The 576,716-nt window shown below is 48.8% G+C and overlaps 3 protein-coding genes across 5 annotated transcripts; 2 read left to right on the top strand and 1 right to left on the bottom strand.

Annotated features, from left to right (window-relative positions):
* The first annotated feature begins 261 nt into the window (after positions 1–261).
* On the top strand, positions 262–283,058 carry RFTN1 (raftlin, lipid raft linker 1). Of its 2 annotated transcripts, none has more exons than XM_069212084.1 (10): positions 262–330; positions 57,617–57,776; positions 148,255–148,441; positions 198,038–198,128; positions 244,027–244,420; positions 246,646–246,846; positions 255,473–255,588; positions 262,524–262,627; positions 265,655–265,736; positions 282,442–283,058. In XM_069212084.1, the coding sequence occupies exons 1-10, from the start codon at positions 319–321 to the stop codon at positions 282,916–282,918; spliced, it is 1,824 nt and encodes a 607-aa protein (XP_069068185.1). In that variant the 5' UTR covers positions 262–318; the 3' UTR covers positions 282,919–283,058. The 2 variants fall into 2 exon arrangements, with proteins under 2 accessions (XP_069068185.1, XP_069068186.1); XM_069212085.1 differs by lacking the exon at positions 262–330 and adding an exon at positions 1,575–2,826.
* A 92,365-nt stretch (positions 283,059–375,423) lies between these two features.
* On the bottom strand, positions 375,424–472,509 carry OXNAD1 (oxidoreductase NAD binding domain containing 1). Of its 2 annotated transcripts, XM_069212087.1 has the most exons (9): positions 472,410–472,493; positions 441,427–441,562; positions 440,952–441,088; positions 439,163–439,229; positions 417,737–417,843; positions 406,318–406,459; positions 390,420–390,662; positions 377,996–378,104; positions 375,424–376,002 (listed from the first exon to the last, which is right to left on the bottom strand). In XM_069212087.1, the coding sequence occupies exons 3-9, from the start codon at positions 441,047–441,049 to the stop codon at positions 375,845–375,847; spliced, it is 924 nt and encodes a 307-aa protein (XP_069068188.1). In that variant the 5' UTR covers positions 441,050–441,088; positions 441,427–441,562; positions 472,410–472,493; the 3' UTR covers positions 375,424–375,844. The 2 variants fall into 2 exon arrangements, with proteins under 2 accessions (XP_069068188.1, XP_069068187.1); XM_069212086.1 differs by lacking the exon at positions 441,427–441,562 and having other exon boundaries at positions 472,410–472,509.
* A 55,803-nt stretch (positions 472,510–528,312) lies between these two features.
* On the top strand, positions 528,313–534,952 carry LOC138262231 (vitelline membrane outer layer protein 1-like). The gene is made up of 3 exons (XM_069212090.1): positions 528,313–528,524; positions 533,069–533,175; positions 534,560–534,952. Exons 1-3 carry the CDS (start codon positions 528,324–528,326, stop codon positions 534,852–534,854), a joined length of 603 nt encoding a protein of 200 aa, XP_069068191.1. The 5' UTR covers positions 528,313–528,323; the 3' UTR covers positions 534,855–534,952.
* Positions 534,953–576,716: the final 41,764 nt, after the last annotated feature.

The raw sequence follows: 576,716 nt of genomic DNA on the forward strand, positions 1-576,716 counted from the left end.
CAACTCCACCCACCGGGTTTCAAAGCGCTAGTTGGAAAATAATGAAAGATGCCGGGGGAGTTTGAAAGTGTCACAAAGCGGCGGGGGAGCGTGAGAAGAGTTGGGGGCTACATGTGTGCGGAAGGGGAGGGAAGACAAGCGGGAAGAGAGGGCAGGATGGAGGAAGGGGAACACGGAAGGGAGGAGAGTCAGGGAAGGAGCGTGAGAATGGAGGGGGGAGGAAGCGGAAATGGGGTGAAGGTGGGCAGAAGACGGTCACTCGGAGAAACAGGGGCAGGAAAGCGCTTTTAAAGTGCCACAGTACAATGTTTACTGGCCATGGACAGAGGGGTGAGTCTGGTGAAAGCTAGAGAGGGAGGGCTGCCAGAGGTTGGTGGGTTGGCGATTAATCGGGGAGAAGTGTTGAAAAGGGAGCGCTGCACAGACACTGGGGACAGCGAAGAAAGGGTAGAGAGTGATACGGCGGGGGGGAGAGGGGCGAATATGTGGGAGGAGAGAGATGCAGGAGGAGGCAGGGACAGGAGAGGTGCAGGAGGAGGCAGGAGAGGAGATGTGCAGGGGAGAGATAGAGGAGAAGTGCAGGAGGAGGCAGGAACAGGAGGGGGAGTGCAGGAGAGGTGCAGGGGGAGGCAGGAGAGGTGCAGGAGGAAGAAAGGGGTTCAGGAGAAGGAAAGAGGTTCAGGGGAGAGATAGAGGAGAGGTGCAGGGGAGATGCAGGAGAGGAGGACAGCTGTAGGAGGAAAAGTTTGCGGGGGAATGCGGGAGAGGTGCAGGGGTAGAGATGCAGGAGATGTGCAGGAGGGATGCAGGGGTAGAGGTGCAGGATAGATGCAGGAGAGGAGAGGTGCAGGCGAGGTGCATGCAGGAGAGATGTGCAGGAGGAGAGGTACAGGGGGGAGATGCAGGAGAGGTGCAGGATGACATGCAAGAGAGGAGAGGTGCATGGTAGAGATGCAGGGGGTGCAGGAGAGAAGCGGTGCAGGGGGAGAGGTGCAGGAGGGGATAGGTGCAGGAAAGAGATGCAGGGGTGGGATGCAGATCAAGGAGGGAAGAGGTGTAGGGGGAGAGATGGGGATGCATGAGTGGAGAGGTGCAGGGGAGGAGAGGCGCAGGGGTGAGATGCATGAGAGGAGAGGTGCAGGGGGGATGCAGGAGAGGAGAGGTACAGGGGAGAGATGCATGAGAGGAGATTTTGCAGGGGAGAGATGCATGAGAGGAGAGGTGCAGGGGAGAGATGCATGAGAGGAGAGGTTGCAGGGGAGAGATGCATGAGAGGAGAGTTGCAGTGGGGAGGGGGGCAGGTGGCGAGATGCGGGGGGGAGAGGTGCAGGGGGAGAGATGGGGATGCATGAGAGGAGAGGTGCAGTGGGTAGAGGTGCAGGTGGCGAGATGCGGGGGGAGAGGTGTAGGGGGAGAAAGGTAGGACACAGAGGAGGAGAGAACAGGAGATGCAGAAGGCGGAGAGGAGGAGATATGAAGCGGAGGGAGGGGTCGAGGAGGAGGGCCAGGGAGGGGTCCGGAGTGGGGGCGGTACAAGAGCACCGTATTAGGGGTTTCCTCTGCCCGACTGCATCAGACCCTGAACCGGCAGCTGCCCCCCACCCCTTCCTGTCCCACACCCTCATACTGCCCCATCTCCCCCTCGACGGCGGTCCCTGCCCCCCCCCCCCCCCCTCTGTCCCACACCCTCATACTGCCCCTATCTCCCCCTCAGCGGCGGTCTCTGCCCCCCCTTCCTGTCCCACACCCTCATACTGCCCCATCTCCCCCTCAGCGGCGGTCCCTGCCCCCGCCCCTCGGAGGGGCTGAGCTGTCAGGGGATGTGGTTTTGTAACTGAGCAGCTCGGAGCAGAGTTTGTGCTGAGCTCAGAGCAGAGGACGTGTGTGCGGGGGCTGGCGGAGGAGGAACCCCCCCACTGACGGAGAGGCCCCCAAAAGCACAGCGGCTGCCCAGGACACAGCAGAGCAAGAGTGCAACCCTTGAAGAAAGAGTGCCCCCAGGACAAGAGTGCAACCCTTGAAGAAAAAAGAGTGCCCCTCAGGGCAAGAGTGCAACCCTTGAAGAAAGAGTGCCCCCCAGGACAAGAGTGCAACCCTTCAAGCAAGAGTGTCCCCCACAAGCAGGAGTGCACCCTCAGGAGACAGTCAACTCTAGCACAAAAGTTCACCCACAATAATAGGACACTCCTCGAGAACAGGAGTGCACCCCTGAGTAAGACTGCACACCGGAGCGTGTGCCCACCTTAGCAAGCGAGTCCATCCACTGGCGAGAGACACCGACAGCTGAAAGAGTGCTCCTGCAGCAGTAAAACTGCACCAGGGAGAAAAGTGCACCATCAGTAACAAGGGGCACCGACAACTGTAAGAGTGCTCCTGCAGCAGCAAAAGTGCATCATCAGTAACAAGAGGCACCGACAGCTGTAAGAGTGCTCCTGCAGCAGCAAAGGTGCACCAGGGACAAAAGTGCACCATCAGTAACAAGGGGCACCGACAACTGTAAGAGTGCTCCTGCAACAGCAAAAGTGCACCAGGGAAAAAAGTGCACCATCAGTAACAAGGGGCACCGACAGCTGTAAGTGCTCCTGCAGCAACAAAAGTGCAGCATCAGTCATAAGAGTGCACGCCAGTGAGCGCACCTCGGGGGTAAAAGTTCACCTGTAAAACGGGGGCGCGCCCGCGGCACGGGAGCTCCGTTTCACCCCCCACCCAAGTAAGGCGCGCCCCTCCCCGGTCTGCACCCCGAGTTTCTGCCGAGACTGCATATGATGTGGGCCCAGAGACTGCCCTGAATTCCCCAGGACTGGAACCGCGGAGGACAGGGAACAGGTACGTGGGAATTTGGGGGGGGGAAGGGGGGGTGTCGGGTTGGTAAGGGTCATTGGGGTGACACCCCGGGCTGCCGCCCACCCCACGGTGTGCCCCAGAAATGGCAAACTTGGGCCGGTGTGGGGTGAGGCGGGGGGGGGGGGGGGGGGTCCCTCTGTGCCGCTTGTAATTTTGATCTTTCTTTTCTGTTGTTCCCTTCAGGTTTCTTTAGCTTCCTCCTATTGCCAACCCTGTCTCTTCCTCTCTCTGTCTCCCCTTACTCGCTCGCTGACTCTCTCTCTGTCTCTCTCCCTCTCTCTCTCTCTCTCTCCCTCCCTCTATCTCTCTCTCTCTCCCTCTCTCCCTCTCTCTCTCTGTCTGTCTCTCTCTGACTCTCTCCCCCTCCCTCCCTCTATCTCTCTCTCTGTCTCTCTCTCCATCTCTCCCCACTCTCTCTGTCTCCCTCTCTCTGTCTCTCTCTCGCTCTCTCTCTTTTTCTCTCTCTCCCTGTCTCTCTCCCTCCCTCTCTCTCTCTGTCTCTCTCTGACTCTCTCCACTCCCTCTCGCTCTCTGTCTCTCTCTTCATCTCCCCTCACTCTCTCTCTGACTCTCTTTCAGTCTCCCCCCCCCCCCTCTCTCTCCCTCGCTCTCTGTCTCTTTCGGTGTCTCTCTCTCCCTCTCTCTCTGTTTCTCTCGCCCTCTCTCTCTGTTTCTCTCGCTCTCCCTCTCTCTTTCTCTCTCTCTCTATCTCCCTCAGTCCATCTCTCTCTCTCCCACTCTCTCTGTGTCTCTTTCTCTCTCTTCCACAATCCTTCTCTTTTCCGGTTTCTGCCCCCGTCCTTTCCTGACACCGTTTCCTCTCTCTCGTACTGGTTCTCAGCAGGTTTTCCGCTCTCTCATCTTTTCACCTTCCGTTCTCCCTTCTCCACAGACGCCTCCTCCTTTCTCTCAGACCCCCTTTCCCTGTCGCCCTCCGAACTTGGATAATATAAGCCTGACGACCCGCCCACACTTTACTCCGTCAGCATCACTGTCTGGCGGAGGCGCCGGGAGGGGGCAATACCTGGCTGTTCAGTGCTGGATGTAGCAACTAGAATCTGTGGAGATAAAGTCACGTGGCGCTACACCCCAAATAATCGATGCTTTGTTAAACGTACTGTAGTTTTGCACAAAAACAGGGGCAGAATGAGGAACGTGCCGGTGTGAGTGTGTGTATGTGAGTGGAGTTTGAGCGGTCTGTGGAAGGGTAGGGTGAGGGCTGTAGGTATATCAGACTACGGTGTCTTGGACGGTGTGCCTGTGTGAGTATAACGTATGTGATGTGTCTGTAAATATGGGGTGGATAGTGTGCCTGCGTGAGTGTATGTGAGAGGTGTGTGCCTTTGAGGGTAGGTGAGAGGCGTGTCTCTGTGTGAGTGTACATTTGGCGGTGTGTCTTTGTGAGTGTACATTTGGTGGTGTGTCTGTGTACGTCTGGCGGTGTGCCTGTGTGAGTGTACATTTGGTGGTGTGTCTGTGTGAGTGTAAGTTTGGTGGTGTGCCTGTGTGAGTGTACGGTGGGCGGTGTGTCTGTGTGAGTGTACATTTGGCGGGTGTGTCTGTGTGAGTGGACATTTGGTGGTGTGTCTGTGTACGTTTGGCGGTGTGTCTGTGTGAGTGTACGTTTGGCGGTGTGTCTGTGAGCATACGTTTGGGGGTGTGTCTGTGTACGTTTGGGGGTGTGCCTGTGTCAGTTTATGTTTGACGGTGTGTCTGTGTACGTTTGGTTGTGTGCCTGTGTGTCTGTGTGAGCATACGTTTGGTGGTGTGTCTGTGTACGTTTGGCGGTGTGCCTGTGTGAGCGTACGTTTGGTGGTGTGTCTGTGTACGTTTGGGGGTGTGCCTGTGTGTCTGTGTGAGCGTACGTTTGGTGGTGTGTCTGTGTACGATTGGCGGTGTGCCTGTGTGAGTGTACTTTTGGTGGTGTGTCTGTGTACATTTGGCGGTGTGTCTGTGTGAGTGTAAGTTTGGCGGTGTGCCTGTGTGAGTGTACGGTGGGCGGTGTGTCTGTGTGAGTGTACGTCTGGTGGTGTGCCTGTGTGAGTGTACGTTTGGTGATGTGTTTGTGTATGTTTGGTGGTGTGCCTGTGTGAGTGTATGTTTGGTGGTGTGTCTGTGTATGTTTGGCGGTGTGTCTGTGTGAGTGTACATGTGGGGGTGTGACTGTGTGAGTGTAAGTTTGGCGATGTGCCTGTGTGAGTGTACGTTTGGTGGTGTGTCTGTGTACGTTTGGCGGTGTGTCTGTGTGAGTGTACATTTGGTAGTGTGAGTGTAAGTTTGGCGGTGTGCCTGTGTGAGTGTACGGTGGGCGGTGTGTCTGTGAGAGTGTACATTTGGTGGTGTGTCTGTGTGAGTGTAAGTTTGTCCATGTGCCTGTGTGAGTATAGGGAGTGTTCTGTGTGAGTGTACATTTGGTGGTGTGTCTCTGTGAGTGTAAGTTTGGCCATGTGCCTGTGTGAGTATAGGGAGTGTTCTGTGTGAGTGTACATTTGGTGCTGTGTCTGTGTGAGTGTAAGTTTAGCGTGTGCCTGTGTGAGTGTGCAGTGGGTGGTGTGCTGGCGTGAGTGTACGTTTGGTAATGTGACTGTGTACGTTTGGCGGTGTGCCTGTGTGAGTGGAAGTTTGGCCGTGTGCCTGTGTGAGTGTACATTTGGTGGTGTGTCTGTTTAAGTGTAAGTTTGGCGGTGTGCCTTTGTGAGTATACGTTTGATGGTGTGTCTGTGTACATTTGGCGGTGTGCCTGTGTGCATGTATGTTTGGTGGTGTGTCTGTGTACGTTTGGCAGTGTGCCTGGCGGTGTGCCTGTGTGAGTATACGTTTGGCAGAGTGTCTGTGTACTTTTGGCGGTGTGCCTGTGTGAGAGTACGTTTGGTGATGTGTTTATGTATGTTTTGTGGTGTGCCTGTGTGAGTGTATGTTTGGCGGTGTGTCTGTGTACATTTGGTGGTGTGCCTGTGTGAGTGTACGTTTGGTGGTGTGTCTGTGTACGTTTGGCGGTGTGTCTGTGTGAGTGTACATTTGGTGGTGTGTCTGTGTGAGTGTAAGTTTGGCGGTGTGCCTGTGTGAGTGTACGGTGGGCGGTGTGTCTGTGTACGTTTGGTGGTGTGTCTCTGTGAGTGTAAGTTTGGCCATGTGCCTGTGTGAGTATAGGGAGTGTTCTGTGTGAGTGTACATTTGGTGCTATGTCTCTGTGAGTGTAAGTTTGGCCATGTGCCTGTGTGAGTGTAGGGAGTGTTCTGTGTGAGTGTACATTTGGTGCTGTGTCTCTGTGAGTGTACATTTGGTGGTGTGTCTGTGTGAGTGTAAGTTTAGCGTGTGCCTGTGTGAGTGTGCAGTGGGTGGTGTGCTGGCGTGAGTGTACGTTTGGTAATGTGACTGTGTACGTTTGGTGGTGTGTCTGTGTACCTTTGGCAGTGTGCCTGTGTGAGTGTACATTTGGTGTTGTGTCTTTGTACATTTGGCGGTGTGCCTGTGTGAGTGTACGTTTGGTGGTGTGTCTGTGTACGTTTGGCGGTTTGTCTGTGTGAGTGTACGTTTGGTGGTGTCTCTGTGTACGTTTGGCGGTGTGCCTGTGTGGGTGTACGTTTGGTAGTGTGTCTGTGTACGTTTGGCTGTGTGCCTGTGTGAGTGTACATTTAGCGGTGTGTCTGTGTGAGTGTACATTTGGTGGTGTGCCTGTGTGAGTGTACGTTTGGTGGTGTGTCTGTGTACGTTTGGCAGTGTGTCTGTGTGAGTGTAAGTTTGGCCGTGTGCCTGTGTGAGTGTACATTTGGTGGTGTGTCTGTTTGAGTGTAAGTTTGGCAGTGTGCCTTTTTGAGTGCAGGGTGTGGGATGTGCCTGTGAGTGAAGGGTGTGGGATGTGTCTGTTTAAGTGTAGGAGGTGACTGTGTGAGTGCAGGGTGTGCTTGTGTGAGTGTAGAATGTGCCTGTGTGAGTGCAGTGGGTGGGATGTGTCTGTGGGTTCAGGGTGCAGTTTGTGCCTGTGTATGTGTGCAGGGTGTAGAATGTGCCAGTGTGAGTGCAGGGTGTGGGATGTGTCTGTGTGATTGCAGGATATGGGATGTGTCTGTGTGAGTGCAGGGTGTGGGATGTGCCTGTGTGAGAACAGTGTGTGGGACATGCCTCTGTGAGTGCAGGGTATGTGGTGTGCTGGTGTGAGTGCAGGGTGTGGGATGTGCCTGTGTGAGTGCAGTGTGTGGGACATGCCTCTGTGAGTGCAGGGTGTGTGGTGTGCTGGTGTGAGTGCAGGGAGGTGCCTCTGAGTGCAGGGTGTGGGATGTGTCTGTAAGTGTGGGAGGTGTTTGTGTGAATGCAGGGTATGGGATGTGTCTGTGCAAGTGTGGTATGTTACTGTGTGAATGCAGGGCGTGGGATGTGTCTGTAAGTGTGGGGTGTGCCTGTGTGAGTGCAGGGTGTGGGATGTGCCAGTGAGAGGGTGGGATGTGCCTGTGTGAGTGTGGAGTATGTCTTTGTGAGTCCAGGGTATGGGATGTGTCTGTTTAAGTGTGGAAGGTGGCTGTGTGAGTTCAGGGTGTGGGTTGTGCCTGTGTGTGTAAGTGCAGGGTGTGCCTGTGTGAGTGCAGGGGATGTAATGTGTATGTGTGAGTTCAGGGTGCAGTGTGTGCCTGTGTCAGTGCAGGGTGTGGGATGTGTCTGTGTGAGTGCAGGATATTGGATGTGTCTGTGTGAGTGCAGGGTGTGGGATGTGCCTGTGTGAGTGTGGGGTGTGTCTTTGTGAGTGTAGACTGTGCCTGTGTGAGTGCAGGATGTGGGATGAATATGTGTAAGTATGGGAGGTGCCTGTGTTAGTGCAGGGTGTGGATCTGCCTGTGTGAGTGCAGGATGTGGGATGCGTTGAAGTGTGGGATGTGCCTGTGTGAGTGCAGGGTGTTCGATGTGCCGGTGTGAGTGCAGAGTGTGGGAGGTGCCTGCGTGAGTGCAGTCTGTGGGAGGTGCCTGCGTGAGAGGTGCCTGTGTGAGTGCAGGGTGCGGTATGTGCCCTTGTGAGTGCAGCGTGTGTGGTGTGCCGGTGTGAGTGTGGGATGTGTCTGTGGAAGTGTGGGATGTGCCTGTGTGAGTGCAGTGTGTGGGACATGCCTCTGTGAGTGCAGGATGTGTGGTGTGCTGTGTGAGTGCAGGGTGTGGGAGGTGCCTCTGTGAGTGTGGGATGTGTCTGTGTAAGTGGGGGGTGTGCCTGTGTGAGTGCAGGGTGTGGGATGTGTCAGTGTAAGTGTGGGATGTGTCGGTGTGAGTTCAGGGTGTGGGATGTTCCTGTGTGAGTGCAGGAGGTGCCTGTGTGAGTGCAGGGTGTGGGATGTGCCTGTGTGAGTGTGGGGGGTGCACTTCCCTCTGTAAGTGCTCCAATATCCTGTATGTGGGAGGGGATTCCTGCTGTCTGTGGGCTTCTGTGATAAACACATTCCACCCTGTGGGAGATAAGGGCCCCTCTTGCTGCCTTGTACCGACCCCCTGTTTCCTGACATCTCAGCCTCTCACTCCCAGCCAGGAAGGAAGGGCTGCAGCTCTCTGCAGTCGGGACTCGGATAGACACAGGGCGGTGGAGCACGGCAACCCAGGGGGGACACAAGGCAACTTTACATAGGGCTGGACTAAAATGAGTCCCCTCATACATGAGGGCCATGCACGCATGCACACGTGCCTGGACAACAGCGGGTCCCATCTCCTTCACCCACACACACCACGCACAGACAGACACACCCACACAGACACACATGTGCACGTGCCTGGACAAAAGCAGGTCCCCGCTCCTTCACCCACACACACCACGCACAGACAGACACACCCACACAGACACACGCGCACGTACCTGGACAAAAGCAGGTCCCCTCTCCTTCACCCACGACATACACACACACCATGCACAGACACACACACACATGCGCACGTGCCTGGACAAAAGCAGGTCCCCTCTCCTTCACACACAACATTTACACACACACCACTCACACACAGACACACATGCGCACGTGCCTGGACAAAAGCAGGTCTCCTCTCCTTCACACATGACATACACAGACACACACATGCGCACGTGCCTGGACAAAACAGGTCCCCTCTTCTTCACACACAACATATACACACACACACCACGCACACACAAACACACCCACACAGTTACACACATACGCACGTGCCTGAACAAAAACAGGTCCCTTCTTCTTCACACATGACATACACAGACACACACACACATGCGCATATGCCTGGACAAAAGCAGGTCCCCTCTCCTTCACACAGACACACACACAGACACACATGCAAACATGTGCATGTGCCTGGACAAAAGCCGGTCCCCTCTCCTTCACCCACAACATACAGACACACCACGCGCAGACACACACACACATGCACACGTGCCTGGACAAAAGCAGGTCCCCTCTCCTTCACACATGACATACACAGACACACATGCGCACATGCCTGGAAAAAAGCAGGTCCCCTCTCTTTCACACACACACACACAGACACACACGCACACATGCGCACGTGCCTGGACAAAAGCAGGTCCCCTCTCCTTCACACATGACATACACAGACACACAAGCACACATGCCCACATGTCTGGACAAAATCAGGTCCCCTCTCCTTCACACACACACACATGCACACGTGCCTGGACAAAAGCAGGTCCCCTCTCCTTCACACATGACATACACAGACACACATGCGCACATGCCTGGACAAAAGCAGGTCCCCTCTCCTTTACACATGACATAATCACACCATACACACACACACGGAAGCAAGTAGCCAGAAAAATAAAATACTCCCCCACTTTGAACCGTATGTAGCGCTAAATGTCTGACCACAGTTGCCTATCCCAGCCCTTCCTCTGAAGTGCAGTGGGACTTGGACCCCTGTAGGAAATAGGCAGAAAATGGTGCAAAATTATGGATATTAAAGCAGGAGTTTAAAGCACCTTGGCCACAAACATGCACACATGCGCACGTGCCTGGACAAAAGCAGGTCCTCTCTCCTTCACCCACAACATATACACACACCACGCACAGACAGACGCAGACACACACACACATGCCCACGTGCCTGGACAAAAGCAGGTTCCCTCTCCTTCACACATGACATACACAGACACACACGCACACATGCGCACGTGTCTGGACAAAATCAGGTCCCCGCTCCTTCACACACACGCACACATGTGCACGTGCCTGGACAAAAGCAGGTCCCCTCTCCTTCACACATGACATACACACACCACACACACACACACGGAAGCAAGTAGCCAGAAAAATAAAATACCCCCCACTTTGAACCGTATGTAGCGCTAAATGTCTGACCACAGTTGCCTATCCCAGCCCTTCCTCTGAAGTGCAGCGGGACTTGGACCCCTGTAGGAAATAGGCAGAAAATGGTGCAAAATTATGGATTTAAAGCAGGAGTTTAAAGGGCCTTGGCCACAAACTGCAACTGACTTATTCATCTCATTCAGCCTTCCTTCTTCTTTCTTTTCTTTGATTTCACTTTCTTTCCTTAATCTTTTATCTTTCATTCTTTCTTTTCATCTGTCCATTCTTCCTACTCCCTCTCTCCCTTTGCTGCCTTTAATTTTTAATTATTCCTTTATTCAATTCCTTCTCCTATCCTTTCCTCGCACCTTCTCTTTGTATACTTCCATGTCTTCATTCTTTTTCTCTCCTTCCCTTCCGTTTCTCTGCAGCTCACATTTCTTTTTTCTGTTATTTCATTATATTTTCTGTTTTCCTTCTATCTTCCTCTCCTTCCATTCTTCTTTTTTGTTACGTCTTCCTACTCATTTACTTCTTTCCACTCTTAATTCGTTTTCTTCATTCTTCCTTTACAGCTTTTTCACTCACTTCCTGTGTTTTTCACCCTCTTTCCACCATGCTTCGTTTTCTTCCGTTCTTTTATTATTTGCATTCTGCTTTGTTTCCTTTGCTCTCTCACTCCATTTGCCTTGTACTTATTTTTTTATTCGTCATTCTAATACTTTTTCTTTCTCTCTGTCACTGTTTTAGACTTTTTCAGCATCTTTCAGACCCCACCTCATAGCTGTGTAATCGTAGTCTATTGATATAGCATTTAGTTCGTGTCTGTTCCTGAGGTGGGGGTTATGAATGTCCATAAAACAATTTAACAAGCCCAACAGCCCCCCGCTTAAGCTGGCATAGCGGGTGCTTCCCTGCGCCTGGCATTCACAGGACAGGCCACGTCACAGGCCCGCTCGGAGAGGGGTGGGCAGTACAGGCCCCCTCACACACGAGGGGGCTCATCACACGGGACAGCAGCCCCCAACCCCTTTTCACGTAAGACAGAGTCAATACAGGCGGTGCTGTCTGACAGAACAGGAGTCATCACACAGGACAGGACTTCACCCCTCACGACTGGGCTACAGCAGGTCCCCTCGAAGGCGACAGCACCCTTCACACAGCCCTGGTCTAACACAGGGCCCCTCACACAGGTCAGCTCCCTTCACACAGCCCTGGTCTAACACGGGACCCCTCACACAGGTCAGCACCCTTCACACAGCCCTGGTCTAACACTGGACCCCTCACACAGGTCAGCACCCCTCACACAGCCCTGGTCTAACACAGGACCCCTCACACAGATCAGCACCCCTCACACAGCCCTGGTCTAACACGGGACCCCTCACACAGATCAGCACCCTTCACACAGCCCTGGTCTAACACGGGACCCCTCACACAGATCAGCACCCCTCACAGAGCCCTGGTCTAACACAGGACCCCTCACACAGATCAGCACCCTTCACACAGCCCTGGTCTAACACAGGACCCCTCACACAGATCAGCACCCTTACACAGCCCTGGTCAAACACAGGACCCCTCACATAGATCAGCACCCATCACACAGCATTGGTCTAACACAGGACCCCTCACACAGATCAGCACCCCTCACACAGCCCTGGTCTAACACAGGACCCCTCACACAGATCAGCACCCTTACACAGCCCTGGTTTAACACAGGACCCCTCACACAGCCCTGGTTTAACACAGGACCCCTCACATAGGTCAGCACCCTTCACACAGCCCTGGTTTAACACAGGACCCCTCACACAGGTCAGCACCCTTCACACAGCCCTGGTCTAACACAGGACCCCTCACACAGGTCAGCACCCTTCACACAGCCCTGGTCTAACACAGGACCCCTCACACAGGTCAGCGCCACACGGGACCCCTCACACAGGTCAGCGCCATACAGGACCCCTCACACAGGTCAGCGCCATACAGGACCCCTCACACAGATCAGCACCCTTCACACAGCCCTGGTCTAACACAGGACCCCTCACACAGATCAGCACCCTTCACACAGCGCTGGTCTAACACCGGACCCCTCGCACAGATCCACGCCCTTCACACAGCGCTGGTCTAACACAAGACCCCTCACACAGATCAGCTCCCTTCACACAGCCCTGGTCTAACACAGGACCCCTCACACAGGTCAGCGCCACACGGGACCCCTCACACAGGTCAGCTCCCTTCACACAGCCCTGGTCTAACACAGGACCCCTCACACAGGTCAGCACCCCTCACACAGCCCTGGTCTAACACAGGACCCCTCACACAGATCAGCACCCCTCACACAGCCCTGGTCTAACACGGGACCCCTCACACAGATCAGCACCCTTCACACAGCCCTGGTCTAACACGGGACCCCTCACACAGATCAGCACCCCTCACACAGCCCTGGTCTAACACAGGACCCCTCACACAGATCAGCACCCTTACACAGCCCTGGTTTAACACAGGACCCCTCACACAGCCCTGGTTTAACACAGGACCCCTCACATAGGTCAGCACCCTTCACACAGCCCTGGTTTAACACAGGACCCCTCACACAGGTCAGCACCCTTCACACAGCCCTGGTCTAACACAGGACCCCTCACACAGGTCAGCACCCTTCACACACCCCTGGTCTAACACAGGACCCCTCACACAGGTCAGCGCCACACGGGACCCCTCACACAGGTCAGCGCCATACAGGACCCCTCACACAGGTCAGCGCCATACAGGACCCCTCACACAGATCAGCACCCTTCACACAGCCCTGGTCTAACACAGGACCCCTCACACAGATCAGCACCCTTCACACAGCCCTGGTCTAACACCGGACCCCTCGCACAGATCCACGCCCTTCACACAGCGCTGGTCTAACACAAGACCCCTCACACAGATCAGCTCCCTTCACACAGCCCTGATCTAACACAGGACCCCTCACACAGGTCAGCGCCACACGGGACCCCTCACACAGGTCAGCTCCCTTCACACAGCCCTGGTCTAACACAGGACCCCTCACACAGGTCAGCACCCCTCACACAGCCCTGGTCTAACACAGGACCCCTCACACAGATCAGCACCCCTCACACAACCCTGGTCTAACACGGGACCCCTCACACAGATCAGCACCCTTCACACAGCCCTGGTCTAACACGGGACCCCTCACACAGATCAGCACCCCTCACACAGCCCTGGTCTAACACAGGACCCCTCACACAGATCAGCACCCTTCACACAGCCCTGGTCTAACACAGGACCCCTCACACAGATCAGCACCCTTACACAGCCCTGGTCTAACACAGGACCCCTCACATAGATCAGCACCCATCACACAGCATTGGTCTAACACAGGACCCCTCACACAGATCAGCACCCCTCACACAGCCCTGGTCTAACACAGGACCCCTCACACAGATCAGCACCCTTACACAGCCCTGGTTTAACACAGGACCCCTCACACAGCCCTGGTTTAACACAGGACCCCTCACATAGGTCAGCACCCTTCACACAGCCCTGGTTTAACACAGGACCCCTCACACAGGTCAGCACCCTTCACACAGCCCTGGTCTAACACAGGACCCCTCACACAGGTCAGCACCCTTCACACAGCCCTGGTCTAACACAGGACCCCTCACACAGGTCAGCGCCACACGGGACCCCTCACACAGGTCAGCGCCATACAGGACCCCTCACACAGGTCAGCGCCATACAGGACCCCTCACACAGATCAGCACCCTTCACACAGCCCTGGTCTAACACAGGACCCCTCACACAGATCAGCACCCTTCACACAGCGCTGGTCTAACACCGGACCCCTCGCACAGATCCACGCCCTTCACACAGCGCTGGTCTAACACAAGACCCCTCACACAGATCAGCTCCCTTCACACAGCCCTGGTCTAACACAGGACCCCTCACACAGGTCAGCGCCACACGGGACCCCTCACACAGGTCAGCTCCCTTCACACAGCCCTGGTCTAACACAGGACCCCTCACACAGGTCAGCGCCACACGGGACCCCTCACACAGATCAGCACCCTTCACACAGCCCTGGCCTAACACAGGACCCCTCACACACATCAGCACCCTTCACACAGCCCTGGTCTAACACAGGACCCCTCACATAGATCAGCTCCCTTCACACAGCCCTGGTCTAACACAGGACCCCTCACACAGATCAGCACCCTTCACACAGCCCTGGTCTAACACAGGACCCCTCACACAGATCAGCTCCCTTCACACAGCCCTGGTCTAACACAGGACCCCTCACATAGATCAGCTCCCTTCACACAGCCCTGGTCTAACACAGGACCCCTCACACAGATCAGCACCCTTCACACAGCCCTAGTCTAACACTGGACCCCTCACACAGGTCAGCACCCCTCACACAGCCCTGGTCTAACACAGGTCCCCTCACAATAGATCAGCGCCTTTCACACAGCGCTGGTCTAACACAAGACCCCTTACACAGCACTGATCTAACACAGGACCCCTCATACACATCAGCGCCCTTCACACTGCATCGGACAACAACAGGTCCCTTCACAGGTGACAGTGACGGACACGCAGGTCAGCGCCCCTTACACAAGACGGGGCTTCACCCGGCCCCTCACCCCGGACAGGTCCGTCTCTGACACGGCCCCAGCCCTCTGGTGATGCTGACGTCACGGAGATGCTCACCTTCAGCCCAGGAGTGGTCATCTAACACAGGGGCTGACCCAACCCCCCCGGCCAGGGGCCAAGAGCGGTGGAAGTGACGCAGGGCTCACTGCGGACTGATATTCAAACCGTGAACACTGCAACATGGGGAGAAATCACACGTTCACCCTGTAATGTCCAACCGGCCAGGCACATACAGGTGTAATTACATTTATTGGCACTTAAGCTACACTGGTAAGAAGTGCTCTGAGCAGTTAGCACAGGGTGCGACAAGCCTGAGGGGGTGACGCGTGTTTATAGACAAAAAGAAATTGGCTCGACTCAAGAAGGCTTGTGACGTGGAGGGCCAGCGAGTCCGTGTGTTGGCTAGTCACGGCGACCACTTTCCACAGCAGGTGATGGTCGATAACACATTAAAAGGCCTAATAGATGTCCTTAAACCGATGTGTTTCTGTTTGGCTGACACCTTATGTTCTAAACCTAAAGAGATGATCTTTTGGGTGAATTATGTATCATATTTCTGAATTCATAATTTACACAAGCCTGCAATGATCTCTTGTTTTCTAAGTCTCTCGGGTTCAGGCCAGGTTAGTTGTGCGACAGGGCTTCATGGCTCCTGAGCAGGCTCCCTCCTTCACGTCAGTCTTAGCCCCTCTGTCCTTGCCCCCGTCCTCAAAGGCGGCTGAGGGGGAAGAGGAGTGGTGCTCCCCTCAAATTTGGCCGAAGCCCCCCTCTTCTTCCAAGCAGGCCCCCTAAGGACAGGCCCTCGCATCAGTGCTATTGGCCCCGAATAGCAGATGTTTATTGTTACCTCACTCAATAGTACTCATTGAATCGACCACAGAAGGATGAAAGACTGACTGGCGCCCTGAAGTTTGTACCTGTGACCCTGAAGTCAAACACGGATCCCTGGAGTGGATGCATTCGTTCACTTGGCCACCTGACCATGTACCTTGGAAGAAGAAAAGCGGGCATGGGAGCCTGACTGGTTTGCCAAAAGGGGCTCAGTGCACCCCAGAAGTGCAGGTCAGGCCCATCTCCCTGCATTATTCAACCCTATAATACAGGTGCGGTACACATTAAGGGCCCAGGTTTCTGGGAATTTGGCGCTGGGCAGCGACTCACCTTGCTGGGCTGTCCTGCGTCAAGGTGAAAGGGCAGGAATGCGTCATATCTACGGCATACCGTGCATCCCTCTCCCATTGTGCTGGTGCAGTTTTGGCAGCCTAGTGACAATGCAGGCATTCTTGCAGCATAGTGCAAGGGTGTGTGCGTTGCATGCAGGATTATTTTTGTGAATGAAGGGGCACTTTCCTGCACGAAAACAATCCTGGGAGGCCTTTTCCTCTTCCTGTAAGTGCTGTATCTGCAGCACACATAGAAAGTGGTAAAAACGAGGAGAAATGCAGTTGCGACTTCCCTCGGGAGGCGTAAAGTTTTGACGCATCCCCAAGTTTACATGGCCTTGTAAATCTCTGGATGCGTTGAAATCCATGAGTGTTGAGTAGGAACACCTACCACAACGACCCTGGAATGCATCCCTGACACAGAGTAAGGCAACGCAGCAATTTGCACTGACTGGTTTTGTGTGACCTCATAGATATGGTTGAAAAGGTTGTGATGCTGTTGGGTCACTAAAAGTGATGGAACAGCAGCACAAGCCTCTCCTAAATATGCCCCTGAGTGTGCCTCCTGTCCAGAACACCCTTGGACGTTGCTCGGCAGCAAATACAATCACACCGGGCCCATCCCAAGGACAGAAAAGCTGACTGCACAGAGGCAAAGACAGGAGCAGAGTAGCACAGCTTCCTGCACAGTGTGAGGACGTGTGTCCTTAAGGCACGGCCGTCCCAGGTCTGTCATGTCAGGTGCCTTGGTGGTCCAGCAGTATTGTAATGTGACAGCCCAGCTTTTGGCCCCACAGCGAAGTTCATGCCTTACATGAAAAGGAACCACCTTAGAAGCCTGGTGTTTTCACCCCTCATAGCCACAAGAGACTTGATTCCCCTGGAGCTGAAAATGGCCTAAAATAACTGACACCCAAATTTCTTCAGTGCCCAAGCAGTGGTGCCCAATCCCTCGCAATCAGTTGGCACTTCTTTAAGGCCCTGGCAGCAGATGCAGAAATGCAGGCCTGTTGACCCTTGTTTTGGAACCAGAACCCCCTTGACTAAGCCATGGAGTTTAGAAAGGTTCAAAGTATCACGATTCTAGCATCTTGGCCACCTCTACCTCGACGCAGTCCTGCACTATCGTGACATCATGCAAGTCTTTTCATAAGAGAATACTACTCCTCACGTCATTGTCGTGGGTGCAACCTGGGTCAGCCAGGCCAAAGATGAGAACAGGTTGGCAAAGTGCTTCAGAATCGCAGGGGACCTTCAGTGCTGTGCAGGTGTCAGGCCAGGAGAGAAATGTACTCTCTTCATGGAGTCACCCCTTTTCTGATCTGTCCAGCAGGGTGGAGCTGTAGGGGCCCAGCCGCACCATATTACTGGGTAGTGAAGAACCCACCTCGCAGTGGGAAGGCTCCAATGAAATGACCTGGTGCACCTTGTGTAGCTCAATGGTGACTCCAATGTCAAGCAGGTAGGTGTCAGGGGAAACCTATTGACAAGGGGGGGGGGGGCACCCCAGTATTGCTAATATTGCCCAATTTAACACACAGTTCACCAACCTAGTGCGAGCCTGCTTTCAACCTTGCATGTGCCCTGGCCAAGCTTTTTGAACTAATTTGTTGATCCCTCATGTCCCAGTGAGGCTCTGTGCCTGCTACAAATCCCCCAGCCTAGTAGCTTAAGTTCTGCATTGATCGCCTTCTGAGAATCAGTCTCACTGTTGACTGTGTCCAGATGCATAGTGCCTTGAAAACTCTCTTCTATTGTTGGCCTCCTAATCTTTTCTCCTTAGGGTCCTTCTTAGGGCTTGCTTCTTCTTGTTCCTCGAACCAAGATACCATCGGGTGACAGCTTGTGGTTTATAAATACATACATTGAAAATAAATCCAATTCCAAGATGGCCACCTCTCTGCCTTTGCCTAAAGGCTCTTTTTTGTTTTGCTGATTTATACCTTTGTAGGCAATGCGTTAGAATGTCAGAGCACCGACAAGGAAGGATGGCACATCCCTTCTCATAGGCTGTCTCCTGCAGTGGTCTGAGTCACTAAAAACTCACTTTTTATTGGTTCCCCGGTCCCTATGAAAAGGAGCCTAACACAAGCGAAATATGAAACTAAACACGCGCATAAACATGCAATAATGATCCAGGCAAAAATTATAAAGGACATTGGCAAAAAAGAGGCAGTGTGTGCATGCGCACACGTCTGTGTTTGTGCTTGTATGTGCACACGTATGCGTGTGTGTTACTATTAACAGATGGTGATCGTGCTACATCTTATGGTGTGCTTGGTTGGAAGAATCTTGGACTGCAGAGTGGCCTATGTAGGGATCATTTTGCAGTCACATCTGACGAGCAGAGTGGTACTTTTACCCTGTCACCCCTTGCGCATGTCCGGGAGCGAAGAGGGCGAGGGATAGAACATTTGGTCCTGATGTTGTGGCTCGTTGGCTGGGTGTGGGCTGTGAGTGTAGCCTAGATGAGATGTATTTATGTGTCCTGTGTGATGACCACAGTGGTGCTGTCATTGTGTCACCTCTTGTTGAACACACAGGCTAGAGCAGGGATCGCCAACCTTTTCTGTAACAAGAGCTACTTATGTTCAATGAAAACAACCTCGAGCTACCAATATTATTAGTGTTGTAAGGGAGAACACATCACAGAATACATCAGTGGCTACTCCATGCAAGATTACCAGCAGTGATCCCCTTGGTGAGTCCGTTAGGGTTGCCGGCATTAATGTAAAAAAGCCTTTATCAGCTTAGAATGCCTGTACATAGCTAAAGTACGAGAGTCACAGCTGCAATGCCCTTGGCACCAAGGAAGTATTAGTAATACGTCTCTCCTCTGCTGCATGATTTATCACCCACATGTACTTTACATATATTTTGAAAAGTCAGCCATTTTTCTCCAAACATCAGCTTATGAGTTCTGAAAATGCACACATTTTTGTCTCCAATATAGATTTTTCAATTTTGGCATACATATATCAATCATCAAAACAAAAGTTTCTAATGTATTAGGCTGGTCCGCACACAGGAGAGCTACCTACAGGTGGCTGGCGAGCTACCAGTAGCTCATGAGTTAATCAGAGGAGCCTGTTCTAGAGTGAGACGAGTGTGTGGTAGAAGGCTTTGGCATTATATTTTTGTTGTGCCTGGCTGGAAGGTTTGGGTTTTTGCAAGTGTTATCGTGTTGTGTGTGATGAACAGTGTAATACAGGGCTCGTTTCCTGACACTGTGTACATGTCTTATATCTAGATTGGACTGAAGAAGACTGTGAGATATTTGTATTTATCATTATGTCTGTAAGAACCTTTCTGACATAGTTACCCCCACTTTTTGGCCTGGTGTGAGTGTGTTTACACCGTAGTACACTGGGATCCTGCTAGCCAGGACCCCAGTGTCAGTGTTCTCTCCCCTCAATTTAGTTGGTTAGTACATTTTACATCCCACAATTGGCATACTAGGGCACCCATCTAAGGTTCTGGTATATGGTACTTAGGTACCCAGGGCATTGGTACACCAGGGGTCCCCAATGAGCTGCAGCATGTATTATGTCACCCAGGGGACCCCATGCAAACTGTGACTACAGGCCTGCCATTGCAGTCTCTGTGAAATGGTGCATGCACCTTTCACCCCAGATTCAAGGATTACCTTATATCATGGTCACTGCACTCTGACCCTATAAGTCACCCCTAAGGAAGGCCCTTCAGCCCAAAGGCTGGAGTGCCCTGATAAACCTCAAACTCAATTTTTTGGACTGTGCTAGTGTGGGGAAGCCACGTTAAGGTATGTAGTAGACACTGGTCAACACAAGATGTCCAACTACATAATGGCTTCACCGAACCTAGGCATGTTTGGTATCAAACATGTTGGAATCATGCAACTACACCGATTCCAGTGCTAGTTGTATGATACCAACTCTGGGGATTCCCTAGGGGATCCCCCATGTCTGCTTGTACAGCCTTGCGGGGTCTGCACGCCTGCCCGTGATGCTGCCGACCCCAAACACTGTTCTGCCCTCCTGCGGCTGAGCCTAACTTGGGCAGGGGAAGGCAGAACAAAGGATTTCCTGTAGAGGAGTGGTGTGACTACCTCTCCTTTAGAAATGGGAGTCTCTGGGCTGGGATGGGGGTGCCTCTGAGTGCCACCAGACTGCTTTGAAGGGCAAATTTGGTGCCCTCCTTGCATAAACCGGTTTGCTCCAGTGCAGGAGCCCTTGGCTTCTGCGCTGACGTGAAACCACACAATGGACAAGGGAGTGACCACCCCCTGTCCAGCTCCTCCCCTAGGGAGGTTCACAGAGCTCTGTCAGGTGGCCCCTTGATTGTGCCATCTTGAAAATAAGATAAGCAGAGACCCCTGGGAGCATCTGACAGGTTAGTCCAGCTGGGTGACGTCCCTGACCCCCAATAGATGGGGCAGTGCAGTAAGTGTCCAACCCCCTTCCTGGTTTACTTAAGGGCTCCCCTGTGGGTGGAACCCTAGATTCATCTGTGGAACAGTCTGAAGACTTCTGCAAGACACTTCTGGACACCTGAACTGCTGCTGGACTTCGCCGGGATCCAAGACAAGACTGCACCTAGTAGGAGGGCTCCTACTGCACCTTTGTCCCCGTGCATTTCAAGGACTCTGCAACCCCCGTGGCCATGCAACCTCCAGAGCCACAAGGACTCTGCCTGCTCTTAGGAAGCAAGAAGGAATCTCCCTTGGAGTTAAGGAGTCATTCCCCTGCATCCGCACGCACCTCAACATTGACGATCAGTTTGTGAATCCTGCTGTCCCATGGACTCCTCAAGCCTGTACAAAACAGGTGGTGGTTCTGTGGCTCTCCAGAGGTCTGGCCTGTCTTCTTTGCATCTGAGAAGTCTGTGGTCCATCGCTGAAGCTGCTTGACTGGAACCCCTGTGCACCACCTATGTTTGAGGTTGCCAAGGCTTGTTGGCTTTTCAGTCTGAAGACCTCCTAGCTCTAAGAAGCTCCAGTCTCCAGTACTCTTCAGCTTCAAAAACAACATCCTCTCTGCAACTCCTGTGACGTGGGCATCCGTCTTTGCTGTGCTGCTGAGGCATCCCTGCGACTCCCTGTGCCTGCTGCTAGAGGGTCCACCTGGGGGTCCAACAATTCCTGCTAGCTCTCCTGCGTGCTGAGGGCAAGTGCTGACCAACCTGCAGAGGTTGGGTCTCCTGGACCTTGTTGGTCACCTTGTTGGTCCCCAAAATCCTGCAACACTCTGTGCAATGCTTTCTTGCATTTGCCAAGGCTTATTGGTGGTCCTGCTGACCACTGACCCCACTGCACTCCGACAACCGGCGTGGGACAGCTCATGGATGACTCCTGGGGTCTTCGTGAATCACCTGGACTCCACAGCTGCACTTCTTCGACCACCATCAAACAGGAAAGCATCTCATTAAAGGGTGAGCATTGCTGTGCACCGCCTGGGTACCTCTGGGTGGTCGGGACTCTGTCCCTCTTTCCTTAGGTCCTCCTCTTCTGGAATCCTCACCTGGGTTCCACTGACCTGGTCCACTAATCACGACAGCAGCTGGACAGCCGAGGTCCCCATTCACTTAAACGGGAGGTTCCGTCACGACTTTACCCCTATGCACCTGGGCTCCCTGGTGTAGGTACTCCACTGTTCAGAGTATCCACGGTGGGGGCACTATCCAACATCCTTTGTCCCAATGGGTTTCCTCAGGGTTCTCTGGGAAGGGCCCTAAAATGCAAAAACTCCAACAGCGACTTCCCCAGGTTACCCTATGGACACCTAACCCGTGGTAACATCTCTGCATACTGCTGCCTGGGGAATCCTATCTGCTTACCTTTGGTGTTCCTGTTCTTCCCCAATCCTAATGATCCTTGCATCGTAGTTTGGGTTGGAAGTGATTCTCGCATTCCATTTACTTAGTATATGGTTTGCCCCCCCATAGGGGCCCATGTTATTTTATGCCTGTACTTACTTGTTTCTAAGTATATTTTTGTGTGTTCATATCTCCGGTTAGGAAATATACCACAGTTAGTTCTGTTGTGTGTGTTACAATAAATATAGAATACTTGTCTAACACTGGTGTGGTTCTTTCCTGTGTGTGCATCACTGACTGACCTGTGTGTTATTTGCAACAGCTTTACACCCTCCTGGATAAGCCTTGGCTGCTCTCCACAGCTACCCATTTGAGAGCTGTGGTTATCTAGAACCTCTTACCCCATTGCTATGGGTTACCTGGACTCAGTGCAGGGTGCCTCACCTATAGGCGTACATCATATACTGAGCCAGCCTCCTACAATGTCTGCCAAACTTCTGGAGAAACAGGTTCCGGTCCTTCGATCAGTGTGTTCCCAAGGCCTCTGATAGCCATGCTTTCCTTGTGGGGAACTGGTCCTGTTTCTTGTTCCTTGTGGCCTTGCCTCACTTTTGGAAGAGCCAGGTCTTTACTTCTTTCCTGAATGCCACTTAATCTTGGATTTTTCTGGTCTTTGCTGTAAGGGAATTTCACAATTTTGCCAGTTGCATAAAGAGGGAGTTTCCACTGATCCATTTCTTCTGGTTTTGGGTTGAGAGGGCGGTGCCAGGTTGGACCAGTTCATAGCTGGGCCCTAATTCTCCTGTGCATTCTGCGTGTTTCCATGAGTGTTCATGTTCTGCTGGGTTCATCGGGTCTTAAACAGGACACCAACCAGCCTTGCATAAGTGTCGGCAGTAATGGATGCATCACATCTCATGTGAATAATTCGGTGGCGTGCCACTGCGTCTGTAGCACAAAACACCACTGTGGGCTGTCCATTCTGTTTAATCCCTTATAATTAAGGCTCCCAGTTTTCAGTTTTTACTGATTTTTATAGATGAATACAATCAATAAACAACGTGTTTCTTGACTGTATTTATGTTTTAAAGTACAAAAATACAGTAAACTGTGATTCTTATTTGTGCCTCTCCGTGCTGTGCTTATATTTGGCTGCTTGATTTGCTAACACACGACAGGTATCATAGTATGAGTGTAAGTTAATCAATTAAATACATGCGGAAATATAGGCCCTAATTTATCCTTTTTGACGCAAAACTGCGCTAACGCACTTTTGCATCAAAAAGTATAGGCCTAGCTTGTGCCATTCCAGGAACTTCAGCCAGGCGCCATATTGATGGAATGGCGCAATGCATGCAAAGGGTTGGCTAGTGTAAAAAAAATTGACGTTAGCTGGGTGTGGGTGGCGGTACGGGGAATTGCACCAAACAATGACGTTAGGCTGGTTAGAGTCAATAATAATTATAAAAGACAGGAGTCATGCCCGCCACCTCAATGGCCAGCACAGGTACTTTAAAAAAGAAACCAAAATACTTACCTCTACTTACCTATACTCAACTGTGATGGGGTCCCCGATCCTCCACTTTCCTATGGTGTGCATAGGAGAGTCCCTGGGGCTAGGGAAGGGCACCTCTGGGCTCTCCATGGAGAAAGGCCCACAGGTCCTCTAACGCCTGCCCTGACACTGGCATTAAGTAATGGTGCTAAGCAAGCTTAGCGCCCTCATTTAAGGCCCACATCCCCACTTGTACCATTTTTGCATGGGAGGATAAATAAGGCGCGTGGGCCTTAGGGTAATATTTTGCCTGGGAATGTCTACCTTGTATCTCATTGACACAAGGTAGTTTTCTGCAGGCAAAAGATTACTTTAACGCCAATATTTTGACACTAGACGGGTCTAGCGTCAAAATATAAATATGGAGTTAAGCTTGCGCTGAAATAGCGTTAAAAAAAATGACGCTATTTCAGCGCAAACAGAGTATAAATATGCCACGTACTGTTTTACAACTGCATTTATTTTGAAAACACAAAATATATTTGGATAAATACCATTAAAATGGCCAAAAAATAAATGTGGATAAATACAGACGGAAATGTTAAAAAAAAAAAAATACCATAAAACCGGGAGCCCTTGTTAAAGACCTTCTTACTCATTGCGAGAAGTAGAAATACTTCCTGGGGCACTGTAACCATACACACCAACATCTGCAAAATTGGCACAAGTCTTGTCACCCCATCACTGCCTGCTCATTAGTAGTTGTGAAGTTATGACTGTGGCTAGGCTGTGGCGGTAGTGTGTGTCATCAGTTGTGCATCCAACGCTGCCCAGCTGCCTTTTGTTCATTTAATTGTATTAACACAAGGTTCGGGGGGGAGATTCTTCTAAAATGGTGTTGTGTGGGAGGGCCCACCGGGTCCAGCCAAAGTAAATACATTCTACCCACAGGGTGTTGTCACACATAGTGTTGTTTTATGGTTGTTTAATAGTAAAACCTGGGCAGAAGAGGTTAAATCCATGCACTGGAATTACAGTTCATAGCCCAACTCATAAATGCAGTCACGGCTCGCTGGGGTGTGAAGTGGCGGGCGGCGTGTGGGGAGGATGGGGGAGTGTTGGCGGGAGGATAAACAATAAATTATTTAAAACAAATATTAAAAACGTACTTGCCGCCGCTCCTTCTTCCTGACAGGAGGCACAGGCTTGCAGCCTGCCCTACGGCCAATCCTGATGCTGCTCAGAGCAACGTCAGGATTGGCTGGGAGCCTGTGCCTGCTCTGTCCAGCCGGCAACACTGTGCCGGGCTGGAGAGAGCCCTGTGCGCATGTGTGGTTGGCCGGACCCAGACGGCCGGCCAAACACACGTACACTGAGGGGAGTGCTCTGTGCACTCCCCTCATTCCCGTCATTCCCAATGCCCGCCACTTTAACAACGAAACGATAATAAATATTTTTTTTATAGTTTTGTTGTAAAAGGTTTGCAGCAGCTGCTGCTGGCGGAGGGGCGACCCTCCTCCGCCATAGTGGAGGGGCTGCCTCTGCATAAATGACTAGATCTGAAACTCTAAAATTTTCTCTCATGGAATTACTTCTATTTTGGATGAAGTGTTTGACTCCTATGGGATTCACAGAGAATGCATAAGATTTGCACATGTGGATTTTCCACTAGGTTGAAAAATATGCTTTAAAAAATATGCAAATGTGAATTTTCTCATTTACTGTTTTTATTTTTCCACTTGGAAAACTGTTCTCATAGGGAAAGCCCTGTGCCAGCACTCTTTTAAATATAGGTTCGCTCCCCAGTCCTCTCCTCGAAAGGACCTGCTCTAGTCTGTGACAGGACAGGAGTAAATATACAATTGTTTCCAGTCGCGCTCGCGCTAATAAGAAGGGGCGGGGTGATGCGCGCAAGGGAGGAAGAATTAAATTAAATAAAAAATCATTTGAAAAAAACACTTACCTACGCTCCCGCGCCGCGCTGCTCCTCTGCCTCCTCCCGTCTCGCTGCAGGCAGGCACAGGCTCCCAGCCTGCCCTGCACCAATCCTAACGCTGCGTAGAGCAGCGTTAGGATTGGCTGGGAGCGCCAAGCCAGGGCGCTCCCAGGCAGACTGGGAGCCTGAGCAGGCTCTCTCCAGCCCACAACACAGGAGAGAGCCCTGTGAGCAGGTGTGTTTGGCCAGCCTGAGACGGACGGCCAAACGTACATGCGCCTCATTGCTGCTGGCGGGGGGTGATGCTCCTCTGCCCTTATGGAGGAGCCGCCCCTGATCGTTTCTAGGGTGGGAACTACATGGAAGCGGTACATGAACACCTCCAAACTTACAAACTGGTCCTTTTCACCGACTTCACAGCTCGACCCACCCAGAATAACCCACGAACTTGTCATCACTAGATTTGCAGAAGCAGAAAATCCCATATGATGAAGGAAATCCCCATTCGCATGAGCCCTCTGCGCATGTACAATCCATCAGTCCATATTCTGGGAATCGGAATCCTGAATTTCCAGAAACAAAGCCAACAGTTTTATTGTATAAGGTAAACTTGGCTGCGTGCAATGGCCTGAAATCTGGCCCCGTTATGACCCACGTGAGTGGCCCATTTTTCTCCAAACCCTGCGCAAACCCTTGTTTATGCAGGGATCGAAATTACACATTTTGCATAAATTATCACATTCTCTGCATTCTGTCCATGTCAATTTCAGCAAGTGAAACTTAGCACAGTTTGCTAGGGGGGCTGCCTGGTGAATACTGGTAGATGGAGATTTTGGAGTATTCTAATGGGGGCCTAGGTGTGTTAAGAAGGGCTCTTTGGTCCTTTTGCGAACAGAAGAGACACATACCATATACCTAAAGAGATCTTTGTCATTGGGTGAATACCTCACAGCATGTTCAGCTCTCTCGTGTAAATGAAAAACAAATCTCCCCCGCTGGAGCTGTTGGCCGGTGAGTGTTTTATGAATCACTTCCCCTGCCTGTCCCCTTCTTGGAAAAGTAAAGTACTGGCACCGCAACCCCTGGCCTCCACCGAGGGGGGCCTCCTTAAGTGCTTTTATAGCAGCTTACAGGATATGTGGTCAGGTGGATAATGTGCTGAGCTGGGGCTCCAAAGGCTTCATATGAATCCCAGCTTTGGTGCTAGAGTAAACGGTGTGATAGTGAGCCAATCAGATCATCTCAATGGGGCTGAAGTTGTAAATGTGTAAACATCAGTTGAACCGTGTGCGGTGTGATCCAAACTACCCCTTCCTGCTGACCCGTGCATCACTCCCTTCTTACCCTGGGCTCTGCAGTCTGCTTTCTTCTGGACCCCACACCCCTGATCTCTGGTCAGCACTTCAGTCTTTAAAATCTTCCTGCAGGAAGAAACAAGCATTGGCAAAGCAATGTCTTTAGCGCCGGCTGCTATCCTTTTTGCTTTAATGTATGTTCTGTTTTGGCTTGTTTTTTAAAATATATATTTTTTGAGGAATAGTCTGGCCTCTGTTAACATTAAAAAAACTGGCTAAAAGCAAACATATGTTTTGGTCTCAAATAGCACACATTGCCAGAGCAGTGCTTAGCGCTGAAGGGAACTCCTTTGTGTGTGGAAGTGCTCATTGTGAAAGGGGAGAATGCCGCCATTCACAGTGAACTTAGCCACAAGCTGAAGTGGGCTGACCCACTGCCCCATGCTGTATGGTGTAGTGGGCAGAAGAAATGTGAATGACAGAATACCTGACCAATGAATGAAGAGGGCTGGCTGAAAGCCCCAATAAATAAGTATGATATATGATGTAACTAAAATCAAAGGGTCTTGGCTAACACCAGACCCAAAAATGAAAAGCACTCTGCTCTAGGTCTGCACTGTCTGAAAAACTCTACAGAAGAGGCAAATAAATGAGAAAAAACATTCTATGCTCTGTACACAGACTATAGAACAAATCAGTACACTAGGTGAGGCCATTTCCACACATTAACATTTGTGCGCTGTGTAGTTTTATCAGTAAAACTGTATGTGCAAATGTAACTGGCATTTCAATTGAAAATGTGTTGTCTGTAATGGCAGAGCACTACCACACCATGCGGTCTCCACACTGCGCCACTCTACTCTATACCACACCTCTCTACGACACTCTACTCCACTCTGTGCCCCCTCTTTTTAAACCACTCCACTCTACCACACAACACTGCACGACACTCTATGCCACTTCACAGCAGGCCACTTTGTTTCACTCCACTGTACTCCAGTCCACTCTGTAACACTCCACTCTGTGCCACTCCACTCTACGCTACGCCACTTCACTCCACTCCGTGGCACTCCACTCTACAACACTCCATGTCACTTTACCACACTGTACGCCACTCCACTCTATGACATTTTACTTCACTCTACGCTCATCAACTCTACGCACCTCCACTCTACACCCCTCCACTCTGTGCACTCTATTTTATTCCACCCTATGCCACTCCACTCTCAAACACTCTACGCCACCCTACGACACTCCACTCTACAACACTCTACGCCAGTCCACTCTCAACACTACTCAACTCTATACCACTTTACACCATTTCAAACTAGGGCGCGCCACTCCACCCCACTCCACTTTATGCCACTCACTCTACACCTCTCCACAACTCTATTTCACTCCACAACTCTACTCCACTCTACACCACTCTGTTACAGTCCACTCTACACCACTCTGTTACAGTCCACTCTACAACACTCTGCTCTGTGACACCATTCCACTTTATGTCCCTCCAATCTACATACCTCCACTGTACTCCATGACACTCCATTCCACTACACTCCCACCACGACACTGCATTCTACAACACTCTACGCCACTCTTCACCATTCAGTGCCACTCCACTCTTCGCCACTCCAGTCTATGCCACTCTCCTCTACAACACTAAGTTTTAGCCATGCTGAACAGCCACACTGATGTACAACATGGGTAAAACACATTTGGCAAAGTCAATATCTCTTGCATAGACAAGACTTATTGGCTTTGCCAATGCTTGTTAAACCTTTGGCATATGTCTTTGACAATCACATCTTGGCTGAGCCCAGGGGAGTATTCCTATTTCACCTTAATGCTACTGTCTGTTTGAGTGTATCCTTCCACCTCGATTGGAATGCAGACATGAACTGCATCAGGCACTACTTTACAACTCTAGTCTTGCTTGTCTACTTCCGCTGCCCAAGGCCTCCCCCCCCCATGGTGCCGCAGCCGCGAGTACTACCCCATGAAGCCTATTGTCAGGCGACCCTACACAGCCTACTTCAGGTTACTTAGAAATTCAGCGTCCCAAGAGACAGACCTGTTTGTCGTTTCAGAGTATTCAAGATACCGTCATCCATCATTTGTAAGGCATCTCCATATGTAGGGCTTAAGTCGTTGGCCTGATTTAGCTGCATAACATTTATTATGCAAGCTTAACATCAAACGTTTTCATTAGGTATTTAGGTTAAAAAAACATCTCCAGAAAACAAACTATTGAAAAAAAAAAAAATAGAACATTTTGAAGGATTTTTAAGGCCAGTGTTTTAAAGTTTATCTTATCTCAGCAAGGGAAAGATAAGTTAATTCTAGAATGGAAAGTTTTCAAACAAAACGTTTCTATCAAAAGGCATTTCGACCATTTCTTTCAATGTCATTGCCCCCAGGATAGTGAAATCCGGAGTCGCTCAGAGACGTAAAGTTAATCCGTAAACGTTTATTGCCACCGATTTGAACAGCTTAATGCATTTTTAAAAGTAAACACGGGGCAAAAAGCTGCCGACGGGTTTTCTCCGATCATTCGTGCTTGAGTGAGAAGAGGCTGTTGTGTAGTTTCGGCCCCGCTCACCATGGTGGGCCCACTTCCTGCCAAGCGCTTCCTGTGGGAAAGGGCTCTTTGCATTAACTGAAAACAAGCCGAGCATGAATAAATGTCCATTTAATTATTTATTTATGGGCTTTCTTAGCATGAACAAAGGACCTAAATATGTACAAAGAGATGTTTAGGGCTCCAGGGCAGAGCGCAGAAGTAAAAGGGGGGAGTCGGGCCTCTAGCGCCTTAAAAGTGACCTCAAATGAAGAGATGTCTGAGGAATGGAAATTAACCTGCAATGACGTAAGATGGTGTTACAGCGTAGTTCGCATTTATATCGTATTTTCCATTTCTGACGAGGCGGCGAAGTGCTTCTATGGGTGATAGTGTGCCACCCTTGGGCCGGCTTGGATGGAGGAGTGTATGTTTGTGGTGTGGGCTCTGTGGGTAGAGTATGTTTGTGGTGTCGCCTATGTGGGCAGCGTATGTTTGTAGGGTGTCCTGCGTGGGCAGTGTATGTTTGTGGTGTGGCCTGCGTGGACAGCGTGTGTTTGTGGTGTGGCCTGCGTGGGTGGTGTATGGTTGTGGTGTGTCCTGCGTGGGCAGTGTATGTTTGTGGTGTGTGTATGTTTGTGGTGTGGCCTGCGTGGGTGGTGTATGGTTGTGGTGTGTCCTGCGTGGGCAGTGTATGTTTGTGGTGTGTGTATGTTTGTGGTGTGGCCTGCGTGGGTGGTGTATGGTTGTGGTGTGTGTATGTTTGCGGTGTGGCCTGCGTGGGTAGTCTATGTTTGTGGTGTGGCCTGCGTGGGCAGTGTATGTTTGTGCTGTGCGTATGTTTGTGGTGTGGCCTGCATGGGAAGTGTATGTTTGTGGTGTGGCCTGCGTGGGTAGAGTATGTTTGTGGTGTGTAGCCGGTGTAGGTAGCGTATATTTGTGGTGTGGTTGGCATGGGTAGTGCATGTTTGTGGTGTGACCTGTGTGGGCAGTGTGTGTTTGTGGTGTGACCTGCATGGGCAGTGTGTGTTTGTGGTGTGACCTACGTGGGTAATGTATGTTTGTGGTGAGGCCTACCTGGGTAGTGTATGTTTATGATGTGGCCTGCGTGGGTAGTTCAGTGGCAGAGAGTGTCATACAGTAGCATGGGGTGGAATAGGGTGGAGTGTGTTGGAGTAGACTGAGGTAGTGGGGTGTCTTGGATTGGGGTAGAGTGGGATGGATTAAGTGGAGTGGGGTTGATTGGTGTGGTGTGGATTGGATATGAATGGGGTGGATTGAAATGGGGTGAGGTGGATAGGATTGGGGTGGATTCACTTGGGGTGGATTATATTAGATTGGGGTGGGTGGTTTATATTGGATTGATGGGGTGGAGTGGTGTGGGGTGGATTTTGTTCACTAGCTTGGAGTGGTGTGGGTTTGATTCACTGGGCTGGAGTGGGATGGAATGGACTGGAGTAGGGTGGATTGGGCTGGAGTGGGGTGGAATGGACTGGAGTGGGGTCGATTGAATTGGGGTGGGCTGGATTGATTGGAGTGGAGTGGGTTGGATGGATTGGGGTGGGGTGGATTGAGCCAAAGTGGGTGGTTTGGAGTAAAGTGTGGTGGATTGGAGTGGGTGGATTGGAGCGGGTGTGTTGGATTGGATTGGGGTAGATTGGAGTGGGGTGGATTGGACTGGAGTGAGGTGGATTGAATTGGGGTGGGCTGGATTGATTGGAGTGGAGTGGAGTGGGCTGGATGGATGGATTGGAGTGGGTTGTATGGATTGGAGTGAGGTGGATTGAGCCAAAGTGGGTGGTTTGGAGTAAAGTGTGGTGGATTGGAGTGAGTGGTGTGGATTGGGGTGGGGTTTGTTGGATTGGAGTGGGGTGTGTTGGATTGGATTGGGGTAGTTTGGAGTGGGGTGGATTGCATTGAGGTGGGGTAGACTGGAGCGCGGTGGGGTGTATGGATTGGAGTGGGGTGGATTCAAGCGGATTGGATTGGAGTGGGGGGCTTTGGAGTGGGGTAGGCTGGATGGATTGGGCTGGAGTGCAGTGGACTGAACTGAGATGGGGGAGTGGATTGGACTGGGGTGGGGTGGCTTGGAGTGAGGTGGATTGAAGCGGATTGGATTGGAGTGGGGGGTTTTGGAGTGGGGTAGGCTGGGTGGATTGGGCTGGAGTGCAGTGGACTGAACTGGGGTGGAGTGGATTGGATTGTGGTAGAGTGGGGTGGATTGGAGTGGAGTGGGGTGGATTCGAAAGGAGTGGGATGGAGTGGATTGAAATGGAATGGTGTGGATTGGGGTGGGGTGGACTGGAGGGGGTGAATTTGATTGGAGTGGGTCGGGGTGTATTGTGTTGGGTGGGTTGGATTGGAGTGGGATGGATTGCGTTGAGGTGAGGTGGATTGCATTGGCATGGGGTGAATGGGATTGGAGTGGGATGTATTGGAGTGGGTGGACTGTATTGGAGTGGATTGGATTGGGGTGGAGTGGGTTGGATTGCCATGTATCGGATTGGAGTGGAGAGGGTTGGAGTAGGGTGAATTAAAGTGGATTGGATTGGAGTTGGATGGACTGGAAGTGTGTGGGTGGATTGGATTGGAGTGAGATGGATTGCGTAGTGGTGGAATTGATTAGAGTGGGGTGGGTTGAGTTGGACTGGAATAGAGTGGGTTGGATTGGAGTGGAGTGGGGGGTTGGACTGGAGTAGAATGGGTTGGATTGCATTGGAGTGGGGTGGGATAGATTGGAGTGGGGTAGTTTGGACTGGAGGGGGGTGGTTTGGACTGAAGTGGGGTGGAGTGTATTGGGGTAGGTTGGGTGGATTGGAGTGGGGCATATTGGACTGTGCTGGATTCGGGTGGATTGGATTGGGGTGGAGCGGATTGGAATTGGATGGACTTGGGGGGTGTGGGTGGCTTGTATTGGAGTGAGATGGATTGGGTAGTGGTGGAATTGATTGGAGTGAGTGGGTTGGACTGGAGTACAATGAGTTGGATTTCATTGGAGTGGGGTGGGATAGATTGGAGTGGGATAGTTTGGACTGGAGTGGGGTAGTTTGGACTGAAGGGGGGTGGAGTGGACTGGAGTGGATTGGGGTAGGTCAGATGGATTGGAGTGGGGTATATTGGACTGTGCTGGATTGGGGTGGATTGGATTGGTGTGGGTGGACTGGTTTGGGGTGGATTGGACTGGTGTGCGTGGACTGGATTGTGATGGGGTGGATAGTGATGGATTGAAGTGGTGTGAATTGGGATGGAGTGGGGTGGGTTGGATCTGGGTGGGTTGGATCTGGGTGAGGAAGGTGGATTTGAGTGAAGTGGGTTGTTTGGGATTGGTGTGGGGCATATTGTTTTGGAATGGAGTTGGACGAACTGGAGTGGGGAAGATTAGAATGAGGTGGGTTGGGAGGATTGGAGTGGGGTGGGTTGAAGTTGATTGGATTGGGGTGAGTGGTGTGGGGTGGATTGTAGTGGGGCAAATTGGAGTGGGGTGAATTGAGGTGTACTGCACAACTATGTGTTAAAGCATCATTTCAGAAATTACACATGAAACGAAACAATGCTGCATTGTAATATTTCAAACAAGATAATTGTCATCTTTTTAGAAGAGCGCAAACGAACAAAAGAAAACAGGAGTGGAAAGTGTTAACAATAACTTGGCAACATAAATAAAATATAGCTATAAAAATTTGCAATTTTGTTGGTCCTGCTGGCACGTTTTTGCCAGGCACGCACTACTTGATTGCAGGGCGCTAGAAGTAAAAAAAGAACAAAATAGTAGCTCACTCACGTCGAGAGCAGTGGACGGGCACTAATTAAGTTGAATCAAGCAGTGCTTGGTCCATGCTCCACACAGAGGAAAGGAAATGATGCTTGGCCTGCAGTGACGAATTACGGGGCTGTAAAGAAGAGTGTCACGCAAGCCTACAGATGGCAAGCAACAGGCGGGCTCCAAGCCCTTTAATGTACACTACAGAGTCTCGCAAGCGAGACGCATCTGCTAGTGCATGCGCTCCCAGGCTCGACCCTAATGACAAAATAATGAAGTAATACTATCCCAAATGCGCCACATAATGCAACATCATTTGGCTTTTCTTGCCGCATAATTTCCTCAGCCCTGCCACATAATTTGGTCCTCCCTTGCCACATAATTCCAGTGGCCCTGCTCATGGGCGTCCATGGTGCTGGCTGGAGCAGGGATGTAAGCAGTGTGGCCTACGTGGGAGGTGGTGTTCGTGTATCGGAGAGGTGGGACGGATGTTGTGGCCGGAGTGCAGGGAAGGAGGGTGGCCGTGTCTACCACCCCAAGGAGATTTGCGTCAGATGCTGGTGGGTGTAAATGTTGGCTGTCCTGGTAACACGCTTCACCTGCGGTGTGAGTGCTGCACAACCCGCAGCACACAGCTCTAGCACAGCTCAAGAACCCAGCCAAGCTGTGGAGTTTGCACATTCCACCTAAGAGAGAGTTTTGTGAGTGATACACGTTACCAGGCGGGTATTAAAAACGTATATTTGTGGCTGAAAAAAATCGCCTTCCTGTGTGCCTGACGTAATCTGTGATTTAAATCCGTGAGGTGTTTCATGTATCTGATGTCGATAAAACGACCAGGATCGCGATCTCATACTAACAGCGCCTGCTTTTCACTGCTTCGAAGCCCAAGGCTTTGGCAGTAAGCGCTATGTCAGTACTGACTGCATCTTCACTGGCTGGCCCCCGACCCCCCAGGATGGCGCGTGCCGGGGTAGTCCTTTCTCAGTGTTTAATGTAGTGTCTGTTTCTCTGGCCCCGTCGGCTCCTTCCCCACTCCCTGCCCGTCTTCTCTGTTCCTTTGTCTCTTCCATTTCCTTGAAATTACATTTCTCCTTTTTGGGAAATTTATTTGAGCTGATTACTCCCTCGGCGCATAAACATCAGCCGAGAGTGGAATTCTCACATTTTTTTCTAAATCGCTTCCCCTTTTTCCTCCATCCGTGACCGGTGAGGACCGGATTCAAAATAGACATTTAAATAGCTCCTTAGCGCGAACTATCGCACTCTGGGCTGCGACTAGAGGTGGTGCCCGACAGCACGAGCTCATTCAATCAATCATTCAATCAAGCAAGGTTTATAAAGCGCTAAGCAGACTAGAAACCGACCCAAGCAAGAGCGGGGACACTGACAGGCACTTTGAAACAGCCAAGGGCCTGATTTATAATTTGGCGGCCAAGTTATTCCGTCAACGGTGACTGATATCCGACAGATATCCTGTCCGCCGATATCTAAATCCCATTATAGCCTATCGGATTTATATGTCGACAGTCGGGGTAGCCATCACCGCTGTGACGGAGTAACCCGTCCGCCAAGTTCTAAACTAGGCCCCAAGTTTTAAGATTGCGTTTGAAAGCAGATTCGGCCTTCATGGCGCCGAGAACCAAAGGATGAACATTCCAAATCTTGGCCGCAAACCGGGCAAAGGAGGAGCCGGCCCACTTTTGCTTCTGAAATCGTGGCACCACCGCCAGCATGATGCCCAAAGAGCGGAGGGACCTGGCAGGGTGATGTGGACTGACCCTGTTGGCCAAATATGTAGGGATGACCCACTTGGCAGGAATGAGACCTTTGAACCTGGGCATCTCTTTAGTGGATAGCCTGCAGCTCCTTAAGGTGATGACGGATATGGTCCCCTTTGGGGACATTTAGTAATACCCGGGCAGAGGCTTTCTGTGCCAGCTGGGGGTTCCATAACTGGTAGGCAGGAGGACCCACATACAGAGAATTAGCAGAATCTAACCGGGAGTTGGTGTAAACATGTCTTCATAGACTTGAGAAGTCCCAAGCAGGTGCCAACCACAGCTGACACCTGAGGCCCAAAGGAAATAAGGTTGTCAAATGTCCTCCCCAGATTACGCACAAAGGTAGCTGGCGACGGAGGAGGAAGTGGATCAGGCCAACAGGGTTTCTGTTTTGCTGGTGTTGCACTGTCATTTGCTGTTTAAGGCAGGACTTAGGCTTCCTGTGGACATTAGTCTCGTTCTGATCCAGTGGTAACAGGATCTGCAGATCATCTGCATAGGGCACAATCTGGACGTGCTCTAGTCTGGAGGGTTGCATCGGGGAGATTGTGAGGGGTCTTTGAAATATGGATAGGGTGATACCATGATGAGGAGGGGCAGCGATCTTGTCTGTAGTAGTGCATGTCCAGCAGCAAAACAGGACCGGTGTTTAAGGAGTCCACCTCATCACCTCTGCCTCGCCCCAGACCGAAGCTTTTCTATGTTACCTGATGAACCCTTCGAGCCAAGAGATATCCAGCTGTCCCACGTCACCTGTGAGTTACATCTACTCCAGAGATCTCCAACAGTCCCAAGTCATCTGTGAGTTACATCCACTCCAGAGATCTCCAGCTGTCCCACGTCACCTGTGAGTTACGTCCACCCCAAGATCTCCAACTCTCCCATGTCACCTGTGAGTTACATCCACTCCAAAGATCTCCAGCTCTCCCACGTCACCTGTGAGTTACATCTACTCCAGAGATCTCCAACAGTCCCAAGTCACCTGTGAGTTACATCCACTCCAGAGATCTCCAGCTGTCCCACATCACCTGTGAGTTACGTCCACTCCAGAGATCTCCAGCTGTCCCACGTCACCTGTGAGTTACATCCACTCCGGAGATCTCCAGCTGTCCCACGTCACCTGTGAGTTACGTCCACTCCAGAGATCTCAAGCTGTCCCACGTCACCTGTGAGTTACATCCACTCCAGAGATCTCAAGCTGTCCCACGTCACCTGTGAGTTACATCCACCCCAGAGATCTCCAGCTGTCCCACGTCACCTGTGAGTTACATCCAACCCAGAGATCTCCAACTCTCCCACGTCACGTGTGAGTTACACCCACTCCAGAGATCTCCAGCTGCTCCACGTCACCTGTGAGTTATATCCACTCCAGAGATCTCCAGCTCTCCCACGTCACCTGTGAGTTACGTCCACCCCTAGATCTCCAACTCTCCCATGTCACCTGTGAGTTACATCCACTCCAAAGATCTCCAGCTCTCCCACGTCACCTGTGAGTTACATCAACTCCAGAGATCTCCCACAGTCCCAAGTCACCTGTGAGTTACATCCACTCCAGAGATCTCCAACTCTCCCACATCACCTGTGAGGTACACCCACTCCAGAGATCTCCAGCTGTCCCACGTCACCTGTGAGTTACGTCCACCCCGAGATCTCCAACTCTCCCATGTCACCTGTGAGTTACATCCACTCCAAAGATCTCCAGCTCTCCCACGTCACCTGTGAGTTACATCCACTCCAGAGATCTCCAACTGTCCCACGTCACCTGTGAGTTACATGCACTCCAGAGATCTCCAGCAGTCCCATGTCACCTGAGTTATATCCACTCCAGAGATCTCCAGCTGTCCCATGTCACCTGTGAGTTACATCCACCCCAGAGATCTCCAACTCTCCCATGTCACCTGTGAGTTACATCCACTCCAGAGATCTCCAACTGTCCCAGGTCACCTGTGAGTTATATCCACCCCAGAGATCTCAAGCTGTCCCACGTCACGTGTGAGTGACATCCACTCCAGAGATCTCCAGCTGTCCCACGTCACCTGTGAGTTACGTTCACTCCAGAGATCTCCAGCTGTCCCACGTCACCTGTGAGTTACATCCACTCCGGAGATCTCCAGCTGTCCCACGTCACCTGTGAGTTACGTCCACTCCAGAGATCTCAAGCTGTCCCACGTCACCTGTGAGTTACATCCACTCCAGAGATCTCAAGCTGTCCCACGTCACCTGTGAGTTACATCCACCCCAGAGATCTCCAGCTGTCCCACGTCACCTGTGAGTTACATCCACCCCAGAGATCTCCAACTCTCCCACGTCACGTGTGAGTTACACCCACTCCAGAGATCTCCAGCTGCTCCACGTCACCTGTGAGTTATATCCACTCCAGAGATCTCCAGCTCTCCCATGTCACCTGTGAGTTACGTCCACTACAGAGAACTCCAACTCTCCCACGTCACCTGTGAGTTACGTCCACCCCAGATATCTCCAACTCTCCCATGTCACCTGTGAGCTACGTCCACTCCAGAGATCTCCAACCCTCCCACATCACCTCTAAGTTACATCCACCCCAGAGATCCCCAACTCCTCCATGTCACCTGTGAGTCACATCCACTCCAGAGATCTCAACCTGTCTCATGACATGTGTGAGCTACACACGGTCTGAAGATTTAAAAATGTTTCATGTCAGTTATGGGCAGAGCAGTCTGTCCAGACCTCTGAAGCTGTTTCATGTCGACTGTGTCACTCATGAGATCTCAGGCTATCTTATGTTAACTGTGAGTAAATCACTCACTCGTGAGATCTCAAGCTATCCAGTTTCAGGTGTGAGTAACTAACTCACTCATGAGATCTCAAGCTGTCAGGTATGAGTAACTTACTCACTCACGAGATCCTAAGCTCTCCCATGTCAGTTATGAGTAACTGACTCACTCATGAGGTCTCAAGGTATCACATGTCAGGTGTGAGTGATTAACTCACTCATGAGCTCTCAAACTATCCTAAGCCCGGTGTGAGTAACTGACTCACTCATCAGATCTCGAGCTATCCCATGTTAAGTGTGAGTAACTACCTCACTCATGAGGTCTCAAGGTATCCCATGTCAGGTGGGATTACCTACCCCACTCATGAGATCTCAAGCTATCCCACGTCAGGTGTGAGTAACTGACTCATGAGATCTTAAGCTATCCCATGTCCAGTGTGAGTAGCTGGCTCACTCATGAGATCACATGCTGCCCAATTTTAGGTGTGAGAAGCTCCCTCACTCGAGGCTATCACGCCAGGTGTGAGTAACTCCTTCACTCATGAGATCTCAATCTATCCCATGTCAGGTGTGAGTCACTCCCTCACTCATGAGATCTCAAGTTATCCTATGTAAGTTGTGAGTCCCTCACTCATGAGGTGTGAGCAACTGACTCATGAGATCACATGCTGCCCCATTTTAGGCTATCTCAGATCGGGTGTGAGCATCTCCTTTACTTATGAGATCTCAAAATATCCCATGTCAGGTGTGAGTAACTCCCTCACTCATGAGATCTCAAGCTACCCTATGTCAGTTCTGAGTAACTTCCTCACTCATGAGATCTCAAGCTATCCCATGTCAGGTGTGAGTAACTCCCTGACTCATGAGCTCTCAAGCTATCCCATGTCAGAAATCGCAAATATACCATGTCAGGCATGAGTAATTCCCTCACTTATGAGATCTCAAGCTATCCCATCTCTGGTGTGAGTAACTGACTCAATCATGAGATCTTAAGCTATCCCATTTCAGGTGTGAGGAACTCCCCCACACTTGATATCTCAAGCTGTCCCGTGTCAGATGAGAGTAGCTGACTCCCTCATGAGATCTCAAGCTATCCCATTTCAGGTGTGAGTAAATGACTCACTCATGAGATCACAAGTTGTCCCATGTCAGACGTGAGTAATTCCCTCACTCATGAGATCTAAAGCTATCCCATGTCCAGTATGAGTAACTGACTCCCTCAAGAGATCTCAGGCTATCCCATTTCAGGTGTGAGTAAATGACTCACACATGAGATCACAAGTTGTCCCATGTCAGACGTGAGTAATTCCCTTACTCATGAGATCACAAGCAGTCCCATGTCGGGTGTGAGTAATTCCCTCACTCATGAGATCTAAAGCTATCCCGTGCCCAGTATGAGTAACTGACTCCCTCATGCGATCTCAAGCTATCCCATTTCAGGTGTGAGCAAATGACTCACTCATGAGATCACAAGTTGTCCCATGTCAGACGTGAGTAACTTCCTAACTTATGAGATCTCGGGCTATCCCACGTCAGGTGAGAGTAACTGACTCACTCATCTGATCTCAAGCGATCCCATGTTAGTAGCTCAAGGTTCCTGTTACCTTACGCTGCACTATGTTGGCTGCAGGCAGCTCAGTCTGCCCAGTAATTTACATTTGAAATGATGCCCCTGGGAAAAACAATCTGAAGGTATATTATGGCGATGTTCCAAAATCCAAATAATAATACAATTTATCACTGATGCTAAGCTGATCAACCAAAGCATTCCCAGTCACTGCTAATGACGTCACCTACGACATCACAGGTGATGACACAGATGTATCCATTAATTATTTCTGGTGTTTCGTAAAACACTGGGTGCGAACTTGTGATAAGTTCGGAGCACTGACGTCATCAATCACGTCGCTGTCATGTCATATTGAAGCTATTAAAGAAAACGTTACAGTCCAAAAACCTTTCTGATTGGTTCTCATTTAGTACTGTCCACATATAATGGGATGCACCAACTTCTCGGAACACAAACCCTGTGATTATCTGTTATGGGTCTGAGGTGAATGTGATCCTCGTGCTGGGGATCAGTGCTACACTCAGTCCTATTCTGATGATCAGTCAGTATGAACTATACTTCCTCCCAAGCTGATGTATGTGGTACAATATTCACTCAGTAAATGCTCATGGGCTGTTAATCACACAGTAAGGTTTGTGTTGCTAATCAGTCAGTAGGTGCAGTATGAGGTTCTGTGCTGATAGTCAGTAAGTGTGTTCTTAGACATGTTGTGAGAAGTCAGTAAATCCTGTAGTTGGCCAGTGCTGATGATCAGTTAGGAAGTTTATTTTTGGTTCCGGGCTGCTGATCGGACTATAAGTTCTGCACTAGGTACCATGCTGTTGATCATTCAGTAAGAGCTGTTCTTGTTCGTCTATTGATGATCAATGAGTAAGAGCTGTTCCTGGTGCTGTGCTGATGATCAGTCAGTTAGTGCTGTACTTGGTGCCAGGCTTATGATCGGTCACTGAAAAGTGTGCTTGGTCCACGTTGATGCTCAGTCAGACTGATGATCAGTCAGTAAGTGCTGTAGCTGGTCCCATGCTGATGAGCAGTCAGTATGAACTTACTTGCTCTCAAGCTGCTGATCAGTGAGTATTCAATCAGTAAATGCTCCTCGGCTGTTGATCACACAGTAAGAGTTGTGTTGATGATCAGTCAGTAGGTGCAGTGTGAGGTTCTGTGCTGAAGATCAGTTAGTGAGTATGTTCGTGGTCTTGTTATGCTCAGTCAGTGAATTATTATGATCAGTCAGTAAATGTGTCACAATGTTCTGTGCTGGTAAACAGTCAGCAAATGTGTTATTGGTCTTACGATCAGTCAGTAAGTACTCTAGTTGGTCCTGTGCTGATCAGTCAGTGACTATTTTCTCCGTCTTGTTGTGATTAGTCAGCAAGTGCTGTACTAGGGTCTGTGCTGATGATCAGTCTTTTAGTGTGTTCTTGGCCTTGTTATGATCAGTCAGTTAGTAATGTAGGTCTTTTTACCATCAGTCATTAATAATGTATGTGGCTCTGTGATGATGATGAGTCTGTTAGGGTGTTCTTGTTCTTGTTATGATCAGTCAGTAACTGATGTAGGTATTTTTATGATCAGTCAGTAAGTAATGTATGTGGTCCTGTGCTGATGAGCTGTCTGTTAGTGTGTCCTGGTCTTATTATGATCAGTAAGTAATGATCATGTGCTGATTATGAAGACTGAGTGACTGATGTACGTGATCATGAGCTATTGGCAGATGGTGAGTGACATATGTGCTCTTGACCCTAGCAGGACTGCAGGAAACCTGTCACTTATGGGGAAATATATGGGCAGAAGGGAAAGGAAGTCAGTCTGTCCAGAGACTGAGACCTGCCCGGGTTTGCACAGTTTCCTTTTGCATTGCTGTTCATTACCAGATAATGGCCCTCATTACAACCCTGGCGGTCAACAACCGCCAGGGTTGAAGTGGCGATTGTACAACCAACAGGCTGGTGGTACAAATCGGCATATTTGGACCCCGCCGGAACCAGCGGTTTTCCACCATGGTTGTCCCGGCGGTTTGAATCCACCAGGGCAGCGCTGCCCTGGGGATTTCGACTCCCCTTGCCGCCAGCCTGTCGATGGCGGTAGTGATCGCCATGGAAAGGCTGGCGGGAAGGGGAGTCTCGGGGCCCTTGGGGCCCTTGCACTGTCCATGCACTTGGCATGGGCAGTGCAGGGGCCCCCAGGCACAGCCCGTCGCGATTTTCACTGTCTGCCTGGCAGACAGTGAAAAGCGTGACGGGTGCTGCTGCACCCGCCGAACTGCCACATTGCCGCGGGCTACACTAGGAGCCAGCTGCAATGTTACGGCCGACATCCCCGCTGGGCCGGCGGGCGGAAACTCTGTTTCTGCCCGCTGGACCAGCAGGGATGTCCAAATGCGGCTGGCGGGTTTGCAGCCGACTGGCGGTACAACCTTGGTGGTCGGCCTCGTCAACCGCCAAGCTTGTAATGAGGGCCTATGTCTTCCTGCGCAAGACCCTATACATTATCAGATAACGCCTTCCCTCCCAAGACCCTATACATTATCAAATAATACCTTCCTGCGGAATACCTTATACATTATCAGATAATGCCTTCCTGTGGAATACCCTATACATTATCAGATAATGCCTTCATAGTCACTGTCCTATACGTTGTGTTATATCTTCCTGCGCAGTATCTTATATATTATCAGGCAATGCCTTCCTAGACAGTATCCTATACATTATAGGTAATGCCTTCCTGCGCAAAACCCTATACATTATTAGATAATGTCTTACTAGTCACTGTCCTATATGTTATGTTATATCTTCCTGCGCAGTATCTTATATATTATCAGACAACGCCTTCCTACACTGTGCCCTATACGTTATCAGATAGGCTTCCTAGACACTGTCCCGTACATCATTTGGTAATGCATTCCTTTGCAGCATGCTGTACGTTATCAGGTAATGTCTTCTTACACAGTATCTTAGACAATACCAGATAATGGGGGTTATTACAACTTTGGAGGAGGTGTTAATCCGTCCCAAAAGTGACGGTAAAGTGACGGATACACCACCAGCCGTATTACGAGTCCATTATATCCTATGGAACTCGTAATACGGCTGGTGGTATATCCGTCACTTTACCGTCACTTTTGGGACGGATTAACACCTCCTCCAAAGTTGTAATAACCCCCATTAACTTTCTGAGTATTATCCTATACATTATTAGACAATGTCTTCCAAGGTGTTATCCTATACATTGTCACGTTATGTCTTCCCAGGCACTATACTATACATTATCATATAATATATTCCTGCGCGTTATCCCATACATTATCAGATGTCTTCCCAGACACTATGCTATACATTATTAGACAATTTCTTCCTAGACGTTATCATATACATTATCAGGTAATGTTTTCCTAGACAGTGTCTTATACAGTATCAGGTAATTCATTCCTTCACAGCATGCTGCACAGTATCAGGTAATGTCAACTCCTATACATATCAGATATTGTCTTCCTAGACAGTATCCTATACATTAATAGACACTATCTTCCTCGACGATATCCTATACATTATCAGATAATGTCTTCCTGAGCATTTTCCTATACATTATCAGCTAATGTCTTCCTACATAGTATCTTTTACATTATTAGATTGTCTTCCTGAACATTATTCTATACATTATTAGACCATGTCTTGCTAGACGTTATCCTATACATTAATAGACACTCCTTTCCTCGACGTTCTCCTATTCATTATCAGGCAATGTCTTCCTTCACAGCATCGTATACATGATCAGATAATCTCTTCCTCAGCATTATTCTATACATTATTAGACCATGTTTTCCTAGCCATTGTCCGATACATTAATAGACACTCACTCCCTCGACGTTCTCCTATACATTATCAGGCAATATCTTCCTTCATAGCATGGTATAAATTATCAGATAATGTCTTCCTCAGCATTATTCTATACATTATTAGACCATGTCTTCCTAGACGTTATCCTATACATTAATAGACACTCCTTTCCTCGACGTTCTCTCCTATTCATTATCAGGCAATGTCTTCCTTCATAGCATCGTATACATTATCAGATAATGTCTAACTCAGCATTATTCTATACACTATTAGACAATGTCTTCCTAGATAGTATCCTACACTTTATGAGCTTGTCTACCCCACACAGCAACACACATTCTAGAGGGCATTGCCCGGGGGTAATAGCCCTTTACTGCAGTAACGAGCCTCATCTTTGGCTGAGGGACCAGCTGGGGAGCAGCAGCCATGTTGGAGCTCCTTGGCGGCTGCTTCGGGCGCCCAGTGTACACTCCACTATGAAAGGGATTTGTAGGGATGGAGCAGAAGACAGGACCAAAGTCTGATGTCATTCTGAAATAAGTGCGGCGCCCTTCTGTACGGAACGCGGGCATTCAAGATGGAGGTCTCCAGAAGTGAGGAGTTAGCCTGAGCTCCCTTCCTGAAAGGACATATAGATTTACCTTAATAAACAACCGAGTAACTTTTACTTATGACGTGTGTTCTGTACCTGAGTTACTTCACCTGCGATCATTGGGGCATTTGGGGTGGGAGATGAACCACCCTGAAAAGAAAAGTGATTTGGGAGACTCAGGTAAAGGGAGAGGATGACAGTAGGAAGCACTGCAGCGTGTCATATGTAGTGAGCCACCCGGACTGTACGAACACCCTGATGACCCGGATACAACTTGCACTCACCTTCTGACCAGGTGTGTCCAGAGGTTATAAACAAAGGGGTCGTAGGCCGCACGTGGTCTTAGGCCGTACCACACCGAGTGTCCCGTGCCGTGGGCGCCAGAGGGAGGCAGGGCACGGTAGGACCACCCTGCGGCCCACCACTGGGCATCAACGGGGTAACCAGTAAATGCAGCTATGCCACTGAGCATTACAGCATCAACATGACACGTCTTCTTTACTTATTGTAATTGGGAACAATATTTTGTTTGTAAAAAAAATCAACATTTGTATTGTCTATGGGAAAACATAATCTGTAATTAAAAAGAAAAATAATGATAACTAGTTTGAACATTCGCTGCAGTTTTTTTTAATTAATCTCATATGTTACAAATACCTTAAGATAGGTGTTTGTGACATCATGTGCACATGAAGGTCCACCAGTAGCTCTTGCAGCATCAGGTCTTGGATGTGGAGACAAAGGGGGTTGTGTAATTCTCCCCTTCAGAGCCATCTCTTTCTGCTTCAGTGGTGGCCCCTAGGCCCACTAGGCTGTGTAGTATAGCACATGTGGCTGTAGTATTACAACACATGGTAGGGCCATACTCCAGGGAACCCCTGCTTCTATGGAGACATCTATATCTGCCTTTAAGAAGTCCAAATGTCCTCTCTATAATAATCATTGCCTGTTTGTGGGCAGCATTGTATCTCCTTTGTGCAGGTGTTCTAGGCTGTAAGTATGCAGTCACAATCCAGGGCCTTGAGGGTTACACACTGCCCCCTGAAAAATAACACAGCTCGCTCAGTATTTATACCATATTAAATGTAATACCTCAAGTAGACATGCGAATAGTAATCACTGATGGTTAGAATGCACCAACTTGGCGATAATGCACCAACTGCACCTGAACTCACAGTGCACCTATCACTCCACCTAAGCACACAATGCACCAACCACTACCCCTCACCTCACAATGCACCCATAGCGCACATTTCACATACCATTCTGCCTGAACTCACAATGCATCTATCACTACACCTAAGCACACAATGCACCAACTGCACCTGAACTCACAAAGCACTTACCACTGCACCTAAATGCGCAATGCACCAACAGCTGTGCCTGAACTTACAATGCACAAATAGCTGTGCCCTAACACAATGCACCAACTGTGCCTGAACTCACAACTCACTTCTAGCTGCACCTGAGTGCACAATGCATCAATTGCACCTGAACTCACAATCCATCTATTGCTGCATCTAAGCACAGAATGCACCAACTGCACTTGGACTCATAATGCACCTGTTACTGCACCTAGGCATACAATGCACCAACAACCGCACCTGAACTCATACTGCACCTATTGCTGCACATAGGCAGACAAACCACCAACAACTGCACCTATCACTGCACCTAAGCATGCAATGATCAAAAACTGCACCTGAACTCACAATGCACCTATAGTTGCACCTAAGCATGCAATGACCAACAACTGCACCTGAATGCACGAGTAGGTGGAATGCGCATCTAATACAGCGCAGAGTGCTACAAGGCCCTGCCTATGGTAGGTGGGCGCTATAGAGATGCTGATAACGTAAAATCCACCGGCTCTGGGGTCCTCCGGAAAGAGAAGAGAGCAAGCACCATGGCACTGCGCCAGCTCGAGCGGAAGTTGGCCAGGGGACATGGCGACGTTGTGCTAACACGTCAGGGCGGCCCTTAAAGCCAAGCCTGGCGCCAGCCGTGGCTCATGGCAGGGGCCTCTCGCGCCTTCCTGTTTACTTTTCCATCTCTGCTTCCTGGGTCGCCCTCTGCTCGGTGCTTATGAAGCGGTCTGGCCTCTTGGCGCTCCGAGGCCAGTACTCCAAGGCCGACTTAATTACCGGTCCGTTAATGCGCCGGGCGGCCCCGGCGATGGAGGCACTCTGTGCTCTCTGGGATATTCATGAGCCTCCGTGTGCCCTGCGCTCCCTCTTAAGGCCCCCTAACCCCTCAGGACTTTTATTAAATAAAACCATTACACGCTAAGTAGCCATTGCGAGGCCCAGCTCGCTGTTTTACTGAGCAGCCATGTTAAGGTAATTTATTTTACATTAAAACCCGGGGGCACTGAAGCGTGTTTACTCCTGGAGAGGATGGCACGGTCGGCTGGTCCCATGTGGACCAGAAGGATGGTCTGGGGCATCTGCTGTGACGTGCCAGACGTGGATGGAGAGTCAAGGATTGAGCAAACACCCCCCCCCCCCACCCCCCCCCCCCCGGTCCCGCCTTTTCGGGGTCTTCCTGTATTGTGCGTACATCACCAGCACACGTGGATTCGCATGTGAAATACCACATTTTATTTTTCGCAATTAGTTTGGGTACATATCAGACCTATGTAGGAAAAACTACAATGAGAGCTACTCAACTGCGCATGAAGATACTATGATCTTCACAGACAACAATAAAGTTGAGGATAATATTGACTAAATATAACAAGCTGATTGTATACACATGCTATCGGACTGCTATGTTCTTGTTATTAATTACAGATAAAATAGTCCCATTATGTGGTTTTATAAACGTTTTTTATTTTTATTATTGTCATTAAATACTGATATAATCATACAAAGTTTATTTTTAGTTATGTACATCATTTAAAAAAAAGGAAGACAAAAATACCTGGATCAGACATACCACACACATACTCTAGACACAGTGAATAAACGATTAAATCTTATAGACTAGTGAAACATAACATATATGCAACATATATACAGTTGATCCTGATATCACAGTGAGGCTAAAACAATGTTTAGTGATAACAATACATTAACATACATACTTCTAATACATTATTGATAATCTAATACATAAGAGCAAAGGATAGTGCTAACGTGGTTCTATCTGAATGGTACCGTAGGGACCGAAAGGCCTACGCGCGTTTCGGTGTTTCGTGATGTAATAAGTCACCTTCTTCAGGGCCGTTCCCAATGGTACTGTTCAATAATGATATAGTCTTAGCAGCCAAATCTTCTGATACAATCAATTTTGGATTTCTAATATGTTCCTTGATAGTGTAGTCATGGATTCTAATAAAGAAAATTATATGGTAATTTGTATGAATGATAGTGCTAGCATATTAGGAGTCACCTGTCTATATTTTAAAATATATATTGATCAGAGGTGACATTTTATCATCCCAAGATAAGTATCCAAAAAGTCCGAATGTGCTTTACATGGTGGAATTAGTAGTAGAGTATGGAATATAAAGTGCTGCATGCTGCAGACATTTAGTTAGAAGACATGAATTGGCAAAAGTTTTCGTGGGTGACAATAGTACATCATGGGCATTGCTTACAAAGCCAGTGATTAGTGAATCATTGCTATATAGTGCGCCTTCCTTTATGTTACCAGCATTCTTTAATTCCCCTTGGTGGATACACGCATCATAATGTGTGTTAAATAATGCAGATAGTAAGTTCTCATGCAAAAAAATCTTACTTGAAAGATCTCTTCTAACTTTTTTTCAAATGGGGGTAATCCCAGCTGTCTTTATCTCTTTATAGGACAGATGTCAATTGATAGACCGGGAGATAGGCTAAATAAATGACAGGAGCCACAAAATAGATAGATATATCAGTGGTTATTGAGACCACAATGTCCATGGTGTAACTAAATAAATGTTCTTGATGTTAGTAGATGCCAGAATTCACCTGTACATCTGCTGTTAGCTGCCGTTGGAATTAGATCCTTGTATTTGATTGTTGGAGATCTTTAGAATTGTAAGAATATAAAGGATGAATCCAGGATATGTTTATCTAAATATAGTGAACAGAACTATCATTAGTGAAAAAAATGGACAGGGAGTAAAATAGAATATTCACTATGTGAATCTAAGTAGCCATTGCGAGGCCCAGCTCGCTGTTTTACTGAGCAGCCATGTTAAGGTAATTTATTTTACATTAAAACCCGGGGGCACTGAGGCGTGTTTACTCCTGGAGAGGATGGCACGGTCGGCTGGTCCCATGTGGACCAGAAGGACGGTCTGGGGCATCTGCTGTGACGTGCCAGACGTGGATGGAGAGTCAAGGATTGAGCACCCCCCCCCCCGGTCCCGCCTTTTCGGGGTCTTCCTGTATTGTGCGTACATCACCAGCACACGTGGATTCGCATGTGAAATACCACCTGTGACTTACACTCTATATGTTACAATGATTTCGTTTCGCTGATCATCTGTGTACAAACGCTGCAGTCGCTCTCCGGTTTACGTTGTCTGGTCCATGGTCCCTCCTATTGGAATGGGTCAGGCCCCTCAGTATCAGACCTCGAGCTGTAAATGTAAAAGTGTTCACGTCACAAACTAATGAAATAAATAAAGAACCGGTAGAATTATGTATTTGGAGATGCGAGTGAGAACTTTCATTTGGTTTCTACGAGGCTGCATATCACAGTTTTCGTCGTTTTATCCTCATCCTTAAAAAGACAGAGTGTGATGGGCTGCCTGACGCTGCACAGTGTGATGGAGAGGGTTGGCGTGGAGCTCAGGCCTCCCGGTTCAAAGGTCAACCACTGGGACACCGCGAGCACCGTGTGATCTTGTGCGCAGGGGGTGAGGGGTTTGATGAAATGCAGGGGGGGAGGTGGTATGGGGTGGGTTATGGAAGCAGGGGCTCTTTAAGAGTCTCTAATATTCACCTTTGACCTCTATCAGTTGGTTTTGTGTGTTTTTCACCATCCGCCCCGGTTCCTCTGGTGTAACCTCCGCCACACACCACGAGGTCGCTTGAGGCCCAATATTAGGGTGACCAAACGTCCCGGATTTGCCGGGACCGTCCCGGTTTTTCACCAGCTGTCCTGGCAGATTTCCAGAAATTTAGCTCATGTCACGGTTTCGACTGAAAACTGTGGGAGCGGCCTTTTTAGCATCTCCAGAGCAGAGAAAGTTTGTAGTTGTTATAAGAAGTAATGTAATTAACAGGTGTGATGCTTGCCTTAAAAATTGCATTTTATTTATGTTCCTAGGGGCATATTTTAACTTTTTGGTGAGAAACTGCGCTTATGCAGTTTTGTACCAAAAAGTTTACAGCCGGCTTGCGCCATTCCTGAGCGCCAGGCGGACCCCATAATAATGGAATGGTGTAAGACGGCGCTAACCTTGGGCTAGCATCAACAAAAATGATGCTAGCCGTGTGGGGGTGGCGTTATGGGGTTAGGAGGTTGTGCGTCAAAAAATTACGTAAGGCTGGTTAGCTGCAAAAAAAATGCTGCTAACCAGCCTTGCGTCATTTCCAGACGCACAACCATCCTAAAACATGACTCCTGTCTTAGAAAAGACAGCAGTCATGCCCACCACCCCAATGGCCAGCAGAGGGGACCAGTGTCCCCTGGGCATGGCCATTGCACACAGTGCCATGAAGGGGGCCCTTTGCTGGCAAAATCTGAAACTTCATTTGAAGCAAACTTTAGAACATGCTGACATCACAGCAATGTCCCCTTGGACCTCTGATGTCAGGCCAGGTACCAGGACCCAGCTGGGACTTGGTCTGCACTGCCATGACTTGTCTGTGGATCTCACTTTTGGCTAGGCGGTGCCAGGGCCTGCCACTGGGGGTTGGGGGGAGGGTACTATGAGGAGGTGGCACTGGTGAGCTGTGTGAGATCCTGGCACTAGTGACCTGTGTGTGTGATCCTGGCAGTAGTGAGCTGTGTGAGACCCTGGCACTGGTGAGCTGTGCAGAGTCCTGGCACTGGTGAGCTGTGTGAGATCATGACACTGGTGAGCTGTGTGAGATCTTGGCAACGGTGAGCTGTGTGAGTGTGAGCTGTGTGTGATCCTGGCACTAGTGAGCTGTGTGCGGTTCTGGGACTACGAGCTGTGTTACAAGCTGGCACTTGTGGGGACTGTGAGGGGCTGGCATTGGGGGGTCAGTTGGATCAGGGAGTGGAGAAGCACCCTCTAACCCAGCTTCAGCGGGGATCCCATGGACTGGTCCAACTGTGTCAGGGTCATTGTTAGATGTGATGTGTGGCATGCAGGTCACGAGGCACAATCTAACAAATAACACGAATATGGAGAAGGTAGCAAAAAGCAGCTGTGGGTGGAGGCTGCGGGGGTGGGAAACCAAACATTGATACAGAGAAAAAGAGAGCTACCCACTGAGAAGAAAGAATGAGCGTGTGGCAAGTGGAGTGAGAGCGCGAAAAACAAGCATATGCAATGCAATGGGTCTCGCATTTGCTTGAGTTAGAGCTATTAGAGTTGTAAACTCCTAACCGGACTTTTCTTGCCACATAACTTGAAAATCAAAAGTAAAACAGTTTCACATAAGTAAGTAAGATTCACAGCGCCGCGACCACCATGAGCATCAGCGATAAGGAGAGACACACAAGGAAAAAGAAGTTTGCTGGCAGTCAAACTTATCCGCAAAAGTGCAGTGAGCCATGTAACAGGGGCGATGGCCAAGGCGGTAACAAAACCTTCCCAAGGAGGGACAAACGTAAACCATTTACCAATGATAACAAAGAATTTTTGAAGGGCAAGCCCAGGAACGAGTGATAGTGATGGGCGTGCAGTGGGCGTGGTTAGAAGCCCAGATACATACCAATACGTCGGAAAAGCAGCGCTTGCACGCTTGACCTAAAAATGAAGGACAGGAGAATGCAAAGAAGAAAAAAGATGAAAAGGGGAAAAACAAGATGGAAGAAGGCAAGAAGGAACAAAATACGTTGAAAATAATAAAAGTGAAGGAAAAAAAAGAAAGAGGAAATGGATGAAACTTTGTTGGGGGAATGATTTCAGCAGCCTTTGCTAGAAGTGGCTGGTATTAAAGTATCTGCCCTCTCATGTAGTGTAGTGTGTTTTAAAGTGGGGTCTTTTCTTTCTGTAGCTCCTCCCTTGGGTGAGGAGCAGGCACCGGTGTGCAGTGTGAAGACGTCTCACCCTGTCACTCTCACTCGCACGTTCCACAAGCACCAGATTCACCCCTGCTGTCACTCTTGCACTGGTGCTTTTCACAAGCACCAGCTTCACCCCTGCTGTCACTCTTGCACTGGCACTTTTCACAAGCACCAGATTCACCCCTGCTGTCACTCTTGCACTGGTGCTTTTCACAAGCACCAGCTTCACCCCTTCTGTCACTCTGGCACTTTTTACAAGCACCAGATTCACCCCTGCTGTCACTCTTGCACTGGTGCTTTTCACAAGCACCACCTTCACCCCTTCTGTCACTCTGGCACTTTTTACAAGCACCAGATTCTCCCCTGCTATCACTCTTGCACTGGTGCTTTTCACAAGCACCAGCTTCACCCCTTCTGTCACTCTGGCACTTTTTACAAGCACCAGATTCACCGCTGCTATTGCTCTTGCACTGGCGCTTTTCACAAGCACCAGATTCTCCCCTGCTGTCGCTCTTGCACTGGCACTTTTCACAAGCACCAGATTCACCCCTGCTGTTGCTCTTGCACTGGCGCTTTTCACAAGCACCAGATTCACCCCTGCTGTCACTCTTGGACTGGCGCTTTTCACAAGCACCAAATTCACCCCTTCTGTCACTCTGGCACTTTTTACAAGCACCAGATTCTCTTACCCTGGCACCTTTCACAAGCACCAGATTCTCTCACCCTGGCACCTTCACAAGCACCAGATTCATTCCCGCTATCTTGCTTCAGCGCCTTTCACCAGCACCAGATTCTCTCACCCTAGCATCTTTTACCAGCACCAGATTCTCTCACTCTGGCACCTTTCACAAGCACCAGATTTATTCACACATTCTCTCACTCCAGCCCCTTTCACCAGCATCAGATTCTCTCACTCTGGCCACTTTCTCCAGCACCAGATTCTCTCACTCTGGCCTCTTTCACGAGCAGCAGATTCTCTCACTCTGTCTCCTTTCACCACCACCAGATTCTCTCACTGTTATCCCTTTCACAAGCACCAGATTTACTCCCACTGCCTATCTTGCTCCAGCACCTTTCACCAGCACCAGATTCTCTCACTCTGATACCTTTCACAAGCACCAGATTTACTCATGCAGTCTCTCACATCAGCCCCTTTCATCACCACCAGATTCTGTCACTGTGGTCCCTTTCACAAGCACCAGATTCACTTCCACTGTCTCTCTCACTCCAGCGTCTTACACAAGAACCAGATTCTCTCACACTGGTATTTTTCACAAGCGCATGGTTCTCTCATTTTGGCACCTTTCACAAGCACCAGTGTCACTCCTGCTGTCTCTCACTCCAGCACCTTTCACCAACACTAGATTTTCTCAATTTGTTCCCTTTCACCAGCACCGGATTCTCTCACCCTGGCACCTTTCACAAGCACCAGGGTCACTCCTGCTGTCTCTCTCACTCCAGCACCTTTCGCAAGCACCAGATTCTCTCACCCTGGCATCTTTTATCAGCACCAGATTCTCTCAGTCTGGCACCTTTCACAAGTACCAAATTTATTCATGCAGACTCTCACTCCAGCCCCTTTCACTAGCACCGGATTCTCTCACTCTGGCCTCTTTTGCACCAGATTCTCAAACTCTGACCTCTTTCACAAGCCCCAAATTGTCTCTCTATGGCCCCTTTCACTACACCAGATCCTCTCACCCTGGTCCCTTTCACCAGCAGCGGATTCTCTCATTCTAGCCCCTTTTGCAACAGATTCTCTCACTCTGGCTCCTTTCACCAGCACTAGATTCTTTCACCCTGGCCCCTTTCACCAGCAGCAGATTCTCTCACCCTGTTCCCTTTCACCATCACCAGATCCTCTCACTCTGACCCCTTTTGCACCAGATTCTCTCACTCTTGCCCATTTTGCACCAGATTCTTCCACCCTGGCCCCTTTCACAAGCACCAGATTGTCTCACCCTGGCCCCTTTCACCAGCACTAGATTATCTCGCTCTGGCCCCTTTTGCAGCAGATTCTCTCACTCTGGCACCTTTTGCACCAGATTCTTCCACCCGGGCCCCTTTCACAAGCACCAGATTGTTTCTCCCTGGCCCCTTTCACCATCACTAGATTATCTTGCTCTGGCCCCTTTTGCACCAGATTCTCTCACTCTGGTCCCTTTCACCAGCAGCAGATTCTTCCACCCTGGTCCCTTTCACCAGCAGCAGATTCTCTCACCCTGGCACCTTTCACCACTTTCACCAGCACCAGGTTCGCTCACTCTGGCCCCTTTCACCAGCACCAGGTTCTCTCACTCTGGCCCCTTTCACCACTTTCACCAGCACCAGGTTCTCTCACTCTGGACCCTTTCACCAGCACCAGGTTCACTCACTCTGGCCCCTTTCACCACTTTCACCATCACCAGGTTCTCTCACTCTGGCCACTTTCACCAGCACCAGGTTCTCTCACTCTGGCCCCTTTCACAAGCACCAGATTCTCTCACTCTGGCCCCTTTCACCAGCACCAGATTATCTGACCCTGGCACCTTTCACCAGCACCAGATTCATTCCTAGTACCCAGCTGAGTCTGTGTGGTACCACACAGGAAGCAGCAGTAAGGCTTCAGTCTGATACAATTAAACCAGCCCTTCCTGCAGAGCAGCCTGCTTAAGACAGATGTGCTACAGCACTTCACCTCCTGACACCGGTAGTAATCAGCCCACCCTCCTCTGATGGAAGCTGCTCATTTGCCTCAGTGGCTCCAGTGATAAATGTGGGCAGCTCTGGCCTTCTGTGTGTGTTTTCTAATGTAACATTCTCCTGCACTTTGCTTGTGCGTTCCTGCGTGTCCTGGGAGACTGATGCTCCAGTGCAGACCATCACTCTTCAGAAGGTCACTAGTGCTGCAGGAATTCCAGAGAACCCTGTACATTTTTCATTAAACATTGATCGGATAAAATGGAATCACCGAGCTGACATCGAGGCGCCCTCCTGCGTGACGCACACAAATGTGTGGATGCACTTATCGCGCTTCTCTAATGCTCCTGCGCCAAGAAGAAGGGTCTTCGCAGAGCTCCAACCATTACACATCATGCAAACAACACATTAAGAAGCGTTGCAGCGCAGAGATGCTTGTTAAGGATGGGTGGAGCGTGCGGGGGGAATGCAGCAGGTAATACTATTATGCGATTGCAGGGACCTCACCTGGGTTTGGGGGGTACACGCAGGACAGGAAATCAAACCAGATTTGTCGTTGTAGAGTTGGGACAGACAGCAAAGACTCAGGGGCTCATTTACAAGCCCCTTGCACTGCGGGTGCATCACTTTTTTTGACGCTCCTGCGGCGCACAGCGCAGACTCATTTCTACGTGGACACGCTGCGCACTTTGCGTGGCTCTTCATGGCCTCGTAGATATGGTGTAAGGCAGCGCATGTCGCTGCATTGCCTTGCTCTGCGTCGGGGACGTTCCATAGGTGTTGCGGTGGATTTACCCATGCAACGCCCACGGGTTTTCATGCATTCCCAGAATTACCAAGCCGTGTAAACCTGGGGATGAGTCAAAACCGTGCGCCTCCCAGGGGGGTCGCAATACGCAAAAATATCTCCATTTCTCCTCGTGATTTCCCCTTTCTATGTGTGCTGCAAAATAGAAAAAGTAAAAAGCCTCTCAGGATTGTTTTTGTGCAGGAAGGTGTCCGTTCCTGCACAAGAAAGATCCTGCATGAGACGCAGGCCCCCTGGCACGATGGTGCAAGGGCGCCTCAGTTGGTACCAGGCAGCCAAAAGGGCTCCAGGGTAGGGGGAGAGGACAGAAATGCACGTATTTTGTAAATACGGTGCATTCCTGCCCTCACCCTGTGGCGCGGGCAGCATGGTCCCTTGCTATGCTGCCCTGTGCACTTTACTGTAAACATGCCCCTTGGTGCAGGTTTTTATCTCATTGGCATGGTCTGTGAAATGATTTCTTGATTGCTGCCAGGGCTCCATTCTTTTTATATCATTAAGTCTATAATTTATATGGAATAGTTGTAAAGCGCTACAGCACAAAACCAAGAAGTATTTCCAGAGGTGTAACAAAACTTCGGGGTCCCCCCTGCAGAGTACCTGGAGGGGCCCACTTAACTGTGGACTCAATCAGGGGCCTTCTGCACGTGCACAGTGTTCTGTGCTGAGGCCCCCAGGAGCTCAGCCCCCCTGCACAGCGTGGACTGCGGGGACCTTTGTTACGCCACTGAGTATTCCCTCTACACTCCGAATTAGTTTCTTCTCTTTTCCTCTTATTTTCATTAGCCTATGCTTACATTTCCCTGCAGACTTAAAGTACTTTATGTAATGTGTTATTTTAAAGCAGGGGTATCCACTGTAGGTCTGGGAAGGCCGCATAGAAGACAGATTTTCAGTATAGCTACATATGATAATTTTCTTTTTGTAATTAACCTAATAAAACCCATTTAAATAGTTTATTGTTATCCAGAACCCCTTGTAAACCTCAGCTGGTCTCCACAGTCCTAAAGAGACAGGAGGGAAAGATAAGAGATGGCTGTGTTACTTTGAAATTAGGCCCATATTTATGGGAGTTTGGAGAAGGATATTGCAGCAAGTCACCTCCCTGCACTGCCCTATGTCAAAGGGAAAGGGCACGAAAGTGCCATATCCATGGCACATGGTGCATTCCTGTCCTTTCCCTTCGTGCTGGTGTCGTTTCGGCAGCCTAGAGCTAACAGTACCCTTGCACCATTGTGCAAGGGTGCCTGCGTTGCATGCAGGATTGCTTTTGCACAGGAAGGGGCACCTTCCTGCACAAAAATACAATCTTGGGAGGTTTTTCCTTTTTCTATGTGTGCTGCAGAATGTAGGCCCCCGCAGCTTCCGCGGTGCGGGGTGGGCGTGCTCCAGGGGGTTCCCTTAGCACAGTACACTATGCACGGGCAGCAGGCCACTGGCTGAGTCCAGGGGGGAAGGGCCCCCCTCCAGGTACTTTGAAGGCCCCCCCTCACGTTTTGTTATGCCACTGGGGACCGCTAGGGTACAGAGAGATAGGGGGGCATCTTTAAAAGTGGTGAACCCTGCTCTCAATGTGTGCACAAACCCCCATGGGTGCCCAAGCTGGGATTGTATCATGAATGCAAATTGTGCACCTAGGGACAGATGTAGCAAGGCTTTTGCGCCTCGCAAACGGCAAAAAACGCTGTTTGCGAGGCGCAAAAGCCTCTACGCGATGCAGAAACGCATTTTGCGAGTCGGATCCGACTCACAAAATGCGTTTCCGACTCGCAAATAGGAAGGGGTTTTCCCTTCCTATTTGCGACTCGCAACGCGATGCAAGTTGATTTGCGACCGCGAAAGCGGTCGCAAATGAACTCGCAGTTACCATCCACTTGAAGTGGATGGTAACTCATTCGCAAACGGGAAGTGGTCCCCATGGGACCCCTTCCCCTTTGTGAACGAACACAAAAATATTTTTTTGCTCTGAAAAAAAACGACACAAAAGGTTTCGGTATTTTTTTCCAAGTGCAGCTCGTTTTCCTTTAAGGAAAACGGGCTGCAGATGGAAAAAAAAAACTGCTTTATTGAAAAGCAGTCACGGACATGGTGGTCTGCTGTCTCCAGCAGGCCACCATCCCCGTGAGTGCCCATACTCGCAATGGGGGCGCAAACTGCGACCCACCTCATTAATATTAATGAGGTGGGTCTTTGCGACCCCATTGCGAGTCGCAGAAGGTGTCTGAGACACCTTTCTGCATTGCAACTCGCAATTTGCAACGTACCTACATCTGACCCCTAGTGAGGTAGAACACCCCTGTAAGGGACCTATGGCGTGCCATGTGCTTGTCTCCCCCACTCTGAGGTGCGTAAATCACAATGGAGGATGTCACCGAGGGCGCAAATGGCATCTGTACTAATGCGCAAATGACGTCCCAGTCTTAATTAGGGTCTCGGTGTATCAAAGGGTTTTACCCATTCTGTGTCTATGGGGAAAAAAGTGTTTGTGCATAAGGCCCTCTGCTTGTTATAATTGGTAGAAATATGGCCGGACTAACTAGGCACTGTGGTTTGATGCTTTCTAGGGCCTATAATCAGGACCACTGGAATTATACGGCAGGAGAGAGTCAAATTATGTGGCAGGGTTGAGTAAATTGTGCTGCAAGTTTAGGCAAACTATGCAGCCTAATTCGGAACATTTTGCAATAGTATTACTTCATTGTTTCATCACTTTCAAAGTTTGTAACACTGCCTGGGTATTGGTTGCACCTCATTTGTACCAATTTAATACCCGCCTGCAGCAATAACCAACAGAAATGCGATCAGTCCAGCTTCTCAAAGGACCTTCCAGGGCGCACAACACGTGTCACTGTGTTTTTTGAAACTTTTGAACCATTTGAGCGAGAAACAATTTTTTTAATTAAAATCTGAAGATTATGCGGCAGGTGGTGGATTATGTGGCAAATGAGGCAAATTTATAATAATGAGAAAACCCCGCGGCCGCACAATCGCATAATTCCACTGGCCCTGCCTGTAATGAACGCGTGCTTTCCCGAGCCGTCCGTGCACAGCTCCTAAAAGCTGGAAAAATTAGACACTCATGAAATAAATACTAATTCAAAGAGGCGCCATTTGAATAAACAGTCAGAAGCGGGTGTAGGGCACCGACATATATAACCTATCAGAACCTGCAACCGAGGGGCAGAAGGCTCGAGACACAGACATCGGACCCCTGTATAGTTCGCAGCATCAGTAAGCGCCTAGAATCCCCGCTGTGCCTCCTCACATAAACAGGGATAAACAGAGGCGCCTCGGCCCTATCTGCCGGCACCGCACGCGCATCTCATTGTCGCCTTAGGGTCGCCCCACACAAGGCACAAAGTGTCCCCAGAATAAATGAGGCTCCGATGACTCTAATGAGTGATATCGCGCCTCGAATCGAGACGTGACGCTCTGGACAGGCAGGTAGTTAACGTGTAGTTAGGGACTGGTCAGTGGGGGTGTTTTTCGGTGGGGTTGGGGGTGTCTGGGTGATGGATGCTGTCGGGAGTGAGGCGGGACATGCTGTGTGTATGGATTTCATTCTCTACCAGAACTGTTTAGTATACTGTGCCAACCGCGAGGCCTGCGGTAGTTGCGCCACGAAGCTGGTCGCTAGGCGCTAGATCGCGGGTTTATCCTTCAGTTTTTGACTCTCTGTCCCTCTTTCTAGGCTCAGGCTGTCGAGATGGGCTGCCGGCTGAACAAGCCCCCCAAGCAGGAGGCACCCCGCCCCGGGAACATCTACTCCACCCTGAAGAGGCCTCAGGTGGAGACCAAGACCGACCTGGCCTACGAGTACCGCTTCCTGGACTTCACGGCGCTAGACACCGGTGAGTGAGGAGGCTGGGAGGGCTGGGGTGGCAGCGCAGCTCTGGAGGAGGGGGCGAGGGGCAGCCAGAAGTAGTGGGTAAAGCTGGAGACCATGTAAGGCGGGTGCAAGGAGGTGGTGTCATGGCGCTAATCTATGCGAGAGAACTGAGCCCCCTGCCAACTGGTGGGATCTGTGCATGGTAGGACTGCAGTGGCCTCCTCCAACCCCTGGCTCCGGTGCCACTGCGCCTGCTGCACAGTGGATAGCTACGCACCATACATACATGGGTGGACTGGGTGGCCCAGGTGTCACCCTGATTTGTGTGCAGTGAGTCTCCAGTGCGCACTGTGCACTTTAAGTTTACTTAGTGTTTACTTCAGTGTACCCAGTCACCTGCAGTGAATGTCCTATGTGTACAGCGTGCCCTCAGGTGTACAGTGTACCCTCGGTTGTGCAACGTGCTCTCAGGTGTACAGCGTGCTCTCAGGTGTACAGCGTGCCCTCAGTTGTGCAGTGTGCCCTCAGGTGTACAGTGTACCCTCGGTTGTGCAACGTGCTCTCTGGTGTATAGCGTGCTCTCTGGTGTATAGCTTGCTCTCATGTGTGCAGCATGCCATCAGGTATGCAGCATGCCTTTAGGTGTGAAAGGTGCCCTCAAGTTTACAGCATGCCATCAGGTGTGAAACGTGCCCTCAGGTGTGCACTGTGCCATCAGGTGTGAGACGTGCCCCCAGGTGTGCAGCATATCCTTAGATGTACAGCGTGCCCTCATATATATATATAGTGTGCCCTCAAATGCAGTGTACCCTCAGGTGTGCAGCATGCCCTCAGGTGTGAAGTGTGCCATCAGATGTACAGCTTGCCCTCAGGTATACAGTGTACCCTCAGATGTGCAGCGTGCCGCCTGGTGTGCAACGAGCCCTTAGGTGTATAGGGTGCCCTCAGGTGTGCAGCGTGCTCTCTGGTGTACAGCGTGCCATCAGGTATGCAGCATGCCTTTAGGTGTGAAAGGTGCCCTCAAGTTTACAGCGTGCCATCAGGTGTGAAACGTGCCCTCAGGTGTGCAGTGTGCCATCAGGTATGAAACGTGCTCCCAGGTTTGCAGCATATCCTTAGACGTACAGCGTGCCCTCATATATATATAGTGTGCCCTTAAATGGCAGTGTACCCTCAGGTGTGCAGCATGCCATCAGGTGTGAAACGTGCCCCCAGGTGTGCAGTGTGCCCTCAGGTGTGAAACGTGCCCTCAGGTGTGCAGTGTGCCATCAGGTGTGAAACGTGCACCCAGGTGTGCAGCATATCCTTAGATTTACAGCGTGCTCTCATATATGTATATAGTGTGCTCTCAAATGGCAGCGTGCCCACAAATGGCAGTGTGCCCTGAGGTTTACAGCATGCCCTCAGGTGTGAAACGTGCCCCCAGGTGTGCAGTGTGCCATCGGGTGTGAAATGTGCATTCAGGTGTGCAGCATATCCTTAGATGTACAGCGTGCTCTCATATATGTATATAGTGTGCCCTCAAATGGCACCGTGCCCTCAAATGGCAGCGTGCCCTCAGGTTTACAGCATGCCCTCAGGTGTGAAACGTGCCCCCAGGTGTGCAGTGTGCCATCGGGTGTGAAGTGTGTCCTCAGGTTTACAGCATGCCCTCAGGTGTGAAACGTGCCCCCAGGTGTGCAGTGTGCCATCTGGGTTGAAATGTGTCCTCAGGTTTACAGTGTGCCATCAGGTGTGAAATGTGCCATCAGGTGTGCAGCATTCCATCAGTTGTAAAACATGCCCCCAGGTATGGAGTCTACTCTTAGATGTACAGCGTGCTCATATATATATATATATATATATATATATATATATATATATATATATATATATATATATATATATATATATGTATATAAAAATATGTGCCCTCAAATGGCAGCGTGCCCTCAGGTTTACCGCACGCCCTCAGGTGTGCAGGATGCCATCAGGTGTGAAACGTGCCGTACCTTTAGATGTGCAGCGTGCCCCAGGGGCCATATTATAACTCACTGCCCTGTAAGGGGATCTCTAATCCCCCTTAAAAGTGCAGGCGGGTTGCCATTTGCCCAGTGAAGCACAGAGGGGCTGTTCAAAGCCGCTCAGTTTTCCACTTGAATGTCCTGTGCCCAGGGCAACGCCAGTTCGCGGCTGCCCTGGGGGCAGCGCATCCAGCGCTATAGGGTGCACGTTCTCTGTATGTGCTCTGCGCACCTGTTTCAAGGTGGCCGCGGTACAAACAGAGAGAGTGCGCCCAGTGTGGAATAGGGCCCAGGTTTGTATAGTGTGCAGCTTCGAGGCGCTGTGGCTTGAGCACCATTCAGAACAAAGGAGAACATGCCAGCATTGTGGGGGAGGGCTCCCCAGACCCTGGTGGAGACAGAAATGGAGGCCTCGGGTGCGGCCTCACTCGGGTTAAGGGCGGTTGGACGCGTCTGGCTGGGCTGCTATTAATATCAATGCATAACTTTATTTTAGCAGAGAGTAGACATGGGTAATGCTGGACGGTGCCAGGGTCTGTGTGCCAACAGAGGGCGCAGAGGGAGTAGGTCGACAGGTCTGGTTGTCCTTCTGCCGTCACCATCTCCGTTCGCCTGGGCATCTCTTGAACCCCTGGAAAAAACTGTAAAATATGCTGAATGGGTGTGTTCACTTTTTTTACACAAAGGGTAGGGAGAGGGTGTGGTGTTGGGGCCAGAGCTGCAGACTTTGGACCTGGGGAAGCAGGAGTCTCGGCGCCGGCTCAACATCTTGTGATTCTGGACAAATCACTGAATCTCCCGGTGCCTAGAAACCACGAATGTGTCCTTGTGTAATGCAACCGGTGCTCATGTAAGAGCTACAATACCTTCGGGTCGAGTTCACACTATAGAAAACTGCAAACAAAAAAACACATAGCCCCCCCTTGGCAAGGCTTTACATCAGAACTACAGGTAGGGTGACCAGATGTCCCAGATTTCCCCGGACAGTCCTGGTTTTTAGAGGACTGTCCCGGTGTCCTGACGCTTCTCTTAATTTTCAATAAATGTCCCGGTTTTTGGGACAAAGGTCAGATCTTTAAATAAATGTCCCGCTTTTTGGGACAAAGGCCAGATCACCTAGGGAAGCATAAGTCAAAAACACCAACAAAGTATGAAATAATTAAAGTAATTTATCTGACAAAGGCCCCTGTCTGCTCCCTAGCAGAGAGATGGAGTGGGGGGCAGAGAGATGGAGTGGGGGGGCAGAGAGGTGGGTGGGGCGAGTTGGGGGGTGCAGGGTGGGTGGTCAAGTAAGTGTGTGTGTGCGCGCGCGCGCATTCACAAAGCTACGCAAAAAAAGGGGACAGGCCACATATAAAAGTGAGAGTAAAGTATTTAGTCCTTCTTTTATGTCTGACCTGCCCCGGATTTTGCTCCTCAAAATCTGGTCACCCTAAGTACAGGCTAAATTTGATTTAAAAGCTGAGCGGGGCCATTCCAGTGAGAGGGCTTCCGCCCCCATCCCGGCGCAGCCTCAGACCCCCCCCTATCCTGTTTGCACCTGTTTTCACCACTCCCTTCCGGACTCGTGTTCACACCATCAGAAGGGGCTCAGACTTTGGCAGAAGATAAGGCACGTAGCCCCCCAGCAGCACGCGCCTCTGTCTCTCGAAGATGCGCGCCCGGGACAGGCAGTGATGTCTGCACTGACTGCTCGTTGCACCCATAGGCGCTTCCTTTCCACAGGCGTGTGACAAACACCTGCCCCCCCCCCTGTGTGCACGCACCCCGGTGGCACAGATCGAGCAAAACGCATTAGTGCACAGGGCAGCCCGGAGACTGACATCTGGCGAAGGAAATTTAACATCCTTAACTATGACTGGACTTAAAAGTACGCACCTTTTATTCGGCACTGCAGGTGAAAGCAAAACATAGCAGGAGCGAACACCCACATAAAACGGAAGTTGTGCCTTTTTGTGGCGAGCTGCAGTCGCGATCACCCCTCTCAGCCCCCTTACTTTTGGAAAAAATTAGACCTCATACAGTGGAAGATAAAGTGATTTACACAGGGACCCGAGTGTTTGTTCACTTTAGGGAACCCAAACTGGACCCCAGGACTTGTGATTACAAAGTCTGCCAATTAGAGGCTCAGCCATGTCTCTTTCCTCCTTAGAGGCAGCAGAAATGGACGAAGGATGCCACCATCCGTCTGTCTCACCCTAGACCTCCCTCAGTCTTTCCTCTGTTTCCATCCTCTGACATCCCCAGCCTCACTCTACCCCTCTGATCTCCAAAGTAACCCTCCTAGACCGTTTCCCTCCTCTGTCCCTCCTGGCTCAGCACAAACCTCTGTTTACGACTCTCCTTCTACACCCCGACCTGGCATCTCCGCTCCGCCAACCTCACCCTCGCAACCGTCCCACGCGTCCGCAGAACTACAACCAGCGGTAGATCATGCTCGCACCTCGCTGCCAAAACGTGGAACACTCTTCCCACCCATTTGTGCCAGACCAAAGACCCCCTTACCTTCAGGAAACTTCTCAAGACCTGGCTGTTCGAGCAGTAGCAGCACCCCACCACCACATCCTCAGCGCCTTGAGACCCTCAGCGATGAGTAGTGCACTTTACAAATTCCTGATTGATTGATTGATTGACTACTGTGATCTCCCTAATACCTTTCTACAGATTCTCCCCTCCTCCATCTCTCCGTTCATTCATCCCAAACCTCCTCTTAATGCTGTGATACCCCAACTAACCCTTTCTAGACTCTTCCCACCTGTATCCCCCCATTATCCTATTCAACTGGACTCACATGTCCACTGCTCAAATTAGCTCCTATTTCCCTATACTAATCCACCACTAATCCTCCTTGGGTCTCAGAGCAGCGCTCTACTCGCCGAAAAGTGCTTCAACATCTCGTCAGGGATAGTAAGCGCTATATATATACAATTACATATTGGCCCTTTCTAGGTAGTAGGCTGGCCTTGTGTTTTTACGTAACCCTCCGTCACACTCCCTAGTACCCTGTTCACGCCCTGTCTGCACGTGCACTATCTGGGGACACTTTGCACTTGTTGTTGTATCCCTCCGCGCCCCCTGTCTTGCACCAGATTTGTTCCTGTGAACGACAGTTGTGAGATTATCACGTCGCGCCATTTAATTTGAAAACCACAGGATATCTGAGTGGAAATCCATTTTCAGCCTTAGTGGGCAGCCAGGATATCACACCATTCCAGACAGCATGTTCTCTGTTAGTACTGCCGCAGGCACATCCCTTCTGGGACTGGCCTCAGAGGCGTCTGCAGAGCTACAAGATAGCTCTTTGGGCTCTGCGCCTGCTGCAGAGATCTGCGCTAAACTGCAGACTTCCTGTCCCCTAAGAAACCCGCTACTGACCCTCTTATGTGCTGAACAACTTCCAGTATCCAACCTGAGACATCGTGAGGAGATCTTTGAAGGAGAGGTTACGGTAGGACTCAAGAACACGTGGGATGGAATGACCTGCTGTGTGATCTTCAACAGGATTCAGTTTCGAGAGGGACAAATCTCTCCTTGGACAATATAGGAGAGTAACTTCTCAAGAAGCTCCTGGAGGCCTAACATGCCGACAGGATCCTTCTTGAGCGCCTGCTGACCCAACATGCCGACAGGATCCTTCTTGAGCACCTTCTGACCCAACACGCTGACAGGATCCTTCTTGAGCGCCTGCTGACCCAACACGCTGACAGGATCCTTCTTGAGCGCCTGCTGACCCAACACGCTGACAGGATCCTTCTTAGGCACCTGCTGACCCAACACGCCAATAGGATCCTTCTTGAGCACCTGCTGACCAACAAGCCAATAGGATCCTTCTTGTACGTCTGTTGGCCCAACAAGCCATTAGGATCCTTCTTGAGCACTTTCTGGCCCAACAAGCCAATAGGATCCTTCTTGCACACCTGACGGCCCAACAAGCCAATAGGATTCTTCTTGCACGCCTGCTGGCGCAACACACTGACTTGATCCTTAACCTTCTGCTGACCCAACAGTAGGTAGGATCCTTAACCTTCTGATGGCCCAACAGTAGATATGATCCTTCCTAATCTTCTGCTGACCCAACAGTAGGTAGGATCGCTAACCTTCGGCTGACCCAACAGTTGATCGGATCCTAAACCTTCTGATGGCCCAAGAGTAGATAGGATCCTTAACCGTCTGATGACCCAACAGTAGATATGATCCTTAACCTTCTGCTGACCCAAAAGTAGATAGGATCCTAAACCTTCTGCTGACTCAACAGTAGGTAAGATCTTTAATGTTCTGTTGACCCAATAGATGATAGGAACCTTAACCTTCTGTTGACTCAACAGTTGATAGGATCCTTCGTAACCTTCTTCTGACAGGATCCTTAATCTTCTGCCGACAGACATGCTGACGGGATACTTCTTGAGCGTCTGCTGGCGCAACAAGCTAATTCTGCATTATCCACCAGGATCATGGGAGTAAATGTCTTTCGCACCACCTCCTAAAGCTGCCACTGACTCCATTCCAAGCAGGGACCTCTGCTCCACTAAATGCCTCGGATCCCACAATTGACTCATACATGAATGTTGGTCCCATGGAGTAGAAAGACCTAAACTTTTAAAATCATTTAATCCCCACTGTAAAGCTGACACAAACTACCTCCGAATGGGGAATTTCCACAAAACCAAACTATTCTGAAATTATTTGGTCTGATTAACCGTCTCCTTGGCCAAGTCTCCTTAGCATGTGCTTGAACAGTGGATGGTTGATTACCTCCTATGCACCACTCCGTAGGCCTATTTATGTCTTCTAGATTCCCCTGGAAAGAAGACCCGTGTGTTTTATAAAACATGAACAAATAAAATCAGTGGGATTTTGAGAAAGAAGCAAAGCTGAAAGAAACTGTGTTTGAATTGCAGCTCATGGGTTTCAATATGTTAAGATAGCTGAGTGGGTTAAGGTGTCTGCTGCAGACCTTTGCATGAGAACTGCCAGGTATCAGGCCTAGTTCCAGCAATAACTCAGCTGGTTGGTTGGCTGGCCAGAAAATAGAGCATGTTGCAATAAAAAAATATCATAGCTAGAATATCGACTACCAAAATATTGTGAAGGTAAATATACATAGGTATGTAAGGATGTGCTATTCTTAAATTCACATCTGAAGCTCTGTATATGTATATTGTCAACGTACATTTACAGGGAGTTAAATACAGCAATTATGTATTTACCTATACACACAGCTTCCCAATATTTCTATGCTCAATATTCTGGTGGCAATGTTTTTGTGCCATGGTATTTAAGTTTTCATAGTATGGTCCTATAGCCAGCTGGTTAATGGGCCTGTTGCAAAGGTGTGTGTGGAAGTCTGAAGGCATGGGTTTCATTCTCATTAAGATAGACCAGTAGGTTTATGCTCTGCAGAAGTCAAAGAGTGAGAATGAAGCAAGTGTAGGTTGATTATGGCATCTTTCACTTAAAGCACCAGACAATAGTTTAGTTTGTGGTGTGGGCACTATTATGTAAACACTCCTATAGTATTGTGAGGACAACTGTTTCCTTCACACGAGCTCTACCAGGAGCCTGGGGCCAAGCTGAGGCCAGGCCACACGAGAAAAAATCGCATTCCGATGTAATGGCCTTTTATGGTATCCTGTTGTATTATTTATACAGGTCTGGTATGTAGGGAGTGCTCCAGGGCTAAGTATAGAGGGAACGGGCCTTAGGATGCAGATGGGATTACATCTTAAAAGGTGGGCCAGAGCCCCTGAGACCCCAGTGCCTGCGCACTGAGGAAAGCATGAGTGTAATACAGGTGGAAACTTCCCACCGCCTCCCCGGGTCCACACACTGAGACAAGACTATGAGTAATCCCCCTCAAACCATACACTGAGACAAGACGACGAGTGACCCCCCTGAAACCACACAATGAGAAAAGACGACGTGTAACCCCCCTGGAACCACACACTGAGTGAAGAGTAAGAATCAGTCCTCCACCCCAGGGTCCACACAGTGAACCAGGATTTAATTGACCCCTCCACCCAGGGTACACACACGAAGCAAAGAGAATGACTCACCCTCTCTCCCCCGGCCCACACACTGGGGGAAACATGAACATTCATGAAGCTTACCCCCATCACCACTGGGTGTCTGTTAGCTGTAGTACAGAGAGGGGGCTGGTAGGAATGTGAGGGATCACTTCAGTGCCACCTTACAGGGAAGTGATAGTGTGGAGTGATTGCACAATATGCATCCACCTTCAATTACTGAAATTACACTGGGTACATTTAAAGTGGAGGAAGAACTATTCTCTGGTTAACTCGAATTCGCTTGTGTGCCAGTCTTTCATGTGATGTCTGCATGTGCTAAGCAATCTTATACATCACCACTCGTCATGAAAGAAAATAGAGGTCATTCACGCCAAGGGCTGTATGATGAATATAGGTGCTATTTATGGCACTGGCATGCCAATGGGTGCGTTATTAATTGAGTGCGATAAATAGCACCTAAGACAATTTTGTGGGGAATAACATGAGGACTTTGGTGTTTAACACATCAAAAAGTGCATGATATGGGTAATACCGTATGCTTTTCCCCTGCTAAATTTTGGCAGGTTTGACATTTAACAAAGGTTGAAGTATTTAACGCATCTGATAATTATTGGATGCTTTTAATACCTTCCAACTCATAAATCAAACCTATGCATAAACAGGGATTTAAGCACAGGTGAAAATAACCAACCCAATCAATATTAAGCTAAGCTTGTGCTTTCATATCTTGAGGCAACCCAAAGTATTTCTTCATGACACAAGTAATCCTTGGATTTAAGAAACACTGGACGTATATCATGGTTTTCTCTCTGGCAGAAATAGGTTATCTCTGCTGTTGTAAATTGTCCACTGTTTAGGGGATGGCTATACCTGCTCACAATATCCCTCTCTGTTTGAATCTGTTAATCATTTCTTGTGCTCTGTTTTCATATTTCTGATTATTTGGAACACTCCTGCAATTTCTCAGCAGTTGCCTAAACTGTAAACTTCAACCTTCTCTTAAAAATGATCACTCAGAAAAATATTGTTGGAATTGTTGCTTTTTGATAAATGCCTGTCTTGACAACCCTTTCTCTAAACTCTACCTGAGAACGAGAAAGGGCGCCTGCAAGTCATGCTGGTCCATTACATGATTTATCATTAAATTACTCGTGTTAAACCACCTTTAAAATTTTCTCTCTGTGTCTGACCAAAGAAGACAACTCTCGTTAGTGCACCTCTCCCACTTCTAGTTACAAGCAGCCGTGCTCCTACTGAGTGGAATCGGTTATTACTCCAAATATGCCATTAAAATATTGGCCTGCTTGGGAGCCATGCTTGAACCCATTGCTGTTCCCACCTTTTTACTCAGAATCAAATAACTAAAAGGTAAGTAATTTAACTTTACCCTATTCATAGGCTGTCTAAGTTGCATCCACTTCCTACCTCCTTTCCTTTGTCTATGAGGAATCTTGTTATATAAACTACCAGCGTCCAAGCAGCATAGCCCTACTCCAAACCCTGCCCGTGTTAGTTTAGCAAGTTTCTAAAAAGAAGTCACCCATATCTTTTAGATGAGAGGTATTGTGTAACGCTACCTCCTGCTATATTTACATCAACAAGCGCGGAGAGCTTCCAGTAGAGAGTTTGTACCTATAATAAAGAGGCACCCACGTGAACTGGGTAAATATTTAGGAATATTTAAAAATATGGGTATGGTAGGATGTGATCCTCAAAAACTGACTTTTGCATTTTCATTCACCCAGAACATTTCAAGGATGTGATTTAAGTACTTATATCACTGAATGTTTTCTATACGGTTATTCATGGTAAGTTTTGTGTGGTCGGGTGACATTTCCCAGTGTAACATCCATCGTAATTTTTCCTCTTTTTTTTCCGACAAAATGGCTGAATGGAAATACACTAAACATGGCATAAAAGTAGAGCTTTACACAATTAATTGTCTTTTGTTGATTTGATGCATATGTATTTAGTAGTTTTAAAGAAATTAGTGTTTTAAAAGTGTTCTGGTCAGGGCACACAGGTGTTAAATTTTAGAGATAGCCGTAATATTAATCCCCGGATCCTATGTGGATTTGTTACAATAAATAAGCGTACATCATTGGACCAGAAAGCGTTTTTGCCTGTTGTTTATTACTGATTTATTGTTTAATGTCAATGGCATTACAGTAGAAGATGTTATCAACAATGTCATCAGTTACATCACCACTGATGTAATTTCAGCTGTCATCAATGATATATCATGAGTGATGTCATTTAACATGTCATGCGTGATGTCATATGTGAGGTTATAAGCAATTTATAAGATAGCCACAAGCAATGGTTATTTTACCTATCATAACTGGTGAATGTAAGAGGTTTCTACGTTTTGTTTTGTAACCATAACTTGTTTTGTAACCATAACTTCACTGAAACTGTATTTTTTCAGTGAAGTTCTGAGATCTATATTAACCTGCTTTAAGATGTTATAACCAAAGCTAACTATAAATGTGTTTTTGGAATGATTTTTTTTAAATCTTATACCACATTTAACATTTCCCTGCACTCAGACAGCCATGGTGATCGAACCCAATGTGCATGGGCTTTAGCTCTGAGCAGAAGATGACTGTAGGTTCTGGTTTACGGCCTCAACCTGCACCAAACCTGCTGCCACCAACCAACCCTTGTTGTGCCCACCCTTAGCACCAAGCTACCCAGGGTATTTGTTCGCACTTTACAAATATTCAGATCAAATCAACCCTTCATCTGTGTGCAGCAGGGTTGGCAGGAGGACCTGGCTTTTGGCCAGACCCTTCACCGAACTCACTACTGGCAGCCAACCAGTACTGCACGGGTGGCTTGACCTTTTTTCAAAGAATCATTAAAGAATTGCAGATCCTGTCTTGGGGTTCACTGACCTTAGTGGGGACTGGTCTGGTTGCCACAAACCCTCCCAGAGGGTCCACAAATCCTGCAGCAAATGTGGGTTGTTTTTTTATTTGAACTGAAGGGGGATCCCCTCGGGGCCCTCTTATCTGAGACAGGGTGCCAGGGGATGCTACCTCCCTCCCCCTATAGCTTTTTTCAGTGTTTTAATCAAAACTTTAGGCTTGAGTCCTGGTAATTGCACCCTGTAATTGCTGCAACACTTGTCTTAAGTTGCAGCAAGCCAGTCTAAGAGCTTTGGGTTTATTTGTCAGATTAGACTGTTCCCTATAACATTCTAATTCAAGAACTTCTTGGAAGGTGGAATAAAACATCACCGGCTGATAGCAACATGTGAGAGAGAAATACTCTTCTGGGTGGAGACAAAGCCCACTCTTTGCAGATTTTAAACAATTGGTAAGCATATGTCATCCAGATAGCTGTACTGCCAAGCCAGATCTTAAAAGTAAGTTTACCTCACTTTTTTGTGAAGAATTTTGAATAGTCGTGTACTAATAATTGGCCTATTTTGTCATTCATAGACACTTTACTGTAGGAGGAATTTAGAATATGTGGGATGTTGTAAAAAAAATGTGGTGAAATGTGTGGAAAGTGGTTTCAGTGCACTTAACACTATGTTTGCCCTATGAGAAAAGTGCTGCATTTTACACCAATAGTTGCAGACAGAGAAAATAAACAATCAGCGAAGCTCCCGGCAAACAGCAGCCACTGCAAACCTTTAACAATAAAATGATAACAAACTGTGTTCATTGTCGTTTTATTGTTAAAGGGGCGAGGCCATGGGGGCTGACAGGGACAATTGGGGAGTGCATAGCACTCCCCCTCAGTGTGCATGTGTGTTTGGCCGGCCGTCTCGGGCTGGCCAAACACACATGCGCACTGGGCTCTGTCCAACCCACTGCTGGATTGCTGGGCTTGCAAGAGCCTGCACAGGCTCCCAGTCTGCCTGGGAGCGCCCTGGCTGGGCGCTCCATCCAATCCTAATGCTGCTTTCATGCAGCGTTAGGATTGGCTGCAGGGAAGGCTGGGAGCCTGTACCTCCAGTGACCAGGAAAGAGGAGAGGTCCGGCAGCAAGGCAGGTAAGTTAAAAAAAATAATGAATGGCTATTTTGTTGTCCCCCGCCACGCGCCGCCCCACCCCTTCACTGTGCAGCGAGACATGACTGTAAACAATGCTTGCATATTTACTCTAAATTTTCAGTAATGTCATAATAACTGGTTATGGTAACGGTATTCGGAATTGTGACACAACAGCAAACCATCTGACATTCTATAAATTACTCTATCAGTGGAGCAGTTTCAATTTCTCCCAAATGCTACTGCAGCACAGCACCACTGTGCATAAACAGCAGAATACTGTCCTGAAAGACCTTCCACTGATGCCCTAAAAACATTCTTCTAACTCTTTAAAAAGGTAAACTTTTCTGTGTTGCTGGACACCACGAAGGGCCTCATAACGACATCTCTAATATCACCGGGTAACCCCCTCCCCACAGTTTCCTGTACCGGGGGCAGTGATACCTGCAGGGAGGGGGTAATAGGAATCTCAAGCCGGACCCTGAGAGTCGGCTTAGAAATAAGAAGTTACCAGGGGAATCAGTCATTTGATTCCAAATTCCTCCCAGTATTTCACCCTTAGGCTCCTCCTGCTTTCAGTCTGCAGTGGCCCTGACTGAGCGTTAATGAGTAGGAAAGAGTCTGTAGAGTTCAGGAAAAGGTAACATTAATTCAATTCAATTTGCATTTTTAAAGTGCGCTACTCACCCGTAGGGCTCTAGGCGCTGTGGGGTAGGTCCTCATTCAGTCGAAGAGCCAGGTCTTAAGGTCCTTCCTGAACTGAATAGCCATGGAGACTGCCTGAGGTGGAGAGGCAAGGTGTTCCAGCATTTTGCCACAAGGTAGGTGAAATATCTTCCTCGGGGTACAGTGGTGAGCGACTGCTGGGATGAGCAGAGAGGTCTGGAAGGGAAGGGCTGTTGTGGAGGGCTCTGTAGGCATTGTGGAGGGCTCAGTAGGCATGTCTGAGGAGTTTGAAGTTGATCCTCTTTTTTCGACTGGGAGCCAGTGGAGGTCTCTCAGGTGTCCTGTGATGTGCACTTGGCGGGGATGGTCAGGATGATTCTGGAGGAGGCGTTCTGGATTTGTTGTAGCTTGCTCAGGTTCTTCTTGGTGGACCCAGCATAGAGGGTGTTGCCATAGTCAAGTCTGCTTGTGTTTAGGGCGTGTGTTATGGTCTTGTGGCAGTCGCTTGGGATCCATCTGAAGATCTTCCCGGGGAGTCAGAGGGTGTGGAAATAGGTAGAGGTGACGGAGTTGACTTGTCTTGTCATGGCAAGTGATGAGTCAAGTATGACACCAAGGTTGTGTGCGTGGCCTGTAAGAGTGGGGGGGGCTGCCAATTGTGGAGGGCCACCAGGAGTCGTCCCAGGCTGAGGAGGAGATTCCCAGGATGAGGATCTCGGTCTTGTCAGGGTTTAGCTTAAGGCAGCTTTCTTTCATCCAGGCGGCAACTGCTTCCATCCCATCTTGGACGTTGTGGGGTTTTCGGTCAGGGAGATGATCATCTGGGTGTCATCGGCGTAGGAGACGATGTGCAATCCGTAATTTCTGACGATTGGGGCGAGTGGGCCATGTAGACTTTGAACAGTCTGGGACTCAACGAGGATCCTTGGGTTACTCCACAGCTGATCTCTGTGGGTTCTGACTGGTGTGATAGGAATCTTACTCTGCGTTCTGCCTGTCAGGAATGAGTGTATCCATGGAAGGGCCTTGCCGCATATGCCTGCTGCGTGGAGTCTGGTGCATAGGGTGCGGTGGAGCACTGTGTCAAAGGCGTCCGATAGGTGCAGTAGGATGAGGGCTGCTGTTTGGCCACAGTCGAGGAGAGAGCGGATGTCACCTGTGGCGGCGAGCAGGGCGGTCTCGGTGCTGTGCTGATTGGGAGATGTCCAGGATGTTGTTGCCCTCGATGTGTTGGCGGAGCTGAGCGTTGATTGCTTTATAGGCAGCCTTGGCTGGGAAAGGCAGCAGCAAGATAGAGCGCTAATCCTTGAGATCCGTGCGGTTGGCTGTGGGTTTCTTCAGGAGCGAGCGGATCTCGGCATGCTTCCGGTCTTCAGGGAAGGTGGCCGACTCTAGGGAGATTTGGAGAATTGTACCATTCATGAGTAGTTAGGGCTTTTTGGCGTCAGACAACGGTAGCTATGAGGAGTAGTACTGAATTGTTATGGTTCATGGATGGGTAGCGCTAGACAGGGGAGTACGAGTCTCTGTGGTTCACGGATGGTAGCATTAAGGGCTACTATGGGTTTGTGGATTTTCAGAGAAGGGTTGAGCTAGGGGCTAGTAAGGGGCTTTTGGGGTTCAAGGGTGGGTAGTGTGAAGGAGTAGCATGGATTTGTAGAAATCAGGGAGGGGTAGCGCTAAGGTGTAGGAAGGGGTTTAACAGGTTCAAGGACCGATTATGTTAAGGGGCAGCAAGGGGTTTTTAGAGTTCAGGGATGGGTAGTATTAGGGTGTAGTAAAGGGTTTGGAGTGCTCAGGGAAATGCAGTGTTAAGGGGTGGTAATGGGTTTTTAGGGTTCAGGAAATGTCGTGTAAAGGGGTAGGAAAGATTTTTTAAAGCTAGAGGAAGGGTAGCCTCAAGGTTAGTAAGACATTTTTATGTTTCGGGTTAAGTACCATTAAGATGTAGTAAACAGTTTTCCATATTCAGGGAAAGATCGCTTTAATGGGCAGTAGCGGTGTTTCAGGGTGTGGATAGTATTAAGGGATACTAATGGTTCTAGGGTTCATGGAAGGTTAGCGTTAATGGATCGTAAGGAATTTTGGGGATCAGGGAAGGGTAGTGTTAAGGGGTAGCAACGCATTTATAGGGTCAAGGATTGGTCACATTAGGGGTTGTAAGGTTTTCAGGATTCGGGCAGAGTAGTGTTGAGTGGTAGCGTGAGCGTCTTAGGGCTCAGTGAAGGGTAGGAGTAAGGCTTCTCAAGGGGTTTTAGGGTTTATGAATGCATAGCATTAAGGGCTAGTAAGGGTTTTTTTTAGGGTTCAACAAAGGTAGTGTCAAGGTGCAGTTAGGGATTTCAGGGTTCCAGAATGTGTAGCGTTGAGAAACAGTAAGGATTTTTGGGGGGTTAGGGAAGGGTATCATTAATGGGTAGTAAGTGTTTTTAGGGTTCAGGGAAAGGTGGTATTAAGAGGTAGCACCCACTTGTAGGGTCAAGGATTGGTGATATTAAGAAGTGGTGGGGGTTTAGGGATCAGTGAAGGGTAGTGTTAAGGGGTAGCAGCACATTGTAGGGTCAAGGATTGGTCGCCTTAGGGGTTGTGAGGTTCTCAGGATTCGGGCGGAGTAGTGTTGAGTGGTAGCGTGAGCGTCTTAGGGCTCAGGGAAGGGTAGGGGTAAGGGGTAGCAGGGCACTTGTAGGGTCAAGGATTGGTCGCATTAGGGGTTGTAAGGTTTTCAGGATTCGGGGCAGAGTAGTGTTCAGGGGTAGCGTGAGCGTCTTAGGGCTCAGTGAAGGGTAGTGTTAAGGCATCTTAGGGGTTTTAGGGCTTATGAATGCATAGTATTAGGGGCTATTAAGGGTTTTTTAGGGTTCAACAAAGGTAGTGTCAAGGTGCAGTTAGAGATTTCAGGGTTCCAGAATAGGTAGCGTTGAGAAATAGTAAGGATTTTTTGGGGTTAGGGAAAGGTATCATTAATGGGTAGTAAGTGTTTTTAGGGGTCAGGGAAAGGTGGTATTAAGAGGTGGTGGGGGGTTTAGGGTTCAGTGAAGGGTAGTGTTAAGGGGTAGCAACGCATTTGTAGGGTCAAGGATTAGTCGCCTTAGGGGTGTGAGGTTCTCAGGATTCGGGCGGAGTAGTGTTGAGTGGTAGCGTGAGCGTCTTAGGGCTCAGGGAAGGGTACTGTTAAGAAGTACTCAGGGGGTTTTAGAGTTCAGGAACGGCCGGCGTTCAGAGCTAGTAAGATTTTCCGGTACAGGGAAGGGAAGTGCTGTTAAGGGGTACTATGGGGTTACTAGAGCTCAGGGAGGGGTAGCTGCAGGGGTTTTTAGGGTTTATCAATGGGTAGGATTAAGGGATCATAGGGTTTTAAGGTTCAGGGACCAGTAGCATTAAGGGGTAGTAAAAGGCTTTTGGGGTTCACCGGAGAGTAGCTATAACAGGTGGTAAGTGTTTTTAGGGTTTATGGATAGCTAGCATTAAGGGGCTGTAAATGTTTTAGGGTTCATGGAAGTGTAGCGTTGAGCGGTAGCAAGGGGTTTTAGGACTTCGGGAAGGGTAGCATTAAGGACTAGTAAGGGGTTAAAGGTTCAGGGTTGGTACTCTTAAGGCGTAGTAATGGGTTTTAGGGTTGAGAGAAGGGGAGATTTAAGGGGAAGTTACATTTTTCAGGGGTCAGGAATATGCCGCATTAAGGGGGAGTAAGGGGTTTGCAGGGTTCGGGGGAGGGTAGCCTGGAGGAGCTTGTAGGATAGGATAAAATCTTTGATTTGCTGTTAACTTCGGTTCCTTATCACAAATCTGCAGGACATTTGGCAGATCATTTTCACGTTTAGCTCAGCCTTGTCAAATTGGATTTCATGCAAATATGTCAAGGAGGGCGCAGTTAAAGGGGAGGTTTAAAAAATGTTAATTTGCTAATAACATAGGCCCTGCTAATGAATCTGCTTAACATTGGACCAACTGTTAGCAAGTTAAGCCCAGTGCAGGAATCTCAGCTTCCACAGGGTCTGGCAAAGGCCAGGGACAATGGGGGGAAGTAAAGGCACCGTGTGCAGCAGGGGGCTGACCAGGCCCTGTGGAGTGCGTGGCATTGAAGGCCACGTGCAGACCAGGTTGGCCACGGGTCCTGCCAGTGCCCAACACTGTGGGTGTCCAACCCCTGCTGTGCATAACCTTCAGCACTGACCATTGCTCAGGAAAGCTGACCCTGTGTTTCTGTGACGTTTTGAGGCCGCAGGTCTGGAAGGGACCATGCTTGCCTTCCCCTGAAGTACCTTTTGCAATAGGCACTCTGGTCTAAATTGGAATCATTCATTAAATGATAGTCAGTGCGCGGCGAGGGGTCACAACAAAGTAATCCAAAAATGATCCGAGTGAGTGGATTCTGGGCTCTTTGGAGTTCAGCGATGCTCTAGGCTTCAGGGGAGATTTTGTACTGATGTGGTTGGGATATAACATGGGCCAGGAAATAAATAATTGTGCTGCTGCAGTGTTTGGCACATAGGGCCTGATTACAACTTTGGAGGAGGTGTTAATCTGTCCCAAATGTGACGGATATACCACCAGCCGTATTACGAGTTCCATAGGATATAATGGACTCGTAATACGGCGGGTGGTATATCCATCACTTTTGGGACGGATTAACACCTCCTCCAAAGTTGTAATCAGGCCCATAATTTTTAACCTCATTCATTTGCCACATACTGCATCATCTGCTTCATGATCTGCAGATTTTACCCAAAAATATGTTTGTAGCTCAAACAGTTCAAAAGTTACTAAAATGCAGTGACGTGTTGCTGCGCAGCGGAAGGCCTTTTGCAAAGGTTGGCTGATCACTCTTCTCTTGCTAATTGCTATGTGTGAGTGTTTAACTGGTATTAATGAGGTGCAAACTTTGCCCAGACAGGGTTAACAAGTGTAACAAGCATGTTCAATGCCACGCGTCGCGCATTTGCTCGAGTTAGAGCTAGTAGCGTTGTAAACTCCTAACCTGACTTTTGGTGCCACACAAATTAAAAGAAAAAAAAATGCAGCATGATCGCGTTATGTAAAATGTATCGCAATCGCGCTGCGTGGAAAATAAACAGATAAAGTAGTCCGGACTCCAGGCTGAAAACATCGAGCCTCGTATGTTTTTGGTACTCTACTGGTGCTGTGTAGGCGGGCTAAACACCGGAAAGGGCATGACGTATGCATGCCTTTCACAAATGAAAGCAAGTGGATTTCAAAAGGTAAGCCCAAGAACCTATGAAAGTGACTGACGTGACATGGGCGTGGTTGAAAGCCCAAAGAGAGATTACAGCATAGGACGGAGCGCTTTGCGCTCACCCATAAAAATGCTGAAATAATAAAGTAATGCTATCAGAAATGTGCTGCCTTATGCCACATAATTTGACTTTCCTTCCCGCATAATTTGATCAGCCCTGCCGCATAATTTGGCGCTCTCGTGCCGCACGATTCCAGTGGCCCTGGAGATGACAGTGTTTGGTTGACCGCGACCACCCGGCAGGAAGGGCGTTGAAGTCTGTATGGCCCAGGAGTGGAAACTCCTTACTGGAACACAAAGGGGTATTTTTCCCCGGTGCCCTCATACAGGGAGTGCAGAATTATTAGGCAAGTTGTATTTTTGAGGATTAATTTTATTATTGAACAACAACCATGTTCTCAATGAACCCAAAAAACTCATTAATATCAAAGCTGAATATTTTTGGAAGTAGTTTTTAGTTTGTTTTTAGTTTTAGCTATGTTAGGGGGATATCTGTGTGTGCAGGTGACTATTACTGTGCATAATTATTAGGCAACTTAACAAAAAAAAAATATATACCCATTTCAATTATTTATTATTACCAGTGAAACCAATATAACATCTCAACATTCACAAATATACATTTCTGACATTCAAAAACAAAACAAAAACAAATCAGTGACCAATATAGCCACCTTTCTTTGCAAGGACACTCAAAAGCCTGCCATCCATGGATTCTGTCAGTGTTTTGATCTGTTCACCATCAACATTGCGTGCAGCAGCAACCACAGCCTCCCAGACACTGTTCAGAGAGGTGTACTGTTTTCCCTTCTTGTAAATCTCACATTTGATGATGGACCACAGGTTCTCAATGGGGTTCAGATCAGGTGAACAAGGAGGCCATGTCATTAGATTTCCTTCTTTTATACCCTTTCTTGCCACCCACGCTGTGGAGTACTTGGACGCGTGTGATGGAGCATTGTCCTGCATGAAAATCATGTTTTTCTTGAAGGATGCAGACTTCTTCCTGTACCACTGCTTGAAGAAGGTGTCTTCCAGGAACTGGCAGTAGGACTGGGAGTTGAGCTTGACTCCATCCTCAACCCGAAAAGGCCCCACAAGCTCATCTTTGATGATACCAGCCCAAATCAGTACTCCACCTCCACCTTGCTGGCGTCTGAGTCGGACTGGAGCTCTCTGCCCTTTACCAATCCAGCCACGGGCCCATCCATCTGGCCCATCCAGACTCACTCTCATTTCATCAGTCCATAAAACCTTAGAAAAATCAGTCTTGAGATATTTATTGGCCCAGTCTTGACGTTTCAGCTTGTGTGTCTTGTTCAGTGGTGGTCGTCTTTCAGCCTTTCTTACCTTGGCCATGTCTCTGAGTATTGCACACCTTGTGCTTTTGGGCACTCCAGTGATGTTGCAGCTCTGAAATATGGCCAAACTGGTGGCATCGTGGCAGCTGCACGCTTGACTTTTCTCAGTTCATGGGCAGTTATTTTGCGCCTTGGTTTTTCCACGCGCTTCTTGCGACCCTGTTGACTATTTTGAATGAAACGCTTGATTGTTCGATGATCACGCTTCAGAAGCTTTGCAATTTTAAGAGTGCTGCATCCCTCTGCAAGATATCTCACTATTTTTGACTTTTCTGAGCCTGTCAAGTCCTTCTTTTGACCCATTTTGCCAAAGGAAAGGAAGTTGCCTAATAATTATGCACACCTGATATAGGGTGTTGATGTCATTAGACCACACCCCTTCTCATTACAGAGATGCACATCACCTAATGTGCTTAATTGGTAGTAGGCTTTCGAGCCTATACAGCTTGGAGTAAGACAACATGCATAAAGAGGATGATGTGGTCAAAATACTCATTTGCCTAATAATTCTGCACTCCCTGTCCATGGATGAGAATCTGGCAAGTTCAGATCTGATGCTGATTTCTATAGAAATGTCTTTGTTGCTGGCGATGGCCAATGTTATGGGATCCAGTGATGGCTGCAGGGGCGTGGCTTGGAGGATGATATAGCCAGGGGCGAAGCTTGGTCAAGAAGTTTGGGGAGGAGGGGAACTGAGTTCCAGAGTTTCCATCAGTCAGGCCGGAGTACAATGTCAAAATGCATTGTACGACAAGCAGCGGGCATGGGAGGGCTGTGGGGCAGTAGAGAAAAAGAGGAACGGGGATTGGTAGGGGTACCAAGAGAATAAAACACACTATTTTGTAAAATAACCAACAATTTTAACACTTTCGAAACAGAGAGCGAGAGCGCGTGTTCGGCTTTTGTGTGTTTATGTAAAACTTTCTTGTGAAATCCGACAGACACCGCACTATATCCGACTGAACGCACTTGTATCCAACTACGGTCCAGAAAGTACATGTATTATTAGGGGGTGTGACACCCCAGACACACCCTCCCTGAAGCTACGCCCCCGGCTCTAGCTGGGGTAAATGCTTCAGGTCCCCTGCATTGGATGAGGGCATTACTGGACAGTATCCTGCCCCGCTGGCAGATGCTCTAAGGGACCTCCCTCACACCTCCCAGAAGAGGGCAGCGCTGCTTACTCCCCCGAGGGAAGGGCGGCCCCGGTTCTAGAGGATGCATGAGGGCCCTGGCTCTCCGCCGCTCCATTAGAGGCCCCCGCCGCGCCATTACTGCCCCCCGCTGGTCGTCAGATTGAAGGCTGGTGGCATCAGGTGTAATTTGCGGGCCTGTAAGTGTTGGCGCCTGGCGGGATGCTGGCGCAAGCAGCCTCACTTGGTTTCCAAGGTTACCTCCGCTTCTTTATTCCAGACCTTTCTCCCGGGCTCCCACCTCGGTGTGGAGGGGCCTCTGCTTGTTATTGCCGTCAAGATGGCGAGCTGGCGAGTGCCGCACGGGGCCTAACATCTTTGGCGGAAGGAGCCGGACACTAGAGCGCGAGATACAGCTCCTCGAAGCCCTGGACACTTCCTGTAGTCTGACGCATAGGGCCAGGCACTAGAGCCCGACACATAACTCCTCGAAGTCCTAGCGACTTCCTATAATACTACCGGCCGAGGGACAGACTGGCGCTTACCCTCTCTGGTGTATAGGGCCAGGCACTAGAGCGCGAGAGATAGCTCATCGAAGCCCTAGTGACTTCCTATGGTAGTACCTGCCTGCCGGAAAACTAGAGCTTACCATTTTAGGCTGAAAGTGCAAGGTGCTAGAGCGCGAGACATAGCTCATCGATGCCCTAGTGACTTCATAGCCCCTCGAAGCCCTAGTGGCTTCCTATAGTAGTACCTGCAGAGGGGCAGGACTGTGGTCTAGCATGTCTGACTCAGAAAGCCAGGCACTAGAGCACGAGACATAGCTCCTCGAAGCTTTAGTAACTTCCTAAAGTAGTACCTGCCGGGGGGCAGGGCAGGCACCAGAGTGGGAGACATAGCTCCTCAAAGCCCTTGTGACTTCCTATAGTACTACCTGCTGGGGGTCACACTGGAGCTTACCCTCTCTGGGTCATAGGGACAGGCACTAGAGTCGGAGAAATAGCTCCTCGAAGCTCTTGTGACTTCCTATAGTACTATCTGCTGGGGGGGCAGACTGGAGCTTACCCTCTATGGCTCATAGGGCCAGGCACTAGAGCAAGATACATAGGTCCTGGAAGTCCTGGTTACTCCTTAGGGCAGTACCTTCATAGGGCGGTCCCGGACCCAGCATCTCTGACTCATAGGGCCAGGCACTAGAGCACGAGACATAGGTCATCGAAGTCCTTGTTACTCCTTATGGCAGTACCTTCATAGGGCGGTACCGGGACCCAGCATCTTTGACTTATAGGGCCAAGCACTAGAGCGCGAGACGTATCTCCTTGAAACCTTGTTACTCCCTATAATACTACTTCCTGAAGGGCGGTACCAGGACCTAGCAATCTCTGACTCACAGGGCGGGGTACTAGAGCACGAGACATAGCTCCTCGAAGCCCTAGTGACTTTCTATAATAGTAGCTGCTGAGGGGCAGACTGGAACTTGCCATATCAGGCACTAGAGCTCTGTTACCACAGTCCCAGGCATAGCTCCTTAAAGCTCCTCTGAGTTCCCATCACTAGTGTGTATCAGCCCAAGGGTGAGACTAGTGTATTCCAATCCCAGGCTCCCCCCCCAAAAAACGCAGATTCCCTCATTAGTACCTGCCTAGGATCACACCTGGATGGGGGCACATTGTCAGCATCAAAGGGCCTAATTGCGCGACAGGGGCCCACCTTGCAAGTAAAGCTCAGCGTTTCATGTAATATTTTCAGTAAACATTTCTCTGCAGAAAACCTCCTAATTCATTTGCAAGCCAACAACTGGAAAACAAACAAATAATCTAAAAATTTAAAATGTGTTATATAGCCCTATATTGTCACCTGAGGTTGTGGTGACATTTACAAACTGCTCAGCGCTTGGAGTCCTGATTAATGATGGCATCAGAACCCATGGACGTCAATGTTGCCGGAGAGGGAGGGAGTGTGCAGAGGAAGAGGGGAGAGATTGCTGGTGGGCGAGAGCAGAAGCGATGTGGGCGCCATGATGGTTCCCCTTTCCGGCTGCTGCGTCTAATCACCCTATATTGTTCCTCGGCACAGAACAATTTTCCAGCTCTGTTTGCTCTCACTCATTGCTTGTTTTCTTCTCTGGATGTAGCTTGCATTTCCCTGCAGTGCCATTCATCAGCAGTTCTAAAATTAGATGCCTGTGGAAGGACACAATGCAAATATTCTCAGGAAAAATCGGTCCAACATTCTTGTCCTTAAAAGCACATTCTTTGGAGGAGAGATGTGTCCTGCCAGAGACCTCTCTTCCCTGCTGCAGTCTGCGCTTATCTGTGTTGTCTTCTAGCTGAAGGTTTTATTTGCAGTGCTCTGGTCACCTCATGTGCCATACAGATAGACGTGTAAAACCGCTCCCTCCACAACTGTGTCTGACAGGCATGTGGTGAAATTACAGGGAAAGGCTTGTGCGTCCCATGAAAGATCTTAATCCATATTCCACAGGGCAACTAGGAAAAGGAAGACAAAACAGGAAAAAAAAACGCTTAAAGCTCCCACTAGGACATCAAAAGATCTCAGAATAGACGCCTCACCCACAAAATAGTGGCATGCTTCATCATCGGTGCCTATCCACACCCTTGTAGGATGGTGCCACCAGGGAGAACTCAGCCAGAGTTGGCAGTTCTTATGTAACGTATTTATCTGGATAAAGCAAGCATCCAGGAAAGTGAAAAAATTGCTAGACATATCTTTCGGTAAACCCAAGGAAAATCCTTTTTATTAGTAGGATTCTGTGGACATAGGTAAAAACAAGTACATGCTTTGATTGAGCGTTAGGGTGCCAATTATTCCTGATTTTTTTGCCAACATGTTTCGACCCATGCCAAGAGCCCATCCGGGTCTGTGGCCTTCGTCAGGGCAGTGCTTATCCCTGCCTACCTGTTCATGCATACTGTGCACGTATATAAGGCTTGATGCTCTCACCTGAGAATGAGACTTCTCATTCAAAGTATCCTGTTTTTGGGTGGTTCTGGGGTCATGCGTGCCTGGTGCAAGGTGCCATCCTGTAGTCAAACATTTGTCAAGGATTGGCAACCACTGCTGGAACCTACAGCCGCCGCTCAGACCCCCACCATACAAGACCTTAAAACAGCAAAGGGTGTTCCAAAGAACAACTGAGCTATTTATATCAACCTTAACTTAACATCAACTGCACAGTGTTACCCCCAGCATGTCAGGGTAAGTCAATGTGAAGTTAAGAACAGTAAAGCTGTATTCCCTATATATGCTTCCCTCAACAATATTTTGGTAGTCCATATTCTGAAGTCCATATAAGTGCAGGTCGATATTATTGACCTTGATATGTTAATGCACGAGCCAAGCAGAGCTTTACAAAGGAAGACCCTTGTCCTCAAATCGGAGCTCTCACTAAAAGAAAGATTTACCACAATCATAAGCTTTTGTTGGCCGAGGGCTCTCATTAATCTATACTTTTCACTGAAGTCATTGGCTAGTCAAATGACGGTCTTATTGGAGTAAGACCATGATCCTTCAAATGAGATCAATGGATCTTTCAATGAGTCTTTTTGGATGAAATTCCATCTTTCAACCAATGATGGTCTTATTGGAGTAAGACCATAAATCAATCTTCCAATTAGTCCTATTGGATGAAATTCCATCTTTCATCCAATGATGGTCCTGTTGGAGTAAGGCCATGATTCTTCAGAGGAGGTCCATGAGTCTTCCAATGAGTCTTATTGGATGAAATTCAATTTTTCATCCAATGACGGTCTTGTTGGAGTAAGGCCATGGTTCTTCAAATGAGTCTTGTTGGATGAAATTCCATCTTTAATCCAATGAAAGTCTGTTTGGTCAAGGTCGCCATTCTTCACATGAAAGACTCATTGAGTGATGTCAGTCATTCATCAGTTAAGGTTTCTTAGGAGGAAGACTATGGTTCCTCACATGAAGGTTGGTTCGGAGACTTCCAGTAGACTTTCCCTGCCAGAGCAGTCACAACACATTGACACACTTTCATATGACTCATCATAATGGGAGAATGAACCTCTCCTGCACCATTCCTCCTGATGTTATGAGCTGCAAAAGCATTTGCACCTTCCATTGACATTTTGATACATTATGTTTAGTTTTTGAGCATCGCAACCCCTGCTACTTTGCCCAACAAAGGCTTTGCAAGGATGAAACATGTTTTTGTAAAGCACTGTGACTTTGGACCGCAGTCCGGACCCTTGAGGAAAGGTTTCATTGTATACTGGCTCTGGACATACAAAAGTAGTGTCCCTTTGGCTTAAAGGTCTAACACTATTATGTATCAACACAGTTCCCCATTGGCACAGAATAGGTCAACCCCTTTGATACATCCGGCTATTGGTTCTCTAAGTGAATGCCTCATTAGCAAGGTATGAGTAATTTAAGATAATGACTCACTGTACGGATCTCCTGTCTGTTCCGGGACCAATCTCAGGGCGTCAAGGTCACAGAAATTCATTTTTAGGTTTGACGTGTACGGTGTTTGCACAATTTCTGGTGAATATATTGTATTCTACACTTCCTTTGAGGGGCTCTGGGGCTTTCTGTTTCAGCCACTGGCTTCGTTTGCTCAGGAGCCTACAGCCATGACTTAAGACATCGTAAGACATTGTCAATCACATCTTGAATCAGCCCATAGGATCATTTTAGTCTCACAGTTTTCTGTTGGCTCTTTGGGTGTATTCTTCCGCTTCCATTGGAATACATAAAGGACTATTTTATATTTGAAATCATTTGATAAACAAACTGCTAGCACTGGGAAGCAAGTGCTGATAAACTATCTGATAAATGAATACTACAGAAAACAAGTGTTGGCAAAGCCAATAGGTCTGTGCTTTATTGACTAATGAATGCAGTATAAGCGAGTCTTTATTGAATACTTTGTTGCCTTAGATACAGCCCTGTTCTTATTTTTGCCAAATAAAGGGTGCATGGAAAGGGAGCTTTCATTATAGTCCTTCTTTTGTTTCGCTTATAGAAATAAAGGAAAGACTATAATAGAGGGTCATGTGCCTCCCCACATTCCCTTCACCTAGAAACAAAAAGAGGACTGTACTGAAGGCAACTGGGCCTTCAATATAGACAGCGTTTCGTATCTAGGAAGTTAAAATAAATGAATAATACCGGGCCCTGGTGACATTAATGGAAAGCTGCTCATGGGGAAGGGCTGTGAAGTGACAGGTTTGCTGGTGGGTGGAGAAAGTGAGAAGAGGGGCAGGAGGGAGAAACAATAAGGGGTGGCCTGTGGGAAGGAACAAGGACTATATGAGAGAAAGGGACGAGAGGGCTTGATGGAAGGAAGAAGTGAAAAGCTAGACGCATGGAAGGAAGCCAACAGGAGCAGAGAGAGACCCAGGATTGTAAGTAAACTCCTCAAATAGTTCAGGGAAAGAGCCGTATTAGAGGTGGAAAGATACACCCTAACAGCCAATAGCATCAGGTGAACAAGGAATGCTCCGCTGGCCGAGCTAAGTTGTGACTAATAAAGTTTCAAAGCCCTTCAATGTAGAAGCCTGATTTGCAAGCCTTCTTTTTTCTTGTTGGTTAGGCAGTCCATCAGAGTGTGTCTGTTTCCCAGCTCTCTCCCTCGTGTACCTTTCCCCTACCAAATATCCGCCCTGTGCTCTCTCCCTCATGTGCTGCTCGCTCGCTCTTGCACTTCTCGCCTTCAAACGGCTCATCCCCTGTGATCCATGTAGCTCTTTTCTTCAGGTGCTTCTCTCCCTGAATGTGGTGTTCTCTGCCTCTTGTGCTGTTTTTCAACTCTTTCCTCGCCTGCCTTATTTTGCCCTGTGTACCCCTCCCACCCATTCCCTGTAGATTTCTCCTCGCCCTCTGCTTCATTGCCTCACCCAATCCATGATCCATTTTTTTCAAATATTTTTTTTTTTGGAGCGTCGAGCAGTAAATTGCTGTTGGCATCTCCACCTCCATCTCGTAGACAGGGCCATATATGGTCATGTGCATGCTTACGAAACCAAGCAGCCGCCGTCTGCATCATCATGCCTTTTCTTTCTTTTTATTTTATCCAATGCTGCACAGCATCAGCACCCAGTATTACCAAGGATGAAGGTCATGTATAGGTTTCCCGGTTTTATGGTATTTATTTTTTAACATTTCCGTCTGTATTTATCAATATTTATTTTTTTGACATTTTATCAGTATCTATCAATATTTATTGTGTTCCGTGAATAAATGAAGTTTTAAAACGGTATCTTTCCACATTTATTTAAGAAATAAATGTGCACTCATACTTTGACGTCTGTCTTTTTTTAGCAAATTAGGCTGCCAAATACAACATAACAATACGCCAAGAGGTAAATATTAGCATTATACTATAAATGGATGTTGACGTATGTTGTTATTTAAAGAAATCTCACCCTGTTTTTTTAACTCCACACACCATCTATCTGCTCAGCTGTTGGCCTCCAATTGATGAAAGACAGTATGAAAAGTTACTCAAAAGAAGCCCAATTTTCTGTATTTTTTGATATTTAAAAATAAATGCAGAAAGAAAACACATTGTTTTCTGTATCTATTTATCTGTAAATCAGTAAAAATGGAAAAGTGGGATCCTTAGTCATGTATAATCATGTTCTGGGTTAATTTGTTGGCTGCCCTGGTTCTTCAAGAGAGATTCTCCGTGGGTAGTGATCTTTGTAACTCAGTAGGTGGTTCTAGTTCTTCGAGGCTCAATCTCATTGGTCGCGGTCCGAGTCACTAAAGGGATAGTTCCATTGGGCAAGCGTTACTTCACTCTAGAGATAGTCTCGTTTGATCTAGGTATTATGGACAGGGGTGGGCAGTCTCTGTAGGTGAACTAGGTGGTCATCAAGTTAGTTGGGATGCTAAATACAGGACAAAAAAATCAAATAAAAAAAAGTTAAAATGAATACTATCCGGTCATGAATTGTATGGGTTGCTTACAACCTGTTGCTGACACCTCGACTAGTGCAGTCACAGGTTTTGGGTTTCAGAGTGAAGCACCCAGGCTGCTAGTGAAAAGGGAACGCTAGCAAGTGTGTCAGATGTCTCCCCATCTCCTCACCCGTCTGGTCCTTCTCCAGGACCAATCTAGATGTTTTTAGAACTGGAGTCTGAGAACTACAAGTTGCAAACCCCTCTTTAATAAATAACCATAACAGTGCCCCTTCCATTTACTGGAACAAAGCCCCCCCCCAGCAGTGTCATCTTAAGAATTGTGGGGGTCCCCAGGAAAGGAATACTTTAGGGCCCCCGTCCTGAACAGCTCTGTACTTTGTTACACATTTTCTGCTAAATCAAGTCCATTGATGCCAAACATTTTTATATTAGAGGTTGAGTTGGGTGAACAGACAGATGTGAGTGAGAGAGGTAATTCGCTTTCCCGGGGGGTCCCTTGGAAGGTGGAGGCCTTGGGCAGTTGCCCACTGTGCCCATGCCTTAAAACATCTCTGCCCCCAGACTGCACTGTGTTTTCCCATTCGCCCCATGGAACGACCAGTCGTGTCCTCGAGCCAGCAGTGGTTTTAGTGGGCACTTGAATGACTAATCCACTGTTCTACCCTTTGTTATATTCAGGGAAGGGCAATTGTACCCAAAAAAGAGCGCAGGAGGCTATTTTACTGTCCTAACTTCAACCATGAAATTCTTTGGGCTAAGTTAAAACTCTCCCAATATGTTAAAACATGGTTTAAATAAAGCTTGGCAGTGCCAACTGGTGGCGCCCTGGGGGTGGCACTGAAGGCAAGATATTAGGAATACTTGAATTACACACAGATCTGGGCAGTAGCTGTGATACTCCTGACCCTGTCTGTGTTCAAATAGAGGTGGACGAGACAACAAATTAACAGTAACAGAGCTGAGCCAAGAGTCTGGCTTGGCTCTAAGCGCCCGTGCATGAGCTGAGCCAGAGCCAGGAGTCTGGCTTGGCTCTAAGAGCCCGTGCATGAGCTGAGCCAGAGCCAGGAGTCTGGCTTGGCTCTAAGAGCCCGTGCATGAGCTGTGCCAGAGCCGAGCCAAGAGTCTGGCTTGGCTCTAAGAGCCCGTGCATGAGCTGCGCCAGAGCCAAGCCAAGAGATTGGCTTGGCTCTAAGAGCCCGTGCATGAGCTGCGCCAGAGCCAAGCCAAGAGTCTGGCTTGGTTCCAAGAGCCCGTGCATGAGCCGAGCCATGAAAACGTTTGACATGTAAATCATGCAGCAAACATAATGTAAAAATATGATACAGTCTGTTCCAAATTCACAAATGTTTTTTCTTTGACATGCTTTAGCGCTTCCCCGTAGTACAGATTTTATCACTGCATTGAGAGATAGTCATTAAAAGTGGTAGCTTTAAGCATGAACTTAAAAACATTCTAACCCTCATTCCCACCCTGAGGACACTAACATTTGTGAGCTAAGATTCAAGTCAGTTGTCATGTGTGCCCTGTGTGTGGCCTGGGTTCTTATTATAGATGGAGTAAATGAAACACAGCGGAGATCCCTGTACAACACACATCCTTAACTCACCTATTTCAAGGCATTCTCATATGTGATAATGAAGAAAATAGAGGCATGGTGAAATAAAACATTTATCTAAGATAACATTATTTAGTCAAGTGCAGAAGCCAACACTGATCCCAGATTTTCTGGTTTTAAATTGTGCAATTCTGGCACTAGATGGATTTACACAACGTATATATTTGTAGAGTGTATGTTCACCATGAAGGGTATCCTGGCACTTAAATAACAGATGTTTATGTTACCCAACTAAATGGTGTACTCATGTAATCAACCGCAGAAGGATGAAGGGCTGAGTGGATCTGTTGGGATTTCAGCATATCACATGAGGTCAAACAGAGATGACTGCGGTGGCTGCATTAGCCCACTGAGCCACCAGACATATCTTTCCGGCTCATGTTTTGCATCAAAGGTTAAGGCCTTGTTCTCATTTGTAGGTGCACGAGGTTACAACGTGGGTGGCAGGAAGGAGCCACATAAAGGCTCGGCTTCTTCTTTGGCTTGGGAGTCCAAGAGGACCTCCAGCTGAGCCAGGGCTTTGGCTAAAGGCTGGCTCGGGCCTTTAAGGGCTCACTCGCCCACTTCTATCTACAACGACACTGCCTCACTTCCTCTGTGCCCATCCCATCTCTCTTTCATACTTCCACCTAAACCTCTCTCCCTAAAGGTTCACTGCCCCTTTTCTCAACCCATCTGAAACTCCTATGTCCACTCTACCTTTAGCATGCCCTCTCCTTTGCTTACCGTCTCAGGCTCAAAGAGGTGACTTAGTCAATGCTTGTTTACATAATGCTTATCACTGTGTTATCACGAATTTCAGAAAAGGGCCGAGAAGCTGTGTAAGTGATGGAGGCATAGGACCCTCGTAGTCCAGTAGTGCAAACGCAGGGCAGCTGCAGCAGACGTAGGGGAGCACAGCACTCTCATACAGCAGCTAAATCACCAACATTAGCCAGTGCTTAATTTGAGCTGGTGGTTTCCGGTGCTTGGCACCTGCACTTGATTTTCAACACCGGCACTTACGGCAGTCTGCCACATGGAGGCGCTGTTTTCAAATTTAGATATAAGCACAGCAACAGTTGGTGATTAATTCAATATATACATTAAAAATGGCTAATACCTGTTGTCTTATAGCTTTGGAGGCCTGAAGATGTCTGAATTGTCACATCCGTAGGAGTGTCATGGTTAGTGGTTGTGTTGGTTCTGTCATTGGCAGCCCTGGCATGGGCACTGGGTGGGGCAGGCTGCAGTGGGCTCCCGACCAGCGCCCTGGCACTAACTTTGATAGAAATTAATAACTGCATTTATCCCATTTTTCAGCACTCCTAAACGTGAGGTAGAGAGGACCGAGGCACGAGTTATTAGACTAGAATTAGAGATTTAGTCAGCCAGAGATCACATCTATGCAGCCCATCCCAGTGTAGCCTCCGTCACTGCTCCTCCAAACTACAGGCCGAGGGGTCACCCCTCTGCAGCCCCCCATTACTGCTCACACCATACTACAGGCTGGAGGTCACCCCCTGCAGCCCCCATCACTGCTCCCTCCTGACTACAGGCCGAGGGTCACCCCTCTGCAGCCCCCCATCACTGCTCACCCCCTACTACAGGCCTGGGGTGTGGGGTCACCCCTCTGCAGCCCCCATCACTGCTCACACCATTCGACAGGCCGAGGGGGTCACACCTGCAACTCCCCATCACTGCTCCCTCTATACTACAGGCCGAGGGTCACCCCTCTGCAGCCCCCCATCACTGCTCACCCCCTACTACAGGCCTGGGGTGTGGGGTCACCCCTCTGCACCCCCCATCACTGCTCACACCATTCGACAGGCCGAGGGGGTCACACCTGCAACTCCCCATCACTGCTCCCTCTATACTACAGGCCGAGGGTCACCCCTCTGCAGCCCCCCATCACTGCTCACCCCCTACTACAGGCCTGGGGTGTGGGGTCACCCCTCTGCATCCCCATCACTGCTCACACCATTCTACAGGCCGAGGGGTCACCCCCTGCAGCCTCCGTCACTGCTCCCCCAAGCTAAAGGGCGAAGGGTCACCCCTCTGCAGCCCCCCATTACTTCTCACACCATACTACAGGCTAGAGGTCACCCCCTGCAGCCCCCATCAGTGCTCACTCCATACTACAGGCTGGAGGTCACCCCCTGCAGCCCCCATCACTGCTCCCTCCTGACTACAGGCCGAGGGTCACCCCTCTGCAGCCCCCCATCACTGCTCACCCCCTACTACAGGCCTGGGGTGTGGGGTCACCCCTCTACACCCCTCATCACTGCTCACACCATTCGACAGGCCGAGGGGGTCACACCTGCAACTCCCTATTACTGCTCCCTCTATACTACAGGCCGGGGGCCACCTCCAGCATCCCTCATCACTGCTCACCCCAAACTACAGGCTGGAGTCACCCCTCTGCAGGTCCCATCACTACTCCCTCCTTACTACAAGCTGGGGGGTCACCCCACTGCTCACCCCCTACTACAGGCCTGAGGTGCGGGGTCACCCCTCTGCACCCCTCATCACTGCTCACACCATACTATAGGGCGGGGGGGGGGCGGTCACCCCTCTACAACCCCACATCACTTCTCCCTCCATACTTTAGGTTGCCCCTCCCCCAGTCCCCCCCATCCTCTCCTTCCTGCAAGACGGGGTGCCCATTGATAGAAGTGCCCCCTCAGAGCGCAGACTCCCCCCTGCCCAAGTTGTCCTCTTCTCATGGAGTTTTGGCTCATTATGCTGGTGGTCCGGCTCCGCGTGAAGCTATCGCCTCTCTCAGAAACTGCCCCCTCCCTCCGACACTGCCCCCCCCCCCCCCCCCAACACTGCCCCCTCTTCCTTTCCAAAGGTTGTTCTAAAAATAAAGCTTTTGTGAGGAGGGAAGGTCCAGCTGTTCCGCCACAGAGGAGCCGGGAGGCCGGAGAGGCCCCTTTAGGAACAGGGCTTTGGCGGCGGTGATGGAGCGGCGCACCCCTGACGTGTGTCCCCCAAACTCCCAGGGGTTATTTATCTGTGTGTTTATTTCACCCAGACCCCAAGGCCCCCCACCCACACACAGACACAAGCCCTGGGTCCAGATAACGGTAGAATCTCGCTGAGGTTCGTGTTGGTGCTGCTTGCTGCTGCTGAGTGTTTCGTCTTACTGCTATGTGCTGCTGAGTGTTTCATGTTAGTGCTGTGTGCTTCGTCTTAGTGCTGCTTGCTGCTGCTGAGCGTTTCATCTTTGTGCTGTGTGCTGCTGCTGAGTGTTTCATCTTACTGCTGTGTACTGCTGCTGAGTGCTTCATCTTACTGCTGTGAGCAGCTACTGAGTGCTTGGTCTTAGTGCTGCTTGCTGCTGCTGAGTGTTTCATGTTGTGTGCTTCTGCTGAGTGCTTCGTCTTAGTACTGCTTGCTGCTGCTGAGCGTTTCATCTTTGTGCTGTGTGCTGCTGCTGAGTGCTTCGTCTTAGTGCTGTTTGCTGCGGATGAGCATTTTGTCTCAGTGCTGTGTGCTGCTGCTGAGTGTTTCAGTTTATTGCAGTGTGCTGCTGAGTGCTTCATCCCACTGCTGTGTGCTGCTACTGAGTGTTTTATGTTAGTGCTTTGTACTGCTGCAGAACGTTTCATCTTCTTGTTGTGTGCTGCTGCTGAGTGCATCTAAGATGTGTGTGTAGCTGCTGAGTGTTTCATCGTATTGCTGTGTGCTGCTACTGCTGCTGAGTGCTTCATCTCAGTGCTGTGTGCAGCTGCTGCTAAGTGCTTGATGTTAGTGGCGTGTGCAACTGCAGCTGTGTTTGATATTAGTGCTGTGTGCAGCTGCTGCTAAGTGTTTGGTGGTGGTGCTGTGTGCAGCTGTTGCTGAGTGTTTGGTGGTGGTGCTGTGTGCAGCTGTTGCTGAGTGTTTGGTGGTGGTGCTGTGTGCAGCTGCTGCTAAGTGTTTGATGGTAGTGCTGTGTGCAGCTGATGTTATTGCTGTGTGCAGCTGCTGCAGCTCTGTTTGGTGTTCATGATCTGTGCAGCTGCTGCTTAGTGTTTGGTGGCGGTGCTGTGTGCATGCTGAGTGTTTGGTGGTACTGCTGTGTGCAGCTGCTTCTGAGTGTTTGGTGGTGGTGCTGTGTGCAGCTGATGTTATTGCTGTGTGCGGCTGCTGCAGCTCTGTTTGGTGTTCATGATCTGTGCAGCTGCTTCTTAGTGTTTGGTGGTGGTGCTGAGTGCATGCTGAGTGTTTGATGGTAGTGCTGTGTGCAGCTGCTGCTGAGTGTTTGGTGGTAGTGCGGTGTGCAGAAGATGTTATTGCTGTGTGCAGCTGCTGCAGCTGTGTTTGATGTTCGTGAGGTGTGTTGCTGCTGCTGAGTGTTTGGTGGTGGTGCTGTGTGCAGCTGCTGCTTAGTGTTTGGTGGTGGTGCTGAGTGCAGCCGCTGTTGAGTGTTTTGGTGGTAGTGCTGTGTGCAGCTGATGTTATTGCTGTGTGCAGCTGCTGCAGCTCTGTTTGGTGTTCGTGATGTGTGCAGCTGCTGCTTAGTGTTTGGTGGCGGTGCTGTGTGCATGCTGAGTGTTTGGTGGTAGTGCTGTGTGCAGCTGCTGCTGAGTGTTTGGTGGTAGTGCTGTGTGCAGCTGATGTTATTGCTGTGTGCAGCTGCTGCAGCTCTGTTTGGTGTTCGTGATGTGTGCAGCTGCTGCTTAGTGTTTGGTGGTGGTGCTGTGTGCATGCTGAGTGTTTGATGGTAGTGCTGTGTGCAGCTGCTGCTGAGTGTTTGGTGGTGGTGCTGTGTGCAGCCGCTGCTGAGTGTTTGGTGGTAGTGCTGTGTGCAGCTGATGTTATTGCTGTGTGCAGCTGCTGCAGCTCTGTTTGGTGTTCGTGATGTGTGCAGCTGCTGCTTAGTGTTTGGTGTGCATGCTGGGTGTTTGGTGGTAGTGCTGTGTGCAGCTGCTGCTGAGTGTTTGGTGGTAGTGCTGTGTGCAGCTGATGTTATTGCTGTGTGCAGCTGCTGCAACTCTGTTTGGTGTTCGTGATGTGTGCAGCTGCTGCTTAGTGTTTGGTGGTGGTGCTGTGTGCATGCTGAGTGTTTGATGGTAGTGCTGTGTGCAGCTGCTGCTGAGTGTTTGGTGGTGCTGTGTGCAGCTGCTGCTGAGTGTTTGGTGGTAGTGCGGTGTGCAGATGATGTTATTGCTGTGTGCAGCTGCTGCAGCTGTTTTTGATGTTCGTGAGGTGTGTTGCTGCTGCTATGTGTTTGGTGGTGGTGCTGTGTGCAGCTGCTGCTGAGTGTTTGGTGGTAGTGCTGTGTACAGCTGATGTTATTGCTGCATGCAGCTGCTGTAGCTGTGTTTGATGTTCGTGATGTGTGCAGCTGCTGCTATGTGTTTGATGGTGCTGCTGTGTGCAGCTGCTGATGAGTGTTTAATGGTAGTGCTGTGTGCAGCTGCTGCTGAGTGTTTGGTGGTGGTGCTGTGTGCAGCTGCTGCTGAATGTTTGGTGGTAGTGCTGTGTGCAGCTGATGTTATTGCTGTGTGCAGCTGCTGTGTTTGATGTTCGTAATGTGTGCAGCTGCTGCTTAGTGTTTGGTGGTGGTGCTGTGTGCAGCTGCTGCTGAGTGTTTGGTGGTGGTGCTGTGTGCAGCTGCTGCTGAGTGTTTGGTGGTGGTGCTGTGTGCAGCTGCTGCTGAGTGGTGGTAGTGCTGTGTGCATCTGCTGCTGAGTGTTTGGTGGTGGTGCTGTGTGCAGCTGCTGCTTAGTGTTTGGTGGTGGTGCTGTGTGCATGCTGAGTGTTTGATGGTAGTGCTGTGTGCAGCTGCTGCTGAGTGTTTGATGGTAGTGCTGTCTGCAGCTGCTGCTGAGTGTTTGGTGGTGGTGCTGTGTGCAGCTGCTGCTGAGTGTTTGGTGGTGGTGCTGTGTGCAGCTGCTGCTGAGTGTTTGGTGGTAGTGCTGTGTGCAGCTGATGTTATTGCTGTGTGCAACTGCTGTGTTTGATGTTCGTGATGTGTGCAGCTGCTGCTATGTGTTTGGTGATAGTGCTGTGTGCAGCTGCTGTTATTGCTGTGTGCAGCTGCTGCAGCTGTGTTTGATGTTCGTGATGTGTGCAGCTGCTGCTAAGTGTTTGATGGTGGTGCTGTGTGCATGCTGAGTGTTTGGTGGCAGTGCTGTGTGCAGCTGCTGCTAAGTGTTTGGCGGTGGTGCTGTGTGCAGCTGCTGCAGAGTGGTGGTAGTGCTATGTGCAGCTGCTGCTATGTGTTTGATGGTGATGCTGTGTGCAGCTGCTGCTGAGTGTTTGGTGGTGGTGCTGTGTGCAGCTGCTGCTGAGTGTTTGGTGGTAGTGCTTTGTGAAGCTGATGTTATTGCTGTGTGCAGCTGCTGTGTTTGATGTTCGTGATGTGTGCAGCTGCTGCTAAGTGTTTGGTGGTAGTGCTGTGTGCAGCTGATGTTATTGCTGTGTGCTGCTGGAGCTGGGTGTTTGACGCCACCATGAAGCACTTTACAGGGGCCAGGCTCACCCCATGATGATGGTGGTACCCGAGGCACCACCGTAAAGCACTTTACAGGGTAAAGCTCGCCCCATGATGAGGGTGGTACCCGAGGCAAGGACCGAGGCTCCAACATCAGGCATTTTACAGGGGCCCAGCTCGCCCCGTGATGAGGCTGGTACCCAAGCCAAGGACCGAGGCTCCAACATCACGCAGTTTACATGGACACTTTTAAGCATCCCTGCTGAAGGCACCATAGAAGAGGCTCGTGCTCAAACCGAGGCAAGAAATGTATCTGCACTCTTTAACAGTCCCTGACCAGCTCACAATAAACTTCACAGGAACAAAATCTCACTAGGCAGCACAGATAAAGTCAATCGTTGTGACTTTTATATAGTGAAATGACATTACCAAGCTTTACTAAAAATGAAACACATAGAACATGCATTGTACTGGGGGGAGTATCAGAGCAGGCTCCCCCATCACTCCGTTGTATAGCACACTAGAAGGAGCAAACCACCTCTAAGCACTGTTTTGGAGAGGTGCAAAAGTTACAGGATCAGGCTCTCGGATATGAACAGAACCGGCACCCTCTGGACCACCTTCGAAACTAAAAAAAAGTCACACCCCACACCTGTTATTCTGGGGTTTATCACGCTGTAAAAAATGCGTGAGGTTTGAAAATGCGGCAAAGCCGTAGAGACTGGCATGTGACTGACTGTGCCCCAGCACAGCAGGCCTGCAGCGGCAGGGCGCCATTCCTGTCCATACCAGGTTGATCTTCTCTGTTCCTTCCAGAAAGATTGCTGGAAGATGTTCAGCCTAATGGTCGATGCAGTTTGTGGGATACTTGTCGCAATGTCCTGCAGTGGCATTCATGCAGCGCGTTTAGCACCAAGGTCTGCACAATCTTTTTCACACAAATTATCTCTGTGGAAAATTAGTCATGTAGTGCCTTTGAAGTCTAGATCTATTTCCAAAATGCTTGTGTCCGAGCTGGGGTATTAAGATAGTTTTAGGGGCCGAGTGAAGGGCAGGTATAGATAGGGTAGTCTTGAGAGGTCCTTGGGGTAACCTATGCTAGGCTTTGTGCCTCAGGCAGATGAGAGATGAAGAAATTACTCCCCCCCCCCTTTGTCACCCTTGCCCCACCCAGCAGGAGCAAGGACCTTGCACTGCAGCCCCAAGGTGACCTGGGCTAGGTGGATGCATATGATTGGAGGCTCTTTAGGGGTTTGTTTCACAGTTCAGTTTAGATTAATAGGAACCACATATTTCCGCAACACGGACCATATTGTCAGGCAACACCAGGAGGGGCGGATCACGAGCAGATATCCTAGGTGGAACAAATCCAGATTGTTGAGCTGAGTTTGCAAATGACGCGAAGGGCAAGCTGGGCTTGAAGGTATGTTCCAGGTTGAGGTCCTTCTGCTTGAGTGGTGATGGGGACCCAGAATCAGCACCCCTTAAATTTAAGGACGAAAGAGCCACCGGACCCAGAGCAGAAACTTAACTTTCAATATAGTGAAGTCAAGCTGGTTTTCGTTGACGCAGAGCTGAGCTTGAACCTCAACCCCAGGCTCCACTTTCACTTCACCCTAAATATAAATTCAAACCAGACCATGAATCGAAATCTAACATTAAAGATATGTCTGTTCTTAAACCTCAACCTGCAGCTCAACCTAAACATATATTTATACTTAAACCTAAACCCAGACTTAAAGCTAACCCTAAATGTAATCTTAAATAGGTGTCTTCTTGACCTCTATACTAAAGTTCAACCTAAATGTAAATGTACTTAATTATAAACCCCCAATTTAAAGCTAACCCTAAATGTAATCTTAAACAGGTGTCTTCTCGACCTCTATGCTAAAATTCAACCTAAACCTAAATTTGCTTAATTCTAACCCCAGAATTAAAGCTAACCTTGAATGTATTCTTAAATAGATGTCTTCTTGACCTATATACTAAAATTCACCCAAAACCGAAATTCACTTAATTCTAAACCCAAATTTAAAGCTGCCCCTAAATCTAATCTTAAACAGGGGTCTTCTTGACCTCTATAATAAAATTCAACTGAAACATAAATTTACCTAATTCTAAACCCAAACTCTAAAATAACCCTAAATGGAATCTCAACTGGGTGTCTTCTTGACCTCTATACTCAAATTCATCCTAAACCTAAATTTACTTAATTCTAAACTCAAACTTAAAACTAACCCGAAATGTAATCTTAAATGGGTGTCTTCTTCACCTCTATACTAAAGTTCAACCTGAACCCAAATTTACTTAATTCTAATCCTAATCCTAAAAGTAACCCTAAATGTAATCTTAAATAGGTGTCTTCTTGGCCTCTATAATAAAATTCAACCGAAACCTAAATTTACTTAATTCTAAACCCAAATTTAAAGCTAACCCTAAATGTAATATTAAATAGGTGTCTTCTTGATCTCTATTCTAAAATTCAACCGAAACCTACATTTACTTAATTCTAAACCCAGAGTTAAAGGTAACCCTAAAGGTAATCTTAAATAGGTGTCTTCTTAACTTCTATACTAAATTCAACCTAAACCTAAATTTGCTTAATTCTAAACCTAGAGTTAAAGCTAACCCTAAATGTAATCTTAAATAGGTGTCTTGTTGACCTCAAAACTAAAATTCAACCGAACCCTAAATTTACTTCATTCTAAACCCAAATTTAAAGGTAACCCTAAAGGTAATCTTAAATAGATGTCTTCTTGACCTCTGTACTAAAATTCAACCTAAACCTAAATTTACTTAGTTCTAAACGCAAACTTAATGTTAAGACTAAATCCTGAACCACAGTGTCTACTTTATACTAAACCTCAGCATACCCCTAAACTTAAATTAAAGCCAAACCTAAAGCTAAGTTTTAGTCTAGTGATAAAAGTAAACCTCACTGTCTGCTTTCCAGCCTGAAGTTCAACATAAACTTCAACTGAAATTTAGACCCAAAGCTAAATCTACACCAAAGTAAGGGCCAGATGTTTGAGGGGTCACTAGGTTTTTTTCAGAAACGAACTCCTGCTTTGGGAATTTGGTTCCGAAAAACAAAAAAATAGTAGAAAAGTTTGGTGAATGGCCATCAAAACTGACAGCGGTCATCCCCCCAAAACTTTTTTTTACTTTGAAGGGATCTACCGTTATGGCGGCTCCTTTCAATGTACAGACATGACCACTGGGCCAGCGGTCATCTCTAAACATGGCGGATTACTGTCGGGATGGCGCAGATAATGTTCTAAACCTACACAGAAACTAGGAGAAAACCAAAACTTAAAATGAAACGTCACATAGTGGTTACTGTCACATGGCTGCACCCTGATCCCTTCTGAATCAGTGCGTAAAGCAGCCGTTTACCAGAGTTGTTGGGGGGTGGACTGCGGATGCCTGGCACCCCCTCCCCCCACACACATGACATTTGAATCATGCCATATTTAGATATGGAAAAGGTATCCCTGTCCAGACAGGATGTCCGCACTCCCTGCGCCGGTTTTGTGGCTGATAAAACAAAACGACTGTGTCAACCTCTGCAATTAACAAGGTCTTTGGCACAGGAACTGTAAAAATACCAAAACACCCCTGATGCTGCCAAGAGATTTCAGTCCGGAAGACGGTTGCGGAAAGTTAGCAGCAGAGGTCACGATTTTAAGACAACTTGAAAAACACGGTGAGGCAGAGTGGATAGTGCCTAGAAGCCAGGGCAGAAGTGGGGAGGGTGGCGGAGAAGGGGGCCTCTGTGAAGTGCACCCTTGTGCAGTAGAAGTGAACACCCATCCTTCTCTACAGAAGCTGTGCCAGGGTGAACATTCCACTTGTATTTATCTCTGTAAGTGCCTGCACTTATCTACAGGGCTGTGAAGGAGCTACTGACCACACTTTGTGCAGAATCTGAGTGTCTGCACTTCTCTACCGGAAGTGGGGGGGGTGGTGTAAAACTGAACACCATCCTTCTCTACAGAAGTTGAGAAAGAGTGAACATTCCACTTTTATTTATCTCTGTAAGTGCCTGCACTTACCTACCGGGCTGTGAAGGAGCTACTGGCCACACTTTGTACAGAGGATGAGTGTCTGCACTTCTCTACCAGAAGTGGGGGGGTGTAAAACTGAACACCATCCTTCTCTACAGAAGTTGAGAAAGAGTGAACATTCCACTTTTATTTATCTCTGTAAGTGCCTGTACTTACCTACAGGGCTGTGAAGGAGCTGCTGGTCACACTGTGTGCAGAGTCTGAGTGTCTGCACTTCTCTACCGGAAGTGGGGGGGGGGTGTAAAACTGAACACCATCCTTCTCTACAGAAGTTGAGAAAGAGTGAACATTCCGCTTTTATTTATCTCTGTAAGGGCCTGCACTTATCTACAGGGCTGTGAAGGAGCTGCTGGCCACACTTTGTGCAGAGGATGAGTGTCTGCACTTCTCTACCAGAAGTGGGGGGGGTGTAAAACTGAACATCAATCCTTCTCTACAGAAGTTGAGAAAGAGTGAACATTCCACTTGTATTTATCTCTGTAAGTGCCTGCACTTACCTACCGGGCTGTGAAGGAGCTGCTGGCCACACTTTGTGCAGAGGATGAGTGTCTGCACTTCTCTACCGGTAAGGGGGGGGGGGGAGGGGGGGTGTAAAATTGAACACCCATCCTTCTCTACAGAAGTTATGAATGAGTGAACATTCACACTTTTATTTATCTCTGCAAGTGCCTGCACTTATCTAAAAGGCTGTGAAGGAGCTACTGGCCACACTTTTGTGCAGAGGCTGAATATGCACACTTCTCTTTGTGGCTGTGAGTGACTGTGTGTCTCTGCAGAGCTCTGTAAGAGTGAATGTTCACACTCGGAGCTGTGGGAAGTGAATATTAAAGCTTCTCATTAACTGAGAGTGCCTGCACACCTCTCCAGGACCATGGACAGTAAACACATACCTACTGGGGGTGTCTGCACGTCTCTGAAGGGGCTTTGGAAAAGTGAGCATTCACACTTTACACGACTTTGAGTGCCTGCTCTTCTCAATAGTGAGAATGAGTTCTGTTTATTACTGTGAGTGCCTGCACTTTTCAATAGTGAGAATGAGTTCTGTTAATGACTGTGAGTGCCTGCACTTCTTAATAGTGAGAATGGTTTCTGTTTATGACTGTGAGTGCCTACACTTCTCAATAGTGAGAATGAGTTCTGTTTATGACTGTGAGCGCTGTGAGTGCCTGCACTTCTCAATAGTGAGAATGAGTTCTGTTTACGACTGTGAGTGCTTGCACTTCTCAATAGTGAGAATGGGTTCTGTTTATGACTGTGAGCGCTGTGAGTGCCTGCACTTCTCAATAGTGAGTGCCTGCACTTCTTCTGTTTATGACTATGAATTCTGTTTATGACTGTGAGCACTGTGAGTGCCTGCACTTCTCAATAGTGAGAATAGGTTTTGTTTGTGACTGTGAGCGCTGTGAGTGCCTGCACTTCTCAGTAGTGAGAATGAGTTCTGTTTATGACTGTGAGTGCCTGCACTTCTCAATAGTGAGAATGAGTTCTGTTTATGCTTCTGAGTGCCTGCACTTCTCAATAGTGAGAATGAGTTCTGTTTATGACTGTGAGTGCTGTGAGTGCCTGCACTTCTCAATAGTGAGAATGGGTTTTGTTTGTGACTGTGAGCGCAGTGAGTGCCTGCACTTCTCAATAGTGAGAATGAGTTTTGTTTGTGACTGTGAGCGCTGTGAGTGCCTGCACTTCTCAGTAGTGAGAATGAGTTCTGTTTATGACTGTGATTGCCTGCACTTCTCAATAGTGAGAATGAGTTCTGTTTATGCTTCTGAGTGCCGGCACTTCTCAATAGTGAGAATGAGTTCTGTTTATGACTGTGAGTGCCTGCACTTCCCAATAGTGAGAATGAGTTCTGTTTATGACTGTGAGCGCCAGCACTTCTCAATAGTGAGAATGAGTTCTGTTTATGACTATGAGTTCTGTTTATGACTGTGAGCACTGTGAGTGCCTGCACTTCTCAATAGTGAGAATAGGTTTTGTTTGTGACTGTGAGCGCTGTGAGTGCCTGCACTTCTCAATAGTGAGAATGAGTTCTGTTTATGACTGTGAGCGCCTGCGCGTCTCAATAGTGAGTGCCTGCACTTCTCAATAGTGAGAATGGGTTTTGTTTGTGACTGTGAGTGCCTGCACTTTTCTGCGGGGCTGCAGATCAGTAAGTGCACACACACACACACACCTCTGTATCACTGTGCCCGCACTTCTTCACACAAGCCTGAGGAAGTGAATGTTCACGGCCCTGATGACCTTGCCATCTACCGGTCCCTCACCTGCCATTCATTGAGAAGGTCATTGATAAAGCAGTCAGTGAGGAGCTCTACACCACACTGATGCTAACCATCTCCTGCACGACTAGCCTGGAGACCCTACCCAACCCATTGTAAACAAGGCACCCCTGACCACAGATGAACATGATTCCTGACCCCTGATAAAGCTGGACCTCAGCTGCAATCGACACAGTGGTCTATTGCATCCTTATACGCACACTGGAGTCTGAAATGGGGTTCACCAGTAATCACCTCCACTGGTTCTCCTCCTGCCTTTCCAGCCAATACCCAGTGCTTAATTTGTGCTTGTTGTTTCCGGTGCTGAGCACCGGCACTTATTTTTGAGGGCCGGGGCTTATTCTTCTGTCTCAAGCATTTGCTGCGAGCAAAAGACACATATGGGAAAGACGGAGGAAGGGAAAAACGAAAAAGCGTCACAAAGGGTGAAAGCAGAAAGCTGCAAGAGTGAGCTGAAGGGGCAGGGAGTGGCTTTATATGGGATTGAAAAGACCCGAGATGGCTTCAGGTTTACGGCGCCTCAGTATTCCGTGTTACCTCATTTAATTGCAGCAGCGCATTTTTAAGAGGAGGGCTTTTGGCACCGGCACGTTTTAATTTACAAATTAAGCACTGCCAATGCCAGTTTATTTAAATGGGCACCTTCAGGTCCTAAGGAATCCCGATCGCCTGTGGGGTCCCCCAGGGTTCCATACTTTCCTGAGTCATCTTCAGTCCTTATATAAAGGCACTTCGTGCTCTGCTCACAGACGACATCAATGTTCACCATCATGCGTGATGGTACACAACTCTCCTTGAAAGCCTCCTCTGCTTCAGACATCCAGCACCCCAAACATTGCCAGCACATCATCCAGGCTTGGTTGCCCAGTGCTTGCCTGACGCGCAAGGCAACTTTGAGAAACTGGGTACTAGTTGAGGGAGGTAGGTATGCACCCCAAGTAATAGGCACAATCCCTTTTCGAGTGAACAATTAAAGTCACTAAATAAATCTGAGCTCAAGCCCCTGTAGCTGGGGCACAGATCAGACAGGCTTAACATTAGAGGCAGTGTGTAAAGTATTTATGCAGAACTAAAAGAGTAATAAAGTTGAAATGTAAAACAATCAAAAACCAAAATAAATAGAAATGTAAACCAATAAAAAAATCCCAAATAGAGTAAAATGTATTCAACAAAATGACACAAAAATGACAAAAATCCAATAGGGGACCCGGGGATATGAATTTTTGAAGTTTATGTAGGAATAGCGGCAAGAAGCTCAAAGTGCCATTGATAGGCATTAGATGTGGTAGAAGAAGACATAATCACAATTTGACACTGACCGTGGTGGAGTGCGTATTGGATACAAAGCCGAGTTCATCCTGGGTAAAGATTTTGCCTTCTGACTCTAGTCCTTTAAGTCCCAATCCACCACGGGAGTACACTTCTAACGCTCCCACGACCTCAGGGAAGGCACTTAAAGACTCACAGGTGCAGGCAGAGGCCAACAGGAGAGTCCATCACAGGTCCAGTTGCCACTGGTCAACTAAGTACTTCCAAGAAACAGCTTCTCTCAGTTTGTTGTATCCCCGTAGCTTGAACAGGAGGTCAGCCTTTTGACCCTTGAAGTCCACTCTTCTGTCCTGGTTACAAGAGGGAGCATGTTAAGTCCTTCAGAGCTTCTCTCAGGTCACAGACAGCAGGTTCTCCCCCCTTCTGATTTTCCACAGGTCTGGGAAGTTTTTTGAAGTGGTTGCCTGGAGGTGCCACATTTCTGCCTGGCACTAGCTAGTGGGTTCGAATGACTCCTGGGCATGCCCCAATTAATGTTGCAAAACTTCCCGGGGTCAAGCCTAACGACATTGGGCATTTCCAAGATGGCAAAAGCTTTTAGCCACACTAAACGTGGACTCTGAGGGCTGGGTGTGTGTATGGTGAGGGTACAATGTTAATCCTAGTGTCCATCCACATCTAACAATAAAATCCAGTTTGCGGCAGTCATTGCCCCACAATAAACCAAACGTCAGAAGTCTGGCAAGACAAAAGCAGAGTCGTTCAGCAACCAGACAGGATCTCCAAGAATTGCCTGGGCCCCCTGTTCTCTTGCTTTTGAAGTGTACCCCAAGGGTTATATGTAAACCCAGAGACAGAAGTCTGGTAGGACAAAAGCAGAGTCGTTCAGCAACCAGACAGGATCTCCAAGAAGTGCCTGGGCCCCCTGTTCTCTTGCTTTTGAAGTGTACCCCAAGGGTTATATGTAAACCCAGAGACAGAAGTCTGGTAGGACAAAAGCAGAGTCCTTCAGCAACCAGGCAGTGAGTCCACACATATTGTCTTGACATCCTATTGTCTCCCCTTTCAAGTGTGCACCAAATGCTATACGTGAACCATGCAGTCCTGTCAAGCTGGATTTGACACTCGAGCAGGATTTGACACTGTAGTGTCAAAAAGGATGCCCACTCTGCATTTTCAGTGGAGTTCAGAGGAGTCATCTCTGCCCATTCAGGTAAGCCAATTGTTTGCTCTTGGAAGGCATTTCACACATATTCAAAGCTAATTACCAGCTGAGAGCTTGAAAAGGCTTATGTTAATTAGCCGCTGACAGTTCACGTTTCTATAGCGTAACTTTCTCGATGTTACTTTTGCTTAATATTTACCAGAGACGGCTGGTAATTAGAGCATGGGGCGGGGGCCACACATGCACACTCACTCACACCCATGCATTCACATGCACACACACACACACCCATTCACATCACACGCTCACATATAGACACAGAATCATACATACATGCTTGCACCAAACATTAAATAAAAACATAACACTTATCTTCTGCAGTGTCTTTGGTGAGAAGCTCTGGAGGTACCAGGAGGGTTGCGACTGCCGCATCCTTTCATTGGCTGACCTAATTGCCGCCTCATCTCATTTGCAGACCTTAGATCAGCCAATGAGAGGAGGTGTCTGTCCCTCCCTCAACACAGAGTGTTGTAGCATCAGTGAGAGTTGCTGTCTGCACCCGACTCTGTGACAAGGTGTCAGTGATAGAAACACAGGGTTTAAAATTGAAGCGCCTAGATCCGAGGCTATCAATGGCGCTCCCCCTCATCATGAATGGGACGTCCTCCAAATGCTTTGTGAGGCTGAAAAGGTGACATCCACAGGAGCTGTGACATATTCAACCTGCCTAAGTTCAGCTCAGGCAGTCAGGAGCCTGCACATTTAGTCCATGCCTAGCACCTGGCTGCCTTTTCTGACCACGAAGAGTGTCCGTCAGGCTGACCTTTCCTCAGACAGACACTCTTTATGTTGAGAAAAAGGTGGGTGGCGTTGCCCCTCCCCCCTTCAGGATGATTTTATTAATTAAAAATCTGACTACACCATTAAATTGGATTATTATAACTGGTAAAAATAGTTGTTTCTTTATTTGTGTAGCTGGTCCCTTTCCTGAGATTTAGTATTAATATTTTAATATGTTCTCTGGTTTTCTTCCTAGGATAGCTGGGCCTGCCACATTGAAAATAGCTTTTCGGGGCTAGCCACTGTAAGGACATGTTAACATTACATTTTTTCATGTCCTGGCTTCTGAGTTGCAAGGCCTAGATAGAGGTGACATTCATATTTAAAATTAAGGTTTCTACCTGTCAAACGGGGTTTATTTTGACATGTAGCAATGCATTTTTTGCACTGTGACAGTCAGGTTGCAGTTGTAGGCCTGACTCCATGTTTACACTGCCACTATATGGGATGCAGTCCACTAGTGGCATTTAACTTACAGGCTCTTGGTACATTTTGTACCGTATACTAAGGACTTAAAGGCAAGTTAAATATGCCAATTAGCAGTATGCCAATCTGACCATGTTTAAACAGTAGAGCACAGGAACTTTACTACTGCAGTAGAAGGGGTAAAGTGCACAGAGTGCTAAAGCTTATAAAAATCCCGGATAACTACACAGAAAAGTTGGATTTTCTGCAATGAGCATCTGCTTCTTGATGCTGCAGTGTAGTCCAGCTACCTTCTTTTCTTTGGTGGCAAGAGCAGGGCAGGTGTAGCAGCAATATCAAACGTGTAGCCAGGATACCACGTGACGTGCGTAGCTCCTTGGGGAACTTACACAGGTCTGTAATGAAGGGTAATGAGGCACTGTGTGGGATGAGCCTAGAGTAGGAGGCCTCAGGCACCAAGATGAGGTTCTAGGAGGCTGAGGAAAAGGTTGATGGAAGGTCAGGAGAGGTCTGAGGTGTGAGTAGGTGGCATCTTAAGAGGGTTGGTGCACATGGCTAGGAAGGATCATTAGGAAACAAGCCGTTGCTGTATACTGGTGTGTGTGTCTCATTGCAGTAGGTGTGTGGGGAAGGGTGTGTAGTGTGAGTTTGAGTATGTAGTCTGTGATGGCTATGCCCTTTGTAAAAGAAAAACACAACCTTCAGAATAGCCTATAGAATCCAACACACCTTTAATGCAAAGTAATCAACAAACAAGCAGAAACAATGCAATACAATTGGACCAGACCTTCTGCCCTTGATCAAATGGCACATGTAATGTCAAAACCTATAGGTTAGTTTGTCATATTTATACAGTTTTAATTAATACAAGTGAATGGAAATGGGAACATGTGCCTGAGACTGAAATAACTGATACTCACTAACCAGCAGGTCTCAGGATCTTCTCACAAGAAGGAATGTCATAAGACCTTGACAAACTGGTTCAGAAAGCACCTGCAGGCGCGGACTCCTTTATTTTCTAAGCATTCTTTCATCAGTGTGGCAACCTCAGAATGAAGCTATACTCACTATAGAGCGTGGAACTTGTGGGGTTACACAACACAAAATAAACTAGTTGTGGTGCATTAGAAGGCATGTAACTTAGCAAACATACTAGGATTTTACTGGTCTTTAGGCTGAGGAATCCAACATATCGATTCAGTAATAAATGCTCTGTGAAGTGTTGGGACGGCGTGAAAAGCACTGACAGCCTACTAGGGCTCAGACCCCTACACCCATGATGGATGCCAGGAGGTAATCCAAAGCCATTCTATTCTTAAAACCATGGACTTCTTGGCACCTACCCGATCAGAAGTCAGCTCCAAAGAAAAGATGGTTGTGTTAGCTACCACTTGTACGTCAGGTTGTAGTTTCCAACATAAGAGAGTTAGATGGGGCGGGAGATGTTTCTCTTTCTGAGCATGTAGACTCTAGACACCATGCCCCTTCCCTCAGATCTCAATCTAACAGAGCATCCTTCGGAAAAATGCTTAAAACATGGCTCTTTTCTATTCACATCAACTAGTTAAACTGCTCATTATTTAGAGAACATCAGCGCTAAGACGCCTCTGCAATTGCGCGCTTTACAAAAGTTTTACTTACACACCTACTTACTATTTCGACATTGCGTCTAGTCTCTTGAATAATCTGTTCTACACCATGGATGTGGACCTTGATGGAGACGAATCTTTTTGTTTCTGACATGTCAGGGTGGCTCTACCATCGCTGGAGGGAGTGAACAGCAGAATGTGTAATATCAGGGACAATGTGAGTACAGCTCACACGCTCAAAACAATGCACTGTACACTTTACAGTTGTGCGGACGACACACAAGTACTCTTCAAACTAGATCATTCCCCCAAATTTAAAGGGCACTTTCAATCCACAAAACCAGATAAAACTAGGTGGAGTTTATCCAGATGCCAAGGTATGCTTCATACTTATATGTCCAGAACCAGGCAGCCTGTCTGATTTATAAACAACCCAAACATTGCCACCACCTGATGAAAGACCTTCACTGGCTGTTGTAGATCAAAGAACAACCTTCAAAGTCGGCTACATCTTTTTCAAATTACTCTACAGCAAAAGCCCCATCTTCGTCAACTCCCAAATCCAGAAGCACACCCCTAAACGCTCACTACACTCTTCTCACAGGAACCCCAAACCAGTTCCCAACAGCTCCTGTCAGTCCCTAACTTTAGTAAGAAGAGACTGAGTGCTGACAGAACTCTGGAACTCTTTTCCCCTTGAGATCAGCTCGGCATCTTGCTTCTCGGAATTCAGGGAATCATTAAAAACCTGCTTATTTAGACAAGCGTGTAACTAAAACTCTGCCTATCAGTATCTCACCCCCTTGTTCCTTCTATAGCGCCTTGAAACCGTTTGGTGTAGGCACGGTTTATAAGCTCAGTAACATAACACTAACTAGCGGCTGAGTCACCTATGGTGCTCTCTCAGGATAGCTCATCGTGAGGATACTCATGGGCAGTACAACTGGCCACAGCTATTTGCTTTGGTGACATTATGGCATTGATTACATTTTGTATCTATTAACTGTTTTCGTGGGGGTCCCTGAAAATGTGAGGAACCCCCTTTGCATTCAGACAAGTCCAAAGTCATGCGTCATTGCAAATGCATCCTTTGAGTCCGTGTAGATGGTTTAACTCTTTTCCTCGGCCAAGATGCAGGTACAAGTAAGTGCAACAAGTTCAGCCACTTGAGACATTCTACGACTTGATGTACAGGTCGCACAGCATACCCTGCAACCAGCACACATCATAATTTCTAACATATGACCCATCAACAAAGTACATCAACTCACAATTGGGAATGGGGATCTCAGTTAGATCAATATGGGGCTAAGTGGCACGCCCATCATTGGGTTCGCAGTCTCCAAGAGAGGGCATCAGAGATGGGAGGCAACAGACAAGAGGCATTTGTGAAGTAGATAACAATAAAATGTCCTATCGAAACAACCTCTCTGTAAAGAGATGTTGGGTTTTAGTGGTGAGGCGGAAGGTGGCCACAGCATGGGACACAGTATCAATCACAGAGGAGCTCAACGCTATGATTTCAGAGGCCACAACAATGTGTGCCGTGGCAACCACAAAGCGGACACATGGTGGGAGCCCAGATGCAACTGGATCCAAGGCTGCAGAATAATAGACTACAGGCATTTTCTGATATCAGTGGCCGTGGACAGGCACCCCCAGGGCAAAACCCATTGCATTCATGACACTATCAAGTAAACAGTTTAGCATAATCGGGAAGTCCCAAAGCTGATGCAGGAGGTATTGGCAGTTTTATTGGTACAAATGCATTTTCTGCATCTTTAGACCGCTGCATGTGTTTGGCTGTGTCTTTCGCGGCATAATCTTGCAAGGGCTTTCCATAGCAGTGTAGCCCAGGATCTGCAGTACCCAGCCACACTCAAGAAAGTACGCATCTGGCAAATGGTCATTCAGCCCGGTGCCTTACAAATGGCTTCAAAGCAGTTGGGTGAAAGATGGCTCTCGCCCTCAGACATTTCATGGGCCATAGTATGATACTTGGGGAGGGCAAAACTGCAGATTCTCTTTTGAAGTATTTTCCCGTTTAATAGTAAATTTGTTGAGGAGGTAGTTTAATTCTACCTTGTAGTTATCTAAAGTAACAAATGTCACAAGTAATTCGTTAACAGACTGGGCCAAAGTAGAACCCTGCGGAAAAACAAGGGGTCTGGGTCTTTCTTTAAATGTTGGAAAAAGATGGACGAAGACTCTGTAAATCCTTGAGGGACCCTCCTCCAAGAAAGGTCAGATCCTTGAAATAAGAACGCGAACAGGAACGGACCGCCTTCATGTACGGCGTGGAGAGGAAGGAAGATCAGAGGTCTACTAGGGTTAAGCAACGGGCAGTTGTAGGGATGCAGGAAGCATGGTGTCGGGGTCAGACTCCACAGGGAAGCATGGTGTCGGGGTCAGACACCACAGGGAAGCTAGGGACCACAGTATTTGCATGCAGATTCTGTACAAATGTGTACACACTGGCCTTATTCTCTTCTCGTCAATGTATTACTCCTGCTCCCCCAATTCAGCAAATCATTAATCAATGGACGAATCCCTGCCTCATTCTCTGGTTTGAGTGGATACGGAGGTATTCTGTGGTGCATTTTCTGCAGCTGCGGATCAATCTTGAACTCACGGGTTCCAGTGAAGATATGACTTTCACATCATTAGCCCCTGTGAACCACAATCTGGGTGATACATAAGAAAGCAAATCAGTTAAATCAGGAGACATTTCATTGTTATTCTCAGCAGATTGATGCAATCGTAAGAACTTCATTCTCACTTACAAATGCTGTTGCGCTTGATTATATTAGCTGGTGAGGCAGAACTGGGCAGAAACAAATGCTTTTAGGTGAGGTGTCAGAGAGAGAAAGATCCAGGATCAGAGATCGGATAGGGAACACGTTAGTTAAAGCTACTGGTTGTGTCTATGGACACGTTCTAGAGGGGTAGTGAGGGAAACTCAGAGATTTTTAAGGCAGAGTGGCTACCACTGGTGTCAATGAGGCAAGTTGTGTATTTACCTTTAATAGGGTAATCTGCAAAATTACCTTTCTGGTATTGGAGGATTAGGGTATTCATGGCACAGTGAACCTCTCAGGTTATCGTAAAACTTAAAATAAAACATTTTCTATAACTAGGTGAAATTTGGGTGATTCAGCAATATCTGGCACATACTGTATTTGACACAGTTGAACAATCCTATTTCAGATACCCCAGGAAAATTGGAGGTAACCCATTATACTCATAACATAACAAAAACAACACCCACTGAGAGACCTGCTGGATTTACTGAGGTGTACTTTGGGGATGGGGCCTTATTGTCCCAAACATACCTAAGTCACCTAACTTGGATGCTTTGCAACATGCCTTATGTGATCACTTAGAGCTCTGCCCAAGTTGGAGCAGAAAATCAAATGCCTTTGCAATATGGTGTTGGACAGGGTGAATAATATGGAGCAAAGATGACTTAATGTTTATACCCAGCAAGGAGAGGTGGTTAAAGGCACCATAATGTAGGATAAAGATTGAGTAACAGATCTGCTTCAGTAAACCCTAGCCTGTCAGCTGTACCCACAAAACTGGGGGAGGAGAACTTCAGCGTAGGGAGGGAAGTTTTAGACTTGACAAGTGGGGAACTTTTATGATGAGCCCTAGGTGGGAAAACTGTACCCTAACATCCATCTTTAAAATACCGCCAACACTTCCATCTGATACTGTGCCGTGAAGGGATGATCTGCATTTTCCACCAGCATCCAGGCCATATGTGATTGTCCTCAAGAACGTTCCACCAGCAAAACACAAAGAGGATGTTGGATGTCTACTCTCCAGTAGGATGGCACAGTCTCCTTCAGTTGCAGAGCAGATCCACCCGCTGACAGACCCTATGCTAGTCAGTCTCCGCCCAATATTGGTAATCGCTCATCAAGGTCTAGTACTCCTAGGGGTAACAGTATTCAGCCACTTTCTGGGAATGCTGCAAGTAATCCAGATTAGGTGAAATTTATCAGACAATTTCACAATCTATGCTGCCAGGAAACTTGGGCTGTTTGCCCTTTCTTTCTAGATGGGTACCGCTCTTTTTGTGGTATAGCTGAATAATCATACCCAGGAAGGGCAAAGGGGGTGAGTGGTATTTTAATATTTATTTTTAGCCCAATCAAGATAATGCAGAGTGTCACCACACCCCATTATTTGTTCATGCACATTCAACTTTCTAATTTAAAAATATTTTATTGATTAATTTGAATAATAATAATATTGGTTCTAGAGGTTACCCAGTAATATTAAATGAATTGGCTTATGATCTGGATAAGTTCATTTCAAGCAGTCGGATAACGATTAATATAATATGGCTTGGAGACTTCAGCTCTTTGTGTGCGCACCTGACAGCGGGAGCTTGCAGGGTCACAGATATAGATGGAAAGGGTATAATGCATTTTAGTCATTACTGATATCACAAGGTTCTCAATCTTTGCTGATGAAGTAAATTAGTTTATTTGCCTCGGAGGCCCTGTAGCTGATAAACTAATACCTTCTTTTATGGGTTGGAGCACATGTAGTATGGTTCATTTTATTCTAAATTCTTATAAAAGTTCTTCTTGCGTGTCTGATTTTAATACTGTTTCGAACTGTTGCAGTGATCATGACCCACTTTCTAGAAGACTACAATTGAGTTTGGCTCGAGATGTGGTATAGCCCAAGGAACTCGGTCTTTTTTACTCAAAGAATAAAGGAATATTGGTTGATGGATACTCTAGATCCAATCCATCTAATACATGGTCTGGTGCAGACAAACGTGAGATCCTGTGAGGTTTGTTGAGATCATAGCGGTGAACTGTTGAAGAGTATTGATTCCTACTCTGCACTTTTGAGAATCACAAATATTTGATGACTACGTACTGTGATGTATTGCAGATAGTTTGACACATTGCTCATGGACCCACAGAAAAGTATTAGCAGGAAGAGATGTAGGTCACAGGAAGAGTGATACAGGAAGTAAAACTTGGGAGGGGCTTATTGCTCCAGGAGGATTCGAGGACAGTCAACCCTCCCTTTTTCAATGCGCCTCGTGCACTGAAAGTGGAACGTCTGATCCCAGCAGAAGGATGGTTCAACCACTTGAGTCAGCTTTACTCATCCTCTCATGGAAGTAACGGGGAGTTACTCTTGGACGATGAGAACCAAGATAAGGGGTGAGGGTTTTTTAGTCCCCCAGACGAGGTTGCTGAGATAATCTCAGTTATAAAAGACAGTCCGGATAGAAAGGCCGTAGGCCCAGATGGAGTTCCAACTGATTTGTTCAAAAAAATAATAACCCCGATAGCACCTCAATCAACAATGTATCAAGGGCTGCTACTAAGTGACGCTCCCTGCCAAATGGCTGGAAGCCACAATTTTAACTGTATATTAAAAGGGTGATAGGAGTAACCTCAGCTGTTATCGGCCAATGTCCTTTCTGACTCTACAAGCTTAGGTAGAGTCCTCTTGGCTAGAAACATGGGCCGAGCCGAGGCAGATCTCTCAGACGTTCAGTATGGCTTCCGCCATGGCTGAGGGACAGTGGAACAATCCCTGCATTTGTATCTGCTGACCTCACAATACACTGACGTGAAGGGTGTTGCTATCTCTCTGGCATTTATGCCTCTCGCTAGTGTTTCTGACAGAGTCAACAATTCAAAGCTTTGGTCCATCATGACTGAGATGGGGTGAAAGACCACCTGATCTGCTTATTGAAAGAACTGCACAGGGATGCTTCTGGCAGGGTACGTTTTGGCCCAAATGGAGAATGCAAAGTGCCAATTAAATCCACTAGAGGGGTTTGCCAGAGCTGGATTTTGGCATCACTTTTGTTTACATATATTAATGGGTTGGTGGACCATTTAACTAAAGAGGGAAAGGACTTACCTCTTTGGGGAAGCTGCTGATCCCTGTGCTACTTTATGCGGACAATGGGGTTCTAGTGGCCAGAACTGCAAATGGTCTTCGGGGCCTTTTAAACCAGTATACTTTCTTTATGAATAACCTAGACCTTACGCTAACCTCACGAGGACATTTACTATGCGTTGTGGACCAATGAACACAAAAAAGCATACATATCTAGTAGAGGATTCTTTTATTGGGCGGAATAAGACATTTACATGTTTAGGTATTTAGGTATTCCCTTCCACTCCTCATTTGCTTGGGCCCGCTTGATAAATATCCAATATGATCAATTCTCTAGATCTTCAGAGCCAAAATTTTGTTTTGCACAAAAACTTGGACACAAACCCATTAAAGAACCGCTCGCTTTATTTAAGAGTAATTGCTTGTCCATCGCCACGTACGGAGCTGGTCTCTAGGGTTATGTAGTGGTGGACCAACTTCAGAAAGTTGGGAATAACTTTTTACGGAGACTGCTTCAGTTCCACACAGTTGCTCTACTCATTAGATACCACAGCGAGCTTGGCTTGCCTTGCCTTGCGGATCTAGACCCATCTGCTTTTAATGTGGGTTTCCGTATGGCAGAAACAAGAGCTGAGCCTAACACATCAGTTTATTAGAGATGCTCTAAATCTGGGCAAGGCTCTGTGTACTCCCTGGCTAGACTATGCAAACCCAGAAAAACCATTGGCACCAGACAAGGCCGTGAAGAAGCAATGTGTACTGCCAACCTTGGGGATGCTAGATTAGCACAAAATGAGGTCAATCTTCAGATCAGTATCACTTACACCTATTGAAAGGGAGTGGACCGGAGTCCTGTCTATTGATGGTTTCAAATCCTCAGCACAGGTTTTATCTATCACGTTTTAGAATAAATAGTGTACATTTTTGGCTCTTACTGAGTGCCCTGGTGATAATCTTAATACATAGAGGACTCTGCACTTTATGGTATGTTGTAAGTATTATACCTTGCCTGGGAACTCTATATCTTGCCATTGGTGCAAGACTTGAAGATAATGAGGGCTGTACTGGCATTCCAACAACTAGCACCAGGAAACATCTGTCTGGCAATAATTAATTTTATTCAAAGTGCTCTGAAATAAGGAAAGCAAAAGGTTCTGCAGCCGTATGAAATTTGAGTTTTAGAGTAAAATGGATTGTCTTACTCCGCTGCTTGACAATAATTTTTTTTTTTTTGCTTGTTAAGTTTTAGTCTATTGTTTGTATTGCTTATTTTCAATGTATTGGAATTTTTTTGATCTTAGTAAGTCAATTTAACTGTGTAGATTTCTGTACATTTATGGCTAGTGTTTTTATCCAAATATAGATCATTGACTGACTGACAAATAGGCAGTCATCTGTATGAACTACAATACACTGCCCATCCACAGAGATTTATTGATTTAGTGTGGGCCAGGAAGGTTATATATTGTTTTGTAATTTCATTTCTATAGCGCTTACTTCCCCTGATGAGGCATTAAGGAGCTGTACGCTGGGCAGTACGCTGCTCCGGAATCCAAGGTTAGTAGTTCTTTCATTGGTTATTGGGATTAGTCTCTGCTCCTTGGAAACCATTCCAGGCGTTTGCACCAGTTCTATGTGGTAGGTTCCATTAATAGGACTGAGGAGTGGTTTTAGTAAGCGGTGTGTGAATTCCTGCACATCGTTGGCAGTACTGACACAAGAGCTACAGGTGGTCGGGGATTGGGTTGCAGGGGTTTGGCTTCCAGAAGAGAAGTTGTGATGGCTGATGCCCGGTGTGGGCAATTCACAGAGATAGAAAACCAGGGTTCAAGGCACGTGTGCCTGTGATTTGGAGCGGGCTGTGCTCGTTGAGAGGAGGCAAGCAGAGGATGGGAGGAGAGGGTTAAGAAACGCCGCGATCTGGGTGTGAGATAGTGTATGTAAGGTTCCTCTGATGAGCAGGGTACCGCGAGACCACCGCTTCAAAGGAACAAGTGATCAGCTCTACGGCTGGAAGCATAGTGGCTTGGCCCATATATAGGTGAATATAGAGATTGAGGCTGCACTCAAAGGCAGTCGTAAAGGCATACTCAAAGCAATGTGATCGTGAACACGGGGTGAATAATGCAAACATTGAAAAGGAGATTCTGCAAATGCTGGAGCGACATCTTCCAATGTTCACCCTTGAAGTTTGGCCCACAGTATTAATAAAGGAATCGAAGTGGGGCTCATTTTGGAGTTAGTTTGCCCACAGTATTAATTAAGGAAGGGAAGGGGGGTTCATTGTGGCATGGTACAAGGTAGGGGTGTGGACGGCGGGGTGGGTACTGCCCCTAGACAGTGGAAGTGTATTGCTTGCGTTCCTGTGGCTGGAGGGTGGAGACCCAGGCACTGAGGTGAGAGGACATAGACGGGCTGCTTTTGGCAGTTCTGTGTTTGAGCCGTGGGGGATTATTGCCAGTCTCAGCCTAGCTGCCCAATGGAGATGGGTAAAGTCTACTTACTTACGTCAACTTACTCCTCAGGTCAGCACGCTGGGCCCTTCGAGGCCTGCCGGGGCACAGAGGCCACAGTAGCAGTTTCCTTAGCTTTTTAGGCCCTTCTTTAACTCCCCACCTGTACGCCGCGGGCGGGGCCTAGAAGAGGCGCTAACCTTGAGTCACCTGATCTCCCACCCACAAGTGGCATCTCATTGCGAGCCAGGCTGGAGGCGGCTCTGATGCTCACACACATCACCAGGTCCTTTCTGGCTCATTTTTCAACATAAAATTGAACAATTTCCTCGCAATACCAAAAAAGGCAGACTTTCATGCCCAGGAAGTTGTGTCCCATCCACCTCTGGGCTCTGGCGGCTTTTAGCTTCCCAGGCCCATGAGTGATGTGCTGCTCCATTCCAGGTTTTTTCTTTGAATTCTGGGACTTCTAGTCTTGTTTTTTCCCCATTGTAATACAGGACTACAAGTCCCAGAATTCAAAGATAAAACCTGGATTGGAGCAGCACATCACGCATGGACCGGGGTACCACAACAGGTCCTATATGTCAGTGGTGCCAGGGGTCCCCATAATAGCCCATCATGTAAATGTCGTCACCGCCAGCACGTTTGGGGTATTTCGAGATATCCTGAGACCAGCGGGGCCTGGTCTGGGAGGGAGAGGACAGTGGGGCTGGTGTTGATAGCACTGGCTCTGCCAGGCTTCGAAGCGCGTCAGGAACCTTTTATTCGGCCCTGTTTGTGCTCCCCGCATCTGGCCCCCGTCTGAGGCCTGTGTTTTACTCCTGCTCAGCAGCTGGCAACGCCGGCGCCACCGCGTCCTCAAACAAAGGCAGAAAAGCAGCAATTTGGAGAAACCCTGCGCCGGATTGCGCCCATTGTTCTCGCACGAGCACGGAATAAATTCACCGCCTTTCTTGGATTTCAAATGCAGCTTTAAAAGTCCGCGCAAGATGTCAACAAACCCCTCCGCCAAGGGGGGCGCTGATTGCAGAACGTGGATGGAGTCGGTGAGGATGCTAAGGGGGGGACAAGAGGGCCGCGAACATTTCACCCTCAGAGCACTGCCTCCCAAAATAACCTTCATTTATAGTCGTGAAATGAGCTCTTGGCAACTCATGAGCTGCGAAAGGATTCAAAACCGAGCATATTTTTTATATTTGCCTCCTTAAATTTTAAATGAGCTGCACAATGGCTCGGGGCAAAATTATGTTCTTGTTGCTTTAGTTCGAAAACAATAGCGTCCAAGAGATGCCTCAAAGCGCCTTTCACTTCTTAGTTGTCTATGTGCCTGGAGCCCCTCACGCTGCATTTGTGAGCCTCGAGCTTCTCTCGCTGTCGTTATGAGCCTCGAGCTCTACACACCATATTCATAAGCCTGAGTCCCCTAGTACTGCATTCATGAGCCTCGAGCCCCTCACGCTGTATTCACGAGCCTCGAGCTCTTCACACTGTATTCATGAGCCTCGAGCCCCTCACACTGTATTCGTGAGCCTCGAGCCCCTCACGCTGTATTCATGAGCCTCGAGCCCCTCACACTGTATTCACGAGCCTCGAGCCCCTCACGCTGTATTCATGAGCCTCGAGCTCTTCACGCTGTATTCATGAGCCTCGAGCTCTTCACACTGTATTTATGAGCCTCGAGCTCTTCACACTGTATTTATGAGCCTCGAGCCCCTAACACTGTATCTACGAGCCTCGAGCCCCTCACGCTGTATTCATGAGCCTCGAGCTCTTCACACTGTATTTATGAGCCTCGAGCCCCTCACGCTGTATTCATGAGCCTCGAGCCCCTCACACTGTATCTACGAGCCTCAAGCCCCTCACACTGTATCTACGAGCCTCCAGCCCCTCACACTGTATTCATGAGCCTCAAGCCCCTCACACTGTATTTATGAGCCTCAAGCCCCTCACACTAGATTCATGATCCTCGAGCCCCTAACGCTGTATTCATGAGGCTCGAGACCCTCACACTGTATTCATGAGCCTCGAGCCTCTCACACTGTATTCACGAGCCTCCCGTGCCTCACATGGTATTCATGAGCCTCGGCCCCTCACACTGTACTGATGAGCCTCAAACTCTTGACACTGTATTTATTCAAGTACCTGCAACTCCCCACATTGCATTCATGAGCCTCGAGCTCTTCACAATGTATTCATGAGCCTCGAGCCTCTCACACTGTATTCATGAGCCTCTCGCACCTCACATGGTATTCATGAGCCTCAAGCCCTCACATCACATTGCGTTTGTGAGCCTTGAGCTACACTCGCTGTAATCATGAGCCTCGAGCTCTTCACATCATATTCATAAGCCTGAGCCCCTTGTACTGTATCTATGAGCCTCGAGCCCCTCACAATGTATTCATGAGCCTCAAACTCCTGACACTGTATTCACTCAAGTACCTGTCACTCTTCACATTTTATTCATGAGCCTCGCGCTCTTCACACTGTATTCATGAGCCTCGTGCCTCTCACATGGTATTCATGAGCCTCAAGCACCTCACACTGTATTCTTGAACCTTGAGCCGCACACACTGTATTCATGAGGCTCGAGCTCCTTACAATGTATTAATGAGCCTCGAGCCCCTCACACTGTATCAAAGAGCCTCGAGCCCTCCATGCAGGAGTAGCGTGACATACCTATTTCTGCCCATTGGCAGAACTCTGCAGAATTTCGTGGAGTTTTTATGTATGGAGTCAAATTCCGCGAGTTCCGCCCACCCCTACAAAAGTGCTGCAACCTGCCTGTGAGACGCTGCGGCCCGAAGCATAAAAGGCTCGTTGGGCTACAACCAAAGCTTTTAACCCAGCTCTCTTTCTGACTGGCAGCCAATGAAGCTGTTCCAGATAGTAAGACCTGGACGTCCATCTAGAAAGTTTAAATACAAGGCTGCCCTCCACGGCCTCCACAACCTGCTACTGCGGAAGCAGGAGGCCTGGGAGACCCACATGGGGCACCTTTGAATAATCCATTCAGGAGGTGACCAGAGCCTGAAAAACCGATCTCTGCTCTTTCCAAGGGAGAAAGCAAGAAACTTTTTGAAAACTTTCATCATCCATATACAGGACCTTACCACCGAGGAGACCTGAGCCTTAAAGGAGAGGAAAGAATCAAACTGAACCCCCACATTTCTGGCTACCACTTTTGGAGTGGGGGAGCCGGAATTTGCATTGGCCAACTCCCCGTTCACCCCAACACCAGGTTAGGATCAAATCACAACACTTCTGCTTTGGCTGGGTTGCGCTGTAAGGGCCAGATGTAGCAAAGGTTTTTCCCCATTCTGTGTCTATGGGAAAAAGTGTTCGTACATATGGCCCTAAATTACTTATTGTCATCTAAATTATAACTGCCCCCGACAGGAAACACCTCCTTGGCTGCAGCTGAACCACTCTCGTAGGAGAGCAAGAGCTGAGAATCCCCGCCTATGAGATCATTTTAATGCTGAACGTTTCCACTAATATGGCAAGCAGGACATATATATGTTAAACAATGTCAGGCTCAGTGCAGGCCCTTGAGGAACACCTCATTTAAGTATCTTGGTGTCTGAAATGTTAGGGTTCACCCAGTCTGCTCTTTAAATATTTGTATATTTTTTGTAGACAATGCTTGTTTTCATACAAATCTATCCAGCTAACAGATAGATAGCTATCTATTGAGAGATAGATAGAGAGATAGCTAGATAGACAATGCTTGCATACCTTCAGATAGATATATCCAAAGGGGCAACAGCCAATGCAAGACCTATTGGCTTTGCCAATGCTCGATATATGTCTATTACCTGAATGATCTGCTTCCCTGCAGGCAAGCAGCGCCCCCTGTCGTCGGCTGCAGGTGTAGGAGAGCCAAAAGTTAGATGCACAGCAATGGATTGGGGTGGGGGGGGGGGTGCTGCAAGGCCCGTGGCGTCGCCGGCTGCTGCGTCACCACGTCTCTGTGCCAGGCGGGCACGTGCCTGGGCGCGAGACCAGTGCTGATTGCAAAGCTGCACAGCTGGCTTTTGTTTTTCTTGAATAATATGATTTCGTCCCGACAGCTTTCACATGCCCAGCAATTGTGTAATTGGCACAATCTACAGAATGCCAGTCTTACAAAAGGAGAGAACTCCTTACTGTGAGGAATTGTTATAAAGGGCTTTTTTTCTTCGGAGCATTTGGGCGGCATCTGCAGCAAACCGGAGCGTGAATAGGCACCATCCTGCCAACAACCATTGGTACCGATCTGAATGCCACATGGCACCCTCGAGATCGGCGCAAACGGGCGAACGTTATGTGAACGCCACCCTACAAATTTAATACTCTGATTATTTAAAGCAATGCTGAGCACTCAACAAGGTCTCCTCGTTGCTGTCCTGGGAGAGCTGCCCATGGGCTGGTGGTCCACAGCCCTGGAGCCACCCTGATGCCGCATCGAACTCTTACAGACAAGCACAGCACTTCACCCAGAATGCCACCTTAGGCTCCTGTAAAGACCTTCCAGAACACCCCCCCTGACTTCCATGGTGGGGCTGATGGCCGCTGCTCTGATGCAGCACCAGGCAAGGAATTGTCTCTGACAAACAGCACCTAGGGCTTCACCACAAATGATGGTGCATGTTGCACGACAGGTCACCACGAATAACAGTGCATACCTCAAAACAACAACAAGTGAGGGTGCATGCTGCGCAACAGGTCACCACGAATGACAGTGCATACCTCAAAACAACAACAAGTGAAGGCGCATGCTGCGCAACAGGTCACTGCGAATGACAGTGCATACCTCAAAACAACAACAAGTGAGGGTGCATGCTGAGCAACAGGTCACCACGAATGACAGTGCATACCTCAAAACAACAAGTGAAGGCGCATGCTGCGCAACAGGTCACTGCGAATGACAGTGCATACCTCAAAACAACAACAAGTGAGGGTGCATGCTGCGCAACAGGTCACCACGAATAACAGTGCATACCTCAAAACAACAACAAGTGAGGGTGCATGCTGCGCAACAGGTCACCACGAATAACAGTGCATACCTCAAAACAACAACAAGTGAGGGTGCATGCTGCGCAACAGGTCACCACGAATAACAGTGCATACCTCAAAACAACAACAAGTGAGGGTGCATGCTGCGCAACAGGTCACCACGAATGGCAGTGCATACCTCAAAACAACAACAAGTGAAGGCACATGCTGCGCAACAGGTCACCACGAATGACAGTGCATACCTCAAAACAACAACAAGTGAAGGCACATGCTGCGCAACAGGTCACCACGAATGACACTGCATGCCAGGAAACAACAAGTGATGGTGCATGCTGTGCAACAGGTCACCACGAATGACACTGCATGCCAGGAAACAACAAGTGATGGTGCATGCTGCGCAACAGGTCACCACGAATGGCAGTGCATACCTGAAAACAACAACAAGTGATGGTGCATGCTGCACAATAGGTCACCACGAATGGCAGTGCATACCTCAAAACAACAACAAGAGCTGGCGCATGCTGCGCGACAGGTCACCACGGATGACAGTGCATACTTCAAAACAACAAGTGATGACGCATGCTGCGCGACAGGTCACCACAAATGGCAGTGCATACCACAAACCAACAACAAGTGATGGTGCATGCTGCGCGAGAGGACACCACAAATGATAGTGCGTACCTCAAAACAACAAGTGAAGGCGCATGCTGCACAATAGGTTATCAGGAATGACAGTGCATATCTCAAAACAACAACAAGTGAAGGCGCATGCTGCGCGACAGGTCACCACGAATGACAGTGCATACCCCAAAACAATAACAAGTGAATGCGCATGCTGTGCAACAGGTCACCACGAATGACAGCGCATACCTCAAAACAACAACAAGTGAAGGTGCATGCTGCGCGACAGGTCACCACGAATGACAGCGCATACCTCAAAACAACAACAAGTGAAGGCGCATGCTGCGCGACAGGTCACCATGAATGACAGCGCATACCTGAAAGCATCAACCACAAATGATGCAGCATAGTTCACAACAGGTCACCACAAATGATAGTGCTTGCCTCAAAGCAAGCAACCACAAATGGTGGTGCACGTTGTACAGCATCTGATTGCAAATAATAGTTCACAACACACAGCCTGTGCCAACAAATGATGTGTTAGTGCCTGTGATTGTCTACAAGTGAAGGTGCATGACACCCACCACAAATGTCAGTGCATGCTGCACAGCAGATGACCACAAAAGATAGTGCATACCTCAAAACAGTAAACCACAAATGATGATGCATGGTGTGCAACAGGTGACCACAAATAATAGTGCAAGTTGCACATAGTTCACTACAGATGATAGTGCATACTTCTAAGCAGTCTCCCACAAATGATGGTGTATGTGGTGCAGCAGGTGGCCATAAATGGCAGTGAATACCTCTAAGCATCAACCCCAAATGATAGTGCAGTCTGCACGGTGACTTATCACAAGCGATAGAGCGCAGAATATGCCCACAAATGATGGTGCATTGTGCGCAGCAACTCACCACAAGTGACAGAGCACAGGATATGCAGACAAATTATGCTGCATTCTGCGCAGCAACTTATCACAAGCGACAGAGCGCAGGATATGCCCACAATTGATGGTGTATTGTGCGCAGCAACTTATGACAAGCGACAGAGCGCAGGATATGCCCACAAATGATGGTACATTGTGTGCAGCAACTTATCACAAGTGACAGAGCGCAGGATATGCCCACAAATGATGGTGCATTGTGCTCAGCAACTTATCACAAGCGACAGAGCCCAGGATATGCCCACAAATGATGGTGCATTGTGCGCAGCAACTCACCACAAGCGACAGAGCACAGCATATGCCCACAAATGATGGTGCATTGTGCGCAGCAACTCACCACAAGCGCCAGAGCACAGCATATGCCCACAAATGATGGTGCATTGCTGTCCAAGGATTGTCTACAAATAAAAGTGCATGCACCCATCACAAATGAAGGTGCATGCCGCATAGCAATTGACCAAAAATGGTGGTGCATGCTGCGGGGCAAATTACCAAATGATAGTGCATGATCCACTGCATTTGAGCACAAAGGCTAGCCCATGGTGCACAGTAAGTGAATACAAATCATGGTGCCCAGTGTGCAGCAATTAAACACAAACAATGGTGCGAGGTGCAGAGTACCTGGCTTCAAGTGAGTGATTGTGGTGCACAGCCGTTGGTCATCACACAAAGCACCGCTAGACAGCACCAGCTGTGCCCTCACGAACACTACGGAGACATGAAAACCCTCTGTCAATGGGCTCCTTGGAGCTTCTTAAATAATGATATGCAGGGCCACTGGAATTTTGCGGCAGGCGACGGCCAAGTCATGCGTCAGCGTCAAGTAAATTATGCGGCAAGAAAAGGCAGATTATGCAGCCTAATGCAGCACATTTTCAGATAGTATTACTTCATTATTTTGTCATGGTAACACTATCTGGGCATTGGGTGCACCTCTTTAGTACCTGTTGGGCACCCAGATATAGCAATAAGCAACAGAAACCTTTGCAAAGGACCTTCCACTACTCAGCAACACGAGTCGCTGCATTTTTAGTAACTTTTGAACCATTTGAGTTAGAAATTTTTTTTTTGTTAAAATCTGTAGATTATGCAGAAGATGATGGATTATGTGGGAACTGCGGCAAAGATACAATTATGTGAAAAACGCTAATCCAGCTTCTCTGGTTACGGAAGGGAACACATAGGTTTGTATTCTACCTGGTTGCAGGTAGAGTACGTGGAACAGTCCAAGAACAGCTGGGGGTGCCTCACTAATTAGGTGCAACTTGTGAGACCCCCCTCTTCCAGTCTTTTCATCCCACTGGAAGCCCTGCGCATAGTGAGGGTGAAACTATAAGTGATTTAACTAACGGTGTGGGAAATACCCTGGTAAGTTCCAGAAGATTTGTTGTATGAAATGTGATGAAATAAACAGACTTTATCAGACCCAGTAATTACAGCGTGTAGAAAACACCACACAACATGGAATTTGGGGTCGAAAAATTCCAGGCCACTCAGAATCAGTGTTGTGTGCAGCCAGGGTTGTGAGACACCAGCACTAAGGCTGGGGCTGTCGGTTGTGGTGACATGTGGCACCAGCTCCATGAAAGTGTGGTACAATGGTAGACTGAGATGACCACTGACATCTTCCTCAGGGCAGGACCACTGCGTCATCCCTGTGCAGAGGCACGTTAAGCTGCAGGTAGGGGCGTAACTTAAGGGGTGTGTTTGGGGTCTTAGACACCCCTAATAAATGTATTTTCTGATGAATAGTTGGGTATAGGTGCTTTCAGTCAGGTATGGTGAGCTATCTGTCGGCTTACACCTGGGATTGTTGCATGCATACACTGACAAAAACACACACACACACTCTCATCTCGGTTTTGAAAGTTCTAAAAATACTGATTATTTTACAAAATGTTGTGTTTCCTCTCACTTAGAACTTCTCCTAACCCGCGTTCCTCTCCCTTTCAAGCCCCTCTTATGCACCCTGCTTGTCGTATAATGTACTTTGCGGGGTGATTGTTGGGGAACCTGAAGCTCCCAACCCCCCCTCAACAGAGCTTTAATTGGAAATATAGAAGTGCAGGTACTCTCTACCTGATTGCTCCTGAGAAGTGCCAGTACTCATCCATTATAATGTATTGCCACAGTGCTGAGAAGTGCAGGTACTCTCCCCTTGAAATGAAAGAAGTGCAGGTACTCAGTACTGGACAGTACCTGCCCATTTAAGGCACTGCCCCTCAACATTACTAACCAAGCGAGGCCCCTGGCTGTGGGTAGCCTGCAGTGCAGGTGGGTCAAGGTTGCAACAGCATCACTATTAGTTTAGGGCACAGGATCCCCGAAATCCTTCCATTTGATTAGGTTTCTAAGCTTGACCTCCAAACCCCTCCCTTTGTGGAAAGGTCAGAGACCCAGAAGCCTCTTTGAGATATTCTTAGCTCCCAAAGTCCTACCTTTGGTGAATCCGGAGCACACAAACTCTCTCCCGTGCAGAAGGGCGACCAGGTACCATTTGTAAACACAGGCTGCAGAACGAGTGGTTGCAAAACTATAAACTATAAAATATAACGAAGCTACAAAAAGCCTAATGATGACATCTTTCTACGAAGGTCCTGATTTGGAACTTGCGGACCGGTTACTCTGTCACTGTGAAATCTAAATCCCATTATATCCAATGGAGGCCGTAATACTACGGTCAGTATATCCGTCACCGTTGTGATGGAGTAGCTCGTCCGCCAGATTCTAAATCCCATTATATCCAATGGAGCCGTAATACTACGGTCAGTGTATCCGTCACCGTTGTGAGGGAGTAGCTCGTCCGCCAGGATCTAAATCCCATTATATCCAATGGAGGCCGTAATACTACGGTCAGTGTATCCGTCACCGTTGTGAGGGAGTAGCTCGTCCGCCAGGATCTAAATCCCATTATATCCAATGGAGGCCGTAATACTACGGTCAGTGTATCCGTCACCGTTGTGAGGGAGTAGCTCGTCCGCCAAGATCTAAATCCCATTATATCCAATGGAGGCCGTAATACTACGGTCAGTGTATCCGTCACCGTTGTGAGGGAGTAGCTCGTCCGCCAAGATCTAAATCCCATTATATCCAATGGAGGCCGTAATACTACGGTCAGTGTATCCGTCACCGTTGTGAGGGAGTAGCTCGTCCGCCAGGATCTAAATCCCATTATATCCAATGGAGGCCGTAATACTACGGTCAGTGTATCCGTCACCGTTGTGAGGGAGTAGCTCGTCCGCCAAGATCTAAATCCCATTATATCCAATGGAGGCCGTAATACTACGGTCAGTGTATCCGTCACCGTTGTGATGGAGTAGCTCGTCCGCCAGGATCTAAATCAGGCCCTCACTCTTATTATCGAGCAGCAGTCCCCAACTGAGCCAGGACTGAAGTTAAAATAGTGCATTAATCAATTCCTAATATACATAGGAAACAGGGCTGGCTGAATTTTAGAAATTAAACTTACATTTGATTCCTGGAGCTAGATGTCTGTCACCTAACATTGTGGTAATCTACATTTTGGAGCCTGCGTCTTTGAATGAGATGTTTTTGGTCGTCAGCTTTGAAATGGAATCAAAGTCCTCAAATCCCAAACCCCTCACTTTGGGTAATGCCACAGTCCCCATGCTCCACCTTTTAGAAATGTGACTGCTCCAGGAAAGCTCTCTTTAGACAAGGCTGAAGGGTCCAGGGTTTTGCTTGTGCAGACTTCCGCAGTTCCAGGCTCATCTATGGGAGAAAATCACAGATTCCAAACTATTCTGTGTGTTCATAGATGGAGGCCCAATAGATTCATTTAAAGAGACGACCCGGGCTCCAAAATCCACCTTAGGAAAAGGCCTCAGTTCCAAACTCCCCCTTCTGGAGAAGGGCTCATCTCCCAGACCACTCCCTTCAGAGAACGGCTCATCTCCCAAACCTCTTCCTTTGGAGAAGGGCTGATCTCCCAGACCACTCCCTATGGAGAAGGACTCATCTGCCAAACCGCTACCTTTGGAGAAGGACTCAGATCTCAAACAACTCCTTTTGGAGAAGGGCTCATCTCCCAGACCAATCCCTTTGGAGAGGGCCTCAGGTCACAAACCACTCCCTTTGGAGAAGGTCTCATATCTCAAACCACTTCCTTTGGAGAAGGGATCCTCTCCCAGACCACTCCCTTTGGAGAGGGCCCCGGGTCACAAATCACTCCCATTGGAGAAGGTCTCATATCTCAAATCACTTCCTTTGGAGAAGGGCTCCTCTCCCAGACCACTCCCTTTGGAGAAGGGCTCATCTCATAAACCACTACCTTTGGAGAAGGACTTAGGTCTCAAACCACTTCTTTTCGAGAAGGGCTCCTCTCCCAAACCACTCTCGTTGGAGAAGGATTCATCTCCCAACCACTCCCTTCGGAGAAGGGCTCATCTCATAAACCACTACTTTTGGAGAAGGACTTAGGTCTCAAACCACTTCTTTTGGAGAAGGGCTGATCTCCCAGACCACTCCCTATGGAGAAGGACTCATCTGCCAAACCGCTCCCTTTAGAGAAGGACTCAGATCTAAAACTACTCCTTTTGGAGAAGGGCTCATCTCCCAGACCACTCCCTTTGGAGAAGGGCTCATCTCCCAGACCACTCCCTTTGGAGAAGTCCTCAGGTCCCAAACCCTCCCTTTGCAGAAGGACTCGGATCTCAAACCACTCGGGTCCCAACCTTGTCTGTTTGGAAAACGTCAAGCTCCTTCGTCTCGCGTAGATTCCAGGCCCCAAACATTTCTCTACATCCCTGTGTTATATTCTAAGTTCTATATTCATTTGTTGATGTTACACCGTTCCTAGGGCGCCCCTCGCTCCTCTCACCGCACCTGCCCGCAGCGACAAGACAAACACGTGTATTGCGAAACAGCCGCTCCGGCGACCACCTACTCTGTTGGCATTCTTGCCTCCGTGGAATATTTTTATCCTTCTTTTGAATAAAGAATAACTGTGTACAAAATGCAAAAATATGCTAATGTGGCATTTTCTTCTTCTCCGATCGACTTGATTAATAGCGTGAATTTTAAGTGAAATTAACGTCGTAGAGGTGGGTGAGCACCGTGCACAGTGCATAATGCATTACCTTACACACACCTTGGGTTAGTAATGTAGAAGGCAGCTCCGCCGGTTAATGCACCCGTCACTCCAAGCTGCGAGCATCCCGTAGGCCAAATTCAAGCTCAAACCTTCCCAAAGTCACTAAAACAAGGGGAGTTTGTTTGGGAAATAGCACACACTTCGATATAAGCGCTTAGAAGCAACTTGGTTTTTGGTGTGTGCTATGAAAGTCGTCATCGTGATAACAATGCCATTCGAGGGTGTTTCAGGATTTTTCCCAGGTCTTGGAGAGAGCATGGAGCAGTTAGACATCTGAAGGGTGAGACCACCTGCATGTAGCGCCTACTCACCAAGATATGGGGCACATCTGTTAAGCAAGACGTTTGGATTGTACAAATATTATATATTATGTACTTACGGGGGCTTTCAACCATCCCTCTTCATCCATTGGTCTGTTGTTGTGCTCATATTTTGCTTTGACTCAAAAGAGCACACCGCATGGGTTAGTGGGTCAGCCCACTTTAGCCATTGGCTAACCTCTGTGTGCGTCACAGCATTGTACCCATTTCACAAGGAGTATATCCGCTCAAAAAGTAGTTCTGTCATGCTATCGGCTACAATATATTGTGTAATTTCTGAGACAAAAAAATGCCTTTAGGCTTTTTTTTATATATTGGCTGGGGCTCAGATCTCCCCCAATACTGAAGTCTTACACAAGCAATTATGAAAAAAACAAGCACTGGCAAAGTCAAAAGGATAGCAGTCAAAGACAGGCATATTGGCTCAAAATCCTTAAAATGCCCCTGCACACGCCCCTTACGGGCACCCTTACACTCCTGTTACAGAAGGTATTGTCAGGTTCTTGAGATGGCCAGTATCTGCGTGGGATGGGGCCACCCGTCAGAAGGGTACCCCTGGCCAGGGCTATGTCAGCTGGAGACATTTTTGATTATGAGGGGAACCTGAAGTCCGAGTTCATGACATATAATCGGGGCTCCCTAGAATTATGTGGCAGGAGAGGGCTAAATTATGCAGCAGGAATGAGTAAATTATGTGGGAAGGAAAGCCACATTATGCGGCATAACACAGCAGCTTTTGTAATAGTATTACTTCATTATTTTGCTACTTTTAAACTTGGTAATATTGTCTGGGCTTTGGTTGCAACTCATTAGTACCAGTTCAACGCTCCAATACTGCAATAAACAACAGAAAGATGACCCCATCCAGCTGTGTAAAGGGCCTTCCGCTAAGCGGCAACACGCCACTGCATTTTTAGTAACTTATGAACCGTTGGAGCAAGAAACACATTTTTTTCGTGAAAATCTGCAGATTCTGCGACAGATGATGGATTGTGTGGCAACCGCGGCAAATCTATAATTATGCAAAAATCGCCGCACAATCGCATAATTCCAATGGCCCTGCATATAATGTAAGTCTGAGGGCACGAGCCTGGTCTGTGCCCCTTGACTCTGGGCATCATGGCATCCCCCTCCACTGTAGAGAATGACAAGTGCCTGTGAAGTGCCCTGGCAGAGCGGGGGTTAATGTGGGCTTCTGCGTCCCGCGGTTACTGCACATCCTGTGATGTGTCAGACGCACTCAGCTCCCACAGCGCCGCGTGAGGGAGTGGGAAAACACAGGGGGGTCGGCCCGGCCAGGGAAAGAATGCAGCTCTATGTGGGGGCACATGCCTGAAATGTCACCCAAAGACCAAGCCTGTCCATCACCCGTGAGCGTTCAGCTCAGCCCCCTTCCTTGCAGCCACCCACGAACTGTGGCCTAGCCCCCTTGCTGCTAGCAGCAGCAAGTGTCACCCCTGGCAGACATCGCTGCTATGCCATCAGCTAGTGGCACAGGTGCCAGCCATCTCTCCTGTGCCATCAGCCAGGGGCACCGGTGTCAGCCATCTCTCGTGTGCCCTCAGCAAGTATTTCTAGTGTCACACATTTTTCCTGTGCCATCAGCTAGTGTTACCAGTGCCAGACATCTTTTGTGTGCCCTTAGCAAGTGTTACCAGTGTCAGACACCTCTCCTGTGCCATCAGTTAGTGTTACCAGTGTCACACATCCATTGTGTGCATTCAGCTAGGGCATCATAGCCAGCCATCTCTCGTGTGGCATCAGCTGGAGGGCACCAGTGTCAGCCATCTCTCCTGTGCCAGCAGCCAGTGTTACCAGTGTCAGCCATCTCTTGTGTGCCATCAGCTAGTGTTACCAGTGTCAGCCATCTTCCTGTGCCTTCAGAAAGTGTTACCAGTGTCAGCCATCTCGCAGGTGCCCTCAGCTAGGGGCACCAGTGTCAGCCATCTCTTCTGTGCCATCAGCTAGGGGCACCAGTGTCAGCCATCTCTCCTGTGCAATTAGCTAGTGGCACCAGAGTCAGCCATATCTCTTGTGCCATCAGCTAGTGTTACCAGTGTCAGCCTTCTCTTGTGTGCCATCAGTTAGTGTTACCAGTGTGAGACATCTCTTGTGTGGATTCAGCTAGGGCATCATAGCCAGCCATCTCTCGGGTGGCATCAGCTGGAGGGCACCAGTGTCAGCCCTCTCTTGTGTCATCATCTGGAGTGCACCAGTGTCAGCCATCTCTTGTGCCATCAGCAAGTGTTAACAGTGTCAGCCATCTTCCTGTGCCATCAGCAAGTGTTACCAGTGTCAGCCATCTCTTGTGTGCCCTCACCTAGTAGCACCAGTGTCAGCCATCTCTCCTGTGCAATTAGCTAGGGGCACCCATGTCAGCCATCTCTCCTGTGCCATCAGCTAGGGGCACCAGTGTCAGCCATCTCTCCTGTGCAATTAGCCAGTGGCACCAGTGTCAGCCATATCTCCTGTGCCATCAGCAAGTGTTACCAGTGTCAGATCTCTTGTGTGCTCTCAGCTAGGGGCACCAATGTCAGCTATAGCTCCTGTACCATCATCAACAATTGGCAGTGCCAGCAGTCTCCTTGTAGTATCAGCCGCTGGCATCAGTACCAGTCATCTGTTTGTGCCATCATTATCTAGTGGCACGTGGACCTGCCATCTCCTCTGTGCTATTAGCAAGTGTTACTAGTGTCAGATATCTCTGGTGTACTATCAGCTGAGGGTTGGGGGCACAAGTGGCAGCCATCTATTTGTGGCATCATCACCTTTTGGCACCTGAACTGGCCATCTCTCTTGCGTTATTACCCAGAGGCACCAGTACCAGCCATCTACCTGTGCCATCAGCTAATGTTACCAGCATCAGCCTTTGATCATGTGCCATCAGCTAAAGTCACCTGTGCCAGACATCTTCCCTGTGCCATCAGTGATTAGCACAAGTGCCAGCCATCTCTCTTGTAGTTTCACCTAGTGTCACCAAAACTGTCAATTTCTCCTGTGCCATCAACAAATGAGAGGCATGCCAGCCATTTCTCCTGTGCTGTCACCCAGTGGCATCTGTTCCAGCCATCTTTCTGTACCATCAGCTAGTGACACCGATGCCAGCTTGCTCTCTTTAGGATTGGACAGTGGCACAGGTGCCAGCCATCTGTCCTGTGTCATGAGCTTATCTCACTGGAGCCAGACATCGCTCTGTAGCGCCTGTATTGTATTGTGTTGTATTGCAGCATTTGTATTGCACCACCTTGCAGGGGGTGTGGTTGGAAGGATGTGTTTTTGTTTTGATTCCATGTAGGAAGTGTTTCTATGTTGTGTGTGATGACCACCCAGGTGCGGTTATCATGTTATGGGAAGCAGCCCGTAGCACTGTGTTGGATGATGAAGTGTGAGTGATAGGCGCACAGTTTTATGGTTTTCAGTAAACTGAAAGCTTTGAACAGTTCTGCAGGTCCTCTCATAATATTTTACAAAACATAGGCCCTGATTTAGAGTTTGGCTGACGAGTTAATCTGTCACAAATGTGATGGATATGCTGTCCACCGGATTATAATTTTCATAGGATATTATGAGATCGCAATACCTCGGATGAGAATCCGTTTGTCACGAAGTAACCTCATCTGTCAAACTCTAAATCAGGCCCATATTCTGCTTTGCTGGTTGCTGCAGTGGGTTGTGCAGTCTGGGATTTTGTGTACAACTGCAGTCCGGAGCTGGCAAGGATGGAGGCAGGAAACGGTGGAGAGATCTCTTGGGATTGGCATTGTTATCATCCCACATCTGAGTGTCTTTGTGAGATGTAAAGAAGCGGTCAGAGATAGATATTTCTGACCTGCAGTGGTGAACTATATTAAAGTCCTCCAACTTGTCCAGAGTTGTGTGACAGACCTCTTCAGTTATTTCATTGGCCCTGGCAACTTAGGGTTATTGACCAGTTCTGAGGGGCTGCTGCAAATCCTGCAACCCCCCACTCTCTCCTTTGTTTCGTTGCAGGTACCCTTGCCATCCTTGAGGGCACCACAAAAGCACAAAACATGGGCAGTTAAGCCCAGCAAGACGTTACTTATTGTTACCAGGGACAACAAGTCTAGGGCAGCTGGGAAAGCTCAGGGTGGGCCACCAGGTCAAGGTGAAACCTATTCTCTGTCTTCCAGTTCATGTGTGCCCTCCGCTGGCCAGGTCTCTCCACAACAGCTCGAGTCCCCTGAACTCTTAAGACTTAGAATTTTTGCGAGTTCGCTCTCACTGGCGGGCCCAGGAAGCGCCCAGATGTTCCATTCGTGTGGTATGCAGGCACTTTGAGAACACTACAATCAGCAAAAGTAAACGTTGAAGAAAATGGAAGGTCTCATGAGGCTTGTCTCCGAAAATGACTTCATGGTCCTCCCATACCTCTTAATAGTAGCCACTGAGCCACAACACCTTAATCATACAAAGGTGAACCATACAAACCACAAAGACACCCAGGCCTCGCCCACAGGATGGAGAGTACGGACTCTGAAACACAGACCACCAAAATGTTGAGCTCCAACAGAAATATCAACCAGACCCCAATTCCTCTGTTAGGCACTTGTCCCTACATCGGGTAGGGCTGGAGCTGAAATGGAAAAGTAACACAGCCCTGAAATAAGTGGGGAGTCAGTTTGTCAGGATTCAGAAGTCAAATACAGGGCTATTTTTTACAGGACATATTTATGTAAGGCAGTGGTTTTGTCAGCCTGTATATGTTAGCGTCGCCCTCCGCAAAAGTGTGTTTATTGTGCAGTTTTCAAATGGAACTGGTCACATGCCTCAGTCCACAAAGGGACATCTTCAGTACAGGAGAAGAGAGAGAAAGGGGCCAGGAGGTGAGTCATTTATAGGTAACTCACATCAGGTGAGACACAACATGAGGGCATTACATAACTTACCTGAGTTTGAGAGGAGGGTAGAAACACCTTGTAGGGACAGACAGACATGACATAAGGACATGACATAACATTCCTGAGCTTTAAAGGAGGGTAGAAACACCTTAGAGGGACAGAGAGGCATGACACGAGGGCATGACATAACTTACCTGAGCTCTAGAGGGACAGAGAGACATGACATGAGGACATTACATAACTTACCTGAGCTTGAAAGGATGGTAGAAACACCTTAGAGCAGAGGTCTTCAAACTGGGGGGCGGGCCCACCTAGGTGGGCTTCAAGTGATCCCAGGGGGGCACCAGGCTCTGGCCAAAAGAAGCAATATACTGATAAAGGGGCTTTGTTTTAAGCAGAAGCATGTTATTCCATTTTTAAAAAGGAAACACTACTTAACTACAATGTTTAAGTAGGTCTAGACATATTTAAACATTTCCATCTTTATAAAATAATTGTGAAAAATTCTGAGGGGGGGCAATGAGTTTTATTTTTCAACTGGGGGGCGTGACATTAAAATAAAAAAAGTTTGTAGACCACTGCCTTAGAGGGACAGAGCAACATGACATGAGGACATGGAATAACATACCTAAGTTTGAGAGGAGGGTAGAAACACGTTACAGCAGGGGGTCTTCAAACTGGGGACGGCCCCCCAGGGAGGGCCTCAAATGACCCCAGCAGGCGCCAGGCCCTGGCCAAAATAAACATCATGCTGTGAACAGGGCTTTGTTTAACCTGAAAAAAGGAGGCAGCAGTAATTCACTCTGTAATGGGCCATTACTACTATGTTTTCTCATTTATGTCCAAGCTGGGAGTGTGTAAGGGAAGAGACTACAAAAACTCTTGAAAACCCCCACCCTACCCCTAATAATCACACTGTGAACACTTCTACAGGTTAGTAAGGCCTGCCTGACGGAACAGTATGTTTGGTAACATGTATTTGATTGCATTTTTAAAACAGTAAGATACCTTAACTGCAATGTTTAACTAAGACTAGACATATTTAAACATTGCCAATTTATTAGATTAATTGTGAAACATTCGGAGGGGGGCTGATCATTTTTTTTCTACTGGGGAGGCATGGCTTCAAAAAGTTTGAAGACTACTGCCTTAAAGGGACAGAGAGACATGACTTGAGGACATGACATAACTTACCTGAGCTTGAAAAGAGGGTAGAACCCCCTTAAAGGGACAGAGAGACATGCCATAACTTACCTGAGCTTGAGAGGAGGGTAGAAACACCTGAGAGAGGCAGAGAGGAATGGCATAAGGACATGACATATCTTACCTGAGCTTGAGAAGAGGGTAGAACTCCCTTAAAGGGACAGAGAGACATGCCATAACTTACCTGAGCTTGAGAGGAGGGTAGAAACACCTGAGCGGGGCAGAGAGACATGCCACGAGGACATGACATAACATTACCTGAGTTTGAGAAGAGGGTAGAAACACATTGGAGGGGTAGGGAGACATGACATGAGGACATGACATAACTTACCTGAGACTGAGAAGAGGGTAAAAACACCTGAAAGGGGAAGAGAGACATGGCATGAGGATATGACATAACTTACCTGAGCTTGGGAGGAGGGTAGAAACACCTGAGAGGGGCAGACAGACATGGCATGAGGATATGACATAACTTACCTGAGCTTGAGAAGAGGGTAAAAACACATTGGAGGGGAAGAGAGGCATGGCATGAGGACATGACATATCTTACCTGAGCTTGAGAAGAGGGTAGAACCCCCTTAGAGGGACCGAGATACCTGCCGCGAGGACATGACATAACTTACCTAAGTTTGAGAGGAGGGTAGAAGCACCTGAGAGGGGCAGAGATAGATGGCATGAGGGCATGACATATCTTACCTGAGCTTGAGAAGAGGGTAGAACCCCCTTAAAGGGACAGAGAGACATGCCATAACTTACCTGAGCTTGAGAGGAGGGTAGAAACACCTGAGAGAGGCAGAGAGGAATGGCATAAGGACATGACATATCTTACCTGGGCTTGAGAAGAGGGTAGAACTCCCTTAAAGGGACAGAGAGACATGCCATAACTTACCTGAGCTTGAGAGGAGGGTAGAAACACCTGAGAGAGGCAGAGAGACATGGCATGAGAACATGACATAACTTACATGAGCTTTTGAAGAGGGTAGAAACACTTTAGATTAGAAGGGAACAGTCAATCTCACAACAGACCCCCACGGATATGGAAGAACCCTCGCATGAATCCGAGGGGGAGTGCGCGCGGGCACCCAACCCCCTCCACCGGGTCCCCCCATCATTTACCAGATCCTTTGGCTAATTGTTTACACTGCTTTATCTCTGGCAGGCGCCTTGAAACTAAAGATATCACCAGAAGCGCTTGGATAGCATAATCAGACCAAAATATATGTTACTAGTTAGGAATTTTTAATTCTGTTTTTTCAAACATTGAAATGTGCCTCGAAACAAATGACTTAATACTACTTATATGTTACTAACTTCTAAACTTCCAGTGGCTGCAAAATATCATTCTCAGAGATAGTGTAAGATGATATAATTAGAGAACGTAATTTATGAGTGTGACGTGGATTGTGGCTGCCGATACAGCTGCTCTTAATGCAATCAGAGCAGCGCACGGATGATAAATACAGAACCATCATTAATATGTGTCGTTGCTCTGGGCCGGCGCGCCCTCTGACACCATGTGCTGCCTGAGGCAGGAGCATCGCATGACCAGGGCCAGGATGTTCTGCAGCCAGGGTGAACCTATAAATGCCATGACTCAAATCTCTCAAATTCTAGGAAATACGTACCTTTCAATTTCCGCAGTTAAGGGCCAGAAATACAAACATAATTAAATATTCATTTTAAATCAGTTTGAAATGATGTATACTGGCCCCAAATCATATCAGTGTGGAGCTATTTCTGTCCCCTTGTGAGCACAGGACAGTAAATTCGGCCCTTATTGTCCCCTTTAGGGTTTTAATCAGATTTCTGGTGGTGGGGGTGAGGGTGGGGGGGGGGGGGGTGTTTGAAATGTCACAAGACTACATTGTGCTGTCTGCACTGTCAGGAAGGGAGGTCACGGTGTTTAGTCCTCCAGCAGAGGTCTGTATGAAACCTGCAGTCACAGGTTCAACAATCACTCCCTCTCCCATCCCAACTTGATGCTTTCTGTTGGAGGCGAAGTGAGCACTGTTGATTTACAGCGCTTCGAAGCTGTGCACTATCTACAACACCATGAGGTATTTCCTTGTGCACGGTGAAGCCAGGGTCCCATGACCTGGCACACACGTACCTCCCCACTCAGCAGGGGGTGTGCGTGCACTTTGTGCCATGACACTGCTACAGTGGATTTTTGTAGTTTTGGTGTCATTTTAAAGATAACAATATTTCCTATTTTTTATAAATTGGTATTGGATTTGTATTGTGTGTTGTGTTTTACTTATTTACTGTTTACAATAGGATGAGGTATTTCCTTGTGCATGGTGGAGCCAGGGTCCCATGACCTGGCACCACTCAGGAGGGTTACGGTGTGTGCACACGCGTGGGGTGTGTGTGCACTTTGTGCCATGACACTGCTGCTCCCGCCTGATCCCCTCCCGGTTGTACGTCTTTATGTAAATGAAATACACAATAAAGTGTCCAACAGAGGAGCCGCAGGGATGGATACATGACACATTCTCCAGATAATCACTGACGGGGGCCAATGAATTTTATTGAGATGCATTGAATGTTAAATGCACCTGGCACTGAGATTTTCATTTGCTGCCCCACCCCTTTTTTAAATAAGTTTCCTTGATTTTTAAGTCCGGAGTTACCCCTTGAGTCCATGGAGACATGAAATGAGGGTATGACAAAACTTACCTGAGGTTGGGAGGAGGGTAGAAACACCTTAGAGGGGCAGAGAGACATGGAATGAGGGCATGACATAACATACCAGAGCTTGAGAGGAGGGTAGAAACACCTTAGAGGGGCAGAGAGACATGGAATGAGGGCATGACATAACTAACCTGAGGTTGGGAGGAGGGTAGAAACAACCCAGAGGGGCAGAGAGACATGGCATGAGGACATGACATCACACCTGAGCTTGAGAGGAGGGTAGAAACAACTCAGAGGGGCAGAGAGACATGGCATGAGGACATGACATAACTTACCTGAGCTTGAGAGGAGGGTAGAAACACCTGAGTGGGGCAGACAGACATGCTATAACTTACCTGAGCTTGAGAGGAGGGTAGAAACACCTGAGAGAGGCATGGCATCAGGGCATGACATATCTTACCTGAGCTTGAGAAGAGGGTAGAACCCCCTTAAAGGGATAGAGAGACATGCCATAACTTACCTGAGCTTGAGAGGAGCGTAGAAACAACTCAGAGGGGCAGAGAGACATTCCACGAGGACATGACATCACACCTGAGCTTCAGAGGGGGATACAGATACCTGAGAAGGGCAGAGAGATATGGAAAGAGGGCATGACATAACTTACCAGAGGTTGGGAGGATGGTAGAAACACCTTAGAGGGGCAGAAAGACATGGCATGAGAACATGACATGACTTACCTGAACTTGAGAGGAGAGTAGACCCCCTTAGAGGTTCAAAGAGACATGGAATGAGGGCATGACATAACTTACCTGAGGTTGGGAGGGGGATACAGACACCTGAGAGGGGCAGAGAGACATGGAATGAGGGAATGACATAACTAACCTCAGCTTGAGAATAGGACAGACACACGGGGAGAAGTCGGGGGGCACAAAGCAACATTGACATTTATTGCTGCCGTCCAAGGTCAGATTCAATGTTATTGTCACAGTACAGCTGAATTCACTCCAGAAAAACGTGCTTCTTGTCCCACAGAATGCACGTTAGCATGATTGGACAGAGGAAACAATTCTGCTAGCAGTCAGAAAGATGCTGAGGCTGATATCAGCTTAATGCCTGAATCTAAGCATGGGCGTCGATTCACCAAAACGGGTAGCGGAACTGACCTTAATGACATCGCAGGAAATGACATCATATGACCCTTGACCCAGATTCTTTTTCCAGGAAGGCATGTCAAATTACCATACCTTCACATTCACTCACACTCATTCTTATTCAATCTCACTCACTCACTTGCATTCGCTCTTGTAGCACTCATACTCACTCATAATTCCTGAACACCCAGGTTCAGGTTTACTAACGCTTGGCCCGGTGTTTGTGTCACTTTTGTGATGGAAACCCAGCGCAAAGTGTTAGGATTGGATTTACTATCCAACGTAAATCCTGATGTGTGTTGGACAGTATCCCAAAGTAACCCAAGATTACGCTGTGAACTGCTTTGCATTATTAGGTGTCAAGTTGGTTTTCCATGGATAGTGCATGGGAGTTCCCACACAATCACCAACAGGTTGTGACACAAATCGTTATCGAACAACATTGGTACAGAGGAATTTGCACCAAAGTCTTATAACTGATTGAGGCAGACATAACGAGGAAACATGCTTTTATTTCATGTTATTGTTAGAAGACTTAAGTATAAACCCACTTTGTTTTTTTAGTGAATGTATATATATATCTATTTATATATATTCATTGAAAAAAACAAAGGTTACAGGGACATTATAGTTAGGAAATAGAATTAAAAAAACATAGAAATTAACTTAAACAAACAAAGGTTACAGAGACGTTATAGTTAGGCTCAGATTTTAACCGCACAGAACCATAGAAATTCACCGGTTATAGTTAGAGTTACCTCAAGTAACTATAACTCGTGCTTAAGGTAATCATACCTCTCGCCCGACATGCTTTTCGTCAAAAAAATTACTGCAAATATTACATTGATATTATCAATGATGTTATGAAAGATGGTCTGATTGCCGTAATCTGTGGGGAAATTGGCATTGCACACTGATGGTGCAAGTTATAGTTATAGAAGCTGAGTCCAAAGATGGCTGACAACACTTCAACATCTGTTATCAGCCAATCAGATCTCAGCACGAGATCGTTAGCGGTCGCGAATCCTTTGCGTCCCTAGATATACAAATTAGTTTCCCCCTTCATTTCTCAAAAACTACTGAATGGAATTGCACCAAAGCAGACAAACACATTTTCGGGACCAGGACCCACCTTCCTGCCAAATTTGGTGTAAATCCGTCCAGTAATTTTTGCGCTATCGCTGTTCAAAATCCTTATGGAAAAATGGATGGGGAAAATATGTTTTGGGACCCCCCTTAATTTCTCGCACCCCCTCAAAGAGCAGATCCCCCCAAAATTTTCCATGCAACAGCTGACGGGACTGTTAAATGTTCTAGGAACGCTTCCTGAAGATCCGTCAAGCGGCGCCAAAGATGTAGGCAAGTGAAAAAATGCTTTTTTTTAATAGAAACTAAGTCCTAACTATCCCCACCTAGTGGCAACTGCCCCTAGGATATATATATATATATATATATATATATATATATATATATATATATATATATATATATAAAAATAAATCCATATGCTCAGAGTAGAACTTCATCGGGCCAAGCAGGGTGGTGCGAGAACCGGCACGAGCAAGCCGGTCAATCATAAATCAAAAAATAAAGGATAATACTCGCACACTCAGGACTCAGGGAAAAACAAAAAGAAGTTTAATACAAACACAACGCGTTTCGGCTGACACAGCAGCCTTGGTCACGTGATAATTACCACCACTAAGCCTCCATTATATACTGTCTCAGTATGAACATAAAAATAAGACTGTGGACAAATCATGCAAATACAAACCCAATTAAACCCAACATCCTAGCACATACAGATCTTCATATCATATATAAGCAGCTTTGATTTATATTATTGCACTATTGCTAGAATCAATAGGTGTTGCCATTATATAAGGAGGAAAACGAAAGTTAGTATAATTTGTTGTAATTTGATGAGGTTAGTATTCCCCAGGGCCATCAGATTAAATAATAAAATACTATAAATTCAGTTCCTAATACGAATAAAAACACATAATACATCATCAAACACTATAAATCATTATTCCTACCTAAATGGCTACAAAAAGTAATCAACACTATATTGCTATAAAATATATATTCTTATCTGAAACTCTGCAATGAGGACCACCCAATAATATTGTGACTACTAGAGAGAATGAAGACAATAGATTTCTATCCGACCCATCATATCTGAAAAAAGAGATGATGTATTATGTGTTTTTATTCGTATTAGGACCTGAATTTATAGTATTTTATTATTTAATCTGATGGCCCTGGGGAATACTAACCTCGTCAAATTAACTAAATTATACTAACTTTCGTTTTCCTCCTTATATATGACATGAAGATCTGTATGTGCTAGGATGTTGGGTTTAATTGGGTTTGTATTTGCATGATTTGTCCACAGTCTTATTTTTATGTTCATACTGAGACAGTATATAATGGAGGCTCAGTGGTGGTAATTATCACGTGACCAAGGCTGCTGTGTCAGCCGAAACGTGTTGTGTTTGTATTAAACTTCTTTTTGTTTTTCCCTGAGTCCTGAGTGTGCAAGTATTATCCTTTATTTTTTTCATATATATATATATATATATATATATATATATATATATATATATATATATATATAAACCGTAGAAATTCAGCAGTTATAGTTAGTGTTCTTTTAAGTAACTATAAATCATGCCCTAAGGTAACTATAACTTGCCCCCTTGCCATCCACCGTTTTCTTACAAATAAGGTTAATGCAGACGTTGCAGTGATATCAAAGATATCATACAAGATCTCATCAATGACATAATGTGTGGAGTAATTCGCTGTGCATGATGAAGGAGCGAGTTATAGTTACCTTAGGGCGTGCGTTATAGTTACTTGAAAGAACTCTAACTATAACTGCTGAATTTCAATAGTTTTGTACAAGTAAATTCAGCACCTGACTATAACATCCCTGAAACCTTTGTTTTTTTCAGTGAATTTCTATGGTGTTTCAACGTAAAGTAATTTTAATTTCTATACGTTATTCCATCCCCTGCCGCACACTGCTTTTGGCAGCCAGGCCTTGCAGCAAATCCCTTATAACCACCCAACCCCACTTGCGTTCTTTGGCTCTGGGCACCGCAGGTTGGCCACAGGGCCTGTCTCTGTCAGTGGGTGCGTGAGTATCTGAGTGGGTCTGAAAGTGAGTGTGTGAGTTTATGAGTGGGTCTGATTGGGTGCATGAGTCTCTGAGTGCGTATGTGAGTAAATTGATAAGTGTATACCATGCGTGGCGGGGGCTGGTCACAAGGCCTGGCCTTGCTGCCAAGCCCTTATAACCACTCAACCCCGCTCCACGCACAGCCTCTGGCCGGTTGCAGCGCAGATTGGCCACAGGGCCTGTCTCTGTCAGTGGATATGTAAGTGGGTACGTGAGTGCCTAAGTGGGTCTGAAAGTGAGTGTGTGAGTTTATGAGTGGGTCTGAGTGGGTGCGTGAGTCTCTGAGTGTGTATGTGAGTGAATGAATTAGTGTATACTGTGCGTGGCGGGGGCTGGTCGCAAGGCCTGGCCTTGCAGCCAAGCCCTTGTAACCACCCAACCCCGCTCCACGCACAGCCTCTGGCCGGTTGCAGTGCAGACTGGCCACAGGTCCTGTCTCTGTCAGTGATGTGTGAGTGGCTGCGTGAGTGTCTGAGTGGGTGTGTGAGTTCGCTCCTGAGCCTCTGAGTGCATGTATGAGTGAATGAATAAGTGTATAAATGAGTCTGTGGTTTTTCTTTCACATTTTCCCATAATTACCAATATTTTGCAAATAATTCATGGAAATTTATGAAAATTCACGTATTTTCATGAATATCGCGTGCCGTGATGCAAAATTGTACCAAACCTATAATTTGCCCCTAAAACACACCTATATCACACTCCTGGCGTCAGAGTACCTTCACCCTGGCCCCTTATGGCACTTTCTATTTGAATTTTCAGTCCCGGGGACCGTGTCCAGTGAAATAAAATGGCGGTTGCAACTTTCGAGTCAGGTTGGGGTCAGCCAATTGCAATGTTTCTTTTCGCACAAGTATTCACAAGAATTTGTGAATTTTCTCGAAATGTTTGCAGCCAGAGATATACAAATTATTTGCCCTTAAATATCTCCTACACTACTGAACAGATTTACATCAAATAACAAAAAAGCACAGTCCGCGCACCAGCAGCTAACTTTTTCCCAAATTTAGTGTAATTCCGTTCAGTCGTTCGGGCTGTAGACGTGTTGACAAGTCCTATGGGAATTAACATGGGAAACGCAATGTTTTTTAATCCCCCTTTTTCTCTGCCCCCGCTTGACCGATCACCCTGAAACTTCCCAGTCACAACAAGAATCACCTGGCCACTTTGTTTGGAACATTTCGTGAAGATTCGTCTAACAGTGCCAAAGATATAGGCAAGTCAAAAAATGCTTTTTCTATGGAAAACTGGTCCTAACTATAACTACCTATTGGCGACCACCAGTAGGTATTATATATATATATATATATATATATATATATATATATATATATATAGATAGATAGATAGATAGATAGATAGATAGATATATATAGTGTGACATTTATTGCTTCCAGTGATCGAAGCCTACGATGTAATGGTCTCCAATGTATTGTGTCTGAGACTTCAGTCAGGTGCTCAACTCTTGGATAGTCTCCAGATAGCACAGCGGGTGAATAGGGTTCATTGGCAGAGTGTACAAGTCTGAGGCAATGTATCCCACTGAATGTAATAAGAACAGAGTTTGACATCGTTAGTTGCGAGACAATGGAGTTACAACACTGATTATTGTTTTTGCTGGTTTGCTGTAATCTGAGCCACAAAGAATGCACATCTTGCAGAAATACTGGAGCCGTTAGCGTTACTTGAGATGAGCAGTTGGCTTTTGAAATGTTTGCCTAGAGGATGATGGCTTTAAGGAACTAGGACAAGTGTCAATGAGCTCCAACAGTGAATTTAAAAAAAGTCAAATTCTAAGGAGGATAAGTGCTGCTCAGTCCATACACTACAGAGTGGCAGGAAAAAGTGGCCTTTTGAGAGTTGAAGTATGCCAGACAGTGTCACAAAGTACCAAATTGCATCAATTGGCTGTGATATTGGGGGGTGTGATGGAACTTTGTAAGCCAAAGACTGGGACTCACCCCGAGTACAAGGTCTCTGAGGCAACTAGCAACTCTACAGAAGAACTGAAGGAAGTATGACTGATGCTTGTGCGAGAGGCAGTCCTTCAAAATTTGGCACTGATGGCTGAAATTGCTAAGACCAATACCTGCTGTCTCATACAGAGAAAGAAAATGTGTGCTATCTATTTGTCTTAAATTGCATTGCTGACTGGAAGCCAGCACCACAAAAATTTTGGATAAGTGAAACAAAATGTTTGAAACAGCTCCAAGAAAAGTGATGAGTACGTTTTGTAGATATACGTTTATATGGGTAGTTTATTGACATCAATAATGAACACATTTTGAGTGATTGACCTACACAATGGTGTTGTGATCAAGTAAATTTTGACATGGGATAATGTTTAGATTTAAAAGTTTATAATGATGTAATGGTAAATAGAAGCCACAAAAGGGTAAAACAGACAGAGGAAATATTGTTAAGTTTTATTTAAAATCACACAATCAAGGTTTAAATGTCACATTAGAGAGGGAGCATTTAGGAGGAAAGAAACATATTTAAGACAGTCAGCCAACAGAATGGTTTTGAGAACAGCTCCTTTGGCTAAAGTTGTTGAAAACTGAAATTCCACTGATGGGCAACCATCTGAGTTAGACCTGAAAGACTCAGATTTGGATAGATATTCTCCCGTCAGGCAGAACTCTGAGAGTCTGATTCACAAAGGTAAACTTAGACTAAGGTCTAAGTTTAGACCAAAATTCTAAGTTAGGACCTAAAGTCTAACTTTACTACTAGTAAAATTAGACTTTTGGTCTACACTTATAGTTCTGGTCTAAATTTACCTTTGTGAATTGGGCCCTTGCTCTGCAGGGACGTATTGTATTCAGAGCTTGAGAAGAGGCTCTCATGATGACCATTCTTTGTGCCATTTCTTCCCTCCAAGATCACTCTCCTGGTGGAAGTCACAAAGTAATTTCAGGAATATTAAAGGCCAACTCGTCCTCTCCCTGACAGACAAAACAACCACCGCCAGAACCAGCCTCCCCAACTGCATGACCATGGTAGCAGACTGGATGCGAATCAACTGCCTGCAGCTCAACTCTGACAAGACAGAAGTACTGGTCTTGGCAACAAGATCTCACAATGTGACTCCACTTGTTGGCTGTTTGAGCTAGGACCGGCACCCACAGACCACGCAAGAAATCTAGGGATGAGCCTGGTCGACAAGCTCAACATGACGGCTCAAGTCAATGCAGTGCGCACCTCCTGTTTCCATATTCTACAGAGTAGTGTTTGGGGCAGATACCACAAATTACTTATTACTTGGTGATGGTCTGCACCACATCTGTGACATTCACTGTGTACGAATTCAAGGAAACTATTTCTTGAGTTTAGGAAAGTACAAAACTCCTTTCGTGATTAAAACCATGAGGGGACTTCCTCAGGAAAGATTCTGTACTTGTGGTAGATTTGTTTTTTGTACTTTGACTCATATCTCAGTGCCCTGCCAAACTGTATTAACTTGGAGAATGAAATATTTGGAGGGAAAGTACGGGTATTAATGGCTAACATTGTCCTGCTGTGCTCAGGGGTTTTCAGTGCTACAGGTGTGGACTGCGAGAGGTTTTTAAACCAGTGCACTAGGACTGTTCGTTGTGTGTTCGGGCAGGAGGCTGAGCTGCGAGAGGGTTTTAAACCCGTGCACTAGGACTGTTCATTGTGTGTTCGAGCAGGAGGCTGAGCAGTGAGAGGGTTATAAACCTGTGCATTAGGACTGATCATTGTATGTGTGAGCAGGAGGCTGAGCTGTGCGAGGTTTATAAACCTGTGCACTAGGACTGTTCATTGTGTGTTCGAGCAGGAGGCTGAGCTGCGAGAGGTTTATAAACCCGTGCACTAGGACTGATTATTGTATGTGTGAGCAGGAGGCTGAGCTGTGAGAGGGTTTTAAACCCGTGCACTAGGACTGTTCTTTATATGTTCGAGCTGGAGGCTGAGCTGTGAGAGGTTTATAAACCTGTGCACTAGGACTGTTCGTTGCATGTGCGAGCAGGAGGCTGAGCTGTGAGAGGTTTATAGACCTGTGCACTAGGACTTTTCGTTGTATGTTTGAGCAGGAGGCTGAGCTGCGAGAGGTTTATAGACCCGTGCACTAGGACTGTTCGAGCAGGAGGCTGAGCTGAGAGAGGGTTATAAACCCGTGCACTAGGACTGTTCATTGTATGTTCGAGCAGGAGGCTGAGCTGAGAGAGGTTTATAAAACCTTTGCACTAGGACTGTTCATTGCATGTGCGAGCAGGAGGCTGAGCTGCGAGAGGGTTATTAACCCGTGCACTAGGACTGTTCGTTGCATGTGCGAGCAGGAGGCTGAGCTGAGAGAGGGTTGTAAACCCGAGCACTAGGACTGTTCGTTGTATGTTCGAGCAGGAACCTGAGCTGCGAGAGAGTTTTAAACCTGTGCACTAGGACTGTTCATTGTGTGTTCGAGCAGGAGGCTGAGCTGCGAGAGGTTTATAAACCTGTGCATTAGGACTGTTCATTGTATGTGCGAGCAGGAGGCTGAGCTGTGAGAGGTCTATAGACCTGTGCACTAGGACTGTTCGAGCAGGAGGCTGAGCTGAGAGAGGGTTATAAACCTGTGCACTAGGACTGTTCATTGTATGTTCGAGCAGGAGGCTGAGCTGCGAGAGGTTTATAAACCCGTGCACTAGGACTCTTTGTTGTATGTTCGAGCAGGAGGCTGAGCTGCGAGAGGGTTATAAACCCGTGCACTAGGACTGTTCATTGTATGTTCGAGCAGGAGGCTGAGCTGCGAGAGGTTTATAAACCCGTGCACTAGGACTGTTCGTTGTGTGTTCGAGAAGGAGGCTGAGCTGCAAGAGGTTTACAAACCCGTGCACTAGGACTGTTCGTTGTATGTTCGAGCAGGAGGCTGAGCTGCGAGAGGTTTACAAACCCGTGCACTAGGACTGTTCGTTGTATGTTCGAGCAGGAGGCTGAGCTGCGAGAGGTTTACAAACCCGTGCACTAGGACTGTTCGTTGTATGTGTGAGCAGGAGGCTGAGCTGCGAGAGGTTTACAAACCTGTGCACTAGGACTGTTCGTTGTATGTGCGAGCAGGAGGCTGAGCTGCGAGAGGTTTACAAACCCGTGCACTAGGACTGTTCGTTGTATGTGCGAGCAGGAGGCTGAGCTGCGAGAGGTTTACAAACCCGTGCACTAGGACTGTTCGTTGTGTGTTCGAGCAGGAGGCTGAGCTGTGAGAGGGTTTTAAACCCGTGCACTAGGACTGTTCGTTGTATGTTCGAGCAGGAGGCTGAGCTGCGAGAGGTTTATAAACCCGTGCACTAGGACTGTTCGTTGTATGTGCGAGCAGGAGGCTGAGCTGCGAGAGGTTTATAAACCCGTGCACTAGGACTGTTCGTTGTATGTGCGAGCAGGAGGCTGAGCTTATAAACCAGTGCACTAGGACTGTTCGTTGTATGTTCGAGCAGGAGGCTGAGCTGCGAGAGGTTTATAAACCCGTGCACTAGGACTGTTCGTTGTATGTTCGAGCAGGAGGCTGAGCTGAGAGAGGGTTATAAACCAGTGCACTAGGACTGTTCATTGTATGTTTGAGCAGGAGGCTGAGCTGCGAGAGGGTTTTAAACCTGTGCACTAGGACTGTTCATTGTGTGTTCGAGCAGGAGGCTGAGCTGTGAGAGGTTTAAAAAACCCGTGCCCTAGGACTGTTCGTTGTATGTTCGAGCAGGAGGCTGAGCTGCAAGAGGTTTATAAACCTGTGCACTAGGACTGTTCGTTGTATGTGCGAGCAGGAAGCTGAGCTGCGAGCGGTTTATAAACCCGTGCACTAGGACTGTTCGTTGTATGTTCAAGCAGGAGGCTGAGCTGCGAGAGGTTTATAAACCTGTGCACTAGGACTGTTCGTTGTATGTGCGAGCAGGAGGCTGAGCTGCGAGAGGTTTATAGACCCGTGCACTAGGACTGTCCGTTGTATGTTCGAGAAGGAGGCTGAGCTGCGAGAGGTTTATAAACCCGTGCACTAGGACTGTTCGTTGTATGTTCGAGCAGGAGGCTGAGCTGCAAGAGGTTTATAAACCCGTGCACTAGGACTGTTCGTTGTATGTGCGAGCAGGAAGCTGAGCTGCGAGAGGTTTATAAACCTGTGCACTAGGACTGTTCGTTGTATGTTCAAGCAGGAGGCTGAGCTGCGAGCGGTTTATAAACCCGTGCACTAGGACTGTTCGTTGTATGTTCGAGCAGGAGGCTGAGCTGCGAGAGGTTTATAAACCCGTGCACTAGGACTGTTTGTTGCATGTGCGAGCAGGAGGCGGAGCTACGAGAGGTTTATAGACCTGTGCTATGGACCCGTGCACTAGGACTGTTTGTTGTATGTGCAAGCAGGAGGCTGAGCTGCGAGAGGTTTATAAACCCGTGCACTAGGACTGTTCCTTGTATGTTCGAGCAGGAGGCTGAGCTGCGAGCGGTTTATAAACCCGTACACTAGGACTGTTCGTTGTATGTTCGAGCAGGAGGCTGAGCTGCAAGAGGTTTATAGACCCGTGCACTAGGACTGTTCGTTGTATGCTCGAGCAGGAGGCTGAGCTGCGAGTTAAGGGGAGTTCCCTTCAAAGACTGACCTGATCATTTATGCAGACACTTTGATAGTGCTTATTCTATACCCTGTAACTATCAGTAATTGGTTTCTTGTAAAATATACAATAAATTTAAATAAGAAAATTTGAAGGGTTAAGCCCCCGAGTATTTTTAGTATTCTTAGGCTGTAGTGTGTATTAATACCCTCTGGGGAACACTGATATATACATAAATTAATGGGAAATCATGTTGCGCCTGTTAAAGTGAGGGGGATGTGTGATCATCTGCACCAGCAGAGATGTGGGCCCCAGGGGGAGTGTGTGATGGAAGACCCTTGATGTAAGGGGAGCTCAGAGGGCAGAGGATGCTGAGCCCTACAGGGCGCCTTCAGTGGAGGGAGATGGTCTGGGGGTGACATGGAATGAACCGAAGGCTGCGACGAGGTGTTGGCACAGGACCCTGTGGTACGTTGGAGGAGAGAAGCTTGTGCACAGTTCTGAGGGAGGGAGGAGTAGTGCACAGCCCCTTGCCAGACTCTTGGAGCAGTCTAGAGCGGTTCTTAATCTGTGGTCTGTGGAACCCTCCGTGGGGCCTCTTCAGGGGGTCCCTGGACCTATCTGACCTTTAATCAGTATTTTCTGTCAATCATAAGCACTTTAGCTAAAAACCTGTAGAAACAGTTTATCCTTGGTAGTTTTACCAAGTATCAATAGTATATGCGCCAAGTGTACTGTACTGCCTCTCCAATATTTTATTTATTTTATGCAGTTATATATAGCGCAAACTTGCCTCAAAGGTATTGGGGTGCTTTACATGAGCACCGGTTACATTACAGAAGGACACATTCATTTTGATTTTGACAAGGGGAGATTAAGTGATGTGCCCAGAATCACAGGATGTTGAGCCGACGCCGAGACTCAAACCTGGTTCCCCAGCTCCATAGTCCGCAGTTGTGGTCATTACGCCACATGCTCTATATCTCATGTATGTATTATTGAAACAAATAAAATATGTAAAAATAATCATAAGCACTTTAAAAACATGTTAGTCAAAAGCTGATTGTTGGTTCAGGATGGAGCATCTGTGAATGTGCAGTCATTGCTAGCTCAGGTCGCAGCGTGCTTGAATATGAACAATCAGTTGCAGAGTCAATCGACTTGGAATTGCTGATGATTTTCCAGAAAGTCATATTCATCCGCACACCCAGAGAGCCGGTGCTCTAAGCGCTCAGTAATCTATGCATGAGTACACAGGTGGTGCGCCCAGATGGCCCTTCCAGGCTGCATGTTCTCCCATTCACTGTTTCAGACGGGCGGGCACTTACGGACTCCAAGCTCCTGCACTTCTTCTATTGGCAAGGCGGCGTACCTGCACTTTTCAGGAGAGCTTGAGTAATTGGGCAGGGTAGAGTAATCTCAGCTGCTGCCCTGTGTCTGTCCGAGGCCAATGTTAATCCAGTTACTACTTCTGTCCCACCACGTCTCTCAATAGTTCTGATTCCACGTGCGTTTGTGAATACTACGCGACTCTTACCCCAGTGTGTAGCTACGCTCATATTTAAATATGAGGTTGCAGAGAAAGCTCGGTGTGATGAGTTAATAAAGTGTGTACTTGGCTGCTTATTGTGTTTTTGTGCTATCATTGAGGTACAAATTGTTGAAATGGTCCCTGGCTTCCAGTTGTGGTTCAGTGGGGTCCAAAGAAATCAAAAGGTTAAGATCCATTGGTGTAGGGCAGAGAGTACCAGAGTACTGACTGAGGTGCGGGTGAGTGCTTCTGGTCTCCAGAAGGTTGGCAGTGGAGTAGATGTGGTTGTGATTGTGAAGGACAGTCACATGAGTCTGTGAAAATGGGCTCAAGGGTTTGGGTAAGGGTGAGAACACTGTCATATAAGGGGAAAGGACAAGTTGTGGTCACTGGTGCTCCGAATAATGGGACATGTATCTTCGGCTTTGGTATTACGGATGTGCAGAGTGACGAACAGCATGGAGGTGGCCTCACACTTTGGGTTGGAAGTGAGGATTAAACTAAGGGAAGGGTAAGGACATTTGTGTTTCATCTTCAGAAGAGTCAAACCTAAAGAGGAGGTGATGTCCCTGAAGAAGGGGCGAAGAGAGAGGACCCGGAACTGAGCCTTTAGAGATGGTCACACAAAGCGTGGTGGCCGTACAGTCAGAGAAGCACTAGCACATGGAGGGAGAACAGTCCAAGAGGTGGCAGAGGGACGAGGGGCGGCAATTACATTAACGCACTGGACAAACATGCTCCATAGGAAGAAGAGGAGACTGTAGGGCGAATGTTTGAGGTGGACTGGAGGTAGGATGTTTGGGACACTGGAGACAGTAGTCTTAGAAAAATGCAGTCTGTAGAGGCCGAGAGGTTTTTCAGTGACTCTGTTGAAAGCAAATATTGAGGGAGAATGGACACTGGACAGTAAATGTCTTTAATTAACTAGAAATTACTTTTGTGACCCAAAAGACTACAGAAAGACCAACCTTCACACTAGTGGCCTGAACCCACAGATTCAACACAGAGGCTTATTATCCTCACAGTCCACATGGTTATCTAAACCTTAGGGAGGCAAATCGAAACCCCTTGCTCCTTGGTAGCTTGGTCTCCACCGAGGATGGTCGCATTCATCATTCAACACTGCAGCGACTAAAGAGGGCCAAGTGGACGTCCACCTCATACTCAACCCTCTCTCCGACAGCCAAGGCTCCTGTTGCGCTCCCACCAGCACCTATCCTAACCTCACCCAACAGGTTCCCATTCTTCACCCCAGAAACAGGCCAGCGCAAGGACCGTACCATCTGCTGCATTCCAACACTACGGAGATTGTGTCGATGGAAAGAAACACCTTGATGTGATCCTGGGATAATTCAATGAAGTGCCTTTGTGTTGAGGTTCTGGAGAAGCCGGGAGGTCCAGCAGCTCTGTAGAGGTTTGTCCAGTGTCGCACTGGGAGAGGCTTTCAGGATGTAATGATCTTTGGATGAAAGTTAGGGAACAGATATGTTTGAGGTAACAAGATCTGATTTCCAATGAGCTTGGCATGGTGGTCCTGGGGATCCTGCTGAGGTTTATGTTCTGAGTATGTTGTAATCCGTGGTAGATGGACACAGACAGACAGTTACCCCGGGACTGTGGCCCTTTGGTCACTGCTGCTGGTATCATGTTCTATAAAGTTAGAGGAATGTCAGCTTTCGGCTGCTCCCTGATATTGCGCTTTGGTTCCTGGGTTGACTTTCTGAGATTCTGAAGGCTTCTAAAACCCTAGCTTTTCGGGCAGACGTATGATTAGCCAGACCTCAAGCTGGTCTCCCTTGCCTACTGCTCCGAGCGAAGGATGCTGGTTGGGCACCAACAACCAGCCACACACTGGGGTCAATGCTCAGGCTGTACTGACTCTTTATTAAGCCATCTTATTATCAGCATATATATTTTTAATGGTTCTAGCTGTCAACTTTAAATGTCTGTGATTGATTGCTGTTCAGATGTATCTGTCCCAAAGCCTTCTGAGTGGGTTGTAGCACTTTGCCAATACCCTAAATAAATAAAGAATCTGCTGTGTTTTCATCTCCAGCAGGAATACCGGACTGCAGTGCCATCCAGATCTCTTCCCTCCATGATCTGCCGGCCCAGCTACAGGAACTCTACCAGCGTGGCTTTGTGTTGGCCGCCCTGCACCCATATGTGCAGCCGGCCACCGGGAGGGGCCAGAACCCTCTGGAGCAGATCTTCAGGGCTGTGCTGATCAAGAAAACGCAAAGGTGAGAGGTCGTATTCAAGGCGGAGGTGGGTCACCATTTGGGAGGGACTGTACACCAGCACTTAGGGCCATATTTATACTTTTTGACGCAAAACTGCGCTAACGCAGTTTTGCGTCAAAATTTTTTGCGCCGTCTAACGCCATTCTGAAGCGCCATGCGGGCGCCGTATTTATTGAATGGCGTTAGCCGACCGGCGCTGCCTGGTGTGCGTGAAAAAAAAACACGTACACCAGGCAGCGCCGGCGTAGGGAAAAATGGCGTTTGGCCGTCCAAAAATGGGGCAAGTCAGGCTGAGGCAAAAAAATCGCCTTAACCCGATTTGCGCCATTTTTTTACGACGCCCAACCCCCATTAACATGACTCCTGTCTAAGCAAAGACAGGAGTCATGCCCCCTTGCCCAATGGCCATGCCCAGGGGACTTCTGTCCCCTGGGCATGGTCATTGGGCATAGTGGCATGTGGGGGGCACAATTCAGGCCCCCCTATGCCACAAAAAAATATATATATACTTACCTGAACTTACCTTAATGTCCCTGGGGTGGGTCCCTCCATCCTTGGGTGTCCTCCTGCGGTGGGCAAGGGTGGCAGGGGGTGTCCCTGGGGGCAGGGGGGGGCACCTCTGGGCTCATTCTGATCCCACAGGTCCCTTAACGCCTGCCCTGACCCAGGCGTTAAAAAGAGGCGCAAATGCGGGGTTTTTTGCCCCGCCCACTCCCAGGCGTCATTTTTGCCCGGGAGTATAAATACCACGCACATGCCTGGGAGTCATTTTTTTAGACGGGAACGTCTACCTTGCATCTCATTAACGCAAGGAAGGTGTTCACGCAAAAAAATGACGCTAACTCCATGAACTTTGGCGCTAGACGCGTCTAACGCCAAAGTATAAATATGGAGTTAGTTTTGCGTCGAATTTGCGTCGAAAAAAACGACGCTAATTCGGCGCAAACTGAGTATAAATATGCCCCACAGTTTGTTAAACAACAAGTGCCAGGGTCTTTGTCAGGAAACCACTATAGCTTTCACCACCCCTGCCAACACGGCTAACGATATACCAACACAGCTACTAACCATCATACTCCTACAAGTGTGACAATTCGGAATATTCTAGGCCCTAAAAGCCATGAGAAGGGTTTGGGCACCAAGTATTAGTATTTTTAATGTATATTCAATTAATAAACAACTGTTCTTCTGCTCATCTGTAAATTAGACAAACAGCGCCACTGTGTGGCAGACTGCCATAAGTGCTGGTGTTGACAGTTAAGTGTTGGTGCCGAGCACCAGAAACAACTGCTAAAATTAAGCGCTGCTGCACACCCAATGGAGGGGCGTCAAACCTGAGGAGAGCCGCATGGGAAGCCAGCCAATCAGAGGCTTCAGAAGGAGTGGGAGGGTCACTTGGTCAGAGCGCCCCTTAGGAGACTTCCAGAAAAAGAATGTAGTTAATAGGCTGCAAAGACCCACCTGAGATTTGACTACAAAATTATTTACCAGGACCTTTCTTATGTTTGGCTTCTCTCTAAAACTTTCCCTGTTTTTTTTATCTCTCATCTCTTCTTGCCCCCTTTATCTCTGTCTTTGGATCTTCTTTTTAGCAAGTTTATGACATTTACATCCTTCCAAGGAATACGCTATTTCCGCGTCAGGGCTAAGTTATGTATCATACAAGTGTATTGCTGCAGACCTAGGTCCACCTTGGTCCTACGCAGGCCCGGCTCATTCACATCATCAAACCAGGAGGTCGCCGAAGGCATCAACTTTAGCGAACTTGACAATTTCAAGGAAGACAAAATAATTTACAAAAATTAAAACACAAAAATAGGGATGCCAGTTTGTTCGCTTACGGCAGGAGGTACTGAGAGCTAGAAGAGGACCACCCCGGGACGAATGAAAAAAGCGAGTTTCTTGGGGATAAAGTGATTTGCCCAAGGAATGTAGTTTACTTCAAGTGTTGGAGCCAGGATTAGAACTTGAGTCTTCTGTTTTCCCAGTCGAGGAGGCCTGCTGATGTGCAGTTGATGGAGGAGTGTTTGCAGGATCAGCAATTTAAGTTTCCTTTTAGTTTGGAAGACCCAGTGCTTAATTTATAAAAATATTTTTGTAGGAGGCTAAGTTTGTAAAAACATTTCGTTAGAGGCAGAGCCAAGACCTAGGAGAATCCCAAGGATGACGTCCTTGCCCTCCTCATGCTTCAGTCAGGTTATGTGCTGGCAGCAGCCACACTAGCAGCCGAGCCCTCTCATGGCCGCCCTGTCTTCACACCCTTCAGCATGGACTCTGTCCGGGAGGGAGAACTGCTGTCCTTCTTTTATTTCCATTATAGTTAACGGAAATAGAAGAAGTGCCGCCAATGCAACAAAGGCTGGAGGATAAGGCATCAGCTGTCCCTGTTTCTCTGTACCTTTGTGTAACTGGTAAAAGGACTGTGCTGCTGTCTCCCGCTGCTCTGTCACTTAAGGTAGCTGCAGACTGGCAAACCACCGGCACAAATTAAGTAGTGGGTAGACCCTATTGTGGTCAGCCTTAGGAGTAATCATCTGTGCGTATAAAAAGGAGGTCTGGTAAGACCTGCAAATACCGCCCCCCCCCCCCACTCCTCCTGGGTACTGTCTGTGTGCATATGCCAGGGGCATCAAAAGCGCCCCAGATGCCCTTGCAAATGCTGACTTATGACGTGCAAGTTTGCTTTTAGTTAGAAACAGACCCAGCAAGCCTGGCCGCATCACCAGGAGCAGGGTGCAGATGTAGGGTCTGTCTGCATGGAGCCTGGAGTAGGACACTGTCCCTTGGACAGGCCTTCCACCTGGGACACTCATCTTCACCTCACTGGCAGCTAACCATGTGTGCGGCCTGTTTGGCACAGGTCTCTCGTTTGCATCCCAAGCCACTAACACGCATGGTGCACAGTGTGTCAACCTACACCTACTCAAGATCTTTTAAACTCCTCCTGCTCCTTCAAAGCCACCACTGGGCGGCGCTGTGGCACCTGGGCACCTCCACTTTATGTACTTACAGCTGTAGAGGCCTCTCTGGGAGCTTCACAGCCAGATGTGTGGCTGAGCCTAGAAACGTATGATCCTGTGGTTTCAATGAGTTAAGGACCATCTTCAGAGTTTACAAGGTACTTGAGGCGAACTGGAGAAGATGCGCAGAAATTGACCTGTGACTGTGAGCTAGCAGGAAGCAGGGCCAGATGTATCAAGGTTTTTTGCGGTCGAAAACACTCCAATTCAGTAAAATAAATTTCCAAATCCGTAAATTGGGTTTGCAAATGATTACTGAATTGCAATTTGGAAGGGGCGTTTTATGGGACGGAGGTCTGCTGTTCCTTGCAGGCCACCGTCTCTGTATTTGTAGCCAATCACAGGGGTAAGAGATTGCAGCAAGCCCGATGAGTATCACCCATTGGACTCATTTGGTGAACTGACCTAGTAGCATCCATTAGTATATTAGCTAAATAAATTAATTGCATCTATTAAAGGAAAGTTCATGATTGGTAAGTGGTTGCCCAATGACATGGAGTCATCTGGTGGACTTACACCAGGAGAAATTCCCCAAAACTGTTCCCTGGTCTGCAGGGAAGGCCGCGAAGCCTGCGGGTGGGAAGAGAGGGGCCAGGGTCGTGGCTTGGTCACTAAGATTTTAGGGGGTGTATTAGGGGGGGGGGTTGTGTGTCTGTGTGTATATGTGTGTGTGTCCCCGACAGACACTTCATCATACCTGTCTGAAAGCACCCCTGCCCAACTATTTATCAGAAAATTCATTTGTTAGGGGGGTTTAACTCCTCAAACACCTCCCTCCCCACAAGCTGCGCCCCTGAGAGGGACATCTGTCAGGGGATCTGGTCCCCCACACCACTGTATTTCATCTTCCAATGATTTCACCTTTGCAGTAACTCAGCTGAACTTTGCAGTGCTCTGAAGCGGCCGGAAGCAGGTGCGCGGCGCTCTGTGAAGCGCCCACATAAATAATATAAAAGCCTTGGCTCGAGAGCCGGTGCCAGAGGGAGTTGAGGCTTCATCCGAGATGTCCCGCAGGGCCCTGACCCCACCGAGGCGGCCATGCTGGCCGAGAAGGACCCCGGTGTTGTCCCTGGCACATTCTCTGCCAGGAGCAGGGGGTGATTCCACGCATGCGGGGGGTGAGCAGGGGCGTAGGAGTCAATAAAGTTCTGGGGGGGACAGGGACAGCCTTGGGTACTTTCAATCAACCCTATACAAATCGCTCGTTGTTTAGGAACTGCAGGCTCCGATAAATATACACAATCATATATATTGGAAGTGAAATAGGGAGAAAGGAAGGCATGTTTTCACAGTCTGAAAGTATCTTTTATTGTTATTTATATTCACAAAGTAATTAGCTCAAATGTGAAAACAACATGTTGATTAACCTTGCATCTTCATGCACCAAGCAAATCAAGGTAGGAGGGTAAAAAGGAAGAACATACCCTTTGCGCCCCTCACCCATCATGCCGTTCGCCTCATGCCAATTGGAACTGCACTGGAGAGATCAAAAGCGATTAGGTACAACAGTTGTAAACTGTGCTCGGAAACCATAGTTCTAATAACACTTCTACCCCTGTGTGTGATCTTGGGCAGCTCAGCTCCACGTCAGTCATAACTAGGAGCATTTCAACTGAAGACGCTCTTGGAGTTACAGGCTATATAAACATGGATTCTCTAATCTCTGTATAAACTGCAGTCACTAATTTCTTTAGAAACGGCTGTTTGTGATGCACCAGGTCACAGCGTGTAAAGAAAAGACATTCACTGATTATAAAGAAAAGACATCAGAAAAGGACTATTACAAGGTTATTACAGTCGAGCTCTGACGTCACAATGCCTTCTGCCAGAGCTAGCAGCCAAGGTAGAAGGTAGAACAGGTCACAGAGCATAATTAATAAAGTTGTTTAAAGCAAAAAATGGAATGCTGCTTTTCTTTCTTCTGCTCTACTTTAATAGCTTGGAATGACAGAAGCTATGCACTAAGATTTTAAGTGGTTTGTGGGAAAGTTGGTGGCGTGACCATGTATTATATGGGGTCAAATACCCCCTGTGTACATAAGGATATTGCAAGTCATCTTAAAGTTCATACCTTAGAAAAAAAGCATTGGCAAAGCCAATAGGTCTCGCCTATGCAAGTTCTATTGCCTTTGCCAATGTGTTTTAGCCATGCTGTACACTAGTGAGACTACTATTCAGCATGGCCCAAAGTTAATGGCATAAAGGAGAATGACGTGTCATCGACTGGTGTGGCATAATATCATGGATTAAGTAGAGTGTCCTAGAATGGAGCAGTAAACTTAACTTTAAAGGAACAGGGGTCCCTTGAAAAAATGCAGCACCACTCCCATAAACAATGATATTAAAGTAGTATGCAAATGGAATGTTTTATGCATTTATTCAATCAAAATATAAAAGATCAAATGTAGTGGGAAAACATCAACAGGGGAAATCGAGAAAGACTGGTATTCGGGCATTACACAAGTTATCTGGATGACCCAATGTCACCAATTACAAGAAAAATGTAAAAAGTAACCTATATAGTACAGTGGTTTGGAGGAGGCTGGCCTGGTTTGTAGTGGGTACCTATGGTACGTACACCTTATACCACGGTCCAGTTATCCCTTATTAGTGAAATGTAGGCAGTGTCTAGACGCCAGGCTCTCTAGGGGTGGCTGTAGCCAAGGCTTATCTAGGAGACATGCAAAGCTCATGCAATACCACTGTAGTCACACAGTACTCACACACATGAAAGAAAATACTCAGTGTTACAAAAATAAAGGTACTTTATTTTAGTGACACAAATGCCAAAAATACCATAGAGACTATACTCCCTTAGGAGGTAAGTAATACACCAATTATATACACTAGTATGCAGCAATAGCAATAAAAACAGTTAGAAAACAGTGCAATTAGTGAAAATCATAATGGTTAGAAATGGGCCTAGGGGAAACACAAATTATGTACTATGGAATGTCGGTTTCCCACTTAGGCAAGTGTGGTGTGTAGAGGGGTGCTGGGAGTATTAGAAAACACCAAAGGTAAGTAATAGAACCCACCTCAGAGCCCAGGAAAGCAGGAGTAAAGCACAGTAACTTTCCTAGAACACACAAGAACACGAGAAAGACGATAATGCAAGAACCAGAAGATACTTCAAGACACAAAGGGTGGATTCCTGGACCTAAAGACCTGTGGAAGAATGGGACTAAGTCCAAGAAGCACAGAAGAGTCCAGGGAGGACAGGAGCCCCTGCTAACCCGAATCAAGGTGCAAAAGAAGAACCACTGGTGAAGAACAACAGTCAGTACTGCACCCAAGAAGATGGATGCGGGTTCGTGGTTGGTGCAGATGATATCCCACACCGGATGGATGATTGCAGTCTGGTTTGCATCACTGGATTCCACCAACAAGCCTTGGCACAGGCAAAGCTCATGGTTAGCGGAAAATGGCACTGCCCGGGACCAGGAGGGACCTGGTGGACTCTACCCAGGAGGAGGACTCAGAGGGGGCTCTCAGCAACTCAGAGAGCCCACAGAATACCAGCCAACGCACACAGGAGTCCCCCAGCACGGGGACAAAGGAGTTGCAAAAGGAGGCCCACGCAGCACAAGTGCTGGGGGCCGGAGCTACATTGTGCACAAAGGATTTCATAGAAGGATGCCACACGCCTTGGCAACTGAAAAACACATGGTGCACGGGGTACTGTCTTGCGTGGGAAGGCAAGCTCTTAACTCCACCAAAGTTGGACAGTAGGACGTCAGGACCATCGGTACCACTTCAGTCTACCACCCGTGATGCAGGATGCATACAACTCGTCAGGAGAGGGGACCCATGCAGATGGTCATCGTTGTAGAGAGGTGCCTGCTGAAGCAGGGGAGTGACTCCTTCACTCCAAGGGAGATTCGTTCATTCTTCTAGTGCAGACTGAAGACAGGCTGTCCTCTGAGGATGCACAACCGGGAAACAGCTGCAGTTGCTGGCAGGAGCGGAAGTTACAATGTTGCAGAAGTCATCTTTGCTTCGTTGTTGCAGTTTGTGGAGTTCCTGGAGGGTCCAGATGCAGTTTCTTCGGTAAGAAGGTGAAGTAAAGGATGCAGAGGATTCCTGCTGGAGTCTTGCAATTTGAATTTGAAGAACCTCCCAAAGGAGAGACCCTAAATAGCCCTGAAAGGGGGATTAGTCAGCTAAACAGGTAAGCACCTATCAGGGAACGGCTCTGATACCACCTGCTGGCACTGGCCACTCAGATGCTCCCAGAGTTCGCTGCCAACTTGGAATCCAAGATGGCAAAACCCAGGGACCCTCTGGAGGAGCTCTGAGCACCACACCTGGGCTGGTGATGGACAGGGGAGTGGTCACTCACCTTCCTTTGTCCAGTTTCGTGCCAGAGCAGGGACTGGGGGAACCTGAACTGGTGTAGACTGGATTATGTAAGGAGGGCACCAAATTTGCCCTTCAAAGCATTTCCAGTGGCCTGGGGAAGGAAGCTACCCCTTCCAAACATATTTCCAAAGGGAGAGGGTGTAACACCCCTCCCCCAAAGGAAATCCTTTGTTCTGCCTTCCTGGGCTTGAGCTTCTCAAGCAACAGGAGGGCAGAAACCAGTCTGAGAGGTGGCAGCAGCTGGGGCTGCCTGGAAAACCTCAGAAGGCTGTAATGGCAATACTGGGGGTCCTCTAAGGAGCCCCACAGAGTGCATGAAATCATACAACCAATGCTTGCAAAAGCCTTGGGGTATGATTCCAACATGTTTGATACCAAACATACCTATGTTCGGAGTTACCATTATGTAGCTGGGAATAGGGAGTGACCTATTTCCGGTACACGTGTAAAATGGCGTCCCCACACTCCTGAAATCTGGGGAAATGGTCCTGGAGTTGGTGGGGGCACCTCTGCTAGTGCAGGGGTTCCCTCACACACAGGAACTCTGCACCCTGCACTCAGGGATGGAGGGCCTGCTATAGGGGTGACTTATAAGTGACCTGGTGCAGTGTAACTGGCAGTGAAAGGGGGCATGCAACTTTTCACGCAGGCTGCAATGGCAGTCCTGCAGAAGCCTTTGCATGGGCTCCCTATGGGTGGCAAAAGAAATGCTGCAGCCCATAGGGAACCCCTGGAACTCCAATGCTCTGGGTACCCAAGTACCATATAATAGGGACTTATAAGGGGGCACCAGTATGCCAATCTTGGGTGAAATACTTGGTTACCAGTATGCAACAACTATAATTTAAGGGAGAGAGCATAACTACTGGGGTCCTGATTAGCATGATCCCAGTAGGCACACTCAAACACACTGGCAAACAAGCCAAATGTGGGGGTAACCAAGCTAGAAAGAGGCTACTTTCCTACAAGGTTAGCATCTACAATAATGATTTACATGCTTTTATAAACCGACTTTTACATGAATTACTCAAATAGTGAATCAAGAAGTCATTAGCTCATAGTACCTATGCTTATGCCAACTTATGTACAATATCACAAATTCAAGTCAAGGTACTTTGGCCGACGATATTTCAATCCCCTCGACAAGTATCAGGATCATCCTACGCCTTCGTTAAGCTTGAGTTAAAAGGGTTACAGAGTGCTTGTAACCAAAACGGCGAAGATAAATCTGACTCACGTTTCATATGAGTGACAAGGCAATCAATGGAGATCTGAATCTCTAATCAAGCGCCAATGCCATAAAGTATTAGTAGAGTGGAGTAGTGTCACAGTGTAATAGAGTGTCAAAGTGGAGTGGCAGAGTGTCGTAGAGTGCAAAGACATAAATAAGAGTGAACTGGAGTAGAGTGAAATAAAGTAACGTGAACTAGCATAGAGAAAGTTGGGTAGAGTGTTGTTGAGCATAGTATATTGTTGTATAGTGGAGTGGCATAGAGGGTTCTGCAGTGGCATTGAGTAGAGTATCGTAGATTGAAATGGCATAGAGTGGGGTGGAGTGGCATAGAGTGGAGTAAAGTGGAATGGAGTGGCGTATAGGGAGTTGTGTAGGGAGTTACAGAGTGGAGAAAGTGTTAGAGTTTAATGGAATAGAGTTTCAGAGTCTAGTATCATGGAGTGTAATGTCAGAGTGAAGTGTCATAGAGTGGAGTTGGGTGGTCTAGAGTGAAGTGGCATAGAGTGCAGTGGTGCAAAGTAGATTGGTGTAGAGTGTGGTGGTATCGAGTGCATTGGCTTTGAGTAAAGTGGTGTAGAGTGCATTGACGAAGACTGCAATGGTTTAGCGTACAGTGCAGTAGCGTAGAGTGGTGAAGAGTAGAGGGGAGCAGAGTGGAGTGGCACAACATAGATTGCAGTGGTTCAGAGTGATGTGTCATAGAGTGATGCTGAGCATGGTAGAGTGGAGTGGTGCAAAGTAGAGTAGACTAGTGTAGAGTGCAGTGGTGGAGTGCAGTGATGCAGAGTAGAGTGGCATAGAGTGTAGTGGCATATAGTACGTTGGTGTAGAGTGCAGTAGAGTGGCATATAGCTGAGCGGTGCAGAGTAGAGAGCCGTGGTGCAGAGTAGAGAGGAGTATAGTTCAGTGGCAGAGTGCAGTGTTGCAGAGTAGAGTGTCATAAAGGGCAGTGGTGTAGAGTAGAGTGGCATAGAATGCATTGGTGTAGAGTGCAGTGATGTAGAGTGATGCAGAGTAGAGAAGAGTGGCTTAGAGTACAGTGTGCAGAGTAGAATAGAGTTGCATAGAGTGCCGTGGCATAGAGTAGATTGCTGCAGAGTACAGTATAGTGGTGAAGGGTAGATTAGAGTTGCATAGAGTGCTGTGGCATAGAGTAGATTGCTGCAGAGTACAGTATAGTGGTGAAGGGTAGATTAGAGTTGCATAGAGTGCTGTGGCATAGAGTAGATTGCTGCAGAGTACAGTATAGTGGTGTAGAGTAGAGTGGCATAGAACGCATTGGTGTAGAGTGATGCAGAGTAGAGAAGCGTGGCTTAGAGTACAGTGTGCAGAGTAGAATAGAGTTGCATAGAGTGCCGTGGCATAGAGTAGATTGCTGCAGAGTACAGTATAGTGGTGAAGGGTAGATTAGAGTTGCATAGAGTGCTGTGGCATAGAGTAGATTGCTGCAGAGTACAGTATAGTGGTGAAGGGTAGATTAGAGTTGCATAGAGTGCTGTGGCATAGAGTAGATTGCTGCAGAGTACAGTATAGTGGTGTAGAGTAGAGTGGCATAGAACGCATTGGTGTAGAGTGATGCAGAGTAGAGAAGCGTGGCTTAGAGTACAGTGGTGCAGAGTAGAATAGAGTTGCATAGAGTGCCGTGGCACAGAGTAGATTGCTGCAGAGTACAGTATAGTGGTGAAGAGTAGATTGTTGCAGAGTGGAGCATAGTGATGTAGAGTGCAGTAGCATAGAGCGGTGCAGAGCAGATTGGAGTGGCGCAGGGTACATTGGAGTGGTGCAGGGTAGATTAGACTGGCATAGCATAGAGTGGAGTTGCGTAGATTGCAGTGGCATAGAGGAGATGATTTCAAAGTAGAGTGAAGTGCCTACAGTGGAGTGGTGTAGAGTAGAGTAGATTCGAGTGCCGTGGTGCAGAAAAGGGTGCAGTGGGACAGAGTACAGTGGCATTGAATGCAGTGGTCCAGAGTAGAGTGGTGTGGAGTTCAGTGGCAGAGTGCAATGTTGCAGATTAGAGGGTCGCAGAGTACACTGGTGTATTGTAGAGTGGCATAGAGGGCAGTCGCCTAGAGTGCTGTTGCGCAGAGTACAGTGGCATTGAAAGCAGTGGAATAGAGTGCTGTGGTGCAGAGTAGCTTGCCATAGAGTGCAGTGGCATAGAGTGCATTGGTTTTGAGTGAAGTGGTGAAGAGTGCACTGGCAGAGTGCAGGGGTGTAGTGTACAATGGTTAGAGTAGAATAGCATAGATTGCAGTGGCGTAGTGTAGAGTGCTACAGAGTAGAGTGATGTAGAGTGGAGTGGTACAGCATAGATTGCAGTGGCGTAGAGTAGCACAGAGTGGAGAAAACTGCTGTAGGGTGCAGTGGCATAGGGTAGATTGTTTCAGAGTACAGTGAAGAAAAAATAGAGAAAAGATAATATACTTCAATATGTTGAAGTATGCAACGATAACAACAACATAAATAATAATGCTAGGCATAATGGCCCAAAATGAAATCTGGCTTCTCCCTGTTAGCCATGCTATAATCAAGCCCTTCATTATCTAGATAAAAAAGCATTAAACATAAATCTTAGAAAAATATACCCTTCTAATAGCTAAATTGGTGTGTGAAAAGGTAAAATCCGGGCCCAATTTCGACTTCACTGTTTCACCAACTGGTGTGATCTTAGTCAAATACAAATATTGTATTTCACAGAGTCTCCTTTCTAGCCAGCAGCCATCAGGCTGAGTGGGACTCTGTTTCCTCTTTAGATCTTCCTCATTGTCTTGCAGCTCCTCTTGAAGGCGTCCTGCAGTGCCCCTCTTCAAGGCGGCAGGTGATGCAGACAGTAATTATCCAAAACTCTTCTCCTCCTCGTGCCCTTTGTTCTTATGAGCACCCTTAATGCCCACAGCTGTGAACAGGACAAACAAAAGGCAGAGGGCGCAGGGGGCCTCCTGACTCACCTTCATTCTGTTACCATCAGATTGGAGGATGGTCAGTACAGGGTTATTATAAGTAGCGCTTTTGTGCGCTAATGGCCCTCTGATAATAGATGTAAAAGGGGAAATTATTTTGTCCCCTTGTCCCCCCCACCTTCGTCCCCCGTGTCCCCCACCCTCCAAAATCTGGGGGGGATACATCCCCCGCGTCCCCCACACTTCCTACGCCCATGGGGGCGAGGGCAATGTGTCGACATCAGCCGAGAAAATACCAGAGCAGAGCTGGGGCAGGAGGCCGGACGTGTGCCCCCTCCTTGGACTTTACTAAGCTGGGCCTAGGAGGCTGTGGAGAAGGGCCTCGGACCCGTGCCGCGCAGAATAAACACCACCAGGCACGCTACATTTTACGCATACATTTATGCTTGAGGTTACCAGCTTCTGCCATGTGGCAGCGGTGGTGGTCTGTCCCCCAGTATTGGTGAAGTTGCCATATTTTTGGGGCAGGTCTGGAGCTCCTGTCCTGTAGAGCTGGGCACTGCACCCTGTGTGAGTGTGGTGGCAACTTCTGGGGTCCGGTCTCAGTAGGGTTAGGAGGCTCCTAGGGTTAGAAGCCGGTATAAGATATTGGTAGTTATAAACCATTATCTAGTAGTGGTGTGTACATCACACTTCCAAATGTAAGTGGGTGAAGGATATTAGAACAGGTTGTCTGAACGGTGCTGATGGGTATTACAAGCCCGCCTACCAAGGCACAGAGAGCAGCGGAACACAGGCCCCTGTACACATGAAATACCAAAACATACCACAGCGCTGAAAACCAAGTCTACAGCAAGTTAAGAGTCCATAACGTAAGGACTCTGTTCTCCACGAATCCTTACTTTTATAGACTCTGTTTTCAGTGCTATGGTATCTTTTGGTGTATACAATATTGGTAGGACAGCCAACCCCTTGTTTGCATGTGTAGTATTTCAGGTTCGTGTCTGTGTCCTCCTAATTGGCAGTATAAGTGGTAGCTGAACCCTGTACTGTTGGCTGCCTCTATCATTATAGGTTTTATTCCCTTCTTTCCTGTAGTACGTCAATCGGCAGCTTCTTTCCAGTAGTGCCTGGGTCGGCAGCTTGTTTCCTGTAGTACTTGGATTGGCAGTTTCTTTCCTGTAGTATGTTGGTTGGCAGCTTCTTTCCTGTAGTACTTGGATTGAGAGCTTCTTTCCGGTAGTACGTCAGTCGGCAGCTTCTTTCCTGTAGTACTTGGATTGGCAGCTTCTTTCCTGTAGTACGTTGGTCGGCAGCTTGTTTCCTGTAGAATTTGGATCGGCAGCTTCTTTTCGGTAGTGCTTGGGTTGGCAGCTTGTTTCCTGTAGTGCTTGGGTCTGCAGCTTGTTTCCGGTAGTGCTTGGTCGGCAGCTTGTTTCCTGAAGTAGTTGGATCAGCAGCTTTTTTCCTGTAGTACGTTGATCGGCAGCTTGTTTCCTGTAGTGCTTAGGTCAGCAGCTTGTTTCCTGTAGTACTTGGGTCAGCAGCTTGTTTCCTGTAGTGCTTGGGTCAGCAGCTTGTTTCCTGTAGTGCTTGGGTCTGCAGCTTCATTCCAGTAGTGCTTGGGTCGGCACCTTGTTTCCTGTAGTACTTGGATCAGCAGCTTATTTCCGGTAATGCTTGGGTTGGCAGCTTGTTTCCTGTAGTGCTTGGGTCTGCAGCTTGTTTCCGGTAGTGCTTGGGTCGGCAGCTTCTTTCCTGTAGTATGTCAGTTGGCAGCTTCTTTCCTGTAGTACATCGGTTGGCAGCTTCTTTCCGGTAGTACATCAGTCGGCAGCTTCTTTCCTGTAGAACTTGGATCAGCAGCTTCTTTCCTGTAGTATTTCGGTCTGCAGCTTGTTTTCTGTAGTACTTGGATCGGCAGCTTCTTTCCGGTAGTGCTTGGGTTGGCAGCTTGTTTCCTGTAGTGCTTGGGTCTGCAGTTTGTTTCCGGTAGTGCTTGGGTCGGCAGCTTGTTTCCTGTAGTAGTTGGATCGGCAGCTTCTTTCCTATAGTACGTCGATCGGCAGCTTGTTTCCTGAAGTGCTTAGGTCAACAGCTTGTTTCCTGTAGGACTTGGGTCGGCAGCTTGTTTCCTGTAGTGCTTGGGTCTGCAGCTTGTTTCCGGTAGTGCTTGGTCGGCAGCTTGTTTCCCGTAGTAGTTGAATCAGCAGCTTTTTTCCTGTAGTACGTCGATCGGCAGCTTGTTTCCTGTAGTGCTTAGGTCAGCAGCTTGTTTCCTGTAGTACTTGGGTCAGCAGCTTGTTTCCTGTAGTGCTTGGGTCTGCAGCTTCTTTCCAGTAGTGCTTGGGTCAGCACCTTGTTTCCTGTAGTACTTGGGTCGGCAGCTTGTTTCCTGTAGTGCTTGGGTCGGCAGCTTCTTTCCAGTAGTGCTTGGGTCGGCAGCTTGTTTCCTGTAGTACTTGGTTTGGCAGCTTCTTTCCAGTAATGCTTGGGTCGGCAGCTTGTTTCCTGTAGTGTTTGGGTCTGCAGCTTGTTTCCAGTAGTGCTTGGGTCGGCAGCTTGTTTACTGTATTACTTGGATCGGCAGCTTCTTTCCTGCAGTACTTGCATTGGCAGCTTCTTTCCTGTAGTACGTCGGTTGGCAGCTTCTTTCCCTTAGTACTTGGATTGGCAGCTTCTTTCCTGTAGTGCTTGGATTGGCAGCTTGTTTCCTGTAGTACGTCGGGCAGCAGCTTGTTTCCTGTAGTACTTGGATCAGCAGCTTCTTTCCAGTAGTGCTTGGGTCAGCAGCTTCTTTCCCTTAGTACTTGGATTGGCAGCTTCTTTACTGTAGTGCTTGGATTGGCAGCTTCTTTCCTGTAGTGCTTGGATTGGCAGCTTCTTTCCTGTAGTACGTCGGGCGGCAGCTTGTTTCCTGCAGTACTCGGATCAGCAGCTTCTTTCCAGTAGTGCTTGGGTCGGCAGCTTCGTTCACTTAGTACTTGGATTGGCAGCTTCTTTCCTGTAGTGCTTGGGTTGGCAGCTTCCTTCCTGTAGTACGTGGGTTGGCAGCTTCTTTCCTGTAGTTCTTGGGTCGGCAGCTTCTTTCCTGTGGTATTTTGGTCAGCAGCTTCTTTCTCATAGTACCGGGGTTGGCAGCTTCTTTCCTGTAGTTCTTGGGTTGGCAGCTGTCCTCTGTCAGTAAGATTGATGGACTCCAGAAAGGGCTGGTAGCGCTCTTTCCGCATCAGCTGGGGGCTGTCCTAGTACGTACCAGCCTCTGTCCCTATTAAGGTATGCATCTTCTACCCCACTTCAGTGTGATTGGCATCCTTCCATCCTCTCATACTGTATCAATAAACAGCCATTTGGGTATCAGTGGGTTTTTAGCTCCTGCCCTGTATTCTCAGGTTGGAAGCTTAGAGCCTGTATCAAAAAAGCTGTCAGATTCTCTCCTGTGTCAGGATGATTTAAAGAATCTCAAGGATGGAGGGAGCACACTGCCTCTCATCCCAGCATAGGTCACCCCTCTGCATTCTGGTAAATGCAGTACGCTTACTCCAAAGTTGCTGTAGTTTGTCACTAAAGTTGGTTCAGGCAGTGCTGTTATCTCTAGACACGTGTTTCTGGGTTTGGCCCTTCATCAGTAGATTTAAATAATCTATCCGGTGTTGGGAGGGTTTCAAACATCACTTGTGAATCAGCAGGTGTGTCAGCCTCTGGCTTGGACCAGTATTGTTGGAAGAATCTGTCTAGCCTTAGACAGATTGCCTGCATCTCACTTGCATCACTAGTGTGCGTGGCAGCATTCCCTGCATCAGTGCTGTTGTCACCCTATGTCAGCAATTCAGAAAGTCTTTATTCTGTACGGTGAGAGTTGTCAGCTTCTTGCCTGAAGCAGTACGATTGCCATCCTGTATTAGTAGGACTTGAGTGGCAGTTTATGTGTCAGGAGTTGTATATCTCTGCTCCCTGATTCGTTGCTCATTGAGGCTTTCTGGGCGTGATATTCCTACACATCTCTCTCTGTTTGGGTTAAACGAGGCCAGGATGGGGATTGAGGAAAGAGATGCGAGGCCTCGTTGTCTGTACTCGGGAAACATGAGTTCCACCTGGGAAGCTACTGCAAGGACTGGGCGGTCGTATGTTCACCGCCGTGCAGTGTTTCACTGCACAGGTGTAGGTGAGGCCTGGGCTTCGGTGGCCCCGGCAGGGGGTGGGAGGTCCTTGAACAATTCTGGGATCAACAAAACTCCTCAGCAAATAGGGCATTACCTCAAAGCTGATAGAGGAAAATCCTGTGCCCACCCCACAGGGCAATAAATAGCAAGATACTGGTTCCAATATGAGCGGTACAGGGGTGATGCAGGCTCACCACACTCAAGGTCCTGGAATTTTCCAGCTTTTCATGGCACTAGTATTCTTAGCCCACCTTGGTGCCAAGGAGCACTTCAGTATTCTGTGGGCCTGATTCACAAAGGTAAAGTTAGACCTAAAGTCTAACCTTAGATCTGAACTCTACGTTTAGACCTGAAGTCTAAGTTTAAACCTAAAGTCTATCTTTAGACCTGAAGTCTAACTTTGGACCTGAAGTTTAACTTTAGACCTGTAGTCTAAGTTTAGACTTCAGGTCTAAAGTTAGACTTTAGGTCTAAGCTTACCTTGGTGAATCAGGCCCTGTAGTTGGATGAGTCTGCAAAATGTATTTATTAATAAAACACTGAGCACAGAAACATCATGCTGAAGTCTCTAAGGCAGTTGCCTAGAAAAGGAGGTCTCCTAAGGGAGACCATGAGCTAACTTTTGCCCAATGCGAGATGGTTCTAGCGTGACGTCATGTGAGTCTAGGTTTTGGTATTATGATGGTTAGGTCAAAGCTCTATGTTATGGGAAACAGAGAATCTAGAAACACATGCCTTTAAAAGTATCTACAGACGAACTAGGATACTACGAAGAGCAATTTTCAAAATGTACATTTCAGATGACAAGTTACAAACTCCATCTAGCTGAGAGGTGAGTCCTTCTGTGTAACATACTAATAGAGATGGCCACGAGAATGTATACATGGACAGGTTAGCATCATTATAATATGCAGTGGTATTCCCCAGCTGGGTTGAACTGGCCTCATGGGTTTTGGGCACCTCACTCCCTCTGTGCTGTTGGTTGGGCTTTGCTGGTCAGGGGTCTGGTCCTCTCCACACATGGTGGTAAAGCTCTCTCTTCTTCAAGGGAGGCTCACAGGAGCCGGGCTTCCTCATGGTCCATCCTGGAGGCTGTTTAGCAGCAGGCAGAGCCCTTTCCATAGCAAACGTCCATGGTTGGTACTCACAGAGTTAATGCACCGTGTTCATCCCCTGTCTACATGAAGCACATCTTAGGAGCTCCACTTCATGGACACGGAAGGAGGGTCAATATTTTTCATATTTAAGCTACCTTAAAAATATGGTCAAAGTGCATCTTCTTGGCGTTTCACTCGCTTTCCAGGCCTGGGCAGAGCTTGGGTGAGGACTGGTACCAAATGGCCAACAGGAGAAGGAACTGGCACCAGGTGGTTAAAGGAAGGTTTAGGCACCAGATGGTCTGAAGAAGGAGAAGGAACAGGCACTACATGGTCAGAAGAAGGCATAGGCACTGGCACCGGATGGTCAGAAGAAGCAGTAATGACTGTCACCAGATGGTACGAAGAAGAAGTAAGGACCGCACCAGATGGTCAGTAGAAGGAGAAGGGACTGGCACTAGATGGTCTGTAGAAGGAGAAGGGACTGGCACAAGATGGTCAGTAGAAGGAGAAGGGACTGGCACGAGATGGTCAGTAGAAGGAGAAGGTACTGGCACGAGATGGTCAGTAGAAGGAGAAGGGACTGGCACGAGATGGTCAGTAGAAGGAGAAGGGACTGGCACCAGATGATCAGTAGAAGGAGAAGGGACTGGCACCAGATGGTCAGAAGAAGAAGGGGCTGGCACTAGATGGTCATAAGAAGGAGAAGGGACTGGCACAAGATGGTCAGTAGAACGAGAAGGGACTTGCAGTAGATGATCAGAAGAAGAAGAAGGGACTGGCACCAGATGGTCTGTAGAAGGAGAAGGGACTGGCACGAGATGGTCAGTAGAAGGAGATGGGACTGGCACCAGATGATCATGAGAAGGAGAAGGAACTGGCACCAGATGGTCAGTAGAAGAAGAAGGGACTGGCACAAGATGTTAAGGAGAAGGGACTGGCACGAGATGGTCAGTAGAAGGAGAAGGGACTGGCATGACATGGTCAGTAGAAGGAGAAGGGACTGGCACCAGATGGTCATGAGAAGGAAAAGGAACTGGCACCAGATGGTCAGTAGAAGAAGAAGGGACTGGTACAAGATGGTAAGGAGAAGGGAATGGCACGAGATGGTCAGTAGAAGGAGAAGGGACTGGCATGACATGGTAAGTAGAAGGAGAAGGGACTGGCACCAGATGGTCAGAAGAAGAAGAAGGGACTGTCACTAGATGGTCATAAGAAGGAGAAGGGGCTGGCACCAGATGATCAGTAGAAGGAGAAGGGACTGGCACCAGATGGTAAGGAGAAGGGACTGGCACAAGATGGTCAGAAGAAGAAGAAGGGACTGGCACCAGATGGTCAGAAGAAAGGTGAAAGACAGACACCAGTAAATATAAAGTTAATTGAACTCTGACTCACTTGGCCAAGGTCTTCTAGTTGTGAGATGCGCCCAGTCGAGGCCTGGGGAGGAGGGGAGCTCAGGTGCCGTTACTGGGAAGATGGGAGGCTGGTAAGATGTAGATATGTATCCTTCCAACCCACCCAGATGTCACAGGTATCTCTCCATCGCAGCACCAGGCCCAGCAGCATGACGACTGCTTGGTGAAGGGCAAAGAGAACTAGTGAGAACCAACTATTTTGGGTGTTGGACAAAATATTGGTAACACAAATATCGTTATTGTGTCAAAAATATAGAGGCCAAGAATATTGTGAAGGTCATTTTCTATAGGTAAGTAAAGTTTTACTATAAATAACTCCACATATATGTAGCTTGATGGTGTATATGTCTTCAAGGTACGGAGATCTGGAGTTAAGAATAGTAAATCTATGCTTACTTATTTGCACGCACCTTCTCGATATTCTTGACTTTTGGTATGATATTCTGTCCACGCGATATTTGTGTTTACGATATTCTGTCACTGATCCACTATTTTGTGCAGGAACTGAGCGCATGCTTGATGGGACACGACTGAAGGTACATGAGTGTACTAGCCACACACACTCGCCAAACATAAACACACTCACATAACATTACACACATACTTTGCACACACACGTGCTACGTGTCACACACAGAGCCCACGGTACTGACACAGAGGATAGCACAGAAAGGCTCGGTCATTACTTAGGAGAGCGGAAGGGCTTTTTCCAATCCTTGGGTACAAGTAAACCTCTGTGACCATGAACTACGTCAGCTGGCGCCAGACTTCAAGCCTTTCTACAGCTTGTAATGCAGGAGCAGTGGGGGCCCCGAAATAAGAGTAGGGTACACTGTGTATGCACCACCTGACAGGACCAGCCTGGGGTTCAGCTGTCAACCATTAGCAAGGTCATGGAGTACCTCGACTGGACTCACTGGTTGTGGAGTCCACTGGTACCACACTGCGGGACACACCTGAGTAGTCAGTGTGGCCCCAGAAGATCACTGCCAGAGGTTCTTTGGAAGAAAAGACCAGCTCTTGGGTGGATAATTGGCAAACAAAGGAAGCTAGATGTCTTCAAAAGGTCCTAGTGATTTTTGGACATTTTATTCTACCAAGGTGACCTCTGCACAGTCAGCAGGGGTTTGCCTTGTCCCTCTGGCCAAGGGCCTGTTCCTCTCCACACACCTGGTGGCTGAGAGTTTTTAAGGCATGGGAAAAGTTGGTTCTGGCCGGGGGCCCCAGCCTTCCAGGGGCCACCTCTCTTCTGCAGAGAGTCTTGCCCTGATGACCTTGAATAATTCTTAAACAGATTGTTTTAAATACCGTTTTCCTTGTATTTACTTTTAATGAGGTGATGTGTCAGAGTCTATTATAGACATTTTGCAGAGAAATATTGTGTTTTTGTTACTTGCAACGTCCAAAAAAATGTTTAGCCAAAAATAGGATCTCACATATGAGAAATGGGAGGGTGTTACAGAGATTACTTGTAGTAATGTTAGTGACATGCTGCTGGGTTATAATATTGAAAACACACCTCACTATCCCTGAATATTAAATGTGAACACACTTAGAATTTGGACCAGTGACCTGGCCAAAGAGGGCGTGAAAGAGATGAAATTGGATCATAACTCCAAAGCTGTTCCGAACAGGGGCCCCCAAAATAGGTTTTTCCCAGGGCCCCTAGAATCCTTAAGATGTCCCTGTCTGGTGGTCGAGCCCCCTCTTCTTGCAGGAAGGCCAGGGAAGCAGGACTCCCACCAGACCTTAGGCCTTGTCCTGCCTCGATGCTTTCCCAGCAGGGAGGGCGCGCGCCAGCCCACAGACAAACAGGGCTTTAAATGTGCCTGGATTCCACGGCAGGAAATTGAATCGGCCTGTCCTACTTTCCACATTAATTAAGTATCTTGTGATTAATGACAGAACACCAGCTCCCCTGAAAAGTCCTGCAGGCTTGGAAATACTTCTGAAAGGAGCATTAGAATATATCGCTCACAAATAGATTTAGGTGTTAATTAAGACAATGAAAACACGATCTGCAAACACATAGAATTTTAAAAGCTGCACATTCACAAGACAACAAATAGCTTTGTTTTAAATTCGAAGGAAGTGTCAGCAGCTTGTGAATCTGTCCTGATCAAGTGCCCGGTGCACTGAAACTGCCCCCTTCTGCCGAGTTTGACACATTGGGCGCACATAAGGGCAAATTGATTATCATTCGGGTATGTTGGCATTTTGTGTTTCTAACACAGCTTTCAATTTGCTAAGGTAAGTAAAAATATTTTTCCTCGAAATGTATCCGCCTTATTTTAAAATATGCCATTCCTAATTGTGTACCCCTTCTATTGCCTGGTAGATGTGTTTTTAGCAGGAGCTTGTGTGTGTTTTGATGCAAGTACGGCCAGAAGGCAACACTTGTCAAGGTTGGTGTTGTGCGCTAAGAGTTGTGTGAAAGCAGCAGGTTCCTTGGCCTTGGGTTGGACTCTCAGGCTTGGAATATGCCCTCTATGTGTCCACAGTCCCTAGGTTCCGTGGAGATCCTCATTTTAAAGGGTTGGTTTGTAGTGTTGGCGCTATGCACGTCTCTTCACTCACTCATTTATTCTGAGAGGCAGTCTTCGGCTTCTGCCCTTCATTCACCCCTCATCCTCTCCCACTGCTCGCAGGTAGATGCCCTGGGCTGGGACTCATCTGCACTCTTAAGGGACCAGTCCCCACCCCTCACTGGTGGAGAGCGAGCACCTTAGGCCAAGGCCCCCGCCGGAGCAAGGACCCTTTGCTTAATTTGTGCCGGTGCTGGTGGGCACCAGCTCTCATTTTTGATGGCTGGGACTTATTGCTCATCATCTGATCTCGACTAAAGCGAGCTGGAGAGGATGAGACGCGAGGGGAAGGAGGGACATGAACATAAGGAAGCAGTGCCTGAGAGAGAAGATGAACCTCGTCCGCTCCGCCTCAGCCTCCCTCTGCCCTCCATCCTCTGACCCCTTCCACCTCGCTGCTCTCTCTGTCACCCCCTCTGACAGCCCCCCATTCTCTGACACTGGTTTCTCCTTTCCTCCTCTCTTCTGTCCCCCGGCGCCATCTTCTCTCTTCCTGCCCCCCTCACTCTGCCCCGGCTGCCTCCATAATGCCCCATCTCCTTCCCCCGCACCTCTGCCAGGGTTCTGCTGCCCCTCGCGCACTCCCACCCCTCCCTCTCTCGTCTCTCCTCCTGTCTTCAACGCATTCCCCTCTCCCTCCCCTACCCCAGTTCCTCTGTTCCAGTACCCTGCTTCTCTCTCCCTCTCTCTCTCTCTTCCCTCTCCTCTTCGTGCTCCATCTCTCCCTCTTCTCTTCCCGTGCCCTGCTTCTCTCTCCCTCCCCTCCTCTCTCTCTCTCCCTCGTCCTCTCTCTTCGCTCTCCCTTCCCTCTCCTCTTCGTGCTCCAGCTCTCCCTCTTCTCTTCCCCTGCTTCTCTCTCCCTCTCTCTCTCTCCCTCGTCCTCTCTCTTCTCTCTCCTCTTCGTGCTCCAGCTCTCCCTCTTCTCTTCCCCTGCTTCTCTCTCCCTCCCCTCCTCTCTCCCTCTCTCTCCCTCTCTCGTCCTCTCTCTTCGCTCTCTTCCCTCGCCTCTTCGTGCTCCAGCTCTCCCTCTTCTCTTCCCCTGCTTCTCTCTCCCTCCCCTCCTCTCTCCCTCTCTCTCACTCTCTCGTCCTCTCTCTTCTCTCTCCTCTTCTCTTCCCGTGCCCTGCTTCCCTCTCCCTCTCTCTCTCTCTTCTCTCTCCTCGTCGCCCCAGCTCTCCCTCTTCTCTTACCGTACCCTGCTTCTCTCGCTCCCTCCTCTGTCTCTTTCTCTCTCCTGCTCCAGATCTCTCTCCTCTTACTCTACCCTGCTTCTCTCCTTCCCCATGCTCGCGCTCTCAACCTCTTCTCCCTGTACCCCCCTCCTCTCCCACTTTCCATGTACTATTCCTTTCCTTGCCTCGTCACCTCCCTCCTCTCTCTCTCTTTCCCTCTCTCTCTCCTTTCTCTCGCTCTCCTCTCACTCTCTCGCTCTCTCTTTCTCTCTCCTATCTCTCTCTTTCGCTCTCCTCTCTCTCTCTCTCTTTCGCGCTCCTCTCTTTTTTGTGTCTCTCTCTCCCCCTCTCTCTCTTTCCTCTCTCTCTCTCCTCTTGTGCTGTCTCTCTGTCTCTCTCTCGCTCTCCTCTCTCGCTCTCTTCTCACTCTCTTTCTCTCTTCTCTCCGCTCTCCCACTCCCCTCTCTCTGTCGCTCTCTCTCTCAAGTTTGTCTTCTGTCTTCATTCTTCACCCCACTCCCCTCCCCCTCCTGATGATAATTCTCTTTGTAGCGCCTCTGATGGCTCCTTTGAAGGCGCTTTGATGAAAGGCGGTGGAAGGCTTCAGAGGGAGCTCTCGGGCAGCCTCACCTCCTAAACTTCCGTGTTTTGCCATTCTCACCATGAGAGGAAGTGACGTCACCACCACACAGCGGGAGGGGCGGGTCTCCTCACAAGGAGGGAGAGGCAGTGCTATCTGGGCTCCTGCAGGAGGTGTGTGGCACCCACAGTGGGGGTAACACAGTGTCTCGGGTGCACCGGTGCCTTTGTACCTCCCACTGGCTGTGGGTGATCAGGGCTGGAGCAGTGACAGGGGCCTTTAAACTTCCAGGGGCCACATCTCCCAGCAGTACATCACCGTGCGTCCATAGGTCTGTCCGTCCATCCAACCATCTAATCATTCATCCATCCATCCATCCATTGAGTGTGCCCTGTCACATGCTACACCTGTAACTAAAGTGCATTCTCGGATTCACCAGTGTTGGATGTGCCCTTTCTGCAGAGCCCTCCCGTGGTCTCTTGGTTGGCCCCTGTTTTTGCTGGCTATATAGCTCTGTGCACTTTACCCCTGCTCACCAGATCCTGGGGGCTTTAGAAGTGTGCTCCGGGGGTGGCACTGCAGCCAGAAGGTACAACCTTTGACCAGCACAAACCTGGCGAGTGTATCCGACCCCTGCTCCAGCGCTGTTAACATCAAATTGCACCTAGGTCCAGTTCTACTGTGACCAGTGCCCATCACTGGCACTGTCTTGGCGCTATTTCTACTCAAAACTTCAAACATTCATCTCTCTGATTCCTCTTATTGGATTTTTGTCATTTTGTTTATTAAATTTGAGTCTATTTTTCTAATTCATTTTGGGATTTTTATTGTTTTGCATTTTGATTTTATTACAGTTTTTTTACTGCTAAATACTTCACACATTGCCTCTAAATTGAGCTAATCTGTTCTGTGCCAGAACTAGAGGGTAGCAAGCTCAGATTTATTTATTGACATTAAGGGTTCACCCTGACAGGGAATGTGGTTATCACTTGAGGAGGGTACTTACCCCCTCAAGTAACAACCCGACTTCTTACAACCAGTATTTCCTTCCCCAGTCAACGAATGGTGCATCTTTACTAGTGAGACCTCCAAGCGGGTAGCATATTATGGAGAGAGACCTCCAAGCGGCTAGCATATTATGGAGTTCTTGGCTGTGAGTGCCAGGGGATGCTGTGAGCCTCAGGTGGGCACATATGTTGGGGTGTTGACTCAAGCAATGATTGGCAGTGTGACACCAATGAAGATCCGAGGTTCTGACACCCAAAGTGCGCCCCACACTGCCCCGGTCCACACAGAATTCCATCCCACACACTCCTGACAACAGGGAGCAGGGTCATGTTATTGCTTAAAGGTTTTTTGGACTTACTTTAGAGTGTGGCAACAGCTCCTAGAGTCACAACAAGAAGCCAGGGATCTCATGAAGCTGGTGGTTTATAGACCACTGCAGGCATCAGCACATTATTCTCCAGGGAGGAAAAATTGAATCTGTGTCTCAATCCCACAAAACCCAAGGCTCTCGCTTTTTGTTTGTCTATCAAAAATGTTACTTGAAACCAGTGCTTAATTTGAAAAAAAATTAGTGTCAGGACCCTCGTCAGGAGTCCACTGCAGCTTGCATCGAGCACTGCCCCTGCCAGCACTGCCAGTGTCAGTACCAACTGCTGACCACCACAACCCTACAAGTGTGACAATTCAGACAATTCTAGGCCCCCAAAGTTATAAGAATGACTTGGTGTAGGAAGTTGGCTCTGTATGTGCTATTTCAAAGTAAGGAATAGCATGTACAGAGTCCAAGGGTTCCCTTTAGAGGTAAAATAGTGGTAAAAATAGATAATACTAATGCTCTATTTTGTGGTAGTGTGGTCGAGCAGTAGGCTTATCCAAGGAGTAGTGTTAAGCATTTGTTGTACATACACATAGACAATAAATGAGGTACACACACTCAGAGACAAATCCAGCCCATAGGTTTTTATATAGAAAAATATCTTTTCTTAGTTTATTTTAAGAACCACAGGTTCAAATTCTACATGTAATATCTCATTCGAAAGGTATTGCAGGTAAGTACTTTAGGAACTTCAAATCATCAAAATTGCATGTATACTTTTCAAGTTATTCACAAATAGCTGTTTTAAAAGTGGACACTTAGTGCAATTTTCACAGTTCCTAGGGGAGGTAAGTATTTGTTAGGTTAACCAGGTAAGTAAGACACTTACAGGGCTTAGTTCTTGGTCCAAGGTAGCCCACCGTTGGGGGTTCAGAGCAACCCCAAAGTCACCACACCAGCAGCTCAGGGCCGGTCAGGTGCAGAGTTCAAAGTGGTGCCCAAAACACATAGGCTAGAATGGAGAGAAGGGGGTGCCCCGGTTCCGGTCTGCTTGCAGGTAGGTACCCGCGTCTTCGGAGGGCAGACCAGGGGGGTTTTGTAGGGCACCGGGGGGGACACAAGCCCACACAGAAATTTCACCCTCAGCAGCGCGGGGGCGGCCGGGTGCAGTGTAGAAACAAGCGTCGGGTTTGTAATGGAAGTCAATGGGAGATCTAGGGATCTCTTTAGCGCTGCAGGCAGGCAAGGGGGGGGTTCCTCGGGGAAACCTCCACTTGGTCAAGGGAGAGGGACTCCTGGGGGGTCACTCCTCCAGTGAAAGTCCGGTCCTTCAGGTCCTGGGGGCTGCGGGTGCAGGGTCTCTCCCAGGTGTCGGGACTTAGGATTCAAAGAGTCGCGGTCAGGGGAAGCCTCGGGATTCCCTCTGCAGGCGGCGCTGTGGGGGCTCAGGGGGGACAGGTTTTTGTACTCACAGTCTTAGAGTAGTCCTGGGGTCCCTCCTGAGGTGTTGGATTGCCACCAGCCGAGTCGGGGTCGCCGGGTGCAGTGTTGCAAGTCTCACGCTTCTTGCAGGGAGCTTGCAGGGTTCTTTAAAGCTGCTGAAACAAAGTTGCAGCTTTTCTTGGAGCAGGTCCGCTGTCCTCAGGAGTTTCTTGTCTTTTCGAAGCAGGGGCAGTCCTCAGAGGATGTCGAGGTCGCTGGTCCCTTTGGAAGGCGTCGCTGGAGCAGGATCTTTGGAAGGCAGGAGACAGGCCGGTGAGTTTCTGGAGCCAAGGCAGTTGTCGTCTTCTGGTCTTCCTCTGCAGGGGTTTTTCAGCTAGGCAGTCCTTCTTCTTGTAGTTGCAGGAATCTAATTTTCTAGGGTTCAGGGTAGCCCTTAAATACTAAATTTAAGGGCGTGTTTAGGTCTGGGGGGTTAGTAGCCAATGGCTACTAGCCCTGAGGGTGGGTACACCCTCTTTGTGCCTCCTCCCAAGGGGAGGGGGTCACAATCCTAACCCTATTGGGGGAATCCTCCATCTGCAAAATGGAGGATTTCTAAAAGTTAGAGTCACTTCAGCTCAGGACACCTTAGGGGCTGTCCTGACTGGCCAGTGACTCCTCCTTGTTGCTTTCTTTGTTCCCTCCAGCCTTGCCGCCAAAAGTGGGGGCCGTGGCCGGAGGGGGCGGGCAACTCCACTAAGCTGGAGTGCCCTGCTGGGCTGTGACAAAGGGGTGAGCCTTTGAGGCTCACCGCCAGGTGTCACAGCTCCTACCTGGGGGAGGTGTTAGCATCTCCACCCAGTGCAGGCTTTGTTACTGGCCTCAGAGTGACAAAGGCACTCTCCCCATGGGGCCAGCAACATGTCTCTAGTGTGGCAGGCTGCTGGAACTAGTCAGCCTACACAGATAGTTGGTTAAGTTTCAGGGGGCACCTCTAAGGTGCCCTCTGTGGTGTATTTTACAATCAAATGTACACTGGCATCAGTGTGCATTTATTGTGCTGAGAAGTTTGATACCAAACTTCCCAGTTTTCAGTGTAGCCATTATGGTGCTGTGGAGTTCGTGTAAAACAGACTCCCAGACCATATACTCTTATGGCTACCCTGCACTTACAACGTCTAAGGTTTTGCTTAGACACTGTAGGGGCACAGTGCTCATGCACTGGTACCCTCACCTATGGTATAGTGCACCCTGCCTTAGGGCTGTAAGGCCTGCTAGAGGGGTGTCTTATCTATACTGCATAGGCAGTGAGAGGCTGGCATGGCACCCTGAGGGGAGTGCCATGTCGACTTACTAATTTTGTTCTCACTAGCACACACAGGCTTGTAAGCAGTGTGGCTGTGCTGAGTGAGGGGTCTCTAGGGTGGCATAATGCATGCTGCAGCCCTTAGAGACCTTCCCTGGCATCAGGGCCCTTGGTACCAGAGGTACCAGTTACAAGGGACTTATCTGGATGCCAGGGTGTGCCAATTGTGGGATCAATGGTACATTTTAGGTGAAAGAACACTGGTGCTGGGGCCTGGTTAGCAGGGTCCCAGCACACTTCTCAGTCAAGTCAGCATCAGTATCAGGCAAAAAGTGGGGGGTAACTGCAACAGGGAGCCATTTCTTTACACTTGGGCAGCACGTGCTAGTCATCTTCATGTATATTGAATTAATTATGAGCTGTTGTGCACACAACAAGTTGACAAACAGCGCCACCATGTGGCAGACTGCCATAGGTGCCGGTGTTGACAATTAAGTGCTGATGCTGAGCACCAGAAACCACCAGCTCAAATTAAGCACAGCCTGAAACTTAATACACTCATTTTATACAAGAACTGACTGGTAAACCAGAAAAAAAACACTTCCAGAGAACTTGAGCAGTGTTCAGCTTAAGACTTTCTGTCTCACTTTCTGTGATCCACGCAGGAGATCCGTGGTTGATCCTAGACTTTGCTCTGGTACGTTTACAACCTCCCAAGATCCATTCAAGAAATCTTGTGATCTTTTCAGTAGACCATGTGTCAATTCACCAGATCCCTGTGACTCTTATCCATTTAGGGGATTAAGTAATCCACCCAGGAAAATATGTGTCTTGTCTAGGACAGCAGGGATCCCACAACCCACTTGGAAAACGATGCTATCCACTAAAGAAATCATGAGATCTATTTAGGAGACTCTTGAAATACTATGACCTATTAAGGCGCTCACGTGATCCATTCATGAAATAATGTGATACATAGAAGAGACGCATGTGGGGTACAATCCTGACTTGATTGTTTGCATTTTGGTACTTGTAGTTTCATTTGTCAAATCTGACTTCAGGACTCCAAGTCCCACAAAGCAAAGCAGATCTGGGTGAGATACTCACGCCAGATGAGGGGCAACTTGGGACCTCTTCTGTGATAAACTCTGAACCATGTCCAAACGTTTGCAGTGTGGGCCCAGAGACGTGGCAGGAGATTCCCTGTCAATCAATCAATCAAGCAGGATTTGGAAAGCGCCTGCTAGTCACCCGTGAGGGTCTCCAGGCGCTGTTCTTTACATTCAAACACAGATGTCTTCTTAGGAGGGGGGCATCACGGTCCCAGACACTGTCAATGTTATAGCTGTTAAAAACACGAGTACACAATGGTCTGCAATTTTATGTTAAAAGGCACATTGTCCGTGATTATCTACACCCTGTCGTGCCCTCGCCACCAACACCCCCCTTTGCCCGCCTTTAACACGGGTTTACCCCCAGTCAGGGCGCAGGCCTGGAGATGCCAGTTCTGACTTGGAAACACCCACTTTAGGTTCACAGACTTAAAGCGATCACTCAAGAGTCATGTCACAATCCGAGGGAGCTGTCCCTTTAAGCAGAGCTGTATCACAGACGAACATCTCTCTGAGATGCTCACCGAGCGCTCATCACAAGATCAGACGGGGCGCCCTTCCGGGTGGCAGCGCCGGGAGATCAGATAGCGCTGGCAGGATAATTAGACTTTTTTAACTAGTGAAGGCGCGGAGATGAAAGGTGCTTGGAGGTGAAACCAGCCCCGTATTCCCTCAGAACTGTGTTAATTAACTCGAAAATGATTGAATTTTTTGTCATTTTCACACGTCAGGATACATATTTCCAGATGCCTGGGTCTTACAAATCTGTCATAAATCATCGCGTTCATCACCCGCCTGAGATGTGGAGGTGTCACTGTTAATAGAGGTTCTGAAATGTATCTTAAATCTGCTGGAAATCTTGGGGGCGGGGGGGGGGACAGGGCAGGTGGGTGGGGGTAACTTCGTTTTACAGACTGAAGACCTCCATGAACTGCAGCGTCACTGACTCAATCCAAGGACGTGTGCACTGCACTCACCCTCATGCGTACACACTGTACTCACTCCGCGGGTCCTCACTCCAGGGACTGACATCCTGCGTAGAAACTGTGCCCACTACTGCGGGGTCTCACTGTAGGGACACGCATCCTGACACTGTACACACTCCGGCGGGGCCTCACTGTAGGGACACGCATCCTGCGTACACACTGTACTCACTCCGCGGGTCCTCACTCCAGGGACTGACATCCTGCGTAGAAACTGTGCCCACTACTGCGGGGTCTCACTGTAGGGACACGCATCCTGCGTAGACACTGTACTCACTCCGCGGGTCCTCCCTCACTCTAGGGACTAATATCCTGCGTAGAAACGGTACCCACTCCTGCGGAGTCTCACTGTAGGGACACGCATCCTGACACTGTACACACTCCTGCGGGGCCTCACTGTAGGGACACGCATCCTGCGTACACACTGTACTCACTCCGCGGGTCCTCACTCCAGGGACTGACATCCTGCGTAGAAACTGTGCTCACTCCTGCGGGGTCTCACTGTGGGGACACGCATCCTGCGTAGACACTGTGCTCACTCCGCGGGTCCTCACTCCAGGGACTAATATCCTGCGTAGAAACTGTGCCCACTCCTGCGGGGTTTCACTGTGGGGACACGCATCCTGCGTAGACCCTGTAATCACTCCTTCGGGTCCTCACTCTAGGGACTAATATCCTGCGTAGAAACGCTACCCACTCCTGCGGGTCCTCACTGTAGGGACACGCATCCTGCGTACACACTGTACTCACTCCGCGGGTCCTCACTCCAGGGACTGACATCCTGCATAGAAACTGTGCCCACTACTGCGGGGTCTCACTGTGGGGACACGCATCCTGCGTAGACACTGTGCTCACTCCTGCGGGTCCTCACTCTAGGGACTAATATCCTGCGTAGACCCTGTGCTCACTCCTGCGGGTCCTCACTGTTGGGACACGCATCCTGCGTAGACACTGTACTCACTCCGCGGGTCCTCACTCTAGGGACTAATATCCTGCGTAGAAACGGTACCCACTCCTGCGGAGTCTCACTGTGGGGACACGCATCCTGCGTAGACCCTGTGCTCACTCCTGCGGGTCCTCACTGTTGGGACACGCATCCTGCGTAGACCCTGTGCTCACTCCTGCAATCCTCTCTGTAAGGTCACGCATCCTGCATAGATACTGCTCAGTCCTGCAGATCCCCACTGTAGGGTCCCACATCCTGCGTAGACACTGTACACACTCCTGCAGGTCCTCACGCTAGGGACTAACATCCTGCGTAGAAACTGTGCACACTTTTGCGGGACCTCATTGTAGGGTCTCGCATCCTCCGTAGACACTGTGCTCACTCCTGTGGGGCCTCACTCCAGGAACTCGCATTCTGCATAGACACTGTACTCACTCTTGCAGGGACTCACTCTAGGGACATGCATTCTGCATAGACACTGCTCACTCCTGCGGGACCTCACTCTAGGGACACGCATTCTGCATAGACACTGCTCGCTCCTGCGCAGTCACACTTTAGGGACACGCATCCTGCATAGACACTGTGCACACCCACACAGGCGCTCCCTCTTGGGACACGCATCTTGCATACAAACTGTGCTCACTCCTGCAGGGCCTCACTCTACAAACACGCATCCTGCGTAGACACTGCTCAGTCCTGCGGTGCCTCACTCTAGGGACACACATCCTGCGTGGACACTGTACACACTTCCGCAAATCCTCACTGTAGACACTGTGCACTCTAATGTGGACCATCAGTCCAGGCACACGCACACTGCGTGGACACTGCAATCCAGGGACTCAAGCACTGCTCCGACACAGTGCACTCTCATGTGAGTCCTCAACCCAAGATGACTCCCACTGCACGGATTAAGGCGCTCCCTCAGTGTGCAGACACTGTATACACTCAGTCCAGGGGCACACCCATTGCACAGACAGTGTGCATGTTCTCACTCTAGGGACACCTGCACTATCGATATGCTGTGTACACTTGTGCGGGTGTTGTCGAGCTTCCTGGTGTCACAAAACCAGGACGTCACTCTTTTTGGTAGGCTCTGGGTCACTGAGTGAGACTTCTAATGCGAACGGAATGAGAAAGGGGTCTGACCAGTCTGATGGAAAGGGACCATGAACTGAGAGCAGGTCGTCTTTGGAGATTATTGCTTCAAGGATGGAGCCTTTTGCGTGGGTTGGTTTAAGATTGGGTTGTATCAGATCAAGAGGCAACAAGCTGGTTGACGGCAGAATCTTCTGTGTTGCCCCTGAATGTGGGGGCGCCACAGGTTGGTTCAGCATGTCTGATCTGCTGTGATTTAATGCAATAGTACCCATTAATCCGTTTAAGTGATCCAATGTTAAGAGTGGATTTTGATTTATTCGCACACGGTGTGACTCACATCTTTCTCCTTGTTTAGGGGGTGCGGAGGGGAATGGGACAAGTTTATGAAATGTAATGTTATTTTGTTTTTAAAATTATTACATTTTAAATAAAATGATCTGTGTTGTTCAATGAAGATTAAAGTCTCTTCGAAGCACACTTTGAGGTCTTGTGTTGATTAGTCACTTGCAAGGTCAACGTATTCCTCGATAAGGGGTGAGTTGTCACTTGGTGGAAGACCGATGACATTAGGTCTGCAAGGGAAGTTGTGCTGCACTTGTAGTTCCAAGGGTAGGCACTGGAGTGTGTAAAAGGCATTTGCAATGCAACGGGTCTCGCATTTGCTCGAGTTAGAGCTAATCACAGCGCCACGGCCGCCATGAGCATCAGTGTGAAGAAGTGCACAAAAGGAAAAACAAGTTCGCTCGCAGTCAAACTTATTGGCAAACGTGGGGCGATGGCCAAGGCAGTAACCAAACCTCCACAAGGAGGGACAAACGCAAGCCATTTACCAATGTCATCAAAGGATTTTTGAAGGGCAAGCCCATGAACGAGTGATAGTGATGGGCGTGCGGTGGGCGTGGTTAAAAGCCCAGATACACACCAACACGTCAGAAAAGCAGCGCTTGCGTGCTGCTATGCTGATCCTAAAAAGGGAGCTCCTTGCATTGTAGTTTTCTTCGTTGAAGGATGGTTGGCCTGGGTGGCATTCATGGTTTCCATTGGTGAGGTGATATGTTGCGTATTGTAGTTTTGGGGGGCGTTCCGTAGGACCTGTCAGTCAGGTGCGGGGGGAGTACACTGGTTCTGCCATGGGTGTGTGAAGTGGGGTGTGGTGAAGTAGGGCGAGAATGGTGGTTTAAGAGAGGGGTGGGGTGGGAGGAGGGTACTGTTGTCCGGGAGGGCAGTCAGTGTGTGAGGAGAGTTCTTCTTGTACGGTAGATCGAAGGGGAGAGGAATGCAAGGTGGTCGGGAGAGTATCAGAGGGTGGGGCGGAATGTACTGTGGCAGCTGAGGTTTGTGAGTTGAGTGTGTGGGTATTGATAGTGTGTAAAGGGCGTAGAGTCATCGCGGGGGGATTTCATTGTGAAGGATACCTCCTGACATGATGCAGGTGGGAGGAGTTGCAGTTGTGAGTTGAAAGCGTATGGGCAGATGGGGAGTCGTGAGAGCGGACAAGTGTGTGAGTTGCATGGGGACAGGAGACGTGAGGGTGCTTGTGGGTAACATCAGTGCTGGAGAGATATAGAAGGTATGAGGGTGATTGAGGGTGATATCAGTCAGGGCCTTTCGGGTGATATCAGTGACGTACCAGTTCAGTAGGGGTGAGTTTCCTCTGGGTGAGGTCACTGATGCCCGGTACAGGAGACGTGAGGCTGCCTGTGGGTGATACCAGTCTTGGAGAGATATAGAAGGTGTGAGGGTGATTGAGGGTGATATCAGTCAGGGCCTTTCGGGTGATATCAGTGACGTACCAGTACAGTAGGGGTGAGTTTCCTTTGGGTGAGGTCACTGATGCCCGGTACAGGAGACGTGAGGCTGCCTGTGGGTGATACCAGTCCTGGAGAGATATAGAAGGTGTGAGGGTGATTGAGGGTGATATCAGTCAGGGCCTTTCGGGTGATATCAGTGACGTACCGGAACAGTAGGGGTGAGTTTCCTCTGGGTGAGGTCACTGATGCACGGTACAGGAGACGTGAGGCTGCCTGTGGGTGATACCAGTCCTGGAGAGATATAGAAGGTGTGAGGGTGAATGACAGAGATGTCAGTGAGGGTCTTTCAGGTGATATCAGTGACATACCAGTTCAGTAGGGGTGAGTTTCCTCTGGGTGAGGTCACTGATGTACAGGTATATGAGGTATGAGGGTCCTGAGGGTGATACCAGTCCTGGAGAGATATAGAAGGTGTGAGGGTGAATGACAGAGATGTCAGTGAGGGTCTTTCAGGTGATATCAGTGACATACCAGTTCAGTAGGGGTGAGTTTCCTCTGGGTGAGGTCACTGATGTACAGGTATATGAGGTATGAGGGTCCTGAGGGTGATACCAGTCCTGGAGAGATATAGAAGGTGTGAGGGTGAATGACAGAGATGTCAGTGAGGGTCTTTCAGGTGATATCAGTGACGTACAGTAGGGGTGAGTTTCCTTTGGGTGAGGTCATTGATGCCCGGTACAGGAGACGTGAGGCTGCCTGTGGGTGATACCAGTCCTGGAGAGATATAGAAGGTGTGAGGGTGAATGACAGAGATGTCAGTGAGGGTCTTTCGGGTGATATCAGTGACGTACCAGTTCAGTAGGGGTGAGTTTCCTTTGGGTGAGGTCACTGATGCACGGTACAGGAGACGTGAGGCTGCCTGTGGGTGATACCAGTCCTGGAGAGATATAAAAGTTGTGAGGGTGAATGACACAGATGTCAGTGAGGGTCTTTCGGGTGATATCAGTGACGTACCGGAACAGTAGGGGTGAGTTTCCTTTGGGTGAGGTCACTGATGCACGGTACAGGAGACGTGAGGCTGCCTGTGGGTAACATCAGTGCTGGAGAGATATAGAAGGTATGAGGGTGATTGAGGGTGATATCAGTCAGGGCCTTTCGGGTGATATCAGTGACGTACCAGTTCAGTAGGGGTGAGTTTCCTCTGGGTGAGGTCACTGATGCCCGGTACAGGAGACGTGAGGCTGCCTGTGGGTGATACCAGTCCTGGAGAGATATAGAAGGTGTGAGGGTGAATGACAGAGATGTCAGTCAGGGCCTTTCAGGTGATATCAGTGACGTACCAGTTCAGTAGGGGTGAGTTTCCTCTGGGTGAGGTCACTGATGTACAGGTATATGAGGTATGAGGGTCCTGAGGGTGATACCAGTCCTGGAGAGATATAAAAGGTGTGAGGGTGAATGACAGAGATGTCAGTGAGGGCCTTTCCGGTGATATCAGTGACATACCAGTTCAGTAGGGGTGAGTTTCCTTTGGGTGAGGTCACTGATGCCCGGTACAGGAGACGTGAGGCTGCCTGAGGGTGATACCAGTCCTGGAGAGATATAGAAGGTGTGAGGGTGAATGACAGAGATGTCAGTGATGGTCTTTCAGGTGATATCAGTGACATACCAGTTCAGTAGGGGTGAGTTTCCTCTGGGTGAGGTCACTGATGTACAGGTATATGAGGTATGAGGGTCCTGAGGGTGATACCAGTCCTGGAGAGATATAGAAGGTGTGAGGGTGAATGACAGAGATGTCAGTGAGGGTCTTTCGGGTGATATCAGTGACGTACAGTAGGGGTGAGTTTCCTCTGGGTGAGGTCACTGATGCACGGTACAGGAGACGTGAGGCTGCCTGTGGGTGATACCAGTCCTGGAGAGATATAGAAGGTGTGAGGGTGAATGACAGAGATGTCAGTGAGGGTCTTTCGGGTGATATCAGTGACGTACAGTAGGGGTGAGTTTCCTCTGGGTGAGGCCATTGATGCCCGGTACAGGAGACGTGAGGCTGCCTGTGGGTGATACCAGTCCTTGAGAGATATAGAAGGTGTGAGGGTGAATGACACAGATGTCAGTGAGGGTCTTTCAGGTGATATCAGTGACATACCAGTTCAGTAGGGGTGAGTTTCCTCTGGGTGAGGTCACTGATGTACAGGTATATGAGGTATGAGGGTCCTGAGGGTGATACCAGTCCTGGAGAGATATAGAAGGTGTGAGGGTGAATGATAGAGATGTCAGTGAGGGTCTTTCGGGTGATATCAGTGACGTACAGTAGGGGTGAGTTTCCTTTGGGTGAGGTCTCTGATGCCCGGTACAGGAGACGTGAGGCTGCCTGTGGGTGATACCAGTCCTGGAGAGATATAGAAGGTGTGAGGGTGAATGATAGAGATGTCAGTGAGGGTCTTTCAGGTGATATCAGTGACATACCAGTTCAGTAGGGGTGAGTTTCCTTTGGGTGAGGTCACTGATGTACAGGTATATGAGGTATGAGGGTCCTGTGGGTGATACCAGTCCTGGAGAGATATAGAAGGTGTGAGGGTGAATGACAGAGATGTCAGTGAGGGTCTTTCGGGTGATATCAGTGACGTACCAGTTCAGTAGGGGTGAGTTTCCTTTGGGTGAGGTCACTGATGTACAGGTATATGAGGTATGAGGGTCCTGAGGGTGATACCAGTCCTTGAGAGATATAGAAGGTGTGAGGGTGAATGACAGAGATGTCAGTGAGGGTCTTTCAGTTGATATCAGTGACGTACAGTAGGGGTGAGTTTCCTTTGGGTGAGGTCACTGATGTACAGGTATATGAGGTATGAGGGTCCTGAGGGTGATACCAGTCCTGGAGAGATATAGAAGGTGTGCGGGTGAATGACAGAGATGTCAGTGAGGGTCTTTCGGGTGATATCAGTGACGTACAGTAGGGGTGAGTTTCCTCTGGGTGAGGCCATTGATGCCCGGTACAGGAGACGTGAGGCTGCCTGTGGGTGATACCAGTCCTTGAGAGATATAGAAGGTGTGAGGGTGAATGACACAGATGTCAGTGAGGGTCTTTCAGGTGATATCAGTGACATACCAGTTCAGTAGGGGTGAGTTTCCTCTGGGTGAGGTCACTGATGTACAGGTATATGAGGTATGAGGGTCCTGAGGGTGATACCAGTCCTGGAGAGATATAGAAGGTGTGAGGGTGAATGATAGAGATGTCAGTGAGGGTCTTTCGGGTGATATCAGTGACGTACAGTAGGGGTGAGTTTCCTTTGGGTGAGGTCACTGATGCCCGGTACAGGAGACGTGAGGCTGCCTGTGGGTGATACCAGTCCTGGAGAGATATAGAAGGTGTGAGGGTGAATGATAGAGATGTCAGTGAGGGTCTTTCAGGTGATATCAGTGACATACCAGTTCAGTAGGGGTGAGTTTCCTTTGGGTGAGGTCACTGATGTACAGGTATATGAGGTATGAGGGTCCTGTGGGTGATACCAGTCCTGGAGAGATATAGAAGGTGTGAGGGTGAATGACAGAGATGTCAGTGAGGGTCTTTCAGGTGATATCAGTGACATACCAGTTCAGTAGGGGTGAGTTTCCTTTGGGTGAGGTCACTGATGTACAGGTATATGAGGTATGAGGGTCCTGTGGGTGATACCAGTCCTGGAGAGATATAGAAGGTGTGAGGGTGAATGACAGAGATGTCAGTGAGGGTCTTTCGGGTGATATCAGTGACGTACCAGTTCAGTAGGGGTGAGTTTCCTTTGGGTGAGGTCACTGATGTACAGGTATATGAGGTATGAGGGTCCTGAGGGTGATACCAGTCCTTGAGAGATATAGAAGGTGTGAGGGTGAATGACAGAGATGTCAGTGAGGGTCTTTCGGGTGATATCAGTGACGTACAGTAGGGGTGAGTTTCCTCTGGGTGAGGTCACTGATGCCCGGTACAGGAGACGTGAGGCTGCCTGTGGGTGATACCAGTCCTGGAGAGATATAGAAGGTGTGAGGGTGAATGACACAGATGTCAGTGAGGGTCTTTCGGGTGATATCAGTGACGTACAGTAGGGGTGAGTTTCCTTTGGGTGAGGTCACTGATGCCCGGTACAGGAGACGTGAGGCTGCCTGAGGGTGATACCAGTCCTGGAGAGATATAGAAGGTGTGAGGGTGAATGACACAGATGTCAGTGAGGGTCTTTCAGGTGATATCAGTGACATACCAGTTCAGTAGGGGTGAGTTTCCTCTGGGTGAGGCCATTGATGCCCGGTACAGGAGACGTGAGGCTGCCTGAGGGTGATACCAGTCCTGGAGAGATATAGAAGGTGTGAGGGTGAATGACACAGATGTCAGTGAGGGTCTTTCGGGTGATATCAGTGACGTACCGGAACAGTAGGGGTGAGTTTCCTCTGGGTGAGGTCACTGATGTACAGGTATATGAGGTATGAGGGTCCTGAGGGTGATACCAGTCCCGGAGAGATATAGAAGGTGTGAGGGTGAATGATAGAGATGTCAGTGAGGGCCTTTCCGGTGATATCAGTGACATACCAGTTCAGTAGGGGTGAGTTTCCTTTGGGTGAGGTCACTGATGCCCGGTACAGGAGACGTGAGGCTGCCTGTGGGTGATACCAGTCCTGGAGAGATATAGAAGGTGTGAGGGTGAATGACAGAGATGTCAGTGAGGGTCTTTCAGGTGATATCAGTGACATACCAGTTCAGTAGGGGTGAGTTTCCTCTGGGTGAGGTCACTGATGCACGGTACAGGAGACGTGAGGCTGCCTGAGGGTGATACCAGTCCTGGAGAGATATAGAAGGTGTGAGGGTGAATGACAGAGATGTCAGTGAGGGTCTTTCAGTTGATATCAGTGACGTACAGTAGGGGTGAGTTTCCTTTGGGTGAGGTCACTGATGTACAGGTATATGAGGTATGAGGGTCCTGAGGGTGATACCAGTCCTGGAGAGATATAGAAGGTGTGCGGGTGAATGACAGAGATGTCAGTCAGGGTCTTTCAGGTGATATCAGTGACGTACCAGTTCAGTAGGGGTGAGTTTCCTTTGGGTGAGGTCACTGATGCACGGTACAGGAGACGTGAGGCTGCCTGTGGGTGATACCAGTCCTGGAGAGATATAGAAGGTGTGAGGGTGAATGACACAGATGTCAGTGAGGGTCTTTCGGGTGATATCAGTGACGTACAGTAGGGGTGAGTTTCCTTTGGGTGAGGTCACTGATGCACGGTACAGGAGACGTGAGGCTCCCTGTGGGTGATACCAGTCCTGGAGAGATATAGAAGGTGTGAGGGTGAATGACACAGATGTCAGTGAGGGTCTTTCGGGTGATATCAGTGACGTACCAGTTCAGTAGGGGTGAGTTTCCTTTGGGTGAGGTCACTGATGTACAGGTATATGAGGTATGAGGGTCCTGAGGGTGATACCAGTCCTTGAGAGATATAGAAGGTGTGAGGGTGAATGACAGAGATGTCAGTGAGGGTCTTTCGGGTGATATCAGTGACGTACCAGTTCAGTAGGGGTGAGTTTCCTCTGGGTGAGGTCACTGATGCCCGGTACAGGAGACGTGAGGCTGCCTGTGGGTGATACCAGTCCTGGAGAGATATAGAAGGTGTGAGGGTGAATGACAGAGATGTCAGTGAGGGTCTTTCGGGTGATATCAGTGACGTACCAGTTCAGTAGGGGTGAGTTTCCTCTGGGTGAGGTCACTGATGCACGGTACAGGAGACGTGAGGCTGCCTGTGGTGATACCAGTGCTGAAGTGATATAGAAGGTGTGAGGGTGAATGACAGAGATGTCAGTGAGGGTCTTTCGGGTGATATCAGTGACGTACCAGTTCAGTAGGGGTGAGTTTCCTCTGGGTGAGGTCACTGATGTACAGGTATATGAGGTATGAGGGTCCTGAGGGTGATACCAGTCCTTGAGAGATATAGAAGGTGTGAGGGTGAATGACAGAGATGTCAGTCAGGGCCTTTCGGGTGATATCAGTGACGTACCGGAACAGTAGGGGTGAGTTTCCTCTGGGTGAGGCCATTGATGCATGGTACAGGAGACGTGAGGCTGCCTGTGGGTGATACCAGTCCTTGAGAGATATAGAAGGTGTGAGGGTGAATGATAGAGATGTCAGTGAGGGTCTTTCGGGTGATATCAGTGACGTACAGTAGGGGTGAGTTTCCTCTGGGTGAGGTCACTGATGCACGGTACAGGAGACGTGAGGCTGCCTGTGGGTGATACCAGTCCTGGAGAGATATAGAAGGTGTGAGGGTGAATGACAGAGATGTCAGTGAGGGTCTTTCGGGTGATATCAGTGACGTACCAGTTCAGTAGGGGTGAGTTTCCTTTGGGTGAGGTCACTGATGCACGGTACAGGAGACGTGAGGCTGCCTGAGGGTGATACCAGTCCTGGAGAGATATAAAAGGTGTGAGGGTGAATGACACAGATGTCAGTGAGGGTCTTTCGGGTGATATCAGTGACGTACCGGAACAGTAGGGGTGAGTTTCCTTTGGGTGAGGTCACTGATGCACGGTACAGGAGACGTGAGGCTGCCTGTGGGTAACATCAGTGCTGGAGAGATATAGAAGGTATGAGGGTGATTGAGGGTGATATCAGTCAGGGCCTTTCGGGTGATATCAGTGACGTACCAGTTCAGTAGGGGTGAGTTTCCTCTGGGTGAGGTCACTGATGCCCGGTACAGGAGACGTGAGGCTGCCTGAGGGTGATACCTGTCCTGGAGAGATATAGAAGGTGTGAGGGTGAATGACAGAGATGTCAGTCAGGGCCTTTCAGGTGATATCAGTTACGTACCAGTTCAGTAGGGGTGAGTTTCCTCTGGGTGAGGTCACTGATGTACAGGTATATGAGGTATGAGGGTCCTGAGGGTGATACCAGTCCTGGAGAGATATAGAAGGTGTGAGGGTGAATGACAGAGATGTCAGTGAGGGTCTTTCAGGTGATATCAGTGACGTACAGTAGGGGTGAGTTTCCTTTGGGTGAGGTCACTGATGCCCGGTACAGGAGACGTGAGGCTGCCTGTGGGTGATACCAGTCCTGGAGAGATATAGAAGGTGTGAGGGTGAATGACAGAGATGTCAGTGAGGGTCTTTCAGGTGATATCAGTGACATACCAGTTCAGTAGGGGTGAGTTTCCTTTGGGTGAGGTCACTGATGCCCGGTACAGGAGACGTGAGGCTGCCTGTGGGTGATACCAGTCCTGGAGAGATATAGAAGGTGTGAGGGTGAATGACAGAGATGTCAGTGAGGGTCTTTCGGGTGATATCAGTGACGTACCAGTTCAGTAGGGGTGAGTTTCCTCTGGGTGAGGTCACTGATGCCCGGTACAGGAGACGTGAGGCTGCCTGTGGGTGATACCAGTCCTGGAGAGATATAGAAGGTGTGAGGGTGAATGACACAGATGTCAGTGAGGGTCTTTCAGGTGATATCAGTGACATACCAGTTCAGTAGGGGTGAGTTTCCTCTGGGTGAGGTCACTGATGTACAGGTATATGAGGTATGAGGGTCCTGAGGGTGATACCAGTCCTGGAGAGATATAGAAGGTGTGAGGGTGAATGACAGAGATGTCAGTGAGGGTCTTTCGGGTGATATCAGTGACGTACAGTAGGGGTGAGTTTCCTCTGGGTGAGGCCATTGATGCCCGGTACAGGAGACGTGAGGCTGCCTGTGGGTGATACCAGTCCTTGAGAGATATAGAAGGTGTGAGGGTGAATGACACAGATGTCAGTGAGGGTCTTTCAGGTGATATCAGTGACATACCAGTTCAGTAGGGGTGAGTTTCCTCTGGGTGAGGTCACTGATGTACAGGTATATGAGGTATGAGGGTCCTGAGGGTGATACCAGTCCTGGAGAGATATAGAAGGTGTGAGGGTGAATGATAGAGATGTCAGTGAGGGTCTTTCGGGTGATATCAGTGACGTACAGTAGGGGTGAGTTTCCTTTGGGTGAGGTCACTGATGCCCGGTACAGGAGACGTGAGGCTGCCTGTGGGTGATACCAGTCCTGGAGAGATATAGAAGGTGTGAGGGTGAATGATAGAGATGTCAGTGAGGGTCTTTCAGGTGATATCAGTGACATACCAGTTCAGTAGGGGTGAGTTTCCTTTGGGTGAGGTCACTGATGTACAGGTATATGAGGTATGAGGGTCCTGTGGGTGATACCAGTCCTGGAGAGATATAGAAGGTGTGAGGGTGAATGACAGAGATGTCAGTGAGGGTCTTTCGGGTGATATCAGTGACGTACCAGTTCAGTAGGGGTGAGTTTCCTTTGGGTGAGGTCACTGATGTACAGGTATATGAGGTATGAGGGTCCTGAGGGTGATACCAGTCCTTGAGAGATATAGAAGGTGTGAGGGTGAATGACAGAGATGTCAGTGAGGGTCTTTCAGTTGATATCAGTGACGTACAGTAGGGGTGAGTTTCCTTTGGGTGAGGTCACTGATGTACAGGTATATGAGGTATGAGGGTCCTGAGGGTGATACCAGTCCTGGAGAGATATAGAAGGTGTGCGGGTGAATGACAGAGATGTCAGTGAGGGTCTTTCGGGTGATATCAGTGACGTACAGTAGGGGTGAGTTTCCTCTGGGTGAGGCCATTGATGCCCGGTACAGGAGACGTGAGGCTGCCTGTGGGTGATACCAGTCCTTGAGAGATATAGAAGGTGTGAGGGTGAATGACACAGATGTCAGTGAGGGTCTTTCAGGTGATATCAGTGACATACCAGTTCAGTAGGGGTGAGTTTCCTCTGGGTGAGGTCACTGATGTACAGGTATATGAGGTATGAGGGTCCTGAGGGTGATACCAGTCCTGGAGAGATATAGAAGGTGTGAGGGTGAATGATAGAGATGTCAGTGAGGGTCTTTCGGGTGATATCAGTGACGTACAGTAGGGGTGAGTTTCCTTTGGGTGAGGTCACTGATGCCCGGTACAGGAGACGTGAGGCTGCCTGTGGGTGATACCAGTCCTGGAGAGATATAGAAGGTGTGAGGGTGAATGATAGAGATGTCAGTGAGGGTCTTTCAGGTGATATCAGTGACATACCAGTTCAGTAGGGGTGAGTTTCCTTTGGGTGAGGTCACTGATGTACAGGTATATGAGGTATGAGGGTCCTGTGGGTGATACCAGTCCTGGAGAGATATAGAAGGTGTGAGGGTGAATGACAGAGATGTCAGTGAGGGTCTTTCGGGTGATATCAGTGACGTACCAGTTCAGTAGGGGTGAGTTTCCTTTGGGTGAGGTCACTGATGTACAGGTATATGAGGTATGAGGGTCCTGAGGGTGATACCAGTCCTTGAGAGATATAGAAGGTGTGAGGGTGAATGACAGAGATGTCAGTGAGGGTCTTTCAGTTGATATCAGTGACGTACAGTAGGGGTGAGTTTCCTTTGGGTGAGGTCACTGATGTACAGGTATATGAGGTATGAGGGTCCTGAGGGTGATACCAGTCCTGGAGAGATATAGAAGGTGTGCGGGTGAATGACAGAGATGTCAGTGAGGGTCTTTCGGGTGATATCAGTGACGTACAGTAGGGGTGAGTTTCCTCTGGGTGAGGTCACTGATGCCCGGTACAGGAGACGTGAGGCTGCCTGTGGGTGATACCAGTCCTGGAGAGATATAGAAGGTGTGAGGGTGAATGACACAGATGTCAGTGAGGGTCTTTCGGGTGATATCAGTGACGTACAGTAGGGGTGAGTTTCCTTTGGGTGAGGTCACTGATGCCCGGTACAGGAGACGTGAGGCTGCCTGAGGGTGATACCAGTCCTGGAGAGATATAGAAGGTGTGAGGGTGAATGACACAGATGTCAGTGAGGGTCTTTCAGGTGATATCAGTGACATACCAGTTCAGTAGGGGTGAGTTTCCTCTGGGTGAGGCCATTGATGCCCGGTACAGGAGACGTGAGGCTGCCTGAGGGTGATACCAGTCCTGGAGAGATATAGAAGGTGTGAGGGTGAATGACACAGATGTCAGTGAGGGTCTTTCGGGTGATATCAGTGACGTACCGGAACAGTAGGGGTGAGTTTCCTCTGGGTGAGGTCACTGATGTACAGGTATATGAGGTATGAGGGTCCTGAGGGTGATACCAGTCCCGGAGAGATATAGAAGGTGTGAGGGTGAATGATAGAGATGTCAGTGAGGGCCTTTCCGGTGATATCAGTGACATACCAGTTCAGTAGGGGTGAGTTTCCTTTGGGTGAGGTCACTGATGCCCGGTACAGGAGACGTGAGGCTGCCTGTGGGTGATACCAGTCCTGGAGAGATATAGAAGGTGTGAGGGTGAATGACAGAGATGTCAGTGAGGGTCTTTCAGGTGATATCAGTGACATACCAGTTCAGTAGGGGTGAGTTTCCTCTGGGTGAGGTCACTGATGCACGGTACAGGAGACGTGAGGCTGCCTGAGGGTGATACCAGTCCTGGAGAGATATAGAAGGTGTGAGGGTGAATGACAGAGATGTCAGTGAGGGTCTTTCAGTTGATATCAGTGACGTACAGTAGGGGTGAGTTTCCTTTGGGTGAGGTCACTGATGTACAGGTATATGAGGTATGAGGGTCCTGAGGGTGATACCAGTCCTGGAGAGATATAGAAGGTGTGCGGGTGAATGACAGAGATGTCAGTCAGGGTCTTTCAGGTGATATCAGTGACGTACCAGTTCAGTAGGGGTGAGTTTCCTTTGGGTGAGGTCACTGATGCACGGTACAGGAGACGTGAGGCTGCCTGTGGGTGATACCAGTCCTGGAGAGATATAGAAGGTGTGAGGGTGAATGACACAGATGTCAGTGAGGGTCTTTCGGGTGATATCAGTGACGTACAGTAGGGGTGAGTTTCCTTTGGGTGAGGTCACTGATGCACGGTACAGGAGACGTGAGGCTCCCTGTGGGTGATACCAGTCCTGGAGAGATATAGAAGGTGTGAGGGTGAATGACACAGATGTCAGTGAGGGTCTTTCGGGTGATATCAGTGACGTACCAGTTCAGTAGGGGTGAGTTTCCTTTGGGTGAGGTCACTGATGTACAGGTATATGAGGTATGAGGGTCCTGAGGGTGATACCAGTCCTTGAGAGATATAGAAGGTGTGAGGGTGAATGACAGAGATGTCAGTGAGGGTCTTTCGGGTGATATCAGTGACGTACCAGTTCAGTAGGGGTGAGTTTCCTCTGGGTGAGGTCACTGATGCCCGGTACAGGAGACGTGAGGCTGCCTGTGGGTGATACCAGTCCTGGAGAGATATAGAAGGTGTGAGGGTGAATGACAGAGATGTCAGTGAGGGTCTTTCGGGTGATATCAGTGACGTACCAGTTCAGTAGGGGTGAGTTTCCTCTGGGTGAGGTCACTGATGCACGGTACAGGAGACGTGAGGCTGCCTGTGGTGATACCAGTGCTGAAGAGATATAGAAGGTGTGAGGGTGAATGACAGAGATGTCAGTGAGGGTCTTTCGGGTGATATCAGTGACGTACCAGTTCAGTAGGGGTGAGTTTCCTCTGGGTGAGGTCACTGATGTACAGGTATATGAGGTATGAGGGTCCTGAGGGTGATACCAGTCCTTGAGAGATATAGAAGGTGTGAGGGTGAATGACAGAGATGTCAGTCAGGGCCTTTCGGGTGATATCAGTGACGTACCGGAACAGTAGGGGTGAGTTTCCTCTGGGTGAGGCCATTGATGCATGGTACAGGAGACGTGAGGCTGCCTGTGGGTGATACCAGTCCTTGAGAGATATAGAAGGTGTGAGGGTGAATGATAGAGATGTCAGTGAGGGTCTTTCGGGTGATATCAGTGACGTACAGTAGGGGTGAGTTTCCTCTGGGTGAGGTCACTGATGCACGGTACAGGAGACGTGAGGCTGCCTGTGGGTGATACCAGTCCTGGAGAGATATAGAAGGTGTGAGAGTGAATGACAGAGATGTCAGTGAGGGTCTTTCGGGTGATATCAGTGACGTACCAGTTCAGTAGGGGTGAGTTTCCTTTGGGTGAGGTCACTGATGCACGGTACAGGAGACGTGAGGCTGCCTGAGGGTGATACCAGTCCTGGAGAGATATAAAAGGTGTGAGGGTGAATGACACAGATGTCAGTGAGGGTCTTTCGGGTGATATCAGTGACGTACCGGAACAGTAGGGGTGAGTTTCCTTTGGGTGAGGTCACTGATGCACGGTACAGGAGACGTGAGGCTGCCTGTGGGTAACATCAGTGCTGGAGAGATATAGAAGGTATGAGGGTGATTGAGGGTGATATCAGTCAGGGCCTTTCGGGTGATATCAGTGACGTACCAGTTCAGTAGGGGTGAGTTTCCTCTGGGTGAGGTCACTGATGCCCGGTACAGGAGACGTGAGGCTGCCTGAGGGTGATACCAGTCCTGGAGAGATATAGAAGGTGTGAGGGTGAATGACAGAGATGTCAGTCAGGGCCTTTCAGGTGATATCAGTTACGTACCAGTTCGGTAGGGGTGAGTTTCCTCTGGGTGAGGTCACTGATGTACAGGTATATGAGGTATGAGGGTCCTGAGGGTGATACCAGTCCTGGAGAGATATAGAAGGTGTGAGGGTGAATGACAGAGATGTCAGTGAGGGTCTTTCAGGTGATATCAGTGACGTACAGTAGGGGTGAGTTTCCTTTGGGTGAGGTCACTGATGCCCGGTACAGGAGACGTGAGGCTGCCTGTGGGTGATACCAGTCCTGGAGAGATATAGAAGGTGTGAGGGTGAATGACAGAGATGTCAGTGAGGGTCTTTCAGGTGATATCAGTGACATACCAGTTCAGTAGGGGTGAGTTTCCTTTGGGTGAGGTCACTGATGCCCGGTACAGGAGACGTGAGGCTGCCTGTGGGTGATACCAGTCCTGGAGAGATATAGAAGGTGTGAGGGTGAATGACAGAGATGTCAGTGAGGGTCTTTCGGGTGATATCAGTGACGTACCAGTTCAGTAGGGGTGAGTTTCCTCTGGGTGAGGTCACTGATGCCCGGTACAGGAGACGTGAGGCTGCCTGTGGGTGATACCAGTCCTGGAGAGATATAGAAGGTGTGAGGGTGAATGACACAGATGTCAGTGAGGGTCTTTCAGGTGATATCAGTGACATACCAGTTCAGTAGGGGTGAGTTTCCTCTGGGTGAGGTCACTGATGTACAGGTATATGAGGTATGAGGGTCCTGAGGGTGATACCAGTCCTGGAGAGATATAGAAGGTGTGAGGGTGAATGACAGAGATGTCAGTGAGGGTCTTTCGGGTGATATCAGTGACGTACCAGTTCAGTAGGGGTGAGTTTCCTTTGGGTGAGGTCACTGATGTACAGGTATATGAGGTATGAGGGTCCTGAGGGTGATACCAGTCCTGGAGAGATATAGAAGGTGTGAGGGTGAATGACACAGATGTCAGTGAGGGTCTTTCAGGTGATATCAGTGACGTACCAGTTCAGTAGGGGTGAGTTTCCTTTGGGTGAGGTCACTGATGCACGGTACAGGAGACGTGAGGCTGCCTGTGGGTGATACCAGTCCTGGAGAGATATAGAAGGTGTGAGGGTGAATGACAGAGATGTCAGTGAGGGTCTTTCAGGTGATATCAGTGACATACCAGTTCAGTAGGGGTGAGTTTCCTCTGGGTGAGGTCACTGATGCACGGTACAAGAGACGTGAGGCTGCCTGAGGGTGATACCAGTGCTGAAGAGATATAGAAGGTGTGAGGGTGAATGACAGAGATGTCAGTGAGGGTCTTTCGGGTGATATCAGTGACGTACAGTAGGGGTGAGTTTCCTTTGGGTGAGGTCACTGATGTACAGGTATATGAGGTATGAGGGTCCTGAGGGTGATACCAGTCCTGGAGAGATATAGAAGGTGTGAGGGTGAATGACAGAGATGTCAGTGAGGGTCTTTCGGGTGATATCAGTGACGTACCAGTTCAGTAGGGGTGAGTTTCCTCTGGGTGAGGTCACTGATGTACAGGTATATGAGGTATGAGGGTCCTGAGGGTGATACCAGTCCTGGAGAGATATAGAAGGTGTGAGGGTGAATGACAGAGATGTCAGTGAGGGTCTTTCGGGTGATATCAGTGACATACCAGTTCAGTAGGGGTGAGTTTCCTCTGGGTGAGGTCACTGATGTACAGGTATATGAGGTATGAGGGTCCTGAGGGTGATACCAGTCCTTGAGAGATATAGAAGGTGTGAGGGTGAATGACAGAGATGTCAGTGAGGGTCTTTCGGGTGATATCAGTGACGTACAGTAGGGGTGAGTTTCCTCTGGGTGAGGTCACTGATGTACAGGTATATGAGGTATGAGGGTCCTGAGGGTGATACCAGTCCTGGAGAGATATAGAAGGTGTGAGGGTGAATGACAGAGATGTCAGTGAGGGTCTTTCGGGTGATATCAGTGACATACCAGTTCAGTAGGGGTGAGTTTCCTTTGGGTGAGGTCACTGATGCCCGGTACAGGAGACGTGAGGCTGCCTGTGGGTGATACCAGTCCTGGAGAGATATAGAAGGTGTGAGGGTGATTGAGGGTGATATCAGTCAGGGCCTTTCGGGTGATATCAGTGATGTACCGGAACAGTAGGGGCGAGTTTCCTCTGGGTGAGGTCACTGATGTACAGGTATATGAGGTATGAGGGTCCTGAGGGTGATACCAGTCCTTGAGAGATATAGAAGGTGTGAGGGTGAATGACACAGATGTCAGTGAAGGTCTTTCGGGTGATATCAGTGACATACCAGTTCAGTAGGGGTGAGTTTCCTCTGGGTGAGGTCACTGATGCATGGTACAGGAGAAGAGAGGCTCTCTGTGGTGATACTAGTCCTGGAGTGGTATAGAAGTTGTCAGGGTAATATCAGTTATGCACAGGTACAGTAGGGGTGAGTTGCCTGCGGATGACGTCATTGATGCCCGGGTACAGGAGAAGTGAGGCTGCCTGTTAGTTCTGCAACTTGTGAGGGAGACTGAAGGTCATATCAGTGATACCAGGCTAAGGAAGTGTGAGGGCCCCTGTGGTGATTATCAGTGATACTAAGATACAAACTGACCACCAAGTAGAGCTTACTTGTGCTCTGGTCTAAATTGGTGTCCCAAAAAAAGAATTCCCAAACCCCAAGGAGTTCAGATGGGTTAGCCAGGGTGTGCCTTCATCCATGAGTCATCACCACATGACCAGCATTAGAAGCTGTCCAGTGGCTCCCTGTTGAATTCAGGTTCAACTTCCAAACTTCTGCATTGTGTGAAAAGCTTCCTGGGTCAAAGGCCACAACTACCTCCAAGATATTCCATCTCTCTGTGCTACAGCCAGAAATCTCTGCTAATCGTTGGTCCCATCTGGACAAACATTATACATTTAAGAGACTAAAGCACGGGGAAGATCTTAGGGGCCCCAGCTGTAGAGGTTCCCTTCTCTCTCTCTCCAGGCGCTAGGTTGAACACTAGTATGAGGAGCTAGAAAGAAGTGGTACATCAGCTCCATCACTAGCTGGCCATGACTGACAAGCTATGACTGACTAGCCCTCCTAATTTGACTTTTTGATGCTATGAGCTACAAACTGGACAAGGGGGTCACTCTCTCAGCCTGTATGAGGCTGGGACCCTTTCACTCCTACAACAACAAGCTTGTGTCCACCTGCCATGTATCTATGCTTTAAAGTGTACCACATACTACAAAATGTACCCCCACGTAGCCTATTGTATAACTCTTCTGAAAGTTCTCTATGCAAAACTGGCAAATGCATTGCTCTAGAAAATGTCCACATCGCACAGAAAGTCAGGAATGAAACACTGTCCACTCCAGTAAAATCCTGCAGAGCTTTACAGAGGGAGGGGGTGTACTCCACAGTGTCTTTGTTTGTTCGAAATGTGTCTTTCAATTATCACCTTGACAACAATATGGCTATGGCGAGGGCACTGTATTTCTACCTGAGCAGAGCTATTACCTTCACAAGTTCTCCTCAATTATTTGCCGTTTATCATGGAATTACCCTTTGTAAAAACCCAATCAAAGCAACCATCGCCAGGTGAACTGTTCGGTGTACCCCTTGTCCTTACAAAACTGGCGTTCTAAGACTGAACAACAACTGATCATCATTTGTGTCCATCCCTCCCAGGATACCTGTCCCTCCCATGCGTTTTTGTCAGTCTGTACAACCTGTGTGCCTGATTCCTGGCCTAGGCTCTGCTCTTACCTCCTGCATGAGCATGTGTGCGGTGGAGTCTGTCCCAGCCGGCTGAGGATGGGGGTCTGGGGTACAGACATCACCTGAAACCTTCAAGGTGATTCGGGGTTTACAGTCGTTCCTCTCCCCTCTTCATAGCAGCCCCCAACCATATCTTGCGTCATATGTGATGCTCTGGTCCTCTGCACGGTGGGGTTATCCTGGTGAACAATACGATGCTACGTGGGGTGGGGGGCAAGAACAGGGCTTTTAGTGGGATGAAAAAACTGGGGGGGGGGGAGTTTATCACATGTATGTAATTAAGGGCGTGGCTTAAAACTTGTAAACTAAAAACCTGTGCTTAGCAGAGCGGGACGCCCAACTGGGATTTTGCTGCTTCTTTCTGTCACTGCATCCAGATGTATGATACAAGTAAAATTACACCCACAACAAGCCAGGACTATTGGCGTTGCCAATGGTTGTCAGTTGCATAGGATAGACAAGCAACAACAATGGCTTTTTTGTTTAAAATATAAAAAATGCTTCACTTCTGAAATCATGCGACTGTGAAAGAACTGTAACGATTCTCTTTGAAGTTACATCATAGGCAGTGAAGGGTGGTGCTGATGCTGAGATCGGATTGTTTTCACCCTGAGTGTGAGGGTATAAATGGAGCAACCAATAGGGACCCGTCTCAGCACCTGTTTTTTAGAACTAGCACTGGCAGGACCTGGTCTACTTAAAGCTCTGTGAAGGAAGCTTCTTCTAGAAGGCATAAAGTCAAGGGCTCTTCTTCTATGTTCAGTAGACCCCCAAAACATGAACGTTGACACTGCAGGGCCGAAAGTGTAAGTCTCACTGCAAACAACAACGCTTCTGTAGGAGGGCGCCCGTCCATCTAAGCCATAATCAGGGGTATATCTCATGCTCTACAGTTCTTGTCACACGTCTTCTTGATTTTTAAAGTTCTTTCTCTCTTTGTGTCCTCAGATCTGAGAAACCAGACCCCCCTGGTGAGGCCTGCACCCTGGTGGTCGAACGTCTGATGGAACATAGCGTCCAACCAGATTTCGTAAAGACGGTAAGTCCCAAGTAAAGCGAGGTCTGGTGGGTACCATTCTTAGACACAAAACACATCAGACACCACACATCTTGTCCCTGACCCTCTAAAAAACCCCAACAGAAATTCACCAAAAGCCGCCTTACGTGAAGCCCCCATCAAAGGACTCAGTGCCACTTCAAGTGCCCTCTCCATAATTAAAGACCCAACAACACCCATGGGCCTTTCCTGAATTACAGTGAGCCACGGCTCACCTCTGGGGCCAGTCCAGAGACTTTTATCCCATGGGGCCCAGGACCACGACGAGATCAGAACAGACATCCATTCTCAGACAGCACAACCCCAGGGATCCCAACACCCTGCTCTGCTGAGCCCCAGCCTGGGGCAGACAGTCTGTTTATCAAGTACACCACAGTCCTGTGATCAGTGGCACACACAACTCATGCATCACTCAAAGAAGAAACTCAGTTTGTCAGTCACCACAAAGAACTCTAAAGCTGCAATATATTCAAACGTCCTTAGTGCACCATTCTCCGGCATAGTGCACCCCAAAACACACAGTACCAGGGGTGTCTGAACAAACCCTGCGCTGGCAGAGCCTGAGAGACCCTCAGTTCTTCATCAACAGGCATGCAAGATTTGGTGGAACTATATAAAAACTTTCCACAGACTTCCAGGCCGCTCTTCACCACATCATTAGATGGAACCCTGTGGTTCTGAACTGTCTTCTGAAGTTCTTCTGAAGTCCACAAGTCATCAGCCCAAGTCGCTTTCAAACCACTCGACCTTTACACCCCAACCCTGCACGTGAAGGTCAAGCTGCTCCCCCTTTCACAACTCTCATCTTCCTAAACATTACAGCGTGTACCAGCTCCATCCGCTCCCCCGGCTTGTGGACATGGCTACTGACTCCTGCTTGACACCAGGAGCCACCAGGAGCTGTCCCTGGCCCCTTCGCTACCTCTACAAGCAAAGTGACACCCACGTCCAGCTCCATGGGCCAAAGCTGCCCAGGCCACGAGTGCGTTAAAGCAGTAGTTCTCAACCTGTGGTCCGGGGACCCATGGGGGTCCGCAAAGCCTCCTCAGGGGGTCCGCGACTGCTTATAAAATTAAATAATCTTAAAAGATTGGGTCCCCATCTTTATGTAATGACCCAGTAGAGGGGGTCCTTGGATTCCAATAAAGATTCAGTGGGGGTCCCCGGGTTCCAGTAAGGATAAAGTGGGGGTCCACAGAAATCAAAAGGTTGGGAACCACTGCCTTAAAGTGATCAAACAGAGCACAGGAAACAGAGGAGCCACCAGAATCCCCTTGTCCACAAACACCGTCCTCCTCCTACCTAGCAGCCCGGACATCGAACACACTTCCCCTCAAGCTCAGGCAGACCGCATCACTGAAGCAGTTCACGAAGGACCTCAAGACCTGGCACTTTGACTGACCAGCACACCTACATTCAGCGCCTTGAGATCCTTTTGGGTGATCAGCCACGCTTTACAAACCTATGATTGATTGATTGATTGATTGATTTGTCCCATCCACCTGCGTTCCCAATAAGCCGCATCCCCAGGACGAGCTGGCAACAGAAGATAAGATGACTTTACATCCGACCTTTTCACACTCCCTCACTAACATCAGTGCCCTGCCAGTGCTGGAAGACACCACTGCATGTCCTCACCCCTGATAAAGTCATTCATGCAACAGAATTGTAAATAACTGAACAGAAAAACCTGAAAGGGAGCACTCTGCCTCACACTCCAGCATGCAGTCAGTCCCAGCGCATCATGGTATATGCAGTACAAGTTCGTTTTCTTATCCTTAAAGTAAACTAAGTTTTTTTACCTTAGTAGGTGCATCAAGTGCTGTAAATCTCTGGACACGTGTTTCTGGGTAAGCACCTCATCAGCAGAGAGCAGCTTTGTCTGTGGGGTTGCTGAAAATGCTACCAAAAGTCCTCTCAGGTTTGTGTACCACTCACTGGCACGCAGGTGCTTCACCCAGAGCTAGTCAGCTCGTTGGCTCAAGGGAGCCTTCTTAAACAGGAAAACCAGAAAGGGAGGACCCTGCCTCACACTCCATCATGCAGCCAGCCCCATCTGTCTGCTTTCTTGGGGATAATACTTATTGGCAGGGCCACTGGAATTATGCGATTGTGTGGCCGCAGAGATTTTTGCATAATTTAGGATTTGACTAATTTGCACATAATCCATCATCTGCCGCATAATCTGCAGATTTTACCCACAAATATTTTGTTTCTAGGTCAAAAGGTTTAAAAAGTTACTAAAATTGCAGCAATGCATGTTTCTACGCAACGGAATGTCTTTTGCAAAGATAGACTGGTCACCTTTCTGTTTCTTATTGCTTTATTTAATTATTAAACTGGTACTAATGAGGTACAACCAATGCCCAGACAGTGTTACCAAGTTTAAACATGACGAAATAATGAAGTAACACCATTGGAAAATGTGCCACATTATGTCACATAATTTGCGTTTTGTTGCCGCATAATTTACTCAACCCTGTCGCATAATTCCAGTGGCCCTGCTTGTAGGTAATTTCATCACATCACAAATGTTATTTATTCAATTTAGTTCTAGCATTTCTACGGGTGGACCTTGCCCTAGGACAGCGCAAGACTTTATAAACAGTTCATCCGCATCTAATATAGAGCTGTTAGTGCCTCATAAACATGTTAGGATATAAGATGTTAAAGGAGGGGAGAGCAGAGGTTGGTGGGTAGTCGGTAGTCAGGGACCTGCAGTTTGAAGAGGTGTTTTAAGTTCTCTCAAGATGCCAGTAGCTCTGATTGGAGCCTCATGTGATCAGGAGTGATGTTCCATACTCCTGGCCCCAGCCATGAGAAAGCTTGTTTCCAAGTTCGGCTTTTCTTGGGTTTAGGTGTTTTGAGATGTCTATTCTTGTCCCTTGTGCTTCATGTTCCCTCTGTGAGTTGCACTTTGACCTTCAAGTAGGAGAGTAATCCATTAGATAGATTTGTGGGCCATGCATGAGATCTTAAATTTGATCCTGGATCAATGAAGGAACCAACAGAGTGGTTTGAGGGTGAGTCTGATGTCCTGTGATTGGTGCCTGTATCAAGTCTGGTGGCAGCATGGAGTAGACTATAGCGCTTAGTGGCGCAGCGGAGGATGCGAGTAAGCCAGCGAGGGCTGTAGTTGAGCCTGACTGATTGTAGCACCTTTCTGAAATCTGAGGAAGGGATTAAAGGCATTGGTTTCTTGAGCAGATGTAGGTAAAAGTCGGTAATAAGAGGCAGGTTTAGTTAGTTTGTCAATAAGGTAGTTCAAGGTTTAGATCTGGTCGATTACAAACACGAGACACTTCATGCGTGGAAAAAAATAAATTAATGTAATTAGGCCTGAGCAGAGTTCGCGGAGTCCTGCTACGCAGAATACCGCGGAGTGCCGAAAAAAGTACGAGCTACAAGGAGTTCTGCAAGCGGCAGAGTTTGGGTGAGTTGCGCTGTTCGCACTGATTTTCAGCACCAGGAATTTCTCCGGCGATGTAAAATCAGCGTGAACGGCATCACACTGAGAGACAGAGGGCTCTAACTTCTTTCTGTCGCTTGAGTAGATTTTATACTCGAACGGAAGCTTCCTCAATGCGAGCAGCAGCTCTCTCATTGCGAGCAGTCGCGGCCTACCATGACCTCTCGCATTCCGAAATCTCACTTACACTTACCAACTTAGCGATTTCTCTTGCTTGCCAACTTAACGTTGGTGAGCGCGAGAAAAAACTCTGCTCTGTGTCACTTTGCAGAGTTTTTCAGAACTCCACGCAGAGTGGGGAAATTTCTGCCGACGGAGAGGAATTCTTCGCCAACCCCTAAATGTAAAATGTTTCACCATTTTTGTACTGAAGGTGGAGGGTACATGTGAGAAACTAGTCAAAGGGAGCTTCCATTTTCCCCTCACCCACCTCCTTCAAGTTTGTGCCACATGAAAGCCTTGTGAGCCCTCAGAGAGGCCCTGCCCTCAACCACCCTATGGGCCCGAGGCCCCCATAAGATAACCTGAACTCACAAAGGAAGCCCCTTTCCAAAATTGCCTGCCTCTCTTACCTCTGTAGTTGGAAAAGCTAACAGCACACTGCCTCCAGCTTAAATATCTTATTCAGAAATCCTTCCTGTCTCTACCATGTGCCTCCATCAGTATTGCCCACTGCCCCCTATGACGACACACTGCAGCACAGAGTTCGTTCCATGTGCACCATGGAATTTGCCTTGAAATCTTGTTCACACCCCTTTGTAGATGGCCTAACAGGCCCTAGCTTTCTGGTCTGTCTTCTTGGTGGAGGTGTCCACCCTCCCAGGGTGGCACATCCTGGAAAGGAGACCTGGAAGGTGAGGACTGAATGGCTGATGGCCTCATGCCTGACCACGAATGACTTGGTAGGCTAATTCGATATTGTTGTCCAACTCACACCAAGACAAGCCATCATCCTCGCCCTTATGTGTCCTGAACTCCTTGTCATGGCAAAGCTAATCCATACCCCCAAAAATGACAGCACTCGCCTTTTAACCTTGAAGCATTTGGACAAGGAAACAGTTTTCTGGGTCCTTTCAGAACAGCATGTTGGCACAAGAGATTTATGCCACTTTTCAGCTGTCAGTGGTGGTTGGCACTCTGGGCCTACATGCCAACTCCCTCTCTTCTGTGGCACACGTAATCCTATTGCATAGCATAAATATCACTAGAAACTCTGCTGCCCAAATTATTTCTTTGTGGAGGCCATTCAGGGTGACACCAGAGGCTTCATAACACCTCTTCATTTGTCACATTCACTTTCTTGGTTACCCCACAGATTAATATGAGACAACACAACCCTACGTGGGACAGATTATGTCCCACAACTATAGGGGGAAGAGTTTGGTGCTTCAGGAACATAAGTAGGCGACTTACCGGCAATGCTTCTTGACGAATGTCTAACTACAGGAGCCACCTCCGTTGAGAGTAGACTATGGTAATAAGCACTGCCCTCAGTACGGTATATACAGTTCGTTAGGTGAAGGTAGGAACTACTAATCTTACCTGCATGAAGTTGTTATGTGGAATTAAATAGGGATTGCCAGCCCTGATGAATGCCCCTGAGCTCCACTCAGGCAACAGATTGGATAGAAACATGTTGACAAGTCAGTGGATGCCACAGTACCTGTAACACCCCCAAATATTTTTAATCATTCCTAGGGTACCCAAGAATAAAGGCATATCCTTTCGGTTTACCCTAAGGTATTTTGATTTCTGATATCTGGATTCCTGAATTAGCCAGGGAAATATTTCTTATCAAAACATTTCGTACCAAGAACCCCTTTTTTATGAGGTTCAGTCCACTCTCGCACTGTCATCTTAGAAGGGTGAGGTGAGGAAGCCTGTGATGAAACATGCCACATAATGTGGGTGAGGCTTTCGGAAACACTGGATTCCAGTTTAGGTCGAAGGGACCTTTATCTTTCCTCCTCATAAACTTGTGGGACACAATTTGCCCCAAGTACGATTGTTTTACCGTCTGTTATTGATCTGTTTTTCCCCAGAGACTGTTTGAGACTTCTCTCCTGATCTCCTTATTTTGTAAATTGACCCCACCAGAGTCACACTCCTTCACTGAGCTCCTTCTCTACTTGGAACCCAACTCAGTCTCTGTGTATCTCCACTCACTGCACAGAAGTGACAAACCCTGCACCCAGGGTCACCCGTCCAGCATCTGTTCTCACAGAACTGGCAGCCACAGCAGTAGAACCACCACACACAACCTCTGCACCTCCAATGCCCTTCATCTTCTGAACTCACAGCCCGTCACTCACAAGACGCCTTCTCCATGCCTCCAGACATATGCGATCAAGCTGGTCCATCACAAAGGTAAGTGCCAGGGCCCTGTCAGGAGGCCACTGCAGTCTGCACACCCGTTGCCCCTGCCAACGATGCCAATGACAGGACCAACACAAGCACTAACATTGCACTGCTACAAGTGTGACAATTCGGACTATTCTAGGCCACCCAAAGCTATAATAATGCTGTGATTCATTTTAATGTACATTGATTAATTAAACACAGTTGTTATACTTATCTCAAAATTTTACAGACAGCGCCACCATGCAGTGGACTGTCTCTAGAGCTGGTGCTGACAATTAAGTGCTGGTGTCAAGCACCGGAAACCACAGGCTCAAATTAAGCAATGCGAACGGCAAAAGTCTTCCCCACCAAGGGGTTCCACCTGAACTCTTGTATCAACAGCCCCTTTGGCTGGGCCACTGCCCCTGGAAGGCACACTCAGGCTCAACACTAACATTCTGTGACACGCATTGTGCATCACAGCATTGTGCATCACACCATTGTGTGTCATAGGCATTGTGCATCACAGCATTGTGTGTCATAGGCATTGTGTGTCATAGGCATTGTGCATCCCAGCATTGTGTGTCATAGGCATTCTGCATCACAGCATTGTGTGTCGCAGGCATTGTGCATCACAGCAATTGTGTGTCACAAGCACCGTGTATCACAGCATTGTGTGTCACTAGCATTGTGCATCACAGCATTGTGTGTCACAGGCACTGTGTATCATAGGCATTGTGCATCACAGCATTGTGTGTCACAGGCATTGTGCATCACAGCATTGTGTGTCATAGGCATTGTGCATTAAAGCATTTTGTGTCACAGGCATTGTGCATCACAGCGTTTTGTGTCGCAGGTTGTAAGTCACAGGCATTGTACATCACGGCATTGTCTGTCATAGGAATTGTGAATCACAGCATTGTGTGTCACAGGCATGGTGCATCACCACAATTGTGTGTCACAGGCATTGTGCATCACACCAATTGTGTGTCACAGGCATCGTGCATCACAGCAATTGTGTGTCACAGGCATCGTGCATCACAGCATTGTGTGTCACGAGCATTGTGCATCATATCATTCTGTGTCACAGGCATTGTGCATCACAGCAATTGTGTGTCACAAGCATCGTGTATCACAGCATTGTGTGTCACTAGCATTGTGCATCACAGCATTGTGTGTCACAGGCACTGTGCATCATAGGCATTGTGCATCACAGCATTGTGTGTCACAGGCATTGTGCATCACAGCATTGTGCCTCACAAGCATTGTGCATCACAGCATTGTGCATCACAGCATTGTGCATCACAAGCAGGGTGCATCACAGCATTGTGTGTCATAGGCACTGTACATCACAGCATTTGACTGACAGCGCCACCATGCGGTGGACTGTCACAGGCATGGTGCATCACAGCATTGTGTGTCACAGGCATTGTACATCACAGCAATTGTGTGTCATAAGCATTGTGCAATACAGCATTGTGAGTCATAGGTATTGTGCATCACAGCATTGTGCATCACAGCATTGTGTGTCACAGGCATTGTGTCTAAAATAGTGTCCCAGAGGTACCATCTCTCACTTGTCTAAGTTGGACTGTGGCTGGCGGGGTTAGGATGGTCCTGTGTTTTGTTCCGTCATTGATTACTTGGCTGGTGGATGCCTGGATCCTGCTGGGGAGGTGTCTGCCGAGGGTTACTGACGAGTGTTTCGGCCTCTTGTGTGCAGGGCAGTGGCTGCCCTTCTTCAGGTGCCCGTTGTGTGTTTTAGGCCTCTCTGCCCATCACATAGTTTGAAGCAGTGAGTGCGTATATGGGTGTCGTCGGTTTAAGTTACTGTGTTCTGATTGGCTGCTCTGTAGATTGGTGGGAAGACGCCACAAGTGCCTTGAGGTGGCAACGCTTAGGGAGCTATGCGGCTTTAAGCTGTGAGCTGAGGATAGTGCCAGGAGCGGTGGCCAAGTACTGTGTTTGCGTGACATTGACACACATGTTGTACATGCCAAGATTAAATGGATGTGTAGTTACAAAGGGCGTGAGGTAGAGTGGGGGCAACACACACACTCAATAAAGGTTATTTATTGAGGTGCAATGCGCTCAGAGATATTGAATATCACCAGAAAACTTGTCCCACTGAGTACTCAGGATGCCAGTGAGACACAACGGCCTCATGTTCACTAAACCATGATGGTCGTGTCCCTGTTGGGATGCCAGTTGGTAATTTGACAATGGTCACAACAATTATTCACTGCATCCAGACCCTGGCATCTGAGGGACTTGTTGTGGCTTCAGTATCACTGAAACCCTAAAGGTAAATGGGGAAAACAGCAGCAGTAGAAATGCTCCCTTTATCCACAGCCTTCATCTTGTAGAGTTGCAAACGTGCCTGTAGACAAAGGGGGGGTGTTGCATTGAAGATGTGCCTGGAGAAATGTTGTACTGAAGCTGTGTGTATAGACTGAGAAGATGTGCACGTAGATGGTGCAGAGATGTTGTCTTTCAGATGTCCGTGTTGATAGTGTAGAGATGTTGCAAAACAGACTTTGTTTTTGGTTTAAGGAGTGGGATTATTAAAACTAATTGCAACTACTTGCATGATCAGTCTCCACACTGACCTTCAGCAGGTTTGGCGGAGTGAGGCAAGTTCATAGGGTGATGAGGAGACTATTTGCTCTTTCACCTTGTAGACTATCCCAGCATCCAAAACCCTCAGAAGCTGGTCCGACATCCACACATGTAGAAAGACCAGGCCTCGTTTATCTGCCACATGGGTACAGCTGGAGTTGCCCCCTTGTGGGCCTTCTCACTGCTGAGAGGAAAAGCCATCCGCTGCCAGAACTTCAGAGCCTGTGCTCCGAGAAGTGCCAGGGAGTCCCTAAGGTGAAGGAGGCCTTTGTGTCCTTCTCACTAAGACAACTATGGATCATCTCTATCTATTATGGAAAAACGACAACGTATCCAGAACTCAGCTGTCAGGCTACTATTACATGTAAAGCCACAAGCCGACATCTCCCCTGCCTTCAGAGCTCTACACTGGTTACCCGTTGCCAGAAGATGCACCTTCAAGATGCTTTGTATCACCCTCAAAGCTATACATGGAACAGGACCGCTTTTTATCAGAAACAAAATAACCAAATACATCCAACAAAGAAACCTCTTCTCAAGACTGGCACCCCGCCTTAGAACACCACCATACAAGAAAAATACTATAGGTGGTACATCCTTCTCCGTTCAAGCAGCCAAACTATGGAATTCATTACCCCCAACTATAAGAGCCACAGATAACTTTCTTGTCTTCAGAAAGCTACTTAAGAGTTGGCTCTTTCCTTCATAACCACCATATTCAAACAACTATGGACTGCATATGCCTATGTTGATAAATATTTTTTCTGTTTATGTGTATATTTCTAGTTATATATAGTTCTTTAGAAAATATGTATTGCTACTATGTCATAACAATAAAATACACACACACTCTTTAAACCTGTTTGACTAAGTATATTTACCCATAGTTCTAATTATGTATTGTATGTACATATGTGTGCATATGTGTGTGTATTCATGTGTGTATGTATGTGTGTGGGTGTGTATATATATATATATATATATATGTGTGTGTGTGTGTGTGTATGTTGTTCTGTGCTTGGCATGTTAGTGGGTCATTGCATGGTTCCTGAGTGGGCTATTATACTGGATATCTATGAACCCCTGTTCTCATCTTATCACACTTATCTACCCATCATCATATGTCTTGTCTCTATCAAACTATCCTCCATTCCCACTCTGACTTATCCCAAATCCTTTCTACTACTTTCATCTCCTAAATAACTCTGCCTAAGCTCTTCCCTCCGCTTCCACATCTAACTCACCAAACCTCACTCTACTACTGTGACCTCCCACACAACCCTACTAAATTCGCCCTCATTTATTTCACCCTGCTACTATGCTCTCCCTAACCCTTCCACATACTCTTCCTTCCTCCATCCCCCTTTACTCATCCCAAGCCTTTGGGTTGAATAAATTAAGGATATACTCCCAATTAACACTTCTGGATCCTTTCCTCCTCCACCCCTCCATTACTCCAGTCAATCTAACTAACAAACTCTCATATCTGTGGATCAAATGAACTCATAATAATACTAAACCTGTACTCGTATTTCCCAATACTAATCCATCACTAATTCTTGTTGGGTTCCGGAGTAGCGTGCTACTCGCCGAAAAGCGCTTCAAGCGCTATATAAATACTATTACAATACAATAAGAAAATGGAATGCTCCCCATCCCCTCATGTGCGTCGCTTGGGGTCCAGCTGCAGAATTAAAAAAACATGGTTTCCTGTGAGAAAGGTGCATTCTGTTGGGCTGGGGTGGAGTCACTCTCACTGGAATTCTTTCTCGGTCAGCCCTGCTCTGTAGAGTTGGGTGCTGTGTCAGGGCATAAGGTTGGCCTGACCTGTGCCATTGGCCAGCAGCTCAGGGTCCCTCTGATACCGCCCCAGCCGGCTCTGCCCTCCCTCCCTCAGTGATCTAATTTGTGCTGGATTCACTGATCCTGGCCGGGTTCCCTCTGCTGACGCCGCCTCTAAGTGCCTTTTCGTTGGACACCGGGGAGCCCTTGGCGTGCTTGATGTACATTAAGGGATGTTTCTGGAAGCCTCAGGCTGGTCAGACCTTTTTACAGGGGGAGTGGCCTGTAATTCATCTCTGCCCGCACGTCATGTACCCTGATCTCTGACAGGCCTGCGCTCCACCAGCCGTAAATCCCTTGTCATTGTCGTGGGTGAGTCTGTTTACATCTCCGCTTAAAGGGGAGCGCCACCATCTTTGCCCATCTGCACCCACTACACACACAGTTAGTGCACACCCACGGGGGCACTTTACCGTCCCTGGTGGGTGTGGGTTACCCGAAAGAACCCCCACTCAGCGCTCAGAGGTGAGCAGACATTGAGTGGCAGTGACGTCACTTGCAATATGCCCCCCCCCTGCGGTGCCACCCCAGCAACAATCTCCTTATTTTGAGTCTGGCCCGTAAAAGAGATCTAGGGCACTTATAAAAACCCACCAGCTACCCTTTAATCCCTTAACTTCAGAACAGCTGTGATGCTGGTCTAAAACACTATAAGAAAGTAAACACTACACAAAACACATTTGAACAAACATTTACAATGCAGTGGGTCTCGCATTTGCTCGACTTAGAGCTATTAGTGTTGTAAATTCCTAACCAGACTTTTCTTGCCACATAAATTGAAAATGAAAAGTAAAACAGATGACATAAGCAAGCCGATTCAAAGCACCACGGCTGCCATGAGTGTGAAGGAGAGACACAAAAGGAAACAGGAGTTCACTGCACTCGAACAAATAGGCAGAATTGCAATTATCCATGTAACAGGGTCGATGTCATGGAAAGCGCTCGACTACTGCCCATCGAGATTGCCCTGTGTAGGAAATACAAAGCAAAAAGAGTCCAGGAGCCATGCTAAAAACATGGAGCCTCGTATGTTTTCAGTAGTTGGCCGGTGCTCTCGAAGACGGCTAAACACTGGAAAAGGAATAACGTATACATGCCTTTCACAAATGAAATCAATTGATTTTTTTAAAAACCAAGCCCACGAACCAGAGAAACTGATGGGCGTGCGGTGGTCGTGGTCAAAAGCCCAAAGAGCGATTACAGCAGGCTAGAGCGCTTGCGCGCTCGACCCTAAAAATGTAAAACTCCAGATATATTAAATATAAACTCCGCTTACCAGTCAGATGTTCCTTCATTAAGTCATTATAAGCAAAATAGTCTTTAAATGAAGAATTAATTTACAAAACTAAAATTTAAATATTATTTCAATTGACTGTATTTATTTCTTGCCTTTGTAAAGTGAAAAAAGAAGAAGCATTGGCAAAGCCAGTAGGTCAGTGTTGGCTGCCAGCCTTTGGCTTTGTCTATGCTTGTTTTGTCATGGTTTTTGCAAAAATGTGTTTTTGAGCAACTGCCAAGCCCTTCTCATTAAAAATATAAACAGTACCTAAAAGCAAAAATATTTTGATGGGCCCCCAAAGTTTGCCCTCGCAGTCCCTTGTACTGAAGAGAGCTGCTTGTGTGGATGGACTCTTCCTATTGGAAGAGCCGGATTCCGTCACTCACAGTGGGGTTAGCCAATGGCTGAAGTGGGCGGACCCATTGCCCCAGGCTGTATGCTATAACGGGCAGAAGAAAAACAAAGAACCCACAACAAGAGGCCAGTGCATGAAGGCGGCTGGCTGAAAGCCCCTAAAAGTAATTATAAGATGTATAATTTTAGTGAAATCAAAAGGTCTTGGCCAGAGCTAACAAAGTGCATCAGTCTTTGTCCAGTGATGCACAGAAGTAGAATCCGGAACAACACCCCCCCCCTTATACATTAGTGCGGCTCCAACCCTGCTCCAATGTTCAGCGTTCTGTCCATCACTTGTTGTTTTTGCATTTGTCGCCCTAAATGGGAAGGGTATGCCCAGACGTGGGTCCTATGCTTCCCATGCCACTGGATTCAAGCTAGCCTGGCTGATGAGGGGTGAACCCCCGAAACCGCTCCCAGGATGCTTGTTTCCGGTCCAGGGAGGACCTGGCCTAGCAGTTCGGGCTGGACTGTTCCCATGGGGAACAGGGTCAAGACTGATTTGCATATGGCTGGGTCCAAACTGGAATGGCATGGCAAGCAAAAAAACGATGGATTAAACCCAGATCTCTGACTGGGGGTGAATGTTTGACAATGTTCAGCGTTCCGTCCATCACTTGTTGTTTTTCCAATCTAGGGAAGAGCTGGAGACACGCCTCTTCATTGAACACTACAGTATAACTATAACCGTCGGTATTTATTCAGATTTATTTTATGTTTTGAAAATAAATGGAGTCTTAAAATGGTAGATTTCCACATTTATTTAACTGATAAACATGCGCTCATATTTTGATACCTGTCACATTTTAGCAAATTAAGCAGCCAAATATAGCAAAACACTACACTGCCAGGTAAATATTAGCACTATATACAAATGTATGTTAATATATGCCTGTAATTAAGGAAAGCCCATCCTGTTTTTGAATCCCCATGGTGTCTCTCTGCTTAGCCGTTGGTCTGGAATTCATAAAGGACAACAAGGAGAGTCACTCAGAAGAAGCACAATTTTCTGTATTTTTCTGCTTTTAAGAATAAATACAGACAGGAAATAGATTATTTCCTGTCTGTATTTATCTGTAAAAATCAGCAAAAACGGAAAACTGGAAGCCCTAATTCTAACACAGTAAACAGTCCTCCTCCCCTCACAGATCACTGCACCCCACCTAGATTCACTGGCATATTGTATCTCTTGTTTATGACTCTGTACAAAGCTCTACTGCCCCCATGGCTTGTTTCACTCTATACAAGTACCACATGTTACCGCAGACAATGGGGCACATTTACAACAATAGCTCCCTGCGCCACAGGGAAAGGGCAGAAATGCTCTGTATTTATGAAATACAGAGCATTTGTCCCTTCCCCTGCACTGACCCACAATTGGCTGCCGAGGTCCAACTCAGGCACCCTTGCACCATGGTGCAAAGGTGCCTGTGTTGCAAGTAGGATTGTTTTGTGCAGGGAGGGGCGTTTTCCTCTTTCTATATTCACACAGAAAAAACGAGGAGAAATAAGGGAGGCGTACTATTTTGACGCATTCCCACATTTATGTAGGCTTGTGAATCTGGGAATGCGTCAAAACCCATGGGTGTTGCGTGGCAAAACCCTCCACAAAACCCACGGAAGGCCCCCCAGCGCAGAGTAAGGCAACTGAGCGACTTGTGCTGCCTTGCCTTACTCCATATCTTTGAGGCCACAAAAAGCCACGCAAAGTGCTGTGCGTGGCTCATAGATACGGGTCTGCACTCTGCGCCACCAGAGCGAATAAAAGTGACGCACCGCAGTGCAGGGGGCTTATAAATATGCTGCAATATTTCCTACTTTAGTAACTCAACATAGAAGGGTAACCAGGCGTCCTTATCACCATAAACTAGTTCTTTCAGGATGCCTTGCTGTTGTAAAGTATATATAATGCGCTTCAGCACCCCACGCTGGGGCAGGAAGCACTATACAAACTTCAATACAATATAAACATGTCCGAGCCCGTCTCTAAACTGTGACCTGCCAAGTCCCTGACACAAGAGGGCCTGATGCCACCGGTTCGATGTGCCCACTGTGCTAAGGGCATTATATTTAACTGCCCAGCGGCGTGCCCTAGATGCGGTACGCCACGAGGAGCCCAGACACGGCCTATTTAGCAGCAGAGCCTATTATAGCCAGTGTTGTAGTAAAAATGTCATGAATATTCATGTGGGATAGCGAACAGTGAGCTCTGGCTTCAGCCCTGCACCCGGAACTACTTAATCAGAAATGTTATGCTCTCGCTTGATGAAGTGCCACCGACAGGGTGCACCATAGCGTGCAGAAATGGGCCCATTAGAGCAGGCAGGAGGGGCGGTAATTAGCTCCGCCCCACTAACCTGCAAAGTTATGGGGACTATTTGGAGTTCGAGGCTTGGGCGTTTCGCGCAAGAGTGGATTTTGGCGTCCAAACGTAGTTTCTTCTAGCAGTTCTGTCACGTTAACACTGGTACCTGACCACAGCAGGCAGCTAGATTGCACTGCACAGTAGAGGTGGGCGAGCCACTGAAAGCTCGAGCCAGGCTCAAGTCTGAAGCGTGGCTCTGGCTCGGCTCGAGGTCCTGTTGGAATCTCGAGCCCATAACGAGCCGAGCTTCCATGTTGGTTCTCCCTGACCTCCCCCCTCTACCCAAGATGCGGTGTTACAGCCAGAGCTGAAGACGGTGACCCAGGCAACCGTCGCTTCAACATCCTGAGAGTCTGGGCGAATCACAGAAGCTCCCTGTGCCTAGAAACAATGCATGTGACTAGTGTAAGGTAACTAGTGCTCATGTAAAGTGCTGCAATACCTTTGGGTTGAGTTTGCGCTACATTTCAAAAACTGCAGATAAATGCATTAAGAGGCAAAAACAAAACCTGAACTTAAGGAAAACCGATTTACTGGCTGATTTATTCAATGTGAAACAGAAAACCTGGATAAACCGCGGCTTTCTCGCTAAAATTGTGTGATCTTCGGCACATTTCATTTCACCAAAAAAAACACTTCTTCCTTCACTATCCACATTTAAAAGCACTTGAATATGTGAGTTCAGACTAGCAGCTCGACAAGCTATCTCTTTTAGTTAGTGATTCTCAGTGCAGTGCTATAATGTGGGCTATTAATGTCAAAGCTTGCACCTGGTAAAGACATACACCTTTTTGAATTTTGAAGAGACGTGTCCTACTTTGGGTGATGTTTGGTGTATGATTTACATGGCCTGTGTTTTCAGGGCTCGGCTCGTGCACGGGCTCTAAGATCCGATCTAGACCCTCGGCTCTCCCTGATGCTTCCTTGGCTCGTCCACCTCTCTACCCCACAGCACCAGGTGGTATTAGGTACCCATGGCAAAGCCATGCCACAAGATGCACCAACAGAGAACCAGAGGATGATGCAACCTTTCTGGGGTTCATCACCATAAACACCTTCCAAACAGAGCCCCCCAGCCGACAGCGGACACCCCTGGGGGTCCTGCCAATGTTAAGAGTTCTCTCCCTGTCACTGGGGTGTGTAGTAAGCACCCCGCAGATTCGCGGTGGGTCGAGGGGTTACTTGTTTCTCACCAGGGAAGTTCCTGATGTTCACCCTTTGCAGGGTTTGCAGATATTCTTGGTTTCTTTCGTCTTCGCCCTGCAGAGGTTTTCAGCACATTGGCAGGTCATTGGCACTGCCCAGGAAGATCCTTTTCACTCGGATCGGACTCCCCCACGATGCAGCCTTCATGCCGGTGTTTCCTCCTTTTGCAAGTCTGCCTTGTACCCAGATCTTCTCCGCACACTGGTATGCCAAAGTACATTTTAGGTAGATCAATTTTTTAATGTTGAGTAAAGTTATTTGTGAATTAAGTTGTTCCTAAAGTAACAATGTTACCAAAGTGGCCAAGTGAACCTTCACAAAGTTCCAAGGCTCTCCCCAGAACTTCAGAAAGTTCCAAGGCTCTCCTTAAAACTTCAGAGTTCCAAGGCTCTCCCCAGAACTTCAGAAAGTTCCAAGGCTCTCCTTACAACTTCACAAAGTTCCAAGGCTCTCCCCAGAACTTCAGAAAGTTCCAAGGCTCTCCTCAGAACTTCAGAAAGTTCCAAGGCTCTCCACATAACTTCACAAAGTTCCAAGACTCTCCCCAGAACTTCACAAAGTTCCAGGGTTCTCCCCATAACTTCACAAAGTTCCAAGACTCTCCCCAGAACTTCACAAAGTTCCAAGGCTCTCCTTAGAACTTCACAAAGTTCCAAGACTCTCCCCATAACTTCACAAAGTTCCAAGGCTCTCCTCAGAACTTCACAAAGTTCCAGGGCTCTCCACAGAACTTCACAAAGTTCCAAGACTCTCCCCAGAACTTCACAAAGTTCCAGGGCTCTCCCCAGAACTTCACAAAGTTCCAAGACTCTCACCAGAACTTCACAAAGTTCCAAGGCTCTCCTTAGAACTTCACAAAGTTCCAAGGCTCTCCTCAGAACTTCACAAAGTTCCAAGGCTCTCCCCAGAACTTCACAAAGTTCCAGTACTCTCCTCATAACTTCAGAAAGTTCCAAGGCTCTCCTTAGAACTTCACAAAGTTCCATGGCTCTCCTCAGAACTTCACAAAGTTCCAAGGCTCTCCTTAGAACTTCACAAAGTTCCACGGCTCTCGTCAGAACTTCACAAAGTTCCAAGGCTCTCCTCAGAACTTCACAAAGTTCCAGGGCTCTTCTCAGAGCTTCACAAAGTACCAAGGCTCTCCTCAGAACTTCACAAAGTTCCAGGGCTCTCCTGAGAACTTCAAAAAGTTCCAAGGCTCTCCTTAGAACTTCACAAAGTTTCAAGGCTCTCCTCAGAGCTTCACAAAGTTCCAGGACTCTCCTCATAACTTCACAAAGTTCCAAGGCTTAGCTCTCCTCAGAGCTTCACAAAGTTCCAAGGCTCTCCTCAGAACGTCACAAAGTTCCAGGGCTCTCCTTAGAACTTCACAAAGTTCCAGGGCTCTCCTCAGAGCTTCACAAAGTTCCAAGGCTCTCCTGAGAACTTCACAATGTTCCAGGGCTCTCCTCAGAGCTTCACAAAGTTCCAAGGCTCTCCTGAGAACTTCACAAAGTTCCAAGGCTCTCCTGAGAACTTCACAAAGTTCCAAGGCTCTCCTCAGAACTTCACAAAGTTCCAAGGCTCTCCCCAGAACTTCACAAAGTTCCAGGGCTCTCCTTAGAAAACAACCCTAGCAGCTGCTTTAGACATTAAACTGTGTGTTCTGGTTCAGGTCGGTGGGTCCTGGTGCTCGCAAGGTACCCAAGACTTGCTTAGCGCCTTCGGCTCTCCGGTGGTAGAGGTGGCCGAGCACTGAGCCTTACTCATAAGGATGGGGTGTGAATCCGGGGTTCAAATGCACCACAACACATAAGTCCAAGTTGGGAGGTCCTTCTTTTTTAAAAACAGAATCGATATTTAATACACAGAACATTTCAAATGAAAAAGAAGTTAAAAACCAGGAGCGTGGACCCCTCATAGTTCAAGGGATACATTGCATGGTGGAACAGAGAAAAAGGCGCACGGCGTGCACATTGAGTGGGCATCTGTTGTCCTACAGGTAGGCTCTGCAGTCGCCCAGAAGCACTCAGTATATACATTGCCTCGAGGTGGTCACTATTTTGTTTGAAGAAAAAAAAACAGAAAGTCAGTGGCCAAATGTAGAAAAAGTGGGAGACTTCACGTGCCCAGAACAGCAACCACTGGGCTCCCAGGGCAGGCCTTGGGTTTTGGACAAAAAGTACATAAGTGTTCAAATACACAGAAAAGAGAAGAAAATAGTGTGCTTGAGGGCAAGAACTTTGGGACTTTGTATTGAAAAGTTTTTCAAGTCCCCAGAGTCTTCATTGACTGGCAGTTTTTCAGTAGGGGCCACTGGATGGCCAGAAATGGCCAATGTATCTTGAAATTGATCTGTTACAGTTCGGTTTTTGTTGTTGTTCCTGAGATACCAGACCGGGGAGGCCAGGAAGGCTCAACAGGCGCGAATGAGGGTTTGTGGTCCATGGATAAGGGGGGGGGGGGGCAACATTTCTTCAGAGGAGGACCAACAAAGTTAACAATCTAGATCTGCTATTTGACTGCCAGCTAGTGTATTTTGATGCCAAAGTGTGTCAGTGGCGAGTGGGAGGCTTGAAGAGTTTCCAGAAGCATTCACAACACACTGAAGTAGGGTCATGGGTCCAACTCAACACCAGGAAGCTGCAGGGTGTGGTCTGTGCAACAGCAGAATCACAATGGATAACACAAGTCTCTCAGTAACTCAGGGTTAAAAGATCACCAGGCAGAGCTATTACTCCAGACCAATAAACCTATCGATCTGGGAAAAGAATTCAATGTTCATCACAGTTGATCTGTAAATCGTCAGATTAGATTTATTCCAATGTTCAAATTTTAAAGCCTTCTCTCTATATCGACAAATATGATCACAGAATCCAAGTGTGAAATTTAATAATATGTACGATTACAGCCAATTACAGCTAACACATGTTTCATGACACAGTCCCTTCTCCAGGGCTACTGACGTACAGATGTAATGTTTAAGGAAACGATCCCCATCGTAATTGTAACCCAGTTAGGAGAGTCATTCAAATGATTTCGAACAGTGGTACCTTCAACCATCAACGAACACTGACAAGCGAATTCAGCAACTTCAAACAATTATATGATTGTGTTTAAAATCCTGCAGTATACATATCCTCAAGTACGGATACAGGACCCCATGATAACAGGTCCTCATTTGTGTCCAGAGAGACAGAAGGATTTATAATTTGGTTGAAAATTGGAATAAATCTCCTTATCTGACGACCTACGGATCAACTGTGATGGACATTGAATTATTTTCCCACATCAACTGGTTTATTATTTTATGAGATACATGTTGGTTGGGTACCGGCTCCTGGGATGTGCGCCGGGCTCATTCTGTACCCGAATCTCTGGTTGCTAGCCAGAGCTCCAGAGAGGTGAGGTTGAAGGGGGTCTCATACGCAGGGTGCACTCCTATGTTTAAATCACAACTGCCCAAGCATCCATCCTTCAAAGAGGCATCACACGTCTTTTTTGACAAGGCTCTTCGTAAGCAATCACATCTCAGTGTCCTCATAATGCCAAAGGGAATGGGCCACGTGCACAGTCACTTGGGGTCAGGGAAGAACAGCACATGGGACACAAGGAGAGACAGAGTGAAGACACTGAGGAATATTGTGTTTAACCCACAGCAGCCACAGTATACCACCTCTCCCAGTACCTGGTACCTAAGACACCATCCAGGTCAGGTCAGGTCATGGACTAGCCTCGTCCCTCATCAATGACTTTCTATTGGACCACGTCCGGAAAGTAGCCCCCGCTTCTTTCATCACCTTGATTCTGGGGGGTACCAGAGGTACCTCAGTATCCCACTGTTTAATCTTTGCTTGAGCCCTCCTGCTATATCATCCATTATTTCTGATATTAATTTCCTTGCGTGCAGATGGTACCCAGCTCTTGCTGAAGGCAGACCTTAATCCAGACATTGCATTAGCACCTCTCAGAGCTGCCATCGGGCAGCTGATGTGTGGATGTGTTATAGCTCAAATTAAGTAGTGATAAAACAGAAATAATGATTCCATTGCACGTCGTCCTTCCCTGGACCTTTAATATCTGGCCTCGTGAGACAGGTCTTCGCCGGTGCTGGGCATCAAGGTACACCCCAGGAGCAAATATAGAAGCTGAGCTAATGACAACACATCAGAGAAATGCAGAGCCTCAACCCCACCAGCTCTGAATATTGAGTCACATCCTCACCACTTCTCGTTCCCTCAGGAAGTCTAGGCCGCTGACACTCTGATATCACCTGCCGCTCTGTAACGTCCTGCACCTAGAGAGACGAGCAGTCCCGTCCACGCAGTGCAGATGCTGCAGAGAGCTGCAGCCACTATAGAGTTAAACCGAAAGCGCTCTTCTCCTGTCACCACAACTTCAGCCAGAACTGACTACAGGGGCTCCCTGTCTCAATGACCAACATTTAGTCGTTGTGTCTGTTTCACGAGGCCATCAGTAAACACAGGCTATGTTCATTTACGCAAGTGGGGAGGGAGCGCACTGCCTCTCATCCCAGCACAGTCCACCCCATTGCATCCTGGTAAATGCAGTACGCTTGCTTCAAAGTTGCTGTAGTTTTCACCAGAGTTGGTGCAGGCAGTGCTGTTATCTCCAGACAGATGTTTCAAGGTTTAGCCCTTCATCAGTAGAGAGCAGAAGTAGTCGGGAGCAGAGGAAAGTCATCTGGGGTTGTGGAAATGCTGCCCAAGTCTTCACAGGTCACAGTACCACGCCACAGGCACACGTGCATCCCAGGTCACAGTACCACTCCACAGGCACACACGTGCATCCCAGGTCCTCACAGGTCGCAGTACCACTGCACAGGCACACAGGTGCATCCCAGGTCCTCGCAGGTCACAGTACCACGCCACAGGCACACGTGCATCCCAGGTCACAGTACCACTCCACAGGCACACACGTGCATCCCAGGTCCTCACAGGTCGCAGTACCACTGCACAGGCACACACGTGCATCCCAGGTCCTCGCAGGTCGCAGTACCTCTGCACAGGCACACACGTGCATCCCAGGTCCTCGCAGGTCGCAGTACCACTGCACAGGCACACAGGTGCATCCCAGGTCCTCGCAGGTCGCAGCACCACTGCACAGGCACACAGGTGCATCCCAGGTCCTCGCAGGTCGCAGCACCACTGCACACGCACACAGGTGCATCCCAGGTCCTCGCAGGTCGCAGTACCACTGCACAGGCACACAGGTGCATCCCAGGTCCTCGCAGGTCGCAGTACCACTGCACAGGCACACAGGTGCATCCCAGGTCCTCGCAGGTCGCAGTACCACTGCACAGGCACACACGTACATCCCAGGTCCTCGCAGGTCGCAGCACCACTGCACAGGCACACAGGTGCATCCCAGGTCCTCGCAGGTCGCAGTACCACTGCACAGGCACACAGGTGCATCCCAGGTCCTCGCAGGTCACAGTACCACTGCACAGGCACACACGTGCATCCCAGGTCACAGTACCACTGCACAGGCACACACGTGCATCCCAGGTCCTCGCAGGTCGCAGTACCACTGCACAGGCACACAGGTGCATCCCAGGTCCTCACAGGTCACAACACCACTGCACAGGCACACACGTGCATCCCAGGTCCTCGCAGGTCACAGCACCACTGCACAGGCACACAGGTGCATCCCAGGTCCTCGCAGGTCACAGCACCACTGCACAGGCACACAGGTGCATCCCAGGTCCTCGCAGGTCGTAGTACCACTGTACAGGCACACAGGTGCATCCCAGGTCCTCGCAACGTGCATCCCAGGTCCTCGCAGGTCACAGTAGCACTGCACAGGCACACAGGTGCATCCCAGGTCCTCGCAGGTCACAGCACCACTGCACAGACACACAGGTGCATCCCAGGTCCTCGCAGGTCACAGCACCACTGCACAGGCACACAGGTGAATCCCAGGTCCTCGCAGGTCACAGTACCACTGCACAGGCACACACGTGCATCCCAGGTCCTCGCAGGTCACAGTACCACTCCACAGGCACACACGTGCATCCCAGGTCATCAGCGGTCACAGCACCACTGCACAGGCACACACGTGCATCCCAGGTCCTCACAGGTCGCAGAACCACTGCACAGGCACACAGGTGCATCCCAGGTCCTCGCAAGTCGCAGTACCACTGCACAGGCACACATGTGCATCCCAGGTCCTCGCAGGTCGCAGCACCACGCCACAGGCACACAGGTGCATCCCAGGTCCTCTCAGGTCACAGCACCACTGCACAGGCACACAGGTGCATCCCAGGTCCTCGCAGGTCGCAGCACCACTGCACAGGCACACAGGTGCATCCCAGGTCCTCGCAAGTCGCAGCACCACTGCACAGGCACACACATGCATCCCAGGTCCTCGCAGGTCGCAGCACCACTGCACAGGCACACAGGTGCATCCCAGGTCCTCGCAGGTCACAGCACCACTGCACAGGCACACACGTGCATCCCAGGTCCTCGCAGGTCGCAGCACCACTGCACAGGCACACAGGTGCATCCCAGGTCCTCGCAGGTCGCAGTACCACTGCACAGACACACACGTGCATCCCAGGTCCTCGCAGGTCGCAGCACCACTGCACAGGCACACAGGTGCATCCCAGGTCCTCGCAGGTCGCAGCACCACTGCACAGGCACACACGTGCATCCCAGGTCCTCGCAGGTCGCAGTACCACTGCACAGGCACACACGTGCATCCCAGGTCCTCGCAGGTCGCAGTACCACTGCACAGGCACACACGTGCATCCCAGGTCCTCGCAGGTCGCAGTACCACTGCACAGGCACACACGTGCATCCCAGGTCCTCGCAGGTCGCAGCACCACTGCACAGGCACACAGGTGCATCCCAGGTCCTCGCAGGTCGCAGTACCACTGCACAGGCACACAGGTGCATCCCAGGTCCTCGCAGGTCGCAGTACCACTGCACAGGCACACAGGTGCATCCCAGGTCCTCGCAGGTCACAGCACCACTGCACAGGCACACAGGTGCATCCCAGGTCCTCGCAGGTCACAGCACCACTGCACAGGCACACAGGTGCATCCCAGGTCCTCGCAGGTCACAGCACCACTGCACAGCCACACAGGTGCATCCCAGGTCCTCGCAGGTCGTAGTACCACTACACAGGCACACAGGTGCATCCCAGGTCCTCGCAACGTGCATCCCAGGTCCTCGCAGGTCACAGTAGCACTGCACAGGCACACAGGTGCATCCCAGGTCCTCGCAGGTCACAGCACCACTGCACAGACACACAGGTGCATCCCAGGTCCTCGCAGGTCACAGCACCACTGCACAGGCACACAGGTGAATCCCAGGTCCTAGCAGGTCACAGTACCACTGCACAGGCACACACGTGCATCCCAGGTCCTCGCAGGTCACAGTAGCACTCCACAGGCACACACGTGCATCCCAGGTCATCAGCGGTCACAGCACCACTGCACAGGCACACACGTGCATCCCAGGTCCTCACAGGTCGCAGAACCACTGCACAGGCACACAGGTGCATCCCAGGTCCTCGCAAGTCGCAGTACCACTGCACAGGCACACATGTGCATCCCAGGTCCTCGCAGGTCGCAGCACCACGCCACAGGCACACAGGTGCATCCCAGGTCCTCGCAGGTCACAGCACCACTGCACAGGCACACAGGTGCATCCCAGGTCCTCGCAGGTCGCAGCACCACTGCACAGGCACACAGGTGCATCCCAGGTCCTCGCAAGTCGCAGCACCACTGCACAGGCACACACATGCATCCCAGGTCCTCGCAGGTCGCAGCACCACTGCACAGGCACACAGGTGCATCCCAGGTCCTCACAGGTCACAGCACCACTGCACAGGCACACACCTGCATCCCAGGTCCTCGCAGGTCGCAGTACCACACCACAGGCACACAGGTGCATCCCAGGTCCTCGCAGGTCGCAGTACCACTGCACAGGCACACACGTGCATCCCAGGTCCTCGCAGGTCACAGCACCACTGCACAGGCACACAGGTGCATCCCTGGTCCTCGCAGGTCGCAGTACCACTGCACAGGCACACAGGTGCATCCCAGGTCCTCGCAGGTCACAGTACCACTGCACAGGCACACACGTGCATCCCAGGTCCTCGCAGGTCACAGTACCACTCCACAGGCACACACGTGCATCCCAGGTCATCAGCGGTCACAGCACCACTGCACAGGCACACACGTGCATCCCAGGTCCTCGCAGGTCACAGTACCACTGCATAGGCACACACGTGCATCCCAGGTCCTCGCAGGTCGCAGTACCACTGCACAGGCACACAGGTGCATCCCAGATCCTCGCAAGTCGCAGCACCACTGCACAGGCACACACATGCATCCCAGGTCCTCGCAGGTCGCAGCACCACTGCACAGGCACACAGGTGCATCCCAGGTCCTCACAGGTCACAGTACCACTGCACAGGCACACACATGCATCCCAGGTCCTCGCAGGTCACAGTACCACTCCACAGGCACACACGTGCATCCCAGGTCATCAGCGGTCACAGCACCACTGCACAGGTGGAGAAGTGTGGCTCAATGGTTAGAGCGGCAGACCCTGAAGCAGAGATCTGGCTCAAGACCAGGGTTCAAGTCCTGCTTCGGCAGGTCTTGGGCTCAATTCCCCTTGACCAGATAATTCTCGCCTCGGTGCCTAATCTAATTCATGGGTCCCACTCTGCAACTCTGGGCAATAGCTTGCTTAATCTCCACAACGGCCCCAACAGCGCTTGGATGCCTGGCTTCACCCTGGGGGTGCTCAGGAGTGGGCGCCTCACAGGGAAAAGCCAGGAGGGGTTCCATAGCGGTATGAGTACAGCACCTTGAGACCCTAACGGGTGAGTAGTGCGCTATACAAGTGCTAATTTACACAGGCACACACGTGCATCCCAGGTCCTCACAGGTCGCAGAACCACTGCACAGGCACACAGGTGCATCCCAGGTCCTCGCAAGTCGCAGTACCACTGCACAGGCACACATGTGCATCCCAGGTCCTCGCAGGTCGCAGCACCACGCCACAGGCACACAGGTGCATCCCAGGTCCTCGCAGGTCACAGCACCACTGCACAGGCACACAGGTGCATCCCAGGTCCTCGCAGGTCGCAGCACCACTGCACAGGCACACAGGTGCATCCCAGGTCCTCGCAAGTCGCAGCACCACTGCACAGGCACACACATGCATCCCAGGTCCTCGCAGGTCGCAGCACCACTGCACAGGCACACAGGTGCATCCCAGGTCCTCACAGGTCACAGCACCACTGCACAGGCACACACGTGCATCCCAGGTCCTCGCAGGTCGCAGCACCACTGCACAGGCACACAGGTGCATCCCAGGTCCTCGCAGGTCACAGTACCACTGCACAGACACACAGGTGCATCCCAGGTCCTCTCAGGTCACAGCACCACTGCACAGGCACACAGGTGCATCCCAGGTCCTCGCAGGTCGCAGCACCACTGCACAGGCACACAGGTGCATCCCAGGTCCTCGCAGGTCGCAGCACCACTGCACAGGCACACAGGTGCATCCCAGGTCCTCGCAAGTCGCAGCACCACTGCACAGGCACACACATGCATCCCAGGTCCTCGCAGGTCGCAGCACCACTGCACAGGCACACAGGTGCATCCCAGGTCCTCGCAGGTCACAGTACCACTGCACAGGCACACACGTGCATCCCAGGTCCTCGCAGGTCACAGTACCACTCCACAGGCACACACGTGCATCCCAGGTCATCAGCGGTCACAGCACCACTGCACAGGCACACACGTGCATCCCAGGTCCTCGCAGGTCGTAGTACCACTGTACAGGCACACAGGTGCATCCCAGGTCCTCGCAACGTGCATCCCTGGTCCTCGCAGGTCACAGTAGCACTGCACAGGCACACAGGTGCATCCCAGGTCCTCGCAGGTCGCAGCACCACTGCACAGGCACACACATGCATCCCAGGTCCTCGCAGGTCGCAGCACCACTGCACAGGCACACAGGTGCATCCCAGGTCCTCACAGGTCACAGCACCACTGCACAGGCACACACCTGCATCCCAGGTCCTCGCAGGTCGCAGTACCACACCACAGGCACACAGGTGCATCCCAGGTCCTCGCAGGTCGCAGTACCACTGCACAGGCACACACGTGCATCCCAGGTCCTCGCAGGTCACAGCACCACTGCACAGGCACACAGGTGCATCCCAGGTCCTCGCAGGTCGCAGTACCACTCCACAGGCACACACGTGCATCCCAGGTCATCAGCGGTCACAGCACCACTGCACAGGCACACACGTGCATCCCAGGTCCTCGCAGGTCGTAGTACCACTGTACAGGCACACAGGTGCATCCCAGGTCCTCGCAGGTCGCAGCACCACTGCACAGGCAAACACGTACATCCCAGGTCCTCGCAGGTCGCAGTACCACTGCACAGGCACACACGTGCATCCCAGGTCCTCGCAGGTCACAGTACCACTGCACAGGCACACAGGTGCATCCCAGGTCCTCGCAGGTCACAGTACCACTGCACAGGAACACACGTACATCCCAGGTCCTCGCAGGTCGCAGTACCACACCACAGGCACACAGGTGCATCCCAGGTCCTCGCAGGTCGCAGTACCACTGCACAGGCACACAGGTGCATCCCAGGTCCTCGCAGGTCGCAGTACCACTGCACAGGCACACAGGTGCATCCCAGGTCCTCGCAGGTCGCAGTACCACTGCACAGGCACACAGGTGCATCCCAGGTCCTCGCAGGTCGCAGCACCACTGCACAGGCACACAGGTGCATCCCAGGTCCTCGCAGGTCGCAGTACCACTGCACAGGCACACACGTGCATCCCAGGTCCTCGCAGGTCGCAGTACCACTGCACAGGCACACAGGTGCATCCCAGGTCCTCGCAGGTCGCAGTACCACTGCACAGGCACACAGGTGCATCCCAGGTCCTCGCAGGTCACAGCACCACTGCACAGGCACACACGTGCATCCCAGGTCCTCGCAGGTCACAGCACCACTGCACAGGCACACAGGTGCATCCCAGGTCCTCGCAGGTCGTAGTACCACTGCACAGGCACACAGGTGCATCCCAGGTCCTCGCAACGTGCATCCCAGGTCCTCGCAGGTCACAGTAGCACTGCACAGGCACACAGGTGCATCCCAGGTCCTCGCAGGTCACAGCACCACTGCACAGACACACAGGTGCATCCCAGGTCCTCGCAGGTCACAGCACCACTGCACAGGCACACAGGTGAATCCCAGGTCCTAGCAGGTCACAGTACCACTGCACAGGCACACACGTGCATCCCAGGTCCTCGCAGGTCACAGTAGCACTCCACAGGCACACACGTGCATCCCAGGTCATCAGCGGTCACAGCACCACTGCACAGGCACACACGTGCATCCCAGGTCCTCACAGGTCGCAGAACCACTGCACAGGCACACAGGTGCATCCCAGGTCCTCGCAAGTCGCAGTACCACTGCACAGGCACACATGTGCATCCCAGGTCCTCGCAGGTCGCAGCACCACGCCACAGGCACACAGGTGCATCCCAGGTCCTCGCAGGTCACAGCACCACTGCACAGGCACACAGGTGCATCCCAGGTCCTCGCAGGTCACAGCACCACTGCACAGGCACACACGTGCATCCCAGGTCCTCGCAGGTCGCAGCACCACTGCACAGGCACACAGGTGCATCCCAGGTCCTCGCAGGTCACAGTACCACTGCACAGGCACACACGTGCATCCCAGGTCCTCGCAGGTCGCAGCACCACTGCACAGGCACACAGGTGCATCCCAGGTCCTCGCAGGTCGCAGCACCACTGCACAGGCACACACGTGCATCCCAGGTCCTCGCAGGTCGCAGCACCACTGCACAGGCACACACGTGCATCCCAGGTCCTCGCAGGTCACAGTACCACTGCACAGGCACACAGATGCATCCCAGGTCCTCGCAGGTCACAGTACCACTGCACAGGAACACACGTGCATCCCAGGTCCTCGCAGGTCGCAGTACCACACCACAGGCACACAGGTGCATCCCAGGTCCTCGCAGGTCGCAGTACCACTGCACAGGCACACACGTGCATCCCAGGTCCTCGCAGGTCACAGCACCACTGCACAGGCACACAGGTGCATCCCTGGTCCTCGCAGGTCGCAGTACCACTGCACAGGCACACAGGTGCATCCCAGGTCCGCGCAGGTCACAGTACCACTGCACAGGCACACACGTGCATCCCAGGTCCTCGCAGGTCACAGTACCACTGCACAGGCACACACGTGCATCCCAGGTCACAGTACCACTGCACAGGCACACATGTGCATCCCAGGTCCTCGCAGGTCGCAGTACCACTGCACAGGCACACAGGTGCATCCCAGGTCCTCACAAGTCACAGCACCACTGCACAGGTACACACGTGCATCCCAGGTCCTCGCAGGTCACAGTACCACTGCACAGGCACACAGGTGCATCCCAGGTCCTCGCCGGTCACAGCACCACTGCACAGGCACACAGGTGCATCCCAGGTCCTCGCAGGTCGCAGTACCATTGCACAGGCACACAGGTGCATCCCAGGTCCTCGCAACGTGCATCCCAGGTCTTCGCAGGTCACAGTAGCACTGCACAGGCACACAGGTGCATCCCAGGTCCTCGCAGGTCACAGTACCACTGCACAGGCACACAGGTGCATCCCAGGTCCTCGCAGGTCACAGCACCACTGCACAGGCACACAGGTGCATCCCAGGTCCTTGCAGGTCACAGTACCACTGCACAGGCACACACGTGCATCCCAGGTCCTCGCAGGTCACAGTACCACTCCACAGGCACACATGTGCATCCCAGGTCATCAGCGGTCACAGCACCACTGCACAGGCACACACGTGCATCCCAGGTCCTCACAGGTCGCAGCACCACTGCACAGGCACACAGGTGCATCCCAGGTCCTCGCAAGTCGCAGTCCCACTGCACAGGCACACACGTGCATCCCAGGTCCTCGCAGGTCGCAGCACCACGCCACAGGCACACACGTGCATCCCAGGTCCTCGCAGGTCACAGCACCACTGCACAGGCACACAGGTGCCTCCCAGGTCCTCGCAGGTCGCAGCACCACTGCACAGGCACACACGTGCATCCCAGGTCCTCGCAGGTCACAGTACCACTGCACAGGCACACACGTGCATCCCAGGATCTCGCAGGTCGCAGCACCACTGCACAGGCACACAGGTGCATCCCAGGTCCTCGCAGGTCGCAGTACCACTGCACAGGCACAAACGTGCATCCCAGGTCCTCGCAGGTCGCAGTACCACTGCACAGGCACACAGGTGCATCCCAGGTCCTCGCAGGTCGCAGTACCACTGCACAGGCACACACGTGCATCCCAGGTCCTCGCAGGTCGCAGTACCACTGCACAGGCACACAGGTGCATCCCAGGTCCTCGCAGGTCGCAGTACCACTGCACAGGCACACACGTGCATCCCAGGTCCTCGCAGGTCGCAGTACCACTGCACAGGCACACACGTGCATCCCAGGTCCTCGCAGGTCACAGCACCACTGCACAGGCACACAGGTGCATCCCAGGTCCTCGCAGATCACAGTACCACTGCACAGGCACCCAGGTGCATCCCAGGTCCTCGCAGGTCACAGTACCACGCCACAGGCACACACGTGCATCCCAGTTCCTCGCAGGTCACAGTACCACACCACAGGCACACACGTGCATCCCAGGTCCTCGCAGGTCACAGTACCACTGCACAGGCACACACGTGCATCCCAGGTCCTCGCAGGTCACAGTACCACGCCACAGGGACACATGTGCATCCCAGGTCCTCGCAGGTCACAGTACCACTGCACAGGCACACAGGTGCATCCCAGGTCCTCGCAGGTCACAGCACCACTGCACAGGCAAACACGTGCATCCCAGGTCCTCGCAGGTCACAGTATCACTGCACAGGCACACACGTGCATCCCAGGTCCTCGCAGGTCACAGTACCACTGCACAGGCACACAGGTGCATCCCAGGTCCTCGCAGGACACAGTACCACTGCACAGGCACACACGTGCATCCCAGGTCCTCGCAGGTCACAGTACTACTCCACAAGGACACAGGTACATCCTAGGTGAGCCCGTCTGCTCATTGGCTCAATTAAGGCTTTGTTTTACTTCTCCCACCCAACCCACCATTTCCATCCAACCTTCACCAAAAAGCAGGTGGGTGGATACGCTTCTCCGTGGCATTTTCCAGGCTCTGGCATTCCCTTCCAATCAATCCATGAAAGGAGCCCAATTTACTCAAATTTAAGAAGGTTATGAACAAATAGATTTAACTTAAACGCGATAAATGCTTTAATCTTAAAACTATCTTAAACAGTGCAAAGAACCTGCAGGGGTACGTCTGGGCTTTAAAGGCCTCCATATGGACTACTGGTGAAACAATGCTGTGTATCCTGCTGCAGCTTTGCCCTTTCGTGCCTTGCGGCATGGGCAAGCCTCTAGATGGTGACAGTACTGTATAAAGATGTTTATCTAGGACACCATCATCCCTGGCACTGGCAAATGCTGCATCATGTGCCCACAGGTGCGCCACAGCAGACAGGTTCAAACTGCACACTGGTGCTTCCTAAGGTCTCCCAGTGCTGTTGACACCTGCTGGACCTTTGCCCCTGGTACTGGTATCTGTCTTGGTTGGCAGAGGACTGGTATCTGCTGTTGCTGCTATTGCTGCTGCCTCCGCAGGACATCATACAACTTTGCTGATGGGAGAAGTCTGCCACAGGTGACTTGAGATGACTTGAGCATAGGGATGGGCGAAATCTGCTGTTCTGCCCGTGGAACTGACAGAATTGTGGCCACTTCACTAAACTCTTTAAGGCTGAGTTCTGGCCAATGGTCGCATGGAGAAAGTTTTCTTCCCTGAAGCTCTGAAATATCTGAGCAAGATTTGGCGTCCCCAGCATGATTTTCTAACAGAGGCATTCTCCGGCGTTCGCAAGTGTTCGTGGTCAGAGGGCTGGCGTTCGAGTACATTTCCTTCCACTTGAGTACATTTTATAATCGAGTGGCAGCAAAATCAACTCGAATGGCCACGCGCTCTTGCACAACACATGGTGAGGATTGTGCTGATTTTCAGCACTACTCGGGCTACTGGTGCTAAGTTGCAGCGCGAGCAGCATATTTTCCACCCATAGTCCGAATTCCACAGAATCTCGCTGAGTTTTTGTGTAACTCTGCAAAATTTCACAGAGTGAAACTCTGCAAGTTCTGCCCACCCCTACTTGAGAGAACTCTGCTCTTGTCTAGTCCAACAGACGTCAGAGCCTCTCTCTGCTTTTAATTTAATTTCAAGATTTCTTCATATCCACAAGACTCAGAGAGTGAGTTTCCACAGAATGGCAGATATTGAATTTTCAAGAGAGATGAGGTGCAACCATGATGTTCTGCTTGTGACTTCACTGAGGCAACGCCAGGATGGTGTAAAGGGATTGCAAGGAATATGTTCCACAGTCCAAACCGTGGTGCCTCTCTGGAGTATCATGTCTGTGTCATCTCCTTAACCTGGATCTGCTGAGAAATCTCCACCGATGAAGAGACCTGTCTCTGGAGAAACATCTGCACCTCTGTACCCTACCTTACAGGGAGCCTCTGCCCTAGGGATGCCTTTGCGTTCGAGATACTGCGATAGGTAGTCGTTGCCACGGATACACCACTGGATACAGATGCTGAGGCACAGGATGAGAGGCATCTGTTGTCTCCAGAGATGGTTTTTTATACTCTGTTGGCACTAGACTGCCTCCTTCCTCTTGTTTCTGTAGCTTTCTGACGTCCTTTGTTTAGATACTGGGACAGTCCCGAAGTCAAGGGGTTGGTTGGACATTAACAGTGTAGAGTTCTCGACTTAAGGCTCTTGATGGCAAAGTTCAGGTCCTTTATGTGCTGAAGGACTTGGAGATGGACTCATTCTTTCTCCCCCTTGAAGGCCCAACTGAGCCATCAGGTGAAATACCTGTACTCCCTCATCCTTCTATATGAGGACCCATCCCATAGCTCATATGCCTCAACTGTTGGAGAATTTAGAAGCCAAACCACACAAACTCTGTGTCCGTCCTTCCAAGGATGTGTTCCATCACAGGGAGAGGATGAGAAAACAAAATGGCTTAAAAGGCAGCTGAGGAGAGAACTCAAAGATGAGCAAAATAAACGAACTCCTCAAACACAAAGTGAATTTGATATCTGACATTTAAAGATGTCGATCAAAGGCCTAAAATACCCAAGTGGGCTCAGGAACCCTGGCCTCAGAGAGCTGAAGAATTAACTCAACACCTGACACTGTTGTGGACTATGGAATGGTCAGTGAAATGATGAAGTCCAGTGTCCTACAGACAATAATAAGGGTGTGGAATGTCAGAAAGGACTTTGGGGGTCCAGATTTTGTACCAGAAGGATCTGCATTCAAAGCCACGGTTCAGACAAAACTGTTATATGAGACAGAAATGTTATTTATGAGTGAGTTGCAGACCTGATGTGTTATAGAGGGTCAATGCTTGAAAAGTCTGCTCAGACCGCCCAGTCAGCTGAGGTTCAGGCCAAGAGGCTGGAGGCAAGGCTGATGTCCTGGTTCCACTTATCTATACCAGCACCTGCACGATTCGAGAATTAGCTACTGATTCCAGGAGAAGATACAATTGTAGCAACAAAGCACAAAAAGGGGAATTGAAATGGGCTGTAAGTCTGAGATTCAATTCGATTTTTTTGGAGAACAGCTCTCTTTGACTCTCCCATCCTAAACTCTCAGCATCAAATCTATCATACAGGCGAGAATTGAAGACGCGCCTACAGAAAGGGTTATAATTATTGATTAACGGATCGGTCGCAGCCCTGATGAGGGATTCGTGGAGGAGCGATACTAGTCCCCCTGTATTTCGTCTCTACTCAGGCAATATGAAAGTCAGAATAGGGATCAAACCACAAGGTGCCAAATCAGAGATGTCAGGCTGGCTGAAAAGTAATGGGGATATGAAATTGTGGAATTTCAATGAAGGGCATTTAAATTCTGTAAAGGAGAAGTCTCAGAAGCCTACAAACACTATCTTAAGATTTTTTTTTCTTATTCGTGGTAAACAAAAGTGGGGTGTTTTTATGTTATGTTAATAATTTTGTAAAGCGCGTGAATACCAGTTGGCGCTAGTGTCAGACATGATATTTCGGAACGAAGACAGAGAAGGGAATTTAGACAGAAGAGCAGGAAAGGGAAGTGTTTAGTTGTGTCCTAAGTTTTAGGAGATGAGGCTGAGCTCTATGATGGTCAGGCATTGAGCTCCACCACTTGGATGTAAAGTTAGAGAAGCTTCTTCCTCCACAATGTGCTTTTTTGGTTCTAGGGATGATTACCTGCCTCCCTGCACTGGACTGTAGGGGACGAGGAGGTGAGACCATTTACAGATGTCTTGAAGAAAGAGGGCCAACCAGGTGCGAGGCCTTATGAGCCCAGTATAATTACATGTGTATTGACTCTATTAACAAGGCAGAAAATATTGCCATATATGGACATGCTTTCAGTATGAGCTCATGTGTAAAATTAAAATGTTACCTATTGAAATTTTGTTTTAGGATCCTGCCAGGAGGCAAGAATATTCTAATGTTTTTGGCCTGGAAATTCAATCTAAATGTCAACAGTCAAGAGGTGTAAACTCCCACCCATTTTGGCGCCAGAAAATGCGTTGGGCTAAGTGGGGGTTTTTAGTCCAGACATCTGGACTCTGAATATAAGACACTTGAATGGAGAGTCACTGTGAACCCCCGGCCTTCTCTTCTTAATCGCCCCACTTCCGGCTGCTAAAGTTAGGGGGCACTGAGGAGGCGCCAGAAGTAATGTCTCTTTCTTACAGGTTCTTCATTTTTGGCACATCAGCCAGCTTCTGACTGAGGGATACTGAATGTCAGGAAGGAATGCCAGGGAGGGTGATGAGTGCACTCTGGCTGTCAGTCTGCTTCCTCGGAGCACTGACACAGCCAGAGGTGTCTTAAGGGATTTGGGCAACCCTCCTCCTAAAAGTGGATCATGCCATGTGATGCCAAGATATGCAAGAATGATTGATCCATTGCAAGAGCCTCGTTTCTGATGTCCATCAGCACTGAATAAAAGCATTTATATCTCATCTAAATCACAAGTCATGAACATAGGGGAACAAAGGACAATTGAGGTGTTTGAGGGGCTGGTGTGTGCAATAAAAGTAATCAGTATATTTGTTGTATACTTGGGCAGCAATATAGTCCATCAAACTACACGAGCAGAGTTTCTCCTGATACTGCCCAGTCCGAATAACTTCTCCTAAGTTTTGTCAGCTAAGGAAACAAGCATTTTTAATGCAACCGGGCTCGCATTAGCTCGAGTTGGAGCTATTTGCGTTGTAAACTCCTAACCTAACTTTTCTTGCCACACAAATTAAAAGAAAAAAACACAGCGCAATCGCGCTATGTAAAATGCGGCACAATCGCGCTGAAATTGAAAACTGATAGCCTAGATACGGTTCTTCCTCGTAGGACAATAAATGGTCCGTGTAGGAAAGCCAGTTCCCTGTGGTTTACACCCCACCTGCATCTCCTCAAAAAGGAGTGTAAAAAGTTAGAGAGGAGTTGGAGAAACTCATACGACATGGTGGACAGGGACGCGTATAGGAAGGCTATCAGAAGGTATCATATTGAGATTAAATCAGCACAAAGCTCCTTCTATCAGCAGAGAATTGAAGATGCCGCGGGCTCCCCTAAAGAAGTGTTCCAGGTTTTAAAAGAAATTCTCCAAGTACCCTTGGAAGAGAATCTGACGGACGCTTCCACAACTTTTTTCAGCAAAAAATCCTGGACATCTACTCAAACTTTGCCAATAGTAGCTCCAGGTCAGAAGAGTGGGAGAGACCCATTAACAACGGACTAGCTTCTATTCTTCATTTTACCCCTCTCTCTCAGGCACAGGTTATCGCGCATCTTGCTTCTCTTAAGTCAGGATCCCCTTTGGATCCTGCCCCCCCATATACTTGCTCAAGGGGCGGAAGCTATAATGCCAGTTCTAACAGAAATGCTGTACGCATCAATAACTAGAGGTTTAGTGCCGAGCCCATAGAAGCATGCGATAGTCAAGCCTCTGCTGAAGAAACCCACTCTGGATCCAGCAGTGTTTAAGAATTATAGGTCTATCTCCTTATTACCAACCCCGGTCAAAATATTAGACAAACACATTAATATGCAGCTATCCACCTTCCTAGAAGAAAACAGCCTCCTTCACCCTACCCAGGTGGGTTTTAGACCAGGGCACAGCACGGAAACAGTGCTTATCGCTGTTATTGAAGAAGCCATCATGCTGAGCTTGAGTGCAGCGTTTGACACTGTAGACCATCAAGTGTTGGTCCGGAGGATGAGGAATACTGGAATCAAGGGTCAAGCGCTAGCATGGCTCACATCCTTCTTAGAAGGGAGATCAATCCAGGTCCTTGACCGATCCCATCTGTCGGACAAACTTCAGTGTAATTGCGGAGTACCACAGGGCTCATCACTGAGTCTGACACTTTTTAATATATATATGGCCCCTCTAGCCACTCTGGTAGAGTCGTTTGGACTAGCGCTGGTGTCCTACGCAGATGACACTCAATTGGTTGTCTCCTTTTCTTCAAAGGTAGCTTCGGAAGGGGCCATACTTTCCACCTGTTTACAAGCGGTTTCAGGTTGGATGGCCGACAGAAAGCTGCAGCTAAATGAGGAAAAAACGGAAACAATGATTCTGGGCCCAGAACCAAGACCAGGCACTCTGCCTAGTATCCCATCGGCGCTGGGGGAACTCCCTCCTCCTAAGAAGCAAATCAAGAGTTTGCGGATTTGGCTGGACCCTTTTCTAACGCTCGACATACATGCTAGGCACATATCGTCGACCTGCTTTGGCCTACTTAGACTCCTGAGGAAGGTCTTTATAATCCTCCCGCCTTGGCAAGAAGGCTTATTGTGCAGGCCACCATTTAATCTAGACTAGATTACGGTAATGGACTGTTCCTTGGCTCTCCGTCCTATGTAAAGAAGAAACTGCAGAGGGTGCGAAACGCGGCTGCCCGTCTGCTGTTGGATATCCCAAAAAGGTACCTCTGTAAAATCTGGTCTAGCCTCCTTACACTGGCTACCTGTGGAGCAGCGTATAGAATTTAAGGCTCCGTGTTATATACACAGGGCCCTTTATGACAAAGGTCCCCCACTCTTGAAGAACCTTGCTGCCTTCTACAAGCCGAATAGAGATCTTGGATCCGCTGCAACAGCCCTGGCTACCCTACCCAAAGTAAATAAAGCTAGATGGGGTGGTGCCACAATGGCATTTCTGGGAGCCAAGTTGTGGAACTCCCTGCCTCTTAGCCTGCGGCTGATGAGTCAAGAATACAATTTTCGTAAGGCACTGAAAACGTGGTTGTTTTAGATCTGGTGATTGTAATGCCGACCCCTGGTCATGGTCCGTTAGCGCTGGGAAACCCTAGGGTAGCCATGCGCTGTACAAATGGTAAAACATAACATATAACATAACATGATGGAGGTGTACATAGGCGTACCAACAGCGTACCTTGTCCACAAAATGTATCAGGACTTCCATACATGGGATGTGGTATGAGGTGTTGTGGGCTGATGGGTTCCACCTGTGCCCTACCACAGTGTCGCTAACTTGCGGAGGTGCATAGGGGCATATTTACAAGCCCCTTGTGCCTCCTTGCATCTCACTAGCGTCATTGTTTTAATGCTAATGTGGAGTTAAGGAGGCCATTTCCCCGCGCCATATTTACAAAATGGCTCCATGCTTGCATTGCGCCACCTTGTAAAACCTTGCACCACATTATACCTGCGCCAGTCATAATGTATGCAAGGGGGGCATTCCCCCATTAGGAGGCCGCAAAAAATGGCGCAGTGAAATTTACAACATTTCACTGCGCCATTTTTTCCATCATTTTTAACGCCTGCTCAGAGCGGGTGTTAAAATGACGCACCGATATGAACCTATGTGCCTCCCTGTGCTTTGCTGAAGTAGCGTCAAAGGTTTTGACGCTTGTGCTGCAAAGCGCCACAATAGTGTCAAAAATGTTGATGATCTTGTGCTAACGACCGCCACGGTGCGCCGTATTGTAAATACAGTGCAAGCCTGGTGTTGTTAGGTGGTGGTAGGGGGGCGCAGGAAAAGTGGCCAATCAGAGCTGATGCGACACTTTCTTGTAAATATGACCCACAAAGTGAGAGGGGAGGTGGGCAGAGTACTGATGATATGGCGGCAGGCGGAGATCATTAAATGACGTGCGAGGGCGTGGATAGTTGTGTACGTAAAGACGTCGGCATAATTAGTTACGGGGTGCCGGCTAGGAGAGGCCGACCGCAGGGGGTGGAGGGTGGGAGCGTGGTCGAGGGAGAGGAATTCCAGGGAGGAGGGGGTTCATGTCGCGCAAGTCAGGAGGGGCGGAGCAATGGGCAGTCCATCAGTTATGGGCTGTCTCATGGAAGGAGAACATCTTGGCGTATTCCCTGCAGGAACTCTGTAAGGGGGTGGCCCACTGAGGGCAGATAGGGCGCTGACAGAGGTGTTGAATCTTAGAAACAAGCATTGTGCACACACATCCAACACAGACTGTGTAGCAATGACTGAGTGCTACCACATGTTTACTTAGGAGCTAGACGTTTCTGATGCTAATAAGGAACGCGATGAGGTAGACGTGGCGCTGTTATACATCATCATATGAATGGACTTAAGGCATTTAATCCAGCCGTCCACACAAGCCCTGGCCTGACATGGTTAACAGCAAGTCCCCTTGTGGGAAAGGTGCGAGCACAGGTCTCATAAAGTAAAGCGCTATCGGCTATAAAGCTAGGCTCCTAGGCACTATCGATACACAACATACTGACACCGGACACCTGTCTATTGCCATACACACTGCATTACAAATAAGCATTCTGATTGAATGACTTTGAATGAATTGTGTACTAATAAACTTTATGACCAACAAACAGTTGAGTGGTTGCGGGAGAGGTTGCAAAACTAGCAAAACACCTTTAAAAACAACCCTACGTCGCTTGGAAATGGTGGAAGCTAAATCTGACGACAGGCCACCCTGAACGCCAGCTACATGCCTCGTGGCAGAAGGTACCCCCCTCTCCCTGTTACATGCTGATAGCAGCAGCCCTCTTGGACACACTAGCAATTCTCACCCATTCCTGATTTGCTATACTGATTTTGGGGGCTCAGTCACTAGCATATCTACGACATGGTTTAAAAAGAGAAAAGTCAAATTACACCTGTACAGCAGTTCCAGAAGGCGAGGAGGGCACGGCTACAGAATAAGACAGTCCAATCAGGGATGAGCAGCATCAAACTTACCTCACTCTCTAGTGGCTAGTGCCGGTCAGTCCTTGTTAGGAACACAGTAAAACCGACCACTGCACGATGGAGAGAGATGGCGCACTTAGCTTTTCTGCTCACCTAATTTGCTTGATAAACTCCATCTTTGCAGTGATGCGGGAACATGGCTTGAAAAGAGTTACTATAACACGTGATGCGTGGCACTTGGCAGGGCTGTCCCTGTTAAAAGGAAAAAGCTAAGAAGTCAAAAAGCCAAGGGGTGGGGGAGGAGGAGGCAGCGTATCCTTAGTCGGGCAATGACGGGCGAGGATAGGCCCACTCTTGACTCAGGCTTCACCTGGGAGCGGCCCGCGTGTGTCCTGCACAGCAGGCCAGGGTCAGCGCTTTAAAACTCTTGAAGATGATGCCGCCCTCCATCCCGCAGCAAGACTTGTGGTGAGGGACTGGTGCCTGGCATCTATAGGCCAGCTATAAACCGTTGTTCACTGCACAGCGGGGTCAGGGGCAGCGCTTTATAGCACTTGAAGGTGGCTACGACAACCCCGCCGCACAAGGCTCATGACGTAGAAGTGGTGGCTTGACCTGCAGCAGGGACAGCGCTTTATAGCACTTGAAGGTGGCTACGCCAACCCCGCCGCACAAGGCTCATGACGTAGAAGTGGTGCTTGACCTGCAGCAGGGTCAGGGGCAGCACTTTATAGCACTTGAAGGTGGCTACGCCAACCCCGCCGCACAAGGCTCATGGTGAAGAAGTGGTGGCTTGACCTGCAGCAGGGACAGCGCTTTATAGCACTTGAAGGTGGCTACGCCAACCCCGCAGCACAAGGCTCATGGTGAACAAGGGGTGCTTGACCTGCAGCAGGGACAGCGCTTTATAGCACTTGAAGGTGGCTACGCCAACCCCGCCGCACAAGGCTCATGGTGAAGAAGTGGTGGCTTGACCTGCAGCAGGGACAGCGCTTTATAGCACTTGAAGGTGGCTACGCCAACCCCGCCGCACAAGGCTCATGGTGAAGAAGTGGTGGCTTGACCTGCAGCAGGGACAGCGCTTTATAGCACTTGAAGGTGGCTACGCCAACCCCGCAGCACAAGGCTCATGGTGAACAAGGGGTGCTTGACCTGCAGCAGGGTCAGGGGCAGCACTTTATAGCACTTGAAGGTGGCTACGCCAACCCCGCCGCACAAGGCTCATGGTGAAGAAGGGGTGCTTGACCTACAGCCCTTCCGCAACCCTTTGTTCGTCCCCAAAAGGATCAAGAGATGGAGTTTGTGTTGTAAGCGGTGAACTTAAAAGGAAGGCACAGGTAAGTATTTTTAGTAGACACATTTTGCAAAGGGCCCCTGTTTTTGTTCCCTTATTAAGAGAGCCCGCATGTGCATGTTTTTACCTATGGACAATGAAGCACATGAGTCCAACATGCTAACTTTACGGAGTAAAGCAAATGAACTCACAGACTGGTGAAGAGCGCTGTGTCTTTATGCCAAGCTAAGGAATCCAAACAGCACACACTCCCTAAAACAAAAAACAGCAATTAAACTGTCGGAGGTACGTAAATACACCTAGGAACACACACTGACTCAATTACAAGGTAGGTCACGTCACACCTGCAGTCTAACAAAAACAACGTGATGACCCTTAACCAAACCTAATTGGATCGCAAATGGAATAATGTAACCAACCTGAAATCTCTATGGCCATGATGGACAGCCCACCCAACCAATGGCAAACCATGAAAACGCAAGAGAACAATGGCTGAAGGGGGCTGGCCCACTCTTTGTACTTACAGTTCATTGTACCTTTTGAAGAATTTAATAACATGAGTCGTTTTAAATTCATATGTTTATTGGTAGCCAGACCTAAGCAGTTCACCCAGCGGAAAGGAAACGAACAGCGCTGGGAGGCCCCCAGCAACTACATGTCCACACGGATCACACATCAAATACTGTGACTAGGTGCCAAGAAGCCCCCTCTCCGTGGGCAGCGCTTTGTTAATGAGGGGGAGGCTGGCACAGACGGGGCCCCGTCGATTAACTCTCTGCCCGCTGCGGGAAGTGGTTTTGCAGCGAAATAACAATTCATCTCTAATATTTGCCACAAACCCGATGAGGGGCGCGGGGTGCGGAGGGAAGCTGGCCCTGGGCAAACCCGGGGTGACGCAGGCTGCCCACATCTGGAGCCGCGCGCCCACGGCCTCTGGATTATTTACTGGAAGCAGTGAGAACAGGAGGGGGCGCCCCCCGCTCTCTCCACCCCAGCACCATGGCCCAAATTCAGAGATATCGCGACCTTTAGGCATGAGCAACGTGGCCCCTGGCCCCGGGCCCCAGCCTTTGACAGAGCCAGGTCAGTTCTGCAGAGTCTAGCCCTGATGACCTTAAATAGTTCTTAAATAGGTTGTTTTAAATAGTGTTTCCTTTAATTTGTTTTTAATATGAGTGATGTGTAAGAACTATTACAGATATCTTGCAGAGGAATGTTGTATTTGTTTTCATGCAACATCCATAAAAAGTTGTTTTTAGATCAAAGTTTCTTTTAGATCAAAACAGGACCACACATATGAGAAGCGAGGGGGGGAGGGTCACAGAGTTTATTTGCAGTAATATTAATGAGCTGCTGCTGTGTTACGATATTGAAAACACGTCACTATCCCTAAGTATTACATGTAAACACATTTAGAATTTGGACCAGTGTCCTGTCCACTGTCAGTGACCTGGGCAAAGAGGGCATGAAAGGGATGAAACTGGATCATACATTCAAAGCTGTTCCAATCAGGGGCCCCCAAAATATGCTTGGCCTATGGCCAGTGCTTAATTTGTGCTTGTTGTTTCCGGTGCTGAGCACCGGCACTTATTTTTGAGGGCCGGGGCTTATTCTTCTGCCTCAACCATTTGCTGCGAGCAAAAGACACATATGGGAAAGACGGAGGGAGGGAAAAACGGAAAAGCGCCAAAAAGGGAGAAAGTAGAAAGTTGCAAGAGTGAGCTGAAGGGGCAGGGAGTGGCTTTATATGGATTGAAGAGGCCCGAGATGGCGTCAGGATTGCACGATTGCGCGCCTCAGTATCTTGTACTCGCACATTTAATTCAGCAGCCGCATGTTTAAGAGGACGGCATTGGGCACCGGCACCTTTTCATTTACAAATTAAGCACTGCCCAGGACCCCAAAATCCTTAAGATGTCCCTGACTTTAGGGCAAGGGATTCATTCAGGAAGAGCAGACTGAGAATATGTCTCCCTCCAACTGAGAACAGCAGGTCCTTCCAACTGAAGGAGGCTTCTCTGTTCCACCCAATATCCAAACCCCCTCCAGCATCTCCCCAGTGCTCTAACGCCCTGAAGTGACTGCAAGGTGACACTTAGCACTCTACAACACACCCAAAATACCTGGTCTAGTAGGAAGGGTGGGGAGAGTAGCCTTGATTAGGACCCACTTGTGTAAACACAATACAGTGCTTCGACACAAAGTAAACCTTTTGGCGCTACGGACAGTATTTCAGCTCAGATAGTGAGGAGCTAGAACCTTCAGCTGACAAAATAAGCTTCTCAGTTGCGAAGTTAAAAAGTGTGGTTATGTTATGCGCATTTGTATTACGAGCGAACCACTATTTACACGGCATGGCAGCACCTTCAGTAGTCTGGGGGTTAATTCCAAGGGGTCTCCAGGTTTCTGTTCCATGAAGGTCTGTGGTTCAGCCCCTGTATCAGTGGTGTGAAAGGGTTTGTAGCGGTGCTTGGTGAATGTGTCCTCTCCAGTGAGCTGTGGCCGCTGGCGCTGTCAGTGTTCACTTCATGACTTAATAAATTGGAAGGGCGGTGCATTGAGCTGGTACCTTGAATGTCCTCACATACAACTTTCATGAGGAGGATCACCCACTCACAGTACATGCGTAAAATGTGAGTATTCCTGGGATATTCATGTATTAAGGGCCTGCTTTAGATATTGGCGGACAAGTTACTTCGTCACAACAGTGACTAATATCCTGTCGGCTGACTTCTAAATCCCATTATATCCTAGGGGATTTATATTTCAGTGGTCGGGACTTTCGCCACCATTGTGATGGACTAACTCACCCACCAATATCTAAATAAGGCCCTAAATGTTAAAAACTGTACAGTTTCGCCCAGGCCTCCCCTGGTTCTGACCAGCAGTGACTCACACTGAGATCTCAGACATGCAGCTGCAAGAAAATGCTTCTGCGTCCCCTTTACACACCGAGCATGAAAACATCTCTTGTAAGTGTGTAAGGCCTTCAGGAAACGCGCAGCATCCAGACACTGATGGATTACATGTATGGGGACCTCCTGTATCATTTGGTCTGAACACAAACCGGCATAAACGGAGGTGTGCTCCTGATTGGACAGATGTGGCTGTGCACCTCTTTCTGTAATACTGATTGTGCTGGCGTACATCTTTCACTGGCACTTCCTCTTTGCCAAGGGGTGGATGCTTCCACTGAGCAAGCCCAATGTAGCCAGGTTCACCCCCTGGCACCAGCACGTGTACCTTAATGGAAAATGAATAGGTGGACCCCACCAGGGCAAAAAGCCCACTTGTTTAGTCCTTCTCAGAGATGCCCTAGTGCCTCAGTTGTGGTGGGACCCAGAGCGAGGGGGTGCATTCACAGAGAGCACCCCTACAAAGGCAACAGGGGGCTGGTGTGGTGGCATGCACCCGGTCACGGCTCCGTCAGTGGTGGCTGGATCAGTCCTAGTCAGTGCAGACCATTATGTTTGTGCACCGACACAGAAGTACTCAGAAGCAGTTACACCATGATAATGGACTGGATTTTCCCCATCCCTGTAGAGAAAACAGACCCATTACGGGTTGGATACTGAGCGCCCACTAAGAAATGAGAAATTACTGGAGGAATCAGTAATTTTTGGTCCGATTCTCCTTGTATGACTTCATTTTGAGCCAGTTTTTCACCTCAAGATTTTACGAGATCTGCAGTGTTCTTCCAGATTTCTTAATTCTACAGGCCGTTAACTGCTGTTACTGCCCACATTGGAATTATGAGTCCACTCATAATGATGGCCTTTGTGTGATATTCTTTTAAATATTTACATATCATTTCTTTGTTCACCTAAATAGTGTAATGCAATAGCATAAGACAGTGGTTCCCAACCTTTTGACTTCTGTGGACTCCCACTTTATCATTACTGGAACTTGGGGATCCCTACTGAATCATTATTGGAAACCGGGGAACCCCACTGAGTCATTGCTGAAAGCTGGGGACGCAATCTGTTAATATTATTCAATTTTCTGAGCAGTTGTGGACCCCCTGAGGAGGCTTCGCGGACCCCCATGGGCCCCCGGACCAATATAATAGATATATTTGATTCACCAGTCATCTTCATATCTTTGGTGGTTGGTCCAGACCACGGCTGGTACATCTCCACACTTGGTTAACCCCTTCCACTCCATAGATCTATGTACCATCGTCGTAGCTATGTTAAACGCTTTTGACTGAAATGTTATTGGCGCCAACCAGATAAATGAATAAATATTGTGCCAGGGCTTGTTCTAGCTTCACTGCCAGGCACTGTTCTTGAGACCGAGCACAAGTTTAGCGTCACTTGCGCTCATCCACACAGCGCATTTTAGATCAAACACCTGCAAACACCCCCTGGCACTGAGCACTTTTTCCAGCGGAAGCACGCGTCAGCGCCTCCTGACATATTGTGAACAATGGCACCCGTAGACAGGAAGCGAGAGTGCCTAAAAAAAGAGGCCCTCGCAGACAGAGCCAGCAGTATCAGTGGGTGGGGTTTTCTGTGGCGTGTGGTGGAACATAGGCCAGGTGTCTCTTACACAGACACACACGCACACACACACACACAGGATGCAGGGCCTACGCACTGTGCTGAATCTAGTGCGTTAGACAGTTTCCAGCCCCGCAACTCTACAAAGCCGCAGAGCACAAGTACCGAAGGCGCCCGCAGAGAGTAGGAGAACGCCATGGGCACATTTTGGGTGCATCACATTAACAAACACTGCAGGGTAGCTGCCACTATGCATTTCACCTCTAAGACTGAGCACCAATAAACCACAGGGGGCAATCCAGTCTAAAGCCTCTGGTTCAAATTCAAGCAGGAAACAGCCTTAATGCAAGACTGGCTCCCTTTGTCATTTCCCCCCCTTGTTATCTTTAACACAGGAGGGCTGCATCTTCTCAGAGGAGGTGGGCTAGCTGGCCAGAGCAGGTAGTGTGGATGGTGCAGACCATGGACTGGAGGGGCATGAATGGAAAATTGGAGACCATCCAACAAAAAGTACGAGACCAGAGGATACCACCCAGGCCAACATTTTAGAAGAGAAAGTGAGAGATTTAAAAAAATAAGTGGGGAATGTATTTATCCTACTGACTTCTACTGAGGTCTGAATCGGGCCTATTGGCATGTATGGGACTGGCCAGTGTGCTGCTGCAGGACTGGATCCAAATATACATTCTTACGGCACCTGTCAGGAGCACAGAGAAAGCGCTATGGCAGGCAGAGAGAGAGCGTGACAAAAATGAGCACTGGCCTACAGGAGCAGATTACCGGCAGCGCATACTCCGAGTCACACAAGACCAGACCCTGTTGGCTGAAGTCTGCTGAGGAACCAGGTTTTTGCAAGCAGGAGTCTTGAGATGGGAGACTAACCTTGAAATCTGTAGTTTCCCACCTGAATCGGGAGGGTTGCATGGCATGTATGGCATAATGAGACATCCTCAGATTGAGACACACCCCCAGCATTATCTAGGGTGAAAGCACCACGGTCTCTGAGCAAATGCAGCAAGTAAACAACAAGCCTCTTTTGGCATGGTATTGGCTATTTTGAAACCTCACCTGTTTCTATTTCTTTCCAGTCACCCAAACTGCACCAGCTTGCAATCTGCCCTCGCATGGGCCTTAAGTGACTGCGTGGCCATGCAGGAGTAGATAGACCCTACAGCTTAACACAGTTCTGCAGGCAGGTCTCTGATTTCCTTTTTCTTCAGCCATTGTGTTTGCAGTGAATGTTTACCCCTCTGAACACACTTGGATTTTGAACTAAACTCTCCAACCTCCTTCCCACCCATGCACGTCATTGTGTATGCTAAAGAGTTCAAACAGTAAAGTCATGCATCAAATATTGTTGCGTGCCTTTGCCCGCATGTGATGGACCTTTCTCCATCAATGGTGTTTACCTATCTGGTCTTTCTAGAATCTCACCGCCCGAATATCTCATTCTCTTTCATATGTTCTTTAGTTGTACTTCTTTGGTTTGTGTAGCAACCCCCGGCCCTGGAGCAACAGAGGTGATCACTCCTCAGCATTCGATCGCACACTGTCCCGCAATTACGTCACAGCTGTTAATAACCACACCTTAACACCTCCCAACAAGTTATGTAATTCCTCGTCCGCCCAGAACCACAAGGGATTTGGACATAAAGGTAAGTACAGTGGCCGGAAACAATAGGGCAATGGCATAAACAGCATTACATGTAAAACGCGAGACAACTAGGCAAATAGTCTGCATTGCACAGCTTCAGGCGGTGTTTTTAAAGAAAAGCCCTGATGGAGTCTAACAAGAGTCCAAATGTGTATAGTTTGTGACATCTGGGTTCCAAAGCATTTGAGCAGTATTAAGGGAAAACATTTCAGGGGCACAGACAAGAATGAGAGTAAATTTAGAATTGACACCTCTGGGCATTTTAGAATGAGATTTTGGAGGTAATGACACTGGAGACTTTGCCAGTCAGTGTTCATGCACACAAGTGTTCACTGCTTAGAAGGCTTTCCAGTAGTTTCTTGACGATGGGAGAAAAAAGGGGCACTACTGATGTTTCTGGGAAGCTCCTTCCAAAGTTGGGTACATGTTCCAAGAAAGATTTTATTCCAAGAAGTTGTGGAGCAAAGAGTTTGTAACTACTCCTAGGTATCCCAGATCCACCCGAAACCTTGTGTTTTTGTGTTAAATATGCAGGGTGTTTAGGTGAAGAGCTTTAGAAGTTATTGATGTGTGAGTTGGTTGCTTCAAGACTTCATTTTTCTTGCAGGTTGAAGATGCTGCCACCCGTGGCTTGACGCTTGTTGGCATCATCCATCAGTGCAACACCGGCCTGATCCGCAGAGGAAGTCGCGAAGAGACGCCAACCCAGAACCTCCCCAAGGAGGCACTCGAAGACGAAGAGACAGCCTCAAACCATGAGTCCAGCCCAGGGGGGAAGAGAAGAACCGATGGGCACCTGGTACCAGCAGCAAACGAAGGAGGGATCCCCAAACAGTCAGCATACCACAGTGAGAAGGAAACAGAGCAGGGGGTGGAGGGTCTCACCCCCGAAGACTCAGGAAGAGAGACAGAGGGAGACCTGCTTCCTGAGGAAATATCTAAAGGGGCTTCAGTGCAGGGGAAGGACATCTCAGGCCCGATCACCCGTGAGCGAGGAGGGAGTAAGTGTCAACCTCTTGCAAGAGAGGGCCCTGTTTAAGTGATGGAGAAGAGAAAAGCACTGATATCCCTTTGCCCACTCCCTACCACCTCCCTACCTGTGTCCTCTCTGTAACGTCATCGTCTGCTTGGTACCTCCCACCAATGCATCTACCCTCTACCACCCACCGCTTCACCCCCTTCCTACATACCGCTAACCCATCTACCCTCTACCACCCACCTCTTCATCTGCTCCCTACCTACCCCCAACCCTTCTACCCTCTACCACCCACCTCTTCGACTGCTTTCTACCTACCCCCAACCCATCTACCCTCTACCACCCACCTCTTCGACTGCTTCCTACCTACCACCAACCAATCTACCCTCTACCACCCACCTCTTCTTCTGCTTCCTACCTACCACTAACCCATCTACCCTATACCACCCAAAACTTAGACTGCTTCCTACCAACCACCAACACATCTACCCTCTACCACCCACCTCTTCATCTGCTTCCTACCTACCACCAACACATCTACCCTCTACCACCCACCTCTTCATCTGCTCCCTACCTACCCTCTACCCATCGACCCTCTACCACCCACCTCTTCATCTGCTTCCTACCTACCACCAACACATCTACCCTCTACCACCCACCTCTTCATCTGCTCCCTACCTACCACCAACCCATCTACCCTCTACCACCCAACTCTTCATCTGCTCCCTACCTACCTCCAACCCATCTACCCTCTACCACCCACCTCTTCGACTGCTTCCTACCTACCACCAACCAATCTATCCTCTACCACCCACCTCTTCTTCTGCTTCCTACCTACCACTAACCCATCCACCCTCTACCACCCAAAACTTCGACTGCTTCCTACCTACCACCAACCCATCTACCCTCTACCACCCACCTCTTCATCTGCTTCCTACCTACCACCAACACATCTACCCTCTACCACCCACCTCTTCATCTGCTCCCTACCTACCACCAACCCATCTACCCTCTACCACCCAACTCTTCATCTGCTCCCTACCTACCTCCAACCCATCTACCCTCTACCACCCACATCTTCATCTGCTTCCTACCAACCACCAACCCATCTACCCTCTACCACCCACCTCTTCATCTGCTCCATACCTACCACCAACCCATCTACCCTCTACCACCCACCTCTTCATCTGCTTCCTACCAACCACCAACCCATCTACCCTCCACCACCCAACTCTTCATCTGCTTCCTACCAACCAATCTACCCTCTACCACCCACCTCTTCACCTCCTTCCCACCTACCACCAACCCATCTACCCTCTACCACCCACCTCTTCGACTGCTCCCTACCTACCCCCAACCCATCTACCCTCTACCACCCACCTCTTCATCTGCTCCCTACCTACCCCCAACCCATCTACCCTCTACCACCCACCTCTTCGACTGCTTCCTACCTACCACCAACCCATCTACCCTCTACCACCCACCTCTTCATCTGCTTCCTACCTACCCCCAACCTATCTACCCTCTACCACCCACCTCTTCATCTGCTTCCTACCTACCACCAACCCATCTGCCCTCTACCACCCAGCTCTTCATCTGCTTACCACCTACCACCAACCCTCTACCACCCACCTCTTCACCTCCTTCCTACCTACCACTAACCAATCTACCCTCTACCACCCACCTCTTCATCTGCTTCCAACCTACCACCAATCAAACTACCCTCTACCACCCACATCTTCGACTGCTTCCTACCTCCCATCTACCCAACTACCCTCTCATTCCCGCCTCTTCACCTGCTTCCTACCTACCACCTTCCATCTGCCATCTACCTGCCACCTCCCCATCTATCGTTTACCTCCTGATTTCCTATCCATTCAGTACTTGGCAGTTCTCCATCTACCCTCTACCAGTCGGCTGGGTATGTGCACTCTCCCTGCTGGCTCGCCATCTCCCCTCTACATGCAGTCTTTCCACCTACTGTCTACCAGCCGTCTCCACATCTACCCTCTACCTGCCACCACCCTATATCACATCAACATGCCACCTCCACCTCCCTATCTGCCCTCAAACTGCCACCTCCTAATCTACCCTCCAGCTGCCATCTACCCTCTAGCTACCCCCTCTAATTCTACCCTCTAGCTGCCCCCTCCCACTCTACCTTCTACCTACCACCCCTCGCCTACCCCGTACATGCCCTTAGAGAGCTAGGGGGTGTCCACTAACAATGTCTCTGTGCTCACTTTTCAGAACCTGAGGTCTTCGCCGTCTACAACAAGCCGCAGACCAGTCGCCGACATGACTACTACTCAGTCCGTGTGCCCATCCGGGCCCGCCAGAACGGCCAGTCCACCGGCACCCTGGAAGCCAACTGGCTGGAGCACATGACTGAGCATTTCAAGAGGGGGGCCTCGCTGGTCAGCACAGCCTTTTATCCCGGCATGGTAAATGGTATGCAGTTCACGCCAATGTCGTGGTCAGTGTTCCCAGTACAAACCTTCCATGAGTCAGGCACAGGCAACCCCAAGCGGCCTGGGGCAAAGAACTGCAGGGCAGGAGGAGGTTCTTGGCACTGACAGGGGTTTCTCTCAGAAACAAAATCCACTTAAACATCCAGCTCCAATTGAACTAAGGGCCTGATTTACAGCTTGGCAGAGGGGGTTACTCTGTCACTACCGTGATGGATATCTCATCCAATGAAACCCGTCCACTGAGTTTTAACTCAGGCCCTAAGTCTTACCCTGAACATGGCTTACGTAGGCCACATGCTCCCTGAGGGAGGCAACTGGAAGTCACAAAACTCCATTCAGATTTCCTGTGTTTCTGCACCCACAGCACTTTTACAGTGTGCGGCCAACTCTCCAGAACCTCAAGCCCTACAAGAGCATATCTATGCAGGGGGTGCATGTGTATGGTCCTGTTGGGCCGACACTCCAACCTTGTGTCCCAAATTGGAAAAAAACAGCCCTTCAAGGGCCTGTCTGTACAAAATAGCAGCTGCGGGCGCCACAAATATCAAGGTGCGGGGAGGGGGGCGACGGGGGACGATAGACGAACAACGGTTAAAAAAAAAATACTTACTGTTTTTGTTGCGCCGCCCGTCTCCCGCCATCTAGCTCCTCTTGTGGTGTCCCAGCTTTCACTGGGACACCAGAAGAGGCTCCCCAGCAATCCAGGCACTGCTTTCATGCTAAACGAAGCATGAAAGCAGTGTCAGGACTGGTCTGAGCGTCTCGGACTGCCACTCCAACACAGCCCTGGAGTCAGTGCAGTTTCTCCAGCCTGGCTGTCAACACAGCCGAGCTGGAGAAACGTAAGTGTGCACGTGTGTTTCGCCAGCCTGAAATGGCTGGCCAAACACACATGCGCATTTATGTGCTCTCTCTGCTCCTCCCACCTCCTGTGGCCCTGCCGCGCCCCTCCCTGCACTGCTGACTGAGCCAGCAGCTGAAAAATAAAAATAAAAGTGAAATTGTCATTTTATTTTTTATCTGGTGGCTCAGCCGGGGTGGGGGGGTGACGCTTCTCCGCCATTGTGGAGGACCCGCCCCTGCAGAATAGTCTAATGTGTACAAGTCTGACCAACACCAGCGCAATAACAATGCATGCACAAGGTGTCCCTCAAGCAAGAGGGTCCATGTGCACAAGAACGCAGAGGGCTGACACACTGACACTGCATCCCTAAGATACCCCTCAAGGCTGCAGAGGGCTGATACTGCATCCCCAAGGTACCCTTTGTGCAAGAAAGTCCATGTGCATGTGGCTGCAGAAGGCCGACCCACTGACACTGCATGTACAGGGTACCCCTCGTGCAAGAGGGTCCTGTGCACAAGGCCGCAGAGGGCTGACACACTGACACTGCATCCTTAAGATACCCCTTAAGGCTGCAGAGAGCTGATACTGCATCCCCAAGGTACCCTTTGTGCAAGAGAGTCCATGTGCATGTGGCCGCAGAAGGCTGACACACTAACACTGCATGTACAGGGTACCCCTTGTGCAAGAGGGTCCTGTGCACAAGGCCGTAGAGGGCTGACACACTGATAATGCATGCCCAAGGTACTCCTTGTGCAAGAGGGTCCTGTGCATGAGGCCGCAGAGAGCCGACACTGACACTACATGCCCAAGGTACCCCTAGTGCAAGAGGGTCCTGTGCACAAGGCCGTAGAGGGCTGACACACTGACACTGCATGCCCAAAGTACCCCTCGTGTAAGAGGGTCCTGTGCATGAGGCCACAGAGGGCCGACACTGACACTACATGCCCAAGGTACCCCCCTCGTGCAAGTTGGTCCTGTGCACAAGGCCGCACAGGGCCGACACACTGACCCTGCATGCCCAAGGGAGCTCTCGTGCCAGAGGGTCCTGTGCCTGAGGCTACAGAGGGCTGACACACTGACACTATATGCCCCAGATACCCCTTGTGCAAGAAGATCCTGTGCACAAGGCTGTAGAGGGCTGACACACTGACACTACATGCCCAAGAGACCTCTTGTGCAAGAGGGTCCTGTGCACAAGGCCGTAGAGGGCTGACACATTGACACTGCATGCCCAAAGTACCCCTTGTGTAAGAAGGTCCTGTGCATGAGGCCGCAGAGGGCCCACACTGACACTACATGCCCAAGGTACTCCTCGTGCAAGACGGTCCTGTGCACAAGGCCGCACAGGGCCGACACACTGACACTGTGTGCCCAAGGGACCTCTCATGCCAGAGTGTCCTGTGCCTGAGGCTACAGAGGGCTGACACTACATGTCCAGGGTACCCCTCGTGCAAGACGGTCCTGTGCACAAGGCCTTAGACGGCGGACACACTGACACTGCACGCCCAAGGGACCTCTCCTGCAAGAGGGTCCACATGAACAAGGCCACAGAGGGCTGACAAACTGACACTGCACGCCCAAGGGACCTCTCCTGCAAGAGGGTCCTGTGCACAAGGCCGTAGAGGGCTGACACACTGACACTGAGCACCCACGGGACCTCTTGTGCAAGTGGGTCCTGTGCACATGGTCACAGAAGGCCAGCACACTGACACTACATGCCCAGGGTACCCCTCGTACAAGACAGTCCTGTGCACAAGGCCGCACAGGGTCGACACACTGACACTGAGCGTCCAGGGGACCTCTCGTGCAAGAGGTTCCTGTGCACATGGCCACAGAGGGCCGACACTGACACTACATGCCCAGGGTACCCCTCGTGCAAGATGGTCCTGTGCAGAAAGCTGCAGAGGGCCAACATGCTGACACTGCATGCCTAAGGTATCCCTCGTACAAGAGGGTCCTGTGCACAAGGCTGTAGAGGGCTGACACACTGACAATGCATGCCTAAGGTATCCCTCAAGGCCGCAGAGGGCTGATACTGCGCGCTCAAGATACCCCTCGTGCAAGAGAGTCCATGTACATGAGGCTGCAGAAGGCCAACACACTGACACTGCATGTACAGGGTACCCCTCGGGCAAGACGGTCCTGTGCACAAGGCTGCAGAAGGCTGACACCCTGATACTGCATGCCCAAGGTACTCCTTGTGCAAGAGGGTCCTGTGCACAACGTCGCAGAGGGCTGACACACTGACACTGCATCCTTAAGATACCCCTCAAGGCTGCAGAGGGCTGATACTGCGCACCCAAGGTACCCTTTGTGCAAGAGAGTCCATTTGCATGTGGCCGCAGAAGGCTGACACACTAACACTGCATGTACAGGGTACCCCTCGTGCAAGAGGGTCCTGTGCACAAGGTCGCAGAGGGCTGACACACTGACACTGCATGCCCAAGGTACTCCTTGTGCAAGAGGGTCCTGTGCATGAGGCCTCAGAGGGCCGACACTGACACTACATGCCCAAGGTATCCCTAGTGCAAGAGGGTCCCGTGCACAAGGCCGTACAGGGCTGACACTGCATGCCCAAAGTACCCCTTGTGTAAGAGGGTCCTGTGCATGAGGCTACAGAGGGCCGACACTGACACTACATGCCCAAGGTACCCTCCTCGTGCAAGACGGTCCTGTGCACAAGGCCGCACAGGGCCGACACACTGACACTTCATGCCCAAGGGAGCTCTTGTGCCAAAGGGTCCTGGGCCTGAGGCAGCAGAGGGCCGACACACTGACATTATATGCCCCAGATATCCCTTGTGCAAGAAGATCCTGTGCACAAGGCTGTAGAGGGCTGGCACACTGACACTACATGCCCAAGAAACCTCTCATGCAAGAGGGTCCCGTGCACAAGGCCGTAGAGGGCTGACACATTGACCCTGCATGCCCAAAGTACCCCTTGTGTAAGAAGGTCCTGTGCATGAGGCCGCAGAGGGCCGACACTGACACTACATGCCCAAGGTACTCCTCGTGCAAGACGGTCCTGTGCACAAGGCCGCACAGGGCCGACACACTGACACTGCGTGCCCGAAGGACCTCTCATGCCAGAGTGTCCTGTGCCTGAGGCTACGGAGGGCCGACACTGACACTACATGCCCAAGGTACCCCTCGTGCAAGACGGTCCTGTGCACAAGGCCTTAGACGGCGGACACACTTACACTGCACGCCCAAGGGACCTCTCCTGCAAGAGGATCCACATGAACAAGGCCACAGAGGGCTGACACACTGACACTACATGCCTAAGGGACCTCTTGTGCAAGAGGGTCCTGTGCACAAGGCCATAGAGGGCTGACACACCTGACACTGAGCACCCAAGGGACCTCTTGTGCAAGAGGGTCCACATGAACAAGGCCACAGAGGGCTGAGACACTGACACTGCATGCCTAAGGGACCTCTTGTGCAAGAGGGTCCTGTGCACAAGGCCGTAGAGGGCTGACACATTGACACTGCATGCCCAAAGTACCCCTTGTGCAAGACGGTCCTGTGCACAAGACCGCACAGGGCCGACACACTGACACTGCATGCCCAAGATACCCCTCGTGCAAGAGGGTCCTGTGCACAAGGCGGTAGAGGACAGACACACTGACACTACATGCTCAAGGGACCTCTCATGCAGGAGGGTCCTGTGCATGAGACCACAGAGGGCTGACACACTGACACTATATGCCCACGATACCCCTTGTGGAAGAGGGTCCACATTTCACAAGGCTGCTGAGGTCCAACAAGCTGACAATGCAGGTAATCCATGTGCATGCCCAAGGTAATCCATGTGCAATAGAGTCCATGTGCACAAGCTGCCGAGGGTCCACACTGCATGCCCAAGATACACTTTGTGCAAGAGGGTCCATGTCCACGAGGCCGCAGAGGGCCGACACACTGACACTACATGCCCAAGAGACCTCTCGTGCAAGAGGGTCCATGTCCACGAGGCCGCAGAGGGCCGACACACTGACACTGCATGCCCAAGATACACTTTGTGCAAGAGGGTCCATGTCCACGAGGCCGCAGAGGGCCGACACACTGACACTGCGTGCCCAAGGCAATCCATGTGCAAGAGGGCCCTCCGAGGCTCACTTCTTGCCAGTAGTTTGTTGTGCCAAGGGACTGGTGATGTACACCTGCCCCCAACACCCCATATTATGTGCCATAGTGACCAAAAGAAAAAGCGTCCAAAGCCACAGGCTCCATAGGGAAGACTTCTGCCAACCCAGTGGTTTGAGCCAAACTGGCCAAAGCTCGCTAATTCCTCCAGAGGGCCCATGTGCCTCGGCTGCCCAGGGTGGACCTCAGGAGTGGTTTGGAAACCTGTTATTCCACTGACTTGGACTCATCACCTCGCCCAGTCACTCTACCCATCACCCCTACGCTGTGGGTCAAACTGCCCAGCCTGTGCATGAAACATCTGGGGATGGGGAAGTTTACTGAAATAAATCAGGGGGAATTTCATTCCTTTTCAATTTACATAAGCACATTTTCCATGCAGCTCCATCATTGGAGGGGGATTGGGGACAAATAAATGTCCAAAAAGTGATTTTCCCATTTTAACCGCTATCTTTGCTCTGTGCCACAGAATAAATGCAGAATGAAATGACCCCAAACTTGGCATGAAAGTAGAACTTTACTCCAAGGAGTGGCTATGCTGTTTTTGGTGCCAATGCATTCAGCAGTTTTTGAAAAATTATCTTTCAGCAAATGTTTTGGGTGGGCTTGAAAGGGTTAAAAATTTAGCTACATCTGCACTGATAATCCACAGATAGTTATCAGGTTCAAGTGTCTTCTGCTGACTTAAATAAAAAAAAGATACTCACATCTGATTGGATGGGGAACATTTCTTTTCTCCTCCATCTTTTATTTTTGGTTCTGGTTCTGCAGACCCGAAGTCATATTTGCGGACCCAGAGGCTCAAACTGGTTGTTTGCAACAGAAACAGAATCAGTTGCAGTCAATATTAAAGGACGAGGGCTTACTCCCTGCATCCTGAAACAAAAATGCAAAGCGTGTTTGAGGAGTGAGGGGCAGCATCAGCTGGCTCAGGTGGTTGGCTGCCAAAGGGACACCCATTAGGATTTTTTTTTTAAAGCTTTTGCTGAGCTGCTTGTGCACCCCAGGCCAGTGCTCTAAGACCCAGGTTAGAACCCCTCTGGTTTGGTTAGAACCCCTCTGGTTTGCAAACCAGGTTCAGGGTCTGCAAACCCGAAAAAGAGGCCCGTCTCTGCTTAACCCCCTGAATGCCAACACAAGGCCAGCACAATGCCCTGTGACCAACCCCTGCTGCGCACGAGCTTTGGCTGTACAAGAGGTTTGGCTCCTTAGGTAGGTGGATGGAGGGCCTGGCCATGGGCCAGGCCTGTTGCCAATGGTGTGCACAGCAAGGGTTGGCCACTAAGCAATTATGTGGCTGCAGGGCCTGCCAGGGGGTTTGCGGCCTGAGGTGTGTTACGCGCAGGGCTTGGTTGCAGGCCGTGGGCCAGGCTGTCTGGGCCGTCTCTGTTGGGCATGGCCGGAGGCTGAGTTTAGCGATGGTTTTGCCCCATATGACAGGTTGGATGCAGAACCTGGCTGCTGCCAAATAAGGGGCAGGGTGAGCAGACTTTGACCCCAGGCCTTAACATAGGGTCTTTCAAAGGACCCAACACACTTAAATTGTGCTTATTATCACCAGTCTAAGAACTGGGGGGAGACCCCTAAAACACAAGATCCCTTGAATTTGCTTTCCATAGTCACAGTCTCAGGAACTGAGACTCTTGACTAGGAAACTTTTGGGACCCGGTTGGGTCCCCATGCAGAGCCACGGTCTCAGGTTTGGGACTGCTTGTCACGTCTTGGTACCTAGACCTGCTGAAAGCCTACACCCCCCGAGCTACTACATGGATGAGCAATGGAAACCTATCGCTTGCTGATGGAATCTGTGGAACAGTGTAGAAAGGGAGTGAAAGAGAAACTCAGGACTGACGTGTGTTCTGGATTCGGTTCTTCACCGGTGGGGAGCAGTACTGGGAGGTGTAATTTGGCAGGAGTTTGGTACGTTACTGAACGGGCTGTAAGGTAAATTGGATACGGCAGGTGAGTATTTGCTGCATCCCAACTAGAAATAGGTGTAGTAAGGCTTTCTGAAACCAGTAAGCCTGTGTACCACATATATATATATATATATCTTAATACATATAGTGGTGGTCACCACTAGGTAGTTATAGTTAGGACCTAGGGCTAGATTTACAAGGCCATATCGCCACCACAGCGTCACTTAGCAACACTCAAGTGGCGCAATGCCCTGCGCCTATTTACAAGGTGGCGTTAAGCCACTTTTTGTGGCTTAAGACCACCTTGTAAATACAACCTTTTCACACTTAGCACTTTGCATAGAAGGGGCGTGCAATGGCTGTTCCTGTGGGAGTGCCACAGCAACTCTCATTGCATTTTGACGCTGCTTTAGATTTACGATATTTCGTAAACCTGAGGCCCCGCCAAAATCTAACACCACCCCAGGGGTGGCGTTAGAGTGGCGCAACGAGGAGAAATGCTTTAATTTCTCCTCATTTTTTGCTCTTTCTATGTGTGCTGCATTCCGCAGGACACATAGAAAGAGCATATTGCCATGCACAAAAGCAATCTCCCCCTCAATGCAGCCATCCTTGCACCATGGCGCAAGGGTGGCTGCATTGGTGCTCAGCAGCAAATTGAGGCAGAAGAATAAGCGCTGGCCCTCAAAAATAAGTGTTGGAGCTCCGCACCTGAAACAACAAGCACAAATTAAGCACTGCACACAGGTGTTGGGACAGGAAGGCTGTGTTTCTGCAGTGTGCGCACAGATGTGAGGGCAGGAGGGCTGTGTTTGTGCCTGTGCGCACACAGATGTGAGGGCAGGGGGGCTGTGTTTGTGCCAGTGTGCACACAGATGTGAGGACAGGAGGGCTGTGTTTGTGCCAGTGTGCACACAGATGTGAGGGCAGGCGGCTGTGTTTGTGCAGTGTGCACACAGATGTGAGGGCAGGAGGGCTGTGTTTGTGCCAGTGTGCACACAGATGTGAGGGCAGGGGGGGCTGTGTTTCTGCAGTGTGCACACAGATGTGAGGGCAGGAGGGCTGTGTTTGTGCCAGTGTGCACACAGATGTGAGGGCAGGAGGGCTGTGTTTGTGCCAGTGTGCACACAGATGTGAGGGCAGGGGGGCTGTGTTTCTGCAGTGTGCACACAGATGTGAGGGCAGAAGGGCTGTGTTTGTGCCAGTGTGCACACAGATGTGAGGGCAGGAGGCTGTGTTTCTGCAGTGTGCACACAGATGTGAGGGCAGGAGTGCTGTGTTTGTACCAGTGTGCACACAGATGTGAGGGCAGGGGGATGTGTTTGTGCCAGAGTGCACACAGATGTGAGGGCAGGGGGCTGTGTTTGTGCCAGTGTGCACACAGATGTGAGGGCAGGAGGGCTGTGTTTGTGCCAGTGTGCACACAGATGTGATGGCAGGAGGGCTGTGTTTCTGCAGTGTGCTCACAGGTGTTGGGACTGCTTTCTGATTGGCCAGGTTCACCAATATCACGTGTGGTCTGTTAAATCCGTAGGAGAGGACCACGAACTGAAAAAGGCCACAATAAATACATCCTGGTTGCCAAACATCCATACAGATGGGAGTTGTGCTGATAACTCCCTGTTTCCCGGGCTTTATCCCTGTGCACATAGCACATGGCCTACAAAAGGTTAACCAATCTACTGTGTTTTCCTTCACAGATGTGTCCCCAGGCCCAACAGATGGTGTGTTCATTTTTGAGGACTGCCCTGAAGCTGATAACAAAGCCGCCAGGGGCTTTGACGCGATTGTGGTCGAGCAGCTGACCATCATGGAGGTGAGTGTGTGCGCATGCGTGGAGCCAAGGGTACTATGCGCAGGGTGGGTGGTCCTTCACCTTGACCATAAGTGACGTCCCTGGTGGCATGTTCGGAGGGGATGGGTCTACAGGTGTGCTGCTGTGCCTGTAAATGTGAGGCGCAAGCATGAATGTATGTCTCACCCCGGGACACAAGTCAGTGGGTAATACTGTGGGTAATAAAGTCCCCTACAGACCAGATGAACAGGACAGAGCGTAATTATAAACTAGTTGGTCTCTGCTCCCACACAGAAGAAGGAGGGACAAAGAGGCATGACTGACCACTAGCAAGCAAGGATTTTTAAATGACACTGAAAGTAACAAATGAAATCGCTGGAAGCCCACAGATGAAGTATACTTAAAAGTATACAAGAGGTCGTACACTTACGCTCAACCTAAAAAACACTTACTTTCGAGAGGAGATGCATTCGTCTCCCCTCTGTCCTCGTCCTCTTCCAGCTGCACACAGGCTCCCAGGTAATCACGATGCTGCTGTCACCAGCATGACAGCAGCATTGTGATTGGTCTGAGTGGCCTGCTTCGCTGCTCAGACTGGGAGTGGGAGCCTGTGCATCTTCTCCACTTGGCTGTGCAATACAGCCGGGTGGAGAACATGCAAAGTGTGCAAGTCTGTTTGGCCGGCCAAATATGGCCAGCCAAACAGACATGTGCACTTTATGGTGCACATACCCCTCCTCCAGCTCTCCGCCAGCTCTCTACAGCCCAGTCCCACCCCACCCCCTTACTCCCAGGAAAAATAAAATGATAATAACATAGCATACGTTATTATCATTTTATTTTTCCTTTTTCCCAAAAATCCAGCAGGGCGATGCCCCTCCGCCTTAGCGGAGGAGCGTCCACTAGGCTAGAACCTTTTAATATACTGTAGGTGAAGCAGTGCTGCATAAATGGGGGCCTGACTCACAAAGGTAAACCTACCCTTTTGTGTAAGTTAAGGTTTGTTTTGGAATTCACAAACACAGAGTTAATAGTAAGTTTATGACTGCAGAGAACTTTGCACATAAAAATATAGTTTATCTCTAGCCTTTTATGTGCGGAGTTCTCCACCCCAACTGCAGACTCTCTGTAGTCGTAAACTTACTACTAACCTAGTGTTAGTGAATACCAAAACAAACATAAACTTACAGAAAGTCTGAGTTTACCTTTGTGACTCAGGCCCGGGACTCCCTTCCGAACGGGGAGCTGGTGCAGAAGGTAGGGTATCCATCTGGCTGCTGAGTTCTGAATGATTTGTAATTTGGCCAACAAGGCCACCGAAACGCCAGGATAAAATGCATTCCTATAATCGATGGTGGACACAATGAGACCTTGAATGAGTGACTTTCGCGTCTTGAGTGGAAGATATCTGAAAATCTTCTCCAGGGCTTTAAGAAGACCAAAGAGGTGGTTTCCACGTGCACCCTTGATGAGACATTGACAGTGTATGATCAGGAGAGACCCAGATCCTGGACCACGTGTGAAGTCCTGGTGACCACCCCCTAGTTCCCAAGGTGACCACCCCTTGCATGGCTGTTGCAACACAAAAAGATGATGATGGACGAAATGCTGAACATTGTCAAACATTCACCCCCAGTCACAGATCTGGGTTAAACCCTTCATTGTTGGTGCTCACCGTGCCACCCCAGTTTGGAACCCGACATATGCAAATCAGTCTTGACAGATCATCTGCTCTTTTTACAACTGCACAGCTGTTGTTTGGAAAGAAGCGCCCCTGTCAGGGTGGAGCCGGAGACCGTTCACATGAATCCATGACAGATTCACTCTCATATAGGCCTAGGAATCGGTTTGCTAGTCGGAGACATTGTCAGGGATGGTGAATATAACTTGGGTGTCTTCCATGTGTGAGTCTCAAAGCCAAACGTGCGGATTAGTGAGACCCATATTATAAGGAGTTTGGATAAGTTCAGAGCGTCCATAAAACAGGTGCACATAAATGTGTGAGGTCCGAGAGGCTCTGCTGACCCCTTCGTCAATGACACTGCAGAATGCTGTTAGTCAATAAATCAGGCAAGCAGTGAGAGTCAATGTGAAATACTTTCTGGGACGCAGCAGCCTGCAGACAGGCTCCATAGGTGGCGGGCTCCAATCACAATGTGTCACATAAGTGTTTATACTTTTCAATATGTCTTGCTCAAGCTACACAGCCAATCCGAGCATTTTACCTGGCTTAAGGCGAATCGTGTATTGACAACAGACATTTAATTATATTTACACATGACCGGTGCTTAATTACTGGTGGGGCATCCGCACTTATTTTTCTACCTCAAGCATTTACTGCGAACAAAAGCCTCAGATGGGAAAGACGGAGGAAGAGAAAAACGGAAAAGCGTCACAAAGGGAGAAAGCAGAAAGCTGCAAGAGTGAGCGGAAGGGGCAGGGAGAGGCTGTAAATGGATTAAAGAGGCCGGAGATGTCTTCAGCATTAAGCTGCCTCAGTATTTTCTACTCACACACTTAAATGCAGCCGCGTGTTTAAGAGGAGAGCTTTGAGCACCGGCACGTTTTTATTTACAAATTAAGCAGTGACATGACCTATGAATTTGACAGTTGACACACACACTCAAAACCTAATGAGACCCTTATTTCTCAAGGCTTTGCTGTCACTGCAAGGTCAGCGGAGATCTTTAGACTTTTTGCAAACTTCTTGCAGACCCAGAGCTGCAGTGACCAGGAGTTGAAAGGCCTCCCCTGCTCCATGCAGGGACAGAAGACAGTTTGTCAAAGTCATCTTCGTCAAGCACATAGTTCTTGGTGGCTCGTGTGTGCAACACAACTAGAGCCCGGGACACCTGTGGTCCTGGCGACCCTCACAGCAGTGGTGCCCACCGTGCCTCGGGCAGGGTAAAAGCAGTGACCGCCGTTCCCCGACCTCCTGTTGCTTTCTGCAGAGAATGGCTTTTGCACCAGGCCCAAAACTCACCCCTCTGCCGGCCCTGCCGCCGCTGGGGGGGGGAGATCACACTCCTGGGCACGAGAAGCCCCGGGAAGATGCCCACCATGAGGAAGAGGGGTTTGATTGGAGCTTTCATACTCAAAGCAAATTATTTTGTGCGACATAAAAAATGTGCACTTATATAGTTTACAAAAAATATAGAAAAAAGAAACGGTGGTGTTGGTATTACGGTCAAAGCGTGAGGTTGTTTTTGCATTTCTTTCATTCATTGAAGACAGGAAGGAGTTTTTATATCACAAGCACGTCATGCTCATGTTCTTCTTCATAAATGATACTATTTATAGTTTATTATTCTACCGAACCTTTAACAGCTCTGCTTACCCTCCCCCCGGGTCCCTTCGCAAGTAAATAAAATTACTGGGGTCCCTGAAATGACCTGTAGGTAGTATCAGAGACTTGCTTTCAGGCAGGAGCTTCTGCGAGGTATCAGTGATGGGGCGGTTCCGTCTGAGCCCAAACAGCCAATCAGAGTCAAGCCTGGCATGCGACCTGCCCTGCGGGCGCTGCCAACCCTTCAGAGGCACCAGCCTGCCAGGAGCGTCCTCTGTTTCTACCTCTCAGTCACCTGCCCACGTGAGGGGGGTCAGTGGAACTCAGTTCTAGCGCCATGAAGCCGAGAGCAACACTGGTGAGTACATACTACTGATGGCTGTCTGTAGGCAGGGTTGTGCGATTTTTGCACAATTAGCTTTTTTGTAATTAAGTGAAATTTCAGAAAAGTTATGCAAAATTACACATACTTACGCAAAATGTAAAGTTGGCATTTGGCGCTATATTTTAGTATCCATTTCAGAAAGGGGAGCATTCTGAATGTTGGACCCAGAGCTTTAAGTGGCTGGGTCCAACATTATCAATATTTTACACGAGGAAGCGGTTGTTGTTACTTATTTATCTTATGCAACTTACAACCGTTGACAAAGCCAATAGTCTTGGCTTGTTGTATATGTAATACTACTTGTTGTATTATATATCTGGATGCAACAACAAAAAGAAGCAGAAAAATACCAGTCGTGGGGCACACGATGCCAAGCACAGATTTTGAGCTTGTGTTCTTAGGCCACGCCCTCAATTACATCAACCACGCCCCTTTCAGAGACCCCTCCCCCCTCCAGTTTTTTCATCCTACTTAAAGCCCTGCTTGGACCTCCTCAGATCTGTCCACAGTGTGTGGCTCTTTTCGTATTCCAGTGATATGGATTCACAGGAGAGTTCTTCCATGGATTCACAGGAGAGTTCTTCGCCCCAGTTTCAGTGACCTCATTACAGAGTACTTCCTTCCGCCTAAACTTAGTCCCACGCGCCCTTTCCCAATGCATGTCACTTTCAGCAGCTTCCCTTCCATGCAGAAGCAATTCACCTACTTCAACAACCCGTGGATGAAACGCAGTTTGAAGCAGAAAGAGACATATGGTCCTGGGAACCACGAGGGTCCTTCTTGAGGGCGTGGGTGCACTTACCAACCCAGACTAATCAAGTCTGTTACAAAAATCTGTAGTTAGGGAAACCTTGGGCACAAGGATCCCTAAAGTACATCTTGTGGAAGCCAGGCTACACTCTACCACATGCAGGCGTTAGTGACTCCAGACAACCTACTACCCAGGAGCCAGGCAGGTGCCCTCTCACCTGGGCCTGTGGCACTGAGCACCTGGCGATGCCCAGTGCCAGCCTCACATGAAACATCCAGAAGTGATGCTAACATTGTCATGGCATACATTAATAAAAGGCAGCTAAACAACTGAAAAAAGTGTTAAGATGTATTTGTTTATGAAGGTTAGAAAGTCATTTAATAGCCTTATTAACAGGGACAATATGTGAACCAGGACAGAAACTGGGCTGAAAAGTTCAATGTACATTCCTCAGCACTGCACATACAACACGTTTTATCATATCAGGTTTGTATAAGTTAGTTTCAGTGGTGCTGGCCAGAGTTGGAAAAATAAGACACATTTTGATCACGTCGTTATGCAATTAGAAGCTGCAAATTGATACATTCACTCCGCCTTTCCCAGTTTTAGGGGATAGCTCCTAAAACCATCCTTTCACAGACTAGGTGTGAGGAGCGTTGATGTGCGAATGTCTGTTTATGTCAAATATATGAAACTTAACAAGTCTGAATATAAGATGCTGATGAAATTAATCAAGACGGCTGAACTGAGCTGAGTGAAAATTTAACGCCCGAGGATGATTTATTTGACAAAATCGGATAAAAAAAATGAATTGGTATGTACTACAGCAGAATCTAAACAAGCTGGTGTCACCTGTGAAGGCTTGGATGTCTTACGGTATATGTTTGAATAGATAATAAATACTTATTTAACTGGCAATTTAATTTTGAACATTAATTCTTTTATTCAATCCATTTATTCTTGTAGGATTAAATAGTAGCCCTTTTATTTATAAACGACCTGTATATTTGTAATTTGCAGATTAAGTACAGTGATGAATGCCAGATTATCAATTCTGAAGTCCATTAAAAAAAAGTACTTGACCGTTTATTATTCCTCCCAAGAGAAACCACATCTTCACAGAATTTAAAATCACAGTCAAAGGAAAATGGGGCTGATTTAGATATCGGCAAACGGATTACTCTGTGACTATGGTGATGCATGTCTTGTCTGCTGAAATATAGATCCCGTTACTTCCTATGTGATTTATATTTAGGCGGACGGGATATCCATCACTATTGTGGCTTCACTATTGTGGCAGAGTAACTCTTCCTCCAAAATCTAGATCAGGCTTTAAGTCATTTAATTTTTGCTTATTACAAATTTCTTGATGGAAGGATGTGAAGTTCACACGGGCGATCTCCTGATACAGGACAAATGATCAGCAACACGCTTATGGTATCTATGTGCCAGAGCTGACAGCAGCCGATCTAGTTCTCCGATAGGACAATACTGCAACCATGTGTTATCTAAATGTGAAGGTCAAGCTGATGTCCATGATCCTGTCGAGGAGGGGAGACAGAATATGGCATAGACTGTTGTTTCAAAACAAAGCATCGCTGTGCATCGCCAACAGACCTCACAATACCAGAGCAGAGCATCATTACAGACCTCTCCTACAGGAGTGAGTTCTGCAGACCAGTCAACTCAAACAAAACATTCACCCTGTGAGGAGGGGGTGGGGCCTCGTTCCAAGAAGTACCTCAAAGGCACTTTTGCCAAAGTCCCATTCCAAATTCCCCCTCCAAAGAAAGAGAAAAAAACCTTGTTAGATGTCGGCTGTTGAAAGTCTATGAAAATGAGCTGAAAATGCAAAACTGCAAACATAGAGGCACACGTTAAGGTAAAATAGTGCATATCTTTCATTGGTGGTTTATAGTCCATATATAAATATCTTGATCATGTAAAGATGAAACATCAAAGTCCAAACACATTGTCATGAAGATAATCTGATCATATGGTAAGCAGATACAAAACGTTGCAGTTCTTCTGTGTGGTTCAACCAGTCTGTAGTTTATCGCAACCGTTACTCGTGGCTATAATTTATAATTTTTCATCATCTGTCATTGCCTCAACATTTATAGGCTAATACGACGCGAGGCATTGTGTTGGAGCTCCTCCATTATGACGTTCAAACTCATTAGTTGGCTAAAGAACGGATATTGCATCAGCCCTGAGGAAGTCGTTGGGTTATTCCCTTAGATGAAACACGTGTTGGCTGTGGTGTATTTGAAATCCAACGTCTATACACACAACATCTATATACATAGAAGGACAAGAATTGTGCTTGAGACAAATACACTACAGACTGGTTGAACCACACAGAAGAACTGCGACGTTTTGTACCTGCTTACCATGTGATCAGATTCTCTTCATGACAATGTGTTTTGGACCTCACTTGTGATGATTGTCCACTTATGAATTGACAGAATGAGCATGCTTTTCTATTTTTTTGTTCACCTCCATGAAGTTTTAACGTGAATCCTACTCCGCAGGGGACCAACGTGCAAACCGACTATGTCCCGCTGCTGAACTCTTTGGCCGAATATGGATGGCAGCTGAAATGTGTGCTACCGACTCCAATTGTGAAGACAGACAGGTATGTAGGCGGCCACCGCCCTGCACCTGCCCCCTCCTGCATCCTTAGTGTTACCAGGGCCGGACGACTGGGGAACGAGAAGCATTCTGAATCCCTGGTGCATCGCCAGAGTACGATTGTTTGAGGGTGGAGGACTTTCTGAATCTGAGGCTGCCCAACCCGAGCAGAGCCTGGCTTCCTGGTCTACTGCCCGTGCCAGAAAGCTGAAGCTTTGGTTGTAGGCGACCAGGTTCGCCTTGTAGTCTTAGACCAGATAAGTGGAAGTTACTTTCTGGTCACAACTAAACTCACAAAGATCTAATGAATCTAATGAAGTGCTGGTAAATGTTTGTGGCGAGGTTTGAGGATGAGGTGGGTGGAGCCACTGTTAAAAACGTGCAATAGATCCAGGATTGGACAGATGGAACACCCCATTGTGTAAAATGTCCATCTGGTCATACTGACCTGGCTGAGGGACTGTGGTCTTGTTCCCATTTCATTTCTAGGTGATGGTTCTTACACTTCTTCACACTCGACCCCACCTTTACTCACCCTCTGGACTGAGAACATTTTAATTGGGATCTAAGGGCCAGATGTACTTAAATCAGGAATATCGATTTCCTAATGTCTGAAACTAGTTTGAGTTTCATTAGAGATTCCTAGTGGATCGCAAATAGACCTATCTCATGCATATTAATGAGGTATGTCATAATTCTTGACCCATGGGGAATTGCTGCCATCACAGAAAAGGTGGCCTGCTGGGGTCAGCAGACCACCATGTCTGTGATTGCTTTTTAATAAAGCAATCTTTTTAAAATGCAGCCCGTTTTCCATGAAGGAAAACAAGAAGTGTTTAAATAAAGCATGAAAAGTTTCATTTATAATTTTTAAGAGTAGGCAGTGGTCCCTGGGACCACTGCCTGTTCTTAAAAATGTTTTTCTAAACATTCTCAAAGGGCTGTGGGTCCCAAGTGCAACTCTTCCCATTTGCGAATGGGTTATCACCAACCGAATCAGTATGTATTCGCACTTCCAAACTGTGATTCGGTAACACGTTGCCAAATCGCAATTTGGGATTAATACATACCAAAATTCATTTTTCCATCCCTTTTCACAGAATCAGGCCATTTGCGACCAGAAAAATGCTTTATCCATCTGGCCCTATGTTACATCTTCTCTTCAGTTGGGGGAGGCGGGGGCGAGGAGGTACTGAGTTCTCTGGCAGAGCAGCAGGGGGTGCTCAGTATGAATCCACTGTATTTTCCTGAGTCGGTGGCCTTGAACCTGTATATGCCACGAGTACACCATGTTTACAGCAGCCTTTACAACACTGAGGAAGAAGGGAACATAGATAACTATTGAAATAGCCTCAATCACCAACCTTCTGGCAGCCCGGTATGCCTGTCTCACCCATCTCAGGTCTCACCCAGCTCCTCTGAATGAATAACAGGCTAGAGGGTCAGTGACATGCCAGGTCTATGACCATTAATAGCAACTCTCCCTACATAAGAGATAAACTATTTTTTGTTTCCTAAAAAGTTGTCATTTATCGATTGTTCTTCCTTGTCCCTCAGTTCCACCTAAAATATTCCTCACTCCAGTGTAACTGAAGCATCAGATACAATTCTCCCAATCTCTTCTGTAAAATATCCCTCTTCGATGTTTCCGAATGCAAAAGAAAGTGTGAATAACATTGTTTTGCAAAAATAAAGCCTTGCTTTTCTTCACTGTAGATTACGGAAATAATTGAGGGAAAAATAAAAATTAAATAACTCTTCTGAGTAAGTGGTACCATATAAAATTCACATCTTTTGCTTTCACGTAATCCCGCCAAAGTCCGTAAAAATCATGTGAAATTGCATGAGGTGCAAAATCGGTACGTGGCGCTATGTTTTACCATGAGGTGGTTTCCTCACGTCCATTTTGCAAAGCACGCGATTTCTGGTAAAAAAATGAGCACAAGTTCTGTGAACAGCATTGTTGTGTTCTGGTTGTTCACGTTCTCGCTGTGCTCCAGTGTTAAAATTTAGCAATGAACACAGTATAGCTGCGCTACGTGGCCTGGTGGCATAATTTAAGGAATTTTGTATAACAAGCGTAACACGAAATTCGCAAAATAACACAAGATTACGCCAGCATAAGAGAAATGTTGTCAATGCCCAGTCCACATCATATTGTGTTTCATGTCTGTATTTTTATGAAACCTGTCCACAGCAGTTCATGTGGATTCCTTTTCTATATAACTATTTGTATAAATGGGAAAATCTCTCACACTCCCCACCCTCACAGACCCCTCTCAAGCCTTTCTGTTCCATATTTAAAATAACAGCTACAATATTTTCATCTCTCTGTTTTTCTAAGATTTATCATTGTCACCTGGTTTTTGTTGAACAATGTACTCCAAACCGTGTTTTACTGCATACCACTCTGCACTGCTGAAAAATGTGAGCATTGATTAAAATGTGCAAGCCGCCACTCCCATAAGAAGGCCGCCACTCTCACAAGATGGTCGCCGCTCCCTCAAGATGGCTGCTACACCCATTAGATGGCTGCCACACCCATAAGATGCCCGCCACACCCATAAGATGCCCGCCACTCCCATAAGATGGCCGCCACTCTTACAAGATGGTCGCCGCTCCCTCAAGATGGCTGCTACACCCATAAGATGGCTGCCACAACCATAAGATGCCCGCCACACCCATAAGATGGCTGCCACTCCCATACGATGGCCGTCACTTCCATAATATGGCTGTCACTCCCATACAATGGCCGCCACTCCCACAAGATGGCTGCTACTCCTATGAGATGACCGCAACTCCCACAAGATGGCTACCACTCCCATAAGATGGCCGCCACTCCCACAAGATGTCTGCTATTACCATAAGATGGCTGCTACTCCCATAAGATGGCTGACACTCCCACAAGATGTCCGCCATTCCCACAAGATGGCCGCCACTTCTCCAGTCTGTGTTGGCTTGACAGGAGTGCCAGCGAAGGCACTGGTTGTGTTCCCATCCACAGTAAATTCTCTCTCTCTTTGTTTTTCAGTGAAGGGATTGTGACCACCAAGCAGATTGTTTTCCTCCAGAGACCCTTCCTGCCCCACAAGGCCAAGAAGAGGGAGCCCAGGGTGAGTGAGCGTGAATTCCAGCACATGTTGTTCTTGGCTAAAGATAGTGATGCAGTCGCAGGGCTGTGGGAATGTCAAGAGACTGGCAGATTGCAGAGCCTTCGCAGCTGGTCCAAGCTGTGCATTAGGGGCAGCGGCTAGTATAATATGCTGATATCCCCAGAGGGCTGCAGGGCAGGGGGTGATTTCGCAACAGGACAGACTGCCATTTCTGCTGGGGATGATTTTGGATTCCAGCCCGGCCCTGGAGACCATTGTTTATCAGAGATGAAGAATGTCAGAAAAGAAGTCCCTGTCCGCGCGGTCGCTTCGTTGACTGTCCCTGTGGTCATTTTCAAGACGGATCTATTCCAAGATGTAGACCAATCCAGAATCAAAGCTTGCAGGTCAGGCAGCTTGTTCAGCTCAGCTGGCTCCGAGGTGGAGAACTTTTCCTCTGTCCCAAATGCACCACTAACTCCAAAACCACTCAAAGTACCCCTGGAATTATTATCCGAGCCAACAAATTCCAGAAGCCTGGGTATCACGTGTGTTTTTAGTAGGGCTTAAGCTTTATAATCATTTCAGAGATTGCCAACAGCTGAGATAGTTCTTAAACAGTGCCACTGGTCTGGCATAATATCTGGTGACCCGTCCGCTAGTCTCCATCCACCCAAAAGATGGACTTCACCAGAGAGATGATCTCCCGGTGCTTCAGTTGATGCTACCAAGCAGCTGTTGGACATTTCCAGAGGCCTGGCAACACACAGCTCTAATACTCAAGGCCCAGTAATGCACCCAGGGGACAGGATGTGGCGTAATGGCCAGAGCTGCCGACTTTCAAGATGGGAGAACCAGGTTCGAGTCTCGGCGTTGACTCAACATCCTGGGTAAACCACTTAGGGCCACGTGTACAAATGTCAGCTTTTGCGACTCGCAAATTGTGAGTCACAAAACCTGATGTACAACAGTATCTCAGACACTGTTAACGGTTCCCAGTAGGATCACAAGGGACCTGCCTCATTAATATTCATGAGGCAGGTCGCAATTTGCAACCCATTAGGATTGGCCGGCACTCACAGGGATGGTGGCCTGCTAGAGTCACCACAGCACCATGTCTGTGACTGCTTTTCACATAAAGCAATTTTATTTTTTAAATGCATCCCGTTTTCCTCAAAGGAAAACAGGATGGATTTCAAAAATAAAAATTACAAATTTCCTTTTCATTTTTTCAGAGTAGACAGTACTCTGTGGGACCACTAAATGCTCTGAAAAAATGTTGGTGCCCCCATTCACCTTCCCGTTTGCGAATGGCTTACCACCAATTTGCAGTTGATGGTAATCTTCAAATGTTTGCGACCACATTCTGATCGCAAAACATTCGCACATATCTTTTAGATTCGGTATTAAGAAGGGATGCGAAACACAAAACCCTCATTGCCGATTTGGTAACAAGTGAATCACAAAATGGGCTTTGTACAACCCAAAAAGCATTTTTCTAGTCGAAAACAGGCCTATTTTGCGAATCGACCAGTTTGTGATTAGAAAAATGCTTTGTACATGTGGCCCTCAATTTCCCCTTGGATACAGCTCAGCGCCTTGAGACCCTCATGGGTGATTTGCTGTGCTTTACACATCCTGGATTTATTTATTTTAGGAAGTGTGTCCCATGGACTGATAAGGTGCCCAGCAGTGGCAGCCAATCACCTGGCCAGCACCAGCAGTGAAGCGTTAATGTCTGTCAACCCACAAGGCAACAGCATGTGAAAACACATGTTCTGCAAAACCATACACTCCAAGCTACAGACTACGAAAATCCTACCCTTATAAAAATAATTACCTACAGAAATGTTGATTTGTGATTCCATTCTCGAGCACTCGCCCCCAAATGTACTAAGCTGGAATACTACGGTACCCCAGACCTATAGTATGTGGGCTTTGAATCTGGCTAAATTTAGCAAGCAAACACAGATCAAAATCCTTCCAGGGTCATACCTATGTAAGGTTGAGGTCTTAGCAAACTATGGGGGTCATTACGACCCTGGCGGAACAAGTCCGCCAGGGCCGTGGGACGCGGTGGCACCGCCGACAGGCCGGCGGTGCCCCGCGGGGCATTCTGACCGCGGCGGCTCAGCCGCGGTCAGAGAAGGGAAACCGGCGGTCTCCCGCCGGTTTCCCGCTGCCCCAAAGGAATCCTCCAAGCCGGCGCAGCATGCTGCGCCGGCATGGGGATTCCGACTCCCCCTCCCGCCATCCAGTTCCTGGCGGTTCTCCCGCCGGGAACCGGATGGCGGGAGGGGGAGTCGCGGGGCCCCTGGGGGCCCCTGCCGTGCCCATGCCTATGGCATGGGCACGGCAGGGGCCCCCGTAAGAGGGCCCCTAAAAGTATTTCAGTGTCTGCAAAGCAGACACTGAAATACGCGACGGGTGCAACTGCACCCGTCGCACCTTCCCACTCCGCCGGCTCTATTACGAGCCGGCGTCATCGTGGGAAGGGAGTTTTCCCCTGGGCTGGCGGGCGGTCTTGTGAAGACCGCCCGCCAGCCCAGGGGAAAACTCGGAATACCCTCCGCGGTCTTACGACCGCGGAGCGGTATTTCGGAGGGGGGAAGCCTGGCGGGCGGCCTCCGCCGCCCGCCAGGCTCGGAATGAGGGCCTATATTTGGTAACCTATGTTTTTTTGCAAGGAAGATGCAGCAAGTTCTCACAGTCCCTCTTCCGGCAGCAGTGCTTAATTTGTGTTTGTTGTTTCCGGTGCTGAGCACCGGCACTTATTTGTGAGGGCCGGGGCTTATTCTTATGCCTCAAGCATTTGCTGCAAGAAAAAAAACATATGGTAATGACGGAAGAGGACAAAACTAAAAAGCGTCATGAAGGGAGAAAGTAGAAAGTTGCAGGATGAGCTGAAGGGGCAGGGGTGGCCGTAAATGGATTGAAGAGGCCCGAGATGGCTTCAGGATTACGCTGCCTCAGTATTCAGTGCTGGCAGATTTAATTACAGCAGCCTCGTGTTTAAGAGAAGGGCTTTGAGCACCAGCACCTCTTAATTTACAAATTAAGCACTGTCCGGCAGGGAGAGTGTTGAGAATGACAACCTCCAACCATCATGACGTCTGTAGTCCTATCTCTGGCTCAATCAGGTCCTGGCTGCTTCCCCAGGGACCCTTCTTCCAGAGACCCTCAAGGTCCACAGCACACCCAAGTTGCCATGCCTACCAGCTGTGACCCATCTTGCTCTATGAGGTAGTGTGAATGTTGGTGGACACCTGCCGGTAGGTGACTGTATCCTAGCAACCACGAGCATCACCCAGGGACCTGCCTCCTTGGCTTAAGATGTGAAGCAAGTGCAAGGCCCCTGACCATCAGACACATCCTTTTACCACTGCCGCTTCTTTCTATACACCAGTTCCCTCTGCTTCGTTGCCACAGCCCTTCTCCACAGCAGATTGTGGACCTCAACCTTTCCCTCTCTTAAATTGCAACTTCTTCAAAATTTACAAGTTAAACAGAAACTGCCTACCACAAAGCCCCTCTTGCTACACTTGTCAGGCTGCACACATCCCACTAAGGGTTCAGCATCCCTCTCTCCACAGGCTGATTTGTATGACACAGTCACTTTTAACTCCAGAGTTGCCTCAAAGGTACACCTTCAGTACTGCTATCTCCAGTTTCCTAAGACCTTAGGTGGCCATATTTAAAGAAAGTCTCTCAACACCCTAGGATGCTGCTCTAAAGCTTGGGTATCATCCTGGACTGGGAGCAAAATCATTGCGCCAACAGCCAGCAAATGTTGGACTGAGCCTTGGACTGAACCAGCAGCCATCAATGCACACTCTGGGCCTGATTCACAAAGGTAAACTTAGACCTGAAGTCCAAGTTTAGGCCCGAAGCCTAAGTTTAGACTTCAAATCTAAAGTTAGACTTCAGGTCTAAAGTAAGACTCCTGGTCTAAACTTAGACTTTAGGTCTAAACTTAGACTTCAGGTCTAAAGATAGACTTCAAGTCTAAAGTTAGACTTCAGGTCTAAAGATAGACTTCAAGTCTAAAGTTAGAATTTAGGTGTAAAGTTAGATTTCAGGTGTAAAGTTAGACTTCAAGTCTAAACTTAGACTTCAGGTCTAAAGTTAGACTTCAGGTCTAAACTTGGACTTTAGGTCTAAACTTAGACTTCAGGTGTAAAGTTAGACTTCAGGTCCAAACTTTGACTTCAGGTTTACACTTAGACTTCAAGTCTAAAGTTCGACTTTAGGTCTAAGGTTAGATTCCAGGTCTAAAGTTAGACTTCAGGTCTAAGTTTACCTTTGTGAATCGGGTCCTCTGTGGCTAACTCAACAGCACAGTAGTAAAGACGCCAGAGATATCTGAATCTGTCCCAATCTGGTGACACTGAAGTCTTGTTCTCACAAAAAAACACTCATTCTTCACAGCCTCAAACTTTCACTCCATCAGTGAGAGCTAAATTGAATTCAGCCAAACTGCCATCTAATTTATTTTAAGGATTTATCAATTTACTAGTGTAGCCCCAGTCTGAAGAGTGGGGGCAGACTGGAATATTTAAACCACATATTTATGTAAAGTTTATATTTTCTAGTGCATGGTTTACACTCTAAGGGGCCGAGTTACTCATTTGTTACGCAATGTAGTGGAGCAGCCAAATTTGCTGTGCTGGGTTGCACAAGAGGGAATAAAGTGCAGAGCCATCTCTGCCTAGTTTGACCTATTGCTGCCGTCATCCCCAGCGTTTGTGCTCTATAAGACTGACTTGTGCGATGCACAATCTCGCAGCGGTCAGGCCCATTTTATACTTTTTTAGCCCCGCATTTGTGTCATTTTATGACGCAAAAGTGGAGCAAACTTAATACGATTGTATTTTGTAAGATTGCGCCGCTTTTGAATAAAAAAGCGGCGCAAATGCAGCGTTAAGAAAGTATAAATATGGGCCTCAGTGTGCACTGCCCTGCGTTGGACTGTACTAGAAGCAAACCCTTCCACTACAATTTCTTACGTCGGGACAAACATTGAAGGATCACACACACTGGACGTGCGCTGTGCACTTCAGCACATATGCAATTTGTGGGTATTTTGAGAGATGAAGACATCTCCTTGTTAGCACTTTCTTCAAGAAGGTGTTATTTTGTATGCAAACCCCAGTCTGGCTAACTGAATTGATCAGGCTTTATGTCAACACCTGTAGGTGTTTGTGCAGATCTGCCCATGCCACACTTCAGTGACACCCCCTTGATATAAAGTGCTACAAAGCAGCGCAAAGTGTTTTTTTGTGCTGAGAAATGGGTACCTTTCCAGTTCAAAATGCCTTTTGTGCTGGACAGGAAATGCCACAATGTCATTCTGCTTTGGCCTTAACAAATATGGGACTTTTGTTTTTTTCCAAAGATATTTTTGTAGACTCTGTTTCCAGCTGCTCCCTGTGCAGATCCTGGAAAATAAATGGTTCCCATCAGACCTGTTTTATTTCAGCGGGAAACATCACTAGCAATGCGGTCAATGCAACGTTATGCATTGACCACGCTGCCATTACCACGCATTTGCGTTTACTACGCATGTGTTTAGCACGCATGCCTTTACCACGCATATGCGTTTACTACACATGTGTTTAGCACGCATGCCTTTACCACGCATATGCGTTTACTACGCATGTGTTCAGCACGCATGCCTTTACCACGCATATGCGTTTACTACGCATGTGTTTAGCACGCATGCTTTTACCACGCATATGCGTGGTAACGGCACAGAGAGCAGTCTGGGTGGACAGGAAGGAGCAGCAACCTGAGGAGAAAGAGGTAAGTGGGGCCAGGTTTGGGGAGGTGGGAGGGCGTAGTTTTTTAGTACAGGGTCGGAGTAGTTTTTAGGACAGGGCGGGGTAGGTTTTAGGGTTCAGGGTGGGGGGTCTGGGGTAATTTTTAGGACAGGGTAGGTTTTGAGGTTTAGGGCGAGGTGCGGGCGGCATCGTTTTTAGGAGTGAGTAGGGTTTATGGTGGGGTCGGGTAGTTTTTAGGACAGGGCGGGGTAGGTTTTAGGGTAGGGCAGGGTAGGTTTTAGGGTTTAAGGTGGGGTAGTTTTTAGGACAGGGCGCGGTAGGTTTTAGGACAAGGTAGATTTTAGGGTTTAGTGCAGGGTCTGGGTAGTTTTTAGGACAGGGTGGGGTAGTTTTTAGGGCTGGGTAGCTTTTAGGGTTTAGGCCACGGGTTGGGGTAGTTTTTAGGACAGGGCGGGGTAGGTTTTAGGAAAGGGTAGGTTTTAGGGTTTACGACAGGGTTGGGTAGTTTTTAGTACAGGGCATAGTAGGTTTTAGGACAGGGTAGAGTAGGTTTTAGTTTGGGGTCAGGGTAGTTTTTAATACAGGGCAGGGTAGGTTTTACGGTTTAGGACGGGGCAGGGTAGGTTTTAGAGTTTAGGCCAGAGTAGGTCAGGCTAGTAGGACAGGGTAGATTTGAGGGTTTAGGGCAGGGGGTCAGGCTAGTTTTTAGGACAGGGATGGGTAGTTTTTAGGACATGGTAGGTTTTAGGGTTTAGGGCAGGAGGTCGGGTAGTTTTTAGGACAGGGAGGGGTAGTTTTTAGGACATGGTAGGTTTTAGGGTTTAGGGCGGGAGGTCGGGGTAGTTTTTAGGACAGGGAGAGGTAGGTTTTAGGACAGTGCAGGGTCGTTTTTAGGGGTTTAGGGCCGGGTCGTTTTTAGGACTGGGCGGGTAAGTTTTAGGGTTCACATGAGGCGGTGTAGTTTTTAGGACACGGTGGGGTAGTTTTTAGGACAGGGTAGGTTTTAGGGTTTAGGGTGGGGGTAGTTTTTAGGAAAGAGTGGGGTAGGTTTTAGGACAGGGCAGGGTAGGGTGGGGGGGTTAGGGCTCAGGGGCAGTTTTAAGGGCTTGGGCTGGTGGAGTATGGTGTCAGGAGTGGGGGCAGGGCGGGGCGAGAATATACCACGCATGTTCCTTTACCAAACATGCTTTTACAACCGTGGCATGCGTGGTAAAGACGCGGTCATTGTAGAGACCACGTTGTAAAGGCATGCATGATACACGCATTTGTTGTTCCATCATACATCCATTTCAGCGGCTGTTAGGCACACACTTACACTCATGAATGTTTCTTCCAAGCCCACAGAACAGAGGTAGAGAAATCCACAAAAAACATAGCATGCAATGATCTATGTGGGAAAAAATTACCAAAAATATCTTGTTTCTTCTAATTACTCTTCATTTTGGGAAAACAGGTTAGATGAAGAGAAAGGCACTTCTTCTCGTTGCTTAAATTGCAGCTGTGATTGCCTTTCACCGTGGCCTCTGCCTGTGACAAGGGGCATTCGGATGCCATCACTCAACTGTAATAAGCTATTACAGTTGAGCAGCTACTTCATTTCTTTATTACAGATGACTAGAGATGTCACAACTCAACCGTAAGAAGGGAATTGAAGGCTGAGTTTTGTATAGGCTTGGAGGCTTCCAAGCATTATAGACTATTTAAAGCCTCTACACAGATGCTGTGTGCGATTCATCCTCTGACTTTTAGACCTATCTGCGTCATTTTGTACTTTTGGTGACACAGCTCTCCTCTGCTAGCTCAGTTGGCATCTATGGTAGACAGCTGGATCTCTATCCACCTCTCCCATCACTCCTGCAAAGTTGTGTCAGGCGGGAACAGCTCTCCACACACCACCCCACCAGCTCAGTTCTTGGGCCTCTAGGTTTCTCCTTCTACATATCTCTCTGTGGCACCATTTCCTCATTCAGCTTTTCATGTCACCTCTACTCCCGTGCCACCCACATCTTCTTCTCAACCCTTGCTTCCTGCTGTTCTGCATGGGCTGCCCCGCAGCGTCTGACGCTGGCAGGCACTAGGGTCACTCATGCTTAACTCCTCCAAAGCTGATGTCTCCTTTACTCACGTCCACTGGAACTATGCAATTGTGCGGCTGTGGGGATTTTTGTCTAATTATAGATTTTACGCATTTGCCACATAATCCATCATTTGCCACATAATTTGTTATTTTACCAGAAAAATATTGTTTCTAGTTCAGACAGTTCAAAAGTTACTAAAAATGCAGCAATACATGTTGCAACACAGCGAAAGGCCTGTTGGAAAGATGGACCTTTCACCTTTTTGTTGCTTATTGCTATATTTGGGTATTAAAATGGTGCTAGCAGGGGCAACCAATGCCAGACAGCGTTACCAAGTGTAAAAATAATCAAAGAATTAGTTAATACTATTATAGAATATGCTGCATTATGCCGCACAATTTGCCTTTTGCTGCATAATTTACTCAACCCTGCTGCATAATTTGGCCTTCTCCTGCCGCATAATTCCAGTGGTCCAGACTTTACTTCTCCTTCACTGTTGCCCTTCTTCATTATTGCTTCTGTCCTGTTTCTTTTCTTTCTTTTCTTTCTGCTGTTAGGCCTACTTAAATAGTCTTACGTTAAGTTTCACTACTTGTACCGTGTACAACCTACGAAGGCTCACACCTACTTCGACACACATCCTGCACCCTTACCACTCTCCTGGTGAATGCGCGTGGCTTGTTTGCTATATTAGTTCTTTGTGTGTCGCTTGTATTTTTCACAGTCCCTATGACTTCAGTGATGGCAGCACCCCCGCCCTGACAATTGTTCCAGAACCACGGGTACTAACATCATATCACATTATAGGGCAACTCTGGGTCTAAGATCTGCCAAGTAAAACCTTCAAGCAACATTGAAACCACCTTCTGCTGCCCCTACGTACTGAGCCATTGACCTCCTAGGTCCCCTACACCGGACCTCCCTGAGACCAAGTACTAGAGCAGTTCACTCTAAGGCCCAGATTTACAAAACCGTCACGCAGTGCAGTGCAGAAACCCAAAATACTGTGCTGCGTGAGCAGGAGAGAGCAAGAGAGCGCCATATCTAGAAGGATACAGCACACTCCTCCCCTCTCCTCAGTGCCTGCACATAATATTGCTGCAGTGCGTCACGCACACAACTTTGCACCGTAGTGTCTGTGTGAGTCACTGACCCTCGGGTAGGTCGCTCCCCTGTTCACGCAGCGCCTCCAGTCCCTGACTGCCTTCCTCTCCTGTGAGTGTGCTCCCCCCTTCTTGCCCGTGTACCCTGAGTGCTTGAGCTTGTGCTGGTGCTGACTGAAATCCCTTTTTTCTCCTTGTATCCCATGCGTGTGCCCCCGAGTGACTGAAATTCCCCTTTTCTCTCCTTGTATCCCGTGCGTGTGCCCCCGAGTGCCGTGCGCCGTCCTCCCCTCTCAGCCCCTCCTTTTTAGCAGATTTTAGTAGGCTCTTGTTCCCTTTTCGCCGTCTTGCCGCTTTTCCCGCCGCTCCTACCGCGCTTTTCCCGCCGTTTTTTGCCGCTCTTTTTTGCCGCTTCCAGCTCCCCTGCCCGCCCGCCTCCCAGCTGACCCCGCCTCCCCACCTACCCCTTAAATGGCGGCCGCTGCGAGGCAGAGGTAGCGACCACTGACCCTCGGGTAGGTCGCTCCCCTGTTCACGCAGCGCCTCCAGTCCCTGACTGCCTTCCTCTCCTGTGAGTGTGCTCCCCCCTTCTTACCTGTGTACCCCGAGTGCTTGAGCTTGTGCTGGTGCTGACTGAAATCCCTTTTTTCTCCTTGTATCCCATGCGTGTGCCCCCGAGTGACTGAAATTCCCCTTTTCTCTCCTTGTATCCCGTGCGTGTGCCCCCGAGTGTAGTGCGCCGTCCTCCCCTCTCAGCCCCTCCTTTTTAGCAGATTTTAGTAGGCTCTTGTTCCCTTTTCGCCGTCTTGCCGCTTTTCCCGCTGCTCCTACCGCGCTTTTCCCGCCGTTTTTTGCCGCTCTTTTTTGCCGCTTCCAGCTCCCCTGCCCGCCCACCTCCCGCCTCCCAGCTGACCCCGCCTCCCCACCTACCCCTTAAATGGCGGCCGCTGCGAGGCAGAGGTAGCGACCACTGACCCTCGGGTAGGTCGCTCCCCTGTTCACGCAGCGCCTCCAGTCCCTGACTGCCTTCCTCTCCTGTGAGTGTGCTCCCCCCTTCTTGCCCGTGTACCCCGAGTGCTTGAGCTTGTGCTGGTGCTGACTGAAATCCCTTTTTTCTCCTTGTATCCCATGCGTGTGCCCCCGAGTGACTGAAATTCCCCTTTTCTCTCCTTGTATCCCGTGCGTGTGCCCCCGAGTGCCGTGCGCCGTCCTCCCCTCTCAGCCCCTCCTTTTTAGCAGATTTTAGTAGGCTCTTGTTCCCTTTTCGCCGTCTTGCCGCTTTTCCCGCCGCTCCTACCGCGCTTTTCCCGCCGTTTTTTGCTGCTCTTTTTTGCCGCTTCCAGCTCCCCTGCCCGCCCACCTCCCGCCTCCCAGCTGACCCCGCCTCCCCACCTACCCCTTAAATGGCGGCCGCTGCGAGGCAGAGGTAGCGACCACTGACCCTCGGGTAGGTCGCTCCCCTGTTCACGCAGCGCCTCCAGTCCCTGACTGCCTTCCTCTCCTGTGAGTGTGCTCCCCCCTTCTTGCCCGTGTACCCCGAGTGCTTGAGCTTGTGCTGGTGCTGACTGAAATCCCTTTTTTCTCCTTGTATCCCATGCGTGTGCCCCCGAGTGACTGAAATTCCCCTTTTCTCTCCTTGTATCCCGTGCGTGTGCCCCCGAGTGCCGTGCGCCGTCCTCCCCTCTCAGCCCCTCCTTTTTAGCAGATTTTAGTAGGCTATTGTTCCCTTTTCGCCGTCTTGCCGCTTTTCCCGCCGCTCCTACCGCGCTTTTCCCGCCGTTTTTTGCCGCTCTTTTTTGCCGCTTCCAGCTCCCCTGCCCGCCCGCCTCCCAGCTGACCCCGCCTCCCCACCTACCCCTTAAATGGCGGCCGCTGCGAGGCAGAGGTAGCGACCACTGACCCTCGGGTAGGTCGCTCCCCTGTTCACGCAGCGCCTCCATCCCTGACTGCCTTCCTCTCCTGTGAGTGTGCTCCCCCCTTCTTACCTGTGTACCCCGAGTGCTTGAGCTTGTGCTGGTGCTGACTGAAATCCCTTTTTTCTCCTTGTATCCCATGCGTGTGCCCCCGAGTGACTGAAATTCCCCTTTTCTCTCCTTGTATCCCGTGCGTGTGCCCCCGAGTGTAGTGCGCCGTCCTCCCCTCTCAGCCCCTCCTTTTTAGCAGATTTTAGTAGGCTCTTGTTCCCTTTTCGCCGTCTTGCCGCTTTTCCCGCTGCTCCTACCGCGCTTTTCCCGCCGTTTTTTGCCGCTCTTTTTTGCCGCTTCCAGCTCCCCTGCCCGCCCACCTCCCGCCTCCCAGCTGACCCCGCCTCCCCACCTACCCCTTAAATGGCGGCCGCTGCGCCCGTCTGCGCCTGGACCGCGCCTAGTGCCCGAACCCCTGGCCCCCGCGCCCCCGCTTGACCTATGACTCCGCCACCCTCGCCAACCTCAACCCCGGCCGCGCGCCGGGCTGCTACCGCGCCACCCCCAAACGTACCCACGGACCCTTCACCTGCAGCAACTGCCGCTTCACCTGCCTACGGACCCACACCGCCACCACCAAGAACGACGCCCCCGGAAGCAACCTCGAATGCATCCTGGTCAACACCCGCTCCGTCCACAGGCACGCCATCGAACTGTGGAACCTCATCAACTCAACGAACCCAGACATCGCCTTCCTCACCGAGACCTGGATGAACCCCTCCTCGGCACCCGACATCGCCATAGCCATCCCCGACGGCTACAAAATCATCCGGAGAGACCGCTTCAACCGCACCGGAGGAGGCATCGCCATCGCACACAAAAGCTCCATCAGCATCTCGACCCACACCGACAACTCACTTCCCGACGCCGAACACCTCCACTTCGCGATCCACATCGACCCCAAGACAACCCTAAGAGGCACCCTCATGTACAGACCACCAGGACCCCGCACCAAGTTCAGCGAAGACATCGCAGACTTCGTCAACCCCCACGCACTCTCATCCACCGACTACATCCTCCTAGGAGACCTCAACTTTCACCTGGAGAACCACACCGACAACAACACCACCGCCGTTCTAGACAACCTCGCCAACCTGGGACTGAAACAACTGGTCAACACCCCCACCCACTACGCCGGACACACGCTCGACCCCATCTTCTCCTCAAGCAAACACATCACCTTCAGCCACACCACCGAACTCACATGGTCGGACCACAGCTGCGTCCACTTCAGCTTCAAGAAAACCACCGTGCATCACCACACCCGGCAACCACCAAAAAGATACTGGAACCGAATCACCACAGAACAACTCGCAGCAACGCTCTCCCTGAACCAACCCACCAGCACCAGCAACCCTAACGAGGCCGCCAACAACCTCACCAACTGGATCTCCGACTGCGCCAACCTCCTGGCCCCTCTGAAGACCCAAACCAACACCAACAACCACAAGAAAAACTCCTGGTTCACCACCGAACTCAAAAACTCCAAGAAAGAATGCCGCCTCCGCGAGAAGACATGGCGCCTCAACCCGACAGAGGAAAACCTGACAGCTCTCAAGGACACCACCCGCCAACACCACCAACGCCTCCGCACCGCACGAAAAACAGCCTACCAGAACAGACTTGACAACAACGCCCACAACAGCAAGGAACTATTTGGCATCGTCAAAGAGCTCTCCAACCCGGACGCAGAAACCAACCCCATCCCTCCCTCACAGGACCTCTGCGACTCCCTCGCGACCTTCTTCCACCGTAAGATTGCCGACATCTACAAAAGCTTCACGACCACCAACATGAACCCGCCCCCGGAAGCCGCAAACGACATCTCCACCATCCTCGCCTGGAACCCTACCACCACCGAGGAAACCACCTGCGTCATGAACTCGATCCACTCGGGATCACCCTCCGACCCCTGTCCTCACCACATTTACAACAAGGCCGACAACATCATCGCACCCCACCTCCGAGACGTCATCAACGCCTCCCTCACCACTGCTACCTTCCCTGATAGCTGGAAACACGCAGAACTCAACGCCCTCTTAAAGAAACCTACAGCAGACCCCACCGAACTCAAAAACTTCCGGCCTATCTCCCTCCTACCGTTCCACGCCGAAGTGATTGAGAAAATCGTCAACGCTCAACTCACCGCCGCCCTGGAAACCTCCGACTCCCTCGACTCCACTCAGTTCGGATTCAGGGCCAACCACAGCACCGAAACCGCCCTCATCGCAGCCACGGACGACATCCGAGCCCTGACCGACAAGGGTGAAACCGTGGCCCTCATTCTCCTGGATCTCTCTGCAGCCTTCGACACGGTCTGCCACCGCACCCTGATAGACCGCCTCTGCAGCGCCGGCATCAGAGGCAAGGCCCTGGAATGGGTCATCTCCTTCCTCTCCGGAAGGACCCAGAGAGTCCGCCTCCCCCCCTTCAGATCCACAGCCACGGAGATCATCTGCGGCGTACCCCAAGGATCCTCCCTCAGCCCCACCCTATTCAACGTCTACATGACCCCCCTGGCAAACATCGCACGCAAACACGGACTCAACATCATATCCTACGCCGACGACACCCAGCTCATCTTATCCCTCACCAACAACCCCACATCAGCAAGGACCAGACTGCACGACGGCATGAAGGAAGTAGCGACCTGGATGACAGACAGCCGACTGAAACTGAACACAGATAAAACGGAGGTCCTCATCCTCGGCCCTACCCCCTCCGCATGGGACGACTCCTGGTGGCCCCCCGCCCTAGGCAGCACTCCCCAACCGACCAACCACGCATGCAACCTCGGCTTCATCCTGGACTCCTCCCTCTCGATGACCAGACAGGTCAACTCGGTGACCTCAGCGTGCTTCAACACCCTCCGCATGCTCCGCAAGATCTTCCGCTGGATCCCCATCGACACCAGGAAGACCGTCACCCACGCCCTCGTCACCAGCCGCCTGGACTACGGGAACACTCTGAACGCCGGCATCACCACCAAGCTGCAGAGGAAACTTCAACGGATCCAGAACGCCGCAGCACGACTCATCCTCGACATACCTCGCCACCACCACATCTCCGGACACCTGAGAAATCTCCACTGGCTCCCGGTCAACAAGAGGATCACCTTCAGACTCCTCACCCACGCACACAAAGCCCTCTACAACCTCGGACCCAAACTCATCAACTCCTGCGTCTCCTTCTACACCCCTCCGCGCACTCTGCGCTCCACCGGTCAGGCCTTGGCAGCCGTTCCCCGCATCCGCAAAACCACCGCCGGAGGAAAATCCTTCTCTTTTCTGGCAGCGAAGACCTGGAACTCCCTGCCCAGTCACCTTCGCGCCATACCCGAACACCTCCCCTTCAGAAGGCAGCTCAAGACCTGGCTCTTCGAGCACTGACCCCCTCCCCCCCAGCGCCTTGGGACCCTTATGGGTGAGTAGCGCGCTTTATAAATGTGATTGATTGATTGATTGATTGAGTCTAGCACAGGCTTTGTACTGGAAGCATAGCCTTACAGCTCAAAATACTATCCTTAGACTTAAGTTAAAACTTTTACTATGTATGTGTGCTGTGATGTACAGTGCAGTGTGCATGCAAAGTGGGGAAAGAAATGAGAAATAAAACAATTCTCCTTTCAACACCTGCTTTCAAGTGTCGTTAATTTGTGGCCTAAAACCCTGTTCACCTTTGTTAGTAGAAAGGGTTATGCATCAACAAGCATGAGTGGTTGCTTGGGAACGCCCATGCACCACCCATGTAACGCCCCCTGAGCACTAAGTAATGCAAAGCAGTGCTTCGTATCGCTTTGTGCTACTTTTAGGCTATTTTCCAGCGTAAAACTAGTTTTGCGCTGGAAAGTAAATAAGAAAAAAACATTTTGTGCTGGTTTCTGTCCAATTGAGAGTTGGACGCAGGGGGTTATTGTATTACAAAACTGACAGATATCCCATCTGCCATATTACGATCCCATTATGTCTGTCCTACGTTGTGACAGTGTAACCCATCCGACAAACTCTAAACCAGGCTCTTACTCTGTTGCCCTTGTGGAAGATCGACCGCCATATTTTTAGCTCTGTGGCAGGCAGGCTGAGAGGTCTGCGGCGTCTGCAGAACTGCGTCACTACAGATCCATCAAAGGCATGAAAAGTTTGCTGAGCAGGTTCCATGTTAAATGTGGCAACTCTGAAAAGTGTTTTTCTGATTCAAAGACAAACTACCAAAGTGGGAGCTTTTTTTTGAAAAACACAATCAAACAATATGCTTGACATTCTGGAAGTTTTCTGTCAGCATATGAGGGGTCATTTTTCTTGCTTTCCTATTCTCAACTGCCGGGCTTTCCCTGGCGGGTCATAAACAGGACAAACGTATATCAGAACGCCCACCCTAAATAGGGCAGATGGTCTGAGGTACTCTCACTGGCGGCCGAATGCCAGTTGTGGTGGCAGTCTAAAGTTTCCACAGGGAGAGACAGCAATGCCTCCGCAGATGGAAACATGGCAGTTCACTTGACTCTAAACAGAATGGAAACCTGCGCCCACATCCCCATCTTCACCTCTCCCCCCTACTTACCACATACAGGGTACTTCCCCACAAATGTGTTTTTTTTAACAAGGTGAGCTTGCCACTTCTGCAGATTTCAATGAGGTAAAAATTCTTGCTAGTTGTGGGCAAGAGACAGGAAACACAAACTTTCAAGATATCTTTGCATTTTATCACTTATAAGCTTTCAGAGGGAACTCACCAATGTTAAGTTAAACGCAGCTAAAGTTTTTGAATGTACAGACATCGTAATATAACAAGCAACGGCAAAGCCAGTAGGTCCCCTTTTATGGCTTTTTGGCCTTGCCAATGGTTAAAAAAAGAAAATCCTTTGGTGCAGCCCCTCGCGTCATTTTGAAAAAATATCACCTCACTTTTTTCTTCTTTTTAGTTACTGATCTGTGTTGGATTGGTAACTGAAAACAAAATAAAACCTGAAAAAGTTACTTTTTTTTTAAGTGGGTGGGCGGGGGAGCAGAAGCATGCAAAAGTAACATGAAGAGGGTAAACATGAACACACACACGACACAGGAGACGATGCAAAAGCACCACGGGTGGGCAGAAGGTACACGGAAGCTACACAGAGCTGGGGAAATGGTGGGGGAGCATTGAGGAGAAGTACACCAGCGAGTGCAAGAGGGAGGTGGCGGGGAGAAGCCGTGACAGAGAGCAACACAGAGTACAGAAAGAGAGATGTGAAAGGGAGGGACGGCTCAAAAATACATGCAGTATCAAGGATTGCTTAGCATGAAAGGAAAAAGTAGTGCTTGAAAAGGAAGCACTGGAAGCAGAGATGACAGCCCATCCAAGAGATTGTAGTGAGGCAATGCTCCATGGGAGGAGCAAACACAAGATTGACAAGCTGGGGTACGAGTAAGAAGTAGGCAAATGAGAATGGCAAGGAAAGCCAACCAATGGCAAACAGTGGCCAAGCCCCTCTATGTTCTTGGTAAGCCAAAATATGTCTCGCAAAAGGGAGCGCATGTCTAGTGGGTTTTACCTAAAAATACATTTTAAATGGTATTCGTAGCAGAAAATACATTGTCAGAACTCTTATGACGTGGCTTGGGCTCATGGTTGCATCACTGCTTCCCCTGCTTCTGAACATCAAGGCACAAATTCCTCTATGTCTGTTTTTATAATTTAATATTCTGAAAGGTTTGGGTGTGCAGATAATGCTGTTGGGTATAACTGCACATATTAAGTAAACAAAGTTTAGAACAGAATGTTTGTTAGTTTGGCTTTGCTGATTCTTGTCTCTTGTCTTCCAGTTTCCATGGAAGATCTCCAAAGATGGCAAACATGGGAGGAAGTCTTGTAAATCAGCCAACGACAAGGCTCCTACCAGAGAGCAGCAGTCAGAGGACAGGACGGCCGAGTTTACCTGTGCGGAGAATAAGAAGAACGCCGGGGTTCCCCCCAAGTCCCAGGTGATCGAAGACATGAACCCGGAGCTCAGAAATGGCCCAGGAGAGGTGGCATGCAACGAGGAGTGTCACGCATCTCCCGTGCAGCCGGAGCACAAAGATAGCGCCCAAACAGTGCTTTGCAAGAGCTCGCCTGGCAGCGGCCAGGGGGAGGGGACAGGAGGGAGCCCCACCCCCGAGGAGCAGGATTCTCAGTGCGAGGAGGGCACTCCAGGAGGAGCCGAGGAGGAGAGCCCGCAGACATCCTCCAGAGCGACGGATGAGGAGCAAGGCCCCGGGACTGTGGCGCCGCCCTGCGACCCTGAGGCGCTGACCAATTAAAATGGAGTTTTTGTATTTTCGTAATAATTTGACTCTTGTATAGTGAGCACATCTATTCACACAGCCGGTGTCTAAGCACATTCCAGGCAGCATCAGTTCCTTAGAGTTGAGGTCACAGTGAAGAGATGACCACAGTGGACAATCTCCCTTTCCAAGAAGTTGTGCTCAAGCACCGGTGTAGCTGTGTCACTGTGTGTGTGTGCAAGCTATGCAACTGGGGTGTGGGTCTACATACAGCTGTGTAGCTGTGAGTGTGCAAGCTATGCAACTGGGGTGTGGGTCTACATACAGCTGTGTAGCTGTGAGTGTGCAAGCTATGCAACTGGGGCATGGGCCTGAAAGCAGGTGAGTACTTGTGAGTGTGCAAGCTATGCAACTGGGGCATGGGCCTGAAAGCAGGTGTGTACTTGTGAGTGTGCAAGCTATGCAACTGGGGCATGGGCCTGAAAGCAGGTGTGTACTTGTGAGTGTGTAAGCTATGCAACTGGGTCCTGGGCCTGAAGGCAGGTGTGTACTTGTGAGTGTGCAAGCTATGCAACTGGGTCCTGGGCCTGAAGGCAGGTGTGTACTTGTGAATGTGCAAGGTAAGAAAGTGGGGGGTTGGGCCTCAACACAGCTGTGTAACTGAGTTTGCAAGCTATGCAACTGGAGGTGTGGCTCTAAAATAAATAGAGGTATGTAACTTTGCGGATGTAATCATGACTGCAACTGTGTAACAAAGTGCTTGCAGGCTTTCATACAATACTGTAACTGTGTAGGTGGCATGGATAAGCATTGCCTCATTATCATGTGTGTGTGTGACTGCTGTCTGTGGTCGATGCCAGAGAAGTACTTTTTTTTTCTTTTTGTGTAAGCACTCATAGAGTGCATGTGTTTTTCAGCTATCTTCTTAATGTGCTACTCCCCCTTGTGCTGCTGTCTGTCCCCTTGTGCTTCTTTCTGCCATCCTCGCTGTTGCGCTCACCTGTGTGCTTCTCCGTGTTGCATTTGCCCTCCCAAGTGTTGCTTCCTTGTCTCACCTCCCTTCCCGTGTTGCATCTACGTACATCCGCCCTCCCTGTGTTGCTTTCCTCTCCTCCGCCGTCTCATTGTTACTTCTGCGACGCCCCCCATGTTGCTTCTAACAATTCCCCCCCTGTACCTCAATTGCTTTGCCCTTTTTGCTTCCACCCCCATTGTTTCAGAGCTCTTTCAAAGTTGGGGGAACCTAGGACATGTCCCTGGGTATCAAGGCCTGTAATGTGTACCACCTTATCATAGCAGTAGGGGACCACTGGGTGCTGGCATGGGGCTGTTGCTGTAGTCACTCACAAGTCGGTACACTGCTTTTTTGGTGTCCGGCTGGGGTTTGGTGGCCATATGAATTATCTTCAATCGTGTGCACGAGCCTTCCTGCTTCTGTATCAGCCTCTGGCCACGGAGGAGTTGCCCCTCCAGTTTAAGAAAGCAATTGCTATAATTCTCTGCCTGGGGACAGCAGTCTTCTGTCAGTCTTGAATTCTTTGCCCCATGAGTTGCAGTGATTTTTTGAGTTTGGGGTGGCAGTAGCAGCACTGGGAGGTGGCTTTCATCAGGACACGAGCCAACGTCTGCGTTGATGTAGGCTCATGCACTGGTTTGTCACTCCATGGCTCGGGTTGGATAAGGAGAGGCCGGTCTGGGGGCCAGGTGGCTTGGCGTGAGGCAGGGTCGCATTTCTTGTTCCACCAGGGCACCCATTCGCCAAGCACCACACTCACGCCTGGAAGTCTGCTTTTGTCTTGACCATACCCTGATGTCCCTTATGCGCTAAATGAGTTGAGTTGGGACATAGTGCTCCCACCAGGATCTTGTAGGGCGCCCGCAGCTCCATCCCCTTGGGGTTGAATAGATTTAATAGCCAGTGTCCATCATGGCCATGATTTCTGCTTTAAAGGCAGGGGTCTGATGTTGACTGTTCTACGGCTCTTTCTTTCAGACATTGTTATGATGACTAAATGAGCATTTCGAAGCGCATCCCTGCTCATGCCTTCTTGCACTTCTGCCGGACTGATGGCTTCTATAATGGCACGTGTGGTGATCAGCCAGGGAGGCCTCGCACTCCAGGTGGCGGACTGCAGTTGTCGTGAAGGGTAGTTGGCAGGGGTTGTTGCTCCACGCCTGTATTCTACGATCAGCTGGTGCTCCTACAGCTGCAGTATCCACTTTTCTGACTCTGGTGGTGGGTGCGGTACTGACTCTTAGAAGAAGGGTATCAGCGGCTTGTGATCCGTGATCACCATCATCATGTGTTTATATATAAACCGGCTAGTGCCAGCTCCCACAGTGAATGGTGGTGACACTCTGTGCTCTCTAGGATAACTTCACTTCTGATTCAATGAATCTCCGGCTTCCATGAGCTATCTGACAAGGAATACCGCCCTCAGTCCACATAGGCTAGCATCCACTACAAATAAAGTGTCCAGAAAGACGTTAAGGATCACTATGGTCATTTCAACTTGGCGTTTCGTTTTCATCTTCTTGAGTGACTGCTTGGTGAGATCCCCACTTCAATTCATTGCCTTTATTTTGTTAAATTTGTTCAGGATCCTGGGAGGGTTGGCGATGAGCCGATCACAGCATTTTGTTACCCCCAGAGAACAGCACAGCTATTGTACATTCCTGGGTGGGGGCGGTTCTGATTTTGTAACTCCATGGAAATCTTCCCCAACTCCCCACACTGACAAGATCTACCTAAGAAACATGGGTTGCTCCTTCAGAAATTTACACTTTTCCATCTGGAGTATGAGACCGCATTCCTAGAGCATTTAGAAGGTTGCTTATCGTCTCTTATATTGCTTCAGGAGGGTGCAGCATTGCTCAAGAGGTCATCACTGATGTTCAGGACAGCTGGGAGCCCAGCTAGTGTCTCTTAGATGGTGGTTTTGAATACCTCAGCTGCGAGAATACTTGGAAGCTCAATCACCTCTACCTCCTGAGGCCCAGGTGTGTCGAGAATCTGGTTATGTATCTGAAGTCAGAATGGACTTCCTGCTGGTGGCACTCTGCGTTGAATTCCAGTTAGTTGACCCCCCCCTTGATATCGAGGTTTCATCTGTCTCTTGTCATGATTGCCATATCAGGGAGGCGGGTGCTGATACAGATCGTCGCCGGCACAGTTGTTTGACCTATTAGGAACCGAGGTCCAAGGATGCTCTGGTGTGGGCCTCTGGACTGCTTCTGTGACTTCAGCCCAAGCAGTCTGGGCAGATTTACTACCTTGCTGTGCTGTTCTGCATGAAAGGGAGAGAGCAGAAATGTTCCTTATGTACAAAGCTCCTGCTGTATCTGAGCGCTGGCGCCCTGGCTGCTGCCTAGTGCAAACCACGAACCCTTCTGCCACGGTACGTAGGGGCCTGTGTTACGGGAAGGATTGCTTTTCTGCAGGAAGGGACATCTTCCTGCATAAAACAGTCTTAAGAGGCATATTCCTCTTTCTATGTGTGCTGCAGAAGAGGAAGTACCAGGAAGAAATAAAGATATTTCGCCTCATTATACGCCTCATTAGGCAAAGCATTTTGATGCATACACAGGCTTACTAACTTTTGTAAATCTAAGTATATGCGAACATCCATGCGAGGATGCATGGAAAGTTCCATGCTCCACCCATAGAATACCTTCCCAATGCAAGGTAATGCATGGCAGCAGTGTGCACTGCATAGCGTTACTTTGTATTTACTAAACCACGCAAAGTCGCTTAGAATGGATTATCAAATATCAAAAATTATTTTGCACAAAAGTGACGCAACCCTGATGCAAAATCTTAGTAAATCCACCCCTTTGTGTCAGTACATACGTACATTTGCTTATGTACACGTATGAACATAGCTCAGCACATATATGCACACCTGCAACAATACATGTGTGTATCAGTGCATCACTGTGTGAACATCACCCACAGCCTTGACTGGGTGAATGCGACACGCTGTCAGTGCCAGTGTGTGTGGAAGTGTCAGGACCTTGCAGGGGCAGCATCATGGGATGGGGGGGGACTCTGCTCCTCCCACGTCCGTGACAAGAATGATACCTCAGAACTTTGCATGCCTAGCTGGGTCACGTGGTGCGTCCTTGGCCCACAATGCTGCACGTGTTGTACCTCAGGAGTTAGGCCCTCATTATGACATTGGCGGGTGGCAGAGGCCGCCTGCCAATGCCATCCCACCATCAGACCACCTGTGCGGCCTGAACCTCGCCGGCCCTATTATGGCTTCCCTGCTGGGCCGGCGGGCGGAAACTCTCCCGCCGGCACAGCGGGGACCTGGGCCTTAACAATGGAGCCAGCGGCAATGTGGCAGCGCAGCTGGTGCAGCAGCACCCATCGCGCAATCCACTGCCCGTTATTCGGGCAGTGAAATGCATTATGGGGCTGTGCATGGGGGCCCCTGCACTGCCCTGGTCAAGTGCATGGGCCCCCAGGGGCTGCCCGAGGTCCCATACTGCCAGCCTTTCCTGACAGGCTGGCGGATGGGGACTTGTAATCCCCAGGACAGCGCTGCTTTCAGCGCTGCCCTGGTGGATTACAACCGCCAAGACTGCCATGCTGCAGGCTGGCGGCAGTCTGGCAGTGTCAGCGGTTTGACCATGGCGACTCCACCACGGTCATTATGACGCAGTCGGATTGCCACTTTGGCGGCGGTCCGACCACGACCGTGACCCTGGCGGTCTACTGACCACCAGGGTAATAATGACCCCCTAAGTTTCAGGGTACCAAATAGAGTTACCCTGGCACAGCGTGGCTCCACTGGACACTGATTTCTGGTCTTGACATAGTTGTGTAATGTGGCTCTGGCTTGCCGGTGTGACAGTCTCCCTTTCTCGGGGTTAAGTGTTCAATGGAGGTGGACGGCGGTACCCACCCGAAGATGCTGGTTAGAGACACTGGAGCAGTGTCCTCTCAGGCCACAGTCACCTTAGGTCACCCTCGCTGGGGAGAGGAGAAGGCACTCCCTACCAGTCACCGGCAACGGGCATTCTATAATGTCACTTTATTTGATTACGTATTTAACAGCTATTGTGACATCATTCACCGGATGCCCCTTTGTTATCACATAAAAGTGTCACAAGCCCTGCGCCCCACAACACAGCACCTTGTTTCTGCAGGCGGTGGGGTGGGCCCTGCACACTGCTAAGCTGAAGGTGGGGCGGGGTTGAGTGACGGAGACATGGCAGGTTCCGCAGGCCTGGCACCGGGAGCGGGCTCTCATGGGAAGCCAGGCTTCATATGCAGCTAAATTTCCACTAGACCTAGGGGCGTTTTTTCAAGGTATTGGCGCAGGGACGCAACACAAGACTTTTTTCTGCACTGCCATGAGCCAATTCGAAAGGGCAGAAATGCACCATATTTACAAGATATGGTACATTCCTGTCACCTTCTCCTGCGCTGCCTAGTGCCAACAGAGGTACCCATGCACTGTGGTGCAAGGATGCCTGCGTCGCAGACAGAATGTTTTCTGTGCAGGAAGGGGCACTTTCCTGCACAAAAAGAATCCAGGGAGGCTTTTTCCTGCTATGTGTGCTGCAGACTGCAGCTCATATAGAAAGAAGAAAAAACGAGAAGAAGTAACAATAATGAGATATTTTTCTTCATTGAGGTGTAGGATTTTGATGCATTCCCAGGTTTACAATGCCTTGTAAATCTGGGAATGCAACAAAACCCATGGGTTTTGCATGGGAAAACCTGTTGCTACACCCATGGAACTCCTCCCTGATGCAGCTAAGCCAACACAATGATTTACGCTGCCTTGCCTTACTCCATGTCTATGAGGCCATCAAAAGCCACGCAAAGTGACCTTTGCGTGGTCTTGTAGGCATGTGCCTACAATCTGCGCAGCTGGTACGTCACAAAACGTGGCTCATCAGAGGCACACGGAGCTTGTAAATAAGCCTCCTAGTTTCAGTGGTGCAGCTGGTGCAATGCACTGGGGCCCAAAGCCCTGAGGGGCCCATTAGACCATGACACTTGCCATATTTCACAAACCCAACAGAGGTCAAAGGGGTCATTTTCTTTGCTTGCACTAGGGCCCATGGGATCCTTGCTAGCTACTGTCTAGTCTGCATGTGAAATGTCCACACACATGGGGTTATCCAGGGCTTTAAGTGGGCCGGGTCCTGCCGGTGCTGAGAAGCAGGTGCTGAGATGGGTCCCTTTCAGGATTTCCAGCTTTGCCATCACTTTCAGGGTGAAAAAACATCTCAACTCTGCATCAGCACCACCCTTCAGTGCCTCCTATGAGACTTGTTACAGTTCTTTCACAGTCCCATCATTTCAGAACTGAAGCATTTTCAATATTTTACACAAGGAAGCCTTTATTGTTGCTTCTTTATCTTATGCAACTAACAGCTGTTGCCAAAGCCAATAGTTCAGGCTTGTTGTAGGTGTAATGTTACTTGTTGTGTTAAGTATCTGGGTGCAGGGACAGAAAGCAACAGCGAACCACCAGTCAGGTGGCTCATTGCGTGTCCTCGTCTTCCCCGGCTGCCAGATTCCTTCTGATCTGGTGTGTTTTGGATACCGAGGCTGTAGCCTCATCACTCCATATTCATTTTTAAGTTTTAAGTCACAGTTTTTTTTTCTTATTGATCTGTGACACTTCGTCACAGGTGAGGTTGGTTCACCTGGTCAGCGCTGTGATGGGCTGCGGACAGTGGTCAAAGGGGTTTGTGGAAATGTCAGTAAGTTTCTGATGAGTGGTTTCCCTTTTGATCTAGTGCTTTCTAGAATTTCTCGTTGAGTTTGCGGAGATGGTCGCCCAACATCTGCAGACCTAGATCTCCGTGGAGGTCCGCGGTCCTTGCGAAGCAAGGAGCACCTGGTTCTATCCGTGAGGCCTTCTGTGGTGTCCGCAGGGCTCCGATACTGCGGCCTGCAACCGTTCCAAACTGGTGAAGGATATGTCTTAGTCAGTCAATGATTGCCTTTCAGGCAGCACACTATGCTAAGCACAGGTTTTCAGCCCATGCTTTTTTAAGCCACGCCCTTAATTGCACCAGCCACGCCCCATGCCCCACGTCCTAGTTTTTTCATTGCACTTAAAGCCCTGGAGAGATCATGCTACACGTGACAGGGCCTTAGGGCGAGCTGCTGCCGTCCTTCTGCCTCGCCAGGGGGCACCTCTCTGGCAGGCTGGAGCTGGCATGTGCGCATGCGCACCTCAGAGAGAGGTGCCAGCTGTTTGTGCAGAGGTGCAGCGCCCGTGCAGGTGCCAGCCTTGCACTCACGAGGGAAGCGAGAAGGGGGGGAGGAGGGGGATGTACCAGGCCAGAAGTGCTGACTCCGCTAAAAAAAATAAAAAACATTCATATTGCAAAGCAAGCCTAGCTCTGCTTAAACCTGCCTTAAGGCTTCTCAATAAATATATACGCCAATGCTTTTATAGTTACATGTACCGAGTTTGTGTGTGCATGCTTAAGCATATGTTCATGTGCTTGTGCGTGCATGCTTGTTTTAGTGCACATGTGAAGTATGATTGCTTGTTTAATTATGTAAGTCCATGTTTGTATGTGTGCCTGAACACTTGCTTTCGTCTGCGTGCGCAAAATCACGTGCATGCGTGTGTGGCTGTATGTATTTGTGTACGCATGTGTGTGTGAACACTTTCCTTTGAGTGTCTGGGAGCACGTGTTTGTGTACTTGTGTGTCTGCGATCATGTGTTTGAGTGGGTGGCCAGATGTGTGTAATGTCCCCACACGCCAGGTTGCACAATGTTCCTTAAACCCGCACTCTGAGGTGAGAAGCTGGGGTGTTCTTCTCACGCACTCAGGCTGGGCTGCCTGCCGGACTGTGAACCAATATTCAGCCTTAAAAGTCTCCTGTCTGCAGATGAAATATTAAATACCCGAACTGTGTGTAATGGCGCTTTTATTCCTACCAGAGTGACACATTGGAACAGGGCCTGTCAGTACTGGGTGGACAGGCCGTGCCCTGCTCTTCATGTATGTGCTGTCAGTGACATGTGTGAGCAGGGCCTGTCAGTACTGGGTGGACAGGCCGTGCCCTGCTCTCCGCTCCTCATGTATGTGCTGTCAGTAACATGTGCGAGCCGGGCCTGTCAGTGCTGGGTGGACAGGCCGTGCTCTGCTCTTCATGTATGTGCTGTCAGTGACGTGCGAGCAGGGCCTATCAGTGCTGGGTGGACAGGCCGTGCTCTGCTCTTCATGTATGTGCTTGCTGACGTGCGAGCCAGGCCTGTTAGTACTGGGTGGACAGGCCGTGCCCTGCTCCTCGTGTTTGTGCTGTCAATGACGTGTGAGCAGAGCCTGTCAGTGCTGGTTGGACAGGCCGTGCCCTGCTCACCGCTCCTCATGTATGTGCTGTCAGTGACATGTGCGAGCAGGGCCTGTCAGTGCTGGGTGGACAGGCCGTGCCCCGCTCCTCATGTATGTGCTGTCAGTGACGTGTGAGCAGGGCCTGTCAGTGCTGATTGGACAGGCCGTGCCCTGCTCACCGCTCCTCATGTATGTGCTGTCAGTGACATGTGCGAGCAGGGCCTGTCAGTGCTGGGTGGACAGGCCGTGCCCTGCTCCTCATGTATGTGCCTGCTGACATGTGTGAGCTGGGCCTGTTAGTGCAGGATAGACAGGCCATGCCTTGCTCCTCATGTATATGCTGTCAGTGACATGTGCGAGCAGGGCCTGTCAGTGTTGGGTGGACAGGCCGTGCACTGCTCTTCATGTATGTGCCTGCTGACATATGCGAGCCAGGCCTGTTAGTGCGGGATGGACAGGCCGTGCCCTGCTCTCCGCTCCTCATGTATGTGCTGTCAGTAACATGTGCGAGCCGGGCCTGTCAGTGCTGGGTGGACAGGCCGTGCTCTGCTCTTCATGTATGTGCTGTCAGTGACGTGCGAGCAGGGCCTATCAGTGCTGGGTGGACAGGCCGTGCTCTGCTCTTCATGTATGTGCTTGCTGACGTGCGAGCCAGGCCTGTTAGTACTGGGTGGACAGGCCGTGCCCTGCTCCTCATGTTTGTGCTGTCAATGACGTGTGAGCAGAGCCTGTCAGTGCTGGTTGGACAGGCCGTGCCCTGCTCACTGCTCCTCATGTATGTGCTGTCAGTGACATGTGCGAGCAGGGCCTGTCAGTGCTGGGTGGACAGGCCGTGCCCCGCTCCTCATGTATGTGCTGTCAGTGACGTGTGAGCAGGGCCTGTCAGTGCTGATTGGACAGGCCGTGCCCTGCTCACCGCTCCTCATGTATGTGCTGTCAGTGACATGTGCGAGCAGGGCCTGCCAGTGCTGGGTGGACAGGCCGTGCCCTGCTCCTCATGTATGTGCCTGCTGACATGTGTGAGCCGGGCCTGTTAGTGCAGGATAGACAGGCCATGCCTTGCTCCTCATCTTTGTGCTGTCAGTGACATGTGCGAGCAGGGCCTGTCAGTGTTGGGTGGACAGGCCGTGCCCTGCTCTTCATGTATGTGCCTGCTGACATATGCGAGCCAGGCCTGTTAGTGCGGGATGGACAGGCCGTGCCCTGCTCTCCGCTCCTCATGTATGTGCTGTCAGTAACATGTGCGAGCCGGGCCTGTCAGTGTTGGGTGGACAGGCCGTGCCCTGCTCTTCATGTATGTGCCTGCTGACATATGCGAGCCAGGCCTGTTAGTGCGGGATGGACAGGCCGTGCCCTGCTCTCCGCTCCTCATGTATGTGCTGTCAGTGACGTGTGCGAGTAGGTCCTGTCAGTGCTGGGTGGACAGGCTTTGCCCTGCTCCTCATGTATGTGCTGTCAGTGACATGTGCGAGCAGGGCCTGTCAGTGCTGGGTGGACAGGCCGTGCCCTGCTCTTCATGTATGTGCCTGCTGACATGTGCGAGCCATGCCTGTTAGTGCGGGATGGACAGGCCGTGCCCTGCTCTCCGCTCCTCATGTATGTGCTGTCAGTGACGTGTGCGAGTAGGTCCTGTCAGTGCTGGGTGGACAGGCCGTGCCCTGATCTTAATGTATGTGCCTGCTGAAATCTGTGAGCCGGGCCTGTTAGTGTGGGATGGACAGGCCGTGCCCTGCTCTGCTCCTCATGTATGTGCTGTCAGTGACATGTGTGAACAGGGCCGGTCAGTGCTGGGTGGACAGGCCGTGCCCTGCTCCTCATGTATGTGCTGTCAGTGAAATGTGTGAGCAGGGCCTGTCAGTACTGGGTGGACAGGCCGTGCCCTGCTCTCCGCTCCTCATGTATGTGCTGTCAGTGACATGTGCGAGCCGGGCCTGTCAGTGCTGGGTGGACAGGCCATGCTCTGCTCTCCGCTCCTCATGTATTTGCCTGCTGACATGTGCGAGCAGGGCCTGTTAGTGTGGGATGGACAGGCCGTGCCCTGCTCTTTGCTCCTCATGTATGTGCTGTCAGTGACGTGTGAGCAGGGCCTGTTAGTGCGGGATGGACAGGCCGTGCCCTGCTCTCCGCTCCTCATGTATGTGCTGTCAGTGACGTGTGAGCAGGGCCTGTCAGTGGTGGGTGGACAGGCCGTGCCCTGCTCTCCGCTCCTCATGTATGTGGTGTCAGTGACATGTGCGAGCAAGGCCTGTCAGTGCTGGTTGGACAGGCCGTGCCCTGCTCTCCGCTCCTCATGTATGTGCTGTCAGTGACCTGTGTGAGCAGGGACTGTTAGTGCTGGGTGGACAGGCCGTGCCATGCTCTCTGCTCCTCATGTATGTGCCTGCTGACATGAGCTAGCAGGGCCTGTAAGTGCTGGGTGGACAGGCCAAGCCACGCTCTCTGCTCCCCATGTAGGTGCTGTCAGTGACAAGTGCGAACAAGGCATTTTAGTGCTGGGTGAACAGGCCGTGCCCTGCTCTTTGCACCTCATGTATGTGCCTACTGACATGTGCTAGCAGGGCCTGTTAGTGCTGAGTGGACAGGCCAGGTCCTGCTCTCTGCTGATGTGTGTGCCTGCTGACGTGTGAGCAGGGCCTGGTAGTGCTGGGTGGACAGGCCCTGCTCACACTTCAGCAGACACATACATGAGGAGCAGAGCTCCTCTCTGCTTCTCATGTATGTGCCTGCACTCCTGATGTATGTGCCTGATAACATCTGCAAGCTCTGTCAGTGCTGGTTGGACAGGCCAGGTCCTGTTCTCTGCTGATGTATGTGCCTGCTGGCGTGTGAGCAGGGCCTGTTACTGCTGGATCGACAAGTCGCGCTCTGATCTCTCGTGATTTGTGTATCTGCTAACATGTTCCAGGAGGCCCCTTATTGCTGTGTGGGCAATAAGGGGCCTGTCCTTGCTCTTCGAGCTCTGTTAGTGTGGATGGGCAGACCTCCCCACCCCCAATTCCTCAAGGTCCCCTAGTGCTGGGTGGGCAGTGCCTCTTCTGCCCCTGTACCATATAAAATGTGCTAACAGGGTCTATTAGAGGTGGGTGGGCACGCCCTGTTATTCAAGGTGTGTTGGTGTCAGGTGGGCAGGCCCTCCTATTCAAGGTGTGTTGGTGAGGGGAGGGCAGGCCCTGCTATTCAAGGTGTGTTGGTGTCAGGTGGGCAGGCCCTGCTATTCAAGGTGTGTTGGTGAGGGGAGGGCAGGCCCTGCTATTCAAGGTGTGTTGGTGTCAGGTGGGCAGGCCCTGCTATTCAAGGTGTGTTGGTGAGGGGAGGGCAGGCCCTGCTATTCAAGGTGTGTTGGTGTCAGGTGGGCAGGCCCTGTTCTGATCCCTGCTGATGTATGTACCTTTTAAAATGAGCGGGTAAGGCATGTTAGTGCTGGGTGGGCAGGCCTTTCTTCTTAAAGGTCTGTGAGTACTGGGCGGGCAGGCCCTGTCCTGCTCTCTGCTGAGGTCTGTACATCCTTACGTTGTGTGAGCAGGGTGTGTTAGTGTTTGGTGGGCAGGCCCTGCTCCTCAAGGTCTGTTTGCGCTGGGTGGGCAGGCCCTGTCCTGCTCTCTGCTGATATATGTGCATTCTGACATGTGAGGGGGACCTGGTAGTGCTAGGTGGGCAGGCCCTGCGCTGCAAGCCTGCTACTGCTGGGTGGGCAGGCCCTGCTCCTTGAAGCCTGTTCGTGTTTGGTGGGCAGGCCCTGCTCCACTAGGTCTGTTTGCGCTGGGTGGGCAGGCCCTGTCCTGCTCTCTCCTGATTTATGTACATTATGACGTGTGAGGAGGGCCTGGTAGTGCTGGGTGGGCAGGCCCTGCGCTGCAAGCCTGTTACTGCTGGGTGGGCAGGCCCCGTACTCCTCTCTGCTGGTATAGGTACATCCATAGGTGCGTGAGCAGGATAATGTAATCCTAGATGGGCAGGCCCTGCACTGCTCTCTGCTGATGTACTTTGCTCTCTGCACCTGGCTGTATCTGGCACTGTAAGCGGTACATGGTCCTGGCACGATCCTGCTTGTCTGGCACTGTAAGCAGTAAATGGTCTTGGCACGATCCTGCTTGTCTGGCACTGTGAGCAGTACATGGTCCTGGCACGATCCTGCTTGTCTGGCACTGTGAGCAGTAAATGGTCCTGGCACGATCCTGCTTGTCTGGTACTGTGAGCAGTAAATGGTTCGGGCACGATCCTGCTTGTCTGTCACTGTGAGCAGTAAATGGTCCTGGCACGATCCTGCTACCTGGCACTGTAAGCAGTAAATGGTCCTGGCACGATCCTGCTTGTCTGGCACTGTGAGCAGTAAATGGTCCTGGAACCATCCTGCTTGTCTGGCACTGTGAGCAGTAAATGGTCCTGGCACGATCCTGCTTGTCTGGCACTGTGAGCAGTAAATGGTCCTGGCACGATCCTGCTTGTCTGGCACTGTGAGCAGTAAATGGTCCTGGAACCATCCTGCTTGTCTGGCACTGTAAGCAGTAAATGGTCCTGGCACGATCCTGCTACCTGGCACTGTAAGCAGTAAATGGTCCTGGCACAATCCTGCTTGTCTGGCACTGTGAGCAGTAAATTAGCCGGGCACGATCCTGCTTGTCTGGCACTGTAAGCAATAAATGGTCCTGGCACGATCCTGCTTTTCTGGCACTGTAAGCAGTAAATGGTCTTGGCACGATCCTGCTTGTCTGGCACTGTGAGCAGTAAATGGTCCTGGCACGATCCTGCTTGTCTGGTACTGTAAGAAGTAAATGGTCTTGGCACGATCCTGCTTGTCTGGCACTGTGAGCAGTACATGGTCCTGGCACGATCCTGCTTGTCTGGTACTGTGAGCAGTAAATGGTCCGGGTATGATCCTGCTTGTCTGGCACTTTGAGCAGTAAATGGTCCTGGCACGATCCTGCTACCTGGCACTGTGAGCAGTAAATGGTCCGGGCACGATCCTGCTTGTCTGGCACTGTGAGCAGTAAATGGTCCTGGAACCATCCTGCTTGTCTGGCACTGTGAGCAGTAAATGGTCCGGGCACGATCCTGCTTGTCTGGCACTGTAAGCAATAAATGGTCCTAGCTCGATCCTGCTTTTCTGGCACTGTGAGCAGTAAATGGTCCGGGCACGATCCTGCTTGTCTGGCACTGTAAGCACTAAATGGTCCTGGCTCGATCCTGCTTTTCTGGCACTGTAAGCAGTAAATGGTCCTGGCACTGTGAGCAGTAAATGGTCCTGGCTCGATCCTGCTTTTCTGGCACTGTAAGCAGTAATTGGTCCTGGCACGATCTTGCTTGTCTGGCACTGTAAGCAGTAAATGGTCCTGGCACTGTGAGCAGTAAATGGTCCTGGCACGACCCTGCTTGTCTGGCACTGTAAGCAGTAAATGGTCCTGGCACCATCCTGCTTGTCTGGCACTGTGAGCAGTAAATGGTTCTGGCACCATCCTGCTTTTCTGGCACTGTAAGCAGTAAATGGTCCTGGCACCATCCTGCTTTTCTGGCACTGCGTGTCCCTCCTGCCCAAGGGTGCTCCAGGCTCTGGGTTCCACAGACAGCCGCAGATCCCCGCAGGGCAAGGGGGGGTTTCTGACAGGGAGTTTGATGGACGGCTGTGTGTTTAGTGCTGGTGCAGAGAAGCCCCCCACTCCCCGGCGGGGGCCCCCCGAAGCATCAACGCTGAAGACTTGTCAGCAAAGCAGCTAAAAAAAGGCAAACGTATCTCTTGCTGCCCCACTTACCAAAGAACTAGGGGAGGGGGCTTTAAACACCGGTGCCAATAAAAAAACAACAAAAAAACAACTTTTTTTCTAGATGCACAGAACGCTCGGGATTCACGAGAACAGCAGAACTGGATCACTGAGTGACCCAGATACTGCAAGGGGGCCCCTGTGAGCCGCAGAGCTCCCGCCATACACGAGGAGGGCCTAATGCAGCCACAGGAAGGAAGTACACAGGCACCTTACAGTGGCTCTGGGTGCTGCAAGCGCACTTTCCAAGGGTGATAGCAAATTAAAATACTGTGAAAGATCAACCCCGACCCATTCCCTCCACTTGCCAACACCGCCATCTAGCGCACAGTACCGGAAGTTCTGCTAAACTAAAAAGGTAAAGGCAAAAAGCTCCTGCACATCGATGGGAGCAGATGATGACTACGTTGTGTAGAATTCTTTCTACCAAGCTGGGATGGCCTGGACCCGTCCTGCTTAGCAATCAGCTGGAGTACTGAGCCCTTTTTTCCCAACATTTTAAGCATGCTGAGGTTTATTTATTTTTAGTCTTCAAGTTGCTGTAGCTCTTCCCAATGTTGATCTTTGTAGCTGGTAGACGGTGGAGAAGCCGCATTTAAGGAATGAGTGATCTCCAGAGGTCTAATGTCCTTGTCTGACTACACAGGGCAGTCATCAGTCGCTGCAAACACATGCACCCCTTTTCATCATACAGATCCAGCGTTTACGTCATGAGAATTCAGTCCATTCACCATAACAGCGGTATGCACGTATGTAGGCATGCATGAAAGTATGTATGCATGTGTACGTTATTTATCTACTGCAAAGCTAGCCCAAAGGCAGCAGAGAGGCCCTCACCCCTCTACCAGGCAGTGTCAGATCCTCTGGGGTCAGTTGACCTGTTTGCTCCAAGAATCCATTCTGTGATCTCTGCTGCAAATTAACAGCGCACTTTATAGCGCTTTTCTGGCTCAGATGTTTCTAGATCTGAGACTCAAAACCCAACAGCATCCCGAGTCCTTTCAGGCTCCAAGATTGAGTTGTCAATGCACTATTGGTAATGCAGCATGCACCTCTGAGGATGGGGTTAGGTCAGGGTGAAAATGTAGCGTGACGGCCTGACCTGCCGAGTTTAGAGCTGGGAAACTAGGTTCGAGTCTCGGCGTTGACTCAAAATCCTGTGATTCTGGGCAAATCACTTAATCTCCCCGTGCCTACAAGTCAGAGCTTTGAGACCCTTACAGGTGATGTGCTGCACTTTACAGATCCTTGATTGCTTGACCTATGACCCGCATGGAACAGAGAAAATAAGCAATGAAATTGGCATTGAGGTCAACAGGTTGCATCAAGCCAGCACCCCTGCACCAGACTGATTCATCTGTACATGCAGCCATGTCAAATACCTGGAGGTGTGGGGAGGCCTCTCCTGTCAGCGACAACCACTACTGAGGCTTTTCTACTTGGTGGTTGTCTACGGCAGGAGTCTTCAAACTGGGAGGTGGTGGGCCTCAAGTGATCCTTGGGGGGTGCCAGGGTGTGGCCAAAAGAAACATTATGCTGATAAATGTGCTTTGTTTTAAGCAGAAAACATAAAAAAAAGGTAAGATCATTTCTTAACTGTAATACTTAAATAACTCTAGACATGTTTAAACATTGGCATCTTAATCGAATAATTGTGAGAAAGTCTGAGGGGTCCCCAATGATTTTTATTTTTTCACTGGGAGCGCGGATTTAAAAGGTTTAAAAAACACCAGTCTACGGTATGAGAACAAAGGGCTTAAAGTGCTAAAGGCAATTGATATAGAAAAACTTGTTGGGACCCATTAATACCCAGAAAGAGCAGGAGGCCAGGAACACTCCCTAGTCACAATAAATAACTGTGAGTAGAAAAGCCTGTGCTACCCCACTGAACTGCTGAAAAGCGTACATCCCAAAACACACACCATTGGCTTAAACCTAAGAGATGTCCTAAGGCACAACAGCGTCCCACTAAAGCTGAATTATGAGTATACACATCCAGTGCACACAAACAACTTAAAAAATCCATTTGTGATCAAGTGTTGTGTAATCAAGCCTAGATTAGAAGGAAAATGCACTCTTGTGACACAACACCTCGTTTGCGACAACAGCCTCGACATCCTTCTTATCGCAGAGGCCTGATCCTCTGAAACTTCACCCCCCCCCAAAGTAAATTGTTGTATCCTAACTTACCCCCAACTCACCAACACAGGACCCACAGGTCTTGGGGGTGGAGTAGCTCCAGTGAACAAAGAACCCCCCACTGTTGTCTCAAACTAATGCAATGCAAAAGCAATGAGATGGTGTTCATCGGACTCACATGACCCCAAGCGCAGACTAAACGTTCTCACCTCCTATGGCCTCCAGGCCCAGCCTTAACATGGTGGACCACTTCTGCACCTACTTGATGGAAGGATTCCTCCCCTCCAACCTCATCATCGGAGCAGTTTATGGATCAAGAACACAGTCCCTTTCTCAAAAGAATTCACAAACCCATGTGAGTCCACAACTTGAAATAAAGTGCATGTTACCATGGCAGCCAAGGCCTCCAAGTCTCAGCCATCACCTCTCATCAGTACCACTGCCAGACCACTACATCGTCCAGTTCACATTCATTGGTAAAGGCAGTCTGGGAGTAGCCTATGGCTAGCATGAGCTAACTCCAACCCAAAGTTTTCACTAATGTATGGTATTTAGCTGTATAGCACGAGCAAGGCGGGTTTCCTTTTCAAGCAAAACCACTGGCTGGGCAATAAATAACTGTTGCCATTTGCTTGATTGAGTTCTGCATCTATAACCCCCACCATCGCCCTGAGTAAGCCTTGGGCTACCCTCCCATGCTGGTGAAGTGCATAGGGATATACATGGTGGTCATTGCTGTTATCACTTGAGCCACCAACTAATCTGAATGTAAGGAAGGGACTCAGAATCAGTGATGTGAGGATGGAGAAAAGATTCAAACCGAAAGAATCTAAAAATAGAATTATGGTCCTGGATCCAGCACGCTTCTCCAAAAACCACGGAAATTCTATGCCCACTACCAACCTTTTTCTGCTACCCACCAGAACTAAAAGTGTGACACCTGGGAGTACCGTGGGTGCAGATCTCATGTTATACTCACAGATGCAGCAAGCATAAAGCCTCCATCCACCAAAGGAAACTCCTAGGAAAGACTCCCTAGTTCATTCCCCTCAATGCGGTCCATGGCACAGGGGATAATGAATTCAGGACTAGTCTATGCCAGTGCCCGGTGCCTCAGACTGCAAGTCAACCAAATCAAAAGGCTACATAACATGCAGTATGATGCAGCATGGCAGCCCCAGACATCTGCCAGGAGCCTGGGCCAGAAAGAGCAAAGAAGCAGAAGGGGTCTACAGGACATGTGTCGTATTAGTAACATATTGAAGACAATTCATTAATATGACTGTAGGTGCAGAAGGCATCATCCAAGGAAGAGCCTATACTTTCTCCAAGAGCTTTGAAAATATCAACACCAGCAACTCCAAGCTAAAGACCAACGCGGGTCCAACACACCTGATCATCACGGAAACAGTGTCCAGTCTCAGTTTGTTATCTACAGATAATGAAACCTTGACTACTGCATCTGTTCTAGCCGCCAACTCCACCAATGCAGGCATTCTTAGAAGAAGTCAAAAGCTATAGATTATGCACAAGAGACAATAGATCAGTGATAGAAGACCAGTAGACACCAGAAGAGGTAAAAGGAAATCACACAGAAATAAACAAAACAAAAGATGTGGTATGAACAAGGTCACAGAAGGGACCAGGAGGGGTCAAGATCCCGGAAGAACTGTTAAGTTTAAATCCCACCCACTACCGACGTTTCAACAATGAGACTTGAGTACTGAGCAAAGGACTTCCATTTTGTCCCATTAACCAATGAAACGATACCGAAGTTGATTTTTACCAGTTTATTCAGAAACTCAAATTTCACATGCATTTTGGATCTAACACCATTGATAAACATTAGAGAAAACAAACCGTAACTAACAATATACCTGCAAAAGATTTGGAGGTAATACTTACATTACTCACTAGTCCAGAGGTTCTGAGCTTCTGGTTTGTATACATAAAAAGACAAAATGCAAAAAATGAAACATTTAAATGCTCTGTAAATGCATAGGAATTAGAAATCAGAGAGTATGCATTAAGTTTCTATGCTCAGCTTGATTTGCGCCAAACAGAATCTAGTGTGGACGTACCCTCAAACCAAGCACTGGCTGCACTGACAAAAAGAGAGCATGCATTAGGGCAAAAATACCAAACTGATGTGCTACAGTCTAGCAAATCACTTTACCCTTCAGAGAAGATAATGATACATTACCTTGAAAAGTTTCAACTTTCACAATTAAATTAAAATTCTGTTTTTTGTACATTTTGTTGTTTAAGATTTTTAATTTTTATAATGGTTTAGTGCATTATTGTTGTTGTATTTTTCTGCATTATTTGGAGGTCTGAATCATAAAGCTTGTTTAGGCGGGGGTCCCCGGCTTCCAAGTGCGTTTCAGTTGGGACTCACAGAAGTCAAAAGTTAAGAAGTACTGCACTAGTCTGATGAACAAATAGATTCCAAAAAGACCACTGCTCTATCTTTGGACATGGATCCTTTTCACAAACCAATTACTAATATGAACCCTAAATCTTCACTCCAGTATTACTAGCAGAAAATCTAGTTCACCTGTTTGACACACAAGTTCACAAACATCTTGAAAAATATCATAAAAAGTATGAAAGAAACCCCAAAAGTCTAAGATGAGGGGAATTACAAACTATTCAATCATTTTGCCACTACAACACCATAAAGAGCTGGACAAACAAGGCAAATTTGTCATTATGAACATACAAGAGTATATTGCAAAAGCAAATTAACAGCTTACAGACATCGGACGCTCTGAGAAACTATCACACAACCTAATGAATGAGATACAATAATGTATCCAAGGATGTTTACTTTCCTGGATAAAATTATGCCCACCCAGAGGGAAATAATTAACATTCTTAAAAGTACAACATCATAGATCAGCATTTCAATATATCCTACTGAGAATGTGCAAACATGTTCTTCTCCACCAGGGAGATCAGTTATTTATGGAATCCATTTGGTAAAGTCAAGGATTTCAGAATACGTTGGTAGTGAACTGCAAGGCTTTGTTTTCTCTTTACCACCAGGTATCAGGACAGCAGTGGTATTCCTTTAAAATTGGGAACAAAACCCTGAAAAGTGGATTACCTTACGGTCACTGGAGATTTTGGTAGTATTTGTATATATGTATTTATAGAGCACATATAACCAAAGGCATCAAAGCGCTAAAAAAAGGCAATCAGCACACATGAGGAGCAAAGCTAACCACCACTCAATCAAGAAACCACCGCCCGACTTAAGAAGACGAAAATAGCCAAGTTTTAACCTGCCCGAGAAACGTAAGAGTGAATCCACAGTCCTGATAGATTCTGGAGGACTATTCCACAACCTTGCTGCAGCTACCGAAAAGGCACGCTCCCCCCATCCGGCTTTACAAAACCTGCGGATGACAACTTTTTTTTGCCCCCTTGATCTTAATAATCTGCTAGGGGCATACCAGTTGAAGGCAGTCCTGAGATAACCTGCACCCCTCTGGGGGAGAGCCTTGTGCACCAGGCATACAGATCTGAAGGTCACTCGCTTTCTGACTGGTAGCCAATGAAAGGACTTCAAACCCTCCCTTAAGGAGCAGGATTTTGGAAGCCCTAAGACCAGTCTAGTGGCCGCATTTTGAATCACTTGAAGTTTATTTAGAGAATATTGAGTCACATTCCAGTAAAGGGCGTTACAGTAGTCAAGGAGAGATGTAATAAGGTCTATGATCCCTGCAGCCCAAAGCTCCTGAGGTAAAAAGGGGAGAATTTTCTTTAAGGGTCTTGATAATCTAGAAACAAGTATCAAAGGTCAACAAATCATCAAAGACCAGCCCCACTGGAAGGTGGCCCACAAGCTTCAGGCTGCTAACAATTAGACCAGATAAAGTTCTCTGCTCCAAAAATCACAATTTCTGTTTTTTCCCCAGTTCATTTTTAGCCAGTTCTCCTTCATCCATATGCTGACCGTGGCCATAGAAGATCTAAATTTGCTCTCCACATCATCCAGATCGTCAGAGATGGAAAACGCTGATTTGGGTATCGTCCGCTTAGGAACATACTTAAAACCCAACGGAGCGAACTAGCTTTACAGAGGGGTAACATACAGGTTAAAAAGCGGGGAACCCTGCAGAACTCCGCAGGGGAGCTGAAAAGAATGCGCCCTGAGATCACCACAGCTGACGGTAAGAGTTCTATCACTCAGGAAGGACTCTAACAGTTCTAAGGCTGCATCACGCAGTCCCTCCTGCCACAGCCTTTGCATCGAAACAGATGGAGCTGTGGTATCAAAGGCTGCAGAGAGGTCAAGTGTAACCTGAATAGCTGCTCCCCCACTATCAGCCTGCCGGCGTATACGACAAGCCACCATGAGTAGGGCGGATTCCGTGCTATGATTGCTTCTGAACCCATTTTATGAGGGGTCCAGATGTTCATGCTCCTTAACAAACTGTGCTAAATCCTGATTCATATTTTTCTCCACCATTTTAGCAGGAGATGGCAGCAAAGAAATCAGAGGTAGATTTTTAGATCTCCTGCGTTAGCCTTCTTCTTTAAGGGAGTCACAATCACCTCCTTCCAGCACTGGGGAAAGATCCCAGACTCACGCACCTGGGAATAGATTTTCTCTAAAGAATCTCAAATAATGTCAGGAACCAATTGAAGCACCTTAGGCGGCAAGGATCATCCGGCGATCCTGAAGTGGTTTGCGCCAAGAGGGTTTTAATTCTAGCTGCAGGAAGAGGAGAAAACTTTGCTAAATACGCATCAGAGGGCAAACCATAGAACGCCACTTTAGTCGAAGAGGCCGAAAGACTATCCTCCTGTCCTGGGAATTCCGCGTAGATCTTTATAATCTTTTCTCTGAAGAACTCAGCTGCCCTAACACAAAAATCTTGGGAGTTCTCCAGAGCTTGTTGAATTGTGGGGGGAGGAGAGATTAGTAGCCACCTTAAATAATTCTTTCGATGTGTTCATGGCAGATCTTATTTTCTGAGAAAAGTAAGATGCTTTGACATCTAATTGCACTTTTATATTCTTTCACTAGCTTCCTGTGCTTAATCTTATCCTCTGGACGCAAAATTAGTCTCCACCTCTGTTCTTGTCTGTGACATTTCCTTTGGAGGTTTTTCAGGTCTTCTGAGAACCACGGGGTAGAGGTATTCCTCCTGCCATCGTTCTTAGGTTTAGCCGGGACGAGATCATTCATAGCAGACAAAAGCCACTTCTTGATATTCTCTGCTAATGATCCCGACTCACCAGGAATGCTGGCATATGATTTAATCAAGGCGTCCCTAAACTCACACCTCGTGAGTTTACTCCACTTCCTCAAGCCAGTAGCTCTGTCCTGGGTCCTCTTGTCTGCCAGCTCCTTAAATACTTTAAATAGCACCACATGATGATCTGACCAGCTTAGCTGGCTACACTCTTCCCATACCAGATCTTCAAGCTTGGAAAAAATACCATTGCGTGTATAGCCGGCTATGTGAGTGGCTGAAGCAACTCGCAGGAAACGACTAAACTATATTTGAGATCCAAGAAGGTGCTGACATCCAGTTTAATGCAAATTAAAGTCCCCTAGGATAGTGCAATTACTACTGCAAATTAAATGAAAGGTTCAAGCACCTGATTCCAGTTTGCTAACAACTGTGATTTGGGAGGGTGATACACCAATAGTCCAGCCACTAACTGAATGGTTGGACGTATGTTAAAGTACCGCACCTCACATCCTTCAATGGCCGAGGTAGAGGAAGGGTCAAATGAACATACCAGCCAGTCCCTATTAATTATGGCCAGTCCTCCTCCTCTCCAAGTGCCTCTGTCCACCCTCACAATAGCATACCCTGGCGGGGTAGCAGTTACTAAATCTGGACCAGAGTCCTCCCTACCCCAAGTTTCTGTAAGGAACACGCAATCAACCTGATCAAATCAATCAGTTCACTAATTTCTGTACAATGTTTTGTCATAGAGCGGGCATTGATCAAGACACATTTAAAGATGTCCTTCTCTCCCCTATCCTTCCCATCTGTCTTGTCCCTACCCTCACCACTCCTGAAAGACTGGGTACAGCCTGAACAATCCCATTTCTCCCCCCTACCAAGGTATATCTGCTCACATTTGGCCCCAGTGTGCCTATAATCTAGATCAAGCAAAGCTAGTCTCAAATACACCAACCTCGCTCTGCCTGGATCCCTACAGGCAGCGTCCCTGGTGCCATACAAATGCAGATGGGTGCAGATGGGCTTGCCTTTGGTGCGCCAGCGGTGCACCCACTGCATGCATCTTCAGCGCATTTAGGCTTTGGCACACATATATTTGGTGTCAATGCACATGTGAGGAGTGCTAGCACGCTAACTGATCCTCGGAGTGTAGCACCTAAAATGGCCATCAAAACTCTACCGAAAAGGCTCTAACAGGCCCATCACTCCCACCACACTTGACTTCTGACTTATAATAGAAATGAAAAAGTAAGACTACTAACAAAATCCCACCTTAAAATCAGCATGATGTAGAAGCAGACGCAGCAATTGGTTTTAGAAGGTAAACTGTGGCAATCACCAGACATTGTCCCTTCAGTAACAAGCCAGGATTACGTCCACGCATTGGTGTGCTTATATTTGGTGCTGATAAGCAAGGGAGGAGCGCTGCAGCGCTAACCGATCCTCCAGAGTGGCGCCCCTAAAATGGCCACCAAAGCACTACCATATGGGCGCTAACAGGCCCACCAGTCCCACCGCACTCCACTTAAGACCTAAAATGGAAATCAAAAAGTAAGGCCCCAAAAAAATCCCACCTTAAAACCAGCGCAATGTAGACGCAGCAATTGGTATTAGAAGGTAAACTGCGGCAGTACACCAAACATTACCCCTCAGTGACAAACCAGTAGTCTATGTGCACTGATACAACACAAGCAATATAACACTCAGTTATTTTTTGAAAATGGGATCAACACACTTTGTAGCAGCCACTGTATGCTTCTTGAAATGGAGGAAATTAGCACAAGAAACAAGGTTTTTTTTCTTTGGTGGGGAGCTTAAGCATGTGGCACTGCCATGGGTGCAACATTTGCCCAAACATATGGTAATTTGTTTTCGGCTATAATCCAAGAAAATGGTGTTGGGGTTGACTTGACCTCGGATTACCTGCCCTGTAGAATTTTCTGGGGCAGGTATACTGACAATAGCATCTTGATATTACAAGTAGATTAATTCAAACTGATGAAATAGAGCCAACCTTTAACCAACAATCATTACAGCATCAGACTAACTTGTCAGTGGAGATATATTGGCATATCCAGTCATAGAGTTCTACATCAAAGACAGAGGGGGTCATTCTGACCCTGGCGGTCATGGACCACCAGGGCCAACGACCGCGGAAGCACCGCCAACACGCTGGCGGTGCTTCCGGGGGCATTCTGACCGCGGCAGTAAAGCCGCGGTCAGAAAAGGGAAGCCGGCGGTTTCCCGCCGGCTTCCCGCTGCCCCAGGGAATCCTCCACGCCGGCGCTGCAAGCAGCACCCTCATGGGGATTCCGACCCCCTTCCCGCCAGCCTGGTTCTGGCGGTTTTCACCGCCAGAACCTGGCTGGCGGGAACAGGTGTCGTGGGCCCCCTGGGGGCCCCTGCAGTGCCCATGCCACTGGGCACTGGCATGGGCACTGCAGGGGCCCCCTAACAGGGCCCCACATAGATTTTCAGTGTCTGCGTGGCAGACACTGAAAATCGCGACGGGTGCAACTGCACCCGTCGCACCCCTTCCACTACGCCGGCTCCATTCGGAGCCGGCATCCTCGTGGAAGGGGGTTTCCCGCTGGGCGGGCGGGCGGCCTTCTGGCTGTCGCCCGCCAGCCCAGCGGGAAACTCAGAATGACCGCCGCGGTCTTTTGACCGCGGTACGGTCTTCTGGCGGTTCCCACCAGGCCGGCGGCATCCGCCGCCGGCGGGGGTCAGAATGACCCCCAGAGTCTTACAGTCATAGTTCCATAGAAAGAAAACTCCGATAAAACTCAGTACTGCACTCCACCATATCCTGGACATCAAGTAAAAAATATTCCAAAAGGATAATTTTTGTGGCTTAAGAGAAACTTCTATGAATTAAGTAGAAGAATCCTTTAGCTAAAGGGATCAAAAGTGACAGGAACACTTTATTAAAGGAAAACCAGAACAAGAAACAGATACTAGAACCTGATCCTATGAGATTCACCAGTACCTAACAGGATGTCTGCAAAGATATTTGTAGAATACTAACACAGCATCAAGTACTCACTGAAAGACAAGCTACTTCTTACAAGAGAGCAAGAAATCTTAAGCAACTGGTCAGTCTATCTGAACTAAAGAAACCTGATTGCAGATCTACCTTATTGCCAGATGCACCCACACTGTGAGACCTTTCACAACTACGTCCATTGCTCACTTTGTAGATGAGGGATGGACAGCAACAAACTGTTCACAGACTCCAAGAACAGGAGCTATGACATCAATAGCCTTAACAACTGGCTCAATACATTTGTATGTTACATTATTGTTTACGCTCCTAAGCATGTGTACCAGGAAGCACCGACAGAGTGTTAAAACTAAGAATTCAATAAGGTCAAAGGACTCTCAACAAATTAGATTCTGGGCACTGACTGATCACTCATGACTAGGGCTCTCGGTTTTCCATTTTTACAGATTTTTACCGATAAATACAGATGGAAAACTATTTATTTTCCTGTCTGTATTTATTTTTAGATACAGAAAAATACAGAAATTAGGCCTTGTTTCTCTACTGTCAATCATCAATCCTGAATGCCAGGTCAGTAGGGGTACAGATCGAGAGGTGGGGAGATGAAAAAAAAGACAATAGATGTCCTAATTAGGCTTGATTAAGTGCAGATCTACAGTTGATTTGCTATTCTACAATGCAAGTGATTCCAGGTAATGATATTGCATTGTATTCTGCTGAAACCCTTTAGACATCCAAGTGTGAGCATACATTTATCATTTAAGTAAATGTGTAAAAATGCCCATTGGAGCTTCATTTATACAGTAAATACAAAATAAAAATGGATAACTATAGAAGAAATGAGCGAAAAATAAATATGGATAAATACAGCCGGAAATGTCCCGAGAAATAAATACTATAAAACCAAGAGCCCTACTTGGGACCGGCATACCTGAGCCACCTCGTCTCCTTCCACCCCCCGCCAGATCCCTCTGCTCCGCTCAACTGGCTCTGGCCACTATGCCACGCATTCGAAAAACCACAGCCGGAGGACAATCCTTCACCTACAGCGCAGCAAAGAGCTGGAACAGCCTGCCCCTATACCTCAGACAAACCTCACCATCTTCAGGAAGAACCTCAAGACATTGTTTCGGATGAGGCTCCACCCTATCCCCACCCCCAGCACCTTGAGACCCTCACGGGTGAGTAGCCACGCTTTACAAAAATTGATTGATTGATTGACTTATGACTCACTACAAACTATTACAGAAGGAGAATAATACATTTACCTCGCAGGTCATTAAACACATCCAGCAAGACATACGAGGTGGCTATAGGGACCTGCAGCTTTAGAAAATAGAACTGCTAGGATTTTACAGATGAAAGAACATGGATTTAATCAATACGCTGAGCAATTTACTTCATTCCTTTTCTGCCAGTTTTGCTTAAAGACATTGTTGAAACCATACTTTAGTTATATAGTTTGCATTATTGGATTATTCACCTTCTCTATGTTTGTCTTGGATATATATATATATATATATAATGTTTGTCTCCTGTTTTTATTATTGCCTTATTTGCTTTTTCTATGTTTATCTTGTCTTATATCATATTAATGTCTCTATCAATAATTCTTAGACACATTTTGTTCTGAAAATCACTTACAATTAAATCTCAGACATGCCAAGGTCCACAAAGGATCGACTGGGATGCTTATTTATATAATATTTTTCTGAAGAGGCCCATTGAACTATTATTGAGCAATATTCCATAAGTACTTACTTGACTGTGAATCTCACCCCTGGCATTCGTTATGTGCAAGCCTACAAACCATATGGACTGTTATTTATGACTTAATGATTCTACTTTAGTATTGATTTCACTTACATTTCATCAGCCATTCTCAATATGGCAGCCTCGTTTGATTTTCACACACACACACACACACCAATCACACACAATCAGACATCTTTGAATTACTCCATCATAAATCTTTACAAATGCTTTAGAGGTCGTATAAATGCTGTGCATCAACAATATTAATTGACCGATTTGCATAATTTTATAAAACCCTCATAAAACCAGATTTATTTTTCTACCTTTGCTGTTAAGTGCTCCCAGATTGGTGGAATTCTGTGATTCAGAAATGGAAACCAGATGAGGAATGCATGATATCACCCAATGGCAGCATAACACGTGGTACCCAACCTAAGTGACCTTTAAACGCAATTAAACTGCTATCATGAGTGGGGTGTCTAAGGCATTTGATTAAGGTCCCACATGCTGCTATATTTTTGGATCCTGTGCAATACTAAAGTAATATTACCTTTCAGTCATTCACTGTTATTAACCATAATTCTGTACAAACACATGGTTGCACTTACAGCCCCCCACTATCCTCCTCTTCGCACTATACAATCGGGATCAGCTCTCATTGTCATATCACTATTATTGTGGCACTTCTAGTGCCTCATTAACCCAGTCAAAGCACTAGGTGACAGATGGCATCATGCTTATTATATTTATGCACCGCATTGATAAAGTGCCACACTCATCCCCTCAGAGATATTGCGCCGCTGAAATCTCTGAAAGCTAAGTATCAAAGTCGGGATAACACAGGGACAAAGAACAGAGTTAGAGAGGTATTAATCTGGCAAAAGCCTGGTTTTTAGGATTTTTCTAAAGGTAATAGGGCCCTCTGTTAGGCGGATGTTAAGGGGCAGTGAGTTCCATTAGCTGCTTAATAGAAAAAGGAGCGCCCCCTGTCTTAAAACGCATTGTTTTTGCAAAGGCCGCCCCCGAAGGGGGCACTGAGGGCTGGTGCTATAACAGCTGCCTTGGACCCGCAAGAACCGGTTTGACAGGGTGGGGGCTGGATGGCGGCCACATCAAAGGTAGCACACCCACCTCTCCACCCTGCCCCCACCCCCAGTGGCATTGGCCCAAAGGTGGGGAAGGGCCCCAGATGAGGTGAGGCGCGAAGGTCAAGGGCCAGTGTGGGCAGAGAATTTTTTAAACCCTCCAATGAGGAGACGAGGGGGGGGTCTTGCCGCGAGTGGGACAAAACATGGAGGTTATAAGGCAGGCTGTCCCCTTCAATGGGCAGTACAGCAAATGGGGACAGCGCGTAACATGTTTTTGGTGAGAAGGATAGCTAAGAAAAAATATGGAAGACCAGGGGCATAGCGTGCAACCGGATGAAGTGGAGGAGATGTTGGCAAAAATTAGAATGGAGGCAGCAAAGTGAAGAAAGGAATGGCTACGCCAGAAGATGTCAGAAGAAACAGAAGAGGGACACAGCGGGCATCGGATGGGCAAAGGCTCGAGCTCGCAGGAGGTGGCCTGGTGCCTAGGCACTGAATAGGATGTGATGCAGAGGCCACGGAAGCGGCAGATGGTCGATAGCAAACCTGCAAAGAAGGCTACCAGGACAGGGCGAGGAGCGAACCCGCCGTCTGCAGCCATCATGGCGATAGCAGGACCCAGCAGCAGTAGCCTAGAGAAGTCATCGGAGGATGAGCATATCAGCACAATAGTTAAATAATTCCTGAAGTCTTTTGCCCCACCATTATTCAGTAGAAACAGTGCAGCGTTACGTCAGGAGTACAAGAGAATACAAGACCCAATAGTGGGAGAATAACAGGCGAGAACAGGAGAGTGCTGGGTCACCCACAACTGCATGGGGTCAGGGGCTGGGGGATAAAGAGCCACCTGGGAAAAACCCTTCGGCAATGGGGCAGGCACCTGAGGCATACACGAGGCCTTCATTAAGGGAGGCAGGAGAGCACTGATGGCGAAAGCAGAGACTGAGTCGGCTTTTCGCCTCCTACGGTACATCCAGGGGGCTTCCACTTGGTTGGTTTTCAGCACAAGGGGGACTATACTTTGACAAGGCCTTGCGCATATCTTGAACGGTTCAGCACGTTCCAGGAGTGGGCGTTGCACAGGGGGCACCCTCATGGGGGGAAGATGCACTACGTGGATGATTTCCTATTTGCAGGTAAAGCAGGGACATGGGAATGTGCAAGCACCTTCAGGGCCTTTCAAGACATAGTGAAGGAACTGGGGGTTCCTTTAGTGGAAGAAAAGACAGTTGGACTGGCCACTGCCCTATTGTTCCTGGGCATTCAATTAGACTCAATGGCGGGGACATCCAGGTTACCAGAGGGCAAGGTCTCAGGACTGAGGGAGGAAATCAGGGCCTTATGCAGCAGAGAAAAGGCAACCCTTACAGAGCTGCAGAGAATGATTGGCAAACTGAACTTTGCAGCAAGGATTATACCAGCTGGAAGGGTGTTCACAAGGCGTTCGGGCAGAATAACAGCAGGCATACACGAGAAACACCATCACATCAGACTAGGGGCTGGAGTCAAGAAGGATTTGGCCATGTGGGATGCTTTTCTGGCACATTTCAATGGACTCCTTATCTGGAGAAAAGGATGGGTGATGGCCGATGAGATAGCCCTATTCACAGACGCGACAGGCAGCAGCGGGTTTAGAGCAATACTGGTTACGGAGTGGTGGCAGGGAGATGGCCAGACAGGTGGCACCAGTTGGAGATTACAGGCAACATCATATTTCTGGAGCTGTTTCCTATAGTAATTGCCCTGACATTGTGGAATAACAAACTACGTGACATGAAAATCACACTGTGGTCTGGCAATCAGGGGGTAGTTATGGCCATTAACAGAGGAACAGCAACGTGCCGGGACACATTGAGACTCATGAGGCGCTTGGTTAGCTTTCAGCTTGAGGGAAACCTTGACGTTAGGACAAGACACATCCAAGGCATAAAGAACTCACTGGCAGATGCACTCTTGTTCCCAGATGGACAAGTTCAGGAGGCTAGCCCCGGAGGCCCGGCAGAAAATGACACCCTTTCCAAAAAGAGCTGTGGGAACTGGTGGAGCAGACCTGTCATTACTAGCAGATAAAGCACTCATGCCGGAGACCTACAGGCGCTACAGCAAGTACGTCAAGTCATTGATGCAAATGGGGGGTTTGAGGTTATTACTGGATCCTGAGGCCACGGTTCAGGCAGGGGAGCGCTTCATCAAACTGGTCTACCAACAGAAGAAAACAAAGCCCTGGGCTCAGGCCCACTTGACACCGGTGGCACATGTCTCAAAAATCCAGACAGGCAAGGACCCCACAGCCTCTCACTACATCAGAGCTGCCATGAAGGGTTGGAAGCGTCTTGAGGGGATGAAGCACGACACAAGGCGCCCCCATAGCTGGTATTGTTAATTAATGCCCTAAAGGTTGTAGCGGGCAGCCCACAGGACTACTCCCTATTTAGGGCAGCTTTTATAAAGGCATTTTTTGGGGCCTTTTGAATAAGTGAACTGATGGCACCATCAAAAAGGGAGGCTGGGACAGCTTGCTTACAAGCCGAAGACATCTAGCTGGATGGTGCGGGGGTGCAGCTACTTCTCAGGAAATCTAAGACAGATCAGTGAGGCAAGGGCACATGGGTGCAACTCACTTGCATAGAGGACACAAGGTACTGCCCAGTATGCTGATTACATGGCGGTACACCCCAACGGGCCGGGCCTTCTCTTCATTCACAGTAATGGCGAATTGCTGAGCAAATACCAATTCTCTGCGGACATGCGCAAATCTTTGAGTCTCGGGGTCTCACACCAGCAGCTTTTGGATCACATTAATTTAGGATAGGGGCAGCCACAACAGCGGCAAAGCATGGGTTGCAGGAAGACGCCATCTAAGCAATGAGCAGATGGCACTCCAGTGATTACAAAAGTTATATACAGCCACATTTGCTACGAGCGGGACACATCCAGCCACTATGCCAACGGACAGCAGTTTTTTCTTGATTACTTTTGACAAAAGTTCAACCCAGAACAGTGTGGTTGGTTGGGCACTCATTCATTCGTAGAATGCAATCATGGTGGAACCACAACAGTGGCAAACAAAGAGGAGGCCCGAAGGCTACGTGCATCAAATGGTGGGGTTACCGGGGCATGAGATGGGGGGAGCTTTCAGAGACACTCCACAGTTTGAAAACAACAGCCCAAAAGCAACCGAGCTCTGATCATACACCTGGGGGCCAACGACTTAGCTCAGCTAGGGAGGACAAACCACCCAAACGATTTTTGGCTGGGCTTAACAGAAACAGCAAGGACATTCGGCAGCAACACCATCATCTGGTCGGAAATTATCCCCAGGCTTACACAGCCTTGAGAGTGCAGTAGATAACTCCAGGAGGAAGCTAAACATTGCAGTCAGCAAATACTGCAAAGCGAATGGGCTGAAAAGCATTTGCTATGGGCTAATCCACCCGCGACATCCACAGTTGTGTGCCCCGGACAGGGTATGCCTATCCACGGAAGGGATGGAGGTTTTCTGGGCAAATTTGTGGCCAGCCACGGTCCAGGCGGGCTGCGCATGAGAGAGATCACTCAGCATTAACGAATCAGGGAGCTGCCTGTAGACGTGAGCCTCACAGGCAGAGTGGCAGATAGCAAAAGGGCTTTAACCATTTTGTAAGGCAAGCAGACCTAGTAAGGCAGTGTGCTAAGGAAAGGCCACTCACCTGGGGATGCCTTACAGCAGGGTGAAAGGGGCCGTCAGGGGAAGTAAGCGGAGCACAGCACTCACAGCCCAGACCCGCCGGACAGATTGCAGGGCACAGAGACATGTAAGGTAGCGAGTTGGGCCTAAACAAGAACAAAAGGCTATCCCCCTCCCATGGAAAACCAACAGTATTTTGTGAACCTCCTCCAAAGTGGCATGCAGGATTGCCTAGCAAAGAAATTGCCAGAAAACAGGACAAGCAGAGGCCAGGATGGGAAAGAAATGTGACAACAGTGTACGATGGCTAAAGGCGCATCAATCACAATTGATTTATGACCTTGTGACATTGATTTATGATACCCGTGATTGATTTATGACCATGTGACATGTTTACGATGCCTCTGTGACATATGATGATCAATGGGTGAACTGGCAATCTTGCATGTTTTTAAATAAACTGCGGCCTTTTATATTCCACAAAATTATTGCAGTATGTTTGTTTATTTGCTGTATATTTGGCTAAGGGACAAATGTCATGGGTTATTGGAATGGGACTGGAGTGATCCAGGTGCGGGAGTTATGTCTAGTGCTAGATTCTGGGATCTCAAGTTAGGAGGTGGTTTGTAGAATTCTTGTTTAGAAGGTAGCACTTCTGGGTCTAAAGTTGAAAGTGCTATATGTGCACGGCAAAGAATTTTACATTTTGCCCTTTCGCGCATAGGCTTGGGCTAGTTTTAATAAATAATAGATATAAACATTAGGATTCTCTAGAGATGACAGGGGAACGAAACACCAAGGCGAGCTATTTTTAGAGAGTTGTAGATGGGAATGCTTTATAATACCATCCTTACAGATGCATCAATGTGACATAGTGCAGTGAGCCTTGGGGCGCTCCCAACCCCAGAATTTACTTTTTCACTTACAATTTTCTTTTTTCGAACTCTCCCTTTTCTTTCCTGTTACCTGTATAACTTATGCTGTGTTGTGTAAAGCGCTTTGAGGCTCCGGGGCCTAATACACTCAATAAAAACTTATAGCCCATCTGTTGTGTGCAGCTCAGGTATCAGCCAGCAGCTCCAGGGCAGGTAAGAGTGACACAGATGACTGAATTCAATTTTTACAATGAATGAATGAGACATTACTGTAACATAGCGCTCACTCCTGCAGGAGGGCACACGCGTGCTCTGTGTGCAGGCGATAAACAACCATACCTGTTTTCGGAACACAGATCTCTAAGAAGAGAAAAAGAAACCAGACATGACAGAGAAGTCTTAGTGGCAGACTATATCAAGGCCAGCTAACGAAGGGTGGTCCTTAGCCCCCTTACCAATGTCAACAGCCTACCAGAGAAATGATTGTTGCAAATACTGAACCAACAGGAAATCAGTCTGAAGAACCCCGAGCACTCATGCAGACAGGAATGGCAGGGGCAGCAGGAAGCCAGAGGTGTGTCCTAAACACATGATGGAGCGACTGCCAAGAAACCTAGGGTCACATTTATGAGAGGCTTGCGCCGACGCTGCGTTGCTTTTAGAGACGCATCAACGGTGCAAACCTTTCATCCGTATGTTTGAGTCCACGCAACGCCACTTTGCTGCCTTTGAATGGCCTCATAGACATGGAGTTAGTCAAGGCAGCGCAAGCCGATGCGTTGCCTTACTCTACCCCAGGGAGGTATTCCATGGTATTGGGGTGGTTGTCCCCACGCAACACCATCCCCAGATTTACAAGACCTTGTAAACCTGGGGATGAGCCAAAACCTTACTCCTCCCCAGGAGAGGTGCAACGAGGAGAAATATCTTTAATTCTCCTCATTTTTTCCTTTATGCGTGCTGCATCTTTTTATGTGTGCTGCATCCTGCAGCAGACATAGAAAACAGAAAGTGCCTCTCAGGTTTGTTTTTGTGCAGGAAGGTACCCCTTCCTGCACAAAAACAATCCTACCAGCAACGTAGACACCTTTACACCATGGCACAAGGGGGCCTGCGTTGGCTCTAAGCAGCCCATTGTTCACCAGCGCAGGAGGAAAGGACAGGAATTGAGCGTATTCCTTAAATATGGCGCATTCCTGCCCTTTCCAAGGCAACTTGCTGCACTGCTCCACTTTTTCGTAAATCTGGCCCTTACAGCGGCTCACTATTAAAAACTGAACCATGTTCATAACAGAAATGCATCGAAGGCAGAACCATCAAACACTTGCAAGAAAAAAATGTTAAAGTGCACCCCAATACTCCAGGTAAAGTCCGCAGAAGAGCTCACTCATCTCCCCCTCCCTCCCACGAGCCCCGGGCCAGAGGCAGACACAGGGGGCTGGTGCTTCTCAGCGGACGCCTCCTGCCGCTGGATCGGTCTGGAACAAACCAATCAGGCAATGTTGGTCAACCCTGAAGTCCTTCTGGTGTAAAGCCCCCCGTCTCCACCTCCTCAAGGTTTCTCCCATGGCGAGAGAAAACGTGGGTCCAATCGAATCAGAGAAAGGTTTGCACCAGCTGTTTGCGCAGCAGGGGCGAGAATGGCTCCAGCAAGGCACTCTTCATAGGATTTTACAAACACTGGTTTCTGTTCCTGCCCTTTCCCTGAGCTGTAATTAAACTGAAGTTGTGTGCCCCGGCCAGGAACCGCTGCCCATCCTTTCTGATGATGCCACACACCCCGCCGACAGGACATGTGCTCTGTGCCCACGTCCTGCCCAGTCGTTACACTGAGCACCATGTGCTCTGCTCAAATTAACTCATAAAAATACTAATACTGTACTCCTATTTCCCGATACTAATCCACCACTAATTCCTCTTGGGTTCCGGAGTAGCGTGCCACTCGCCACAGAGCACTTCAGCACCTCGTCAGGGGTAGTAAGTGCTATATAAATACAATTACAATACAATACAATACCTCTAACTCTGCACTCCAGTGCCTAGAAGCCATTGCCTCTTGCAGTGTGAGCGCTACACGAACGAGCAGCATGCAGTAGTGAGCGGGTGTCATCGCTGAGAGTCTGCCGGTTCCGCCTCTGGACAGCCCTGCTCCGCGGGATGTCACCTGCACTGTGCGGGGTGTTCACATAGCTTTATTTTCTATCACACTCAACAACCGCTGATCTTCAAGTCCACTGTTAGCATCACAGACCTGAAAACATCTACAGGTACCTGGAAGAACCAAAATACCTGTTACAAGATTAAAAGATATATACAAAATTAACCAACACATGTAATATGGCTACAGTGTCTGCTCCAAGTATTATAAAAGGCGATCCAAAGCCTTAGAGTATTTTAATATTTGTTAAGTAACTCTGTCTGGACTCTGGGCTGCTCCTGTGAATCTGGCAGTCTCTTGTTCCACACGGCTGAAGTCTAAGGTTTGTTCACTATTAGAGTGAATCTCCAGAGGTCACTGGCACTGATGTTACGTTAGAAAGAGGAGTCCATCTACACCAGGCTGTGCGCTGTGCACACACCTCTTGAAGGGAAAGATGTCACTAGTACCTGGCTTGGGAGGTGACCGTGCAAAGACCAAGGGCCTTTTTACTTCAGGGACTATCACAAAGTAACTTGGAGAGACACGTCAGGCTTCATCTATTCAACATGCGCCATCCTACAGGTCAGGTTCTTAGACACGGAGGGGCCTATTGGTGAGCCCCATGCGCTGGACGCAACGGCGGAGCAAACCTTGCACAAAAACCAACAGAAGAGAGAGTGGGAAGATATGAACACCTGCCCACCTTCCCAAATGCAAAGCATAACCAACAACAAACCTTGCAACCATATCAGTGCGGCCGCGCAGGGCCACGTTGCGTGGCTTTGAATGACCTCATAGATATGGAGTAAGACAAAGCAGCGCAAATCACTGCGTTGCATCACTCTGCGCCAGGGAGGCGTTCCATAGGCACTGCGGTGGGAGTTCCCACGCAACAACCATGGATTCTGACGTATCCCCAGAATTACCAACCCTGGTAAACCTGAGGATGAGCCAAAATCCTACGCCTCCCGCCACCCACGTTTTGTCCTCCGTGTGCTGCGTTCTGCAGTGGAAAACGCCTCTCTGGATATTTTTTGTGCTGAAAGGTTCACAAAACAGCCCTGCATGCAACGCAGACACCCTTGCACCGTGGTTTTCATGTGTAAGCAACAAAGAAAAAAAAACTATGCAACCTTCAAGAAGGGGCGAAGGTTTCCACAGAACTTCACAATGGTTGTTGAAAAAACCCTTCATGCTCGAGACTAAAGGGAGCACCAGATGGGTAAAGAGCTTAGCAGCTAATTAGCAGCATTTCTGAAACACTTCTGAGGCATTGTAGTAATCCAGGACAGAGTAGGAGTCTAGAGCAGGAGCCCTGCTTGACAGAGGTGCTTCAGGAGAGCTGGGTGAGGAACAGACTGACTTCAGCACACTGACAGCCCGCGCCTGATTTCTGCATTCGTGCACTCATTGACGCCTGAGATGCCCAGAGAACACCTCTTAAGGGAGCCACTCTGGCTCTGATTGCAGCTTCGGCGGCAACGGCTCTCCCATTTAGAGAAAGAATTGTGGGCGACCCCTCCGACCTCAAGGCTTTTAAAATTATAATGAAAAAGAATCTGTCAGGTCACGTGATGCAGCAGTGACTTCTGCTGCTTGCTGAAGAAGGGAGGCGTGGCGGGTCTTGAAAGACAGGTACCAGCCCATGGTTCTGCAATAAATCAGTCAATCAGCATTTCTAAAGCGCGGCAAATCACCCGTGAGGGTTTCAAGGCGCTGTAACAAACAACCTGTCCTTTCACGTCAGCTGTAAGTGGGGCTGAAAGCAACTGAAATCTCCATTTGAAACACCCCCGAGGACTGGCATGGAAACACTGATGCCCGCGTGTTATTCCCCAAAGTCGAGTTAGCGCTGTCCCCTTTAGTGAAAACTCTGGGAGGGGAGAATCTTGGACCGAATCTACTGTTGCAGAAGAAAGGATGGCGGGTCTGGGGCAGGATCAGTCATGACTTTTTAGGAGTGCAGAGGCGGGTGGGTTGAATTATGTGCAAAGTTATCAGTATTTTCGTAGCACATCCCTGCTAATTTTCTGATTCTAGATGTAGGTGCGTGTGAAGAATTGGGGTGTATTAAAAGGTTTCATTTGTCAAACCTTCAGATGGGCCCTGGGCAGCAAGGCTTACACAGAGGAACACGAGTAAAGCATTTAAATAGCATCAGAACAAAGGAACAAGCAATCAACAGGAAATCCAATTTATAAAAATAGACTTTACTTTTAGACACCACAGTGAAGAAGAGCCTCCAGAGGGTTCCAGAGATATATAATGTACGTGGTATAGAAAATCAAAGCATTTCATTCAGCTGTAAACAAGCACTAGCAAATTTAACAAATTTTAAATTGAGGGGCATATTCATGAGAGCCTTGCATCAGGTTTGCACCACGGAAAGTGGTACATGCGTGACACAAGCTCTGACTCACATTTATGAAGCCATGCAAAGTCACACTGCGTGGCTTTGAGTGGCCTCAGAAATCTTGAGAAAGGTAAAGCACCGCAGGTTGTTGCGTTGCCTTACTCTGCGCAAGGAAGTCATTCCATGGGCGTTGCGGTGGGTGTTCCCGTGCAACTCCCATGGGTTTCGACACATTCCCAGGTTTACAGGGACTTGTAAACCTGGGAATACTTTAAAATTGTACGCCTCCACAGGGCAGTATCATGTCCTGGTCTGTGGTGTTGCACACTGGTGGTTGGCAACGATCTGAAGAATCCGGGCTACCAACTTGCCCCAGCAGGGTCCTCAGTATTTGAGTCTCTTGGCTTTGGGTGGGCTCTGGAGATTACTTCTGCCCCTAGAAACCCGGGTTGACACCATGCTTCTCGTCTCCTTCCCGGGTGCTAGCTAGTCTGCCTAAACAGTGGGGCCTCCTCTCCCAAGTGTTCCCCATTCACTCTTCAAAGGCGGCTTCTGCTTTGAAGCTCATCCTTTAGGCCAAAGCCCATGTGGCTTCCTGCAGGAGGGAGGTAACAACTCTCTCCAGCACAGACGCCTATCGTCTCATTCCTTGGCAGTTGTTAGCACGCCTTCCTACGCGGGCAGAGAGCGGTCTCGGGTTCAAGCTCCATGTGTAACCGATAAGCTCACAAGCGATTGAAGTCATCAAAGTGACAACTTTCTAAAAATTGCACACTGTAATTGTTGCTTGACTCAAGAACCAACTCAAGCTTAATGTAACAAGTGCTTCATACTTTGGAATATCAACTTCGGCTGCACCGTTCAGGAGATAGCAAAGGTGAGGAGTCCGCGTGTAATCCTCTGCAGTAAAAACGAGGGTTTTGCATTCCACTGTCAGAAATGCATGTTCTGCCCGTGCAAAATGCTAGAGCCTGCCTTAGGGCTCGATAGGCCTGCCATAGGGCTGACTTGCACGTTTCAGGCGGACATTTGACTTTGGTTTATATCATAGGTATTCCAATTGGATTCCAAAGAAACTACTATCAAGAGATGCCAATTATATTGGAAGAGGAGGCCTCCCTCACTCTTTGTAGCATGCTTCATTATTGGATACCTCATCCCACTCTGGTGAGATAATACTACCAAGGCGGACTCAACCTCAATTGAGAGGGAATTCTTAAATAAAACTAACTGGACATGAAGGGATTCAGATCAACTCAAAATACCCAAAGGTAAACCCAGGATGATACCTTTATTAGTGGGTATCTCCGATGTGTCTAAGAGCGATAAAAGGATGGGGTTTGGGCATAATGACTCCACCATCCATCATAAGCCAACATGTTTCTGCCCTAATGTTTGCCAATACTTGTCAGGGGCATTCTTCAGAGCCAGAGGGGATCCCTAGTGCTAAAACGTACAGTAAAACAGGGAACAGGAAGGAAATAGGTGGCAATGTGTGTCCCACCCTGACACCCCAGGACATCCTTCCTAGAAAGTGTACAAACAAACCAAGGTTAAACATTTAAGGGGATTGATACAAATTGGCACGCAAGTGGAATAGAGCATGCAAAATGCTAAAACACACATACGTTTAATTCAATTTGTGACACTGCACTGCAAACAGAAACATAACGTGTTCAGAGGACACATGCAAAAACCTGCCCCCCCAGCCCTCGAGATGTGGAGAATTTCACATATCTATTCTTCAGCTGAAGGGACTTCATTTTCCAAGTGTGAGCTTAGAGGTTGCCATGATGCCACCAGGGCTATCCCTAAAGTGCTGAGCAAGTTTAACACAATGGCACATTCCAATGAAACCATTAGTGGCTGTAACTGAGGAAGGGGCTATGAGAGGCTTCTAGGGCCTAGGGATAACAAAAATGTGGTTACTACTGGAAATTGAAAGCATTGTTGGCACTACAAACACAACATCTGTGCCCAGAGACTGGTACTTGTGCTGGGAACTAACACAGCATCTACTAGGCAGAGCTCACTTTTATGGGTGAGGTTGGGTGAACCATGATGAAATGTCACCTGCCTCTGAAAAGTTGTTCAGCACTGACCACTTCCGGTGATTTTACTGTGTCCATGGTGACTCGGGCCCTATTTCATTCCTTTAGTCACTTGAAGGCAGCTCTGGACAGGTCGTTTCTTATATGCCAGGATGTATGACACTAAATCAATAATAAACTCCTGCTATGAGGAGTGATTACAAGTCTCGTGGCTAAAGTTTGACTTCAGGCCAGCATCATTTTCTTACAGCGCTTCTATTTCTTGTAGTATACCAGAGAGGTGTCTCACCAGAGTGGGTGCATAGGACCCTTAGCAGGGTGCTATCGTAAATGTCTCCATCGTATGCTTTTCTCTGCGTAGTCAGTCCCTGCCTCCAAGACCCTGTCTATCCCATATATCTCCACTTTTCAGATTTCTATGAATGGGCAGATACTCATGTTTGCAACATGAGGAAGGAATCCTTTGCTGGAAGCCTATGTATTCATTAATGCAGATATTGTAATGGAGCTCACATTGCTACAAGAGCCTCAGACTGATTCCAAATAGCTAGAGGACAAATTACAGTAATTCAGAACATTAGCACTTAAGAATGGGAGCCGTACAACAGAAAAGGCGAAGGACAGATCAATGATTCAGTATTAGGTGAAATTGTAATACATAAGTCATTTGCAACCGGAAAGTAGTCGCCAGACAGCCGGCGGAATTGTCTGCTTGACAATATGATTAGCACATTCCATTAGTCTATTATTCTCAGGATGACAGAGACAGGGCCTTTCACAGCTTGACTGAGGCAACATTTAGAAAGGGCATGTTTACCATCAGGCTTTTATCCACTGAGATCTACTGCACTTAAAATAATCCTACAGAGATTGTGCCGAAAACTAGACCCATTGACAGCAAATATTTAAATAAGAAAACAGACAGAAAAACACCTGTCTTGAAAAAGCACTCAGTCTCTCAGTGCTTGTGACAGGCTTAAATAATACACCAATTTGCTTTAAAAATGCGTCAACACCACAGCAACCTACATGTCTCCAGTCATGCTACTCGGTGGTCCAAACAGTCTAAATCTAACATCTACCATGGTTCCTTTGGGAATCTCAAACGGAATCATGGAATTACATTTTACTTCGTACATTTCTTAGGCTATAAAACCCAAACTGAATTCCTGAACACGAACCTACATGATATTGTCCATACATGTTCATCCTGTAATTTTGGTCATGACTCACCGGTGGCGCAACGTATCTACTTTCAAAGCCATGGTCAATTCCCCAACACATTTCCAATAGGACAGGGTTGGAAAGCTGTACTCAGCACAGGTTCTCTCGGCCAGCCTTTCAAAATATAGTTTGAGGCCCCTTGGTACAATTTACATTTATTGCAAACACCTCCTCAAATCCTCTTAAGAAACTGCTCCCTTCAGTCCTGTTATGGGTTTCTACCACACTACTTATTATGTCAATAATGTTCTGAGTGTCTTCATACCATAGGTGTACTTTTGATATATAGGGCTCTATTTAGAGTTACGTCACAAATACCATGTCGGACAAACTCTCATTCCACCCACCCTTATTAGAGTCGGCGGACCATCAGCTGGGCCAACATTGGCTCAGTTGATGGATTGCCTGCTCCAACAGGTTGATAGACTGCTGGCCATTGGAGTAAGGGAAACAGACCACACCCCCTTATTTAGAACAAATGTTGTGATCTCTTTATTTCTCATGCATCACCACCAGGAAAAACCTGGCAGTGACAAACAGAAAAATAAAAATAATCCCCCCACACTCGAAGAAAAGCTCCCTGGGTTTGGGGGGTCATTATTTTTTTTTTTCCAAACACCAACACCCACGTTGGGGATTTTGCTTTTGATCAACCATCAAAATGTTTGTAGGTTGGCCGTCAAAACTGAGAGCAGCCATCCGCCACGCTTTTTGTATCTTCAGGGGAACCAATGTGTGAGTGGTTCCTCCGAAGGTGCAGAGATCACAGCGGGCCGGTGGTGGTCTCTCAGTTTAGTGGGTGGTAGTCCATCAGGTGGATGAGGGACCAACACCCACCAAACTCTAAATCAGGTCCTTAATCTGCTCATATGCTTCGTTCGCCACATTTTATTCATCCTAAATATATATAAAGTCCTACACAACTACCAGTTCAATTTAGTTTAGACTACAATTTGGAAATTCCAGTGAAAACATTTCCAAAACCAAGCCCCCGGAAAATCCTGACATGAGAATTATGATCTGTCCTCCAAACAAACTTTCTCACAGAGAAAAGGTTAACATTTTTGCACAGCTTAAACAGGTTATTAATTTGCTTTCATTTGCAGGGTGTTTGCTCGCTAATCGACACTGATGAAGAGAAGCATTGTTAATCATGCCTTATCGCTTTTTTGGGTAACAACAACATCTGCGCCTAAACCTCTGGCTTTAACTGATTGTAAACAGTGGGCGCTTATGTATTCGATACAAGCTGTATTCCAGTGGTATTCTACAAATTTCTCACTTAAGGCTCTGAGTCAGCAAAAATTAGAATTTCAAATAAACTTTACTCCGAGCAGAAGATGACACGAGTTGCTTCTTGCTCTGTGGGTATGGAGCTTTCCCAATGTCCAACACTGGGTCGGTGTTTGCGGTCATGCTGACCCCCGAAATCATGTATCCCAAATATTCCTCTTGGTGTATAAGACCTGGACACCTATAATTCTTCAGCGTCCACCCACTTTCATCTTTGGACTACTTCTGACGCAGAATGGGGGACAAATGTCATGCAACAAAATAGAAAGGCTCCCTCTGGACTGATGAATGTGATCGAGGCCTGTGCAGTCTTCGCTGGTGGGGGGCAGGAGTTACATTTAGAGAAGAGAAGCTCCTTGCTTCTCTCACTATGGCCACTATTCCTTGAGTACGTATGTGGTATTTGTAGGCATGTTATATTTCTATAGCGCAAACATAGACAAAAGGCAGCGGAGCGGTGTACATGGTCAAAGACAAGCAGAAAAGTATTAGGAGAGGTAACTGGGTTGTGGACGCTTAATGCACTGTGATGTATTATAGCCTTATATCCCGCCGTAGCGGGTATACCGGCCATGAAGGGCCTGCTCCAGTAGGCCTTTAACAAGAAAGTGGGCCTTTAGTGGCTGGTATAGTCCGGCTACAGAGGGCTATACGGCTATTAGAACATTCCGCCCCTAGAGGGCACAATGTTCTAATTAGTAAAAGAAAGGGCTCAAGGAGCCCGAAGGGGTTGAAATGCCCTGGTGCTCCGTGGGGCCTTTGTTCAAAGCAACAGCTGTGAAAGACTTTGGAAAGTCAGAGCTCCGGGCTTCTACCGGCCATTAGACACCCAGAGCCCTCCATTGTCTCCAATGGAGAGCCCAACATTTTAATGTTCTAGTGTCTTTTAAAGAGCTGCATCTTTCGCTCTGTCCTAAACATGCAGCAGCCTTTGGCTGGGCCTGGTTGGGTATTCGGTAGTAGGTGACAGTCTACTGAAACATTTCGGATTCCATTGCACAACTCAACGCATAACCTTCCATCACCTCCCTTCTTGTAGGCAAATATAGCAAAGGTATACCACAGAGATACATTTAATGGCTCTACAATGCTCCCTCTACTGCCCGGCTGAAATAAGCCGGCTGACTCATTCCTTGATGACTCAGGTATTTTTCTCATTTTATCTTCGCTGGGGTGGTCTTCAGTTTGACTTTTAGTCTGTGAGGGAAGCCTCACAATAGGCCAAGGTCTTATCTGAACATCTCTTTGCTTTACCTTCACAGCCTCTGCACCTCGAATAATCACATGTGGTTTATTACTGGATCCAGCTTTAATGCCCAGATCTCTCAGCGCACCCATCTAAAGACGTCCAATGGTCAACTTACTGCACAATTGGTGCAACTGACTCTCCTGTGGTTTACTGAACCACTGACGCAAACTATCCTTTCATCAGACTCGTACTACGTAATCCTTTACTGTTCAATGTACGGTGACTCTATGAAATGAATGTATGTTAAGATACCGAGCGCCGTATTTATGAGCCCCTTGTGCCACAGCAGCGCAAACCTTAAACTTATACCTATGAGGCAATTAAACGGCCTCATAGACATGGAGTATGGCACAGCAGCACGAATAACTGCATTGCCTTATACTGCACATGGGAGGCGTTCTATGGCATTGTGGTGGGTGTTCACACGCAACACCCATGAAATTTGACGCATCCCCAGATTTATTCCGACTTGTAAACCTGGGGATGCACCAAAACCTTACGCCTCCCCAGGCGCAACAAGGAGAAATATCTTTATTTCCCCTCATGTTCTCCTCTTTCCATGTGAGCTGCATTCTGCAGCACACATAGAAAGCGGAAATACATCCCTGGATTGTCTTTTGTGCAGGAAGGTGCCCCTTCATGCACACAAACAATCCTGCTTACCACGCAGACACCCGTGCACCCGCGTGCAAGGGGGCCTGGGTCGGCACTAGATGGCCATAAGAGCACCAGCAGAGGGGGAGGGGCAGGAATGTGACGTGTCATAGATATGGCTCATTCCTGCCCTTTCCTTTCACGCAGGGTGGTGCATCGAGGCTGCCCTGTGCCAAAAGCCCAGGAACACGGGCCTGAGTATTTACCAGTGGTTGACATTAATTCAAAGATTCCACCCATCACCTTCTCTGATGTCTGAACAAAGCTACGATGTCTGCAAGGAGTTCCACTGGCCAACCGCGGAAACGCAGTGTACTTCGGTTGCCTCTGATCATCACCAAGTTTGTCTTTTTCAAAGTGTGAACAATCCCTCACCTCGCTGCAGCTCTGCTTCTCAGATACCTTTCCAGCTCCATTGGAGAGTTTCTTACTTCAGAGCCTCGACAAATGTCACGTTTCCCCCGGTGTCCACCCTCTGTGCCCAGGGCCGAGCATGCCTTCGTGCTGGCCCCGTGCCAGCGGTGCCACACATCAGTCTGCGGGGACAGCTGCTGCCGGTTTTCTGCCTCTTGTTTTTTGATTTATAGTACATTTTGTTTGAATTTAGTATTTTCCTCGACACGGCGCATAAAATGTACTTCGCTTATTTTCAGCTCAGACTTTTAAAAAAATGTTCACACTTTAAGTGCAGACATCCCCTCCTCTGGTGCCTCTGTGTCAGAATTGTGCACGTGGCATTCTTGTTCTTTAATGTTTTTCAGTGCTGCTGAGCACAGCATCCCCTCATTGTCACCCGCCAGGCCTTGGAAGAGGACGGACGTTTTCAAGAATGGGGTTCGTGCCCCCACCACAAGCACCACCTCTAAGCATCAAACATCACACACAATAGCGCCTGCTCACTCCTGGCTGTCAATCTCCAAACTTTTTTCTCACTCCCCTTTCTCCTCGTCCCAGGTACATTGCCTGGTAGCTTCAGAAACACTGCGGGTACTCCTTGCATTGAAAGATAACGCAGGTACTCTGAGGAACCCTCAAAGTGGGGAAAGAATGACCAAAAATCCCAAGTGGCAGGCACAGTGGTGACAAGGGCATGTGGTAGGTGGGTACTGGACTTATAAATTTACCACAGTCTCAGCACACACTGAAGGGAAGGAACATAGCAGGTCCTTCAACTTGCCAAAGCCTCTGGTGCGTAACGTAGTGCTCTGCCCAGGGCCGGCTCTAGAGTGGTGCGACCGGTGCCACCGCACCAGGTGCTGACTTTAGATGGGGGCGCCCGTTTGCAAGTATATTATGGTTTTCAAAGCACCTGTGTTCCTCGCCTCCAGCAATTTTCAGGCGACAATAAAAAATTCAAGATATCTTCGTTGATTAATGTTCTTCCTGGAGAGAGATCGGAGTTTTAGCTAGTGAAAGTTTTCACTCATCGTAAGGTAGCGCAGGGGGTTAATGTGCCAGCTGCAAAGAACCTGGTGCATGCAGATCACAAAGTGCATATAATGCAAATGGGTTACTGCTTTTGTCAGAGAGACCCTTTTGTTACATGCAGTTTATAATTTAAAATCCTAATATGGAACGGTGAGCTATTAGCTGTCATCAAAGAGCAGCATGCAAACTGGAAGGCATACATTAGAGTATTATAATTTTTCCCCAGTCTTTCATAACCTAATGTTGCAAAAAGGGTTAATTTGGGTAAAAATCATTTCTTATTATTAAGGAGAACCTCTAACCACGCTGTTACGTTTTAAATTCTGAGTGTATTCTTCTCCAGACCAAGCACTCTTAAACTATACTGCCTGCCAGTGTGGATAACAGGAGACCAGGGGCGGCTCCTCCGCTAAGGAGGAGGAGCGTCGCCCCACTGGATTGTGGGGAAAGGAAAAATAAAATGATAATAACGCACGCTACGTTATTATCATTTCATTTATCCTGTGAGAAGGGGCTGGAGGGAGGGAAGCGGAGGAGGGCAACGTGCACACAAAGTGCACATGTCTGTTTGGCCGGCCGTGTATTGCACCGCCAATTGGAGAACATGCCAGGCTCCCATTCCCAGTCTGAGCGGTGAAGCAGGCCGCTCAGACCAATCACAATGCTGCTGTCATGCTGGTGACAGCAGCGTTGTGATTGGCTGGGAGCCTGTGCAGCCGGGAACAGGAGAAGGACAGAGGGGAGACAAAAAGGTGTCCCCCACAGGTAAGCATTTAAAAAAAATGTTTTTCACCCCCCCACCCTAACCACCCCCATCCCACCACGCCCATTGAGTGGCAGCCACCACTGCATGCGACTCCTACACCTTGTAGTCTTCTGTCTTATGTAACATTTCCTATACATTGATTTGCACATGCATGATTGATTGTCTCTGTGTAATGTGTGACAGATCTCATCCTATAGTCATATTACTCATACATGCCAAGGTGAGACACAAAAGATGTGACATAAGTGCCAGAAGTCGTAGAGTCGAGCTGTCTCAGGGAACGCAGGCTCCAGGGTCAGCTGTACCCGCCACTAATAACTCAGAAAATTTCAAATAAACATTTTGTAGTACATTCTGCTAAGATGAATCTAATACAGAACTATAGGAAGAAAAGATAGGTGAATAGGCAAATACTACATGGCATTTTCCTTTGAAAAGAAAACGTAACTAAGCTTACACAACTTAACACACAGATGCTAATTAAATAAAACATATGCAATGAACAGTGTTATGACTCAAATGAGCATTTTATCAAATAATGGTTGGATTTACCTATTCTTTATCATAGTACCCTTTTTTTAAAATCTGGTGCAGCTTGAACACATGCTCTCACACTGACATTTCATCAACCTATTTAGACATTCAAGATGGACACAGTTTGGTAGCAGGTTTCCTTCCCTGCAGCTGTCAAAAGGATATACTCCTGTTGTAGAATGTGGTGTAGTGTAATAAAGCCACAGCATGGATCTCACAGCATCTGAATCTAGGCAGTTATTTACTAGAGCCCATCTTATGCATTCCCCTGGCATTCTGTTTATGCATTTAACTAGCCCATTTGTGTGGGGTGATATAAAGAACATCTGAGATGTTTCACACCCTTTAGCTTGAGAAATACAGTTAGCACTGTGCTCATAAATTGTACCCCGTTATCCGAGACTAAGCTCCCAAGGAAACCATCCCACAAGAAAATATCCTTGAGGAAATCTACAGCCACCCCAGAAGTTGTCTCACTTATAAAACTCTGTTCAGGCTATCTACATGACCTAAGGTGAAACAGGACTGGATAGCTAGTAAAGTAAATGGACTGATGACAGCAATGGCCTTCTTTTTCCATGGTGTGGATAGAAATTCAATAGGATGTAAAGGAAGTGAGACAACTCAATTTTTATCACAACTATTACATATCACACATCTCTTGATTATTTATTCGATATCCCTATCCATTAGAGGCCACCAGAGAACTAACCTGACTCAGTGCTTAGTCGCGGTGGGCCTTAAATGCCCTTCATGAGCATAGTCTATCAAGGTTGATCTAATACTCTCTGGAGGGGGGCACTTCTCATTTCTCATCATCAGACCATCCTCAGTCATTAACTCAGATAGCTTTATGAATGGTTGAAGACCTCGATCAATGTTTTTCTCTTTGAACCAACCATTTTCGATGAAGCACATAAGACCTTCAATGCCTCCTGGCCTTGAAATGCACTGCGCCAGCCTTCCTCAGAAAAAGCACCTGGGGCCTGATGTACAAAGCATTTTTGCATTCACAAAGAGTTTGATTTGGAGAATCGGACCCTTGGCAACCCAAAAAAGCATTTTGCTGGCTACAAAACTCAAATTGCAATTGATCCCTAGAGCACTGCCTACCCTCAGAAATTGTTAGTTACAATTGTTTTGCTTTAAGGAAAACAAACAGCATTTTGTTAAAAAAAAAAGACTTTATTTTAATGCAGCCACAGACATGGTGGGCTTCCTACCTCAACAGGTCACCATTCCTGCAATGGCTGTGATTCAGTGTGAAGCAATTTATGACCTGCTTCATTAATGTACAAGCAGTAGGTTTTGGGTTCATGGATGATGGGTAGGTGAAGAAGACCTCTATTCCAAGGAGAGTATGCATGATTGCCTGGGAGTAGTGGTATCCATGTGTTCCCAAGGGGCCCGTTCCTGGAACTAGGATTGTCATCACCATGACAGTATTAATAGATCTTAAGAGTAAAGAGCACTCATACTTTCTTAGTGAGGACTAGGTACTCTTTAGATCCTGGTGAATCACCACTAGATCACTACGGACTATTGGGGCGAGAAACATGTCGACCACAATTCCTGTAGTGTAGATAGTTGTTCTCACACAGATTTTGATTTTCTTCCTCTCACATATTTCGTGTTGAGGGGACCCCCTTTTTTCACACCTCTTTGAGGAAGGCAGGTCATTATACCTGCCACTTTCCCTGTTTGTTTTTAACTTTGACATAGGTCAAAAATAATTTTGTTTGCAATAAAATTTATCAAACTGGCACTTATAGTCAATTTGACTACACTTGGTCTAGTCCTCCCCACATTTCATTTTTTTCTGGTAACCACACAAAAGATCACTGGCAAAGAGCCCTCCTGCAGGGCCCCTCAGGCATTGCAGCACAGGCCTGATTAGGAGCAATGCCCGATGATGAAGCATGTCACATATTGGTGAGTGAGGGCACTTGCTTCTAACACACTAATGTGTTTTGATGACCTGGTGACTCACCACCTAATTGGTTGCATGGTGTTCAATATATCGGGACAGTGTACTTTGGTAGTATTGCTTTATGACATATCGGGAGGATGTAACTGTACAGGACTGTACCTTCCCTTTCCCTCTTGTAGTTCTTGGTGTAGTATCCAGCCCAGTTCTGTGCTAAGAGTCATCACTGTCATGGAAGCTTGACGCATCTTGCAAAAGATGTATGATATTAGTGGTAAAGCATATGCAAATGTCCCTGGCCAATCTATCTTCATAGTATTCGCTAAAGACTAAAGGGGTGGATACCTGGAGGGGTTAAGGTGCCATTTTCTTTTTTTCTAAATGGCAAATAGGTTTGTTTGTGACCATCCCCGCTTGGGCTAAATTCCCATTTATGTGTTTCCTGATGTTTTCTGTCTTTGTGGATCCCTGGCAAGTGTACTGCTAGGAGGAGCAAGCGGGCCCATTTCCAAATGTGCTGTGCTTTTCTAGACGTGAGGATTTAGTGAGCATCCCTCACCACCCTCCTATTTGTGGAGATGTGCATCGTGGTACTGTTGCATTAATCAGTACAAAGGTTATGAAAAATCTCCATAGGAGAGGTCTGGAGTGAGAAATCCATGGCTAGCCAGACCACTGCCCTTGGATTGTAAACCCCATCATATGCCTCGTAAAACCACCTGTAGTGATGGTCACCTGCAGCATCAGGTCTAGAAACCGTGTTCCCAGTAAGAGAGCCTGTTCTACCGATGGAGTGCTTGTTCTACCATGGGCTGTATCAACACTAGATCCTCCCATGACCTCTCGGCATGAGACCATTGATTCATTCAGAATTCCAGGCATGGATGCATGCACCCTGCACTGAACACTAGCTAGGGTGATGCAAGACACCACATCTTGGAAATTTCAATACATTCTTTTGTTTCAGATACTGCGATGCCTGGTAAAGAAGATTCACATTTTGAAAAGCAAAAATCTTCTCCTCTGACAGATAAGCTTTCATCTGTACTGAAATGTTTCTGCAGTGGAAAGAAACTGGATTTTTGACAATGATGGAGAAATCCAGATTTTGCAACAGTGTTATCTTCTGTGTGTGGGTTTGGCATTTCTGGTTTGCAATAACCTCCACCAAAAAGTTGTTCTGGCACAAACAGACATAATTTCCTGGAGACCTAGGCATTAGGTAAAAACTCTGTGTACTGATTTGACACCGAATTACATAACTTTAAACTGCTAATGCTTGCCACTCTCCTGAGGTGCTCGCAATGAGCTGGATACGTCTGTATGATAATGCTTGCCCCTCACCTGTGGTGCCCGATGCACCTCAATGATAACGCTTGACCCCGCCTCAGGCTCTTGCAAGGAGCTGGATGCACCTGTATGATTATGCTCACCCCTCAGGTGCTAAAAAGCAGCTGAAAGAGCCTGCAAGCTAATGCCGGCCCCTCACCTGCACTGCTCGCAAGGAGCTAGATAAGCCTGCACGCTAAAGCTAGCCCCTCACCTGCAGTGCTCGCAAGGAGCTGGATGAGCCTGCACGCTAACGCCGGCCCCTCACCTGCAGTGCTCGCAAGGAGCTGGATGAGCCTGCACGCTAACGCCGGCCCCTCACCTGCAGTACTTGCAAGGAGCTGGAGGAGCCTGTTTGCTAACGCTCGCCCCTCGCCTATGGTGCTCACATGGAGCTGGATGAACCTGCAAGCTAATGGTTGCCGCTCACCTGTTGTGCTAACAAGGAGCTGCATGTGCCTGCAAGCTAACGCCGGCCCCTCACCTGCAGTGCTCGCTAGGAGCTGGATGAGCCTGTATGCTAATGCCGACCCCTCACCTGCAGTGCTCGCAAGGAGCTGGATGAGCCTGCACGCTAATGGTTGCCCCTCACCTGTGGTGCTCCACAAGGAGCTGGATGAACCTGCAAGCTAATGGTTGCCGCTCACCTGTTGTGCTAACAAGGAGCTGGATGTGCCTGCAAGCTAACGCCAGCCCCTCACCTGCAGTGCTCATTAGGAGCTGGATGAGCCTGTATGCAAATGCCGGACCCTCACCTGCAGTGCTCGCAAGGAGCTGGATGAGCCTGCACGCTAACGCTTGTCCCTCACCTGTGGTGCTCACAAGGAGCTGGATGAACCTGCAAGCTAATGCTCACCCCTTACCTGCGGTGCTTGCAAGGAACTGGATGCAACTGCACGCTAACGCTCGCCCCTCGCCTGTTATGCTAACAAGGAGGTGGATGTGCCTGCAAGCTAACGCTTGCCCCTCACCTGTGGTGCTCGAAAGGAGCTGGATGAACCTGCAAGCTAATGGTTGCCGCTCACCTGTTGTGCTAACAAGGAGCTGCATGTGCCTGCAAGCTAACGCCAGCCCCTCACCTGCAGTGCTCACTAGGAGCTGGATGAGCCTGTATGCTGATGCCGACCCCTCACCTGCAGTGCTCGCAAGGAGCTGGATGAGCCTGCACGCTAATGGTTGCCCCTCACCTGCGGTGCTCCACAAGGAGCTGGATGACCCTGCAAGCTAATGGTTGCCGCTCACCTGTTGTGCTAACAAGGAGCTGGATGTGCCTGCAAGCTAACGCCGGCCCCTCACCTGCAGTGCTCATTAGGAGCTGGATGAGCCTGTATGCAAATGCCGGACCCTCACATGCAGTGCTCGCAAGGAGCTGGATGAGCCTGCACGCTAACGCTTGTCCCTCACTTGTGGTGCTCACAAGGAGCTGGATGAACCTGCAAGCTAATGCTCGCCCCTTACCTGCGGTGCTTGCAAGGAACTGGATGCAACTGCACGCTAACACTCGCCCCTCGTCTGTTATGCTAACAAGGAGGTGGATATGCCTGCAAGCTAACGCCGGCCCCTCACCTGCAGTGCTCATTAGGAGCTGGATGAGCCTGTATGCAAATGCCGGACCCTCACCTGCAGTGCTCGCAAGGAGCTGGATGAGCCTGCACGCTAACGCTTGTCCCTCACCTGTGGTGCTCACAAGGAGCTGGATAAACCTGCAAACTAATGCTCGCCCCTTACCTGCGGTGCTTGCAAGGAACTGGATGCAACTGCACGCTAACGCTCGTCCCTCGCCTGTTATGCTAACAAGGAGGTGGATGTGCCTGCAAGCTAACGCTTGCCCCTCATCTGTGGTGCTCGCAAGGAACTGGATGCACCTGCAAGCTAACGCTTGCCCCTCGCCTGTTATGCTAACAAGGAGCTGGATGTGCCTGCAAACTAACGCTTGTTCCTCACCTGTGGTGCTCGAAAGGAGCTGGATGAACCTGCAAGCTAATGGTTGCCGCTCACCTGTTGTGCTAACAAGGAGCTGCATGTGCCTGCAAGCTAACGCCGGCCCCTCACCTGCAGTGCTCACTAGGAGCTGGATGAGCCTGTATGCTGATGCCGACCCCTCACCTGCAGTGCTCGCAAGGAGCTGGATGAGCCTGCACGCTAATGGTTGCCCCTCACCTGCGGTGCTCCACAAGGAGCTTGATGACCCTGCAAGCTAATGGTTGCCGCTCACCTGTTGTGCTAACAAGGAGCTGGATGTGCCTGCAAGCTAACGCCGGCCCCTCACCTGCAGTGCTCATTAGGAGCTGGATGAGCCTGTATGCAAATGCCGGACCCTCACATGCAGTGCTCGCAAGGAGCTGGATGAGCCTGCACGCTAACGCTTGTCCCTCACCTGTGGTGCTCACAAGGAGCTGGATGAACCTGCAAGCTAATGCTCGCCCCTTACCTGCGGTGCTTGCAAGGAACTGGATGCAACTGCACGCTAACACTCGCCCCTCGCCTGTTATGCTAACAAGGAGGTGGATATGCCTGCAAGCTAACGCCGGCCCCTCACCTGCAGTGCTCATTAGGAGCTGGATGAGCCTGTATGCAAATGCCGGACCCTCACCTGCAGTGCTCGCAAGGAGCTGGATGAGCCTGCACGCTAAGGCTTGTCCCTCACCTGTGGTGCTCACAAGGAGCTGGATGAACCTGCAAACTAATGCTCGCCCCTTACCTGCGGTGCTTGCAAGGAACTGGATGCAACTGCACGCTAACGCTCGTCCCTCGCCTGTTATGCTAACAAGGAGGTGGATGTGCCTGCAAGCTAACGCTTGCCCCTCACCTGTGGTGCTCGCAAGGAACTGGATGCACCTGCAAGCTAACGCTTGCCCCTCGCCTGTTATGCTAACAAGGAGCTGGATGTGCCTGCAAACTAACGCTTGCTCCTCACCTGTGGTGCTCGAAAGGAGCTGGATGAACCTGCAAGCTAATGGTTGCCGCTCACCTGTTGTGCTAACAAGGAGCTGCATGTGCCTGCAAGCTAACGCCGGCCCCTCACCTGCAGTGCTCGCTAGGAGCTGGATGAGCCTGTATGCTAATGCCGACCCCTCACCTGCAGTGCTCGCAAGGAGCTGGATGAGCCTGCACGCTAATGGTTGCCCCTCACCTGCGGTGCTCCACAAGGAGCTTGATGACCCTGCAAGCTAATGGTTGCCGCTCACCTGTTGTGCTAACAAGGAGCTGGATGTGCCTGCAAGCTAACGCCGGCCCCTCACCTGCAGTGCTCATTAGGAGCTGGATGAGCCTGTATGCAAATGCCGGACCCTCACATGCAGTGCTCGCAAGGAGCTGGATGAGCCTGCACGCTAACGCTTGTCCCTCACCTGTGGTGCTCACAAGGAGCTGGATGAACCTGCAAGCTAATGCTCGCCCCTTACCTGCGGAGCTTGCAAGGAACTGGATGCAACTGCACGCTAACACTCTCCCCTCGCCTGTTATGCTAACAAGGAGGTGGATATGCCTGCAAGCTAACGCCGGCCCCTCACCTGCAGTGCTCATTAGGAGCTGGATGAGCCTGTATGCAAATGCCGGACCCTCACCTGCAGTGCTCGCAAGGAGCTGGATGAGCCTGCACGCTAAGGCTTGTCCCTCACCTGTGGTGCTCACAAGGAGCTGGATGAACCTGCAAACTAATGCTCGCCCCTTACCTGCGGTGCTTGCAAGGAACTGGATGCAACTGCACGCTAACGCTCGTCCCTCGCCTGTTATGCTAACAAGGAGGTGGATGTGCCTGCAAGCTAACGCTTGCCCCTCACCTGTGGTGCTCGCAAGGAACTGGATGCACCTGCAAGCTAACGCTTGCCCCTCGCCTGTTATGCTAACAAGGAGCTGGATGTGCCTGCAAACTAACGCTTGCTCCTCACCTGTGGTGCTCGAAAGGAGCTGGATGAACCTGCAAGCTAATGGTTGCCGCTCACCTGTTGTGCTAACAAGGAGCTGCATGTGCCTGCAAGCTAACGCCGGCCCCTCACCTGCAGTGCTCGCTAGGAGCTGGATGAGCCTGTATGCTAATGCCGACCCCTCACCTGCAGTGCTCGCAAGGAGCTGGATGAGCCTGCACGCTAATGGTTGCCCCTCACCTGTGGTGCTCACAAGGAGCTGGAGGAACCTGCAAGCTAATGGTTGCCGCTCACCTGTTGTGCTAACAAGGAGCTGGATGCACCTGCAAGCTAATGCTCACCCCTCACAGGTTGTGCTCACAATGACCTGGATGTGCCTGCAAGCTAACAATCGCCCCTCACCTGTGGTGCTCGCCAAAAGCTGGACGCACCTGCACGCTAACCCTCGCCGATCTCTTGCGGTGCTTGCAAGGAGCTGGATGCCCCTGAATGATAATGATCACCACTCACCTGAGTTAAAAGGAGCTGGGTGCATCTGTTTGTGGAAGTAGGCATCCTGAAGATGAAGAGTTAGGATAAAGTCTTGCCTCTGTACCAGGGAAATTACTTCTTGTAATGCTGTCCCCCTAAAATGTATGGTTCCTACATATTTGTTTAGGAGGTATAAACCCAGCACAGGGCATAGAGCCACGCCTTTCTTTGATATGAAGAAGTACATGGAATTCAAACCTGTGCCTCTGGCTGACATTGGCACTTCATCTATTGTCCCAGCACTTCCTATGGGAGGGGACTTTTGTTGGGGATTTGTTGCGGTGCGGAGGGTGACAGTGTGGCATAATCTTGCTTTTGATGCAGTGTTCGATTTGCGCTCTGGCATCCACCATTGATCCAAGCTCATTTACTCAATATGTTGAAAAATTGCCTTAAACTCCCTCAACAGGTATTTTGTGATCAGGGTTTAATTTCAAGTTGTCACTGTTAGCAGATGCTCCCTGCTTCTGAAACCTTCTCCTCCGTGTCTACAGTGGCTATGATGCAAACTTTGGCTGAACTGGTGTTGTTGCTCTGGCAGGTGACTGACTGGACAACTGGAAAGTCTACCTGGACAGGTGTTTCTTTTCTGGCTGGTAATTTATAGTTAAAGGGGCACGGTGCTCGAATTCTCCAGTAGAATTAACAGTTTTTGGGTCCTTCTTGATCTTCTATAAAATGCCATCTCCGTGTGGCCCAAAAAAAGATGTTCTCCATCTACTGAAACACTCAAAAGATGTACTTTATGGCACAAACCTGAAATTGTTCTCCATGCACATTGGCGTAAGACCAGAGAGAGACGTTCTGTTGGCAGGACAAGTCTGCACTATCCGGTGCAGATCTTATGCGTGCATAAGATATAACTTTCCCTTCTTGAGCCCTCTTTTGTTCTATGCTCTTTCCACTATGTACCACATTGACAGAGATCATGCTGAACAAGCAGAACCTCAGTTAGGTATGCGTCATATCACAGCTCCACTAGCTGTTGGTCTTTTACCTGCAGCCTCTGAGCATTTGCTTTTTCTACCCAAGGAGAAACCTTTCCAGTGGCCTGGCCCAGCAAGCGTATGCATTCGTATAGACATCACCAGTGAGTTAGAGTTTACATGGCCTCTAATGCGCATGTGGTCTTTGGGCATTCCCTTGTATCTCCTTCCACCCTAGAGGTGCTGACCCTCGTCTTTAATGGTTCCTTGAAGATCTCAGTAATTAATTTACATTCTGACTCCCGGCTGAAAGGCAGCTCTCTAAACGACGGCGTGAGAAGAGGAGGTTCATCAGGTGGGGAAGCGGTATGTGATCTGACTAAGGTGTAATGACTCAATCACCTTCATCACAATTCCTAATATCATGTTTTCCTTTCCCTTGAGATGGATCTCCACCCTTTACAGGTCCCCCTCAGAGTCTGTGTCTAGTGGTGGAGATGGTGGTGGCCGCGGCATAGGGACCTTAGTGCTTTTTGACTTTGGTGGGAAATTTATACCTTTGCTCCGTAACAGCCTGCTTAAATGTGAGTTTCTGCATTTAAGTGGACACCTAGTGTTTGAACATACTATAGAGGGTGACAGGGCAAAAACATAATCTGGTTCTGACGCAATATGCCTACAGCGTTGTTTCATGTTGCCCTTTGTGCCATTCTCGTCTGAGTCCAGTGGGCTGGAAATTGATTCCTATTGATTCGAGAAACGGTACAGGTGGTTTCAGCATCGAGGCATTGTTTCACTTCGATACTCTGGGGTTTCTACTTTGAAATGAAAGAAACATGTTCCACTTTCTGAGACTCGGTTGTCTTGTCTTAAATTCAACTTTGATCCTCCTGTTGAGGTTGAATAACATGTGGGTTCAATTCTTCGTTGACACACTCTTTCCGAAGTTGTTTTTAGGAGTCTATCTTCTCTTCGAGGTCAATCAAAGAAAAGGTTGCTTCTACCCTTCTGATGACTGATGCAATTTTGTTCCAATTTCCGTAACCTAGAAGTTAAGTCTAGCCTAGCTACTGCAGAATTACTAAGAACCTGTTAGTCTCTGGAATCAATATACATAAGTAGGATGTGAACTCAACTCCCCCAGCCAGAACACACTTTTAGGTGGTTTAAGGCTCTATATGTTAGTCCATAGTTAATAATATTGACAATTACACAACATACAACAAATACGTAGCTGTCTCTTGGATCACTCATGGAAACATCATCTAGACATTAGTCATCAAAACCTTTTCTTTAGAAATTATTAGTTGTAATACTTGCCACCAAATAAAGTAACAACCCTATGTATTAAAATTAAGCAGAAATGTCAAATGATTATTTTTCATTTTTAAGATTCTTGCAGTAATTCTACATGCCATCTGCACCACAACTGAAACAATGCGTCATTCGATGGTTCGACTTATACGTTGGCTCTTGGGGGCCAATGTTGATCCCTGGCTTGCTGTTTGTTATGGGCTTTACAGATTACTCACCTATGCACATATATGTGCACTTTTTTGGGTATTGAAGCAGGGTCCCTGAAACTAAGGCATTGTGAGGAAAAGGAGCAGATTATGTGGTAGTGCAACCTCACCATGTAATACACTTACAAACCCCTTTAAGACTCTAGAATTTCATCTGTCAAACCCTCAGTTCAATCCTGGGTAGCTACGGTACTGAGTAGCAAAGCTTACACAGAGGAACACGTGTTAAGCACTTAAACAGCACTAAAACAATTGAAGAAGAAATCGATACAACACTCAAGAAACCTGACACCAATTTATAAAAATAGGTTGTATTTCAATAGAATTTAGGCAGTAGAGTGAAAACGATCCAGCAGAGGGTTCTGGAGATACGGATGTTTTCACCAATGATGAAACAGGGCGATTTCACTCAATCTCGAACAAGCCTTGGCAAGGTCAACCAATTGGACACTTGGAAACTTTTCCAAGGAAAATGTAGATAAGTGTCAATGCGTTAGTTAGAAGTATGTGGGGCAACCAGCACCAGCGGGGAGCTAGTCAGGGGGACCAGCATGATCCCCAAGAACAGTTACCTTTACAGGAGAAGCAGTCCTTCAATGGTTCCATGCACTTTATCTACATTGCAATGGATTCCTATGGAGTGGTCCTGATGCAAGGGATGAAGGATGCTGAAGATGCTCTAAAGATGCTGTGAATGTGACGCGGTCAATCCTCTGCAAGGATTCCTCGGTCCACGAAGATGGTGAGGGAGTCCTGCTTGAAGGGTTGATGCCCCATGAAGTCCTCTATGGTCTAGCCAAAGTGCAATCGGCACTGGACCACCAGTCACCCGTTGTCCTTGTCACAGACCAACCCTTCCTGAGTCAATAACTTATCTTCTGAGGGACCCAACTACTCTTCGACAGCACTGCCGGATTCAACGAACTCTGTACAACTCTGTGCTTCGGGTCTTTGTCCTCGATGCTGCACGGCAGCGGTGGTAGCGGCTTGAAGACTCTGGGCTACCAACTTGCCCAGCAGGCTTCTGCAGCTGTTGTGTCACTGTGCTGAGAACTGGAGACCAGTCAGCTGGTCCTTGGAATTCTCTTGACTTGACTGGGCTCTAGAGAGAGCTTCTCCTTGAGCAGTACCTGGCAGGCACAGCTCTGCTCTTCGCTAGCCACCATAGGGGAGCAGGTGTCCTCCTCGTCAGTATAGCTTCTATTTGCTGATCCCTCAGTGCAGCAGGGCAGTCCTTCTTCCAAGTTGGTCAAGATCTGAGGTCTGGGTGCCAGGGTTGCCCCTCTTCTGCTTGGAAAATGTAGGATGCGGTTGTTAGCCATTAGACTACCAGGTTTCCGCTCACCCAGTGACCACTTTCTTTGGCTTGTGGCATCAGGCTATCCCAGAATGCACCATTCTGCCCACTCCCAAGATGGTGAGACCCCTCTACTGGCATACAGACCTCCCTAGCCCAACCCCGGGATGTGGCTAACGCAAAGCTAAACACCCCTCAGGAAACTGGTTTGGCAACTGGTTTACCTCCTCTGCTCCCTGTGCAAGCCTGTCTACCTCAACAATGGGGCAGCCCTCCCCTGCACTCCCACATCTGCTCTTCAAAGGCAGCTTCACCTTTGTAGCCTGCCCTTTGGGGCTAACACCTAAATCGATTCCTGCAGGAGGGAGGTGACACCTTCCTGGCCTGCAATCCCTCATTGTTCTCCTTCCCGAGAGTCGTTAGCACGTCCCTCTACGAGGGCAGATCGCTGTCTCGTGGAGCAGACTTCATGTGTGCCCAGGCAGGTGCAGGTGTTGTAAAGTCGACAATGTGGCAGCTTTGTTAACGCTGCACACTGCAACAAGTTACTTTAATTTTGACTTGAGATACAAGTCAAGCTTAATGTAACGAGTTCTTTGATTCCTTGGAGTGCCTACTTTGGTTGCACCCTTCAGGGTTTGGCACAGCTGAGGGGTCAGAGTGTAACCCTGTACTCGCAAATTAGGGAACCACGTCTTTCCATAGTAAAAAGGGTTGTTTTGCATGTTTTACTGTCAGGACATGTAAAGTACATATCTTGTCTAGGTGATATATTGCAGCCTGTGTTTAGGGCGTGGTAGGTCTGACAGAGGGGTGACTTACACGCATGTCCAGGGGAAGTGGTGGCTTTACCATGGCTTTCAATGGCAAAGTCGAGCTAGCAGTGCACGACTGCTTTACCAGTCTGCAGTTGCGGATTGGGGGAACCAGTTATACCAATTTGACATACACTTTAGGGTCAGGGCACTGAGGTCTGGTGAGCAGGCCTCAGTGCACACTCAAAGTTGAAAAAACAGCAGCATCAGTCGAAAAACTTGGGGTCATACAAAAAGGGGCGTTTCCGTCCATGCACTACATCCCTCTCCGTTCACCCCTCACTCCATGGCAGAATTTTACAGGCGGCTGGTCCAGCTCCTAGAGCCAGAATTTGCTTTTGTGCTTTCACTGAAAAGAAATCAGCACCTTTCTCAGCCTGGACTTAGGATACACAAGGCTTTCAACCCTGAGACACCACAGACGGACACACCTTTATAGGGGCGTGTTTCACCCAAAGACTCACACTGGAAGTCTTAGAATCCACAAGTGTAGGAAGATGGGGGTATAATGGGCACACACAAAACACCAAAGGGTAGAAACACTGAGTCACATGGTGAAGACCACTGCACGCCATGAAGGTCGAGCTATGAGACTGAAGCATATAGGTAGCTCTGAAAAACATTGATTCTATGCCTGGGTGAAATGTTTGTTACACCAGTGTAATGTTGCTTAATTTCCTGCATTTTGCCCTGTGATTGTTAAATCAAATGCCCCAAATTATGCCATTATGCTGCATCATGTAATTTCCCATCCAGTGAGGGAAAAATCCTATTGCAGGAGCAGACGAACAACATGGACTAACAGAAAGCAAGCTGCTGCTGACCACATCCTGTGGCATTTAGCTCTTCTTTAGCCCAAAATACATTCATGTGTGCAAAATGCATGACAAAGCATTTTGCATTTAAATCTACATAAATGCTGGGTTAGCTGGCTGAGCAATTTTGCATAATGTTCCTAAATTTCACAATAGGAAATTAGTTGAATTTCACACACCTATAATGTTTCACAGACAAGTGAACAGAACAGTCACCGGAAGAAATCATTTAAGTCTGAGACACAGTAGGAGAAGGTGAAGCCAGACAGAGACCATGCAAGGTTTTGTTTAAAGTGCAGGCAGGTCTGGGGTTTTGCTCTGTTTTTGTGATCCACGTTTCGATGCTTCTGAAAACAGCAGAAAGTATTCTGATGGGAAGAACCCTCCCTTGAAGAAGGAAACATTGCCCATGCGTGACTCCCAGAGATGGGTTGAACACCTACCAGCACATGGTCTACGTAGAGGGGCATAGACCCTCCCTCTCATAGAGATGCTGTGCACCCAGATTGTCGAGGGAGGGGGGGAGGTAAGCGGGTCAGGCTAGCTTCTTCGTGTCCTCAATCGCTTAGGAAACCTGCTTCTTAATACCTTGGATTTTCACTTGGTGGCATGCCCACCTTCTGATGCTATGCCTGTGCGAGAACAAAAGGATCTTTTAGGGCGAGCTGGTAGGGTGTCTTTCAGTGCCTAATTTGAGCCAGTGGTTTCTGGTATTTGGCACCGGGACTTAGGACTGGAGTGAATTCTAGTTTGTTTTAATGGGATACAGGAGTTAGCTTAGCCTTTGGCTTGCAGACTTGTGCCCCATCACCTAGTGACTTTTACCCTACTTAGCTTGCTCTGTTTTAGCGCTTTTATTCTTTTAAGATGGCTTCCTTTATTCAAGTTAGGCCAATGTTTTAATTTCACCTTATCGGTGCCACTGCGCTAAGGTGTCAATATCAAGCTACAAAGATAAACAAAATGAAGGTGTTCACATTAGGTACTTTCCCTCTTCACACCTTCGAGGGAATTGTTTATATAAATTACTGTTCCAAGCACACCTTGTTATCTATTGTTTGGGAACAGACCTACGTCAGAGGTCCGAGCAGATCTGTATAGACAGATAGTCAGAGGGATTCCGACCAGATGCCATTGCTGTTATCGATGCTGCACGTCGCCTTGACACTGACCCAGTCTTCGTGTCCCTACGGAGTCTGAGCTAGAGACCTCATTCCAAGGTAACGAGGGTTGGGGGGCTCTTCTCATAGACATGGCATTGGCAGATAAGGTTTAACACACCTAGCTCTCCTTTAGGTTAGAGATTAGGTTTACATTATAAGGGTATTAGAACATATTCCATATCTCATGTCTTTTCATGTTATATTAATTAATCTTGTCTTTACCATTCTGTTGCTTGTATTATTCATTATCTTAACCATTGCAGCCCATGCAACTTATCGTAGATTGCAGTTTTGTTAAATAAAAACCTATTAAGACGTTTACTGCATCTTCTTCATTGCCTGTGTTTGATTGAGACATGTTGTTCATGTGAGAAAGGGGTCATCTCCGTTTAACCACGACACTCCCTGAGATGTCACACTCTTGAGTCCATGAGTGAAGGCTGCCACAAATCACCTTTTACTGTTTGGGTTTTTGGTGAGGTGCTGCTTGTAAGCCGGGAGGGTCGGGATGACAGTTGTGACTTGTTGTAGGACTGGCATAGTCGCCTACAAACATAAGTACTGTCATCCTTAAACCAGCAGTCTTGCCTAGAGCAAGAGTAAAACTACAACATGGCGCCACCAACTACGGTGTTTAGGCAATAATCTATGGATACCCTGATTATCACTGTCTCACAGACAACAGGTACCCTGAGTACCATTATACAGAGACATCCGTGGTCTTGGGGAAGATCCTCTTCAGCTGAACAGGAACCACCTAATTAGGCTATAGGTTGTTTGAGCTCAAACTCATAAAAGCCCTTTTTTCCCCATTTGGTGTTCCATCTCTTTACCCATTTTACAATATGGCTAATCCCATAGACATTCCAGAGAATGCTAGACAAGCATTAACACTACACCTAGTAGTGCATGGCTTAACAGACAAGGGCGAGGATGTCACATTCATAGTAGAAGCTAGTGAAGCTTACCAAACAGAAACATCCTACTCTTGAGTCACCTTTCCTGAGGAGGACCAAAGATCGTTTACTTTCCATACATACAGAATTACAAACATACCTCAAAAGTACCAAGCATACCAGTATCTTGAAATCCGATTACTTATCAAGAACATCAGAACTGGTTTAATGGCACCCTACCACATGTAATACAACCCGTGAGATTAGGTCCCTTAGGTAATAACGGACTAACATGGCCTATGTTTGCCACATACACACCTCACCCAGGTATACAAAATATGCAGGCAGCAGATCTGCGCAATTTATACACTGAAATAATAACACTATATAAACGACTTGTTCGGCTCATAATGCAAACTCTGAACACTACACCAATGTGTCCAGCACCACCAGCACCTGCTGGATACCAATTGGCTACTGGGATTAATACACAAACGGTGCATACTATCATGGGTAAGGTACCCATCGAACAAGAGAAAATCCCGTTCTGGATAGCCCAGAAAACAAATCAGCTGGCAGCTGTGTTTCCCCACACGGGACCACAGGAGAAGCATAGAATTCTCACTATGTGCCTGCCCTTCGGGATGGTTCCCTCGGTGGATGACTGTGTCACATGGGGTACAGTCTTTGCTGCAATATACACTACCACACTTGGTACCCCGACACGTGCCAATTTACCCGAAGTGTTAAAACAAATTCAGAATGAGCACAAGGCTGCTCCGGCCCTAGATTTAGGGATTAAATTAATGTGTAACTTTGACACAGTCTCCTCAATCATACTCAGTAACATTAAAGGGGAAGCAGTAGCACTGGCTATACGCTAGCGCCCCCCAGAGATTCCACACTTGGACCAGGAGAGCAGCTACCAAAAATTATTTCCGACACCTATACCAGTATAGGACAGGATAGTTTGGGAGCCAAGCTGAAGAAGCTTGAAATACAGAGCACCACCCCTAAGCAAGGTACTAACAAGCACAGGAGGGTTCTAAGAAGTGCAGGGATAAACAAAAACAATTTAAAGATAGACAAAATCAGAGAGCAGATTCTCCACACCCAGAGAACTTCGACAGGAGATATTCTCTCAGAAATAGAGAACATATAAAAGCTCCTGACAGATATACTGATTCACGTCCCTCTCAAGACGCACTGGATAGACGTAGAGAGAGTGGGGGCCGTCCTGATTGACGTCCTGAATACGTGAAACAGAAGAAAGACTCATTACAGTCTTCAGACAAAAAAGAAGATACGTCCCAACAACAGAAGCCACAGTTTAAAAAGAAAAAGGTGTCAGCACTGTCAGTTAAAAATGCTACTACACTTGAGAACATTGCTGAGGAACAAGACATGGGCAGTGACACCGTTAGACAGCGCAGCAGAGGTCACGATATGTCACCAGAGTCTGAAAGATCATCTGGATGCGTAGCAACTAGCGATTTCATTGCAGTTGAGACTGCAGACGGCCGCGTTCTCCCACCTGACAGGGTTTATGACTTAAATATCCAAATTGAGGGAGAAGTAGAGCACACCATTGGTGTGATATTTTGGGATGAACTTAGTTGTGATATCCTGCTGGCCAAAAGGGACTGGCCACCCGAGCACGTCCGTAAACTGCCACATGGGGAAAATGTAATTTTGCCTTCTTTCTCTGATCTTGTTCCAGAAGTGGTGAAACAAGCCTACGCTGTCAAGGCTTTAGCGCAGACACCTGTGTTGTACCGCAGTCATGTAGGTTGGGACAAGGACTCTCCTTGTCATGCACTACCTATCAGGTCTACACCCCATCCCAAGCTGCAATATCCTGTTAAACATGAAGCAAAAGCTCCAGTAAGGGAGATCCTCACTCAGCTCGAGTACCAGGGAGTAATTGAGCCCTATGTCTCGGCAATGAATAACTCGTTATTCCCCGTAGCAAAGCCAGACCATTCCTACAGAATAGTCTTAGGTTACAGATATTTAAGCAGTCATACACGTACATACGCTATACAAAATTCACATAGCACAGCACTAATTGATAATATAGGCCATCATTCTGACATTGGCGGTAAATCCCACTTACTGCCATGCTGACTGCAGCCAATATACCGCCGCCACCACGGATATCGATCCACCATATTATGACACACATACAGCAATCCTTCACTATTCAGACACACATACAAGTCCGCCACACCAAAGCTCAGTGATAAACTGGCAGAATCCAAACCCACACTGTTACGCCAGCAGAACTATGCCCATCACATTATGACCCACGAATCACCATGGTGGACATTCACTGGCGGTAAACCATTGGCGGTACATACCGCTGCGCTCAAAATCTACACACACTCAAACAAAACAACACCACATTGGACAATTCAAACTACACACATCTGACACCCATACACACACCACACCCACACACCCACACCACTATAAAACACACACACATTACCCACAACCCCTTATGAATACAAACAATTGGCACCAGACAGACACCACGACCACAGACAAGACCAGAGACACACACCACCATCACCTATACACGACCCACGCACCCCACATCACACTACTCACCCTCATCCGCAATACTCACACAACACCCATGGCACCACAACGACACCCCAGATTCTCAGAGGAGGAGCTAAGGGTCATGGTGCAGGAAATCATCCGGGTAGAGCCACAGCTATTTGGAGCACAGGTGCAGCAGATATCCATTGCTAGGAAGATGGAGCTATGGCGGAGGATCGTGGACAGGGTCAACGCCGTAGGACAGCACCCCAGAACAAGGGATGACATCAGGAAGAGGTGGAAGGTACGTTCCACTGCAGCAAGACACCAACTCACTGTCCCCCACCTCCTCCCCCACAACTAACAACATGGGAGGAGCAAGCCTTGGCAATCATGCATCCTGAGGGCCTTGCAGGAGTAGCAGGAGGACTGGACTCTGGTAAGTCAACTCCCTATTTCTACAACCCCCTACCTGCATGCCATCACATACCCTCACCCTCACTCCCACCAACCCACTACCTCCCACACACCCCACCATCACAAACCACTCATCCCAATGCCAAGCCCTGCATGCACCACCAATGCATGAACACCACTCACAGACCTGCATGGACACCTATCACCAAAGCATGCCCACTAGAGAGAATCAGTTAGCCCACCACATAACAACTCACACAAGGTCAAGCTGCCAGGGCAATAACAACCATAGAGGCCAACCCACCCATGCACAATATGTCACACACAGAAATAATAACACTGCATTCACATCCCCACAGGAATCCCAGCCAATGTCACCGGAGTAGAGGTGTCAGCAACATCCAGTCCCCCCGCAGAAGAGGCTCACAGTGATGACAGCAGCTCTGCTCACCTGGATCTGGATGCCCAACCTGGCCCATCAGGGACCTCCGGACAGTCGGTTACCCAGGCACAGTCACACACCACCACAGAGCCTCCCCCTCAGGAAACACCACCACAGCACACACCCAGCGTGCCCATAGCTTTGTCCCCAGGACACGTCAATCAGCAGTGTGTCCACCACTGTAGGGACCCTGGGGCACACCACAAACCCAAGACAATCAGGGACCTGGGATCAGTGGCAGTGGGCACACGGTTTGGGGGACAGAGGCACAGGACAATAGGGAAGCTGGGAGTACGGGTGTGCGTCAGGGGAGGACAGGCCCAGGTAACAGACTCTCCGGGAGGCACTCACTGAGATCCGGGGAGCATACCAATATTCCCAGTATATGCTGGGCCAGATCCTGGACAACATGCAGGAGAACAGGCGGCTGCAGGAGGGACAGTACCAGGGGATCAGGGAGGACTTGAAGGCCATTAACACCACCCATGTCTCCATTGCAGGTGTGCTGGCACACCAGGAGCGATAGTGGGGCACCAACATTGCAAAAAGAGTTGCCAAAGGGTACAGTGAGTGGCCATAGAAGTGGGAAATCACAGCCTGCCAGGTACAAAGTGAAACAAAAAACTGACAATGAAATGTGAAGTTACACTGTCTTACCTGTGTGTTATTGGAAGTATTGTCGGATCACTGCAGTTCTGTTGTGCTCATCCTCATCCTCATCCTCTGCCTCCTCATCTTCACTGTCTACACAGGGTCCACTGCTGCCACACGGCCATCTCCAGCCTCCTCCTCCTGCAGAAAAGACACATGGCGTCCCAAGGCAAGGTTATGCAACATGCAGCATGCCACGATTATCTGGCAGACTTTCTTGGGTGAGTAGCACAGGGATCCACCAGTCAGATGGAGGCACCGAAACCTGGCCTTCAGGAGGCCAAATTTATGTTCAATGATCATTCTAGTACGCCCATGTGCCTCATTGGAATGTTCCTCAGCCCTTGTCCTTGGATTCCTCACAGGGGGCTGTAGCCATGATAGTTTGGGGTAACCGGAGTCACCTGCAAATATCGTTGGACAACTCTTAGCCACACACTATCCCTTATGGCCCACACCATACCCATACACCAACATCCACAGGGTGGGAACCAGGGCTCACCTTTTAGCCACACCCTGTGCCTCTGTAGTTGGCCCCTCACATTTGGGATGCTGCTAGTCCTCAGGATAAAGGCATCATGCACTGACCCAGGATACTTAGCATTAACATGGGAGATGTACTGGTCCGCCAAACACACTATCTACACATTAATTGAGTGAAAGCTTTTTTGATTTCTGAAGACCTGTTCATTTTGCCGAGGGGAGGGACAAATACAATATGTGTTCCATCAATCACCCCAATGATGTTGGGGATATATCCCATTGCATAGAAGTCAGCCTTCACCATGGGCAAATCCTCCACCTGGGAGAAAACAATGTAGCTGCACATGTGTTTAATCAGGGCAGACAACACTCTTGTCAGCACTTCTGAGAACAAAGGCTGTGACATTCCTGCTGCCAAGCCCACTGTCACAAGAACCAGTTGCCAAGAAATGAAGCACAGATAGGACTTGCACAAGAGGGGGGATCCCAGTGGAGTGACGGATAGCAGATATAAAGTCAGGCTCCAGTTGGGCACACAGCTCCGTGATTGTGGCCCTGTCCAGTCTATAGGTGAGGATGATGTGTCTGTCCTCCATTGTTGCCAAGTCCACCAGGAGTCTGTACCCAGGGGTTTGTCTCCATCTACTATTCATCCGCAGCAGTAGCAATCTATGGGGCAAAAGCGTGAGGAGCCGGTCATAAACTGTACATTGTAACCACTACAGTTCAACGCATGATATGAATTTTAAGTGTATTAGTGGCATAAGTCCTGTATGTACAATTGTGGGACAGGTGGAAGTGAGGTAATTCCGCTGACGTTGTGCGCCGTTGCAGGAGGCGGTCTGGAACCGCTGTGCCACGCCTCATTGGATAATATTGGGCCCTATGGGTTACAGTGGCCAATGGTGATGTACGCCGGCGGTGACGGTACGCACCGCCGCGGACGTCACTGCCATTTTCTATCTGTTCACTCACTTCCTACCTGAACAGGAGAGGACCTACACTGCATGTGCTGCTGTGACCGGTGTCTGGAACCTACCATGGCTCGTGTGACTGGGGAAAGGGCCCTTGCATTCACCTCAGCGGAGTTGGAGAGACTGGTGGATGGGGTCCGACCCCAGTACCGACTGCTGCAAGCCACAAGGGGGTGAGTACAGTGCCCATCATTACTACTTAGGCATGGTGGGGTGGTATTCAGTTGGGGGATGTGTGTCTGTGGGTGCCCCTAGGCCAAGCCTGACATTGCAGAGTATGTTCTATGTTGGGCAGGGATCTGATGTGAAATTCCTCCAACCTAGCTAGTAGGCATCCTCTACTGGGCACGGCTGTGTGGGTCCCAGGTATGCTGCTGTTGGCGGCATGTGTCCCTCGCGTTCCATGGTGACTAGCATTGTAACTGATAGTGCATTACATAGTGCATAGGCCTGTTCCCTGTGTGTGAGGGTGCTGTGTATGCCAACAGTGGTGTTGGTGCAGCCATTGACCCAGTGTATCCTTTGTCTCCCTCCCCCCCTTTTTTTTTCATCCCGTCTTTGTGTGTATTAGCATAATCTGACGGAGGAGCAGAGGCACCGGCGATGGAGGGAGCTGCATCCCACAGGACCCAGGAGGCAGAGTCCACCGACGCTGAGGGCACCAGTGGGATGGAGGGTGAGGGGAGCACCACGGCAGAGACAGGAGGGGACAGTTCGGACATGGATGCCTCCTCTAATGGAAGCTCCCTGGTGGTGGCAGACACCTCTGGGCCCTTCCCAGCTACAGGTACAGCCACCACCCCCATACCAGCACTGCCCTCCCAGCAGCCCCTCATCGAGTTGCTCATGCCCGCTCGCCCAGGAGGGTGGGCATCTCCTTCCCCCCAGGCATCTCAGGCCCTGCCTCAGTTAGCCGTGCTGCCATGAGTGAGGGAGCTATTGATCTCCTCAGATCCATCTCTGTTGGGCAGTCAAACATTGTGAATGCCATCCAGGGGCTGGCAACCCAAATGCAACAGACCAATGCATTTCTGGAGGGCATTCACACTGCCTTGGTGGCCCAACAGAGATCAATCCAGGCTCTGGCCTCCTCTCTGATGGCAGCCATTGTCCATGTTTCTACCCTCCTCCCTCCAACTTCCTCTACCCAATCCCATTCCCCTCAACCCCAACCTATCCCAAACACACAGGCAGACAAGCATGCACACAGCACAACACACAAGAGCGGCACAGGCAAACACAGGCACCACACTTCATCCCACATGCACTCACACAAACACCATCCAGATGCAGACATACCAACATCCACTGCCCCCACTATGGCTCCCTCCCAGTTGCGTCTACACTCACACCTGCATGCACAACATCCTCATCCACTACCAGCATCACCACCACACCTAGCAGAACACACACCTCACTGGCAGTCACCACCCCAACAGCCATGCACACGTCCCCTGTGTCCTCTCCCACTGTGTCTGCCCCCCCCCCCAGGTACACAAACGCAAGCACTCAGACACCAACAGCCATCCACCTCACAACAGCATCCAGCCCAGGCACCTGCACCCAAACACAGCAGACACCTCCTACAACCACTCCCTCTTCCTCCACTCCCAGACCTCCTCCCTCCTCCCACCCCAATGTCCCTAAGAAGCTTTTCCTCTCCACTGTTGACCTCTTTCCTACCCCTCCCCCCCCATCCTTCACGTCTGGCCAGGGTGGGTAAAACCCAGGCAAGCACCTCAGCCACCCAGTCCACAGGCCCAGTAGTGTCCACAGCAACTCGTGGTGGGAAAGGATCCCAGGCAGAGACACGGAAAGGGTGCCTGCCCCAAGTGCTGCCAGGAGGGGCAAGGATCCATCCCCAGCTGCGGCCAGGAGGGTCAAGGTACCACCCCCGGCTGCTGCAAGGAAGGGCAAGGAGTAATCCCCAGCTGCTGCCAGGAAGGGCAAGAGGCCACCCCCAGCTGCTGCCAGGAAGGGCAAGGAGCAATCCCCAGCTGCTGCCAGGAAGGGCAAGGAGCAATCCCCAGCTGCTGCCAGGAAGGGCAAGGGGCCTGGTGCTGGGATTCAGTCGGAGCCCCCACCACCAACCATGGTGGTGCAGCCGTCCAAGGCTGCAGGGGATGGAATGGAGCCTCCCCCCCTACCAGCAGTAGCAGCACCACCACCACCACCAGCACCAACAGTGAGCAGCCGTCCGAGGCTGCAGGGGATGGGCTGGAACCTCCCCCCCACACCACCAGCAGCAGCACCAGCAGTGGGTAGCGGTCCAAGGCTGCAGAGGATGGGCTGGAGCCTCCCCCCACCACCAGCAGCACCAGCACCAGCAGTGGGCGGCCGTCCGAGGCTGCAGGGGATGGGCTGGAGCCTCCCCCCCACCACCAGCAGCACCACCACCACCACTGAGCAGCCGTCGCTGCCGGTGGCGGGCAGTCTGTAGTCCTGCATCCATGGGTTGTTGTGCGGCCTGCCCCCTGCAAATCCTGTGGATATGACAATCACCTGAGAGACTGTGACCTTGCACTCCCCATAACAGGCTCGATGCCCCCTCCAGAACCAGTGTGTATGGCACTCACTCACCCCATCCTCTCCAGAATGAAGATCACAGGGCACGATGCCCCCTCCAGAACCAGTGGGTAAGCCACCCACTTACCCCATCCTCCCCTGTATCAGAAGCACAGGGCACAATGCCCCCTCCAAAACCAGTGGGTATGACACCCACTCACCCCATCCTCCCCAGGATCAAGAGCACGATGCCCCCTCCAGAACCAGTGGGTAAGCCACCCATTCATCCCATCCTCCCCAGGATCAGAAGCACAGGGCATGATGCTCCCTTCAGAACCAGTGAGTATGACACCCACTCACCCCATCCTCCCCAGGATCAAGAGCACAGGGCACGATGCCCCCTCCAGAACCAGTGGTAAAGACAGCCACTTCAGAGACTGTAGCCTTGCACTCCCTAGGACCAAGCACAGGGCACATTGCCCCCTCCAGAGCATGTGGGCAAGTCACCCACTTGAGAGACTGTGGCCTTGAACTCCCCAGGACCAAGCACAGGGCATGTTGCCCCCTCCCTGACCAGTGGTGTTGTTCCACCTGCTGGCTGAGGTGCACCCTGTTCCCCGTCCCCCTGAGGTGCCTGCCTATTTTCAAACTGATGCCACTGCAGTGTTCTCTCCGTGTTGTTGCAGGAGTCAAGTGGGGCCTTGGACTTTGTAATGTGGCCTTGTGGCCCACGCACATTGAGGACTGGGCAGTGTCCCTTGTTTGTACATATGTATATACTTTTAGATTGAATTTTCGTATTTCTGATTTATTTATATTATTACACTCACTTTAATCTATTCCTGTAGTCCTTGCATTATTCCTGAGGGGTAGGGGGTAAATATGTTATGTTACTGCATCTGATTGTGTGTATGGTGTTGGGGTGGGGGTGTTGAGTCTTGCGTTTGTGTGTCACTCTCTTTTTCCTCTCCCCCTCCCCTGTGTGGTAGGCGGCTGTACTCACCGTGGTCATCTTCGCTGTCGTTGGTGTTCGTGGTGGAGCAGGATGTAGAAAATCATGGGGAAGATCTGCAGTTCGGGCTCCATGGCGGCGTGGTTCTTCCTTGAGTCTCCCACGGTGAGTTGTTTCCCTTCTGTGCAGTGATTCCGCCAAGCTTTTGATGTCATTGGTACCGCCCCGGAAAAGGTGGCGGATTGGCCTGTCATAATACAGTGGGCGGAACATTGGCTTCCACCTGGCTGTTGGTGGCTACCGCCATGGTGGCTGTTGATTCCGCCCAGGCGGTCGGTGTGGTAAAGTGGCTGTCAGTCTGGGTTCTTTCCGCCATGGTCAGAATTTGGCGGTAGTTACCGCTAGCCTGTTGGTGGTATTACCGCCACTTTATCACCAACCGCCAGGGTTGTAATGAGGGCCATAGTGCGCAAAAAATACAAAGCAACTTTGGATATCTCCAATGGTTTTTTCTGCCAGAACTTAGCACACGAAAGTTGGGACGTAAGTGCATTCTCATTTGGCTCAAAAACGTTTTGTAATGAGGGCCATAGTGCGCAAAAAATACAAAGCAACTTTGGATATCTCCAATGGTTTTTTCTGCCAGAACTTAGCACACGAAAGTTGGGACGTAAGTGCATTCTCATTTGGCTCAAAAACGTTTCTGCCGTTTGCCCCATGGCTATACGAACAGCCCAGGGTTGTTCTCAGCCCGTATAACATCAATACTGCATGATATTGATTCTGAGGCGTTGTCTTACATGGATGACATCTATCTCACAGATGGTGACCTCAACATTCATCTTGCCAGGGTCGATCGGATCGTTTTAGAATTCGCAGCCCTTGGCTACAAATTCAACTTTACAAAAACTAAAATAGCCTTTCTCAGCATATTGTTCCTGGGATACGAGCTACCAAACGAGGGGAAGAGCCTGGCCCCACACTTTCTGGAAAAATGTGCTCAACTGCACCAACCTAACACTTTAAAGAAACTACAGTCTTTACTTGGTTTCTTTAATTTTGGCAGAATATACATTCCTGACTATGCACAACAAATCAAGCAACTTTATGACTTAATACACCCTGATTTTTCTAGCAGACACTGGACAGTTGAACACACACGCATCCTTAGGGAATTGCAACGGGACATGCTAGAAGAAAAACACTTGCACACCTGTGACAATAAAACAAATTTGGTCATCAGAATAATTGCTGGTGCCACTGGGTTCACTTATGTCACCTTTAACGAGGGCGACAGTGCACATAGCATACAAACCACATTTATACTACAAAGCAGAACAATGTTTTGCACCTACAGAAAAACTTCTAACTGCAGTTTAGATGGCTGTCATTAAGGAGAGGCCACTTGCCCAAGGGAAACGCATCATTGTCGTTACCCCGGTGCCAGCCTCAGAGGCTGTCACCAAAGCAAGCTTTCCAAATGCTAAAGCATTACATCCACACTGGATTCAGTGGGCAACCTCTCTGACTGCCACAGATGTTGATTACATCTTTGATCCAAAACTTCTCCAATACGAACAGGAGTACCCCGCTCCTGCCACTTGACAGGTACCATACTGTCATCTATACTGATGGGTCAGCACAACCAGCTGTAGGTACCAAACATCAATATTCAGCCGCTTGCGCAACCGTGAGCAGAGTGGTGAAGGATGGAGTCTTCCACCCTCACAATACCTACACACAGACCTTAGGGGACTGCACAGTTCAGCTGGCTGAACTTATCTTAGCGCTAGAACACACAGAGCCAGGATTGCTGACTTTATTGTCTGCGACTCCTATTATTGCATCCAGCCTTACAATGATTATCTTAATGATTGGCGATTGAACGGGTTTAGAGACTTCAAAGGGAACACCATAAAACACAGAACTCTGTTGGGGAGGGTGGCTGATCTTAAGGATAAGCGACCTTGGGTCCATGTAGTACATACATTGGGCCACCAACGTGTAGGAGTACACGTTATCGGCAACACTTTGGCTGATGAAGCAGCCAAATCTGCAGTAGCTACGGCTTCTGTGGCTGCAGTGACTCATTCTCAGACGAGATTGGATAAGGAGATTTTGACTGCCGTGAAAGCTTCGGCTGAAGGCAAGTCCCTTCCAAAAGCATACCCTACAAAATACTCATACCACATCAGTGCACAGAATGTTGCCTACACAATACTTCCTGGGGTTGGAGATCGAGCGAACCTCAATCAAGACCAGAGATTAGATCTAGTAAAAGCAGCGCATGAGGGTGTCACCTCTGTTCATGCTGGTATTTCAGCCCCAGTAACACTCTTACAGAAACGCTTCTGGTGGCCATGTCTATACAAACAGACAAAACAGTACGTCCTTTGTTGTGACATTAGCCAGCAAATTAAGGGCTCCAGCATCAAACGCCCACCGCAGACATCCCTCTTAGTTTCCAGCAGGCCACTACAATGTGTGTACCTGGACCATTGCGGTCCGCTCCAAACTGATGGTGCATACAAATATCTTAGTCGCTGTAGATTCTTGTTCTAGATTCCTGTGGGTATGGCATCAGCGGTCGGCTGACGCTCGAACTGTTATAAAAGACTTGCTGATCTTCATTGGTACATCTGCGATTGCAGCATTCGGACCAGGGCCCTGCTTTTGCCTCAAGGCATTCAGGGACACTATGGGGACGATGGGTGTTGAACTCCATTACTCCTCACCATACCATCCGGAAGGAAATCTGGTTGTGGAGAGGAGAAATCGTTGTCAGGAAATCTATTGCCAGTGTTGTTAAGTTCATCACTCAGCAAAAATGATTCCCCTTTTCCTTGTACCCACGTTGGTTGCAGCGGCTTCCTCTTCCCGCTGGCTCTTGCAGAGGCTGTTCTTAGAACTAGTTTCTTCAGATTTAACTGCCATTCAAGATGGTGGCCGCAAATCCTAGTGAGGTCAGCGCTCTAGTGTTTCTGCCTTAGTCTTGTGCTGCAGCTTCCCTCCAGCTGTTTCTCTCTGGGAGCCCTGCACTTCAGCTGTCATCCTGAGGAGAATGAGCAGTGTTCCGGAGGTGCTTCGTTTCATAGAGAATTGTTCCAGTTTTGAGTAATTTCTTCCTTTTCTTGTTACGGTGTGTGCACCAGCTACTTTTTCCCTTTTGAAGAAGCTGAATGTTTTCCTTCTTCCAACGACTGGCTCTCGGCTTTCTGAGGAGAATTCGTTTTGGCTTAACAGAGCTTCAAGCAACTGCAGTAAGGAATCCTTTTGTATGATTTCCAGAATTGCCAATGTATATATGTACACATATATTCGAGAACTCTTTGCTTTGCAGACTTGTCAGTCTTAAAGACAAACCTCAGTGTTCAGACTAATTCCTAGAGACTGTTATTGAGAAAACTGAATCTTGAGAAGGAGTTTTCGTTTCCTGTAAAAGACATTAGTAGTTTGCATATTTGTGAACTTTTGAACTGTTCTCCAGAGAACCTTGGAAACCTCTGACTCCTGGAAAAAAGAAGATATTAAGTTAACATTGTTCTCTTAGACAGAGGCTAGACTCTCAAAAGATCCAGGTTAGGAGAACGATAGAATTGGGTGAATGTGAATGGCTGAACAGTTGAATGCGCAGTAGGAATACCTATCTTCAAGTGGGAAACACAGGCTGGAACTGGATCTGGGGGCGGTCTCTCTCTTTCTATTCCCATTCCCCTTCCCCCCTAGCAGATGCAGGGTTCAGATAATCAGTTAAAGTCTGAGCACCCATCTGTTGGAGGGAGCTGGATCAAAGGAATTTGTTCCTGTGGAAGTTTGATTTAATGGGTAATCTTCCGACAATCGTGATCTAAAGCAGTCTAAAACAGCTAGAGTATTAGGTTCTGGACGCAGTTGGCTTCATCACCTATATTGGGTCCAGGGAGCACTGAATAATGTGTCAAAGCGGTCCTAGGGGGACCCACTCCCTACAAGGTTCTCTTTGGGATACCTATGTATGTCCCAGATCTTGATGGCCCTGGTTTGGTGGCAGCAGACACACCTTTTGACATAAATGAACGTCTCACTGTCTTATAGGAGCTTCAGCAATTTTGTGATGATAAATCATCCACCAGTGCTGCTGCCTTAGGAATAAGAGATTTACCAACAACTTCCACTGGCTGGATTCCTAAAGTCGGGGATCTGGTTCGTAAGAAGATCACTGTGAAGAAGGGAATTTGGTCCATCCAACAGAGCACCGGTACAAGTCGTGGGAGTACAAGGTACCAAAACCGTCATCTTACCACCACTGCCTGGTTCCAAAGCAAACAGATTAATTCCCATTGATGTCATCAAACTTCACCATGTGGCTGATCCTACACAGTAGACCCAGAGGTCCCTTGGGTAGTTTCCGGTCCCCTCTTACTACCCAACAGGACATACCTCTTCATAGCAGAAACAACAATACTACTTCTAACAACACAAGCATGTCCAATGGTGCTACAAATACCTCCTCGACCGTGGGGAGGGAGGAAAATGAGCTCTTGCTAATTCCAGTTACCACTTCCACGACAGCTCCTGTCCAAGATTTGGCTGTTTTCTACACCAACACAACACAGACTGACGACACCGTCTACCACGATCCTCCATGTGAAGTGGACCCATCCACCAGTAATGTACCTGCTCCTGCATTTGCAGAGACTGCTTCTGGTTACTTCATCAACATTGATGACTTTTCTTCAGACTCATCCACTCCTGCTATTGAAAAAGTTTCTAAGACACGTAAGCTGTACTTATGGCTTAAAAATAATTATTTAATTCACCCATGGAACTATTTATGGTTCTGCTTGACATTTGTTGCATTGTTTCTATGGATTGATTTCGTGACTGTTTTCTTTCAACTTATAAATGGTCATTACCTCCCTGGACGCTCCTTTGTTGAGCTTGTGGATGAAGTCTTAACTCCATATCTTTCCTCACATAAGGTCCGAAGAGACTTGTCCCTTGTGAACATTTCAGCTGTACCTTTTCCTGATGGGATTCTTTGGGACAACGTTCCATTTGAAATATACGGGCCTACTGAGGTCATTCAAATTCCATATGTCTTCAAAATTTCTATGACTGATGTAATTACACCTGGTGTTGTATCTGATGATTGGGATGTCCAGACAGTTGATTCTATGTTAACTGAAATGAAGGACTAGTCAGTATTTGAAAGTGATGATGTGTATACGAATACAATGAATTATGAGGAAATGTTCTGCTATAACAACTGGGGACATTACTACCTGCACCGTGCTAACAGACATAGACCAGTACTTAACTACACTCAGTGGGAACTCTGTTCAACACCACCTGTGGGGAGCCCAAAACGTTATTCAGATAAATTTACTTATTTTTCTGGGCATGACACAAAACATCCAGAGTCATACTATTTCAAATTACCTCCTTCAAAAATTAGGAAAATGTTACTAACTGATGCAAAGCTGATTTATTCAGATTCCTTTGTTTCCCGTCTTGCAGTTGAAGGTTAAGAGCGTATGGGGAACAAAAGATTGGCAAATACAGGGTAGAGATGCTTTATTTAGAGCATGCCGGATTCCTGTGCAAATGATCTTTTTAAATGACACCATTCAACAGACATTATGTCCGAGGTTAGCAAAAATAAAAGAAATGAACACGCCCAGTATCCCCACACCGGCAGAGTTTATCGATTGGCAATTCTTCCTGAATGTCACTGAGGAAGAGCTAGATGCAAAGGTTCAGGCTGGTACCTATAACTCTTCACTTTCCAGTCCCGGCGGGTGGTTGATTTGGCCAAAAACCACCAATGGATGTCAGGCACGTTTTGTGAATTCCACAGGAGCTTATCTTTTAACAAATTGAGCACTGGTGTCTTAATATTTTTAAAGACTAACAAAAATTACTGGATAGATGTCAGAATGTCTTGTGTTGCTTGTGTTAGATGTCAGAATGTCTTGAGTTTTGCTTGTGTTAGACGTCAGAATGTCTTGAGTGTTGCTTGTATTAGAAGTCAGAATGTCTTGAGTGTTGTTTGTGTTAGACGTCAGAATGTCTTGAGTGTTGTGTTAGAAGTCAGAATGTCTTGAGTGTTGCTTGTATTAGAAGTCAGAATGTCTTGAGCGCTGCTTGTGTTAGACGTCAGAATGTTTTGATTGTTGCTTGTTTTAGATGTCAGAATGTCTTCAGTGTTGGTTGTATTAGACATCAGAATGTCTTGATGCTGCTTGTGTTAGACGTCAGAATGACTTGACTGTTGCTTGTATTCCTGTTTAGATGGGACGTGACCTGGCTGCTAGGGCTGGATCACCCCTTTGGGGGCAACACCAGGACCGATTTGCTGTTGCAGCTCGTGGGTCTTACATGGGGCGGTGTGGCTGGGAGGAGATATTAATATAATTTAAAAAAAAAAAAATAAATTACCTGCACACAGGCCGCGCCGCTACTCCCTCTCTGCTGCAGCTGGCTGCAGGTACAGGCTCCCAGCTTGCCCTGCAGCCAATCCTGACACTGCTCAGAGCAGTGTCAGGGTTGTCTGGGAGCGCCCAGTCAGGGTGCTCCCAGGCAGAGTGGGAGCCTGTGCAGGCTCTCTCCAGCACGGCAGCGGTGTTGGTGGGCTGGAGAGAGCCCTGTGCGCATGTGTGATTGGCCAAACACACATGCGCTCCGAGGAGGAGTGCTGAGCACTCACACTCGTCACCCCCGTGGCCACGCCCCTCTAGAAGAAAACGATAATAAATTAAGTTTATTACCAGTTTCTTTCAGAGGTTCTGCAGCAGCCGCTGATGGCGGGAGGGTGACACTCCTCTGCCCTATCGAAGGAGCCTCCCCTGCTGATTTGCCTGTGGTGAGTTCCCTTCCGTAATGGCACAGAAGAGCTAAAGCAATGGAGAGGTGGTATTACATTGAGACAATCTGAGAGGCTGTTTCTACATCAGCCTCGTTAGATTGGTTTGACTCGTTAGCAGTGCCAGATTGGAAACCAAAACCACAACCAGCCATTGCATAAATGCTCAAACCAGCCCAACAGTGCGGGATGCCAGGGCTAGGATGCGGCCATGGGTGGGTAATGGCAACCCAGCCCTACATGAAAAGCAACCCACGAGGCTACAGCCCACCAGGAATATACCCAAGTAGGGAAATAGCTAGTAGGGGCCTGCTGGGTATATTCTGTCCTTGGTATCCTGGCTCGTGGCAGATGATTGCAGCTGTAAGTGTTTGATGTGCCACAGCTGATGAATATGCAGCTGAAACTGCTCCAAAGTCAAATGTGCTCACCAGAATCAATGACGTAGCAAGAATGCCGTGGGCCTAAGTGCAAGCTAGAAAAAATATATGTCACCAGGCTCATGCAAGGGTAGAAACAAACAGAAATATTTAGAGCTATCTGTACCCTCCCCCCCCAGGCCCTGCGCCACTGCACCTGCTGCACCTTTGACTTGAAACATAAATACCCTTCATCTGCCAGGCGCGGTGACACCAGCCCTGCGTCCCTAAGATGGGGTTGGCCGGGCTCGTGACTTCCTGAGGCAGGCGGTTCCAGTCCCCTAAGACCAGTGATGGTGTGATAATGAAAATACTCTTCATTCGGGTTCTTGCCCATTTCGCACAACAGAGATAATTTACGCTTGGGTGACACTGCAGCTGCACTGCCTTGGCAGGGCGCCAGGCCACTGGCTGGTGACACCTCTTCTTTAATTATGTTATTGGTATCTGCATAGCGCCCACTCTGCCATATCTGTGGTATCGCAGCGCTTTCCATAGCCCAGGGCAGGCTTTTGCAAATACTTCTGGTTCAGCTTGTGAAGATGTGCTGGCCGTAGTGTAAATGGAACTGTGTGCTGGGCGAAATCACATATAATGCCAGTAATTTTGTATCACGCACGACAGGCGAAATACCCAAAATTACGCTACTACGTCATGTCGCGTAATTACACAAGTACACGGCGAAAATATAGCGCGAGCGCAAAGAACAACGCGAACGACCAGAACGTTTTGCAGCTTGTGTTTTTGTACAAAATGCATGCTCGCAACCGACACTTTCCGCAGTAAAATACTGCGCTCCCCTAGTGCGTCCTGTGAGACGTGAATGTGTCAACCAGATCCCAAGCAAAGCCTGGCCTTGGGGCAGGGGTCTTCAAACTGGGGGGCTGGTCCCCCTAGTGGGGGGGGCTCACGGAATCCCAGGAGGGCACAGGGCACTGGCCAAAAGCAGCATTATGCTAATGGCAATTTAATAGACCAATTGTGAAAAAATTCGGAGGGGGTGCCCGATAATTTTTTTTACCCACTTGGGGGGAGGCACAACATTAAAAAGTTTGAAGACCACTCACCGCCTTGGAGCCTGAGACCACACCGGGAAAGAGTCTCTTCCTGTCCCTCAAGCGGTTCACTGAGGAGTGGCCAAACTTCGAGGTGTGTGTGTTTGGGGGGGGGGGGGGGGGGAGAGTTATTAAGTCCCTGAATATAGGGGAGGGCAGAGGCAGACTTGCAGCAATCACGAGCTTGATTTGAATTAGCGCTAAACTTGCTTACCCACTGATTGATGAATGGACTCAGGTGTTCAGAATGCGCCAGAAGCACACAAATGACCCCCGCATGGAGTGATGTATACATGGGCCTCGTGCATACTCATACTGACGACCTGAAAGCCTGACTCACTCTTCGTGAGCCAACCAGAGATGGTGCTTGCGTGGCCTCTCGGCCACAGGAGTTTTGTCTCCTAATTTTCGTCTCATGAGTCCGTTCGTAGACAAGGATGCTCCGTTTCACCGCTGGTGGCAACACGCCACCTTGCGGTGAGAGAAGGTACGTCTCCTTTGGCTGAAACTCTTTATCACCAGGTAACTCCCCAGACCCACTCCCATGAGGCAGACGGGGGGGTGGGGGGGTTACGTCCCCCTAACAAATGTATTTTGCGATGAATAGTTGCATACAGGTGCTTTCAGGGTGTGGCGAGGTGTCAGTTGGAATTTACCAGGAATTTGTACACACACACCCAGACAAATACGCACACGCTCTTTCCACTCTCTCTGTTTGGACAGACTTCAAAAATGTTGCTTATTTCACAAAATATTGTGTTTTCTCTCTCAGTCCTCCTACCAACTCGCGTTCCTCACCCTTTCCGCTGCCCTTTATGCCCCTCTCATGAGCCCTGCTTGCCGTATAATGTACGTTGGCACCAGTGCTTGAAATGGAAAAATTAAAGTGCAGGTACTCTGTGCCAGAGTACCTGCTTGTTCCTGAGAAGTGCCGGTACTCTCCAATTAAAAGTATTACGTATTTCCTGAGATGTGCCGGTACTCTCCCCCTCAAAATAAAAAAAGTGCCGGTACTCAGTACCGGACAGTAACGGCCCATTTAAAGCACTGGTTGGCACTATGTGCCATCCTGATTGTTTTCGTGAAGCTAAAACCACCCCAATCCTACTGACCAAGCTACGCCCCTGCACACAGGTGCACGGGGATTTTGTGATTTGCTGAAAAAGATTTCCTAAAACCCTTCCCCAGTGGTCTTCAAACTCTTTAATGCCACGCCACCCCCATCCTGTGGGAAAAACATCAGCCCCCCTTCCGAATCTTTCACAATTATTGCATTAAATTGACAATGTTTAAATATTTCTAAACATATTTAGACATTCCAGTTACGTTCTGTTAGTGATTTAAAAATGCAGTCAAATACATGATGCCAAACATACTATTCTGGTCAGCAGACCTCCCTAACCTGTAAACATATCCACACTGTGATGGTTGAGGTGGGGGGGGGGGTTGAAGAGTATTTGGAGTACCCCCCCCTTTGACACAGTCCCAGCTTGGATATAAATGACAAAACATGCCAATGATGGCCCAATACAGAGGGGTTTGCTGCTGCTCAGGTTTTCAGCTTAAAACAAAGCCCTGTTATCAGCATAATGCTTCTTTTGGCCAGAGCCTGGCACCCCCCAGGGGGCACCACCCCCAGTTTGAAGACCCCTGCCCTACACTGAGGTGTGACAACACAGCTCTGACACAGACATGGCACGGATGTTGTTCAATTAGACTCGGTCCTGGCCCAGCATCAGGTAACTGAGCGTGCACCGTCCCTTTTCACGGCCCTCCATCACTGCTGACCGTGCACTGCACGGCTCATCTCTGTAACCATCACTAACACCTGTGACAAATGCACATCATTGCCAGCAGGTCACAGGGAGCCAAGGATGTGTCAGACGGGATCACAGGTGGCCCCGGGGGCCTACCTTTAGTTCCACCAGTCTGGCGACCACTGGGCACGCTCCGGTGCTTCTGAGGGTTTCACAAACCTAAAAATGGTGCAAAAGGGACAGCGTGCACAGTTTTTTTTTCAGTAAAGTTTAGTACACTCCATCTACTGAGGAAGTATCCTTGTCGCCGTCCCACATGTCGTAGTGCCCCTTTTGAAGCCTGGCTCAACTCGAGGTCCTGTTGGAGCCTCAAGCCAAGATTTAATGTGGCTTCTGCCTCCCTCCCTCCCTCTACCCAGGATGTGGATTTACGGTCAGAGCTGCCGACTGCGTAACTGGGTAAGCAGGTTTGAGTCTTGGCATCAGATCACCATCTTGTGATTCTGAATAAATCACTTAATCTCCCCCATGCCAATAAACAATCCATGTGACTTTGTTTAATGTAACTGGTGCTCATGTAAAGCTCCCCAATACCTTCGGGTGCAGTTCCCGCTATGTTCCAAACACTGCAGAAAAATGCACTTAAAGGTAAACACAACGCCTTAACACAAGGGAAGACAAATAGCTACCCATCTACTGACTGACGTGTACAAAACTAAACCAGATAAACAGCATCTTCCTGCTTAAATTGTGCCATCTTGGGCACCTATTTTATTTCACCAAATCTCTTTTTCTCATTTGCTTTAATGTGGCCTAATAATTTCAAGGCTTCCATACGTCGAAGAAACACTTTTTTGAATTTTGAAGAGACTTTATCATATTTACCTGATGTGTGTTCTATGATTTACGTAACGAATATTTTCAGGGCTCGGCTCGTGCACAGGCTCGAAGGTCTGAGCCAGCCCCTTGGCTCAGCTCTCACTGTTAACTGATTGGCTCGCCCACCTCCATCCAGACCGTCTAGATAGGAAGCCTGACCTTTCTTCGCTTGCAGTCTTCTAGACTGAGACGGCCACACACTCAGGCCCATATTTATACTTTTTTTAGTGCCGCATTTTGACGCAAAAACAGCATAAACTTGCAAAATATTATTGTATTTTGTAAGTTTGCGCTGTTTTTGCATCAAAAAGCGGCGCAAATGTGGCGCTAAAAAAGTATAAATACGGACCTCAGTACCTTCCTCAGGTTTTATACGCGCTGCTGCGGAGCCAAGTCTTTATTGGTTACCAGTAGCTCCTTGCTGCTGAAGCCAGTGGAAGGGATCAGGTGCCTTGAGGGCTGGAAAGGCTTTTATTCCAACAGGCATTTCCCTAGTGGGCTGGAGTCCTTCGAGGGAGATTTCTTGCAGCAAGCACACGAAGACTTCAAGAGAGAGGGGGAAGGAAGGAGAAAGGTGGACAGAAGACCCTTGGAGAGGGAGGAGAGAGCAAGAATCGATAGATGGAAAGAGAGATTGTGCTAGGAGACAAAGGGAGCGGGCTGGTTTGAGCATTTTGCCCGGGCTTCTTTTGGTTCCCCAGTGCAGCCCTGGGTGCTACAGGTTGAAAGGTTTCTCGATATAGGGTAGTCTCAGCAGCTGTTCATGCATTCATGCTCAGTGTCATCAGAACCTACGGTGGAAGATGTTTTGATGCAGAAGGATGTGGTTCTGCCTCCTGAATCATTGTGTGATAAAAAAATAGTGACTTGGCTTATTCTGGAAACTCAGGGCCTGATTTAGATTCTGGCGAATGGAATGTTGTCACAAACGTGACGGATATCCAGCCCGCCATATTACGATCTCCATAGGATATAATGGGATCGTAATACGGCGGACGGGATGTCCGTCACATTTATGACGTAGTATTCCCTTCTGTCAAGATGTAAATTAGGTCCTTAGACTTCACATTGACACAGAAAATTGTAAGAAAAAATGATTGTGGCCTGGAATGGATGGACAAGTGGTCAGGCATGTGAAGACGTGCAAGGTGAGACTGTCATCGGACAAACATTGGAAATGTGTTGAGAAACGGGTGTGTAACGTGGAGCTGCCAGGCAATTCCTGGGAAAATTTGTGGTGGACTTTATGAGCCCATTCTCTGTGCTGCCTTCTGGTATGTAGTGTTTCCTAGTGCTCTGCGGCTTACTTTCAAGGCGGGCCTCCTACACATTTGTGCCCACAGCTACTACGGACACTGCTGTTGAGTGATTTTGTTCCAGTTTTGTTTTGGAGACTGTCCCTAAATTGTTAGTGTCAGATAATAGTCCACATTTTGCATCAGGCACAATGCAGACATTTTGGCGACATCATGGTATCGTGTTGTTGAAAAACGCTTCTTACAGTCTGTTCGAGCAGTAGCCGTATCCCCTCCCCACCTTCCCCTCAGCGCCTTGAGACCCTCACGGGTGAGTAGCGCGCTTTACAAATACCCTGATTGATTGTTTACAGTCAGAGCCTCACATAGGTTGGGTGAGAGGACAAGAAGATTTTCAAAAAAGGGTGAACACACGGCTAATGGGTTGGATGTGAAAGTCTATTTGAGAAAAAAAAGTTGCGGCTTATCTACATACACATTTTACCATCGGCATCGCACCATTTGCGCCATCGAAGGGACGCAGTGCTAAAGCGGAACAGACACCTTCAGGTTTGAGGGAGCAGGATTTTCCTATTTCCTAAAAGGTTTGTGAAGTCAGAAGGAGAGTTGATGCGAAGCAGCTTAATAATAAGAGAACTATGTCAAGGGTGTTGGTTTCAAAGAAGGGGTTTGGTTCTCATCACACAACCATGGAAGACTGTGAAAGGTCAGTCTACACTTACATCTGTGGACAACGGCTCGCAGGATTCTGGTCTTGAAGGTGAAGGCTGGTGGAGTACGCACACTGCTGTGCTTGTGGAACCTCAATAGACCATGATACCTGAATGTGATGGTGGAAGTCACCTGGGCATCCCTCACTGATGGCAGAGTTGCTGCTGGAGACGATAATTTGCAGGGAATGTGGGTGGTTTGGGACGTTAAAAGAAAGTTCAAGCTGCCCGGTGATATGGTGATGTCGATAGGTTTAGATCTCAGCGTCACCTCTTCTATGGAAAGGGAGATGTGCTGTACGTAGGTTCTGGTTGTACACTTCCCGTACACCATTATAGCAGTTGGCTTGTTCATAGGTTTCTACACCTTAGGGCCCTCATGTCTTTGGTTTACTTGCTCTGTATGTATTGTGTATAAATTTATAACAATGGTTCTTAACCCGTTGTAGGAGGCTGGACTGGCTTGTAGTGAGTACCAAGGGGTACTTGCACCTTGCACCAGGCCCAGTTATCCCTTATTAGTGTATAGGGTGTCTAGCAGCTTAGGCTGATAGATAATGGTAGCTTAGCAGAGCAGCTTAGGCTGAACTAGGAGACGTGTGAAGCTACTACAGTACCACTTAGTGTCATATGCACAATATCATAAGAAAACACAATACACAGTTATACTAAAAATAAAGGTACTTTATTTTTATGACAATATGCCAAAGTATCTTAGAGTGTACCCTCAGTGAGAGGATAGGAAATATACACAAGATATATATACACAATAGCAAAAATATGCAGTATAGTCTTAGAAAACAGTGCAAACAATGTATAGTTACAATAGGATGCAATGGGGAAACATAGGAATAGGGGCAACACAAACCATATACTCCAAAAGTGGAATGCGAACCACGAATGGACCCCAAACCTATGTGACCTTGTAGTGGGTCGCTGGGACTATTAGAAAATAGTGAGAATTAGAAAAATAACCCTCCCCAAGACCCTGAAAAGTGAGTGCAAAGTGCACTAAAGTTCCCCTAAGGACAAAGTAGTTGTGTTAGAGGAATAATGCAGGAAAGACACAAACCAGCAATGCAACAACTGTGGATTTCCAATCTAGGGTACCTGTGGAACAAGGGGACCAAGTCCAAAAGTCACAAGCAAGTCGGAGATGGGCAGATGCCCAGGAAATGCCAGCTGCGGGTGAAAAGAAGCTTCGACTGGACAGAAGAAGCTGAGGTTTCTGCAGGAACGAAAAGGGCTAGAGACTTCCCCTTTGGTGGACGGATCCCTCTCGCCGTGGAGAGTCGTGCAGAAGTGTTTTCCCGCCGAAAGAACGCCAACAAGCCTTGCTAGCTGCAAATCGTGCGTTTGGCGTTTTTGGACGCTGCTGGGGCCCAGGAGGGACCAGGAGGTCGCAAATTGGACCTGAAGAGAGAGGGGACGTCGAGCAAGACAAAGAGCCCTCACTGAAGCAGGTAACACCCGGAGAAGTGCCAGAAACAGGCACTACGAGGATGCGTGAAACGGTGCTCGCCGAAGTTGCACAAAGGAGTCCCACGTCGCCGGAGACCAACTTAGAAAGTCGTGCAATGCAGGTTAGAGTGCCGTGGACCCAGGCTTGGCTGTGCACAAAGGATTTCCGCCGGAAGTGCACAGGGGCCGGAGTAGCTGCAAAATCGCGGTTCCCAGCAATGCAGCCCAGCGAGGTGAGGCAAGGACTTACCTCCACCAAACTTGGACTGAAGAGTCACTGGACTGTGGGGGTCACTTGGACAGAGTTGCTGGATTCGAGGGACCTCGCTCGTCGTGCTGAGAGGAGACCCAAGGGACCGGTAATGCAGCTTTTTGGTGCCTGCGGTTGCAGGGGGAAGATTCCGTCGACCCACGGGAGATTTCTTCGGAGCTTCTGGTGCAGAGAGGAGGCAGGCTACCCCCACAGCATGCACAAGCAGGAAAACAGTCGAGAAGGCGGCAGGATCAGCGTTACAGAGTTGCAGTAGTCGTCTTTGCTACTATGTTGCAGGTTTGCAGGCTTCCAGCGCGGTCAGCAGTCGATTCCTTATCAGAAGGTGAAGAGGGAGATGCAGAGGAACTCGGATGAGCTCTTGCATTCGTTAACTGCAGTTTCCCCAGAGACAGAGACCCTAAATAGCCAGAAAAGAGGGTTTGGCTACCTAGGAGAGAGGATAGGCTAGCAACACCTGAAGGAGCCTATCACAAGGAGTCTCTGACGTCACCTGGTGGCACTGGCCACTCAGAGCAGTCCAGTGTGCCAGCAGCACCTCTGTTTCCAAGATGGCAGAGGTCTGGAGCACACTGGAGGAGCTCTGGACACCTCCCAGGGGAGGTGCAGGTCAGGGGAGTGGTCACTCCCCTTTCCTTTGTCCAGTTTCGCGCCAGAGCAGGGCTAAGGGGTCCCCTGAACCGGTGTAGACTGGCTTATGCAGAATTGGGCACATCTGTGCCCAACAAAGCATTTCCAGAGGCTGGGGGAGGCTACTCCTCCCCTGCCTTCACACCATTTTCCAAAGGGAGAGGGTGTCACACCCTCTCTCAGAGGAAGTTCTTTGTTCTGCCATCCTGGGCCAGGCCTGGCTGGACCCCAGGAGGGCAGATGCCTGTCTGAGGGGTTGGCAGCAGCAGCAGCTGCAGTGAAACCCCAGGAAGGGCAGTTTGGCAGTACCAGGGTCTGTGCTACAGACCACTGGGATCATGGGATTGTGCCGACTATGCCAGGATGGCATAGAGGGGGCAATTCCATGAGCATAGACATGTTACATGGCCATATTCGGAGTTACCATTGTGAAGCTACATATAGGTAGTGACCTATATGTAGTGCACGCGTGTAATGGTGTCCCCGCACTCACAAAGTTCAGGGAATTGGCTCTGAACAATGTGGGGGCACCTTGGCTAGTGCCAGGGTGCCCTCACACTAAGTAACTTTGCACCTAACCTTTACCAGGTAAAGGTTAGACATATAGGTGACTTATAAGTTACTTAAGTGCAGTGTAAAATGGCTGTGAAATAACGTGGACGTTATTTCACTCAGGCTGCAGTGGCAGGCCTGTGTAAGAATTGTCAGAGCTCCCTATGGGTGGCAAAAGAAATGCTGCAGCCCATAGGGATCTCCTGGAACCCCAATACCCTGGGTACCTCAGTACCATATACTAGGGAATTATAAGGGTGTTCCAGTAAGCCAATGTAAATTGGTAAAAATGGTCACTAGCCTGTCAGTGACAATTTGGAAAGAAATGAGAGAGCATAACCACTGAGGTTCTGGTTAGCAGAGCCTCAGTGAGACAGTTAGTCACTACACAGGTAACACATTCAGGCACACTTATGAGCACTGGGGCCCTGGGTTACCAGGGTCCCAGTGACACATACAACTAAAACAACATATATACAGTGAAAAATGGGGGTAACATGCCAGGCAAGATGGTACTTTCCTACACCCGTGTCCGGGGTGCACAAAGCCTACGCGGGGGACCGCGGCTGCTTAGAAAATTTAATATCAACAGATTAAAACACGTGTATTAATGAAGAAGCAAAATATAAAGTTGAACTATTTAAAATGTTCTGTAATGTGCAGGAATTTTAAGTCCAGTTAAGTTAGTATCCTCAGACTGGTTTGTGGGAGCAGCGCAGATGCATCAAACAGAATGTGGCATGGGCGAGTGGCCTCAAATGAATTTACAAAAGCTCCACTGTTCCTAAAATTTTTTGTATACGTTTGTGAATTGCAGAAAACAATTAATCATTTGTGTATTTGTTTGATGAATGATTGTTTCTGTAATTTATGCGTATTGTTTTGCAGTTCAAATCATTGAAAATGTTTAGATTGAGGGGCTCGGCTGCTATTTATGACTTAGTGGGGGCCCCCAATTTTCAATAATGATGCAGTGGGGGGTCCCCGGGTTTCAGTAATGATTAAGTGGGGGTCCACAGAAGTCGACACTTTAAACCCACTGCTTTAGGATGTTACATTTGGGGTTTAGACTCGTGCTGGTGGCAGATTTCTGTGGTGTAACATGCCCTGCAGGTGCTCGGACTCTGCCCTGTTTAGCCTCCTGTCTCTGCTCCTTGCTACTTCGAAATACAGCTTCTTGGACAATACCCTCTGCCTGCCCCCTTCTACCAGCCTTCGCAATCCATCGCCAAAGTGTCCACACAACATCATTTCATACCCATTTACACGCACAATCAAAACTGTTACATATTTTATATACCACAAGAAAGATGAAAGGATGAGTCATCTGAATACTGCCCGATCCATCCAGCGGGCAGACATTGCGCAAGCCCTTCACCCCAGGGCTCTCAGAACACACGAGAGGGGGCTGACAGTGTCACATGCACCCGGAACACCCACATCTGTCTTCTGCCAGGCAGCACTGAATACACGAATCAGAGATTCACTGCTCGTAGATACAGGTAACATTTTGTTGTCCATTTTATTAAGAACTCTCTTCTCTTTTAGGGAGAGAAGTGATAGAAAGTTTTCATGAAAATAAATCGGCTCTAGGTACCACTGGGGCCAGATGATGCCCCCTCCAGGCACACCGAGGTGTTAAAGGTTTCACACATTTGGGCATTTGTTGGAAGGAAGGCAGCCCCAGCTTCAAGATCTGCCTCCTGGATGGGCTTCAACAAAACATACACACTTAACTGGGAGTCCGCACTAAGGCTCCAACTGGCCTTCAGTGAGAGGTGAGGTCCACCTGACCCACACTAAAAGCCACAAATAATGCATCAGAGCAAGACCCTCTGGAGCAGCCAAGGTGGCGCGGACAGACAAGATTTGAGGTGGCAGTGAGCATGGGGCGAACTCAGCTTTGAAATGTTTGCCCCTCATTTTTGGGTTCAGAATGGCCCCAACATTGACGTGCTCCAAACCAACAAGACAGTGAGATGCTTCCAACAGGCTCAGAATGAAGAACAGCTGATGGAAAAGAATAAGGGAGTCTGAGGAATTCTACAGAATGGGGGACCTTCAACAAAGGATATTTATGTACTGGTTGGTGCTTGAGGCTGATCACTGCGGATACTATGACACTTGCGAAGACAACAGATCAAATAGGACAACAGAGCGCTTCCGTGGAATAAACGTCAGAAAATGAAGTTGCAGATCCAAGATGTCACAGGATGACCGCCTCAGAGGGACAGCAGAAAAGCCAGTCCTCCTGAAAGCCAACACTATGAGATACAGAGCAGCCATCTTGTAGGGTTCACTGGGAAAGAAAACAGCAAAGAGGTCGCGGTCGGGGGAACTGGCCTTTTCGCTTCCAAATGCAGGTACTTTTTAATCTCCCCAAACGGAGCTATAAAGAAACCAGGAGAAAAGAACATGGAGAAACTGAGGAACGGTTCAAAGTTCTCCGTAACTTATCTCCAGTTTAGGAAATGGTTGCAGGATCACACATTTGTTTGGTACCCAAGGGAAGTGTTAAGGGATCCTTCTATAAAGGCACATTACCAAGAAACCATTACCATGTTTGTTTTTATTGCATCTGTCATCCTTACCTCCTTTTTTGGGGAGTACTGGGTGGGGTACTCTGAACACTTTTCTTCCATCCATAAAGAGAACATAATCCAAACCAAGAGGTAAAAAAAAGGCTATCAAAGGTGTTAGAAATGGGATCACTAGTTGGCAGAGGTATAAACCCTTGTCCAGATAGGGACCACACTCTTAGTCCGGGTAAGTCACATACAATCCAAATTATCCTGTGCCCACCCTCTGGTAGCTTGGCACTGAGCAGTCAGGCTTAACTAAGAAGGCACTGTGTAAAGTATTTGTGCAATAAATCATACAGTAACCCAGTGAAAACAGGACAAAAAATACACCACACAGGTTTAGGAAAATATAGGATATTTATCTGGTTAAATTAAGGTCAAAACGATAAAGATTCAATAAGCATAAGATGAGATATCACTTGTGCAAGTTTAAAAAGAGTCTTAAATCTTATAACTCAACAGTTGTCTCTTGTTTGCACAAAGTACTTGGTTAGCGTCAAAATTACTACGCCAGGAGACCGCAGAGGAGGAGATGCATGGAAAAATAAGGTGTGCGTCGGATTTTCCAAGGCGGAACACACGATGCGTCATTTCTTTCCACGCTGCAAGGGGCTTTGCGCCGATTTCCGGCACGCAGTCTTGGTTCCTCACTGCCATGCAGGGATCTTTGGACGCCCAGGGAAGATGCAGGAAAAATCCTGGGTGTGCGGGAAGGAGTCACAAGCGATGCGTCGATCTGCTAGACAATGCGTCAAATTTTCTGTCACACGGCGGTGCTGCGTCGATTCTTCACTCAGGAAGCCGGGCTGGTCATTCCTGATCGGCTGTGCGTCGATCCGGTAGGGCTGTGCATCGAATTTCGCAGGGCAGGCTATGTGTTGATTTTCAGCGCACAAGGAGTTTCCTTGAAGAGATGGTCTTTTTGGCCCTGAGACTTCAGAAAACAGGAGGCAAGCTCAATCCAACCCCTTGAAGAGCACTTCTCAGCAAAGTCAGAGGGCAGCAGGGCAGCAGTCCTTCACAGCAAAGCAGTCCAGATGAGTCCTTTGGGCAGCCAGGCAGTTCCTCTTAACAGGTTGCAGGTTCAGGTCCAGAAGTGCCTGATTTGGTGGGGTCGGGGACCCAGTTCATATACCCCAAAATGCCTTTGAAGTGGGGGAGACTTCAAAGAATGGTTGTGAAGTGCACTTGTCCCCTTTCAGTACAGGTCTGTCTGCCAGGGTCCCAGTAGGGGGTTTGGCAGTCCATTCTGTGAGGGCAGGCCACTAGCTTTTGAAATGTAAGTGTCAGGCGCTCCACCCTTCCAGCCCAGGAAGACCCATTCACTATGCAGATGAATGCAGGTGTGACTGAGTATCCTGTGTTTGTGGTTGTCTGGGTGAAATGCACAAGGGAGCTGTAAACCAGCCGAGACGTGGATTGGAGACAGGCTGTAAAGCACAGATGGATTTTAGGTGCAGAGAAATGCTCACTTTCTAAAAGTGGCATTTCTAAAATAGTAATATAAAATCAAACCTCACCAATAAGCAGGATTTTCTATTACCATTCTGGCCATACTAAATGTGATCTGATTACCCCTTTCTGAACAGAATCTACCACTCAAACAGTATATGAAAGAAGCAGGCCTCACAGTAGTGGAAAACGAATTTAGGAGTTTTCCACTACCAGGACAGATAAAACACATAGGTACATGTCCTGCCTTTTATCTACACAGGACCCTGCCCTATGGGTTACCTAGGGCCCACCTTAGGTGTGACTTATTTGTAGAAAAGGGAGAATTTAGGGCTTGGCAAGTACTTTTAAATGCCACGTCGAAGTGGCAGTGAAACTGCACACACAGGCCTTACAATGGCAGCCTGAGACATGGTTAAGGGGCTACTTACGTGGGTGGCACAATCAGTGTTGCAGGCCGACTAATAGCATTTAATTTACAGGCCCTGGGAACATGTAGTGCACTTTACTGGGGACTTACAGGTAAATTAAATATGCCAATATGCCATGTTTTTAGGGAGAGAGCACATGCACTTTAGCACTGGTTAGCAGTGGTAAAGTGTCCAGAGTCCTAAAGCCAGCAAAAATGAGGTCAGAAAAAAAAAAAAGGAGGAGGAAGGCAAAAAGTTTGGGGGTGACCCTGCAGAGAGGCCATTTCCAACAAAAGGGCAGTGAGAACAGCCAAAAAGGTCTACCTTGTAAAATATATTACTGAGGCATCACACAAATCAAGAGATCTTTAACATCTACTACTGGCCGGCCAACCCTCTGCTCCAAAGAGCAACCAATGTGCATCTCTACGACGACGCAAAGACCTAATTGGGTTCCTTGGATCCACACTCTCCAAAATCCATGTGTCCATCTCCAGCACATCAAGCCCAGCTCCACACCCTCCCATTTCACTGTCTTTACCGCTGCCCATGTTTGCATACTTCATACCTGTGGAGGGTGATGAGATCTTTACACATATGGACCCCTGCTCAGTTGTGTCCCGTAAACAACTCTTACTCCCTCTTTATCACCCCTCTTCAGAAAAAAACAAATGCAAAGTTCATAATCCTGGATAAATAAAGGTCCATATCCTACCTCAATTTCCTCAGCAAGGTCCTGGAAAAACAGCTGACGAGGCCGCTACAAAACCACGCAGAATTGAACCATTTCCTCCACGACCATCAGTCTGGGTTTGGGCCTGAAAAGGACACTGAAAAGTCATAGCTGACCTAAGCGAGGGGCTTCTCCTCTCACTGAGTGAAGAAAGAAAACAGTCCTCATACTGTTCAGCCTATCTATGGCATACAACAGTTTTGGCAGGGCCAACCTCGAGTCCAATCGTCTCTCTTCAATCACAGTAAAAAAAAAGAGAAAAAAAAAAAGAAATCCTCAGTGTTGGATGTGATGGATCTCCGCTACTCTGCAGCGTAACCACCGGCTCTTCCCCTTTCTGTCTCTTGTTCAACATCGATTAACTTCTCAGTCAGTCCATATAAGGGGCTAAATGTATGCAGACGTTTCCCAAATTAATTTAGGGCAAGACCACCTCCAAACAATACTACTACCATTATGCTGGGTTCGGACAATATTCTCCATTGGATGAGGCAGAGCCGTTGATAAATCAACAGCACCAAAGACTGAGATCATCGTAATAGGAGAACGCGAGACAGCCTTCAACTGACCTCAATGTCTCAGGATGCCTTCCTCCACTGCTCAAGCTGCAAAGTTAGGATGCTCTTTTACCCAAAAAGATTTACACATTCCAACTGGATTTCAGAGGATGCCAGGTATAAAAGAATTAATATTTCCATAAGCATATTCTCTCATTACTGATCCCACAGAACACATCCTAGCAGCTAGGAGGAGGTGCCAATTCCCTCTGGAAATTCTCAGATGGCCACAGACTTACCAGGTGGTCAACCTCAGCATTGGGGGACAATGTTGGCAAAGCAGCCCTTGCTCCTGCAACAGAAGAACCTCCTGAGCTGGGAGCTGGCAGAAGAGGGGCACTGCCAATGCACCCAACAAGTTCGAAACTCAGCACTAATTTGGACAATAGTCAACCACCAGAAAAGGAAAGAAATAAAGGTGTAAAGAAACTGCCTATTCCAGTCCAGCAAACTGGATTCCCTGATCTAGAGAGGACTGGTCATTTCACAAACCCCTGCAGTAGCTGAAGGGTTCAATCTAGAGCTTTCCTTACTCTGTAAAACACTTCACTTACACGGGGCGGAACTAACCAACAAAATCAGGAAGCCAAAATGGGCCTTAGCCTACGCATGCTAAACCACATGAAACATGCCTGAAGGCCCATCACTGGCTAGCGGCGACAGTCAGGATCAACTTCAGGCTCTTAACACAATTCACACCGCCAGCTGCGAAAACAAATACCCAATATATTTTCGAAACCTAGCGACACACTAAAAAGCAACCTTCGCTCATCAGCTACTAACCTAACCCTGCAATGGTTGTTCAAGTAGATGAAGCACAGTGGTAGATCCGTGAGAATACAAAGATCCAACCCATAGACCACCCTCTGCCCCTCCCTGAAATCAGAGCCCAATCATATGAGCTTCAAGAAACTCCTGAAAACTGAACTATTCAGACTCAATTTAAGAAAAGATCCTCTGGACGCTAGGGGGCTGCGATCGCAGAATATTACCTATCAGTTTCACCCTAAGCAATAGGGCGCGATCTACCCTATGTTGCTCTATCTTCAGAATCTAGAACGTACCTACCCCCCTTCTGTCTTCCGAAGTAAACGAAAGGCTAAGCCTGGAGCATTTTAAAACTTCCAAAGAAATAAAGAAGAAAACGCTCAAGTTTGTTTATTTTATATGATATGATGGAATGGAATGTGGGTGGTGCCGGAAGCAGTAGGAAATGTTGCAAAGTTCACACCCCCAATGTTAGGGCCACCGCCTACTCACTTAAGTAATTATACGGTCATTATTCTAAACAAATCCTGCATATTCAGATGACGCATTTGAAAGTTGCTGCTTGAAGGTACCTTCATTAATATAATCACAAGAAAAGGGCAACATATTTCCCAGAAAGAAATGTCAGAGACAACGTAAGCGCCTTTCAGGTATTCATTTACTCCATCGTGTGAAGCACACGCAGGTCTTCAGGAGCAATCACATACATCAGATATTAAAACAAATGAAATACACAGCCATTCATTTTTAAATATCAGCCTTTTGTAAAAAAACAAAACAAAAAAAACAAAATCAAGCTGCACGGTCTTTTACCAGCTGGCACCAGAGATTTAACGCGATGAGGACTCCGAGGGAGACGCCTCAGGAGAGGAGTGTGTTGAGGGTCTCAGTTCCTTAGGAGAGACGAGAAGTATTCCCTGAGTCTGGGTGTCATTCCACGGTTTGCTTCCCCGCCTGCTGAGCGCTGAGCTACACCGCGCCCGGTGCAGCAGGAGGCGAAAGAGCTGCCAATCCCGCTTCAGAGCTGGTCGTCCATTTTCCAGTTCCATCTGTAGGACCACCTACCACCATTTTTCAAAGCGGATTTTGTCCCTGGGCACGTTCAGGTTTTCGAGCTGCCTGCAGACGGCCTCGATCATGGGTGGCGGGCCGCAGATGTAGCAGAGGTTGTTCGCATCCTGCAGAGACTTCGCCAGATCCTTCTCCGAGATCCTTCCCTCTGTAAAGACAAGAGCTTTGTTACCATCAGGACCTACTCCAGGGGAATGGGCTGGTTCAACGTGCTCATGGATCGTTTGGTAAAGGTAACTTAGTTCAGACATAATACTAAGGACACTCTAGTCCATGCAATGGCTCACAGCAACAGAGCCACAGTTGCATTAAGTACCAAGCTGGGCCCAGAGGTTGCTACCATACGTTCATGTCCCAAAACAATTCCCTTCCCAGGTATTTTGCTGTGTAATTCAGATTACAGCTTGGCTGAGGAATGTGGGCAAACAAGCGTTCATTCCTTCAAGCTTTTCATTCAAGGTGTCCATGGAGGGAAGAGAAGGCCAGCACCTTCTAACAGATAAAAAGAGACCTCAGCGGTGAGACTGGAGAGGGTGCTGCTGCTTGGAGAGAAGTGGCAGCTTGAAGGCCAGCGGTGCAAAAGGCAGAACTTACAATGGATCAGCATTGTTGAAGAACAGCACCAGTGATGTCTCTACTGCCTGTAAACAGGCTTCGAAAAATCATAAACATGTTACTAGACCTACAGGTCTAGTGACTCAAATAATCTATTCAACCTAATTATAACACTTGTGACCCATAATCTGGTTTCAAATTATGTGATCCTGGGCACATATTTTAATTCACTGAGCCACCATTTTCTTCTTTATCATATATGAGAGGACCTTAAAAAACACAGAGTTCAGCATGTCTGCTGTACAAAAAACACCTTTGTTTGCTTTAATAGACGAAACCTTTGTTCCATATAGAATACACATATAGCCACATAAAGGATACACATGAACACTGACTTGCCTCTTAGTTCATTAACTGCTCTATCAGGGCCAGAAAGCATGGCCCAGGGCTCACCTCAATTCAATCTGCAATGCCAGAAAGTATCACCTGGCCCAAGACTCACTTCCATTCAATCCGCAATGCCAGAAAGCATGGCCCAGGGCTCACCTCCATTCAATCAGCAATGCCAGAAAGCATGGCCCAGGGCTCACCTCCATTCAATCAGCAATGCCAGAAAGCATGGCCCAGGGCTCACCTCCATTCAATCAGCAATGCCAGAAAGCATGGCCCAGGACTCACCTCCATTCAATCAGCAATGCCAGAAAGGATCACCTGGCCCAAGACTCACTTCCATTCAATCAGCAATGCCAGAAAGCATGGCCCAGGGCTCACCTCCATTCAATCAGCAATGCCAGAAAGCATGGCCCAGGGCTCACCTCCATTCAATCAGCAATGCCAGAAAGCATGGCCCAGGGCTCACCTCCATTCAATCAGCAATGCCAGAAAGCATGGCCCAGGACTCATCTCCATTCAATCAGCAATGCCAGAAAGGATCACCTGGCCCAAGACTCACCTCCATTCAATCAGCAATGCCAGAAAGCATGGCCCAGGGCTCACCTCCATTCAATCAGCAATGCCAGAAAGCATGGCCAAGGGCTCACCTCCATTCAATCGGCAATGCCAGAAAGGATCACCTGGCCCAAGACTCACTTCCATTCAATCAGCCATGCCAGAAAACATGGCCCAGGGCTCACCGCCATTCAATCGGCAATGCCAGAAAGCATGGCCCAGGGCTCACCTATTCAATCGGCCATGCCAGAAAGCATGGCCCAGGGCTCACTTCCATTCAATCAGCAATGCCAGAAAGGATCACCTGGCCCAAGACTCACTTCCATTCAATCAGCCATGCCAGAAAGCATGGCCCAGGGCTCACCTCCATTCAATCAGCAATGCCAGAAAGCATGGCCCAGGGCTCACCTCCATTCAATCAGCCATGCCAGAAAGCATGGCCCAGGGCTCACCTCCATTCAATCAGCAATGCTAGAAAGCCTGGCCCAAGACTCACTTCCATTCAATCTGCAATGCCAGAAAGCATGGCCCAGGGCTCACTTCCATTCAATCAGCAATGCCAGAAAGGATCACCTGGCCCAGGGCTCAGGGCTCACCTCCATTCAATCAGCAATGCCAGAAAGGATCAGACAGCTTACCAGTCATGTAGGGCGTAAGCTCGTGGCACACTTGTGAGCTCTGGTTCGTAACATGGAAGTTGCAGGTGATTTTTCCAGGAAATCGGCTCATCAAATCAAGGATCTTTCTCTGAAACAGGATATGTGTTTGGTTACACAACAGTTTGTATAACAAAATGCTGATACTTGTACAAATCCCCACATAAATCTTTAATGGTGCGTGCTCAGTACATGGAATGTTATTAGGACTTGGTGCAGTGACGGCTGTGTGATAATGACATTATTACTAACTGTATAAACTGTGCACAATACAAATGAGTTGCCTTTAGTTGCATGAGCACCAGGTGTTGTTATCCAAATTAGTCCGCCTTATTTTATCTTCATACCACAACTTTTGTACAACACTGTGACTCAAAGGTATCCACATCCTTGTTCATTTCCATCTGAAGCAACTGGGAAAAGATGTATTTTACAAAGGCTCTCAATGAAGCATGGTGGGACGGTAAAGTCCCCTGCATGGTGATGGACGTATACTGCTGCCCTGAGCGGCGAGCTGCATGAATATCTGGAACCCTGGTACTGAGGTGTGGTCATGGACAAACACAGGTCATGCGAGCACGCTGTGACCTAGGTCTGTCTCATGGTAATGCAGTATTGTTAAACTGGGAGGGAGCACCAAGCTTTACCCTCACAATGGTAGAGGGCTTCTGCGCTTACCAGGAGTTAAGAGCAAGCGTGTGGTGATGGCAGCATGTACCTGTTTTGTGTTTAATAATGATCAGTGGTGTGGACGGGACTTTTAATCGGTGTCACAGAAGTGGTGCCTACCAACCCGCCTATGTAAAGTTCCACTGCTGAGTACTAACTCACTCTTGGCCTACATGATGACTGTGTGTAGCACCGGACGGCAGATGCCACTTGCGTCTACGTGCTGTGATGTGTTTTTGCAATGACGACAAGCAATGCACCTCCAGACAACAACACACAATGGACACCAACTCCTCTAGACCTTCGGCTAGTAAAGGCGGCTCCAGTTTTGGGGCTAAAACGTGTTGCGTCTGTTGGTTCTAAAGGTGTTCTTTTGAAAATAAACAGTTGTACCCAAACCTGGTTCAGGCAGCAGAGAATACAGAAGCCCTGAGTGGACTAGTGAATAATATGCATGAGTGCTAATGCCTGCTCAACTGCATATTCTTTATGAACAGTGGAAGGACAGGAGTCTCCTTTTCAGGTGGTAACATTCACAGGTAGAACAATTTTGCAAATCTCTTTTTTATTACAAGCCTAAGAGCAAAGAATTCCATCTGCAGTTGTTCGTCCACACTGGGTGACTTCTGTGGTTCTGTTGAACAGGAGTTGGTGTGCATTGATTACATTTACAAAGTATATCATTGGTAAGAGAGATATTTGTAGCCGATCTCATCAAGGGCGTTAAGAGAGCTTTTCCCTTACTTTTAAAGCTGGATGCATCTTTACAGGCTTTGTAAAATACCTCGAAACCCTAGACTTGAGTGCTGGCTTTCCCATAAATTGATTGTTTTAGCAGTTACAATTTCAGTTTCATAGAGAGTCGCCGTCTGGTTGGCCTGATCTTGTCCACACTGGCGCCCTCCTTTATCACTGCAGAGCAGGCGACCGGATCTTAGCTATAATTGTTATTTTTGTTTTTATACGTTTTCAGAGATGCTCAATTAAGAAATTCAATTAAAGCAAAAAAGTAGAAGGCTTGTCCTTCCAAGAAGGGGATCTTTGGTTGGTTACATGAATCTGCTATTAGAAGCCTCTTACCAGGCTCTAATATGTTCCTAGCTAGATTAAGTATATTCAACCCATCTTCATGTTTTCACAATTAGTGAGCAAATCAACAGACAGGACATCAGCTGGCTATCAGTCTAGATTAGACTTTGAAGAGTAAGGTCGGTACCCGCAGAGATTTTAGAGCTTATCATCCAATCCACAGAATGCCCACCTGCATGAGATGGGGAATTCACATTTTGTTTTAAAACTAGCGTTTAAACCTAGCGCTGACTAGTGTTTTAAAAACAATACAAGTTAGGCATTTGGAGTCTATTGGTCCACCTGTTAAAATCAACTATTATCAAGCCTTGGCTACTTTGTGTTGCACACACTGAAAGAACCAGGTCCTTCACCTTATTCTACAGACCTCACCAGGAATCAAACAGTATTTGTAAAGCACAACTCTATCTCCCCGGAGAGCATCCCGGCGTTAGTGAATTTGCAGGTCTTAGTTGAACAGCCATGTCTTGAGTCTGCGACTGAAGTCCGCCAGGGAGGGAGTTGTTTGCAGGTGGCGGGGTAAGTCATTCCAGGTCTTGGCGGCCATGTAGGAGAAGGGACGACCCCCCACTGTTGGGAGTGTGCAAGAGGCTCAGGAAGAGGCGCACAAGTGCCTGGCGGGCTGATGGAAGTTTACGAGGTGGTTGAGGTAGGCCGGTCCTAGGTCGTGTAAGGCTTCGGAGGTGTGTGTGAGAAGTTTAAACTGGCATCTCCTCTGGATGGGGAGCCAGTGGAGATTCCTGAGGTGGGATGCGATGTGGGAACGTTTGGGAAGGTCAAGTATGAGGAAGACTCCAGATATTGACCAAATCGAGTGACTGACTTGAATTTTACTGGCACCTACTTTGAAAGTTTTAAAGGAGGGCACGGTGAGCTGCCGGGGTTTGAATTCAGGCTCAGGAAGCATTGCCATTTGTCCCATTGTCCAAAGGGGCAGTTTATCCAAGGGCAGTCAATCTCTCTGGTAAGGACAGTTTAACATCAACAATAAAATAGTCCTTCAGCAAGGTTTATTGACCTCAAGAGGACAAAAAGCTGCATGTAGTGCCAATGAGCTTCTAACCTCGCCTCCTCATGTTAAACAAGGATCTTCACAGAGACAGTTTGGCACACTGGCATACCCCTAAAGGTGACCATGAGCGTGTCTCTTGTGTAGAAATGATGCACTTGTTTAGCGTATCGACCTACTCTACAGTTTACAATGAGTGTAAGAAGCACCTCACTAAAATGATGAAGATGTTTATTTTCATGATGGGCAAAAGAGAGGGTTTACAACCTCTGGGTAAAATGTACCAAATTATATAAAACTGGGTTCAAAACAATCTCCGAGACATTTTAGGAAAGTGTGAACAAGCCAGACAGGAGGAAAACCCAATACTAGCTGAGGGCGCTTAAGTAATTTATCAATACCCTGTATGCGTGCACTGCTGTCTCTTGTTAATGCCCTGTGTACCAGTGTGTCAAGAGTAAACCCCAATATTGGCCTACCCACAAAGCATGTGTATGTGTCATGGAGTAAACTGCATTATTAGGCACGGAGGAAAAATAGCCAATGGGTCAGTGAGCCCATCTCCCTCGACCCCTGCAACACTGCAGCGTCCGGCTCCTTGTCACACGCAGAGATCGGATAAGCCTTCTACATAAACCCACTGTTGCCCAAGGAGCTGCAGATAAAATATGTTGCTGAGTGGTACACTAAACCACAGAAGTAAAAACCTACATCTTCCCAGAGAGCTGCAGATAAGCTTTATCGATTGCAAGTGCTTGCAGACAAAGCTGGTAAACCACACACAGCACTGGCGGATGTCGCTACAGGTGGTAAAGCCATATGCTTGGCTTGTGGTCATCACCATGGCTTGCTCTGCATCTCGTTCCTCCCACTAGCACGCAGCTGTGAAAAAATCTGAGCAAAGGTGCACCTCTGATAACAGCAAAAGCACCACAACAAGGGCCGGTCAACACAACATTGTGGCAAACACAAACCTGCACCAACTATGACATTCTCTATGAAGACTGATCTGGCACAAGCTCTTTTTCAAAATGGGTCTGAAGAATTGAGCACTTTTCAATACCTGGGTCATGCGTCACTCTTGAGACATAGGCGATATATGCCCAGTACTACGCAGATACGTCATAATCAATAATACTTTCAAAAATGTCTAAGGCTGTAAATTAAAATGTACAGAAGTGTTTGGCTGTAGGAGGCTGGCTCTCTTTCTAGTGTACAAAAATGACGCAGAGAGTCCGAGCACACCCACCTTGGGTTCCACAGGCAAAACCAGACCACCTATTGCTCTATCTTTGTGGTAGTGTAGACAAGCAGTTAGGCTAATCCAGGAAATGTGCTAAGCATTTGTTGTACTCACAGGATCAATAAATGTGGACACACACTCGAAGGAATAACTCAAGACCAATTTACAAAAACACTTCAGATTCCTATAAAATTTTCAAGACCAAGATCATCAAAATCGGATAAGTACTTTTTATGATTTTTCAAAGTTTAGAAAACGTTCTGTTTCTGTGCGTATTTACACACCGTAGGAATCAATGGGAAAAACTTTAAAATTGCATATGAAATCGAGCAATACTCTCACAAGTGTCACCTTTTGGTTCTAGGTCGAAGTCGTCAAGATGTTCTGTGGGCCAGCTGGAGAAGCTCGGGCGGTTCCCGGTTTCAGCAGGAGCAGCGGCTGAAAGTCTGGGAGCTGGTGTGCCACGGAGAAAGGGACCACTTGGAAACACACTGCACAGATGGACTTAAAGGAAAATCTGGTGGGTCCCCTTGAAGTAGAGAGGTCGCAAGAGATTAGGGACCAATACAGCACAGCTGGTGATCCAATGCAGGGGCCAGGGAGGACGGGTGCCATGCAGATAGGTCAGCCAAGGGTCGTGCGTCAAGGAGCCTTTGAAGCCAGGTGCTGGTCACTTCCAGGGTGGATTGAAGGTCAGCAGGGCCATTCTAGGGAGTGGTTCTTGGGTGTCCTGAAGTCCTTTCGATGGGTCCTCGGAGAGTCCGGAGTGGACTTCTCTTCTGGGTGTCCGATACTGGGGGATCCAGTACCAAGGGCTATGGCACGTCTCAGCCACTGGAGGTCGCAGTGCCACCAAACTTGGCATACTGGCAGGGTTTGTCCTCTGGGTCAGTCAGGTGGAATTTGGTCAGGCTGCTGTGTCCGGTTCATTGGTCAGCGGCCGGTCAGTGAACTGGACTTCACTGGTTTCTTGCCAGCAGTGTGCAGGGAGTGATGCCTTCACTGAGAGGGAGGATCCTGGTGATTTTCAGAAGGCTGGAGGTCCTCAGGGGTTTCAAAGCGTCCTTCAGTTGTCCAGTTGACCTCTCAGCAACAGGTGTCGGGTCCTGGGCGCAGCAGGCACAGTTTTCTTGTGTCCGTTGAATCTGATCTGCAGGTCTAGGGATGCCCACTAAATACTGTATTTAGTGGGTGTTAGGGGGAGTACCTGGTAGTGGGCAATGGGGCACTTACCTCGGGGTGGCTACACCCACTATGTGACCACTTTCTGTGGGAAGAGGTCACATCCCTAACCCTGGTTGGCTATTTTCCTGACATTCAAGATGGAGGAAAATGAAATGGAGTGGTCACCTTGCCTGCCACACCTGAGGGGTGGTGCAGGATGAGGGCGGCCACTCCTATCCTTTGGTAGTTCGCCGTTCCTCCCACCAAAAGTGGGGTCTGGGAAGGGTGGTAGTCATCTGCTGCTAGCAGCAAGTTAGTTGGAGCAGTGCCTCAAAGGCAGCATGGCCTCTGAAGCTTCCCACCGGAGCAGGGCACATTCCGGGGGGAGGAGGCATGACATCTCCGCCCATGAAAGGCTTTGTCTTTTGGTCCCAGAGAGCAGGAGTTCTCACCCTAGGGATCCAGAATCGTGTCTGGAGGTGGTATAGTGGTTAGGACCAGCCAGCAACCATGCCAAGGCGGTGTAGATTTTGCAGGGGGTAATAAATTCAACACTGGTACCAGTGAGGATTTATTACTCTGGGTTGTTTGAATCCAAACAACCCAGGGTTTAGAGTGGCCTAATGTAGCAGGAGAACTTGTAATGACCAGTGACCAGCACATGCATGGACTATGGCTGCTCTGCACACTTACTATGCCCAAGAATCAACATACTTAGTAGGGACATATATGCTCCTGACTTTAGGGCTGTAGGGCCTGCCAGAGGGGTGGCTTATTCATATTGCATGCAGTACTGGGGGACAGGGCACTCTTGGTGAATGCCAAGCAGAGTTTGAAATTTAGTGTTTCACCTTGTCATGCACTTGCAGTGGCAGTCTGCATGAGGCTGATGTGTGGTCTCGCAGAGTGGCACAATTGGTGCTGCAGCTCTGGGGGACCTTCTTCCCCATCCCGCAGTTACCAGAGGTACCATTTATTAAGGACTTACAAGGGTGGCTGAAGGGCCAGACATAGTACAGTTTTGGGGAAAGAAATCTGGCCCTGGGAACCTGTTTAGCAGGGGCCCGTGGCACTTACAGTTCGAAACCACATAATTTTAGAGGCAAAAAGTGGAGGGATAACTATACAAAAAGAGGCCTCTCTCACATTGGCCAACAACAAAATCAGAGCCATCCATGTGTATGTGTCTGCACGGCATGTGCTTTGTCTTGGGTGCACATGTCTTTCGTCTCAATTCAATAAAAGGTACATTTTTAAGCATAATGCACTGTTAAGCTTTAAGTGAAAAAAACACCAGCTGGTGTTTGTCATTTTGCCATGTTTTAAGTGAAACGTAATTTTTGACCACAGAGTTTACCAATTACATACAATTTTGCTATTTTTGTAAATTTCTTGCAAAAACCTTTTGTGGAATTTAGTTCTCACAACTGTGTTTGTAATTTTAACCTCTTCGAAGCCGGAATTCACCACAAAGTCCTGGACTGGCTCACCTCCTTCCTCTCCGAAAGAACCCAAAGAGTTTGCCTCCCTCCTTTCAGGTCTACAGCCACCATGACCATCTGTGTGGTCCCCCAAGGATCCTCCCTCAGCCCCACCCTTTTCAATATCTACATGGCTCCTCTCGCCAACATCATCCATCCCCACGGCCTCACCATCATTTCATACGCTGACGACACCCAGCTCATCATCTCCCCCACGAGGAACCCAGCTACCGCCAAGAATAACCTACACGCCAGACTCCTCGCCATCGCTAACTGGATGACAGCAAGCCACCTCAAATTGAACTAGGAAAAAATAGAGATCATCATCTTCGGTCCCAACAAGACAGCATGGAACGACTCTTGGTGGCCCACCACCCTTGGACCACCCCAACACCCACCACCCACGCATGCAATCTTGGCATCATACTGGACTCATCCCTCTCCATGACTCAGCAAATCAACGCCATATCATCCTCATGCTTTAACACCCTTTGCATGCTATGCAAGACTTTCAAAAGGATTACTTTAGAAACAAGATGAACAGTCACCCACGCCCTCATAAGCAGCAGACTGGACTACGGCAACGCCCTCTAAGCTCTACAGCCAAGCTTCAGAGAAAACTCCAGCGAATCCAGTAGGCAACCGCACGCCTCATCTGAACCTCCCTCGCCACGAACAAATCTCCGCCCACCTCAGATCCCTACACTGGCTGCCCATCAACAAAAGGATAATTTTCTAAATCCTTGTCCGCGCTCACAAAGCCCTCCACAACACCAGACCAGTCTACCTCAACGAACGAATCAACTTCCACAAACCAACTCGATCCTTCTCCCAACTCGCCGACAAAACCTGTAACTCCCTCCCCACCAAACTATGCAAGACCCAGGACCTCCTAACCTTCAGAAAGCACCTCAAAACATGGCTTTTCGAGCAGTAACCCCCCCAGCACCTTGAGACCCTACCGGGTGAGTAGTGCGCTTAAGAAATTTGTTTGATTGATTGCTGATGTTGGAAAGCATACGAAATTTTAAAAATACTACACCAGTTTTTGAGAGGAAAAACATCACAATCTTACACACCCCTCCCTTGGCTCACTATAAAGATACTGACTTATCATGAGTGGGTACAAACAGAAAATAGACATCAGGAAAATTACATTAAATTAAAGATATTCTTTGTTAAGACGGGTAAGGAATTAATACCTCCTCCACCTCTTCCAAAGCTGTTCCAAAGCTGAAGAAGACATTGCATTTTCACAAAAAGGCTACTTATAATAAATATTTCGAACAAATCATCATCGCATGTCATGCGGCTTTCTGTAGCAGTAACACTTAGCAGTTCATGGAAAATGTCCACAGACACGGCGTTTTATAGAACTGACTTGTGCAAGCCAGCAGTGGAACAAGGAAGTCTGAGGACACTCACCACTGTCTAAAGGCCTAAAAAAGGCAGTCAACGCAAACTTTCAGAAGCCTTGGTCTCAAAATAGTGTTACCCTGGAGAATGTCTCCCGACTAACTGAGCTTACTGAACACAAGTTTTCTGCCTGCTTACATGGGCACTTGATGCCCCATACCAGATAACTACCCTGCATTTTCTGCACCTCACTTTCAGGCATTCAATTTTCCCATTACAGCTGCTTTTGTAGCTCAAATATTTTTATCACTACATTTTAGATGTACAATATTGATAACAAGCATCCACCAGCCTAAATAAAGGTTATTAAAATTTCAGTAAAAGGACATGAAGCAAATACACATTAAAAAGGAAAATGAATAAAAGTTAATTGTGATGAAATGATGCTTTGAAATAAGTAGTAGAATAAATTATACGTAATAGGAGAGAAGAAGGAAAAAAGAGGAAATCATCAATTGTCCAACAAATAGTTTATTTACTTCTATACTACTAACTAAAGCGGCTATTCAGTCTTTGTGATACTAGAGTTATGATCAGGAAGTTGGTACAATACACTTTCTTATAAGAAATAGATAAGGCGCAGGGGATGTGTAACCATCTATAATAATATTATTTTGGTACAGACTTTCTCAAGTGTGAAATACTTTCTAACAAAAGGAACTTGTGAATGTTGAGTTAACTGTATTACACCTCACTGCAGAGGAAATGAGGGGCCAACAGTAAGTGTAAGAAACGTACAGCGGGTTCTCCACCCAGTGGCAATTTTATGCAGTGGGAATCCTCAGCCAATCCCTGGCTCTTCATCTCCACCACTGGAAAGATGCTCTTCAAGTGTATCACTAGCAATCACAGGAGTAACAGGAAATGGTACAGATTTCTTGTTTGGTGTGCAATCCTTTCCCATCATTTACAAATATGTTCACATTCACAGACCACACGTCAAGGTTCCAGCTGCTGTTTGACATTGCCAACATGTTACCGTATGTAACAGACCTTTAATGGTGCTGGACACGGACAGGTTTAAGAGCCGCTAAAAAATGTATAAAATGCACCTCCTGGATCGAGTTGGGTTGCGGCTATTTCCTATTACTTGAGGATCATATGTTAATGCAATATTCCGAAGGCTTTGATGGCTTTTCACAATTTCTTTGTGCATTGGCTAGATTACTCCCTGTCTTTGGGCTGCTGTAGAACTGAAAGAGTAAAAGGTTTTATTTTTAGTGAGACTAGGATCTTACTTAATTTGCCACAGATAGTGATGTAAAATAAATTGTGTGGCTTAGAACTGTAAATTGTATTGAAGAGCAGAAGTTAAATAACATTCTTAGGAAATACGGTATTTATGCAATGATGTAAAACCGCATGTTTCTATACTGTTACTTAAACCAATGAACATCCATCTTAATTTCTGGGGCTTCTCAAAATGAAGCTACTTGTGTTTAGTTATGCAGATTTTTCATGGCTGTAAACATTTTTCTTGTGTCATTCATAAATGTATTATTTACATGGAATCCAGCTGAATAAATCGCTGCTCCACAATCATTGACATTGGCTTCCAAAAACACTAATCAATGAATCACCATGCAGCAGCCCTTGCAATAAACACCAACTGGTAGTCTCTGAAATCAAAGCCTTGATTACTCCAGCTCCTTTACGTACACTATACGTTTAGGCTCCAGTCTAAAGGCCTCACATTGCCATAGGTGGATGACTGCAAAGCTCCCACCAAAATGGCAACAGCTCTTTCACCAATATGCACCGTGCCAGCCGGCCTATCACAACATAAAGGCATGGCCAGCAGGTTTGGTTCGTATTTTCTTTTTTTGTTCTTCAAAGCTGAACTCAGAAAGAAGAGATAGTTTAAAAACAAATCAAAGCTCTTGGTGTTCTGTTACTCTGGCAGGATGAGCATTTTGGCAGTGCCCAGGAACTTAATTAACTTCAAAGGGGCCTCCCCTGTCAGGGGCAGACATCAGGTGACATTTGCACAGGCTCCTTTGTTCCCCTAGTCAATCAGGCTTCAGTCAAAGTCGGGAGAGAACTGGCCCTAGATCTGGTCTTGAGTGACCATGGAGGAGAGGTTGCTCTTTTCTCTGGCCACGCCTCTGAGGCGGACCTATCGCTCTGCACATGATGAGAAGGGTTTCACAAACTAGGATTTATGGAGAGAGGGGCATTGTGGCATTGTTTGTTGTAGGGAATACAGGAAATGCTACAAAAGTGAATAGGGCTACCCCTGAGATTTTTTACCTTATTGGATAGGGAGGGGGGCAGTAGCCACTGACACCCACAAGATGGTGCCAGGCATTAATGTGGCATTCTTAGAACACTACTGTGAAAGATCAGAAGGGGGCTGAACCTTCTGTTTGTGGAACCTGAAGGCCTGGACTTGCTCTCTCTCTCTTGTACCCAGGACAAAGAAATGGAGGGTCATATGGCTGACCTTCTGTTCAAGCAACAGGGACACAAAAAGCTACAAGAGGCCTTTCCTGCAACTGCACAGCTGACCACTTCCACCTGGGCCTGCCCTGGACCCTGCCATAGTGTACTCCTCTGCACATTCTATTAAATTTGGGACTTAGAAATCCAGAACAAACCTTCTATTTTAACGAATGTGTGTTGCCACTGAAGATTCAAGTTGCGCCCATCTCTGAGCTTTTCTGCAGCAGCCAATACTAATATGCAGGATCTTGTGGAGAAGGAACACGGCCTTGTGGAGCCCCCTTCAGTTACAGCCTACAGTTGTGCCCTGCTGGAGGGGTTCTAGCTCCAAAAAACGTACTTGCATGCAAATGTAGAAATCTTCACCTGGCACGCGACCTTGACTGGGACTGAAATTTGGATTTCTCCCGCTCAGAGCTTTCCTGCCAAAACTCAAAAGCTTCATCGGGACCTCGTCCGACAGCTATCTGGCCTTATGGAGCCCTTCTCTGCCACAGCCTGCAGCCTTGCCCCACTGAAGATTTTGAACTTCTATTTCACAGACTACGGGGCTAATTTAATTATTGGCGGACAGAATAAATACCACTGCCATGGCAGAGCACTTTACTATCGCCATGGCAAGAGTACCCCACCTGCCATATTTAGAGATGTCCACTGCCCCCATGGATATCTCTAGCATTTCCAGGAACTGCCATCAGGGCGGTTCCTATCAATGCACTGCAAGTTTGACGGATGGCTCTGTCAACATGACAGAGCTGTACATCAAACGTACAATTTTCTTTTATTTTCAAAAAGAAAATATCAAAGCAGGATTTTTTTTGGGGGAAAAAAAAATGACCCCCCCACTATGCAAGCACTCTTCCATGACGTAGGTGTCATTTTAAAGTTTCACTGCCTCTTTGATGGTGGTGACAGACAGTGAAAACTGGCCACCTAATCTAATTAAGGTGGGCAGACAAATGGCCAAAGCTTCTGTCCGAGATCTGTACAGGCCGTGTCCACCGTCTATACACTGAAGGTCTTCCCGACACTAAATGAGGCAAGACAACCTTCAGAATGATGAAAAGGGTACTCCCTCTCTCTTGTGAGTGGTAGTACCCTTTACGCCAACTTATATGTCAGGTCCTAAGTCCAGAGATAAAACCTCTGATGGGTCAAACCTGGCTACTGTCGATGACTCGCACTCCATCGCACTCAGCCTCAAACTGCGCCTAGGTCCCAGTCTACCGCAACCATTAGACCGCGATTGGTGCTCAACACATATTGGTGCTATTTTTATTTAAAACTTTAAAAACGTGTAGCTCATATTCCTCTTATTAGATTTTTCCTGTTTTGGGGTCATATTATTTATTAAAATCTACTCTTTTTTCTCAATTAGTTTGGGATTTTCTTATTTTGCGTTTTGACTTTATTACCTCTATTCTTGAACTGAGTAAATACATTACATATTTCTTTTAAGTTAAGCCTCTCTGTTCTGTACGGTAGCTACTGGTGGTCGAGCTCAAGTTTATTTACTGACTTTAGTCGTTCACACTGACCAGGATTGTGATTATTACTTGAGGTGGAAAGCTACCACCCACAACTAATACTCCTATATATTTGTTTTTTATTATTATAGTGACAATGTCCGGCTCACTGAGCAGCAGCACTAACGACTCAGGAACTGTAATCCTAGATACAAAATCAACTTGTAAAGCACACAATTCCACGATGATTCTAGAACATTCCTCCAGGTGGCTCACGTACACTGCAGATGTGAGGGGCGCTACACGCACCTTTCTTTGGGGCTGTGTAGAAGGATGAGGCATGGTCGTGGAAGGGAGCGTGCATAAGGAGAGGTACACACAGCTAGGGGTGTATGGGAGTGGGGAGGTAAGCCTCCTTTTGGATTACCTTGAACAACAATTCGCCGGTGGTCTTGGCGCTATAGTATAGTGTCACGGCACCCATCCGACAGCCGTCTCCTTGCATTCTGCGCGTCTCATGAAGATCAGCCACGTGCAGCAGCATGGAGAACAGGGGGTTAATTCCTACCCCACCAGCGATGAGCAGCAGGTTCACAGGTGGGTCACATGGCTGGGGATCAAAGAAGAAATCACCTCCCACTCGCAAAGCGACTTCTGAGTCCAAGGTGCACTGTGGGAACAAGAGATCAGAAGTCAGAGGTCAAGTCGAGGCAAAGGTCAGAGGCCGGCCAAGTGTGCAAAGGTCGAGTGAGCAAAGGTCAACGGTGAGGGGCAAAGTGAGCAAATCTCAAGGGCCAAGAGAGCAGAAGTTGCACCTTAGAGGCCAGTGAAGCAAGGGCAAATGTTAAGTGTGAGAGAGCAGAAGTCAGAGGCCATGAAAAGGAAGGTCAGAGGCCAAGATGGGAGAATGGAGAGCTGCTCCAGTATGCGGACAGCCTCCCACAATGAAACCTATTTGATGTGAGCAGACTTCCTTTTCAAGGCTCCTGCCACTTGGATAAGATCCATGATGGGGATTTTTTGTTGTGTGACTGTTTGTGTAGCAATCCTACTGGAGTACCACTGGCCATGACCCAAAGCAAACAATTTAAGCCATCTATGTGATGTGAATTCACATTGGGGCTCTCAATTTATAGAATTGTGTCGATAACACTGGTTGGGCACAACTGAAAATGCCCCAATATATGCCGTGTTAGTGCTAGACCCCAAACCATGATGATGTACGTATGACATCTGTATTAATATCTGCGAACATCGCTTTACAATCTGAAGGTGTCCTGCTCACAAGATTAGCAGCTCAACAAAACATGACTCACTGTTTCTAACTAGTTGCTGTTGTGCAACCGCGCACAGCTTTGTGAGACAGAGGGTGTCACCGACTGCTGGAGCACAGCTAAAGCAGGGGCCGGCTTCTTACCTTTAGTGCATGTGCATGTGCAGGCATCTGTAGCAGAGACCATCTATGATGTTCAATAATGATGATTTTTTATTAAAATTGACATGCATTTTCTATGTGTGTACTGTAAATAATTGATGTTCATACATGAAATGTGGTGGTTTGATAAAGAGGTTTGTCTTACATGGAAGTGATCAGAAAACAGAGGCAGGGCAGACACTTTAAGGCCAGAGGAGGCAGAAGTACTGAATTCAGAGTCTAGAGGGGGCAGATGCACTGAACTTAGGGACTAGAGGGAACAGACGCATTGCAGTCAGGTACTAGAGGGGGCATATGCACTGCAGTCAGGGACTGGAGGGGGCATATGTACTGCAGTCAGGGACTGGAGGGGGCATATGCACTGCAGTCAGAGACTAGAGGGGGCAGACGCACTGCAGTCAGAGACTAGAGGGGGCATATGCACTGCAGTCAGGGACTGGAGGGGGCATATGTACTGCAGTCAGGGACTGGAGGGGGCATATGCACTGCAGTCAGAGACTAGAGGGGGCAGACGCACTGCAGTCAGAGACTAGAGGGGGCATATGCACTGAAGTCAGAGACTAGAGGGGGCAGATGCACTGCAGTCAGGGACTGGAGGGGGCATATGTACTGCAGTCAGGGACTGGAGGGGGCATATGCACTGCAGTCAGGGACTGGAGGGGGCATATGTACTGCAGTCAGGTACTAGAGGGGGCATATGCACTGCAGTCAGGGACTGGAGGGGGCATATGTACTGCAGTCAGGGACTGGAGGGGGCATATGTACTGCAGTCAGGGACTGGAGAGGGCATATGCACTGCAGTCAGACTAGAGGGGGCAGATGCACTGCAGTCAGAGACTAGAGGACGCAGCAGACGCACTGCAGTCAGGGACAAGAGGGGGCAGATGCACTGCAGTCAGGGACTAGAGGGGGCAGATGCACTGCAGTCAGGGACTAGAGGGGGCAGATGCACTGCAGTCAGGGACTAGAGGGGGCAGATGCACTGCAGTCAGGGACTAGAGGGGGCAGATGCACTGCAGTCAGGGACTAGAGGGGGCAGATGCACTGCAGTCAGAGACTAGAGGGGGCAGATGCACTGCAGTCAGGGACTAGAGGGGGCATATGCACTGCAGTCAGGGACTAGAGGGGGCATATGCACTGCAGTCAGGGACTAGAGGGGGCATATGCACTGCAGTCAGGGACTGGAGGGGGCAGATGCACTGCAGTCAGAGACTAGAGGGGGCAGATGCACTGCAGTCAGAGACTAGAGGGGGCAGCAGACGCACTGCAGTCAGGGACTAGAGGGGGCAGCAGACGCACTGCAGTCAGGGACTAGAGGGGGCAGCAGACGCACTGCAGTCAGGGACTAGAGGGGGCAGATGCACTGCAGTCAGGGACTAGAGGGGGCAGATGCACTGCAGTCAGGGACTAGAGGGGGCAGATGCACTGCAGTCAGGGACTAGAGGGGGCAGATGCACTGCAGTCAGGGACTAGAGGGGGCAGATGCACTGCAGTCAGGGACTAGAGGGGGCAGATGCACTGCAGTCAGGGACTAGAGGGGGCAGATGCACTGCAGTCAGGGACTAGAGGGGGCAGATGCACTGCAGTCAGGGACTAGAGGGGGCAGATGCACTGCAGTCAGGGACTAGAGGGGGCAGCAGACGCACTGCAGTCAGGGACTAGAGGGGGCAGCAGACGCACTGCAGTCAGGGACTAGAGGGGGCAGCAGACGCACTGCAGTCAGGGACTAGAGGGGGCAGCAGACGCACTGCAGTCAGGGACTAGAGGGGGCAGCAGACGCACTGCAGTCAGGGACTAGAGGGGGCAGCAGACGCACTGCAGTCAGGGACTAGAGGGGGCAGCAGACGCACTGCAGTCAGGGACTAGAGGGGGCAGCAGACGCACTGCAGTCAGGGACTAGAGGGGGCAGCAGACGCACTGCAGTCAGGGACTAGAGGGGGCAGCAGACGCACTGCAGTCAGGGACTAGAGGGGGCAGATGCACTGCAGTCAGGGACTAGAGGGGGCAGATGCACTGCAGTCAGGGACTAGAGGGGGCAGATGCACTGCAGTCAGGGACTAGAGGGGGCAGATGCACTGCAGTCAGGGACTAGAGGGGGCAGATGCACTGCAGTCAGGGACTAGAGGGGGCAGATGCACTGCAGTCAGGGACTAGAGGGGGCAGATGCACTGCAGTCAGGGACTAGAGGGGGCAGATGCACTGCAGTCAGGGACTAGAGGGGGCAGATGCACTGCAGTCAGGGACTAGAGGGGGCAGATGCACTGCAGTCAGGGACTAGAGGGGGCAGATGCACTGCAGTCAGAGACTAGAGGGGGCAGATGCACTGCAGTCAGAGACTAGAGTGGGCAGATGCACTGCAGTCAGAGACTAGAGGACGCAGCAGACGCACTGCAGTCAGGGACTAGAGGGGGCAGATGCACTGCAGTCAGGGACTAGAGGGGGCAGATGCACTGCAGTCAGGGACTAGAGGGGGCAGATGCACTGCAGTCAGGGACTAGAGGGGGCAGATGCACTGCAGTCAGGGACTAGAGGGGGCAGATGCACTGCAGTCAGGGACTAGAGGGGGCAGATGCACTGCAGTCAGGGACTAGAGGGGGCAGATGCACTGCAGTCAGGGACTAGAGGGGGCAGATGCACTGCAGTCAGGGACTAGAGGGGGCAGATGCACTGCAGTCAGGGACTAGAGGGGGCAGATGCACTGCAGTCAGGGACTAGAGGGGGCAGACGCAATGCAGTCAAGGACTAGAGGGGGCAGACGCAATGCAGTCAAGGACTAGAGGGGGCAGACGCAATGCAGTCAAGGACTAGAGGGGGCAGACGCAATGCAGTCAAGGACTAGAGGGGGCAGACGCACTGTACTCAGGGACTAAAGGGGGCAGATGCACTGCAGTCAGGGACTGGAGGGGGAAGACGCACTGTAGTCAGGGACTAGAGGGGCAGATGCACTGCAGTCAGGGACCAGAGATGGCAGACGCTCTAAGGCCAGAGGCGGCAGAAGAACTGAATTCAGAGTCTTGCGGTGGGCAGATGCACTGCAGTCAGGGACTGGAGGGGGCAGACGCTCTGTACTCAGTGACTAGAGGGGGCAGACGCTCTGTACTCAGTGACTAGAGGGGGCAGATGCTCTGTACTCAGTGACTAGAGGGGGAAGACGCACTGCAGTCAGGGACTAGAGGGGGCAGACGCACTGCAGTCAGGGACTAGAGGGGGCAGACGCACTGCAGTCAGGGACTAGAGGGGGCAGACGCACTGCAGTCAGGGACTAGAGGGGGCAGACGCACTGCAGTCAGGGACTAGAGGGGGCAGACGCACTGCAGTCAGGGACTAGAGGGGGCAGACGCACTGCAGTCAGGGACTAGAGGGGGCAGACGCACTGCAGTCAGGGACTAGAGGGGGCAGACGCACTGCAGTCAGGGACTAGAGGGGGCAGACGCACTGCAGTCAGGGACTAGAGGGGGCAGACGCACTGCAGTCAGGGACTAGAGGGGGCAGATGCACTGCAGTCAGGGACTAGAGGGGGCAGATGCACTGCAGTCAGGGACTAGAGGGGGCAGACGCACTGCAGTCAGGGACTAGAGGGGGGCAGACGCTCTAATGCGGGAGGAGGCAGAAGTACTGAATTCAGAGTCTAGAGGGGGCAGACGCACTGCAGCCAAGGCCTCCTCCCGCAGCACTGCAGCACTGCCTCATCCCGCCTTAGACGATCTAAGGCGGGAGGAGGCAGAAGTACTGAATTCCGAGTCTAGAGGGGGCAGACGCACTGCAGTCAGCGACTGGAGGGGGCAGACGCACTGCAATCAGGGACTAGAAGGGGCAGACGCACTGTACTCAGGGACTAGAGGGGGCAGACGCACTGCAGTCAGGGACTAGAGGGGGCAGACGCACTGCAGTCAGGGACTAGAGGGGGCAGACGCACTGCAGTCAGGGACTAGAGGGGGCAGACGCACTGCAGTCAGGGACTAGAGGGGGCAGACGCACTGCAGTCAGGGACTAGAGGGGGCAGACGCACTGCAGTCAGGGACTAGAGGGGGCAGACGCACTGCAGTCAGGGACTAGAGGGGGCAGACGCACTGCAGTCAGGGACTAGAGGGGGCAGACGCACTGCAGTCAGGGACTAGAGGGGGCAGACGCACTGCAGTCAGGGACTAGAGGGGGCAGATGCACTGCAGTCAGGGACTAGAGGGGGCAGATGCACTGCAGTCAGGGACTAGAGGGGGCAGATGCACTGCAGTCAGGGACTAGAGGGGGCAGATGCACTGCAGTCAGGGACTAGAGGGGGCAGATGCACTGCAGTCAGGGACTAGAGGGGGCAGATGCACTGCAGTCAGAGACTAGAGGACGCAGCAGATGCACTGCAGTCAGGGACTAGAGGGGGCAGATGCACTGCAGTCAGGGACTAGAGGGGGCAGATGCACTGCAGTCAGGGACTAGAGGGGGCAGATGCACTGCAGTCAGGGACTAGAGGGGGCAGATGCACTGCAGTCAGGGACTAGAGGGGGCAGATGCACTGCAGTCAGGGACTAGAGGGGGCAGATGCACTGCAGTCAGGGACTAGAGGGGGCAGATGCACTGCAGTCAGGGACTAGAGGGGGCAGATGCACTGCAGTCAGGGACTAGAGGGGGCAGATGCACTGCAGTCAGGGACTAGAGGGGGCAGATGCACTGCAGTCAGGGACTAGAGGGGGCAGATGCACTGCAGTCAGGGACTAGAGGGGGCAGATGCACTGCAGTCAGGGACTAGAGGGGGCAGATGCACTGCAGTCAGGGACTAGAGGGGGCAGATGCACTGCAGTCAAGGACTAGAGGGGGCAGATGCACTGCAGTCAGGGGCTAGAGGGTGCAGACGCAATGCAGTCAAGGACTAGAGGGGGCAGACGCACTGTACTCAGGGACTAAAGGGGGCAGATGCACTGCAGTCAGGGACTGGAGGGGGAAGACGCACTGTAGTCAGGGACTAGAGGGGCAGATGCACTGCAGTCAGGGACCAGAGATGGCAGACGCTCTAAGGCCAGAGGCGGCAGAAGAACTGAATTCAGAGTCTTGCGGTGGGCAGATGCACTGCAGTCAGGGACTGGAGGGGGCAGACGCTCTGTACTCAGTGACTAGAGGGGGCAGACGCTCTGTACTCAGTGACTAGAGGGGGCAGACGCACTGCAGTCAGGGACTAGAGGGGGCAGACGCACTGCAGTCAGGGACTAGAGGGGGCAGACGCACTGCAGTCAGGGACTAGAGGGGGCAGACGCACTGCAGTCAGGGACTAGAGGGGGCAGACGCACTGCAGTCAGGGACTAGAGGGGGCAGACGCACTGCAGTCAGGGACTAGAGGGGGCAGACGCACTGCAGTCAGGGACTAGAGGGGGCAGACGCACTGCAGTCAGGGACTAGAGGGGGCAGACGCACTGCAGTCAGGGACTAGAGGGGGCAGACGCACTGCAGTCAGGGACTAGAGGGGGCAGACGCACTGCAGTCAGGGACTAGAGGGGGCAGACGCACTGCAGTCAGGGACTAGAGGGGGCAGACGCACTGCAGTCAGGGACTAGAGGGGGCAGACGCACTGCAGTCAGGGACTAGAGGGGGCAGATGCACTGCAGTCAGAGACTAGAGGACGCAGCAGATGCACTGCAGTCAGGGACTAGAGGGGGCAGATGCACTGCAGTCAGGGACTAGAGGGGGCAGATGCACTGCAGTCAGGGACTAGAGGGGGCAGATGCACTGCAGTCAGGGACTAGAGGGGGCAGATGCACTGCAGTCAGGGACTAGAGGGGGCAGATGCACTGCAGTCAGGGACTAGAGGGGGCAGATGCACTGCAGTCAGGGACTAGAGGGGGCAGATGCACTGCAGTCAGGGACTAGAGGGGGCAGATGCACTGCAGTCAGGGACTAGAGGGGGCAGATGCACTGCAGTCAGGGACTAGAGGGGGCAGATGCACTGCAGTCAGGGACTAGAGGGGGCAGATGCACTGCAGTCAGGGACTAGAGGGGGCAGATGCACTGCAGTCAGGGACTAGAGGGGGCAGATGCACTGCAGTCAGGGACTAGAGGGGGCAGATGCACTGCAGTCAGGGACTAGAGGGGGCAGATGCACTGCAGTCAGGGACTAGAGGGGGCAGATGCACTGCAGTCAGGGACTAGAGGGGGCAGATGCACTGCAGTCAGGGACTAGAGGGGGCAGATGCACTGCAGTCAGGGACTAGAGGGGGCAGATGCACTGCAGTCAGGGGCTAGAGGGTGCAGACGCAATGCAGTCAAGGACTAGAGGGGGCAGACGCACTGTACTCAGGGACTAAAGGGGGCAGATGCACTGCAGTCAGGGACTGGAGGGGGAAGACGCACTGTAGTCAGGGACTAGAGGGGCAGATGCACTGCAGTCAGGGACCAGAGATGGCAGACGCTCTAAGGCCAGAGGCGGCAGAAGAACTGAATTCAGAGTCTTGCGGTGGGCAGATGCACTGCAGTCAGGGACTGGAGGGGGCAGACGCTCTGTACTCAGTGACTAGAGGGGGCAGACGCTCTGTACTCAGTGACTAGAGGGGGCAGACGCTCTGTACTCAGTGACTAGAGGGGGCAGACGCTCTGTACTCAGTGACTAGAGGGGGCAGACGCTCTGTACTCAGTGACTAGAGGGGGCAGACGCACTGCAGTCAGGGACTAGAGGGGGCAGACGCACTGCAGTCAGGGACTAGAGGGGGCAGACGCACTGCAGTCAGGGACTAGAGGGGGCAGACGCACTGCAGTCAGGGACTAGAGGGGGCAGACGCACTGCAGTCAGGGACTAGAGGGGGCAGACGCACTGCAGTCAGGGACTAGAGGGGGCAGACGCACTGCAGTCAGGGACTAGAGGGGGCAGACGCACTGCAGTCAGGGACTAGAGGGGGCAGACGCACTGCAGTCAGGGACTAGAGGGGGCAGACGCACTGCAGTCAGGGACTAGAGGGGGCAGACGCACTGCAGTCAGGGACTAGAGGGGGCAGACGCACTGCAGTCAGGGACTAGAGGGGGCAGACGCACTGCAGTCAGGGACTAGAGGGGGCAGACGCACTGCAGTCAGGGACTAGAGGGGGCAGACGCACTGCAGTCAGGGACTAGAGGGGGCAGACGCACTGCAGTCAGGGACTAGAGGGGGCAGACGCACTGCAGTCAGGGACTAGAGGGGGCAGACGCACTGCAGTCAGGGACTAGAGGGGGCAGACGCACTGCAGTCAGGGACTAGAGGGGGCAGACGCACTGCAGTCAGGGACTAGAGGGGGCAGACGCACTGCAGTCAGGGACTAGAGGGGGCAGACGCACTGCAGTCAGGGACTAGAGGGGGCAGACGCACTGCAGTCAGGGACTAGAGGGGGCAGACGCACTGCAGTCAGGGACTAGAGGGGGCAGACGCACTGCAGTCAGGGACTAGAGGGGGCAGACGCACTGCAGTCAGGGACTAGAGGGGGGCAGACGCACTGCAGTCAGGGACTAGAGGGGGGCAGACGCTCTAATGCGGGAGGAGGCAGAAGTACTGAATTCAGAGTCTAGAGGGGGCAGACGCACTGCAGCCAAGGCCTCCTCCCACAGCACTGCAGCACTGCCTCATCCCGCCTTAGACGATCTAAGGCGGGTGGAGGCAGAAGTACTGAATTCCGAGTCTAGAGGGGGCAGATGCACTGCAGTCAGCGACTGGAGGGGGCAGACGCACTGCAATCAGGGACTAGAAGGGGCAGACGCACTGTACTCAGGGACTATAGGGGGCAGATGCACTGCAGTCAGAGACTAGAGGGGGCAGATGCACTGCAGTCAGAGACTAGAGGGGGCAGATGCACTGCAGTCAGAGACTAGAGGACGCAGCAGACGCACTGCAGTCAGGGACTAGAGGGGGCAGATGCACTGCAGTCAGGGACCAGAGATGGCAGACGCTCTAAGGCCAGAGGCGGCAGAAGAACTGAATTCAGAGTCTTGCGGTGGGCAGATGCACTGTACTCAGTGACTAGAGGGGGCAGACGCTCTGTACTCAGTGACTAGAGGGGGCAGACGCTCTGTACACAGGGACTAGAGGGGGCAGACGCACTGCAGTCAGGGACTAGAGGGGGCAGATGCACTGCAGTCAGGGACTAGAGGGGGCAGATGCACTGCAGTCAGGGACTAGAGGGGGCAGATGCACTGCAGTCAGGGGCTAGAGGGTGCAGACGCAATGCAGTCAAGGACTAGAGGGGGCAGACGCACTGTACTCAGGGACTAAAGGGGGCAGATGCACTGCAGTCAGGGACTGGAGGGGGAAGACGCACTGTAGTCAGGGACTAGAGGGGCAGATGCACTGCAGTCAGGGACCAGAGATGGCAGACGCTCTAAGGCCAGAGGCGGCAGAAGAACTGAATTCAGAGTCTTGCGGTGGGCAGATGCACTGCAGTCAGGGACTGGAGGGGGCAGACGCTCTGTACTCAGTGACTAGAGGGGGCAGACGCTCTGTACTCAGTGACTAGAGGGGGCAGACGCTCTGTACTCAGTGACTAGAGGGGGCAGACGCTCTGTACTCAGTGACTAGAGGGGGCAGACGCTCTGTACTCAGTGACTAGAGGGGGCAGACGCACTGCAGTCAGGGACTAGAGGGGGCAGACGCACTGCAGTCAGGGACTAGAGGGGGCAGACGCACTGCAGTCAGGGACTAGAGGGGGCAGACGCACTGCAGTCAGGGACTAGAGGGGGCAGACGCACTGCAGTCAGGGACTAGAGGGGGCAGACGCACTGCAGTCAGGGACTAGAGGGGGCAGACGCACTGCAGTCAGGGACTAGAGGGGGCAGACGCACTGCAGTCAGGGACTAGAGGGGGCAGACGCACTGCAGTCAGGGACTAGAGGGGGCAGACGCACTGCAGTCAGGGACTAGAGGGGGCAGACGCACTGCAGTCAGGGACTAGAGGGGGCAGACGCACTGCAGTCAGGGACTAGAGGGGGCAGACGCACTGCAGTCAGGGACTAGAGGGGGCAGACGCACTGCAGTCAGGGACTAGAGGGGGCAGACGCACTGCAGTCAGGGACTAGAGGGGGCAGACGCACTGCAGTCAGGGACTAGAGGGGGCAGACGCACTGCAGTCAGGGACTAGAGGGGGCAGACGCACTGCAGTCAGGGACTAGAGGGGGCAGACGCACTGCAGTCAGGGACTAGAGGGGGCAGACGCACTGCAGTCAGGGACTAGAGGGGGCAGACGCACTGCAGTCAGGGACTAGAGGGGGCAGACGCACTGCAGTCAGGGACTAGAGGGGGCAGACGCACTGCAGTCAGGGACTAGAGGGGGCAGACGCACTGCAGTCAGGGACTAGAGGGGGCAGACGCACTGCAGTCAGGGACTAGAGGGGGCAGACGCACTGCAGTCAGGGACTAGAGGGGGCAGACGCACTGCAGTCAGGGACTAGAGGGGGCAGACGCACTGCAGTCAGGGACTAGAGGGGGCAGACGCACTGCAGTCAGGGACTAGAGGGGGGCAGACGCACTGCAGTCAGGGACTAGAGGGGGGCAGACGCTCTAATGCGGGAGGAGGCAGAAGTACTGAATTCAGAGTCTAGAGGGGGCAGACGCACTGCAGCCAAGGCCTCCTCCCACAGCACTGCAGCACTGCCTCATCCCGCCTTAGACGATCTAAGGCGGGTGGAGGCAGAAGTACTGAATTCCGAGTCTAGAGGGGGCAGATGCACTGCAGTCAGCGACTGGAGGGGGCAGACGCACTGCAATCAGGGACTAGAAGGGGCAGACGCACTGTACTCAGGGACTATAGGGGGCAGATGCACTGCAGTCAGAGACTAGAGGGGGCAGATGCACTGCAGTCAGAGACTAGAGGGGGCAGATGCACTGCAGTCAGAGACTAGAGGACGCAGCAGACGCACTGCAGTCAGGGACTAGAGGGGGCAGATGCACTGCAGTCAGGGACCAGAGATGGCAGACGCTCTAAGGCCAGAGGCGGCAGAAGAACTGAATTCAGAGTCTTGCGGTGGGCAGATGCACTGTACTCAGTGACTAGAGGGGGCAGACGCTCTGTACTCAGTGACTAGAGGGGGCAGACGCTCTGTACACAGGGACTAGAGGGGGCAGACGCACTGCAGTCAGGGACTAGAGGGGGCAGACGCACTGCAGTCAGGGACTAGAGGGGGCAGACGCACTGCAGTCAGGGACTAGAGGGGGCAGACGCACTGCAGTCAGGGACTAGAGGGGGCAGACGCACTGCAGTCAGGGACTAGAGGGGGCAGACGCACTGCAGTCAGGGACTAGAGGGGGCAGACGCACTGCAGTCAGGGACTAGAGGGGGCAGACGCACTGCAGTCAGGGACTAGAGGGGGCAGACGCACTGCAGTCAGGGACTAGAGGGGGCAGACGCACTGCAGTCAGGGACTAGAGGGGGCAGACGCACTGCAGTCAGGGACTAGAGGGGGCAGACGCACTGCAGTCAGGGACTAGAGGGGGCAGACGCACTGCAGTCAGGGACTAGAGGGGGGCAGACGCACTGCAGTCAGGGACTAGAGGGGGGCAGACGCTCTAATGCGGGAGGAGGCAGAAGTACTGAATTCAGAGTCTAGAGGGGGCAGACGCACTGCAGCCAAGGCCTCCTCCCGCAGCACTGCAGCACTGCCTCATCCCGCCTTAGACGATCTAAGGCGGGTGGAGGCAGAAGTACTGAATTCCGAGTCTAGAGGGGGCAGATGCACTGCAGTCAGGGACTAGAGGGGGCAGATGCACTGCAGTCAGGGACTAGAGGGGGCAGATGCACTGCAGTCAGGGACTAGAGGGGGCAGACGCAATGCAGTCAAGGACTAGAGGGGGCAGACGCAATGCAGTCAAGGACTAGAGGGGGCAGACGCACTGTACTCAGGGACTAAAGGGGGCAGATGCACTGCAGTCAGGGACTGGAGGGGGAAGACGCACTGTAGTCAGGGACTAGAGGGGCAGATGCACTGCAGTCAGGGACCAGAGATGGCAGACGCTCTAAGGCCAGAGGCGGCAGAAGAACTGAATTCAGAGTCTTGCGGTGGGCAGATGCACTGCAGTCAGGGACTGGAGGGGGCAGACGCTCTGTACTCAGTGACTAGAGGGGGCAGACGCTCTGTACTCAGTGACTAGAGGGGGCAGATGCTCTGTACTCAGTGACTAGAGGGGGCAGACGCACTGCAGTCAGGGACTAGAGGGGGCAGACGCACTGCAGTCAGGGACTAGAGGGGGCAGACGCACTGCAGTCAGGGACTAGAGGGGGCAGACGCACTGCAGTCAGGGACTAGAGGGGGCAGACGCACTGCAGTCAGGGACTAGAGGGGGCAGACGCACTGCAGTCAGGGACTAGAGGGGGCAGACGCACTGCAGTCAGGGACTAGAGGGGGCAGACGCACTGCAGTCAGGGACTAGAGGGGGCAGACGCACTGCAGTCAGGGACTAGAGGGGGCAGACGCACTGCAGTCAGGGACTAGAGGGGGCAGATGCACTGCAGTCAGGGACTAGAGGGGGCAGACGCACTGCAGTCAGGGACTAGAGGGGGCAGACGCACTGCAGTCAGGGACTAGAGGGGGGCAGACGCTCTAATGCGGGAGGAGGCAGAAGTACTGAATTCAGAGTCTAGAGGGGGCAGACGCACTGCAGCCAAGGCCTCCTCCCGCAGCACTGCAGCACTGCCTCATCCCGCCTTAGACGATCTAAGGCGGGAGGAGGCAGAAGTACTGAATTCCGAGTCTAGAGGGGGCAGATGCACTGCAGTCAGCGACTGGAGGGGGCAGACGCACTGCAATCAGGGACTAGAAGGGGCAGACGCACTGTACTCAGGGACTAGAGGGGGCAGACGCACTGCAGTCAGGGACTAGAGGGGGCAGACGCACTGCAGTCAGAGACTAGAGGGGGCAGATGCACTGCAGTCAGAGACTAGAGGGGGCAGATGCACTGCAGTCAGGGACTAGAGGGGGCAGATGCACTGCAGTCAGGGACTAGAGGGGGCAGATGCACTGCAGTCAGGGACTAGAGGGGGCAGATGCACTGCAGTCAGGGACTAGAGGGGGCAGATGCACTGCAGTCAGGGACTAGAGGGGGCAGACGCACTGCAGTCAGGGACTAGAGGGGGCAGACGCACTGCAGTCAGGGACTAGAGGGGGCAGACGCACTGCAGTCAGGGACTAGAGGGGGCAGACGCACTGCAGTCAGGGACTAGAGGGGGCAGACGCACTGCAGTCAGGGACTAGAGGGGGCAGACGCACTGCAGTCAGGGACTAGAGGGGGGCAGACGCACTGCAGTCAGGGACTAGAGGGGGGCAGACGCTCTAATGCGGGAGGAGGCAGAAGTACTGAATTCAGAGTCTAGAGGGGGCAGACGCACTGCAGCCAAGGCCTCCTCCCGCAGCACTGCAGCACTGCCTCATCCCGCCTTAGACGATCTAAGGCGGGAGGAGGCAGAAGTACTGAATTCCGAGTCTAGAGGGGGCAGATGCACTGCAGTCAGCGACTGGAGGGGGCAGACGCACTGCAATCAGGGACTAGAAGGGGCAGACGCACTGTACTCAGGGACTAGAGGGGGCAGACGCACTGCAGTCAGGGACTAGAGGGGGCAGACGCACTGCAGTCAGAGACTAGAGGGGGCAGACGCACTGCAGTCAGAGACTAGAGGGGGCAGATGCACTGCAGTCAGAGACTAGAGGGGGCAGATGCACTGCAGTCAGGGACTAGAGGGGGCAGATGCACTGCAGTCAGGGACTAGAGGGGGCAGATGCACTGCAGTCAGGGACTAGAGGGGGCAGATGCACTGCAGTCAGGGACTAGAGGGGGCAGACGCACTGCAGTCAGGGACTAGAGGGGGCAGACGCACTGCAGTCAGGGACTAGAGGGGGCAGACGCACTGCAGTCAGGGACTAGAGGGGGCAGACGCACTGCAGTCAGGGACTAGAGGGGGGCAGACGCACTGCAGTCAGGGACTAGAGGGGGGCAGACGCACTGCAGTCAGGGACTAGAGGGGGGCAGACGCACTGCAGTCAGGGACTAGAGGGGGGCAGACGCACTGCAGTCAGGGACTAGAGGGGGGCAGACGCTCTAATGCGGGAGGAGGCAGAAGTACTGAATTCAGAGTCTAGAGGGGGCAGACGCACTGCAGCCAAGGCCTCCTCCCGCAGCACTGCAGCACTGCCTCATCCCGCCTTAGACGATCTAAGGCGGGAGGAGGCAGAAGTACTGAATTCCGAGTCTAGAGGGGGCAGACACTTCAAGGCCGGAGGAGGAAGAAGTACTGAATTCAGAGTCTAGAAAGGGCAGATGCACTGCAGTCAGCGACTGAAGGGGGCAGACGCACTGCAATCAGGGACTAGAAGGGGCAGACGCACTGTACTCAGGGACTAGAGGGGGCAGACGCACTGCAGTCAGGGACTAGAGGGGGCAGACACACTGCAGTCAGGGACTAGAGGGGGCAGACACACTGCAGTCAGGGACTAGAGGGGGCAGACACACTGCAGTCAGGGACTAGAGGGGGCAGACACACTGCAGTCAGGGACTAGAGGGGGCAGACACACTGCAGTCAGGGACCAGAGGGGGCAGACACACTGCAGTCAGGGACCAGAGGGGGCAGACACACTGCAGTCAGGGACCAGAGGGGGCAGACACACTGCAGTCAGGGACCAGAGGGGGCAGACACACTGCAGTCAGGGACTAGAGGGGGCAGACACACTGCAGTCAGGGACTAGAGGGGGCAGACACACTGCAGTCAGGGACTAGAGGGGGCAGACACACTGCAGTCAGGGACTAGAGGGGGCAGACACACTGCAGTCAGGGTCCTGAGAGGGGGCAGATTCAGTGCAGTCAGGGACTAGAGGGGGCAGATGCACTCCAGTAAGGATCCACAGAGGACAGATACACTGCAGTCAGGGTCCTGAGAGGCAGACGAACTGCAGTCAGAGACTAGAGGATGGGGAGATCCACTGCAGTCAGGGTCACCAGAGGACAGATGTGCTGCTGTCAGGGTCACCAGAGGACAGACGTGCTGCAGTCAGGTACTAGAGGGAGGAGACGCACTGCAGACAGGGGTTTGAGGAAGCAGACACTGCAGACAGGTGTCAGAAGGAGCCGATACTCTATCAGGGCTCACAGAGGGGGATGAGAGGGGCAGACACATTGCAGTCAGGTGGTCTGAGGAAGCAGACAAACTGCAGTCAAGCCCTGGATAGGGCAGACGTGCAGCATTCAGGGCCTGGAGGTGGGCAGATGCTCTAGCCAGGATCCAGAGGGGCCAGACACATTGCAATCAGGTGGTTTGAGGGAGGAGACACATTGCAATCAGGTGGTCGGAGGAAGCAGACACACTGCAGTCAAGTCCTGGATAGGGCAGATGTGCAGCATTCAGGGCATGGAGGTGGGCAGATACTCTAGTCAGGAGCCAAGAGGCAGGCACTAGTCAAGGGCCAGAGAGCGCAGGAACTCTTGCCAGGGCCTGAGGCGGCAGACACATTGTAGTCAGGGGCTGAAGAGGGCAGGTACTCTGTGGTCAGGCCCCAAATGTGGCAGACGTGCTGCAGCAAGGCCCAGAGGAGGGCACATACTGGTCAGTTCCAGAAGGGGTAGGCACTCTTGTCAGGGCGCAAAGGCGGGAGGAGCACCCTAGTCTGGTCCCTAAAAGTACAGATGCACTGCAGTCAGGGGTTGGAGGGGACAGATGTGCTGCTGGCCCAGATGGGACATGCACGCTGCCATGCAGGGCTCAGAGGGGTCAGACACAACAGTTAGGAGCCTGGTGGGTGGGGAGGAGCAGACTGTCCGGTTAGAGGCACAGAGGGTCAGACACACTGAAGTCAGGAGTAAAGGGGCTAAAACACTCTTGATGCAGCACCCAAAAGAGGCAGAGGTTCTGCTGTTAGTGCACAGGGGACAAGGGACAGATGTGCTTCAGCTGTGGCGCCTGTTTTGTGCTTACCTGCGTATGTATCCAATGCGCTGGGGGATGTGCACTATACTTCACTGCAAGCTCCAGCACCCCCTCTCTCTCCAGCATCCCAGGGCTGGAGCAAATGGAAAATCCGCCCACTTTTGGGACACCAGGAATGAACAAGTCTATCCTACAGCAAAAGAAAACAAACATTTTTTTTATGGACAGACGTGCTGCTTGGGATCCTAAAAGAAGATTACCCCCTTGGACTTCTATGGACTGGTCATGTTTGTTGGTGGGTGCCCAAAGAGTGGGCATTACACACTCCTGTTGGACACAGGCACATTTTAAGTGGCAGAAGACCTGGGTTCTTGGGAGTGCAGATAGGCTGAAGAAGTGTTCCTGGTCAGGCAGGAACATAAAAACGTGGCCTGCAGCAAGCGCAGCAAAAGCATAACATGGAAAGGAAAGATTAACTGTAACCACCACAGGTGTCCGGGAAGGTGGATGGGAGCATGTGAATCAACAGCAATACATGCCACAAACAGATGCTTACTGGGTAGGTAACAATTTCTGTTTGAGGCATGTGAGGATGTAGCTATCCATGCTTACAATAAACTGTAATGCAGTCCTCCTTCATAAGCGGTGGCTAACATGTGGAGGCTGACGTGCCCAGAGACACCCATTTCAAAGGAAGAGGTGGTCACACCTCTTCCCTACAGGAAATCCTTTGTTCTGCCTTCCCCTGCTGGAGTTTGGCTCATCAGCAGGAAGGCAGAATAGTGTCTAGGGTCAGCAACAGAGCGGGCTGGCATGCAGATCCTGCAAGGCTCTACAGGCAGATCTGGGGGATCCTCCAAGGAACCCCCAGAGTACACAGTATCATGCAACTAACCCTGTAATCAATGTAGTTGCATTACTCCAACATGTTTGATACCAAACATGCCTAGGTCTGGTGAGGCCATTATGTAGGTGGACTACACATGTTGACCCGTGTCCACTACATACCTTAAAATGACTTCCCTGCACTTATAAAGCCCAGGGAATGGAGTCTGTGGTTTGTAGGGGCACCTCTGCTCATGCTGGGGTGCCCTCACACTCATGACCATGCACCCTGCCCTTGGGCTGAAGAGCCTACCATAGGGGTGACTTACAGTGTCCAAATCGGGTGACCATGATTTAAGGCAAGCCTTATATCTAAAGTGAAAGGCGCTTGCACCATTTCACGCAGGCTACAGGCCTGCAGACACAGTTTGCATGGGCGGCACAATACATGCTGCATCCCATGTTAGACCCTCGGTGTACCAATGCCCTGGGTACGCAAGTACCATATGCTAGGGACTTACATAGGTGCACCAGCAAGCCAATTGTGAGGTGTCAAAGTTACCATACGACCAAATTTAGAGAAGACAGCACTGACACTGGGGTCCTGGCTAGCAGGATCCCAGTGTACTACAGTCCTACACACATCGTGGCCCAGATTGTAAACTGATGACTGGGCTGGGAAAGAGGCTGAAACGCTAACACTCTCCGTTGGTTAGGGGAGGCTTTACCTGTGCCTGCGTTTAGGAAAGACCCTAGGAAGGGCAAACTTTTTAGAGGTGGGACTTTAGGGACCCCCATGTTGTGGAGCAGAGATATTGCAGCTTGAGTGTGGGCTTGAAATTGCTGCCTGCCTGCACTCTTGATCAGCCAATCATCGAGGTAGGGGGAAGACGGGAACGTCCTTGGAGCCATGATGACCCCAAAAGGGAGTACTTTGAATTAGTAGTGCTGTTTACTTACCACAGAAGTGAAGGTTGCGTCGGCGAGCAGGTTGGATGGGTATGAAATTAGGCATTCTTGAGGGCAACCGCTCTCATATAATCACCATGTTGGAGCAGAATGAAATCCTGCAGGGTTGTCATGTGAAAATGCACAGACAGGATATATTTGTTCAGAGGCCTGCCATTTAAGATAGGCCTGCAGCAATTGTCCCTTTTAGGGAGGAGGAACTAAAGAGAGTACACACTTTTGCCCTGGTGTAGAGTAGATACTCTGTCTATTGCCCCCCCCCCCGAAGGAGCACTTGCACCTCTTTCTCTAGAAGGTGAAGATGTTCTCTGCTGAGAATGTGTGCACATGTGGGATGTTGGGATGATGTGAGGGGCATTGAGAAGTTCTAGGCTGTGGCCATGGTGAACCACCACTAAAACCCACCGATCTGATGTGATTTGCTCCTAGTGTGAAAATAAATCTTGTATCTCCCTCAACAGGTTATGTGTGATCAGGGGAAGGCGGGGCAAGTCACTGACTTAAGATGGAGGCCCCTTTACAGGAGCCATCCCTATCCTTGCTTTTTTTGTAACCTCTCTAGGTATCCCTGATTAACACTTTCCCATCTGCCAGTCGAAAGACTCAGGCTGACTGGAGGAAAGTGGATTTGGCTCCTCCCTGAGTTGTTGTTTCCTAAAGGAGCCACTAGCAGCTGGAGTTTGTAGGGCACCTGTGGATTTTGCATCCTCTAGGATCTTCTTGATTTTATCCAGCACTTCATCAACTGAAGGCCCGAAGAGGTGTTCCCCATCGACTGGGAGGCTGAGGAGATGCTGCTGCCCCTTAAGTTTAAAACACAACGGGGGGGGTAATTACAACCCTGGCGGTACAGGACCGCCAGGACTGAAATGATGGAAGCACCGCCAACAGGCTGGCGGTGCTCCCCTGGTCATTACGACCGCAGCGGAAGCACCACGGTCGCACTGCCGGGGCCGGCGGTTTCCCCGCAACAATGGCCCCGGCGGTAGTAATCCGCCAGGGCAGCGCTGCCCAGGGGATTGCGAGTCCCCCTACCGCCAGCCTTTTCCTGGCGGTTTGAACCGCCAGGAAAAGGCTGGCGGTACGGGGAGTCGCGGGGCCCCTGCACTGCCCATGCCATTGGCATGGGCAGTGCAGGGGCCCCCTGACAGGGCCCCATGCAGCTTTTCACTGTCTGCTCTGCAGACAGTGAAAAGCGCGACAGGTGCAACTGCACCCGTTGCACAGCCGCAACACCGCCGGCTCCCATGTTGTGGCCCACATCCCCTGTGGAATGAAAATGTCACTTACCCAGTGTACATCTGTTCGTGGCATTAGTCGCTGCAGATTCACATGTGTGGCACAGTCCGCTGCCTGGTGTTGGGCTCGGAGTATTACAAGTTGTTTTTCTTCGAAGAAGTCTTTTTGGTCACGGGACCGAAGGACTCCTCCCTCCTCGGCTCCATTGCGCATGGGCGTCGACTCCATCTTAGATTGTTTTCCCCGCAGAGGGTGAGGATGGAGTTGTTTGGTATAAATAGTGCCCATGGAATGGAGTGAATATGTATGTACGTTAAGAGTTTCTAATAATTATTTACAAATGTTCAGATGTTTAAGATTTATGATCTACTTCTAAACGGCTACAGGCTTCCCGGGGAGGTGGGAGGGTACATGTGAATCTGCAGCGACTAATGCCACGAACAGATGTACACTGGGTAAGTGAAATTTTCAGTTCGATGGCATATGTTGCTGCAGATACACATGTGTGGCATAGATTATAAAGCAGTTACCTCCCCTAAAAGCGGTGGTTTAGCCTGTAGGAGTTGAAGTAGTTTGGAATAATGTTCTTAGTACAGCTTGGCCCACTGTAGCTTGTTGTGCATTTAGTACGTCTACACAGTAGTGTTTAGTAAACGTGTGAGGCGTAGACCAGGTTGCAGCCTTACATATTTCGCTCATAGGAATGTTTCCTAGAAAGGCCATTGTAGCACCTTTCTTTCTGGTTGAGTGTGCCTTTGGTGTAATAGGCAATTCTCTTTTGGCTTTAAGATAGCATGTTTGAATGCATCTGACTATCCATCTAGCAATGCCTTGTTTAGAGATTGGATTTCCTATGTGTGGTTTTTGAAAAGCTATGAACAGTTGTTTTGTTTTCCTGATTAGCTTTGTTCTGTCAATGTAATACATTAGTGCTCTTTTGATGTCTAATGTATGTAGTGCCCTTTCAGCCACGGAATTTGGTTGTGGGAAGAACACTGGCAATTCTACTGTTTGATTTAAATGGAATGGTGAGATTACTTTTGGCAGAAATTTTGGATTTGTTCTTAGAACTATTTTATTGTTGTGTATTTGAATAAATGGTTCTTGTATGGTAAATGCCTGTATTTCACTTACTCTTCTGAGGGATGTGATTGCAATGAGAAATGCGACCTTCCAGGTTAGATATTGCATTTCACAGGAATGCATGGGTTCGAAAGGTGGACCCATGAGTCTTGTTAAGACGATGTTAAGATTCCATGAAGGAACTGGTGGTGTTCTTGGTGGTATAATTCTTTTTAGCCCTTCCATGAATGCTTTAATAACTGGTATTCTAAATAGAGACGATGAATGAGTAGTTTGTAGGTAAGCAGATATTGCTGCGAGGTGTATTTTTATAGATGAAAAAGCGAGATTTGCTTTTTGCAAATGTAGTAAGTATCCTACTATGTCTTTAGTAGAGGCATGTAATGGTTGTATTTGATTGGAATGGCAGTAGTAAACAAATCTTTTCCACTTAGATGCATAGCAGTGTCTAGTGGAAGGTTTTCTAGCTTGTTTTATGACCTCCATGCATTCTTGTGTGAGGTCTAAGTGTCCGAATTCTAGGATTTCAGGAGCCAAATTGCCAGATTCAATGATGCTGGGTTTGGATGCCTGATCTGTTGTTTGTGTTGTGTTAACAGATCTGGCCTGTTGGGTAGTTTGACATGCGGTACTAGTGAAAGGTCTAGTAGAGTTGTATACCAAGGTTGTCTTGCCCATGTGGGTGCTATCAGTATGAGTTTGAGTTGGTTTTGACTCAACTTGTTTACTAGATATGGAAGGAGAGGGAGAGGGGGAAAAGTGTACGCAAATATCCCTGACCAACTCATCCACAGAGCATTGCCTTGTGATTCGCGGTGTGGGTACCTGGATGCGAAGTTTTGGCATTTTGAGTTTTCTTTTGTTGCGAACAAATCTATCTGGGGTGTTCCCCAAATTTGAAAGTACTTGTTCAGAACTTGGGGGTGAATTTCCCATTCGTGGACTTGTTGGTGGTCTCGCGAAAGGTTGTCTGCTAGTTGGTTTTGTATTCCTGGAATAAATTGTGCTATTAGGCGAATGTTGTTGTGAATCGCCCACTGCCAAATTCTTTGTGTTAGGAGGCACAATTGTGTTGAGTGTGTTCCTCCTTGTTTGTTTAAATAATACATTGTTGTCATGTTGTCTGTTTTGACAAGAATGTATTTGTGTGTTATTATGGGTTGGAAGGCTTTTAACGCTAGAAATACTGCTAACAGTTCTAGGTAATTGATATGAAATTTTGTTTCGTGTATATCCCATTGTCCTTGAATGCTGTGGTGATTGAGGTGTGCTCCCCACCCTGTCATGGAAGCATCTGTTATAACGTATTGAGGCACTGGGTCCTGAAATGTCCGCCCTTTGTTTAAATTTTTGCTGTTCCACCATAGAAGCGAGAGGTATGTTTGGCGGTCTACCAACACCAGATTTTGAAGTTGACCCTGTGCCTGTGACCATTGTGATGCTAGACACTGTTGTAAGGGTCGCATGTGTAGTCTTGCGTTTGGGACAATGGCTATGCATGATGACATCATGCCTAGAAGTTTTAGCACATGTTTTGCTTGTATCTTTTGGTTTGGAAACATAGCACTTATTACCTTGTGGAATGCCTGCACTCTTTGTGGACTTGGAGTGGCAATTCCTTTTGATGTGTTGATGGTTGCTCCTAGATATTGTTGTGTTTGACACGGTTCTAGGTGTGATTTTGTATAGTTGATGGAAAACCCCAGTTTGTGAAGGGTTTGTATGACAAATGTGGTGTCGTTTGCGCATTTTTTTACTGTGTTGGTCTTGATTAGCCAATCGTCTAGGTAAGGGAACACATGTATCTGTTGTCTCCTGATGTGTGCTGCTACTACTGCTAGACATTTTGTGAACACTCTTGGTGCAGTTGTTATTCCGAATGGCAACACCTTGAATTGGTAATGTATTCCTTTGAATACGAACCGTAGGTACTTTCTGTGAGAAGGGTGTATTGGTATATGAAAGTACGCATCCTTTAGGTCTAATGTGGTCATGTAATCTTGCTGTTTGAGCAGTGGAATGATGTCTTGTAGTGTGACCATGTGAAAATGGTCCGATATGATGTAGGTATTTAGTGTCCTGAGATCTAATATTGGTCTTAATGTTTTGTCTTTTTTTGGAATTAGAAAGTACAGGGAGTAAACTCCTGTGTTTTTTTGTTGTACTGGTACTAACTCTATTGCATCCTTTTGCAGTAGTGCTTGAACTTCTAGTCCTAAAAGTTCTAAATGTTGTGGTGACATTTTGCGTGTTTTGGGGGGGATGTTTGGTGGGAAGTTGTGGAATTCTATGCAATAGCCATGTTGGATTATTGCTAATACCCAATTGTCTGTTGTAATCTGTTGCCAAGATTGGTAGAATTGGCTTAGTCTTCCCCCCACTGGTGTTGAGTGAAGGGGTTGCGTGACTTGAAAGTCACTGTTTAGGTGGAGGTGTTTTTGGAGTCTGGAATCTTCCCCTACTCCTTGGGAATTGACCCCCCCGATATCCCCTGAAACCTCCCCTTTGGAAGGAACCCTGATATGGTGTGGTTCTTGTTTGTTGGCTGGTGGTGTCTGTGGGTTGGCCACGAAACCCCCCTCTAAATGGAGTTTTTCTGAAAGAGCCTCTGCTCTGCGGGGAGTAGAGTGCGCCCATGGCCTTGGCCGTGTCTGTGTCCTTTTTAAGTTTTTCAATGGCTGTATCCACTTCAGAGCCAAAAAGTTGTTTCTCGTTGAAGGGCATATTAAGGACAGCCTGCTGGATTTCAGGTTTGAAGCCAGCCTGAAGTGCGTAGCCAAGCGTGTCTCCTTATGGTGACAGCAGTGTTGACTGTTCTTGCTGCAGTATCGGCTGCGTCTAGTGAAGAGCGGATTTGATTGTTTGAGATCGTTTGTCCCTCTTCCACTATTTGCTGCGCCCTTTTTTGGTATTCCTGGGGAAGATGGTCTACGAGAAGTTGCATCTCGTCCCAGTGTGCTCGGTCATATCTGGCCAGCAGCGCTTGTGAATTTGCGATGCGCCACTGGTTGGCTGCCTGTGATGCTACTCTTTTCCCTGCCGCATCAAATTTTCGGCTTTCTTTGTCCGGAGGTGGGGCGTCGCCAGATGTATGTGAATTTGCTCTCTTGCGAGCTGCCCCTACTACCACGGAGTCAGGTGGTAACTGCGAAGTAATAAACACTGGGTCTGTGGGTGGTGGTTTGTATTTCTTATCCACCCTTGGGGTGATGGCTCTTGATTTTACGGGCTCTTCAAAAATTTGTTTTGCGTGCCGTAACATCCCTGGTAGCATTGGGAGACATTGATATTGGCTGTGTGTAGCCGAGAGGGTGTTAAATAAAAAATCATCCTCTATAGGATCGGAATGCAGTTGGACATTGTGGAATTCTGCTGCCCTAGCCACCAGTTGCGAGTATGAGGTACTGTCCTCTGGCGGTGACGGCTTTGTGGGGTATGACTCGGGATCATTGTCCGGCACTAGGGTGTCATACAGGTCCCAAGCGTCTTGATCCTGATCGTCATGACTTATGGTAGTTTGCGCTGGTGAGTGCATTTGTGGCGGTGTTTGTGCCGGCGATGCCTGTGGTGGAGAGGGCGGAGGCGTGACTTTTTTAACCACTTTGACTTGTGGTTGTGCGTCATCCTTTGGAAGTTCGATCCTTCTTTTCCTCATGATTGGGGGAAGGGTTGATATCTTCCCTGTGTCGTGCTGGATGTACAGTCTCTTTTGTGTGTAGTCCGATTCTACACTTTGGAGCTCTTGTCCAAATCTGTGCATTTGGCCACTTATTCCTTGTTCCTCTGAGTAGGATGAAGGTGTGGTATTTTTCGGCGCCGAGAGAGAATCTTTTTTCGGTTTCGGCACCAACAGAATTTTTTTTCCTTTCGGCATGGATTCTCGGTGCCGATGTTTTTCGGTGCCGGTATCTTGTTTTTGTCTCTCGGAGCCGCTTTCTCGGCTCCGAGGTTGCTCCATGGCGGTCCCTCGACCGGAGTCGGTTGTCTTCGCTATGGGCGTGCCCTTTTTCGGCGCCTTCGACGGGTCGCCTGTTTTATGGGTCGAGCCATGGCCTGTTGGCAGTGGCGTCCCCTGGGCTTTCGGTTTGTCGATGGATTTACTTTTCGACGTCATACTCACAGTTTGTTGCTGTTGTTCGACGTCGGAGTCTCCGGATTCTGATTCCGGAACCGAGAATGTTTCCTCTTCCTCGTCGAAACGTTGTTTTGTCGACGTGGACGCCATTTGTTGACGCCTGGCTCTTCGGTCCCGGAGTGTTTTTCTGGACCGGAAGGCTCGACAGGCTTCACAGGTATCCTCCTTGTGCTCGGGGGACAAGCACAAGTTACAGACCAAGTGCTGATCTGTATAAGGATACTTACTGTGACATTTTGGGCAGAAACGAAACGGGGTCCGTTCCATCGGCTTCGATGTCGCACGCGGTCGGGCCGACCAGGCCCCGGTGGGGGATCGAAACTACCCCAAAGTCTTCCGATGATCGGTGTCGATGTACCTAACTATCCCGATACCGAACGGAACAATACCGACGCTTTCTTCCGAGATTATGACTAACTTTCCGAACCGAAACACGGAGCGAAAAGGAATACGTCCGAACCCGACAGCGGAAAAAAACAATCTAAGATGGAGTCGACGCCCATGCGCAATGGAGCCGAGGAGGGAGGAGTCCTTCGGTCCCGTGACCAAAAAGACTTCTTCGAAGAAAAACAACTTGTAATACTCCGAGCCCAACACCAGGCAGCGGACTGTGCCACACATGTGTATCTGCAGCAACATATGCCATCGAACACTCTGTTTCCGCCCACCGGCCCAGCGGGGATGTCCTAATGGGCACCACAGGAGTGCAGGCGCATTGGCGGCCGCACAGCGGTTACAACTTGGCGGGCGGCAACTGCCGCCCGCCAATGTTGTAATGACCCCCTCGATGCGGAGCCATGGTCTGAGAAGAAAGGCTGTATTAATGGCACAAGTTGCTCTGTGTACGGCATTGGGGGAACAACAAATGTTGCTATTCCATGTGGTCTGGCCTTCAGACACCAATTCCACCCCCTTTCTAAATTCCTCTGGAAGGTTCTTTACAAGCTCTTGTATCTCTTCCCACTGGGACCTGTCTTAGTGGGAGAGAAGCCCGACAGGGTTGGCTATACACCAGTGGTTAAATGCCCTTATGGCCACCCTCTTACCTATTGCTTCTATCTACCCTTCAGGTAGCAGAACTTCACCTGTAGCCTAAGCAGTGGTCCATTTGCAGGCGGTACGAACCACTAGGGAATCGTGGAACCTGGCCCTTGATGTAAATAGGGTCACTGGATGAGGGCTTGTACTTCTTCTCTACCCTGGGTGTTACTACCCTCACCTTTATGGGCTCTTTTAAGGTTTCAGGGGAGTATTTAAACATGCCCTTGAGTATCAGGAGGAACTGCATCAACCACTCAGAGTTGAGAGCATCTCTTGCTCGCTGACAACATGCACATCTACCTTGTGGAAGGCGGCAACTCCTAGATGACCTACGGGTGGGCCGTGGTAACATCGGGTGGGGATGCCAAGAATGGATCGTGCTCCAGTTCTGGGTGGACATTGTGGTTGTTTGTGGGTCCCGGATCTATGGGCTGGTCATAAGGATCCATAGGGTTGTAGGTACTTTCGGGATCGGAAACAAAGCAAGGGGGCCCCTCAGGAGCTATTAATTGAGGGGGTGGTGTATATATGTGAGCGTGGCAGTGGAGGAGGTGGGTCCCGGAGGCAGAACACAGCGGTGAGGGTTAGTACCCTTGTCACTAAGTAACATCAGTGCTGGTTCCAAGGGGGCATTTGTGATCGATTCCTCCCTAAAGGCAAGCCTCCTTGTGTAATGCAGAATCTCTGTTAGCTTCAGTGGAGGACGAAGAGGCGCTTATGACTGTCATCAAGCTCCTCTTGGAGCCTTTGAAGGATAAGCAATTAGGATTCCTCGGATCGAGGCTGTCGACAATGGTTTTGACATGAACAGGACCTTCAGCCTTGAGGGTTTTGGTACAGACTTCCATGGTGCCTTTGGTACCAGTTTTGAAAGCACGTCAGGCTGTTCAGCACCCTTCGGCCACTGAGGGCTTGACCACTGGTGAGGGTCGACACCATGGGTGGATCTTTTTTCAGTTTTAACTCCTTCTCTTGGTGCCGACTGGAGCCTGAAGGCAGTTGAGGCCCCCAAGGCAGCAGTCTCTTTTGTCCCTGCGGTGCTCTAAGTCTGCATGAGATCTCTTGATTGAGCGTCAGAATAAAGTGATGTGCTTACAATGCTGCGTGTGGTCTTTGTTTGAGGGTTGTTGTTCTTCACTGCTGCCTCGACGTCCTCCTTCTCCTCGCGCTCGAAGGCTCTCGATGAGCCGTCTTTGGACAGGATGTGGCCTGGGTTGTGGGAATTTCAAAAGGTCCAAGATAGACTTAGTCAACGCCAAAGGGATCCTTTTTTCCAAGATGGTAAGGATCTCAGAGGATTACTCTGGGTGCATTTTGCAGTGCCACCAATGTCTCTCCCTCAAGTGTTGAAGCTCAATGTGGGGCACGTTGTTCCTCCGAAGGAAGGGCAGGCCCTAATGTCCAGGATCTGGAGCACTGCTCATCGTTCCTCAGAGGGGGACCACTGAAGAAATGTGACAGAAGTCACTGAAACAGACTGCTTCTTCTGAATAGCTTGTGTTGAATTTGACCATGGTGCCCAGAGGAATGTATGCAACACACTAAAAAAACTCAGCATTGAGCACGTCCCAAACTCAATTGTGGAAAAAATAAATAAATCGAACTTGGAGCCAGTGTTCATTCATATTTTCCACTAAGGGAGGAGTCCCGTGACTCGAAAAACTACCTGCAAACATCAGAGAACAACAAAACATGGCAGGAGTATGCAGAGCATGTGTATCTACAGCCACAAACATATATATTTTGTTTTAATTACTCCGTGGTCCACGGCGTGTGCAGGACGATTCACTTCTTAAGACTACTGATGAAGAATGGATGGAGAAGCTTTATTACAGTGGAAAAGGGCGACATTTCACATTAAATTCTCGCTCCCATTGGGACCAGGGTAACACTTAGAAGCTTGGGAAACAAGCAGCCTGACAAGTACACAATGTAGATAGAGTGTGGGAAAGTGGAAGCACTTTTCGTTTGGAGCTAGTGTGTTGACATCGTACACCGCCATTTCCAGTACTGGCATCCTAACGGTGGTCAGTGACGGTAGAACAGAAAACATAACTTTGTTCACAGAGAATAACACACTGATCATGCTCGCCTTGCATAGAAGCATCTGCTGGGATTTGTGCCTTCACATCTTTCTGTTAATATCCACCCGCAAACAGTACAGACCCATCTTACCACTGCCCAGCCTTGAAGGTGAAATCCCTGTTGGCGACAGCCAGACGAATGCTCTTCACCATCTCTGATTCAGAACTCACCCCACAGACTCTGGCCGGGGAAATAATCTGCAATGAAAGAGGAAAGTATTGCTGTAAAGACAGAAGATGGGTCAGCAGCATGAATCAGCACCTAACCCTCCCGGAACATGTGCCCGACAAGGGCCTGCTTCGTCTCCTCCATGCAAGGAAGAGGAAATGGATGTCATGGACATTTAGTGCAAGGCAGGGGAAGCTCTACTTAAATGAAATCCGTGCCCATAAAGGATAAAGAAGGTCCCATGAAGCCCTACAATGTCAGCAAATAGTACATCTTCTCATGTAGGCTGGAAGGTCCTTCGTGCACATGGACACACCTAATATGCAGGCAAGCACACGTGCTAATTTGTAGACAACATAATGGTTCACTCAATACCCTCTCTTGACGTTGACAAAGGGACCCAAGAACTTCCTAACAGATGGCTGCTTCTCTTGACTTGCAAATCATCAGTTGAGCGAGGGGTGTGCACATCAAAGGAACATAGGTGCCAGTATTCTAAAAGTACAGGAACTATCCACAAAACATGAAAGTCAGATTCAAAATGCAGAACTGCATCACTTGCTGGCTGGATGCAACTCTGAGGCCAAAGTGATAATGCTGGCCACTGGACAGCCCCAAGAAAGCAGAGATGGTGGTGGCTAGCCAATACTTGTTATGAGTGGCATCCTTAAACAGAGAATGGGGGAAATGTGGGTCAGGAAGCCACCGTGGCAATGTGAAAGCATGTACCCGCTTTGTTTGTTGTCTTGTTTTCACGTTTGACTAAAATCGAATAAAGAAATGTCAAAAAAAGGAAGCTTCAGCTGCTGGACACATGGCTTTCTAAACTTCCAGTTGCAGAAATAGGATACTCTCATCAACTACGGAAAATACTTCACACATCCAACGCCTGTTCAGCCTTCATGGCCTGGTAAACCTATTATCTCACTGAGCTTAAGTAGATTTTCAGAATGTTCAGCCTTGTCTCAGCGTTCAGTGCCTCCTGCTTGTGTAAAATGCAGCTGTGGGACTTTGCACCATGCGATACTCCCACTGGCAAGCACGAGGATTTGCTTAGACTGTGCAGTAAGTTTGCCAGAGTGTGATTGAAGATTTGTGAGCTCTGAATTTGAATCTTCTCAGTTCCACCCCCAATGCAGGACATTTGCTGAACCCAGTTTTTTCAAACATAATAAGCCTTTGTTCTCTTCCCTTGGTACCTCTCATCTGGTCAGGTCAGCTGGCTGTTCCTTTTGCAGTACCTACCCCATCGGGCTTTGCTACGGAGAGGAATAAACCTCGGACTAAAGCTAGGACCTGGTCAAAGCTGGACATCGGCTCCCGGAACAGTCAGCTGAGGAGATCGAACCCTAACGTAGAGAGAGTTATCAAGGTCGATCAGCCTCGAACGGATGAGTGGCTGCGCACCTCCTTAGATCACGTCCTGCCCTTAAAAATCCGTCGCTCCGCCAGGCTTCATCCTCCAGCCCCATGGTATACGAGGAACTACAGGCCATGAAAAAGAGCTGTAATAGGTTGGAGAGGGGCTGGAGGCTTGGCTATGGTGACACTGCCAAGCTCAAAATATAAAACTGACACCAAAGAACTACTACGGCCAATGTAGACTGGTCCGCACCACCTTCTTCTCTCAGACTACCCTGGCTCAGAACTGTCCTAGGACGCTCTTTGGAATAGTCCGAGCTTTCTGATCCTGGCCGGACTGCCCCAGCAGCTTCACTACCCCTGGTTCAACGCGAGGACTTGGCGTCTTCGTTTGTGAGCGAAGTGCAGGATATTCGGCAATCTTTGCTGAGAGGAAGTGGAGACCCTTCTCAGACAGATATCGATCCGTCGCACCTGGATTGGACACTTCGGTCTTGGTCAAGCTTCCTCCTTCTCGCCATACTCTGGTCTCATGGGAAGCTCTGGACCGGTCTATATTTGTGTCTTTGGCGCAAGTTATAAGATCAGGTTCCCCAACATACCTCCTTCCACCTGATAAGCTCTGCCTCCTAGATCCAGACATCCTGCTTCCCTTGTAAAACTCCTTAATCGTTCTCTGCAGGAGGGCTCTATTCCCCAGGCGTGGAAGCATGACATGGTTCTTCCTCTTCTGAAGAAGCCTAACCTAGATCCTGACAGCTGCTCTAATTACAGACCTATCTGCCTGCTCCCTATCATGTCTAAAGTTCAAGAAAAGCATTCCTGTAGACAACGTTCTGCTTGTATGGCTTCTCAAATTGTTTTACAAGACTCCTAATCAGGGTGCAAGGCGCGACACAGGACTGAGTCCGCCCTTTTGGGAGTCACAGAACATCTTAGGCAGCTCCTACTTAAGGGTGAAACTGCAGCACTGATCTTAGTCGATATCAGCGCCGCCCTACGATACCGTGTCCCATGACATGCTTATAGGGAGAATGCCGCAACGGGGGATCCAGGGGAAAGTCTCGGCCTGGATAGCTTCCTTCCTGTGTGTTGTACCTTTCAGGTTTCCTCAGGCAGAGTTTCATCCATGTGTCATTCTGTGACTCCAGGAGTTCCTCAGGGATCAGTTCTAAGCCCTGCTGATTTCAATATCTACGCGCGCCCCCTGGCAGAGCTAGTAGAGTGCTGTAGACTTACTCTTTTTTTCTACGCCGATGATATACAAATCATCCTTTCATTATCATCCGCTCAGGACCACAGATCTGCTTCTCTGAACTCCTGACTGGTTCAGGTGGCCTCCTGGATGAATAACAATTCACTGAAACTGAATGGCGACAAAACGGAGGTGCTGATCCTTGGAAAAAACCCAAGCCTCTGGGGGCCACAGCTATACCCAGCGGTGCTGAGGGAGCTCCCTACCCCACTTCCAAAGTCAAGAACTTAGTTTTCCTGATGAATAATACGTTCTCCATGAAGCCAGAGGTGGCAAAGGTATGTGGAATCTGCTTTGCCACTCGGAAATGGTTACGGAAATAAATCTGGATGCTTCCTACATCTGCCCAAAGAACTGCCACCCAGGCACTTATCCAATCTCGCCGGGGCTATTGCAACATCTCATACGTGGGGGATGATAAAGCCTCCATGAGACGCCTGCACGTGGTGCAGAATGCGGCTGCAAGGCTGATCTGACGACTGCCAAAAAACGCCTCAGCTACTCCTCTCCGCCGTCAGCGGCACTGGTTAGAGGTGGAAAAACTAGTCCATTTAACAGCTCTGAGCTATGTCTCCAAAGCTGGGACAGGCATCGCCCCCACCATATTAATGGTCTGATAAAAACGTATCAACCTACTCGCTATCTGCGCTCAAGTAACCTCCCCCTGTGCTCTAGCTCGAAGATTATACTAACTCACATGGGAGGTTGTTCTTGTTCGTTCATGGGCCCCACGTTTTGGTACTCTCTGCCAGAACACCGGAAACCTTGCACCTTGCTCTCAACTTTTTTCAGACAAATGAAGATGTGGCTGTTTTGAATCATCTGAGCCAGAAATACTTACCCGTTACAAAAAGCGTAGTGAAACCCCGAGTGGGTAGTGGTATGCGCTATATATACATTTAACTAAGTTTGCAGTGTTGAGCTGTGTCTGCAGTCTCTGCAGTAAGCTGGCATCACACGACTGTGCCCCCAGACTATATAGTAAACTGGTAGGGCTAGCCTGTGCTCCCAGACTCTGCACTAGACTGGCAGTACAGGACTATGGAGTAAATTGGCAGCGCTGGGCTGTGCCCACTCTGAAGAAAATCGGCAGTACAGGACTAAGTCACCGGACTCTGCAGTTAGATGGCAGCCCTGGGCTGTGTCTGCAGATTCTACAGTAAACTGGCAGCACCCACAGACTCCGCAGTAACTAGCAAGGCTGGGCTATGCCCACCAATTCTGCAATAAACTGCAAGGCAAAGCTGCGCCCACAGACTCTGCAGTAACTAGCAGGGCTGGGCTATACCCACCAAATCTGCAATAAACTGCAAGGTAAAGCTGCGCCCCCAGACTCTGCCGTAAACCGGACGGGCCGAGACCCCAGACTCTGCCGTAAACCGGCAGGGCCGAGACCCCAGACTCTGCCGTAAACCGGCAGGGCCCAGACCCCAGACTCTGCCGTAAACCGGCAGGGCCCAGACCCCAGACTCTGCCGTAAACCTGTAGGGCCCAGACTCTGCAGTAACCCTGTAGGGCCCAGACCCCAGACTCTGCAGTAACCCTGTAGGGCCCAGACCCCAGACTCTGCAGTAACCCTGTAGGGCCGAGCCTCCAGACCCTGCAGTAAACTGGCAGGGCCGAGACCCCAGACTCTGCCGTAACCCGGCAGGGCCGAGACCCCAGACTCTGCCGTAAACCGGCAGGGCCCAGACCCCAGACTCTGCCGTAAACCGGCAGGGCCCAGACCCCAGACTCTGCCGTAACCCTGTAGGGCCCAGACTCTGCAGTAACCCTGTAGGGCCCAGACCCCAGACTCTGCAGTAACCCTGTAGGGCCCAGACCCCAGACTCTGCAGTAACCCTGTAGGGCCCAGACCCCAGACTCTGCAGTAACCCTGTAGGGCCCAGACCCCAGACTCTGCAGTAACCCTGTAGGGCCCAGACCCCAGACTCTGCAGTAACCCTGTAGGGCCCAGACCCCAGACTCTGCAGTAACCCGGTAGGGCCGAGACCCCAGACTCTGCAGTAACCCGGTAGGGCCGAGACCCCAGACTCTGCAGTAACCCAGCAGGGCCGAGACCCCAGACTCTGCAGTAACCCAGCAGGGCCGAGACCCCAGTCTCTGAAGTAACCATGTAGGGCCCAGACCCCAGACTCTGCAGTAACCCTGTAGGGCCCAGACCCCAGACTCTGCAGTAACCCTGTAGGGCCCAGACCCCAGACTCTGCAGTAACCCTGTAGGGCCCAGACCCCAGACTCTGCAGTAACCCTGTAGGGCCCAGACCCCAGACTCTGCAGTAACCCTGTAGGGCCCAGACCCCAGACTCTGCAGTAACCCTGTAGGGCCCAGACCCCAGACTCTGCAGTAACCTGGTAGGGCCGAGCCTCCAGACCCTGCAGTAAACTGGCAGGGCCGAGACCCCAGACCCTGCAGTAAACTGGTAGGGCTGAGACCCCAGACTCTGCAGTAAACTGGTAGGGCTGAGACCCCAGACTCTGCAGTAACCCAGCAGGGCTGAGCCCCCAGTCTCTGAAGTAACCCGGCAGGGCTGAGCTATGCCCTGAGACTCTGCCCACCAATTCTGCAATAAACTGCAAGGCAAAGCTGCGCCCACAGACTCTGCAGTAACTAGCAGGGCTGGGCTATACCCACCAAATCTGCAATAAACTGCAAGGTAAAGCTGCGCCCCCAGACTCTGCCGTAAACCGGACGGGCCGAGACCCCAGACTCTGCCGTAACCCGGCAGGGCCCAGACCCCAGACTCTGCCGTAAACCGGCAGGGCCCAGACCCCAGACTCTGCCGTAAACCGGCAGGGCCCAGACCCCAGACTCTGCCGTAACCCTGTAGGGCCCAGACTCTGCCGTAACCCTGTAGGGCCCAGACCCCAGACTCTGCAGTAACCCTGTAGGGCCCAGACCCCAGACTCTGCAGTAACCCTGTAGGGCCCAGACCCCAGACTCTGCAGTAACCCTGTAGGGCCCAGACCCCAGACTCTGCAGTAACCCTGTAGGGCCCAGACCCCAGACTCTGCAGTAACCCTGTAGGGCCCAGACCCCAGACTCTGCAGTAACCCTGTAGGGCCCAGACCCCAGACTCTGCAGTAACCCTGTAGGGCCCAGACCCCAGACTCTGCAGTAACCCTGTAGGGCCCAGACCCCAGACTCTGCAGTAACCCGGTAGGGCCGAGACCCCAGACTCTGCAGTAACCCGGTAGGGCCGAGACCCCAGACTCTGCAGTAACCCGGTAGGGCCGAGACCCCAGACTCTGCAGTAACCCAGCAGGGCCGAGACCCCAGTCTCTGAAGTAACCATGTAGGGCCCAGACCCCAGACTCTGCAGTAACCCTGTAGGGCCCAGACCCCAGACTCTGCAGTAACCCTGTAGGGCCCAGACCCCAGACTCTGCAGTAACCCTGTAGGGCCCAGACCCCAGACTCTGCAGTAACCCTGTAGGGCCCAGACCCCAGACTCTGCAGTAACCTGGTAGGGCCGAGCCTCCAGACCCTGCAGTAAACTGGCAGGGCCGAGACCCCAGACCCTGCAGTAAACTGGTAGGGCTCAGACCCCAGACTCTGCAGTAACCCAGCAGGGCTGAGACCCCAGACTCTGCAGTAACCCAGCAGGGCTGAGCCCCCAGTCTCTGAAGTAACCCGGCAGGGCTGAGCTATGCCCTGAGACTCTGGGGTAAACTGGGAGGGCTGGGCTATACTACAGTAAAGTGGCAGAATTGGGCTATGCCCTGAGAGTATTCAGTAAACTGGCAGGGCTGGGTATGCCCTGAGAGTCTGGGGTAAACTGGCAGGGCTGGGCTCTACCCTGAGACTCTTCAGAAAACTGGCAGGGCTGGACTATCCCTTGGCACTCTGGGGTAAACTGGGAAGGCTGGGCTCTGCCCTGAGACTCTGCAGTAAAGTGGCAGAGCAGGCTTTGTCTCTGGCACTGGGGTAAGTTGGCATCACAGGACTGGGCAGCCAGCCGTGCTGGAAAAACATTACTGTGGGAACCCATATATTGAGGGTCACTGTGCAGCAGCGGTCAGGGGGTGGCGTCACGAGGGGCGGAGCTTGAAAAGTAGAGCCTGATAGGCCACAAAGAAATTTACAAGAAGGAGAAAAGTGACAGCAAATCTGTTCTGGCTTCACTGGTCACCAAGAGGCTCCATCTTAAATGACCTCATGGTAAGGCACCTGGTGCACAGCTCTCCGTGTCCCAGTATTTTTCAGGAGGTACCAATAGCAAGGTAACTCTGGTGGTTACTGCACCTGCTGGAGCGATCTGTGCTTGCTCTAACCATAGTTTTGACTCCTGATGGAGCATAGAGGATTAATGCAGCTGCTACAATGCACGTCGTGTGACACGACAATCACAGATTTGTATTTTATGTGGATAGCTCAGTGGGTCACTACTTTTGTCGCAGAGATTCTCTTGTTAGCTGCAGTTCATAAGTGTGAATTGTTCTAATACAACAAAGTGAGCTATGAACCGTCATCAAGGAGGTGCATGTAGAATGCAACACATGGATTAAGAACCTTGGGCCTGAATTAGATATTGGCGGACGGGTTACTCCGTCACAACGGTGACCGATATCCTGTCCGCGAAATTCTAAATCAAAATATGTCCTATGGGATTTAGATTTCGTTGGACCTGATATCCGTCACCGTTGTGACGAAGTAACTGGTCCACCAATATCTAAATCAGGCCCTTTGTTTTTTTCCTCAACCCTTTGTTATCCTAAAGTTGCTTTAAAAAGTTTCTTTAGGTAGTAATAAAGACTTATTAGTACAGACAACCCCAACCACTGTGTTACGTTATAAAAACCCTCGCTTTGCCTCTCCACTCGATGCTCCCTTGGTATATCATTCCTACCAGTATGGGCGATATGGACTCCCAGCCCTTGTAAACCTCCTAGTCTTGAGTAATAATCCCTGTACACTGATTTACACATATATATGATTTATCATCTCTGTATAATGCTTCTGTGTGATGTAAAAACCTCTCTGACGCTCTATACTGGGACGAGCAGTGAAATAAAAGAAATAGAAACAAAAAATGAGCAAAGAATATTTAAATAGTTTTTAGTGTAACTAGTCACACAGACAGATCTAACATTCTTTATGTACATGAGTATCTCTTACACACAGGGGCTGAACATTGTCAATGTTTCCCTCCAGTGCACTGACATCTAGATTTTAGGCTCCAGAAAGCTGCCAGCCTGGATGCCAACAACAAAAGGGCTGATCAGTGGTATAGAAAGGTCACCATGGGCCTTAACCCCAAGCTGAGAAATTGGCCTCACTGTCCCCTTGTTTGCTAGTAAAAAAATCGCCACTAACTGGAGTGAAATTGGATCCTCAATCCCAGGTGCCACTGCACCTGTTGCACTATCGAGAGCTATGTCCCAGGGACTGATGGCCCTTTAAACGAGGACTTTGATTTGTGCCCAGGTGAAAGTGTGAATAAGAAACGCCCCACCCTTCATCCCAAAATGCCTGTGGGCTGCTTCTGTGGAAGGAAAACCGACAAGGCACGTCAGCACATACCACCGGGGGCAGGCAGCATCCGGGATCCGGTTGGATGCCCCTCACTTCCTGCGGTAAGCTGGCACAGCTCTGCGCTTTCCTCTGCCAGCTGACTCGGGCTCCTGGGTGAAACCACCTGGCAGAAGGCACATCTCTCAATGGTACGTAGGAACATTAAATAAAAAAACAACAAAAGAGGAATGGTGTCTGAGTGATATCCCCCCGCTAGCCCCCCACCCCCCGGAGGAGACCCTTGCACGAGGCCCGCCGGGTCTCCTTGTTAGTAAACGTGATGCACCGACCGGTGAGAAGTGAGAAGGGCGGAGGAGGGGGGGGGGGGGGGGGGCGCGGGTGCATTCTAAAAGTGCTGGGCAGAAAGCTCGGATCGAGTATAAACTGTGGGCGAGCTTGAATCAAAGGCTGGGTCCTTCACTCCACCTCCCCGCAAAGACATTTCGGGAAAATGGGTGCAACCCGTGCATTCTCAGGATATCTGTCAAGAAAGCTTGATGCAATGATTTGTTTTAAAGGTACCAATTCACTTACAGTCTCCCATTCTACCTGCACTCAGACAAGTCACTCACCCTGCACTCACACAGACATCACTCACAGACATAACACTCTCCCTGCACTCAGACAAGTCACTCACCCTGCACTCACACAGACATCACTCACAGACATAACACTCTCCCTGCACTCAGACAAGTCACTCACCCTTCACTCACACAGACATCACTCACAGACATAACACTCTCCCTGCACTCAGACTCATTACCTGCCCTGCACTCACACAGACATCACTCACAGACATAACACTCTCCCTGCACTCAGACTCATTACCTACCCTGCACTCACACAGACATCACTCACAGACATAACACTCTCCCTGCACTCAGACAAGTCACTCATCCTGCACTCACACAGACATCACTCACACACATAACACTCTCCCTGCACTCAGACAAGTCACTCACCCTGCACTCAGGCAGAACGCTCACTCTGCACTCGCACACACCACTCCCTGCACCCTCACACACACACACACAGACACACCACTCTCCCTGCACCCACACACACAGACACACCACTCTCCCAGGACTCACACAGACACACCATTCTCCCTGCACACACCACTCTCCCAGGACTCACACACCACTCTACTAGGACTCACACACCACTCTCCCAGGACTCACACAGACACCATTCTCCCAGCACTCAGAGACTCGCCACACTTCCTGCACTCACATAGGCACTCCACTTTCTCAGCACTCACAAAGACACACCACACTTCCTGCACGCACACAAACACACCACACTCCCTGCACTCACACCACTCTCCTTGCACGCACACATATCCATCACTCACCCTACACTACCACAGACCCATCACTCACCCTGCACTCGCAGACATACCAATAACCATGCACATGACTCACTGTGAATTCACGGGCACACCACACAGACACACAACCCAACATACACTCACGCAGACCCTTCACTCGTCCTGCACTCGCGGACCCATCATCACTCGTCCTGCACGCGCAGACCCATCATCACTCGTCCTGCACGCGCAGACCCATCATCACTCGTCCTGCACGCGCAGACCCATCATCACTCGTCCTGCACGCGCAGACCCATCATCACTCGTCCTGCACGCGCAGACCCATCATCACTCGTCCTGCACGCGCAGACCCATCATCACTCGTCCTGCACGCGCAGACCCATCATCACTCGTCCTGCACGCGCAGACCCATCATCACTCGTCCTGCACGCGCAGACCCATCATCACTCGTCCTGCACGCGCAGACCCATCATCACTCGTCCTGCACGCGCAGACCCATCATCACTCGTCCTGCACGCGCAGACCCATCATCACTCGTCCTGCACGCGCAGACCCATCATCACTCGTCCTGCACGCGCAGACCCATCATCATTCGTCCTGCACGCGCAGACCCATCATCACTCGTCCTGCACGCGCAGACCCATCATCACTCGTCCTGCACGCGCAGACCCATCATCACTCGTCCTGCACGCGCAGACCCATCATCACTCGTCCTGCACGCGCAGACCCATCATCACTCGTCCTGCACGCGCAGACCCATCATCACTCGTCCTGCACGCGCAGACCCATCATCACTCGTCCTGCACGCGCAGACCCATCATCACTCGTCCTGCACGCGCAGACCCATCATCACTCGTCCTGCACGCGCAGACCCATCATCACTCGTCCTGCACGGGCAGACCCATCATCACTCGTCCTGCACGGGCAGACCCATCATCACTCGTCCTGCACGGGCAGACCCATCATCACTCGTCCTGCACGGGCAGACCCATCACTCGCAGACCCATCACTCCCCCTCCACACAAAGGACGATGGGTTGTTTCGAGATTCATTAAATAATGTCCCAGCAGCTGCTTCCGACCGCGAGGCTCCCAAGTTCCTTCAATTGGACGCTGCAGATACTTCTCACCTCAAAGCCCCTCCCTGAGGGGCTTCAGTTCAGGGTGGGCAGGTCGTGGGGTCAGTCGCGTACAGGACACCGGCTGTGGCGCTCAGCTCCCTGCCCCATCCAATTGTGTACAGACTTTATTAAAGATCCCTCGCCCTGATGATGACCTCATTAAAGATATGCTTTCTTAGTGTCCCGCTTGGTCTGAGGCTGAAACGTGTCAGCAATGTTCAAAAGGGAGGAAAGTGAATGACCTATTTCTACCTTTGGTAATATCTCAAGGAATCTTTGTGGTAGAAGACGGCAGGAAGGTCCCTTTGCTATACAGATGACACCAGAAACAGGTAATAAACATGTGGAAACGAGAGGCGTCCAACACTTAGCTAGACACGACACAAAAACCTTCTACAAATGGTGGTGAAACATAAAAGAAAATGGCAGCTGTGGCTATGCCGTCCCTGCTCTGCTACAGATGTAACTTTATGAGCAGGCCCATCACTGCTCCACCGGGCCCATCACTGCTCCACCGGGCCCATCACTGCTCCACCGGGCCCATCACTGCTCCACCGGGCCCATCACTGCTCCACCGGGCCCATCACTGCTCCACCGGGCCCATCACTGCTCCACCGGGCCCATCACTGCTCCACCTGGCCCATCCACTGCTCCACCTGGGCCATCCACTGCTCCACCTGGGCCATCCACTGCTCCACCTGGGCCATCCACTGCTCCACCTGGGCCATCCACTGCTCCACCTGGGCCATCCACTGCTCCACCTGGGCCATCCACTGCTCCACCGGGCCATCCACTGCTCCACCGGGCCATCCACTGCTCCACCGGGCCATCCACTGCTCCACCGGGCCATCCACTGCTCCACCGGGCCATCCACTGCTCATCACTGCTCACCGGACCCATCACTGCTCACCGGACCCATCACTGCTCACCGGACCCACCACTGCTCCACCGGGCCATCCACTGCTCCACCGGGCCCACCACTGCTCCACCGGGCCATCCACTGCTCCACCGGGCCATCCACTGCTCCACCGGGCCATCCACTGCTCCACCGGGCCATCCACTGCTCCACCGGGCCATCCACTGCTCCACCGGGCCATCCACTGCTCATCACTGCTCACCGGACCCACCACTGCTCCACCGGGCCCACCCACTGCTCCACCGGGCCCACCCACTGCTCCACCGGGCCCACCCACTGCTCCACCGGGCCCACCCACTGCTCCACCGGGCCCACCCACTGCTCCACCGGGCCCACCCACTGCTCCACCGGGCCCACCCACTGCTCCACCGGGCCTTCCACTGCTCCACCGGGCCTTCCACTGCTCATCACTGCTCCACCTGGCCCCACCACTGCTCCACCTGGCCCCACCACTGCTCCACCTGGCCCCACCACTGCTCCACCTGGCCATCCGGGCCATCCACTGCTCCACCGGGCCATCCACTGCTCATCACTGCTCCACCTGGCCCATCCACTGCTCCACCTGGCCCATCCACTGCTCCACCTGGCCCATCCACTGCTCCACCTGGCCCATCCACTGCTCCACCTGGCCCATCCACTGCTCCACCTGGCCCATCCACTGCTCCACCTGGCCCATCCACTGCTCCACCTGGCCCATCCACTGCTCCACCGGGCCCATCCACTGCTCCACCGGGCCCATCCACTGCTCCACCGGGCCCATCCACTGCTCCACCGGGCCCATCCACTGCTCCACCGGGCCATCCACTGCTCCACCGGGCCATCCACTGCTCCACCTGGCCCATCCACTGCTCCACCTGGCCCATCCACTGCTCCACCGGGCCCATCCACTGCTCCACCGGGCCCATCCACTGCTCCACCGGGCCCATCCACTGCTCCACCGGGCCCATCCACTGCTCATCACTGCTCACCGGACCCATCACTGCTCACCGGACCCATCACTGCTCACCGGGCCATCCACTGCTCCACCGGGCCATCCACTGCTCCACCGGGCCATCCACTGCTCCACCGGGCCATCCACTGCTCCACCGGGCCATCCACTGCTCCACCGGGCCATCCACTGCTCATCACTGCTCACCGGACCCACCACTGCTCCACCGGGCCCACCACTGCTCCACTGGGCCCACCACTGCTCCACCGGGCCCACCCACTGCTCCACCGGGCCCACCCACTGCTCCACCGGGCCCACCCACTGCTCCACCGGGCCCACCCACTGCTCCACCGGGCCCACCCACTGCTCCACCGGGCCCACCCACTGCTCCACCGGGCCCACCCACTGCTCCACCGGGCCTTCCACTGCTCCACCGGGCCTTCCACTGCTCCACCGGGCCTTCCACTGCTCCACCGGGCCTTCCACTGCTCATCACTGCTCCACCGGGCCCACCACTGCTCCACCCCGGGCCCACCACTGCTCCACCGGGCCCCACCACTGCTCCACCGGGCCCCACCACTGCTCCACCGGGCCCCACCACTGCTCCACCGGGCCCCACCACTGCTCCACCTGGCCATCCGGGCCATCCACTGCTCCACCGGGCCATCCACTGCTCATCACTGCTCACCGGACCCATCACTGCTCCACCTGGCCATCCGGGCCATCCACTGCTCCACCGGGCCATCCACTGCTCATCACTGCTCACCGGACCCATCACTGCTCCACCGGGCCCTCCACTGCTCCACTGGGCCCTCCACTGCTCCACCGGGCCCTCCACTGCTCCACCGGGCCATCCACTGCTCCACCGGGCCATCCACTGCTCACCACTGCTCCACCCCGGGCCCACCACTGCTCCACCCCGGGCCCACCACTGCTCCACCCCGGGCCCACCACTGCTCCACCCAGGGCCCACCACTGCTCCACCCCGGGCCCACCACTGCTCCACCCCGGGCCCACCACTGCTCCACCGGGCCCACCATTGCTCCACCACTGCTCCACCGGGCCCCACCACTGCTCCACCGGGCCCCACCAATGCTCCACCGGGCCCACCACTGATCATCACTGCTCTACCGGGCCCACCACTGCTCCACCGGACCCACCACTGCTCCACCGGACCCACCACTGCTCCACCGGACCCACCACTGCTCCACCGGACCCACCACTGCTCCACCGGGCCCATCACTGCTCCACCGGGCCCATCACTGCTCCACCGGGCCCATCACTGCTCCACCGGGCCCATCACTGCTCCACCGGGCCCATCACTGCTCCACCGGGCCCATCACTGCTCCACCGGGCCCATCACTGCTCCACCGGGCCCATCACTGTTCACGAGGATTTTGATTTTTGAACATTGCAGTTGGTTGCATGCACCATAGGTCCGCCCATGCCCTGGCATCTCTCTTGGCAGACAGAGCTGAAGAGAAAGCTGCCAGGTGGAAAAGAGAGCTATATCCAACCTGGGAGGATGCACTGAAGTTATTCCAGGGCCCAGGGGCACGGGTCGAACCTCGTGCACTGGACTCACCTAAGCACATCCACCCAGGTTGGCTATAGCTCACTCGTTTACAATATTTTGTTCTTTTTAACGACCCCGTTAGCATGGTCTGATCATTTCTTAATTGATTTTAGGCTCTCTAACCAGCAAGATGGAAAATCTATGCCGACTAAATCTTTACCATATAGACGTTGGCATATGCTTAAGGGCACTGACTGGTCTAATATACTATCCAGTACCAAACCAACACTGAATGGGAACCTGAGTAACTCCATTGACTCTGTGAACAAATGGATCACGAATAGTCTGGGCGCCCTTATACCTTCCACAGTAAGGCGAGCGACTCCTGGTAGAAAGAAAAGGGAACCTTGGTTCTCTCCTCAGCTACAGTCACTTAAAAGAGACTGCAGAAGACTTGAAAGGAGATGGAGAAAATCCTACAGGGTTTCAGCCAAACTTGATTACAGGAAAGGGATTAGACTCATTTATGCAGCAATAGTTGAACAGAACGCTAATTCTCCTAAAGTAATCTTTCAACTACTTAAAGAGATTGCCTCTCCTCAGCTATATGTAGAAGGGGTAGAAGCTTCCCATAAGCACAGTAATGATTTAGGCTTTTTTTCCAAAATAAAATTACTGACATCTATTCAGCATTTCAAGCCAACCCCAGGAGTCATATAAATACGGAGATACAACCTCTTAATGATACAGTAAAGTTCTCAGATCTTCCCCCTGTCTTGTTGGAAAGCGTTGTAAGGCTCACGGGCACCCTTAAATCAGGATCCCCTCTTGATCCAGCGCCTCTGCGGATCCTAGCCCTAGGAGCATCAATAATTGCTCCTACGATAACTGAGCTACTGAATTTGTCATTAGAGACTGGGAGCTTCCCCTCCCAATGGAAACACGCAATTGTTAAACCCCTCCTCAAGAAACCCAATCTACATCCTACAATTTTAATTAATTACAGACCCATCTCCTTGCTACCAGTTTTTGCGAAAATATTAGAAAAGCATGTGAACCTATCGACCTATTTAGAGGACAATGATATCTTACACCCCTCCCAAATGGGCTTTAGACCTCGGCACAGTACCGAATCGGCTCCGATTGCAGTAATGGAAGGGGCGAGACAACGCCTAGATGATGTCAGGCTTCAGCAGTAGTGTTACTGGATCTAAGTGCCGCATTTGATACGGTAGACCATGGGATCTTACTTCAGAGGATGAAGGAGACAGGAGTCACAGGGAAAGCGTTAAGTTCGCTTAGTGAGTTTTTAAACTTGCGTTAATTTCAGGTACTGGATAGATCTTTCTACTCAGTGTTTTTATAGTAAATGGGGGCTACCTCAGGGCTCCTCCCTTAGCCCTTCATTGTTTAACATTTATATGCGACCTCTGCCAAGGTAGTGGAGCCTTTTGGCCTTTCTTTGATAGCATATGCCGATGACACACAGCTGGTGTTTTCGGTGACCTCAAACCGTGACTCTCTAGACACCTCGCTTGGTCCCTGCCTACGGGCGATATCAAATTGGATGTCAGACTGTAAGCTCAAACTCAATGCAGACAAGACAGAGATTATGTTTTTGGGCTCTCAAGCTCCTTTGAAGCCATCTCCTTCCGCTGTGTCTCCTTTGAGGGAGCTGACAGTATCCAAGGAACATATTAAGAGTCTTGGGATTTGGCTTGATCCATGGTTAGACACGGATCAACAGGCTAGGAAAACCTCAGCCATGTGCTTTGGCATACTCAGACTCCTTAAGAAAGTGTTTAAAGTTCTCCCATTTCTGGCTAAGAGATTAATTATACAGGCATTGATCAGGACTATGGGAATGCCCTCTTCCTCGGGTCTCCAAAGTACGTGAAGAAGAGATTACAAGTGGCACAGAACACTGCCGCCAGACTTCTCTTCAATATGCCAAAACACGAATCAGTGAAACCTGCATTTGCCACCCTGCATTGGCTCCCAGTTGAGCAGCGAATAAAATTTAAGGCTTTGTGTTATATACATAGATCCTTACAGGAGCTCTTATGCTACCTTCTATAAGCCTTCAAGACATCTCAGGTCGTCATCAGCAGCCTTGGCGGGAATTCCGCGTGTAAAAAAGGCTAGATGGGGAGGAAGGTCCCTGTGAAACCTAGGCACAAAGATGTGGAATTGCCTTCCCCTATCGATACGGCTCATGGAACAGGAACCAATTTTTAGGAGGCTGCTGAAAACATGGCTATACTGATCCTCTGTGAAAATCATTGGGAGGTTCTGCTAAAGTGCTGGGAGGCCTTCGGGTAGCTATGCGCTATACAAGTCGGATAATATAACATAACATATCCTGGTCTCTGACCCCGCCCGTACTGTGCTCAGGATCACAGTTCTAACTAACCATCGCTCTTTCGTTGGCCTATCACCGAAGGTAATGCATATAAAATATCATGCACATACCTTAAGTGAAAAATAAATGCAACGCAAATGTCTCTGCAGGAAATGCATTTTTCTGGATGCAAAGCTGGGTTGGATAATGCGATCACTCGAGAAGTCTCTGAGTTTAACCGGATGGGCTCTAATTTAAACCCTGGTAAGTGTGCTGGGGAACCCAGTGTCTTGTAATTATAGCGCTGAGAGATCCAAACCTGTGACAGGAAGCACTGTCAATATGCAAGCAATTATTTTACATTTGTGCAAAAAGTATACGGTATACGTTGCACACAGTATAAACAGTCTGCTGCAAAAAACGGAAAAAGGATAGTGCTTAAAGGTTTCCAGTGCTTTAAAAAGTTATGCTTTTAGTAATATGTCGCCTATACCTGGTGTAAACCGTTTTTTATAGGTTTGTGTTTAAATCCCAAACTTCAGACTCTACAGCGTATCCTGGTTTCCAAGTAACCTTCAGATTTGTCGATTCAACGATTGCACAGGTAGAAAAGGAAATAATGTTTGTTTCTTCTTCGTCTGCACCCCCCCCACTCTTCTCTATCTCCACAGTAGAGGAGACCTCTCTTCTTCCCTTTGAACCAGCAGACACTCAGCCCTTCCATATATTTTGTTGTTTCGTTTGTTTTATTAACACAAAATATGGGAACTGGTTTGATCGATTAATAAAGCTTAGGAACATCATTCCCCTGTTCACCTTGACCTCTGCCCTGGGGTACTAGCACCTTAGGGGAACCGGGAGACTCTGTCATATAAATGCTCCAGACGTTCATCATACTTAGGTACCTGGGTGCTTTAGGACTTGTGTGCACAACTACAGAACTACTCATGAATATATCCCAAGGTGTGGAAGTCACTGGTGGGTTTCTACTGATCAAGGCCTGCTTCTAGGCGAAGACTGGGGATTCCGAGCCTGGAAAAGATTGAGTGCCTCCAAGGAAGGCAACCAAAGCTCCTGGTCCGGTTCATGGGCACAGGCTACACCTTGATACATTCAGATACCCTTCGCCGGACCATCCGTTTACTCCATCAAGCATAGCCCTGGTGCAGTGTCCTGGACTCATCGGGACATGTCTTGTGTACCATCTACAGGAACCAGAAACAGATTTAATAAAGGGCCTATCTAATGCATCTGTTGAAGGTCCACTTTCCAAATATAGGCAGGTGCTCGAGTAATACTTACTGCAGGTAGGTTAACGGGTGACCTGAGCATGTTGGACTTCAGTCAATAGGGCCCTCTTCAGCAGCCGCTTGCGACCGACTGCCATCCAGGTTGTTAATAACCTTGAGTGCCTGGGCACGCTCTCCTTCCAGCGCAGTAACAAAGAGCATCACAATGGACATGTCCTGGCATCTACAACACTCACAACCCCACATCCCCCCACAAAATACACATGTAGTTCAGGTTAGTCCCCACCCTGAAGGAGCACCCAGGAGACCTTCTGCTTCTTCTGGTCTTTGGCAGGAGGGCAATGAGGGGTGGCTTTGTGTGAGGCATCATAACCAGAGGGAGAGACAGATAAAGGAGGGGTGGCGGAAGAGACAGGAGGGGACATGCTCGGGGGAGGTAGCAAGTTACCCACAGTTAGTTGAGTATCAGGTTACTCGTGGTTGTCAAGATTTCTCCTTCGGCATCAAGCGTCCCAGGTCTCTGGAGTCGTCTTGAAAGTCATCTATTATCACCGGCTCACATTCTTCTCTGTGATGAGTCTTGATATATGTTGCGCTGCAAATGATGGTGTGCCGACCTCGCTAGGCCATAATCATGGTGCCACGGATGTCGGTGATCACATATGACTAGAGGTCAAAGTCTGCAGCATCCTTGCCATGACTCCACAACGTGGCACGTACCACATTGTCTTCCTGGAGGCTCACGGACTTGGCTGCGCAACAAATGTCAGCATATATTTCATCTTGGTTTTGGCATCCCCAACCTTTCGTTGAGTCTGCCAGGATATTTTAGAGTTGAGACCTTCTATGTGGATCTTGACTAGTTGCTGTTGGACCAAAAAAAAGTCAAGAACCTCTTCTCAGCGCCTTGAGTTCCTATGGGTGAGTAGTGCTCTATACAAGACCGTGACTGATTGATTGATTTCTCTCCAAGCCCAGTTGGAATTTTAGCCATCCGTAATGGTTCAGATCGACTGTCTTCACCCAGTGCTTGGCACACATGGTTATCGCCTCTTCCACAAGATGGTAAAGCTGGGAAAACAGACACTTTGTTTTAGGAGTCTCTTGGTGGCCACCACCCTTCTGTGCCCTTCACGTGTAAGTTCTATCAGTTGATCTTGGTGCCTTCGAGGGGCGAACAGGCAGGATCCTTCGGCCTTTTAGGCTGCGAGCAAAATCCCCTTTGACGTTTTTAAAGGCCCGAGGTCTTGCATGACATTCTTAGGATGCGCTCTGCACATCTTTTCATGCTCTTGTACCTTAAATTAGGTCTGCCAGGGCACGTAGGCTTCTTAGAGGCACATAGCAGATTTCTCTTTCTGAGGGCACGCAGGTGGGATTGTCTGATGAGGTATCTTAGACAATCCTCAGCAGTGGTGGGTGTTGTATGCGAGTTTTCTGGGGGAAACGAGACATTAAATCAGCGGGTTTCTTATTTTTTCTCGATCTGCGAATTATTTTGCATTTATAGTCTTGTAGAGTTAATCCCATCTCTCAATGCTTGGAGGGATCTTGGCATTTGGTTACCAAATATTGTAATTAGAGCCTCATGGAGAGTTACAACTATAAAAGAACTTCCCTGCAGGAAAAGGTGGCAATGTTCACAGGCCCATCCCACTGTTAAGGTCTCCTTTTCCACCTGGGAAGAGGGCATGTTAGGCTTGGTGAGACTCAGCTGGCACAGGCTGGTATGCACCAGGGTGCCTCGGGATCACTGTCTCATTGGGTCAAAACAGCCTGGATGCCACAGAGCTAGCATCATCGGTTAATTCAGTGGGTGAAGAGGCGTCATGATAGGCCAGGCTGTTAGGCCTTGGAGATCCAGTCCTGTGCTGAACCTAATCTGCCAGCAAGCCAACTGCAGCATTACCTAAAGTAGGCGCTAACCAGGGCCTGCATCAACTACGCCTCGCGCACAAGAGTTAAGGCGCCGCCTATTAGCGACGGCCATTGTTACAAAGCAGTGCGGATTCTGCAACCACAGAAGAGAATCTAGTCTACATCTACTCTGCTACATGCTTCCCTCCAACCGTCCTCTCACGTCTAACTTCCTTCCTCCCTCCCTTCGACGCCTCTCCCTACCCCAGCCTTCCCTCTCTCCCCTCCACTGGCTTTTTCATCCTCCCTCATTGGTTCCACGGGATGGCACGTGCTTCTTTCCCAGGTCTTTGCACCATTCTGTCTTGAAAATGTGCTCATATTTACATTTTAAACATTCAAATGAGTTTCTGACCTTTCGATGGTTTATGGAGAATAAATGAAGCGCACCCTTAATTCTGGCCCCGTCGTCCTTTATTGGCACGTCAGTGGTAAACCAGCTGCGAATGGTACCCCTAATGCAAGCAAGGAGAAAGGGCTCTCTCTGCTCCCCGCAAGGAATTAAAAGATGCCCATGACTCCTCTGCCACGGTGCCACTGCACCTGCTGCACCACTCATAGCTACACCCCGGCCAGCCGCGAACTCGGAGGTCCTGACATCCAAGAACAAGGGGTCGCGAGGCTGCGAGTAGGGAGCGTGACATGGGTTAAAGGTCACGCGATGCCACTCATCAAGGCCAGAACGCCTGGAGCCAGGCTCTCAACCCCCAAAGCGGCTGTGAAAGATTAGGCGCTATGAGCACAACAGATCGTGTAGGAATCCGGCGCTGCAGGGCTGGCTTCTAGGCGCACTACATTCCTCCAAGGCGCCGATTACGAAACTGCTGCACTCAACGGTAGGGGACTTCAAAACTAAGGCCTCGGTGAGGGAGGGGACATGTTTATACCCAAGACAGTTCGGTGGGGGGAGGGCTTCCACTCGAAGAGACGGGACCTTTAAAGCCATGGGTGGGTTCAGGGACGTTTTAAGGCCTGGGCGTAGTGGGCTCTGGCCCAGAACCCCAGTCTTCCGGGGGGACCTTGGTAGATCCAGCTCTGTTCGGCAGTCTTGCCCTGAAGGCCTTTAATAATTCTTTAACAGATTGTTTTAAATACCGTTTTTCTGTAATTTATGTTAAAAGTTGGTGATGGGTGAGTTATTACATACGTTTTGCAGAGAAATGTTGTGTTTGTTTCATGCAACATCCATAAAAGGTGTCTTTTAGAGCAAAACGGGACCTCACAGATGGGAGGGTGTCACAGAGATTACCTGTAGTAATATTAGTGGGCCGCTGCTGTGTTACAATACTGAAATCACAGGTCACTCTCCCTGAATATTAGAAGTGAACACGTTTTGAATTTGGACGAGTGAGGCTGTGCACTGTCAGTGACCGGGCCAAGGAGGGCGTGAAAGAGCTTAAACTGGATCATAAATTCAAAACTGTTCCAAAAAGTGCTCCCCAAAATACGTTTGGCGAAGGGCCCCCAGAATGCTTAAGATGCCCTTGTGGATAGGGTGACGAGAATTTTAAAGCCAAAAACCGGGACATTTCACAAAAATAGAAGAAGGACAGGTTTTCTTCAACCGAGCGCCGAGAACGACAGCGCTCATCACCACAGAATTACAGAAGAGGCACAGAAGAGGCACAGAAGAGGCACTAAGAACACAAATCAAATGCCATTTTAAAGCCAGTAAAATGCCTGTTAGTTAAATAGCTTTCCAATAACACCTGCTTTGTATTTCTATTCTAGACAACAAAAAAATCACTTCTTACAGTTTTTAGGCGACTCTAAAAACCGGGACATGAGCTAAATTTCCCGAAATCTGCCGGGACAGCTGGTGAAAAACCGGGACTGTCCCAGCAAATCCGGGACGCCTGGTCGCCCTACCTGTGGGTGGGCTGGGCCCTGACGCACTCACCTCCTGCCGGAAGTTCGACGCCGTCCTCTCCAGGTGATCCGTCTGCCTCTGGGATGTCATGGTCCTCCTGCAGGAAGCAGAAAAGGGTAAAGGTCATTTATAGGTAATCTCTCTAGCTCGGATACTACTGGAGTCAGTGTTACGAACCGTGATTCCACCTTCCCCAAAAACAGCCATCCTGGGCTCTCGGGTGCATTACAGGGGAACAGGCCGCAGTGGGGGCCCCTCTATTCAGCGACCGAAGTCATTAGTACCCACAAAACCTCCCAAAAAGCCCGAGATCCCACACAAGGCAGAAGTCCCCCCCCACACCGCTGGCCTGCTTCGAAGCCTCTAGGGGACCCCAAAAGCCCATGGCCTACAAGCCCCTGGTACCGACAGAGGCCACAGCCCTCTCCCAGGCTCCAGAGACCCACAGAAACGGTCCTCACAGATGGCACTAGCCACCAAAGAAGGCCTCGGCCCCTCGAGGTAACCCACAACCCCTAGTCCCCACTAGACCTTCTGGTCCACAGAGATGCCAGCCTGACTCACAGAAGGCGCCACTGATCTCCACAGAAATCCAGGTGCATCTCAGCCCTGGTCCCCACAGCACCCCAGATCCCAAAGAAGACTTACTTGCTCAGGAGTTCCTGGTCTCAACAGAATCTGTCCACTCCCCCCTCCCCTCCCCCTCCACAAGCCCCGGTCCCACAAACCCTCCCTCATCCCCTCAGACCTCAAGCACACAGAAGCCCATCTACCCCAGAAGGCACATACCCCACAGAAACGCCCCATCCCCAGAAGTCTCCAGTGATCCCCACGGAAGACCCCTTCCCTGTAAGGCTGCAATCCCACCCCCCTATACTAATCGCTGGGTGACCAGATTCCGAAAAGCAAAAACCGAGACATTTCCCAAAAATAGAAGAGGGACCCAATTTCACATCCGCCAAGGGCCACAGAATGACCTAAGTGACAGCCCTCTTCATCACAGAAACACAGTAGGAGGAACCAAGTGAAAAAATCAAAAGCTATTTTTAAACCCAGTATCATGCCTGTTAATTGCATTGTTTTGTGATTACAGCTTCTAACCTGTCCTGCTTTCAAACACCGCAAACTGCCTCTCACCGTTTGCAGCCTTGCTCTGCTGAAAACCGGGACGCGAGACAAATTTAGTGGAATGTGTCGAGACAGCTGCTGAAAAAACGGGTCTGTCCCGACAAATACGGGGCGCCTGGTCACTCCAAGTAATGGGGGCGGCCCCCATCCTCACAGAAGCCCGGCTATTGAAGCACTCGGCCTGCATCGACGCCCCAGGCGGCTAGAATTCCCAATTTCCCAAAGAACGCCCCTCAAAACCATGGCCCCAAAACAGGCCCCATGTCCCCCAAGAAAGCCCTGCCCCACAATAGCCTTCGGTCTCAACAACTGTCCCAGCTTTCCCCGAAACTGCGGGACCCCCCCAAAAGCCCTGGAACCCAGTTCCCACTGAACCCACGAGTCTTCCTAAACGACCCTCACAATCTCAATCCCAACACAAACCCCTGGTCCCCACGAAGGCCCTTGTTCCACAGAAGCCTTCATTCCTAATAGCTGTCCCAGCGTCCCCCAAAACTCCTCGTCCCCACAGAAGCCCTGGGTCTCCCCAAAAGCCCTGGACCCCGGTTCCCACACAGGCCAAGAGTCTCTCCAAATGCCCCATAACCTACCAGGGCGCCAGGCCTGCACGGGACCCTGGTCCTCCTGGCTGCCCCCATCCCTGGCAGAGAAACCTGCGGGCGCATCACTTTAGGGTCCCCACGTCACCCACCTATTCATGGAGCGGGGGCACAAAGGCGAGGGCAGGCGGCCGAAGCTCCCAGAAGCCCCTCTCAGGGCCCGACAGACGGCCAGGGCAGCGGGGGTCATGGTGCCCCTGGGCTCGGGCACCGCTCCGGTGAGGGGTCACTGAGGAAGAAACACAACACGTCAGGGGCAATAGTTATGGATTATATTCATGAACGTCACAATCTTCATACTTTAATGCACAGAAGGACACGCCCACCTGATAGGGAAGGACCTGCGTCTGACGTCCCATTTGGTAATCAAGTCCAGAACTTGCAACGCAGAGCTAATTTAAATACCGGATATGTTAAAACATACACTAGTGACATTGTAGACTATATTTGGGGACTGAAAGCCACTGTCTGTTATTTGGGGAAAAAACAAAATGTATTAAAAAAGAAAAAAAACAACAACACAGAGTTGGTCGAAGTGCTGAGCAGCAGCTCAATCATTCAACTCACAGCGCGCCACTGACGCTCGGTGTGATCTTATGCAGGAAGGAGATCAGCCGCTGGGGAGGATGGTGTCGCCTCTGCAGAGCTGCTGGTTCGTGGGTCTTTTTGGTTCGGATTGGATTTTATTTCCAACAGGTGCTTGCTTAGTGAAAGGTGTATATTAAACGAGTTCATTACAGCGGTCAAAAAGGTATTCACCGACATGCAAACATAACCCCATACAAATGCGGACATCTTTCCAAACTTTTGGAATGGTGGGAAAAGACATCTGCTTATTTCATGTAACGCAGGATTTTACCAATTTCTACCCCCCAAAAAACGAATATCAATTAAATAACAACATACCCTAATTTTTCTCCAATAGTTCCCAGCGCTTGCACTGTCTGCAAGCGCAGAAAGGTCGCAGGCAGTGGGGGGGGGGGGGGGGGGGGGGTGACGTGGAGTGGTGTAAAGTGGAGTGGTGCAGGGTAGAGAAGAGAGGCGTAGCATGCAGTGGCATAGAGCAGAGTGGTGCAGAGTGCAGTGATGTAGAGTGGTGTAAAGTGGAGTGATGCAGGGTAGAGAAGAGAGGCGTAGCATGCAGTGGCATAGAGCAGAGTGGTGCAGAGTGCAGTGATGTAGAGTGGTGTAAAGTGGAGTGATGCAGGGTAGAGAAGAGAGGCGTAGCATGCAGTGGCATAGAGCAGAGTGGTGCAGAGTGCAGTGATGTAGAGTGGTGTAAAGTGGAGTGGTGCAGGGTAGAGAAGAGAGGCATAGCATGCAGAGCCATCGAGCGGAGTGGTGCAGAGTAAAGTGCAGTGGTGTTGAGTGGTGCAGAATGCACTGGTGTAGATTAGAGCGTCGAAGAGTAAATTGGCATATAGTAGAGTGGTGCAGGGTAGAGAAGAGAGGCGTAGCATGCAGTGGCATAGACCAGAGTGGTGCAGAGTGCAGTGACGTGGAGTGGTGTAAAGTGGAGTGGTGCAGGGTAGAGTACAGTGGTGTGGATTGGTGCAGGGTAGAAAAGAGAGGCGTAGCATGCAGTGGTGTAGAGCAGAGTGGTGCAGAGTGCAGTGACGTGGAGTGGTGCAGAGTAAAGTGCAGTGGTATTGAGTGGTGCAGAATGCACTGGTGTAGAGTGGCGAAGAGTGCATTGGCATATAGTAGACCAGTGCAGGGTGGAGAAGAGAGGCGTAGCATGCAGAGGCTTAGAGCGGATTGGTGCAGAGTGCAGTGACATGGAGTGGTGTAAAGTAGAGTGGTTCAGAGTAGTGTACAGTGGTGTTGAGTGGTGCAGAATGCACTGGTGTAGATTAGAGCGTCAAAGAGTAAATTGACATATAGCAGAGTGGTGCAGGGTAGAGAAGAGAGGCGTAGCATGCAGTGGTGTAGGGCAGAGTGGTGGAGAGTGCAGTGACCTGGCGCGGTGTAAAGTGGAGTGGTTCAGAGTAGTGTACAGTGGTGTTGAGTGGTGCTGAATGCACTGGTGTAGAGTAGAGTGGCAAAGAGTGCATTGGCATAGAGTAGAGCAGTGCAGGCTGGAGAAGAGAGGCGTAGCATGCAGTGGCGTAGTGGCGCAGAGGACAGTGACGTGGAGTGGTGTAAAGTGGTGCAGAGTAGAGTACAGTGGTGTGGAGTGGTGCAGAGTAGAGTGGCGTCGAGTGAGAAAGTGGAGTATGCATAGTGTGGTAACACACTGCCATTACAGACAACACATTTGCAATTGAAATGACCATTACACTTGCAAAGACATACAGTTTTATTAATAAAACTACAACAGTGCACGGATGAAAATGGATGAAAATTGCATCACCTAGGGTAATTTTTTGTTTTTTTCACATTGAAATATTTGTTTCCAAAAACACTTCAGAAATACCAAAAATGCATTCCTAATTCATATGTTTTCTGAAATATTTACACAGTTCAATTAAATGTTGTCCTGTGCTAGAAAAGACCTCTTTCCTACCCCAAGTATCCAGCAAGATTTTCACATAAATCCTTTCCCTGTGAAGTCAGAGAAAGAAAAGTAAACAAGCACCCTTGGAAGACAGTGCCTGATATTTGACCTCTGCCTTTGAATGCACAGCAAATGTGATAAGAACAATATTTAAAGGCCTGTTTAAAGAAAAGGAGTTTGTGGCAGAATACAGTAAACACGGTTAAGGCAACTAGAGGGACAAACTGAACCTGGACAGCCTAATGCAAATAAAGCCAGCAAAAGAAAGCCAGAAAATGTGAGTTACCAACCACAAAGCCAATGGTAATCAACGGGCGCAATGCACTCCTCGGTCAACTTTCTGAAAGTCCCCAAGATGTCGTTAGCAAACCAGATAGCTGTGCTGTCTGGTAGACTGCGACCAAAAAAGGTGGACAGAGGCTTTGGTGGATGCAGAACACTGGGGTCTTAAACACACAAAGAATCATTATTCCTTGATTTGACCATTATTCACAAAAGAGCGTAAATTTATTTACACTGATAGAAACTTCAGTAACCGAAGATGGCCCGTTTTCATTCTGCAGGACACAAAATGTGATTTTGATTGGGACATTGTGTGCCCTTGACGTTCACTCATGAACCGGCACAGTGCACCTCATCTCACAGAGACACCAATACATCAGTTTCTGCTTTGATTCAGACACTTCCCATCTTTCCACGCGACCCAGACGTCAGGTTTATTCATTTCTTGTAGCTCTCCACAGTGCACAGTGTGGAAGTAATTGGCTTCTGGGAGCTTGCAGGCCTGAGCTTAGATCATCATGCAGATGAACAAGGTGAAGATGTGGCGGGTGGAGTATACTGGTGCGGGCCTCCAAGGCACCTATGTGGAGACTGAGGGAATTGTGAGGGTGACTATCTTTGCCTTGTACCCAGGACAGGTTTCTGTGGTGATGGGATAGGATTTGGTTTTGGAAGAGCTTATAAATGGGGAGCATGTGACGACATCTTTTCCAAAACATCTTTTTACAATAACAAAACATTATCAAAACATCTTAGACCAAATTAATCATTGCGTTCTACAACATAAAAATGAAATTTGGATTCAAAATACATATTTGTAATCTGGCAACACATTTTCAAAAAGTAAAATGTATTACCTTTCACTGAATAATACGTTGTAACTAACTTAAAACCCATTATGAATATTATGCAACATTAAATGCATATTTAAGGCTAAGGTAAAAGGGGTAAGGATGCATATGATGAGGAATACGTATATACACATTTATGGAGAGAGAGAAATAAAGGAAATTGTTCATTTTCCCCCGGCGGCCTGTGGTCAGCGGGATGGGATCCTTCCAAGGTGCACTTCCGGAAGTCATTCGTTTGGAATGATGGGCCATTGTTGGTTTTCATTTTCTGAGGTATTTATATGTGGCCATTTTCTTGTTAGAGTTTTGGCTTTACATGGTCATCAATCAATCAAACATTTATAGAGCATGGCAAATCACATGTGAGGGTCTCAAGGCGCTGGAGCTGTATGTTGCTGCGTGGAGGAATAATCATTCGAACATCCAGGTCTTTAGTTCTCTTATGAATCGCTAGAGCGATAGTGCGCTCTGGAGGTGCAGGGGGAGGTTGTTCCGGGCCTTGGCTGCCAGGTGAGAGAAGCAACGTCCTCTGCCATTGGCTCAACAGATCCGGAGGGTGTCTGCTAGGGAGAGGGAAGCTGATCATAGGTGCCTGGTCGGTTGGTGGAAGGTCAGGTGTTTGTTGACGTAAGCTGATCCTTCGTTGTGCAGGGCATTGTAGGCATGAGTCAGCATCTTGAACTGGCATCTCCAAGATACCTTGTCTCTCAACTTACTCTATGTCTTGCCAAAGCCTTGGTGTGTGGCGCCGCGGGCGCAGCACAACCTACCCTAACACCAGGGGCAGCGGCGCAGCACCTCCCTCCTTCTTCGGGGAATGCCGCAGGTCAGCGCCACAGCCCGCTGAGATTGTTCTGGCACTGTGGATCAACTCCGCGGTGGCTGCATAAAGAATGTATTAGGCATGCTGCAGGACTGAGCGGCAGCCATGGAAGCACAAAATTAACATTCTGAGCCACGGTTCCTATGCCACATATGTAGTACACACTCACCTTCTTTCTGGGGCCATGTTCTACCCCTTTTTGTCCTACTTTTCTTGTTCCCTGTATGCTCAGGGAACAGTGTATACTCCATTCTAGTATGGCGGTTTCTCTCTTTTCTCTATTATTCCTTCCCTATCCAATATGGTTGCAGCTTACTTCCTGTTATGTCCCTTACATTCTATGGGTATACAAGGCACAGAGTTCTTCATTTTCTTTGCGTTGTAACAATCTTTACTTCCTGCTGAGGTGTCCACGCACCAATGGTGCGTCTTTCTTCTGCCTGGCATATCTTTGTATCCTGCTGGCTTATCCTGTTACTTTGGATTTTCTTTGTCTTTTATATATTCTCAGTTTTCAGCACAGATCCTTTGTCGTCTTCTTCTGGACTCTCCTCTGCCTTCCAATTGTGGTCATCTTTTCCTGCTCAGCAGTTCCAGCCGTCAGCAGAGGTTTTTTTCCCTCTTGGAATTCCTTCTGGCGAGCACAGTCTGCTCTGACGTCTCAAAAGGCACGCCAAACAGAGGGATATTGTCTTAATATGTGGACCTCTGCTCATGGGCCCACTTGGCTGCATCGGTAAGTGGTACACGCATAACCCTAGTAGCTCTTGAATGCGATAAGAAGCATAGGGCGGGGGACGAGGAGTAAACAGTTAATCAAAGAGCACACAGACTTCCGTCATGATGGCTGTGAGAGGTGGAAGGTAGATCAGAATTGTCTTCCCTTTCTCATCACTATAGAGTGAATGAAGAAAGGCACGCTAATGAAGTAAAATGGTGTATCTTCCCTCAGGGGAAAGCCGGCTCTTCTTGGGGTTTATGAGCAAGTCTGACAAAGGGGTAGCCCCTTCACGTGTGAAAGTCAATCAGAGGTTTGCATTATAGTGTCCAAGGATTTGTGGGATATTGGCAAGGTGTCTGGGAGGCCAGCGGCAGAACCTCAGCATGTGAGTACCAAGGTTTGAGCCCTCATCAATAGTAATGGAAAGATATAAGAAGGTGATGCAATATGTGAAGGAAAAGCTGCCACAGCAACATGTGAGCTGGCCAAAGATTATACAAACTACACCGAACAAGAAGAAGAGTGGGAGCGAAAAGGTTGCAAGCACAATAAAGAGGGGTGTGGGTCAATTGAGGAGAGAGTGGTGTTCCAAACGCTTGACACAAATGGTGAAACTGTTTCACATGCTGACACATTGAGGAAGAGATGCAATGACAGCCAGCTTTCAGACATGGTGGAATGAGATTTTTCAAAAGTGTGCTCAAGGCTATTACTCACGTCTGTTGTGCCAAAAGAGCAACATAGGGGAAGGAACTGTGGTTACAATGAGTCCACCCCATTTTGCCTATAGACTTTTTGGGAGAAAGCAGATTAAACTCACAGAACAACCTCCATGCGGGGGCTACCGACATGTACTGGGTGTGATCTGTAGGTTTTCAAAATGGGTGGAGACCTAACCAATAAATAGAAGTGATACTCTGAAACTGGTCCCAGGACGCTTGTTTCTGGTCTAGGAAAGGCTTGGAGGTTCGGGCTGGACTGTTACAATGGGGAGCTGGGTCAAGACTGATTTACATATGGCTGGGTCCAAACTGGGTTACATGGTGAGCAAAAGGACAATGGATTTAACCCAGATCTGGGGGTGAGTGATTAAAAAGTTTAAGCACTCCATCCATCATCTTTTAATGTTGTTAAAGCTGAAGTGGCCAGGGTATGCCCAGATGTGACTTGATCACTGTGACACTGGATTCAAGATAGTTTGGATGATGAGGGGTGATATCCTGAAACCGATCCCAGGATGCTGGTTTCCAGTCGAGGGAGGACCAGACTTGGTATTTTGGGCTGGACTGTTCCCATGGGGAGCAGGGTCAAGACTGATTTGCATATGGCAGGGGCCAAACTGGGGTGAAATTGTGAGAAAAAGAACAATTGATTTAATACAGATCTGTGACTGGGGGTGAGTGTTTGAAAAGTTTCAGCACTACGTGTATCATCCTTTTGTGTTGCTACAACTGAAAAATGTTCTTTTTTTACCATTCGAGGAGGGATGCAGACGTCAGCACTTTTTTCAGCAATGATCCCTTTGATTGGCATAACTCTGAAAGTAGTACAAATAAGAAAACAAGCCCAGCTGATTGAGAGGTTGGTTAATGACACGACTGCTGCCCTATCTAACATTACTGAAGAAATGGCTGTGATGCATGGTATGGCTATGCAAAACAGAACAGCTTTAGATTTGATTCAGGCTAAGGAGGATGGGGCGTGCAAGGTAATCAACACTCGGTGTTGCACTTTTATCCCTGGTGATACCCAAAACTAAGCACTATCTTATATTTGACATTTCAAAGGTTTTGCAGGAAGAGCACAATTTTACAGACCTCAGCCACTGGTGGCATGGCAAGACTAGCGAATGAGATATGATGTTCTCGTGCAGCCTTGGCAAATGTTTTCAAAGTTGTATCCACAATGGGAAGAATGTGCTGTTAAACAAATGTTATCTACTGTATCAGGAAGGAGTCTAATGCACAACTGTTTCTTAGCCTAAGAACCCAATTGTTGGGGAAAATTCTATTGCTGGAGGAAAGTACATGTACTTGTGTGTACAGTTTTTGTGTTAGACATGGCTAGAGCTGCTGTTCACCTTGTCCTCTAAATCCCACTTGCTCCAGGTGGTCCTACAGCTTATTGAGCTAGTTTTGTCAATATCCACTATGTGCTTTTCCGAACATTTCTTCTTTATTTTTCTTTTGTAGACCAGGAGTAATATTGGGTGCACTGCAGGTGGATGGCGAACGTCCTTGTCGTTTTACTATTAAATTTCTGTTTTTACAGAGTTGCTTACACAACTCTCTGCATTCATGTAAAAAAGCTGAACCGTGGCAGTGCCAGCCACTCACTGCTAAGGAGTGCCTGGGGCGCGTCTCTCTGCACTTGCGCCTCTTCAGGCCGCTGGGCCTCTCTAGGCAGTGTTTCAATCACTCAGCGACACTCTGCTCTGCATTCATGTAAAGAAGCTGAACAGGGGCAGTGTCAGCTCCTCACTGCTAAGGAGAGCCCGAGACGCATCTCTCTGCATTTGTGCTTCTTCAGGCCACCGGGTCTCTCTAGGCAGAGTTTCAATCACTTAGCAACACTATGCATTAATGTAAAGAAGCTGGGCAAGGGCAGTGTCAGCCTGAGATGCGTTTCTCTGCACTTGCCCTTCTTCAGGCCACCGGGTCTCTCTAGGCAGAGTTTCAATCACTCAGCAAAACTCTGCTCCATCAGCTCCCAGGTAACTGCACCACCACAGTGTGGCACTAAGCAGGGGTTCACCTTCAGTACCAGCACCTCCAATGGGCCCAGCGAGTGCACGAGGGGGTCACGATTAGTGTGTCAGTCGCAGGCACACAGCCATATTAGACCTGGGGGACCCAGGCTGCACTGTGGTGGAAATGGGTTCATGCTGCACGTCATGCATCTTGACATGCAGCAGAAGACAGCAGAATGACCCTCTCCTCGTCACCATTGCTGTGTGTGCATTGCGGCAAGGGCAGGACTTGCACTGTGCTAGATGCAGGACATTAAGCTACACATTTAGATCCTTAGTAACTGGAACAAGACCCAAAGTGGTCCATGACCTGTTAATTTATTTCCTCAGCCCTGCCAGGTCTTCGGGGTTCTTGTGACGAGTGGGGTACAGATAGTGCCAGATTTAGGTCAGTGCGAAGGGTGCGGCCACATTGCGCTGAGTTGGAGTGGAGCACTGACCTCAGAAGGGACACAGTGTTTACCAATAGCATGATTTAAAAGAACCTGCTGCAGAGTTCCTTGTGCATCCAGCTTTCAGGCAGGGATACAAATCTCCAGATAACTCTTGTGATTAAACTTCCTGCTAGGAAGAGCGAGATGGGGCTTTGTCTAGTGGCAGCTGCAAATCGCCATAATGTTGCTCAGAGGGTTAATGTGCCTGCTGCAAAGGACAGATCTGTATTTTATGTAGATAGCGGAGTGGATTGGTAAAGCCAGACTTGACCGGCGCTTTAAATGAAATGAAATGTATGTGAGAGAGGCACTATGGAGAGATGAGGGGCACTTTTGCCAGGTGGCAGTGAGGGAATCCGAGGAGATCATGGGTGAGGGGTGCCAGAAAAGCCTGTCGCACCAGGGGCCGTCAGCGCTAGAGCTGGCCTGGGCTACAGATGTCCTGGACAGCTGGCCCACTATGCCACCGAGGATCACGAAGGCTTGAAACATTTCTGAAACTGGCAGAAACAGAATTACTTTCTCGCTGGCCCTGATTGGTGGGGGAGCCCCGAAGACCCGCCTTTGTCAACCCAAGACTCAGTGGTCTTTGACTGCACTTAATTAAATCGATTTTAAAATACATGTTAAGGAAAGAACTGATGAGCTGTATTTTAAGTGGGATGTGGACACTGGTTTACTGTTGTGCGATTGCACTTTAGAACCTTTCTCAAGCTGTGAAGTCGGTGAAAACTGTGGTGAGAGGCCTCAGTGTGTGTTTATTTATCACCAAACCTAAGGCACAGTGTCAAAGTTACGAGAAGGGCGAGGGTTGCTCGAATGCGTTCCCCATCGAAAAGTGTATTTTTAGCTGGTTTGATGTGAATCCCTGCTGGCCGCCTCTCCGCTGTGCACGGGGCTCGGGTGAATCTAATGTTCTCTTTTCGCGCTCAGTCCCCGACCAGCAGGTGGGTGTAGGGGTCCGCTGCGCCCCGGGCAAGGATGCTTCTGCCTGTGCCGAAGATCACACGTCAGGCAGAGTAATAGCCGGTGAACACTGGCTCAGCGGCCAGGAGCCTGCAGGCGTCCGCTCTTCCAGGGAGACACACACTGGTTACAGAGGTGTGAAGTGGGCACTTCTCGCCCCTCCTGATTACATATTGAGCAGATGGGGGGGGGGGGGGGGGGGGGGGGGGGGGGGATGGAGAATGACACTGAGTGCAGCAGAACCAGACATACTCCAACACTGAACGCCTGTGGCACCAGACAATTCTCAACTATGTGGATCCAGGGAGGCCGGGACATCTGGAAGGGCAGGGGCGCAGTCAGTCATGGCCTGGCTCTGAAAGAGTGCGGAGGTTAGGCCACGAATGGAACATGCCATCCTATCCTCAGAAAGGACAGAAAGGCTGGGACGCAGTCAGTCACAGACCACTGATCACGACTGTACCGTGCTGTGCTCTGCTCTGTAAGCCCGGAAAGGCTGGACAGAGTCAGTCACAGGCCGTGGGTCACTATTACACCAGCTATGCTACACTCTCTGTAAGGCTAGGACAGTCAGTCACAGGCTGTGGGTCACTATTACACCAGCTATGCTACACTCTCTGTAAGGCCGGGACAGTCAGTCACAGGCCGTGGGTCGTGTCTACACCATGCTATGCTACGCTCTTTGTAAGGCTGGGACAGTCAGTCAAAGGCTATGGGTCACTATTGCACCACGCTATGCTACGCTCTCTGTAAGGCTGGGACAGTCAGTCACAGGCCATGGGTCACTACTGTACCACGCTACGCTATGCTCTCTGTAAGGATGGGACAGCCAGTCACAGGCCGTGGGTCGTGTCTGCACCACGCTATGCTACGCTCCCTGTAAGGATGGGACAGCCAGTCACAGGCCGTGGGTCGTGTCTGTACCATGCTATGCTCTCTGTAAGGATTGCACAGAGTCACAGACCACTGATCACGACTGTACCGTGCTGTGCTCTCATCTGTAAGCCCGGAAAGGCTGGACAGAGTCAGTCACAGGTCGTGGGTCACTATTACACCTGCTATGCTGTGCTCCCTGTAAGGTTGCAACAGTCAGTCACAGACCGTGGGTCGTGTCTGCATCCCGCTATGCAATGCTCTCTGTAAGGCTGGGACAGTCAGTCACAGGCCATAGGTCACTATTGCACCACGCTATGTTCTCTAAGGATGGGAAAGTCAGCCACAGACCACGGATCACGACTGTAACATGCTATGCTCTCTGTAAGGATGGGACAGTCAGTCACAGGCCATGGGTCGTGTCTGCACTATGCTCTAAAAGTTGAACCAACAGGCTGTCCTTTAAATCTTGATTTTATTGGTTAGTTGTGAGATTGATTTTTCTCTCCTTCTTCTTGACACGAGAACTTGTTCTTTTGGCACTTTTTCTGTCCTTATTTTTTTGATAGGGGAGTTTGGATGTGAATACGCAATTTAATTTTGTATGTAAATAAAATTAATTTATCTAAGTACTGTCCAATTATGCTGCATGTTAATATTAGTATTTATGTATAGTCGGTCCAAGAGTGGGCAATGTAGTCTCTTTACAGTAGTTTAGGAATGGGGAATTTCCACCAGGCGAAAGAAAAAATGACATTCCTTTAACTGTCACAAAAGATATTTTTAAGATCTCTTAGATAGCACTAAGAGACAGATTAGTAGTAGGCCCTGTCTGATGCCACAATTACTGCGTCCGAAGAAAAACTGAGACAGAGGCATTCAATATTTATAATGTGATGATTATCGCAGTACACACATTTGGGGTACAACATGCGGATTTTGGTGCTTACAGCACACAAATCTGCAAGCTCTACCAGGACTTTTCCCCTTGTTCAATTCTAGCAGGTTTGACGTGCCGAAATGAATCGCAAGGTGCAAATTCCGCATGCACCACTCAGACAGTTCAGTAGGCCACCCAGAGACATTTAAAGGCCTGGGCAAACTGAGCTCTGGCCGGGAGCCCCCCGATAGAGCCAGCTCTGTTCTGCAGAGTTTTACCCTGCTGACCTTGAAAAATTCTTAAAGAGACTGATTTAAATAGTGTTTTCCTTTAATTTATTTTTAATGTGGGTAATGTGTGGGAGTCTTTTAAATACATTTTCCAGAGAAATATTGGGGTTAAGTTTCACGAACATCCCTGCCAAGTTTCCCAGATTCATGGGTGATGTGCTGCTCCATTCCAGGTTTTTTTCTGTGAATTCTGGGACTCAGTCTTGTTTTTCCCCAATATAAAACAGAACTACAACTCCCAGAATGCCAAGAAATAACCTGGAGTGGAGCAGCACATCACACAGGGATCTGGGAAACTTGGCAGCTATGCATGCACCATCCATCAAAAACAGTTTCTTCTACAATGCATCAAAACAGGATTTCAGAAATAAGAAATGGAAGAGTGTCGGAGTTTATTTGCAGTAATATTAGTGATCTGCTGCTGTGTCACAGCGTTGGAAACACACGTCACTATCCCTGAATATTAGATGTGAACACATTTAGAATTTGGCCTGGTTAAAGAGGGAATGGAAAGGCTAAACCTGGATCATAAATTCAAAGCTGTTCCCAACAGGGGGCACGAAGATGTGTGGCACAGGGCCCCCAAAATCCCTAGCATGTCCCTGAGGCCACCGGTAATCAGGCTCCACATTAGTTAAAGAAATTGGTGCCCCTCGGCTTGAAGCACGCGTGGCTTCTAACGTGTCTGCCAGATTTACTTCCGCTGTGTTCTGGGGGGACACAAGCAGGAAGGAAGCGCTGGGGCGGGCCGAGCAGCTACGCAAGAGAGGTCACCCCCAGATCTGCTCACCATTTTGCTTTCTGGGCCTGCAGATGGTGTTCCATGGAAATGCCCTATATCTACAGAGACATGAAGACTTTCTCAACTTCAGCCAACACATCCTTCCACTAGACAAATAATCACTCAAACTTGGTGATGTCTGTGTCTCTGGGACCGGTCCCACCAAATTCTAATCCAAGGGAACGGTGGGTGGTGACCTTAACATGGGCTGCCTTCATACAAGCGGTGGGGCCACCAACACACACAGACAAAAGTGTGGCCTCCATCATCTCATCATAATCATCATCTCGAATTCAAGATGAATCCAATGGCACCCAACTCGGATTCAGCACTGAAGGACAGTTCAGAATCAATCTGAGACTAAAGTCTTCATGAGCACCTACACCCCCCACCAACACACCTCCCATTTACACACTTGTCACACACGGACATTACAAGATCACCTCCTGCTCTGCCTTGGCCACCAACTGACCTGGAGGACACCATGAAAGAAACAGCAGCTGTCTTGATGCAAAGGAAGTGGCTTTGTATGGCGGCCGCAAGGCTGCGATCATCCTGCTCTTCGTCTCAAGAGAACCTCTCCTTTTCCAAAGCCCGTCTCACTCCAGTCCAGGTGGAGCATGACCTGTGCATACCCTTAATAGGTACCTCTACTTCTCAAGTAGAAACCAGCAACAAGAATGCATCCTCCCATTTTCAGCAGCAACAGGCGACTGTCTCCCTTCAACAATCCCCAAAGAAAACTGCCCTACTACAAGCAGACAGCAGAGTTCAATTCATGACTGGACAGTAGCAACGCTGCATTCACCTCAGTCGCACCCACATTAGCGGCCTCGTTCCCGGACTAGGATGCAGCATACTGCCTGCTTTCAAGACCCTTCACTGGATCTCTCTTGAAGAGTGGTCACACTCAACAACTTGTGCCTAACTCACAATTCTGCAGTGCACTGGGTTAAATCCCCAGGGTCTTCCACCTCTCCCAACTGCCCAGACCTTTAAAGATGGCACCAGGACCCTGCTGGTCATTCGTTCAGCGGGACACTATTTGTCTGGACGCAGACTTCTGGGCACAGAAACATCCACACAGGCCAGAAGACCCATTACTTCCAAGTGACATGTCACTACCACATAGTGCTCCCAGGGGCGAGACTTACTGGCGTTGCCAATGCTTTTTTTTATCAAACTGGTATAAAGTAACACAAAAATGGGTAATAGTAAGACCTGCTAATTAAAACGCCTTGAAACAGAAGCAAAGCATTAAATGCTATGCACAAACCATTTTTAGTATTAATAACATTATTACTATTAATACAGCTATTAATGAAGAAGGGGCCAGACCATTTATTCCTCGCCAGGACAGCAGTTTATCACCTGAAGTGTGATAAAGGAGCTTGCCACTGAATGGTGAATTAACCACTTAGCGTGATCCTCTGCTTTGTGCATGAATAAGTGATGACGCAGAACGCAGCTTCTATCAGGAGCCGCTAAATTTAGAATTTGCTGCCCGGAAACAGCTCAGTACAAATCTATCTGCAGTAAAGAACAGCACTTAAAAAGCCAGTCTAGGCCATCCCTTCTCTGCCAAAGTGTGCTCTAGCCTTCCCAGCTCACAGACAGTTGTGGTTGTGTACCTTGTGCAAAGCTTGTTTGTTATGTGAGTGTTGCATAACGGATTGTGAGGCTTGATGACCGAAGCAACATGGTCCTCGCCACGCTGCACGACTAAAAAAAAATTAAAAAAAATACATTAAAAAAACAGAAGAAGAAGAAAAAAAAAGCCTATGACACAACAAGCCGCCGTGTTGTAGGCGCATGCACAAAGCATGCATGTGTCTATAAAATTACGATGGTGCCTTTTTGTTTTTTAAAAGTGGGGCGGTTGGGGGAAGCAACACAGAGGGGAGGGGAAGCAACAGAATGTGACAGAGAGGCAACACTGGGGACGAAGTTGGGGGGAATTAATACGGAGGACGTGGGGGGGGAAGCAATACAGAGGAAAAAGGAAGCAACTCGGACAGCAGGGGGAGCAACACAGGTGACGCAGGTGGGGGGAAACAACATGGAGGGTGCAGGTGGGGAAGTCATCACAGAGGGCGTGGGTGGGGGAAGCAACACAGAGGGTGCGTGGGAGAAGGAAGGTGTAGGGCACTGATGGGTCAGGAAGCAAAAGGTTGAGAGAGATCTAGGGCGCACCCTGGAACTTGGGGAGGGGAGAACGAGGTGGGCGAAAAATCACAGTAGAGGGGATAAGAACACGTGGATGGGGGAGAAGCACACGCATAGAGCCACAGCAACATGAACGTGGTGTAGGGGAAGGAGAACACAAGGGGGACTGTTGGAAAACATGCACGCTTCTCAATTGCTTTAAAAAAATAATAAATAAGTGGCGCCCAAAAAGGGAGCAGTGGAAGGAGACATGCGGCAGAAGTGAAGCCTGCATATTCAAACGTATGAGAAGCAAACCACTGAGCAGCAAGGAAGCCAACCAATGGTAAGCCATGGGCCGGCTCTAAGCCCCCTGGAAGCAAACAAAATGGCTTGCAAGCGTCAGCCCAGGTGCTGTCTCAGGCGAGACCTAATGAAAGGCTCAAATGTCCTTACTGGACTCCAAGTAATGCTAACATAGCATAACACATGCAGATGTTTTTTAGGGTTCAGTGATGGGTGAGATGAAGGGGTAGTAAGGGGATTTTAGTGCTAACAAATGTGTAGGTTATAATCACACTCAACATTCAAGTTTCTAAAGAATCAGGTTTCCTCAATCTATTCCTTAAAAATCATTTGTTATGTGTGGATCTTAGTCCTCATTCATGAAGAATATACAAGAGTGAATAATTTCTTCTCTTGTTGCCTCAAGTAAAGGGGGGGTTGCCTTACCCAGGTGGTGCCTCTCTCCGCAATCAAAAATAAAAAAACCTAGGAAGGTACAGTCGGCCGGCCAGGGTTGGAACCCGCAACATATCAGTTATACACTGAGCTATCTGCAAAGGAAAGTCACCCCACTGACCAATCTTATCAGTTTATCTGAAGAGTAATATTCACCCCAATATTATTAATCAATTCGTGCCTCATGCTAAAAGCTCGCCATGCAGGAAAGGGTCACATTTCCAGGGAAACAGTAGAGCAAAAGGACAACAACCTTAAGAGATTGACTGAAATCAGAACAGGAAGAAAGACCAAGATACCCCATCCAGAACAAAGGAAGAAGATTTGTGTCTGATTTAAGACAGGTATTTTTGTTGCAAGTGATGCAGCAGTGTGTTCTGCTAGAGAGAACCACTTGCTACCACAGGCGACAAGAAGGATCTGGGTTCTTGATAACACAGAGGTCTGGCTTGTGGCACTTAAAAGATTACATCAATTTAGTACTTCAGGGCCTTTCCCTTGTCTGCCAACACATCTAGGTACAGATTCTGAAATTCATCCTGGCCTGGTTTCAAGTGTGTGCACCCCATTCAAGCAGTAATCTGGGCTTTATCAGTGTTTGTTAAGGATACTTACGGATTATAATGCATTTTCCCTCATGCCTGCAAGGACTGTTTTATACATAGATGCAGGATTTAAATATTAGGAGGTGGGATGTACCATAAAAGTGAAACAATTAGTTTTTTTTTTTTTTTTTTTTTTTTTTTAAATTGGTGCACTTGAGATGACCTTACACAAGGAGAAAGATGAAAGATGAAAGGTGAATCCTCCACACATCTTCCAGACATAGAAACAATATACACAAAAGATGTGGAGGAAATGAGATTACTAGGTAGGGTCACAATCACATTGATTGTGATCCTATCACTGCTCGTGGTCTCTCCTTGAGACTGTTGTGTTGATGAGTATGCATGGAATTCCTCCTTATGGAATAGGTGGACTCACACACTTAGTTGTGTCATGCTTCATCATAGACCACCTATCCCCATCCTGGTAGAACTGTGCCACCAGGGCGGACTCAACCTCACGGTGAACTACACCAAGAGAGAATTCTTAGATAAAGCTTGCTGGATAATAGTGGGATTGAGCTGGGTTTTAACAATACCAAGCGGACCAAGTAATCTAATTTCCTCCATACCTTTTGTGTATATTACACTTGAGATGACCACAATATGCACAGCAAATAAGAAAACCCTAAGTCCCAGATAAGGACAGTCTCCGCTGAGCTCAAGGCACTGAGCTGCTCCCACTGCCAGTCTCCACTGTAGTAACACTACAATGGAAAGGAAGCCACACCCTGTAATGGACTAACACTTCCAAAATGAACAACTGCCCCCAACCCCGTAAGTTGCCACCAGTTTCAGCTGATTTCAAAATGGCCGCCTAACCAGTTGGGACACAGCGGTGATTTCGCACAGTAACACTTGGTCATTGGGAGCACCATTAATCTGGGAGCGCGTGTGACTGACCATACCTGGATTATGGGCAACCTGGCTTGGTGGTGGTCTGAGTGTGTCATCCAACCCTGGCCGCCCGACTGTACCTTTCATAGGGTTTTTTACTTTTGATTGCAGAGACGAAGCTTTTGATATCCTAATACCACTCAGAAAAACTTAACACGACAAAAGAAAACCAACAACTTGGGAGAAACACAGGACTTAAAAAGATAAAGCAACAAATCTGAAAGTCGCAGCGGACCTGGCTCAAAACAAACAACAGTCAAGACAAACTGCAGCTACACAAACTTAACAGAATATACAAATCATCAATCAAAAAAGCTAAAAATAGGTACTACTCAGACAGAATTCAAAATGCTAAATCTGCAACCAAAGAATTTTTATAAAATTCTCAAGGAATTTCGAAAACCTACATGTATGGAAGGAAGTCATCCCACTACTCAAGATTTCACAAACAAACTGGCAACTCATTACACAACCAAGGCAGACACATTCGACTCTATTTAAAACAGAATAAAACCATCAGCACCAACCCCTTTACTAAAATACCCTCTAAGAATAAACCAACCCAACCTTTACAGTCCTTCAAACAAATACCCCAAAGTGAATTTATGGATTTGGTCAAAGCAAGCAGACCTTCCAGTTGCCCTTCTGACCCTTGTCCACCACAAATCTTCAAGAACACTGTTTTATCTACTTCTGCTGCCACACCTGTAAGAAGAATCACCAGCAACTCTTTAACTACAGGAACTTTACTTGTAGACCTGAAAAAAGTATACATACGACCATTATTAAAGAAAACAAACCTAGACCCGCAAGACCCCAACAACTACAGACCAATCACAAATGGACCTTTCCTGGGCAAACTGATAGAAAGAACAGCATTCGCCCAGATGTCACAATTCATTGAAGACAATTCTATACTTTTAGACTTCCAAACTGGATTCCGCCCAGGAAGAGGCACTGAATCGGCACTCATAGCAATCTGGGATGATCTTAAAAACACAGTCGACCGCAATGGAGTTGCTGCACTACTTCTCTTGGAACTCTCTACGACTGCCTTTGATATGGTTGACCATGACACCCTAATGCAAAGACTCAACGAAGGCGGCATAGAAGGGACTGCTCTCTACTGGATTACATCCTATCTCAAAAAAAGATCGAATATTGTCTATTCTCCCCCCCCTTCTAGTCCAAACCCTACCTCACAAAAGCAGGGCTCCCCCAAGGATCAATCATCTCACACCTTTGCTTTTGAACATCTACATGATATAATTACCAGAACTGACCAATGATTTTCATATCACATGCTACAACTATGCAGATGACACACAAATACTATTTAAATTAGAATGCCCCAAAAACATTGAAAACTCAGAAATATTCAGTTGCCTCAGAGCCGTTGATCAGTGGATGACCTGGACCCATCTCAAACAAAATGCCTCCAAAACAGAAATACTCATATATGGTGACTGGAAAAGTTATGACCCACTGTGCGCCTGGCCTGACGATCTCGGACCACCTCCTCAATTATCCAAGGAAGTTAAAAACTGTGGAATCACCATGGACTCCAAGTTAACTATGAATGCCCAAGTGGACAAATTAGCACAAACAAGCTTCATCACCTTAAAGACTCTACGACGCATCTTCCCCCACCTCTGATTTCCACACAAGGTGCAAGCTACTATCTTGCTTGTACTATCCAAACTGGATTATGCCAATGGCCTCTACAATGGATCATCTCTATTATGAAAAAACTACAACGTACAGGGAGTGCAGAATTATTAGGCAAATGAGTATTTTGACCACATCATCCTCTTTATGCATGTTGTCTTACTCCAAGCTGTATAGGCTCGAAAGCCTACTACCAATTAAGCATATTAGGTGATGTGCATCTCTGTAATGAGAAGGGGTGTGGTCTAATGACATCAACACCCTATATCAGGTGTGCATAATTATTAGGCAACTTCCTTTCCTTTGGCAAAATGGGTCAAAAGAAGGACTTGACAGGCTCAGAAAAGTCAGAAATAGTGAGATATCTTGCAGAGGGATGCAGCACTCTTAAAATTGCAAAGCTTCTGAAGCGTGATCATCGAACAATCAAGCATTTCATTCAAAATAGTCAACAGGGTCGCAAGAAGCGTGAGGAAAAACCAAGGCGCAAAATAACTGCCCATGAACTGAGAAAAGTCAAGCGTGCAGCTGCCACGATGCCACTTGCCACCAGTTTGGCCATATTTCAGAGCTGCAACATCACTGGAGTGCCCAAAAGCACAAGGTGTGCAATACTCAGAGACATGGCCAAGGTAAGAAAGGCTGAAAGATGACCACCACTGAACAAGACACACAAGCTGAAACGTCAAGACTGGGCCAAGAAATATCTCAAGACTGATTTTTCTAAGGTTTTATGGACTGATGAAATGAGAGTGAGTCTTGATGGGCCAGATGGATGGGCCCGTGGCTGGATTGGTAAAGGGCAGAGAGCTCCAGTCCGACTCAGACGCCAGCAAGGTGGAGGTGGAGTACTGGTTTGGGCTGGTATCATCAAAGATGAGCTTGTGGGGCCTTTTCGGGTTGAGGATGGAGTCAAGCTCAACTCCCAGTCCTACTGCCAGTTCCTGGAAGACACCTTCTTCAAGCAGTGGTACAGGAAGAAGTCTGCATCCTTCAAGAAAAACATGATTTTCATGCAGGACAATGCTCCATCACACACGTCCAAGTACTCCACAGCGTGGCTGGCAAGAAAGGGTATAAAAGAAGGAAATCTAATGACATGGCCTCCTTGTTCACCTGATCTGAACCCCATTGAGAACCTGTGGTCCATCATCAAATGTGAGATTTACAAGGAGGGAAAACAGTACACCTCTCTGAACAGTGTCTGGGAGGCTGTGGTTGCTGCTGCACGCAATGTTGATGGTGAACAGATCAAAAAACTGACCGCATCCATGGATGGCAGGCTTTTGAGTGTCCTTGCAAAGAAAGGTGGCTATATTGGTCACTGATTTGTTTTTGTTTTGTTTTTGAATGTCAGAAATGTATATTTGTGAATGTTGAGATGTTATATTGGTTTCACTGGTAATAATAAATAATTGAAATGGGTATCTATTTTTTTTTTGTTAAGTTGCCTAATAATTATGCACAGTAATAGTCACCTGCACACACAGATATCCCCCTAACATAGCTAAAACTAAAAACAAACTAAAAACTACTTCCAAAAATATTCAGCTTTGATATTAATGAGTTTTTTGGGTTCATTGAGAACATGGTTGTTGTTCAATAATAAAATTAATCCTCAAAAATACAACTTGCCTAATAATTCTGCACTCCCTGTATTCAGAACTCCACAGCCAGGCTACTATTACATGTAAAGCCACAAGCCCACATCTCCCCTGCCTTGAGAGCACTACACTGGTTACCCGTTGCCAGAAGATGCACCTTCAAGATGCTTTGATTCACCCACAAAGCTATACATGGAACAGGACCACTTTTTATCAGAAACAAAATAATCAAATGCATTAAACAAAGAAACCTCCGCTCAAGATTGCCCCCCTGCCTTAGAACACCACCATACAAGAAAAATACTATAGGTGGTACATCCTTCTCCGTTTAAGCAGCCAAACTATGGAATTCATTACCCCCAACTATAAGAGCCACAGATAACTATCTTGTCTTCAGAAAACTACTCAAGAGTTGGCTCTTTCCTTCATAACCACCATATTCAAACAGCTAGGGACTGCCTATGCCTATGTTGATAAATATTTTTTTCTGATTATGTGTATATTCTAGTTATGTATAGTTCTTTAGAAAATATGTATTGCTACTATGTCATAACAAACTACACACACTCTTTAAACCTGTTTAACTAAGGTATATTTACTCATGGTTTTATATATATATATATATATATATATATATATATATATACACACACACACATACATGTGCATATGTGTGTGTATATACAAATATATATGCATGTATGTTATTCTATGCTTAACATGTTCATAGGTCATTGCATAACTCCTAGTTAAGTTGTTATACTAGATACTTATGAATCCCTGCTCTCATCTTATATCACAATTGTCTACCCATCACCATATGTCATGTCTCTATCTATATATCCTCCATTCCCACTCTGACTCATCCCAAATCCATTCTACTACTTTCATCTCCTAAATAACTCTCCCTAGGCTCTTCCCTCCTCTTCCACATCTAACTCACCCAAACCTCACTTTACTACCATGAGCTCCCAAACAACCCTACTAATTTCTCCCTCATTTATCTCACCCTGCTACTATGATCTCTCTAACCCTTTCCACAGACTCTTCCCTCCTCCATCCCCCCCTTTACTTATCCCAAGCCTAAATCCTATCAACATAAGCTCCCATTTAACACTTCTGGATGCTTCCCTCCTCCACCCCTCCATTACTCTACTCAATCTAACTAACAAACTCACATATCCGCGGCTCAAATTAACTCATAATAATACTAAAACTGTACTCCTGTTTCCCTATAATAATCCACCACTAATTCCTTTTGGGTTACAGGGCAGCGTGCTACTCGCCGAAAAACACTTTGACGCCTCGTCAGGGGTAGTAAGCGCTATATAAACACTATTACAATACAATACATCCTTTACCAGACAGGCTTTACTACACAGTCTATTTTTAGGTACCAAACTACTCAGAACTTTACCACACAGGTAAGATGTATGTTTTTAAATGACATTAGCAAGTGTGTGTCTACACACACACACACACACACACACACACACACACACACACACAAAAGGGTACCAACTGGTTTTAGGGGCTTTTAGGTGTAGGGATAAGATGTGCTAGAGGGTTTTTAGGGTTCAGGAATGGGTAGGTATAAAGGGTAGTAAGGGTTTTTAGGCTTCATGGATGGGTGAGAGTAAGGGGATTTTAGGGTTAAGAAATCGATGGGGGTTGTAAGGGTGTTTTGGGGTTCAGGATGGGTAGGTGTATAGGGTAATAAACATACTTATGGTTTATGGATAGCTAGGGGTAGAAAGGTTTCAGGGATGATAAATTTATAATTTACAAAAAGAGGGTTGGGTGGTTCCCCCAGTAAACACCTGGAACTAATATATATATATATATGCATATACATATATATACACACACACAAACACACACACACACACACACCCCAATACTATTGCATGGTAAATAACAATGATGTATTACAATGTGTTGCAAAGGTTAACAAGATGTAATATTTAGTGGCTTGCGCACTGAGCGAAGACCAGGGTGGCCACCTTTGTTAAAAAAAAAAATAATACTGCCCATTTGTTTCGGCTTTGATATCCTGGAAGGGCCAAGTGTTGGTAGGTAAAAATAACGTTGTAAAATTCTCAGTATTCTTTAGTAGCATGGTATTATCTTTCTCTCTGTTTGTGTTACTAATTATCTAGACCTCAGTCATTTTCTGTTGACATTTAGCTTACAAAAGTAAAAAGGTAATTAAAAAAATACTAGTCTTCATTGCTTTTTCCAACTCCTGTTTTTACTGGCAGTGACATAATACTGGTAGTGCAGGAAGTGAATAGGATACAGCTGGATCGCTTGGTCTTAACTTCACCTACCATCTTTAATCCTGGATCTGGCAATTATTAACGTCTGGTGTAATGTTCCAACACTGGGGCCCATTCAGTAGCACCCGTTTGTTATTTTTCTGTTTGGCGCACCAACGTGCAGGTCGGGAGGAGATTTTTTGCTTTCACTTCCAGCTGGCCCCAACCAAGGGCCACAGTTAAAAGGCCATCAGCCCTCCTTTTGTTCAAGTATCATCCTTGCTGGGAGCTATCGGGAGTCAAACTCATGGACACCAAAATAATGCAAGGAAACAAAGGCACGGTTTGTTGCTGTAGGAGGCTGGCCTGGCTTGTAGTGGGTACCAGAGGTACTTACACCTCGTGCCAGGCCCAGTTATCCCCTATTAGTGTAGAAGAGGTGTTTCTAGCAGCTAAGGCTGATAGAAGGTAGCTATGGCAAAGCAGCTTAGGCTGAACTAGGAGACATGCAAAGCTCCTACTATACCACTGGTGTCATATGCACAATATCATAAGAAAACACAATACACAGATATACTAAAAATAAAGGTACTTTATTTTTATGACAATATGCCAAAAGTATCTCAGTGAGTACCCTCAGTATGAGGATGACAAATATACACAATATATATGTACACAATACAAAAATTAGGCAGTAATAGCAAAAGGAAGTAATGCAAGCAGTGTAAAGTTACAATAGATTGCAATAGGAGCACATAGGTATAGGGGCAACACAAACCATATATTCCAAAAGTGGAATGCGAACCACGAATGGACCCCAAACCTATGTGAACTTGCAGAGGGTCGCTGGGACTGTAAGAAAACAGTGAGGGGTAGAAAAATAGCCCACCCCAAGACCCTGTACGGTAGGTGTAAAGTGCACCTACAACCCCCAGAGAGCACAGAAGTCGTGATAGGGGGATTCTGAAAGGAAAACCAACACCAGCAATGCAACAACAGTGGATTTCCGGACCCGAGTACCTGTAAGACAAGGGGACCAAGTCCAAGAGTCGCGACAGTGTCGAGAGTGGGCAGGAGCCCAGGAAATTCCAGCTGAGGGTGCAAGGAAGCTGCCACCGGATGGAAGACGCTTGGTGTTTTGCAACAACGAAGAAGACTAGGAACTTCCCCTTTGGAGGATGGATGTCCCACGTCGTGAAGAAGCTTGCAGAGGTGTTCCCACGCAGAAAGACCGCAAACAAACCTTGCTAGCTGCAAGGGTCGCGGTTAGGGTTTTTGGATGCTGCTGTGGCCCAGGAGGGACCAGGATGTCGCCACTTGGATGAGGAACAGAGGGGGCGCCCAGCAAGTCAGGGAGCCTTCACAGAAGCAGGCAGCACCCGCAGAAGTACCGGAACAGGCACTTAGAAGAGGAGTGAACCGGAGTCCACGCGAAGTCACAAAAGGGAGTCCCACGACGCCGGAGGACAACTCAGAAGGTTGTGCACTGCAGGTTAGAGTGTCGGGGGACCCAGGCTTGGCTGTGCACGAAGGAAATCCTGGAAGAGTGCACAGGAGCCGGAGCAGCTTCAAATCACGCAGTACCCAGCAATGCAGTCTAGAGTGGGGAGGCAAGGACTTACCTCCACCAAACTTGGACTGAAGAGTCACTGGACTGTAGGAGTCACTTGGACAGAGTTGCTGAGTTCCAGGGACCACGCTCGTCGTGCTAAGAGGGGCCCAGAGGACCGGTGATGCAGTCTTTTGTTGCCTGCGGTTGCAGGGGGAAGATTCCGTCGACCCACGGGAGATTTCTTCAGAGCTCCTGGTGCAAAAAGGAGGCAGGCTACCCCCAGAGCATGCACCACCTGGAAACAGTCGAGAAAGACGGCAGGATGAAGCGATACAAGGTTGCTAGTAGTCGTCTGGCTACTTTGTTGCGGTTTTGCAGGCGTCCTGAGCAGTCAGCGGTCGATCCTTTGGCAGAAGGTGAAGAGGGAGATGCAGAGGAACTCTGGTGAGCTCTTGCATTCGGTATCTGAAGAATTCCCCAAAGCAGAGACCCTAAATAGCCAGAAAAGGAGGATTGGCTACCTAGGAAGGAGGATTGGATACTAAGAGAGGTAAGAGCCTATCAGAAGGAGTCTCTGACGTCACCTGGTGGCACTGGCCACTCGACACAGTCCAGTGTGCCAGCAACACCTCTGTTTCCAAGATGGCAGAGGTCTGGGGCACACTGGAGGAGCTCTGGGCATCTCCCCTAGTGGCTAGTGCCAGGGTGCCCACACACTAAGTAACTTTGCACCCAACCTTCACCAGGTGAAGGTTAGACATATAGGTGACTAAGAAGTTACTTGGGTGCAGTGGTAAATGGCTGTGAAATAACGTGGACGTTATTTCACTCAGACTGCACTGGCAGGCCTGTGTCAGAATAGTCAGATCTCCCTATGGGTGGCAAAAGAAATGATGCAGCCCATAGGGATCTCCTGGAACCCCAATACCCTGGGTACCTCAGTACCATATACTAGGGAATGATATGGGTGTTCCAGTATGCCAATGTGAATTGGTGAAATTGGTCACTAGCCTGTTAGTGACAATATGGAAAGCAGAGAGAGCATAACCACTGAGGTTCTGGTTAGCAGAGCCTCAGTGAGACAGTTAGTCATCACACAGGGAACACATACAGGGCACATACTTATGAGCACTGGGGCCCTGCCTGGCAGGGTCCCAGTGACACAGACTAAAACAACATATATACAGTGAAATATGGGGGTAACATGCCAGGCAAGATGGTACTTTCCTACAGTTGTCACATCATAAGTACTTTGGGGGAGCGCCCCGACTTACCTGGGTGTGACATTAGGGCCTCTGAGGGTCCAGCCCCCTGTACGTTTCTGCAATGCTCTGGCCGGGGGGAAGGAGGTGAGCGCCAGAACCTTCCAGCATCTGAACATGGGGCAGTCGGGGTTGGGACCTGGTCCTTCAAGGGTGGGGGAGAGCCGACTTGAGGGGTCACGTCTCAGGTAGTGCCGTCAGAGCTGGGGGTCAGTTCAGGGGTGCAGGAAGATCCGTCCTCATGAGCCCTGTCCTCAATTTCAGGCATGTTGTCTCAGCTGGTGAATCCAGCAACTAGGGACCAGGGAGCCAGCGCTTTGACAACCCTTTGGGTCCCATCTCCTCCCATGTTGTCCACCATATCAGAGTTACAGAAACAGGTTGCGACTGATCTTGGAACCCAGAAGGAGGGTCCATTTGGCACAGCCGGGAGTGTTGGCGCTATGGCATCAGGTAAAGTAGCAGAAGGTGTGGTGAAGGATGATGTGGGCACCACAACCAAATTGTTGGGTAGGTGGGACACTTTGCTATCCAAGCCAGGGAAAGTTGGCTATGCATGTGCCAGTTGACATCAAGGAGAAGATCTGGAGAGGAGAATTTGTGGACATTTTTTCTTTGATTAGGCCCAAGAGGTAGAAGGGTGAGGTGAAAGAATAGGATGGTAAGGAGTCCTCCTCTAAAGAGAAAGTGGAAGAGACCATTACTAATTGGTTGTTTGGTTTTAATATTTTCACTACGGTAATGTTGGAAAAGAAGCCTGAGTTGGCTGCACCCAGGATTTTTTTTAAGCGAATAAGATTCTGAAGGCTCACCAGACATCTGGCAGGTCAGCATGGTTGGAGAATGATAGGGATTTTAGGTGGAAGATCCGGAGATTGGGTGGGACCAGACAGAGGTTAACATTTGGCTGGAGAATGTGAATAACAAGACACCCCTTAAACAACCTTTTCGTCCACAATGGGGTGGTGGGGACAAAAAGGGGTCATGCCCGGCCTTCAACAGAAAACTCTGTAGGACTGCTAGTCCCTTTGTCAAACCACCTTGCTTTAACTTTGTGTTCACCCTTGGGTGTGGTACCAAAACAAGAGACTGGACAGTACAGGCTGATCCATAATCTTTCGGCACCAAAGGGCTTATCAGTCAATGATACAATCCACCCGGACGTCTGTTTTGTGGCTTATGCCTCAGTTGACATGGCTTTAGCTAGATTATGCAAACTGGGCCCTGGGGCACTCTTGGCGAAGACAGATGTTGAGTCCGCTTTAAGGCTGTTACCGGTGCACCCGGAGGATTACTATACTGGGTTTTCAATATGGTGGCCGGTATTTCTATGATAATTGTCTGCCCATGGGCTGTACAGTTTCTTGTTGGAGAAGCCTCTCATAGGCAAAACTGAGAAATATGAACAATTGTTCTCAGCACAATAACCTGAGAATCCAACTTGTGTTCCGTTATCTTCTCAAGGTTATGGAGCACCCAGCAACAGATCTTGACTGAACATATTGTGTCTCTTCCACATATCAACAAAACCTCACGTTTGATCAATTCACACACATACATGTTTTCAAACTCAAAGAGGAAATCTAGGCAGCTGCCAGAAAATCAGAGGATATCCAATTAGGAGATGATAAAATCATAATATTCCAAGATGTCTCTACAATAACTTTGATGAAACAGAAGGACATGAAAGTAGCCACTGCCTATTTGAGAAAAGACAAACATATCTAATACTGGGGCTTTCCCTAAATACTACTGTTTGAAATGAAGGGCAAATTTCACTCTTAACAATAGAGCATCAAAAATGCTTAACATAGAATCCTAGAACATTCTTATATGCTATCAATAGGAATGTCAATACAGAAGGAATTGAAACAGAGACAGGTCACCACAAACTAATACCCTATGCAGATGATAGTGTTTTCCAACAGACCATGACAACTCCCTGCCTCATTTACTTTCTACATTGGAAGATTCTTCTACGGTATATGGGTATAGATTTAACTGTAAGTTGGTTGCATTGGGCTTCAGAGTTAATGAACAAGCATGCAAACTATTGTTCAGCGAGAAGGGCCTACTCAGGGCACAGTTAACCAATCTGCTACCTGGAAATTCATCTACCAAAAAAATCCAAAGATGAGAACAATTCATACTTTCAAGCTTACTGAAAACATTATTTAAAGATCTGGACAGATGGGGGAAGTTGTGACTACCCAGGCTTGTGAGAAAGGATGGTGTTAAAATGAGCTTTTTAACCTGTCTGCTTTATGTTGTCTAATTGTTCCCTTTATGGATCCCTACGCCAGTCTTAAAGAGCATCAGACAAAACTTCAAACAATTCTCGTGGAATGGCAAGAAACCGAAAATACACAGGATGACGCCTTACAAATCAATTGGAAATCAAGGCTTAAATTTCCCTCACATTGAAATATATATATATATATATATATATATATATATATATATATATATATATATATATATATATATATATATATATATATATATATATATATATATATATATATATGCTGTTATGCAGATCCGCACAACATTAGAGTGGCCCTTACTCTAGGGAAATTAACAGGAGTTCTCCAACACTTCCCTGGCATAGGCCAATCTGGCTAACAACCCCACTTCGCCACCCCCTCCAACTCCAACGAGACATACAAATGAAATGTCCCCCCCCCTCCACGTCACTAGATTCTTTTTCAACAACTGGACCAAAATAATATGTGGTTAGGTCTAGGGGGCTTCCTCTCCCATTGACAATAACAGCATATTACCCCAACTTTAAACCTGGGGAGACTCTTAGGCTGTGGCGCTGAGAGACCTTTAAGAAAACGGAGATGTTTGAGTCCAGGAGTCATATACAGAAATATTCCATCTGCTGCTACGTGACATCTTAAGGCTGCCTGCACTGATTCTATTAGACAACCTCTTCAAAAAGGGAGGAACTTGAAGCTGGGGTAGGGGTGAATGGCAATTCCATACAAAACAATCAGGACAGGATCGACTGAAGTTGCAGAAGGAGAAATGCGAATACGATGTGGCCCATATGATATCTGAAGATACCTGGTCCAATAACTGGATGATGGCATCAGAAACATCGATATAATCTAGATACAAAAGAAATTCCTACAAAATAATAATATGTTAATACATGAATCCAGAAAGACATGGAACCATTGACAGCACTGTGGATGATTGTTGATAAGGATGCTACCAAAGAGGTAGACTAGAACATATGATCGGGTGACCATCTAAGGGCGTATCTGAAATATAAGAGGAATAACAATTCTGCTAGACCTGATTGCACTTAGGTTACATACGGGATGATGTAGAGTCTCCATTGATGTCCTAAAGGCCCTAGTCATGGCCATGTTACTTGCTGCTAGATTAAATATAGCTTTGGTACAGAGGTGTCATGATTCTAAGCTAAAACAGCTAAAGTGGGATCAAATGTGACAATTGTGCACAATGGAAATACTAACAGTTTTAGTACATGATAATCTATCGAAATTTGGTTTAGCATGGACTCCCTTCAAAAAAGAGAAAGACTTGAACGCTACCAGTTGGACGGAATGAGGAGGTCTGGTGTGATCTTACAGATTATTTGCTAATAGCTTTGACCCAGACGTCAAGGAAACTAAGATGACATTGAATCAAATACATACATATGAGGTATTGCGATTAACCTGTGCCCGTCCCTCTCATCTACCCATCCAAACCATGTGTAATACTTTTTTTATGAATATGCACATTGTTCGACTTCATTTGTAAAATGAAAATAAGTGGGTGAAAAAAAAACCTGCATGCCAAAAAACTGCAACATTACTCAAGCATTTTGCTGGTGCAGAACAGTCTTCAAGTTACAGGGGCAAAAAAACAACAAAAAAACGAACTGCATTGAAATCTTGATGTTGGGGGGGGGGGGGGGGGGGGGGGGGAGCGCTCGCTTGGTGGTCTCACACCACCTTCATGTGGTGCGGTTTAACTGCACCTCAATGGGCTGGCTCTCTGTTGATCCTGGCTGGACTCCATAAAGGACTCTATTGGTGGTTTAACTGCACCTGGGCACCCACTCACCTGATACATATTGCTACTCTTCATGACATTGGCAGGAAAATGAATCACTATTTAGAACCTTGGAATGCTGGGTGCTCCATTGAAACAATGGAATAGCTCCAGGCTTCTAATGGCCAGTAGAAACCTGGAGCTCCAAAATTCTAATGAAGGCCTAAGGGAGCCTCTTTGGCTCCGTGAGGCCTTTGTTTTACTAGACCATTCTGCCCTCTAGTGGCAGAAATGTTTTCAAATAGCCTTATAAACATTCGTAGCTGGGCTATACCATCCATTAAAGTCCGCTCCCTTTTGCTTAGGTTTGGAAAATGCTACAGAAACACCAAAATAACTAAACACTATGGAAAAAACAGTAAATCTGGAGGAGAGTGGATGTGTTCATACGCCGAAAGTCCTCCCCTGGCTTGGCTTCACTGAAAGATGGAGGCTTTAGGGCTGACTGGAAGCAGAGGAAGGATTTAAAATGTACAGGTACTGGGGAGTCTGCCAATTTCTGGTCCAGGTAGGCCAGAGGTCTTCAAACTGGGGGGCGGGCCCCCCTTGGGGGGCCTCAAGTGTCCCGGGGGGGGCACCAAACTCTGGCCAAAAGAAATATTATACAGATAACATACCTTTGTTTTAAGCAGAAGCATGTTATTGCAGTTTTAAAAAGGTAACAGTACTTAATTGCAATGTTTAAATAGGTTTGGACCTATTTAAACATTGCTATCTTTCTAAAATAATTGTTAAAAATTCAGAGGGGGGCCCAATGATTTTTATTTTTCAACTGGGGGGGCGTGGAATTAAAAAGTTTGAAGACCACTGAGGTAGGCAATGACTATAGCTCACAACCGGCTGGTGCCTGTCCTGTCAACGTCTGCCAGGCGAGAGCCTGCAGCCTCTAATGTTGTTCCAAGACAGTATATAATACACATGAGGCGTCCCAGAACTCTATTCCCAAGGCCATGGCGAAGAGAGACTGCTTTAATATAATATCACTGAGCTTATTAATTCTTAAACACTGCGCCGGGTTGCCAAGGGCATCGTTTCAGGGAAGGGGCACTTAAAACGAGTGAGACAGCCACAAGCATTGGGTCAATAGATCTCTTTAAAGAGCACAGGGATGGAGCAATCGGTTTGCAGCTTCTTCTGGCTGGGTCAGCAGCACAGTAAGTCTGGACCCCTGACAAGTACCACGAAAGAGCATACTAAAGTGCATCAATAGGTTTCTTCTCAGCACTCGTACACATAGTTACTTCACACAGAGGAACGTCAATTTGTCATGTCTCCAATATGCTGTTTTGTTTTATATATATATATTATATATATATATCCACACTTTCCTCGTGCTTAGAGGAAGACAGCCACTTCAAGAACGGGTAAATTTGCAGTATTTTTTATTCAAACAAGTAAAACAAGAACACGTTTCGGAATTACTGCCTTTGTCAACCTGAAACACATTCCTGTTTTATTTGGTTGAGTAAAACATACTGCAAATTCACCTCCTCTCGGAATACCTTTCTTCCTTTAAGCGGGAGGAAAGTGTGGATGCAGACAGGGTGGTGTGCGTCAGACGCCAGGCGCTGCCGGCTTTCATGTGCAGAGAGGCTACAGCGAAGTGATTTTTTGTGTGTGTGTGTGTATATATATATATATATATATATATATACACACACACACACAGTTTTTATATAGCATGAACTTGAGTCAAGGGCATTAGAATGCTTTATTTGAGCACCAATTTACACTGGAGATAGGGCTGCTGCCTGGCCGGTTGTTTAACGGCACCACGCCGGCCAGTACAAAAATAAGCAAAATAGTGCAAAGCTGGAATTTTAGCTCTTATCTATACATACTTCAAACAGCAAATATAAAGCAGTTTTAAGTGCGTTTTAGTACCGCATTAACAACTCCAACTAACGATTAAAGTAAGTAACGGCCGAAAAGTCACGCTTAAATGAATACATGCAACTTTGTTTGAAATCCTTCTTAGCATCTTGTCCGGGCCTTTGCACACTCTTAACACAACAACAAACGGTTGGTATTTTTCTGTAGGAGAGGTGGCAACCCTAACTACAGGAGGTCAGATTTTTTTTTAAGCAGGGGACGATGAAGTAATTTGCCCACACTCACAGGCTGGGAGAAGTTCTCCACAGTTCAAAAGTTTGGTTGGGCCACAGCTCCCTATACATTAATTTTTTTAAAAAGCTCTTGGCCACCTGGAGCCCTGCTGGCAGCAAAGGACATCAATGCAGAGGATCACTGCGACCTTGGATAGATCTGTGGATTCAGGTGTGCGCAGGAGTCACAGAAAAGTGAAAACACAAGTGCCCTGGCCCGGAAGCAGGGTCAGCAGCCTCTCCGAGCCAGCCACCAGATCATCCAATCCGGCTGCCCCTAACAGGCGCGCACTTCTGTCGAAGCATTCCATTGGTTGCCCTTCTCGTGCCCTGGCCGCGGCAGGCAGCGCGCGCCGGCGCCGCCGACCTTCACGCCGTTAACCGCCGGCTTCCTCCTCGGTCCCCGGGTCCCCCGCAGGCCTCGGAGACCGGCAGAGCCGGTGATGCGCGCACGGACAGCGGTGGTTGCCCCCTGCACGCCCAACTTCTCACCTTGTTTCCTGCCGCTGCTGGTAGGTTTTGATTTTCCAGACGGGCGGAAGTCGGAGACCGACTCGAGCAATCCGGAAGTTGAAAGGAGCGGGGACCACCGCAACCCGGAAGTATTTCTTTCGCTGTCATTCGCGGACCGCCTCCCTGTGGCACGTTGGTTTTCAAATCTGTGGCCCGTGTCACCCAATAGGCAGGGCCACTGGAATTATGTGTCAGGAAATGGCCAAATCATGCGGCAGGATTGAGTAAATTATGTGGTAAGGAAAGCCACATTTTGCGGCGTAATACTGCACATTCTATAGTAATATCACGTCATTATTTCATCATTTTAAACTTGGTAATTCTGCCTGGGTAATTTTCAGACCGTCTCACTTTTCTGCCACTTATTTGGTTTTTAAAGATGTGGCCCCTGTGCCACCGTATAGGCAGGGCCACTGGAATTATCCTGCAGGAGAGGAACAAATTATTTGGCAGGGTTGAGTAAAATGTGTGGCAAGAAAATCCAAATTCTGCAGCAAATTGGGGCACATTGTATAATAATATTCATTATTAAACTTGGTAAGACTGTCTGGGCATTAGTTGCACCTCATTACTTCCATTTTAACATCCGAACATAGCAATAAGCAGCAAAAAGGTGAAAAGTCCAGCGTTGCAAAGGACCTTTCACTGCGCTGTAACACATGCCACTGCGATTTCAGTAACTTTTGAACCATTTGAGCTAGAAACAATTTTTTTTTTAAATCTGCAGATTAAGCAGCAGATGCTGGATTATGTAGCAAATGCGAGAAATCTATAATTATGCAAAACTCGCTGTAGCCGCGCAATCGCATAATTTCAGTGGCTTTGCCTATAGAGCTCCCCTACTTTGTTGCGGGATACATTGAGAGCTTACCAAGGCATTGCCACAGAGTTTTGCATTTGTCTGTGTGCAGCATTTCCATAATGTCACTAGGTTTATCGGTGACATTTTAATTAATTTGAGTGACACTTTGGCCCTGACTATGAGTCTATTAGAGAAGTTGGAGTTGTTTACCTCACCCCAATAAATCCTACACCACGGTATCCAGAAATTATTGGGTGTGATAAATAGCAACAGCTAACTTGCACGTTTTAATGCTTAATGCACTAAAACATGCATGTTACAGTAGAAAGCCATACTGTTTTTTTCTGTGAAATACGAGCAGGCTTGACTTGCCAAAATGTAATGAAGGTGTGTTATTTAATACACCCAGTAATTAAAAACAGTTGTTTGCAAAAGGTTGGAAAAGATGAACAAAGCATTTATGTACACGCTATTAGATAAATATTATTAGCCAAATATTTGAAAACTGGCCAAAGGTATCGTTCACACAAAATAAAGGGGAGCTTGACACGCCATGGGCTTGTTGCACCTCTCCCAAGACCCTTAGAAGGAATTCGACATCGTGCAATGTGCACTGTTTAGACTTTTGTTACGAAATATACAATTAGCAAGTATTAGTTTATTAACAGCAAATCCATTAAAGTATTGTACTTTAGGTCAAATGAATGGAACAAGCACAACGAGTCTCCTAGGCAATCATGGTATTAAATTATTGCTGGGACGTGAATCATTCAAACAATCCCTGAATTCGGTTTCAAAAGCTTTTGCTTTCTAGATGTGTGCATAGTGAAGGAAAAGTGCTGTGGGCCCTCCCCCCAACTCTGCCCTCTGTATTTCTCTCCCCCAACTGCCCCTCAGAAAAAAAGTTTGCACTATTTTTTTCTATTTAACCCCTTGGTTGCCTAGTACGAGCTGGTCTCGTCCTCTGCCATAGTTGCCATGTGCTGAGGACGATACCAGCTCGTCCTGCACGCGCCCCACGGGGGAGTGCTAGCGCACCCCCGTGGGCCTCCCACCCACACCGCCATCAGGGATGGAAGGGGAATTGCTTCCCTTTCCGCCCGCGTGACGTGTGATGACATCAGCGCGCAATCACACTTTGACCTTATCAGAGGTTGCCCCCACCCTGCTGGAAGCTCAACTTCCAACGCGGATCGGAAGAGAAATGCCAGGCCGATCAGGGGGTGCGGGCAGGCAGAGGCATGAAAGGAAAGGCCTTTCCTTTCATGTTTCTTTGACCATTTCTGCAGCCCAATCGTGAAGCAAACGGGCTGCAGAAATGCCCACTAGACACCAGTTATCTTGTGTTTGTTTGTGTATACAATAAAGGGGAGCGTCCCCTTTGGCAAGGGTCGCTCCCCTGGAGAGCAATTTTTTTTTTAATGTCTTTTCTGCCCCTCTGGGGGCAGATCGGCCTATTGTAATTAGGCCGATCTTCCCCCAGGGTGGGCAGAAACCTCTAGACGCCAGTGATTGTTTACAGAATTTTTTTTTTCACAGGAGGGGAGCGACCCGTTAGGCAATGGTAGTTCCCCTGGGGGGCAAATTATTTTTAGGCCATTTCTGCCCCGCTTGGAGGCAGATAGGCATATGTTTATTAGGCCAATTTCCCCCAAGGGGGACAGAAACCACTAGACACCATGGATTTTTTTTTTTGCACCAGTTTCACGCAAGAGGAGCGACCTCTTAGGCAAGGGCCGATCCCCTTGGAGGCAAATTTATTTTAGGCCGTTTCTGCCCCTGTTGGGGGCAGATCAGCCTATTGGGCAGAATCCACTAGGCACCAGGGATTTTTTTTTTTTACAGATGGGGAGCGACCTCTTAGGCGAGGGTCGCTCCCCTGGGGGGCAAATTTATTTTAGGCCATTTATTCCCCCCCCCTGTGGGCCGACAGACCTATTTCTATTAGGCCGTTTCACCCCCAGGGGGCAGAAACCACTTAAACACCAAGGATTGGTGTGTGTTGTTTGGGGGGGCAGCGACTTATGCAAGGGTCGCTCCCCATGTGGGCACATTACTGTTTAGCATTTCAGCCCCTCTTGGGGGCAGATCGGCCTATTTCTGGAAGGCCCATCTTCCCCCAAGGGGGGCAGAAAGCCCAGCAGAGACCAGGGAAGATTTTTTTTTTTTTTTAAAGAGGGTGGGGTTATGGCCATGCCTCCACCCCAAATAAATGGGGACAAAGTTGTTCTGCCCACCGGTGGGCAGATGTGGCAGTTACCCCTGATCCACTTCCGGGGGGGGGGGGCAGAAAACCTACTAGATGCCAGGGAATTAAAAAAAAAAGGGTGGTAACTACCAACCAGTATGGGCATGGTTATGCCCCCACCCCAACTAAAGAGGGTAACAGTATTTCAGCTCTCCCCTGCACACTAAAAGATCTTATCCCAATGCAAAGCAAGAGGACATTTGATTAGTTTGGGTTTTGGTTTTACATTTGGGCCATGAGAGCTTGTCTAACTCTCAAAATCGTCCCACTTGGAATGGTGTGTGCTGCACTTCTTGGACTTCAGGATGCTGCCATGTAGAAAAATCTACGAGACCTAGACACCTCTGAAAACTAAACATCTGGGTGAGTCCAGGGTGGTGTGCTTCACACACACCTGCACCACATTCCTACCCACAATGCCCTGCAAACCTCCAACTTTGCTTGAAATCACAAATTTTCCCCACATTTTTGTGATGGAACTGAAGTATATCCTTCATGGGATAAAGAAAGAGAAATACTGAAAATTATGAAGAAGAGTCTTCTTTATTCCAACAAGTAGACGGTAACAGAAACTCCAGCCACACCTGCATCCAGCTCCAACACTCCGAATGCCATCCAGAATTCCAGACAGTACAAAAGCTGGAGCAGGGGCAGCCAGAACATACCAACTAATACATTAAAAGAGGCTGAACAGGAGGCCTGAGAATTAAAGGAGAATTACAACAAAATAGGAATACAGGAAAATATAATATAAAGAAACACATACAATACTACACCACCTTCCCTCTTTAAAACAAAAACAAAAAAACTATTTCAGCTTAACAACTCTATCAAGGTTCCAAATTCGCCATCATCAACCTTAACCGCTCCTCTGAATACCTTAATAACTTAAAAAACTTTACTGTAATGAGACTGTCCACTACTCGTTTTTCCTGGCAACTTGACCTTGACTGAATCACCCACATAAACCTGTATTTCTTTCACAGATTTGTTTACATCATACACTTGTTTCCTTTTCTTCTGGCAACTCAAATGTCTGCTCACAGCAATATTTTTCAGTTTCTCATAGTTAAATTGTTCCTTGGTATAGCCTTTAATCCATGGCGGATCTAATTTTGTGTGAGGAATGCGTTTTCTGAAGATAACAAAAGGCGACTGACCAGTGCTTGAGTGAGGTGTAAACCTTTAGTCCTCAATTTACATTTGACCATGTTTTCCCAATCACCCCCTAACTGATTTGCCAACTGCAAAGTTTCTTTCAACGTTCTGTTAAAACGTTCCACCATCCCATTGGTTTCTGGATGGTATAAAGCACATTTTTTGTGAATAATGCCTCTTTCCTTCAAAAATTCACACGTTAATTTAGACGTGAATTGTACACCATTATCTGACTAAATGTATCTTGGATTGCCCTCTCTTCCAAACACCTCTGCCAAAAATCTTACCACTTTCAAAGAAGAAACTTCAGAAGTAATCATAATTTCTGGCCACCGTGATAACTCATCAATGAGGACAACCACATATTCGGAGAGTGTGCCAAGATTTATCAGACCAAAAATATCAATCTATATTTCTTCCCACACCTCCTTGGGGACTTCTTTCAACACCATGGGTTGTGTCCTAACTTTTAACGTCTTGTCCACCATTTTGCATTCCACGCAATCACGAACCTTCCTTTCAACCGCTATATCCATACCTGGCCACCAATATACACCCCTCATTCTTTCCTTAGTTTTACATATGCCATGATGGCCACTATGAGCCAGATCTATTATGCGCTCACGTAATTTACCTGGAGGAATCAACCTACACCCCCTTACAACCACTCCATTTTGAATAGAAAGTTCATGCCAATTTTTTTTATATTGCTCACCAAACCTCTCAGCATGACCAGGGGGTAGCCCCGCAGACAATAAGTCCTTGATTCGTAGCAATTCTTCATCATCATTCAACTCTTGTTTCCATTCTTCCTCAGTAATACAACCGCTCGTGATATTACAAACCTTTACTTCTTCATCCACCCACCACGAATCATCATTTTCATACTCATCCAATCCACCCCTTTTCAACCTGGATAAACAATCCGTAGTCCTGTTCTCACATCTAGGAACATACTTCACACTAAAATGATAGTCTTGGAGACCAACAATCCACTTACATATGCAACCTGAGACGTTGTCCAAGCCTTTCTTTTAAAAGATTTCATGAAGAGGTTTATGATCAGTACATACCTCAAAGCTAGTACCCCAAAGAAATTGCTTAAATTTTTTAACAGCCCAGAAAATGGCTAATGCTTCCTTTTCAATTGTGGAATATTTACATTCCGCTCCACTTAAACCTTGTGAAGCAAAAGCAATAACATTCACTTTGCCATCATTGAATTGTTTCAAGACACAACCTAAACCTTTCTCTGAGGCATCTGTGGTAATCGAGCAGGGAAGGCCAGGTTGGAAACTGCTAAGCGATTGCGCTGAAGACAAACCAAACTTTAAGTCATCAAACTCCTTTTGGCATTCAGAATCCCAAACAAAATCAGTACCTTCCTTGAGTAGACTTCTAATAGAACAACTCCTTTTTGCTAAATCTGGAATAAACCTAGCGTAAAATTCCACCATCCCAAAGAAAACTTGAACCTCACTCTTATTTTCAGGAGCAGACAAATCAAGAATAGACTTCACCAATTCCTCCTTAGGTTTGACTCCTTCACCTGTTATTATGTGGCCTAAATACGAAATCTCTTATTTGAAGAACTTACATTTGGCTCATTTCAATGTAATCCCTTTTTAACAAAATAGATCAAGCACTTTCCTGACCAATTCTTTATGTCGTTCTATAGTATTTGTGAAAATAAGCACATCATCTTGGAAATATTTTATGCCAACAATATCACCAAGTATTTCATTCATTAGTCTTTGAAAAACCGATGCAGCTGAACAGAGTCCAAAAGGCATTCCATTGAATTTGAACACCCCGAAAGGTGTAATGAAGGAAGTGAGCAACTTGGGCTATGCGCACAATTGCACTTGATGGTATGCTGAACTCAGATCTAAGGTAGGGAAGAACTTGGCATCCCCCAGAGAACTCACCATCTCGATTATATTAGGTAGTGGAAACCTATCCTCAATGACTACCTTGTTTAAATTGCGTAAGTCAACACACAGTCTAATGTCTCCATTACTTTTAGCTGCAATGACAATCGAAACGATCCATTCAGCCGCCTCAACTTTCTCAATTATGCCTTCAGACATCAACCTCTGAAGTTCCGCCTTACCTTTGTCTCGCATACCGAAGGGAATGTTTCTGACCTTACATGCGACCGGAGAAGCATCTTTCTTTAGTACAATACGATGCATGTATCCTTTGCCGCAGCCCACCTTATTAACGAAAACATCAGGAAATTCCTTCATCAGTTCCTCACCCCAACTACAAATCTTCTGCACTTGTATTTGGGGCACAGAGTTGGGGTTTAAAAATAATTTTCAACAATTTTTGATGAGGCCAACTCAATATGGTATCATCTACAACAGGAACATAAACCTTCCCTTCAGTTGTGTTCCCTTTGAATACAATTTTAGCATCAAAATAACCCTTTAACTCTATAGGTTTCCCACCTTAACTGAAAGAGTAACATCAGGTGCATGAAGGGTCACTTTGTTTACAAAATATTTAGAATAATCAGTATCCGAGACCAAAGTCAACTTTGACCCCGAGTCCATTATCATTGGAATTTTAACTCCATCATCCTCCACAATATCAGTAGGATACTCACAGCAAACATTAGTGATACAATTCACATCATTATCAATTTGTAAAACAAAAGATTTCCCATCATCATCCTCTTTGTCACACTCAATTTCATTCACTTTCACAACTTTCTTTTCAATAGACTTGCAACATTTGGCAAAGTGACCCTTCTTGCCACACTTCTTACACACCATATTAAAAGCAGGACCATCTCTGCTGTTGGCTAAATGAGATGGAGGATTGCACCTAAAACACAATAATTTTGTTTTTGCACTGGAGTACCCTTTAAATTTAGACTTTGCATCCACAGATTGAATTGCATTAGATACACATTTTGATTTCCTCAGATCCTCGATGCAAAGTTCAGAATGCTCTATCTGTTTGGCTACAACCAACACCTCCTCCAGGGTAGGATCTCCTTTTGACCACAAGGCTTCCCTTATTTTATCACTTCTGCATTCTAACATGAATTGATCTCTGATGCGTTTATCTAAGGTATCTCCAAACTTGCATTGAGCTGCTAGTAAATTTTGTTACACAGTCCTCAACAGTTTCAGTATCACTCTGCTTACATTTTCCAAAGTAAAATCTTTGAAGAATGATTGACACCTTTGGTAAATAATGTCTGAACAATTTAAGCAACGTTACTTCAAATTCATTTAAACTGGTGTCTCCTTCTGCACCAATCGGAGTATTGATCGAAGGTAAATTCTCCAAAATGTCTTGACCTTCCCCTCCAAGACAGTGTTGTAGAACAGAAGTCTTCCTGTCCGCTGATAAATTGCTGCCACAAACACGAATATAAGTAAGAAATACTTTTTTCCATTTATTCCACGGGATAGGTGGATCTCCCAGTAGTGACAAAAAGAAGGGGGGGCGGAGAAATATTCTGCATAATTCCAAAAAAAGAAAATGTGCGCAAGGAAAGCCCCCCCCCCCAAAAAAAAACAAAGACCTCTAAAAAATATATATATATTAGAACTTTAGGAGGAGAGAAAAAAAAACTGTAAAAGAGCTGTAGAATTATATCATGGATGAAAAAGCCCAGGGTCCAGCAAGCAGAAAATAGTAAAAAAAAAAATCAAAATCCACACTCTAGTGTAGCGCTGAAAGCGAGTCTGCGTGCAAGTTAGAAAAAAAAACAATTTGTACTCTGTATATGGCACTTGAAGATAGAATCCAGATGTGGCTTATGCAAGATAAATATAAACTCTAGCGGCATACAATAATAAGTAAAGACCGCATGAAGAGTTTAAACAGGCGCTCATGAAATTGGAAGAATGCAACAATGTCTCAAGCTGCGATTACCAAAGAAAACTGAGCTGCAAGAAAATGTCCTGGTAACAAGTTCGTAAAGGCAGGAAGGCCGATCAATAATCATGGAAAGACTCTCTTCGCAACAAAGTTTCATCAGAGGCACAGAATGAATGAAAACTGTGCTGGAGGCATGAAACCACATACGCGCTCGTAAACAAAAATAGTATGCCCTTATAAAGTCCAGCAGCGGCGTGCGCGGAGACAGCGAGGGAAAATATAAATGTCTCTCTGAACTCCAGTAGCGGCGTGCGCAGAGACAGCGAGGGGACGCTGTAGTTGCTAAGCAACTGACTCAGGGAGAGAGCGCAGCAACTGGAAGAGAAAAAATGCGTTGGCAAGGAAACCAGACGCATTAATACATTAGCTGAAACACCGTTGTACCGGTAAAGTATAGTGAGCCAGTAATTAAAAAAAAAGTGCCCTTAAAGAAAAAAAAAATACAGAGTACCTTTTTGTGAGAAAGTAGCCTCTTTCTACCCTTGTTACCCCCACTTTTGGCCTGTTTGTGAGTGTATGCCAGGGTGTTTTCACTGTCTCACTGGGATTCTGCTAGCCAGGGCCCAGTGCTCATAGTGAAAACCCTATGTTTTCAGTATGTTTGTTATGTGTCACTGGGACCCTGCTAGTCAGGACCCCAGTGCTCATAAGTTTGTGGCCTATATGTGTGTGTTCCCTGTGTAGTGCCTAACTGTCTCACTGAGGCTCTGCTAACCAGAACCTCAGTGGTTATGCTCTCTCATTTATTTCAAATTGTCACTAACAGGCTAGTGATCAATTTTACCAATTTACATTGGCTTACTGGAACACCCTTATAAATCCCTAGTATATGGAACTAAGGTACCCAGGGTATTGGGGTTTCAGGAGATCCCTATGGGCTGCAGCATTTCTTTTGCCACCCATAGGGAGCTCTGACAATTCTTACACAGGCCTGCCACTGCAGCCTGAGTGAAATAACGTCCACGTTATTTCACAGCCATTTTACACTGCACTTAAGTAACTTATAAGTCACCTATATGTCTAACCTTTACCTGGTAAAGGTTAGGTGCAAAGTTACTTAGTGTGAGGGCACCCTGGCACTAGCCAAGGTGCCCCCACATTGTTCAGAGCCAATTCCCTGAACTTTGTGAGTGCGGGGACACCATTACACGCGTGCACTACATATAGGTCACTACCTATATGTAGCTTCACAATGGTAACTCCGAATATGGCCATGTAACATGTCTATGATCATGGAATTGCCCCCTCTATGCCATCCTGGCATAGTTGGCACAATCCCATGATCCCAGTGGTCTGTAGCACAGACCCTGGTACTGCCAAACTGCCCTTCCTGGGGTTTCACTGCAGCTGCTGCTGCTGCCAACCCCTCAGACAGGCATCTGCCCTCCTGGGGTCCAGCCAGGCCTGGCCCAGGATGGCAGAACAAAGAACTTCCTCTGAGAGAGGGTGTGACACCCTCTCCCTTTGGAAAATGGTGTGAAGGCAGGGGAGGAGTAGCCCCCCCAGCCTCTGGAAATGCTTTGTTGGGCACAGATGTGCCCAATTCTGCATAAGCCAGTCTACACCGGTTCAGGGGACCCCTTAGCCCTGCTCTGGCGCGAAACTGGACAAAGGAAAGGGGAGTGACCACTCCCCTGACCTGCACCTCCCCAGGGAGGTGTCCAGAGCTCCTCCAGTGTGCTCCAGACCTCTGCCATCTTGGAAACAGAGGTGCTGCTGGCACACTGGACTGCTCTGAGTGGCCAGTGCCACCAGGTGACGTCAGAGACTCCTTGTGATAGGCTCCTTCAGGTGTTGCTAGCCTATCCTCTCTCCTAGGTAGCCAAACCCTCTTTTCTGGCTATTTAGGGTCTCTGTCTCTGGGGAAACTTTAGATAACGAATGCAAGAGCTCATCTGAGTTCCTCTGCATCTCTCTCTTCACCTTCTGCCAAGGAATCGACTGCTGACCGCGCTGGAAGCCTGCAAACCTGCAACATAGTAGCAAAGACGACTACTGCAACTCTGTAACGTTGATCCTGCCACCTTCTCGACTGTTTTCCTGCTTGTGCATGCTGTGGGGGTAGTCTGCCTCCTCTCTGCACCAGAAGCTCCGAAGAAATCTCCCGTGGGTCGACGGAATCTTCCCCCTGCAACCGCAGGCACCAAAAAGCTGCATTACCGGTCCCTTGGGTCTCCTCTCAGCACGACGAGCGAGGTCCCTCGAATCCAGCGACTCTGTCCAAGTGACCCCCACAGTCCAGTGACTCTTCAGTCCAAGTTTGGTGGAGGTAAGTCCTTGCCTCACCTCGCTGGGCTGCATTGCTGGGAACCGTGACTTTTGCAGCTACTCCGGCCCCTGTGCACTTCCGGCGGAAATCCTTTGTGCACAGCTAAGCCTGGGTCCACAGCACTCTAACCTGCATTGCACGACTTTCTAAGTTGGTCTCCGGCGACGTGGGACTCCTTTGTGCGACTTCGGGTGAGCACCGTTTCACGCATCCTCGTAGTGCCTGTTTCTGGCACTTCTCCGGGTGCTACCTGCTGCTGAGAGGGCTCCTTGTCTTGCTCGACGTCCCCTCTCTCTCCTGGTCCAATTTGCGACCTCCTGGTCCCTCCAGGGCCACAGCAGCGTCCAAAAACGCTAACCGCACGATTTGCAGCTAGCAAGGCTTGTTGGCGTTCTTTCGGCGGGAAAACACTTCTGCACGACTCTCCACGGCGAGAGGGATCCGTCCACCAAAGGGGAAGTCCCTAGCCCTTTTCGTTCCTGCAGAAACCTCAGCTTCTTCTGTCCAGTAGAAGCTTCTTTGCACCCGCAGCTGGCATTTCCTGGGCATTTGCCCATCTCCGACTTGCTTGTGACTTTTGGACTTGGTCCCCTTGTTCCACAGGTACCCTAGATTGGAAATCCACAGTTGTTGCATTGTTGGTTTGTGTCTTTCCTGCATTATTCCTCTAACACGACTTCTTTGTCCTTAGGGGAACTTTAGTGCACTTTGCACTCACTTTTCAGGGTCTTGGGGAGGGTTATTTTTCTAACTCTCACTATTTTCTAATAGTCCCAGCGACCCTCTACAAGGTCACATAGGTTTGGGGTCCATTCGTGGTTCGCATTCCACTTTTGGAGTATATGGTTTGTGTTGCCCCTATCCCTATGTTTCCCCATTGCATCCTATTGTAACTATACATTGTTTGCACTGTTTTCTAAGACTATACTGCATATTTTTGCTATTGTGTATATATATCTTGTGTATATTTCCTATCCTCTCACTGAGGGTACACTCTAAGATACTTTGGCATATTGTCATAAAAATAAAGTACCTTTATTTTTAGTATAACTGTGTATTGTGTTTTCTTATGATATTGTGCATATGACACTAAGTGGTACTGTAGTAGCTTTACACGTCTCCTAGTTCAGCCTAAGCTGCTCTGCTAAGCTACCATTATCTATCAGCCTAAGCTGCTAGACACCCTATACACTAATAAGGGATAACTGGGCCTGGTGCAAGGTGCAAGTACCCCTTGGTACTCACTACAAGCCAGTCCAGCCTCCTACACTTTTTCTTTGTTTTAAAAAAAATAAGACAGGAGTCAAGCTTGACTGTAGGAATGTAGAAGTCGAATTAGTTCAAAAGAGAAATAACAGTACCTTGTGTCACCATGACTCCCATGTGTGTTGAAGTTTCATTCCATTCCATTGTGTATCCCACCTTCGTTGCCAAAGTGAAGTATATCTTTCATGGGATAAAGGAAGAGAAATACTGAAAATGATAAAGAAGAGTCTTCTTTATTCCAACAAGTAGATGGTAACAGAAACTCCAGCCACACCTGCATCCAGCTCCTCCAGCTCCAACACTCCGAATGCCATCCAGAATTCCGGACAGTACAAAAGCTGGAGCAGGGTCAGCCAGAACATACCAACTAATACATTAAAAGAGGCTGAACAGGAGGCCTGAGAATTAAAGGAGGATTACAACAAAATAGGAATACAGGACAATATAAAGAAATACATACAATACTACAGGAACCTTCCGGAATCTGCAGGAATCCACAAAATTCCTACCACCCAGCATTGTCATATCTATACCGATAAAAATTCTGCCCCACTTGTCGGCCTAAAAGCGTTTTTTTCCAAACTGTCCTTTTGAACCCGCTTTGGTTCCCCCTCAATTTCAACATGTTTTTGGCTCTTCTCTGTCACAGGCACTTGGCCCACCTGCACAAGTGAGGTATCATTTTTATCAGGAGACTGAGGGGAACATTGGGGGCAGGAAATTTGTGCCAGTGCAGTGATCCCACACAGAAATGTGGGGGAAAAGTGTTTGTTTTTTTTAGCTAAATTTGAGGTTTGCTGAGGATTCTGGATAAGAAAACACTGGGGGATCCACGCAAACCACACCGCCCTGAACTCCCTGGGGCATCTAGTTTTCAGAAATGTCTGGGTTTGGTAGGCTTCCCTAGGTGCCCCCCTGAGCTAGAAGCCAAAAGCCACAGCTAGGCACTTTCCAAAAAACACCTCAGATTTCAATGTAAAAATGTGATTTGTCCATGTTGCATTTCCTGTCGCGGGCATTAGGCCTACCCACACAAGCAAGTAACCATTTTTATCGGTAGACTTGGGGGAACACAGAATAGCAGAGCAAGTATTTTTGCCCGTGTCTTTCTCTACATTTTTTCCTTCCAAATGTAAGACAGTGTGTAAAAAAGACGTCTATTTGAGAAATGCCCTGAAATGAATATGCTAATATGGGGACCCCGGAATTCAGAGATGTGTAAATAACCACTGCTTCTCAACACTTTGGTGGTCGTTACAACATTGGTGGTAAAAGCTGCTTACCGCTGTGCAGAACACACCGCCGCAGCAGCGGAATTCCGCCACGGTCATTATGTCCCACAGCTCGGAATCCGCCAAAATTTAGACACCCACACAAGTCCGCCACACCAAAGGTCAGTGATAAACTGGCGAAAACAAAACTTCCACCGTCACGCCAACAGAAATACGCCCACACTATCACGACCCACGAATCCACGCGGTGGTCTTTCAACCGTGGTATTCCATTGGCGGTACACACCGCCGCGCTCAAAATACACACACTTACAAAACACTACCACATTGGACAACTCAAAATACACACACCTGATACACACACACACACACCACACCCACACACCCAATACAATATAAAACACACACCCACATCACCCACAAACCCCTACGACCAAAATCCAGAAAAAAGGCCAGAGAGAGACACTACAATCTACAACCAAGCATCCACAGGGACACAATACCATCACCCAAATAACATCCACACACCTCACACAACACACCAGTAAATACCACCCCACTTATCACAACACACACCACCCTACACATCACCCACACCACCCCATGGCACATCAAAGACACCCCAGGTTCTCTGAGGAGGAGCTCAGGGTCATGGTGGAGGAAATCATCCGGGTAGCGCCACAGCTATTCGGACCACAGGTGCAGCACACCTCCATAGCTAGGAAGATGGAGCTATGGCGAAGAATAGTGGACAGGGTCAACGCAGTGGGACAGCACCCAAGAAATAGGGATGACATCAGGAAGAGGTGGAACTACCTACGGAGGAAGGTGCGTTCCGTTGTCTCAAGACACCACCTTGCGGTTCAGAGGACTGGCGGCAGACCCCCACCTCCTCCCCCACAACTAACAACAGGGGAGGCGCAAGTCTTGGCTATTCTGCATCCTGAGGGCCTCGCAGGAGTAGCTGGAGGAATGGACTCTGGTAAGGCAAATCTTTACTACTATATCCCCCACCCTACCTGCATGCCATCACATACCCCAACCTTCGCCCTCACCCCCATCACACCAACTCCTCACAAATGTCCCAATATCACAAACCACACATCCCAACACCAAGCCCTGCATGCAGCAACAAAGCATGGACACCCATCACCAAAGCATGGCCACTGCACATACCCATACACCCCCCTAAACCATCATCACACAAGGTCCCACACAGGAATGCAAGCACTGGGGTACAGGGTCACCCACCCATTGCAGACCATGTCACACACAGATGCAATAATCATGCTTTTACACCCCTGCAGGACCCCTACCCAACGTCACAGCACAGGAGGGTCCAGGCATGTCCACACCACCAACAGAAGAGGCCCACAGTGATGACAGCAGCTCTGTCCAACTGGATCTAGACGACCAGCCCGGCCCATCTGGAACCTCGGGACAGTCGGTTCCCCTGACACAGTCACAGGCCACCACAGAGCTTCCCCCCTCTGGAAACACCAGCACAGCACCCACCCAGCGGGCCCATACCTCTGTCCCCAGGACACGTCAAGCAGCAGTGTGTCCACCACTACAGGGAACCCAGGCTAACCCACCACCCCAACAACAACAGGGACCTGGGGGCAGTGGCAGTGGGCACACAGTTCAGGGGACAGAGGCCCAGGAACACAGGGGAATTGGGAGGGCTGCTGTGCGACAGGGGGAGGACAGGCCCAGGGAACCCACTCTCCACGAGGCCCTTTCCAACATCATGGGAGCGTACCATCATTCCCAGGAGATGATGGCAACGGTACTGGCCAAGTTTCAGGAGACCCAACGGCTGCAGGAGGAACAGTATTTGGGCTTTAGGGAGGAACTCAGATCCATCAATTCCACCCTGGGCACCATCGTAGGGGTGCTGAAGGAAGTCCTCAACACCAGGAGGGACACTGTGGCACAACAGGGGCCCCTGACACTAGCCTGGACGATGAACTGCCCACCACCCCTGCCGGCGCTAGTGGACAGGAGGCACCACCATAGGACCACCACACCAGCACCCCACCCCCTACAGAGGGAGAACCACCCCGCAAATGGTCCCTGAGATCCAGGACAAAGACAGAGAACGATGCCAAGACCCCCGCCAAGAAATGAGACCACCCTGAATGTCATCCTTTTGTCCCACCTAGTCACCCTGTCCATCTTCAAACTACCCCAGCTCCACTTCCTATGCCCCTTTGGACAATGCACCTGTGAGACTAAAATAGACTGGACTCTGCCATGGACATTCCTCCACCATCACCCCTCACCATTTTACAACCCCCTCCAATATTGAGCACTTAAATAAACACCCTTAAAGCACAAAACAATCTGGAGTCTGTCTGTGATTTCGAATTAGCAATTACAGTGACAAAATGCTCTTTCATTTGTAATGTCAACATACCTATGTCACACAGTGGGACCCACATCTGTGAAATCGTAAGGGAAAGTGACAACTCAGTGACCATACATTGGGTGAAAAGAACAGACAGTAGAGAGGTAGTAGTGTTAAAGTACATGTAGTAGGCAGGTTTGTATTCTTTCCTGTGTCTCACTGGAAGTATTGCAGGATCACAGGGTCCCTGTTGTCGATGTCCTCTTCTTCTGCTTCCTCGTCTTCGCTGTCCACAGGCTCCTCAGCTGCCACAACACCTCCATCTGGACCATCCTCCTGAAGAAAAGGCACCTATTGTTGCAAAGCTAAGTTGTGAAGCATACAGCAGGACACGATGATCTGGAACACCTTCTTTGGTGAGTAGAATAGGGAACCACCTGTCATATGGAGGCACCTGAACCTGGCCTTCAGGAGGCTGAAGGTCCTTTCTATAATCCTCCTAGTTCGCCCATGGGTCTCATTGTAGCGTTCCTCTGCCCTTGTCCTGGGATTCCTCACTGGGGTCAGTAGCCATGACAGGTTGGGGTAGCCAGAGTCACCTGCAAATGGCGATGGACAACTCTTAGACACACACTAACCTGTAGGGATGTCCCCAGACCAAGACAACTAATCCCACTGATTTGGTTCCAGGTGCTCACCTAATAGCCACATACGGTGCCTCTGGAGTTGCCCCATCACATAAGGGATGCTGCTATTCCACAGGATGTAAGCGTCATGCACTGAGCCAAGGAATTTGGCATTAACATGGGAGATGTACTGGTCGGCCAAACACACCATCTGCACATTCATCGAATGGTAACTCTTACAGTTTCTGTACACCTGTTCACTCCTGCGGGGGGGGGACCAAGGCCACATGTGTCCCATCAATGGCACCTATGATGTTGGGGATATGTCCAAGGGCATAGAAGTCACCTTTCACTGTAGGCAAATCCTCCACCTGAGGGAACACGATGTAGCTCCGCATGTGTTTCAGCAGGGCAGACAACACTTTGGAACACATAGGCTGGGACATCCCTGATGCTATGGCCACCTTTGTTTGAAAAGACCCACTTGCGAGGAAATGGAGTACTCACAGCACCGGCACTTGAGGGGGGATTCCTGTGGGATGGCGGATAGCTGACATCAGGTATGGCTCCAACTGGGCACACAGTTCCGGGATTGTGGCACGATCAAGCCTGTAGGTGATGATTACATGTCTTTCCTCCATTGTCGACAGGTCCACCAGCGGTCTGTACACCGGAGGATGGCGCCTATGAAGGACAACAGCGAGCACAGTCAACCAACTCAGAGGTACGTAAACACAGCTAACTCAGAAAACCATTCATAACATGAATTTTGCCTGTATGAGTTTTGAGCCAAGGGCTAGGTATGTGTGACGCAGTTATAAATAAAGCCATGTGGGCCCCTGAAATGGCGGCTGCCTGACCTGTAAAGTGGGACAATGGGATGTGAGGTAACTGCGCTGGTGTTGTACACCGTTGCGGTAGGCGGTCAAAGACCGCGGCTCAATTCTGCATTTGTTAACATTGGACCCTATGGGTCCCAGGAGCCAATGACAATGTATGCCGGCGGTGATGGTACGTACCGCCGCGGACGTGACTGCCATTTTCTATCTGTTCAATCACTCGATACCTGATCTTTGACAGGAGAGGGCCTACACTGCAAGTGCTGCTGTGACTTCAGTCTTTAAGAGACAATGGCTTGTGCGTCTGGGGAAAGGGCCCCTGCCTTCACCACGGAGGAGTTGGAGAAACTCGTGGATGGGGTCCTCCCCAGGACACGCTACTCTACGGTCCTGCAGACAAACAGGTAAGTACACTGTGAGCATGCTGTATGGGCAATGCCTGTGTGGAGTGGATGAAAGATGGGGGGGAGAATGATGTGTGCATGAAACGACGGTGAGTGCATGTGTCACATGACAAGGATAGGGATGCGGGCCAATGACTGTGACAGTGCAGTTGGTAATAACTTCTCTTTTTCCCCTGTACAATTCATGTAGGTCAGCGCCCACCAGAATAAGGATATTTGGCGTGCCATCGCCAAGGACGTCCAGAACCTGGGGGTCTATCACAAACAGAGCACCCACTGCCATAAAAGATGGGATGACATTCGTTGCTGGAGCAAGAAGACTGCGGAGGCCCAGCTGGGGATGGGCTTCCAACGTGGGAGGGGTGCCGTCGCACAATGACCCCCCTGATGTTCAGGATCCTGGCGGTGGCGTACCCGGACTTGGGTGGGCGCTTGAGGGCATCACAGAAGCACCTAGGGGGTGAGTACACCCTCTTTCTGCTGATTCAGCACGCAGTGGAGATGTCTGGGTGGGGGAGGTGGGCTGTGGGTTTCCCTAGGCCAGGGTGAGTGTGCTAGTTAAGTCCCCTTTTTCAGGCAGACCCTGTGGCACCTTCCCCACCTGGGTACAGTGCCAACTACACCTAGTCAGGCCCCTGTGACATCCATGTATGCAGATGTCCCAGGGATTGAATAGTGGACCCCAAGTGTGCGGCGTAGTGCAGGGGGCTTCTGTGTCTCTCGTGTCCGTTAATGGTAGCGGTAATGCATGCACTCAACATGCCTTTCTTCTGTCTCCCCCCCCTTATTGTGGTCTCCCTGTACATGTGTGCATTAGCATCATCAGGCGGAGGAGCAGTGGCACCGGAGCAGGAGGGAGCTGCATCCCACATGGCCCAGGAGGGTGACACTACGGAGTCTGATTTCACCAGTGGGACGGAGGGGGAGGGGAGCTCCACGGAGGGGACAGGAGCAGACACCAGCGATCGTCCTCTGTTGGGAGCTCCATTGTGGTGGCGGCCCCATCTGTGCCCCCCGCATCTACAGGTACAGCCGCCACCCCCCTCTCCAGCAGCCCCTCAGCCTTTGCCCCGTGCACGCTCACCCAGGAGGGTGGGCATCTCCTTCGCCCCAGGCACCTCAGCCCCTGCCCCAATCACCCCTGCTGCCCTCAGTGAGGAGGCCATTGACCTCCTCAGGTCCCTCACTGTTGGGCAGTCTACCATTTTGAATGCCATCCAGGGTGTAGAGAGACAGTTGCAACAAACCAATGCATTCCTGGAGGGCATTCATTCTGGTCAGGCAGCCCTTCAGCAAGCTTTTCAGGCTCTGGCCTCCGCACTGATGGCAGCCATTGTCCCTGTCTCTAGCCTCTCCCCTCCAACTTCCTCCACCCAGACAAAATTCCCTGTACCTCAGCCTACCCCAAGCACACCATCAGACCAGCATGCACACACCTCAACACACAGAGGAAGCTCAGGCAAACATAAGCACCATACATCCCACAGGCACTCATGCAAGCATCACACACACGTAGACATAGCAACATCCACTGCCTCCACTGTGTCCCCCTCCTCCTTATCTCCCTCCTCCCTCCCAGTCTCGTCTCCACTCACACCTGCATGCACTACATCTACAGCCACTACTTCCATCACCAGCACACCCACCACCACACCCTGCTCACTTGCAGTCACCCCTCCCACTACTATTCACACATCCCCTGTGTCATCTCCCAGTGTGTCTGTGACGCCACCTGCCAAGGTACACAAACGCAGGCACACACCCACCAACAGCCATCCACCTCACGACAGCCTCGAGCGCATGCACCTTCACGCAAAGTCACCAAACGTACACCTCCTACAACCACAACCTCTTCCTCCACTCCCAAACCTCCTCCAGCTACCCGTCCCAGTATTCCTAAGAAACTTTTCCTGTCCAACCTTGACCTCTTTCCCTCACATCCCCCACCCCGTCAGTCTCCTAGGGCCCGACTCTCCAGGTCCCAACCTAGCACCTCAGCCACAACATCGGTGGGACCAGTGGTGCCAGTAGTCACCGGATTCTGGAGTGCACCAGGCAGCAGGGCAGCCAGTGTGGCAAGGAGCCACAGCATGGACAGTCCCCCCCCCCCCTGTCAAGCATCAAAAGTTGTCCAGTGCCCGGCGGGAGAGGGGGAAGACAACAGCCAGAAAAGCCGCTCCCAGGGGTACAGGTGGGAGAGTGGAGTCAGCAGCGACACCTTCCAAGGTGGGGAAGGGGCACAAGAAACCCGGCAAGTCTGGGAAGATCAGCACGGCGGAGAAGACCGCCATCGGCCCGCTGTCCCAGACAGGACCGCCAGCATCAGCCCCTCTGCCCAGGAGGCAACCGCCAGCAGCCCCACTGGCCCAGACAGGACCGCCAGCAGCTGAAGCGCTGCCCAAGACAGGACCGCCACAAGCACCGCTGCCAAAGACAGGACCGCCACAAGCACCGCTGCCCAAGACAGGACCGCCACAAACAGCGCTGCCCAAGACAGGACTGCCACAAGCACCGCTGCCCAAAACCGGACCGCCACAAGCACCGCTGCCAAAGACAGGACTGCCACAAGCACCGCTGCCAAGGACACTGCCACCACAAGCACCGCAGGACCATGAGCACCAAATGCACTGACGCTACTGAGGCCGCCAGGAGCAGGATGAAGCACTCTGGGCACCAAGCCCCCTCCAGAACCAGTGGAGACTTACATCCACGACCTCTGTCCTTGGCAGGATGAAGCACTCTGGGCACCAAGCCCCCTCCAGAACCAGTGGAGACTTACATCCACTACCTCTGTCCTTGGCAGGATGAAGCACTCTGGGCACCAGGCCCCTTCCAGAACCAGCGGAGACTGTTATCCACTTGAGAGACTGTGGCTTTGCACTCCCCAGGATTGAAGAGTGGGTAAACCACCCACTGTAGAGACTTAAGAGACTGTGGCTTTGCACTCCCCAGGATTGAACAGTGGGCAAACCACCCACTGTAGAGACTTGAGAGACTGGCTTTGCACTCCCCAGGATTGAAGAGTGGGCAAACCACACACTGTAGAGACTTGAGAGACTGTGGCTTTGCACTCCCCAGGATTGAAGAGTCGGCAAACCACCCACTGTAGAGACTTGAGAGACTGTGGCTTTGCACTCCCCAGGATTGAACAGTGGGCATGGGGCCCCCTCGTGGATTTGGCGTCGTGCACTCAACCGGCTGAGATGCCCCCCCTTTCCCTTCCCCCTGAGGTGCCTGTTTTATTTCTATCTGATGCCCCTGCAGTGTTCTCTCCGCCACATTCGGGTATCTTGTGTGGGCCACGCCCATGCAGTGTGGGCCCAGTGGTCCACGGACTTTAAGGGTGGAATACCTTGGGCTAATATTCTTGGTGTATATATTTGTAAATAGTGTATGTATATTATTCGACTACAGAATTTTAATATATTACAATTGTTCAGCTCATTTCCTTTTGTCTTGCATTCTTCCGGGGTTGTTTGGGGGTGTAACTGTAATGTATCATGCTGTATTAGTGTGTGTATTGTCGTGGGTGAGGGTGGGGGTGTTGCGTGTGTGTGTCACTGTTTTTTCCCTCCCCCCTCCCCTGTGTCGTAGGTGCAGTACTCACTGTGGTCTTCGCCGTCGGCGTTCGTGCTCCTGATAGAGGAGCAAGAAGATAAAGGCAGGTAAAATGTGGAGCTCTGGTTCCATGGCGTCCTTGTTCCTCGTGGGGTGTTCAGAGGTGAGCGTTTTCCCTTCGAAGTCCTGTTTCCACTGTGTTTTTGTTAGCGGTGAATCCGCCCCTGAAAAGGTGGCGGATTGGTAGGTTGTGATACTGTGGACGGAACATTGTCTCCCATCTGTCTGTTGGCGGTGAGCGCTGTTTGTTTGTACCGCCATGGCGGTCGGACTGTTAAAGTGGCTGTCTTTGTTGGCAGTTTCCGCCACGGTCATAATTCCATTTTTTTTTTCTGCCGGCCTGTTGGCGGTCTAACCGCCGCCTTAACACCGACCGCCAGGGTTGTAATGACCACCTTTATGTTGTGCCCATTTTGGAAATACAAAGATTTCCTTGATACCAATTTTTGTCTCTTTATATTTTACCAAATAAATTTCTGTATACCTAGTATACAATGAAAACCCATTGCAAGGTGCACCTCATTTATTGGCTCTGGGTACCTAGGGTACTTGATGACCCTACAAGCTCTATATATCCCCGCAACCAGAAGAGTTCAGCAGATGTAACGATATATTGCTTTTGAAAAGTTACAGAGTAAAACGTGGAGAGAAATAGCTGTTTTTTTCACCTCAATTTCAATATTTTTTTAATTTCAGCTGTTGTTTTCTGTAGGAAAACCTTGAAGGATCTACACAAATGACCCCTTGCTGAATTCAGAATTTTGTCTACTTTTCAGAAATGTTTAGCTAGTCCGGCATCCAGCATTGGTTTCACACCAATTTCTGTCATTAACTGGAAGGAGGATGAAAGCACAAAAAATAGTAAAAATGGGGTATGTCCTAGTAAAATGCCAAAATTATGTTTTAAAAATTTGGTTTTCTAATTCAAGTCTGCCCGTTCCTTGAAGCTGGGAAGATTGTGAATTTAGCACCGCACACCCTTTGTTGATGCCATATTCAGGGGAAAAAAACACAAGCTGTCTACTGCAGCCCTTTTTTCCCTTTTTGTTTTAAAAATCAAAATGTTCACTGTATTTTGGCTAATTTCTTAGTCTCCTTCAGGGGAACTGTTAGAAATGGGGTCTCTAGTTGGCAGTCAGTTTGCACCCTGTCCAAGTAGGGACCCTTAGTCTAGTCAGGATTAGGGAGCTAACCGATCAGATAACCTCTGCTCATCCCCTTGGTAGCTTGGCACGAGCAGTCAGGCTTATCTCAGAAACAATGTGTAAAGCATTTGCACATAACACACCGTAATAAGTGAAAACACTTCAAAAGGATACCACACCAGTTTTAGAAAAATAGTCAATATTTATCTATATAAAACAAGACCAAATACGATAAAAATACAACATACAGTAAGAAAAATATGATTTCTGCCAGATTTACTCAAAACTATAGTTCCTTGAAGTCGATAGCTCCATCTGGGGCTATCACGGCGTCGTGATCAACAAAACCAACAGTTCAGGCCGTCTGCGGCGTTGCGGGCCAGCTACGGTGTCAGGAAGACCCGCAAACAGTACCTTGGATATGCAGGGTGTCGTGATCCTTGCGGTGAGCTCCAGAGTGCGGTGTCACTGACGTCGCAGTCTCTGTTCCGGAGTCGGTGCAGGAGTCGTCGGGCCCTTGAGGTCACACGCGTTGCAGATCGAACTCCAGGCTGATGAAGTCAGGTGCGCCGGCGTGGATGGTGTTGGGGCTGCGGTGCGAAGCGGGACGATGCGACATGGGGTGCCCACAGGTCACGGTGCAGGCACGGCTCGATGACGGCGTCCAGCGGTGCCGGTGAGAACAGGGCTGCGGTGTGAAGCGGGGTGGTGCGACGTGCGGTGTCCACAGGTCATGGTGCAGGCAGAGGCGTCCTCGTTTCCGAAGCGATGTCGTCGGTAGGCCCAAGCCAGCGGTGCGGAACGGGATGGTGCTTCGTGAACCTCACAAGCGGTGTCCACAGGCCACGGTGCAGGGAGGATGCCTGGTGACGACACAAGAGTCGATGGTGCTGGCGTCGGTAGACCGGGGCTGCGGCGCGGGATGGGACTGTGCTTCATGCAGCGGCGCTGGTGTCAGCAGGAGCGTTGTCGTCAGGGATGCCCAGACTGCGGGGTGAGCAGGCAATGTGACTCTTTGTGGCGTCGGCAGGTCACAGTGCAGGCCAGCGGCGGCGTTGCAGTGGGTTCTCCTCTTGAACAGCACAAAACACAGAGTTCCCAGTGCTGCAGTTCGAGGAAACTGAAGTCTTTGGTGTCCCTGAGACTTCCAACAGGAGGCAAGCTCTACTCCAAGCCCTTGGATCAGTTTCTCAAGCAGGACACACAGCAAAGTTCACCCTTTGCACTCTTTTCAGGCAGAAGCAGCAACTGCAGGCCAGTCCAGCAAAGCAACACAGCAAAGGGACAGTACTCCTCCTTCAGCTCTTCTCCTGGGCAGAGGTTCCTCTTGATTCCAGAAAGATTCTAAAAGTCTGAGGTTTTGGTTCTTCTTCTTATACCCAGTTCTGCCTTTGAAATTGGCAAACAGCAAAGCAAAGTCTCAAGTGTTTGCCGGATCCTTCCTTGTCCAGGCCAGGCCCCCGACACTCACCACGGGGACGGAGACGGCATTGTGTGAGGGCAGGCACAGTCCTTTCAGGTGTGAGTGACCACTCCTCCCATCCAGCACAGATGTCTAAATCAAGATATGCAGGCTACACCCCAGGCCCCTTTGTGTCACTGTCTAGAGGAGAGGTGTGAACAGCCCGACTGTCAAACTGACCCAGAGAGACAATCAACAAACAGGCAGAGTCACAGAACGGTATAAGCAAGAGAATGCCTACTTTCTAAAAGTGGCATTTTCAAACAGACAATTTAAAAACCAACTTCACTAAAAGATGTATTTTTAAATTGTGTGTTCAGAGACCCTAAACTCCATATTTTGATCTGCTCTCAAAGGGAATCTGCGCTTTAAGGATATTTAAAGGCAGCCCCCATGCTAATCTATGAGAGAGATAGTCCTTGTACAGTGAAAACCGAATTTGGCAGTATTTCACTGTTAGGACATATGAAACACACTAGTATATGCCCTACCTTAAACATACACTGCACCCTGCCCAGGAAGCTACCTAGGGCCTAACTTAGGGGTTCCTTACATGTAGTTAAAGAGAAGGTTGAGGCCTGGCAAGTGGGTACACTTGCCAAGTCGAATTGGCAGTTTAACACTGCACACACAGACACTGCAGTGGCAGGTCTGAGCCATGTTTACAGGGCTACTAATGTGGGTGGCATAACCAGTGCTGCAGGCCCACTAGTAGCATTTGATTTACAGGCCCTGGGCACCTCTAGTGCACTTTACTAGTAAATCAAATATGCCAATCATGGATAAACCACTTGCACTTTGCGCACTTTACCACTGCTAATCAGTGCTAGAGACAATAAACCAGCAAAAACAGACCTGAAAAAACAGGAGGAAGAAGGCAAAAAGTTTGGGGATAACCCTGCAAAAGGGGACATTTCCCACACGAACCCACAAACTCTGGGTACCTCTAGAATCCCTAAGATATAGAGAAAAAAATGACGCAAATTTGACATGGGTAGCTTATGTGGACAAAAAAGTTATGAGGGCCTAAGCGCAAACTGCCCCAAATAGCCAAAAAAATGCCTGTCACCTGAGGGAGAAAAGGCCTGGCAGCAAAGGGGTTAATGATCCATCTCAGTAAATAAAAGAAATCTGTGGCATCCTTTTGTAGGCGCTTGAATGCGTGGTGTGCACATCTATAGAATGGCACGACCACTACATCATAGCTTCTTTTTTCTTTTTTTTTTTCTTTAGCCATGCGGCATAGCATCTGGTATGCTGTACAACATGGTTAAAAATCATTGGCTCTGCCAAAGCTTTTATTTACCGTTATGCCCCTGTCGCATTGCGTATAGCTCCCAAGTTGTCAGAATGCTTAAGTGTGACATTTCCGTGGTTTCAGTGTGTGCAGGAGTAACTTTCGACTGCCAAATGTGTGACACTTTCTTACGAGTTAAACCAAACAATAAAGTCCATGTAGAGATATAAATATCAGAATATCCCCTCTTTTGAGCAAGACGCTGTAAAAGACCTTAAAATGGAAGGCCCCAGTGATGGATTGACCTGTACCACTGTGCTGTGCAACGCAGAATGCAATCCAGGAACCTACAACTTGCCAGTGAGCGTGTCGGGGCTGAGACAAAGTGGAGTAAATTTCCAAATGAACACCTACAAACATACTCAATAAGTAAGCTGCACAAAACACACCAGGGGATCACATTCAAAGCTACTCAAGAGGAACGTGTACAGCCTCAGACATAAGAACGAACACCACATGTATTCTTTTCTCTGTTTGGTTTCTCTTACACTTAACATAGTCTCTGCTATTGTTTTCTAAACGTTTCATTCGCTTCCAACTGTGACAATAGCATAACCTCAAGCTGATTATTTAGGAAACAATCTTCCTGCAATTCTGGGATAAAACTTATGATGCTAAATGTTGTGAAAATCTCACATGCATTGGTTACTAGATCTCTGCTGCTCTCACCAGTTTTTCTCACCTGCTTTATATGTATCCTGTTTGCCCACCAGTCATAGGGATTGAGTCTACTCTGCACTTTAACCAGACTATGGGCCTGATTACAACCTTGGCGGATGGTGTACTCTGTCACAAACAAACATGCATTGGTTATTAAATCTTATGTTTATCCTGTTTGCCCACCATTCTTAGGGATAGAGTCTACTCTGCACTTTAAACAGACAATGAGATGAACAGCAGTGATAACTGACAGCATTCAGTTGTGTCAGTCGTTTTATGTACAGGCCTGGTGGGGAGGTTGGCTTGTAGCCCTCTCGTGTATAGAGCCAGACAGTCCTTAAAACTTGGGTCTGTATCCTACATCATGTGGGGGACGTCCATGTTTTTACTTGCTTCAGTTGTGTTCGACCTGGAGACTATGAAATAAGAGGGGGCCTATATGAACATTGTGTTCATAACTGCACAAGATAGTGTTTTCCCTGCGGTCTATCCTTTGGACATGGTGGACGTGAGAGAGTTTGTCTATTCTATATTTAGGTGTTCCTCCTTAATACTAGTTACCTGGTGGGTGTAGGCCACAGGAAGTATTTCCATTCCTTCTATGGTAGAAGGCGTTTTTCCACAATCTTTGTGAAACTCTTCCTTTTCAGATTCTTGTCCTGTGTTTCTGGCTGTCGTAAACTCAGGCTTCTGGGCGCAACTAGTTTGGCTCCAGTAAACAACATTTTGTCTCCAGTTCTGACTGATTTGACCTGTGGCTAGTGCCAGGAAAAGCCGCCAAGATAAGTAAAAAACTAAATGCACTTTCCCTTGACTGGGGAAGGTTTAAAACCCCCAGCAAAGCAACCCATCTCTTCCAAGTCAGGATCTTATTTTGAGGAGATCCTGCAAACTAGTTTTGGGAAAGAGGTTTACCTGGGAGAGGATCTTTGTTTGTGCTGTCCTCTTTAAGGGCTGGGGTAACGCATTGGCCTTGGAAGGATCCATTCTGCTAGGACAGATCAGCAGTAGGAAGACCTGAAAAGACCCTGCTAACTAAAGATTGCCTGAATGGAGCCTGCTGCCCAGGTGTCCTAAAATCCTTGAAGCTCAGCTGGCACCAGACACCGAAGAAACTGAACATCAAATCCCCCCCCCCCACTTAAATGCCTGTGTCTGCCATATAGAATCACAAAGGGAATTGAGGTATTTTTTTCATACTGCCAGTGACCACTTGTTGGCTGCAGCTAGTCATCCTTGTTCCTGAAGCTTTTAAACTATCTCTTTAGCTTGTAGAGTTCAGCCGATACTGGGAGTGTAACCATGTTATCAGACAATAACCCTAAATCTCAGTTCCTACCTTTGTATTTGTATATATTTATAAAGCGCGTTCCGGACGTAGCATCAAACCGCTGAGCAGACAGAGATGCAAGTGAGTGTAGAGAGAGAACAATAAACAGCAGAGCAGCCACACAGGGGCCAGTTGTAGGGCAGAAGGCCAAGTTTTAAGCTGTTTCTGGAATGGCATGAACACTTCCAGTTTCCTGATGCGTAGTGGGAGAGTTAGTTCATAACTTGGCAGCCGCAACTGAAAAAGCTTTGTCATTCCATTTGGATTTTTTATAGCTGGGACCGTAGCCAGGTAAAAACCAGCTGACCTTAAGAGGCGGCTATGCGTATACCACCTTAGGGTATAGAGGGGAGGTATTTGGAGCCCTGGGAATGTAAAGCCTTCTGAATAGTACAGAGGGCTTTAAAGAAAATTTGCTTCCCTATAGGCAGCCAGTGCAGCTGCCTAAGGCTTTTGCTGGCAGATGCCGCAGGCGGGAGGTTCAGCACTAGGCGAGCTGCTGTGTTCTGTATAAGATGGAGCTTATGCAGAGATCCTTGATTAATATTCCGCAGTAAGACATTGTAGTAATCAAGTTTAGACATCACCAGAGCGACCGGGAGAAAGGGTATAATTTTCTGAATGGTTTTGATCAACCAGAAACATGTTTTGACAGTTTGGCTAACCTGTGAGTCAAAGGATAAGGCGCTGTCAAACAAAATTCCTAAATTTCTTGCCACAGGTGATGGAGCGGGCAGGTCACTGCAAGATTGTAGCCATCAGTACATACTCCATAATGAACTGTTAGACCCGAAGAATAGAATCTGTTTTTTTTTCTCTGTTCATTTTTAGCCAATTTTGGCTCATCCACTTGTGGATCTCATTCATACAGTTGTAGAACCTATCCGCTACCTCTTCCCAGTTTCTATTGACCAGGATGATAAGCTGAGTATCATCTATGCATAAGTAGACTTGAAAACCAAACGAGCAGACCAGTTTCGCCAGCGGTGCCACATAAAGGTTAAACAGGCTGGGGCTGAGCAAGGAACTCTGAGGGACACTCCAGGGAAGTTGGAACGGGGCAGCTCTGAAGTCCCCACAACTCACGCTGGTGAATCTCTCGTGCAGAATACCCAACGCATCATCTCTAACCCCTTCCTGATAGAGGCAAAGCATCCTCAGCTGAGGGGGATATGGTATCAAGTGCAGCAGAGAGATCAAAAAGAACCAGAATGGCTCCCCTGCCTTGGTCTACCATCCGGCGGATAGAGTCGGAGGTGGCAATTAGGGCTGATTCTGTGCTGTGTGCTTTATGAAACCTGTGCTGAGAGGGGTCTAAGCAACCATTTTCCTGAAAGAACTGAGACAGTTCAATGTTGAGGCGCTTTTCTAAAATCTTAGCCCAAGTGGGTAGTAATGAGATAGGGCATAGATTTTTAAGATCATTATGGTCACCTCCCGGTTTCTTCTTGAGTGGGGATCACAATCGCTTCTTTCCAGGATGGAGGAAAAGCCTTAGTGTTTAGCACCTCCCAGTAAGCCATTTCCAGTGCCTGAGAAACAAGGTCGGAAAGCTAGCCTTAAAACTTTAGGGGAACAGGGATCATCTGGGGATCCTGACTTATCCCCTGACAGCAGTGATTTGATTCTGCCAGCTAACAGGGGGAATTTAGTAAGTAACACACCGCTGTGTGTGTCTATACATCCTCAGATTCTTCAAGAACCAGATTTGAAGAGTGCTGGGTAAAGTTAGATCTGTAAGACTCTGTTTTTGGAAAGGTCAGCTACCTTATCGCAGAAGGCTTGAGAGTTCTCTAATTCAGGGGAGGTGACAGGAGTAGCCAGGGCTGGAACCACCTTAACAGTTTCCCTGGGTACATTAACTGCTTCCTTAATCTTAAGCGCGTAATAGTCAGATTTGGCTTTCTCGATATCCTGTTTGTAGTCTCCAAGCTGCATCCTGAGTTTATCTCTCTCTTCTAAGTTTTGATCTGATTTCCATCTGTGCTCCTGCCATCTATACCGTCTTTGCAGGTCCTTAAGTCCCTTGGTGTGCCATGGGGTTAAGCCCTTCCTGCTAACCATCAACCATTTCTCATGGGGACCATCCTGTGTACCGCTGCCCTTATCCCCTGATCATACCTGTCGACCAAGGAACTATACTGCCCCTTGTCCTGTCCCCACCCTGATTTTACACCGATGTCTGATTATCTTGGTGGCAGGAGTGATGTAAGTCGGTTCCCCCTTTCCTGACACATTGAAGAATAGCAGATGATGATTGGACCAATCAAGGGCTAAGTTGTCCAAAAGAGTGCAACTGCCATGTTGTGAAAAAATACCGTCCAGGGTATGCTCGGCCCAGTGGGTTGCCGACAGAACCTTAAGGTCCCAGTCAAAGTTAGTCATCCGGTCCAGAAAGGTACCAGTAGCACTGTCCAGTTTGTCCTCTAGGTGAAAGTTAAAGTCACCTAGCATGATAGCTTAAGAGGTCGTGAATGACGGTTCAATAGTAGAGGGCCAGTGTGATAGGAAAGAGTTCTTTGGACCAGGGTGACGATAAATCAGGAGGCCTTTAAAGCAGATCAGGTTCCTAAGTCGAAACCGGAAGAAAGCGCCTTCACAAATTTCTGGGCTGACATTTATAGGATCTAAGGAACAGTGGAATTTATTCCTGAAAATCACTGCTAGCCCACCTCCCCTCTTACTAGGTCTATCGATCCTTGTGGATTTATAGCCTTTTAGGAGTGGCTAAAACAGTCAGCACCGGAATCCTCCCTGGCCCAAGTTTCTGCAATGCGCAGCCTCTCTTGCGCCGTTACCGCATATCAGGCCCCATAGCTGACCCGGTAAGGCCGGCACCCTACCCTCACAAGTTAGCCGGGAGGCGAGATTCAGCAGAAGCTGTCTGGAGTACTGGAGGCGTGGACGTGCATAAACGGGCTTGCCTTGGGTGAGCGATCGGTTTATGAACCGATGGCCGATCCATGCGGCGTTAACAGGGCCCAAGAAACTAGCCCACTAACCCACCCTGAGCTCCTATACATCAACGTCTGCTGCTGAAAACGGGGAGGACTCTGACAGGCCCCTTAACCCCCCCAAACAGCGGAAAACCATCTGGGAGCGCCGCACGAGTCCTCACAGAACGGGCCACAAAAGTGCAAAGCTCAGACACAGTAAAATCAGAAGAGCAACGCACACATAGAAACTTTTTAAGTTTTATTTTAAAAAAATCAAAAACTAAAAATGGAAACACCATTAAATATGTGGCCCCACCACAGTTCCCCTGCCCTGTATGTGTCTCTGTCACCAATAAAAAAATGAGTGTCTCATTTGGAGACCATAGCACGTAACGTTTAGTATTACAGAGGAAGCCTCATACTGGGCACTGACTGACTCAAGCGTCTCACCCTTCTGAGGAAACTCCAAAAGAGTCTGAGACTAGAGGGGTCTCACCCTGAACTATGTCTCATTCGGGTAGGGGCTACTAGCACTCGTGACCCATGTTTAAACAGACATAGAGACCGTGAACTAATCTTGGCATCCTCAACCGTGGACTGAGACATTGTTCTTGTAGGGCCGTGAGTTTTTAGGTCTAGGATGTCTGGAAACTCAGCAGCAGGGTCCTAAATCAAATGAGTTGCCCCATTTGCACACAAAGATAGAGGATAAGGGGCCGGCCAATCATATAGCAGCCGTGGGCCATCGCTTCCAGCTGTCTGGTAGTAAGTCAGAGACCCAAAGACTTCTGCTAACTCTCGAGCGCCCACCCGTAGCATATCATTGTCTACAGGCATCAATGTTATTTTTAAATTTAGATCCTACCGCATAAATGTATAGACATGCGGTACCTCTCTGTTTATTTAACTGCTCTAATTTAACTTACCTGTTAATTAAGTCCCATTCCTCTGAAGATCTAGCGCTGACTACACATTCAGTTTATTGTCTGTGTATTTACTGTGGTATATCTCGGTTTGTAACTCCCACTGCCTCCTAGAGTATGTGTGGACTCCTCAACTTTCCTAGTTCTAGAGAGTCAAGTGCCCAATTGGAGTGACTTCGTTATCCTACTGGATGGAAGTAACAATGCCATACCTGAGACACTGTTGGAAAACTACATTGCCTCCTCGTCCCTCGCCCTCATCCCTCTCATATACAAGTGAGGAAATTCCTACCCCCAGGGACTGGAGAAAACATGAACACTGAAGAAACACCACTCATCCCTTGCTGGGAGCTATATAAACATAGCATCCCCCCGTACTCTTGTGGTTTTTGTCCTGCCTGAGACAAGGACGAGGGTTGTTGAATCTTTGGGGTGAGCTTAGGATTCTGGTTCGTTTCCGCCCAGAGTACTCTTCCCCTGTGGAACCTGGGAGGAAGACTGGGAGCATTTAGGGAGCATTCAGGGAGCATCGCATCGGGGCCTGGCAACTAGTGAGGTTGTAGCCCAGCTCGTATTTCACCCACTGGATTGGGTGAAAGTTCGTTCATTTGAGGTGTTAGGTGGATTTCACTTTTGCACAAATGTGGAGCTGGCACCTTCAGAGGGCATTTAAGGTAAGGAGGTGCATATTTGGTTTTATTGTGTTTTGTAAACTGATAGAAAGCAGATCATTTTGGTGTTTCCTGGAGAGAATTTCTTTAGCCATAATTGGAAAGCATTCCAGCAAGAGAAGGCCTGTTTCTCCTGCGTCTCCTTCTTCTTCGCAGTTTCTCGTTCTCCATCTCCTCCTCCAAGAAATCAGGGATGGGAAAGAGGATTTTGACGAGAAGACAATAAGGAGGACTGTTATGGGTACTATTGCTACCATGAAAAGAATGAAGTCACATGACAAATACTCTTTTTCGCATTGGGATTTCTACGCTAATATGTCAGATTCAGTGTATTGTGATTAAGCAGAATATGGGTTTTTCCCCGGGAGCATTTCCTTCCAAGAGACGGTTCTGAGACAATTCAAGAAAACTCCTAATTTGGGGTTACCGATCCATCAGCTTATTGTGAATTTTGTTTTGAATCAAGGGAAGGATCCAGATAAGGTTTATCACCTGAAGTTTATAGCTGAACTCTACCTATAGGAAGAAAAGGTCGTCATTAGAATAGAACAATATTTTGTAGGACCCGGCAGGAAAAAGGTGGACTCATCCCTTAAAAAGATATACGCTGGGGCACAGCTGTCCCATTGAGTAGGTGTTTATGGCTCATACCGTGCAGTCTCTTTAATCCAGTGGTTAATTTGCGCCAGTGGTTTCCAGTGCTCAGCACCTACTTGTCAACACCAGAACTTATGATAGCCTGCCACATGGTGGCGCTGTTTGTCTGATTTAGAGATGTGCACAGCAACAGTTCTTTATTAATTCAAAAATATACACTAAACATAACTAATACCTGCTGCACAAGTAATTCTTATAGCTTAGGGGGGCTGGAATAGTCTGAATTGTCACACTGGTAGGAACTTGATTACAATTAGTTGAGTAAGTACAGTCAGTGGTAGCGCTGTTAGGGGAAATGTGTGGTGCAAGCTGCACTAGTCACATGACGCAGGCCCTAGCACTTTTTTAAAATTTATTTTTTTATACAAATTAAGCACTGCTTTTATCTGACTTCATACCTCTGCTCAGTGCAATTCAGGACGGTCAGAAGTGTGCAGACGCTGGACAATTTGGAAAAGCATGCAGAGTATTTGTCTGACATTCCATTTGATGCATTCAGGGTTTCTGCATTAGCTTGTGGTGATTCAACTGCAGCCATTTGGAACGTATATCTCAAGGAATTGTACAGGATGCAGCCCAGAAGTCCACAACCCTAAAGATGCCTCGAGAAGGAGTTTGTTTTTCTAATCAGAATTGAAAGATAAACTGCATAGATTCTTCAAAGAAAGGAAGCATTCATTTTCCTTTTGGAAGCAGCAGAACAAGGATGCCAGCACATCAAGACAGAGATTGTCGTTTCGTCCACCCTCAGACGGCGGTAGGGATGGGAAAATCCCTCCAGACTCCAGGGAAACTCTTTCTCATGGAAATTCCAAAAGAAGCAGAAGTTGGATCTTGGCGCAAAAGAGCATTGTTCCTGTGTATGCCAGACAGTGGGAAGAAGATGGGCAAGAATTGCATGTTTGAAGGAGAATTCGCCTCTTCCCGACAGAATGGATCAGATCTATTTCAGATCTAGTGGATGCTGAGCTTTGTAAGGAAGGTATATTCGGGCCCAGTGGAATTGTTTAGCAGGAGAGGACCAAACTGTGCAGCAGGGTTGAGTGAATTATACAGCAAAAAAATACAAATTATGCTGCGTAAAACGGCACATTTTTGACAGTATTACTTTATTATTTTGTCGGCTTTACACGTGTTCTCACTGTCCGGGCTCATTAGTTCCAGATTAACATCCAAGCACAGCCCTAAGCAATTTAACAGTGACCACTCAGTATTTGCGAGGGACTTTCCATTGCCCATCAACTTGCCTTTTTAGTAACTTCTGAACCATTTCAACTCGAAACATTTTTTTCTGTCAAAATCTCTAGCGGATGAGGCAGATGATGGATTATGTGGCGAATGCGGTGCATCTACAATTATGCAGAAAAGGCCACAGCTGCAGACTCGTATAGTTCCAATGGCCATGAGTATATTTGAAAGAATTCTTCTCAAATCCCAGAGCTCTGTGGATCTAACCCACTCCTTCACCAAAGGAACCAGCAAAGAGAGGTGCTCTGGATTTGGTTATTTAGGCCCTATTGGACAAAAAAGGTGATTATTCCAGGTGATTGTTCTCTGGTACAGTGAGTGCTCCAATGCCCCTTAGATGATGATCACTATATAAACACGCAAAAATAAATAAAATAGAAAATAGAATTAGGCAGTCAGATCACAGCTGCAACAAGAGCCGCTGCCCCTCTCCCCCAGGCTCCCACCCACACCCCTACACCCTTTGCTGCATGCTCGTTAGGTGACTCGGGCTGCTACCTCTTCTGTCCTAGCCTCCCTTCCCTGGATCAAAGAGTGTTCCTGGATACATGAAACACGTGTGATATTTTTCAGATTCTAACTTTAAAATCCCCTCTCGTTTGGTGCCACTCTGTTTTCGGAAAAGCAGCATGCCTCCATACACTTCCATTACGTCATCCTCTGCAAATGTGCATCAAATGTTCTTTCTTCATTCACTTTGCTGGGGTCTCACCTTTGTTAAAGGGCCAGCCGGTTGACAGGTCTGAAAGTAATTTTAATTGGCTTCTGGTCGTTTATAACCCCTCTCCCCCTTCAATCAAGATAACGGGGAAATTACATTTGCTTGTATGTCGACATTTAGAACTAGATAGGTTTTTGGGGTTTTATTTTAGAAATCATTGTAAGAATGTAATTCCCCCCTAGCCTCCCTCCCATTCAGCCTTCCCAGGCACGTACAGGTGCGGTGCAGTTTTATTTACCGAATGGTATTTTCTAGCGGTCCACAGGCTGCCGAGATGAATGTATTTTCTGATGAATAGTTGGGCACAGGTGCTTTCAGTCGGGTGTGGTGAGTTATCTGTCCGATGTCACCTGGGATTTGTGCAATCACACACTGACAAAAAAACACACACACTCCCTCTCACCTCTGCTTTGAAAGCCCTAAAAATGTTCATTATTTTACAAAATATTGTGTTTTTCCCACTTACTACCCTATCAATCCAGGTTCCTCTCCCTTCCTTTTAAGCCTCTCTCACGATCCCTGCTTGTCATAGAATGTACTTTAACATTATATGCCAGGGTGGTTGTCGGGACAGCTGAAGCTCCCCCTCCCCACAGTCTTACTGACTAAGCCACCCCCCTGAGTAAGTACTGTCATCTACCTGACTACGAACTGTGACTTCTAAGGCTTCTACATCTGGGTGTTACCCAAGGGATCCCTCATCCAGGGCCATGGACTGAAGGTTGGGGGGGGAGGTTATGAGATGCAGTGGACACTTGAGTGACCATACTCTGGGCAGTGGGGGTCCTTAAGGTGTTTAGGACACAAACTTTAGCTACACCTTTGAGTCTTTTTTCACTTGTCAGACTAAGTAAAACTCACCTAATATTTTATTCTCTTCTGCCTTAGTACTAGGTTCTGGGGGGGAAAACAAGGATTTTCTTTGTTGTACCAAAGACTGATAATATTTCTCTGTTGTTTGGTACATACTAATCTCAACTTATTTGGGGGTTTTAAAGAAATTCTGTTTGCACTGCAATTTAATATGTCACGATAGGGAATAGTGTATTTTTTACTCACAATAGGGAATAGTGTAATTTTGTATTACATTGCAGGTCTCCTTCGAAATAAAATATGTAGCATAAACCACGTTGCTTGGAATAACCAGCCTGGCTTCACTTTCTATTTTAAACATTTTTGTACTTTTTTTCTTGGTTTTGCAGAAAATAATGTTTTTTTATAGTCCCAGTACATAAAAAAAGTGTTTTATAATAAGGATGCATGTTAAATTCCTAAGTGGCTACATCGCTAAGAGTTTGTGCGCTTTTGTGTTTTGGAATGTGCACATTCTGGTATCACAGTGACCGTGAAAACAAGAGGTTTAACTGTGGTAATGTTGAATTTTCTGTAGAAGCAGCACACATCCTCTGCAGCTCAGCCTCCTCTGACACTTCTCAACTGAGTAGGTCAGGCGGGCAAAGTTAGATGTTTGTGGCGGGCAATCCCTTAGAACTCAATGGAGTGGACCATTTTTTAGAGGGGAGGAAGGTTTGTGCCTCCTTTGAACTCAGTGAAGTCTGAGAGAAGCATTTGGTGTACTGCAAGGGTGCAAATGATTCGAAGGAGTAGCCCCTCTACAAATGTGGGCGATATGAGAGATATGGCGGTGTCTGGTGTGCTGTCGGAGACCTGCCCAAAAATCTGTTCTTGTCAGTTCGAAGTCAGCTTACTGTCACTCGCTTTGATTACTTATATCATGGCTGCACCACTTGTTCTAAAATGTTTCACCAAACAGAGGCAGATGCCCCACCCTACAAAATCAATAGGGTGGCCCTAAAATGATTGCAGGATCCCATCTTGGTCGTCTATAAAGGCCTTGGGAAGAGCAGTGACTGCATAAGCAAGGGTCCTGCAGTCTTTTTTTGGGTGGCATGCGGATGACGTACTCTGAAAAGTCAATATGCTGACCTTAAAATGATTTGTAGGCTTCTCACTTCACAAGCCTTATGGCCTTGGGCAGACCATGTGCCCCACAAAGAGAGGATTTCATAGACATGTTTTTCTGCTCTCGTCACATTTTTTTGGCAGACCTCCCATTATGATATACAGTTTTGTTTTTCTTCTTCAGTTTTGCTAACAGATTATTACTTGTCCCGGCAGAACGTGTAAGGTAGGTGACGTGAGGGTTTGTAAACAGGACCATATAGGAGAATGCATTCCTCAGACTATACTTAGCACAAGTCATCCTGTTGGTAAATGTTGTCCTTTCTGGGTTTGTGTTTGACCTGTGTCGACCAGTCTTTCTTTTTAATCTGTTGTCACACAGTCTGTTTTTCATTATATGTGTCTGTGCTCGGGAGTGAGGTATTCTCCCAGACTAAAGTTTCTTCCAGGTGATCTATGGTCTTTTTGCTTGCTGTTTGCTCACATTGTGGAAGGGGTTCTCTGTGTCTATTCTAAGCCCCTGGGAAGTCCCTCCTCTTGCCTGTGATCTCCAGGGGGAGTTTAATCATGTGAGGTGGTATTCTAGGAATGCCTTGTAGGATTTGGCTTATTGGTTATTCAGCTCCTTATAGTGTGGAGTGTCAGCGCCACTTTTGTAGATCTGGGACCATATTGAGCAACTCATGAAATCCACCCATTTCTGTCCCCCGACCCAACATTTGGGCAGTTCATGTGCCCCGACCTCATTTGCAGAGTCTGTGTTGGGATTTATTCCATTCTGTGAACTCCGTGGTTGGTTATAACGTAGCTGTTTCCACAACAAAACATGCATGACATTTGTTCTGCAAATTTCGTTTATCAAATGTCCTTTTTATACAAAGACCAGAGAACTCCATAGTACTCCATTTGTCTCTTGACTAAATTCTCCAGCCAACACGTTTCATCAGTCGGGTCAGTGACCATGAGACTTCATCAGGGCTAGGAGGGATTCAATACTATTATTCATAAAACACCAACGGTGCAGAAATTCATCTAGTGCCAGCCACCAGCGAACTCTGTTTCATATTTACGATCAAAACATTGGGCGATCTTCCATGAATTAGATTTTCTAATGTCAACAGTGAAATTATTTATATCAGCTTCTCTTTCTCATGAATGACAAGTATGTGACCATCAAGACGTTCGGTGACCCACCTCAAGCCATCCACACCCAATATCAGTACCATCCTCACCAACACAGGTTAGCAGGATGCCTGGCGCCTTTTACACCCCCAGCAGCACTTTGGGGCCTTCAGACTGGCCCCGTGTTCAAATACAAATGTGATCATCTAAGTCAGTGGTTCCCAACCTTTTGACTTCCCTGGACCCCCACTTTATCAGCCCCCACTGAATCATTATTGGAATCCAGGCCCCCCGCCCCCCAGCGGGTCATTATTGAAAGCTCGGGACCTAATCTGTCAATATTATTGCATTTTCTAACCAGTCACAGACCCCCTGAGGAGGCTTTGCGTACCCCCAGGGATCTCCAGAACACAGGTTGGGAACCACTGAGATTCTAAGGCACAGAGACCGGACTCTCATAACTTGCCTCTTCACCCAATACAATGCTCACAAACACTCATGTCACAAACACTGCAGTTAGGGCACTGGACCACATGCCTCCCGCCAGTTCCAGCCACCTCACTGGTGCAGAGACCTGCAGCTGACTGCTGGTGTCTCCTGGTTTACTGGGGATGACAGTCTGGAGCTTGTCTCCTTCACTTTATGTCTTCTTACGGTAACCTTTAAGCTCCATTTCTGAACCACAGCAGTGGCCCCATTGGAGATTTTTATCCGCCTTTGTAGACCTTTCTCTGCTGCTGACACTGTTTCTGCTTCTTGGTCTAACCAGCATTCTTGGGGTGTATTTTCTTCAATTTCCCTCTCCAGTAACTTCTTCCCATGCATCTCTAAGTCCTTAATGTACTATGGTCCATGGCCACTCACACATTTTTAAATATTTGATGCTGTTTGAAAGAAGATCCATATCTTCCGTCGTCCTCAAGGGACACAGGCCACCTGGAGCTGTTGTCCTTAGCTCAGCCCACCTCCTAGAGAGCCCAGCAAATGTCTCCTGGCTGAACCATCTCTATCACCAGACACATGCTCTCCCAACAGACATGCAGAGCACACCCACATGTCACACAAAAATAGCACACCCTGGATAATGCCACACACGGCTATGCCTGGCATCGCACCCCAGCCTGAAGGCCCTTTCAGAGGTAGCACCTACCAGTGCAATGCCCCCAATATGCCTCGTAGGCTTGGCTAGTTTTCCTCACATGAACCCACAGTCGACTGTGAGAGTAGCAGTTTTTTTTTCTTTTATCAGTTGTGAATATAAATGAAGTGTTGTCGCATACGTGTACACAGCCAACACACCCACGTGTTCACAGCCAGTGGTGGTGCAGCTGGACACACACACACACACATTCCAGTTTGCTCAACAACCTTCAGCCTCGAAGAGGCCGCCTTGTTGACACAAGACACCTGCTCAGTATCTTGGAAAGTTCCCACAAACTGTTTTTGACTTGTGCCCATCAATCTGTTCAAATATTAGAATACAGACTTACCTGCTCGTCATTGGACATTTACTGTAACATGAAGGTCAGACTGAGAAGGGGGTACGCCTATTTTTAAACGGAGAAGTTTGAAACGGGATGAAAATTAATAAAATATTGACATCGTTTAAGTGCTTCTGAATGACTGATTAAGAATGACTGATTCACAACCTGTGGCGGACACAGGTCCACTGAGATCAGTTCTGGCGGGAAATAATATCCAATAATCCCGCGACATTGAAGAACATACTTTCTGGAGAATTAAACTTTAATTAGCATTTTTTTTTAAATGTATGACTGACTAATTTATAGAAACTCTGAGCAAAGATGCAGGTCCCACAGCCCACCAAGCTGGGGGTGCTGCACACACCCCGAGTCTGTAGTTTGATGCCGTATTTATTAATTCATGGATTAATTCAGTGACAAAAAAGACTGTTCAAAAGAATAAACGACAAGCTGGACTCAACTTCTGCAGAGGCCCATTCTGCCCTCTCCCAACCCTTGGATTTTGTGTCCCCCACCTACTGATCTAGCGGGCCGAGACCCGGGTTTTTTGCACAAGGTCACACAGGGCCCCAACTTCACATAGCCTGGCTCGAGCGGACCCCCGCCCTTTTAGGAGAAGCACTGCAGCAGTTTAAAACCGGAAGAAGGCCCAAACGCAGTTCCACTCAGGGGGCTAACATTACCCCAGCCTTGGGCCCTGAGCCTGCTTCGCTGCCCCACTCCCTGGAATCACCCCTACCCAGATGCCCAAGTAACTGACGGGGAAAGGAGGCCCTGCGATTAATCACCACCTTCCAGATTAATTGAGGGGGGCCTGAGGCAGGCTCAAACCCCCGCCCTGTGGTGGATGGCCTGCCACTGGACTGGAGCTGTGGTTGCCCCTCTGCAGCACCTGCTGCAAACCCTGTTCAGGGACGGGGGTATCACTTGGCGGCGACACACGGGTGCAAACATTGTATGACACAAAGTGTGGGCTTTCCCGTGCTGAGGACTCAACTGAGGGTCCACTCTTCTGACCACCGACAACAACAAAGGCGTCCATTCCTCTATGCGCCTTCTGCAGTGGCACAGATCATCATCCTACGGCAATATGGAGAAGCCCAAAGCTGCAGTACCCCCCTGCCTGAGTGCGAAGGGTCAGTGCCCCACTCGGCGCCAACGGACTGCACAGCACAGCACATGCCCTTCAGAAACTGGAAGCCACTCCCCACTCGCACTCCGCTCAGTTTGAAAGGGTCCTACAGGCTGTATTCGGTACAAAGACGTCACTGATACCATGTCACATGATGTAACTCTTCTGCATGCTGACATCATACATTTACAGACAGAAGGAGAAACTGAGTTGTCCTTAGTCACCCTGCGACCCACTATCCAGGAACTGCAGGCGTAAACAAAGCAACTGAGCACAGAGGTGGCGTCTTTGCACTGCAGGGCAGAAGATGCAGAGGGGCAATGAAGGTGCAACAATATCTATTTTATGGGCTTCCCCAAACAGTTGGAAGGCCAGAGCATGGTACTTTTCATTAAACAATCGCTGAGGGACACCATGTTTGGTACTCCAGCTTTTCCGAGCCCAGTGGCCCTGGAGGTTTGAAGATGCCTCCATCACAGCCTATCCTGACTTCACTGCAGAGGTACCGCAACAGTGAAGTTCTTGCATTAAGGTCAAGTTGCGACTACGTGACCGCAACATTAAATATCCTCTATTATTTCCTACTAAACTGCAGGTAGTGGATGGCGAGAAGACCCATATTTTAACTTTGCCAGAAGACGCCTGGACTTGGCTTCACGCCAAGCATTTGGTCTGATCCCAGCCAGGAATAGCTGTGACTGAAGAGTGGCTGACCCAGCGCCCCTGCTGCTGTTGGTGTAACCTCTCCAGTGCAAAACCCACCAGATCTCAAGAGGCGAAGGAACGGTTCTAAAGTTCTGTATGAAACCACTCAGTATTCCGCAAAGTCCTTCACAGTGCTTCATGTAGGGTGCATATCGGACCACGGCTCTGACTCGGGAAGCTCCTGTGCCTTCTCTGCAGACTTCACCAAAGGGCCAGTGGTCACCCCACGCACGGCTGATGATCACTGAGGGATGCCCCATTGCCCATTCACCACTAACTTATGTTGCATACACAATATACCGCAACTGGTGCAGCACATCTGGCTGCTCACTGAAGTAGGCGCTAAAGGTTCTTGCCCCGCTCAGGGGCCTCCAGAGTCTCAATGTCCTGAGACACAATGTGCCTGTCACTGACACTCTGCTGGGGATTGCTGGCGAAGGGAGGTCTAGCCTGTACTCCTCTGTACTTTTAGCTCCTGAAGGTATGTGTCTGGCAGGCTATGCCCGCAATCTACAAAGGGACTGGATGAGGTATTAAATACAAAGGGCGGAAGCCAAGAGGTAAGATATGCCCTAAGACGATGCACCCCACCAAGGGACTTCCATATGGACAAGTTCGACCTCAGGCTTGATATTATACATATAGATTGTTATTTGGGGATGTTTGGCATGTGGCCTATCGTCCTCAGTCTGGAGGGGGGTTCATTAGAACTGTTTTGTACAATGTTACAAGTTTGTTTCAACAGATCCATGGTGGGTTGAGGGGGTATGAGAGGGAAGATCCACTGAAAGGAGGTGTCCACATATCCTGCATGCCGAACATGGAAGGAGGAGGTTGGGGTGCGCTGCAGGTCACCACCACTTACTTGTCCATTATACCTGCATAGTACATCATGAGCTCCATAGATGCCATGACCGCCCCACATTATAACGTGCTGACATGGAATGTTCATGGTATGGTGACACACACTAAACGATACCGGATTCATGCATATCTCAAGCACCGCCAGACGGACATTGCTATATTGCAAGAAACCCACCTTGTTTACATGGAGCTCAAGAAGCTCAAGGCTGAATGGCAAGGACAAGTGTATGGCACAACCTCATCGGCGTTTGCCAGGGGAGTGTTGATCTGGGTGGCACCAGGAGTCCCATTAGTTATGAACAGATTAGAGAGGGGTAGATATATGGTTCTGGAGGAACACTTAGATGGGCCACCACTGGCACTGCTGGGGATATATACACCTAACTCAAGCCACAGAGAATTCTTGGCAACACTTACCCGGCCCTCTTTTATGAACCAACAGGTATCTGCTTCTCGGGGGTATGACTTTAAATGTGCACCGAAGCCCGACGTAGACCTCAATCGGGATCATCCGCCTCTGCACAGACTGCAGAGTAGAAGAGTGGCCCAAGGGTTTAGAACATGGCTTGGGGATAGAGGGCTACATGACCTGTGGCTCATTGGACACTCTGTGGTGCCTGAATACTCCTTTTACTCCCTGGTCCAAATTCTCCACACTAGGACTGATCTGATTCTTGGATCAGCGCAACTGGCCTATCTAATTGCAAGGGCAGAGTATCTGACCCATACCCTGCCTGACCACTGCCTGCTTCAAGTGGAACTACACTGTGGAATGCTACACATGTGCATCCCCATGTGATGCCCACAGGCTGAGGCGTTCACTGATCCTCCATTCTGAGAGGAACTATCGGCATGCATAGCCCAATATTTTGAGCGTAGTAAAGACACCACCCCTCTCTGTGCCACGGTAAAGGTATGCCCATAAAGTGGTAGTAAGGGGCCACTGTCTCTCAACAATCTGGGGAGTGAAGAATGTACTACACCGTGAATTGGTGTGGCTGGAGTTAAAGCTGCGCTCCCTAAAGAAGGATGTCACAACTCAAACGATTGGTCTTGACTGCCTCTGAGACTTTCAGTAAGAACACAGAGAAGCAGAGGCACGCCTAAGCAATCACGACTTAAAGCACTACCTGGCTAGGCAGCATGCTGAAGGCGACCGCTCGGGTAGGCTGTTGGCATGGCTCGTCTGGGACAAACCCCGACACACCCCAATAGTAGCCATTAGGTTGGGTAGTGCGGCTTGGCCACTACCCAAACTGCCATAAGTGATGCCTTTTGTGACTTTTACCATGTACTGTACACAGTGGGCCCCGCTCCTGCCCTTGGGCAGTTGGAGGCATTTTTGGGGAGTCTTCCTTTGACTCAGCTCACTCCCCTCCAAAGTGCAGAGCTGGATCAGCCGAATCATCTCGGGAAATACAGGCCTCACTAGCACAGATAGCCTGGAAGAAAACACCAGGTACAGATGGCCTGCCAATTGAATACTATACCACCTACTCTGCACTTCCTACCTACCTCTGTTAGAGGCATTAAATGAGGCATGAACCCGCGGTCAGCTCCCAGACTCCCAGCGTGAGGCGCTCATAGTAGTCCTTCCCAAACCAGGACGCGGCCCTCTAGATGTGCACTCTTACAATCCACTATCCATGCCTAATCTTGATTGTAAAGTGCTACGTAAAATACTCGCAAATAGACTACTTCCCCTGATCAGCAAACTGATCCACAAGGACCAATATGGGATTATCACTGGACGCAGCACTTTTCTCAACATTAGATGCTTCTTAAGAATTCTTCATGATACCCCACAGGCCGACTCTGATAGGGTGGCAGTTTCCTTAGACATTGAGAACGCCTTCGACACCCTCAGCTGGGAGTTCCTCTTTTTGACAGTACGACGCATGGGTTTCGGCCCAGGGTACTTGAGCTGGGTTGTACCCTGTACTCTAACCTCTTAGCCAGAGTAAAAATGGGTCGTTCGATCTCTGATATTTTTCAGATACACAGGGGTACCTGCTCTCGCCATTGCTATTTGCGATGGCTATGGAACCTCTTTCCTGCCTTTAACGCCTCCAGGCGCAGCATTGGGGGATCCAGAACTTAGACACTCGCCACATTGTGTCACTTTATGCAGATAATGTGTTGATATATCTACGATAGGCAGCATCTTCCCTGCTGAATTTGATGGCCCTACTGGACATATTTGGAGATATATCTTGTCTAAGGGTAAAATGGTCAAAATCCTGCCTGTTCCCCATTGCTCAGGTCCTGGCACTTTTAAGAGTTGCTCTCCCAAGCCATCGCCTACAATGGTGCCCTGATTCCTTCAAATACCTCAGTATACAAATGTATCACTTCAATGATGACCTCAAGGAGGGCATTCTGGGTCATGCTATCCATTTTATTCGGGGATTACTCCCCTTCTGGTGCTCACTACCACTCTCTCCCTGGGGACGAGTGGCGATGGCTAAGATGCTCATACTTCCCAGGCTGCTGTATTTTTTTGGTGCACTTCCAGTAGTACTCCCTAGATCCTTCTTTTATGAATTACATGGACTAATGTTAGGACTACTCTGGGAAAGTGACCAGCGCTGCATAGCTCGAACTACAAAGCCACATCTGCTTAAAGGGGGAAGTTTAGACATGCCAAACTTTGAGTTATACTACTCTGCAGCGCAATTGCGATAGCCTTTACACTGGCTTAGTGGTACCTTCACCTCGGAAAGAACATCTATATGTGCAAGATTGGGCCCGATTGGTGTATATACCTGGCTGTCAGACCGCGAGCGCCCTCCACCGAAGGGTTCCAATCTGATGACCACGACTCACATATGTTGTCAGTTTGTGCAGGGCCAATCCCTCGTCCTACCCTACACTCCACTGATCCCTCTGACCCGATACCGGGGACACATGTCCTGGCTGAGCACCATGACTTGACCCTGTGGGCTGCAGCAGTCGGGAACTTCTTCAAAAAAGGGACTATTGTGTCCTACTAGGGCATTATGGAGGCCAGTGCTATAGGCCCTGGGCAGTTCTTATTATATCATGCCATTCTTCAGGTGGTGCGTGATACTTGGAGTACAGGCGATGCAGAGCCACCACTGTCGGCCATCCTTCATGCATTATTACTGGGGTTAGGTCAAAAACGTGCTATCTCCCTGTTGAATGGAACTTTATCCGCAAGTGCCCACACTGCTATGGAGGGAGCGTTGGACTGCTGGAATGTAGTCCTCCCAAGGCCCTCGACCCAAAAGTCGTGGTTGACAGCCCTTCAACAGGTAAAGGAAGATTTCATAAATCCCTAGATTCCGATTCACCCAATTTAATTATCTGCATCAAGCATACTTATCCCCCCAAAGTATTAAATGCATGTTCTCCTTAATGAACCCAGAATGCCTATGCTGTGGGCTGTGGGAGGTGGGGTTTTACCACGTGGTGTGGAATTGTCCCCCTGTTTAATATTTTAACACTTTTATAATATAGTGAGTGACCTTTATACCTTCACTTTTTAAATAGCTCCACTTTATTCCACGTTTCTTTTCCTCTGCCGATGCCCGTGTTTAAAGGCTTTCGGCAGTACCTTTAGTGACTGCTATTTTTACTTCTCAGGCCCATTTTCCACCCGCCATCTTTGTTTGCGCTCTAGATGTTAGGCATCAATCTCGGATGCACTATATAAACAGCTCTTCGTGCCCGCCACGCCACTGGTGCGCCAAAGGCGCACCTAAGGCAAGCCTGTCCTCGCCCGGGAGAGCCCAGAGTCCAGCCATATTGTTAGGAAGACCTTTAAAAGGCTAGTTTACTCACGCCAACAGCTGTTGGCTTATAATGACACTCATTTGGACATATCTCACTCTGTCTTTATCCTTAAATCTGTTAATTGGTCATGTCACAGCTGTCTCCCATCACTAATGTCACTAACCACTTAGGAAGACTCTTCTTGGTTAATTGTCGCTCATTGTCTGCAGATAGCCTTCACATTCTCTCTCTTCTAGAGGATCACCGTCCTGACATATTATTTTTGATGGAAACTTGGTTCAATGAAGGCTCCTCCCCTATAATATTAAAGGCTCTACCTCAGGACTACTCAATTATTCGTTTAGATAGACCTCATGTCAGGGGTGAAGGTATTGCCATCATCCATAAAAAGTCCATCAAATGCTCCACTACTCCCTTAGACATCCCTGGATGCGAAAGCCTGCTTTTTTCCCTATATCTCAGTGCGACATTTACCTTTTCAGGACTACTCCTTTATCGTCCTCCCGGCCCTCATGGGAACTTTTTACAAGCCCTACCCAATTTTGTAGCGAGCATTTCTTGCAACCCCCCCAATTTTACCATACTCAGAGACTTTAATATCCAGGTCGATAATATGCACTGTTATTCCGCCAAAACGCTCCTTTCGAATTTGGCGGCACTAGACCTGTCTCAGTACATTACAGGACCCACCCATAATAAAGGCCATACTATCGACCTAATTTTCAGCAAACTTTCTGATCTTCTCTTCTACACTCCTATGCCCCTTATCTGGAAAGATCATTATTTACTTTCATTTACACCATCTTGTGGAGCTCTTTGCTTTCACCAACCCCCTATAAAGACAACCGCTCATCAATGGTCAAAATTAGACTCTAGAAGCTGGCAGGATACTCTCTGTCTCTTATCTTTTAACCACAGTGAACCCAACATGGACCATGTAGAATATTTTAAAAATTGGATTTCTACCTCCGTAGACACTCTTCTTCCGGCCAAGATGACTATTAAAAGGCCCAAGCATAAGCCTAAACCTTGGTTCACACCCCAACTGCTGGAACTAAAAAAAGAGTGTAAGAAGCTAAAAAATAAGTTGTAGGAAAGACCACAGCATTTCCTCAAAAAAAGTATATAGGGCAGCTATCAGAAATTACCATGAGGGTATCAGATCAACACAATCCTCATACTCCAGTACTAGAATAGAACAATCCGTTAATGGTCAGAAAGAGATCTTCCATATTTTCAAAGAACTTACCTATATCTTTCCGGATGATCCGCCCATAGAGGCCTCTATCGATCATAGTAACAAACTGGCAGTTTTTTTCCAGGAAAAGATCATTGATATCTACTCCTCCTTCCCGGTCACAACTAGCCATGAAACAGATGGAGATTTGTATGCTAACATCCTTTTGCAGCGGTTTTGCTCGCAGTTTTTCAGCCTCTGACAGAGACCCTTGTCACTAAATATCTCCACAACATAAAATCGGGATCTCCCCTCGACCCTGCGCCCCCTCTCAATCCTAGCACTGGCTTCCAACACAATTTCACCTCCTCTGACAGTTATTCTTAGCCATCTTTTAACCTCAGGATCTCTACCCCAATTCCTTAAACACGCCGTGGTTAAACCCCTTTTGGAAAAACCTAAGCTCGACCCCACTCTGCTTAGTAACTACAGGCCTATTGCTCTTCTTCAGATTCCGGCGAAGATTATGGAAAAACATGTCAACAATCAGCTGACATGTAATCTTGAAGAGCATGAACATTTAGATCCTTCTCAAATGGGATTCAGGCCCCAGCATAGCACAGAATCAGCTCTATTAGCAGTCACGGAAAGCACTCGCCAATTGCTAGATCATGGTGGGCATGCAGCTATCATCCTGTTAGACCTCAGTGCCGCTTTTGACACTGTGGATCATAACATTCTCCTGCAAAGACTTTCCGCTATAGGTATAGAAGGCTCTGCACTGGGCAGGCTCTCTTCATTCTTGAAAGGTAGAACCTTTCAAGTCCTTGACCGCTCATTTCTGTCCACAATACTCCTCCTTACATGTGGTGTCCCTCAGGGCTCTTCATTGTATCCCACTCATTTTAATATTTATCTTTCTTCTCTAGCTAAAGTTGTGGTACCCCACGGCCTTTCTGTAGTTACATGTGCTGATGACGCACAGTTAGTAGTCTCAATCTCCACTGATAAGGGCCCCTCCCAAACAAATCTTTCCCTCTGTTTGGCTGATGTAGCCAAATGGATGACTGAGTCCAAACTCAAACTTATTGATGGAAAGTCAGAAGTAATGATTGTGGGCAATTGTGCCCCCTCCAACTTCCCTGCACTAATACCAGAGGCTCTTAATAACCTTCTGCCCCCTAAGGATCATATAAAGAGTCTAGGCTTTTGGCTAGATTGTCGCCTTACGATGGAGCAGCAATCTAAGAAGATTACCTCATCTTGCTTCTGCCTCTTAAGAACCTTAAGGGAAATTTTCAATCTCCTACCTTTTCTTTCCAGAAGAATTCTTATCCAGGCCATGATATTGTCACGACTGGACTATGGTAATTCCCTTTTTCTTAGCTCCCCAGTTTGTACAAACTGCGGCTGCAAGGTTACTTATGAATATACCTAGACATCTATCAGCCAAACCCGCCTTAGTCTTCCTTCACTGGCTCCCCATTAGACATCGGATCAGTTTCAAGGCCCTATGCATGACACACAAAGCCCTTCACAATAAGGGTCCTCAATTTCTCAGGCAAAACATTTCACTTTATGCTCCTACAAGGACTTTGAGATCTTCCACCGCCCAGTTATTTCATATCTCTTGATTCAAGAGATCGTCATGGGGAGGTAATTCCTTTTCAGTTAAGGCTGCTCATCTTTGGAATTCCTTACCCTTGGAGCTCCAACAAGAACCTTTGGAACTTCCTTTCCGGAAAAAATTGAAGACCTTTCTATGTTCATCATAGCTTTTCTCCTTAATATCCTGGTTTTGAGCTGTCACCTACCTCTTAGCGCTGGGAGGCTTTCGGGTAGCCATGCACTTTAAAAATCATTTAAACTAAACTAAACTAACTCCATAGCTGACCATGCAAGAGATAGCTGCAATAAGTGCAGATTTAGCAGGAAATGCGTTAAATCCTACCCCCGAATCATATCTCCTCAGGCTCTGCCCCAAAGGGGACAAACATCTCCACAGGTTTATTGACGTGGCATTTGTGCTTTTGAAGTGGCTTATAGCAGTGCAGTGGAAGGTGCCTGTAACACTGGATACCACTTAATCACTCCAAGCCCTGAAGCAATGGGCACGGGCAGAAGCAAGTGTGCTGCGCTCCTTGAGGGATAGAGGCCTGGCCCAAGGGGGGCTGTGAGACATAGGACATATTTGTGATCAACATAGAAGCCAAGAACGACACTAACATCACCCCCCACCCCCGAGGAGGTGGCTCACTGTCACATACGATCCTCATGCATGTGGACTAACTTACACAAGGGCAGTACATTAGATCACTCATACGCCACACTGGCTTGATTATGACATAGTTCTCTCACGGTTAATGAGTCCCGTATATTGACCCCTACCAGCACGGCCCACTGCGCCATCACCCGTACTGCTCCATACATTAAACAGTAGACTAATTTCCCCCACAGGCAATCCTGCCAACCTTCTCTTTCTTACCCTAACTGCGTGGGATTCAGTATTAAATATGTTCAATTAATTATGTTTAGATTAATTGATTAATGTATAAAATGCATGTGCGCCTCATTATAATTTGGGCACTATTTGTGACTTTCCCCTTCCCCTCTTCTCTTTTCATGGCTCTGCATTTGTTGATGTTGCTGTTTCTGTAAAACAATAAAAATAGATTAAAAAAAAATCCATCAGCATGGAAAGGACTAGGTTCAAGTAAACATTAGTTTCTGCAATCTCAATCCAGTGTTTAGCCGCATTAGGGGGATACACACTTAGCTGGGTAGCCGAGTTGTGGACGTGCATTGACCATCCAGAACCAAGCTTCCTTTCCTATCACTCGTTGACTTTTCGTTTGTCTTTGATCCTGTAGAGCACTCTCCTGCCTTTTGGCGGGGTGTACGCCAAACAAATACTATATACACACATGCGTAGCCGGGAGCAGCAGTAATGCAGCAAACATCCTAGCGCATAATTTAGAGTTTGACGGAGGGGGTTACTCCATTACAAACTTGACAGATATCCCGCCCGCTGTAGTACATTTCCATTATATACTATGGAAATCTTAATACAGTGGACGGGATATCCGTCACTTTTGTGCCAGAGCAATCCATCCACCAAGCTCTAAATCAGGACCTTAGGAGGAAGTGAGTTCATAAGGGCATGGGCGTCATTTAGGGGTTGGCACTGCCTTTGTGACCCCTGTCCTCAAGAACTGACTGGCCGTGGAAAGCATTAAGCAGTACCTCTGTATGCTGGTGTCCTGGAGGCCAGTTTTTGATGCTATGGGTGGCCGCTGTCACTCCCTCAAGGTGGATATGTTCTTGGAGGCCCGGCCAAGCCTCAGCAACCCCTGCCCTGAATAAGACAGGGGATTAAGGGGCACCAAAAGGGAGAGTAATGCAGATTGGTAGTTGTACTAAGTGAGGGAATAACAACATTTTTGAAGTCTTTCCAAACAGAGAGAGGTAGAGAGTATGGGTGCATGTTTGTCCATGTGTGTGTTTTAAAAATCCTGGTGAAATCCATCAGACACCTCTCCATACCTGACTGAAATCACCCGCACCCAACTATTTATAACAGAATACATTTATTAGGGGGAGTGTAACTCCCCAAACAGCCCCTATGAAGCTACATCCCTGATGCAAGTGTTAGATTCAAGTCATTCAAGCAGGAGTGAAAACCAAAGTACAAGCGGTTTATTCATTATGGGGTTCAAACCAGAGTTCTAATCGGATGTAGCTCTTGTGTGTTACTTATGTTACGTAAGTCTGCCTGTGCCTGTCTCAGATGTGGCTATGAGTTCTGTGTAGTGTTCATCAGACATTCTAGAACTGATAGGGCAGATTATAAGTAGGGCTCCCGGTTTTATGGTACTTATTTGTTAAACATTTCCGTATGTATTTATCCATATTTATTTTTGGGCCATCTAATAAGTATTTGCTCATATTTATTTTGTGGTTTCCAAATAAGTGGAGTCAAAAATTTTAAATTTCCACATTTATTTAACTGATAAACATGCACTCGTATTTCGATGTTTTAACAAATGCAGCAGCCAAATATAGCAAAACAATCCACCCACAGTTAACTATTAGCAATTTACTACAGACATATTTTGAAGATATCTTAATCTGGTTAACTCCCCATGTCTTGAAATGCACAACATACAACATGGAAGGTCACTCATTACAAGCACAATTTTCCGTATTTTTCCACTTTCAAAAATAAATACAGAAAGGAAACGTGTTGCTTTCTGTCTGTATTTATCTGTAAAAATCAGTAAAAATTGAAAACTGGGAGCCTTAATTATAAGCTCAGCCTTCCTGGGTCAGTTGGCCTGAATGCAGCTCCTATTAAATGTACCTTACTGCCACATTGAATCGGTGTCATCCCATAAGTAGCCGAAGTGGCTACCAAGGACTGGGCTGCATAGATTGCATGGCTACCAAGGACTGGGTTGCACAGATCACGTGGCTACCAAGGACTGGGCTGCACAGATCACCTTGGCTACCAAATACTGGGCTGCACAGATCGCCTTGGCTACCAAGGACTGGGTTGCACAGATCGCGTGGCTACCAAGGTCTGGGCTGTACAGATCACATTGGCTACCAAGTACTGGGCTGCACAGATTGCCTTGGCTACCAAGTACTGGGCTGCACAGATTGCCTTGGCTACCAAGGACTGGGCTGCATAGATTGCCTGGCTACCAAGTACTGGGCTGCACAGATCGCTTTGGCTACCAAGGACTGGGCTGCACAGATCGTGTGACTACCAAGGACTGGGCTGCACAGATCACCTTGGCTACCAAGTACTGGGCTGCACAGATCGCTTTGGCTACCAAGGACTGGGCTGCACAGATCGTGTGACTACCAAGGACTGGGCTGCACAGATCGCCATGGCTACCAAGGACTGGGCTGCATAGATTGCCTGCCTACCAAGGACTGGGTTGCACAGATCGCGTGGCTACCATGGACTGGGCTGCACAGATCACCTTGGCTACCAAGTACTGGGCTGCACAGATCGCTTTGGCTACCAAGGACTGGGCTGCATAGATTGCCTGGCTACCAAGGACTGGGCTGCACAGATTGCGTAGCTACCAAGGACTGGGCTGCAGAGATCGCATTGGCTACCAAAGACTGGGCTGCACAGATCACCTTGGCTACCAAGTACTGGGTTGCACAGATCGTGTGGCTACCAAGGACTGGGCTGCACAGATTGCATAGCTACCAAGGACTGGGCTGCAAAGATCACCTTGGCTACCAAAGACTGGGCTGCACAGATGGTGTGGCTACCAAAGACTGGGCTGCACAGATCGCGTGGCTACCAAGGACTGGGCTGCACAGATTGCTTTGGCAGACCTGAGCACACTGAGAGCTGAGGTAGGGGGGAAAGTGTGGCTCAGGGTGACCTTGGCTGATAAGGGCAGAAAGGGACGTCACACACATACAACTATTCAACCTAGACTTGGTGCACTAAAAGCTGCTGACAGAGTTTGGCCCACTGTCCTACAGAAGAGAACTGGTACTAATATATTTTGTCAGTTGTTAAAAATTAAACACTAGTGATGCATCTGTTTGTAATTAGCAGACATAGAAACAGTGTTATTCATAACAAAGGAAACGCATGTGGGCCTGGAAAATGATGGTTATGGTTATTGCTAGATAGAGAACATTGATGCCAAGGCTAGATGGTGCCCAGACCTGGTTTACTACTACTGGTACTGGCATGATAGTTGTGATGGTTTTGAAACATGAAATATTCTATCTCTTTTTTTCGTCCATACCTGCCAAGGTTCCCAGGCCATGCGGGATGTGCTGTTCCAGTGCAGGTTTTTCCCTTTAAATTCTGGGACTTGTAGTCATGCATTATCATGTAATAAATACAACTACAAGTCCCAGAATTGAAAGGAGAAACCTGGACTGGAGCAGACGTCATGCATGGACCTGGGAAACTTGGCAGGGCTGTTTATTTCACCAAATGTTGGAAAGTGTGGTGTCTTTTGCTTAATGGCGGCTGCACATCGGTGTCTGTCTACTTGCTCCTCTACTCTCTGCAGCCTTATGAATTTTGGAAAACATGATTGTGTATGCTGCCTGAAGCCAGTGCTAGCAGGTGTAGTTACTCACCTCTTAGCAGTACACACACAGATCTCATTGCTTTGCTAGTAATGCATGATTTGTGAGTGCTTGAAGTAAACATGTTTGTGTGAGAGAGAGCCTGTGTATATGCAAGTGTGTGTCTGTATGGGTGATCAGGTGTGAGTGAAAGTGAGTGGCACTGATGGGTAGTGAGGAAGAATGAGTGAGAATGAGTGTCAGTGAGTTAGTAAGAATGTAGTAGGTGAGTGAGAGCGGGTGAGTGAAAATGAACAAGTAAGAATGAATGTGAAGGTGTGTTAAAGAGTGCGAGTGAGAATGAGTTTGACTGCGGGAGAATGAAGTGGTGAGTGAAAGTATGTGGGACTGAATACGAGTGATGAGTGAGAATGACTGAATGAGTTAGAATCAGTGGGTCAGAGTGAATGGGAGTGTTAGGTAATGAGTGAGTGACAGTAAGAGTGATTGTAAGTGTGAGTGAAAAAGCATGAGTGAGCCATAGTAAGCATGAATAAGAATGAGAGTAAATAGGTAACAGAGGGTAAGAGTGAGTGTAAGATAGCGAGTGAGAATGAATGAGTGCAAGTGAATGAGAATGAATACGAGTTAGTGAGTGTGAGTGATTCATGTAAATGAGGGGAAGTGAGAATGTGGTGTTAAGCTTGCAAATCTGCTGTTGGACCATGCACACCGAAGGTAATTCTTGCTTGGAGAGGCACTATATTGGTGCTAGCGTAATACAGGTATTTCTTGTCATATGGGGCACCAATGGAAATATGTTTGTTCTGACATTTAAGAGACATATTTTAAATAAGGGTCACCCATGCTGCTCGGATTGCATTTATGGCAACACTCTGACTTGAGCATATTGTAGCTTAGGGTATGTTGTTTTAGCACAAGCTGTAACCCATACATGTCAGGGCACACATAATAAAATGCTGAACTTCACACAATCAATGGACGTAGTTTTTGACATATAAAGGCACCCATGGCACATTTTGGAAAAACAAAAGTGTCAACTCCTGGAGAGCATTCAGTTTCTCATTGGTTGGCAGACCATGAAAGGGCCTATGGCTTGATTTAGAGTTTGCCAGACGAGTTACGCTGTCACAAATGTGACGGATATCCTGGCCGCCTTATTGCGATGTCCATATATATATAATGGACTCCTAATACGGCGAACGGGATATCCATCATGTTTGTGACAGAGTAACCCCATCCGTCAAACTGTAAATCAGGCCCTTAATTATTTAATGAATGCCCCATCAGCACATATGGATTTGTTTATAGCAAATTTATGTCAACAATGTGCTTTAACTACTATTATTTGACCTCATTTTTTCACATTTGTCTAGGGGTGAGAACTCTCCCGAACTTCTCTACAAGAAGTCCATCTCACTTGCTTTGTTCACTTGCTACAGCTGAGGGAAAGTGTTATGCTGCCGTACTTTCAAAGATCATGTCCGACCCCTAATATAGGTGATATCTGAAATAGATATTTGTCTTGTATTGTTATATTAATTATGCAGATATTATAGAACTTCAGCAATGTCAATTATTGTGATGTCATCTGGGTTAAGGGCATGCAAATCACTTCCTGGGAATGTTCAAATTCAGAGGTTACTTGATGGCACTTCCTGTGATGTCATTAAGGTCAAAGTATGTGTGATGTCACTTCCGCTACCTCTGACACTTTGGTGAATCGACGTTCATGCATAAAGAGTGGACTCCAAAGACATTTCAAGCGGTTAGCTGGTGGAGACCTTTGCTTAGGGCACTAGACAAGTAGAGATCCTAGCAGAATAGGGATGTTTTGGCTATTAGCTATTGGCTAGCTGGGAGACTTTGCAGGAGAGGGGGGCTGTTGAAAACTGGAATGTTACAGGGCTTCACTCGCAACCCAGAATTGTAGTCCACCAGCACTGACCCAATATCCCATGTGAGAAGGGGGGAGATGGATGATTGGTGATTGTATCGTGGCACGCTAGCCCAGTGCTCTGGTGATAGGCACCAATTATGCTAAATCACTTCTGTAGCGAGGTCGGGTACGATGAACTCTTCAGTTCTAGATCGACAGTATTTCTCCAGAGAGCATTAGCAGGGTTGGATGGCATCCATCAAGCAGATTCAGGGCGCTAGAATCAGCCCAGCATGAAGCACTAGGTGATAACCTAAGTCGGCAGAGAGCTGAGCATGGGTGTGTAAGGTAGCAGTATGAGCGTGGCTGTCACTCAGTGTCTCATCAAGGGAGGATAGGTCATAACGGGAGGTGTAAGAATGAACCAGAGGAGATATGGAAGATGAGAGGGGACGACACTGCTCTGGCTGGGGGGAGGGAGAGTGCAGAGACAGATTAGCAAGATCCATGTTAAAGGGAAGGGTTTATGTGGAAGATGGTAGGTGGTGGGTGAGAGGTGCTCAGAAGAGGGTCTCTGCTGAAGAAAGGATTGAGGCTTCATGGAGGAGAGTTGGTCCAGGGTGAAAGGGTGTTCTGAGGTCAAGAGGAGCTGTGCTGAGTGGATGAGAGGAGTCCGGAGAGTGATAATAGGAAATTAATTTGGAGAAAGTCAGGGGATAGAGCTCTGAAGAGTCTAGTAGGCTTCATAGGTAGCAGAGAGGGAGGTGGAAACATAGGAGCAGGATTTTAACTGGAGCTGATAAAAGTGGGAGCCTCTAAAAGGGGGTGTGGCCAAAGAAGCCCAGCTAGGGATCTTTCCTAGAGGCCTGGCCTATGTAAGGTAGACATTTAAACTAGAATCCGGTACTTCCCATAGCGTGCCATGCTGCCAGTGTTTTGCCGCCTCCGTGAGAGCTTTCTGATATTACATCTAACAATATTACACAGTAACCGACATGCTCCTAGAGCCAGTTGGACCTATTGGCTTTGCCAATGCTTCTTAGCAGTATCCGATCAATGAGTAATAAAAGTGATTTTGTTGTGAATAATTATAGCTGAAAATGTTTCAATTCTGAAAATATGAGACAGTGAAATAAGCAATATTAAAGTCTGGAAGTTTGTAGTGGTCTTCGAAGTGTCTAAATCACCCTGCCTCTCCCTGCAGTCTCTCTATTCGATATGGCATATTTCTGCCCACATGCTACTGAAATCCCCAATTTGTACATTCAACACCTCATCTCCTTCTTCTTCAGCACTCTCTTTTCACTCTCTCCTGCATGCACTTTCCTTGCATCACCTTCACTTCAACAATCCTGTCCATATTTCAGCAGCCATCTAGCCCCTTCACACACTTTTGCAAAAAATCACAATTAATATTGGCACACATGACCACTGCCCTGTCCGATCTGTAGAGAGGCCTAGGATTGTATGAGCATCTATTCCAAACACCTTTATCTGAGAAAATTGCACTTGCTTGGCCTCTGCTCCACAGCTGTCAATCATCAGAGCTTTCAACCATCAGAGCTTTCAACCATTAGAGAGCTTTCAGTCATCAGAGCTGTGAACCATCAGAGCTTTCAACCATCAGTCTTCAATCATCAGAGCTGTCAATCATCAGAGCTTTCAATTACCAGAGCTTCCAGTCATCAGATCTGTAAAACATCAGAACTGTAAATAATCAGAGCTATTCAATCATGCCCCCTTATAAACCCACCCCCACAGCCTGCACTCACACAGCCACAGAGAAGCGACTCATTCCACAGTCCGCAGGATACAAGAATAATCTCCCGCATGAAAATAAAACCCTGCAGCCCCACTGCCCCTTAGTGGCCGGCTGGTGTCTGAACCCTCCTCCACAGATGCCAGCGGGCCCTGCACCTCCCACACTGTGTGCACAAGGAAGGTGGGCCGGGGCAGGTGTATAAAAGGCCTTGATTCCCAGGGAGGGAAAATTCTGGCCTCCTCTGCCCCTTGGAACATGGTCTGGCTCCTGGGCCTCCTGTGCGCCGTGGCCTTCTGCCTCCAGTCTGCCCATGGCACCGAAATCAGGGCCAATGGCACCTTCTCGGGCAGACAGTACAACAGCACCATCGGTGTGACCAACGGCGGCCCCTGGGGGTCCTGGACCTGGATAGACATGTGCCCGGAGGGGTCCTATGCCACGGGATACAGTGCAAAGGTACGGTCTAATGTCCCGGGGGCCCTCTGTCACTTCTGAGATAGTGCTTAATTTGTGCTTGTTGTTTACGGTACGGAGCACCGGCACTTATTTTTGAGGGCCGGCCCTTAATTTACTCCCTCAGGCCTTTATTGCGAGCAAAAGACACATTTGGGAAAGAGGGAGAATAGAAAAACGAAAAGCGTCACAAATGGAGAGAGCAGAAAGCTGCAAGAGTGAGCGGAAGGGGCAGGGAGTGGCTGTAAATGGATTGAAGAGGCCCGAGATGGCTTCAGGATTACGCTGCCTTACTATTCAGTTTTTGTACATTTAATTGCAGCAGCCGCGTATTTAAGAGGAGGGCTTTGAGCACCGGCACCTTTTTATTTACAAATTAAACACTGGGTGGAGCACTGTGGGTACAGGAAAGGAAGACGTGCTGCACTCAGACTTGTTTACAGTACTGTACACCAGCCTGACTGTGCTTACGTATGCCGGGCCTGTTCTGTCTCACCAGTACTATACTGCAGTACTGTGCATGCAGGAAAGGAAGACGTGCTGCACTCAGACTTGTTTACAGTACTGTACACCAGCCTGACTGTGCTTACATATGCAGGTCCTGTTCTATATCGCCAGTACTATACTGCAGTACTGTGCATGCAGGAAAGGAAGACGTGCTGCACTCAGACTTGTTTACAGTACCGTACACCAGCCTGGCTGTGCTTACATATACAGGTCCTGTTCTGTCTCACCAGTACTATACTGCAGTACTGTGCATGCAGGAACGGATAAAGTGCGCACACGCCGACTTGTTTACAGTACTATACACCAGCCTGACTGTGCTTACGTATGCAGGGCCTGTTCTGTCTCACCAGTACTATACTGCAGTACTGTGCATGCAGGAAAGGAAGACGTGCTGCACTCAGACTTGTTTACAGTACTGTACACCAGCCTGAGTGTGCTTACATATGCAGGGCCTGTTCTGTCTCACCAGTACTGTACTGCAGTACTGTACATACAGGAACGGATAAAGTGCGCACACTCAGACTTGTTTACAGTACTGTACACCAGCCTGACTGTGCTTACATATGCAGGTCCTGTTCTGTCTCACCAGTACTGTACTGCAGTACTGTACATGCAGGAAAGGAAGACGTGCTGCTCTCAGACTTGTTTACAGTACTGTACACCAGCATGACTGTGCTTACATATGCAGGTCCTGTTCTATATCACCAGTACTATACTGCAGTACTGTGCGTGCAGGAAAGGAAGACGTGCTGCACTCAGACTTGTTTACAGTACTGTACACCAGCCTGACTGTGCTTACATATGCAGGTCCTGTTCTGTCTCACCAGTACTATACTGCAGTACTGTGCATGCAGAAGTGGAGGAAGTGCAGCACTCAGACTTGTTTCAGTACTGTACACCAGCTGGACTGTGCCTCCTTCCTGCTTACATATGCAGGCTCTGCTCCGTCTCACCAGTACTATACTGCAGTACTGTACATGCAGGAAAGGAAGACATGCTGCTCTCAGACTTGTTTACAGTACTGTACACCAGCCTGACTGTGCTTACATATGCAGGACCTGTTCTGTCTCACCAGTACTATACTGCAGTACTGTGCATGCAGGAAAGGAAGACGTGCTGCACTCAGACTTGTTTACAGTACTGTACACCAGCCTGGCTGTGCTTACATATGCAGGTCCTGTTCTGTCTCACCAGTACTATACTGCAGTACTGTGCATGCAGAAACGGATAAAGTGCGCACACTCCGACTTGTTTACAGTACTGTACACCAGCCTGACTATGCTTACGTATGCAGGGCCTGTTCTGTCTCACCAGTACTATACTGCAGTACTGTGCATGCAGGAAAGGAAGATGTGCTGCACTCAGACTTGTTTACAGTACTGTACACCAGCATGACTGTGCTTACATGTGCAGGTCCTGTTCTGTCTCACCAGTACTGTACTGCAGTACTGTACATGCAGGAAAGGAAGACGTGCTGCACTCAGACTTGTTTACAGTACTGTACACCAGCCTGGCTGTGCTTACATATGCAGGTCCTGTTCTGTCTCGCCAGTACTATACTGCAGTACTGTGCATGCAGGAACGGATAAAGTGCGCACACTCCGACTTGTTTACAGTACTATACACCAGCCTGACTGTGCTTACGTATGCAGGGCCTGTTCTGTCTCACCAGTACTATACTGCAGTACTGTGCATGCAGGAAAGGAAAACGTGCTGCACTCAGACTTGTTTACAGTACTGTACACCAGCCTGAGTGTGCTTACATATGCAGGGGCTGTTCTGTCTCACCAGTACTGTACTGCAGTACTGTACATACAGGAACGGATAAAGTGCGCACACTCAGACTTGTTTACAGTACTGTGCACCAGCCTGGCTGTGCTTACATATGCAGGGCTTGTTCTGTCTCACCAGTACTATACTGCAGTACTGTACATGCAGGAAAGGAAGACGTGCTGCACTCAGACTTGTTTACAGTACTGTACACCAGCATGACTGTGCTTACATGTGCAGGTCGTGTTCTGTCTCACCAGTACTGTACTGCAGTACTGTACATGCAGGAAAGGAAGACGTGCTGCACTCAGACTTGTTTACAGTACTGTACACCAGCCTGAGTGTGCTTACATATGCAGGGCCTGTTCTGTCTCACTAGTACTATACTGCAGTACTGTACATCCAGAAGTGGAGGAAGTGCAGCACTCAGACTTGTTTCAGTACTGTACACCAGCCTGACTGTGGTTACATATGCAGGGCCTGTTCTATATCACCAGTACTATACTGCAGTACTGTGCATCAAGAAATGGAGAAAATGCTGTCTCATTATGGAGGTACAGCAGGCCTGCTCAGAGGGGAGTACTGCTCCATTAGAGCTACAGTAGCCCTGCTCAGTAGAGAGGTAAGCTCCATTAAAGGTACAGCAGCCCTGCTCAGGAGTGAGGTACAGCCGCCTTAGAGGTACAGGAACTCTGCTCAGGAGTGAGGTAAGCTCCATTAGTGGTATAGCAGCCCTGCTGAGAAGGGCGGTACAGCCTCGTAAGAGGTACAACAGTACTGCTCAGGATTGAGGTGCAGCTCCACCAGAGATATAGCAGCTCTGCTTAGGAGGGAGGTACAGCCCCATGAGAGGTATAGCAGCCCCGCATAGGAGCGAGGTACAGCCCCATGACTTGTAGAACAGTACTGCTCAGGAGGCAGTAAAGCTCCATTAGAGGCACAGCAGCCCTGTTGAGACGAGAGGTACAGCCTCATAGGAGATACAGCAGCCCTGAACAGAAGGGAGGTACATCCCCATTAGAGGTACAGCAGCTCTGCCCAGGAGTGAGGTCCCACCTCCTTACAGGTATAGCAGCCCTGCTCAGGAGGGAAGTACAGGCTCATTAGAGGTACAGCAGCCCTGCTCAGGAGTGAGGTATAAGTCCATTAGAGGTACAGCAGCCCTGCTCAGGAGGGAGGTATAACCCCATGAGAGGTACAGCAGTATTGATCAGGAGAAAGTACAGGTCCAATAGAGGTACAGAAGTCCTGCTCAGGAGTTAGGTACAGTCCCATGAGAGGTACAACAGCCCTGCTCGGGAGGTCAGTTGCAGCCCCACAAGAGGTACTGCTAGGAGTGAGGTACAGCTCCACCAGAGGTACATCAGCCCTGCTCGGGCAGTCAGTTGCAGCCCCATAAGAGGTACCTCGGCATTCAGGCGTGGCCTTTCCTTTAGGACGGAGGGGCCACTCCCCCCAACCTTTTGCCCCTCATGAAGAGTGTCTGTTAGGCTGGACAAAGGTCAGCCTGACAGACATTCCTCATGTTCAGCTCAGGCAGCCAGGAGTGAGACATGCGCAAGTTTCACAGACTCCTGGCTGCCTGAGCTATACTTTGCTGGGCTGAAGAGGTCACAGCTCCTATGGGCGTGACCTCCTTGGCTCAGCAAAGGTGCCTCGAGGCCCTCCCCCCTCGATGACGAGGGAAGCGCCACCCATTGACTCCAACCTGGGCGCTCCAGGTTTAAGCCCTGAAGTGCCCAGGACGAGTGTCAATCAGTGACACCTCGTCACAGAGTGGGGTGGGGTCAGCAGTCTCACTGACCCCATCCCACTCTGTGACGAAGTTGGGACTGCTGCCTTCCCTCATTGGCTGACCTAAGGTCAGCCAGCAAGAGAAGGCAGCAGTCCCAACCCTGCTGGGACATCAGAGCTAAAGGTAAGTGTGTGTGTTATTTTTAAATGAATGTTTGGTGCATGCATGTATGTTTGAATGTTTATAAGTGTTGTGAATGGATGTGCATGCATGTGTGAATGAATGAGTGTGAGTGTGCTTCCCGCCCACCCCCCTCCCACCTAAAATTGCCGCCCGCCACTGGCAGCAGTGCAGCCCCAGTAAAGGCACAACATCCCTCCTGCTGAGTTGTGCACTGTTCCCCTGCATGGGCTCCATGCTTTCCATTCTTGTTTCCAGGGCAGCCAGCAGTCACCCTGTGTGCACTCCTTGGTGTGCCCTGCTCTGTGCAATGTAACACGAACAGTGATGGTGTACTTGTGTTCCTTTATTTCAGGTGGAGAAGCACGTCGGCGCCAGTGACGACACCAGCCTTAATGGGATCCGACTCTTCTGCACAAGTCAGAATGGTGTGGCCTACACCATTGAGTCTTCTGTTGGAGAGTAAGTCTCTTCTCATACCTCAAAGTAGGTCTGCAAGGATGGAATAAAGCTCTATGGTTGAAGGAACTCTACTAGGATGAAATACATACCCACGAATTAAGTAAGCCACGCAGGTTAAGTAAGCTGAGGTCTCCTCTACCAAGTTGAGTCCTTTTGTAAGTAGTAAGAACCTTCAGCTAAGGACTTTTAGGTTGATGTAAGTGCCTTCGACTGCCAACTGCTCTGTTGACGTAAGTCACCTCTTCTTAAGTCTGTTTCTTTAGTGGAAGTAATCTTGATTGAAGTACACAACCTCAGCTGTTGTAATTATCAGATATTCATGTAAATAAGTTGAGCTGAGTCTTCAATAGGTTGCCTTTGTTAAAGTAAGTCTTTTCAGTTAAATAAGTCTCCTCGGTTTGACTAACATCAGGATGGTTGAAGTTAGCTGTTTCAGTAGAATAGCTTGTGGAAGAAGTAAATTGTTTCATTTGATGCAAGTTCCTTCAGATGAAGTCATCTCTGTTGAAGTAGATCAGTTCCTCGAAGACTCTTCAGTCGAACGTAAGTCACCTTTGCGGAAGATAGTTGTTTCAGTACAAAGCCTTTTGTTCCTTCTAGTAAACTCCCCCTTCTAAAGGTACTTTATGAACAAATTCCACAATTTTGTCAGCACTCATTTCATTGGAAATGTTGCAGTTATAATATGAATCATGTCATAGAATATGTCATTACTCATGCCATATGTGGGGTAAGTAGCAGTGCATGGCGAGGGCAGGAGTTATAGTTATCTTAGGGCATGAGTGAAAGAACTCCTATTTTACCAGCTGCATTTCTAGGGTTTTGTGCGAGTAAATCAAGAACCTGGCTATAATTTAATGTCCCTGTAACTTTTGTTTTTTTCAGTGAATTTCTAAGGTTTTTTAAATTCTATTTTCTAAATATAACGTCCCCGTAATCTTGAGTTCTTTCAGCGAGTATATATATACTAACTACCATTTATTCACGGTGACAAGTAGTGTTAATAGCAATTTAATATTTTATAGAAAATACACAAAAGGGTACAGGAAAAAGGGCATGAGGTATATATTGGCTATAAAACACATGCTATATTCTACCTATTGTTAAGAATGAGCAGATAACACAAAAAACATTAAATTTAATTGAAAATGTAAGGTATGTAGATTAATAAATGTTGAAGTAGCAGCAGGAGATAGAGAATACTATTAGTAAAAGTCAAGGCTTAAACTTCCTTGTGCATCATGTATTTTAAAATGTTCTTTGTTTCATAAGTCCAGATGTGCTCTGCTCTGATCCAGATGCTCTATGCTTGTGATCCTTGGAATACTGTTCTGAACCCCACATGAAGACCTCCCATGAAATCTTCTCTTCTGCTCCTCTCCAGGTTTGGCGACTGGTCGCGGGTGACTTGGTGTCCAGCTGGAAACTTGAAATCCTTCCAGTTAAAGGTGGAGGAGGACCAGGGCGCCCTGGACGATACCGCCGCCAACAACATCAAGTTCCGTTGTACCTCGGGCGCCATTATTGAGGGGCCGGGTGGAGACTTTGGCCAGTATGGTGGCTGGAGCAGCAACTGTGCAATTGGTGGAATCTGTGGCATGGAAACCAAGATGGAGCCTTATGGTGGGGCCTTCGTCGACGACACATCCATCAATGATGTGCGCTTCTACTGCTGCTAATAAACCTCAGTGTGATGTGTCGAGATTTGTAAAGGACAGATCTGATAGATCTAGTCTTTGGAGTGTTGCAATGCGCAATAAATAACATTACACATCTACTTTCATTACTTGTCCTCCTTTGAACCAAAGTCTCTCTCTTTCTCTCTCTCTCCACCTCTCATCTCTCATTGCAGCTTTGACATTTCCCAGCACAGAAGCCTGTGTGAAGCACCTGCCTGTTGCAATGCCTGAACCGCACGTAAGGCTCTCAGTTTTCACACTGAGAACTGAAAGCTGCAATCACAGCTCTCATGACACTAAGACCATTTTACTACGTTTGCAAAGGGTGACGTCAACGTCTGAGATCTGACTTGGGATGATGTGCAGTCCCTTATCCCAGTGGACCCACAGAACGAAAGGGTCCACTGGGTTCAGTGGCACCCTGTAATGAATGATAATGACTTTTATAACTCATCAGTGTTAGCAGGGTATTGAAGCAAAGCATAAACACTGCACACAGTCTACACACTTGCAGCCAGACACACGAGAAGGCCCTCTGGCCTCGCTACAGAGTTAGAAAGGGTGGAGTGACTGTCACAAGACCCCAACGGATGCCAATCCGGAAAGTTGATTTTGAATGTTCTGTAAGTGAAGTATAGTCTACACCCAAGCCTAAGTTTAAAACGTGAAGATATCTGAGTCTTAGATACAGGTTATTTCTAAGGGTGGGCGGAACTCACGGAGTTTCATGCCTCGGAGTTCTGTGGAGTTCCATTAAAACACACTGAGGTTTCGTGGAGTTTCCAAGCGTGCGGCATTCGGGCATGTCCCACTCCCTCGCTGATTGTTAGGTCCGGGAGCTTCTTTCGCACTGTAAAATCAGGGTGAATCAGCGCGGACGGCAGCACCCAGAGGGCACCGCTTCTTTCTGCCACTCGAGTAGATTTTTGATTTGAGCGTCAGCTTTCTCAGCGCGAACAGTCGTGACCTGCCACGCCCACCCCATATAGAAATATCTCCGGCAGGCATTCTAGCTCCCAAAAATTGCACTAGGGGATGCAAATTCTCAATTGCGCTTGCCAGCTTAATATTGGCGAGAAAAAAACTCTGCCATGTGGCAGTTGGCAGAGTTTTGCCGGAACTCTATGTTCCAAGAGGAACGCATTGTGGACAAAGCTCGACGGACTCTGCCGGGGAGCGGACGTTTTCAACCACCCCCAGTTATTTCCTCCTTTACACTCACAGGCTAGTTTTTTGCTTAACAATCTACATCCTATGGCAAGAACTGGGGGGCTTTGTGAAGCATCCAGCGTTTTCATGCCCTTGTGCAGTTTCCCCAGGCAAAACAAGTGCTCCTATTTGCGTTCCTGGGGTCCAGGATTGTCCCAGACTCTTTTTCTCAGTGTAATTTTGTCATTCTTCACACCTGACATCTGAGCCTGAAGCTCAAGTTTTCTTTAAAGGCTGTTCTTGATACTTCGAAATTAAATTATACTCAAAGAAGATGAGAGAGAGATGCAGTGTGTGGGTGGTTACAAAAACCTTTTATTCAATGTATCAAAATCCATTAAGGTCCGATTCCTATTAGTTTTTACTTTAATGGTTTTTTTATACTTAATCATGGCTAACACGGATTTCGTCTGGTAGGTTTCTTTTTCTAGAGTGTTATAACTATCATAAGAAGAAGGTTGTACTTGTGAACCATTAAATAGTCCTTTACCTGGCTGTAATGATTTACAAAGTACTTGAGTGAGTTTATAAAAAACACCACAAAACCCAGACATAGACAAACAGGTGATGACAGAGTTGCACAAATAACTAATTGTGAGCCTTGCTGAGGAAACAGTCGCATAGCTTTGAAACAAGCTCTCAGGTAGACCAGCATGGTCTCTGTTTGCTGGGTTGTTTACAGAAAGTACACTGCAGGGCTTGGCGCTGTAGGTCCCAAAAACCTTGGGGTAATGGACAGTAAAAGTTCAGTTTCACAACTCCTCAACGCATACACCACACCACTCACAAATATCCAAACCCTAACCGCTCACCAGGACTACCATTATAATGATCTCTTTAGACACCAAAGGCCTCAAACACCCAGTAAAGAAAAATAACATCTCTGAATGCTGTAATAAATTAAAAGCAGATATAGCTTTCCTGCAAGAAACAACATTGGTTACTGCAGAGCTCAAGCTGTGAGGAAGGTTGGGTTTAAGAAATAACTTCCTCAGATGCCATAGGTGAAAGAAATGGTGTCATCACATTACAATCTGGATGCTCGTGACATACAGGTATCACATCGGAACATGAAGTTAAAAAAAAATAAGTGCCAGGGCCCTCGTCAGGAGGCCACCACAGCTTGCACCACACATTTCCACTGTCAGCACTACCAAGGACAGTACTTACACAACTAGTAGCCATCACACTACTACAAGTGTGTCGATTCAAAGTGTTCGACGCCTGCAAAGATATAGGAGTAGCTTGGGTGCCAGGTATTAGTTGTTTTTAATGTGTATTGAGTTAATAAACAACTATTCTGCTCATCTTTAAATTTGACAAACAACGCCACCATGTGGCAGCTGTCATAAGTGCTGGTGTTGACAATTAATTCCTGGTGCCGAGCACCAGAAATCACCGCCTCAAATTAAACACTGATGATGAGAGGAGATGGCTTATCAGTAGTCTCAGAAATGGCATTAAAGATTTGTCTGCCATAAATGTATATAAATGTAGACGCACCAAGCGCTGACTGTCCACAATTCTGGCAATCACAAAATTAAAAAAACTTCACTCTTCCCTTATGATTTTCCCACTGCACCTTTCACCTACCAATAGATGGTACATTAGACAGACAATCATGGTCTAAATTCAGACTTTCCATGGCCCACAGACAAATGTGAAACCTCTACTCATCCCACAAATGTAACGGTGCCTGAAGGCTACACAAGCAAGATGCCAGTGACTTCACCTTTTTCCTAGGCCTTCATCAGGGCTACTCATGTACTGGCTACCCACTCGTAGTCTCTAGATCACAGAGCCAACCACAGAACCTATTGTTGTCTCAAACCACGCTTGCATCACAATATTCTTGAACAAGGACTCCAACATATTCAGAAACAAATCCTGGTTCATAAACCCAGAATTGTTGGAGGATAAAGGTGATGTCAGTGAGTTAAATAAGCACATAAATGCTTCTTTCAAGATGATAAGCCTCCCCTGCAGTAATCTGGGTGGCCTTAACATGCTACACCACCAGTGATGATTTCTCCATAAGGAAAGGGGAGCGTTGCCACCCCGCACACTGCGCACCAAGTGTGACAAACATAAAATGGCAATGAAATGATTTAATTGCCATTTTATTCTTCCCCCAATGTGCGCGTTGCGGTGCCCTGGGCCTGAGGCAAAAGACATGGGGGTGTGACCTCTGCTGCTGATTGGTAGCAGAGGACTGGAGCAGTGGGTGGCTGGATGCTCCAAAGTGCACATGTCACTTTGGCTGCTTGTTTTTCGCTGGCCAAAGTGCCATGCGCACTTTGAAGCTCTCCACTCAGCTGTCTAAAGGCAGCTGGGCGGAGACCAAGCACAGGCCTCCAGGGCCTGATGGAGCATCCAGCCAGCCCGCTCCACCCGATCCAGGTGCTTCTCTCATGCTGGTTAACATGAGAGCAGTGTCTGGGTTGGTCATGGGAACTCCAGAGCATACTGCGGTTTGCAGAACACAAAGGAGGACGTTCTGGGGTCAGTAAGTACCTTTTATTTTAATTTAACTTGGGGTTTGGAGGGAAATTATAAGATGCATGCCGAGGATGAAAAGAAAAATTACAATTAAATTAGATATTCTTTCCATAGAAATCAAATATATATTACAAAAACATTGGCAAACTAAAAGATCGAAACACCTAGGCACACTCAAATGCCTTAAATATAAATACAACAAAATTGTAGGCATGAGAGCTCATTATGGGTACAGACGCAAACACAGAAAACGGAAAAACGATATTATCTCCAAAAGTACGGAAAACCTTTGCTGCTTATCTAAAATGTAAACAAAACAGGAAAATAATCTCTAGTATGAAGGACTCATCTGGGTTAATCGGAACTGAAAATGAAGATATTTAAAAGATTTTCTAGAATTTCTAGGAACCTTATACAAAGCCAATATTTCTATATTAAAGAAATAAAGCTTAGAATTCTTAAACACCATAATTAACAAACACTCTGAAATCTGCAGACAAAATCACCCTAAACAAACTTCTTGAGAAAAAAAAGATTGTTTGTGCCATCATGTCCATTCCCCCTGGCAAACACCAGGGTCAGGAGGCTTCGCAATTAGTTTCTGTAGGACAATTTGTGACCCACTAGAAGCTGCTCTCAAATAATTAACCCCTCACAGGAGAGGTTACAGGAACATCTGCAGAGGCAACTATTGTCATTATACAAAAAGAAGGCAAAGACCATTGAAACCCAAAAACTACAAGCCCATACGCCTACTCAGTACAGACACATTCATTCATCGAGTCATGTAGCCCTGTTTCCAATCTCCATCCATCCCATGACTTGGCAAGGGTCTATAATGAAAAATTTGTTCCAAAAGCACACCCTATTTGCATTTTTTTTCATAAATGTCTTGGGTGGAGAACCTCGACCCCACTACTACTGTCCAGGCTTACTTACTCCAGTCGCTCGCTGTGTGCAGTGTGAGAGCTCGCGGGCCTGCTTTAGGTTCTGAGCCCTGCCTTGTCGGGGTGGAGGGAAAGATGTCGGAGGCTTCCTCTGACTCAGGGCCAGACTGGGAACCCAAAGCAGCCCTGGCAAATGTTGTCAGAGGAGCCCCCATAGTGTGCATAGCGAGCGAGCCTCACCCCTACAAGGGGGCTTGGGGACAAGAACATTTAGAGAAAAATGGCAACACAAGTGCATTCTACAACACATTTCTCATTATTATATATTTAATTGCATTCGTTTTTAAACCATAGTAAATGATGACTTTGCAGTGCACCAGGATACAGCAATCTTTATTGGGGCTCTTCAGTGATTCCCTTCCCATCACTCTATAACAGTTCCACTCATCTCTTCATAGCCCCTCTCGCACATATATTTCATTTGTTTTATAGCGCCTCTCTTACCAGTGTAGGGTGTTGGAGCACTTTACATCACACACACATACAGAGACAATGATTCATACATGTGTAAATCAGTGTTTAGAAAATGTTATACAAGACAAAGGAGACTACAAGGTGTCATATCGTCCACACTGGTGGCATTTTTAAGAGTGCTTGGTCTGGAGAAGCATAAACTCAGGATTCAGAATGTAACTCAGCGGTTAGGATTGACTTTACTAATAACAACTTATTTTTACCCAAACAAACCCTTTTTAGCAAAATTAGGATAATCAAAGACTGGGAAAAACATAACTTTCTAACCTGCACACTGCAGTTTGCATGTAGTTCCTTGATGGCAGTTCATAGCTCACTGTGCTAGATTATGATAGTAACTTATGAACTGCGCAGTAGCAAAAGGATCTCTTTGACAAAAGCAGTAACCCACTGAGCTATGCACATAAAATACTGTTCTGTAATCTGCATAGTACACACTCTTTGCAACAGGCATATTAACCGTCTGCACTACCTTGAATGAGTCAAAACTGCCGCTGGACAAAACTCCATCTCTCTCCAGCAGGTGCATTAATTACCAGAGCACTAGAGTTATCATGGCACCTTTATCGTTGCTGAAAACTGTTGGATATACAAGGAACTCTGCAATGCATTTAAAACTGCTGCACAGCTACAAAACCAGCCTTCCCTCTCCCACCACCAGTAACAAAAGTGTCCCCCACTCTTCCAGCCCCGCTGGTAATCACCTGATGCCCGGTACAGCCAGTACAGCCTTGCTCTGACTGCATATTTTGCGTCTGTCATTCAGGCAGTGTTTCCCTCCATCCCCCGCTCTGTGACATTAACACTCTTGTGATAGAATAGTGGGTTCATTATCATATGGGTGCAGACCTTTATAACCAGGAGCACACATTACGAGAGGGTGAACTGGAGCTGGGATGCAAGGTCCTCCAAGCTCTTCAGAGACTGGCATTCTAGCAACCAGGTCTGGGAATCTTGTGAAAGGTATCCTAGAACTGATGGCACTGTATGCCTCATTCCCATTCCTGGAAGGGGCACGACCCCTCTAAGTGCAGCTCAACCCCCACTGAAGCCCAGAAGTAAAGATGAACATGTGTGTGCTTCTCTTCTGTTGAGATGTACCTACCTACACTCCAGAAGGGGAATTCACTAATGGACCTCTTAACAATGTAAAGCACTTCAAATTACCTTCCTGAGGAGGGCTGGAAGGAAAGAGGACTGCAGAAAAGGAGAAGAATGCAAAGTGTTGATCTGGCAGCTCCAGAAAAGTGCAAAATGTTAATGGAATGTAAATGTAAGAAGGATTTATAAAGTGCATGGCTACTCAAGAGAGTTTCCCGGTGCTACACGTTGAGTCAAGGAAAACAGACTAAAGAGATTACTGTAAAAAGAGCAAAGTCTTGAATATTTTCTTAAAGGCAACTTCATCCTGTTCCTGCCACAGATTTAGAGGCGATTCCAGCCCTGAGGAGCTAAGAAGGTAAAAGAGCGACCTCCAGCCTTGGCCAGGCGACTCTGAATCTTTGCCAGAGAGCTATTGGAAGACCGTAAGACTCTACTCGGGCAATAGTAAGAAACACTGGCCGTTAACATTCAGGACCTGAGAGATGGAGAACTCTAAACATTAATAGAAAGGACAATAACACTGTGACTCCAGCTGGAACACATAAGAAACGCAAGAATTCTTTTGCCATCCGTAGAATACCAAAGCAGACGCCAATCAAAGAGACATTGGTTGTCAAATTTAATCTCCAGTTTTTTGTTTTGTTTTACAGAGTCTGCCTGTGCATCTAAAGTTAAGAGTAAAATTGTGCCTGAAACTGAGGACATTTGTCGTTTCGGTATTACATTTCAATTGATTGAGTCATCCACCTAAAGACAGCCGACAGACCAGGTTGAAAAGTGTTGTGTTCAAAGGGCATTCCTTTGCTAAAAGTGAATACAATGTGGGTGTCATCTTTGTATGAGATAATATTAGCCCCAAATGATTCCACCACCCTAGCAAGGGGAGGTCAACTAGATATTGAATGGGGGAGGAGCCAAAATGGCGGCCGGGAAGGACGCCTAATCCGTGAGCTCCGACTCGGGCTCGCCGGATACATCCTGAAGGGCGCCCCCGGTTCGGTGTTGACGCTTGGGGAAGCGGAGCCCTAGCCTGGGAGACCGATGCGTGCCGGAGGAGCTGTTCGGCGCCAGGACCGGAGCCACGGCTGCTGAAATTGAGCGGCGGCCGTGTGGCGGCCTGCGGAGGGAGGAGGATCGCTGCGCATGGGACGGCGCAGGCCGAGCTCTGTGGCCCCGATCACGGGCTGCTGGAGCGCGCCGAGTGAGCACCTGCGTGCAGGGGCTTGTGGCCGGGAGGAATGGTGTCACGACCCCCGGGCCGGGACCCGACTGGGGTTCTTCCCCACCCCCTCTTTGTCTCCACTTGTGCCACGAGGAGAAGTCGACGTGAACTCCGGCGCTCCCACGGAGGGGCGCGCCATTTTGGCACTGGCTCGGCGCCGGCCCCCGAATAAGGTACTGGAAGCCGGGTGCCACAACGAGGGAGGCAGTCTGCCATTAAAGACAGGCAGGAAGAATCCGGATAGGCCGGGATGGGGGCGTCTGTTCGCCGCGCTGCCCCGGCGCTTGACGGCCCGGACGATGCGCTGACAGCTGGGAGCCGGGATCGCGGCTTCCTTCCTGAAGCGGTGCGGGACACGCTCCGCGGCACCGGCCACCGGACACCAAGGAGCGGTGAGTGAGCGGTAGGGGGGGAGTCCTGGCTGTGGGAGACGGGGCGCGGCTGGGGCTTCCTCCCCCCCTCCCTCCGCTGGAGCAGAGACGCCTCGGGGCACCGGACACCACACGCAGCCAGCAGAATTTTGCTCCCTGCGCTGGGAGCGTGACGCCCATCGTGAGGTGAGCTGGAAACTTGCGTCTACCAGTTTTGGAGGCCTACTAATTAAGGATTTGGCCTGGCTCGAGCTTGGTGGGGATATCTAAGAGCTGGGTCCCCGGCCTGCTGTCTGCCACCACTTGCGGGTGTCTCCCCTGCCCGGTGGTTCTGGAAACTCGGCCGGACAATCTGGGAGGGAGCAGAGGAGGGGGGCTGTGGACGGACCTCCGCCCCCCCATCCCCTTCTCCCCCCTTTTCCTTTTTTCTCTATTTTCTCTCTCTCGGCGCTCCTCCCAGGGCATTGCTGCCGCCCGCCCCATCGTTGCCCTCGCGGGGGGTTACACAGACGATTAGGCGCCACACAAAGACTGTACAACAGGGAGCGCCTCAGTCCTCTTAAGGCTTTGCATAGTTGGGGACGGCCGGCTGGAGGGAGGCCTCCGCCCCAGATTGATAATAAGCAGGAGTGAGGGCCCATCAGCCAAGCTTGCAACGGACGTCACCTCTGCCCTGCCTGCTCAAGGGAAACTCAAGTGCCTCCGGCAGCTTTAAAGTGCAGAGACATAAGCACTAAACCAAAGACACACCAAAAAGTGAAATCCGCGGAGTGGGCTATACTTGGATACATTCCGCTGCACCCCAAAAGGTACCTCATAGTTAAGTAAAATGGCTGGGAGATCTAAATCAGCAAAAAATCAGGACCGAAACACACATGGCCCAGCTCCTAGTGATCAACAAATAATCCCAACCTTACAATCACTAGAAAGCACGCTCCAAGCCCACTCCACACAATTTGAAAAAGTGCTACAGGCAATAATGGACACTAAATCCTCCCTGGAAAACAGAATAGACACAGTATCACAAGATTTGAATCTACTCAGAGTGGACCACCGCAAATTGACGGAGAGAGTGAAATCAGCAGAAGAGGTATTGACTGAACTAACTCCTACAGCTACCGATAATCAAAAACAAATCCAACGCCTGGACGCAGAGATGAAGATACTCTGGAGGCGGGCAGAGGAGGCAGAAGGCAGATCGCGCCGTAATAACGTTCGTTTTCTGGGGTTCCCCGAATAAATACAGGAATTGAGCACGGAAATATTCCTAGAACAATGGGTAATTAAAGAAGTACTAAACGGCGCTCCAACTAAGTTCTTGTCCGTGGAAAGGGCGCACAGAGTTCAGGGGAGACCGCCGGCCCGGGTCAACCACCTAGACCACTGGTAGCCAGCTTTCTAAATTATAGAGACCGTGATGCAATATTACAACAGTTCCGCAACAAAGGTCCATTCAGGTATGAGGACTCAGTTATTAATGCCTATCCAGACTTCACACAAGAGGTACAAAGACAACGCAACTCCTATGTTAAAATCAAACAGCGACTACGTGAGCACAATATCAAATATGCCCTACTGTTCCCTGCTAAACTGAGAGTGGTAACAGAGGAATGCACCCACGTGTTCACCTCTCCTGAGGATGCCTGGACACGGCTACACACCAAGGGGCTTGCACGCTCCCAGGAGCGCGCGGACGAGGGCGAGGAATGGCTAATTTCTACCTCACGGAGGCGCTCCAAGAGACGATCTAAGGGGCAACCCACTGAAAAACAGGCAGCGGCAGAAAGGGCAGGAGTATGGAAGGAAACTCCTCTGCTTACACAGAACTCTTTCGAGGCACTCCGGGCGACCCCTGCGGACAGTCTGGACTCTGGCTAGCTCAGATTCTACAATGACAGATGTACTGAAAGCTCCGAAACTTACCCCCAGATCTGCGGATGAACTTTGACTGTATGCAGCCGAGCCACTTCCAGTATTGAACTGACCGCAGACCCCGAAGGAGGGCACAGGATGCCCGTGAGCGGGGTTGCATGCTGGAGGCTGCAGTCCCTAACAACGAGTATCTTTTGTATAAACTCCATCTTTTTGATGAGTGTGATGTGTGGGGCCGGCCGGGGGGGGGGGGGACGGGCACTCCAGGGGCGCTCTACTGCATCGGCAGACTAAGTTTGCGGAAGGATGTGAGCCCCGTAAAAGAGTCACATCTGGTTGACATGATAGCTCCACCACAGATATCCACACGGATACAGGTCTTTTTACACACTCATGGGATGAGTAGTTTAGCACAAGTTAACAGTTGGGTTAGGGAACCAGTTGTGGTGGGGGGAGGGTACACTATAGGTCTACTCAAAACACAGGAAATACTGCTGGGACTGGTAATCTCAACAGAACATTTTGCAGGCTGGAGAGGAGCCTGGAAGGGATTTGTAAATAAGAGAGCGTCACAAGTAGACACAACTTCTAATGTCACATGGCTCAAAACGCGAAACACAACATACACCAATATGATATAGTGACATGGAATGTGAGGGGCTTGGGGGCACTGAGTAAAAGATCCCGAGTATACGCACGCCTTAGGCGCCAGGGCACACACATTACCATCTTACAAGAGACACATTTGCTGCAGCCGGATCTACAGGAGATGCGCGCGAAGTGGGGAGGACAGGTCATAGGCACATCATACTCAGCTTTTGCAAGAGGAGCATTGATATGGATAGCAGGAGGCGTCCCATTTGTCCAAACGTCGCACAGAATAGATCACGGGGCAGATATGTGGTGGTGGAAGGCCAGCTGGATGACAGACAGTTATCTTTAATTGGCATATATGCCCCTAACAGCTGGATAACGGGATTCTTGGGCACGCTCACGCCGGCATTATTGACAAAGCCAGTGGCCCCGGCCATTTGTGGGGGGTGACTTTCATAGCACACCAAATGCAATATTAGACAGGTCAAGCACCCAAGTGGGAACGATAGTAAACAGAAATGCCAAATGCCCCCTGCAGACGTGGGCAGGTGACATGAAACTTTACGACGTATGGCGCTTGAGGCACCCACAACAGAGGGAATATTAATTCTATTCAATACCACACAAAACACACACCAGAATTGACATAATATGGGGAACCCAGGAAATAGGTGCATTGGTTAATAGGACAGAATATTTAGCTAAGACATTATCAGATCACTCACCGTTGAGAATAACACTGAATTGGGGCAGGAAATGTCAGGGGATCCCCACGTGGAGATTACAGGTGGATGCTCTTCAAGATCAGGCATTCGCAGAAGCATTGAGCACAACACTGAGACAGTACTGGGAAACAAATGGCTTATCCACAAATTCAAGAGCTGTAGAATGGGATGCACATGAGACAGTGACCAGAGGACAATGTATCTCAACTACGTGGGGAGTAAGACTCACCCTACATGCAGAGATCAGTAAATTAGAAAAGGAACTCAGAGCAGCAGAAATTGCAGTGGCACGCAAGGAAACACCCTATACAGCGCTAAAAGAAGCACGCACAAAATATAACGAGGCAGATATCAGACTCCGCCGACATGACCATAATTATCACTTAATAAGACTACAAACAGAGGGAGATAGGTTGGGAAGGTTGCTGGCGTGGCTCCTACGGGAGGACCGGCAGCAATCCCCTATTGGGGCTATACGGGCAGGTGCAAGTATAATGGTCACCACGCAAGACGAGATTAATGAGACGTTTAGAGAATATTACGCAAATTTATATACCAAACGCACCTCGTGTATGATCCAACAACTTTAGGCCTTTTTGGCAGGTTCACCCATGCCGCAGCTCTCACAGGCAGACAGGGAGACACTTGAGGCTCCTCTGACTTTGGGGGAAATAGATTTAGCTTTAGCGCAGATGCCTAGGAATAAAGCGCCAGGCACTGATGGCCTCCCGATAGATTATTACACCACTTACTCGGCATGCTTAAGGCCCCATCTGTTGAACGTATTTGAAGAGGCATGGGCCAACAAAATACTGCCCCCAACTCAGAGAGAAGCAATGATAGTGGTCCTCCCTAAACCAGGACGCGACCCTACTGATGTCAAATCTTACAGACCACTCTCGCTCCTAAATTTAGATTGTAAAATATTGGGTAAAATATTGGCTAACAGGATAGCCCCTATTATGCACATTCTGATACATGATGACCAAAACGGATTCATCCCAAAACGTAGCACCTTCTTAAATATTCGTAGACTATTGAGCGTAATGGGAGATACTCCTCCGGATGCACAAGATGAAATGGTACTCTCACTAGACATCGAGAAGGCATTTGACACTCTAGAGTGGGACTTCCTACTCGCTACTATGCAGCGAATGGGAATTGGCCCTAATTACATACGCTGGGTACAGACATTATACACCAGGCCACAAGCCAGAGTGAAAACGGGTGGAGTTATATCTGATAGCTTCCCGATCACTAGGGGCACAAGGCAGGGCTGCCCACTCTCCCCACTGCTGTTCGCCATTGCAATGGAACCACTAGCGACACGAATACGCGCCATGGAAGACAGATGGGGAATAATTAGGAACGGACATACCACGCTATATCATTGTACGCCGATGACTCTTTAATATACACACGGAAAGGAAGCGAGGTGATACCCTCTATAATATCACTACTGTCCGATTATGGAGGGATATCTGGCCTGGTGGTAAACTGGGAAAAATCGTGTGTGTATCCAATAACTAGTTGGCCATCGGCAAGACAAGATAATGCCCCAGTGGGACGTTTGAAATGGTGCTTCGAAACGTTAAAATATTTAGGGGTATATATATAGCATAAAACTGAGGACCTCAGAGATGGTAACCTGGGAAGAGCGCTGGCTTCAATGAAGGGGTTGTTGCGCTTCTGGAATAAACTGCCACTATCACCACTAGGTAGGATGGCGGTGGCAAATATGTTGATACTACCCAGACTGTTATATTACTTTGCGGCACTACCACTTAATGTCCCCAAAAGTTTCTTTCGTAACCTGAATGCAATGTTGTTGCAGCTTATATGGGGTGGGGGCAGGCCGCGTGTTTCACTCTCCACGCTGCAGCGCCCAATAGGTGCTGGCGGACTGGGAGCCCCCAATTTTGAACTTTATTATGCTGCTGCACAGCTACAGTGGATACTGAACTGGCTCCACAGGCCTGCGACAGCTGAGTCCGTATGGCTGGCGGCCCGGCTGCAGGGGATCCCCCTGATTACATGGCTAACAAACAAAAATCCCCAAAGTGTGCCTGATAACCCACTGATGGCAGTGGCGCATGCATGTTGGGGGAAGTATGTACAAAGAGGACGCAAGGCGCTACCCTATACACTGCTCATCCCCCTGGATCGCCTCCCAGGGTGGACTGAGGCTGCGACGCACCCACTCACGGTGTGGATGGAAGCGGGCATACAAGCAGTGGGAGACTGCTTTGAAGACGGTAAACTAATGACATTCGAAGCCAACAGGCCCTCACAGCAGTGAACACAGGAGAATTTTTGGCTTATCATGCCATATGCCACTCAATTAAAAAAACATGGGGGGCAGGAGATCTAGAACCAGAGACTTCCCCTATAATACATCACATGCTACAATTTGATGCCCAAGTAAAAGTAGTGTCAAGCCTATATAAACTCCTGAGTAAGCCCCCTGAGCTTGATTTGGAGAGGGCTAGGGACAGGTGGAACACTGTTCTACCTGATCCGATTCCTCAAGAAGACTGGTCGAAAGTTTTATACCATGCCCGAGGGGTGTCAAGAAACCCTAGATTTCGCTATACACAGTTTAACTTCACACACCAAACATACTTATCACCAGCCAGGATAAACCGAATGTTCCCTGAGACGGAGACGGCCACCCCTATATGTAAAGCGCCATTGGCTCACTTTTATCATATGGTCTGGGAGTGCCCTCAGGTCCAAAGGGAATGGAATGAGGTGGTAAAAGAAATTATGGACCTGACGGGGCTCGAATTAGCAGCAGATCCCAAGTCTTGCCTACTAGGGCTGAGGACAAGAGCAAAAAAACATAGACACTTACATAAGTTTGCAGATCTAGCCTATGTGATGTACAAAAGATTGATAGCTATGGACTGGAAAGCACCCAATGCACCCGATCTGAAAACCTGGCATACCCTCACATTGCTCTGGGCCCGCACAGAATACCAAGTGTTAAGGAAACTAGCACGAGTTGGTCAACAACATACAGGATGTGAAGCTTGGGAAATGCTAGTAGCCAGACTAGAGGCCAAAAACGACGAGAAGCCACCATGAATAAGGGAAGGTGGTAAATACAACGAACTAGATTATATCTGCCTATATATAATACAACTATGCAAAAGTCTGTGGCGCAATACATTATCTAGCAATAAGTATCCCCACTCCCCGACACCCGACCGTGCTCCCGACAGCTCACGAGTGTAGGGCAAAACGCAGAGCACACATTCAATGCATTCCCAACACACTCTACTAATAAACTCATAAAACTGCGCTCCTAGACACTATAATAAGCAGGGTTCAGCAGGGAATAGAACACACAAGTAACTACATGAGGGCCCCCCAACGCTAAAACGTTAAAAATTAAGCTTTATCAGTCAGTCACTACAGCAGGAAAACATATTGGATGTTATAACTGGACCTAATTTGTGTACATTTTTTTGTTGTTTAGTTGTTTGAATGTAAAAACTCTATCAGATCAACTAATTCCTGTTGATGTAATTATAAAAGTATGACACATGGATCTGTAACGGAAAATTAATAAAATATCTTTAAAAAAAAAACTAGATATTGAACAAGGTGGGGCTATAGGCAGAGTCCTGAGGAACTCCTACTGAAACCCTCTGGCTTCCAGACGAGTAGGGAGGTAGCCATATGGCTTGGCTCCTGTCCTCCAGAAAGGATTTCAGCCATAATTAGAGGTGGAATCAATCTGTGATAATGTAAGGTGGCTCAGGCGAAGTGCAAAGTGTTAGAGGCCTGATCAATCTGTGATGATGTAAGGTGGCTCCAGAGAAGTGAAAAGTGATTGTTAGAGTTGGAATCAATTTGTGAGGAAGTAAGATGCCTCCAGTGAAGTGCAAAGTGCTAGATGTGGAATCAATCTGTTAGATTTTAGGTGACTCCAGAACAGTGGAAAGGGTTAATTAGAGGCCGAACCCATCTGTGATGTCATAAGGCGGCTCCAGTATCTGTATATTGTGTTCTGTAGCTGGTGCTGTGGTATAGCACCAGCCTTACTCCCAGGTCATTCAGACATTATCAGTTCCTAAGCCACACCTGGGGTTTGGCCCTCTTTGTCTTACATCCGTACCAGAGAGTGTTAAGAGCTTACCAGAAGTCATGGGCATTAAGGCTGCGCATACCTAGCATCGCCAGTGAGATGTACCTCAAACCTGCTCACGGTGAGTACTTGTGCACTGCCGCTGCACAGCCCGCACTGGTATTTCTGCACATGGACATCCTGAATGGGTGCCAACCAGCATTTTATTGGTTTAATTATACTCAGAGCCACTGGAATAATGCAATTGTCCAGCCGCAGCAATTTTCGCATGTAGGTTTGCGCATTTGCCACACAATCCATCTTCTGCCACATAATCTGGAGATTTTAACAAGAAAAGAAATTCTAGCTCAAACAGTTCAAAAGTTAGTAAAAATGCAGCAATATGTGTTGCCGCGCAGTAGAAATTCCTTTGCAAAGAGGCACTAGTAAACATTCTGTTGCTTATCGCTGTATTTGGGTGTTAGACTGGTATTAATGAGGTGCAAAGCCCAGACAGTGTTACCAAGTTTAAAAATGATGAAATAATAAAGTAAAACTATTACAAAATGTGCCACATTATGCAGCATGATTTGCCTTTATTTGCTACATAATTTACTCTGCACTGCCTCATAATTTGGCCCTCCCCTGCCTCATAATTCCAGTGGCCATGATGATATTATTCATTCTTCTATCTAGTTCAATAGTTACAACAATTACGCCTGGAGATTTTGGCACTAGGGCACAGCTTTATATTGCTGTTTACAGATATCACACCCGCCCCTGCAAGTATCTTTCGAGCTTCTGAATTTCCAGTGAATTTATTTTTCAGATTCTCGTACAGTGCATTTTGTGTTTTGCCCTGCACAGTTTAGTCAAAATCGAGCAAAGACGACTTACTTAAGTGGTTGCCTTGCTGGATCTGCCTTGGCCTGGACAAGTCCTTCAGTAATTCATTGAGGTGCTTCTCAGTAGACATATGGTGCTTTTTCTAAAAGCAATTAAGAGGTGTGTAAATGCCCTGATTGCAGCATTCTGCTGAGCATACCTTGTGCGATACGCAGAACTGAACTGGATGTTTTGACTCATGCAACTAGTTTTTGTCAAATGGAAGGTGCACTTACCTACTTTGAAGGAACTCAGCGGTCTCTTTTTCACCAAGGTTTCAGAAGAAACTAACAGTGAGTTGCTTCTTTTGTAAGGTCCTTCATAATTGTGGCACCTATTGATTTAATACTGCTAATATAGCCGTATAGCCTGCCATAGCTGGGCTACATGGGCCCTTAAAGGCCCGCTTCCTTCTTAAAGGGCCTCTCCTCCGACTTGGGCTTTTAAGGCTGGTTGAAATCCCCTCGGGCTCCATGAGGTCTTTGTTCACAGCAACAGCTTTGAAAGGCAAATATTGGAATGTTGGATCCCTGGGCTTCTACCACCCATTAGAAAGCCCGAGACAGTCCATTGCCTCCAGTGGAGCAGCCAACATTCCAATATTCTACCTGAGTATAGACTCCAAAAGACAAAAGGACAGAGAAGCTTCCACTACCTCTAGGGGCTTTGCAGCTGCTCAGTTAAAGGTCCAGTGGAACTGTTGCCCCCGGAAGAAACAATGTCAGGTGGGAAAGTCTAGGGACCTTTAACTGAAGACAAAAAGGGACAAGAACAAAGCTGGCCTGGATCTACATTGTGATAATGCTGGGCGCAGTGCACTATCACAACTTTTCATGACACCCTGTGCAGACTGGCATTGTCTGCTCCCTGCGCTGCTTAGTGACAGACACCGCCTGCAGAGTAAGGCAGCCTTGTGCATTGCGGGCGGGGAGCTTGGCACAATGGGCTCCTTTTCAGCCCTTTTCCTGCTCGAAACCCCGCGAACACCTGCTTCACTGTACGGGTCACTACATTCCCCAGCAGTCCAGGCGCAGGGGAAGTCGCACACGCCTCTTCCGGTGCCCGGATGCACACATAATGAACTTTGCACCCCACAGCGCGGGGAACCAGGCAAATCGACGGGGGCCCGCACTACATTCCCCAGCAGTCCAGGTGGCAGGGGAAGGCACACATAACAAACTTTGCATCCCGCAACGCGGGACGCGCCAGGGCGTGTGCCCGAGTGAAGACAGGGCCTGTCTTCGCCCGTCATCATCCAGAAGAGGCTGGGCTCTGTCCACTTATTTGACCATTTATTTTTTTACCACACGAGTAGTGGGAAACAGCTGGGAGATAAGAGTTTGCACCCTTGGTTAGTGTTTTCTGGGGCCTTTCATCTTATTCTTGAACTATGCCTAGAGATAAGACATCTTGTCGCAAGACAACTAGCAAGGCTGCCCTAGGGCCCGTAAATTCTATAGGTCCAGCAAGCCCCTGCAAGTCCAGTATGGATAAATTCATAGTAAGGGCAGTGGGGATAATTGATCAGGAAATTGAGTTGGCAGAACGCCGGCTCTCTGTATCCTCCTTACATTCTCCTTCCTTGGTGTTGCTGGGGGGCCTCACTACTAGGCGCTACAAATGACGAAGAGCAGGTTGGGAGGGGAGGTAGTAGTGAGGTGATGATCTTGTGGCAATTGGGACCCAGGAGGGTGTGGACGAGCTGGATCAGGCTCTGAGGCAGGCGTATGATCCTCTAGAATCTGGAGCCTCAGATTTAGTCTCCACACATAGTACGGATGAAGAGTTGGTACCTAGAGTGAAGAGTTTGCGACCAGATCCCGAAAGGAATCATAAACATTTAAGCTGTGGTAGCAATCAGTTGGCAGCCCAACGCTCTACTCATTTAAAAAAAAAGGGGGGGCAGGTAATGGGGTGGGGCAGGGACTTGGGCAGGCCCAGTGGATGATATTAGAACAGATGGAAGAAAAACTATGTAGCATCCTTGATCTAAAACTGCAACCCCTAATCGAATGTCTTAAATCGATAGAAGCTATGATTAAACGATTTGAGTTTATCCATGATAATTGAGATCCCTTCACCAACTCTAGGGAGGGATGTAGTGACAGGACTCAAGAGCCTGGTGGAATCCTTGACACCCAGAGAGCACGACCGAGAGGGAATGGAGAGGAATTGTTGATCCATTAAATAACTAGTAAAGAAAGAGGACCACCTGCAATTAACAAAACCTCTAGGGGACTCCCCCAACGCCCAAGTAGCGGACATTATGTGGTTGAAGCAGAAGGGGTAGGAGATCAAGGTAGCAGACCAGAGGACCCTGGGACCGTGTGTTTGTATCCTGACACCTCGGATATACGCCCTAGTATTCCTCCAGAATGCACCCCATATATTATCATCTTAGAGAATGTCCCACGGTTACCTAAAGGAACAAGTGAGTTGCAGAGCTCATTATTAAATAAAGATGCACACTGGTTACGGAAACAATTAGGCTGGCCACAGGTCCTTTGTGGGGAAATTATCCCAACCCATAGGGTTGCTTTGGTGGGTCCCACGCAAAAAGCTTCACATGGTGACTGTATAATTGTGATCTTAAAGTCACCTAGTTGTGTTCAATCCCTGTTTACTTTGATTAGTGCAAAAAGCCAAGTGAATGGGGGCATTAGAGTGCTACCCCTGTTTTTTTTAATCCCCAAGTAGTAATGGGTATTGGGAACACCCAGTCTGACCTACATCGAGCTTCACAAACCCAGGGTATACAACATATTTCCTTTAAGATACCCATTCGGAATCATTACTACCCTCTATCTACGCTAGACCAGTTAGACTGACTATGTCCATCAGGGCTACAGATGGGCAGGGGAATTTCCACACCCCTTGGTCCAGCTGTCATTGAATCAACCTTGGTGGCTTCCTCAGGAGGGGCTCCCAGTATACTGGTGGGAGATGAACAAAGGGGAGTTCCTCTGGAAAAGGTGGCTGAACACAGGACAAACTTATCATTAATCTCCTGGAATGTGGCGGGGGTGATCCCTAAGGTGGCTGACAAACAGTGGAACTCCTTTATAGGGAAATATGATGTTTGTGTGTTCCAAGAAACGTGGGCTGTTAACAAGGTCTTTGTTAGAGGATGTACCACTTATGCTGTGGAGGCCCTGCCACCAAGGAAAATGGGTCGGGCAATGGGTAGACTTATGATTTTGGGCAGAAACGATATAGCCTACCTAATACTGAGGAGAAACTCTTGATGATCTCAAGGGGATTATCCCTGGTGATAATAAATGTGTATGCACGCTCATTACCAGCTAACAGAGAGTCCTCGGTTTTGGTCATGCTTGAAATGTTAGTAGAAACTTACAAAAGAAAGTCTAGATTAATAGTGGCTGGCGATTTTAATACGTCATTCAAACCATGCCTTGCTCTCAACATGGCAATTAGACAAAAGGACGAGCAATGGGGTGTCTCACATTTGGTAGGTAGGCCAATATGTCATCTTACTCAAATGGCCCTACAGATTGTGGCCATGGTGGCGGCACATGGTCTACGTGCCTGTAATGGGAGAACAAACTCAGACCAAGCGCAAGCCCCACATTTAGAAGGGGGCACCAGAAGAGTGTTATTGATTATATTCTGTTGGATGTGCTATGATGGCCCGATTTGCTAGATATTGAGGTATGTGACACCACTGAGAGTGACCATTGCCCATTAGCGGTAGAACTTAACGGAGGGAATCGTCCAATTGGGGACTTTCAGCCCTGCCCGAATCCAGTATTTGTAACAATCAGCGATGAGTAGCATGGTCAAGAGTCTTGGCCAATCGGGAAGCGCATGTTGAGGTCTATCAGTGGTTTGTACAGCTTTTAGATGAATATGAAGATCAGCATGTTGATCCCAATCTTTTTTTGCAAACTCATAGCTCACTGTTTGCTAAACTTAAGTTGATTTTGGGTGAGGTAGTTAGCCTTCTAACTTTTTTCTCAGTGGAAGACATGCTGGCAGCTATAGACAGCCTGAAACCTCACAAGGCTCCAGGCTTGGATCAAATTCCTGGAGACCTGTGTAAGTCTGACCCTCATGTGTGGGCTGGGTACATAAATCTCCGGTCTAACGTAATATCAAGTGGTGGCAGAATGCCGGATACTTGGAAAAGGGTTGAAATCATTCCTGTGTTTAAAAAAGGCTACGCGAGCTGCCCTGCTAACTATCGCCCGATTAGCCTGCTGGTTAATCTTCAACAAATATTTTCTAGGCAGGTGCTTGAAAAACTGTTGGAATGGGCGGGTAATGCCGAGATATTCCCGCATCTGCAGGCTGGATTTCGGCCCAAAACTAGTACTACCGATTAGGTATTTAGGTTTTCAGTATTGTATTGGAAGCAGGTCCTTCTCTAACGACAGAGGCTATATGTAGCCTTTGTTGATTTGCAAGCTGCTTTCGTCCTAATTCCACTGATAATCTGTGGCAAATTCTAAGAAAGATGGGAGCTCCCAGTAGCCTAGTGGACATCTTGATCAGACTACATAGTGGGAACTATGTCCAGGTCCGCTGGGTGGGCACGAAGAGGTGACATCCAGAATCCCAGTATGCCAGGGGGTTCTGCAAGGTTGTGTGTTGGCCCCTCCACTTCTTTCATTATATATGAATGGCATCACTGAACATCTTGGTCAGTGTATAAATGATTTTCCCAATATTAATGGTGAGAAAATCCCTATCCTTTTGTTTGCAGATGATTCATTGCTAATTTCCAAGTCACCAATGGGATTACAAAATCTGGTGTTAAAATTCGGGTCCTTCTGCAAAGAAAGGGGGATGGAGATTAACTGCTGTAAGACTAAGTACATGGTCTTTGAAAACTCTACAGTAAGAACGTGGAGCATAAAAGTGGGTGGTTCCAATTTTGAAAGGGTGTCAGAATTTGATTATCTAGGTATTACCTTGTCTTCAAAACTAAAATGGGACTCTCAAGTAATACAAAGCTCCCTAATGGTAGCACATGGATCTAATGCCATTCTCCGTTTCTTTAGAGGGACAAGCACTCACTCTATTTCACCAGCCCTTGAGGCTTATCGAGCTAAGGCCCTTAATGCAGCAACCTATGGTGCAGAATTGTGGGGGTATGCTAACACACATAGGATAGAGGTAGCCGAAAACAATTTTATTAGGGCGCTAGCAGTCGTACCAACTAGTACCCCACTTATACCCTTGAGATATGATATGGGCATTAATCGGGGGACTGATCAAATACTGTTAAAACCCCCACTTTATTGGGTACGGGTTTGGTCTACCCCCAAGGTGGCTACTTATAGTGCATGTCTCAGATACCTGGTAAGGTTAGACTTAGCTCGGAAAGTCCCCTGGTTGTGCTTTGTTTCCACATGGTTTAAAAAGCTGAAGCTTGAGGCACTTTGGGAACTGCCAGACCAAATCCGTAGAAAAGATAAACAGGAAGTTAAGGTGGCTTACTGGCAGTATACTAGGGAGCACCAACAGCATAGGGCCAATTTGGGACATCTCCCAGAAGCATACTTGGAGCTTAAAGTTGTGCCTAGATTTGAAGATTTTCTGGATTATATTACTCCACCAAGGGCAAAAAGTCTGTATCTGCATTTTAGACACAGCAGCCGGCCCGTGTACACGTTCTGTAGTACGTGGCAAAGAGATGGGCCTTCCGCCTTATGCCCCCTGTGTAAATCAATGCCCGAAACAATCAATCACATTGTTATTGTCTGGACATCGAGTCTCAAAACGGCGGTGGCTTAGGCCAGTCTGCCTATCCCTGGGGATTGGGGATTATCGAGTGGCGCTTCGTCTGTTTATTTCAAGTTCAGACAAGACTCTAGTCTGCCCTATGAGCCGTTTTCTTCAAGGTGTATGGATTAGAAGAGATAGGGCTCTGGCCCGGGAGGGGGCTGGGGGAGATACTCCATAGTAAGTGCAAGGGCCCAAGAAAAGTAAGGACTCTGATAGGATCAATGTTTGCAATGTCACTTTATGAGGTACGAGAGCCGGCCACCTCTATAATTAACTCACTTGACATGTTCTGAATGAGCATTGGCTATAGCGCAGGTGGAGTAAATTTGTTTTATTTGGTGCTTTTTATTTATTTATTGTTGAAAAGGTTTTAAGGATTTGTAAGCTGATTAGGTGGAGCAAACAAGACCTACACAGAGAAGGCCAAAGTATTATATAGTGATAAGTATTACAGCGAACCCTAGTAATGGAACACATTGTAGACTGGGGATTGAGTGGTCTCTGTTGCCCTTTACGAGATTTTGTTCTTACCGATTTTTTGTTAACCTCTTAGCTGCTGGGCCTTTTCCCCCCCAAGTGCTGAGCCCTTTTTTGGCTATTTGGGGTAGTTCGCGCTATGGCCTTCATAACGTTTTGTCCACATAAGTTATCCACGCCAAATTTGCGTCCTTTTTTTCCAACATCATAGGGATTCTAATGGTACCCAGAGTTTGTGGTTTCCCCTGGAGGAGACCAAGAAATTAGCCAAAATACAGTGAAAATTTCATTTTTTTAAAAGAAATGGTAAAAAAGGGCTGCCTAAGAAGGCTTGTGGTTTTTTCCCTGAAAACGGCATCAACAAAGGGTTTCTGGTGCTCAAATCACCATCTTCCCACCGTTCAGGAACGGGCAGGCTTGAATCAGAAAACCACATTTTTCAACACAATTTTGGCATTTTACTGGCACATACCCCATTTTTACTATTTTTGGTGCTTTCAGCCTCCTTCCAGTTAGTGACAGGAATGGGTGTGAGACCAATGCTGGATCCCGGAAAGCTAAACATTTCTGAACTGCCATTTTTCTCCTCATTTTACTCTGTAACTTTTTCCTGCAATGTCAGATTTTCAAAGCAATATACCGTTACGTGTGCTGGGCTCTTCCGGTTGCGAGGATATATGGGGCTTGTAGGTTCATCAAGATCCCTAGGTACCCAGAGCCAATAAATGAGGTGCACCTTGCAATGAGTTTTCATTCTATACCGGGTATACAGCAATTCATTTGCTGAAATATAAAGAGTGAAAAATAGGTATCAAGAAAACCTTTGTATTTCCAAAATGGGCATAAGATAAGGTGTTGAGAAGCAGTGGTTATTTGCACATCTCTGAATTCCGGGGTGCCCATACTAGCATGTGAATTACAGGCCATTTCTCAAATAGACGTCTTTTTTACACATTGTCTTACATTTGGAAGGAAAAAATGTAGAGAAAGACAAGGGGCAATAACACTTGTTTTGCTATTCTGTGTTGCCCCAAGTCTCCCAATAAAAATGGTACCTCACTTGCGTGGTTAGGCCTAATGCTTGCGACAGGAAACGCAACATGGACACATCACATTTTTACATTGAAATCTGACGTGTTTTTTGCAAAGTGCCTAGCTGTAGATTTTGGCCTCTAGCTCAGCCAGCACCTAGGGAAGCCTACCAAACCTGTGCATTTCTGAAAACTAGACACCTAGGGGAATCCAGGATGGGGTGACTTGTGGGGCTCTCACCAGGTTCTGCTACCCAGAATGCTTTGCAAACCTCAAAATTTGGCCAAAAAAACACTTTTTCCTCACATTTCGGTGACAGAAAGTTCTGGAATCTGAGAAGAGCCACAAATGTCCTTCAACCCAGCGTTCCCCCAAGTCTCCCGATAAAAATGGTGCCTCACTTGTGTGGGTAGGCCTAGCGCCCACGACAGGTTAAGCCCCAAAACACAACGTGGACACATCACATTTTCCCAAAGAAAACAGACCTGTTTTTTGCAAATTGCCTAGCTGTGGATTTTGGCCTCTAGCTCAGCCGTCACCGATGGAAACCTAGCAAACCTTGGCATTTTTTAAAACTAGACACCTAGGGGAATCCAAGCTGGGGTGACTTCTGGGGCTCTGACTAGGTTCTGTTACCCAGAATCCTTTGCAAACCTCAAAATTTGTCTAAAAAACACATTTTCCTCACATTTCAGTGACAGAAAGTTCTGGAATCTGAGAGGAGCCACAAATTTCCTTCCACCCAGCGTTTCCCCAAGTCTCCCGATAAAATTGATACCTCACTTTTGTGGGTAGGCCTAGCGCCCGCGACAGGAAATACCCCAAAACACAACGTGGACACATCCCATTTTTTGACAGAAAACAGAGGTGTTTTTTGCAAAGTGCCTACCTGTAGATTTTGGCCTCTAGCTCAGCCGGCACCTAGGGAAACCTACCAAACCTGTGCATTTTTGCAAACTAGAGACCTAGGGGAATCCAAGATGGGGTGACTTGTGGGGCTCTGACCTGGTTCTGTTACCCAGAATCCTTTGCAAACTTCAAAATTTGGCTAAAAAAACACATTTTCCTCACATTTCGGTGACAGAAAGTTCTGGAATCTGAGAGGAGCCACAAATTTTCTTCCACCCAGTGTTCCCCCAAGTCTCCCGATAAAATTGATACCTCACTTTTGTGGGAGGCCTAGCGCCCGCGACAGGAAATGCCCCAAAACACAAGGTGGACACATCCCATTTTTTGACAGAAAACAGAGGTGTTTTTTGCAAAGTGCCTACCTGTAGATTTTGGCCTCTAGCTCAGCCGGCACCTAGGGAAACCTACCAAAACTGTGCATTTTCTAAAACTAGACACCTAGGGGAATCCAAGATGGGGTGACTTGTGGGGCTCTGACCTGGTTCTGTTACCCAGAATCCTTTGCAAACCTCAAAATGTGGCTGAAAAAACACTTTTTCCTCACATTTCGGTGACAGAAAGTTCTGGAATCTGAGAGGAGCCACAAATTTCCTTCCAACCAGCGTTCCCTCAAGTCTCCCGATAAAAATGGTACCTCACTTGTGTGGGTAGGCCGGGTGCCCGCGACAGGAATAGATCACACAACGGTCAATGTTGGTCCTTACATGAGGCAGCTGTTGACCCTGGGGTGATCCATTCCTGATGCAGGCACTAGGTATAGGCACTCAAGTGGGGTAGTGTTTTTATCAGGACAGGTGAGGAATCACTGGGTGGTAGGAATTTTGTGGATCCCAGCATATTCCTGTAGTTTGTGTGACATAAATGCGAGAAAAATAGAGTTTTTATTCAACATTTCAGCTTTGCAGGGTATTCTGGGTAAGAAAACTTTGGGGAATCCACACAAGTCACACCTCTGTGGACTCCCCTGAATGTCTAGTTTCCAGAAATGTTTGGGTTTAGTATGTTTCTCTATATAGCCACCAAACACAGGACCAAAAACTCAGGTGCCTGCCTTTCAAAACCAGTTTGTTTTGTGATAGATAATTTTGATGTCTCCACAATACGATTTGGGTGGTGGAATTTGGGGCTGAACTAAACTGGGGAGCTCCCAAGAGAGCACCCTCTCTCTCTGCTTGCCGCTGCATTCACCTGCTCTCTGGGTTGGGCTAACCCACTATTACCCCGTTGCACAGACTGTGCTTGCGAAGGGACAGCAGGACTGTCCTCATCACCTCCCTCATAATTTACTGGAAGAGGAGTTATCGAATGGGACTCCTCCGACTGAAAAATCCCTCCCAGAGTCTGTGCCATTGTCCTATCCCTCAGATGCTGTCTCAGTATCTGATGTCTCAGTCTCTGATCCTATGTCAGAGCTGTCCTCTATAACCCGAGTGACGGCAGCAGTCATCCATCAAGATGCCATCTCTGCTATTGGCTAAACTGTTGCTCTAAAAGACTAGCCTACGTAGACAGTCACAAAATCGATGGTGTGTGTGTGAGATACGTGCAACAGTAGAGGCCACCTTACCTGCGCTTCTTCCCTCAATCAGCACGTTCAAGACACTCAAAAAACACCTTGTCACATACCATTCGTCACAGTCTTTAGCACCTCCTGCGCCCAGTCCAACAATCATTATTGGTGCTCCCACTCCCTCCTCCTCGGATTCCCTCATTAGAACCCAGCAAAAGTCCCCTTCATCTCTCCATAGCCGCCCCCCACCCGCACATACATTTCATTTGTATTATAGCGCAAGTAATGGCTGACTTTACTAATGTACTCAGCTATTTACATAAAATACAGATTTGCTCTTTGAAGTAGGCATATAAACCTTCTGCGCTTCTTTATGGCACTAAAACTGCCGCTAGACAAAAGTCTGATCCTTTTGTAGCAGAAACATAATCACAATACTTACTTGACTTTTTTATTGCTGCCTAAAAGCTACAGTTGAAATGCGTCAGTTGAAGTATGTGCATTGCTTTGAAGACGCAAGCTGCAACTGCAAGACAACTGGTGACAAATATATATATATAGATCACTTTTATATGTGGGTCTGGTTTTCCTGGGGGCCGATCGCAGCCCCCAGGGAAACCACACATGTATTGACAAAAGTGATATATATATGTATTTATATATATATATATATATATATATATATATATATATATATATATATATATATATATATATATATATATATAAATACATATATATATATATATATAACTCTATATATATCTATCTACATAGATATATCTATAGATAGATCTATATATATATATATATATATATATATATACATATATAGATCTATCTATAGATATATCTATGTAGATATAGATCTATATATTTTGTAATAGCTGTATGGTTTCCTTGGGGGCCAAAATGGCCCCCAGGGAAACCCTACAACAATCCAAAAAAAATATTGCCCCCACAGGGGGTCGACCTGCCCACGGGTGACCCCTCCGAACGATCGCACTCCCCCCCCCCCCCCCCCCCAGGGGACACCTACCTTTTTTTTTTTTTAAATATGCCCCCGGGGGTGGGCAGTCCGTTTTCTGAGGGGGCCGACCCCCCCAAGTGAAATCCCTGCTGTCTAGTGGTGCCTCCTGGCCCCCGATCGCGGCCAGGAAACACTTTCAGTAAGGCCTTGTAAGAAAGGGGAGAGTCTCCCCTTCCTTAAGAGCCCTTCCCGAACGTGGGGAAGGTCGTTTGGGGCGGTTTTCCACATTGGAGCAGGAAGCGGCCGAAAGGACGCTTCCTGCTCCGATGGGGAAATCAACAAAGTGACGTCACAAAGGGGCAGATGGGGGTGGGGGGAGACACGGAAAAGGTTATGGGGGTGATTATGACCTTGGCGGACGGCGGAGGCCGTCCGCCAAGGTACCGCCGCCAAATGACCGCACCGCGGTCAAAAGACCGCGGCGGCCATTCAGACATTTCCTCTGGGCCGGCGGGCGCTCTCCAAAAGAGCGCCCGCCGGCCCAGAGGAAATGCCCCTGCAACGAGGACGCCGGCTCAGAATTGAGCCGGCGTAGTTGCAGGGGTGCGACGGGTGCAGTTTGCACCCGTCGCGTATTTCAGTGTCTGCATTGCAGACACTGAAATACACAGTGGGGCCCTCTTACAGGGGCCCCTGCAGTGCCCATGCCATTGGCATGGGCACTGCAGGGGCCCCCAGGGGCCCCGCGGCACCCCCTACCGCCATCCTGTTCCTGGTGGGAGACCAGGAATTCCCCCGAGCAGCGGGAAGTCGGCGGGAGACCGCCGACTTTCCGCTTCTGACCGCGGCTGAACCGCCGCGGTCAGAATGCTCGTGGGAGCAGGTCAGAATGACCCCCTATGTGTCTCCCGGGGATTGAAAAAAATAAAAAAATCCTTGGGTGCGATTTATTAACCCCCTCCCTGGGGTCGGCCACTGGTCGTGACCCGCACCCAAGGGGTTAATAATATTTAAATTTATATTTATTATTGTAATGTATTGTATGATGTATTATATGTATGCTTTTAGGGCAAATTGCCAAAAATAAAGTACTTCTACTAATGCTGGGCATATGATTGAAAACTGTAATAAACAGCCTCAGAAGTGGTATAAAAACAAAAGAAGGAAACATTGCTAATAAGTTTACATTGCTGGATCCAGGCACCAGTGGAATGTTTGTTAATCCAGTTTGTGCAACTTATAATAATGTACCCCCGTGATGCACTCAAAGTCTTCTGAAATGAGCTGAACTGGTCCAATATCTGAAGCCTCTGCAAGCCACTACAAGTCCATTCTGGGAGTGATAGTGAAGTGTTATCCTCTGGATAATGGCCTCTCCCAAGTATGGAGTCATTTTTGGAAACCCTTCATTAGAGAGTCATTATCCGCATGTGAATTAGTCTACCCTAACACGATGGCCCTCATTACAACCCTGGTGGTCGGTGATAAAGCAACGGTAATACCATCAACAGGCTGGCGGTAAATACCGCCAAATTATGACCATGGCAGAAACAGCTCAGACAGACAGCCACTTTACCACACCGAACGCCAGGGCGGAATCAACAGGCACCACAGTGGTAGCCGCCTACAGCCAGGTGGAAGTCAATGTTCCGCCCACCATATTATGACACATCAATCCGCCACTATTTCTGGGGCGGTACCAACAACATCAAAAGCCTGGCGGGAACAATGCACAGAAGGGAAACGACTCACCTGTGGAGACTCAGGGAAGAACCACGCCGCCATGGAGCCCGAACTACATATATTCCCAATGCTTTTCTACGTCCTGCTCCACCACGAACACCAACGACGGCGAAGACGACCACGGTGAGTACAGCTGCCTGGCACACAGGGGAGGGAGGGAGGAAAAAGAGAGTGACACACACACGCTACACACACCCCCACCCCCAACACCATACACCATATACACAAGCAGATGCAGTAATAAAACATATATACCCCGTACCCCTCAGGAATAATGCAAGGACAACATGAATAAATTACAGTGAGTGTAATAACATAAATACAGTAGTAATACATGCATCCAATCTAAAAGTATATACATATTTACAAATCAAGGGACACTGCCCAGTCCTCAATGTGCGTGGGCCACAGGGCCACATTAGAAAGGCCAAGGCCCCACTTGACTCCTGCAACAGCACGGAGAGAACACTGCAGGGGCATCAGTTCGAAAATAGGCGGCACCTCAGGGGGACAGGGAAAGGGGTGGGGCACCTCAGCCGGCAGATGGAACAACACCACTGGCCCTGGAGGGGGCAACATGCCCTGTGCTTGGTCCTGGGAAGTGCAAGGCCACAGTCTCACAAGTGGGTGACTTGCCCACATGCTCTGAAGGGGGCAACATGCCCTGTGCTTGGTCCTGGGGAGTGCAAGGCCACAGTCTCTCAAGTGGGTGGCTTACCCACTGGTTCTGGAGGGGGAATCATGCCCTGTGATCTTCATCCTGGAGAGAATGGGGTGAGTGGGTGGCTTACCCACTGGTTCTGTAGGGGGCATCGTGCCCGGTGATCTTCATCCTGGAGAGGATGGGGTGAGTGGGTGCCATACCCACTGGTTCTGGAGGGGGCATTGTGCCCTGTGATGCAGGTCTTGGGGAGTGCAAGGTCAGTCTCTCAGGTGGGCGTCATACCCACAGGATTTGAAGGGGCAGGCCGCACAACAGCCCATGGACGCAGGACTACACACTGCCCGCCGGCGGTGACGGCTGCTCAATGGTGGTGATGCTGATGTCGCCGCTGGTGGTTGGGGGAAGTTCCAGCGTATCCCCTGCAGCCTCGGACGGCTGCCCACTGGTGCAGCTGCTGGTGGTGGTAGGCGGCTCCAGCCGATCCCCTGCAGCCTTGGAAGGCTGCCCACTGGCGCTGCTGGTGCTGGTGGTGGTGCTGGTGGGGGTGGGGGTGGGGGGAAGCTACAGCCCATCCCCTGCAGCCTCGGATGGCTGCCCACTGCCAGTGGTTGCGCTGGTGGTGCTGCTGGTGGCGGTGGGGGGAAGCTCTAGCCCATCCTCTGCAGCCTCGGACGGCTGCCCACTGGTGCTGCTGCTGGTGGTGCTGGTGGTGACCCTCCTGGGTGAGTGGGCACGGGCAACTCGCTGAGGGGCTGCTGGGAGAGCAGTGCAGGTACGGGGGTGGTGGTTGTACCTGTAGCTGGGGTGGGCACAGAGGTGTCCGCCACCACCAGGGAGCTTCCATCGGAGGAGGTATCTGTGTCTGAACTCTCCCCTCTAGTCTCTGCCGTGGTGCTCCCCTCGCCCTCCGTCCCACTGGTGCCCTCACCGTCGGTGGACTCTGCCTCCTGGGTCCTGTGGGATGCAGCTCCCTCTGTCCTCCACCAGATGATGCTAATGCACATAAGGACAGGACGACAAAACAAAAAGGGGGGGAGACAAAGGATACACTTGGTCAATGGCTGCACCAACACCACCGCTGGCGTAGACAGCACCCTCACACACAGGGAACAGCCCTACACTCTAGGCAATGCACTACCAATAACAATGCTAGTCACAAGGGCCTGGGAGGGACACATACCGCCAACTGCAGCATACCTGGGACCCACACACCCCTGCCCAGTAGTGGATGCCTACTAGCTAGGTTGGATCAATTTCACATCAGAACCCTGCCCAACATGGAACCTACTCTGCAATGTCAGGCCTGGCCTAGGGGCACCCACAGGCACACATCCCCCACCCGGATACCACCCTACCATGCATAAGTTGTAATGATGGGCACTGTACTCACTGCTTGTGGCTGCTGTGATGCCCCCAATGGCCCATCAAGCTCTGGATAGGCCACCGCCAGTATGCGGGCCATCAGGGGGTCAGGGTTCAACGGGCACCCCTTTGTCGTTGGGAGGCCATCCCCAGCTGGACCTCCACCGTCTTCCGGGCCCAGTGTCTCAGGTCCTCCCACTGTTTCCGACAGTGGGTGCTCTGCCTGCCGATGACCCCCAGGGAACGCACGACCTTGGCGTTCGCACGCCATATACCCTTCTTTTGATGGGCGCTGACCTGCAGAGGAAATAGACACAGGGAAAGGTATTAGTTAGACCCTCCTGCCTGTTACACTCATGGCCCACCATAGCCCTTCCCATCCCCTTACGCACAGACATGGCCCCGCATACATGCTGCCCGCTGCCCAGGGGAGATCCACCAACCCCCCACACGAGGCCTTCACACAGCACTCCATGCATTCATGCCCATGCATCGTGCTCACAGTGTACTCATCTGTTGGTCTGGAGGCCCATACAGCAGTCCGTACTGGGGTAGGACTCCATCCACCAGTCACTCCAACTCCGCTGAGGTGAAGGCAGGGGCCCCTTCCCCAGTCACACGGGCCATGGTAGGTTCCAGACACAGGTCACAGCAGCACTTGCAGTGTAGGTCCTCTCTTGTTGAAGGTCAGGTAGCAAGTGAGTGAACAGATAGAAAATGGCAGTGACGTCTGCGGCGGTGCGTACCGTTACCGTCGGCGTACATCACCATTGGCCACTGTACACCATAGGGCCCAATAATAACCAATGAGGAGTTGCACGACTGTTCCAGACCGCCTCCCGTAACGGCGCACAATGTCAGCGGAATTACCTCACTTCCACCTGTCCCTCCACACAGGACAGGCGTATACCATTTTAGGGGTGGGGGCAGGCCATGGATCATAACTGTGTCACAGTTCACAATTGTACATTTAGGACATATGACACTAATACATTAAAAAATCACATCATGCATTGAACTGTAGTGGTTACAATGTACAGATTATGACCGGCTCCTCACTCTTTTGCCCCATAGATTACAACCGGTGCGGATGAATAGGAGATGGGGACATCCCCCGTGTACAGACCCCTGGTGGACTTGCCAACAATGGAGGACAGGCACATTATCCTCACCTACAGACTTGACAGGGCCACAATCACTGAGTTGTGTGCCCAACTGGAGCCTGACCTGACATCTGCTATCTTTCACCCCACTGGGATCCCCCCTCTTATGCAAGTGCTATCAGTGCTCCATTTCCTGGCAACTGGTTCCTTCCAAGTAACAGTGTGGCTTAGCAGCAGGAATGTCACAGCCAATGTTCTCAATAGTGTTGACCAGAGTGCTGGAGGCCCTGATTAAACACATGTGCAGCTACATTGTTTTCCCCCAGGTGGAGGATTTGAACACAGTGAAGGCTGACCTCTATGCAATGAGACATATCCCCAACATAATTGGGGCTGTTGATGGAACACATATTGCATTTGTCCCCCCTCCTCCCACCCCAGCAAAATGAACAGGTCTTAAGAAATCGAAATAAATTTCACTCAATGAATGTGCAAATGGTGTGTTTGGCAGACCGGTACATCTCCCATGTCAATGCTAAGTATCCAGGCTTGGTGCTTTATGCTTTTATCCTGAGGAATAGCAGCATCCCATATGTGATGGCCCAACTCCAGAGGCACAGAGTGTGGCTAATAGGTGAGCCCTGGTTCCCACCCAGTGGATGTTGGTGTATGGGTATGGTTTGGGCCATAAGGGTCAGTGTGTGGCTAACGGTTGTCCCTCGATATTTGCAGGTGACTCTGGTTACACCAACCTCTCATGGCTACTGAACCCTGTGAGGAATCCCAGGGCAAGGGCAGAGGAACGTTAGAATGAGGCACATGGGCGAACAAGAAGGATCATTGAACGTACATTTGGCCTCCTGAAAGCCAGGTTTCGGTGCCTCCATCTAACAGGTGTATCCCGGTGCTACTCACCCAAGAAGGTCTGCCAGATCATTGTGGTATGCTGTATGTTGCACAACCTTGCCTTTAGACACCATGTGCCTTTTCTGCAGGAGGAGGAGGCTGGAGATGGCCGTGTGGCAGCAGTGGACCCTATGGACAGTGAAGATGAGGAGGCAGAGGATGAGGCTGAGGACAACAGAACTGCAGTGATTAGACAATACTTCCAATGACACACAGGTAAGACAGTGTAACTTCACATTTTCTTGACAGTTTTTTGTTTGACATTGTCACTGGCAGGCTGTTATTTCCCACTTCTATGGCCCCCAACTGTACCCTTTGACAACTCTTTTTGCAGATGTTGGTGCCCCACTATTGCTCCTGGTGTGTTCACGGCAGCCAACTACAGGTCTTTCCTATGTATACATTACTGCACAGTTGAATTGCAATGTTTAAACCTTCTTAAACAAATATATACTTAAATCATTTGACATACTCCATACTTGTATTTTTTCAAAGTGTGTTTATTGCAGTGCTCTGAAGAATAGGGGAAAGTGCAATGGGCTGGGGTGATGATGGAGGAAAGTCCAGGGTAGAGTCCAGTCTATTTGTAGCACAGGTGCATTGTCCAAGGGGGCATAGGAAGGGGAGCAATGGCAGTTCAAGGTGGACAGGGTGACAGAGTGGGGCACAAGGGTGACAAACAGGAGTTTCATTTCCTGGCAGGGGTCTTGGCAATAGTCTCTGGCTTCTGCCTGGATCGAAGGGAACGTTTGCGAGGTGGTTCTCCTTCTGCAGGAAGCGGGGTGCTGGTGGCCTGTTGGTCCAGTGGCGGGGCCTCCTGTCCACTAGCGGCAGCGGAGGTGGAGGGCTGTTCAGTAGTCTGGCTAGTGGCAGGGGCCCGCTGGTGTGACACTGCCTCCATCATAATGTTGGCCAGGTCTGCCAGCACCCCTGAAATGTAGACCAGGGTGGTGTAAATGGACTTTAAGTCCTCCCTGATCCCCTGGTACTGTCCCTCCTGACGCCTCATGTTCTCCTGCAACTTGTCTAGGATCTGGCCCAGCGTATCATGGGAATGTTGGTATGCTCCCAGGATCACAGTGAGTGCCTCCTGGAGAGTCGTTTCCCTGGGCCAGTCCTCCCACTGTCACACAGCTTCCCTGTTGTCCTGTGCCTCTATCCCCTGAACCATGTGCCCACTGCCACTGACCCCAGGTCCCTGATTGTCTTGGGTTTGTGGGGTGGCCTGGGGTCCCTGTGGTGGTGGACACACTGCTGATTGACGTGTCCTGGGGACAGAGCTATGGGCACGCTGGGTGGGTGCTGTGGTGGTGTTTCCTGAGGGGGGAGGCTCTTTGGTGGTGTGTGACTGTACCTGGGTAAGCTACTGTCCAGAGGTCCCTGATGGGCCAGGTTGGACATCCGGATCCAGGTGAGCAGAGTCGCTGTCATCACTGTGGGCCTTTTCTCCGGTGACATTGGCTGGGATACCTGTGGGAATGTAAATGCAGTGTTATCATTTCTGTGTATGACATATTGTGCATTGGGTGGGTTGCTCTCTATGGTTGTTATTGCCCTGGCAGCTTTGCCTTGTGGGAGTTGTTATGTGGTGGGCTAGGTGATTCTCTCTAGTGTGCATGCTTTAGTGATAGGTGTCCATGCAGGTCTGTGAGTGGTGTCCATGCATTGGTATGGCATGCTGGGATTGGCATTGGGATGAGTGGGTTGTGATGGTGGGGTGTGTGGGAGGTGGTGGAGTGATGGGAGTGAGGGTGGAGTGGGGGTATGTGATGGCATGCAGGTAGGGGGGTGATAGTAATAGAGTTGACTTACCAGAGTCCAGTCCTCCTGCTACTCCTGCCAGGCCCTCAGGATGCATGATTGCCAAGACTTGCTCCTCCCTGTTGTAAGTTGTGGGGGAGGAGGTAGGGGTCCACCGCCAGTCCTCTGTACAGCGAGTAGGTGTCTTGCTGCAGTGGAACGCACCTTCCCCCATAGGTCGTTCCACCTCTTCTTGATGTCATCCCTTGTCCTGGGGTGCTGTCCCAAGGCATTGACCCTGTCCACGATTCTCCGCCATAGCTCCGTCTTCCTAGCAATGGAGATTTGCTGTACCTGTGATCCAAATACCTGTGGCGCTACCCAGATGATTTCCTCCACCATGACCCTTAGCTCCTCCTCTGAGAATCTGTGGTGTCATTGTGGTGCCATGGGTGTACAGTAGTGTGAGTGGTGTGGGTGAGGGTGTGTAGGGTGACGTGTTGGGATGTGTAATGTAAGGTGCGTGTGGTATGTGGCTCTGGTTGTGTGGGTGCTCTTGCTGTCTCTCTGTCGGCAATTGTTGGTATTCGTAAAAGGTTGTGGGTAATGTGGGTGTGTGTTTTATAGTGGTGTGGGTGTGGTGTGTGTATGGGTGTCAGGTGTGTGTAGTTTGAATTGTCCAATGTAATGTTGTTTTGTATATGTGTGTGTATTTTGATCGCAGCGCTATGTACCACCAATGTTTTAGCGCCATTGAATGTCTGCCGTGGTGATTTGGGGGTCATAATGTTGTGGGCGTTGTTCTTTTGGCGTAACGGTGTGGGTTTTGATACCGCCAGTTTATCACTGACCTTTGGGCTGGTGGACTTGCGTGTGTGGCTGAATAGTGACAGACTGGTATGTGTGTGTCATAACATGGTGAACGGATATCCACTGCCGCCGCAGTGTGTTGGCAGCAGTCAGCATGGCGGTAAGTGGGATTTACCGCCAGTGTCATAATGAGTGTCTATGTTTTCCATCACAGTTTTGTCAGAGCCCTTGTCATGCTTCTGGAAACTACTGGTCACCTAGTGATGAGATTAAGGGTTCTATATCCCTTGAGATACTGGCTAGTCCTTGGTACCACTGCCATGCTTATCCTACAGCTTCTTCTTAGGCTAAAGTTTGCTCTCTTTCCCTCTTTAGGAAATTACAGACATAGGGGATAACATTATATTATTCAAACCTGACATATTTACTCTTCAGCTGAAAAGGAGGAGGCGATACCATTGGCTTCTTTGCAGGTGAATTTATGGAATAGACTTATTGCACCCTCCTCATGTCCTCCTCTGGCACCTTTGTTCTTTGTACCTAAGAAAGATGGAGGTCTTCTTGAGAGGCCAGGGATCATAGGGAAAAACACAAAGAGTAAACAGCCTCCTTGGGAATCTTGCAGCTCTTGATTGTAAATGAACACGAATGCAGATACGAATAGAAAGGCACCAAGCTTCCCCTGATCTTATGGAGTAGGAAGTCCAGTAGAAATCCAGCAAACTATCAAGCAACAAAGGATATAAAATTAGAGGCAAACAATACAATTTGGTCGGCGTATCCTCTTTGATTATTCCACTGACTGTACAAAGCAGCTAGGTGAAGATGGGAATCAAAGCCTGCACAAGCATACACCAGTGGCATGCTAAACCTTAGCACATCCTAGGGAGGACAAACTTTACACACTCTGCACATGGACCATTAGAAGGTGAAGACTGATCCAAAATGGTGGAAACCTTCTTGGGATCCATGGAATGCCAGAAACATTCAATTGAAACTCGACATATTCAACCCACACTTTGCAAGTTACTGTACAAATGATGTAGCCAATGGCTTCCCAGAACCAAACTCACATGTTCTTGATATTCAGAAAAGGTCTTTGAAAACACCAGAACATTATCCAAATAGAGCAATACACATTGATTTAAGACATCAGGGAACATTGTGAAGGCTCATTTTTTTTTATTTGTGTTTTTCTGTTCCCATCTGGGCAGGGCCAGACTGGCCACAGTGGGCATTGGGGGTTTCTCCAGGAGGCTGGAAGGGTGGGAGCTGGTTTTGTGGCGGTGGGGGCTGGTTTGGTTACTGGGGCAGTTCTGCAGCGGTGCTGGAATTTCAGACCCCAGTAAAAAACAAGCATTTGCAATGCAACGGGTCTCGCATTTCTCCGAGTTAGAGCTATCAGCAGTTGTAAACTCCCAACCGGACTTTTCTTGCCTCATTAAATGGGAAGAAAAGAGCGCGATCGCGCTGCTAGAGTTCACTCATAATGAAATCTATCGGCAAAAGTGCAATTATCTACGTAACAGGGTCGATGTCATGCAAAGCGCTCGACTTCTGCCCAGCGAGATCGCACTGCGAAAAAAGATAAAAAGTAGTCCACAAACCGGATGGAAAACAGCGAGACTCGCATGTTTTCAGTACTGGGTCGCTGCGCTTGAGGAGGGTTAACCGCCGGAAAAGGCATGATGTATGCATGCCTTCCACTAATGAAAGCAAGCAGATTTAAATAGAATTTATCAGCATCCAGTGCTTAAGAAACAATCACACCTCTTGCTCGAACCGCCGGACTAGGTCTGGGTTGGATGTGCAGGAGACATGAGAGATAAGTGTGAAGGCATTTAAAACAGGCAATGACAAAGCCAACAGGCCTGGGTTTCATGTAACAACACAGGCAAACACAAGCATGCCAAAATGACGTTTACATGTGATAGTACATTAAAGCCAGACCTAATGGCTTTCCCAATGCTTGAAAGTAGTGTTGGTAGTGGTAGTGTTATTCGAGATATTGTATTGTGGTGGCAGTGTGGTACTGGTGGTGGTTTTGCTGGTTGGTGGCAGTGGTGGTATTTTTGGTGGTACTGCATCTGCCTTTACTAGTGGTTGTGGTATTGATGATTGTGGTGGGGTACTGGTGGTGGTTTTGATGGTTGGTGGCATTTGGATTGGTGGTATACTGAATCTGTCTGTACTGGTTATGGTCGGACAGTGTACGTCCAAGGTATTCTGAGTGGGCCATTCCCCGTGCAAGAGCTGCTGTACATACCACCCTTTCAATTCTGGTGTGAACCCGGTGAAGGCCCGAGTAGTCTTTGTTGTACAAATGTTGTTCCCGCCAGATATCCACCAGCCCCCAAGAGTTCAACCACTCACTAAGCTTCCTGGCTATCTTGCTTGTCACTGCACCCTGTAGCGGTGGGGTGGATCTATCCAAGTCTATGTCCAATACACTGTTGAAGTCTCCCCCGACTAGCGGGTGAGGTGGCTCGATAATCGCGTCATAAAGGGGATCTGATCCTGATTGGGGGCATACACACAGCACAGGACAATTGGTGTGCCGTGTAACTTCCCCTCCAGGATTACAAACCTGCCCTAACGGTCTATGTTGGATGATTCTACCTCAAGGGGGACCCCTGCTCGGACCCAGATAATTGCTCCCCTTGCGTATGCTGAGTACTCCATTGCAAACACCTGCCCCCTCCATCTGCGTCTCAGTTTCTCAACTTCACCAGCTGCTAAGTGGGACTCATGCAGCATTGCCACTTGTATACCCCTCCTCTTTAGGTAAGACAGTATTCTATGCCTTTTAGTCGGTGTGCTCATCCCCCTGATGTTCCATGTTAGGAAATTGTATTCTGTCATGTTGGTGTTTCAGGTTTATGGTAGCTTCCCCTTGCTTTCCTAGCTATTAACTTCCCCTTGCGTTCTATTGGACCTCTGATATAAACCAACCACATCTCCCACAGTGCCATCTTAACTTGTAAATGCCTATCCCAACTCCCCCTCCGCAGGGTGCCTCTCGAACAGCAGGTTGCCCAGAAAACTGTGCAACAGTGCAACTTGCACAAACATTTAATTGCGGTTCTCGCCAGTCTGTCTGAACGGGCGAGATTCCGGTTGGGGGTAGGCCTTGCCTGGTGGGGCCTCACGTTCAACAGTTTCACCTTGCCCCGGGGTTCTCCTGCCAGTTTTCAGTTATCAAAGGTCATCCGCGGTCTGCGGGGTCACCCTCGGGGCCTGCGCTGAGCAGCCCGAGCCCCCAGCCGATGACATCACAGTCTCATCCGATTCTCCTCCAGAGCACTCCAGGGGGGACCCCTCTCCGCTCATGCGGGCCGCTGCTTCCAGTGCTGCCTTCCTGCCCTTCTCTTTTTGATTCTGGGAAGGCGCCAAGCGGGGGCGGCTCTGGATACGTCACCCTCTAGGGGCCCGGCGAGATTCGCTCCCCAGCCGGACCCCCTCTCGCATGCCGTCCCGGTTGGGTCCCGCGGGCCTCCAGCCACTCCCACGCCTCTTCAGGGGATTGAAGAAATGTTGCTTTGCCGTCCAGTATCACTTTCAGTCTAGCCGGATAAAGCAGAGAGTACTGAATCCCTTCTTCCCTTAGGGTCCTCTTAACTGCCATGTATGAAGCACGCTTGTTCTGTACCTCCAATGTAAAATCCGGGAACAGTGTGACCTCACCATTCGCTACCTTAAACGGGCCCGCCTCTCATGCTCGCTGCAACAGGATGTCTCTGTCTCTATAGTGTAGTAATCTTGCAATCACTACTCGGGGGTTTGCCCGGAGCAAGGGGCCTCAAGGGCACCCGATGTGCTCGGTCAGGTGGTCCGGTGCCACCACTTTGCCCAGCCATTTCTTGAGGAATTCTACCATACTCGATCCCTCTGCCCCCTCTGGGAGGCCTACCACTCGTACGTTGTTCCGCCGGCTTCTCCCCTCTGCATCCCCCGCCCTTTGTTCTAGGCGTGCCACTCTGTCCATGAGGTGTGTCACTTCGGCCTGTAAGTCTTTTTGTTTTGGTGCAATTTCCGCCAGCGTGGTCTCCGTCTCTTTGACTCTGTCCGATAGTTTGTGGTGGTCTGCCCTCAGGAGGCCCAGTTCGACCGCGACCTGATTGATGTCGTGCTGAAGCGTTGACTTGGTGTCTTCAATTGCCCCTAATATTTTTTCCAGGGTGTCCTGTACTTTGATTTGTGGTGGGTTCTGCAGGTCCCCCCCTTTGCGCCCAGAGGGTGTTGCACTGTCCATGATTCTGGTCTTGTGCTTGTTCTTGGGGGACATTGGGTACACGAGGGGCCGTTCCCCCAGGGACAAGGTGGGGTCCAGGCTGTTATTGCGGAGTCACCACCACCCAAGGCCTCCGTCTTTAGCCCAGATCAGGGCCCGCAAGGGCTCCCAGGTAGTCTCCCAGTAGTCCCTGGGAAGTCGTACTTGCAATCGCTGGCTTCCAGTGGGCTCGATGTGTGCTCCACCGGGGTGGGAGGTTCGACACTATGTGACCATGGGCGACCACTGCTTCCAGGCCCGGCCCGGCCTAAACATTCACTGTGCCCGCAGCAGGTTACCTCTTTTCAGGCATCGACTAGGGGTTACCCGATCCCTTCACAGCTGTCTTCGTCGGGCGGTTCCCATTGGGTGGCTCGTATACTCCCAGCGAGGCACCATGGAGCGCGGCGCTACTGCTGCCCACCTTCGATCCAGGATCAATTCACTTGCGCCGTCACCCGGGCGTCTGTACTCCCGCCAGGCCCACTTCAGGGTCTCCCCCACTCCAGAGGCAGCCAGATAGACCTCGGCGTCCCCTCGTTTGGTGTCCGTGGGGGCGAGTCACCGAGCCCCAGGCCGCCGCACTTCCAGGGCGGAATATTCCCACAGATTTCACAATCGACGTGCTGCTCACAAGGAGGTCGCCATTATTACTCCTTTGTCTTGGGCAGTTGGGGTCCTCCGTCTCTTTCCATTCACTGGGAGGCCACTGCACTGACCCGGTTTCATCCCAGTAAATACTGGTGCCACCCAGGGTATGCGCCCGGCGTGCTATAATCCAACCGGGCTTCGCAGGGCCCGCGTCCTATTCCCCAGGTTGTTGCTTCCGTTGAGGTCCACAGCCACGGGGCTTCCAGACTCGCCCCACAGATCGGGAAGCACATGCCCGCCCAGCAGCGGCCTGGGCAGCCAGCGATCCCCCCCTTCCCCCGGTGTCCAGATGGCTCATCTGCGGCCCGGGCCCCACCCAAGATGGGCCTGCGCCGCCTCCGGTTGTCCCGGTCTCCGGGAAGTCAATGCCGCACGTATCCTCGCGTCGCCCTCGGCCGCAATAGCGCTCTCTCGGGGGCCGCCTGCCTCCCACGGGGCCCCAGGCCAACAGTGGGTACACCTCTCCGCCCCAACCGCAGCACTTCGGTGGACAGAGCCACACCGGATCGTTTCTTGGAGCGCGCGACCGCAAGCTCCAGCCGCGTGTGGGACCGCACTTCCACCCGGGTCCCCGGCTCCAGCAGAGGGACAGGCCGAGGGCCCCGAGTCCGTCACCACAGCACAGGTCCTCGCAGCAGAGCCCAAACAGGGCTCCGCGGCCAATCGGCAGGCCCCCACAGGTCTCCGCCCCAGCACTAGCGCTGATTGCCCCGGGGGCAGCTCAGAATGTACGGAGAATTACAGGCCCCTCCGGAGCGAGGGGATTATGCATGCGCCATCTTCAGCTTCTTGGCCACGCCCCCCTGTCTGTACTGGCAGTTGTGGTATTGGTGATGGTGGTGGGGTATTGGTGGTGGTTTTGCTGGTTCGTGGTATTGGTGGTATTTGTGATGGTTCTACCGCTGTCTGTACTGGTGGTTGTGGTATTGATGGTATTTGTGATGGTACTACAACTGTCTGTACTGGTGGTTGTGGTATTGGTGATGGTGGTGGGGTACTGGTGGTGGTTTTGCTTGTTGGTGGCATTGGTATTGGTGGTATTTGTGATGGTACTGCATCGGTCTGTACTGGTGGTTGTGATATTGGTGATGGCAGTGTGGTATTGGTGGTGATTTTGCTGGTTGGTGGTATTGGTGGTATTTGTGATGGTACTACCGCTATCTGTACTGGTGTTGTGGTTGTGGTGATGTTGTTGTGGTATTGGTGATGATGTGGTATTGGAGGTGTTTTGATTGTTGGTGGTATTTGTGATGGTACTGCATCTGTGTGTACTGGTGTTGTGGTTGTGGTGATGGTGATGTGGTATTGGTGATTTTGCTGGTTGGTGGTATTTGTGATGGTACTACTGCTATCTATACTGGTAGTTGTGGTATTGGTGATGGTTGTGTGGTATTGGTGGTGATTTTGCTGATTGGTGGTATTTGTGATGGTGCTACACGGTCTTTACAGGTGTTGAGGTATTGGTGATGTTGGTGTGGTATTGGTGGTGGTTTTGATGGTTGGTGGCATTGGTGGTATTTGTGGGGGTTGTGCGACTGTCTGTACTGTTGTTGTGGTTGTGGTGATGGTGATGTGGTATTGTTGGTGATTTTGCTGGTTGGTGGTATTTGTGGTGGTACTGCGACTGTACTGGTGTTGTGGTATGTATGATGTTGTTGTGGTATTGGTGGTGGTTTTGGTGGTTGGTGGCATTGGTAATATTTGTGGTGGTACTGTGACTGTCTACTGGTGTTGTGGTTGTGGTGATCGTGGTTGGTGGTATTGTGGTATTTGCGATGGTACTGTGACTGTCTGTACTGGTGGTTGTGGTATTGGTGATGGTGGTGGGGTATTGGTAATGGTTTTGGTGGTTGGTGCTGGTGGTGTATGATTGGTATTGGTGGTATTTGTGGTGGTACTGTCACTATACTGGTGGTTGTGTTATTGGTGATGGTGGTGTGGTATTATGGTGGTTTAGCTGGTTGGTGGCATTGGTATTGGTGGTATTTGTGAT

The sequence above is a fragment of the Pleurodeles waltl genome, chromosome 10, assembly GCF_031143425.1.
Source record: "Pleurodeles waltl isolate 20211129_DDA chromosome 10, aPleWal1.hap1.20221129, whole genome shotgun sequence".
NCBI classification, from domain to species: domain Eukaryota; kingdom Metazoa; phylum Chordata; class Amphibia; order Caudata; family Salamandridae; genus Pleurodeles; species Pleurodeles waltl.

Coding starts and splice junctions, on each gene's coding strand:
- RFTN1 (XM_069212084.1), top strand. Junction 57,777..148,254: donor CTTCACGGCGCTAGACACCG/GTGAGTGAGGAG, acceptor TTTCATCTCCAG/CAGGAATACCGGACTGCAGT. Junction 148,442..198,037: donor CTGATCAAGAAAACGCAAAG/GTGAGAGGTCGT, acceptor TTGTGTCCTCAG/ATCTGAGAAACCAGACCCCC.
- OXNAD1 (XM_069212086.1), bottom strand. CDS start 441,049: ATGACCCCCGCTGCCCTGGCCGTCTGTCGGGCCCTGAGAGGGGCTTCT. Junction 439,230..440,951: donor TGCCCCCGCTCCATGAATAG/GTGGGTGACGTG, acceptor TGCTTCCTGCAG/GAGGACCATGACATCCCAGA. Junction 406,460..417,736: donor ACCTTCAAGGCTGGGCAGTG/GTAAGATGGGTC, acceptor CTTTTGCTGTAG/GATAGACTTGTTCATTCCTG.
- LOC138262231 (XM_069212090.1), top strand. CDS start 528,324: ATGGTCTGGCTCCTGGGCCTCCTGTGCGCCGTGGCCTTCTGCCTCCAG. Junction 528,525..533,068: donor CCACGGGATACAGTGCAAAG/GTACGGTCTAAT, acceptor CCTTTATTTCAG/GTGGAGAAGCACGTCGGCGC. Junction 533,176..534,559: donor ATTGAGTCTTCTGTTGGAGA/GTAAGTCTCTTC, acceptor GCTCCTCTCCAG/GTTTGGCGACTGGTCGCGGG.